Below are 417745 nucleotides of genomic sequence, written 5' to 3' on the forward strand. Positions count from 1 at the left end.
GGTAATAGTAAAGGGGAGAAATAATTGAGTTTCAATGGATTTGCGTAGATATGGAGATTTATGTGAGTATCGGGCATTACTTTTGGTGAATTTAAGAAAGAAACAGTATGTGTTCAAATAAGGGATCACACACTAGTGTATTTCATTTCCTTGTTTTTTCACATGCGCCATCCGACTGCTATTACTTGTTTGACAAATACACCACATGGTGGCGCTGTTATTAAATTCCAATGGTGAACCTTCATAAAGTCCATTGACTTGACAAAACAGTCGCTTTAGGGCAGTTTAGCCAAATCAGCAGGAATTTTGTCAGTCACCGTTAGGAAAATTGTGTGTGTGCAAAAGCAAAGCGTCTTCTGGCGCAGCAACCAATTGGCCATAAATCATCGACCATTAGTCTGACTATAAAACTTTGAGAATATCTGTACTGCATGTTTGCTGTAATGTATGCCAGCAAGTATTCAAAGGTATTTTGAGCACAACTCATAGGGCACCACAAATGGCATTTACAGTCATGTGGAAAAGATATGGACGCCCTTTGGGGTAACATTTATGTGGTTGGAGTTTTGTAATGTAACAAAAAAGTCTGTGATGAATTAAAAGATGTTATGTTAACTTGTGCAACTCATCTGTCTTGTGTGGTAGAAAGTCGGGTGCCTCAAAACCATCATCATACCTGACATCGCAAGTCTTTTGGGATTTCAGGTCTGTGAGCATGTAGTGCAGTGTTTTTGTGGGGGGGCTTTTTGTTTTAGAAGGGCACCAGTAATGGAAAAAATGGGTTTATGACTGGAGACTCTAAATTTTCCATAGGTGTGAATGATTGTTGATATGTGGCCTGTGATTGAATGGTGACCAGTGCAGGGTGTAACCCACCTCTCACTCAAGTATAGGCTCGAGCTCACCCACGACCCTGAACAGGATAAGTGACAAGAAAACAATGAATGAATAATACTTTATGAATGAATTAATAATATTTATCACTTTATCACTTTTGGGTCAAGGACAAATTTTGCTTTCGTCAACATTGAGGTATTTCTCGCCAATTTATTCTGTATATTTTTAATGTGAGATTTCCAGCTCATCGTCTATTATGAAATGGAATAGAGGGGGCCAGACTGTCAGGCTAAAGATAGAGTGGGAGGAGCTTGTGAGGGGTTGTATCAGTTTTGGTATGGTCACATGGCACAACTGCCAGGTCACCTAGCTAGCTCCATGAGAGAATGAAATATTTTTTTTAAATGCAATGCACCTCTCTTGACACTTGGAAGGGGTGGGCCATAAGGCAAATTTTGGTATCAATCCGATATCAAGTAAATACACGGCCAATATTTCCGATACTGATCATTTTTATTTGAAAAATTTCATTGATTTGATTTTGCCTTCAATTTGATGCTCATGATAATAATCAGAATAAAACACAAAAATTTTAGGTAAACAAAAAAAAGGCACTTTATCAGTTGAATTTAAAGAAAATAAACACCGACAACGCCACTGGGGAGAAAAGGGACCTCAGAACGCTGACAAACTTAATTTAAGTTCGCATCAAGTCCGAACACCACATTGAGACTGAGGCTCAAATACGTTGCCTTTATTTTATAACAATAGTAAAACACTATATAGGCCTATACGGAATAAAATACACTTCAACAATGGAATACAATGACTAGTACATTAATACGCCAAAATAATCACAGAAAACACAGCAAACCATAATAAGAAAAAATAATAAACATGCAAAGTAATAGTATAAAACTGAAAGGAAACAACTGAATTAAACTAACCGTATTGGCAACCTGTATTTTAAAAAAAAGGTAAAACTAAATAAGTGATTACCTAATCCTACCAGTAGAGGGAGACCATGCGCTATTTCTATATGCAGCACCCAGACGCCACAGTCTGCTGTGTGAGTTTGCCACACGCTCGGGAGAGAAGAGGAGGTTTGGTCGCGCAAAAGGAAAAGGATGTGCGCTGGCCACCAACCTTTGTAGGTCATTTTCGGTGCGGCCCACTAATAACCTGACAGGTGTGGCGCCCATCGACATGCCACACTTGGGTAATCACTTATTTCATTTTTATATTACGCACAGACTGACATAATATGCTTATTTACAACTTTGATCGAACCTTTCTCTGGCGTTTAGTAGCAAAAACAAACTCAGCATTGTTGCAGCATGTTTGTATCACAACAATAGAATATAAAATATATGTGCTGTGTTACGATTTTGTTGTGAGACGCAGATGCTGAGATGCTTGGTAAAACACAAAAACTTTAATGTGCATGAGACAACCAAAAACAACGAGCAGGACGTTAAATGCTTTACATAATAATCTATACTTGCACTTGTATTTATTTTACCCCCATTGTATTTGTTTTCAAGGTAATGTCTGCTGACGTCAGCAGAGGGCAGTATTCAAACAAACTGTGGTTGACTTGACTACTGAAGCTATAAACCAAAAAGTCTTTAAAACAGGATGTTTAGGATGTTTTCCGCAATATCTGGCTATTAGTTACTTGAGAGGGTAAAAATAATATTGTATTATAGAAAAAAAAACAGAATTCTACAATGTTTTTGTAAACCACTGCAAACCACAACCACAAGTAAGAAACACATTACCAAAAATAAACAGCCATGAAGGAACGTTTTTAGTTGCAGATCTTGTATTGGCTCTCATACAGGGCAGTATGTTGTATTTATAGTACATATTTGTTGTCTTATACATATTGATTGTCTTTGTTTTTAGTACAACAAAACATCCAAGACTCAGTACCCCATATATACGTATATGCTAATCTACAATGGTGCTTCGCGTGCATTTACTGATTAAAAATAAATGCTAGAAAATAAATAATGTGTGTGGTATTGACGTAAACTACTGCTGCAGAATCCACCGGCCCGCAGTGTCGCGTCAATTGCGAAAGTTGTGAGACGGAAATTGTTTTCGACCAATATCAGTTAAGTATCGGACGCTCAGAGCCAATCAGATTGTAGCTATCCCTCGTGGGCGTCGCCAACGGCCATCCTCCCTTGGCCGGCCTGCGTTTGGTTGAGAGGTTGCCGGATGGTGGAGGAGTACCACTGATGAGAGAGCGGGCAAATACTGTTTTAGCTCGCATTGGGTGCCTATTGTACGTACTTGGATACTGATAAACACCCGGGAGGACTACCTTCACCTGCTGCGTGTGGTACGTACTACAAGAAGGCCCCTTTTTTAGTAGTTAACAGCAGCAGCGGTGTTAGTTGACTGTAGCTAGCGGATTATTGTTCCATGACTTGTCAATGATAGCGCACTAGTAGCCAGTTTTGCTAATGCTAGCCGGTGTCGCTATCGTCAAACAAATATGTTAGAATCGGCCTGTTTTGTCAGTCGGGATCTGAAACAGAATAGCTGGTTTTGAGAAGTTTAATCCTTGAGAGCTACAGCGAAGCGGTGCGGTCATTGTCTGCCCTGCGTTTATCCCCACCCAGACGTCTTTTGAGCCGCCCACACCCATGATGCGATCTTATTTAGCTGAAGTCACCGTTCAATTTACTCCTAAAAAGGCACCCTTCCACACCAAAATATATTGTTCTGGTGCTGCAATCACCTGATAATGTACAATCGTCATAAATTGGCCCGTTTTAATGTACAATAGTCATAAACTGGCCTGTGAGTAATTGTTGTGGTGGTTGATATAAGTTAGTGATGTCGAGTCATTGCAGGCATCTTTTCGAGGGGGTGCTATATGAAGCACAGCAACTTTCAGCTAGCTAGCTAAGCAAGTTAGCCTCCTCGAAGCTGCTATTTTTATGGCCTGTTGAGATCCAAATTCATATTTTAACAATGACCTTGTGCAACTAGTATACTGTATATCTGGTGCTGTCTTGGGCATAAAGAGGTAGTGTTTGATCCCGAGTTAAGGGGATGTAGTGTAGCCATACTGATCCCCCACCACTATTCCATGACCTGACCCAGATTGGTGTTCCACGGGCGCATGATTCAAACATGGGATGTGATTGTGGGTTAAAACATCTCTGAACATTCATCAGCCATACTGTAGTTTGGCCCACATGACGAGTAAGCAGCAGTCAGTCTTCACACTGCTTCATCTTCTGATGTTCTTTTCCAAGACTATATAGTCTGTGGACATCAACATACACCTAGTAGACACTTCATTAGGTACACTTGCACAATCTAATGGAATCCAACAATATAATAACTGTTGCAAGTTACATTAAGGAGCATCACATGGTTACATTTGCACAATTGAGCGTATCTGAAAAGGAGTATGAAGAAGCAGAGCTTTTTTAATCCTCCTGATAACTCATTCCCACCACATATTTTACACGTTGACGCTTATAATATTTTGTTTGCCTACATTTAGACATTTAAAGTTTGTTCGCTTCCAGTATTGTCACCATTTTCTAATGAAAGAGAAAAGAATAGAGAATGTGTAGCAATGGATGGATCGCTTATAATGGTCTTTGTGTAGAATCGCACTGCACGATACTTTCAGGTGCACTCTCATGTAGTCCAACATGCAAACACAAACCACAGCAACCCCTCTGGCACAGTGTCAACCAAAACTGACAATTATAATTTGTAAGGGCAGCTCACCTTTTAATAGAGCTCTTTTATTGGATCACAGTAGTGGAGGGAAATGTATTTTTCCGAGTTCACGGGTTTTTAAAATGTACCGTACAGTTGGAGCCTCCACTGCTCCTTGAAAAGCAGATTTTATGGAATATATTTTGTGGGGTTTTCTGCGCACCCCAGATTGTGTTTACTCTCTCAACGTAACAACAAACATTTAATTTTGCACATAACTGAAATTACCTCAGCATGTTTCAAGAAAATATGCTTTTCTTAATTTTTCTCAAGCTGCCGCAGCAAACATGTAAGTTTTAATTTACTTTTACGCTTAATCCTTTGTCTACTATCACTATTAGTGCCATCCTCATTACAGACACAAGAACACATTGTGGCGGGGAAAAAAAATCTTGTTAATGATGAAGGCACTAGATTTTTACTCTTCAAGTGTGAGGCACCGGTATACTTCAGGGGATGTGTTGAAAATGATTAGTTTTTTGTTTACACACCCGTCATGGTTAAGTTAGAGTACACATGGGCAGTTTATGTGTGCAGATGGACGTGTAAGGCCTTTGAGGTCTGTGTGGGCAAAATGTGTCCACACAGACCTGTGTGGACATACGTGGGGAAAAAAGTGCACTTTTTGGGAATGTAATGCTTACTTTTGTTTTATTTCTTAATGTAGCAGGTGCCTCCCCCACACATTCAAACAGTTCCAGAGTTATAGAGATGAATGCGTTGTTATGCATTTTCCTCCCACATATTTTTTTGTGGAAAAACAGCATTACAGTCACATCTCCACATCAGTTGAGTTGAATGGATGATTATTCCTGTATTCATAACAATGAACCTGAATTTTTAAATTGATGCAGGAGATGAAGGGCAAATCAAACCAGGTCCTTGTCCTATCATTAGCTTTTTCAGTCTTTGAGGTCTTATAAGACTGGGAAGTATTTAGCCTTTGAAAATGATAAATATGAGCGTGTGATCTAGTCTTAACAACATCCTCTTAGGGGTGTTGAGTGATTGTGCTTTTTCCATGTCATGCTTTCTAAGGGGAACTATATAAAAATGCTGTTTGTTCTAAACGTGATACTCTCTGGCTTGGCTGCAGGTGGCCAAGTGAGTGTTACCTCTGGTACCCATCATGTCGCAGAGGAGCGGGCTGGAGGAGCCGGAGCGGTATCTCTTTGTTGACCGCGCCGTGGTCTATAACCCGGCCTCGCAGGCAGACTGGACTGCCAAGAGGCTAGTATGGATCCCATCAGAACGCCACGGCTTTGAGGCCGCCAGCGTGCGTGAGGAACGTGGTGATGAAGTGGTGGTAGAGCTGGCCGAGAATGGGAAGAAGGCAGCGGTCAACAAGGATGACATCCAGAAGATGAATCCACCAAAGTTCAGCAAGGTGGAGGACATGGCCGAGCTCACCTGCCTGAATGAGGCCTCAGTGCTTCACAACCTCAAAGACCGCTACTATTCAGGACTCATTTATGTAAGTACTTTTCATTCATCAACCCAGTAGAAGTTGGTTTACATTATGAACATGTCTTTTTTTGTATGCAAAAAAACGAACGTAGGTTGATTAGAGGGAAGCCCATAAAACCTCTCAAGCTTGAGCATCCGTAGAGGCATCACTGCCCGGGTCATCAAGACATTTAACTCTTATTTACTGAAGTTGACAAATGTCCAAAATGGTCTACAATGCAACCAGACAGCCGCTCCCACAAGGCACAATTTTTGAAAAATGCCTACATCTTCTTTCCCTCTTTACTGTGAATCACTTCTAAAGCCAAACAGTCTGTTTAGAATGCTGGTCGACTTCCAATTTGTTTGGCTTTAGCAGCAGTTCTTCCCATACGAATGGTGGTCAAGTGTAAAAATAAATCAATCACCTGTAACTTTAATGACAAATGATCAGGTTGTAGTGCTTGGTGGGTTGCATTGCAGAAGTGCCTCAGACAGCTCTTTTTTTTGGTTGCAATTTTTAAATGTCACGTAAGTGTAAAAAGAAGTTAACCAATGTAAAATGTTAAATTCACTTTCATCACAACAAAGCATTATTTTAGAGGTGTCCGATACAACTTTTCACTTTACGATGCAATACCGATATTGCAGCCTTCAATATTCGCCAATACCAATATTGATGCGATATCAGCACAAATCATACATGCTTTTATTACTTATTTTGTAGCGTGGAATGTTAGAAAATGCTTTATCAAGTGATGTTACTCAAACAAAGAATAATAGTCAGTTGGTTTTCGGTGTTGAGGAAAGTAGTTCTGGCTAGTATGGGGTTTTATTTCTCAAAACAATATGCATTCGGACCCAGATATTCCTGATCTCCTGACTGTGTGGCCAGCATGCTAACCACTAGGCCATCGTGCAGCCCTTTCTCGTGCCTTGATTTGTTATTTTTGGAAAGATTCAATTTATTTTTAGTTAAAGCGGTATTGTTTAAAATACTCTAATGTGAGTTACTACTGTGTGGGATCAATAAAGTTCTTATCTTAGCCGTCTGAGAAGATCAAATACATTGTTTTTGGCGCCAAAATGTTAGTGTGTTTGTGTCTGAATGTATAAACAAGAGGCATTAACTTAGATTGATTTGTAGAAAGGTGTTTTATGAAGTACATTTCCTTGTATTCACTTACAGCGCAGCCTTGCCACATCCAATATGGCGGTGACGCTGGTGTACGGCTCAGCGAAGCAGCGTCTATATATATGGTTTTGACAGCAGAGTCCTGTTTCCCAGGGTGCTTTGCTGTACTGTTGTTGTAAATAGCCGCTAAGTTACATGTTTAGAGCTCTCATACAGTCGTTGTTATTCCTTTATAGTGTCTTGTCTGTTGTTATCTACCAATTATGTTGCTGTGTGATGGTTATTTTTTAGCTGTTTCTTTAAAAAACACAGTGAGTAAGACTAGTGTGTGGAATGGTAACCTCTCCCTTGATTTCTAAGGACCTGGTAAGTTCATTGTGAGCTTTGTTGTTTTGCTGCTTGTTTAAATATAGACTTACCTTATTCTTACAGACTTGTGAGCAGCACAGTATCAACTTCATGATGCAGTTCGGCAGTGTTGCAAATTTCCTACCTTGCTAGGACCTATTGGCTTTTATTTTAGGGGAAAGAAATCATATCGATGTTGGCCGATATCACATTTTTATGCCAGTATCGGCCTGATAATTATTGGTGGCTGATAATATCGGACATCCCTAGTAACAAGAAAATGTGTCTGAATTGCCGTATACATTGCATCGTTTTCCTGTCACGGACATTGCTATTAGACAACTTTGGCATCTTGCCATATTTGCGATAAAGTGGGAACCAAAGTGGCCAGGATGAAGCAGCTTCATGTGTGTAGTGCACACTTCAGCGAAAAGGATTACATTCCTACACGCCCAAGACAAAGGAAGAGTTCTGCTGTTCCAGCACCCCAGGTCATAACTAACTATACTAGCTAATTAGATTCCGCGTGTTAACACCTTGTTTACAAGCTAACACTATTATACTCGGAACAAGCGATCAAGAATGAGCTAATAACAGTAAAATCAGCAAATCACTAAATGTGATATTACCAGTGAAGCCACTACATAACTTACATAACATAACATTATATGACCGTTATTATTGTTATAGTCAGCTACGTTGAAGTGTGGCTCATCTCCACGTTTCTATGAGTATGCTTTCAGTCACAATATCTATGTTAGCTGTATGTGAGTTTCTAAAAAACTGACCTAGATGTCCTGTGTCAGTCAAAATAAGATGTAAAAAAGTGAATATACCGTAGGTATAGTCTGCTCACATCTGTGGGTCCAGCTTCAGCACTTCTCTGCCCCTCCTCTCTTTCTCTGCCCGTTCTAACTCCATCTGACGAAGTTTGGTGATACCAACGGAAAGAAAATAACGCAGAGCGATTGTGAGGTCTGACTTTTTCATGGAAAAAGGTTTTGTGAGGCAAACGTATTACTCTTCTGAACACATATTGTTTTGAGAAACAAAACGGTTTACTAAAGTGACCCCACCAACTAGCTGGAGCTACATTCCTCAACACAGAAAACCAACCAGAACTCAGTTCACGTGATGAAGTGGGGGAAAAGTCACTGTTGATACACTACTGCTGATGGGGATGTCATACTACTTCATGTCAAAAAATCCGAACTATCCCTTTAACAGCACAACTGTTGTGATTGCGGAGCCTGGAATTGACTCTGTGTATCGGAGTGCCAAGAGAGATTTTTAATGCAGGCCGATATACAGTAATCCCTTGTGTATCTCGGGTAATTGGGTCCAGACCTGACCGTGATAAGAGAATTTCCGCCAAGTAGGATTCCTTATTCATAAATGTTTTTTGGGGTTTTTTTGTGGTTAGACCAGAGAAAACCTGTTTACGGCCTACTAAATAAGTTTTTTACCATTATTGGAGCCTTCTAGACATGAACTAATACCCCTATAGTCACCTTTACACTTGTATTAAACAATATAGTAGGTATAATAAGAGTAAATAAGCCATTTAAGACACAAACAAAACTCTTGCTCGTGTGTGTTTTTAAGTTTGTTAATTTAATTATTGGTTAATTTTGCTATTTTTATGCTTGAAAATGCAAAATTTAGGCAGAAAATATGTTTGAAAAACAATTATAGAGTGAAGCCGCAGAATTGGAACTGTGAAGTGGCGATGATATAAAATTTGGTAACATTGTTTAATCAGGATAGCCACTGTCTGATACTTATTCTGCAAACCCTCCAACAAATAATTCCATTGGGGTATATGAAGTATAATTATAATAAATATCTAAATGAATACTACTGGTAATCCTATTTGTAGCGTCCCGGCTCTTCAAAAGGTTCTTCAGATTTTCCTTTCAATGGGTATGCTATCATATCATGTCCTACATTAGCTGTCCGTTTCCCCTGTGATGATGACCCACTTAGTGACATGCATTCTTGGAATAGTCCAGACACAGAGCTCGTGGGCCACCTGAGACACCGGAACAAGCCACGGGTGGAGAGTTTCACACTTAAGAGGGCTTTTCATTCTCCACTATTGTGACTGTATTAGAAGGCAGGAGTGGAATGTAGCTGACTAGTTTGGCATTAAAAAATGGCAAATAGCTTGGCATGAGCAGAGATTAGCTGGCTCAACTTTGTTGCTGTAGAGGGTGTATAACTGTGATTTATGTAGACTGTAGTATGCCTTGACAGTGAGTATAAAGTTATTTCTTAACGTGCTTAGTATGAGTTCTTCTATGTTAAAAAGAAGCACATTGTGTCTTCGACTAAAGAGGAAATGTCTCTACTTACCATTGAGAGAAGCTGAGGTCTTGTTGCTAAATATTCATTTGTAGTTTCCCAAAGTCCTACACTGGAAAAAATGATTTTTTTTTGTTACATTAAATGTTACTATAGTTATACATGTAAACCATATGAGAAAACTGTAGTTAATGTAATTATTTAAAAAGCCTTTGTGATATTAATGTGTTTACTTAGTATTAGGTAGTAAATGTTGTATATTGTTTTAGTTATGTACATTTGAATAATGATACTTTAGTGACATTTACTTAAGTAAGATCAACAGATCATATTTTGTGAATACCAAGTAAAATCTACTGCAACATTCATATAGTGATGTTGGAGGCACTCATGAGCTCCCTCTGGTGGCCCGCCAGGCATGGCTGCTGGGCACCCATGGCTGCCATTGGCCAATGACCTGCTCTGCTGGAGTGATGCATTCTGGGTAAAAGTTAAAATGTTGCTGTATTTTGTTATTTTAAACTCGTATTTCGTAATTGTCTTGTAGCCTATATTATTATTACTATTATTATTTGAGTTTTAGTTTGCTGTGTGATGATTTTAGCGTTGTTTGTAAGATGACACCGTGAGTCAGACTGGTATATTGAGTAATGACATCCTGCGATTTCCAATGGTTTGACAAGCTGTTCAAGTTCTCCTTTATAATTCGTGATTCGCTTCTGCTAAAGAATGAGCTACTGACTTGTGAATGGCACAGTATTTAAATGATTAGTGGTATCTCTGATGTCACATGATTAGACATGCAATACGTTTACATGCAGTCAGTATTTGGGTTAAGGTCAGTACAAGGTCGTGCATGTTACATATTACATGCGTGATGTGAAAGAAAAAACAAAAGCGCACAGAGAATGTCATGATGCAATGTGCATCATTTCCGCTTCTTCCTGTATCCAAAAACAACAACACTGATATGGCGGATAATGAACGCCTTTGTTTGCGACTTGGTGCTGGTACTGACACCAGTACTTGACACTATTCTGTCTCACTTTCTTCATTAATGGAAGGTGAGAACGTGAAGAAATAGGAAATGGAGCCGGAGCTGTGCCATCCTTATCCATGCTACGTCCACCACAGCCCACCGGACACCTTTTGAATATGTGTTTGTAGAAACCCTGCTTCGTGTAACTTCTCGCTCACCTTCTGGTAGATTTCGCTATCCCGGTACTTTCTACCGTCAATAAAAGACATTATCTTCCTGTCTTTCACCACACTAATGAGGTGGCTTGTTTCCTCCTCGCTCCAAAAGTGGGTTTTTTTGCGTGTCGTCATGTTTACAAGTAGTTACTGCCAAAGACACAAGATTCCTTTCGAATAGGACATGTGCAGAACACAAATTAATGTTCCTCTTGAACGGGATATCCCAATAGATGTAAACATGACCCAATTTTCAGGTTAGAAAAGTAACCCAGGGGTAATATTCGGGTTTTTAAAAACAGGACTATGAGCATATTCCGGTTTTTCAAAAGGTTTATTGGTGTTTACATGGCTGTGCACAACCGGGTTATTGCTAATATTCCGGTTATGATCGGATTATTTGATTGCATGTAAACGTACTCATGGTCATAAATTAGCTGCACCGCTAGGTTGAAAGTTTAAGAAAAATACACTGGATATTACGGCTTATATTAAGAACTTTCCATAGGACGTTTTAAAAAGGCAAGTAGGGGTGACTTGAGAAAATGTAAATAATTTGCAAGCACAGTCTATGTAAAAATAACTACACATTTTTCAATGAATTTTTATGAGGTACAGCAATATGCTAGTAAATGTTACTTGAGATGTTAAAAAGCAAGTAGAGCTTACTTGAGAATGATGTATACTTTACATGAGAATGACCCTTGTAATATTTACTTAGATTGTCTACGTGGAAAAAGTTACTGGCTTTTTTAAAGTAAATGTTACTCCAGATTTTTTTTTTAGTGTAGGAACCATTAAAACTTTCTTATTATAACGACTGTTGATGAGGCCAAAATATGCTCAAAGGCTTTTACTGTAAAATACCATTAACAGTGTTACAAATGATTAGAACTTAATTTGCACAAACAAATAGCTTTTCAGAGAGAATATATGTCAACACTTTACTGGCTGGTATCCAGTTACTGTATGACTGCTTGTCTAGGCATCCAGTCTTTTGACCTCAGAGCCCCGCTAATCCCACAAATACCCCCTTGGGGTCCCACTGTCAAGGGCAGCCAGCTGAGTCATTCTAGTCTACCTACTGCCCGTAGCCCATGCTGGGTCAGTAGCAGTGATCCGTCTGTCTGGCGCTGTGCCCACCATAGGGGGTCCATGAAGGGGTTACTGTGGCACACAATACAAACGGCAAAGTGGAGTGGAAGTTTAGTCAATGCCAGATAAGCTTTTGAGTGTTGTGATGAAGTGATGGAGTCATTTTATATTTCAAGTGGCAAATAGAAAATCTGTATGATACTAGATTGTAGCACAGTCAAAATCATCTGTGCACATGGAAAAGATTGAAGGGGTGGGGGTGTAGGTTGGCCATCTGGTGATCTCAAAAGAGCATATAATGTGCATGCATTGCACGACACATTGACATCCCGGAAACGTGTGTGAAAGTTTTATGATGTTAAAAAAAATAAAAAATTTAAAACATACCAAATTTACTACAGTCTCTGTTTCGGAGATCTGTTCACAATGCCCACAAGAAATGGTGATAAGCACAATTTACATTTTTGACTATAACATCACAATGTTGCATTAAGGATTGAAGTATCATTGCAAAAATAGTAGCTATGTAGGATATTACTATTTTAACGACCAAGACCCTTATTAGGGTTATGAAACATTTTTGCATGTAATGCACCAAATCTGATTTCTGCTATTATGACTGATTGAAACCACCAAATTAGTGAACACAGAAAGTTTGTCTGCTCCTCTGTTCTCATTATGTAGACACACCAGCTGTACTATGTGTCACTCATGTATAGATGTCACAGGAGATTTGTCACCATTTACAAAAAGCAAAGTATTAAGCACCATCCCATTTAATATTGACATGAGATGCATTTCTGAATGTACGGAAAGGCAGCAAAATCCACTCCCCGTAACTCATTGAGCACCAGTGGCAGGGTACTCTTATATTCTTTCTTGTGCTGAGTCACTGTCCGAAGCAGCATAAAATGTTAACACAAAAATAATGGTGGTCCTGGATTTGCATTCAGATGATATTGTCATTAACTGTTTTTTTTTGTTTGTTTGTTTGTTTTTTCAATAGACATACTCCGGCCTCTTCTGTGTGGTCATAAACCCCTACAAAAACCTCCCCATCTACTCTGAGAACATCGTGGAAATGTACCGGGGCAAAAAGAGGCACGAAATGCCCCCACACATCTATGCCATCTCAGAGTCTGCTTACAGATGCATGCTACAAGGTAAGTCTGTCAGCTGCAGTCAGTATTTAAAACCAATGCAAAGCATCTTTTGCACAAAATCTATATTGTCAAATCACAAAATGAAAAGTAATTGTCTCCGATATATTTTATTATAATTAAATACATCATGTTCATTAAAAAGGTGACATTTGATCATCTATTGAATATTTCTATCGTAGAGCTACATGATCATTAGGTAAATTACACCTAATGAGGTAAATTACACTTTCTGTATGCGTTTGACACAAAATGTTATAGCTTCATTAAAATTGATGAACAACATTCCATTTTTGTACGAGGTTGAGTTATCAAGTACTGTTAGAAACCAAAAATATGTTTGAAATAAAACTGTGACTTGTGTTCTGCACACAAACAAGCTAGACAATTTGAACACGATGGACAAATGGCTATAAATTCAATGTGTCCACTGAATCCAATAATCCGAAGTATGCAACCAGACCTACTGTAGGTCTACTTAATCTAGTTTAAATCCGCGGGTTTCAAAGCGATCCAGAACACTTTAAAATAGCTTAACTGATAGTTTCCTGTTTGCTCAAAACCTTGTGACTGAAGACCTTTATTATGAATTACGTCTTCAAGGATTCAGGCATCCTTGTAGTTGGCAAACTTCCCAACACTCTGAGTAGTGAATGACTGGGATGAGACCAACAAGAATATCCAGGGTGACCCTATTGTGCTGGACAACACACCCATTGTGCGACAGAGATGGTCTACGAGTGATGGTGGTGACAAAAGTGGACAGTCAGACTGTCATTCCTTTTAGGCTCCACTGTCTCCCAAAAGAAAACATGATAACATAATAAGTGCCTATTTTTTTAATGCCTATTCTCGAGTGTTAAAAATCCAAATTGTGTGAACCAGATTATTTGCATCTTGAAGTAGTAGCAAAATGGGGTGCACTACTTCACTGCAACCAGCGGTGGTCAATTTTTCCAATTAATCCCACAAGGAAATTGTGAGATTAAACTTTACATCAATGAAGTGTATTGTAGCGCGCTTTTAAATAGAGAATATTGCTGTTAAAGTCCACTCTAAGATGAAATAGTGTACCATAATGCTCAGCCAGTAATGATCATAGTGCATTGATGCCAGTATGAATAGGACAGCTGGGGCATTTCCATGTAGCCTCCAAAGCTTTTGCAGTGTTTCCCATGCATTCATTTATTTGTGGCGGATTGCCACAGAATAGCTTTTGCGCTATATTTAGCGAGTAGGGGTACATATTAAAATTGAAAGACAGGAAGTGTTTCTTGCATCATGCATTTACTCTGTAATCAAATACAAGCGGTTATGAAAGGCAAAGTATTTGCTGCGGGAGCGTAGATCCAGACATGCAGGGCATTTCCACAAGCCTGGGGAGTGTGCACAAAGAAAATATTGTATGCTTTCATGACCACACAACCTTCTTGAGTCAAAACTGCACATATTTCATAGCTCAGCCATTCAGAGAGATAGAATTGAAATACACTTTTGACTTGAGGGAGACCTTAATGCTCTACTATTCCAACCCATTTCCCATTGTGATCATATCAGAATTAACAGTGTTGTTGCTTAGAAAAAGAGGTTTGTAGGTTGGAGATTAGTGGATGCCAGCTGCTATGCAGTGGCCCTAAGCATTTGAACAACCTGATTAATAATATTCAGTTTGATAGTCAAGCACAAGTGTTTTCTTTTCTTTCCCCATTGTTACATCCTAAAAGTTGTCTAGGGTAGGATGGGACGAACAAAAGTGTAAGAAATAAAAATACAGAGCAAGGGAAAATAACACACTGATAGGTCAAAGAAAATTAAGTATTTCATTCTAGGAATAACAAAAAATGATTCCCATAAAAATGGTGTACAGAACAAAAAACAATCCTCAAAACCAGGATGTAAAACAACTTGTGAAGTAAAAATATAAAAAAAATGCAAAAAGTGAAACACAAACAACTCACCAGAAAACAGGCAGAGTGAGTACACCTCTCTGGGAACCTAAACTCACCACACTAGACAAAAATCACACAATTATAAACCAAAAATGGCTGAGCAAACAGCACAAATAACAGAGATCACGTTTGGCTTGGTCACTCACGCACGCATTGAATCATGGTGTACTATTTGCGTATTATGTACCGCCGTTTAAAATTGATATATTGCCATTATACAATAGCTTACATAATAGTATCGCTGCAGTGGATACAGAAGTCAGCATATTTGTACCTAGATCAGCATTTTCAGAATTCTCACACTAATAATAATATATACTGTAGCTACAATGATTTGTGTGTTCAGGCTTTATAGTTAGTGCCTCGACTGCAGCCTGAATTGCCATCTCTGAGCTTAACATTTGGAGCTTTTAGCACATTATGGAGTCCTATTTGTGGCTAAAGGTCGTCTGAGTCTTGCAGAGATCTGTTTTAATTACCTCTTCATTGTTGTAAAACCCACTAGCACTATGATGGGCTATTTAAATGAGGTGTTACCTAACACAAACACAAATGTGTAAGCAGACCAGTAGAACACAATGCACATCTGTCCTTGATCAATGTCATGGTTTTTCTCCTTTACAAACAACTCATTTGATTCTGTATGGATAGACTGCGGCTGTGCTTGATGGAAAATGAACGCATGTTATGTCTGCAATAATGGCTTCCAAGCAAGGATGACCAGCCCTGGTTGGGTTGTGAGATACGGGGTTTTGTTTCAGTGAGAACTAGAGAAACTCTCTCAGAGCTTTCAACAGACCAAAGTATAACTGAGATTAATGGAAGTACTGTATAGTGGGTTGTTCAGAGTTCCAAGTGTTTTTTCATTATGCTGAACAAGGTATGGTGTAACCATTAATCACAATCCTATAACTGTTTAGTAACTATACATGTGATTTTTAAGTAACAATTTAACATTCCTTACTGTCATACAAGTGTAAAAATAAGTTGTCAATCACATGACAGACACAAGCATGCTTGAAGAACAAAAGTATATCTTCATGTCCCCGTCTATCGTCACAATTTGTTCTATCTCCTTTCCTCCAGTCAGCTCTACTGGCTGCCTTCCTGTCTGTCAGAAGTTTTGATTCTGTTTTTATAAATACCTTGATTTAAATTAAAATATTATTGACAGAGCTCCCTATCAGATTTCTGACTCCACAAAAATGTTCCACTTTGGAAAGTAGATTTTGAGGATCTCTATTGCATATGTTTCCATTTGTAAAGCTGTGGCTGACACACATCAACCCAAACTCAACAAACACCAGTCATCTTTGTCATTTTTCCCCTGAAAAAATGGTTCTGGATAATACAACATCCTTAACTTTCAAAACACTGTTGACAGCCCTGTCAACTGGCCCGTCTTTCCGCTAATACGCGGTTTTCAGGTATGTGGAAGATGTAATATGATGATGTGGTTCATAACTTTCTTTGAGTAGCCTTTACTGCCTCTTTACTGTGCTACATCACGTGATCTTTAAGTTGCTAAACACCCACTGCATACACACAATGAAAAAAACCACAGCGTTTTGAATTCAGTAATGCTAAACTTTTGATCCAATAGGTTACATCTATAAATTAATTTAGTTGGAGAAGCAAATTCCGGTGTATAAGCCACACCGGTGTATAAGCCATACCCACTAAATTTAGAGGAAAAAACAGATTTGTACATATATAGGCCGCACCGGTGTATAAGCCGCACAAAAATAAAATGGCATATTATGCCGCGCACGAGTCAGTCAGAATAAAGCAGCTCTTTATTTGACAGGAGCCAATCATGAGCTATGAAAAAACTCACAACGAGCTTGTCAACCCATTGGAAATTGCAGGAGGTCATTACTCAGTATAACAGTCTGACTCACGTTGTCATCTTACAAACAACACTAAACTCATCACACAGCAATTTAACACTCAAAAGCTCTACCTAATAAATACACAAACATGTACCAATACAAGTTTAAAATAAAACAAACATTTTAACATTTTTCCATAATGCATTTCATTTGAGCAAAGCATTTAATTGGAGGGTGGTTGACATCATTGCAGCGCTCCGATGAATGCTTTGCTCAGATGCAATGCATTATGGGAACACTTTAAAAGGTTTTTCTAAACCCATACTGGTACATGTTTGCATATTTGTCAGGTATACCTTTTGCGTGTTAAGTTAATGTGTGAGGAGTTTAGTGTTCATAGTAAGATAACACCATGAGTCAGACTGTTGATATACAGTGTTTATCGCGGGGGATAGCTTCCCAAAATAGCCCGCAATAAGTGAAATCTGTGAAGTAGCCAACTTTATTTTTTTACAGTTATTTTATGTTTTAAGGATATAAGACCCCTCGCAATGCACTTTATACATTTTTTTTCAGACAGGCATTAACATTTTCTCACATTTCTCTCGTGTTGAAACACTCATTTTACACTCACTCAAGTTTACATTTTGTTCTAATTTTAATGATCAGTCCACTTGAATGGACACAAGAAATTGTTAAGTGACTCACATGTATTCACTCCTCGCGATGTACCGAGGAAACACTGTACCGTTATATATAATGACCTCCAGCGATTTTCAATGGGTTGTTGTTGTTACGGGTAGACAAAGTGCTGGACCCCAGATGCAGAGGCAGGACGCAAGTGAACAGGTAAAAGTCTTTTAATAAAGTCTTCTGGCAGACGCTGCAGCAGATTATACTCAAGAGAAGAGATCATGTTTAACATACAGGTGAACAGCCAGAAGTCCAACAATAACAACCAGAGAAGTCCATACTTGCGCGTAGCAAACAGTGCAGAATAATCCAGTGTCTCCTAGGTGGAGTCCATCTGCTTAAATGTGGTAGGAGCCATTCAAGTACAGGTGCGCCCAGTAGTCCCTCCTCCAACTAGAGAGAGAGCTTCTGAAAAGAAACGACAACCAGGAGAAGGCAGGGCGAAAACGGGAGGAGCAAAAAGTGAAACATGACAGTTGTGAGGGCACTAATAGCCCGTGATTGGCTCCTGCCAAAGAAAGAGCTACAGTTTCCTCACTGACTCGCAAGCAGCACAGTATTCACGATTTTTTGCTGGACAGCAGAATCCCAGAGTCCCAAATTTTTAGAAATGACTTTATAACCTTTTCCCGACTTATAGCTATGAATTGCTTTCTTTTTCATTTGTTCCTGAATTGCGTCATTTTTACTGCATTTTTTTGTGCAATATTGTCTCTATTACGTATTGTATGAAAAATATTTTGTGTTTTAATCATGGGTTTTATGTCTTGAAGGGGAATTTTCATTGCTGTTGCCCTTCTCAAGTCATGTGAAACTGGAACCATCTCTTCAAGTCATGCACAGCTCACTAAATCACCTCATGACCATCAAATAATGTAAAAGGGAGAAAATGGGAGTGTTCATTTTCCCATTTGCAAAGATTCAGGGGATGTATCTGTTCTTGATATGTGCTGGTGAGGTTGTTGCTGTACTGGCAGGGTTGCCATGTGGAAGTGAACTGATCAGTGGATCCTCTCTGTTACTGATAAAGTCTGATAAATGGCAGCCTTCTGAGTTGTTTTTGTGTGTCGCTTCAGATAGCAATGTCAACAAAGATAATTGTGCAAACAATGGTTCAGGGGTAGCAAACGAAGTGCCCTTGCAATAAATGTTGTATGTCTTGGGTTGAGATATGAAGGATTATTTTAGTTGAGGCTGATTCTTAGTATCTGATATGGCTGTTCTGCTCGAGTAATTGACATTCCGTTGTTGTCTTACCCCTTTATTAAAATAATCGTTAGTTGCAAACTACTACTCCACGTTGCGTCTTTTGCCAGCTTATCTTGCTCAAAGATACTTACAGAAAACAGTACTGAGACGTAACCAGAGAGTAGAACCACTCTTCCAATAGCTTGACACGGACACTACCACCTGAACTTTACTGCTAATGTTTTAATAGTCTCATGGTCAATGTACCGTAATTTCCGGTGTATAAGACGTACCAGTGTTTAAGCCGCACCCACTAAATTTTAGAGAGAAAAACAAATTTGTACATATATAAGCCGCAGCAGACTATAAGCTGCACATGTCCACGTCATATAATGGAATATTATGGCGTGTACGAGTCTGTGAGGACCAGGTAGCTCTTTATTTGACAGGAGCCAATCACGAGCTACAAAACTTACCAACTCATCGGAAATTGCAGGAGGTCATTACTTAATATAACAGTCTGACTCATGGTGTCATCTTAGAAAGAACTCTAAAATCGTCATACACCAACTTAACACTCAAATATACAAGACAAGTACCAATACGAGTTTTGAATAAAAAACAACAGCTATTTTACCGGCTTCCCAACAAAGCAGTTAATTCAGTTGCAATGATTCATTCAGCTGTCTGTGTCCACCAGAGCCCTCTGCGATTTCCGATGGGTTGACAAGCTCGTCTTGAGTTCCCTTGTAGCTCGTGATAAAAGAGTTACCGTTTCCTCACTGATTTGCAAGCGGCGCAGTATTTAAATGATTAATAGTAGATCTTAAGTATAGGGGAAGTCACAAGATTAGAACATGGCCATAAATTAGCACAGCACCGCTGTATAAGCTGCAGGGTTCAAAGTTTAAGAAAAAGTAGCAGCTTATACACTGGAAATTACGGTATCCCACTTTCTAAGAGGGTTAGAGAACCTCTGATCTGAACTTGTCAAATACAGTATGTCCTTCATGCTCAGATGCATCCTGTGATGTTGAGAAAAGGCCTGAAAGTGTGTGCGTGTGTGGTCGAACCCCCTTGCTACAGAATTTAACTACAGGAAGTTCAACGCTAGGAATTCCAGATTGTCCCTGATGACTCCTCCAGCTGTTTCCTCATTCAGATACCTTTCCTTGCAGTCAGCACTTCACCTCTGTCAGTCTGGCATACTGGTCAAACTATTAAGGCTTCCGCATCCATGCGATACATTGACTTAGCAAATGCTTCTTCACCGATTTGGCTTGTCCCCACTTACAATCCCACTTACACTGAATAAATGCCGCCCTGTGAGGACCCATTAAAGGTGTTTATGCAATTGCTTTTAGCTGTCTTTAAAGCCTTTTGCTGGTAACATTCATACGCAGGCGGTTGAAAACATAACCTTCGTTGGTGGAGGTATAAATAGCAAGTTGAACAAAATCATGTGATCCGTGTCCCATTTCTCTCTCTCTCTCTCGCAGCTGGCTGTGCGGTTGTGATTTTTTATTTTTATTTTATTAACCAATAATTCATTCCTTCATCCTTCACTGCAGCAACTTTAATAAGACCTCCCATTGTTAAGGTCATGGCCGGCATTTTAACCCAGTATGAGCAGTGTGAGTCAAGTGATGAATTGTATCTAATCCTTGTTCTTAGTACTGCTCAGCCAGTCATGTGACATGGAGCCGGTCCTTGTCAGAGCCGGTGAGTGGGACAGGAAGTATTGTTTTCTAATAACATCACCGCTGTTGTCCTTTGAAAGGCATTTATTTTACTCCAGAGCTCATGAAACACCATAATCTGATGAATATCAGTTTTTTTTTATAGTGCAATAGATCTGTGTAAACAGTTTTTTTATCCCAAAGGTCCCAAACTGATGTCGGAATTAAAGCTTAATTTAGTTCACTAATCACAGTGAAATCCAAATCATTTAATGATTGATCACTATGATCTCATGAACAGTAAATAAATTATCTTATACTAAAAAAGCTATAAGTTTAATAAATCAAGGTGTTTGTAAGTACAAAGTGTCTGTTCTGGATAGGGCCTTTATTTTAAATCTTAACGCTTATATTATTAAATAATGTTATTTTGACAGGAATACATGATTGATGGGTGTCCATTAGAGTGTAGGGCACTAAACTCTTGAACAAAAATGTTAAGACCAGTTGAAATATTGCAAGAATTTACATTTTGCACTGTTGGATCATCATCCACTTACAGGGAACATACAAACCCTTTATTCCTGGATTCACAAATATTATATATTAATTATATAATCATTTGCTGACCTGGTAAACTATCAAACAGCTAAAATTATGCTTAAAGCAAACTATAACAAGTTACCAAAAAACGTAAAAAAAAAAAAAATATTCTCAACAAAAGAGGAGAAATATAATCTTAGGTACAAATTAAATCTAAAACGGATTAAGTAAGGAACACAAACAATGCACTAAAATGAGCGATTTCAAGAAACAGTACAAGCAGTTGGTGTTTATAAAGTACAAGGAAGAAGACACCTGAACCAGTGTGCATGTACAATGCTATATCTCCTGCACTGACTACAAACTCTTCATTTTCGGTGGGTACATTGTCTGTACTCACTCACCATCAAACTGAGTCTCTCAAACTGAGCTATTATCAATTTCTTACCATGGTAAAGGTAGTTGTACATTGAACAAATGTATTGCAAGTGATGAGGGGTAGGATTAAATAAGCGTTGCTTCTTCTTACTCCTTCTTCGACATGCAGAAATGTGAATTGTGTTATGTGATGAGCTCCACTGTAATTTGCGTGCATGTTCAAGATGAATTAAACCATTACCATTACCATTGCCATTGGTTCTAAGCAGAGTTTCAAAAAAGTATAGTGAGACAAAAAAAATGTTGAGAAAACAATTTATTGCAAGTTTGCTGGTTATCATCCGATCAAGACCATAGCTCAAAAATGACTTAGTACTGAGTAGCTACGCCATTCTTGTTAATCACCTTAAAAAATTGGTTTGGGCATGCTTGATGCCAGTGTTTCCAGGAAGCTAGTGGGAATGTTGCGCCAGGTGGTGAAGATGGCTTCACGGAGGACATCCACTGTCTGGAACTGATGTTCATTTTTGTAAACTTCCCTTGCCATCCATCCCCAAATGCTCTCATTTGGATTTAGATCAGAGGAAAACGCAGGAAGGTCCAAAAGAGTGATGTTATTCCACTGGAAGAAGTCCTTTGTCTGGTTTACATTGTGAACTGCAGTGTTGTCCTGTTGAAAAACCCAGTCATTACCACACAGATGAGGGCCTTCAGTTATGAGCGATGCCACCTGCAACATCTCCACATGGCCAGCTGCCGTTTCATGACCTTGCACAACCTGTGGCTTCATTTTTCCATCAAAGGAAAAAGCACTCCAGATCATGATGGCCTTTCAATGTCCCATGTTTGGTGCACTCGTGCAAATTCCAAACGGGCAATTTTTTGGCATTGAAGCAGTCAAGGCCTTCGAAGCTGTTTTTTCTTCTTAAAACCCTTCTCAAAACAATATGCATTTGAAAGAGTAATACATTTGCATCACAAAAATGCCTTCTCGAAGAAATCAGACCTCAGAAATCTCTCGGCTTTACTTTCTCTGACGACGTCTATTAATGCTCGCTATCGGCTGTCGCCGCATTTTGTTTATGTATGTGTTCCACAGTAGATGAAGATGCAAGAGTTGCAACAGTCTTTGTCACATACCCAACAATGGACAGCTGATAGTTTAAGGTCAAAAAATCCAAACTATCCCTTTTAAAGGCTTTGCTTTTAAACTTTTGATCAGCTGATGAACAGCCTATTTCAGTTTAATGGTTGTTTGCAATAAATTGATTGCTCAATTTGTTTTTGTCTCACTCCCATTTCCTCTTTTTTCATTTTGAATGTCTACTTAGAACCTCTTTAAAATCCAATAGTCCAAAATGTACATTCTTGCAGTTTTTCAACTGGTCATAAAATTGTTATCAGGAATCTATTGGTGACTACACAGTACATTATTTCCAGCTGTACCAGATATCCCTCAGTTATTTATTTAAACAATACATATAGGTTTTATATGACCATTTTGAAGGTGACATTTCAGTAGTCCTAGCTCCCTTCTTACGCCATTTGACTTTGCAGTGCCACTTTTTGTTTAATTGATAAACCAAAGATTTATGTTAAACTGTGGTATTTCAACTATTTGATGACCCTCAGTTTTACAAACTGCTGATACGCCATTTTCATCTATTTCATGATGCTGTCAAACAAAGAGCTATTGGAGGCCCAGTCACAAGCAGGCTGCTGACGTTAACTTATTCTTATTTCTTCTGTTGTCTTCCACAGATCGAGAGGACCAATCCATTCTTTGCACGTGAGTTTACAGAGTGCTTGCTACATTGATGTTCTTGACAATTTAACCTCACATGAACCTGAAAGCTGTATACTTGCTCGTAACCAGACAAATGCAGGACCATTGCAAGGTCAGGACCTCACTTCCCTGAAATCCCTGTCACCATCTTGAAAGAAAATTCTGACACTTGTCACAGACTGTAACCATCCATGTTTTCACACTGACAAGTGTCTGCAGATGACAGGATTTAAGCATATGAAAACTCTAGAGCTATCAAGATTTAAACCATGCGACAGCCTCTGCATGGAGCGATTCCACTTTTGCGCATGGTGCATTGCTATAAATGTGACCCTTGAATACGCTGGTCCGCTTCGCTGCTCTCCAGGTCCGCATTTTGCTGCATTTCTCTGGTTTCAGTTTCGTGTTCAGCCTGTAAAACCTGGATAATGCTCCTGTTTGGAGGCACCAGCGTACATTACACCAGCTTGTGCCTCCCTACAACACTCTTGCGTAGCATGATGTGTACCTCCGAAAAAATCTAACCTCACGGACCATAAAGGCTGTGATCGGACAGCTTGTAGAACATTATTTCCTGTGTGTATACGACTCGTTCAGAGGGCGTACAGCCCACCTCCGCAAACGCCTTCTTTGATTTCAGATCCACAATTGTAATAACAATGACTAGTGTAACGCTTGATTATTTCCAGCTGCAATAACACTGCCCTTCCTTCTTTAATTACTGTTGTTTGCTAACGACCAAGGAAACTGACAAAATAAATAGTCGACAACGGTTGTGGTTACTCACAGATTTGACCTCACATCACACGCATAACCCTGACCAAAAGCTATAAAGGCAGTGGTGTCCAAAGTGTGGCCCAGGAGAAATTTGCAACCCACGGCTCATTTTTTACTGGTCCACGGCACATTGTAAGATAAAGAGATAAAAGTAGAAATAAAAAATATCAGCAAAAATAGAGCAAAATGAATAATGTAAAGAGAACAAACTGAAATGTTGATACTAATAATTAATAATAACACAAAGCTTTGTATGAATATACTGTATATTGGCACGTCTGTCTTTATAAACAACTTTGGCATTAATATAAAGTATCTAGTATGTAATTTTATTTAATTTTTCTGAGCTTCACAAGACCTAATTACGTGAGCAATGCAACACCCAACAACTGATACAATCCCATTAATCCCCTTACCATTACCATTGCTTTACAGTGCATAACCGTGTTTGTATTGCGCCACACGCTCTCAGGCGTCACACACTATTTTGTGCATACTTGGCATGTGCAAATTTGCACTTGAGGTAAAACCCCAGACATAGTCTAAATCTGAGCGGTCCCTCAGTTTTTTTTAGGGCTTACAGGACTTTAGAAGATTTCCTCCCACCCTTTTTTTGTTTGTAACACCGCAGAGGGAGCAACAAAAAGCAAGGTCGACATTGACAAAGCCACAGCTGCTAAACCAGACCAATACTTAACATACATAGAATGACACATCATGATTCTGTGTAGCCCTGTGCTATTATTTGTTGTGGAGGGTAGCATCACGTTTACTCACTTAAGTCTGAAAGGGCCTGCAAATCTATAGAGCTGTCTCTGCTCTATTGCTCTACGTTTTTATGGCGAAGATTTAGATGTGATAGCTCACTTGTTTGAGCAAGCCCGTTTCTTTTAATTAAACACCTTATGTTCTTTTGTCTCACAGTGGTGAGTCAGGAGCTGGCAAGACAGAAAACACAAAGAAGGTCATCCAGTACCTTGCACATGTTGCCTCCTCCCACAAAGGAAGAAAAGACCACAACATTCCTGTGAGTATTACCTGAATACTACCTCATATATTTCTGTAATGATCCAGCATAATAAGCAGATGAACTGAGTAGACCTATTAAATATGTTAAACCTATTTAGTGGATGTAAGCTTACATATTTAAAGTGAGGTCGTTCAGGAAATCATTTAACTGTAGTATGGATAAATATAAGTGACAACCTTTATGGGAAATGGTTGCAGTTATTAAGCTGTATTACAAATGATTACAGATGGTATAGTGTCCATGGCTTTGGTCAGTAGGTCTGTGCATACAGTAACACTTTGCATTTGTTTGTTTGTAACAAACAGCCTGAATCTCCTAAACCAGTGAAGCTGCAGGCAAGTCTGTATTTTTCATTCTACACCATGTTTATATGCATGCAATACTGGGCACTCAAACAACCATTCATACATTACAAAGTTGAGAGTCTGCAACTATAAAGGAATTGTTGATAATAATCAATCATTGGTTAGGATCATCAGTTTCACAACTAAAATAGCAATTTAGTAAAAACTATGAAAACACATGAAACAGTCCTATTTACTGTGTATACTTTGTTTTTTCACTGTCAGGCACAAAATGCAGTTGTAAGTATTTTTAAGATGACATGTGTGTCCAAACTCCATAACTGTGTTTGATGTACTTTGTCCATGTAAATGTGCTATGGTTTAAAGTTGCTTGCCTTTTTTTGCTAATACACTCAACATTGTCATAGGCATTTTTAACAATCACCTTTAATTGTGAATGTCACATGTTAAAAAGTAGGGTTTATTACTAGGGTTTTATTAGTACAGTTTACCCTCTGATGCTAAAAAGTACATTGTTTATCAAGATGACTTAAATTGATTATGTTACTTATAGTGGTCAGTCCGTGCTCTCCAAGTTCAGACCCCGTATAGCATTGGTGTCCAAAGTGCGGCCAGGGGGCCACTTGCGGCCCGCAGCATTTTTTTTATTGGCCCATGGAACACTGTAAAATTCTATTACAAAAAAACAACAGCAAAAGAACAAAAATGCAAATATAAGGAGATAGAGTCAAAATGTTGATGCTAATAACATAAAGCTGACATGCAGGCTGTTTTTTTTCCTTAATATCTACAATATGTACAGCTTTCTTCACTAATTGTTTTAGCCTTTTTTACAAAAGAAGTTTGAACACTCCCTGCCTTGTAGTGTATCACAACTGTGACCAAATGACTGGCTATTTGTTTATCTGTAATTGAAGTATCTGGGATGAGAATTATAGACATTAGAAGAACAATATGGTGGTCCATTGTTGTGCTATTAATTATAGGTTTTGCCTGAATTATGCCTCCGTTGTTTCCTGGACATTATATGTAATTATTACGTTACATAATAATAACGATTGAATCCCCCCATATCCCACAGAGTGGCCCAATGTTTTATGTGAGTAGAATGTAGTTTTTCTACCTGATTCACCTCACTTACAATAATCAGACCCTCCAGGATTTAGCGATGTTGTGATTGCTCCAATTGTCTTTTCCAATCTCTTCCAATTTTTTAGCTGCATATTTTGGCCAATCATGATCAATTTCTCCAATCGAGTTTGTCCCTGAGTACCGCTAAACGTGCACGTCCCTGCATCGCCCAACCACATGCTCTCTTTCTTGCTTACATTGACACAGATATAGACATATGATGATAATCTGTCATCGTTTCTCATTCGCCAACAAAAACCAACGCTATTTATGCAGGGGTAAACTATGTGCAATGTGTGGGAACATAAAGAAAAGTTTACATCAAGCACCTTTAACTTTTATTTCAACTTTCACTTTCTCCCACGCATTTATCACAACGAAACAAAACACCTAATAAAAAAAAAAAAAAAACACTGCAACTTCCATCACAATTTTTGGGAAAAACTCCTGGGGAGACTGGTAAATTGCTGTCAGTGCTCAAAAATGTGCTCTGCACTTCAGTTAAATTATGCAAATAAACCATATCTTGTTAGATTTGTTGAAATCCTATACTTTTTGTGGTGCAGATTATAAAGAACACTTAAAACATTGATAAGAAATTCATAAAATCACAAGATGATGCAGTGTTATTGGAAAAAAATAAGTGTCAAAACATCACAACTTATGCTGCATCTTTGTGAAAAAGCTGCAGCAAAATCAGACAATCTAGGCTGCAGCCATCACAAAAAATATGCCGAAATCCTGGAGGGACTATATAACAGAAGCGGGATCTTGACCCACTCCATTTCCATTTACACTTTACTCATAGAAAAGCTATTAACGCTTTAATATGGCTTCAGGCTAAGCTATAAATGCTTTCTATCCACATCTATTCACCTGCTGTGGTTAGTCTTTAACTTTAGCATGAGCTGTACTTTCTGCTAATGGCGTTGTTTGATGTGCTTCATTTTATAGAAAACTCACAACTGCACGACTCCCTGTGTGACTGCTTCATTAATCTTTGGGGCTCCTACAGCATTTATCTCATTTACAGTGCAATCTCAAACTTCAAATGCCTCAAAGTTGTGCAATTTTCTAGACCAAAATGATTCGACATTGAGCCAATACACTATCAAGAGCCAGGGGAGGAGTCAAAGTCATGTGAAAGCACACAGAAGTGTGGGTTAATTCTTAAGGGGTAAATTTGCTGGATGTCTCTGTCTAAAAGAAGCTACAGAAGTCAATGAAGTCAAGTCAAAGTCAATGTTACCGGTTACTGTTAGGCCTTGCTAGGAATTTGACACGCTTTTTATTTGTCATTCAATTTCAAATGTTCATGACACCAAAAAAAGTTTGAAAAAAAAAAACAATAACAAAATGAAAGTACTTAATGAAACATTGCCATACTGCTGTCATAGAAAACAAAACAAGTGAAATGAAGTTGGGATTTTTAAAATATTTTTATTGAAATCCACACAAATCAGAGGTTGGCCAGCATCCTAGAATGGATTGTGTTCAACCTTAGAGGTTCCACTGCAAAATAATTAATTTTGACCAGTATGCTACATTCATCTAACATCTTAGTCCCCACCCCCTTATTAACAACTACTTGTGAAATATTTAGCATACAGGGTCTTATTAATGAAACATTTAGGATGTGTTCTCGATTTGAGGCCAGATTTTTTTAAATGCAAAACCTCCAGAATCTCCATCTTTTGGAGCCCATGATCCTGAAGATGATTTTCCCACATCAACTTGGTTTTGACCAAATTGAAACCACTTTGTATCGTTTCCAAGCAGTGGCCTTTTACTTGCTTTGTAGATAAGCGAGTATTCCTGTGACCTCCAGAGCAGATGTTTTACCACTGAGTACACATCCTCAACTGGCCTCTCCCTCTGGAAAGATTTACTGAACCAGTTTGACTGATCCTCTTTAACTGTTGTCAATCTGTCCAAAAGTCTGCTTCGTGGCCTGCCAAACTGCCTGTGCTGTGGGGAGACACAAACTTGTAGCTAAGGCAGAGATATGCAGAAAAAGATTGAATAATTAGAGGTGCTGTTTTAGCTGCAGAAGGAGTGGCTGTAAAAAGCAATAACAGCTGTACAACAATTGGCCTCCTCAAGTGGTAGAGTCAGTTGTCAGACAGACTCTCCTGGCATCATAAATGTGGGTCAGCTAAATTAGACCCCCTCTGGGCTTTATAATCGGCTTGTTTGGGGGTTTTTTGTGAGCAAAAAACACACATTTAGGTTTGAAATTAACAATCCAAGTGGCCATGCTGCATCATAGGATTGTTGTATTAGATAAAAACAATGAAGCAGTGTTCAGTTAACTAGAAGACAAACGGTTTTAGCAAACTCTGCTTCAGTCCAGCTGCTCCAAGACTCAATTAAAAGCATGAACCATCTTCCCAATGCTCCCATCACATCTCGATGCTGTGATACCTTACGCCTAAGTCTTCCCCTTTGTGGAAAATGGCCCCTTTAAACTTCAGCTATTTATGAAATTTGGCAAAAATATTCCTCAGAAATAATGTTGCAGAAAAGAAGTCTTTCCCTCAGCATTTTGGGATTCTCTGGTCAGGATTAAGCTCACAATGTGGTTTCAATGGAAACAGGAATGGTCCACATGTTTAAACAGCTGCACAAATAGAATATTTATTTATTCAGCCTCTCAAAGTGTCCAAAAGCCTGTTCATGGAAACTGTCTCTTTTGTCTCTGTGAGAGACAGTTAAAAAAATATCCTCTCACCAATTATCTATTTTCTAAATACTAGTTTAAACCATACAAACAAAAAAATACTGTGCAAAACCAAAGCAGTTGTTTTTTATGTCCATTTAGCAGACCTAATTTACTTAACATTATTATATTCAATAAGACAAATATTATTATATTACTGACTTTTTTTGCTCATACCACTGTTTTATCTAACCTCTTTCCCTTTCAATATTTATAATTTTACTTAGTTTGTTCTTCTAGATACAAAGCAATTTATTTGAAATATATAATATAGCTATATTATAATATATACTGTACTGTATATTATATGTACAGTATATAGATATACGGTATGTTGCGGCCTCCTTTACCTTTGGCTGCTGAGAGGTGTAGGCATGGTCCTTGCGTTTGTGACGTGCATGACAGAGATGCTGAACCTCAATTAAGTGCTTAGTGTGATTTGATTTATTGCTGAGACCAGGGTGGCAAACTGAGGATATGGAAGTATGATGGCAGAATATGGTATATAATAGCATATAAGAAAGCGGTCATCAAAAATACGGCTTCCTAGCTTTTCCTCTCTCTTCCTCCCACTCCCAAGCGTGCGCCCTTTATACTTTCACACACACCCACCAATGACCACGTGACCACGCCCTCCGCACCTCTGCGGACAGCGACCTAAACCTGTTTCCTACACAGTATTGGTTTGGTTTGGTTTGGTTTAGTTTATTTGAACATGAAGGTTACAATGGAATACATCTCATGAATCATTCTTTGACAGTTCCACATGTCCAAAAGGAGTAGGAAGAAGCAAAGCTTAAGTAGGAAGAAGCAAAGCTTAGCAAAGCTTAGCAAAGCAAAGCTTAAGTATATAATGAGATTTTTTTGTTATTGAATATTAAAACAAAATAATGTACTGTAAATAATAAAAGACTAACTGCTCACTCATTCTTGTAAATAGTTCCATCATTTTACTGATTAATGATTAATTGATTAATTATTCTTGAGAACATTTTAAGATTTCTCAACTATATGGCTAAATTAAGTGTGTCTGTAATTAAGTGTCTGATTTGATTTATTAGCCTTGTTTTTGTATCTATGAATGCCAAGTCTGAATGGATGCTAAACAGTAGGTGATGGAGGAATATTTAGCATTTGTTATTTAGTCATGCCTTGTCATCCTTTTACTCACTGCTGTCATAATCGAACTTTGTTTTGTGTATTTACGCTCGGACATTGTTTGTGTCTTTTTGTATGAAACACATGACCTCCAGATGTCTGCTGTCTGTCTGCATGGAACTTTTTTTTTGTTATTTTTTTGGAACGTTGATGAATCACATTTATTTTCTATTTTGCTTGTTGGTCTTTGTTTTAAAGTGCTGACAAAGCATTACTGTAACAGGCCTGTTTTCTTCCAGGGTGAACTGGAACGTCAGCTTTTACAAGCCAACCCCATCCTTGAATCATTTGGGAACGCAAAGACGGTGAAAAATGACAACTCGTCGCGTTTTGTGAGTGCGGAAGAAATATCTATTTGCAAAGTCACATTCAGCAACTTAAGATGTCAACACTTTGTGTGATCTTAACTGGGTACCAAGATTGATGTGGATGTTGGAAATTGATGTATGTATAGCGTGTCTCATGCACTTCCTGAAGCTTTCATTTTGTCTTGCAGGGGAAATTCATCAGGATCAACTTTGATGTCACCGGTTATATTGTTGGAGCCAACATTGAAACATGTATCCATATAGTTAGCTGAATGGAATCCAGAGAATTTGAATTTGAATTTATGTCCTGTAACTCCTTCAGTACTAATAATGATGTCATAATAATAATAATAACTCCTAATGCAATTTTTCCCTGAACTGCTTGACTGTCAAGACTTACTGGAAAAATCCAGAGCTATACGCCAGGCCAAAGATGAACGCACATTTCACATTTTCTACCAGCTTCTGGCTGGATCTGGAGAACACCTCAAATGTGAGTATGCAACACACAGGTTCATCCATGACTCCTCTGTCTGTCACACACCACTGCTGCAGAATATTACATGGGCCCTTCCTCGATGTATACAGTCGTCCCTCATGTATTGCGGTTAAGTGGTTCCAGACGCAACGAGTGCATTTCCGCAAAGTGGGATTCAATATTAATAAATGGAATATTTTCATACTTACGGCATAGAAAACCTGTTTACGATCTTCTAAATACAGGTTTTAACATTATTAGAGCCCTCTCGACATGAAATAACACCTACAGTATATAGTCACCTTCTGCTATTTTAGTTCATTTAGTTAGTTCACTTTAATAATGATAGGCCGTATTCAACAAGGAAACAGCAGCCTTTTATTAATGGATTTTTGAAAATGGCTCAATGGTCGAGCCGCGATGTAGTGAGGGACGACTGTACACTTTATGGAAAAAAGTATCATCAATTAATTAATCAGGGTTCGCCTTGAATCTTAATTATTCATTATTGCGAGACATTTTGGGAGCAGTTTTGTAAAAAAAAAATTTGTTCATGATTGTGCCCTAGTGCACAAAGCAGGGTCCATAAAAGCAGCATCCCACTTTTGCCAGCACCCTTGTGACCTTGCTCCTTAAAGTTCCTTTATTCTTTCATCCACAGCTGACCTGCTTTTGGAGGGATTCAGCAACTACCGTTTCCTGTCCAATGGCAACATCCCAATCCCAGGCCAGCAGGATAAAGATAACTTTCATGAGACCATGGAGGCAATGCACATCATGAGCTTCTCCCATGAAGAGATCCTGGGTATATTTTTTGTTGTTTGCTTTACTTGTTCCATTGTTTACTCTGCGCTGGTATCATAAAATCATTTTTTTGTATTCACATGTTAAGAGTTTTTTGTGTATTGTTATACATGTGCAAAAGCAAATAATTAAATATGTACAATATGTTAAACTATAGTCCACATTTTTACATTAAAGATGTCTGGTTTTCTGCTTTCTTATTTTCATAGCCATGTTGAAAGTGGTCTCCTCCGTGCTTCAGTTTGGAAACATTGTATTTAAGAAAGAAAGGAACAGCGACCAGGCCTCCATGCCTGATAATACAGGTAAGCAACTTTCCTTTTTAACATACGGTAACCAGAAAATCCAAACACAACAATGTGAATTTATGTGCCACGTATGCAAATATCAAGGGTTAATTCATACAGATTTGACACACTGGTTTCATTTCCGCATTCCTTCAATCCACATGAGCAGGTTTATATATTAACAATGTTTTTGCCACCACAGGCAAATATTAAACTGTGTTAATGTGATGTGTCTTGTCATTGATCTGATATTGACCTTGATTAACTGGAGAGTCTCCCAAATCTTGTATTTTGCCTCAAATTGGGTACACAGATATAGGACATTGACACAGCTGCTGCATAACATACACCGAAACAGTATATTCAGTATATTCTTCAACTCATTTCCCCTTTTGCTCTCACCTTTACATTCTGATCCTCAACCATTGAGCAGAAGGATGTTGATTTATGTCTTTCCTCTCCCTGAACCTTGTCAACCTGCTATAAAGGCCTATTATTGTGAAGATTTACTCATGAAGGAAGTGGGGCCCGGTTCCAGACATGTGGCTGTACGTATGTGGCCCTTTTAAAAAGAGAGAGAAAGAGGGAGACTGAGCTTAGTGCTAATGATGCTGCACTGCTGAATTTTCCCAAATGTGACCAACGGGATATAGGGAATGTTTTTTTTTTTTTTTTTTTTTTTTTTTTTTTTTTTTTTTTTTGGTCGAAGAGAGGTTGGCTGTCTAACCAAGACAGCTTCTTGCTTTTAGTATTTTCAATGATCTCCTGACAAAGAATAGGACATTTGCATTGTATTGCATGTAAAAATGTGGAATTGGAAAAATATACATTGGAAATCACTTGAATGCAAATTGATAATAGATTTTGATCTTTGTTTCAATCATTTTTATAGAGGTGCTATTATATTTACAAAGCCATTATGTCTCAAGTCATTACTACATTGTTATACTTACGTGGCCTCTTTATATTTTAATGTAAATAAGAATTGATTGCATTGGTGTGCTTTCCTTCACTTGTTTTTCAGCCGCTCAGAAGCTGTGTCACCTGTTGGGCATGAGTGTCATGGAGTTCACAAGAGCCATCCTGTCACCAAGGATCAAAGTGGGAAGAGACTATGTCCAGAAAGCCCAAACTAAAGAGCAGGTTGGTCATTAAAAGTGCATATTTCCTGCAAACATATTTCAAATGCATATCATTTGTAGAACTGCCGCTATATAATTTAGTTGTTTGTGTAAGTATTAGGACTTTTTCACACATTTTAATTTTCTCACTTAAGACAAATGCCTTTTACATCCCACTATATATCATCTCACCACTCCCATCCTTGATTCAGGCCGACTTTGCTGTGGAGGCCCTGGCTAAAGCGACATATGAGCGTCTGTTCCGTTGGCTGGTCCATCGCATTAATAAAGCACTGGACAGGACCAAACGACAGGGCGCCTCGTTCATTGGTATCCTGGATATTGCTGGTTTTGAGATTTTCCAGGTTTGAATTTTGTTATTTTCACCTGTTTTGATGGATGTTTGGGACAAGAAAAATTCATTGTGAAGATGCTGAACTTCCTGTAAAACATCCTCAATGAGATAGTTTGTCATTTTGTATTGTTCTGACAAAGAATATTTATTAAAGCCATCATTCCAAACGTATTGTAGGTAGATGACATAGCAATTGTTTCTTCACAGTTAATCACTTGCGTTTGCTCTTCATGCATGCCCCTTGTTTACAGCTCAACTCCTTTGAGCAGCTCTGCATCAACTACACCAACGAGAAGCTACAGCAGCTCTTCAACCACACCATGTTCATCCTGGAGCAGGAGGAGTACCAGAGGGAGGGCATAGAGTGGAGCTTCATCGACTTTGGCCTTGACCTGCAGCCCTGCATTGACCTCATTGAGAGGCCGGTCAGTACTGTACTGTTAATCAGACTTAAAAACTTAAATTTGATTCAGACAAGTGACAGTACTGCCAACTGAGGCACGCTATACATGAAACCGCAATAGACATTGCATCCGTATCATCACAAAACTTGCTCTGCATTAATTCCTTTAGGCAAACCCTCCAGGGGTGTTAGCTCTGCTGGATGAGGAGTGCTGGTTCCCCAAAGCCACGGACAAGACCTTTGTGGACAAGCTGATCCAAGAACAGGGAACACATACCAAGTTCCAAAAGCCAAGACAGCTCAAAGACAAAGCCGACTTCTGCATCATCCACTACGCTGGCAAGGTATGCTTCAGATGACCTATAGGTGTGTTTTGGAGCATGTGCATGCATGAGTTCCCTGAAGAGTCATACCATAACCATACCCACAATATTTTTTTCCCCTCCCTAATCGTCTGCAAGTGGAAAGTTGCTGCTGGTCAGAGCTAATCTGATGCAAGCTTCTCCTGTGGTAGAAATTGGGGGGAATTACTATGAGTGGATTGGGACTTTGCTAGTGGTGTTATGCAATACGATGCAGCGAGACCTGCTGAAAAGTACATCTGCTTAACATTATGAGGACTGCATCTTATGCAACAATCTTTGACAAACCGCAAAGATTTGAGATTTTGTGCTGTGGTGGGAAAGAATGCTGAAGCACAGCGCCACGTCCCCAAATGTTCATTATTAGTTATGCACAAAATAAATCATCTGGTGTGTAGTGAAGAATACACTATGATCTTTGCATGATGACCAGTGTTCAGAGTAACACTGGTAGTAACTGCATTAAAGCCTTTATTGTTTTCCAGTATTGGGTAATCTAATTACAGTTGTCTCTCATTGGTTCCAGCCCCACCTAGTGACCAGAATACAACATATGACTTTCAATATTTTTTTTTACTAATAATAGGCCATAGTCAACCACGAAACAGCGATCATTTATTAATTCATTCAAAAACCACGATAGAGTGAGAGAGCAATGTTCGAGACACGACGTATTCTGTTATCGACAATGAAATGTGGAGCATTATGCACTCATATCTACCAGCTGACTTTCTCAGCCAGGTACCAAACAGGAGCTGCAAATGAAAGGTGTTTTTTTTTCTGATTGTCCTCCTTTGGTGAGGGGGAGGGGCGACAGACACATATGTAATAATGATTGGCTAAAAGTTGACTACAATTTTATGGTAAGCCAATCAGTGCCAAGGTAGGTGTTGTTACAAACCCCAATGCGCTGCAGCCATGCAAGATCATGAAATGCGATACGGAGGCTGTTACATATAACTTGGTGTGTTGCTCATACAGTATAATCTTTAGCGGAGTGTTCTGTCATGTCAAATTCTTGGTAATTAGTGAATTCAAGAGAGTTTTTTAATTCATGTCTTTTAGGGTTTCTTTAGACTTGGCCAGTTTGCTCTCTTTATTTCCGTTAAACAATGTGGCGATTATCATTAGTAATTTGCAGGAGGAACGATCACAACAGTTATATGACTAGGTTGAGCACTTGTGCCTGAATCAGATCGACAATCCAAATTTATGTGTCATGCGTGCCCATGCATGCATAATAAATACCAATTCATTTAATTATTTTTTTACTCTCACTGGATTATTGAAGTCTGTCAATAAATACACAGTATTTTATAGGGTATTTTATTATCCTTGAGGTTTTACCAAGTCACATATAAGAGCATTTTATTAAATGCCGCATTGGATTTGATTTAACAAGATCGTATATGATTGAGTTTTTTGGCATCATCCCTCAGGTGGACTACAAGGCAGATGAGTGGTTGATGAAGAACATGGACCCCCTAAATGACAACGTGGCCACGCTCCTGCATCAGTCCACAGATAAATTTGTGGCGGAGCTCTGGAAAGATGGTGAGTCATGTTACTATAATGACAATAAATTCCTCTGAATAATTCACTACAAAGCGCTACACTAACAACTAACAGCCTGGTCTGCCTTGCTCAGCCAAACATATCCCCTCTCTGTCTCTCTTTGTGTTATAGAGATTCAGACCATTCAAAGGGCTTCATTCTATGACAATGTCACTAGTCTGGATGAGCCAGCAGGTGAATGATGGGGTACTGTCATAGCAGACCTGGGCCAAAATAATAGTGAAACCAACATCCCTAAAGCCGATTAAACTGATAGCCTGATATGTGCTGTATAGTATATTTTAGCCCAGATCTGGTGGATCATCTGTTTCATTCGCTTCCAGGCTGCATGGCTCCTTGTCTTGGCCGTAAGCAGTAGCACCAAGCCCTGAGCTCAAGTATAGCATAGCTGGCTTTAGTTGAACTTGTGTGCTTCATGTGCTGTTATGGGTGATCATTATGGCCAATAGCCCTAAAGCAAGCTTTTAGGATGTAGGGAGTCTGACTAGCACATTTTGTTTTCTTGCTCCTGTGGTGTGATAACTCTGCATGAGGTAAATTAAGGTCTTGGCTGAGGTAAAATATTTAATAACATCAATTTCCCGCCTTTTCTAGTAGCAGCAAATGGAAACCAGATGCCGTTTTGTGGTGTTTGTGTTGGCACTCAGCTCAAGACGTCAGTGTTGGAGGGTTCAAACAGCCGGCACACATTACAGCAGCCTGTGATTCATTAAAGTCTTGTGACCGTAATTCACCTAGTGGACCATTCAACTGATCTGCTGTGTGACTTTGGGAAGATTTATCAGAATGTGTCTGCTCCACCAGTTGGTTTGATGAGGCTAGACTGATGATATTTGCTGTCTGGATTCATGTGAATGTGCTCAGTTACATACCTTAAGGATTTGAACTTAAATGAATGTTAGACTGGGGCAGAGTGGTACGAGTTCACAGCATTTCAAATATTTTAAGCACACTTTCCTCTTGTCCTATTGTTGCATCAGAAATCTATTGTGTGAATGCTGGGAGCAGCAGTCAGTATATGACAGCTATGAGTCTCAAACACACACTAATATGATTATGCAACAACAAAATAAAAAATTCTTAGCATTTTAAGATGTATTAGGATTCACAATGGATTTGAACTCTAAAAAAAATAAAGAAAACATGATCTACTTACTTAAGTCCAAATCAGCTATGATGTCATCCCATATTTTGCTTATACTGTAGTCCCAAACGGGTATCTGGGATTTACAATGATATGCTGTTTGCCTTTTGTTCATGTTCATTATAGATCATATAATTCTCTGCAAGTGGCCAGACGTACTACAAGATTCAGGATGCCACATTTTATGCCTGCTGCTGTCTTACAATCATATGTAGTGTCCTTATCATCCATCCGCACTGGGCCTTGTAACTACATCACTCGTCCTCCCTCCTCCCTGTCAAGTCATGCTGTCCTAACTAGTTTTGCACGTTTCCCCCCTACCAGTGGATCGCATAGTTGGATTGGACCAAGTGGCAGGAATGAACGAGACAGCGTTTGGAGCTACCTACAAAACAAAGAAGGGCATGTTTCGAACCGTGGGTCAACTTTACAAGGAGTCACTCACCAAGCTCATGGCCACGCTGAGGAACACCAACCCCAACTTTGTCCGCTGCATCATTCCCAACCACGAAAAACGAGTAAATGCACACTTTTAATCTATTTGTATTCAGTCAAGTGAAAATAAGGAATGTTTAATCTACTGTAACTTTTCTTATGTTAATTGTACTTGTTTGTATCCCCTGGGTTCTACCCTTGCCACAATAATTTCAGATGATCTTATTATTGGAACCTGATTGTTTTGTTAAGCAACTTGCATGGTACATGCACAATCAAAAACAACTGGAGGATGACCCATTGGATACATAGTGGTTGTTTTCCATTATGCATTTTTCATTATTTATTATTTATTTCTTCTTCCAGGCAGGTAAACTGGAGCCGCACCTTGTTCTGGATCAACTGAGGTGTAATGGCGTTCTTGAGGGGATCCGCATCTGCAGACAGGGCTTTCCAAACCGCATTGTCTTCCAGGAGTTTAGACAGAGGTAACACGTGATGCATTTTACTTTTTCTCTAGGTAGATTTTTTTTTACTTTCCTGTTCTCTTTCTGTTGACAGATATGAGATCCTCACACCCAACGCTATCCCCAAGGGCTTCATGGATGGGAAACAAGCTTGCGAGAGAATGGTAATGTGTGTTTGGTATGGTTGGATGACTGTTTCATTGTAATGAAGCTTTTCTAAAAATTAACATGTCTGTGTGTTTCTTTTACAGATTCAAGCCCTTGAGTTGGATCCCAACCTGTTTCGCATCGGACAGAGTAAGATCTTCTTCAGAACTGGCGTTTTGGCACACTTGGAGGAGGAGAGAGATCTGAAGATTACTGACATCATCATTTACTTCCAGTCTGTGTGCCGTGGATACCTTGCACGGAAGTGAGTAACATCAGGTCATTCAATACTGTTTCTGTTTGACGCGCTAAAATGTGTTTGTCACATGAATAGGCCTGTCACAAAAACAAATTTTGCTGGACCATAACTGTCCCACAAATTATTGGCAATAAACAGTATTATTGTCAACATTATTTTGAGATCATTTTATTTTGAGACTGGTTTTATTTTGTGTTTTGTACACAAAAGGCACGAAGAAAGTATTCAATCGTGTAGCACACGACACACAAAGCTAGCGAGTGCTGGTGCTCACTGTTGCCAACTCTTCAATAAGAAAGATAGGTATTGGCTGGCCTAGAAGTTGCTAGATTATGTCACTGGCTAATTTGCATATTATTTGCATATGATATAACAGATGCAGCAGGAAAAAAAGCATAATTTCCTAGGAGAGACAAAAAAAGGGAGTAAAAACACTTTAATTATTACGTTTTGAACTACAAATAAACTTGATTCTTGGTTTATTAATTTAAAATTTGCCATCACTTCATCAAAATGAAATATTTTTACTATTTTATCTCCAGCGCCTCTCAAAGTCGAGACAGCGCAATAATTACATCCAGGCTCATCTCCAGCCTTCACCTTTTTATCTTTCATTCATCACACAACATTTTTCCATCACACGTTCTGACACACGGACAGTTAAGTGACCGAGTCCGAATGAGGCTTGAGTGTAATGGGTCATTTATTTAAGATTAAGAAACGTTTACGTTTTAGATTCCGCTTTGTAAAACAGGGCGAGATTCTCCCCTGCAGCATAGCACCTCGCACATGCGTGATTCATGGATGCGTGGAGCTCCACTATGCCCTCAGTGTGCCACGGGAGCTGACAGTGCATTGACCGCTGGTGAGTGCTTTGGAGCAGGGAAGACCTCTCAGCAGCATGCGCTGCTGCTCAGTGAGAAGACAAACTGCAGAACAATACGTGCTTTCACTCTCCAACAATAACAGAAAAAGTCGCTAGATATGTCACTAGTGGCTTTGGAGAAAATATGTCGCCAAGAGGGTTTGGAATGTCGCCAGATTTAGCAACAAAATCGCCAAGTTGGCAACACTGCTACTGCTGTGTGTGAGCTCACTTGCAGCCCCGCCTCTCCTTACTGAGACAAAGTGACTGAGTGATTGACAGGAGGACTCACTCACTCTGTTTATTCCGCTATAGAGCCAACACGCCCTGGTGTTGTGACAGATGCACAGAGTGAGACCTCTTGTCATCCAGTCTGTTTGATAGAGATAGAGGAGGAAAACAAACACGCATGCACATGTCAATTTATCGAGGCTGGCAAAATTATCAACTTCGTTTTAATTTATGGTGTGTTTAATTGATTTATTATCATGACAGGCCTACACATCCCTTTAAACCGTGATATTAAATTGTAATTGGCTTTGTAATCCCAGAAAATGATTTCAGAATTTTGGTTGATGAAATCATATGGTTCATCTGCCTTATAGTGAGACGCGTCTATTTTGACCAAAGTTAAGTGAAACTATGTTCAACTATGGTTTGCCCTGTACAGGACTTAGTAATAAAGGTTGGTGTGAGACTTTTAAGCATCCAGATGTCAAATTTCAGAACTGCAGCATACTTGAAGCAGCTCTTACAGTAATACCCCAATGTTTTTACAATGTGTATGATCCAACAAATGTTTTTAGCATAGCATGTAAGTAAGTGTCCACCTTCATCAAATTTTCAGGGGAAAAAGGTTAGGTGAAGAATCAATGAACAAATGAACAAAAATCCTATATTTAACATGCTCAGACATGTCACTGTCAAAAGCATTAGATCATATTTATTTGTTGTGCTTGTGAATCCTGTTACATTGTGTACAGTTGCAGCCAGGGGAAAATGATCTGGATGAAACTTCATCTCCTTTCAGCTATTAAAATCCTACATCATAGCTGTCCAGTCATTGATTTCACAGTTAACAAATAGTAAAGCTCTGAGTGCTCTGAGTGTAATCTTTTAAGATTGTCATAGACCGCATGATATATTGTTAATGTAGCATGTTTCACCCAAAGGGCCTTTGCTAAGAAGCAACAGCAGCTAAGCGCCCTGAAGGTTTTGCAGAGGAACTGTGCTGCCTACCTGAAGCTGCGCCACTGGCAGTGGTGGAGGCTCTTTACCAAGGTAAAAAGAACCCTGATGCAGCTTCTACTGTGTATAAACACAACTCAACATCAAAGCATCATATGGCAGTTTTGGAGAGTTTATATCCTGTCCTCTTCCTTGCTTTCTTTTGTCTCTGTCAGGTAAAGCCTCTGCTGCAGGTGACTAGGCAGGAGGAGGAGATGCAAGCCAAAGATGAGGAGCTGGTAAAAGTGAAGGAAAAACAGCTATTGGTGGAGAATGAGCTGGTGGAGATGGAGAGGAAACACCAACAGGTAGATATTTCCTAAAATGTTGAAATAGTAAAAAGTGTGATAGTTAACTTTGTCTCATACAACCTATTTCCTCTGACCAGCTCGCAGAGGAGAAGACCATTCTTGCAGAGCAGCTCCAGGCGGAAACTGAGCTATTTGCAGAGGCCGAAGAGATGAGAGCTCGTCTGGCCTCCAGGAAGCAAGAGCTAGAGGAGATCCTCCATGACTTGGAGTCTCGAGTTGAGGAAGAAGAGGAGAGGAATCAGACTTTGCAGAATGAGAAAAAGAAAATGCAATCACACATTCAGGTTTGTCTTCCTGAGGGATCCGACTTGTATCACGTCTATGTGATACAATGTTGTTCATTGTCTTTTCCACAGGACCTGGAGGAGCAGCTTGATGAGGAGGAAGCTGCAAGACAGAAGCTACAGCTGGATAAAGTCACGGCGGAGGCAAAAATCAAGAAATTAGAAGAAGACATTGTGTTACTTGAGGACCAAAATTCCAAATTCCATAAGGTAAGAGGTCATTTGAATCATGTAAATGTGCTTTTTTTTAGTGGCAGATTTTATGCGTTATTTGCAAAGAATATTATGGAAGTTACAACAGTGGTAGTTGTCTTGAAAGCCTTTCACTGCTAAAACAAGAGGTGTTAACTTCCCCATTTTGAATAAAGCCTTATTATTTATTTTGTCTCTCATAGGAAAAGAAGCTATTGGAAGACCGGATCAGTGAAGCAACTACTTTGCTGACAGAGGAGGAGGAGAAAGCAAAGAACCTTGGCAAACTCAAGAACAAGCAGGAGATGATGATGGTGGATTTGGAGGGTAAGAGGCCACGCTTGCACAGTCAGCGTTCTCTCAGTTTTCTGGCATATTCCACCAAGAAACTTGCAACCCCACATACCAGCAGATTAGCTCTCTAGTGACTCCAGATCTTTAACTGGGGAGGAATTCATTGACCCATTCTCAGGTGTCATGGTTATATTTTGGGTACATACAAAATAAAATAAATGATAGTGAAAGATTGTTGTTGTTTTTTTTATCTCATCGACAAGAAGGGAACTTAAATTAGCTTTCTTCCATGTAATGATAATGACACTGATCCAACAATGTTTACAGCTCTGTAATGACACTCTGGAACATTTTATCATTCAATCTTATTTCTAACCACTAACTGTAAATGTGTGTTTAGAAATAGTGCCCACGTTATGTATCGTACATTAAAGGCTTTTGCACCTTCTTGCAGAGCGTTTGAAGAAGGAAGAGAAAACACGCCAAGAACTGGAGAAGGCGAAACGCAAACTGGATGCAGAGACCACAGACCTGCAGGACCAGATCGCTGAGGTCCAGGCACAGATTGAAGAACTGAAGCTTCAGGTGGCTAAGAAAGAAGAAGAGCTGCAGGCTTCCTTGGCCAGGTACGATAGCACTTGAAAGGTATACTAAGGATGCACACGTGAGGGGTTTGTTTCAAAAAGCGACATACACACTGAGATAGTGAAACACAAATTAGTGTCAGTATTTGGTGTTTTTGTAATACACTACAAAAAGTTACATATCATTAACATAGCAGCATATTTATTGTCCAACCCTTTGCAAATCATGTCAACATGTGGCACATCTTGCTGTTAGTAAAATTGTTCTTTTTATGTTGTACTACCGCACACATCCTTTTACTGGTGCTGTGTAACAAATTTTGAAAACGACACTGCAATTGCACATAGCCAAGCCACCAGCATGACCTGAAATAGACAGAACAAAGACAGCGGTGAGATAAATACTGAGACTGTCAACTGAGCGCTTGCTGTTCTTTATCAGGCAGGATCTGAGCATAAACACGCTAACACACAATCACACTGTATCCTCCTACCTTTCTGTCGCTATAATCCTTGCCTGCTCCTAGCTGCAGTAACACTGACAAACACCAATTGCAATTGGATGCAGCCATTTCTCGCCATTTCTCATATCTCTGATGCTGAAGGAAACGTTCAATCAGAGCCTGAACCTGGTCCAGATGAAATAAATGTTAGAGAAAAAACAGTTAAAAGTGCATTTGTGGGGGGCCACAATAGCGTAAGTGTGAATAATACAATATTATTACACTAGGTCCCCAACTTACGAACACAATTGGTTCCAGACGACCTTTCGCAAGTCGATTTGTTCACAAGTCCAACAAAAGCTAATTTACCAATGATATAGGTACTACATGTACGTGTATACATATATACATATATGCGTATGTATGTAAGTATGAGTTTGGATGTAGTAGTAATATTAAACGAGGATAATTAATGAAAAAAAACAACAATAATAAAAATGATATAATAATACGTAATGATAAATGTTATTTACCTTTGAAGAGGAATGGCCGAGCATGTGTCGTTGGTGGTAGTGGTGGAGGAGGAGGAGTTAATGAAAAAAGGACAAATCGTCGTCGTCGTTAGACTCTTCTAAAAGAGGTAGTGTTCTGTGGGTGGTGTAGAATTAAGCAGGCCTATTAACTCTTCATAAACTTTAATCACACGTTCTGTCTGGATTGCATCATACAGCTACAATTTAGCTTTCCATTTCTCCTTTACACTCTCTCCCCACCGTCTTCCTCTACCTGTTTGTCCCATTAGCAGTGTCACAGTGCCTTCTACTGGTCAAGCATGTAGCAGTATAAATATGGAGTTACTACAAGGCAAAATACTGTACATGAAAATATAGACCAGCCAGCTTGCGTTCGTATCTCCGAATGTTCGCAAGTCGGATGTTCCATATTATTAAGCAAGCCACAGATTTCAAACAATATGGGAAAGAAAAAGGATCTCTCTGCTGACAAAAAAAGCATAAAATATTGCAATGCCTTGGACAAGGCATGAAAACACTCAATACACAAAAACTTTCATACAGTCAAGAAATTTGTGGCTGATTCAGATGGCAGTCGGGATTGTGCTGATAAAGGCATAATGAGAAAGGTTTCTGCCAGACAGATTTATCAAATCAAGTGAGCGCCCGCTAAAAAAGCTAAAAAGCCATTACAAAGCAGCAAGCATGTATTTGAAGCTGCTGGTGCCTCTGAAGTCCCATGAACCTCAAGGTGTAGGATCCTCCAGAGGCTTGCAGTTATGCATAAACCTATTATTTGGCCACCCATAACCAATACTTAGAAACAGAAACGGCTGCAGTGGGCCAACAAATACATGAAGATTAATTTTCAAACAATCCTGTTTACTGATGAGGGTCGTGCAACCTTGGGTGGTTAGGATGGATGAAGTAGAGTATGGCCAGCATATCTCATCACAAGGCTGTGATGTCAGCAAGGAGATGGCTGAGTTTGGATCACAATCATTGGGAGAGAGCTGGTAGGCCCTTTATGGTCATTGAAGGTGTGAAAATGTATGACCACTTTCTTCCATGGTATAATTTGTATTTGTACTTTATTTATTACATAGTGACTACAACATGGTTCAGGTGTTGTAAAGCCTGACAGCGGTGTCATATTAGATTAGGTCTAATATGAAGAACTGTACCTTCTGTAGCAAAATGACCTTCATGCATGACAATGCACCATCTCATGATGCAAAGAATACCTACCTCCCTGTCATTGGCTGTTATGGGCATAAAAGGAGAGAAACCTGTTGTTTGGCCCCCTTTTTTCCCGACCTCAACCCAACTTAGAACAGGAACATTGTCAAGCAAAAAATCTAAGAGGGTGGGAGGCAGATCACAACAAAACAAAACTGTGGGAGGCTATTCTGACATCTTGCAAAAAATCCAAGCAGAAACGCTCCAAAAACTCACAAGTTCAATGTAAGAATTGTGAAGGTTGTATCAAAAAAAGGGATCTTATGTGAACATGCAACTTGGCCTGTTAAAATGTTAGTGATTGAAATAGCTATTGCTTTCAGTAAATATGACCTCCTTAGGTTGCAAATTCAACAAATTACCATTTTTGGTTCTTAACAACCAGTGAAATGCTTTGAAACTCTGTTGTGCAAAATAATGTGGATTTTGAGATTTTATTTTTGAAATAAATACTGTTGTCATTGGGAGGTTTGTTCAACATTCAAATTGTACTTTAAGGTTGACTTGAAAATTATGATGACTGTAATTTATATTGACTATTTAGCAAAATCAGAGAAAAATATAATTTGCATAATACTTTGGAACAAAGTTTATGCCTCTTCTCGCATCAGGACCGATGAGGAGACGGCGCAAAAGAACAACGCCCTAAAGCAGATTCGAGAGCTGCAGGCGCAACTTGCTGAGCTCCATGAGGATCTGGAGTCAGAGAAAATATGTCGAAGTAAAGCCGAAAAACTGAAAAGGGACCTGAGCGAGGAGCTTGAGGCTTTGAAGACGGAGCTCGAGGACACGTTGGACACCACCGCTGCTCAGCAGGAACTCAGGTACTCTTACGATGCTGCTGAACCATACAAGGCGAAAAGAAGCAGATCAACTATTGTGTTGTATGCCACAAGGCATCCTTCCTGTCTAATTTACACCTTTTTGTCCAAACGCAAGGACCAAACGAGAGCAAGAAGTGGCTGAGCTGAAGAAGGCGATTGATGAGGAGACTAAAAACCATGAGGCTCAGATACAGGAAATGAGGCAGAGGCACAGCATGGCACTGGAAGAACTGTGTGAACAACTGGAACAGGCTAAGAGAGTGAGAGATGGGCATTTAACAAACAGGATCCCAGCTCACATGGTTCTGCTGTATTTCACAGTTTAAAAAGCCACTCATCTCTTTTACATCTGTGTTTGTGCAGTTCAAGGCCACTTTGGAAAAGAACAAGCAGAGCCTGGAGAATGACAACAAAGAAATGGTCTGTGAGGTTAAAATGCTGCAGCAAACCAAGACCGAGTCTGAACACAAGAGGAAGAAGCTGGAGGGCCAGCTACAGGAGTTCACGACCAGAGCCACTGAGATGGAGCGGGCCAAAGGGGAGTTGGCTGATCGGTCCCATAAACTCCAGGTAAACATCATTACTTACTATCATTTAGCTACCGTTTTGTTGTGGGATGATATGTTTGGTTCACGTGTTGACTGTATTTGACATCCTCTCCAAGTTGGAGCTAGACAATGTGACGGCCCTACTGGAGGAGGCGGAGAAGAAGGGCATCAAACTGACCAAGGACGCTGACAACCTGGGAAGCCAGCTGCAGGATGCACATGTATGAAACACTACATCATCAAATATCACCTTCTCTGTTTAGACAAAACCAGAAGTTACTTGACACACAAACCTTTGTGGTTCTCTGAAAGCAGTGTCAACACTTATTAAATTACACAGTCTGACTCTACCACCCCATATATTCATCATCATCATACTTGATTATGTAAAACTCGAATACAGACACTCTAACTCCATTCTAAATATTGTTACGGTATTCTAAATATTCTTTAACAGCATTCCAAACATTCTGATCACATAAAAACGCTGAAACATAACTATTAAGCGTTGCTTTATTGACATCTCACATCACATTCACATCACTGCCAAGGAAAAAAGAAGCCAAGTTAAGTCCAAGAACGGCCGCCAGCCCAGAGGTGCTGCAAAGCGGTCCAAAGCCAACAAGCCCACTGAAGTGTCACTCACCACTTCCATGTCGCCAATTTACATGACGTCATTCAGGCAAGAACAAAAAAAAGCCGAACTTACCACCAGCTGCCAGTGTGCACAGTACAGAGGTGCTGAAATTCCTGATAAGTGTTTGAACAACATTCAAATCCTGTCCCGAATGTGGCACAAATTAGTCAGCCAAAACCAGCTCGAAATTGTTGGACCAATCTGGCGAGGCCATGTTGACTGGGCAGCACATGGTCTACATCAGGGATCACCAACGTTTTTCCTTGTGAGAGCTACTTTTACAAAATGAAAATGGCCAAGACCTGCTCATTTTTGTAACATTTATTTTCAGAGCATATTTTAAACCCAAACAAAGCGAATATGCTTGTTTTACCAGAATATTAACAAAATGCTGGTGTCCACAACTCACATTTTGTATTTCAGAATGCATTTGTTTCTACTGTTCTTTCATTATTAACTGAAAACCTGAACGAAAAGCAAGCTTGCGGGCACCTCATGTGGTCGTGGGGGGCTACCTGGTGCCCGTGGGCACCACGTTGGTGACCCCTGGTCTACATACACTCAGCCCAGGCTTGCGCCCTGCCCCATTGTCTCTCGAGACAGAAGGATGCCTACTACAATGTGACGGGGGCTTAAAAAAAAGGCAGCGGGGAAAATAACTATCAATGGAAATGCACTGCATCAACACCACTTCCATTTTGACCTTCAAAATAAAACTGACTAGCCCCTTTCATGCCAGTTTGGATCTTGGGGATCTTTGGTGTAAAGTTATGTACTCTCCACTCTAAAGCTGAGACTTAAATCTTCATGATCTCACTATGAATGCCACGTTCACCTTGCTGCAAAGCAAAGTGAGTTAAAGTTAAAGGGAATCAGTGTTATTGTGGGGCAGATTTTTACAATAAAATGACACACCCGCAATAGCTTCAGTGCTATGTGTACCTCTGACTATACTAAAGTATATATTTTTGATCTGTTAGGCATCAAACAAGCCCATCAGTGTGTACCCAAAACATTGCAGGACTCTACATCATGTTAGGTTATTGTTGTTATCATGTTAGCCTTACTAAAGTCAAGTATCTTAACAGTTATATTTGTGTCGTACAAATAAATAAATATAAATATATCTCAGGACTAAGCAGTGGTGCATAAAGAATATTGGGATATGGCAAGCTGCAAAAGATAATAACAGTGAAACCTAAAAAACAGGAGTAGAAGGCCACATTTGTGGGCTGCATGTGGATGAGCCTTCAAAGGCTGTCATAAGACAGCCTTTGTGCAGCGTTATCATAGGTCTTTTTATGCAGCCCCCAGCCTGAGCATGGGAGAGTTTCTTCAAAGGAACTGCATCTTAAAGTATGTTTGTTTCACTGTGTGGTGCAGGAGTTACTGCAGGAAGAGACACGGCAGAAGCTAAACCTGGGCAGCAGAGTGCGCCAACTGGAGGATGAGAAGAACACCTTGCTGGAGCAGCAGGAGGAGGAGGAAGAGGCGCGACGAAACCTGGAGAAGCAGCTGTTGACTGCTCAGGCTCAGGTATGAGGTGAAAGTCATGTACCAAGAGAAGGGCTAATGGTCCCAGCAGCATAAATTCAGACTGTTCCTTACCTCCTGTAGCTGAGTGAAACAAAGAAGAAGCTGGAGGAGGATGTGGGAGCCATGGAGGGCTTGGAGGAGATGAAGAGAAAACTCCAGAAGGACGTTGAGCTGACCAACCAGCGTCTGGAGGAGAAATCTATGGCTATGGACAAGATGGAGAAGACCAAAAACAGACTCCAGCAGGAGCTAGATGACCTGATGGTGGACCTGGACCACCAGAGGCAGATCGTCTCCAACCTAGAGAAGAAGCAGAAAAAGTTTGACCAGGTTTTTGCAGTCGCCTAATATGTTTTATGAGATATCTAAGACTGTCTGACTGTCATCTCTGCTCTGTGTGCCAACAGATGTTGGCTGAGGAGAAGACCATCTCAGCCCGTTACGCTGAGGAGCGTGACCGTGCAGAGGCGGAAGCCAGAGAAAAGGATACCAAGGCCTTGTCCATGGCCAGAGCTTTGGAGGAGGCTCTTGAGGCCAAGGAGGAGCTGGAGAGGTTCAACAAGCAGCTCCGTGCTGAAATGGAGGACCTGATGAGTTCAAAGGATGACGTGGGGAAGAATGTGAGTGACCTTAGAACTCTTCAACTTGACTCAGAGGCGTCAGATCGGCCCACATGTTCAGTTCAAAGGTTTTTGCCTTAAAACACAGGAAACTCTCGTCATTGAGAGGATTTTTGCAAACTCCTAAAAACATGAGATTTCTAATTAGCCACAGTGTTCCTGTCTATAGAAAGGGGCTTTGACTAGCATTTATGCAGTAAATACTTAAAAACAACAGAACGCGCCTGTCAACCAGTATTTTTGTAGTAGATCCTTAAATACAGCTGTGCTCCTGTCATCCTGAGTGCTGCTGTTGCTGCTAACAGGTCCATGAACTGGAGAAGTCCAAGCGTACGCTAGAACAACAGGTGGAAGAAATGCGAACCCAACTGGAGGAGCTGGAGGACGAGCTGCAGGCCACAGAGGATGCCAAACTACGTCTAGAAGTCAACATGCAGGCCATGAAGGCTCAGTTTGACCGAGACCTGCAGGCCAGAGACGAGCAGGGCGACGAGAAGAAGAGGGCGTTAGTCAAACAGGTATTTTATGTTTTATGTTGGTCCTGTCTTACAGTAAAACGTAGGTGTGGGTTGAACATGGCATGTTCTATGACGCTTGTATCACCAGGTGCGTGAAATGGAGGTTGAGTTGGAGGATGAGAGGAAGCAGAGAACACTGGCTGTGGCCTCCAAGAAGAAGCTAGAGATGGACCTCAATGAGCTGGAAGGACAAATAGAAACAGCCAACAAAGGCAGGGACGAGGCCATTAAACAGCTTAAAAAACTACAGGTACACACACACGCACACACACACACACACACATGTAAGTCCTCCATGTTTTTATAGCGTGGTGTGTTTATCCGCTTTTACTTGTGTGCTGCTGCAGGCTCAGATGAAGGACTACCAGAGGGAGCTGGAGGAGGCCCGGGCCTCCAGGGACGAGATCTTCACACAGTCCAAAGAAAATGAGAAGAAACTCAAGAGCCTTGAAGCTGAAATTTTACAGTTGCAAGAGGTAGATGATTGACATTTTTCATTATTTCATTTCTTTGAGCCCACAGAATATTTCCCAAAGCAAATCATAGAAACAGAAAACATCTGTTAACCGTAAAGGTAATATAAGTCAAATGTCGACATTCTTTACTGTCAAACATTTTGTTCTTTTTTAATTATTGTTGCTTTACCCATATTGTACTGAGCAGCCAGGACAGGCACTTGTGTACTACTTCCATTGCTGTGCTACCGCTGGATGCCGTAACAATTCTATGTTCATTATCACACTTTTCCACTTTGCAGTTGTTGTTGTTGCCATTCTGTGGTGGTATTGCAAAAAGTCAAAGTAAAAGCAAAACTTAAGAAGTCGCTGAGCTAAAATTTGCCGATATGGTGAAACTTGTTTATCTACACGACCTCCCAGATGGCCTTAATGATGCCGACATAACCAATATCAACTAGCCATTGCTTGCACATTTACTTGTGACTAGGTCTGTCACAATAACAAACTTTGCTGGTGTTACAAATTATTGTTGATAATTGATAATATCGACGTTTTTTGAGACTATATTTTCATTGAGAGGTGTAATTCACATTTTAATAACTAGATGGTACTCAAGTATAGTGTACCTGGGTGAGACATTAGCTTGACACAGAAGTTGGCTATATAGACTCTCTTCCTGTTAAGAATTTATAAAAAACTACACACAGTTATGTAGGGTGTCATATTTGAGCTGGCCCACATATCTGTAGTGGTGGAGTAAAATGCAATGTTGCTGGTTGTCCTTCAACAGGTCTTTCACTGGGTTATACAGTTCAGGAATTGCTGTTTGTGACATGTGCTTGTACGTTCTCCCACGCAATTTGTACTGTTAAACATTTTAAATGTTTTGTATATTTTGTATATGTTTTCAATATGCTTTTCAACCATATTGAAAGGTTGCATTTCTTTTGCAATGTAGCGAGCGCCTGTGAGCACGCACCATTTTGCACTGTTTTGTTTATATTTACACTGCCAATCAAACGCCTCCGTAACCGTTCTGCTGCACTGCTACACTGGAAATGCGGCATTCGGGTATCGCTTTTTTTCTGCCTTAATTCATATCAGCCTTTGCTTGCTAACTGCTTGCACTCTGTGTAGCCACTCACTAGTAGCCCCGCCTCCACGTACTGGGGGACAAAGAGGCTGAATGAGAGGAGGGTTCACGCTCTCCGTTCATTCCACTATAGAACCAATGCACACAGACAGATGCAGAGTGAACCCTCTTGTCATCCAGCCTGTGTGGTACAGAGAGACGACTAAAAAGGCAAAGGGCATCCATATATGCACCTGGCAATTTATCGAGGCGTCAAAATGATGGACCTCGTTTGTTTTTTTTTTTCATCGTTCAATTAGTCGATTTATGGATTATTGTGACAGGCCTATTATGAGCTGAACACAATCCCTGTACCATTTGGTGGAAACGTGGCCAAACAAAGATATGTGGTGTTTTTTCTACGTGACACAGGACCACGCGGCATCTGAGAGAGCCCGTCGACATGCTGAACAGGAGCGAGACGAGCTGGCTGACGAGATCTCCAACAGCACCTCTGGGAAGTCAGTGGTCCTGCCACCTGTCTGGTTGTCGATGTCTTCTACAAGCCGCAGTGATGGAGTTTGACATCCACATTTTGTTTCGTCAGGTCCATGCTGCTGGAAGAGAAGAGGAGGCTGGAAGCTCGCATCTCCCAGCTGGAGGAGGAGCTGGAGGAGGAGCAGGGCAACATGGAGCTGCTCAATGACCGCCTCAGGAAGAGCACGCTGCAGGTTGGCTCACCTTCAGAACAGAAGTACTAATATTACAAGAAGTTCAATCACACAAATTTAGTAGAAATATTGCAAGAATAAAGTCTTATGTTCATGACTAATGTCGTAATAAGAAAATTGCAGTTTTACAACAATCAAATCCTTTCATAAGTTATGTTACACAAACGTATTTGATATATTTCAACAATAAAGCTGGAAGTATGCTCGTAAAATGACGTTAATAACATAATACGAGAAAAAAGGTTTTTCAAATCGTAAAGTCCTAAAATTACAAGAATAAGTTCAATTCCACAAATGCATTGGAAATATTGCGAGAATTAAGTCATACGCTTTTGCTCGTAAGATTACAAAAATAATAATATAATATTATGACAATTAAGTTCTATAACACAAATTTAGTTGAAATATTGCAAGAATTAAGATGTTTGTAAAATGACAAGAGTAATGTCATAATAAGAGAACAAAGCTGTAAATGTACAAAAATAAAGTCATAATATTACGAGAATAAGTGAAAATATGCTACAAAATATTGCCAAAATAAAGTCGTACCTTTTGGGAATAATACTACAAGAAGTAAGTTGTCATTTTATGACATAAAGTTGAAAAAAACTGCTCCAATTAGAAGAATATATTTGCAATATTACAGGAATGAAGTTTTAATAGTACAAGTCATATGTCAATATGATGACTGTTAATGATATAGCAAAGTTTCACTTCCTGGCTGTTTGATCAGGTGGACACCCTGACCACTGAGCTGGCAGGAGAACGTGGCGTCGCCCAGAAGAGCGAGAACGCTCGGCAACAGATGGAGCGTCAGAACAAGGTCTTGGAGTCGTGACAGCCCACAAACAAGTTCATACTGTATTTTGTCAGTGGCCTCGCCTCATTCATAAAGTTGCATTTCACCACCACAGGAGTTAAAGGCCAAGCTAGCGGAGCTGGAAGGGGCCGTCAAGTCCAAGTTTAAGGCCTCCATCACGGCCCTGGAAGCTAAGATCCTGCAGCTGGAGGAGCAGCTGGAGCAGGAATCCAAGTACGTGTTCATGTTCACACAACCAGGTAGATACGTCATGAAGTAGCCCTCTCAACTGCCTGTGTTCCTTTCCGACTCCAGAGAGAGAGGAGCGGCCAATAAGATTGTTCGCCGTACGGAGAAGAAACTGAAGGAAGTGATGATGCAGGTGGAAGACGAACGTCGTCATGCCGACCAGTACAAGGAGCAGGTGAGAAGGATACCACTCAAGAATGTTTAAGTTTTTTGTTTGTTGGGGTTTTTTTTAACTCAATGTGACGGTGGTGCTGGTGTGTGTCCTGTTCAGGTGGACAAAGCCAACTCTCGCATGAAGCAGCTGAAGCGTCAACTGGAGGAGGCGGAGGAAGAGGCCACCAAGGCCAACGCCTCCCGCAGGAAGCTGCAGAGAGAGCTGGACGACGCCACTGAAGCCAGCGAGGGCCTCAGCCGCGAGGTCAGCAGCCTCAAGAGCCGCCTCAGGTAGGAAGACAACACACTCACGAAAGACACTACAAGTTTCCTGGGGATGGATTGGATGGAAAAAGGTTCTGACAAATTAGGCACGGACCAATTTGGACCAACACTTTCTTCACAGATGAGCTTTACACTTCTCATTTTTGGATGTTAAAAAAAATAAATAAATAAGCCAAAGAAAACGCCAAGCACAAGAGTTAATTGATACTTGCTAAACGGAGGTCAAGTGAGGTGCGTTGAGGCCGTTCCACTTTAGAGTCATTCCGGAAAGTTCAAGACATTGGTTCAAAATTGTAACCCATCTTCTGTTTGTTGTCATAAAGTGGTGTATGATTGCTGGATCTGCTGTCAGTGTTGGACCAAATATGTCGCCGTCTTTTGGCCAAAGCACGTCCAGCATTAGCAAGTGTTGTTCCGTGTCTACTTGGTGCAGGCGAGGGGGTCCAGTCAGCAGCTTCTCCAGCCGCTCCGGTCATCACAACATCAACGTGGATGGCACCTCCATCGACAGGTCGGACGATGACGCCGACAGCCGCACCAGCGACTTCAATGACACCAATGTGGAGTAAAGGCGTCCACGTCGCTTTTCTGCCTCGTCACTCCTCCAACCCATTGTTTTTAGACTGCAGCGGTGAAGCCGCCACTATCTACCCCCCCTTTTTTTGTTTTGTTTTAATACTACCCTCTCCCTGGATGTGACGCTTCTGGAGCCCAACGGACAATTCTGCCTTAGTGGGTCCTCTGCTCCTTCCTCATGTATTCTTACTGTAGGTACAAAAAAAGGCTGACACTTCCTCTGTGACCTTCTGACCAACACTAATGTCTCAGTGCAAAGGACTGAATGCCACGTGTACTATTATTGTTATTGTTATTGTTATTATTCTTATTATTATTATTATTACTGTGAAAACAATGTTCATCTCAACATTTGGCTGCTTGACATGCAATTGGGAGAAGAAATGGAACACTACACCTGACCGCGTCACTGCCCCCCCTTTGATTGCTCTTCTATGAAACAAAAACACATTTGAAAACCAATATTTAGTCAAAGCAAACGTTATGATGCCTGTAAAGTATACATCATCTACTTACTGCACGCAGACCACCATGGCTGCCTGCAGACACTCAACACCTACATTTTTTTTAAGTGCCTTAGACACTGCATAAGAACAGAAATGGGCAATGATTTTCTTCCACAAACCTAACAACAAAAAACAATATCCAACACTTTCTATTTATTTTTTGCTGTGCTGCATATCACATGTGACGTGTACCTCCATTGTTCAAAAGCTCTTCGGGTCCTAATCAGTATGTACGTCAGTCTCCAGAAATCAAGCATTATTTTTGACCGTTACATTTGGTTGGAAGCTTTAACATCCTTGACTAGTTTAATTCATTAACTTCATGTTGTTATGATTATTATTATTATTATTATTATTATTATCCAGCTGGCTGTTGACAAAAGCAGGCATTCCACTACAGAAATACTTCCATTTTATTTCTTGTACACCTGGATTTAGAGACAGTAATATTTTTTTGGTTTTGTTTTTTTTTTAAGGAAAATAAAGCATATTCATTGTAACTTTGGCAGTTTTTTATTTGTCCCCTCATGACCTGCATTTTTTATTTGAGATGTTCCAAGCTGCTTTTCAATCACCGCATCAAACAAATAATAAAAACGATGTGCTTGGAAATGTTTGGAGCCAAAAAGGGTTGATTGATTGAAATATTCAATTGAAAGATTTGAATATTTGAACCACAGTTTTCCTCTCAACATAATAATAATGTAAATAAATTAGAATAAATGAAAAGAAATATAATCAATTATATATTCAAAAGAAGAAGTAAAACTTATTTACTGCCACCCCCTGTCCTTCAGCAAATATCAAATCAACTTCCTTCCATCTCCAACGCATATCTACCCCCACGCAGACACGCACACACATGCTATATATCCATGCACAGCAGCACATAGCATGTACCATGCAAGCACAGTGCACACAAATACAAAAATAAATAACACATTTGCGCATAAATCACCTATTAGCCACACCTCCTTCATCCTCATACCTTTAAGAAAAGTATTTTTATACATCATTTTAAACTGCCTCACATTTGTACATTGGTTCAGTTCCACACGGAAGCCCTTCAGAAGTCTCACCCCGCATACTGATAAACTCAAACGTTTCCTTCGATTATGACACCCTTCCTGATTTTTGAACAATTGCTGGATGTTTCCTAGTAATAGTTTATTTTTCGCTTGAAACATTATTTGTGCTCTTTGGTATTGGACAATGTCAGTAAACTTGAGTAGCTTTGACTTCAGAAATAATAGGTTGGTTCCTGATAACCAACTTGGTGGATAATTCGTATCTGAAGGATAGTTCGTGAATACGATCATGTTTTGTAGTTGTTGCCCCAAACCTCAGCACAGTACTGCAAATAAGGTAAGACGAGCGAGCAGTAAAGTGATTTACTATCGAAGACCTTCTTTGCTTTATTTGTTCCTGCTACTTTACTCTGTACATGTTTGATGTGTGGTTTCCAGACAACTTTGTCATCTATAATCACCCCCAAAAATTTGATTTCATGAACACTTTCAATTTCTACCCCCCCGTACATGTATCCTCAACTGTGTGTTCATTCTATAATTTCCAAATATTATTTTTGTCTTACCTAAATTTAGCGATAACTTGTTCCTGTCAAACCATGTTTTTAATTTTTTCATTTCTGTAATTATGTCCTCCTGCAATTTTCATATGTTTTCCGCATAGTGAAAAATATTAGTATCGTCAGCAAATGGTACAAAATGCATTAGCTTAGAAACCCTGTACATACAGTATCATTGATATACAAAATAAAGAGTTTGGGGCCCAATACTGACCCCTGAGGGACAGCCAAATAACATTATTTTTGTCTTACCTAAATTTAGCGATAACTTGTTACTGTCAAACCATGTTTTTAATTTTTTCATTTCTGTAATTATGTCCTCCTGCAATTTTCATATGTTATCCGCATCGTGAAAAATATTAGTATCGTTAGCAAATAGTACAAAATGCATAGTGTACATATCATTGATATACAAAATAAAGAGTTTGGGGCCCAATACTGACCCCTGGGGGACACCACAAACAATGTCCAGACATGATGAGGAACAATCACCCAACTTCACAAACTGTTTTCTTCCGCTGACATAGCTTTTGGCCCAATCAAGCGCTATTCCCCTGATCCCGTTTCTTTCTAGTTTACTGATTAAAATGTCGTGATTGATTGTGTCAAAAGCTTTCTTTAAATCTATGAACACCCCTGCCACATATTTCTTATGGTCTATAGCGTTTGTAATTAGGTCTGTTGCTTCTGTTATTGCCAGTGTTGTTGACCTATTTGACCTACGGTAAATCCATACAAATTCTCTGCATAATATCGTGTTTTTCCAAGAATGAGTCCAATCTTTTGTTTTCCAGTTTTTCCAATATTTTTGAAAATTGTGGTAATAATGAGGCCGGTCTATAGTTAGTGAAATGATGCTTGTTCCCAGTTTTATATCGAGGGATGACCTTGGCGATTTTCATTTTATTTGGAAATGAACCACTTTGAAATGAAAGCTTGCATATGTGCCGTACGTATGTTAATGGTTTGGAGATGCCCTCAATGACCTTTTTCACCAACGACAGATCCATAGCACTACAATCCGTAGATGTTTTATTCTTGCTTTTAATGACAATATCCAATATTTCTTGTTCTGTCACAGGAACAAGGATTTCTCTCTGGTAGATACTTTCCATAATTCCCAGTATCAAGGATTTGTTTTGCTAATTCTGATCCAACATTTACAAAGAATTCATGAAATCTATTAGCGCCTTCATCCATGTTATAATATTCTACATCCTTATCAATAAAATACTTGGGTAAACTACTGTGCGTATTGCTGTATCTTATAATATTATTTAGTATCTTCCATGTTTGTTTCATGTTATTTCTATTATCCTCTAATATCCTCTTCTAATAATCTTTCTTACTCACTCTTATAATATTAGTTAACGTGTTTTTATCTTTATGTTCCGCCACTATAGTTCTCTGTCTAATGAAATCTCTGTAAAGTGCATTTTTCTTTTTACGTGCATTTCGTAGCCCTGTTGTTATCCACGGACAACTATCCTATGCTAACGTTCTGTTGTATTTCTTAATAGGACGGTGTTGATTATATAATAAGATAACTATTTTTAAAAATTCATTATATGCAAGGGCGACATTTTTATATTATATCCCAATTCCGATCATTTTTTTGTGCATTTATGGATTCCTCTGCCTTCACTTGTCTATATTGTTTTTTTTTTTGTCAATTTCTTTCCAAGGTTTGTATTATTCATCGTAAATACTGGGAGATGATCACGAACATCATGAATCAATCATCCACTAATTGCCGTATCATCGATGAAGATGTTAAATATGGTGAATATGTTGGCAATGAGAGGAGAAGAATTAGATGAAATCCTACTGGGTCTCATGATTCTGGGGAAAAGCCCATCCTGTACGTTGTTGAGAAGAATTCTTTATTCATCCACCTCACAGGTGTGGCATATCAGGATGCTGAATAGACAGCATATTGCACAGATGTGCCTTAGGTTGGCCACAGTAAAAGGCCACGCTAAAATGTCCAGTTTAACTTCATTGTGACGGTGGTACCAGTCGGTATCTGGCACTGCCATTTTCCTCAAATATGTGATTTCATGAATTTCTGTGCTCAATATAAAACTCCGTCAAATAGTCTGTCAATTCCTTGTGTCCCGTGTCCGTTGCCATACGACTGTATCAATATCGTTTACTGTACACCGATCCAGATCATCCCAAACATGTCAATGTTTATACCAATACAGTAAAATGTCACATTTGGAGTAGCCTTTTATTGTGGCCAGCCTAAGGCACGCCTGTGCGATCAGCGTCTTGACATGCCACAGCTCATGAAAAATGGGAGCAAAAAGAATTTTATATTTTTTAGTTTATGTGTATAAACACCAAGTGTAAATATATATATACACACATATACTGTATATATACATGCATATATACTGTATATATATATATATATATATACACACACACATATTTATACTATATAGAGGTGTTTGTGGCTTTATATGCAGTATGTGTAGGCATATGCAGTATAAACAGTAACATGAACATAAGCCTACCTTTACCAAAAATGTCATTTTCATTTAGTAAGAGTCATCACAGCAACCATCTGTTTCGTTTTAATTCCATATTGGACACAACAAAAGAATAAATAACATGAAGCCGATGGCTGTGGTAGCAAAGTTGTGTTTAAAAAACAAACAAAAAAAAAAAAAAACAGCTGGCAACCCTCAGCCTCCCATAAAACCCATCCCAGTATATGAGACAGATCAGCCTCGAGTCATACGAGTCGTCATGGGAACCACCCGTTTTTCTTTTATTCCATATTTGACACACAGGAGGAGAAAGAAAAAAATCAAATGAAGCCACCAGTTCACATCAAAATGTCTTATTTATACTCTATACTCCCCAAACTCCCCCTTCCCCCCCCATCCATACAGTCACATGACTTGACACACACACACACACACACAATCAGGAGGAGAGCTACAAAACAATCTTTGGCGTCATTCTCGGTCAGTCTCACACACGCTAAGAGGAAGGCGGATGAGATGGTTGTTGAGGTGGGAAGAACAGGTGGGTTTTAACGGAGGTAATCCATCAGTGGTGTCCAAGCTTCTCCTCTCGAGGGCCAGGAAAAGTGGAAGAATGCTGGAGGGCCACTTTGATATTCGAACAAAAGCCACCATATCACCTTTGAGTCTGAGCTGACAAAGCAAATACTTCGAAGTACTGCTGGGATTTTTTAGTTACCACAGCGAGTCAATCACATGAAGGATTTCGGCTTCGTTTTTCCGCCGAATGCCCTTCCTGTTGCACACCTTGGTGAGATTGGAGTCCATGCAAGATTGGTAGCACTCGAGCAATAGCGTGTAATATTTCATTTGCAGTTCAACTTCTTATGGCAAACTTTGCGGGCTTGTTTAAATGTTTTTTTAAGAGTATGCCGCGGGTCGATAAAAAACGAGCTGTGCACCGCAAACGGCCCCCGGCCTGCACTTTGGTCACCACTTCAGCAGAGGGAAGATAGAGGAGGAAGAGGAAGGGTAATACGGGTTCACACTCTTTCAAAATAAACAAAAGTGACGAGCTAAAAGCCACGTGACAACTTGCACTTTTCTCCTGCATAGATCTTTTTATCCTGGTTTTCCGCTCCCACACAAAATAAGGCGTACGCTGGACAAGAACAAAATGAACACAAAAAAAAAATTCAAGTAGGCAACAATCCTAATTTTTCATACCTTATCTCACAGGTGGCTTAACATGGTCAACTCAAGTCTTTGTGTTTTTTTTTTACATCTCCCCCGCCTGCCAACCCCTCCATAAAAAGGTCCAGTGTGATTAAAAAGCACCAAAAAAATACTAAATACTAAACAATAAAAGCCTGTGCAACGTTCACTCCTTATTGTAGGGAGAATGTGGAAAGAGGTTTTTAACAGTATATTGGTTGCTTTTTCTCTACACACACATTCATCACAGGCTCTTTCTCTCACACACACACCTTTTTTGTAAATGACAAATAATTTATCAATATTAATTTCAGCTACTACTTAACAGTCATCAGCGGGCGCAGGAAAGAAGAAGTGACAGTAAAAAGTCTCAAAAGGGAAACGACAGAAGACAGAAAAATAACATCTTGCTTTTCTTTTTCCTCTTGTGGTACTCAAACAGAGAGAACTGAGCTCCGGCTTAAATAGAAATTATTCTTCTTCTTATTATTATTATTATCATCATATATACGCAGCACACTCTCTCACTCATTCCACAGTGATCAAGGTCGGTTTTATGTAAACATGTTGACAAAGAAACCAAACAAACATGAAAAGTCTTCTTTACTCTTCATTCGCTCCGTCTTGTTCTGGATTCATTAGAAAAAAACACTTCACTTCTGTGCCAAGTGTCGCTGCAGGTCCGTAAAAAAAAATAATAATAACGAGAGGCCGTAAAGCCCCGCCCACTCACGCCGACTGTCAGTCAATGAAGTATATAAGAAGTCTAATGTGGTGGTGAGGGTGTGGCAGGTCAGTGCGGCTTCCGCTTGTCTCCACTCTGGCTTTGGTTGGTGTCTGAACAGAAGAGGACAAGCACGCTGATCACAACCGTGATCGGTAATATTTGATTTTTGATGATAGTGCAGAATTACCTGAGAACGCGAGCTGCAAGTGAGGAGGTAGAGCGGCCTGCGACCCGGACTGGAGACTCTTGTACAGTTCTGAGGAGGACAAGGACACCATATGTCCATCATGTTTGTGAACAAGCGGGGAAGAGAACAATGTCTTCTTTTTGTGCTGATTTCAGTCAGAACAAGAATAGTAACTAATGTTTTAGCATATGTGAGCCTTGAAAGAACTTTTGTTATGTACTGGTGCTTTAGAAATAAATGATGTGGAAAGCAGTCATATCCAGCTTTAATATGAGCTAGGAGCTCCCTCTGGGGACTGAGGGGGCACTCACACTGCTCTACTTCTTTACATGCTAATGCTGGATGATCCCATGTTGCACTACAGAGACTTTACTGACTTTGTGGATAATAATATTAACAATAATAATAATAATAATAATAATAATAGGCGCTCGTGTATGAACAACCGAGCCGGCACTGGTACAGTAAGAACCGGACCGTTCAAAGTTACTAGTGGAAACAAAACAAACTTAAGGTGTGTGTCGTGTGCCCAGGTCTAGTACTGTTTCGTGGTTGAATATGGCCTATTATTAGTCAAAAACATATGCATATTAAAGCAGATTGCACACATTTTTTGTGTAAATTAAGCATTTTCAAGCATAAAAATGGTTAAATTAACTAAAATACAAATATTAGGCATTCAGAAGCAATGATTTGTAGTAATGGACACTGTTCACTAGGTGTCAGTAATGTTCCTGTCACGGTCGGTGAGGCACACAAGCATCAGACTTGATCACCAGAACTACAGGCTTTTATTGCAGTTGTTTGAATGATCTCACAACAGGCACAATGATAACAACATCATAATCATAGTCATAATAATAACACGGGCCACTGTTGCAGCCGTAATCCAGCCTAAGATAAAACTCAACTCTGTACCCCCAACGTTCCTTCCTGTCCTCCACTAGTCTGGACCACATTTATGTCAACACACACAAGCACAAGTTTTATTTATGTCTGATTATTTTGTCCAATTATAGCTACTATAGTGGGTGATACAAAGGTCACTATAGGAGTGTTCATGTCTAGAGGGCTCTAATAATGTCACAAACCATATTTAGAAGGTCAAAAGCGGGTTTTCCATGCTCTAACTGAAAATATTCCATTTATAAATAAGGAATCCTACTTCATGGAAATTCACTTATCACCGTCGGTTCTGGAACCAATTAACTGTGATAGATGAGGGATTACTATATATAAAAGTAGGGTTACATTTACTTCATTTTCTGTCTCACCTTAACAATGAAGTAAGTGTAACCCTACTTTTAAATGTAACCCTACTTTTGGCCCACCCTGTATATAACAATATATTTCTGTTACCTTTGACCTTGACCTGAATGTTATCAAGAGACAATTGAGTTTTGACAGATGCTGATTGGTGGAGTTTGGTTACATTTCCTAGCCCAAAAAAATTATCTGTGTGACTATTTGTCATCATCGTATGTTGGCAAAATAATTAGAGATCCCGAAAAATGTCTTTTAAATGAGCTATGACACTATATGCTTTGTTGCACAGGAATCTTTCAGGTGAAGTTCAACTTTCTTAAGGTCGTTTATCAAACATCTATTTGTCCACACCAAGTCCGGAAAGAGTAGATAAAAAAGGTTGAGGTGCTTCACACTCACCCATCAGGTCGCTCTGTGCTAGGGAGTATCCTGAGTTGGAGCTTGGAGCCGAGCCCATGCCAGGGGCACCCGGCGCTCCGGGAGGACTGAAATTGAGCAGCGGGGGGAACTGGAAGGGCAGCGAGACAGGCACCAGGCCCCCCAGCATGCCGAAGCCCAGGGGCAGCGTGGAGGGGCTGCCTAGTAGGGGGCTACCCGCTGCTGATACCTGCAGAGAAGAAACGCACAATGAAGGCTCACTGTTTGATAAACACGGTCATATACGGTGGTGTGAAAAAGTGCCTGCCAGAAAACATCTTGATGACCTTTGGGAAAATACTCTGTGGTCTGATGAGACAAAAGTTTTAGTTTTTGGAAGGTGTGTGTCCCATTACATTTAACATAAAAGAAACGCCGCATTTCAGAAAAAGAACATCATACCAACAGGAAAATATGGTGGTGGTAGCGTGATGGTGTGGGGCTGTTTTGCTGCTTCAGGACCTGGAAGACTTGCTGTGATAAATGGAACCATGAATTCCGCTGTATACCAAAAAATCTTGAACGAGAATGTCCGGCCATCTGTTGGTGACCTCAAGCTGAAACCAACTTGGGTTCTGCAGCAGCACAATGATCCAAAACACACCAGCAAGTCCACCTCTGAATGGCAAAAAACAAAGTTTGGAGTTGCCTAGTCAAGTCCTGACCTGAATCCTATTGAGATGCTGTGGCATGACCTTAAAAAAGCGCTTCATGCTGAAAAACCCTCCAATGTGTCTGAATTACAACAATTCTGCAAAGATGAGTGGGACAAAATTCCTCCACAGCGCTGTAAGAGACTCATTGCAAGTTATCACAAACGCTTGACTGCAGTTGTTGCTGCTAAGTGTGGCCCAGTTATTAGGTTTAGGGGGCAATCACTTTTTCACACAGGGCCATGTAGGTTTGTATTTTTTTCCTCAAATCATAAAAAGTTTCATTTAAAAACTGCATTTTGTGCTCGGTTGTGTTGTCATTGACTAATATTTAAATCTGTTTGATGATCTAAAACATTTAAGTGTGACAAATGTAAAATAATAAGAAATCAGGAAGGGGGAAAACACTTTTTCACACCACTGTATATCTTCATCTCACATACTACTAGTACTAGTAGTACTACTACTACAACTAGTGGTAGTGATTACTACTAACTAACCTGTGAGAGGTGTGATGTTGTGGAAGGTGGGGCTAAACTTCCTGACGCCGCCCACCCGTTTCCTGCCTTGGAGTTCTGGCCGGCCACCACCAGCCTCTGCCTCTGGCTCTGGCTGTGATTGGCCGAGGTCGAGGGCGACTGCGTTTTTTCTGAGAGACCGACAATCGAGGTGCCCTTGTTGCCACTGTTGGAGTTGTGTGCGCTACCGGCGCTCGTGGCAGACGGACCTTTTGGGGCTCCTGTGAAGGCGACGTGCGTCTGCTTCACCTGCCCAGCTTGCCCACCACCGCCTGCCATGCTAAAGGGCGTTCGGAAGGTTTTGGGAGTTTTGGGGGAGTACTGGTGTTGCTGTGTGGAGACTCCCTGATGAGGGTGTGCTTGTGAGGGCGATGAGGAAGGCGAGGGGGAGGAAGACGGAGGTGGGGTCGGCACGGGAGGCCGAGGAGTCAGCTTGATGATAGGGGAGGAGTTACTGCTGTGAGAGGACTTGGTGAGTGTAGCCTGCATGGGTGTGATGAAGTTGGCTTGGGGATGGGCTTTACCTTGAGGGGAGGGGATGCTCGGGCAGGTGGGCAACGACGTGGAGGCGGCTGTGGATGGGGGGCAGAAGGACTGCATTGTAGGGTGAGGTGTGGAGTTGGGGCGCGACTGGGGGGACGGCGACGATGATGGCGTGATGCTGCCGTTGCTGCTGGTGCCGCTGGATTTGGCCCCGCCTTTGGACATGCTTTGAGGCGTTCCCAAACCTGCCAGCATTCCCACAGGGCTGACAAAGCTCTTCTGATGGGGGGGCATCAGAGGGGATGCAGTGGGTGGCGGCCGTTGTTTCGGGGGTGAGGGGACAGGGTGTGGATGCATTTTACTGCTCATTATAGCACTTGGCCTGTTGCTGGCTGTTGCCATGGTAACATGTCTCTGGTTGTGGGTGCATGGTCCTTTAACCAAGCTGAAGGGGGGTTCGGCGAGCCTGGAGGACACGGACAGGCCTGCCGTCTGCACGCGAACCATGGTGGAGGAGGAGGTAGAAGAGGAGGGTGGTAGTGTGGTCGATGTGGTCGTCTTCCCTGCGCTGGTCACCACCTTGGAGAGGACTGCAGGTGTGACCTGCAGGGGGAGCTGAGAGGCTGAAGGGTACTGCAAGGTAATGGGGGGAGGAGAGGAGGTGGGGATCTGCAACGGCGGGGGCGACAGTGGGCTGTCGGAGGAGCCCAGGCCCTTGGCGGCGTTGCTGAGGAGGGCGAGCGCATGTGAGATGGAGTCCAGCGAGGGGGCACTCAGGTCCTCATCCAGAGAGTCTGACAGACAGATGGGCTCCGAAGGAGATGACAAGAGGGGGGGAGGGCGGGTTGAGGTCAAAGTGGATGTGGCGAGGAGAGATGGCGTGGAGGTCATGGCAAGAGGGGGTTTGCGAACCCACACACCCTCCTGAAGACACACAAGTAGACACAGTCACAAAACATGAATAGTCAAAAAGTTTGACACAATAGAACTACTAAGAACAAACACTCAGCCCAGCCACAAAATTTAAAACACATACCCCCGTCTTTTTCTAACTTTGCTCTGTGTTTCACTACCGGATATCATTTGTAATTTTTTTTATAAACTTGCGTGGCCTTACCTTTATCTGTATATGAAGTGCATGCACCCTATCCTTTTCCAGAAAAAGCTTAGATACTTTGTTGTTGAAGACTGATCATCTTTTGTTGAGCATGTATATATAATCCTCTATCTTGGCTAAGTGCTGACTTATAGCCAACACGTTGTCCCCGGGGTGCTCTTTGTGTATTTCAATAAAGTTAAAAAAAACAACCGCTGGTTTTTACTCTCCGTAGAGGGCCGACAGCGACGAGCACCTTCCAGCTGAAGCACAGCCCAACCCTTTCACGAAGAGGTGCAGTACTGTAGGAGCTCAGCGTATGACATATATCTGTATTTCTCTGTCCGATAAGCAAGAATAATAATGTCACGCTTACATTAAAAACATTACACACATTCAAAAACTAAAAATGCTAATTGTATAAATTTACATACGTTTAAAAAAAAAAGCGGGGATCTACTCTGCCAATGTCAAATGTATCAAAAAAGGTCTTCATACTGCTCAATTTGCATTAAGTTATCAATGATTTGATTTTTTGATTCAGAGATTTTGATTGTGTATATTGAAATATTGTGTGTGATATTATATTGTCACAGACCTTAGCTTTAGCCTTGGGTCCAGGCACCACTCTCCTCTTGGCTCTGTATGGAAGAATAATCAAATTAATGTTCATAAAATGTCATTATTACCTCTCTTGTGTTTGAGCTGTTAGACAGGAATACTCACAGGTTTCCAGTGAGGTGACTGTGAACGGCTAGACTCTCCTTGAACAGAATCCTGAGCAGACAAAACAGACTTTTTTTTTTTGTATGAATAAAAATACATTCATGAAATGATTCATGTTGTGGAAGCATCACTGCAGCAAAACACATCAGATTGAACTCAAGTAAGGAGAATTTATGGGCCGTGATCAATAGAAAATTGTGTTGTTGCAATATTTGACCAGCGGAGGGCGTCTTATCTGTATTGTACATTGTCACTGTTTTGGCTTGTAGAATCTCACAGACAAAATCTATAGGCAGCCACGTTAGCCTGATCTTAATGCAAAGAACATGAGCAAGAACAAACAATAATAATAATAACAGTATTGCAATTATTGCAGCAAATGAGCATGCATGTAGCTGTAGTCATAAGTTTTTCTAATAAAATAATATATTTATGACATAATCAGGGGGTGACATATGGGGAGAAAAGTTCTGGCCCCCATGGGTCCCCAAATTCCTGGCGGCACCCCTGCACATACTTACTATATACTTACTATATAATAAATATACTTAGATATTATGTAGTCTGAATTACATCATGAATGCTTATGTCAAGTTTGTAGTGTGGCTGCAAGGTTTTGCACTTACATAAATTTTTCTTTTGACAATTATTATAAATAATGGCACAAACACACACCTGGCCTGCATCCAGCCTTTGGGCCATAGTGGTTTGACCTCATTCTCCAGGAAGGCCTTGAGGTAGTCCTCCACAGACAGAGAACCCTGGTTCTCCATGTCGTAGCAGCTCAGTTTAACTCGCACCAGTGTGCACAGCAGGCTTCTAAATATTTCACACAAAATCATAGACTGTGAGTCAAACTCCACTGAAAGATATACTGTAGGTACATCCATGTTAAGGAGTCATGTCCATACCTTAGTTTGTCATCCCAGACAAACTTCTTCCGTGGACCCATCACCCTTTTACCGGGTTTCTCCTCGTCCTCGTCCTCCGATCCGTTCTTCTCCCCCTCTTCTGACTGCTGCCTGCGCATATACATAGTAACATGTTGCACAATAACATCAAAAGTATAAAAATAAGAGAAACAGTTTGTAGTAGTGAAGAATATAATCTCCACTTACTTTGCAACCTTGGCCATACAGTCCATGTTGTATTTGGCAATCTGCTCTGGCATCACGCTGCACACCGCCAGCTTCAGCTCCAAGAGCGGCGTCCTCAGCCTGTCGTCCTGAAAGAGAAGGAGAAGATGGCCGAAGAGTGAGAGTGGAGAAGAGGAAAGATAGAGGTCATAGTTAGATTAGGTGGAGGGGCAACACTGTATGTTTGTGTGTTGTGTCAACAAAGCTTGACAGGTTTTCAGTGGCTGCCATTATTGAATTCAGCCTTGAACACTTAGAACTGATGGGATTAAAATATTGCTGACAAGGCAGAAATAATAATGAGAAACAAAAAGAAGAATCAGAAGCCTTGAAATACACTGATCATTAAAGGGCACCGTGGCCACCGTAAAACACCCTGATGTAAAAATATAGAGAGGAATGTGTAGGATTCGTAGTTAAAACTTACTTTAAAAAACCTTCTTAAAAAAACTCTAATATGTGATTATCAATTAAAAATGACATAAAATCTGTGTGGGTGAAGACAAAAAATAAAACAGTACATGAAAACACAGAATAATGGTACAGAAGTTACAGAATGTCTAGAATGTGAACACACACCTAATAAAATGCCAGCTTTTTAGGACTATTAATGTCAAAACCTTTGTCAAAGAAATAATGTAACCCCTATACCCTCTATAATTCAACCAAAATGTTTTAGAAGGCAAATATATGTATTTTTAAAATGCAATACTTCCTTGCAAGTGTTCCAAATGTGTCAAACTGCGAGCACATTGCATGTGCACAGCTGTCCAGTTCAACCCATTGACTATTTATTTGATTGACCATTTTTTGGCGTTTTTTTTAAGTTATTAAATTGTAACAATTCAAATGTTTTACATCAGAAAAGCTGTTATTTCAACCGTGATGTGTTTACTTTCTATGTGCCCTGTATCAGATCATCATTGCCACATCACATACAACACTGAAGCAGCTAAAGGGTGAAGACAAATACACGTGCAAGGCAAGAAGCAGGGAATCAAGCATTTTAAGTGTCGTGTGCACCTTGGTGTTGAGAGGCGGCGTCGGCTGCAGCCCGTTGTCGCACTGACCCGCCCTCACCTGGATGTTGAGGCTGAGCTTCTTAAGCCGTTTGAGGAGCGCCTCCTTGTTGCATGGCACAAAGGCCTCCATGTGTGAGTAGATGCCCGAGCGAACGTCAGGAGGTTGCTCCTGTACCTGCAGCTCAATGCTGACAGAGGACAGACAACAAAGTCAGCCTTGAGGAACACAGGACAGCTTAAAGAGAGATGGATGAAAGGAATGTTAAGGTAACGACGGATAGAGAGATGGCAAGGGGTGTGGAAGGGTGACACAAAACAAAAGCCGCTCGGCTCAGCAGAGGAGCTGAGCTTGTCATACTCACTCCAGCAGAATGTTATTCATGTCCAAGGTGAAAAACTTCTTCCTGCCCTCCTGATCAAACTGCCGTGAAGCCTGCAGGGGGGAAAAAAACAGCTGAGTCAGTGAACAGCACCCAAGAGCATGCACAAATCCACAATGCTTCGCCTCGCCTTCTTGAATGTAAATTTAAATGTAAATTTAGTGGCTGTTAAGCAATTATTACATTACTGCTTACATTATGGTTTATCTTTGGGAGAACAAAAACTATGGATAGCCGTGATGGATAGCCATGATTAAAAACATTTTTGTTGAAACAACCATACGTGCATACAAGTATTTTAGGCCCAACTAGTTTGAATGCAAAATAAACTGACAACGGAGGTAAAATACACTTTTCTGTAGTACATGGAATATTTCATCAAATGATTAAATCAATATTAGAGCTGAAGCTTTAAGTGGTACCCATTGCAGGCAGATATGATATCAGCCATCTAAATAGTGCTAAAAAACATTTTGTAAGTAAATAAAAAAAAAACAAAAAAAAAACATTTTCTATCAAATTGGGGTTTCAAAACTACATGTTACACATCAGGAAAGAGACAGAGGTCAATTCAAGCAACATATAATGCTAACGCTATATTAAAAAAGTGAAGTTTGGTCAGAACAAATAAACTGTTCACTAAAAGTGAATAGAGTGAGGTTCCGCAGGCTAGCAAAGTTAGCCCAAATCTGACTGCAACCGACATATTTAATACATAACTAAATTGGTATGCATTATAATAAAGTAAAGTTAGATTGTTAGTTAGTTAGTAAAGTTAGTTAGTTCAGCTCTGCGCCTTTCCATTCAGTTCTGCTGTTGTGTGTTTTTTGGCATTAGATTTATGAAATGAATGTTAATTTTCCTGATTTCTCAGGATAAAGGATTTGTTTAAATGCCATCCTGGAACCAAAAGACAACAATTCTTCTGCTATCATGCTTTTGCAGTGCCTCTCTGTACTTCGACTAACAAGCATGCAGCGCATCAAGCAACCATCAAAACAGCAGCAGTGGTAATTTCTTTATCAGACTGGCCTTCCTGGTCAGCTTCACCTGCCCACAGGCTGCATCTGACTCACCGCTCGCAGGTCCTCAATGCGTTTAATGAGAGGAGGCGGCAGCCCACCAGGCAGTGGCGGAGGAGAAAATAGACCACTGGAAGACCCCAGGCCTCTCCCCTGGCTGCCCACACCAGCTCCTCCTTTTTGGCCTGGAGCACCAACACCCAGAATGCCGTTCTCTCTGGCCGTCGTGACAGCATGCTGCTGGTCCGTGTCCAATAAACTGAAGTCCAGGTCACCTAGCAGGTCCTGAAGTTCCTTCTCATTAGCCGAGCCCAGCAGTGACATCACGGCGGGGTCGGAGGTCAGGTCTGCCAGCAAGAGGTCGTTGTTGGTGGAAGAGGCAGTGTTACTCTGGGGGTGGGCTGAGTCAGAGGCTAGCAGGTGCTTCGCTGCATCAGCAGCACATGGTTTGTTGGCCACGCCTCCAGCTAGGCCCGCGGGAGCCATGTTGGGGTTGTTTTTCCCCGTCTGCTCCTTTTCCATGTTGAAGCGGTGGAGCATGGCCGCCAAATACAGCGAATCCTTCATCAGCTTCTTCCTCTTCTTCTTCTCGGGCCGATGGAGGTTGAGAGCTGCCACTCTGTCAGGACAAAATTGAATAAATAAAAAATAAGCACCATTAAGGCTGGTAATTGGTCAGCCTGACATCATTTGTTATCATTCCCTCATCCATCAGAAGCGTCTGTCCAGTTGTCTTCATCTCCCCTTAACAAGGAAGCTAAAATTCTCGCATCCATCATTTTGTCCATGTAACAACTATTATTTCTGATTTACACTAACAGCTGCAGCAACTGCAGCAACTGTAGCATCTGCGCACGTTGCCATGTTCCTGTCAAAAGTTAAAGGGCTGACGGAACGCAGCATCACTTCTCCTGCGCACTGTACATGCCCTTTTATTCTCAAAATAAGACCACTCAGACACAAACACACCTCCGCTAAAGTTGAAACATTCACTGGAAATAAATACTGCATACGAGGCAACTAGGCATGGGCCGGTTACCGCTTTAAGGGTACCACACTATGAAAAACTCATGGTTTCAAAACCACTAAAAAATGGGGGAAATGGAGGTCCAGCGTGGCCATTACGTGGAAATACTTTGTCACGTCCTGTGTTTTTCCTCGCAGCCGGAACTGGGCTTCGATGTGTTGCCAAAAGTCGTTAGCTGCCTTGTTAGCATTGAGCGGCGCCTTTACGGCTGCGGCGTTGTCGCCATTGTGGTTCGACACTGCTCACGTCAAGGGTCACCAAATGTGGAGATGTGTTTCAGAACGAGACAGAAGTGGAGGATAAGTGGTATAAACCGTTTTTTCCTCCACTGAACAACAAGCAACACTTAACAACTTCTCAGTTTGCTAACAGCAATCACATGACCCCAAAATGGAAGTTTGTGGAACAGTGCAAAAAGTGCAAACCTGCCACTATGAAATAATAACATAACATTACAAGGTGTTTTTTATTATTTATGTTGTGACCTTCTTGTGCCACTTGATTGCATTTGTTGTTTTGGGTTGTTTTGTTTTTTTTTTTACTAAGAAAATATTTATTGTGTTGTGACTTGAGTTGCAGGACTAGCCACAGTGGACTGCCTTGAGAACTGCATTTTATTTTTTATTTATTTTGAAAGAATTCATCCATCCATCCATTTTCTATACCGCATACCCTCACCAAGGTCGCGGGGCTATGCTGGAGCCTATCTCAGTTGACTTCAGGCGAGAGGCGGGGTACACCCTGGACTGGTCGCCAGCCAATCGCAGGGCAGTTTTTAAATTCATTTTAAATACATTTGTTCCACTTTCAGGCCGTACGATGGCCGAGTGGTTACCATGTTGGCCAAACAGTAAGGAGATCGGGAAGATCTGTGTTCGAATCTCCGTTGGGCATCTCTGATTGGAGTTTGCATGTTCTCCCTGTCCAGGTCCTCTGGTTTCCTCCAATGCTCCAAAAACAGGTATTTTAGGTTGAATTGTCCATAGGTATGAATGTGAGTGTGAATGATCGTTTGTTTATATGTGCCCTGCCATTAGCTGGCGACCAGTCCAGGGTGTACCCTGCCCCTCGCACATAAGTCTGGAATAGGCTCCAGCATACCCCCGCGACCCTAACGAGGCTAAGTGGCATACAAAATGGATGGATGAATGGATATTCCACTTTCATCGTATTATATCGTTTAAAAATGTCTGTTTTGACATTCACTTTTTTTCCACTTTTCAATAACGATATTTCAAAATAACATATTTTAGAGCTGTAACTACAACTGAAATACTGAAATACAAAAGCAAAAATAAATTAGTGGTGTAAAATTGTAAAAATTGAATCATTGAAAATCGATTAGTCACTTAAATAATTTCTATTCTGACGCTGGATATCTAATCATTTTCTTTTAAAAAATATCAGCAAGCATGCACTTCAAGAATAGTATTTTTATCAAATTAATATCAAACAATAAATAGAAACTGATAAAATAGCGTTCTTTAGACAACAAACTGGGTGAAACGGAATAAAGATCACCTCTGATGGTTTCAGTCAAGTATTGCACTCAGTTTTGTCGCAGATGCTCAAAAATCAATCTCTCACAATCAACAGAATTCTTCCCTAGTCAAGTGGAATTTTGCCTCCTGAAATGAAGGACTGACACCCACTGAAAGAGATGGTGTGTGTGTGTGCACGTGTGGATTAACCTGCTCTGAATGAGCTGTCACAAACATCCAGCATCCTCCGCCTTGAAGACACAATGGCAGGAGCTGCTGCTGCTATTTTTAGCCCTTGTTTTCATGTTTGACTGTCTTGCCTATGTGAGCTTGGATAATGGAGCTCTTTTCTCTGAGGTGGCTGGATGCTAAGAGCGAGTCAGCATCTCTGCTGCCTCAAGATGCATGAGATGGTCTCTATAATAGAGCACAGGCCGGAGGCGTTATGATGGTTTACAAGCACACTAAAAGAGTGGACCAACGTTTGGTAACAGTTGCTAGAATGTTCAATAGGTTGTGACTCATTTTTAAAAGGGGCTGTTTATCACTTGAGACATTCATGAGAAGAATTCCACTTCCCAACATCTTCTAAATTACCCTGGTTTAGGTTCTCTGTTTTTCTTCTCTTCTACTTCTTTCCCTTTCTTCCTCTTCACCTGCTCACTGTAGTCCTTTGCTTTCTGAAATAAAACACACACACACACACACACACACACACAGACAGACTTAGTAAATAATGCCAGTAGCCCCCGGGTACTTAAGACGTCCAAATGAGTACAAAGCTCACCTTGTCCTCCTCTCCTTCTGAGTCGGAGGCAGCTCTAAACTGCAGCGTGCCGGTGTTGATGTAAAAGCCTCCAAGCTTTGTGGTCAAAGACGCAGGCACCAGCTCATCATACTGCAAGACAAACATAAAACCAATTTGTTGTCACTGACTGAAGGAACACAATAAACCAAAAAAAACATAACAACAAAACTAAAATAGCATTCAACCATCAAGGCCAAACAAACTAACTTGTTTGAGTGAATCCCCACGGACTGGGTGCCAACTAAAAATGGGCATAATAATTTACTAGTGCATTACTGATCAATGAGAATTATGTTGATTCTGTCTACTATTACTCAACTAGTTTGCTAATTGCAACTGCCACACACAGCAACCTTTCTTTCCCAGCAGCTCCCTCTAATGGATCGTGTGGGTGACAGCCCCACTTGGCCCCGATTCAAGTGAAAATAAACACCTCAATCTGCACCTTAATCTGCCTCTGAACCAAAGTTGAATGAGTTTCTTTTTTGTTTCTAAGTTTTGTAGAAATTGGCTGGCCCATTAGGCAATACAGGCTAAGGGCACTGAGGCCTTCAGTGGGCACCAAAAAACGAGGGGAAATTCAATTCAATAAAATTACAGTGTATTATGACAATTATGACTCTTAAAATGGAAAAGTTCACATTGATTCAAATGTAAAGCAATGCATAAATTATATTATTACAAATGATAACAAATAGCAATGGGCCGGTTACAACAGCATGAAAAAGTCACGGTTTCAAAACCACTAAAATTGTGCGTCATACAGTTTCTACAACATGAGAGAAAGTGGAGGTTCAGTGCGGGGACTACAGAGAATTCAGTTATTTTTGAATATATTTTAAATACATATCTTCCACTTTCATCGTTGTTCATGTTATATGGTTTAAAAATGTCTGTTTTGACTTGACTTTTTTTCTCTTTTCAATAAAGAAATTTTAAAATTATATATTTTAGAGTTGTAAATACAATACCGCAAAACCGTCAAACTGCCCAAGGTTATCATCAGAATCTCATAGCGGCCTATGCCTAATAACAAGTAAGTCTTCCCCCGCCATCATTTTGTACATAGTTTCTCAATTGTTCAATGCTGATTGTTGTATGCAGAATTTATTACTATTATTATTATTTATTCGATTATTTACAATAACTTTATTTTGTGGTGGGGTGCTTATGTTGTAGTTCAGATTACTATTTTTTTGTACTTAGTCATCTCTCGCTACATCGCGCCCTCACTCTATTGCAGTTTTATTGCAGTAATGAATAAAAAAATGCCGTTTTGTGGTTGAATACAAAATAAAAATATGCCTATTTAAGCAAATTGTACTTATTCTTGGCCTAAAATAAGCATTTTCAAGCATAAAAATGGCAAAATGAACTAACTACAGTGGTGTGACAAAGTGTTTGCCCCCTTCCTGATTTTCTTATTTTTTTTGCATGTTTGTCACACTTAAATGTTTCAAATCATCAAACAAATGTAAATATTAGTCAATGACAACACAACTGAAAACAAAATGCAGTTTTTAAATGTGGAATGACCTTAAAAAGGTGGTTCATGCTGGAAAAGCCTCAAACAACAATTCTGCAATGATGAGTGGGCCAAAGTTCCTCCACAGAGCTGTAAGACACTCATTGTAAGTTATCACAAACGACGCTGATTGAAGTTGTTGCTGCTAAGGGTGGCCCAACCAGTTATTAGGTTTAGGGGGCAATCACTTTTTCACACAGGGCCATGTAGGTTTTGATTTTTTTTCTCCCTTAATAATAAAAGTTTCATTTAAAAACGGCATTTTGTTTTCAGTTGTGTTGTCATTGATTAGTATTAACATTTGTTTGATGATCTGAAGCATTTAAGTGTGACAAAAAATATTTAAAAAATCAGGAAGGGGGCAAACACTTTTTCATATTGCTTTAAATGAACTATATACAGTAAGATTATAAGACAGAAGAAGCATTCTAATTGCGAATGTAAGACTGTATTGGCCACTAGGTGTCGGTGTTCGGTGAGACAAAGGCCAGTCGTGATCGCTAGAAAAGGCGTTTATTGCAATTTTAAATGATCTCACAGCAGGCACAATAATAGTAACATAATAATCATTATAATAACACAGGCTACTGTTGAGGCCACAACCCAACACAAGCTGAAACTCAACTCTGAACATCTGACATGACTTTTTGTCCTCTCCACCTATGTCACCAAGGTCTGCTAGGGAACACATTTACTGCGACACACACGAACAGAAGTTTTATTTACGTCTTTAATGGCTTATTTACTCTTAGTATGTCTACTGTAATGGGTAATGATAGTGTAAAGCCATTTAAAGCCGCCATTACAATACATTGATGAGACAGGAGCCACCGCAGGAAATACGCTGTCCAGAAAAAAACAGCAAGGAACTGCCAAAGTGTGAGTCTATGTCGAGTCTTATTTTCTCCCATTATATCTCCTATATTGGGTAATACGAAAGTAAAGGTGCCTATATGGCTGTTATGTCTAATAATGTTAAAAACTGTACTTAGAAGCTCCTAAATAGGTTTTCTATGCAATAACTACAAAAATATTTAATTTATGAATATTTAATCTTATTTCGCAGAAATTCACTTATTGTGGTCGAGTCTGTGTCCAATTAACCGCAATAAAAGAGGGACAACTGTATTTGTAATTTTTAAACTGTAAATTGGGTGACATATTATCTTACAAATTAAAGACAGCAGTAAAAACAATGTCATTCAATTTCTTTTGTAAGTATATGTAAATCGCTGATGGAGGGAGGTACCATATACTGTAAAATCTCAACTAGGGCGCCACTTTGGGTAGTGCCGACTCTGCATGCATGCGAAGTTAAATAAAACAGCTAAAAACAATTAGAATCCCTGCGTTTATAATAAAAATACATGGAAAGGAGGTCAGACTACATAGACTGCAGATGCCACAAAACTATATAAAATGAACAAGAGGGCACAAAACAAGCTATTATATCATTTTATAATGACGCGTGTAAACACAAGGGGACGCCTATTTGTTTATGAGTCACATTCAATTTGAACCGCCTGGTTCTTTGCAAGGAGGGACAAGTATAGCGTTACATTCACTGGTATATCATTCCAACAAAGTCAGATATGTGATGAGGATGTAAATCAGAATGATTCATATGTTAAAGAAAAAAGAATGCCAGTATTATTAAAAAGTAAAGGGATTTAATCTAAAGTAATATTATGTATGAGTAAATGGTACTCACAGCCTCAGAGTTGTCTATGAAGGGGTCCGTCTCATCATAGCCAAAGCCAATATCAATTAAATCCTGCATTCTGTCCTTCCTTTTCTTTGCCGTGTTGCCCTATAGTATAAAATAAACAAACCACTCATCAATGTTGAGCTTTTGGTTTGAAGTTTTATCTGTGAAACACATGCATGGATTCTTAAATGTTCATCGTACACACAATGTTTGGTTCCTAAATTACCCTCATCATTTTATTACGTTTAAAGAAATAGCTTTAAAATCGTGTTGATGATGCCCCCGGCTAGTAATAAGAAGATATATTAGTTAATAAAATGCAGCAAGGACCAAGTTAACTACAAACTTGCTTAAAGCAAGAGGCTAAATAAAGAATGTACCTCTTGCTGTATGCAGTAGTGAGCTGCACAGTAAGTAAATAGGTTAGACAATCAGTATTAGCTACAATATATGACAAATACTACTAATACTAATACATGTGTACAGAAAGTATATGGTAAAAACCTAGGGCACAGCTTTGATGAAGATAATTACAAACCAAAAAAAAAATTCTTGCTGAATTAAACTTTAAATTGGCCGCGTGGTTAGCATGTTGGCCACACACTAGGGAGATCGGGAAAATCTGGGTTCAAATCTCTGCATCTCTGTGTGGAGTTTGCATCTCCCCGTGCGTGCGTGGGTTTTCTCGGGTCCTCCGGTTTCCTCCCGCATTCCAAAAACATGCACGTTAGGTTAATTGGCGACTCTAAATTGTCCATAGGTATGAATGTGAGTGAATGATTGTCTATATGTGCCCTGCGATTGACTGTCGACCAGTCCAGGGTGTAGCCCAAAGTCAGCTGGGATAGGCTCCAGCATACCCGCGACCCTAGTGAGGATAAGCGGCATAGAAAACGGATGGATGGATGGAATTTTAAAAAGGTATGTGAAGGGTTAGTGAAGAAAATGACATGATAGCTCTTTGTTATTTGTTATCATTTTTCGTTTACATGAATCAAAAGAAGACAGATTGTGAACAAAAAAAATTATGTTCCACAATAAAAACATACTGAACTTTGCTATTTTACTAGTTGCACAAAGTGCTTCCACTTCACTGTATTGATTGTAGATAGTGGTAGGAATGTAAAATACACACACACATACACAGTTTGGTATGTCTGCGGGTTAGGCACATTTCAGCTATAAAATTATTCAATTATTCAAAATTATATTTTAATACAAAACTTATACAAAAGTTGATTTATCAAATATACAGTATGTCCATTAAATGTTGTGTCCCCTAAAATAATTACTGTCATGTTTTTGAATGGTAACAGCTAATTAAAACTTTGTTGATTTTTGTTTTTTTAATCAAACTTTTGGTAAACACCAAAATGTCAATTTATTGGAAATGAACTGACTTTTTGTATTTAACAACATACAATTACAGGTTTCATGTTTTTGACTGTATCTACAGTAGTTCTCAAATGACACATGCCACATAAACATGTGCACTTCAAACATTGTAGTTACACATATTGTAAGTAGTAATAATAACTTACATATTTATTCTCAAACTTCTTTGCCAGGGCCTCAACTCGGAGCTGCTCCCTCTCGTCATCATTGAAAGGGTCGCTGGGGGCAGGAGTCAGACGTGGAGGTTTGTTTTTTGTCTGGAACAAGAGTAAGAAGTGCAATATTTAATAAAACAAAAAAAAAAGAGATCGTTAATGCATCATTGCATAATATAGCAGTCCTCAGACACCATATGAATTTCCCCCTAGTGGCTGTGAGCGACATAAGGGATGACATTACTGCATAGACATTTGATTGGATGCTTGGTAAATCCTCTGATCTTACATCATTGCTACAAAATTGCTTCTATGTGGCATTACTTTTGACATTCTGACAGTTTCCAAAAAAAGGTGTTCTATTGAGAAAATTAATAACTAACCCATCCATAATGTGCACATTTTTTGGATTTCAAAAGGAGCAAAAAAGGGTGATTAATAAACATTTTTGCAGAAATTGGTAGTGGTACTACACCACAAATTGCCACCATATGGATTTAAAGGTTACAACAAGTGTACAACACATTCTTGTCTTGGAAAGTTTTCCACTTCCAGTGATGTAAAAATGTAAGCATGAACTAAATAGTAGCCAGGTAGCGTGTGACATGCTACATCCTGGTACTTGTCTAACAGAGGGCCAGGAGGAGGCTGCATGTGGCATGTGGAGGACTAATGGCTGTGTGACTGTTGCTGGGCAAGAGGCAGCAGCACACAGGTACATGATAAGAAGCGTCATTATTATCTTGTTGTGTCAGAGAGAAGGCAGAGCGTCCTCTCTTTACTGTTAAAAAGAAGTTGGAAAGCAAGAGTGGAGTGTAACAAGAACACCCCCTTCCAAAAAAAACACTGCAGCTGTCTTTTTGTGTTGGTCATCCACGCAAGACAAGGTGCACTCTCCCACATTCAGTTTATCTAATCATGACAAGTCCACTCATACACGGCAAAGTGGAATAAAATGACGTCCAGCTCCAGTCCCACTCAACTTCCAAAGTGAGGGGACCTACCTGGAGGTTGTGGATGAGTTCGCCGTAATTAAACTCGACAGAGGCGCGGTCGTCAGGCTCGCTCAGGGGCAGGTTGAGCCGCACCGTCGCCCTCTTCTCGGCTCCAGCCTTGTCCCTCTCACCAGCTTTGCCGAGGCGGCTGGCAGCACCTCCTGCCCCGGGCTCCGCTAACGCCGCCGCTTCGACCTCGTCGTCTCCGCTGAAGTTAAAGTCGGCCTCATCTTCCAGCCGGCGTTTCCTAGACTCCGAGGCGGCCCCAGCCGTGAAGGCCGACAGCGTGACAAACTGCACTTTTCTCGGTTCGGCCATTTGGATGAGCTGCCTGCCCGCACGTCTCTCCGGACACACGGTGTGAAGGAGACGAGATACTTCACGAAACTACTCCAAATTGGTGCCTTGAGGAAGGTTCCGCGAAGCCCCTACGGGTGCTCAGCGGCTACGCGGAGGTGGAGGCCTCCTCAGAACCATACGAAATGGATTCCAGGGGATGCGACGGTCGGGGGAAAGTTGTTTTTCCGGCAGCCACTCGCATCCTCGATTTGCTATGGGACCGACATAGTCACAGGAGCCATCTTGGTTTTGGGAGTAAATAAAATATCAGACGAGAGAGGGGTCACTGCGCATGCGTGTACATTCAGACCGGAAACCCCGTGACAGAGGGGCGTCATTATGTCCAATCAGCGTGTGCCCCGACCTTACACCCGCCCATGTCAAAACAGTCGATAATAACACCAGCACTACTTTAATGACCTTTTTAAAGAGGCTGACTGAAGGGCAGACAGTGGAAAAGTGGAGTTGTGACAGCTTCCTCTGAATCCCAGGCGTTAATTTGATCCCTATATAATCCCTGGCGTTAATTTGATACCCATATGTCTTTTAAGCAAAACAATGACACAATAAAAAAACAGCAGCCTAAGTTGTTACAGATAAACATCACAGGGCATCTTGTTTGATTGAACATAACAGCAGCCACCTGTTGACTCATCAAAATTGTGGGACTTACAAGTAAATTTCAACCTTTACTAGCATATTGCATGTTTTGATATTTTTTATTTCATAGAATATTTCTGGTTAGCGTCATTTCCCATCATAGGCATAAATTCCTTAAAATCCTAAAAAAAATTCTGTACATTTGCACATGCACAATGTGATACAAGAGCTGCTTTAATTAAGCAATATTTTGTTTCCACCGTTTTTATATTTGTATGAAATTGTGCAAAGCCAGCTAGAGGCTACATTAAAAAGGATGCAATCAATGACAGTATTTAAAATGCATATGAATATATTTGTAAAAACGTACAGAACAAAAACACAGTATTTCCAGTATAAAACCAAATACAATAATGTTACATTTAAAGACGTATCCTCCAACAACTGATGTCTGCTGCACAGTATGCAGTACTGTATGTGTGCAATGTTCACACATGATGTGAGTTGGTCATGAAAGAAAGACTCTGTTGTCTTTGGCCCATTTCCTCATGGCTCTAATGATGTACTCCACCTGCGGGTTGCCAGAATTTCGCAGCAGGAGCACCACCTCCTTAAGTATCTCCCTGGTACACAAAACAGGAAGAGGAAAAGACATTAGATCATTGCTCTGTGCAATTGATCAGTCATTCATATTTATTAACTAATCTCTCCAATTATGTTTGCAGTGTAGTTTGCTTGTTAGTAAATAGGATTAAGCAAAAACTACTCCACCAAAGTGTCCACAAAGCTTAATGGAGGTGAACATCCAAGATTCTTTTGTTCACATTTTTTTTTTTTGCAAGTAACCTGGAGCCTACTCCAGCTGACTTTGGCTGAGGGGTGGGGTACACCCTGGACTGGTCACCAGTAACAACCATTCACATTCACACCTGTGGACAACTGACATTAACATGCATGTTTTTGGGATGAGGATGGAAGCTGAGCTACCGGAGAAAACCCACACAAGCACGGGGAGACCGTGAAAAAGCCACACAGAGATACTCCAATGGGCATTTGAACATCGGAACTGCTGTAATGCTGCCACGTAATGCATTAACAAAACAAAATGAAGAGGGTGGAAATTTTGGTGCTGATCCAAATTAGGAAGATTGAGCTCATTTCAGAATGAATGATCAATTAATGGTTTAAAATAAGGTAACTTGTGTTTCCATGCCAATGTCCAACGCTACCCAGAAGAGATTTTTTGGATGAACATTCAATAGCTGACTGCTCGTCTTTAGTCAGCAAACTAGTTGAGACTGAATCAACAGCGCCACTTCTGGTTGTAGACAAGTACTGCGCACATTTGACAGAATTCTTCATGATAAATCAATCGATCATTACACACATTCCTATTGCAGTGCCATTTTAGTTATGGCAGTTTGAAATACTGCATGTACAGTCAAACCTCTGAATGAATGAATGAATGAAGTGCCCAAACAAAGCACCCTATGCATTGCGGACTCACTGTCCGTCCATTTTTTTTTTGGAGTGTGACAGCTAAATAACCCACACTGGGGTGAAAGAAAATTCCAACCATTTGATAAAGATGAGAAACACTATTGAATTCAGTCTTGCTAGGATGTATAAGAAGTCTGAATCAACAATGAGTTCCATCCATAATTTATTTTTTGTTAATATTTATGGCCGTCTGGAACAGATTTATTTCATTTACATTATTTCCTACAGGAAAAACTGACTTGTTTTACATCGGTTTCGGTTTTCGTCTGACCTTTTGGAGCAAATTAATGACAAAAACCAAGGTTCCATTGTAATATGAACAAAGAGGCAGGCATACTTTGACTCTTTGTTGGCTAAAATTAGCTGAAAGATGCCAACACATGCCCCTCTCTTTCCCTCCCAGTAGTTGGATCCTGGGTCCAGCTTCTCCAGCGCATCAAATGCTTTGGCTGCATAGTAGAACTGACCCATCTGAAAAACACATTATGCAAAAAAGCTGTTATTACCAATGTTTACCAAATGTGCATTAGATATACAGTATCTTTGCAGAATTGTTGTAATTCAGCCACACTGGAGTGTTTTCGAGGATGACCCGCTTTTTTAAGACTCAGGTCAGGACTCGGCCACTCCAAAGTTGTCATTTTGTTTTTCGGCACGTCAGCCATTCAGAGGTGGACTTGCTGGTGTGTTTTGGATTATTGTCCTGCTGCAGAACCCAAGTTGGTTTCAGCTTGAGGTGATGGCCGGACATGCTACTTGAGGATTTTTGGGTAGACAACAGAATTCATGGTTCCATCCATTTATCACAGCAGGTCTTCCAGGTCCTGAAGCAGCAGTACGGTACTTTTACGCCAGATGTAATGGGACACACAACTTCCAAAAGCTTGACCTTTTGTCTCTTCAGACCTCAGAATATTTTCCCCAAAGGTCTTGGAGATCATCAAGCCATTTTCTGGCAAAATTTAGATGAGCCTTAATGTTATTTTTGTTCAGCAGTGGTTTTCGTCTTGGAACTCTTAACTGAGGCAAGTGAAGCCTGCAGTTTTTTGGATGTTGTTGTGGCGTCTTTTGTGACCCCTTGGATGAGTCGTTGCTGCGCTCTCGGTGTAATTTTGGTTGGACGGTCACTCCTGGCAAGGTTCACAACTGTTCCAAGTTTTTGCCATTTGTGGATAATGGCTGTCATTGGGTTCGCTGGAGTCCCAAAGCTCTTAATCTTGGCTGTATAACCTTTTTCAAACTGTTAGATCTCAATTATTTTCTTTCTTGTGTGTGTGTGGCAGGGGCAATCACTTTAATAATACAAAGTTTCATTTAAAAACTGCATTTTGTGTTCGGTTGTGTTGTCATTGACTAATATTTAAATTTGTTTGATTATCTGAAACATTTAAGTGTGACAAACATCCAAAAAAAAAAAAAAAAAAGAAATGAGGAAGGGGGCAAACACTTTTTCACACCACTGATTGTGTCTATATTTGGTCAGAAGGCAAAGTAAAATGGAAAATAAACAAGTACACTTTGAATGTCTACCTTGAATGACCAAAATATGCTAGACATATAAAAAATGTCACTAGAACAATGTAAAAACCCACATTTCCATTTCTACCTTGTAGCAGTCATTGGCGATGAGCTGAAGCAGACTGAAGGAGTCAGAGGAGGTGCCCATCTTCAGATAGAGCTCCCAGGCAAGACGACCCTTCTGGTTCATGATGTCTGACAAGCACAAGATTCAACAATCTGTCACTCACTGACATTTTACCATCTTTCTACATAGCTATCTATCACATTAGCGTGCATGTGAATGGACATACATGCTGTATGTGCAACTTGACAACCAAACTCAATGTGGTCATAGCAATAGAAGTTACAGTATTTCAGCCTCTGTGGTGATGTATGACCAGTGACCTCTTTAGTACAGATGTACACTGGTGTTACTCATGGCCTGTTTTAAGCCTTGCCAAACAAAAAAACAGAAGTAAGGTGGCTTTAAAGGGTCAAAAAGCCACTGTTTTGTGGTCTATCATAAAACTGGAACTCGTGGTGAGAGGTGGTGCACTCTTACAGCCATGTTTTTGCAGTCACCATATCATGGTCAGCAGAACCAGGTAGTAACAATAATGCCGATAATAAACAGTAGTGTCTACAATGTGTGAGTAAACTAAACTGGCAAATTAACGATATTAACAAAAAGTAGATTAGCTGTTCGAAAATGATTTATTACTAAAAGGAATTTGGTGCAAATCTATATTTTTCCCAATTAGTTTAAAGGAATATGCAAAAACTACAGACAACTTATATTTGGAACAAGAGTTCCAAAATTTGACTACTTATATCACCATTGCAAGCTTTGTTTAACAAATATTAGTTATATAATCTATTTTTAACATTCCTATTTAACTTATTGTATCCTATTTTTTATTTTGTATACACATATATTCTTGAATTTCTAAGTGAATCATTCATGAAACATAATGACAAAATTAAATGTGGCTAATTTTCACATAACCTGGTGCGGAAAAATTTGGGCCAGATTTATTTAGTAGCATAGCTACAAACTGAGTGCACTTCTGGCTTTAACAATCTTTTTTTTTAGGATTTTCATGTCATATTGGACGTATAAAGCCTTGTTTATTGTGAATGAATGACCACTGTGACCACAATACATACAGCAGCGTGCCAGCCAGCTGAGGTACACATAATCACTCTTGATCTTGTCACTTTGAATCAGCAGAAAACCCTGAAAAGAAAAAGCAAAAAATAAAGCATATTATAAAAGTAAATGATCTCCCAGAAAGACTACAAAGAAGTTCTCTAGACGCTAAGATACCTCCTCTGCTTCTTTGTAGTTGCCAAGGGCTGCCTTTGCCTGAGCGTAGTTGAAATTAAATGTATCATCGTTATAGAAGTAACCCTAAAAAAAAAAGAGGGAATTCAGCACAAATATATTATAAATGTTGACTACATTGCTGATTTTTGACTGTTCCATACCATATTTTCTCATATGGTGGTCATGGGTGTTTACTCAACTGCAGAGTAATGGATTTATTAGGGCTACAGTGTTTATGTGAGTGGAGGCCTTTATTTTCTCTGACATTAAAACACAAAAATGAATACAGTACTTACACTGTATAAAGGGCCGCATACAGAAGAATTGAAGGATACCAGGAGCCACGTTGATACATTTTGTGCATTAAAGATGCTAAAATCAATCCTATATAGGTAAGTTTTCTGAACAAAACATCAACATCTTAGCTTTGTGTTATCGGTGACAAAGGGAATTAGTGCAATATCAAATAACATATCTCATGAATAGGAAATTATTTTATTTTTAGAATATGTTGTGGGCCAATTCAAATTGGCCACCCCTGGCTCAGCGTTTTTTGCTCTCTTTCTTTCTCCTTAAACTCCACAGTAAATTTGACAAATCTATACAAGTGCCACATCTGCTATGGAGGCGGAGTGTGTGCGGTAAAGCTGTCTACTATGACACATGGTGGTATCAGTCACAGTAAAGGTAATTACAGCTACCTTGTAGCACCACCTGTTATTTTGTTCTGATGGGAGAAAAGGAGGCTATTTTGAGGCGTGGTGTTTATTTATCCAAGAGGACGGCACACTGGATGATTAACTCAGGAGGCCACTATTGGAGGAAATACAGTATATACAGCATGATATATTGTATGGTGAGCAATACAAACCTTGACTGAGTTGAGATATATGAGAACATCTTTAAACTCTCTCAAGAGGAAGAAGCAGGAAGCCATGCACTGTCTGCCTGGAAGAGTATCTAAAAGGCAAACAGAAATAAACACATACTTGCCCACACAACTATACTTGAAAAAAAAAAAAAAGTACCAAAATGGTGAAATGTTATCTCAGCATACCACACTCGCTGGCCGAGCCTCCGACCAACTGAAAGAACTGCTGAGCAACTTTTAAGTAATCCCTCTAGGAAAACAAACATCAAACACAGTTAATATCTATTTATTACATCTTATTTTACATTTACATTTAAAAACAAATACTTACCGTTCCAAGTTGTTGCCCGAGTGCAGCATTTACCACCCCTTTCAAAATGTACTCCTACGAAAATAAGCAAGTATTAAGACGCACAATATATAGATAAGAGATTCCCTGATGACTGATATAGTCTTTAATTCATAACCAGTTAACAATGTGCTTTTAACAAGTTAACACAGCATCTGTTACATTTTATTGTACACTTCTTCATAGTTGTTTAAAAACAATATAAAAAACAAAAACTGTGTGTTGCCATTATTTTATTAGTTTATCATATTTCCATACAATGATTTCATACACAACTTTGACATACTGTACTATATATATATATATATATATATATATATATATATATATATATATATATATATATACACATTTATTTGCTAGTTTACAAAAACAATAAAACATGTATTCAGTATATCAATACCGTTTTTGTTTTGTCGTTTCTTTATCATTTTTCATGGCTGTCAAAAATAACCCATTAACAGCGGTAACTAATTTATTTAATTAATTGCATTAAAATTTTAATGCATTTTTATATTAATACATGTGCAACATGGCAAGTCACACCTCTCTGTTATTACAGCAGGAGGAGCCAAGACCCCATAGAGTCACACAAAAGTCTGACTTTTTTTTTTCTTAAACATCAACATCAACAGCAGTGATCACATACAACATATCTGTATCTCCAACTTGCCAACTAGTGATGTGCGATACCACTGATGTCTTTTCCAATTTTATACTAAAATTCAAGCTAAGCCGATACAGATACGACACCGTGTCCCGTAAATTAAAAAAAGTAGTATATTTCCAATCATAATTATTCATTTATTTGAAACTGTATAACTAAAGATAGGTATCAATGTTTCAGTATCAATCTGCACATCACCACTGCAAAAACGTCTCTTCACTTCCTCATTCACCACCACACTACCACGAGGTGCATTCACGGACACTCCGAAATACATACGTACATCAAGCGCTCCAAGACAAACAACACACTTCCGGCCTTCACAATAAAGCGCTGCACATCACATTCTGTTGGACTGCACTGAACAAAATAAGGGTCTCAGAAAAGTAGCTTACCCAAGCAATCTTTTATTTTCCACACAAAAAAGAGAAATGGCTAAGACGGCCTAATTTAATTGTGGAGAATAAAAGTGTGGTATCTCTTAGTTTGACGATTCTTACTGCACTGCGTTTGAAAATTATATTACCGGTACTGTCCAAAATACCCGCAAGTCCAGCCTATAGCTAAGTTGAGAGAAATTGTTGCCTGACATGCAAGAGACATTGCAAAAAGACACACACTTATCTTATGGTCTAGTATGTTTTAGTTTGATATGAATTTTCATTTCCTTTGACACGCAGTATGTTGAAGGAATAGTTGGCATGAAGTTGTGTGACATCCCCATCAGCATTGTATTGCATCAACAGTGACTTACCCCCCACTTCGTCCCGTGAGCAATGTTCTGGTCGGATTTTGGTGATGAGGAAAGTAGTTCCGGTTAGTTGCTGGGGTCAAGAGTTCGGCTTCTCAAAACAATATGTGTTCAAAAGACTAAGTGTTTACATGCATGCATGTAAACACTGTGAAACATGTGGACAATGGACAGGTGACAGCGCTCAATGATACAACGGGAGAGGAAGTAAGGCCGAGCGATTGTGAGGTCTGATTTTTTCAAGGAGGCATTTTAGTGATGCAACTTTTGAACGTACTGTTTTGAGAAGTTTTCTTTAATTAAGTGGCTCCATCAACTAACCGGAACTACTTTCTTCATCACCGAAATCCGACCACAACTCGGCTCACGAAGTGGGGGTAAAGTCAATATTGATGCACTACACTGCCGATGGGGACGTCATACAACTTCATGTCCAAAAATCCGAACTATCCTTTAAATATATATAATGGTGTCTTGTCAGTAAGCTTTCTGAGAGAAAATGTGCACATTTCAGACAGCTAAAAATGGTAATTAATCATGGTTCATTTCTGAACTGTGGGAAATCTGATTGAAAATTATAATCATTTGACAGCTGTAATTCTTTTTTTTTTTACCTACTTATGAAAAAAATGTAATTGAATGTAATAGATGGACTGTTAACTCGCTTGAACTAAATTATTCATTGTTTGCATGATTGCTTTCATTGTTATTATACACTAAAATGATTGACATATTGCTTTCTTTCACGCAATAAAAGTGTTTTTTTTTCATCATAGTAAAGAAAAAATAAATATAAATGTATATTTTTTTTATGTTCATTAACAGGTAAAGAGCTGAAAAAGGGTGGAACAAATAAATTTCATGGACCCTTGAATAATAGACTGGGTACATTTCTGATCCAAACAGCCCTGCAAAATTGAAAAGTTTAACATTGGTCTTTATTTTAAACTAAATTAAATCCCTTCATCATGCTCTGCGGGGGGAGAGTTGTTAGTAAGAGTCCAAACACAAAGTGTCGTATTAGAAGTAGGTGTACCTGAGGTGTAGCAGGCACTAAGTCTTGTATGAGGTTGTAAGCTTCCTGGACGTCATCTGGAAGAGTCACATGTAACATAATAGTATGACAAGTCACACATGAAACTTGTGATGCGTGGTAAAAGTAATGAAGATGCATACCCACTGGCCACAACACTGGATACACAATAGACAAGTGGTGTCAAAAGTGCGGCCCACAGGCTGTATTTTAATAGTCTTCAGCTTATTCAAGAAATGAATTTAAACACAGTCCAGATGAGAACATTACACAGGAACTGGAAACTCAAAAGGGCCCCTCAAAATGGTAACTTATAGTACAAGCTCTTTGATGATTTTCGTGTGTCCACTTGTTTGATTTTTGACTACACATGTAAATCAATTTCTTTTGGGATAGAAAAAAAGTACTGCGTATATTTGAGTGGAAAAGCCCGTGCCTCATTAAGTCGTAGTCTGCCAAAAAGATGTTTCAATGGCGTGGTTGTGTGCTTCGACTTAGTAGTGCTGAGATTGCAGGTGTGATTACAGCGTTAAGGGATTTTTTTTTTTTTTACATTTTGCCAAACTATTCATTTATTTATCTATCTGTCAGTTTTGTCTATAAATCCACAAAACATGCTTCTAAAGTCGCACAGAACTTGGATGCTCAAACCCTCATCATGCATGGCACAGTGCGAGCTCTCACTAAAACACACTAGCGCTGAGTTCAGCAAACATCAAAAGATGTCTCTTTGACTTTCTTTGCTGCTTTTCTGCAACACTTACTGTAACAAAGAGCCAACATCAGCAATCATTCATAGTTGAGTTTGTTTTTGTTACATTTGTGGTGTACATTTTTTCACCAGGATACACATGCTTGCAGAATTTGGTACGTTTCCAAGTATGTTAAAGCTCTCAAAAAGGCGATGCCACACTAATTGCCACACGTTGCCACACTAATAATAGCGAAGAATAATAAAAAGAAAGGAACAATTTCAAGAAGGTCCCTTTGTCACTTGTACCACAAAACTGAGATGTATGCTGTTTTGTCTTTCATTTATTCATTTGCTTAGCATTTTTTGACGCACATTGGATTGATTTTAGGGTGTTTAATGAATTAAAATGTTCATTCTTTCAGTTTTCTGTACGCGACCGTCAGTGGAAAAATTTGGACACTCGTCTAATGAGATCCAGTGCAAGAATTGTATGCAGACTTCAGCCTTTACAAAGATAATAATGTTCCCAGAGAGGTATTAATCGAATAACCAGTTCAATATTGCAGTGGCGTTCAACTACACACTATCATACCTATAGGCGTCAATCAAAAGTGAGCATTATTATCTTTGCAAAAGGCAGAATTGTTGACACTGCTCTTTTATTTGATTAAACTGGAAATTGTGCTAATGAAGGCAATTTGCCACCTTGTCTCAAGTAGTAGATGACCAGGTTGAGTCTCGCCTCCGGGATAACGTCAATCAATGGAGGTAGCACCTGTAAAGCCCCCTCACCGCCACGAAACACCACCTGGAAAAGAATGATGGTAGCATGTTAAGTCTTTGGTCTATGCACAGCAGGGATACCAGTTAGAGCTTGGGAGGAGCTTACCAAGTTGTGTCGGATAAGCTCCTTAGCAAACTCAAAGGAGCAAGAGGAGATGTCGATTAGGTTCTTCAGCTCAGCCTGAGAGCGAGGGGAAAAAAACGCACACTGAAGTAAAACCTTTTAATGCTTAATTTCATTTCATTTAAAACAGCAAGCAGCTAACATGTATACACTCCACCAACAGCGTGTACCTCAGCTGCTTTGCCGTTGTAGAGACTAAAGTGGTTGCAGGCCTTGAGGTTGAGGGCGATGGTGGAGTCAGGGATGTTCTGGAGGTAGGCCGCCAACACTTCTTGGGAGACGTCGTAGTAGCCCAGCTTGTAGTAACACAGAGCCACGTACACCTTCATTGCCAGGAAGTCTCTGAAGATGGTGATACCAAAAAAACAAAGAAAGGGCGGAAATTACTTTCAAGAAATGTATGTTCACTGTCAGAGAGGTATTCATTTAACAATATGTTTATTGCTGTGGTGAGATATCTTGTCCCCGCCCCAAGGCAGCCAAAACACTACAAACAGCTGTCAGTATGATGCTGAACACTACAACAAGTTTGAGTTAAAAAAAAAAAAGGGACACATTCGATGGGAATTAACTAGAATTTTTAACAATAACAACACTATAATTACTATTATTAAGTATTACCTATTTCTAATGTGCTTTGCATTTGAAAATCTCTGCAATAAAAATCAAATTAAAAAAATAAGTACCGTAATAACTACTATAACATACTCAAACATAACAGTTAATATTTTGTTTTGTTCAAACTAATAATTTATATATTTTTCAAACTCTAACTCGTCTTAATTTTTGGTGTTACCATCAATTTAGTGTCTGTTTTTTTTTTTTATTCAATATATGCATATTTATACCCCAGTAGTCAAGATTACGGTATGTGTTTTTTGTATACAGTTCAACCAACACAGACAATGGTTAGGAATTGAAACCGACCTAAAAATAATATTTACTCTCCCTAACAAACTTGTGCTAGGAATTTATAAAATGGTCATCAGAATTCCAGATGCCAATAACGGATTTAATTCCAATAAAGGTCTTTGGTTCACAGATCACTACAAAGTGTTATGTATCTCTAAGATAAAAGGTGCAATGTACCGTATCTCCAGAAAACCACATATGATGTCAGTGTTAGTTTAGTTTCATCTGGTTTATTTCAAACATGCATAAAAGTTTACATTGAAGTACATCTTATATTTACAGTTCCACAAATCCACGGCTTAAAAGGAGTATGAGGATGCCTATCTTATTAATCCTACCCTCTTTCCATATCACAGCTATCATTACAGAATTTGTTCACTTCCTGTATTCACTATACATGATTCACAAAGAGCTAGCGCAACACTTCATGTATCTTGAAACAATCTATGTCCCTATAGAGAACACGAGGATGGCACACATTGTGTTAAAGTGCAGCATGGCAGTCAAAGATAAGCGGTAGGTGGAGACACGTACATGTTCTGCAGCAGGAGGCGCTTATAGATCTCGATGGCCTCCTGGTAGTGTGAGCGCATGTAGTGGATGGAGGCCAAGCTCAACTGGTCTTCCGTCACATCCTCCAGGTTCTGGTGAAAGTCCATCAGCTTCTTCTCATCGTTGAACTAAAATGTGGTTGGAAAGCTACAGACTTTGACATACGCATACACACCCCTTTTTCCAAGATTAAATTCAGGCAGCTTTCATTTCAAGCTCTTGCATCTCACGACTGAGAACATTTTAGAAATGTAATTCTCGTGTGTGATAGCAAATAGAAACTACTGATGCAAAGGTATAAACTGATGAGGCAGACAAAAGTAGACATGAAGGATAATATTTGGGTTTTTTGTAATACCTTGTAAGCCAGATGGAAGAGAAGTCGGTTTTTGAGGGCAGATTTTGGACCTGCAAAGAACAAAAGATGCCCAACAAACAAAAATAAAAGCAGCATCATGTCTTGAAGGTAATGATGCTTAGCTACTATAATGAAAAGCTGGTATTGAAAGAAAAAAAAAAAGAGTCTTTTTTTGTTGTTTCAGGGTATTATTTTAAACAAAAAATTAATAAAAATAATTTGTAAAGTTGCATTCTTTATATGTCAAAAAAAGACAAGCAATTTTTTCACGACTTTTTCTTTCTATCTGAAAAAGAACAAAGGGTCACTTCTGATGTTTTTCTGGGTTTTTTTTGTTTGTTTTTTTTTATTCCAAAAATAATGATTTTGTTGTTTTAAATGTTTTTGCTTTTTAATTTGTAAAACAAAGAAAATTATTTGTGCTTGTTTTTTGTGACTGTTTTCTTTTTAGCAGATTCTAGGCCTGGTTGTTCCATCAAATAGATGAAAAGTGGCCCTTATATTTTATATTAAAATACCCACATCACAAAAAGCCAATTTGTGTTTCATTTACTAATTATATCGTTTAAAAAAATGTGTGTTAACTGCTGGCTTGAAACAGCTCTTGTTCGGAGTCTCTGGAAATGTGGTTGGTGGGAGGGAGTTCCACAACTTGGGATGTTGGAAGATATGACACTGAATCAAAGTCAGTCTCTTTGGTTTGTGAGGTTTCTTTCCCCATGCTATATATGTTTTTAAAAGTTTTTGGTGGGGAGTTTTTGTTTTGTTTTGTTTTTTTTACCTAAAAACAAAAAAGGCACATGTAATGTTTATTATATTTGTGATTTTTTTTTCTCATCTTGTTTTATATACTTTTCTGTTTTTTGTTATGTTTTTATCTATAAAACAAAGACAAGTCATTTTGTTTGGGTTGTTTTTTGGAGGTTTTTTTCTTTTAAATATGAAAAACAAAGAAAAGTAATTTTTGTTTCTCCAAAGATGGAAAAAACCTAAACCTAAATATGAACCCTTTTTGTTTTACTATTAGAAAAAGGTAAACATTGAATACAGAACGTGAGCAAACTTTCTGCACCTCACATTGTGAAAAACGGTGAAATAACTTCGTACAAAATACAAAAGCTGCATGCTTGCAAGCTATTTAATTATTTACCCTTCAAGGCAGCCTCCTCGGCGTCTTTATAGAGCCCCAGAAAAAACATGGCACAGCCCAGATACACCCAGACGTCAGGAGGACAGTCAGGCTTCATGGTCATGGTCTTGTACTCCTGTCACAACAACAACTTTCAATATCCCATTCCAAGTACTAATATGGAGCCTACTCTGATCAAACATACATGTATGCAACAAAAGTACCTCCATGGCTCTCTTGTAGTCCCCCAAGTGAAAAGCACAGAAGCCAATCCATAGGTCTGTGTTCTCCTCTTGTTCACCAATACTTCTCTGGAACTGGAAATGTCAGCAAAACTCAACCTCAGCAACCAATGCATGATGGTTGCATATGTCACTGACATTATGGGATGTGGAAAATGTAGAGGGTAGGTACCTCCAAGAGGGTCAAGGCCCCTAGGTAGTCTCTCTGTTGCAGATATTCCTCCAATCCAGGAACTTTGGTTTTGTTTTTCTTCTTCTTGTCACTTATGTTTGCTGCTTCTCCTCCCACGGCTGGCTTCACACGAGAGAGGATCTGCACCAAAAGTTGATTATGGTGCTTTATGTACACTATTAAGATGCTATTTGGAAGATGGGTTCTTGTCGACTTACCATGTTGACAACTTTGGATGGGCTCCTATTAAAACATTAAAACAGAGCATTTACTACATTAGTTTGTTGTGGTTACATACAGTGTGTCTACTTCGGTGAACACGACAATGACCCATGATGATGCCCATACAGATCTCTTTCATCAGTGTGAAGCGTCTTTTTTTACTGTAACCTAGCAACAACCATTCCACCGATTAACATATGCAACCCCGTTTACTAGACAAGAAGTTGTTTAATATAATTTAAAAGGCCGCAGTGGTGTTCTTTGTTAGCAATAGTTGTATTAAGACAAAATTAACAAGTGAAACATTCCCCACTAAAACAACAAGGACCAGCACTGTCAATACGTTCTCGTTTGGGTGTCGTTGACAAAATTAGTGTACCCAATTTAAAGACGATATTAAATAAACATACCTTCAATGCCACTCTTCCTCTTCCAAAAGGCTTTTGATGTAATTTTCATTAGTTTTTGGCTTCTCTCGCTTCTCTCCCGCAAGAACGAGCACACATCAATTGCTCACTACAGACCGCCATCTTGGTTGTCTGCTTGACGTCATTACACATTCTAATGTGGCGGTTATATCATTTGGAGGGATTTACAGCGTTTTTTAGTCGTGCACAAATCCAATTTATTTATTATTTGTATTCAATTCAGACTGATAAAGGCGCGTTTCAAAAGACAACTTGATATTTCACAGCCAAGTTTTCGCGCCTTAGTGTTTGCCCTTAGTTGCCTAGCAACGTGCAAAATGCTGCTTCTTGACTACAACATTGCCGTTAATGGCAAGTAAACACATTTTGCCCTTGTTAGAAAGTACTACATGAATATATATGTAAAAAATCGACGGGGGTGCTTCTGTCGCCATTGTCATACATATAAATATATATCCTTCATATAACATAGAAGGCCCCAGTGGCCTAATGGATAAGGCACTGGCCTCCTAAGCCAGGGATTGTGGGTTCGAGTCCCATCTGGGGTGGTGAAATTTTGGCAACATAATTTTCTCAGCTCCACTTTTTGAAAAGTCAAATTGCCAGCTGAGTATGGCAAATTCATACATATTGGCAGGTCTGCACTAATATTAAAAGTCCTCCCCGCCCCGCCGACAGTTCACCCCCGCTATTTGACAAGCACTGGTTTACACTAACTGCCAAGAAGCAACTCTTTCTATAACACAAATTACATTGTATTTTTATTTTTTTAAAAAGGTAACTTTATTAACCATAGAAACTGACAGGCACAATGTCTGAGTCAACACTGCACAGACCAAATATCTACAATAACAATGACCATATACGATATAGTCATCACAGAAGATGAACTGAGACACCACTGCATGTCATTACAAATCTGCCATTTAGTCAAATTACTGCACAATGACACACACACGCACACACACAGTTGCACATTAAGACACTGCTGTCTGTCTCCATACTGCTACAAGACCATCATGTGATCAGTAAATGCACCAGCACTGTCTTCATAAGAGGCTGTCAAACTTTCAATAAACAAACACGCATTATAACAGATCATCTATTTGGCAGTGTTTGCAGACACTTGAAAATAGTAATATTAATACATCATCTCTCTTATTGTCAACAATAATATGTACAGCAAAGTGCCATCAGTTGTTATAACTACCGAGTGTGTTCACAAGAACAAAAATCATGTTTGTTGAGCAAATTCTTCTCTTGCAAGCTTATCGTCCTGCAAATAGAACAACAGGTTCCAAGTTTAACTCTGATAACACCCTGTTTAGAAAATACCAGCCATGTGTCCTTAGAAAGATAATAGGCTATTTTATTTATAAAAACTGTAAATATTACAGTGTTGTACTGTTACATTTTAAAGCATAGTATATAGTAATGAAGGCTGTGTGTATTTGTGATTGTCTGAGCCTAAAATTGAATAACCTGTATACTTGTGAATGTTTATTGGTAAGTAAGCAATGCTGCTCAGTCTTGTGCAGGTTTAGGAAATACGAAAATATTTTTTAGACGAGTTGACCCTCAGTAAAGTTCAACCCGGAATCAAGAATAGGAATAAGTTCATTTCACAGCATGACTGTCATTAGTGACCTCAAAATCCAGAAAGAACAAACCCCCAGATATTAAACACATTGTCACAAACAGTTCAATAATTTAGCATCAAACACACACGGTCATTCACAGACTATTCACTCTTTTCTTTCATGAAAATAGTCCAAATCACCCAACCCTTTAGGATTTGAGGCCCATTCGAGCCATCAGCTGCTCGTAAACAGTCCATGCCATGGCAGCCATCAGAGTACGCCGGAGAGACCGAGGAACAGCCCCGCGAAAAAACCCACCCAAGCCATGCTCCTGGGGGAAAAAACACAACAAATGTTACTAGCTTTCTTGCTTGTACTGTACTGTTCCAAACAAAAATGTATGGTGCATTTGAGAGTCCTGGGAAGTAGCAAATATCAAAGTTAAAGCTTATATCTCAGCCAGTGATTTCCAACCACTGTGGCGTGAGAGATCGATTACTTGGTGTGCCGCATGAAAAAATAATGCGTGTAATGTACCATTACGGATATTACCCTTTGGTACGTTCACAGCGTTGCCTGTTCAGCCATCGTGGATCTCACACGCACACACAACAAATCTCGCCATACTAAGTTTACACAATACTACGGTATATTGGTATCTTGTAAGGCACACTGCTGTTTATTTTATATTATTATTATTATTATTTTTGTTTTGTTTTTAAGTGATTACATTTATTAGGACACTTTTGCAGAGCTGCTGGAAACGTGAATGTCCGTTGGAGATAAATAAAGTATCTATCTATCGATCTATCTATCCATTTGTTTGTCCTGTACTGTGTCATTCAGCGAAATCGAGTGTCCAAACCCACATGTTTGGTAACTCACTGTCCATCTATTTGTCATTAAGCACAGATGCTAAATAACCGCCATGGGGTCCAGCAATTTGAAGAAACCCAATTGAATTCAAGAAAGTGCAAAGATGGTGTCCGCATGGCCGACAAAAGAAGAAATAAAGGAAGTTATTTTTATTTTTTGAGGAAAGGTTAAACGTGTTAGCAAAACAGAGATCAAAAGAAGGCGAGAAGTTTTTGTTGGTGTGGACCGCTTCCTCTCCCCCCTTTCCACTCCTCGCTGTATTTGCCAACAAGGGTATTAAATAAAGGTAAAAGTGATTTGAATTTAAATGTTCATTTATCCATTTCATTCATCATTTATATGTATTTTGCATTGTTTTGTGCATGTAAAAAATGTATTTTTTGTTCATATTTTGGGTGTCTGGAACGGATTAACAGGATTTACTTTATTTCCTATGGGTAAAATTGCTTTGGTTTTTACAAGTTTCGGTTTATGTCGAATCTTTGGAATTAACAACAAAAACCCCTGTAGTCTGTTTCACAGTCAAACTATCGACATCATAAAACCTTAATTCGCTGTAAAATCAATGTTTTAAGTAGCATTTTGAGATTTTTCATTGCTTTTTTTAATTGCTCATGGTATTCTCTTAACATCCTTTTTTGAAGCTGTTGCTTCTTTTGGAGTAAGTATCACAGAAATTCAAGGAAAAATACAAAATGTGCTGAATGTTAGATGCTCGCTAAACTGAGGTCTCGTGTCATGTTCTGACATCATGCACGACGGCTTTCAAATTCCAAAGTTTGGTGCAAGTTTAGAAGCATATTTTGCCCAAATGTTATTGTCAGGTTATTATCCCACCTTTAGAGGTTCTGTACATAAAATAAAGACCTTGTCTGTGACATCACATTCCTGCATTCAACTGCACTTTTTCCTAGTCCGAAATGTGCCACTTGGCAGTTTTCCTGAACGCTACTGTGGTGAAAGTGAGCACACACACCCTGTAAACATAATGAATAGCATCCAGCGTGCTCCAGTGTGATGGGCTGACTTGAATGTGGGTCTTCACCACATCTGCAGGCTGTGTGACCAGTGATGCCATGATGCCTGCCACCACGCCACAGCTGAAGTTCACCAGGGGGACGTAGACGGACGACGTCACCTCTGATTAAAAAAAAATAAAAAAATTACAGGTTGACAAATTCTTACAGATTAGCTGATGCCATGTGGCTCTGACCTTGGGGGAGCGTTTTCTTGGCCTGGCTATAGAACATGACATAAATCCCAGAGAAGGGGGCATCTCGGAGCAGAGTAGCAGTGAGGCCGGAGAACAGCGCTCTCAATCCCTCCGTCTCGTACACACTCCTCAGAGCACCAGCCACACTCACATAATTGTAGTAGCCACTCTGGAACAGATTGCATTAGTGCATTAGCATAATAAACAATTGTATTTACACCAGAGCAAAATAACTGGTTACTGTTTGATCTATAGGGCCACAGCGTTCTTTGTTCGTGTCAGTGTAACCCTTCAATGTCAGCCATCTGTTTTTACATCCAATACGTAAATAAGCACAGCACCATCCACTAGATTCTGTTAGTAAATGCTTTGTGAGAAAGTAAACAACATGAACCGAGAGCTGCCTGATCAAATTGCACAGCACCGTTTTGGCTGTACCTCAAAACGTGTTTTGATGACGGTGAACGGCAGCATGCAGACACCGGCCACAGATCTGGCGCCAGCTCCCAGCAACACAGCCTCGAAGGCATTGGGCGCTCGGTCCAGGAAGAAGTGCTGCTTGAGGGAGTAGAAGGTGCTGAAGTAGATGCCCACCCCGGGGATACAACGAACGAATGACTGGCAGAGGAGAAAATGAACACAATCATCATCATCAGGAAGCAATCATGGCTCATGCTGTGATTTGTGTTCCTTTGACTTGCTGATTGTAATTGTGCATGGATGTTAATTGCTGCATTCTGAAATGTTGGACTTCGACAAGAGCCACAAACTTGCAAAGCTAATAAAAGAGCTGTAGCTAAAACAAATGCAAGATAGATGATATTGTATTCCACTAGACATCTTCAGAATTTTCTCATGCTTTACAATAGGCAAGCGAATTTAAGTAAAAATGAGGTTTTGGTGCTTTACTTTTTGGGGTAAATTACACTTACATCGACTCTTTGAATATACAGTCATGGAAAAAATGATTAGACAACCCTTGTTTCTTCAGTTCCTTGTTCATTTTAATGCCTGATACAACTAAAGGTGCCTTTGTTTGGACAAATATAACAATGACAACAAAAATAGCTCATTAGTTACATTTTTTGGCAGTACAATGCTATAGCTATTCATGTAAGAACTTAAGTGAGTTTGGTTATTATCAAAAAAACAATGGAAGTTGTTAGATATCAGCCCTTAAATTAAACTCTGATGAGCTTTATTTGTTATCATGATTATATTTGTCCAAACAAATGTACCTTTAGTTGTACCAGGCATTGAAATTGATCAATAAACTGAAGAAACAAGGGTGGTCCAATCATTTTTTCCATTACTGTAAATGTCAAAGGGGGAACTAGCACCGGCTGCAGGTGACAACTTTTAACATATTTAATCACACACTCTAGCATGCATGCATGTTTTCAGCATCTTCTAATTTGATGCTTAATATAATTATCACCATTGTTATTATATTTTTATTACAATGACAATGACAATGACATAGGAGCAATAACAACTATAGAGAAAGATGATCTGCTGGTAAGTCTCGCCCTTCTTCTCTCTCCCTGTCCATTCCCAAGGTTCTTCAACCGGTTCTAACAACTACACCCCTACCATTGCTGCACCAGCTGACTATCTGGCCCATTCAGCACTACAGAAACAGGAGATGAAGTGGATGCTCTCACCATCTGTGGCTACATCTAGGTCCCTTCTCTTCCCCACGATCCCCTACTTAGACTCCAATCACAACCAATGATGTGACCTAACGCTGTCTTTTCTCTCCTCTCTCTCGTTCTTCTTTGTCTGTCGTCCCTCTGTCCATGTTCTGTTTGGTGGTTTTAACAATAAATTTGCAATGCAATTGGAACAGGAGGAGTATACCAGACTCACCTGTTGTAAAGCAAAACTGTTCTGGCAAAATATCATACACTGCATGACTAAGCTGCTTAACGTGAAAGGTTTAAAAAAAAAAAAACAACAACAAAGTGTCCTAATTATCTCAACAACTTATTAAAAATATTCCACAGTTATGATGGTGTGTAGTATTCAAGTAAAGATGAATACGTGTATTCTTATTCGGATCAAATTGGTGCTCAGCTATACCAAACTGAAAGCTCAAAACTGACTTCCCACTCGATACGCATTTAAGTGAGGGACAGGAAGTGTATATTGGGCGTTGCGATACACCTCCATGAGCCTGGGTACAGTGACTAAAAGTGGACTACATTTTGGACGACATTTTGGCCTTAATACCGACGTACGTATTGAAGCGTGAGGATGCCGTACCATTACACCCCTACAATTACATTACAGTTCAACTGTCTTAACTTTTTGGGTTGATTACTCACCGGTGAAACTCCTTTCCACAGGCTAAAGACATTTTCTGTTCTTATCACATTGATGAAAACGCTGAACATCCCCACTTTTGGTGCCCTGCAAAAGGGAACATAGGGATGGCTGTTCACACATTAGATGGAGAAAACATGCCAAAAGACTACAGAGAAAGGTTTTAAAGTGTATACTTGTGTCCTCAGTTCCTGTTGCTTTGTGAGCCAAGAGACTGCCTGCAAACGTGTGTGCCCATGTCAGCTTTGTGTATGTGTGCTTATGTGTGTGCGTGTGTGTGCATGCGTGCACTCAAGAGAGAATGTTAATTCACATACCCTGGCTTGGCGTTGTTCTGCAGAGTCTGCAGCCGAGTCTTAACCAGATCCAAAGGTTGGAAGAGCAGCGTGGAGCAGGTGCCACTGAGGGAGCCGCACATAAAGGCTTTGAGAGCTGGGTGAGCCTGAGGACAGAGAGACACCACAAAGAACGGATGGAGACACAGAGCAGGGGGAATATGAGGAGGAGGTAGATATGCAGATAAAACAAAAATACATAAAATCCATGGAATACTTGATTGACCTAGTAAAATCATGTGTTATCAGTGTAAATAAATGCAAGTCACAGCTTTGTTTCATTTATATATGGTCTCCTTGTAAATAAAGCCTGTTGACACAGCAGAGGTCATCATGATGGAGATGTGCACAGACAGTCCACACACACACACACACACACACACACACGCACACACAGGGCCTGTTGAATACAATTACACGGAAAGACAACATGAAATTCCTTCTAGACAAGCAGGCAAGGCGCTACATTTAGGTAAACCGAAGAATACACGATCAATGTGTATAATAATGACAACACTAAATCATATTTTGGCACACACTATGCACACACTCCTACCTTCCCCAAGATGCTTGGCCCTCGACTGGACGGATCTTGTTTTTCCTGCATGTTGACCTGCTTTCAAATCATGCTATCAAGTCATGCTGCTGATGCAAGTGCATGTGACAAATAAAGCACAAAGCATCCTTCGCTTTTGGTCGCTGGCTCCCACAGACCCAAAAAGGCTCCTCTCTGGATGGCTTGACGCCACCCCCCACCCAGTTTCAAAGCCAAATTAAGGGATTATATTCCAGGCAACGTTTTTCTACCAGCTTCTATCTCTATCTTGCAGAGACACACTCACACATCTGCTTTTTCACTCCCCCACTCATCGCTGCTGCACTGCATCTCTGTCAAATGGCATGAGTCATGGCATGGCATGGTGTGCTGTGTGTATGTGTGTGTATGTGTGTGGGAGAGAGAGAGGTGGCCTTAAAATATATGTGTGTAGTTATTCAGTAGTCGCCTTGATGTGTCCGTGTCAAGCAATGGATGAGAAAAATGACAGTGGAATGTCAGTTTTCACAATTCTGCCCATTAGCAACAGTGTAAATAGAAATACATTTGATTTCCCCAATTTGCTGGAAAACTTCCCTTATTTCCAAATGCCAATGTTGACAGGTATGCCCTCAAAAATTGCATGCACAGGCGCCATGGCCAGTTATGCATGTGCAACCCACCACTCTAGATAGATTGCAGTCTTGTGGGAAACACTGCCCATGCATAATAACAATATAATGTATGTGGCCACAAACATATGTTATGTAATACCCATCACTTGCAGCTGTTATCCAGTAAAAGTTCTTTAAGCAACTTGAGTTAAAATGAAAACTTTACTTATGAGGATACTACAGCGGCGGTATGTGGCAAACGCGCAGCAACGTCCAAACATAGAACCAGGACCCAAAATCAAAAACACAATGAAACAAATGCAAGCGAAAAATGCTGCAAATTTAAAATGCAGGGCAATCACATAAACACTGCAGGATCAAAAACAAATGCTAAAAAAATGCACAAAATTCCAAAAACACACTCAAACCCCGAAAACAACTGCATGAGAGAAATGCTGCAAATTCATAAAACAAAACTGACAGGAGGCCCAAAAGAAAATTAGACGACTTTTGAAGAGGAGAAATGAATAGGTACACTTTGCGTCTTTGTTAAAACACTTTTGCTCATTCTAACCCAATTTGCTACATAAATCAGGTGGTCTCTTATATTGCGAAATATTCCAGCTCATTGTTGAACAATGGTAAATACGATGGAGAATGAGGGCCACATTGAAAGAAAAAAATAATCTGAGATTTCGAGAATAAAGTGAATCGTGAATTTACGACTTTATTCTCGTAAATTTGTCAGGTAAAAAAGTCGTAAATTTACGAGGAATAAAAGTCATACATTTAAGAAAAAAGTCCTAATATTACCTTTGCCCAAGGCCAAAGGTCACATAAGTCCCCCTTTTCATAGCTGTCTCAGGCAATGCCTGTTACGATGGAGTATTAAAATATGTCTTAAAAAGGGATTTATGCGACCTTGGGCATGTGGAGGGGGCGGTGTAAGGAAAGGGAAGTGACAAAGGCTGGTAGGATGCTAATCTGTTTGTGCTCAACTGCTCTGTTTTGCAGCGACGTTATAAGTAAAAGCTTGTCTGAAGCAAGAGGAAAGTTTTCTTCCTTCCTCAAGAGCTATGTTCTATTTTCCCTCTGACACATAATATTACGACTTTATTCTCGTAATATTAAAAATGTTTTCCTCGTAAATTTACAAATTTATTCTCGAAATCTCAGTTTAATTTATTTTCAATGTGAGCCTAATAATCCGTGTGTGTGTGTGTGTGTTTCCCTCTGTCTGCCACCGGGCGATAGTAACGCTAATGCTTGATTGTATTTATGCAGAAAGACACCATCTAAGAGTTTGTGTCTATTGTGCGTCTAAATACAGTAACAATATATAGAACCATCTGAGCGGTGAGCATGATTGTATTTGTTTTGATAGAACTTCTCTGTTGTTTCACATTGGATTATGAATGTGTTCCTAATGTTGTGGCCAAGGTGTGTAATTTGTTGAACTCACCGCGGCTAACTCCATCATTGTTGAGCCGGATGGATCCTTCTCGCCCTCCTCTCCCGTTTTGAAGCTACTTAATGCCAGATAATGTTACTGAAAATAAAGGAGAAAAGCGACTATGAATTTGGTAGTATGGCAGAAAACAAGCCAGCTTCCGGGGTGAAGGGCAGGCTATAGTGCTGTGTCAGACAGATGCTTGTTAGCTAGTTAGCGTGCTAGTTTCATTTAGTTGCCAAACAATAACCCACCTGGAGAGGTTAAGGCGTAACAAAAGTGGTGTTCACCCCCAACATCTTCCAAAACGCCATAGTTTGGATGTCGAGTCTTTTTATAGTTTGACGTTATAACAACATAACTTCCCAGGCTCGTGCTCTTGTAAATTCAGCCGCACATCAGACAGTAACACACAAATCACGCAAAAATATTTATATTAATCACGCAAAAAATATCTATATCTGTCCTCGTCTTTGGCGATAGTCCTCCAAAATTTGTTTTCGCTTTAGTGTGGACAGTCTTCCGCACTTCCGCTTCGTCTTTGCAGTACAGTAGTTCACTTCAAAATAAAAGCACATAAACGCTACCGAACATTTTTATGTGGCCCAAATAACTATTATACTTTCATTGACCTTATATTGTCTTTGACATTATAAAACATAACTGTATTTAGTTAAATCATTAGCAACAGTTTGCATTATATGGTACAATTTATATATATTTAAATTTATATTTACATTAAATCATTTTGTCCAGTTCGTCCAATCATTGAAATGGCTTAAACACATTGCATCACAGCAATACAGTAGACGCCCCGACAACGTAAATAATCCGTTCCGAGAACCTTTATGTTATAGGGATTTTATGTTATACGAAGCGTAAAATACATGTAAATAGCCTAATCCATTCCAAGATCTTCCCAAACTCACCCCTTTGGCACTTCAAAATATTCAAAGTCCACCAAATATGGTGGGAAAATATAAGAAAACGTTAGCATAAACATAGTACAGTAACATTCCAATAGCCCGTGTGCGCGTGGGTTTTCTCCAGGTACTCCGGCTTCCTCCAACATTCCAAAAACATGCAGGTGAGGTTAATTGGTTACTCTAAATTCTCCATAGGTATGAATGTGAGTGTGAATGGTTGTTTGTCTATATGTGCCCTGCGATTGGCTGGCGACCAGTCCAGGGTGTACCCCGCCTGTCGCCCGAAGAACAGCTGGGATAGGCTCCAGCATACCCCGCGACCCTAATGAGGAGAAGCGGTATAGAAAATGGATGGATGGATGTTTAAGTTAGTTTCAGGGGGACTACGAAGAGGAAGGAGGTTGAAGGGACAAGCCTGTGTCTCACACACACTCACGTGCGTGCTGTATAACTCAGCCAATGAGATGAGAGCGTAGGAGGTACCCCGATAATCAGCCAATGAGATGAGAGCGGAGGCGGTGCCCCGAAAATCAGCCAATGAGAGCGTGATGTGTCAGAAGGCGTCACCAAGTGTTAGTCTAAACTTGCAACGACTTGAGGCATTAATAAAGTTGATTGAAAAAAAAAGACTTTCACTGACTTGACTTGACTTATGTTATATGGAATTTCTTCTGTAATATGTAAAAGGAGGTTTATGTTATGCGAGGTACAACTGTATATGTAACTTGGATTAAATTGCAAAACCCATAATCGCTTGGATGTATTAACTTTTCCCATCCTTAGCATTTAGATGGAAATTAGAAACATGTGGTGTCCCTTAATATCATTCCACAGTTTGTAAATACACTCCTGATCAAAGTCTTACGACCAGTTGAAGAATTGCTAGAATTTGCATTTTGTACATTTGGATCTTAATGAGGTTTTAAGTAGAGCTCCAATATGCAAAAACAAGAAGGGGGAGTGAGACAAGAAACATTTGGAACAAAAAAAAAAAAAAAGAAATAGGTTGTTTATCACCTGATCAAAAGTTTAAGACCACAGGCTATAAAAGCCAAAATCTGCTCAAAATTAGCATTTTCTGTCAGGCATTCACACTGTCATGCCCTCCTGATGGCTAAAGCTAAGAAGCTTTCTCTTTCTGAACGTGGTCGGATTGTCGAGCTGCATAAGCAAGGCCTCTCGCAGCGTGCCATTGCTGCTGAGGTTGGGCGCAGGAAGACAGTCATTCTACATTTTTTGAAAGATCCTGAGCATTATGGAACAAAAAAGTCAAGTGGTAGACCCAAAAAAATCACACCTGCACTGAGCCAGAGGATCAAAGGACCTTACTGGTGCCGACTGCAGCGCAATAACCGTCAGACGGCATCTGCGGGAAAAGGGTTTAAAAAACAAAAAAACATATTCAAAGACCTCGTCTCCTTCAACGCCACCAAACTGCCCGTTTAGACTTTGCCAGGGAGCATCAAACATGGGACATTGAAAGGTGGAAAAAAGTTTTATTCTCTGATGAGAAAAAAATGTAACCTTGACAGTCCAGATGGCTTCCAACATTACTGACATGACAAGGAGATCTCACCTGAGATGTTTTCTACCCGGCACAGTGGAGGGGGGTCCATCATGATCTGGGGTGCTTTTTCATTCAGTGGAACACTGGAGCTTCAGGTGGTACAGGGTCGTCAAATGGTGGTTGCTTACATGCAGATGTTGCAGCGGGCATCCCTCATGACTGAGGGCCCTCGTCTGTGTGGTAACAGCTGGCTTTTTCAACAGGACAACGCTGCAGCTCACAATGCTCGCTCGACCAAGGACTTCTTCAGGGAGAAAAAGATCACTCTTTTGGACCATCCTGCATGTTCCCCTCATTTAAATCCCATAGAGAACATTTGGGGATGGATGGCAAGGGAAATTTATAAAAATGGCCATCAGTTCCAGACAGTTGATGCCCTTCGTGAAGCCATCTTCACCACTTGGAGCAATGTTCCCACTAGCCTCCTGGAAACACTCACGTCAAGCATGCACAAACCAATTTTTGAAGTGATTAACAAGAACGATGGAGCTACTCATTACTGAGTCCTACTGAGAACACTTTTTGTTCTGGTTTGGAGAGTTTGTTATTTTTTGAGCGATGGTCTTAAATTTTTGATCAGGTGATAAACAGCCCTTTTTCAGTTTGTGGTTTTCAATAAATTACTTTTTCAAAATGTCTTTTGCCTTACTCCCCCTTCTTGTGTTTGCATATTGTAGCTTTACTTAAAACCTCATTAAGATCCAAATGTGCAAAATTCTAATTCTAGCAATTTTTCAACTGGTCTTAAGATTTTGATCAGGAGTGTATATGGCTCAGAAAAGCTGCTTGTTGTGAGACCTGTGGTGGCCCTTTGCTTTCTCAGTTCATGATAAAACACGAAGTAGTGATGACCAAATGCATGTTGTAGATATATTTTTATTGCATTAAGGCATTTGATAAAATAAAGACCAGCCATAAAATATCGGCAATAGATATGCTTTTATGATAATGCAGTATTAAGGAGTTCCATTTCACCCAAAATGTGCAGAATTCAACATTCCGAGGCGAATGTGCTGAGTGTGAGCCTTGCTAATCAAGTTCCAGTGAAAGCAACCTACCACCATTCCAGTTAAGAGACAATACAGACTTTAACCGATGTCAAATGTGAGCTAGCACCAGCACCGTAATGTGTATGCAAAAATAGCGCAACAGTGAGTAGACATTAAACCAAAGCAACATGATAAACCCCTTTAAGTAGAAAATGACTAGAGTAAGAGTAAACAAATGTTGAGTGTGGTGAACATTTGGCCTTAATGTGAATGCATTATATATAAAAGGTCAATAAGGATAATAGGTCATCATCATCCAAGGAAATGAAAGGCAAATTCTGTCCTAGAATGATGTATACTTTCATTGTCATGGCTTTTGTTTGGCAAAAGTTGCACATTTACTTTAAATCATCCAAACGTTTTTCCCCCTCTTCTTGTTCCTCCGCTCACTCAGCAGCAGGCTCGGACACGTCAGTCATCACGTCCACATCTTCATCGCTCTCCAACCCCGTGCGATTCATGGTGCGTCGTATGTTCAAATGCACATCGCCACGCCTTCAAAGCAAAACATTCAAATACAAGTCAGTGTTCCCAATCGAGAGATGGAAATGCCATTTTTGACATCACAAAAGATGACAATGATTCAACTAGTAAGGGATCATTATCTACGACAAGTCAAATGAGTTATAGAACAGTACTGTTTCAGTAGAAAACTAACATTTATAATACCGCTTTTATTTTATTTAGGCAACATCTAAGTCCTTTGCCAAGACTTAAATGTACACTAATTTAGTGATTCCCAAGCACACTAGTGTGCTGTGACATCAGGTGTGCCTTGGGAAAGTAACCAATTTCACTTAATTGTTCTAAAAACTGATTATGCTCGGGTTTATATTATTTAGTACAAATAACGTATCTTTGTTCCTCTATCAATAACAGTGACATGTAGTGGCAGGCAGAACAATTAAAATGCTCATCCACTGCATGGCAAAAAGCACATAATTAACTTGTGTATATACTTTGTGACATTTCTGTTTGGGGCTCAAGAGAGGTTGGGAAATTCTGCACTAGATGGCTCTCACCTGAGCTTGCTCTTCAGACTGCTGACTTCCCGGTTCATGGCATCTGCAGACTCTGCAGCGTCATCTAGCTCCCTCTGTAGCTTCCTACGGTAGGCGTTGGCTCGCGTCAGCTCCTCCTCGGCCTCTTCAAGCTGGCGCTTAAGTTGACGCATACGATTGTTTGTCTTGTCAGCCTGGAGAGAGGGGTGCACACTTAAGTGCAAAAAACTAACTGTTCACATCAAACCATGCAACGTTTATTGGTACATTCTCATGACATGGGAAAAAAAACCTGCCTTCCTCGTGGACATGAAATTGCTTCTGTCCGCACCAAGCTAGACGAATCCACCCTGTGTACACGCCCATCACTTCAAGGACAGCCTTATTAAAAAGGCAGGCTTTGCTGCACATCCTAAAATAAAGCCGAGCACTCTACCAACTATCCGTCAGTCAGCGACAGACGTGGGAGCTGCAAAGTTCATTTTTTTTCTTCCTTGAGCAAATAGGCTAACCTAGCATGATGTTGTTAAAATGTGAGTGTTTTGTCCCACTCCTCAAAAGGGGTAGTTAGGATTTTTTTGACATGAAGTTGTATGACATCCCCATCAGCAGTGTAGTGCATCAACAGTGACTTTTCCCCTACTTCGTCCCGTGAGTTGAGTTCTGGTCGGTTTTTGGTGTGAAAGTATGTTTTGTATGTTATAAAACCCGTATTTTAGCGATACAAAAATCTGACACTGCTATCGGTTATCGTGTGTAGCTATAAGAGTCCAGGAACTCAATACAAAAAGGCCTGAAAATTTGTATAATAGGTCACTATTTTCCCCAGTATCAAATCTGGTCTAACTTCTTTAATATTTGGGGTACATAAGTGAATGCGGTATCAAATTAAAGTTCAAGTCATGCTTTATCAGATATAATTAATCACAGACTTGATTTTAAATATTTCAAAATTTCTAATATTGCTAGTGAAAGCAGTTGGAGTCATACAAGTAAAGCGTTTTGCTTCTCAAAACAATGTGCATTCAAAAGTGTAATACATTTCCATCACATAACCGTTTGACACGAAAAAGTCAGACCTCACAAGCGCTCTGTGCTCATTTCGCTCACTGCGCATCACTACGCCCTGCCACCTGTCAATTGTTGCGCACCTTGCCCACACCTGTTTCACAGCGTTTACATGCTCTCGCGCGTCGCGCAAAAGTGACAGCTAGAGTGGCAAATATATTGTCATAAAAGACAATATCCAAAGAATGGTATGGGCTTGTAATTATCCGGGCTTTACCAACAAAAGTGCGTCTGAATCGCCCCATGTATTCCATCGCTTTCCTGTCACGGACATTGCTTTTCGGCAACTTCGGCTTTCTTGCCACAGTGGGAACCAAAGTAGCAAGGATGAATTAACAGCTTCTTGTGTGTGGTGCACACTTCAGCGAGGACGATTACGTTCCTTCACGCCCAGCACAGAAGAATGTTTTGAAGAGCTTTCCCAGCACCCCAGGTAAGAACTATGGCTACTAGCTAATTTGATGCCGACTATTACCACCTAGTTTACAAGCTAACTGTATTACACTCGGAAAGGCTACCACACTGCAAATCACCAAATGTCATATTACCAGTGAAGCCGCTGCACAAGACTTTATGACGACATTATTATTATTATTGTCGGCTACGTAAAAGCGGTGGTTGTGTCCACGTTTCTATGAGTATACTTTAAGTCAGTCACAAAATTTATGTTAGCTGTATGCGCGATTCTTTTAAAAATACAACAAAAAAAACAGATGGCCATTGTCATTTGGAAATCAGTCAAACCAACATGGAAAAAATAAGTGGATATAGGTATAGACTACTACTCACAGCTACGGCTTGGACCACTTCTCTGTCCATCTCTCTCTTTGCCTGTTCTAACTCCATCTGACGAAGTTCGGCATCAGTGTATTCCGATTCATAAAAGGTATCCCTTTGGCTTTGTGCTAAAAGGAATGTTGTCATCACTTCGTCGAATAGAGTTAACAAGGTACATCTGCATTTTCATAGGTTTCCAGGAAAACGCGACTGCAATTTCAAAATGAAAATTAATATTTAACTTAATATTTTATTTCTGTAATTTTGCTTTTATTAGATGGTGTTGGTGTGGAATAGCCCAGTATTAGTGGGAATTTGGAGAATTTCAGAGTCATAAATGGTATCTGCATTCAGCAAAAAAAAAAAAAAAAAAAAAAAAAAAAAAAGACATTCAAGACAGGACAGTTTTATTGACGATTCTACAACTAAACATACTTCAAGTACAAAACATTTTTGAAAAAATGTAACACCTTTTAACTCCAGGCCTGTCAAATGATGCCATAGCCTAGCAAAAACAACCCACAACCTGACTCTTGGCCATTTATTAAAACTTTTCCCAATTACAGATACATGTTGCACAATACTTAGTTTATTTCAGGCAAATTTTAACATGCACTGCACTACCTTGCACTGCAAAAAATACAAAAGCCTGCCGGGTCCGCCAACAACCAGAATATGCTTGTGTCCGCTGAGGGACTGTAAATTACTGTTGCCGAACCAAATCAATGTGGTATGTAAAATTACGAGACTGAGGCCACTTGAGGGTTTAGCTTCTCCTAGGGTCACGAACTTCAAACTGTGGGCACCTCTGGCTCTGCACTCGAGAACATTGTGACTTCAGCCAACTCACCAGAGAAGCTTGTTTTGTATTTCATGTGATTTGCAAATACCCCCCCGTTAATTCTGAAATCGAAACCTGATGCACCCTGGTGCAAGCGGCCTCGACCTACGTATCATACTGGAATAGTCAGAGTAACATGCTTTAGATGCACCTTGTTAACCACCGTTCCACAATGGAAGCTCAATTTAGCTAGAAAACGCAGATAGACCCTGTTAATTCTTAGCTAACGACTTGTTTCGTAGTCAGACGTGTACTTGAAAGGCAGCAGTGTGCAGTGATACGGCAAGTGATTGTGAGGTCTAACTTTTTCATCATAAATGGTTTTATGATGCAAATATTACTCTTTTGAACACAAATTGATTTGAAAAGCAAAACGCTTTATTTTTGTGACCTCACCAGCTAGCAGGAACTACTTTCTTCAACACCAAATCTGACCAGAACTTAGCTCACAAGTGAAAAGTCACCACTGATGTACCACACTGCTGATTGGGATGTCATACAACTCCATGTCAAAATAATCCAGAATATCCCTTTGTTACATAGTTGTATGTGATATGGCATTTATTACATTGGACAAGTGCAGAGTTACAGTGTACCTGTATATGTAAAAAGTAGATACACACTGTAAGAGAGGCATGGACAAAAACAAGTCATTAGCATTAAAGCTACAGTCACAAAACGGTGTGTTCCCAGTAGGCTTACTAAAAGCACAAGCTAGATTTTGGGGACCTTTAAATGTCACTGCCTTTACATTGACTCACAGGAGGCATCCCACCTGCTCTCATAGGACATCTAAAAAGCATATAATTGACGGGTCGACTTGCAGGTTGTGTGAAAGGGGCTAGTGCGTAGGCTTACTTGATCCTTATACTGCTCTGTGTTGCGTCTTTCATCGTCAACCTGTAACATCATCTCTTTCAGCTTCTTTTCTGTTCTCCTGACCAGTCTGGATGCCTGTTGACGCTCCCTGAATTAAATCCAAAATGCAAATTAATGGAGGACACCATGTCAGAAAGTTTGGAATCCACTCAACAACTTAAGTTTTTCAACAACTCCCAAAAGGACTCACTTGGACTCTATGTCAAGCTGTTCCTCCATCTGTGCAATCTTGGCCTCCATGGTGGCAATGGTGGACTTGTACTTAGACCTGACGGTGCCCTCAAGCTCCTGCAGCTTCAGCTTCAGCTCCTTGTTCTGGCGATCCATCTGGGAACGAGCCCCCTCCAGTCTCTGGGAGGTGCTGCGCTCTGCATTCATTTCGGTAGTCAACTGCTCCATCTAAAAATGTCATCAGCAAGCAAATACAGCATCATGGGGACCATGCAAATCCTTGAGTATAAAGACCTTTGTCAATGTTTCTTTTATATACAAAATACATACGACTCAGAAGATTCAAGAATGAGAAAAAGGGAATCATGCATGCTTAACTATTAAACGTATTTTGTCAATACTACAGACAGTATTGAAGCATTACCTGCAGGGCACTTCTCTTGAGACGGTCGTTGACCATCTCTGCGTTAAGCAGCTCTTCCTCCAGCTCCTCCTCCAGCTGAGTGATGCGAGCGTCCAGCCTCCTTTTCTCTTCAGTCAGCAGAGAACTGAACAACAAATTGACGTAAGCGTGGCAGTCTATGACTCAGTAGCTGAAAAAGATATTGCTCCGTATTCCATACATTTTAGTGTTGCTGTTGTTAATCTCATCCTGGAGCTCATCTCTCTCAGTTTGGATTTGTCTCTTGAGGCGCTCTGCAGTGGCGAGATCCTGGAAGACACCAGAGCAATAAATGTGTAATATTTTGTCTCCCATATAACCGACTTACTAATAGTATTCAATACCTTATTCATAAATACTTGGTTAAGTCTGTGACTAAATAAGAGGAATGTATAATCTGACTTTCATACCTCCTGCAAGTGCAGGGCATCAGCCTCCATGGTCTTCAGCTTCCTCTCAGTCTCCTTAGCGCTGTTGACTGCTTCGTCTCGGGACAAGCGCAGGTCCTCAAGCTCTCTAATTTGCTCTTTCATTTGGGCCTTTGTGGTAAGACAACAGAGCAGACAACTTGACGGCTTTTGTCAGGCCTGTCCACACTGATACATTTTGTTCATTAAAGGATACTCTAACCAATGCAACATAGGTCAACACATGCTAAATCTATCTGAAAAAACAGACATCTTAGCTTTGTATTACAGTTGACAAAGGTAATTAGCGTCATTTTGAATATATCCCATGAATAATTTTATTTTTACAATATGCCAAGGACCAATAAAAAAGGCCCCCGGGTTGCACTTTGGACACCTCTGTCCGACATGATGGTCCATGTAAAGATGTTTTACCTGTAGTCTTTTCAGCTGTTTGAGGGCCTCATCCCTTGCCTTGTTGGCGGCATCTATCTGATTTTCAAGCTCGCCCAGATCCAACTCCAGTTTTTTCTTGGAGGACAGAGCCTGAGAACGTTGCCTGCGTTCATCCTCCAGCTCCACTTCCATCGCACAAACCTGAAGGAGAGAAAAATATGATTTGAGTAGTCATAAATCTGACTTTTAATGTTTGTCAGGTACATGCACGGGTCACCTGTTTGACCAGCTGCTTCCTCCTCTCCTCGCCCTGCTCGTCTCTGGCCTGCAGGTCTCTGTCAAACTGAGCCCTCATGGCCTGCATGTTGACCTCCAAGCGTAGTTTGGCGTCCTCGGTGGCCTGCAGTTCGTCCTCCAGTTCCTCCAGCTGAACCCTCATTTCCTCCAGCTGCTGATCCATTGCACGCTTTGACCTCTCCAACTCGTGAACCTGTGGATGAAGATGAAGAGTAAGGATGTGCATTATAATGCTAAAACTTTGCCTTCCACCATCCATCTCTGTTGCACCACGAGATGCCTGTGTGTTCTTACACTCTTGCCCACGTCGTCTTTGGAGGAGACCAAGTCGTCCATCTCGGCTTTGAGGAGCTTATTGGCCCGATCCAGCTCATCCTTCAGGTCAGTCATCGTGTCCAGCTCGCGTGCAAGCGTCAGAGCTCGTGTGTCCTTCTCCCTGGCATCAGCCTCAGCTTTGTCGCGATCCTCAGCATACTGACAGGAGATGGTCTTCTCTTCAGCCAGCATCTAAGTGGGGAGTGATAGCGTTTTTAATCCAAAAGTGCTTAATATAGCCAGAGCTTTCATAGAATCACAGTCTCTGCTATAAATAATAAAATATGTGTAAAATGTGTTTATATAACTAGTTTTTTTTTCCCAAATTGAAACTAACATACCATGCGGCCCTAATGTTTTTATAATTTTACTGTAATGTATTTATTATTGCAGTATGTCATGGTATAGTACTGCAATGCATTACAATCATTTGAGTTTGGTCTCAGTAGGATGCAGTACAGTCCTACACCATTACAATTATAAAAAAATGTTTTCCGACAGTATCCAACAGAACATTACCTGATTTAAATTTCTGATTCAGCTCTTGTATCGGCTCTCTGATTGTGCAGGTGTACCTAATTTTATTTTAAATCAAACTGCAAAGCTATTTATGGTTTACAGCCTTTCAGGTTGTTGTGCACATTTGCTGTGTGGGTGTCTAGGATACCTGGTCAAACTTCTTCTGCTTCCTATCCAGGTTGGAGACCACATTCCTCAGGTTGTCCTGGTCCACCATGAGGTCTTCCAGCTCCTGCTGTAAACGAGTTTTGGTCTTTTCCAGTTTGTCATAGGCGGCGCTCTTCTCTTCTAGCTGCTGCTGCAAACACTCTGCATCTCGGTGGATTCGCTTGCGTGTCTCCTCTGCAATCTCCAGGTTGGCCACCTCTTGGTCAAACTTCTTCTTCAGCTCAGTCAGCTGTAGACACAAAGGAGGCAATGAGGAGAGAATTAAGTTTCTCATGGATTATTGAGGAAAAAAAAGCGGTCCTCTTTTTGGCAAAAGACGGCATAAGAAGAATAAAGCCAATATTTGGGGGCCTAACCTGGCTTTGAAGATGGGAGACCTGTTTCTCCACGTTTCTCTTGCTCTCCTCCTCTTCATCCAGCGTCTCTCGCAGAGTGTTCTGCTCCTCCTCTTGCTGTCGCAAGCGACTGGTGAGGTTCAGTTTCTGGCGAGTCTCCTCTTGGAGCAGCTCCTGGGATTCAGGAACAAAAGAAGAACTTTAGAAAAGCCGCAGTATTTATTTACATTGTTGATTATTTCCATGGACATCGGTTGCTTTCTGTAAAAAAGAAGGCAGCAGTGGTGTTCAAGATCCCGCTGTAAATGATGATGGCTGTGTTTGCATGAGAGATGAGGAAGAGAATCACAAGTAGATTATCGTGGGGACAGGGATCTGACAATTTCTGAGCCTGGTGATGTCATAATATGCATATTAAAAGTGAATTTACCGGTACTCCCATCAAACTTTGGGTCATACTGATGATTTTTTTCCTCATTTACAGTATGCCTTTATCTACCTATCTGCTACAACTGCAGGCAGTGTTATTCCATTCACGACAACACTGGTATCAAAATAGAGTTCAGAACATTCAGAGACGCTACCATCCCATGTATTCCCCAATATCTGGTAAATAATACATTTGTTTGTCATTAACTTTCACCATAGTTGATGAAGGAAATAATTTCTATCATACATATTTTTGGATTCGTACCTGAGCATCCTGGAGCTGAGACTCAACTGAAGAAAGGTCTTTGCTGGATTTGATGTTCTTGCCCTCTGCTTCGGTCAACAGGCTGTTGACATTGTCGAGCTCAGACTAAAAAAAGAATTTTAAAATGATTGTCAGCGTGTCTTTCTGTACAAATTTAAAAACATTGTGAATAGGGGTGTCCTGATCTGACAATGTCAGATCTGTCCAATATCAGCTACAAAAAAATTGTAATCAGCCTGCATTTAAAATTTACGATATTGGTACTGAGATACAAGCAGTCCATTCCATATCCGCACCAGAACTTCTATTCACCCACTTGATCACAACAATTGTGTGCTGGCGTGATTAGCCCCGAGCCTCATTACATTATGCCTATTGTTGCTAAAACTGTACACCAGATGCATCAAGAAGTAAATGGGTCAGTTTTTCCACATTCCTACTGTTGCTGACTATTATTCTCTGAGTAATATCACTTGATTAAGCCTTTTCTACCATTGCACGCTACTAAACAAGTATTAAAAAGGTATGCATGATTCAAGCTGATTTTGGATCAATGTCAGTATCGACCGATATTCAAGGCTGCTATATCGGAATCCTATCGGAAGTGGAAAAAGTTCTATGTGAACAACATTCCGCTATCCAAACTGTACCACCATACCTGCATCTTGGCCATCTTATCGGCCATCTCCTGCCTCTGCCGTTCGCTGTCTCCAAATTTGACCTGTAGCTCTTGAACTAGGGACTCGGCCTTCTTCCGACGGTGTTCTGAATCTGCTTTGCCTTGCCTCAGAGTATTGAGCTCAATCTGCACCTCGTTCCACTCACTCTCCAGGGCTTGCTTGGATTTCTCCACCGAAACCTTGTTCTGTGGGACAGGGAGCGGATCAAGCGTCAACTCCACATCCTGTTATTGCCGAGCATAAATAAGTTTGTGGCTACTACGTTCATTACCCGCTTGGCCTGCTCCAGCTGGTCATTGAGCTCATCAAATGCCTGGTTGTGCTTTTGTCTCATGTCAGCCATCTGCTGTTCGTGGGCCTTGGCCTCATCATCCAGAGTTTTCTTGAGATGGGTAACTTCCATCTCACGTTTGCTCCTGGAGGAAAAGGAAGAAGATTAATATAAGGAGGTCAGATTCAGGAAGTAGTGAACTGCAGTAGTCCTGTTTTGATCTGACAAATCATAAGTATGTTTAATCATGTGTAGAATTACTACAGCTTCTGCTTGTACCGTGGCAGCTGTTGAACTCAGATGAAAAAAAGTCTGTCTCACTCATGGGAGCTACTGAGCAACACTGGGAACACGGAGTGTAGGTAGGACTGCAAGGTTATTAGTGTGTCTTTCTGTGTAAATAGCTCATGTTACAACGTGGACACCTGCAGCTTATAGACCAGTGTTGGTTTTTTTTGTAGTTTACTTGTATTTTTAGAATGTGCTGTAAGCGAAGAAAAAAAAACGACATAACATGGACCCCAAGCCATATCCCAATGGGACACAATCAACATCTACACTGTCAAAAGCTTGGGATTTTTGATTTTGGGATGAGGAGTCCCACCATGAGCTTGTCTTGTTACCTGAGTTCCTGCTGTGCTGCAGTTGAGTCCAAAGTGTCCTCCAGCTCAGTCTTGAGAGCTTCCAGCTCCTCTCCCAGATCCCTGCGCAGCTTCTCTGCCTTGTTGCGCGCCTGCCTCTCCATCTCCAGATCCTCCTGCAAATCACAGATCTGAGCTTCCAGTTCCCGGATCTTCTTCTGGGCCATGTTCTTGGCTGCAGCCTCCTCCTCAATCCTGGAGTCAGAATAAAGCATGAGTTAGTTTTGCGGGTATGCTGAAATTAGACAACTGGATCAGACACTAACTTGGCCAGTGCAGCAAGCAGTTCCTCCTCTTTCTTGGCGAGCTGAGCTTCAAGTTCAGCAATCCGAGCGTGAAGTTCTGAAATCTGGTCACTGAGATCGTTTGAGTCACCCTCCAGTTTACGGCGATTCTTCTCCAGCTCCTGGCGCATTTTTTCCTCCTTTCTTAGGCGATCTAAATGTTAGGACACAAACAAAGCTTAACTCAGTACCAAGTACCTGTATGGGGAAAAATGTGAAGAAAAAAAACAATTTTTTTTTGTGCACTCTAAAACCAATTATTAGTTGAATTTTTTTTTTTTTTTTTTAGGTAGGAGACTTTCACACATCTTGGCTTAGTCTAGCCAGAGTCCAGACCTAAATCTAACGTGTGGAATGACCTGAAAAGGCGTTTGCGGCGCTTTTGAAAAAAACAGTTTGTAAATATTGCCAATTCAAGATGTGCCTTGCTGACAGACTCTGATGTTACCAATACAGCAAAAGGTTTTAGGGTGTGCATCGCTTAGGCCAGGGGTGTCAAACTCGTGCCATGGAGGGCCGAGACACTGCAGGTTTTCTTTCAAGCCAGTCACTAAAGCAGGTGATTTTAATGATCAACACCTTCAGTTTGAGGGAAGGAGCTCATCAATTAAATCACCTGCTGAAGAAACTGGTTGGAGAGAAAACCTGCAGCGTCTCAGCCCTCCAGGGCACAAGTTTGACACATGTGGCTTAGGCAATCAACTTTTGTTTAGTTTTTTTGGATTTGAATATAATTGAATAGTACAGGTAATAGTTTTTTTTTAATGTTTTGAAATTATACAAACAGTACATCCGATATTCACAGGGCGGTTATACCTCCGACGGCAAAAAATGTCTACATTTGACATATGCCTTTGTTCCTCACCCTCCATATCCTCCTGCTAGCTTGAGGTTGACGTTCTCCTTTCAGAGCAACATCAACTGTTGTAATTATTAGACTGTAGAAGCTACTGCTTCTGTCAAAACACACGTAGTGCACTATCATTAGACTTCTGAGGAAAAAAAATTTACAGGGTCGTAAAAGCTGATTTGCAAATATGTGACGATCCACTGTATTGTGGTCTCTGTTAATTAACAAGGATAGGTTCACTTTCTGTACTCGTCAACTGGACAAAGGCAAATGGCAACAAGGAACATTCTAGAAAACAAAGCAATTCTGTTTATCAATTGTGTTAAAATCAGTATATCGGTGTAAGATAAAAATGAATAGCATTACAAGCAAATAAATATTTGTAATAATGAATATTTATAAATGTTTGCCTTCTAAATCTGTGATCATGGCTTCATGTTTATTCTTGAGTTTCTGTAAGCTTTTAGATTTCTCTTCTTCCTCAGCCAAGTTGGTGGTGAACTCAGAGATCCTCTCTTCCAACAGTTTCTTCTCCTAAAGTTGAAAACAACCGAAAAAAATACCAAATAAATAAATGATTTCTTCAGCCAAGATAAGCGCCAAAGACTATTGGTGACCTTGTTGAGCTTGTTGTTCTGGTCATCAAGCACCATCATGTCTTCCTCAATTTTTTTCATTTTAGCATCCACGGTCAACTTCTCCATCTGGAGCTTCTGTCTGGTTGCTTCTTCCTCATCCAGCTGCTGCTCTAGTTCCTACAAAAGCCAAAAACACCAATCAAACTAAATTCCAGCTTAAGTCAATAAGCCTCTCCAAAATGATCAATATCCCCTTCACTTACGTTAATGTTTTGCTGCATCTTTTTTCTCTCGTTGTGCAGCTGGCCAACCCTGTCCTCCTCCTCCTCCAGACGAGCCTCCGTAGCCTGAAGTATCACCTCCAGTTCCTGCTTCTTTGCTGCAAGACGGCATCTCATTTCCTCAGACTCTGCGCACAGCTCCGTCTCAGCCTGGAGCTGCTCTTGGAGGGCCAGCTTCTCGGTGGTCAGCTGGCGGAGTCAGTCAAAGGCAAAATGAGAAGGGATACTTACTTGCTCAGTGCCAACAAGGCACGTTTTGGCACTAAACCGACTTGAGTGAAACACTCGACATACTGACAGCATGGTATTGAAGAGCTTGTGCGTGTGTGAATTTTGCATGCAAAAACATTTGGATGCGCTGAAGATGAAAACAAAAACGGGCATTGACTGAACTTCTAAGCCACTTTGGGTTTAAGCGGTGTGTAATGCCACACACTAAACTCTAATGTGCCTGCCCGGGCTAAAAAAAATTACCTGTCCATCAACACGTCTTATTTACAAGTTATATACAGTGTATATGCAGATTGATTTCAAGATGAAAAGGTAAATTCAACAGACAATCGTACCTGCTGCTGCTTGCTTTTGTACTCTTGAATCTGCTCCTCAGCCTGCAGTTGCCTTTCTTTGACTTTCTGGAGCTCTTCCTCCTTCGCCACCATCTCCTCCTCCTGCCGAGTCACCTGCAGTAGCGGCTTCACCTTCAAGACGAGCAAAGAGTTTCAAACCTCACAACAATCAAGCAAGGGACTCTGTTTTTGCATATCAGAGGAATACGATCGACCACTTTTCTCTTCGTGACAGTTGACTGGGCCAGTCATGGACCGTTATAGGTGTACAGAGAGGTTTAACATCCAGGTAGTTAGCAGGAAATACATTATGACTGTTGCAATGTTCTGAAATGTTTTTTTCAAGACCATCCCACAAAGGGGATCCGTATCCCCACAGGATGCATCCCACAAAAGGGTTAGAATCCTCAGGTCATGATTGAATAAATCATGTCTTACCTTGGTGAAAAGCCTCCACCACTGCCAGTTCCGAAGTTTGAGGTAAGCGACACAGTTCCTCTGGATAACTTTCATAGCAGTCAGCTGCTGTTGTCTTTTCGCAAAGGCTCTATGTTTTAAAAAGCAAAAAAAAAAAAAAAAAGAAAAACAGCAAAACAATCATTTTCAACCAAGGGTGAGTGAATGGGGCCTAGTAGAAAGACTGAATCAGTCCTACTTGCGGGCCACGTATCCTCGGCACAATGCCTGAAAGCTGATGATGACATCAGTGATCTTCATGTCTCTTTCCTCCTCCAGGTGAGCCAGGACGCCGGCTCTGAAGAAAACTTTACTCTGACCGATGCGGTACAAGTTGGAGTCCAACTCCAGGGCCTTGATCTGAAATAGAGTTAAGTTTGAGGAGGTCAGATTCAGATTAGTTTTCCTCTTTCATTTCTTAATGCGATGTATGGTTCTCACCATGAGCACACATGCTTGCTTGCCATCCATAAATCCTTTTGGAATGGCATTCGGAGTGAGGATTTCATACCTGAGAAGCGCAATTACAGACAGATGGTAAACTTAGTCATTTTATTCATGATTGCTCACTCAAATCATGTTTGTCACTGTGTTTGTTACCTCTGTCTGAACTCCTGGAAGACAATGCGGTTAGGGAAGCCCTGTCTGCAGATACGGATCCCCTCCAAAACTCCATTACACCTTAACTGGTCCAGAACCAGATGAGGCTCCAGTTTACCCGCCTAAAAAGGTAGAAATTTGGGCTGTCAAAAATAGTGTGTTAACGGTGGTGACTAATTTGTTTAATGAATTAGGTTAAACTTTGAACATAACGAACGCATGCGCATCATGTCAAGCCACACCTCTCTTATGTGTCCCCACTCAGTCACACAGATTGACGCTCATTAAATTTTCAGTTCATTTGGAGCTGTTAATACATATATATTAGGACTGTCAAAGTTAACAGACATGTACTTTCACGGCACTATTTTTTTGACACACGCTTAATGTGCGCACATCCTGTTTGAGCCCTTAGTCCACACCGTAGTTTGAGGAAACGCAGTGGGGGATGTGGAGCCACAATCCGGAACAAACACTGCACAGAAATGAACAAAGAAAGGGTATTTTGAATGGTCATTTTAACTTCAAAGCCCTGGCAGATGGCTCTCGCAACAGAACCCAAGTTATTTGCATCTATGGTGAGTTGAGTTGTCAACGGAGTACGTCGACTGCCAGAGAGAAGTGACAAGAGAAGATACTGGAACACTACTGTTATTATTTTGTCATTTATACAGAGGTACCTTAGCATACGAGTGTCCCAACTAACAAATGTTTTTTTTTTTGCTTTTTTTTTTTTAATGCAAGCAGTTTTTCAGCTGATTTTGCGCTTTGAACTGCGAGCTAAAATTTGGGACACGAGCGGCTAGTTACCAGCAGGCATAGGTGGTTGGGGACCCGTGCCTTACAGCATGCTTTGCAATATGTGCTCTTTTACACCTTTGAAAATACTGTACTGTACCAAGAACACTTTTATAGAGTTGGCTTCTTTATAAAATAAAGATGTCTACATCAACAAATGTAACTGTTGAATCATATCGTATCATATCTTAACCCGTGTATCTAGATGCGTATCGAATCGTTTACCACAAAGATTAACATCCCTACTTTTTATTGATAAAAACTTCAATCAATTGTTATGAGTTAACTATGGACAAAATGATTAATTGCTATTAAATATTTAAATCAATTGATAGCCTATATGCAAGGGTCTGAAAGTGTTTGCCCCCTTCCTAATTTATTATTTTTTCCACATGTTCACTTAAATGTTTCAGATCAAACAAATTTCAATAATAGTCAATAACACAACTGAACACAAAATGAAGCTTTTAAATGAAACCTAAGGGAGAAACAAGGAGGAAAAAAAAATCCAAACCTGCATGGCCCTGTGTGAAAAAGTGATTGCCCCCAAACTACTGACTGGTTGGGCCACCCTTAGCAGCAACAACTGCCATCAAACGTCTGTGATAACTTGCAATGAGTCTCTTGCAAATGCTTTTCACACCACTGTGTGTGTGTGTGTGTGTGTGTGTGTGTGTGTGCGCGCGCGGGCAGCTGTAGCAATAACATGTATTGTTTTGGTTTTTTTGTAGTCTCAGCTGTAAAAATGTACCTTCTTCTCATGGTTGGGAATGATGCAGCGGACGAAGTTGGGATTGGTGTTCCTGAGTGTGGCCATCAGGTTCCCCAGCTGCTCCTTGTACAGTTGGCCCACTGTGCGAAACATGCCTTTGCGGGTTTTGAATGCACCGTGCATGGAGTCTGACATCCCTGCTACCTTATCCAGGCCCACGATACGATCGACTGCGATGACACAAAAGTGTAAAAGATTAAACAAAGGCGGTGATCAGACTTGTCATGTTTGACATTAACTGGTGAGATTGCTTTACTAGTGTAGTTTGTTTTGTGTGTGCGCACACACCATTATTTTGTTCCAACTTAACTGGTTAAAAACAAAAAATCAGTACAATATGAAATATATTCTACCTATGAGACGACTTGTTTGAAATATTTGGTATTTTGTTTGTGCCCAATCAGATTATGACAGAGCCTTTGGTCTGATAACAAACTCTGGTTCCATCCAGAGTAATGAACAAGTGTGAACACAGCCCAAGTCTTCCTTAAAATGTAAACATTATGTGTTAATTACAGTGAAACTGCAGCTCATTTCAATGGACACCAGGTGGCCATATTGTGACAGAAATGGAAAACTCATTTTAGTGTACAGTAGTACAAACAAGCAATGCACACAGCTGTCAGCAGTAATACTGTAACACAATATTGGCTGGTCCACCAAATATGATAGACCTTTAAAGTAGGTGGTCTGTGGTCACCATGGTAATGATGGAGATGCTCCTCATTACAAGCTAGGGCACCATTAAAATGATTTTCAAAATATTCAACTACATGTTGTAGCTTTAAAACATTTACTGTGAAATTAGTCATTGGTTAGTTGAAAACTGCATGCTTGTCTGACAATTAACATAAAGGCCGAATGTGCTATTCACTCACCATCTTTCCACAAGTCGGAAGTAAACTTGTCTGTGGACTGGTTGAGCAAAGTGGCCACACACTCATTAAGAGGATCCATATTTTTCATCAGCCAAGCATCTGCTTTGTAGTCCACCTGTAACATAAATTTCATGATAAAAAGGACCATAATTCCTTATTACCTCTAAACAATAACAGCCGCTTAATGTGACATGAGTGATTTTTGATTGCGCTATGACACGCAGACCTGTCATCAATTACCTTCCCAGCATAGTGGATAATACAGAAATCAGCCTCATCCTTGAGTTTCTTGGGTTTCTGGAACTTGGGGTGTGTTCCTTGCTCTTGAACCACCTTCTCCACAAAGCTCTTGTCTGTGGCTTTGGGGAACCAGCACTCCTCATCCAGCAAAGCCAAGATGCCAGGAGGTCCGGCCTGCCATCAACATTGGAACACAAGAAAAGTGTGTCAGGCTGCAGGTCACTTTCAAATGTTTTCCATTAACCTACAGTACATCATGGATGTCCCATGGCTTAGTGGATCATCAATTTCATGTAGCCTACTCCTAGTCAAGACTAAAACAAACTAAAAGATGGAATCCAAATTATGAAAATGTTAGTTATATATTTTTATATATATATAAAAAGTAAGTTATATTATGTTGAATACATACTGTAACTCAAGCAAAACAAAGTAAGCAAAGCTGGTAAGTTAAGCAACTACACAAGCAAATTAACCAAGTAAAGTAAGCTATTTCTGCTGCCTAAGTTAATGGCAAGCAAGTAACAGTAAAGCAAAGTAAGTTGGGTAAATAATAGAATTCTGCTTCAGGGTTTACAGCAGTACAAACTGAATACTGAATTAATTTTACTTAAGTAAATAAGTAACATTAACCATGACAAGTGTATATGTTTCACAAAAGTTAAGATAGCAATAACTAAACTTAATTTATTGCATTTTTCATCCAATGAGCCTGTACAGAGGTCCCCTTCATGGTAAGAGAAAGATGGCAATGATGTCATTTGTTTTTTGGGGCCACTGAGAGGTCACAAGCTCACATGTTTCTCAATGAGGTCAATGCAGGGCTGCAGGTCAAGGCCAAAGTCGATGAAGCTCCAGTCAATGCCCTCCCTCTGGTACTCCTCCTGCTCCAGGATGAACATTGTGTGGTTGAAGAGCTGCTGCAGCTTCTCGTTGGTGTAGTTGATGCACAGCTGCTCGAAGGAGTTGAGCTACAAGGAAAACGGTCATTTAGTACTTAAATTCTCCATAATCATCGTTTAATACGAGTGTCACAAGATCAAAACATGACACGTTTTCTCGTTCAGAAAACCTGTCCACCACTAGACTGGGACAATAATGAATGAATTAATCACACAATAAATGAAAATGACCTGAATCATTTTGCCGGCCTCGGTGGGTGGAGCAGCATAGCATACACACAGTGTGGAAGAATGTAGCCTCATGAGGAGCAATGCAAGGTAATGTAGTATAAACTGAATTAGTAGATTGCAATACATTGTCTTTTTTTTTTTTCCATTGTACTTTCTTAAAAGTAATGTTATAATCTCGTCTCATCTCGTTCTTGTAGACTAAATCTTATGTATCATCTCATCTTCTGAACCGAGTGTCCGTGACACCCTTATTTAATACACAAAGTTCAATAAAGAAAGGGCAGTTCACCTCGAAGATCTCAAAGCCAGCAATGTCCAGGATACCAATGAAGGAGGCTCCTTGTCTCTTAGTCTTGTCCAGAGCTTTATTGATCCTCATGACCAGCCAGCGGAACATCCTCTCATATGAAGCTTTTGCTAGAGCTTCCACAGCAAACTCAGCCTGCTCCTGGGTCTGGGCTTTTTGGACATAGTCCCGGCCAACCTGGTGAGGAAGCACGCACACACGGCGACAGATGTCTCAAGTCTTTTGATTTTTATATATTAAAAAACACTGACCTTAATTCGAGGTGACAGGATGGCGCGCGTGAAGTCGGTCACGTTGATGCCCAGCAGGTGAGAAACTTTCTGGGCGGCTATGGGGAAAGAGGAGCAATCAAAACTTTAAAGATATTAGGTTGTGCATAGAGGTTACTAAAGTAGGTTTAAAGTGTGTACCGGTGTCATCTGGCATAGACGCCTGGTCAGAGTGACGTTCCTTCTTGAAGGTCATGTTGCCCAACTGCAGCACGGCTGAGACCACCTTCAACAGGCCTGAAGACAAGCACAGAGATTGTTTATTTATTAGTTTATTCATATTTTCCAAGGTCTTATTCTGACACGTAAACTTGCAGTACTTTGCAATAAACCCACAAAAAAATTAAATAGGTCAACAGAGTCACTATATTTTTAATTGGCCGTGTATTGAAAGTTTGCACAATTTGAAAATACAAGTAATTTACGAGGGTTGAATCATACCGAGTTCAACTATGAAGCTGCGAAGGATTACCAATTGATTGCTTCTACACATTTGAAATCACTTTATAAAAGAGATGACTGTTAAAAATATAAAATATTTCATCCAAAAAAAAAAATTAAAAAAATCCACATTTTAATGTACTGCTTAATGCCTTTTGTTATTTTAGGACTGACAACTACATAGAGAATGAGATTAAGTATACATATTTATATTTTGTCATTTATAATCCAATTTTATTGTAATTGTAATTTTATTATATAAAAACATTTCTAACAATTGAAATCAAAATGCTAAAAATATGCAGGCATTTCATGTAGTAAAACGCAAAACAATACAATTGTACCTGGTGACTTCCATTGTGTCAAAAAACTGTTTTTAAATTTAAAAAAAAAATCTCAAATTTTAAAAAAGTACCAATTCTTTCCTCTTCTGGGATGCTCATGATCTGGAAGGCTTCCATGGTGTCAGAGAACATGTCCTTGTCCTGCTGGCCTGGAACTGTCAAGTTGCCATTGGACAGGAAACGGTATTTGCTGTAGTCTTCCAGACACAACTCAGCTGCAACAGGAGAAGAGGGGCGGCAAGGAATTAATTTACATAATTAAGTCACAAACAAGATTACTACCACTTACACTACTAGTAAAAAGTTTGGATACACTTCCCCATTCAATAGCATGAAGAAGTGTGCCCAAACATTTGAATAGTAGTGCACATGACTTCCCAAAAAAAATAAAATAAATTTAAAAAAATAAAACCTAATGTTCAGAACAGCAACTGGTCAAAGTCATGAGGATTTACTGTATTGTGAAACTATCTGGTGAGATACAAGATATTTCAGCAATAGTATGTCTTAGTTCTCACAGCGCATCTTGTCTCCTGCTCCAGATAGCATGTAGTAGAAGATATGGAAGCTTCTCTCCTCTTTAGCTTGTCTGATGGCCCGTGACTTCTCCAGCAGGTCTGGTAACATTTCAGTAAAGGATGGAGCAAAACGAAGTGTAGACAAACAACCGCTACAATGTTCATGTTCATCGTAGTCCAGAAGAAAACTCACTATGGTGGGCAGTTCATTGAGCATCTAAAAGAATTAACTCCATAAGTGTGCTGTGCTTTTTTTGACATGACACCAAAGAGGGGGACCAGAGGGGACAAATATGCTATTTTTAAGTTATAACACACACCAGTTAACTTTGTTTTACATGTTAATTACCGTTAAAAGTATAAAGCCAAGTTGCCGACAGTAAATGTGTCACTATATATAAATACTAGGCCTATTTTACCATAGTAATGGTCTAACTTTTTTTTTTTTACACTTTTGTGATATTAAAAAATATTAAGCAACTGTAAAAAGTTTATTGTGGGTAAAATTGTTTCATTTAGCGTCTCGGAGCAGATTAGTTGTAAATGAGGAATTCAAAAAGGATGCAAGTTTCAATATTGGCTCCAACGATGTACCCATTCACATCAAAGTTTATCCTGATGAATTTTCCCTACAAGAAAGCAAAATAAACACAACACAAAATAATGCACACAATGAAACATACAAAAAAGGGTGTATGTGAGCCACTCTTACAAATCTAGAAGAATTGTCATTCTTGACGGTCTTTGCATTGCCAAAGGCCTCCAAAATGGGGTTGGCCTGCAGCAACTGCTTCTCCAGTTCCCCCTGAGACAAAGGAAAAATCAGAACCATTGACAGGTCGGAACTAAGCAACAGGTCGCACAAACTTCAAAACATGCTGCACTTCCATGGCAAATACACACACGCATGCACACTGTATGTGTGTGAAAAATATCCTCATTCATGCAGGCACAAAGAAGGGAAGCCAAGAAGTACACAGGTTCGATCACACACACACACACACACACACACACACACACACAGACCCCTTCTCTCCCCGCCCCAGAGGCAGTAAATGCAGGATTGCACGTTGACACACTACACACAGGCTACAACAGGACAAAAACACGGCTCACGGTAGGGGTGGGACAGGCTCACCAGGTATGAGTTACAACTAGTTGAGCATTTAGACTTGATTAAACAAGTTTACTGCTAATATTTAAAATTTTTCGGGTAATTTTCCTGTGTATTTTTAACACTAATAGTCCCACAGCCCTGCCATTTTGCTTTTCTAACTATAATGCCCAAAGGGCAGCCAAGTGGCTGGAGTAATTTTGAACTATCCCAACTGAGGTGTGAACGGCCCAGCTTGTCACCGTTGCTCTGTAAATGAGGCAATTAGTCTCTACTCTCTACTCAATTACTGAAAGGGACCTGATGGCGCTTTGCTTTACTAGAATAAATCAATGTGTTGTAACACAACAAGAAGGAAGTAGAGGTTTACAACTACTGTACAATATTTCACACCACTTCATATTCATATATATTTACTACATTTAGAAATAGGAGTATTTGTGTACGTTATACACGTATATATCAGGGGTGCATGCACTTTTTCCAGCATGAAAGTCAATATGATCTAGCTCTCACTATAAAGCATCCAACATACAGTGTACTGTATATAAAACCAGTAAAGTACTATACTAAATCATTTACACACACACGATCAAAATCTTAAGACCAGTTGAAAAATTGCTAGAATTTGCATTTTGTACATTTGGATCTTAATGAGGTTTTAAGTAGAGCTACAATATGCAAAAGCAAAAAAGGGAAGTGAGACAAAAAACATTTGGAACTTGTAATTTCAACAAAAGAAAAAACAAAAAAAAAAACAACCACTGAAATAGGTTGTTTATCACCTGATCTAAAGTTTAAGACCACAAGCCAAAAAAGCCAAACTCTGCTAAAAATGTTCATTTTCTGTCAGGCATTCACACTGTCATGCCCTCTTGATGGCTAAAGCTAAGAAGCTTTCTCTTTTTGAACGTGGTCGTATTGTCGAACTACATAAGCAAGGCGTCACAGCGTGCCATTGCTGCTGAGGTTGGGCGCAGTAAGAAAGTCATTCTTATGGAACATTATGCATTATGGAACAAAAAAGTCAAGCATTAGACCCCAAAAAAATAAATAAATAAAATCACACCTGCGCTGAATCAGAGGATCCGATTGGCTGCCCAAGACAAATTAAGGCCCTGACCAATGCCAACTGCAGCACAATAACCATCAGACGGCATCTCCGGGAAAAGGGTTTAAAAACAATTCAAAGACCTCGTCTCCTTCAACGCCACAAAACTGCCCGTTTAGACTTTGCCAGGGAGCATCAAACATGGGACATTGAAAGGTGGAAAAAAGTTTTATTCTCCGATGAGAAAAAAAAAAATGTAACCTTGACGGTCCAGATGGCTTCCAACATTACTGACATGACAAGGAGATCCCACCTGAGATGTTTTCTACCTGGCACAGTGGAGGGGTGTCCATCATGATCCAGGGTGTTTTTTCCATTGAGTGGAAGGGTCGTCAAACGGGGCTGCTTACGTGCAGATGTTGCAGCGGGCATCCCTCATGACTGAGGGCCCTCGTCTGTGTGGTAACAGCTGGCTTTTTCAACAGGACAAAACTGCAGTTCACAATGCTCGCTCGACCAAGGACTTCTTCAGGGAGAAAAAGATCACTCTTTTGGACCATCCTGCATGTTCCCCTCATTGAAATCCCATAGAGAACATTTGGGGATGGATGACAAGGGAAGTTTATAAAATTGGCCATCAGTTCCAGACAGTTGATGCCCTTCGTGAAGCCATCTTCACCACTTGGAGCAATGTTCCCACTAGCCTCCTGGAAACACTCACATCAAGCATGCCCAAACCAATTTTTGAAGGGATTAACAAGAACGGTGGAGCTACTCATTACTGAGTCCTACTAAGAACACTTTTTGTTCTGGTTTGGAGAGTTTGTTATTTTTTGAGCGATGGTCTTAAATTTTTGATCAGGTGGTAAACAGCCTATTTCAGTTTAATTGTTGTTTTCAATAAATTACTTTTTTAAAAGTGCTTTTTGTCTCACTCCCCCTTCTTGCTGTTGCATATTGTAGCTCTATTTAAAACCTCATTAAGATCCAAAAGGTGCAAAATGCAAATTCTAGCAATTTTTCAACTGGTCTTAAGATTTTGATCAGGAGCGTATAAGTACATGTACACACACGTAGATAACTTTTGTTATATAGGCATCTTACCACTGAGTTAATTTATCCGTAATCTGAATAAAAGATGAACCCTGCATCTCTGTGTGTAGCTTGTGACGTATACAGTATTCACCACTTCATCTTTGCCAATAGTGAATCAGGAGGGGAGCTTAATGTCAGCTGATTGATGTCATATGACATCTAATAAGTGATGTTTATGCGACCGACTCAAACTACCTTCGCAATCGACCGATAACGTGCATGTAATGGGCACCCCTGGGCTACAATTACTAATGGCATTTCCACTTTTGTTTTCCATCTGTCTTTATATGGATTTTCTTTCTTTGTCAGCAACGATCCAACCGCGTTGAAAGACAGAAAGCTATTTTGCCTCTTGTCATCAAGAGATCATGACAGTGTGAATAAAAAGGGTGTGGTCTTTTGATCAGCTGATGAACAGCCCATTTCACTTTAATGGTTGTTTGCAATAAATTGCTTACTCAAAACATTGTCTCACTAATTTCTTTTCATATTTTGAAGCTCTACTTAGAACCTCTTTAAGATCCAACAGTGTAAAATGCAAATTCTTTTTTCAACTGACCTAAAAACTTCAGAACATCTCGCTTGTAAAAATTAAGTATTGTGATATTGTTTTCCAGTCCAGATATTTAATCTCGATTCGATTTCAGTTTTTACAGTGTACAACCTTGGCAGAGGTCTGCACTCTTAGTATTTTCTTTCTCCCAAACTTCTTATGATTCTTATTTATTTTGATCATGCCAGTCTTTGTGAAAACATCAAAATTTTGTTATTTGTTAATTAAGCAGCTTGTTGTCAACGTCATTCTCGGTTTTATTGGCACAACTTGTATCAGCCACTCTTAGAAAGTGGTCATTTCATTCCACACCAGCTATTAAGTAGTATGTTAATGCATTTCCTTGACACACAGACAACAGAACACTCCCCATTAGTAATCTTGCATAAACAAACCACATGCTAACGGTGTCCCATTAACTCACATGTGACAGAACAGTGCTGCCCTGCAGAGACAAAGGGTGAGAAATGGTGAGTTCAGCAACTTTAGACAATTTCACACATAAATTAAGTGTGCTATGCTTCAGATAAGATGATTAAAGAACACGCGCACACACGAGACAGGAGGAAGACATGCAAAGACCTGAAAAAGGAATGTGCTCAGGTCGACTGTATTGTACTGACTGCATTGTTTAAAAAAAAAAAAAAAAAAAAAAAGGGGGGGGGGGGGGGGGCAAAAGAAGAAGACGTTCATTGTGACATTTCTAAAAATGTTATCAAAAGTTGATGCAAACCTGATCCTTCTTGGACTTGAAAGAAGCGGCCACATGGGCCAGATACTGAATGACCTTCTTGGTGTTTTCAGTTTTCCCCGCCCCGGACTCTCCACTAGGGAGGAGACACCAAAATGGCAATGTTTTCTCAACAAAGACACCTAGTGTCCGTCTAAAATTGCAAAAGCACACAGAAAGCAGATTAAATAAATCAATAAAGACTTACGTGCAAAGAATGGACTGATCCTCTCGATCTGATGACAACAAGACACAAACATGGAAGCAGTCAGTATAATGTAATGTCTAACAATACATGTTTAAAATGATAAAAATTTGGTAAAACAAAGAAAATGTTATATTGGTATTATCTACTGTACACTAGATATCACACCTGACCACCAGTAAGTTGAAACCTAAGAAAATGTGGTTTGTTTACAGATACAACTGCTTCCACTCTTCTGAGAACACTTTCTACAAGATGTGTGAAAGAAATGTCTGGAGATTTTTGTCCATTCAGATAAACATTTTTCATGTCAAAGGCCACTGATAATGGGCCCAATAGAACTTGGCAATGTTTGTTCCAGATGATCAGGCTCTTCCATTAGGGATAGCTATGAATACTCGGTACCATAATGGGAGCGGTGCCAATGTAAACGGTAGTAACCGCACCCAAAATACAAAGACATACAGTAGGTGCAGTGTTATTTTTGTTCAATTATTTTTCGGCAATGATCTTTTGCCCCTGAAGAGAAACCAAGACACTCCCGATCAAAATTTTAAGACCAGCTGAAAAATTGCAAGAATTTACGTTTTGCACTGTTGGATCTTAAAGGAAAATTGCCCTTTTTGGAATTTTGCCCATTGTACACAATCCTTATGTGAAACATGAGCACACGTTGTTCCCTTTTCTGTGCAATCTAAAAAGATTGAAAAACAGTATGAGGGCGCTAACAATGCACGTCATGGGACACACCTATTTGGACTATAAAGCCCTCTTAAAAAAAACCTCCAACAATGTTTTGGCTTTTATATACACATGCTGTGACCATATACTAACAGGTACATTCATGGCAACATGCAATACTTACAGTATTTTGATCATTTTGAAACATTACCGGAAATTCTTCCCTGGACGCATTGATTTCACATCGAGCGCTACTTCCGTCAACAGCAGTGTGTATGTTTGTTACTCCAAATCATGGCAGACTTTGTCAGACCCACCGCCGACTACTTTTGGACAAATGAGGATCTAGAACCTTATCTTTTTGAGCCTGAATATTCGGAGGAAGAGCTATAGGTTTTAGGTAGTTGAACAAATAGCTGAGCCCACAAGCAGATGGGGGGCAAGTCATTACACCGGCATGACTTGATGTAAATGTTGAGCTTGTCAAGCCATGCTGACAGAAATGGAGTGTGGCATACAGTGTTACCATTGATGGAAAGGCTTTGTGTGTATGGCGAGGAGGACATTTCATCACAAGAATTGTTAGTGCTAACAAACCCTGCAGTGACAGAAAATGTTTCAGTCTACCCAAAATAAACTGGAAAAGATACCCCTGATCAGCTCGACCAGACTGGCAGGACGTTTACAAAAATGGACATCAGTTCCAAACAGTGGATGCCCTCCGTAAGCCATCTTCACCATCTGGAGCAACATTCCTACTAGCCTCTTGGAAACACTGGCATCAACCATGCCCAAACCAATTTTTGAGGTGATGAACAAGAATGGCACAGCTACTCATTACAGAGTCCTTTTTGAACATTCTAATTTCTATTTTAGGGGGTTTTCTTCTTTTTGCATTTTGAAGCCCTACTTAAAACCAAAGAAGATCCAACAGTGCAAAATGTAGCACTGTTGGATCTTCTTTGGTTTTAATTGTTACAGTTTTTCCAACTGGTCATAAAATTTTCATTGGGACTGTATGTAAAGTAATCCTGTCTTCTTGCATGTCTGGCGTCATTTTCCATTTTTAGATGTGTGGAAAAGAGGTAAAAGTTTGTAGTCTTATACTATAGAGTATATGAATGCTGTGTACCTTGCATCATGCTCCTGTAGGCGGTGTCGGTGATGGCGTAGATGTGAGGCGGCATCTCGTGTCTTTTCTTGCCCTTGTACATGTTAATGATGTCCTCCGAATAGATGGGCAAGTACTTGTATGGGTTGACCACCACACAGAAGAGACCAGAGTATGTCTACATGGTGGAAGAAATCCAAACACTGAGCCTAACGTGTATCCACGGTGTTACCATGGTAATGTGAAGATGGATAAAACTCACGTAGATGAGTCCTGAGTAGTAGCGCTCCTTGAGGTTGTGCAGCACAGAGGCTTCGTTCAGGCAGGTGAGCTCGGCCATGTCCTCCACCTTGTTGAACTTGGGTGGATTCATCTTCTGGATGTCGTCCTTGTTGACTTTCACCTGGAATTGCAAGAGCCAGGAAGTGTATCAGAGGAAAAATTGAAATTTTTTTTGTCCTCTTACCTTTTTGCCAGAGTCGCTGAGCTCCACCACACACTCCTCGCCATGCTCCTCCTTGATGGAGCCGGCCTCGAAGCCCAACTTTTCAGAGGGAACCCACACCTGCTTCTTGCTGGCCCAGTCGGCCTGAGCCAGTGGGTTGTTCATCCCGCTGCGGTCCCCATACAGGAACTTGTCTGCGTCACTCATGGTAGCTTTGAGGGAGGAGGAAAACATTTCACATCGATTAAACACACTGCACGGTTGTACACAATGTATCCAACCATCCATATTCTTCCGCTTATCAGAGTTCGGGTTGCGTGAACAGCAGCCTAACCAGAGAAGCTCAGACTTCCCTCTCCCCGGCTAATTTGTCCAGCTAATTGCGGCGGATCCCGAGGCATTCCCAGGCCAGGTGAGAAACAGTCTCTCCAATGTGTCCTGGGTCTTCTGAGGCCTCCTACTGGTCGGACCTGCCCCGAACACCTCCCTAGGTGCACCTCCCCGGAAGCATCCTGACCAGATGCCTGAACCACCTCATCTGGCTCCTCCCAATGCGGAGGAACATCGCTTCTACTCAGAGTTTCTCCTGGATGCTTCTCACTTTTTCTCTCAGAGAGACCCCAACCACCATACGAAAAAAACTCATTTTGGCCACTTGTGTATATCTTATATCGGTGTGTGTGTGTGTTATATACAAATCACGATGTACATTCGTATACATGTACCTTAAAAGGTTGTTTTAACAACCAGGTTCCCACATTAGGTCAGCAAATGCCTCCACTAATATGACTATGCTTTCTTACATATACACTCAATTTTAGGTACATCAGCACAATCAAATAAGCTCCACTACAAGAGCTGTATCAAAAATTCACATTTTCCATAAGATAATAGTGCTCAGCTTTGACGGGATACGTATACCATCACTGCAGTGTTGCAGGGTGCAAAACTGCATCATGCGATATTAGATACTGCTCTCAGTATGATGCTGTGCAGTTGTAAACCACTGCAAACTACAAAGCCACAGTAATAAACATAACCCTTGACAGTGTGTCAGAACTGATTGTCAGTATCTTTGTAAAAGGCAACATTTTTAGTAAGTATTGTACAAGTGTATCTAATGTTGCACCAAGGCAGTGTATGAATAAAAAAAACAAACAAAAAAAACGTACAGTAGGAAATCCTCACTTGTGTTTCACCTCACCAATAACTTTTCACAGAAATCATCGAGGGAGATTTTGCGCAACCGCGTTGACAGACAGCCTAACGGGAAGCAACACTTAAGGTGGAAGAGATTACTGTCAGTGTCTTTGAGGGCTTGCCAAATTTGTGGTGAATATGTCAGTTTTATGGTGACTAAAGGGTATTTTACCATGCTGTGTTTAGCAAATAGTTAATATGCTACTTGTGCAGGTTAAGGGACAGATTTTCTTTTGTGACGATCGTATATTCATATTTAATAAACATAATAAAATTGTATATTCATTTTATACCCCATGGTGTGTCCTAATTTTTTCATGACTGCTTCGATTGTGTCAGTCAACTCTTCGAATCCTGAGCCACTGCACACAAAGAGTGAACATTTGTCAAAACATGCACCCCTACTGTGTTGCCTTCTAACAAATACACCACATAGTGATGGTGTTATGAAAACCCAAATGTTCATCCCATAAGTCAGACTGACTTGAAATTTCTCACACAGCCCAATGCAAGAAAGGAAATATCCACCGTAATCTTAGGGTGTTTACTCAGGTTGTGAAAGAAACGGATACAACAGGATATCTAGCTTGACAAGTGAGTGATACGGCTGCGTCGGTAGCAGAGTCCTCGATCAATACGAATCAGCCATAAAGCCTTAGATTGTCAGTAATTAATTAATTAGCAATGGGTACATTTTCCAATTGATCATTAAATAATAGTTTTACACACATTTTCTTTCGTGAAGTTCAGGATGCGGAGCAGAGCCATCAGACAACTGACTTTTCGACAAATAGCCGCTATAAAGGAACATAACTTTTGTTATAAATATAGGCATCTTACCGCTGAGTTAGTTTCTGGAATTGGAAACATCTGTTCACTACTTAAGATTTGCAGTGGAGGTACAACAGCACACCAGGAGGGAACTTAATGTCAGCTGACTAATGTCATATGACAGCGACAAAGTGACTTTTGACGTGGGTGACATGCCATCAACAGACACTACTACCTTGGCGATTGACCAGTAGATCGCGATCAACGTCATGAGCACCCCTGATCTAGATGCTTCTTTCAAGGGCTTTGAGTCGCTTAGAGAGAATGATTAAGTCAACAATACAACACATCCAATTTTTTTTTTTTTTTTTACAAATTACTAGGATTATAAGATTTAAACTTGACTTCTAATAAAAGTACAGTGAAAAAAATGACAATATATTGCAATCTACTAATATAATTTCTACTACGTTACACTCTTCCGCACTTTCGGTGTATGCTACCAGCCCTGCTACACCCACTGAGACAAAGACTGACTGGCAATAAGGCTCACTCCGTTCATGCCATTGCTCTAACGAGCAAATGCACCAATTTGCTAAAACCAATGCAGAGAGTGAACTTCTGTTTGGAGGCGAGAGACAAAAACAGACACGCATGTACATGGTAATGTATTGAGGCTGGCAAAATTATCGAGTTCATTTTCGTTTATTGTGTGATTAAATTTATCTTTCTAGGCCTAATGGACACGAGACCGTTTTTTTCTGAACAAGAAATCTTGTCATGTTTTAAGGTCTTGCAACACCCCTAGTCCATATATTTCCATGTGCATGGGTGTCCGTTTTCCTAGTCTCTCACCTCCAAACAAGCAGGAAGAAAGTTCACTCTGTGCATTGGTTCCAGCACCTTTGCGAGTGTGCTCCATAGAACGGCATGAACGGGTAGAGGCGGGGCCAGTAGCAAACACACATAGTGCAGAAGAGTGTAACATAGTAGAAATTAAATTAGTAGCTCACCATATCTTGTCATATTTTATATATTTGTTCATTGTACTTATCTTAAAACTAATGATACACTCTCATGTCTCCCAAATCTCGTGTATCGTCTTGTCTCATGAACTGAGTGTCCCACAACACCCCTAGAAAATACCCCTTTGGATCTCAAATTTTATGTCCACAAAAGCGGTCAACAATGCATGTAGACGTCTGCTTACGCGGGCACTTTTTGCAATAAAAACAACACAGCGAACCAGGCCTTGATGAGTAGGTTGACTAGATGGACTGCTGACATAAACTGGTTCCACTGTAAAACGGAAACAAGCCTTTACAGCAGCAGCAACCCTCTGGTGCAAGGTCATAACAGACGACCGCCGCTAGCAGAGCAAGCTCACTAGTTAGCCTCTCCAATTTAATTATTCTAAAATTAAGAAGTGTTTCAAACAGAGTGGGGAAGGACAAAGAAGCCAAAAACATACCACTTCCACACGGAATGAGGAGAAAACCTTTTTTTCCTCCACTCTCTCTCAGCCATGGAATGTCTGTCTTGGCTTGACTCTACTACCAGTCTCCATGCAGTGTGAAAGGCCTCATGCCTACTCATGTCTAGTGACTCGAATACTACATACAGTATAACTTGTCTTACACACGCGCACGCGTAGGCCTTCAATAGCCAAACATGAATGCACAAAAATTTCGTAAGCTCCAAAAGTCACACAAAAACAACCAGTGTTTTTATGAGCAGATAACCACATCTTCAACTATTCATGATGGAAAGCTCTCCCTTCCCCACGACAACCTCATCAGACAGAATTCCACAAATTCCCAACTCTTCCCTGTCCTCGCTAATCCTGAAAATCACCATCCAGTTGTTAACCTAGTAACTCCGCTGCTGGGAAACAAAAAGGAAAAAGAAAATAAAGATCTTCAAAGTCCCGATGGATGTGCATGGGAGAAATGCTTTGTTGTGAGGAATGTCGGGAAGCAACAGGCCCGGGCAAGGAGAGAAATGTCATTAATGTCTCTTCAGCCACACCCTGAATACAAGTCTCCACTATCCATCCACCTCTACTACTCCAATTTGTATCAGCATGTGGCATTATGGTTTGGAGGTAAAAGATCCCTTTGAAAAGTTGCATTTTGCCTGCTATGAGTAGGTGCACACAAAACACATTTGGTTTGGCTTGACGGGATTGTTAGACCTCAAATGAATCGTTAACAGTCTGTCATAATATACAGCATCATGTTTGTCAAACCGGAAGCTGTAGATTTTTGAGCCAGAGCACGACTAGAAACCCTAAATGTATTCCCCAGTAAAATACAGAAAAAATATACCATGTTGACCAGAATATAAGAAACTATTTTTTTTAATCTGTCTTACATTCAGGGTCTAGAGATTCATACACGCAAACCAGCACGTGGCGCCAAAGACTGTCAGAGCTTTGCTTTCTGTCACTCATAAATGATTACTGATATTAAAACAAGATTTAAAAAGAAAAAAAAAAAGTTAATTCCTTGGGTCAGATTTTCCAAAACAGGTGTTAAAATAAAAAAAAAAAAAAAACTTGTCATCTTATATTCAGATGAGTACGCTGATGCTGACATGACATATTTTTGTGATGAAAAAAATTTCACTTCATATTTTTAATGTCCATCAAAGGTTCCAAAGTGGTTTGCCCAAAGCAGGTCCATCAAATTCAAGAGATAACCATGTTCTTGATGCATGATGGGAAAATGAGTGTGAGTGAGTGTGTGCATGAGATAATCGTGTCATCAGTGCCCCTCCTAAGTTTGTTATGCAGTCAGATGCACAAAGAATTATGAAGAATAGAGGAGGATGAGGATGTTTTCAGTTATCTATCGCAAAGTTCAGGAATTGCACAAAAATGAGCTGAGATCAGTATGTGGTGTGAATAATGAGGCGCTCAGAGTATCAGGTTTAAAAAAAATAATAATAATAATAACTTAATAAAAAACTAAACGTTTTGGCTGCTGTTGCCTTCAAGCAACAACGCAATAGGAGGAGGAAGCAAAAGATTTGAACACGCTACGTCCTCTTTAAAAATCACTCATAAGCCACCTCCGCTCGTTTACCTGAACTCAAGTCTTCTTCCTTCTTGGCGGACAATCAATCCCTAATTTGTGTGCTTCTTAACCAACAACAGGTCATCAGCCGGCTCTGTGCCATTGCTGGGGGACACGATGGGAGGGTAAAAGGTATGATCTTTGGATCCTTGCAGGAGTTGATATAAAGCCTCATCTTAAAACATACGTACAGCGAGTAAAGTCAAGATGTCATCACAAAACTTGTTGACTTGTATTATCACCAACATATTTTATGATTATTTTTTAAATATTATATATATATACATAATATATATAATCCCTCATTTATCACAGTTAATTGGTTCCAGACCCGACCGTGATAAGTGAATTTCTGCAGTTTCCTTATTTATAAACTGAATATTTCCGCTGTTTTCTACAGTTTTACGATCTTCTAAATACGGTTAGAATTATTAGAGCTCCCCTGACATTAACTAACCCTGATCATCAACTTTAAAAACTCTTAATAGCTGGGGATTGATACCTTTGACATCTGAACTGATATGGTAACAATACCCAGTACCTGGGAATCGATACTTGTACTCAAAAAGGTACCAATTTTCGGTACTTTTGTGTGCGTTTGTGGTAATAAATGCTAACTTACCAATTGTATTAATTCCATTTTTTTTTTATTTTAAGATACTTCTCTCTCAAAAACTAAACAAATACAGTGGTGTGAAAAAGTGTTTGTCTCATTATTTTGCATGTTTGTCACACTTAAATGTTTCAGATCAAACAAATTTAAATATTGGTTGATGACAACACAACTGAACACAAAATGCAGTTTTGAAATTAAACTTATTTAGTGGAAAAAAATCCAAACCTACATGACCCTGTGGGAAAAAGTGATTGCTCCCTAAACCTAATATTTGGTTGGACCACCCTTAGCAGACAATCGCACCACCACCACCACCACATTTTACTGTTGGAATGATGTTCTTTTTCTGAAATGCGGCGTTACTTTTATATTAGGTGTAATGGGACATACACCTTCCAAAAACTAAAACTTTTGTCTCGTCAGACCACAGACTATTTTCCCCAAAGGTCTTGGGGATCATCAAGATATTTTCTGACAAAATTGAGACGAGCTTTAATGTTGTTTTTGTTCAGCAGTTGTTTCGTCTTGGAACTCTGCCGTGCAGTCCGTTTTAGCCCAGTGTCTTTCTTATGTAGTCATGAACACTGACCTTAACTGAGGCGATTGAGGCCTGCAGTTTTTTGGTTGTTGTTGTGAAGTCTTTTGTGACCACTTGGATAAGTCGTTGCTGCGCTCTTGGGGTCATTTTGGTTGGCCGGCCACTCCTGGAAATGTTCACCACAGTTCCATGTTTTCGCCATATGTGGAGAATGGCTCTCACTGTGGTTTGCTGGAGTCCCAAAGCTTTAGAAATGACTTATAACCTTTTCGCAACTTACAGAGCTTAAGTACTTTCTTCTCATTTGCTCCTGAATTTCTTTAGATCTCGGCATGATGTCTAGCTTTTGAGGATCTTCTGGTCTACTTCACCTTGTCAGGCAAGTCCTATACCGAACATGGTACCTTTTGATTTTACATGGATTGGTGCTCGGTACTCGACGAAATTCAGTCTGTGCCTATAGTACTTTTAGAAGTACCGTTTTTGGTACCCATCCCTAGTAATGCCCTGTACTGTCGACATAAGAGTAAATAAGCCATTTAAGACATAAATAAGATTAATGCGTTCATGTGACTCATGTGTTCCCTAAGGGAGGTCAGAAGGGGCGAACAGGAAGTGACGACAGGGGTTCAGAGTTGAGTTTCAGCTTGGCGTGAGTTATGGCCTCAACAGTAGCTCATGTCTTTAGTAGGGATTTTTATTTGGGATTATTTTGCCTGTTGTGAAATAATTCAAACCTGTGATAAAAACCTGCTGTTCCGGCGATCAAGTCTGGCGTTTGTACATCTCACCGAACATTAGAGTAACATTACTGACACCTGACCAGAAGGGGTGTCACAAAATTATACATGACATTGGGTCTATGAGAACGAGAAAGGTTTTAACATTACTTTTAAGAAAAGTACAATGAAAGGTTACGGCAATCTTCAAATTTTATGCTACCGGCCCTGCCTCCACCCACCGAGACAAAGAGACTGTATGACTGACAAAAGGGCTCACTCTGTCCATGCTGTTGTTCTGTGGAACAAACGCACTAAGGTGCTGAAACCAATGCACAGAGTGAACTCTTCCTGCGTGTTTGGAGCTGGGGAATGAGGAAAACGGTACATGGCAATGTACTGAAGCAGGCAAAATTAGACTTAATTTTAATTTATTGTGTGATTAATTTATTTAATAATCATCCCAGGTGGTTTTCTCCAGGTACTCCGGCTTCCTGCCACATTCCAAAAACATGCATGTTAGGCTCATTGCTGACTCTAAATTGTCCATAGGTATGAATGTGAGTCTGAATGGTTGTTTGTCTATATGTGCCCTGCTATTGGCTGGCTGGCGACCAGTCCAGGTTGTACCCCGCCTCTCGCCCAAAGCTGTCAGCTGGCTCCAGCATACCCCCCGACCCTAGTCAGGATAAGCGGCATAGAAAATGGATGGATGGATGGATCATCCCAGGCCTAGTGCCCACGAGAAAGAAAAACATGGTTGAAATCAACCACAAAACAGCATGATTTAACAACATACTTTTGAAACACCCTGATAGAGTGAAGCCGCGAAATTCGAAGCGCGAAGTGGCAAGGACGACTGTATTGACATTATTCCTGGGGTAACTCTCTCAATGAGGTGGACTAAGGCTAATTTGAACTCCACTAAAGTAACCAAAAAAAAAAAAGTACCTTGCCCAATAAAACTGATTTACAACGACCCTTTTCACCTATTGATTAAAATGCCAACTTTTATAACAGCATTTTTTTTCCACAGTCGGCCGCATTAAGAAAAATGGAAGAATGAGGGGATACTTTGATATCTTGTGACATTACAACCTTTTTCTTCCCTTTTCAGTGTTGCCCTAATCTTAATCTTTTTTGTGAATACGATGCGGGTTATTAGCCAAGCCAAGCCAATTTTATTTGTAGAACACTTTTAAAAACAGCAGCCACTGACCAAAGTGTTGAACACGAGAAAATGCGTGAAGTAGGCGATAAAGGTGCAAGAAACAGACAAACTAAAATCTACAGGACTCAAATATAAAAACATACATAGGAAGTACAAGACACACATTAGAACATGTGGAAAAAGTAGTCTTAAGAACAGAATTAATAGTGGCCTGAAAGGAGTCAAATAATAAAAAAAGTGAACATACCTGAGATGCAAACATACATTCTAATAGAGGACTGTATTTCTCTTCACTTTGTGTTTTAGGATTTAAAAAAAAATAATTCGCCCACCAGCCTGGATAACATCAACGCCTCAATTCTACATGACGTCATATCAAAGAATCATCTTTAATGGCCTTTCTGTCTTTGAAGCCTTTATATTGAAAGAGTAGGAGGTGGGAAGATGTGAGATTTTTCCCCTGTCATGGGTCGACACAGTACATACTTGCATTATAGTATCTCCATTTTTAACATCTTGGCAAAATACATTGAGCATTTAATTGGGAAGGAGTGAGCATGCGCAGGCTTTGAAGGCTGATGAACGACACCTGCGCCAGTACTTGAAAATGTTTTAAACGTCTGCGTGACTTGGAAAAAAAAACTTTGACATCATACAATAAAAGATAAAAGTGCAAACAAAGCGGACACACCTGTTCTTTCAGCTACAAGAGGAGGAAGAGGCACTGGAGGTGAACGCGGCGCAGCGTCTTCGTGTCCGTGCTCGAGGCAGCCAAAGTCCGGCTTGGAAGGATCCTTCACCTCTCGAGTGCTCTTAGGACAGACGCTCAACCGTCTCTGACCCGCCCCTGTTATATTTTTTCCGCAGGTAAGTTGGAAGCCACGCCCTCTTTTTTGTAGCCATTTCCCTCCTTCCCCTTTTTTGGGAGCTATGTTGCATTCAGTGACTGCTTGTAAAATCCGAGGTTAGTGTTACACCTATTTCCAGCACATAAACGTTAGTAGTTTTCACATGTTTTTTAGAAAACAGAAATCAAGATACAGTTGCTCTTGACATGATTCAACCATCATTGTAAATACCATGCATTTTCAAACTTTAAATGTAAAAAGAATAGTGGCAGTATCTGTGTGTATATATATATATATACACACATTTATTTAAAAAATTACGTATCTTCAACATCAACCTTTATGCATTTAACACAATATGTACTAGAAATACATTAACATGCTGAAATTAGTTGTATAATAATTGAGGCTTCTCCTGGAAGTTATTTACAGACAGATTAGCATCTGTCCTGAAAGTGCAGGAATGCAGAGACTCGCCTGTACCTGCAAATAGAGCAAGGCCAGCGGGAGGCACTGCAAATATGACACTACTAGGTAAGAGTAAACACTCAGTCGAACTTATCACATTCAAACCCACTGCACAGCATGATAAACACAATTAGAAGTCTTTTATATGGTGAGAATAGACAAAATATCATCATATTGATTCGACAACAAGGTGAAAAGGTGCATCTGAATGTACAGTACACCAGGGTGACTACCTGCACATTTGTCTCCCTCGACCAATAAGCTTTGCCCTTATTTCCCTACCATATATGGTCAGAGTGAGATTAAAATGAGGGAAGAAGAGGTAAGAGGAGGTGAGGCCTGTTGTGCGTTTTTTTTTTTTTTTTTTGCAGTGTTCTTTTTCAAACCCTGTCATTACCTCTGCTGCTGCCCCACACAAAAGATGGTGAGGCTTACACGTATAGAGGCCGCAGCATGTTGCAACATGAGCAGAAGACACAGACGACACATTTCACTGCCATAGGGCGTGTGTTTGTGCAACAGCATCATTCATTAAGGCACTCATTTTACTCACAAATGTTTAAGTGTGAACGGTTGTTTGTCTATATACCAGTCCAGGGTGTAACCTGCGTCTTTTCCCAAAGTCAGCTGGGATAGGCTCCAATTAATGAGGACAAGTGGCATTGAAAATACACGGATGGATGTTTGATAGATTCTAAGAGCCTTGCATTGGCAGGGTAGTCTGTTAAAAAAAAAAAGCATCCCTTTGATTGACCATTCAGTCAGTTAAATCAAAATGGAGCCTCTGCAATGATGTCAATTTGAATTTTGCAAGGCTGTTGTGTTTAGTAAAAAAAAAAAAAAAAAAAAAAAAAAGTCAATCATTGTTTTGCATTCCTTGTCAACTAAAGTGGTAGATCAAGTGTGTCAGCTGTCATCCTGTTTGTTCATTTCTCACAGCCGCAGGGAGACAGTCTGTTGTTACGCCACCTCGCATACTTCCTGCTTCTCATCTGCCGCTCAAATTGCCACATACTTAAGTCAGAATACGCACACAATCTGGGGGAATATGGAATACTCAATAAACACACAACTGTACCACTTACAAGTGTGTGTGCAGTGCAACAGGCTCGAACAAAAATGTGTTATGTAAGCTTCCAGTGATGAGCATGTGCAGACACGTCCTGAAGGTAGCTGTGGAAATGTTCCCTAAAGCGGGGAAAGTGAAGAAAAGTAGCACACAAAGAGCAGTTGTTGTGCTCAACTTTTTACTTTCTTTTTTTTTTTTTTTTTTACAATTTCCCGGCACAACTACAGAAAACCCCCACCACACCCTCAACCCAACAGGAATCAGTAGTCTTATCTTCCTCTACTATGAATACAGTGCCAGGTGTGACTAGTACTGTTCACTGAGAGAATAGTGTACCTTCATGTGGACAAACTAGGTATTACAGTTCATTGCCTGCTGTGCAGTACATAGTGGAACCTGCCAGGTCCATCCATCCACTGTCTATGCCGCTTGTCCTCACTAGGGTCGCAGGGGTATGCTGGAGTTTATCCCAGGGTACACCCTGGGCATTCACACATAACTGCAACCTTCAGAGGATTGGCAAGCAAAATACATTCAAGAATTTGGGGGAGCCTCTCAAGGAATGGACTGGTGCCGGAGTCAGAACATCAAGAGCCACTGTCCACACACCACTCCTAGACATGGGCTACAAATGTCAAACCACTTCCAGAACCACAGACGTCAGAAGAGTCTTACCTGGGCAGTGGGGAAAAATAACCTGGACTGTTGCTCAGTGGTCCAAAGTCGTCTGTCAGATGAAAGTAAACTTTGCATGGCTTTCAGAACGCTGGTTTAGTGTCCATGGCGTTACTGTCCTTGATTGGCCAGCAAACTCACCTGACCTGAACTCCATAGAGAATCTAAGGGGTATTGTCAAGAGGAAGATGAGAGACACCAGACCCAACAATGCAGATGTCCTGAAGGCTGATATTAAAGCAACATGGGCTTCCATTACACCTGAGCAGTACCACAGGCTGATTGCCCCCATGCTATGCTGCATTGATGCAGTCATTCATGCAAAAGGAGGCCCAGCCAAGTATTGCGTGCATAGAAATGATTTTCATGATATTCAAATTTTCAAAAATTTCATATCGTTTTTGTTATATTTCTAATACAAATTCAAGAATACTTTGTTGTGTTTATTAATCTTAAAAAAACTTACACTGTGTGCACAATTTATTAGGCAATTCAATATTTTGACCATATTCTCATTTTTCTGCATATTTTCCAACCTTAAGCTGAATAAACTTGAATGCCTTTTGAGCTGAAGCGTACCAGGTGATGTGCATGTGTGTACTGAGGGAGGGTGTGGCCTTAGGACAGGGGTCTCAAACTCAATTTCACTGGGTGCCAGTGGAGGTAGAGACTGGGTGAGGCTGGGCCACATCAAGTATTGGGAGTAGGGCTGGGAATCTCAGGGTACCTCACGATACGATCCGATTCACAATACATCCGTGTGATAACACCACTGTTAGTTCAGCGTTGGTGTTTACTTGCCCCTGTAAGTGTGTAAGTAACACTGAGCTTGCCCAGATGTTGCGGGCTGCAGTTACACTACTCTTTGATGGCCAGTCGCGATTTGGTGGGCCGCAAATGGCCCGCGGACCACTAGTTTTATACCCCTGCCTTAGGAGATCACCACCCTTTATTAGGTGCGCACAATTTTTAGCTTCTTTTCCTCTGGCAAAATGGGCCAGAAAAGAGATTTAACAGACAGAAACGTCAAGAACTGTAAAACATCTTTCATAGGGATGCAGCACTCTAAAAATTGATGAAATTGCCAAAATATTAGGAGTGACCACAGAACCATTACATGTTTTGTTGCAAGTGCACAAAAGGGTGACAAAAAACATGTCGAGAGAAAAACATGCAAATGAACTGCCAAATATGTGAGAAAAATCAAACATGAAGTTCCCAGGAACCCATTATCCTCCAGTGCTGTCATATTCCAGAAGTGTCATCTACCTGGAGTGTCCAGAAGTACGGCACATGGCGTTCAGTGTTCAGAGACATGGCCAAGGTAAGAAAGGCTGGAATTATTAAAAGATGAGCTTGGCACTTTTTTCACACAGTGGTACAGGAAAAAGTGGACATCTTTCAAGAAGACCCATGATTTTTATGCAGGACAATGGTCCATCTCATGCATCCTAGTGCTCCACTGCGTTGCTAAGCTAGGAAAGGTCTTAAAAAGTAATGACATGACCTCCTTGCTCACCTGACCTAAACCCTATTGAGTACTTTTGGGCCCTTAAATGTAAGATTTACAGTGAAGAAAAAAGGTGCACCTCTCTGAACAATGTCTGGGAGGATTTGGTTGGTGTTAAATAATAAAACTAATCATCAATAATGCAAATTGCCTAATAATTGTGCATAGTGTATATTGCATGTCACCATCAATGAGCCATCCACTTAAATATTACACATTTTTGGAAATCAGTATTTAAAAAAACAAAACAAAACAAAAAACAAAAAAAAACTAGGACACATGAGGTTTTTATGAGTTTTTTAAATTTATTTTTTGGTGTTTTATTGTTGTGTATTTGTTCATCAAAAGAATCCTGAGGTATTCACAAAATAATGGCAATTATTGTTTTCTGAAATGAGACCAAGGGGGAGGGGGTGAAAGAAAAAGAAAGACCAAAGAAAAAGAAAGCTGGAAAAAAAAGCTGTGTCAATTTGTCAGTTGGTTCTCTTCTGCAAAACATTTTGTCATTAAAGAGTGCATTTGAGCAAAAATAACTCAGTGGACAGGTCCCACCTTGTTAATGGGGGTCTGAGTAGATCATGTGCCAATTTGTCAATGAACTTTGTTTGTTGGGGTACACAATAGATCTAGTAAATAAATGGAAGGTGTTTTAGCCAGTAAAGCATGACCAACTATGTTAAAGTCTTGGCTGGGTGTTTGGATTTCTGTACATTTAGGTACTTTATCATATTAATAAAAATGATCATAATAGTAAAAATAATAAAGATACACTTTTTACTACTCGCCTCTGAAGTCATGTTTTTCATCTGTAAAAAAAAAAAACCCAAACAAAAGCAATGTGCATAAAAACAAGACACAAACCAATAAATATATAATCAGTGAAGAAAATACACTGTTCAATGATGTTCTTGCCTTGTCACAGATAAATACAAAACAACAACAACAAAAAAGAATTGCTGTGACTTGTTTTGCACAATGTTCACACCCACTATTCTCCTCTGGGCACATCAATCTGACACAAAACAAAAATAATAATAATAATAATAATAATAACAATAACAAAAAACCCATCACAAGTGCAATATCAGTCATGACAGCTTCGGGAAGAAAAAAACAAAACAAAGCTCTTGTATTTGAGCCATCAGCTCACTACTACAGCATCAAAGAAACCAGGATGAATACAAAAATAATTATAAAAAATATTCAAAATGAAACACAGGGCAGGGATGCGTGTATGTGAGTGGGGGGGGGAGGGGGAATAAAGCAACAGCACACAATTTATAGCCCAAATTGGGGTAACAAGTCATAAAGTGATCATCTGATCAACATACAATACATCGTAATAACAACAATACAACTCCAGCTAAAGTTCAGAGGTTATCTGTAAGTGGTGGCTAAAATCAGGAGGATACAAATTACAGCCAGAGAAAAACATCCACCAGGCCAAAAAACAATAAAATTGAATATTTTCAATAACAGACACATTTCCTATTTATTATTTGTTCAATTTGGTGTCATCTTTGCCCTGAATAGCATTCATAAGAACAACTCAAATAAAACAGAACCCATCAATAATCAGAAAAACACACACACACAAAAATGAAAGCTAATTATAATAAAAATCACCATCAATACAGACTTTTGGTAGACACACACCACTAAATAAAAAACATGGGGCCCATGAGGAGAAAGCTTTCTAACAAATACTTATAACTGTCAGCCACTTGTGATGCTCCGAGTGAACCAAAAGTGAGCTTTAGCAAAACTGAACAAAATACACAATAATTCAAGATGTCTGCATGTGTAAATAAAAAAAAAACAGCAACACATAAATAATAATGATGTGCTTCACCACCCTAAACAGCATAAAAGAACAAAAAAAACCCGAAACAATGGCAGTTACAGCTGTGACAATGACTTGCACTTGATGATAGACTTTACAGCAATGATCCAAGCATCCCTCACAAAAAAAACAACAAAACACAACGATACAATCCTTAAATATTTGTCAGCTCATTCAAAACTTGCCAAAGGTGGCGCTGTTGCTCACAATGGGACAAAGGGGTGGCTAAGCCCAAATCATGTAAGTAAATCTCTTATGTACCGCTCATAGCAAGCTGACATGGTTTGCATGACTGCATAGTGACAATGATATTTGGTTTACTTACAGATGGGATTTACAAATTCACACACACGCATCCACGCATGCATACACACACACACACACACACACACACACAGAGCAGCTGGGCGCCAAGGCACAGCTCAGGTACGCGCTAGCAGCTAGCTTCACAGCTAATATACACATCAAGCCAGGGTGGGACCACTTTAAATATTTGGTGTGGGAACATCACTACATCCTCACACAAGTAGCACAGGAGAGCCAGTGTGCATGTGTTTGTGTACATCAGCTTATAAACAAAGAACGTTACAACAGTGGGAGACTGGGCCAACATGAGGGTTCAGTGGAGACGCACAATAGTGTCATGATGCTGAGCACCAAAATTAGCTGTTGTTTTGTTTTTTTATACATGAGCCGTGGCTTTAAGTCAGTCAATGGACCACAGAGGAAAAGCAGACAAAAGGGCCGAGCAAACCAAGTCCAACTTCCATCACACAACCTGAAAGAGCCGGCATGTTTCATGGCCGGGTGGACAAAGTTGACCTGGCGATTTTAAGGGAACGACAGGAAAGCCTAGTTTCACACTTCTTCCGAGCCACTGTCACTGTCCAGCAATTGCCGCTGATCTCTCCTGATTACGGGGTTACGTACAGCTGTGTGAAAGCGCACTAATAAAAAGGTAAAAGGGGAAAAATTATGAATCTTCTGTTCCATTTCTGACGTAGCTATTTTTCCGGATATCTGTGTAAAAGAGGCTACCGACTAACACAGACTCGGTTGTCAGGTGGAACCCGTTGGAAGTAGATGCCCCTCGGACTTGTCGTGTGTGGACATATGCGGTTGTGGACATAACCAAAAGCGAAACTAGCCATTGCTTGCACATTTACTTGTGACTATCACCAGAAACAGAAGGAGAATAAAGAATTTTTCAACCTTCAACAGTTTGTTGACATTGCCTTCGTACATTTGTGCATAATTTTATTTTGATTCTTCTGTTTTCATTTCATACAATCAAACCTCAGTTTTCGTCAAAAATTTTCACCAAAATTTTGCCTCGGTTTTCGTACAATATTGCTCGTAACTAGCTAGTCCACCTGCCCTGTACTGTATCATTCCGCTAAATCAAGTGCCCAAACAAAGCACCCAACACATTACTGAATCACTGTTCATATAGTGTGACTGCTACATAAACCACAATGGGGCCAAAGAAGTTGGGAGTGCCAGCAATTGGATAAGACGGTGAGAACCACTATTGAATTTGATCAAGTTTATATTAACAATTTCTATCCATTCACCATTTTAAAGTATTTCACATTGTTTTCTGCATGTAAAAGTATAATTACTCTCTATAAAAATGTACTTTTTGATAATATTTGTGGGTGTCTGGAACAGATTTCAATTGGATTTACATGATTTTCTATGGGTTTTTTTTCGTACTGTTCAGATTTCGTCAAAATGTTTTGGAACAAATTAGTGAAAACTGAGGTACCATTGTTTTTCATATTCTTATCTAACAGAGCCGCTGTGATAATTGTGTTGTATGTCTTTGACTACAGTGACAAATCTTTTGTACGTGTGCAAATCTTTCCTCTGGTGGCTAACAATCCGGCAAAAAAATGAAATGGGTGCATTTTGATATTTGCTGTGGTAGAATCCAGGTTAATACTGCCATGCTAAAAGCCATGCTTTTACTGTAGAGTGAGTCTCTGATTTCCCTGCTGGCTAAAGCCGGGCTTGTCCTATGTTCAGGGTTGTCTTATATTCGGGTCAATACGGTACTTTATAAATCAAAGGAGATGCTGGAGCTGACATCATCACAAATCTATTAATGTGAATAAAGGCTGCATCTTATGTTCCGGCTCTGATGCAGCAATACGGCAGTGAGAAGGCTCGGCTAGAGATCTGTCAATTCTGTGCAACACGGGGACATTTAAAAATAAAAAATTCAGACACGGACATCCACTTAGGTTATTTGGTGGTGTAATTGGGATTGTTAGGCATTGGTGGAATTCTGCACTCTAATGAGTGCCATTCTAGTTTGTTTTTTTAACTGACAATTTCAATGTGACCACACTAACGCCTGGATTAGTGGAGCTAGAGTTCAGGTTGATGGTACCGGGGTGTTTGACAACTGGTGAAAAAGCAATTACAGTCGTCCATCGCTGTTCAAATATCACTTCCTCACTACATGCCAGTTTATCATTAAATAATGAATAAATGATCGCTGTTTCGGGGTTGATTATGGCCTGTGTGGATTTTGCCTGCTAATGTTGTCCTCCATCCCTCAGTTCCAAACCCATTCTTACGCTTAGGATAATTAAATTGGAGGCTAACTAGTTAACTCGTTGTACAGTATTGCTATGTTTAAAGCGGCAGCCGTCTCGTGTCACTTCAGAGATGCCGTAGTCTGAACACAAGCGTTGCACGGTCTATGTATGGTAGATGCATGTCAGACTGGAATGAATATATCAATGGAGTGACAAGTATTATAGTGAGGATGGATGATAGGCTGATGGCGATATTTTTTTATTATTAATGCCATGTGCGATCGACCTACATTACCTTTGAGACACTACAACAAACAACAATGAGCTTTCCAAATGCTAACGGTGAGTTAATATGTCTTATTATTGCTTATCATGTCTACTATATCAGGTAATAAGTATAAAGGTGACCATACGGATGTTATTTCATGTTTACAGGGCTCTAGTAATGTTAAAAAAAACATTTTTAGAAGGTCATAAAAAAAATTATTTAAATATATAAAAAAATAATATTTTCATAGTTATAGCATAGAAAACCTATGCTATAACTATGAATTTTTTTTTTTTAATATTGAATCCTACTTTGTGGAAATTCACTTTTTGCAGTTGGGTCTGTAACAAATTAACCGCGATAAATGAGGGATTAGTGTAGTTAGCCAGACAGCTGTCAACTTCCTGATACAAACCTTCAGTGAATCGGCTGCTTTGGGCCGCTCGGCCCTGTTTTATGTTACAGTGCACCAGTCTCCCTCTGTACAGTATAAAACACAACACGGGGGACACTGCGACACCACAGCGCCCCCTATAGCTCCTCAGACACACTAGCTATAGAAAGATTTCATATATGCATACCATAGCTGAGAACAATCAATGATAATATCAATAACAAGAGTAATAACAATGTATTTCTTGGGCTGTGGACACCTTTGGTGTGCAGTTGTCAAGCTTGCAGGTGAGATGGCTGGACACAGTCGAGGATGGACGTGAGCTAAAGCATCTGGACAGACAGACATGAACTCTAACCCCTGCATTACACAGTTAGATGATGTGCGGTGATAAGTGGTTACATTGTGTCATGAGTTAGTACTTCATATGAATAAAGACAACCTTCCACATGTGTCCATCTCTCACTTACTGTTTGCTTTCCTCTGTATTTGGTAAAACAACGTGTAGACTTTGTATTGGAGTTCACTTATTTGGCAAAAGAATACAAAGTATTTGGCCTTTTGGTGAAAAGAAGTGACAGCAGCATCTAAAGCAAGAACAAAATGAACAAAATAAAAGTAGCAGCAGTAAATAAATAACTGAACGGACAAAAATCATGAACGTAACATGCTAACTAACTAGCGCTGCTAAAAGCTGTAATTGATAATTGGCAGGTTGGTGTAACACCATGAAAGCTTTGCACACTGACTAGCTAGGGTCAGAGGTCAGCAGGGGGATGCTTTCTCTTCTGTTTCCTCTCCTTCGTCACATACTTACTTCCTACTATGACTTTAACTTTCTCAACACCTCAACCTCTCTATTTCCACTCATCTGTACTGCCATCTATACAACATTCCATTATCTTTCCTCTTCTGACACTTAACTGTTTCCTCTACCATTACCACTCTGTAGCATCACTCAGTGATTTGGTTTGGTGTAAAGTCAATCAATCGCCGTTAAACCGGCAGCAAACACACTAATTCAAAAGTCTTCATGTGGCTGTACTAGTGCTTCTCAAAGACTGCTGTACTCATTCAATTTCTTCAAGGTTGGCAGGTCTGTTAGTGTGTTTATTCATGTTTGAACGTTGCTGGTGCCAGCAACTCATACAGTGGTTTGTACAGATAAATAAATATCAGGTTCTCAATTCTATTTCAAAACAGAGGGTTTGTGAAAAAATCTCTGTCCCCTAGGGAGGGCACGACAGAAAATAATAGAGAACCACTGGCTTAACTACATCTACCATATAAACAACAGTTGAATTATTTGGACACACATTTTGAGAATACCAGTTTGAATGTGGGTTAAGGATGGTAGTGTGTAACCTCTGCTTCATTCAAACGTGACAATTCATGAAGTTTTCACCGCAATATGTCTGGAGGCCCTTGGGCTCCACCAACATCCGCCACCTTTGGTCTAGAAACACTGATGGAGCGCTAAACAGCAGAGGCAGACTGAGAGGATGAGGTAGACAAACTAAGTGTGAAGTCAAAGACATGCCCCACAGCTAAGAAGATCAACCCCATGTTTTAATCTTTGTATGCTATCTGTTCTGCGCCCCCTTGTAGAAAAAGCAACATCGCTCATTTTCCCACGCAAGTAACACAATCTCCTATCAATACAATGCCACTCCTTCCCTTTCACTTCTCACATTTCCAGAGAAATCCTGACAATCCAGCACACATCCTGATTGGAGATTGGAGATGTTCCTCTTCCCAGCGTCCCCTTTACTCACTCAGCTCTTCAACAACAAAAAAACCATGCCACTTTTTACGTTGTTAAAATGCGACACTAATTTTTTTCAGTTTTTCTTCCAATTATGCAGCTGATAACCGTTCTAAGATTGCTCATTCAAATCATGATAAATTGGTGTTAAAAATGATCAAAGTGTGTGTTGAAACTGCAGTCTGCATTAGGATTTACAGTACTGTGTATACTTTATATTACTACTGACCAGGGATTGATATCTGTACATACACACATATACATGTGACAGAATTAGATGAGTGGTGACTAGGAGTGAAGTGACAACACATTTGGTGTCTACACAAGTGTGATGTGACATGGTAAATGTCTACAAATGAAGCTAAATACTGCTCAAAACACACTCCCATGTCTGCCTGTCCAGATTCAACACACCAAAAAACAACTATTATCCTCCCTCTGTCTATCCGTCCATCCATCAGTTCCTCCCTGTGTCAATCACTGCATCCTATAAGCCATAGAGTCTTCGTCTCGCTGGTTGAGGGCTTTTCCGGTGGACAGGTGGACAGCCAGGGCCGGGAGTCTAAGGCTAGGCTTAGCTTCTTAGGCCGAGGCTAGACTAGATTAAGAGGACAGCTAAGCAAGCTAATACAGGATGAGGCTCTCTGGGCTACCTGCTCAAGAGTGAGTGGAGCTGGTGCTGATGACTGTAACACTGGCTGCTGCGAGGCGACTCGGTGCGATCCATTACCGTTTGGAACCAACCGGCCACGTCCACCTCGAGCACCTCGTAACGCCGGATGAAGCTATGCTCCTAGAAGAGGCAAAGATAATGAGAAGGTGGTTTAGTCACACCTTACGGAGGTCACCGAGTCCAGCATGTACTTGTACATCATTGTTGCCTTACCAGAAGCTGGTGGTATTTTGGCCTTTTTCTGTGATCCTTAGTGAGGCTGTGGAAAGACAAAACATCAAGAGTTTGTATCTGTGGCCTTTTTTTGTTCATTTCCTTTGTGAACAGTCCATATGAAGTGCTATGACAGGAAAGCAGAAGAGAGTGAAAGTATGGCTGAATGAGCTCACCAATCTTTGACAAAAGACTGGAAGTCGAGGGAGAAGCCCATGCTGAGAGGCAGCAGAGGAGGGTCTTCCTGCAGTACTTTGGTCAGAACCTCAAAGTCTGTCTTGCAATTCTTGTAGGGAAACTGTCCTGTAGCCAGCTCCACCTAGTGGACACCAAGTGACATTAATATTTCCTGAGTCAGCATTCATTTCATAAACAAGTACATCAGTGACATTTATGGGTGTCACGAGACACCCAGCCCTGCGACGAACTGCCGACCAGTCCAGGGTGTACCCCGCACCTCGGCTCTCGCCCACAAGTCAGCTGGGATAGGCTCCAGCATACCCCCGCGACCCTAATGAGGATAAGCGGCATAGATGGATGGTCGAGAGACACAAACTCACGAGACGAGATGATGCATGAGATTGGGTTAATGTGAACGAGACTTTAACAATAATTTTAAGAACACTACAATAAAAAAAATATGACTGGACAATTTTTTTTTATTCAACTGCGTCACAAAACAATGCAGGTGCATTTTGAAATGTTTATTGTCCCACAAATTGATGCTAAACAATATTACTGTCAACATTTTTTCAGACCAAATAAACCACATGATAATAATAATCATAATATATCATAATACAGTATTCCCTTTAATATGCCATCTTTCACTCTGAAGTTGTGGAATTGCTGTTTGTGACATGTATTTTCTCACAGGCAATACTGCAACGTTTGCAGCATTTCTTGAAATGTTGACGGCCGGGACGAAGGCTCTGCATCTCGATGTGTAGTTTTGTCACAGATTTGAAAACCTGGTGTCAGGTGGATATGTCTGAGGTGGGCAAGTTCATTTTGTTGTCATTTATGCTTCTACAACTTTCAAATAAATTCGGCATACTGGCTTGTTCGTGTTGATGGGCTCACCTTGCTCATTATTAATTAGTTGTAGTTTTGCTTGCCATTTTATGATATACTCTGCTGTTCTGACTACTAATCTATTGCTGGGCAGCAATTAGAGCCTGACCGATTTATCGGCGGGCTGATTATGACGTATCACCGATTAATCAATATCGGTAACTTATATATTAACTTTTTTTGCTGCGGGGAGATTCTGTTGCTCCCTTCCTGTGCTGCTCCCTGCCAGAGTAGCTGGCCCCTCCCCCTCATACACAGATAGAGCAGCAAGCAGCTGCAGGAGGGGATGACTGGAGAAACGCCGAAAGAAACTGCATTTTTTACACCATGGTAAGCTGTGACTTTGTAAAACAATACAACACTACTTTAGAGCCCCATGAGAATAATATCCTTGCGGAAACACGCCGTCAAGGCCCGTCAAGGAGAACATTCTAGTTTTTTTTCACGCAAGTTTTATAGAGCGTATTACAGTGTTTTGACATTGTGTAAGTTGCAGATAGATGCAACTGTTAATTCCCATGTCCACCAATATATAAGATTATTATACAATGTTTTAAGGTGAAATAAAGATATATGCAGATACACACAGCAGAGCTATGACATATCACCAATCAATATCGGTGAAAATGTAGCCGATATGTAGCCAATATATAACTTTTTTTTTTTTTTTTTTTTTTTGCTCCACCGCGATTCAGTCACTCCCTCCCTGCGTGTCTCTGTGCTGCTTGTTCCCTGTACCTAGCCCCTCCCCCTCACACACAGAGCAGCGCTCTCGCTCTGCGGCTCTCTCACTCAGTCCTCTTAGGAGACGAAACACAAAAAGAAACTTTACACCATGGAAAGCTGTGACTTTGTAAAACAATATAACACTACACTTTAGTGCCACGCTGTCAGGGCCTGTCAAGGAGAACATTTACGTTTTCACGCAAGTTTTAGAACTCCTATTACAGCGCTTTAACGTCGTCTATGTTTGTCTCTGAAATAAACACGTATGCAACTGTTAATTCACATGTTCAACACAGAAATAAAGATATATGCAGATATACACTGCGTCCCATTTCGCATCATACTTCCATGTACAATTTCCAGGGGCTCATACAGTCACAAGTTAATGTCTTCATGCAAATAATTTGGAAATGTTCCAAATAATGTACTTTGTTGTCATTTGACATATTGCATGTTTTGAAAGCAACTGCATTGCAACATAAGATGTAGTTTAGTCCCTTATATTAAGTCTAGTAACATAATGCATGTTTTGATTATTATTTTGTTTGTAGTCTTTTTTTCCCCCACTTTTTAATGTTTGCTACAGCATTTGTTTTTCAGCTGTTTGCAAATACTCACTGGCTGTAGATAGAACTTTTTAATAGATAATAAATATGGCTCATTGATATTGGTAAGATGTTTTTTTTGAATATCCATGCGTCTTCTATGCGCTAAGCTAAGTTAGCCAGGGTTCCAGCACCAGCAAACCAAAGAACACTACTAATTTGTGGCTACACCTAAAAAGAGGCATGTCCTGATGTTGACACTCTTACTAACTTCCTTATTTAATTTGGTAGTCTTCTGCTTCTTTGCGTTGAATCATATTTTGGGTATTTTAAGAACATATGTTAATGTACAGTATATATTCTGAGTATATCAATGCTCTTTTTTCATATATTGACCGATATCTTCATATATCGGATATCTGTACCGGCATCGGCCCCAAAAATCCCGTATCGGTCGGGCTTTAGTAGTACCCATGTGACATAGAGACAGTCTGCGTCACTTCTGGTTTTCGAATTGATGGCAGACAGTGAATATGACTATGTACACACTCCATAACTTTGTACAATGTTTGGCAGATTAATGCAAATAACGGTGCATGCAGTTGAAATTATTTACCCCAATTCTGTGTGTGCATAAAGACATTAAATAGTTGAAAAGAAGGGGAAACCAAGCAGCCATTCAGCAGGCGTATGGTACAACACAGATGGACTTACTCTTCAGGTCAAGACTCTGTGGTCTACCTGCACCTCAAAGAGAAAGAGGTCTTGAGGACTAAAATGTACACATTCTGGACAGAGAGGAAGAATGGTTTGAAAGAGGAGTGAGGGAATCCAACTCTGAAAGGGGTGGGGGGTCTACGACACCACCTTTCTCCCACATACAATGCTGTCATTTCATCCCTTCCTAAAAGACTCGGTCACTTGGCTTCTAAGAAAAAAACAAGGCACAACCACCTAGGTTTCAGGTGAGTCCAAGACAATGTATGGGATGCTAACAAAATTGACACCACCCAAATGACCATCATTGGCAGGCAGAGGCCCCACTCCATTATATTCTAAGAATTATCATTTGACACCACTAAAGAGACAACCATTCCTGTCTGGATCTGCCTCAGCCATTAGAGGATAAATACAAAGGATCTTGCGCCAACTTCTCAGCCTACAGCTGTCCTATCCAGTCTGACAGGTGTGTCCCCCACCTAGTCTTTGAGCATGCACTGATAAGCCTGCCTGGATGAGAGGTGAAACATTTTCTAAGACAACCTGAACAGTCCAGTTGCGATCGATTGAATGCCCTGAGAAAACAAGGTGATCAAACAGCAGTGAAAGCTTATCTTCCGGGTCAGACATAATTAATGTAGCAGATGAACATATCTATTTGCATTCTTCCACCAAGTCAGTCTGCATGAATACATTCTTGTGTGTCCATCATTTCACTGAGACGTTTTCTATGGACATTGAACATCAATTTTGTTGTAAACAAACTGTTCAGCTGCTTCCCAGTAGCCTACAGTTCACATGGGTGGTCCATACTGTATTTGCTAATAGATTTGATCACAATGGCGAAACACAAGTTTATTTCTAGAAATATGTGCTTTAAACAGGTGAAGGTGTGCGTTCCCGTAGTCTAGTGTTAATGACGAGAGCATTGTGGGTGTAACTTTATTACTTTGCTTCCTGTATAATTATCATGGGAAAAATGTACCTGATGAAGAAACAATAACTCACCAGAGAGATGCCAAGGCTCCACACATCTGCTCGGATGTCATAGTCGGGTTTGGTGGGATCTGGAGGGTCTATTCTCTCTGGCTGCAGGGGTACAAGCATATACAGTACATGAAACTGTACATTAAGTATCATTATGATAGAATCAGTTCAGTTTTGTTAATGCATTGGCTATGTTAGGTTTTAACAGGTTTTGGCAATTTGATAAGTTTTGTACGTTTGTATGCAGTGTGTAGTTATGGGTGGCATGTGACTCACCGCCATGTAAGCAGCACAGCCAGCACTGCGTGTCTTTGCCTTGGAGTCGACGAGGCGTCCGCTAATGCCAAAGTCACACAGTTTTATCTGACCTTTCGCGTCCAGTAGAATGTTGGAGGGTTTCACGTCGCGATGGATGACACCGTGTTTCTCTTTTAGATACAGCAAGGCTTTCACTATCTGAAGCAGAAACACACAGAAAGAATTAAACCACAGCTTGGGCAGCATGATATTTTCCTTCGTGTGTGTATCATTCACATACTGCAACAGTCATTTTTCCTAAAATGTGCTCTGGGATTGGGTCCTGAATTCTTTTTTTCAGCTTCTCAGCACACGTGCCCATCAACTCCATGGCAATAAATACATCTGTCTGTAAACATGAAAACAAAAAAAAAATGCAATTTATAATCTGATCATTGTTTTATTGTTGGGTAGTAAAGTCACCCACATTGGTAACAATGGCACCATAGCACTGGATGATATAAGGACAGTCATGACTCTTCAGCACCACGTCCAAGTCCATCAGGATCCTCTTGTTCTCATCCTTGTTTCCTGTTCGGCGCATTTGCTAATGACACAAAACACATGTGGCTGATTGAGAATGCTGCGCCATTCTAATGTCACAAAACAACATCCACAGGTCAATATTGGTAGAATTAAGTCATAACTTCAACTACCACAGAATAGGCAATACAGTCACATTCCTCGCTACATTCTGTTTCGAATATAGCTCCCTCACTATCGCAATTTAGAAAAAATATATTAATATATGACCACTGTTTTATGGTTGACTATGGCCTATTATTAGTAAAAAAAAAAATACAGAAAACAAGTCATATGTAGTATTCTGGTCACTACTAGGCATCAGTGATGTTACATTGATGAGACATCACCTTACATTACATACATTCATAAACAGGTTTTCTATGCCCCAACTACAAAAATATTAAATGTATTAATATTGAATCCAACTTTGCAGAAATCCACTTTTCGAGATCGGGTGTAGAGAACCAATTAACCGCGATAAACGAGGCACGACTGTAACTCACATACAGTATTAACACCATAAAGGTGGTCCTCTCTTTGGGAAACTTACTTTAACGGCGATGACATGCCCAGTCTTTTTGAATCGCACTTTGAAGACCTGTCCACAGGTGCCGCTGCCAATCTCCCCTTCACTGATTAGATCAGTCACCTCAGCTGGATACCGCTGTAGAACGACAGATAGTGTTTTCATTGGATTGTACTTTAAAGTTTAATACTTAACAAAGAGAAACATTCTGAATCATGAAGTAAAGAAAACACCAATTTATGGATGATTTGGTTGTGACTCAACTGCAATAAACCCTTATAACCGATATGGACTCGACCAGAATACATCCCAACAACACAATATAAAGAAAATTCGAGAAAGGCACTACAAACATCTGCCAAGGTGGAAAGATTGTGGTTTGCATATCAACACAAAAGAATTCCAATGTTTAAAACCAAGTAAAATTGCATTCATAAAGAAAATGGCCCGCAGACACACTATTTTGCATTCATTCAACAGCATTTGTACTTATGCAATCACTTCATAACACGGCATTACTGCAAATCTCCTTGAAATTTTGTATTGTTTACAGTGATATTGTTTATAAAAAATGTTGACTTCATGGATTATTTTGAGTCATTTTGGTTATTAAAAGTATGTAATGTCCCGGTTTTCAGTACGGTTTTTAAGTAGGAAGAGGAGCAATTGCATTTTGCTCTACGGGTGACCTAAACAAAACAAAACAAAACTCGTGCATTGTATTAACAATAGGTTATAACTCACCTGTCCGTCGATTTTAAGATAACCTGTCTGTTTCATGATCTCTTGCAATTTCTGATCAATCTCTGCACTGCATGGACAAACACACACAAAAACATACAACCTTTTTTAGCAGCATTCATATAATGGAAACCAGCGGTTCAGGTCCGAGGTTGCAAGTGCACATACTTCTCTAGACTCTTCTGTAAGCCGGACTGCGGTGTGGGGAGGGTGAGCATGTGTCTGCGACGAAAGGGGTGGTGCTGAGGTGAGCTTTCTGAGGATGATGACCTGCTTCCTGCGTCGTTGGCCAGGGGCAGCTGAAGGGCTGCGTTGAGAGAATTGATCAATTAGTGCTTATAGAATAGTGTTTCATAGTAGAGGTCTGCATGCCAAAAGGGATCCAATAGCTGTATTTATTTTTCCCTTTTGGCAATTTATAACTACTGTTCCTTGATGTTGAATGTCTGCATATTTATATAGGGCAAGGGATGCATTTATTTAAGGTGAGACAATGTGATTAAGGCATGGCATATTTGAGGAAATATGAGTTAAGGAAGTACAGTTTAGGAAAGTAGAACGCCAGCCATTAACTGGGAATTGCTTTACAACAACAGTACCAATGATTTCCATCTTATCAGCTGACAGTAATAAATAGTTTTAATATAATTATTTTGAATAGGGGTGTCATAAGATATCGAGTCACAAGATCTTGCGAGATTAAAACCTGACAAGATTCCTCCTTCAGAAAAAAGTGTCTCATGGGTACTAGGCCTCAGATGAGAATAAATGAATACAATAAATAAAAATGACCAATAATTTTGCCAGCCTCAATATATTGCCATGTGCATGCGTGTCTGTTTTCCTCATCTCCTGCCTCCAAACAGGCAGGAAGAGAGTTCACTCTGTGCACTGGTTTCAGCACCTTGGTGTGTTTGTTCCATAGAACAACGGCATGAATGTAGTGAGCCCTTTTGTCAGTCACAGTCTCATTGTCTTGGTGGGTGGAGGCAGGACTGGTAGCACACACAGAGTGCAGAAGAGTGTAACGTAGACATTAAATTAGTAGACCGCAATATATTGTAATATATTTTCTTTATTGTATTTTTCTTAAAAGTAATGTTAAAATCTCATCTCGTAGACCCAATTTTCTTGTCTCGTAACCTGAGTGTCAAATGACACCCCTAACATTGAAGGTAAAATTTTCCCCCAATTTTTTCAAGACAGTCTCGCTGCAGACCTCCACCGTCAGATCCCTCTCCCCACAGACCGATACTACGTGACACCGCCAATGTCAGGACCGGGAAAGGTGTAACTCTGATATGCTTTCACCAGAAGAAGAGGAAGAAGGAAAAAAGAAAAATTAAAAGAAGAAGAATGGTAAGTACAAACTTTCAACATCGAAAACATAACTTTACATTCACCAGAACCCGTGCTTTTCCCACCGGCTATGCTTGGATAAGAACAATAGATTTTAGTTACAAAAAAGACTGAATGTGACAGTGATCAGTCTGTGCTATCGATACACATTACACATACACATTGGCAACCTTTACTCTCAAAAGAGCCATTTTTCCTCCTCTTCCACTATAGAAAAATAGACTGGAGCCACAAAACATATTTAACATACAGATTTAATCTTTCTTAATTTTACCTGTTACAACAGAATACGAGAAACGGATGTCAACTAATGGGGTTGTGATAGTAAGTTGGTTAAATCTCACTACCTGACGCAGCACAGTTAATTGACAGCCTGTTGCTTTTAGCTCGATGGCTAACGCTCTCAAGCAGTGAACTTACATGGTCGCCGTTTCGAGCCAGTCATGTGCAGGGCTGGATTGCGTGGATGACCAGTTACATACATAGGCCATAGGCCTACTTTGAAATAAATTGCTAATTTTCAGAAAATGCAAAGTGCTCGTTTTGAAAATGTCTTAACATTTTTTACTAATTTCTCGCCACATATCAAGCATACAGGTAAGCAAGCGTCATTGGCAGACAGGACAAAAGAATCTGTCCATGCGGTTTTAAACTCTCTATTTTCTTCTTTTGTATTCATGATAAGCTTACTACGAGGGGAAAAAGGCAGGTCTCATGTCTCACCTAACGCAGGCCGGCACACACCAGTTATACCACCCTTTCCTTTGCTCATCCAACCATCAGTCAGAAGTCAGCCAGGATGCATTCACGGCCTTATTTTCAAAAATGAAGAGTCACATGCCACCCATAACTACACACTGCTGAAGATCTGCAGCTTGCAGAACACTGCGTGAGGGAATCACATTATATGAAGAAATCGCATGTCTGAAGTCAACTCTATTAACCGTTGATAGGTTTTTATTAGGGAGGTTTTTATTAGAGATCGGCTGCCGATCCGCCATGAGCTCGGGCCGATCTGGTTGCCATATCACATTCGGAACTGTGGGCCACACTCCAACATGGTAGATGCGGCAATGCGCCTTAGAGCTGTTTGCCACTCGACTCCCACCAACCAACAAGAAATAGAAAACGCAACATCTCCATGCAGACATGTGACCACGCTATACCATGGTGAAGTTAGTTTCTCGATGGACGTCGGATATTTGGTTTCATAGCTCCAGTGGTAGTTTCCCCTCACTGTGCCCAGACTGCTGTGCCATTGTGTGGGGAGCTTGCACGCAGTGGCAGAGCTACATGGTGGCCAACGGCGGCCCCCCTCGGTCATACTCTTGCCACCATACCATTTCAGGTATCAACTTATTGCCACCCCTATGTGAGTAATGGTCTCACCTTGGCCACACCAATGAAAAATTTCTGGCTCTGCCACTGCACGCATGGGAAGTGCTGCTCCTACTGCTGGTTGTTTATACTAGGGACTGTCAATAAATTGCGCTGAAGACAGTTTGTAAAAAAAAAAAAATTATATATATATAAAAAGTTTATAAATCACACCACAAATTAATCTATGACCATGTCAAATGATAAGTACTAGCCTAAAAGTACTTTGCATGCCCATTTTTATCTTGAGATAAAATGAGAGTTCTGCTCTTAATCTGTCTAAAGAAATAAAGCACTGTTGCTTCCTCACTGACTTCTGAGCGACATACCGTGCATACCTGCGCCCAATAATACGGTGCGCCTTGTATATGAGTTAAATACAGAAATAGCTGCGCCTTTTAATACAGTGTGTCTTATGGTTGTGAAAATACGGTACTCTAAACTTAAGAAAATGTTTCAAATGAAGTGGGGAAGAAGGACAAAGAAGCCAAAAACGTACCGCTTCCACATAGAATGAGAGGAGAACCTTTTTTTCCCCCCAATCGATCTTAGCCATGGCATGTCGGCTTGGCTCTGCTGCCTCCATGCAGTGTGAAAGGTAATGTAATCTAATGTCATGTCTCATAACATTACTGATGCCTAGTGACCACAATACTACATATAACTTGTCTTTAAATATTTTTTGACCAATAATAGGCCATAGTCAACCACGAAAAAGCAACCATGTATTATTTTTAGAAAAACCTGATATAGTGAGGGAGCGATATTCGAACAGCAATATAGCAAGGGACGACTGAACATACTGCATGTTTTAAAGAGGGACATGCCATATCTGCGGAAATGGTGGTGTATTCTCTTACAACTTTGACCTTAGAGTTGAGACCACAATGTTGATATATGAACGGCTTTCAAGTTGTTTCAATGCATTGTCATATATTTTTGCATGTGTTAATTTTTATTTTAGCAATGACAAGGTGTTTGCTCACTGGACACACTCAGCTAAAGCCCTCCAGCGTGGTAAAGTGCCAGCGGTGTTCAGGTTGAAGAGACAAAAGCTGGAGTCAGGTTATCATTTAGCTTTACACCAATGAACTGTTTACAAAACGTTTGCTCTTGGATGTGTCTGGCAAGATTTGTAATAATGGCCCATCAACTAATTTATTTAAATAATTACGTTACATTTTTTGGTGTAATTAACGCACGCACACCAGCGCAAGCACGCTCTGTTATGACGGGTCCGTCGCCATACTGTAAGTACAGCGGAGCGTCCTCACAGTCACACAGAGCCTGACACTGTTTTATAACTAAATTCCAACACCATATACAGTATGTATCTCCAACTCACACACGTCTCTAGATCTTTCGATAGTTCTCATTCTCATTGCAAAAACACGAGATGCATTCAGGGACACTCCGAACATTAAAAAAACAGCTTTATAATGCACGCGTGTATAAATAAACAGGAAGATAAAGAAAAAGATGAATTGGATATTCTTATCACTCGCTTCATAACTCTTAAGGAGTTTAATGAGTTTGAAGTGCCGCTACACGGAAGCTCACGGCTGCTAACGGCAGCGCGTCTGACCGCTATGACAGTCCACAAAGCAGCACATTTTGGAGCTTCACTGTGTGGGTCGCAGGAGGGGACATCCCAGAGGATCCATATGTTTCTCCTAAAAGACGGTGCGCGAAGCATGGGTGGTCAAAACAACGCTATGGTGACCACTTTCAAGCTACAACCGTTTTAAATAAAACTGAATATTATCTTGAAAAAACTCTGGTGCCTAAAGGGTTCATTCAGATGTACAATTTACTACATTTAAGTATACTGGAGTTTACACTGAAAAAATTAAATTTACCTTAATTTACATGACGTCTTTGAACACAACCCCTCATTGCTCATAATAACATGGTTTAAAGTGTGATTCAAATGTTCTACTACGATTAAAGAAACTAGTGTTCGACAAATGGATTTTTAGACTTGTGTGGTATCTACCGTGATTGACATATTCCGTTCATTTGGAGAAGTTAATACATACAAATATATATAATCCTGCCCTGTCATTGATCTTTCTCTTCAGTTAAAATGGGTATATTTAGTTGCTAGTTGCTAATGGTGATTAATCATGATTAATTCATTGAAAAAACGGATTAAAATTTTTAGCCATTGTGTATTAGTTTTATTAAATTTTGTATTTGTTATCTTATTTGGACATCGTTGTTGTTGTTGCAATAGAAATAAACCTGACCCGACCCTTTCCTTAAAGCACGATCAAAACCAACCATAATGTTGATATCGATATAGACTGGATTTGTGCTGTATCCTGCATGCAGGGATGAGGGAGGAGAGGCGGAGCAGAATCCCGGCGGTGCCAGTCAAAGCGACAGCAAGAAATAATGGGCGCCACACACGGGAGGTGACAAGCGACCGCGATTGGCGAAATTCATCGCCATTGCGTATGAAACCATGAACATGTGAGGCAACAAGCAATTGTGAGCAGCTACACAGGTGAGCGACGCATTCATATCCAGAGTGAATTGTACGAATCTCCCACAATTTGATTGGCTGTCAGATGTGGACGGCTTTTCGGGGTATCAAAGCAGTTCAGAGGAGGAAAAGCGGCCGGTGTTGATCGAGGAATCTTGCTAGTATTAAAGATAAACTTACATACAGTAAATGTCCGTGTAAATTAATGCAAATTTACATAAAACATATGTTTACTCTGGCGCCAACGAGTTCCCAAGCCACTGCTTTTTTCTTTATATTTCTCTCTTCTTTTTTTTTTTTTTTTTTTTTTAGAAATGTCAGATATCTCTGGGAAATCTGACACAACAAGTATAACGTACTGAGTAGCATCCTGCCCTCTGATTGGTCAATTAATGAAACTCCCGCTGATTGGTCCTCGTCTGGGCGACAGCGATGAAAGGTTGAAAATGTTTCAACTTTTTGGGAGCGCGTCGCTCACTTTGCTTAAAAAATATCAGGATATATATCATATATCGATATTCAACCTAAATATATCGGATATAAGTTTTGGTCCATGTCCCCCAGCCCTACTCAAACCTGAATGGTTTTCTTTTTTTTTTTTTTTATTATAAATAAATCCTGCCTGATGATGTTCTCCTTTTTTTTTTTTTTTTTTAAAAAAGGGCTAAAAAACAAGTGACAGGGGCCTACTAAATAACACAGCAATGCGAATGACATAATGAGCTGACCTGTATAGTTTCTTCTTTGTATTTGAAAAAAGGAAAACTGATCATTTTAATTCAGCAGATATATTTCCAGGAAGAGCAACAGCAGGCTAAAGGTGCTACTGTTGCAGACATTGAGACACCAGTGGATGATGTAGTCGTTTGCCAGCGATTATTTTTTTTTGACAACATTGGTACGGTGTTGGAAAGATAATTTTTCTATCGGTTATGTTTATAGAACACATATGAAAATACAATCTTTCAGAACTGCAAAGTGTAGCAGAGTGGGTGAAGTGGATGCTGTGGATGGGGAAAGAGTCAGCGCTGCAGTTGAAAAAGCTCTAGCATGGAGCGGATGAAGACTTAATCTTTATAATGTTGAGGACTTGCTGAGGACATATACTGAGGAAATATGGGTCTGACAGCGGAGGTTTGCGGCCAGACTCTTGTTGTTTTTTTTTATGCCGCCTGGAGGCCACGGCCAGCCGGCTCCGACCACACTTACGACATCCTACTTGGTGACCTATCAGCAATATAAGACGAGCAAGGCACACATAGTTGTGCTATTGGAAATACTTTGTTTTCCGTTTTTGTAGGAACGCGTCAGCCAGCTGCACTCGTATTCTTGGATGCATCTGCCTGTAGGGGGAAACTCCGTTAGTGACCGGAGAAAGAGTTAGTCTGGGGACAAGGGAAGAAAGACTCCTTAGAAGAGAGTGCATCTCCACAGATTGGCCGGCTCCAGATTGACGGACATCAGGATAGACAGGCACATGTAGCCAGAAAAAAAGAAGATGCACAAACAAACACAGAAGGTGCTGCTGCACTGCCTCCTGCAGGTGAGGAGGACAACCAGCCATAGCACAGACTAAGGTGAAGGTCAGGAGTCAGTCAGTTTTCAGTTGTTGGTGCATACAGGAAAACGCAGGAAAGGAAGACGAGGCAGAGTGTTCACAGCAATCCTGCAGACCGACCAGTGGGGATGCTGGATTAGAAACAGTGTCAAAACAAACAAAAACCTTACCCAAAAACAATGTGCCGTGCAGAAAAGCTGCATGCACTGTGATCCTCTGCCTTCAGCAACACTGAGGTTAATCGTCGGACACATCCACATTAACAATCCTCACACACACACACAGAGACAAACACACACACATACACCAACCCTGCCCTGCCACTGACGTACAGATAAGAGAGAGGAGAAGGGCTGGAAAATGGAGAGAGGTTGTGATGTGAGGGGAGATGCAAATAACTGCTGGGCAAAAACCAGCAGGTCAAGGACGGGCCTCATCTTTCCATGGAGATGATTCGACAGTTGTAAAATGGTCTGACATGAATGTTAGCTACACAGAAAGGAGCTAACTTTGCTATCGGAATAGTGACAATATACTGTAGCTACAATATATGCCTTTTTCTGTCACTTTGCTCTAGTATCCAAACATAGTAGAGTGGAAACTCTAAAATTGAATGTCTTCCCAAGGTTAGACACTGTGGGAAAAAGTGAGCATTGTGGTCAACACCACCAATTCGAGTACCTCGATTACGAAAAATATATATAATTTTCCCCCTCTCGCTGAACAGTTATGTCTGCTTATGTTATGAACGCGCTTAAGTAACCCACGCAGATGTTTGGTTGAAGAAGCGGTAAGATGGAAGAGGCGAGGGAAAACAATGATGACAAAAAAGAAGGAAAACAAAATAAATTTAAAAAAAAAGAAAACATGGCAAAAGTGTGGGAGCACTTCAGGCTAAACAGCAAGTTGATCGCAGTAATGTGTACTCGTTGTAATACGGCACTTACATACTACAACACCATATCTTCAATGTTGTAGCATTTACGAAGACACTCAGAATGGAGTGAAAGACCCGAACCAAAGTAAAATTAACATAGCGCAAATCACTTAGATGAATGTCAATGTACCTTACGAACATAACGTTAGCCGTTTGGAGTGCTAGCTTTCTCTTATGACGACAGTCGTCCCTCGCTACATCACGGTTCGAACATCGCTCATTCACTCTATCATGGTTTTTCAAACAATAAATGGCCACTGTTTCGTGGTTGGCTACGGCCTAGTATTGTTCAGAAAATATGCATATTTAAGCAAAATCGTATGCATTTCCCCTCCCAAATTCAACATTGTCAAGCATAAAAATGGCCAAATGCACTACAATACAAATACAGTATAAGCCATTAGAACTTGCGAATGTAGTATTCTACATTGGTCACTTGGTGTCCGCAATTGTTTAGTGAGACAAACACTGAAGCAACAGATTTGAACAATCTGCTTTTATTGCAGGTTTACATTATCCCACAACAGGCACAATAATAATAATTATAATAATAACACGGGTTACTGTTGCGGCCATAGCCCACAACTAGCTAAAACTATGAACCCCCAACGTCACTTCCTGTCCGCCATCGATTCTGCTCTCCTACAAGGTAGTTCTTAAAGGGATTATTTTCTCTGATTAAATCTACTATATTGGGTAATACGAATGTGAAGGTGACTGTATGGTTGTTATTTCAGGTCTAAAAGGCACTAATAATGTTAAAAAATGTATTTAGAAGATCGTAAACAGGTTTTCCATGCCATACCTACAAAAATATTGCATTTATGCACCAGAAATTCTACTTGGCGGCCGGGTCTGGAACCAATTAACAGCGATAAACAAGAGATTACTGTACTGTTGATCGTGTGGCTACTTGACTGCACTGGTTTGCCCTTAAGGTTAACATACAAGGGTTTAATCTGCAAAAAACTGATTTTGCTGTGGGTTAAGAAGATGAACAACAAAAACATTTTTCATCTTTTCTAGCAGACAATACAAGACAATACGGTAGTCTCGTGGTTGAGAGTACCATAATTTCCGTTCTATAAGTCGCTACTTTTCCCTAAAGTTTCAAACCCTGCGGCTTGTACAAAGATGCGGCGTAATTTAAGGTTAAAAATTACATTTTCCATGATACTTGGCATGCAGCTTCAGGAAGTAGCGACGTGGACGAGTGAAGTTAAAAGTTAATATCATGTTTTGAAGTCTTGGGCGGCGATCTCTGACACATGTTAAGTACGTTTTATCAAGTGTACAATTACTACAGCTGCTGTTTGGACTGCTCGGATCACCAACCGTCTCCTATCAACCAATGGGTTTTGTAAGGCTGGACTACTGCGTGATGAAGAGGATCACTCAAGCTAAATGGCTAATTAGCCTCGAGACAAAAGTGACTACGAGAGCGACATTGAAAGAGAGACTGACAATGTGTGTGGCAAAGGATTACGAGGCTCCGGAAATTACGCTAATGTGCTCCACTAACAGTAGGTGTCTTCATTTTAGTTTGAACATTTCAAAAACTCAAAATCTGATGAAGAATACTTGTCTTATTTCTGTTTAGCCTGTGTTAGTTTAGAAATGCATACTGTAATGTGTAATTTAGTCTTACTAATGTCAATTAACTATTTCTCTCTCTCCTTTTTCAGTAAATCACTTGTCTTGGAAGGGTACAACCATCTACAAAGCACCATTATGTAGCCATCAGACCCAAGAAAATAGTTGTTATGCATTATGTGAATTTAAGAAAAACAAAAGTTGATTATTTGAGAAATGAAACCCATTGGTCGTTCATTAAGTGAAATGTTTTATTTTCTCTTGTGTATTTCTAATCGCTCTTTAAGCAAGCAAAAACATGTTTTATTCGATTAATCAAAGGAATTTTCAGTAGAATACCCAAATACTAAAATATGGAAAACATTATTTAGAAATTTGAAAAAATTGGAGGATGACCAGCGTCCTGGGACACAGATTGGGTTCAACTTTGGAGGCTCCACTGTGAAGGGATAAATAATAATAATAATAAAAGTAAATATAATAAGAATAGTAATAATAACTGGAAGTTACAAGGCAAAAAGGAAATATTTTTCATAGGCCTGTCACAATAACATATTTAGTTGGACAATAATTGTCCTACAAATTGTTGCCGATCGCCGATATTATTGTCAACACTTTTGAGACCATTTTTAAAATTCATGTTATTCATGTTTAGAAGTCATATATAATATATGGCATAATAATGCGAGTACACCGTATCAAAAGCAATAAACTTTAATTTCTCAAGAGTGTTTAACATTGTAATTGGAATGTCAAGCACTTTTAAATAAAATAAATTAAACAAACAACATAATAAATTAAACAAACAAAAAAGGAAACCTATTGAAAATAAAATTGACTGTCTTCCTTTAGCAAAAATTGTACTTAAATAAAAATCACAATCATAACCAAAAACAATAAAAAAATAGACCCCGTCTCTGTTAAGAAAAAAATCAACAACAATAAAAACAATAAATAACGGCGTATCAAAATTGCACTTCAATGTATTATTAGTTGGCGCGAGAGTAACACACTTACCTCCCGCAGAAACATGATGTAAATCAATAGTTCCTCAAAGTGTATTGATTAGAAAAAATAGATCAGTAAAATACTGAAACTTAACGAGTATCATGGACAATACACCATATTTCTGATTTTGAATCAGTGTCACTTTCATTATTGTCTGAATATTGACAATAAAACAGAAATATCCCCGGCAATATTCTTTCGTTCACACTGTGCGTCAATGCAAACATATTTGCGTATATGCCTCCTGGATTCACTTGCAACATTGTGTGGAATACACCGTTTATGCTTACTGTAATGAGGTGTAACGTGGGAGTTTGGTCAAAGTACATGTTTTGGATGCAGCAAAATGGGTTTGGTGTACAATGAGCTGTTATACTTCGGGGATCACGGCAACTGAAACGTAAGCTCCACCGTTTTGTATTATTCATATTGCCGTCTTTACCACAAACCTGTTCATGTGACGATGTGCAAATGGGCTGAAATTGAGATCACATCGTATTTTATACACAACATGCATGGAGAAAGCATTCTAACGTGTAGCCCATGACACACGCTGCTAGCGAGTGCACACTAGCTAGCGCCCCGCCTCTCCCCACTGGGACAAAGAGACTCAATGGCTGACACGAGGGTTCACTCACTCCGTTCATTCTGCTATAGAAGCTACTTGCACAGGTGTTGAGACAGATGCACAGAGTGAACCCTCTTGTCATCCAGCCTGTTTGGTGGAGAGAGACGAGCAAAACAAACACGCATGAACATGTGAATATATCGAGGCTGTCAAAATGATCAAGTTTGTTTTTATTTATTGTGCGGTGCATTGATTTATTGATTATTGCGACACGCCTAGTTTTTCAAAATAAAGACCAAGTTTGAAAGATAAGTTGATGTCTGATGTGACAGAAATACAAGAGGGGTCAGGGTGGGAAATGGCGTGGTGTGTCAGAGGTGTTGGGAGCAGGGGGTGAGAGAGACAGAGAGAAAGTGGGCGTGTGCAGTGGCAGAGAGAGCGATGGACTGAATGATACCTGCACGCTGGGAAGGAGCTGGAGCAGGACTGAGCTGGATCACGATGACTAGACAGAGGAAAGAAAATACAACACACACACACGTACGTTACTGCACTGAGACTACAACAACAGTCAAGCTTGCTCGCAGTCACTCACTCACACACACACACACACACACACACACACACACACACACACACACACACACACACACACTACTGTACAACAAACAGCTAATACAGTAAAAGAATGAAAACACAGAGACAAAGCTGTGATGGTTTCTAATATGAAACACATACAAACAGTACGCATCAGAGCCAAATATTGAATAATGTAGTCGGAGTGTCACGAGATCTCGCAAGATTAAAATGTGACGATATTTCTCGTTAAGGGAAAAGCTGTCTCGTGACAACAGGGCAACCAGAAGCCAATCAGACTGAACTACGACTTTGCTACGGTGATAACACACCATAAACATTGCAATCCAACCTACCTCAATATTCCCAGCACCACTCGCTCGTGGCGTGTGGCTGTTTTTCCCCGCCCCCATCGGAGTCGAACAGTTGCCTCCGTGTTAATGCCCAAGCAGAACTTATAGTAATTCTACATTTGATCAAAATTACAAAGATTTGTCAGATGAAAACATGATCGCTTCTATCAAAATGGGAAATTAGCATCTATTTCACCATGTCCTGGTACCTCTAAGCATCATGGGAAATGTAGCTGTCTTAGCGTAAACAAAACTAATCTATTTTACATGTGTTTCCATAAACACATCAACATAAATTAGGCGTGTGACGAAATGTCGGACTATCACCATATTTAACCCTACAATGAATTATCGATACGCTCTCGCCGTGTATCGTTTTTTCATTATTAAAATACAGCCGCTATAAACGTCTTCCACCGTACCTCCTCAGTGAGTCAAACAAACAAATGCCACATTATGGCAGACTCGGGAGATGAAATTAAACTGAAAGCTGCAGCAGCATAGTTGAAATCAGGTGTGGACTCCCTCTGGCTTTTGCAGCGTGGATGAGACAACACCAAGTTGCACAGTGTAAGCAGTGTCTCACGAAAATACGGCACATGGGAGGCACGACAAAGCCACCTCGTTCGCGGAGAAAACTGTGCCTAGTAAGAGAAATGTTCATTTTTCGATTAAAATAATGCTAACTGTTGTGTTATTCAATCAAGAGACAGTTGTTTAGTTTAGTCTTTTATAGTCAACCTTGTCCTGCTGCTTATCCTTATGTTATATTGCACTTTATCAGTCTCATTGATTTTGAACCATTGCTGGTTGTATTCTGGTTAAAATATCCATTCATTTTCTGTACCAATTTCCCGGCTGAAGGCTGCAAAATATAAACTTTTTTTTGGTTTTGTTTCACCTTATCAAAATGTTATCGTGAGTCCATTATCGCAAATCGCATCATATTGTGAGGTACCCTGAGATTGCCAGTCCTAATAAAGATGATTAGTAGTAGCAGCTACAGGTGCTATGTTATTATTATTATTATTATTATTTTAACTTTTATAATATTTAGTTTTTGTTTCAATTTGTGGAAAACAGTTCAACAGTTAAAATCAAGATGGTCATGCATGCAACGTGATAAAACATTTCAAAATGTACCTTGATTTTGTGACTCAGTTAAATAAAAAAAAAAAGTTTGTCTGTCCAGTCCTATATTTTGTCATTGGTTTTCTTAAAAGTAACGTTAAAATATCATCTTGTTCACATGAACCCAATATCGTGTATCGTCTCATCTCGTGAGGTAAGTGTATCGTGACATCCCTATATTGCAGTATTTCTACCTTAAGTGACCGCTTAAAAAAAAACAAGTTAATGGTGAACAACTCTTCCATGACAATCCCTGATCAGCTACTTTCGAGGTCTTTAATATTGGCGGACCAGTCGAGACACCTCGAATGTGTGAACACTTTTTCAGGCCATAAATGGTCTTTTTAACACCCAGTTTAGCAACTACAGCATCTCCAAAACAGAAATCCTCTATCCTCACATATCAGCAACCATTTCTATTACAGTAAATCTTCTAAAAAGGGACAATAATATAGACATTTTACTTGAATATGCTTTAGAGTAGTCAGTTTACAGCTGGTACAGCAACATAGATACAGTATACTACCCATTGAAATCACTCAACACACAGCCATGATTATCTAAATAGCTGGCAATATGAGCAACAGGATAAGCATTATGGTCTGAGGCTGCACGAGTGCTGCTGGCACGGAGGAGCTACGGTTCATTGAGGAAAACATGAATTCCAACATGTACTGTGATGAGAAGGAGCTACAACTCCATGCCTTGGAGCAGGGGTGTCAAACTCCTTTTCATTGAGGGCCACATTGCAGTTATGGCTGCCTTCATAGGGCCACTTGTAACTGTTATTATATATGAATATAAATACAACCTCATGATATTATTACACAATTGCCCGTGCATTTGATTATTATATTTTTATTAACAAAGTGATGGATAACTTGCTTTGAATTGAGAAGTGAAGTAAACATGTCAAGGTGACAAGCAGACATTCAGGGATTTTTTTTTTTGATAACAGAAAATGCTTGGAATATCTGATCAGATAATATTTAAGTTTAGAAAAAATACACACAGTACAATTTTTCAATCAAAATGAAAGAATAAATACTTTTATAAGGAAAAAGATGAAGTGCATTATTGACACACATTATTCCCAGGCTTTTGGGGGCCACATCTGGCCCCCGGGCCTTGAGTTTGACACATGTGCCCTAGAGGATGAAAATTTGAAAAATTGCAAGAATTTACATTTTGCACTGTTGGATCTTAAGGAGGTTCTAAGTAGAGCTTCAAAATGCAAAAAGACAAAATGGTCGAGAGAGACAAAAAGTTTTTGAGGAAGCAACAACCATTAAAGTGAAATAGGCTGTTCATCAGCTGATCAAAAATTTAAGACCACAGCCTTTAAAAGCCAAAATATTGGAAAAAATGTGGATTCAATGTCATTTCCTGTCAGGTATTCACACTGCTATGATCTCTTGATGGCAAAGGCAAAAAAAGCTTTGTCTCTTTGAACACGGTCGGATCGCTGAGCTTCATAAGCCAGGCCTCTCACAGCGCGTCATTGCTGCTGAGGTTGGATGCAGTCATTTAAAAAAAAAAAACACACACACACAATTGAGCAATAATGGAACTACGGCGTAGTGAGGAACGACTGCATCCTCATTATCAACCAGTCACAGTAACAGTGAGCCAGGTGCTTTCACAAACATCACAAGCTGGACCTTTATTTTTTTTTAGCACATGCTCTGTTGTATGTACTGATTTGGTTGTGATAGTTATGTTGTGAATTTTAACATAGGTTAATTTAACACTTACTTGATCATATTATTGAGGTATTTTAATGACTATTCTGTTCCACTTGCATGTCACAAAATTCCATATAAATAAAAAGGCACTGTTTTTGGCCAAATGTATGTTTTCCTTTTTCAAAGTACCGGTACGGGCACCATTTCAAAAGTACCAATTTGGCACCGGAATCAGATAAAATGGAAACGATGCCCATTCATAGTGCTCGACAGCAACACTCGCACAAACAAGAACAGTTTTTAAAAAACTGATTGTTCTAGGCATTTTGTCCGCTCGTCCACAGGCTAATGTAGGTTTTTGTCCTGAAAAATTGAGCTTAAGGAAAACTCTCGCTTCAGCATTTATGTGCAGATGGCAAAATAATGCGTTTTGGCTTGCGCCATGAAAAAATATGTGACATTATGATTATTATCATTGACTTTCAGGTGTTTATTTCAACTTGTGTGGATGGAATTTTTTCAACACCAGAGTGGGGGATATACTCATTTTTGTTTGTGTGGCCTCACATGTTCACTGCGAGGTGTACTCAGTTGTATTTCCAGCTATTTAGACAATAATGGCTGTGTTGACTTCTTTCCAGTGCTGCATTACAAGCTGTACACTGACTACTCTCTCTAAACACAGGCATACAAATGCAAGATAAAGCAAAACATTTTATCTTACTTCGCTCAGCATTCACACATTAACAGAATAAGATTAAATTTAGGACAAACGTGACTTGGTAGTGAAAAGTAAAACCAAAAATGGTGAGTACAAGGAAACCGTGTATGGAGGTGATGTTTGATGATGAAGCTCGAGGATTAATTATTAGCTTAGACTAGTTATCTACACCAGGTCCCAGGTGGTCGAGCAATTCTTCCAGTCTAATTAAACACAGACAATACAAAGCAGGTAAGTAGGCGATAGACATTACTGTAGCTAAAACCTGTTAGCCACTGTGTCGTCCAGCGGCAAAAATGGCAGTGAAAATGGGTTCTGCGGTAGGAGTTACCATAAGAAAATAACAATTGTTTACCTGTGGGATAGTACAGAATCATTGTGTACATGGCACCGTACAACTGGACAAGAAAGAACATTTTCATATTTATGTTGGGCCTGCCATCACTCAAGCTTATTAGCACGGCAGCCTAGCTTGTTTGACAGCACCGGAGTCGAGTGGATTCGTCAGGTGACTGTCCGCTAAACACTCAATGACAGCGGCTCTATGTTTAAAATAGCACTTTACACACTACATGATTCGGTCCAAAAACAAAATAAGCGCGTTAACGTTAATTGGTAAACCGCAATATCTAGGTCTGTGTTTGTTTATGTAGCTAGCTTGTTAGCATTGTAGCGGCTAGGAGGAGCCCTCTCCTTCACTCCCACCTCCGCATTCTCTGAGCTTTCCCCGGTTATTATGCTCCTTTCGGACACCCCGAACCTCTCAGGTGGACACTCACTTGGTCTCGGATGTGATCGATGTGGACTCATGTCGATGTTGAGGTCGATTCTCCGCCGAGCTTCCTCGTTTTCCTGCTTTAGTTTCTCCTCGATCCGCGACAGCCTCTGCTCCAGCGACGACATCTTGAAAAATTGAGCTCCATGTAGCAGTGCTCGCGAACACCCTCCTGTGGCAGACCGGCGGACGTGCAGCGCGGCAGGCAGACGGACATGCAGATTAAAGCAGTGGTGTCCAAAGTGCGGCCCGTGGGCCATTTGCTGCACACAGCACATTGTAGAATTAATCAAATTAAGCAAAAAAACCCTCCGCAAAAATGGGAATAAAGCAAAAAGGCACAACGTAAAGAGAAAAAGCTGTAAAGTTGATAGTCATAACTCAAAGCTACTTTTTATATTTGTTTTGTTTTTCCATCTTTTTTCTATGCTGTTTATCCTCACTAGGGTACAGGGGTATGCTGGAGCCTATCCCAGCAGACTTCAGGTAAGAGGCAGGGCACAACCTGGACTGGACAGCCAATCGTAGTGCACATAGAGCCAATCCCAATCATTTATACCTATGGACAACTTAAAGCCGACAATTAACCTAACATGGATGTTTTTGGAATGTGGGAGGAAACCAGATTACCTGGAGAAAACTCACACACGCACGGGGAGAACATGCAAATGCATTTGTTTGTGTTTACTGAATTTAAAAAAAATACAAATATCTAAGTGGTGTTGATGGGCATGCAGATGGACAAGCACTTATATACACATGTAGAGTAAGACCATTGCATGCAGATAATATACGTCGATAAACAGAAAAACAGCTCCACATACAGTAAATACTTAAGCTGGTGTGACCTCCCAAGGTAACTAAATGGTCCACTAAAGTTGACAGTAGTATTTTGGAAAAAGTAATTGTTGTTACAGATCTTAAATTCTGCAAGGAAAGTAATAGAACAGACTGATATGCACCATGTGCTGAATCAGTGCTGAACTGTCTAATGGAGGGATGAATAAAGCAGACCCAAAGGAAATGACTTTCAAGCAGCACATGGATGATGGCTATCCAAGTCTCAGCATTCTTTTTAATGATTAAACAAAAAAAAATACTTGCAGACCACAGAGCTGTTGTGCTGATGTTTGTGGTGTGTGTTTGTATCAACTAACAGCACACACATTTGTATTGCAATCATTATACCCGACTGTATCCAATTGCAAAACAAAGTCTGTTTTGCAAAGTGCTGCTGTAAAACTGTCACATCGTCAGTATTCATACAGCATAAATAAGAAGAAATTGCTTTGAAGTAAGACAGTGGTCGTTTACCCTGTGGTCAACTCAAACTTCATGTCACATCAGTATCATCATCATAAAGAGAGTAGTAAATCTCACTGCAGGACATCTTTTCTTTCCTTCTTTAAAAAGAACAGTGGAAAGTATGTGTGCAGCTCTTGTCTTTTCACTCTTCTGGCTTCTCTACGCAGAGTTACAACATAAAAACATTGTTTTTGTCCATGTATCTGATACGAGTACAAATATAAGGCATTGGTACAAGAGGCAGTGAGCGGCCTCCAACAGTCGACAGTACAAAGATGGAGAGCTCCTCTCACCTACATCAACTAGGACTTGTGTGCCCCTCCAATAATTTACCAGATTATCCTTCAGTCTGCATCTTTTAAAAGCGTGCAAACACAAAAAACTAATTTCAGTGTTTTCCACATTCATTCACAGTGTAATTAAACAATCATACGGAACCTCGGCACGCCCACAAAACCCTCTGTGAGGCCTTTCAGTACAGAACATTCCTGGGCGAGCCCAGAAGAGGAAAAAGTCCACTACTAGCAGAGGTCCGAAACGTAGTCAAAATCCAGGAAACTGTCCTGGTCCTTGCGTGTGAGTACACGCGGTTCTCGTGGAGGCGTGAGCGCGGGCTGCTCTGTGGTGAACTCTTCGTCGAAGTTACTGACGTCCTCCTTACCGCCGATGGAGGGGACGAAGGGAGGCGGCACCTTCCTCTGTAGCAGTGCCTCCCAGTCCATATTCTGAAAAAATAAAATTACATATAATAACAGCAATACATAACAAGAATAGTGCTTGTAGGCACGCAACAGCAATAGACTTAATAAAAGGTTTAATATGAAAACGTGGAGACAGCATGTTTGAGGAAGTGGGCTTTGAGAACAGTTTTGAAGGAGGAGAGGATGGCCATAGTTTTAATATGTACTTGAGAAAGCACTGTTGCCGTAAGTGCACTGCTTGGTCCTGTACATTATTCTGTACAACACCTTGGTCCACTGCGGTTGTTTTTAAAGTGCTTACAAATAAATGTTGGATTGGATTGGGTGTTCCCAAGAGGTATTCCCCTCGTGCACTTGTTATGTCAGGTAAAGGTAGGGTGGGTGTGAGATAGTCTTGTCTGTGTAGCAAAAGGAGGAGACCAAGGCCAGAGCCCTGGGAAGCATCATCCAGGAGGGTGTTATGCTGCATGTATGTGGGTTTATTTGTTGGTGGGTTTGTTTGTTTCCCCTTCCTGGATTGATTCCAGAAAAACTAGCTACTTTCATGACATCGTATGGATGGGTACTGTATGTCATGGGCCAAAGAAGAATTAATTGAATGCTGGTACAAATGCAGAAAGGAATTTTTATTATTCAAAGTCAAACTCCCACATAAACCGTGTCTTTAGTTGTGAAGTGTTACTTAATGCATTACTCTAGGAGTGGAACATCTACAGTACTACCGACCACAAGATGGAATGGTTCGTCCAATTCTGTTTGTTTTTCCTGCAGATTTACATTAGCGCGCTAATCTGTGCTCTGAGTGCTCGTTTGTTCATTTATTTCTTCAACGAGAATACAACAGAAGTAGTGAGGCTTCTTACTCTGAAAAATGGCTGTTTCTTCACCTCCTCTGCATCCTTCTCGCCAGAGCCCAATCGCCTCTCTGGGTTTCTCCTGAGCAGCTGCTCACGATCACACACACAGTAGATATACGTTTCATTAGCATCTGTGAGTGACTATGAGCGACCGTGTGTGTGTGTGTGTGTGTGTGTGTGTGTGTGTGTGTGTGTCCTCACCCGCCTCATGATACCAATGGCCTCAGTTGAGAGAAAGCGCGGGTAGCGTACTTCATCATTCACAATGCTGTCAAACACCTCCTCTTCATCATCCCCTGGGAAAGGTGACTACAGTCACAGACAGAGAGCACCATGTTATCCATAAAGTACACAAAGGAAAGATGTGGTTTGTATCATGATGGTGTTCTAAAGGACTCTTTGCTTGGTGGAGTGATCATCCCACACCAGACTGACTTCAGTTGTTTCTTAAGTGCATGTATGTATGCAGGTGTATGTTTTAACAGTGTGTGTGTGTGTAGTTCTCACCTCTCCCACCAACATCTCATAGATGAGGACCCCGAGGCCCCACCAGTCGACTGCCCTTGTGTAGGACGTATCTGTTAGGACTTCAGGGGCCAAAAACTCCGGTGTCCCACAGAAGGTGCTGGTTCGGTCCCCATAACCCATGCCTACATGACAGAGAGAGAGGATGTCACTATGTGACCTAGATCCAACATGGACCCCATCTTTTAGTACACTATTAATATTCACCTTCTTTACACAATCCAAAGTCGGCAATCTTCACATAACCATCTGTGTCAAGCAGAAGGTTGTCGAGCTTCAGATCTCTGGAACACAACATGTGTGGGGAAAAAGATGAATAAACCCAAGTACACCAGACTGCAGCTATGCTAACTTATTGTCAACACAACACATTATAATTAGTAGTCATGAGCAAACAAATGTGTCGCCCACAATATTGGGTACAATGGCACAATCTATTGAGATCCAATACAAGAGTCTGTGCTGGTGTACCTCATGATGTGTCCAGTGACCACTCACCTGTACACAATCTTATGATCATGGAGGAACTGAAGTCCAAGAACCACACAAGCAGCGTAAAACCTGAAATTCAACAAAAATCACAACATTAGTAACCTGAATTCAATGTAATCCTAACAATACAGGTAAAGTATGATCTTAATATATGTATATACAGTATATGTTGATCTTTCATCCAAATGAACAGCATTTTAGGTCAATGAAATCGTCACATATTATATTAAAGCATTTCAACATTAGTATGTTTTTTTCCTGGCCTGCCTCCAGTCTGCGCCTTAGATGTTGTTGATATGTTCATATTTAACATAATAATATAATTTGGGATGTTTTAGGTTTTCTTTTTTTTTTTTTTTTTTTTTTTTTAGGTATTATGATTATAATTATTTTATTGTATATCATTTTGTTAACTTGCACATTTAAAAAATGATCAATACATATGATTATATTATTATTCTGTTCTTATGATTCTCCATTTGATTGCATTGACCTTTGCAAATGACTTTTGCAGGCTTTCAATATGCTGACATGGCATTATGGTCACAAGTTATGGCACCACCTGTTTGTTGCATGGCATACCCTTGGCAGCTGCAAATCAATTTCCATCCTTCTAAAACTCCATACTTAAAATATAATCTTTCACAAAACTTCTTAAACATACACAGCTCGTGGCTCTGTGAAGACATCCGTGTGGATGTGCATCATCAAGTCTCCTCCCGCCGTGTACTCCATGACAAAACAAACGTGCTCTGGCGTCTGGAAGCACGCAAAGAGGTTGACCAGGAAAGGATGGTGTGACAGATTGACGATCTCAAAGATGCGCTTCTCACACATCAGACTAGTGGGGAAAAAAAAGTAAAAAGGGAGAGGCTCATCATTAAAAGAGAATATTAAGAGAGGCATTCTGATGACTGCCATTCAAAGCATAGCAGCATATCACACCTCATAATACAATGGAATGCATTCATGTTGCAATATTGCCAGTGCAAGTCTTAATAAATGCTTAACCACACCTTTCGACCTCATCACGCGCTATAATATCTCCTTTCTTCAGCGCTTTAATGGCGAACATGGTGCTCGTCTTCTTGTACTCCGATAACAAAACCTGCAGACAGATGCACAAAATATTTCATGATATATTTGTTGAGGCTGAAGTCCTGAACGTTTCACTTCTGTGACAAAACAACTGTACCTTCCCAAAATGGCCTCTGCCTAACACGGCAATCAGCCTGAAGTCTTGAAGAGAAAGAGGGCCTTTCCTTTGCTTACTGGAGACACAAAATGGATAAATTGGGGTTGGCGCTAGTTTAGTCTCATTAAAAAAAAAAAAAAAAAACTAAACTAAAAGTAACATTGAAAGCTTTGGATGGACCTTTCATGTACACGCCCTGGCCTCTTCATTAAGTACACCAGCATAGTCAAATGAGAGCGAACATGAAGAGCTGTATGAAGAATGCCCTGACAAAGTGAGACATGAATGTATGTATGGTTGAAGATAACCACAATGCATCCCATCAGGCATCATGTATTGTTTAGGATAGTGTAAATGTTATACAGTGGATACCTGCACATTCGCAATTCAGCATCCAAGATGCAGAAAATTTTCTGCAGAAAATACATCTCATTCACCATTAGTGGGTAATAATTTATAAATATGTGATAATACAGGTACAACATACAGCATACATGTGCCACTGTTAAGAAAGCCCACAAGTTTGACATATTTATGTCTTGAAGCTTCACTGACACTGACAATGTTTTTTGGTCAAGCATTGCGATTTCGCACTTTGTTTAGCGCTCCTTTAACACACCATAGTTGTGTGTTTGGTGTAAAATTGTGTTTGGCCACAGCCATCGATCATCTTATATTATCATACATTAATGGTGAGTTCCTATACATTTTATAATTTCAAATATGTTTAATAAGTGTGCGAGATATATTTAGGGCTAAAAACTGGAATATCGGGATCTAGTACACATGAAAAGCAATAATAAGAAAAAGATTGACATCAGCCTATCATCCATCCCCACTATGACGTTTATCACTTGACTGATATACAGGACAGCCAGTCTAACATTAGGCGTACACTCCGACAGTACAGCCAGCTTTGTTTACATCACATTGTGCACTGCTAGTGCGCAGGCTACGGAATCTCGGAAGTGATTCAATAGACACCCGCCACTTTAACAAAACTGTAGCAATCTACCGAGCTAATTAGTTAGCATTCGATTTATTTATTCTAAACTTAAGAATAGGTTTGAAACAGAGTGGGGAATAAGGACAAAGTAAGAAGCCAAAAATGTACATGTCACATGGAATTGGAGAACCTTTTCCTACTATGTCATGTCGGACTCTACATCCTTGGCTGACTTAATGCAGCGCTCATCAATGTAACATTACTGACTCGTAGTAGTGACCAGAAAACTACCAGAATAGTCCCTCGCTACCGTGATATAGCGAGGTACTATTGTATATACCTATACCTAATAATTGTAACAGTCACTTTTATTAGAAATGCCCAAAATTGGAGAACTTCAACATCAAGCTAGCAGGAGGGTTTGGAGGTGGACGGGAGTGTATCAAAAATAGACATTTTTATGGGCATATCAATTACTTGCGTTTTTTTTTTTGCCATTCGTTAGTGGTCCAGAAAGGTAACCCCTACGAAATGCGAGACTTTCAATCGTTGCTCAACAAAACAGAAATGTTCCATTGAGGTCAGATCAAATAAAATTGTTAACTCTCTTTTGAATAGAATTGAATGTAGGAAAAAAAAAAATAATGCTACTTTGCTCATAATCACAGTTTTTTTGTACAGCTCTTGCATTGGATCTCTTGCATTAGCCTCTGTAAGTGTATCTCATGGAGTGGCCATCGAGCGCTTAGTGTCATATGACGTTGCTGCACGCAAGTATGTACCTGTTGACAGACGGGGTTCGGACAGGGCACTCTGGGGTGAGGTCTGGGGGGGTAAAGGGCTCGATGACTGGCAGTCGGTCCTGGCAGGGGACGTGAGAGGACTGAGTGACAAAGGAAAAGACATAGGCGGACATACAGAGACATGGAAACACACAATGACATAATATGGGATGCACAAACATGGACACTTGTGGCACTTTTTTAAAATTGTCCAATCTGAACCATCTATAAATGTAATGACAATGTGGGCTTCCATTTCAGTATGTGCAAGCCTTGTACCAGGAAATTGGTATTTAATCATTTAATTGATTGCTTTGTTACAGTGGTGTGACGGTGTTTTCCCCTTTCCTGATTTCTTTTTTTTTTTTTTTGTATGTTTGTTACACTTACTGTAAACGTTTCAGATCAAATTAATTTAAATATTGGTCAATGACAACACAACTGAACACAAAATACAGTTTTGAAATGAAACTTTTCATTATTTTGGGAGAAAAAAAATCCTTGTGAGAAAAAGTGATTGCCCCCTAAACCTAATAACTGGTTGGGCCACCCTTAGCAGCAACAACTGCAATCAAGCGTTTGCGATAACTTGCAAAGAGTCACTTACAGCGCTGTGGAGGAATTTTGCCCACTCATCTTTGCAGAATTCAGCCACATTGCAGGGTTTTCTAGCATGGAGCGCCTTTTTAAGTTTATGCCACAGCATCTCAATAGGATTCAGGTCACAACTTTGACTAGGCCACTCCAGTCTTCATTTTGTTTTTCTTCAGCCATTCAGAGGTGGACTTGCTGGTGTGTTTTGGATCATTGTCCTGCTCAAGAACCCAGTTGGTTTCAGCTTGAGGTCACCAACAGATGGCCGGACATTCTCCTTCAGGATTTTTTGGAAGACAACACAATTCATGGTTCCATTTATCACAGCAAGTCTTCCAGATCCTGAAGCAGCAAAACAGCGCCACACCATCACACTACCACCACCATATTTTCCTGTTGGTATGATGTTCTTTTTCTGAAATGCGGTGTTACTTTTATGTAGATGTAATGGGACACACACCTTCCAAAAAGTTCAACTTTTGTCCGAATATTTTCCCAAAGGTCTTGGGGATCATCAAGATGTTTTCTGCCAAAATTGAGATGAGGCTTAATGTTCTTTTTGTTCAGCAGTGGGTTTTTGTCTTGGAACTCTGCCATGCAGGCCATTTTTTTCCCAGTGTCTTTCTTACGTTGGAGGTCACTGACCTTCCTGGAGGCAAGTGAGGCCTGCAGATCTCTGGATGTTGTTGTGGGGTCTTTTGTGACCTGTTGGAGTCGTCGCTGCGCTCTTTGGGGAAACTTTGGTTGGCAGGCCACTCCTGGAAAGGTTCACCACTGGTCCATGTTTTTGCCATTTGTGGATAATGGCTCTCACTGTGGTTCGCGGGAGTCACAAAGCTTTAGACATTTCTAAACTTTATTCTAAGCTTTATAACCTTTTCCAGACTGATAGATCTCAATCTCAGTTAAACTTGCTTTCTCACACAGGCTCATGTAAGGTTGGATTTTTTCTCTCTTAATCATAAAACGTTTCATTAAAAACTGCATGTTGTGTTCAGTTGTGTTGTCATTGACTAATATTTAAATTTGTTTGATGATCTGAAACATTTAAGTGTGACAAAAATAAATCAGGAAGAGGGCAAACACTTTTTCACACCACTGGATATATTTTTGGGATGGGAGAATATTCTTAACTCCTGCTTCCATGCCAGTGTTATACAAAGCTGAATAATCCTGCCATAATGCAGTTCAACAACAACGTTGACGACTTCCTCTTTAGAGCACAAACTAGTTGAGCGTGAATCAACAGCTGCTGGTTGCAGCCAAGTAGTGCACTCCATTTTAACATTATGCCCATCCCATGCGACAACAATCCTAGTAATCGTTGCAACCTGAAGGCATCTAAATGATTATGTCACTGTTTTTCATTTATGGCCTGACCAGATTTATAACAACAATAAAGCATGTGTTTGTGGAACAAAGCAGCTATATTGGATCGAATTATCCTTTCCGAGCCATTTTGAGAAAGCTTTTGAAAGACTGTTCTTTTTTTATGCGAACTCACATTACATTTTTTAGAGGAGCCTTGACTCATCACAGAGAGGATTGTGGATTGTTAGCTGTTGAACCAAGTAATATTTGAGTTATTTTAGGATCAAGACCGACATTAACCTGAGTTGATTCAAATGATTACATCATAAGAACCCAACCAAAACACCGCCCCCATTCCCTCGTCTCCCCTGCCGTCAGTCTGTCTGTCTCTCTCACCGGGGTGTGTGCTTCCATGTCTCTCTTGTAATCTCCTTTTATCGGTGAGTCGTTATCCAGACTTAACTTCTCCATCGAGATGTCCCTGAGAGCGCCACACAAGACACCAAACACAGCAGCACGGCGTGGCAGAAGACGCACAAATGAACAGAGAGGAAAAACACGAAAACACAAAAGGGCAATTAGATATTGAGGTAAGGAGAGGGGATGCTTGGATGCTTCCATCTTTGTCAGGACAAAAAAGGTTCAAAGGTTGTTGTTGGGTTCATGTACATAAGGGGGCTTTTTTTTTTTTTATTCCAGTTGTGTGTCTGAGTAGTAGTGCCTATGCCAGTTTCTCACCCAGTGTTGAGTGTCAGGCTGTGTGCGTTTGGACTGTAGGTTCCAGAGTTGTTGACAGTGGGAATAGCATTTCGAAGAAGCCTCACCCAAGTTCCAATATCAACGTTCATTTGGCGAGCTCGAAGGAATGCTTTGCCTGGAAACACATATGCAAACAACGTATGTTGTCCTGAAAAATCATTGCTTCCGTGATACATATTGCATATCTGTTTGCACTGCCGCCTGAAAAAGCTTTGATTAAGATTCCTCTCGTGCGGGTTTCCATAATACGTGTGTACAAGTATCTTATGTTCACCTAAAGTAGACGTTCAGTTTTTAGTGGTTAGTTAAAATTGTGTACTCTTGCTACTTTATTAAGCTACATCAGTCATCCCTCGCTACATCGCGGTTCGAACATCACTCCCTCACTCCATCACGTTTTTTTTCAAAAATTAACAAACGATCACTATTTCGTGGTTGAATACGACCCATTATTAGTTTTAAAAAATATGCATATTTAAGCAAATTGTACTTATTCTTGGCCTAAATTAAGCATTTTCAAACGTAAAATGGCTAAATGAACTAACATACAAACACAAGGCAGAAGAAGCAGTCTAACTGTGAATGTAGTACTGTATTCTACATTGGCCACCAGGTGTCGTCATTGTTCAGTGAGACTCTAAGGTTCCCTAGGAAACACATTTACTGTGACACTGGTCAAGCAGGAGTTTTATTTAAGTCTTAAATGGCTTATTTACACTTATTTTGTCTACTATATTGGGTAATACAAGTGTAAAGCCATTAAAGCCACCATTACAATAAGTAAGCTAGAAGAACGCTGTCCAGAAAAAAACAAAAACAAGGAACTGCTAACGTGAGTCTGTGCTATCTTATTTTTGTCTAATATGTCTTTTATTCTGATTATATCTACTATATTAGGTAATAGAAATGTAACGGTGACTATTTGGGTGTTATTTCATGTCTTGAGGGCTCTAATAATGTTAAAAACCGTATTTAAAAGATTGTAAATAGGTTTTCTATGCCATAACTACGAAAATATTCCATTTATTAATACTTAATCTTACTTTCACAAAAATTCACTTATTGCGGTCGAGTCTGGAACCAATTAACCGCGATAAACGAGGGTCAACTGTAAACAGCTGTCATTATGATGCAGTATAGATCTATTGCAAACTTCACCAAAAATAATATAGTGTTAAATTAATCGCTAATAATAATTAAAAACTGAGCATCATTGCCTCTTTAACCCGTGTGGCATTTTTTAGATGGAACTTTTTATATTGAATGTCATTAGATTATGGCCATCAAATATACAAATACAGTAAATGAGGGCTACTAACCAGTAGAAGGTGCTGTTAGCTACATGAGTTATTGTACATCATCTGTAATGTGGGTTTTCAAAGTGTGAGATGGGACTCTCCTGGGAGGCGCAGCAGCTTCAGAAAGACAAAGAAAACCTGCTAAGCTATGTTCCTCCGGTGAGTGAGTAAAAGAAAATACATATGATATTATTATATTACATTCAATATTATATTTATTTCTTTAAATTGACAGAAAAAACTGTTTGACTTTATTTGAGAATAGGGGAAGCATTAACTGTACGGTGTTCCCTCGCTCCATCGCATTTCACCTTTCGTTTTTTTGGACAATTTTAGTGTTTTTTTTTTTATTTTTATTTTTTTAACAGCATATGAACGCTGCTACAGGCCGAGTCTGACTCTGTAAGAAGTATTGCATGGTGGGAAGTTGAGTGTTGTAGTTCTGTTCTTTAGCACAGGCAGCGGTGTCTCTCTGTATTCTCTCTCTTCTGTCTGCACCGCCCATTGTCTTCCGTGTCCTGATTGGCTGTAGACCATTGTCAATCTCCTTCGTGCTGTCTCTTGTTGTGGTCATGGCTAGCAAACTAGGTAACCGTGTGAGTTGCTTGCTAACCGCAAATACAGTAAATAATGGAAGAACCAGAAGATCCTAACCGTGTGTGACTCTGAACGCTGTATGGTTGTAAGTTTTCTCCCAATAAAACACACAATGTTGACGAAACGCTCTGCACCCAAAAGGAAGGCAGATGTTTCGCGGCTGTGGGACGCCATTATGGAATACTGTAAATCAATCTTTGGTTCATGGAGAACGAGTAGGAGGAGTAAAATATGACGACAGGAATAATATGTTTTAACAAGGATACAAAAACGCTACAGCCGAACGGCACCAGAACAAAGAGGCACGGTCAGAAGAATGAAATACGTGTGAGTCACTAAAGGATTTATTGTGTCCAACCGAGTCGCTTGATCACTAAAATTCAAACGAAATTTGAACTTTGACAGTGTTTAATCAAGATAGAAATGTGAGAAAGGTGTATAAGTGTTTCGTGAGGGGTTTTACAACTAGAAATATATATAATAATTGCAATAAATATAAAGTTGGCTACTTTGCGGATTTCACTTATTGTGGTCTATTTTGGGAACCTATCCTCTGTGATAAATGAGGACAAGTGCTGCACTTTGAAAAGCTCTGCTCTACAAACTGTGTTAACGTCTAAGAGAGACGCAAGGCGACAAAAGACTGGAACTTAAAGATCATTTGTCTCTAGTCTGATTCCTGTTTACTCACCTTGCTGCTTAGAGAAGACCTTCTTCTGCCGTTGGAGGCGAGGAACTCTCTCGATAACTGGGTTGAAGAAGGTCACCTGGAAACCCAGTTTTATTTGATGGCGTCATATTCAATAGTTAAAAGCCGTGCTTTTAAATACAGCATGTCGTACTTCTGCCAGCAGCAGGCCCTGTGGTTCCAGCTCCAACTGAACTCTGTGCTTCTGGTTGTCCAGGAACTCTTCCAACTTCAGGTACTTGAGAGCACACAGTGAGCGGTAGTCCTTCCAGTACACTGCAATCTCCATCTCCCTTGACTAGAACATGCAGGAAAAACAAGCATACTATGTCAATAAGGTTTATACATTGATACTTGTGTTTGTTTTCTACGTGTGCTAACCCTTTCTAGCTCCACAGTGAAGGTCTGGTCCCACGCTTGCTCACCCACAGTCTTCCAAGCTGTCTGGCCAACCACTGTGTTATCCAGCTTGAGCACAGCGCTCACCTCAGCTGCATTTATAAGCACACACGGGATATTTCATTTACGACACAAGTGACACTGATGCAGACAAACAACATAACATTTTTGAAAAGATAGAATGAGTGCATGAATCCAAGCCATGGAGCTTGCAGTTATTGCATAGTAAGTATATGTGGGCGAGGCTTGTTGTTACCCAATTCCATGTGTTGTGTACCAGCAACAACTGGCCACAATGACACTTGCTTGTTTATGTCAACAGGCATTTATATGGAAAGATGTTGCTCATATGCATTAAAAACAACAACTCCAAACACCACACAAATCATCTAAAATGCTTCATATCATTCAATAACGCCAAGTACAACTGCATCATTCCAGAAAATTGGGAATAAGGACATAGTCCACTTGGAGTCTGTGCGGCCGTACCTTAGGCAGTTTCAGGCAAACGTGCAACAAAGCCAACGACTGCTATAAGCTAGTATTTTTTGTGATAAGACAATTTGACTGTCAGCACACATGACAACCAAGCAAATTTGTTTTTAATTAGCCCCGACTTTGAGAGGCAGTGTCGAATTTGAATTAAATGGTGATGTGCAAGAATTGAATACATTTTACGTTTTTTTTCCTGGCTCATATTTAAATGTGTCACTTATTGGGCATATATTCTTTGGTTGCTAGGGTTTATGCTATTTACATTCCCTGACTTGAAAATGTGAAGGACCAATGTAGGCTAATGATTCATTAACCTATTTTTGTTATAGTCACTGTGAATTCAAAAGAATGAATTGCAAGATATCACAGATTAAAACTTTTTGTTGCTTCATTTCTGCTTTAATGGAAGTGATTCCATTGCTATTTAAAACATCTCTAACATGTCGAGTAGTTGTCCTCTACAGCTGGAAGATTAATGAGCAAATTGTGACTGCAGGGAAAAAAGGTGTTGTGCAACCTCTGATATGAGAACTCTAGCAACCTAAAGAGAGGATTTCCTGCCTCACAACCGATAGAAAGGAAAAGAAAATTTCCTTTCAGAAATGTTTTTACCTTAATATGATCTAGCTTCAATTGTAATATGCAGTGAAAGCTACAGCTAATCTTTTGACAATTGGTGATGATTACTATTAAGCATTACCTAATCATAGGTATTAATGTGTTTCCCAACCTTCATTGAGCCAAGGAATACATTTTACGTTTGAAAAATCTCACGGCAGACCATCAAACAAAAATGTTGCATGAATGGCAACAGGTGGATACAAGGGATAATGATATACTTGCCACCAAGTGGAAATGCATTTCATTGTTCTGCACATCACTATATGGCGCTGGTATAGATAGATAGGCAAAAATATATTATTTGTCGTAAATAATCCGACCAATTAAGTGAAATTTCCCACAGCACACCAAATTATCTCTGTGGTGGCTGGGAATCTCTGACCTAATGGACTCCTTTAACATACAGAATCACATAATATGGTTTACTTACAGGAGAGCTCCTCTGTCTTGCTCGGTGTCTTCCCACTGACTGAACCACTTCGGCTGTACAGTCCCTTGCTGCTCCTCATGAACGAGCGTGTGTCACCAGGGCTATAACAGGGCAGCATGACAGCGCTTCCTTTATTCCGTCCCGGGACCACCTCCAACAACCCCACACAGCCCAGAAGTTGTACCTGTAGGGTACCTGAGGACACAGTCCAACCACATTTTCAAGTAAATATGCCAAGCTCTAGTTATAGAATGTGATTTTTGTCCAGTTTCACATGTCATACCAGTAAGGGGTGAAGGCTTGTTGAGGGTGCTGTACTGGTTGTGGACATAGGGGGCACCGTGGCGAGAGCTGAAGGCCGGCGAGGAGGACAGCATCATCTCCTCTTTAATGACATTGGCCTTGGGGTGGTCCTCTGGTAGCTCAGCCAAGCGTTGGTCCAGAGAATCCCTCAGAAGGTCCAACCGTTGAGAAGCCTCACTCAGCCGAGACTGTGCCTACACCCAACAGGAACGTAAGGCAGTTTTATATTTCATGTTAAAATAACATTTGACATAGCAGTCAGAACAGGACCCTGTCACAACAACAATGGAGGAGAACAAGCATCCCACGGTAATGAGAGGCATTTTATCCGAGAGGAGACTGAGGGGAGAAGGAAAATGGAGACTGTATATTATAATAGTTAATCCACAGGCAACACGATAAGATAAGTTTAGCATGTGTACTTATTTTTGTCAATCTTCAAATGATAATCAATTAGAGATTATCGAGATACAAAATACATACAAATATAGAGTTTAATTTAAGAGCTGATATCTAGCAACTTCCATGGTTTTCTTGATAATAACCAAACTCACTTAAGTTCTTACATGAATAGCTATAGCACTGTACTGCCAAAACATGCAACTCTTATGAGCTATTTTTGTTGTCATTGTTAGATTTGTCCAAACACAGATACCTTTGGTTGTGTAGGGCATTAAAAAGAACAAGAAACAAGGGTGGTCTAATCATTTTTTCCAAGACTCTGTGTGTGTGTGTGTGTGTGTGTGTGTGCGTATGTGTATATACTGTATATATACTGTATATGATAGATTGGATAGGATAGATAGATAAGATTAGATAGATTAGATGGGATAGATGGGATGGATAGATTAGATAGATGGATGCTTTCTTGCAGCTATCCGATATACCCAACACAGTCCATCACTCCATTACAGATACCGATATCAACCGATACCAATATTGGCAGCAGCTCTTCTCTCAAACTAATGTTGTGTAATGAACACATTATGCCACTGGATACATTTCACGAATAAACACAGTTGTGCAAAATGAACAAATACCGCTTTACAGTCTTTGCAAATTGCAATAAAATCTCACTTTTTATGCCAATATCGTTCGATAATATCGGTCGGGTGATATTATCGGACATGCCTATAATCAAACACAATAATGCAGACATTTCAAATGCTGCTCGACCAATGAGTGACGAGAAGACAATCTCTGTGAGTGACTGTCCCATCTCACCTCAGAAAGCGCTTTTTTATCCTGGACCTTGCTGGCCCCCAGGAGTCGAAGCACATTTTTGGCCCCCTCAGCAACAGCATGTTCCACCCTGTAGTGATGCCTCAGCTCCTCAATGCGCAGCTCCACCCCACACAGGTCGTGGTTACCTGCAGTGACATCAGAGAATAATCTTACAATACAGTCTGTTTTTGGTATGATTCTGTTTTGCAATAAGCTGCTGCATCAGACTTTTTTGAGAGGGGTGGAGGGGGGAACTGTTTTAATGAGGAACACCCCAGGGCATGCTAAGTGGAGATAACATTTACAAAAAACTATCATGTATTAACCAAACAGAAAAGAAACATTAGCAGAGCCTTACCGTATACCCATAACAAGTCTTACTAAGACAAATGTTTAGTTATTTATTTATTGATATTATTATATACACATACAGTATATACATTTGAGAGCTACATAAAGCAACAACTAAAACGGAATTTGTAATCATCAATGGTCAAGTTTGAACTTTCAATGGATGTAATAAATCACAATGTGTAAATATTTCTTTTAAAAAGTGCAAGGCTCTAATCACTTGTACACAGGGGTTATCAGGGCTGGACGTGGAACTGAAACTAAGAGGTCCACTTGCTGTAGTTGTGGCCTCTCAAACTGGGCAACACGTTCAGTAGAGCAGATAAGGGATGAGGGGAAGAGGTGGAGGATTAAGGGGACAAGATATACAAGGAGATAAACATAACCCTTAGCAATTACAATTGACAAATATCAGGTTGGTGAAAAGGAATATGACCAAAGAATCCAAGAGTAAAGAATAATATATATGATATGTGGGGTTTTCAATATAGCATGAGGAAGAAAGTGAAGATAAAAGTGGAGGTGGCGTATGGGTGCTTTTATCTCCTAATAAGGTGCTCTGCCTGAAGCATGGACTCCGCTAGATGACCCCTCCAGGGGGTGTGGTGCCTGGAGACCGTCTGTGTACACTACACACACAAACCTCCCCTGTGCGTGTGTGCTTGTGTGGTTTAAATGAGCCAGAATAACTTAAGACTGGCTATGTGGGAGCACAAGCAGCAAAGTGCAGATGAAAAATGGAGTTCTGACGTCAAAGAACCAGGCTCATGGTTCTGAAAAAAGAAATGATATTGAGCGAGAGGATCTGAAATCATTGTTGGAATACAATGCTTATATTATGCTATAATGACTTTAAAAAGTGACATTCAAAAGAGGAGAACAAAAGGCAAGGAGAACATAACATGAAGAAAACAGTCATTTTCCCTTAAGTCCTTCAAGGCCTTTATTTGTCAATGTAAAGCAATAGTGTGTTTACACTTAGACATGCGAAAAGTCCTCTTAGTATGTTTAAAACCAGCAATGTAACATGTGCCATTCTTCTTCTTCTTCTTCTTTCTGAAGCCTTTTGCTCCTCTTGGATTTATAGGCCGCAGATCATTTCACACGGTTTATGGCTTTTCACTCAAGCTCTGCCCAGTTGAATCCACTGCCATTTCTGCCTTCCTTTTCCTTTAGGGGTTTTATTTCAGACTTATGGAGGGATGTTTGTGGCAAGGTTTCTGAGTGTGTGGCCAATCCAACTCCACTTTCTTTTCGGATTTGTAAGTCTCCACATTGTTGAATTGGTCTTTCCACCAGATATTTACTATTCTTCTGAGTCAGGTGTTGAACGTTTGTGGCCTGCGTGTTGTGTGTTTAGTTCTTCGTGTTTCGGATCAAAACAATTTGGCAGAGATCCTTTTCCAATTGCACAAAGCATGGCCCATAAGGCATGCTCTGATCAGTTTGGTGTGCAAGAACTTCAGCTCAAGTTCATCCAACTCCTTTGGGATGAATTAGCACAGAGATGGTGACCTAGCAGGCTCTCTCTCAGGTCCAACATCAGCAATATCTGACCTCACAAACAGCAGACACCCTCTTTGTTCCATACAAGTTGTCAAATAGTAGTAGCTGTAGTGTCTGAATCTTTTTCCACATCACCAATGTCATTCAAATGTTTTTTTTTTATTCTTCCCTCAGCTCACAACCATCTTGCTACATTTGAACCCTCCCAGTAATTGGTTCACTGTGTCCCATCAGAGGGGCAGTAATTGTCTACAGCATAGTGCCAGATAGTCACTTACCCTTTAATGGCATTGACCGCTAAGCCAGACCACATATAACAGATGTGAATGAGCAACAGACACAACATCTTTGTTTCAACCAGATCCACACCAAAATTCAAAGATCTTTTTTTAGTCCCTCCCACATCCTTCCATACATTTTAAATCAGTGAATTAAACAAATACCAATGGGAAAAAATGAGGTAGCTTGTACCTACCCTGTGTGTCATCATTGTGCTCAGTGGCCTGTACAGCTTTGCGGATTTGCATGCGGATGATGTCTATTTTGGTTTTACTGTCCTGTAGCATCTGTTGGGCCGTCTGCAGCATTTTTTTGTCCTGATTGAAGAGACAAGCAAGAAGGTCAAACAATATAAAATGTTTTCTTTCTTGCTGTGAGATACAGTGTAGGTAGAGATTCAGGGTCAAAAATGTTAGTGAGGGTGTGAATAATCAAAAGACGGGAAGATAGAGATTGTATACATTCTCTCATTACTATTCAGGCATTTGAGTCAGCAAGGTGCAATGTTGTGCACCATGAAGGTCAAGTGGAAGAGGTGTGTCTACGTGCGCGGATGTGTGTGGTGCATGTGTGTGTGTACTGTGTGTTCGTATAACCAGTCCCTCTCGGACATTGTTTGTAGTCATGTGTTTGAAATCCTGCCGCATGGATAAATACATCGCTCCGGGCATTATCATCACTTATTAACAGAAATTCACACAAAAGATTCAAGACGCTGCAGAAATTACTTGAGAATTCCCCTAGACGTGTTGCAAGAGGTGGTGGAAAAGTTAACCCATTCGTGTGAATTTATCATTTTTTAGGCATAGGCTCACGGTGCGTTCACAACTGGTTCACGGAAACTATGCAGGCCACAAATTTTGAACATGTCAAAAGTTTCTTTGCACACTGGCACAGTTTGCACATACTTCACACCTGTTTATGACCAATTTAGTCATTGGCACGCCATTGGCATGAAAAATTGTGTACTACTACAGAGACAAAATGTGTGCAAGTGTAAACAAGGCTTAAGTCAACCCTTAGATTTAATTACGGTTTGATCCTCCTTTGGAAGCAATAAGCTCAGCCAAACTTTTCCTGTATTTGCAGATCAGACGTGCACAATGATGAATGGAAGGATGAATTTAGGACCATTCCTCTTCACAAAACTGTTGCTGCACTACATCAAATTTATTTTACAATAGCATTTGGCCCCCCAGTGTCTGCTGAGAAAAATTATGGCCCTTGAACAAATGCAATGATGCCTGGGCTTGAGTATAAAAATATATTTTATTTTATTTTTTATTTTTTTACATTCCAAAAATTCCGTGAAACTGGGGAACCTACTGTATTCAGTAAAATGTGTTACCTTGGTGGACCCATTGGCATAGATGGGGATCATGTTCTCAACGCCTTGTTTGACTTTGAGCTCGATGTTGAGCTGCCTCTCCAGGGCGGCGATGCGCTCCTTGTGGGCCGATGTTCGACTCTCCGCCCCAGGAGATTGGGGACATTCATCTGTGAGAAGATAAAAAGGTTAGATGGCTAAAGTGACAGTAAGTCGAAAGTAATACCAGAATAACAGAATGTACGCCGCAAAGTCAGCTGAGTTTAGTCGTTTAAGTCTGAGGTCTGTATGTGGTTTTCTGTGTTTATCACCACTAGGGATGAGCGAGTACACCACTATCTGTATCTGTATCTGCGTCTGTTCACCCATCTAAATGATCTGTACCCGTATCTGTACTCAGAATGGGCGGGACATAAACAGTAAGTGGGCGTGGTCTAACCGGGAATGGGTGGGGCTTAAATCTGTACATTATTTTAAGTCTGAAATTGACATGGATTGATCAGAAGTTCCTTAATTTGTTAATTATTCAGCTATATGTTTACTGTGTATGTGTAGAAGTGATTTGTAAGACTTAGTTTTTAGTAGGGCTGTCACCATGAATATTTTTAGCGTATTTAACGCATACGCATCATGGCAAGCCACTGCTCTCTGTTATGACGACAGACAGCAGCACAATGTAGCTCCCCACAGAGTTTATCGCTTCTTTACAAATTTATTCTGACCTGAACACATCAACAGCAGTGCAATTCAAAGAGCATATATGTACTGTATTTCCAACTCTAAACAAACTAAATAAATGTCTCTAGTCCATTCGTCATTGCAACGACACTTCCTAGTTGTCACTAGACAGACCGCGAGATGCATTCACGGACACTCCGGACATCATATCAACGTCTTTATTATGCGTGTATGTGTGGTCTAAATCGGGTCACCAACACGGTGCCAGCGGGTACCAGGTGCCCCCTAAGGACCACATGAGTCGCTTGCCAGCCTGTTCTAAAGACAGATCAAATATCACTCATAGCACTATATATATATATATATATATATATATATATATATATATATGTATTTATTTATTTATTGGTTTTTATGTTTCTGATGTTCTTATTCATTTTGTGTTTTTCTTTCTTTTTTTGGGAGAATGAACAGAACAAGAATTTCATTGCATAGCAGAACTACCTGTTTTACTGTGCATATGACAATAAAACTCTTGAATCTTGAAATAGTACCACTTACCTGTGAGCTGCATCTATTTTTTTTTATTCTTATTCTTGTTTAATTCACACAAGACAATATATTTTAAAAACACTTTTAAAAAATTGTATAAAGACTGTTTTAGTAGCTCCCATTCTCTTATGTTCCTTTAGGTTAACATGTGATTAAATGTTTTTTCCAATTACAACGCAAGATGGGTACATGAATGCACCATGGCAGCCGCGGAGCTTGAGAGTTGTTGTCGTAACACGGACCTTATTTTTGATATTCAAACAACAATGTGCGTCTTTAAACATGAGTAACCTGGTTATTTCTCATTAATTCGCTGTTTGCATCGTGATATTGTATGTGTTGTGTGCCTTAAGCATCCAGTCGCCGAGCTGGTCACTAATTGCTGAGCTAAGTTAGCCTCGTTAGCATTGCCACCAATTTATTATACAGTATATTGCTAGCATGCTATTTCAATGCGTTTAGTGCACTGCTGACAGCTGAGATGTTATGTTGCTGTGCATTTGTGGATATGTCTAGGGAGGGGGGGTCACTGTGTGTGACTGGTCAATCACAGAGCGTGAAGAGTGAATACACAATTACGGATAATGATGAAGATGTACTCGTTTCATCGTCATGTCCGGCCTAAATGCATTGTCCGTAAAGGATACTAGTCTACAACGAGTAACCAGCTCATCCCGAATCACCACTTCTGTAGAATTTGAAATCTTTACTTGAATTATGTATTAAGGTTTCACTGCATTACGAATGTAGACTAAGACAAGAATAAGATGGTAACAACTGTGGCTGGTACAGTGCTGAATATAAAACATTTCAGGAAACAATATTATGTCACTAAGAAAACCAGAGAACTACAACATGTGTATAGAGAGTTACCTTTATTCTCATCGCCTCCCTTCACCACAATGTGAGCGTCCAGTTCCTGCAGCTGAGCATGAAGGTTATCCAGCCTGCGATTGGAGCTCCGCAACTGGCTGTCCACCTGTACGATGCAACCAAGAAAGTGGAGCTTTATTTGTGTTTACTGTGCAAAAAAAGACTATTCTCTCCAACTTGTGTGTGAACAAAGTAAAAGAAAATATGGAGTTGTTTGCGCAGGTCAGCGGTCACTGAAGTTGGACCACCTGACTCACAATATGTGTTCTGCCAACCCAAAAGTGTTTGATGTGGTTGAGGTAAGACCTCCCTGTCAAGTTCATCGAACTGAACCATTATAAACGAGGGATGTCCCAATCCACATTTTTTGCCTTCCGATCCGATCTTGATAGTTTTTTTGCTTTTGTTACAAAAATGAATTTGTGGAATTGAATATGGTTATGAAAATAGCTCTTCAAAGCATTAAAAATAATGCAACCAAAGTATTGCTGAATTATTTTTTTTACTACACAGCATGACCAACAATACTGTTTAGCTTTTGTAACAAACCGCTGTGAGTCAGGTCCCTAATCCAATAAAAGTCCATCCAATAAAAGATGAAATTGGAAAAAATGGGCGTGCAAAAAACTTTTAGGGTAGGACTAATCTTTTGACATGGTTATAGATCAATTTGTGGTGTGATTTAGAATATATGACTGTGTATTTTGTTAACAATCTCTCAACGCAGGAGTAATTTAATGACTGTCCCTAGTATAAACAACCAGCGGTTAAAGCGGCACTTCCCATGCGAGCTCCCCAAACGATGGCTCAGCAGTCCAGGCACAGTGAGGTGGAACTACCGCTGTAGCTACGGAGCCAAATATCCAACGTCCAACGTGAAACTAACTTAACCACGGTACATCGCGGACATGTCTTCTTCTTGAGGGTGACGGGAGTCAAGTGGCAACCAGCTTTGAGGTGCAATACCGCAGTTACCATGTTGGTGTGTGGCCCTGAGTTACAAACGTAATACGGAAACAGGATCGGTACGATCTCATGGTGGAAGCCAATATTATACCATCTTCAAAATACAGCAGATCAGCAGCCGATCCTGATCCTGACGATCGGATCGGGACATCCCTATTATAAACCTTGCTTTGTGCATTGTGGCAAGTCAATGCTGGATCAGTAAATGACCTGTTACGTTCCATGTTTCCCTCTTTGGGTTGTCTTTTTGTTGCCTTCTCATCTTCCATCCATCCATTTTCTATGCCACTTATCCTCCCCTACTTCTCCTCAACTTTCTTTTCAAAAGCCTGGCTGACTGGAGGTGGGACAACTGAGAACACCTGCAGCTGATTGCCTACTGCTCTACTTAGGCTGACGGCATGCACCTGGGGGACCCTGCTTCTTTCTTCTAGTCCTACTCCTAAGGTTTTGTGGATCGCTTATTGGTAGCTAGTTATTTCTGTGCTTTTGCAACTTCGCCTCTTCTCCGTTCATGGTGAGCATCTCCCTTATTTGTTTTGCCCAGTTGTTTTTCCTGCTTCCCAGCCAAGCCTTTTGCTTTGTAGGCCTACTCTATTTTAGTTTGTACTTTGTTCCATGCTGCCATTTTCTCCAGTTTGATTTTTTTCTCCCTGTGCCATCGCCCTGGGTTCGTTTATTCTCATTTCCTGTGTTGCTACTTTGTTTTATTAAAAGGCTTAAACTGACACCAGTTTCCCGACTTCGCATCTGGGGTCCAACCCTCAACAGAGTGTAACAGGACCAAGACATTTTGATTGATTCATTCACTAATTAAACAAGACATTTGAAATACTTCTACTGGCCAGCAATTATTACTGCACAACTCTAGGAAACAAAGGCAAAGCAAGTTAATTTATAGAGCACAATCTGTACACAAGTAATTCAAAGTGCTTCACAGAAAAGAAGGATAAATTTGCTTCATAAAACCACTGTCAGTGTTTCCCACACACTTTTATTTGTACTCAAAAAAGTAGACAAGTCTAGCAACATTTTCTGGTCATTCTGGACACTTTGAGACTCAAAGAATGTATCCCAACGAGCACACACAAACCTGGGTATTGTCAAAAATGCACATTGTCTCACTCTGGTGTTAAAATACCCATCCACTCAGTCTCTGTCCACATACACATTCACTGAATGTTATGTGCATTTTGGCCAATCAGAAGCTTGAAAAAGCTACCACAGCTGATATATTACAACACAGCTGTTCATCAATATGGTGAAATATTAGATGTACGATGACGTACGTGTACATTATCTTTAAAAACATAGCACACTTACAGTACCTGAAGTCGAGGATGTTTTTGTTAATCACTCATGCTTGCACACTTGTCTACCACTATACAAAATTAAACAAACAACCGTATGTCAATAACTTCATGTTCTGTTGTTGAATAAAGCTTAAAAACATGACATGTTGTAATTATTTAAATTAAATGAAGACATCACCCCCCTCTTCCCGCCTGCATCAGAACAGATACATTGCAGTCCTGTGGGAAACACTTAATGTGTAAAAGGAAATGCCTGGCCTCATAGGATCGGAATCATTCTATCCGCACTAAATGGGATAACGACTTATAATTCCAGCAATGATAATTATCTACACATCCATGGAAAATGTCTGATTCACATTTTGTAGAAGATATTGACTTGTTTCCTGTCGCGATCCTGAAGTAAATATAGTACAGTTGTACAAAGTACATGTTTTTATGACATCTGAGTAGGGGTGTCACGAAACACTTAGTTCAAGAAACGAGATGATACACGAGACTGAGTCTCAGAGGATGATACGAGATTTTAACGAAAAATAAAATGAAAAATTATGACAATATAATCTACTAATTTAATTTGTTACACTTTACAGCACTTTGTGTGTATGCTAGTGGCCCCGCCTCCCACCCACCGAGACAAAGAGACTGTATGATTGACAAAAGGGCTCACTCCGTTCATGCCGTTGCTCTATGGAACAAATGTGCCAAGGTGCTGAAACCAATGCACAGAGTGAACTCTCTTTCTGTCTGTTTGGAGTTGAGAGATGAGGAAAACTGACATGCATGTACCTGGCAATGCCGTAAAAATGATCGATTTCATTTTCATTGATTGTGTGATTAATTGATTATCGTCCCAGGCCTAGTGCCCACTACACTTTTTTCAGAATGAGAAATCTTGTCACGTTTTAATCTCACAATATCTTTTGAGACCCCTACATCTGAGTTCTTGCTCTTCATTTTGCTGCAACATATAACCGCAACACTTTGCAATTATGTTCTTGGAAAATTGCCTTGTGACATTTCTGATCTTTACCAAGCTAACCTGTTGAGCGTTTCTCTTGTCCGTGGTCGCCCTGCGCAGGTTCTCAGCTCCCTCCTTAATCTTCAATTCCTTGCGGATCTCTCGGCGAATTCTTTCACGCTGTTCATCCAGTAGCTGTTGCACACTAGAGTCTGAGAAGTCAGAGTTCTGATCCAGACCCAGTTGCTCCAGTACAGACAGCCCGCCCGGGTCACTCTGGACGGAGGGAGAGAAGAGATGTAATAAGGCTTCCAACATAAAAAAATATCTTTTAACTTTTGCAAAGAGCCCAACACAAGAGTAGTTCTCACTAAATGGGAGGTGTTGATGATGAGTTAGTCAGAAGAGGAAACGATAGTAGCCAGGATAAGGCGTAATGGGAGGAAGGAGATAAGAGAGAGAAGGACAGATAATGATAGGGGATTTGCGGGGAAAGAGTCCGAATGAGAATACAAAAGAAAAAGAATGCACATAAAACTGTCTTGATTGGTTCATGTTTAAAGCAACACTAAGGAGTGTTCTTTTTGTTCCCTGGCATTTTTACCCTTCAGGGGGATAAAAATTAAAAGTTAGTGCCACCATCTGACAATTGTAGTTAGCTGCGCTATAGTAATGTTTCTGCCAAGCGGTACAGCTCGGTACCAGACACCTTGATTTGGTTTGGACACCAATAGGTGCACAAGCTCTGTAAATTGTGTCATACAGTAGCAGTGTAGCTTGCCAGTGAATTATATACAAAAACAAAGAACAGTAAACTAGAAACACAAATATATTTAAATCCTCTGTTGAAACATACACTCTCATATACTGTACTTGCATATGGACACCTTACACCCTGGCCTCTATGTGAGAAAATACCACGGTTAGGAATGGAATACTTTGTTTTGGATAAGTACTGCAACATATTTGTGCCTGTTCACAAAACCAAAACAACTCAACTGTGTTATAACATTCCATAGATAAACAAGCACTGATCATTTTTGTGTGCATTAAGTTTGTTTTTGAACTAGGCTCAAAGAAAAAAAAGAAAAAAGAAAAATAGTCTGGAGCCGCGAAACATTCCACAGCTTATAAACTTATAACTTCTAAGACAATGTCATTGGCAGTGAAGGCAAAGGAATATGTCCATTCTGAATGAAACGCTGTATTTTCTTCCGAGATTTTTCTATTTAGGGACGTACTCATGGTTATGGATAGCTTACTGCGCGGGTAGCACACTCAAGAAGTCTTGTGTAAAAAAAAGCACCGGAGCCGCGGGTTGCCAACCCCTGTGCGAGCACAATGCCAGCCGTAATCCTGGCTGGTCCGCCAACTATAGCTACAGTGTATCTATAGAAAGTGATCTGGTTGCCATGACAATTAGGGGGAAGCTATTCCTATTACAGGCCACTGTAGCGTCAATTTCATTTTGAATTTGGGGCAAAACTTTCAATGAGCAGGCGTGTGTTGTCTATTACGACCATCACCTCATGTCACAGCATGATAATGTTGCAAGAATCTGTACACACTTCCTGGAAGCTGAAAACATCCCAGTTCTTTCATGGCCAGCATAGTCATCGGACCTGTCACCCATAGAGAGTGTCTGTGATGCTCTGGATCGCCGTATACGGTATTTGAGGCAAATAAGGGTCATACCAGCTACAACTGCATTCAATCACTTGTGAAGTAAAACTTGTCCCAAAAGACAAAAGTGTGTCCAGCACCTGAGAAAGTATCACAAATTGGCCCAAAGTAGAGATCTGTGAGCCAGACACTCCATCAGGAACACGGAGGGCGTTAATCACAGACAGTCCTAACACTTACTTGCCATTACAGTGACACACAAAAGCAAACAAACAAACAAAGCCAACAGAATGTCACCTCCGAGCTGTCATCATCCTCCTCATCGCCATGCCAACACATAGTTCCAGAAATCCTAAATTCCCAAATGAACTCCCTTCTTCGGTGAGCCTCCTGTGCTTGAATGAGGACAAAATGTGGGTTGTTGTGTGGGGAAACCCGATAAAAAGAGATAGAGAGAGGGAGAGTTAAGTGAGAGGGGAGGGGTCATGCCTCCTGGAGAGGATATCCGTCCCAACACCAAGCGGCTCAGGCCTTTCCTGTTTCCTCTGCAAACTTCTCTACGGCGGTCAATGGAGAGAGCGGCATACAGAAGAGAGCAGATGACAATCCATACATCAGGAACATTTCCTCCCTGTCAAAGGTTTTGTAAATCATTTTGGAGATCTACTGCTCTGAGATTGTGTGACGGGATCAGTCCTGGTTTTGTGCCCATGTCAGACATCTCGTTTCCCTGTCCTGACGATTTTTGGGGGTTTTTATCTGCAAACATTGAGTGTGTATTTACAGCAGTGATGAAAATATAAAGTGCTTATTTACATACGTGAGCGGGTTATAGAACACAATACATAAAACATAGGACAAGAAACTATTTTGTACAAGAGGAAGAGGGGGTTGTGCGATGTCGGGGGGTTTGTTCTGACACATTTTTGATAAAATCTTTAGGGTGGACCGAAGGAAGGATGTGTTCTCCAAGTATTAGATCAAAGCCTCCTTTACTTCTGATACTGATCCAATACCTATCCTTAATGTAACATGTTAAGCATTAAGCGACAAATACACCATAACATATCAAAAAAACATACATCAAGACAGAAAAATGTAAGCCCATTCCAATAGATTCATTTTATTTACATAATTTATATGGTGAAACAAATGCCACTTCGCCCCCATGTTATTCATCTCGTGTTACACTACCTAAACGGTGACCACTCACGGTAGGAACAATGAAGTCAGAGAACTAAAACCATTCTGGAAAGCAACAACAAGCTAATTGTACTCGACAGTACTAGCAACAGAGTAGAAGCCTCAGGTTGGAGGGAGAAGATATGATGAGAAAAGTGGAGTTACATGGGCGTGAATTAGAATAGTCACTTTGGGGAGTGTTCCTTTTGTGTGACTACTAACTACTAACTACAGACATTGCACGTGGTATGACAATGAAAGGTTGTGGTGTACGACACAAGCCTGATCGCGATACGGCCATTTCTGTTTTAGGTCAGTGTGATTATAGAGGCACCAGTGCGCTCATAGTACTTCATTTCGTACTTTTTTTGCGTTCCATGTTACGACGTTTCACTCACATTAATGAATACTGTACAAAAAAATGACAACTAGTGGAAGAATGGAAGAATCCATAGGCAGAGTAATACATAGGCAAAGCAATACAATTGTCATGTGTCACTACACTGAAAAAGGACACTTTAGCCACCATTTTGTCTCCCAAGCATTTTTCTGGTGGCAGTGCGTAAAAGAAAAGGAAAGCGATAAGCCAAAAGAAATTAAACGCTCAGAGGAAAAGTGGATGAATTGGCCGCATGCCCAGTCCAAGCCACATAAAGGCAGCGACCATCATTAAGGATAAAGATGGTATTCTTGAACATGCGAAAGGATCTTCTACTATGAAATGTGCAATGATAAGCAGCATAGGGGCCTCAATATTAAGCCATAAATTACTCTCTCGCTTACAGTTAGTCCAGAACTCTGCAGCACGGCTTTTAACAGGAACCAAAAAGGGGGAGCATATTACCCCAAATTTAGCTTCCCTGCACTGGTTGCCTGTGCGTTTTAGAATTGATTTTAAGATTTTATTGTTTGTTTTTAAGGCTTTGAATGGGCTGGTCCCTCGGTACATTTCGGACCTCATCCAAATTTACACTCCAGCGTGCACATTGAGGTCCGAAGGCCAGCTCCAACTGGTGGTGTCTAAGACCAGACTTAAGACCTAAGACCTACGACCTTAAGACCTAAGACCTAACACAAACCATTCAAGGAACAAATACAAACTAAGTTATCAGTAAGATGATTCTGCAGGCATTAATAAGTGCCATTCTGTTCATAAGACATGGAGAGACATGGCAAGTGAGGGACCATGTGACTGTGTCAAACAAAGAGAAAGCGTGGTGGGGACAGGAAGAGAGGGAGGAGAGATGGATAAGGCCACGCCGAGAGGGTCACGAGGTTGAAACTCACAGAAGAGACAAACAAGCACAGAAAGAGATAGTAATGGTGCCCAAAAATGAAAATAACCAACAACCTATTGTGACCACAAGAGAGGACAAGTGCAGCCCTCAGGTGTTTTTCATGTTACCAAAATGACCAATAAGTTATTATTTAATTTTAGAGTTTAGGGCTCCAACTAACAATTATTTTCTTAGTTGATTAATCTGAAGGTTTTTGGTTCCATTAATTGAATAATCGCTTAGGCCCTAGACCAGGGGTCGGCAACCCACGGCTCCGGAGCCCCTTGCGATTCTTCAGCTTCCTTATTGTCTTTTCAAAATGTGCATTTCCGAAAAGACTTTGAAATATCCAACTTAGCGCAAGTCCATGAAAGCATCTAGACTGCGTTCTGACTTCTGATTGGATGAGCAAGGGTAGTTCAGTGTTTAAATTATTTCACAGTAGGTCTACGTATGCACGTTCAATTTTAGTGTTGGAACAAGTAAAATTAAAAAAAGATGACAACTTTTAAAAGTTTATATGCTGTGTAATGTTTTGCAACTGCAGACTACGTTTTTGACTGGAAAAGGAGGCAAAATGGCTCTTTTGATGGAACAAGTTGCCGTCCTCTGCCCTAGACAGAGCAAATCAACATGAACCAACACTACGTTCATGCCGTTGTTCTATGGAATACTGTAAATGCACCAAGGTGCTGAAACGATGCACAGAGTGAACCCACTTACTGCCTGTTTGGAGGCGGCAGCCGAGGAAAACAGACATGCACGCACATGGCAATACATTGAGGCCAGCAAAATTATCAAGGTCACTTTCATTTTTATTGTGTGATGAAATAATTAATCAAATTAATTACTCAAATTAATCGTACTAGGCCTAGTGCCAAGAAATCTTGTCACATTTTAATCTCGCAAGATCTTGTGACACCCCTATTAGTAAGAGAAACGTGGATTTTTCTATTCAAATGCGAACTGTTATGTTATTCAATCTAGAGACGTGTTTAGTTTATGTCTTTTCTTGTCAACATTGTCGTGCTGCTCGACCTTATTCGGGTCATTGTCTCTCTCTTTCCGGTGATTAAATCTCTACTACATACACTAAATATTTATTTTTGTTATGCTCAATAGATTTGATCTACCTAAGAGACATGACATGTTGTGTTTTGTGAATGAGTTTAAAATAGTGTCAGGCGCCTACAGTTATGTTGCACTAAAATAGTCCCACTGTTTTTGCACCATTGCTGGTTGTATTCTGGTTAAAATATGATGTAAAATATCATCCCATTTTCTATACCGCTTGTCCTCATTAGGGTGACAGGTAAGCTGGCGTCTCTCCCTGCTGAAGGCTGCAATATATAAACTATAAATTAAGTTTTTTTAGTTTTGTTTCACCCAATCACTGTATCGAGATATTATCCTTATCGTGAGCCATGTGTCGCAAATCATATTGTGTCGTGAGATACCCTGAGATTCCCAGCCCTACACTAAATATTGACAATTTGGACATGTTCAGTGTGAGGTGTACACACTTTCCTTGCCCGTTATTTCGACAGTAACGGCTGGGAGTTGTGGTATTTTCAACATGGAGGACAGTAACTATATCCTGCTACAGAAACTGTACACTGACTACTCTAAAGTGCCGTACAGTAATTGCTCGTTTATCGCGGTTAATTGTTTCCAGACGCGTTAATACATATACACTCCTGTTGAAAAATTGCAAGAATTTACATTTTGCACTGTCGGATCTTAAGGAGGTTCTTAGTAGAGCACAAAAAGCAAAAAGTACAAATGGGAGTGAGCAAAAGAAAAAACGTTTGAGTAAGGAAGCATTAAAGTGAAATAGGCTGTTCAACAACTGATGAAAAGTTCAAGACCATACCCCCCATAAAACCCTCCTAAAATTGAAATAAAATGTTCAAAAAAGGACTCAGTAATGAATAGCTTCAACATTCTTGCTAATCACCTCAAAAATTGGTTTGAGCATGCATGATGCCAGTGTTTCCAGGAGGCTAGAGGGACTGCTGCAGCAGGTAGTGAAGATGGCTTCACAGAGGGTATCCACTGTCTGAAACTGATGTCCATTTTTGTAAACCTCCCTTGCCATCCATCCCCAAATGTTCTCAAGTGACAGGCAACAACGAGCAATAACAACACAACGACGAACTCTGTTCAGCCAATGATGACATCCTGTTGGTACGTACAATATCTACATACGCAGCCAATCAATTCACGAACCGCGCGTTACATAGTACATGCCGCTGTTTTGCAGGTTAGCGTATAGCTACTGGTGAATGGGGGCTACATGCTGTTTGCTAACCAGTATTATGGTGAAACGAACAGGCAAATGCCACATCTACTCACCAAGCTAAAGTAAAAAAAAAAAAAAAATTTAAAAGGTAGGAATGGCTGCCAGACTATGTGGGAACAGAAGAAATAGAGTTGAATATGGTTGAGATGTTTTCTTTTTCCAATGAGAAAGGGCTGCTCTGAGACAGTTGTCTAAGTGAAAACTGGCTGGCTGAGTGAAAAGTGTGGACTAAATGAGTGGCTTAATTGTGTGTGCATGTGGTACTGGGGCATGCTTTTATTTTGATGGCCGGACTTACCAATATATACACTGAACCGCCTTTTTCACTTTAATGGTTGTTTGCAATAAACTGCTAACTCAAAATGTTTTTGTCTTACTACCAATTCTTGCAATTTTTCAATATATCTAATAGGGGTGCTCCGATCAATTGGCCACCGATCAAAATCGACCAATTTCCATGAAAAGGCATGTGATCGGCATATGCCGATACATGTCTTTCAATACCAATCACAAAAGCCGATCAGCTTGTATAGAGCGTCTCCCGCCCACTTTCTCTCACACTGCGCAGGCGTGACAAAGCCAAAACAATCATGGCTGCTGTGTGGAACTTACCTATCGTTTGTGAGAGTGACACACATTTTGCACCCTGCAAAACATGCCGCAAAAAATATCTCACCACGGTGGCACATTAAAAAGGCATTTGGGGGGTGGGCACATGGCCAGGTGTGGTGAGTTTTCGCGGCTCGTGATGTGATCATTGGTCAGGCGGCGGCTAAAGTGGCCAACAGTGGACACTCACCCGTGTGTGCGTGGCACAGTTCTAAAGGCGGAGAGCCCAAAAAGTGGCCGGCTTTTGTCGGCGGTGGAAGACCCCGGGTTTGCCGACTGCCTCGGGGTCCTAAAATTGAAACCGCAAAGTGGCGAGGGACAACATTATGTCCAATTTTAGTTCTATGGTATTACCCCTGAAGAAAATATACTGTAATCAAAATGGTTGCTGAAATGTGAGGAGTGTACTCACTTTCATGAGATGCTGTTCTGCTCTGCAGACAAACTAATAGAGACACTAAGCTGGCATCATGTGATCTATGTTGTTACTGTATGTTTGCATTGCATGCTGTGGCCACATGACCAAGCTAATAACATACATACTCAACTCGAACAGAAATCATCTGCATTAGAACGTAAAACCTTAAGCAAAGAAGACATAAGCAAAAGGGTTTTATTAACAACATAATATTCATCCAGTCCTTCACTGCAAAAACAGACATACTTCAAAGAAGCCCAAATTATATTCAAACGAGACAACTTTTCTTATTTCAAGCAAAGAAGTCTGCCAATGGGGTAAGCATTGGGGGCAAGCAAAAATTGCTTGGCTAGATATTCTTATAACTTGAATATTTTTCTTCTTCTATTTTACTTCTTCACCGAATAAACACTATCAGAATTATTTTTTGGCATCATTTGCATGTAAATTCACACATTTTTTGATTTATAAACTAGACAATAAGAGAGTAATATTTTATTGAATAATTTTACACATTTACACAGATTTCACGACTACATTTGATATTATAAATCCATGGTTGCTTAAAATGGGACTTTTTTTACTTTCTTGAAATTTTGTTTTTGCAGTGTAGATATATTTGCTGTGCGTGAGTCCATTCTTAAATTTAGAATGTTTAGAAACAAGTGTTATTCTTAATTTAAGACAAATATAAAGGATATCAATCAGTTGTTGAAGAATAATCAAATACGGTAAGTTTTTTATCTTGTTATTAGAAAAAAGAACACATTTTTGGCCAAAATTTCTTCATAAGAATTGGCTAGCGATACTTTCATATAAGATTATTAAGTGAAAATTGCTAGACAAGATATTTTTTCTTTTTAGGAACAAAAATAATAAACTGTTGCTAAAAATGGGACTTTTTTACTTTCTTGAAATGTAGTTTTTACAGTGTTGTAATTGGCCGCAGCCACATTAGACTTGCTTCGCTCGGGGGAAGTCCTGCTGCATGCATAGCAGCCTACCTATCATTGATGATCTACTCCAGACACACTTTGTGTGCTGACCAGACTTCTATGAATAGCTGCCAAGTCACCATCCCGCTGTGCTGAGGCCAGACAACAGCTGCCAATCATCCTTTGGCGAATACATTTGCGCCGTGGGAGCGGGCTCTTGCAAAGAGCTCCGCTTTTATTCTGTAACATTGTCTGCAAGACATTTCAGGAATTCTGTATATCTCGAGTCCAGCTTGGAATGTAAATGCACGTCAACCTAGTGTGGAATATTTGACTTAACCTTTTTAAAATTCCGCACCTTGCCTCAAGCACATTACATTGCATTTGTGTAGAGGACACATTTTTACCTAGACATGTAAAGAATTTTCACAAGTATGAACATTTGTATATCGGAAACCACCTGCCTGGAAGCTAAAAGAAACATCCAGATAAAGAGTTAGATAAGAGGTGGTTAAAAATGCAAGGTTTTGTGGTCAATTATGGTAAACAGACGGTAAGAAATAACATTGTATGTAAATCAGAATAATACACTTTTTGGTACTGTGTTAGAAGTGTGTATGCAGTGTGCGTGTTAATGCTGTGTAAAAGGGAAGGCCCAATGTAATGGAGATTGTTCTGACAGGCCTGAGCTATCTGCTGAGAGATGAGCACCAACGTCAACTTTAAGAACTGGAAACGGGTCGGGATCGCTGATTAGCTGTGTGGCACTGATATGATGTCGGCTTTGCTTTGTGTCGCTCTTCTTGAAATGCAAGGAAGCAGCAGAAATTAGGGCGAAGGTCAAAAAGAGACTTCCGCCTTGAGCCCAAAACACGAGAAGTGAAATGTTTCCAACAAATATGTGTGTTTGTGTGGTCGAGTCATATAAAGTAAACATCTGCAGGCACTCCTGAGACGTCTGACTAGTGATGAAAGGTAAGCTGGCAGCATTTAAGAGAGGGAGGCAGTTATGGAAAGCTAAATAAAGAGCAAAGCAGTACAGCTACACGACATGGACAAAAGCAGTCGGGCAGCTGACCATTACTCCTGCAGGAACTAATAAAATAAAGGACAATATACAGTTACTATAACAGCTTCCTGTCCTCATCTACAACAAAGGGAAGCCATACTGTTGTCTGTTTGTATTTTAAGAAACATTACACTTTACACCTATAGGGGGGGATCTTGGGAATATACCACCCCCCCAAAAAAAAACAATCCTTACTGCAAATCTACAAAGAAGAATAATAACATAAATAATAAACAAATGATTAAAGAGAATGTGAAATAATAGATTGCAAACTGACGTTTCGTTTTGACATTTATAGATATGCCTCTAAAGCCGCATACAACTTTGGAAATCGGAACATCCTGAAGCACATCAGCTTGTCACGCAAGACCTTAGCAAACCTCAGTTCAGTTAGTGGAAAGGTTTCTTTGACTTGTCACTTTTTGAGAAAATGTATTTCAAAAGAAAAAGCAGCCTAAATAAGAAGTTAAAAAAAATGTTTTAAAGAATGTGAGCAGTTTTTATGTTTGTTCTTTTTATACTGCAAATATAAAAAAAAAAATTTGCACCTTTATCATTTGTCAAGGTGAATACAATTTGTTACTGTTTTTATGTCTTAACGTCAAGAGTGGGTTACTTATTTTTACATTTATATGAACGTTAACTTAAAAATGTTAAAATGTTAAAACTGCTTGTAGGGTTAATTACGGCTTTATGATGGCAAAAGTTTGACATTGGGATGGATTATTACGATTTCCGTGAAAGTCAAACCTTGGTTTTCCAACGCCCCCGTTTTCGTATGATGACAAAAATTTTGTCTCGGTTCTCATACACGGCCTCGGTTATTGTACAATAACAACAAGCATAACAAACTGTTGTATTTTACCTTTTTGGTACGCTGAATCTCGTGATATTAATACAGATGTGGACGGACTAGTCCTAGCATTGCTTGTTTATTCAGCCATCTTGGATCACACACCCAACTTGTGACAGCTAGTTTACACAATACTACGGCATCCTGTATGGCCCATTCATTGGCAAACTCAAATGAGAATGTTAGACAAAGTATTCCATTTGCCCTGTTACTGTATCATTCTGCGAAATCGAGTGTCCAAAGAAAGAATCCCACGCATTGCTGACTCAGTCTTGTCGCGTTATTAATACACTGCGTGAGTCTAGGGGTGTCTAAGAAGTTTGATTCGACTATAACTCTCGCAGTTGAATCAAATGTCAACTGTGATCAAGATTGTACCATGCTGACTACATGGTGGGTGCCCACGGCTTTTACTGAGCATACATTTTTACATAGAATGTATTTGTTTTTGTTATAAATGGCCTATTTTGATACAAATTCAACCTAATTTGTGTTAATAAAGAATTGACAATGACATGTGTGTTTAACAAAAGACCTGCTGTATATTTATGCAAGATGGTGGCGCATACACAGCGAAGCCCAGCATCCCTTCCATATTTGCAGTTTTGTAGTTATTTTATCATATCGGGTCTGGTTTAACATCTTATACTCGACAAGAGCTTTTGGATATTGAATTTCTTCGACTCGTCCCTGAGCTCTCCAGAGTAGCGTAGTTTACACACACACCACCCAGCCGGGCAAAAGTGCTCGCAAGCGGCGTTGAGAATGTAAACAAAGGCATGGAAGGGGCGAAGGAATACGAGCTATGCTCAAGCTAACACCGCACACACTCGCTACCGATCATTTTCCTCGCTAGTGTGCGGTCTTTAGTAAATAGAATGAAGTTACGAGTCCACACTAAGACGCTTGGACTGCAATGTCATTCATTCACCAAGACATGACTATGCTATTGAGCTAGCCAACCACCACACACTTCGGACTAATAGAACAGCGGCTGACCAGAGGCGGAGGACTGCGCAGCTATGTGAACTGCTTTCTCCATCTCTAAATAAATAAAAAAATAAAAAGGTACAGTTGTTGCACACCTACCATGTTCGCAAATAAGATCTATTTATTTGCAGGGATCACCATTTGCGGTGCTCTTTTAAAAAAAGCAATATTGGACTATTAGCCGACTGTGGACAAAATCTAGCGAATCAGATTCGACTATGAAAATCCTTAGTCGAAGACAGCCTTAGTTGACTCTGGAGTTCTTTGTTAACTAACACAGTTACACCACAAGTCTCTGTTTTACGAGACGACTGCAAAATAATCCACCATGGGGCTAAAGATATATTGATATTTTTGGGTGTCTGGAATGGATAAATGGGATTTTCATGATTTCTTAGGGAGAAATTGATAATGTACAATTTGGTTTTTGTGGCGAAAAGCAAGATATCACTGTATTTCCTATGGGGAAAATACGTCTGTGTAGGCTCTCAGTCGGCCGACAGGCCGTTTGCTGACGAAGCTCTTCGGATGAGGAGCGAAACGTCCGACACCTTCTACACAGAAGTACAGATGACGTCTCAAGAAGCCTTTTCCTCTATGGGGAAAATAGTTTCACAACCTAAACAAATCGCAGGCTATCCAGTGCCCTGGAGCAGATTATGGTCAACTTTTATCATAACAGTCATAATGTTACCACACGCTGGACGCCAAATGTCATGCATCACGTAAAATTTTAAGGGAAACTATCATATACTACTGTACAGCAACAATAAACCCTTAACATACATATTTTATCTCAACAGAGGTCCCTACCTCCTGCTCGTCTCTTTTCCCTGCAAGATGAAGGAGGAAAGAGACAGTGGGGGAGAGGAGAGAATAGCGATGCCCCCCCTCCCCATAAGACAGACAAAAGAGCAGCCGAGTGAGCGGGAGAGAGTGAAGGACATGGGCAGCCTGCGAGAAGACAGGTGGGAGGGTGGACAAACAGGGAGAGAATGGGAAACAGAGATGGTTGGAAGAAGAAGGAAGGGAGGTAGTCAGGCTCACAGCACCAGAGGCCAGTGACCGATAAAAGGCCACGTGAGAGGCCGCTGCCGGGACAGGCCATACAGACAGACATCAGACGGGAGGGAGGGGGACCAGACAGAGCTCATGAAAAGACCATTCAAGGCTACACATCAAATCAACTTCCTATACTGCGTAAGATTCCCAGCTTGCTGCTATTACGTTGTACAATCTCTGGGGCTTTTTTCAGTGTGTCTTGCAATTCAACATCACAATCACAGCATTGTTCTAAAAAAACTCAATTGTGGCCTTTTGCCTGCAGACATGCTACAGCTTGACGGCAAATCACAAAAGCTCGATGTGCTGGAAAGCGGGAGTGCGCGTGATGGCCAGGGTATTTGAGGGGAGGAAAGACAGGACTGGGGAAAGAAGAAAGACTGAGGAACAAGTCTTATAACAGGAGATACTGGAAATGCACCAAGATTCTACAAAAAAAAGTACCATGCATTGAAGATAGATCAAGTTAAATCCGGGCTTAAGACTTTGGTATGCGGCATTGTTGTAAAGTATTGATGCAAAAAAAAAAAAAATGGCACCCTGTGTATATATTAAGTTAAAAATTGAAGACCTAATGTCACGAACATAACATTTAACGATAACACATGAATCATTCGATGTTGGCAATCAAAGAGAAACAAAAACATACAGACGATGTTGAGAAGGAAAACAATAATGCAGATATTGTTTAGAGCGGTCTTCAAACAAAAGACGTTTGTCGAGCATCTTATAAGTTGCACTTCACCAAATAAATACAATGCTCACACAGCGTGTGGCTTGTGTTACGTAATAATAAAACATATCCTCCCTGGCAACCGTTTTCAACGAGACGAGTTTCTCTTGAGGGACCAGTCATGCGTGAATTTCATCAAGTTAATACATCTGTATGACTCTCCTATCTACCTCTCATTTACAATTCACTGCCCACACATGCATATTTTGACCCTCTTATGTGTCGAAATAAAAAAAAACAAACTGACAGTATCTATCAAAACTGTACATTATTAATTATTGTGAAGGAATAATGATCAAGAGAGAAGATCCTCAGGAATTCACTTGTGCATGTGTTTTGTCTGTGACAGTTTGTCTTAAGAGTGTCAGCAGCAGCAAAGACCAGTGCAGCAGGTCTATTTGTGCGTTTTACAGCACCTGTCAGTGCAGGACCCAGTTCAGCTCACCAACTAACGCCATATGTATATTGAGCAAGTAACAGGTGTGTGTCCTTGAACATCTGCAGGGCCAAAAATGGCAACAACACATGCAGATGCTTTCGTATAAAGATTAATATGTTACATCATTTTAGTGTAATCCCTTAAACGTGTCTCTATTTCATTCTGGTAAAAGCATGTTGACCTACAATAGCTCATACAACAGTATGAAAGGTTTGTCTAATTTTTAGGAGCAACGTGTACAGCAGGGGTCACCAATGTTTTTCCTTGTGAGAGCTACTTTTACAAAATGAAAATGGCCAAGAGCTACTCATTTTTGTAACATTTATTTTCAGAGCTTATTTTAAACCCAAACAAAGCGAATATGCTTGTTTTACCAGAACATTAACAAAATGCGGGTGTCCACAAGTCACATTTTGTATTTCACAATGCATTTCTTTCTACTGTTCTTTCATTATTAACTGAAAACCTGAATGAAAAGCAGGCTTACGGGCACCTCATGTGGTCGTGGAGGGCTACCATGTTGGTGACCCCTGGTGTACAGGGATAAAGATAAACAACGACTGACTGTTTTAGGCAGATAAATATACTGCAGGTTCTAAATCAATGGGGACATGTCCACTGATAAGTGACGTGAAAGCCTTATATTTTTTTCCAATAGAAAAGTTTTAGAGTTAATAATTTGATGGGATGACCCCAGGTTATATAAACTATTTAGTGTTATGAAGTGATGTGAGCCTTACTGAGTAAGGACTGTGTAGCGGAAGCGACAGTTTAATTAAATAAGAAGGGAAAACGCACTTCAGTCCATTACCTAAAAGCCAAATAGAATTTGACAGCTTACATTCAGTTAATGAGAGAGGCTCTTTGCAGCTTTAAATATAAAAAAAGAAAAACATTCACTGCATGTTCATTGTTAAGGAGTATAACAACATGCATGCCTCGGTAAATATGGAAGGTAGTTACTACTATAAAGAAATTGAAAAGGACTTCATGATTATAACTTTAAAGGAAAACTGCACTTAAAAAAAAAAAAATCCTATCATCCACTATCCTTATATGAGACATGAACACATGTCTTTCACTTTTCTGTGCGTTTTTAAAGATATAAAAACAGATAAAAAGAGGCAGCTCATTTCCGCACGTATGGGACATACTTATTCCTCCTATAATGTCGTCTGAAAAAGCCTCCAAAAAGCGGCAGCAACGCTCTATTTACATATAATGTTACGTGCATATTACACAAGCTACAGCGACACTCTTATAATTATTATTAACACTGTTACAACGATTAAACTACATTACTGGCGTATTGACACTTAGCCATAACACACCGGCTAGCTACTAGCCAGCTAGTGACAAGCTTCACCACAGACTCGCACGTATCGCGTCAGTGTCGCGCTCACAACGCCTCAGACACTACCAAAAGGTAAGGCTACATATTCGAGAAGCCGCCACTGCTGCTGTGTTTTTATTTCTGGAGTTTGGAAAAGCTAACGCTAGGTGTAGGCGTTCGTTTCTACGACGTCCTTCCATTCATCCGTCCATTCATTTTCTATGCCACTTACCCTCACCAGGGTTGCGGGGGTATGCTGGAGCCTATCCCAGCTGACTTTGGGCGAGAGGCGGGGTACACCCTGGACTGGTCGCCAGCCAATCGCAGCGTTTCTACGATATTGTGGTGTGGAATCAATGCGCCGAGCCAGGAAGTTGCTACGCAATATAGTAAGTGTTACATGCCATCATGAATGTACCGGTTACTACATGGACACAGCTTGTATATAAAACCATAAAACCTTGTTGGCGCTTTTGGGAGTTGTTTTAATACCCGTCTGTGTAGGAGGCATAGGTGTATCCCATTATGCGCAGTACTAAGATATTGCTTTTATCAATTTTTTCTTTAGAAAGCACAGAAAAGAGAAAGACATATTTGTTCATATCTCACAAAGGGATTGTGGATGATGGGCAAAATTCCGAAAAAGTGTAGTTTTCCTTCAAGGCACTAAAATCAACATAGTGACTTGACATCAACAGAAGTGTCTATAATTGCTACTGAGAAGGTACCGTCAAACTAAAAAATAATCTCTTTTCGGACTGACAGAAGCCAGTTAGACTAAACTAGTGATCCTGGCCGCCAAACCACAAACAACCAATGTAGAGTACTACATTCTCCTTTTTATTAGGACGAGGATGCATAAAAATCTGATGGATGTAAATAAGCAGGTGTGGTGTGTGGTCGGGTGAAAAAAATATGTGCTCATCCCACTACCAGCTGTTTTCATAACAGCCCCACCCCCGTCCAGGTATCTTACCAGGAAACAGCACCACTTCTCCTTCCCCTCTGCTATATGCCTGTTAAAACAGGTGTGTGAGCAGCATGGTGTTGTAATAGCATAGTGAGTGATGGAGGTTAAAATGTAACTAAGCCAAGGAAATCGTGTCAAATGTGTGCGATTTATGCTATTCCTTTATCGTACTCTTTATTCATTAATACCACAAAGAGGCATAAGAAGACCCTAACACAGGACTTTGTTCAATCTATAAAAAAAATACAGGTGAAAGGTTGGTGGATACACTTACTCGAAAACAACAAAGTCAAATTGGGATTTAGATTTTTTTGTAGGTTTTACATGAAAAAAAGACTAATGTGTATGCCAGGCCAGTAGTTGGCAGTGTCACTTTGTAAAGAAATGCTATGGAGATGTGGATGAAATTGGCTTTTGGTTTTTAAAAACAAATGCTAAAATCTCCCAGCGTTATTAGTATTTTGACCAATGCCCAGCGTGAATCTACCGACTACTGTTTTAAGACAGGATTTTAAATAAATTTCACTTTTAGACATGTTTTAAAATGTTCCAAAAACAAATTTATACATTTATAGTTAAAAATACTCTCAGATAAATGACTACTAAGTGCCTGCGGCACTCCAACTCACAAATGACATGATTCTACAACTCAATAACAAAAACAGACACTTATGTTTCTTATTTCAAAACAATGTGATCAAAAACATGCCATTATTGTATTTGTCAATTCCAAGCTATTGTGTTTGTTCTGTGCAAAACCGCTTGCTCACAGTGTAACCTGATCCGCACATGTTGACATGAGGGAATCTTTGTGGAGTTTTCCTTAACCTCTGTAGCCCAGTTATATCTGAGAAGTCACACCCTCACACACAAACATGCACACCACAAATACAGACAGACCCAATTTGCTCTAAATACGTCTGCATATATTTTAAAGGTAGCATAACTGATGACAAGAAGATACCTCTTATTATGATGCAAGGCACTTTCACACGACTATAATGCTATCTTCAGGTACTATGTGTTACAACTATTTGATAAGTTATCCATATTTATCCTACAAGTGTTGTTTGTAGGGCGAACAAGTCTTTTCCTTCTAATTATCCCTCAGCAGAGAATAGCTCTTGAGGTTCAACCCAGATGGGAAAACAAGGGGGCCATCTGAGAGGGAGGGGAGGAGGAAGGCAACAGCTGTAGTTTGGACAGAAGGAAGGAGAATGAGGGGGAGAAAAACAGGGAGGGTGTACAATAACATTGGGGAAACATGTTGGATTACTTTATACCCATAACCAGACATTCAAAAGACACCTCTGTCTGTAAACTACATTTCAGCATCGTCGCATATGAAATAGCTGAATGTCGTAGACGAGTGATTTTGTTGTTGCATCGTCTCTTTGCAGCTAGACTTTGCAATAAAGCACAAACACTACTTTATGTCAACAGGCCTGGAAAGTCTACAGTTTCCCTTTTTGGATAATAAAAAAGCAGACAAACACCAGCTGGAATGGAGAGTTGTTTGTTCTTGTCCCAGTGGTGCATTTAAAAGCAGTCTGAGAAACAGGTGGCAGAAGAACGTTACTGATGACTTTCCGCATCTCTGCTCCAACGATGTACCATCTCTGATACTTTTCTTATTCATTTCACATGTGTCGTACAAACTTTTTGGGAATTAAATATTTATCTTCCCTCTGACGTTCTACTTTATTGAGACATTTTGATCATATTTTTAAAAAGGACTTAGCTATCCATCCATTTCCTATACCACTTATCCTGATGAGCTGGAGCCTATCCCAGCTGACTCTGGGCGAAAGGCACCCTGGACCTCATATTCTGTTTAAATAAAAAATAAAAAGTTCTGATCACTGCTTCCGTGACATGTCACAAATCCTGTAAAGCTGATCGCCATGATCATCTTCAGTTGTTCAGCTTTCTGGCAGAGAGAGAGTTAACGTTTAAATAGCACGGTAGCAATGGGGCTGGGATCAATGCATATGGCCAAGGGGCCATGGGCACTGCCATAATGAGGAAAGGTTAAGGGTCAAGGCATGTCAGGGTGCAAGACTGCTGATGTTGACAAGTTAAGCCGGCTTCGTGCAAGAAGGAAAATTAGGAAATCACTGCAGTTTTATGGCAATGAATGAAAGACTTACAGAGATGTATGGACACCTTCATTGGCATGTGTGAGGAAGCAATAGCAATAAGTGTTCGTGTTATGGAAGAGTCAATACTAGCATAAATCTATTTGCTGCAGTAGATCCTCTACCTCATAATACTAAGTGGTGTAGTGGGGAAAGGAGGGGGTCATTTCTGTGAGGTCACGTGAATTACAAGATGTTTTCACAGGGTGAACAAGAGACAAATGAGCAGTTAGAGCTCATGCCAACAATGACGTGAGAACACGGGTTAACAAGAGCAAGAAGATTTTTACAATTCTGAACACAACATGACGCCCGGACAGAAGTGGGGTTTGCTTAGCTGGTTAGTGAGGGTGTGGTCGCCAACCGCCTCACCAAAGGATGTGGGAAATGAACTTACAGTGAACTGAATGTGATCTAGGTTGCGAGTGTCAGACAATACATGCCATTGTACTGGCGAGGCTGCAGAGCGCCGTCGGCATCGGCATAATGCCCTTTAGTGACTCTACCCTCCACCCTCGGGGGCCGAGGCCACGCGAGCTTCAGAGGAACTGCACTTTCGCCTTGATTTCAACTCAACATGTCTCTGTTATGAAAGAGCTCAAGTCTTCAGTAGCAGGGAGCACCATGTACAGTATGTACATGATTTGGACTTCACTGGTCAGTACACCTTTGGTACAATGGATGGTTCCTCGATCAAGCTTTTACAAGCTTTTTGCTGTGATTTTTAAAAATATGCACATAGCTAATTGTGTTGCCACACACACAATACATTTGCTGACAGCCAGACAAAACAAAGCATGCAGTCAGTCAAAGAGATGATATGAGGAAGCACTCGTGTGTTTGTAAGTATAGAAAAAAGGGTTTGGGAAACGACATCACACGGTAGCGAGTACACGGTCCTGTTTGACTAGATGTCTGACATTAAAATGGATGCGAGTAACATTTCACTGTGTGTCTTCAGGTACTACACTGTCTCTGAATACTCTGCTTTGGACTGTGCATGCATGCCTGCAAGGAAGTGCTGAGGGGAAAAAAAACAACTACGTGCGTATCAGTCTACTTATGTCATGGCATTGCCTTGTAAGGAGTACTCTTGCACATTCCTGGAGGATTTTATATCTGTGTGAACATAGACCATACAAAAGCATGACACATGAGACAAAACGGCCACAGATCCATCAGCATAGTGTACTCATCAACATTTATGAGGATGTGTGATGCAGTGGGGCTTCTACTGGGTGTTTAATAGTGCCTTCCTGTAGGGCAAACAAATAACACAATACGCCATGGGAACTCTGGAGCCAGAGAGGGTGTTAAACCAGAAATACGAATGGTAAATTGTGTAACCCTGTGTTTTGACTAATGAAGGGATTTAGTAAATGATACTGTTGCTGCGTTGATACAAGCATGCATTATATTTTCTTCTCAGAAACCGGATTTGTCTTAATTTTAGTTTTTATGTAGTCTAATCTTTCAAAGGCATATCCACATGAACATGGGTATTTTTATTTTGGCCTTACGTCAAAAATTGTTGAACTGATTTTAGCAACTTCTAGAAACCTTGGTGCTGATTTTTAATCATTTATCACAGTGAAAGGTCTGGTCTCCTTCAGACAGCAGACATACAGTCATGTGAAAAAATGATGACAGGGTGTGCTAATTTTGCATGTTTCTGTGAGACATCTCTTCTAATTCTGAAGCGCTGCGCTGCACAGCACAACAGGTGAAAACTTGGACTCTGTTGCCTGTGCTATTATTTTTTCTGACAAATACACAAATACACTGACAAATATTTTTGCACATACACCTGAGTCGCAAACTGTAATGAAATTACATCCATCAATGTACATAGAAACTCTACTGTGTTGCCTTTAGACCCCACAGCATCAAAGCTAATGTGAGGAGTGTTTCAAGTGGAAGTCATTCGACATGAAGCTTTTGAAAGCCATTTGATAACAGCAAAGCACATCAGAGGCGTAATTAAACACAGACAAACTCAGTCTCATTTTACTACCCACACATTACACATGCTCTGCTCATGAGTTCCTGATGCAAATAAAAACAAAGAAAGCCCTCATTAGCTCCTGCAGAAAAACCTCCCTACCCTCAAGTCATGGACGAATTGGTCAACCATGGAGAGATGAATCTGACAAATGTGCTGGTCTACAAAGACCGACTTCTACCAAGTTACACAGATCAGTACAGTCGTCCCTTGCCACATCGCGCTTCAAATTTCACGGCTTTGCTCTATCATGGTTTTTCAAAAATACATTAATTTATAAACCATGCTGTTTCGTGGTTGAATATGGCCTATTATTAGGCAAGGCAAGCTGAATTATAGAGCAAAAGCACAACACATAGGGTAATTCAGACAAAAGGCTAGTCAAAAAACTATTCATATTTAAGCAAATGTTATTTATTTTTTTTACCTAAATTCAGCATTTTCAAACATAAAAATAGCTAAATGAACTAAAATACAAATATAAGGCATTAAGAAGACCACCCGACTCCCGCCACACTCAAGAAGAAAACGCATCACCACCGTGCAAACATGTCCAATTGTGGCGGAATCTCATCACAAACACTCCTAAACATGTCGGAACGGTGGCGAAAAACCTTGAAAACTCCTCTGTTACAGAGCGTGAATGGAAGCTAGCGGTGTTAGCTTAGTTTAGCAGAGTGTGCTAGTGTGTGTGTGCGCCACTCAGGTTGGATGGGTATATTTTCACCGTATTGTGTTTAAATGTAAGGACCATTTTACAATGTCCACTGACGACGTGCAGGTTGTGAGTGAAAAAAGACAAGAGGCACGTTTATTCTTGCACCCAGCTCGTATCAACCATCAAATGCCATTCTCAACACACACAAAAAACACTTCCGGCCTTCAAAATAAGAGCGCTCATCGTTACACTTATCTAATTTTGTAAACAAAATAAAGGTGTTATAACAATATCTTACATTAACCCATTGACTGCCAGCCATGTTCAGAGCAGAGAGCTCCATACTGCCAGAGTTTTTGGGAATTTTTGCTGAACTTTCAAGACCCACAGAATACTGAGTTTTAGGACTACATAAACATTGAAACTATCTACAAAACTTTAGACTCTCTTCTTTCATCAGAAAAAAAATGTATGTTTTTAGCCTTTTTGGGTCTTTAGACATTGGTGGTAGACCATAGGGTAGTTTCAACAAAAACACCAGATTTTGACCAAAAAACAGAGAAAACGAGCTTTTTCTGCAGAGAAGCAAATTCAAGCAGAGTGATGGTTAGGTCTGCTGGATGAATCCCTGCTGCTGACCTATCCAGACGCCAGCCACTCGTCAGAAGAATCAGGTTCGGGTTCTGACTCATCCGTCTCTGAACTGCTTTCGGTGTCAGGCTCCGGTGTCGCGCCACATGGCTCAGCAACGCTAACCACTAGCTTGTTGCTTCGGCTGCTATTGTCAACTGCATTTGTGTCTACATCACCTACATAACCTCTGTCACCTCTATCATTCGTGATCACGTCACTACTAAAGGAAGATCCACCGCCAGACAAGCTCTGTGACAGTGTTAGCTGCCTGTATTTTTTGCATGATTGCTGCATGTGTTTCGACATTTTCCTCTCTCAGCCCACAATCCGTCTTCTTCATAGACAATCTGTCGCTGCCGGTTGGAGGAAAAGAGAACTGTTGCACCCTACTGGGACAGAAATACATTGCCTACAAGTCAGAAATTCACACACAAGATGAATAAGACTTTGATTGTAGCACAAGTGAGAAAAATGGTTGACTTTGCAGTCAACCATTCTTTTTTGAAAAGAAGTCTATAGACGTCTTTGGCATTGAAAGAGTTAATAACGCGATTTGAATTACATCTGTGACTACATCTTCCTTAATCACGAACACGGGCATTACAGTTTGCTTTTTTGTAGCAATGTGTGCTGAGGCTGACATCCATTTCTGAATTACTAGACAAAATGGGCCAATGATGCATCAATAAATGTAAGGATTTTTGTATTTATTAACGGACATTTTATTTACTAACTCAAATAACACACACTCTCTATGCTGGTAAAATAAGTGGAAAAGGTAAAAAAAATTTAATTCTAAAAAATTTAAATGGAAAAAATGGAATCTAAGCAAAAAATAAAACGGATTTCATAGGGCCCTAAAAGAGTTTGTTTAAACAAAAAAGTCATATATACTAAATCACACCACAAATAGATCTATAACCATGCCATGACTTTTATTGAATTAGGGACCTGACTCACAGAGGTTTGTTACAAAAGCCAAATAATATTGATGGTCATGCTGTATAATCCATCCATCCATCCATCCATTTTCCTCTACTTATTAGGGTCCTGGTCGTGGGAGAAGCAGTCTCAGTAGGGAAGCCTAGACTTCCCGGTACCCGGCCACCTCCTCCAGCTCCACTGGGAAGATACCAAGGCGTCCCCAGGCCAGCTGTGAGACATAATCCCTCCAGCGTGTCCTAGGTCTGCCCCGGGGCCTTCTCCTGGCTGGCCATGCCCGGAACACCTCACCAGGGAGGCATCTGGACTAGATGCCCGAGCCACCTAAACTGGCTCCTTTCGATGTGAATGAGCAGCGGCTGTACTCTGAGCTCCTCCCAGATGACTGAGCACCTCACCCTATCTCTTGGGGTGAGTCCAGCCACCCTAAAGAGGAAACTCATTTCAGCCGCTTGTCTCTGCAATCTCGTTCTTTCGGTCACAACCCAAAGCTCATGACCATAGGTGAGGGTGGGCATAGATCGACCGGTAAATTTAGAGCTTTGCCTTCCGGCTCAGCTCTCTCTTCACCACGACGGTCCGGTACAGTGACTGCATTCCTGCAGACGCTGCACCGATCCGCCTATCGACCTCACGCTCCAACCTTCCCTCACTCGTGAACAACACCCCGAGATACTTGAACTCTCAACCTGGGGAGGTATTGCTGAAATATTGCTGATTTTTGATTATACATACCGTATAATAAAAAAAGTAAATTCAGCAATACTTTGGTTGCATTATTTTTATTGCAAGAAGTCATTAACTATAACAGAAAAGATGACTGTCGGTGGTGAGGAAAGTTGTGTTTAAACACTTAACTGAGCACCTTGAACCTTGCTATATTATGCCTAATCACCACGACATTGTGAACAGAGCTATAACCCAGATGCTTATAGAAGTAAATGGGTTCTTTTTTGTCATACCTACTGTTGTTGTTCTCTCTTCGCGTAATATCACTTGATCAGGCCTTTTCTAACATTCCACACTACAAAATAAACAATAAAAGTATGTATGATTCATGTTGATATCGGATTTGGGAAACCCCTAGTTGCAACCCCACAATGAAACATCAATTTGCACTTCTGAAATGTCATTGTGTTGGAGAGCAAAGCTCAGTGGAATTTCCATATCTACTGTAATTCCCCAATGTGAGCCCTCCTGTCAGACGGATACCTAAATGTGAAGAGGCCTTTTTGATGTCAACGTTGAAAGCTTATGAAGCATGATAGTATTCCCGGTAAAATGCTAAGTAAGTCGACTCTACTCATAAAAAGGCAAGTGGGAATGGTCATGTAAAGTGTTGTCTAATAACAAACACCACTATTGTGCCTGCCTTTGCTCCCACAATCACCACACAAAACATTGGAATGACCGGCGTCGTCCACCCAAGGTACCCACATTTTAGCAACAACAGTATTATGATGAAGGTGACTTAACCCAAAATTAACTCTGCGTCCACCCCAGAAAAGCACAACTGTCCAACCCTAAATTATTAATAAGAGACAAACTATTTCACCATCAACTGAAAAACACGCTAACTGGGGCAGACGCTAACTGAGGTTCCACTGTAATTGCTTTGCTTGCAAATACTTAATTACTCAACAATGTACAGGGCAATGTATTAGGGCCATCAAGGTTCCATAAAAGACAAATACTAGTTACCTAGCTAGCTAGTTGTTAGCTGGTTACAGAGATAGTTAATGACTGTCACTAGGCTACGTACCTGGAACGCAATCGGTGCCGCGAGCAAATTTTTACAACAGCGCTTCTGCGACGTCATGTGCTGTGGTACTTATTTTTTAAATGTATGGACATAAATGGTCAATAACCATACTTCATATACATTGGCGCATAAATTACCCAAGTTTCGGGTTAGAAAAGGAGTAACCCAGGGGTAATATTTGGTTCGTTTTTAAACACCAGAATAAGAGCATATTCCGTTTTTTCAAAAGGGTTATTGGTGTTTACATGACCATTCGCAACCGGGTCATTGCTAATATTCCGGTTATGGTAGGGTTATTTGACTGCATGTAAACATAGCCTATGTAATATATTGGGAGGTTATTATTATATGAGTGACTTTTGTTAAAATGCTTAGTTAGCATGCAGATGTTTCTATCGTCTTATGACATCCACCAAGACGTAAAAACTTACGTAGCGCAGACATAAAGGTCATATCTGGTTATGTATAACATACCGTACATAAGTAAATAGAATAAAACACATAACATGCAGTGATATTTCAATGTAAACAACCATGAGCAGAGTGCAATGATGGATTAAGCTAGAGTGTTTTTTCAAAACGAAGAAATACCATCCATCCAAACACATCTTCCTAGCAAATGCTTTTGTGTGTATTTTTTCAGTGGCAAAAAAAAAAACTTAAAATAATTTATGGAACAAAGAAAAGAGGGCTTATAAGTTGTCCACTTGCACCATGGATATGAGATACGAAAAAAATGATCGATTATGTTGTAATTTCTAAAATTTCTATCTTAAAAACGTTTTTGGGAGTTATTTTGGGGGGTGCGTATAGTACTTGCCATGAAATAGATTGACGGATGCCGTAGATTACACATGCCTAACATGTGACTGCCGAAAAATAGGCCAACTGCACATTCGTTGAACCCAGGTGAACCGATCGCATTCGGGGTACGTATTGCATAGTGACAATGCTAAGGACAGAGGCATATAGACAAATAGACATGGCTAAGGGCCGTAATAAGAGGGTTGCTTCTTTGTTGGTATCAAGTTAATTATACGGTAAACAAATCCAATCTTTTTATCATTTTTAAAATCCATAAAATAGAGTAATAAACAAATTGCTGAACTTACATTTCAACTGAGATGGTAGCAGCTTTGTTTAAGAATACTTAATCCTGACAACAAACCCACCATTTCTATTTGGTAAAGGCTGATATCTATAGTTTAATCTATAAAACTAAATAAATATTGTTTATATGGTCTTAACTCATGTCTCTGTTGTATGAAATTAGATTGTGGTGTGGTGGTCAGAAGACCTTTTCAGCATTTCAGAAATGTTTTGACTTTCCAGTTTTCTTGAATACACACAATCTACACAGACAACTGTCTCATGGCCAGCACAGCAATGGCACATTGTACTGTATAGGTCAAGACTCGTTGCAAAATTGAAGTATCTGTTGTTTTTCTTTAACCTAAACACTAACAATGAATTTGATATTTAGAATCATGCAGGGTGATATTACCAAATTAAAATATGGGGTACCATTGCTTTTTAAATTAATATTCAGACTTTGATGTGTGTATTTAAAATGTGCATCACCAAAAGCAAGGGTTTCAGGCAAATCAAACCCCACCATTCGTGAACTTACTTGTATTGAGTCGTTGGCCATCGCGGTCCCTGTCGCCGTGTTCGAACAGCCGGACGACCTGTGCTCGTGTCGGGGTTTGTCCCCCTCGTCAATGGGCCGTCACCCCTTCGAAACAATAGCACACAAAGATGGATGTCTCAACTTTGTCCAAACAGCCTGTTGACACAAAGGCGGTGAGGAGGTAATCCTCGTTTGGGTGGACCCACCCTTGTCCGTTTTACCGAGCTTCCCTCTGACACTGTGTTAAAAAACCAGACATAAGAACGTGTTCACTCCGTCTCGCGTTCAATCATCCAAACCGCACCACAATGGCAGCTACAACAATGAAACCCCCGGTTAAAATAACGCCCCCAGCGGTGCCTCAGTCTAGTCCTGCCGCTGAAAAAGTCACATCCACGGCGGGTATTCGCTGAAAATAGCAAAAGAAAGACGACCGCTTGCTCTGTGCGTGTGTGTGCGTGCTTGCTAGCGCCGGTATTGGTAACATCCGTAAACCGCCAACACGCCTCGCTCTCCCAGGCGCTTCCCGTGTCACGTGACACACAGGACACCGCCTGTCAGTGCGTGAATGAGCGTGCGCGCGGCTGTTAAAACACGCCGGTTTGGTTTTTACATTTTCAGAACGAACACACACACACGCTCACAGTACAATAACGCACACGACGGTTATGCGGTAAACAACGTGTACGTGTGTGTGTGTTCAACACTGCCTGGCCATTCATTGGAGCCGGGCAAGGCGCGCGGCCGGGTGAGTCACATGACGTGTGGTTGTCAAGTCAACCGTAACGTGTGATGTCAACCAACTGTTTAAGAATGGACAGCACTATCATCAGAGCGTGTGGTAATTCTTGATGAATTGCTAAATTAATTTACATTGTCAATTTCTCTTGGAGATAAAAAAAAAGTATCTATCTATCGTTAATCGTCTGTAAATAAACGTTTTGCTGTTCCAACTGCTACCATTTAGCTAGCACTGAGTGTCAAGTCAGATTAACTCCGTTTATATCCTCCAAGAGTTTCATTTTATGTTGGCTAAAAAGATATACTGTATTTCCATTTGCATGCTGTACTTGTGCATGAACATAAAAACATGTAAAAAGATATATGGGACAATACTAAAGAAATGAAACTTAGATATACTTTAGAGCAGTCAGTGTGCAGCTTGGAAAGTACAGGTGCCACTCAATAAAATAGAATATGATGAAAGTTGATTTATTTCAGTAATTTCATTCAAAAAGTGAAACTTGTATGTTATATACATTCATTACACACAGACTGATATATTTCAAATGTTTCTTTTAATTTTGATGACTATAACTGAAAACTAATGAAAATCCCAAATTCAGTATCTCAGAAAATTAGAATATTAGTTAGGACCAATAAAAAAAGGATTCTAGAAATGTTCAACTGAAAAGTCTGAACATGAAAAGCATGAACATGCACAGCACTCCAGGCTCCTTTTGCCTGAATTACTGCAGCAACACGGCGTGGCATGGAGGCGATCAGTCTGTGGCACTCCTCAGGTGTTGTGAGAGCCCAGGTTGCTGTGATATTGGCCTTCAGCTCTTCTGCATTGTTGGGTCTGGCGTATCGCATTTTGCTCTTGACAATACCCCGTAGATTTTCTATGAGGTTTTGGTCAGGCGAGTTTGCTGGCCAATTAAGGACAGGGATACCACGGCCCTTAAAGCAGGTACTGGTAGTTTTGGCACTGTGTGCAGGTGCCAAGTCCTGTTGGAAAATGAAATCTGCATTTTCATAAAGTTGGTCAGCAGCGGGAAGCATGAAGTGCTCTAAAACTTCCCGGTAGATGGCTGCGCTGACCTTGGACCTCAGAAAACACAGTGGACCAACACCAACAGATGACATGGCACCCCAAACCATCACATCACTTTGGAAATCAAGGTCCCAGTGTCTGGAGGAAGACAGGAGAGGCACAGAATCCACGTTGCGTGAGGTCCAGTGTAAGGTTTCTACAGTCAGTGATGGTTTGGGGTGCCATGTCATCTGCTGGCGTTGGTCCACTGTGTTTTCCAAGGTCCAACACTTGTGGAATTGATTCTTTTGAAACTCACAGAGCTTAAGTCTCATGTAGTATGCTAAATTCTCTTGTGACATCTTGCATTCGGATGTTTAGAGACTTTAGAGACCTATTTTTCCCGAAAATGTTGGTTAGCTTCAGAATAATACGACTTCAGGCAAATTTTGATTTGGAGGTTTTACTGTATTTGGATGTATTATACTGTCAATGAATTATTTGTTATTAGTGTATTGTGATGTCATCACTATACTCGGTACAAGTGCATCCATCCATCGTCTATACAGCTTGTCCTCATTAGGGTCAAAGTAAGTCAAGGAAGAGGAAGGGGTACACCCTGGGCTGGTCACCAGGACACTTATAGACAAACAACCACTCACACTCATGAACAATTTAGTGTTTCCAATTAGCGTTCATGTTTTTGAGTTGTGGGAGGAAGCCAGAATACCAGGAAAACACAGGGAGTACACGGGGCAGACATGCAAACTCCACAAAGAGATGTCCAAACTCGGATGTCCTGACTGTGAGGCTGACTACAATGCGAGTGCATGCAAGAAAGATAACCACCATGGGACAAAGTCTGTTGTGCTAAAGACAAAAACACAAAAGAAGACAGTGTAATAAAAAAGGGGAAAGACTGTATCATAGGGCTACAGAAGGTGATGAACAGAGTGATATTTGCATAACTGATTTGCATCAACAACAACCGTCTGCCCCGAAGGAGTCCTGAGAGCAGGACCTCCGAACCACATTTCCTGATGATTACTGGCAACTAGTATTGCGGTTGGTTCACTCTTCCTCAATTTGTGCAAGACATGGCCTGCTGCAGTGTGAAGTGGTACAGAAAATTTAATTTAAAATTGTCTCGGCTCTATCCCAATATGACTGATGTGTGTAAACAATCTCCAGCCGATCATTCTCACATGTTTTGGTTTTGTCCCAAATCTTGTCAGAAATCTTTAACACACTTAATATAGCATATAGATCCGATATCTTCCCGGAGACTTTTTTGGCTTTGTTTGGTGCCCCCTTGCAACCAAATGCATCTGAATCCATGCAAATGGTCCTCACGTTTGTCACCCTGCTGGCTAGATGACCCATACTTCTCAACTGGAAACCTCCTCAGCCTCTTTCACATAGCAGGTGGATAAGGGAGGTTTTACTTTCCATTAAACTTGAGTAGATGAGATTTTTCCTCAATTGCTCCATGAGCGCATTTGAAAAGATGTGGGGTACCTCTTTTAAATCATACTTAATGTTTGACCTCTCTGGCTGACTGTGACAACTACGCCCCCCGTTTTTCAACTGGTCGTAAGATTTTGATCAGGAGTGTGTATATATTTTATGTGTGTATGTGCCATTGTCATTTATTTTGTTGGCTGTGCGCCGTTTGTAATGTCCCTGTGCGTGGGGGTGAACTTGTGCAGAGGTAAAAAAAAGCAAGAAAAATGCAATTCGGGAAGTAGCTTTTCAATTTCACTCGTGCTGCCACCTGTGAAATGAAAAAACGCACCACAACGATGTAGAGCAATTTATAGTATCTCACAAAAATGAGCACACTCCTCACATTTCTGCAAATAATGTGCCTTTTCACGGGACAACACCAGGGGTGTCACAAGATCTCGCAGATATTAAAACATGACATGATTTCTCTGTCTCGCGGGCGCTAGGATTGGGACGATAATAAATTAATTAATCACACAATAAATAAAAATGAACGATAATTTATATATTGCCATGTGCATGCATGTCTGTTTTCCTCGTCTCGTACCTCCAAACAGCCAGGAAGAGGATTCACTCTGTGCACCTTGGCGTGTTCCACAGAACGGCATGAACGGAGTGATCTCACCGCCTTTCGTAGACCCAATGTCGTGCATCGTCTCGTCTTGTGAGCTGAGAGTCTTGTGACACCCCGAGACAGCACTAAAGAAAATACAGTCAGCCGGGAGATGTTTACACATTTTTGCACATGGCCACAGATTTAACAGGATTTGTTAATCGGTCTTACAGTAACTCATTTATTTTCTATACCACTTGTTCTCATTAAGGTCACGGGTGAGCTGGAGCCTATGCCAGCTGACTTTGGGCAAAGACAATATAATTGTCAGTCCAGTGTCAGGCCAGACCAAGCAGGTAACTATCTTAGCGAAAGTACAAAGCAAACCACTGCTGGAGGTAGCCAAGCAGGGAACAAAATTACGACAAACAAGTAAGAATACATGAGGCAGGGCGGTGCAGGGAACAATCTGGCGATGACTGAACCAAACAGCACAGCTTAAGAGGTGAGTAATTGCCTGCAGGTGTGTACCCGTAGCTCCTGCCTTGCGGGTCAGCAGTGTGCTGCAAGAGACGCAGACAAGCGGCAGCAGAGCACCAAAACAGCACATGACAAAAATATTATTATTATATCATTTAACATACAAATTTTAGTGGAAAAAAATACTCAAACTGAAAGTTCGAAGCCGCAATAGCATCCAGTATATGTAGTAACTACTACAGTATAGGCTATAGTATAGTACTACAGTATATAGCTGGAGAGTACTAGTACCAGTACTGGTATAATACATCATATAGAGAACGTTAACTGTACAGTATATCTGTTTGGTCTAAGTGTATGTTTATATGTTAATGTATTCTATTTTGTATCAACACATGTACTGTACCTCAATATTTTTGTTTTTTATATATATACTTTTACAAAAAGGATTTTTTATGTTTCAGAGAAAAAGAAAAACACTTGTGCTTTTAATTGTAGAGCAACTATATGTTACTGATTTATTAAATTTTCTGCCACTGACCCTTGACCTATCAACCTGCCAATAGTTAGCTTGTGAGCTGCCAGCTGCCAGCTATCCATCATACGCACTTTCTATACCGCTCGTCCTGAGTTGCAACTAGCTAAAAACTAATAATAGCGGCAGCAACCTTAAAAGTAATTGTATTGTTTTGTAGTAATTCGGCTATAAATGTAAGTATACATTAAGTAGATAGTAGTTGTTTACTTAGAAGATTTTTTTTTAAATTTGGTCAGTTTCATCGATTGTTATCGTTCGTAAGTTGTTCACGAGCACTATAGGCAGTTAGCTTTGCCATTAGTCTTGTGCGAGACGCCCTGTTCCTTACATTTTTTGTATTTTTCGTTCTTCTTCTTAAGAACTTCAGCCAACACGATGGACGCTAAATCGGTTAAGGTGATTAACCCTCTGCCAGGACAGTCGGTCCAAACTAGGCAGTGGATGAAAGGTGAGTGGGCGTCCAAATTAAAACTACAGGTGTGGAGATGACGATAGATGAGGCGTCCCACTCATTTACTAAACATACATGTTTGTGATTTCTATTAAAAGATTACGTTTTCAAACAGTGCGGTTTTACAGGCGAGTGCTATATGTGATAAATAATAGCACAAATACCCTCAAAATAACAACATTTACAGCAATTACCGACGTCCAGAGGCTCTGGATACTAGTGAGGAAGTGGCGCCCCCGTGTGCTCAGTCATTGTCCAGCAGCTGTGATTGTGAGGCCTGCTTGCGAGTCAGGAGCATCCCGTCCACACCTAGTGTCAACCCTCCCTTAACAGGTATGATCCAGTCCCTGCAGCTGCAGGTCCAGTTTTTCCACAGCAAAGCAGTTGAACTGTACTATCATATTATCAAAAGGTAAGGTCTTAAATATATTACATAAAATATACAGTAACACTGTTTTTTTTTTTTAAATTCATACAATCTGTTGCAGTCACGTGACAGGAGAAAGTGGACTTGTGGCAGCCTCAGTGAGGAGTTTCATCTACGCCTGTCAGCCTTTCTTTAATTTCCTGGAATCCACAGCCCGGAATAAGCTGTTACCTTATGACATCATGGTACTCCCACACACAAAACATAGCCTATTTTACTGCAGCGGCAGCACAGTAGTGTTGTGCCTCACAGTCATGAAAGCTGCGTTTCAGCCTCCGTGTGGGGTTTGCATATTTTCTCTGTGCTTTTCCCGAGGTAATTGAACAGTCTAAATTGTCCACAAGTGTGAATGGTTGTTTGTCTATACTGCATTTGCCCTGTAAGTGACTGGTGGCCAGTCTAAGGAGATGTTGAGAAGAAATATAGAGAATGGATGATGCGTCCACTTTATATTACGAGCCATAAGTCACAGTGCAGACATGTTTATACAGTACTGTGAATATCTCTGTGTGTGTTTAGCATGTGCAGCTGTTGCAGATCTCTCAGCAGCTGTGTGACGCTTTGGAACATCTGGTGTTGAGCTTGGCCAGCCACAGTCTTCTCAGTTTGGAAGAAATTGAGCCCGATAAGTAAACACATCTCAAATCACTATGGATATGTTAATTCATTTGGGAAAATAAATACTAATGATCAAATCAGGTGTCAGTCATTTGTGTGCTACAGTCTCTTCTCTGTGTCCTCAGTCTTTCTCACTTCTGCATCGGCCAAACTCGGCTGGGCCAACGAAGGCTGACCATGTTCCTCTACTGTAAGCCAGCACCGTACCTGGCGGGGGTCGCCACCGGCCTGTTCAAACGCATGCGATGGAACGTGGAGAGAACCGCTTACAGTGCCGAGAAGGACCCTGAGACAGAGTAGTGAGTCTTCCTTTTATTTCCTAATTGATTTCTTTCCATAAACGCCATTATTATTTTTTTAAGCTACTTCCTGTGCTACGAGGACATTCCCAACCCATACGCAGACTTGGGTGTAGACGTGGTCAGCTGTGATTCCAGTGTGTTGCGGATGTGGTCCATTGGTCAGTGGGTGCAGGTGAAGCCTGATGTCAACACAGAGGACATCTCTGACTGGTATTGTTACACACTCTGCACATCTGCTACATACTACATATCAGTTCCAGGGTCAAACTGTTGCCATCATACAGGACAGTCATCCCTTGTTTATCACGGTTAATTCATTCCAGACCCAACCAATATAATTCCGTTGCAAAGTAGGATGGAATAATTTTGTAGTTAGCATAGAAGAGTTTACGACCTTCTATATAAGGTATTTAACATTATTAGGGTCTTATAGACATGAAATAACACCCCATGTACTAACCGTGTGAGGACACATGGTGTACGCTCATCTAACATGCAAATCTACTTCATTCAAGAAGGGTACAAAGAAGTTAAATGAAACTTAAATACAGTAAATTAAGTACTCACCCATAACTGATGCAGAGGGGGATGACTGTGTGCGTGCGTGGGAGGCGAGTCTCTAAACACGAAACACATGCTAATCGTTCTTCAGGTATCACTGCTGAATGTGTTGTTACTTGAGCAATACTGTGTGAGATGTGCGTGGATAGAGATGTTTACTGCTTTGTCATCACTGGTACCCTTCTGTGGTGGTGTCGCAAAAAAAAGTCCAAGAAAAAGCACAACACACTTGTGGCGCTAGAACGAGAGACCGAAAGGCAGCAGCTTGTACCATCAGACTAATCTAACGGCTGATCAGGCATTTACTTGGGGTGTCGCCAATGTGATACTGATATCAGGCCGATATCAGCAAAAAAGAGATTATCTCAGCATGCATCTAAAATCTCTGATATCAGCACTCCGATACAAGCAGTCCATTCCTGACGCCGCTCAAGCACTTCTATCCAGCCCTGCTTGGATAGAACCCATGTGATCACAACAACAGTGTTTGCTAACAAAGCAGCAAGGAGCAGGAGCGACGTTGAAGTTCGAGAAGGCTCACAATCAACTCAGATGAGTTGAGTCTTTTTTCTTTTTTGCTTTAGGATCACATGTGATGTTCCTCAAGCTGCCTTCAACAAGTTGTTGTTTCTGGGCAGCAAAGAGCCATCGAGCTGCATAGCCACAGATCACCTGATGCAGATGCTCATGTCCCAGCAGGATGAGTAAAACCCACGCTGTTATTTTGCACTGAATCGGCACACCCTGCTTCGTGATACGGGCCCTGTCCCAGTGGTTGCCTTGTGCCTGTTTTAACTATACCAACGTTGCCTTTTAAGTGTTGTGTGTTTTCGGACAAACTTTGTTCACTCTTTAAGCCAGTTGGATTTACCAAATGATTTTTTTTTTCATGCCACAATCTCGTGGTTTGTTCCATTTGCAAGCATTTGTCGTATAGAAAATTAGTATAGTATGTGTGTAAATTATTCATATTTGTTTTATTGTCCTCAATGTTTCAAAATGTAACTACTCATTTTCTAAGGGTTTGTAAATGTTTCAGTTTTAAAGTTTTTATTGTTTAAAAAAAAAAAGTTCCTGAGTAATTATTTTAAAAAAACATTTATTTACATCAAACCTCATGTTGAAGCAATTACCCACAATAACAGATTTACAGCCTTCAGAATAATGACAAATACATGCAGCCCAATGCCTTGTCATTTTTAAACATTCAATTGATATTACAACACATCATCCTTCAGTTCACAGTCAGTCAATCAATTCAAACTCCGAATGGGAGATGCTAATTATGAATTAACTTCATTCTCTCCAGGTGGAAAAAAAGCCAATTTCCCCACAGCACCTATAATACCGTATTAACACCCTACATTCATTCCAGTTCATATAAAACAGAAAGCAACATTTACAGACAAACCAAAAATTTAAAGCGCATTTTCCCCTTCATGAAAGTAACCATTCTTTAATTAAATGAAATAAATAAATCCAGCCCTGATATGCATTCAGATGTGCTGGAATGCAAACATACAGTAAAAGAAAAGCTTGATTCTAAGCTGCTACACATCATTGCTGATACAAAACTAGTTATTTGGAACAAGTAAAAAAAAAAAAAAAAACAGTACTTAAGAGCTCAGCAAGGGGCTTCTTTTAATTGTGATTGATTTAATGACAGTAAGTATGAACTGACTCACTAGGTAGAGCAGCCACATTTAAAAACATCCTCTACTACCAAAAGGCATTTGAAAATCCACAGGATGTGAGAAGGGCTACAGTGTGGTGGACTACAACTATACATTGATAGTTTTGTGACCCATTTAGTCTTCTAACATTGTTGCAATGGTCACATGTGATGGAACACACAGAAGCGCCCATCTCACGCTTGCCAATATGAGGCCATCTTCATACTTGTAAAAAGGACTACATTCACTAGCACACCGACGAACAAACACAGCTGACAAATAACAGATGAATCATAAAACCTTTGCCAAAGTCCAACAGGCTTCATTTTAGAAAGGGCCACAAATGAAACGAGAAATTCCAAAATTACAAGTTGGATTTTGTCGAGATTTTTTGAAGAAAAAAAGTTGTAAATTTACATAGTCATAATATTGTAAGAAAAAGTTGTAATGGTTTGTGAACAAATTTGCATTTTTCTTTTTAAAGTAAACAGTCGTATTACTACTTGCATTAAAAAAAAAAACATTTTTAAGAATGAATGCGAACATTCTCCACAGATCAGCAGACCTTCCATATATTAAATGGAGCAAAAGCACTGGATAGATGGTTGAAGAAACCAAACAAAAAGAGGGGGCTATTACAACTTGATTACACCAAAATTTTGATTTTTTTTTTTCTTGGGATATTATGACTTCTTTGTACTTCTTTTATGTGATCCCAATTTCATTCTCACTAAATTACATCTTTTAAAATTACATATTTAACACCCTAGGTGAATTAAAAATTTAAAAACGCTGTCTGCAAGTTACGCAGTGCACTTGAACACCTCATGATGTGAACAGCATGAGTAGGCGCGGTACATGGCTTCAAGTCAAATGTCTGAAGGGGTGCAAGACGGTGAAAAGTTTGGGAACCGTGGTTTAACAGCTTTATAGGTTCAACTTCTCACTTTTTTTTCCCTTTCAAAATGACTTTTGTGTAAAATGACAACTTCTTGTACAATTAAATGTAAAACTTTTCTTCTAGTATTAGGACTTCTTGTAATTACAACTTCAAGACAAAACTTTTTAATAATACTCGTTTTAATAATACCAAATTGTACACCTGGATAGACACCACCTTGCATTATTCATTAAAAATGTGCAACATTAACTAAATAGACGGTTCCGTCTATATCTACAGTATGTGTTCTAAATGAGTTAACTATCCATTTATTTTCTACAATACTTGTCCTCATTAGGGTCGAGGGTGAGCTGGAGCCTATCCTAGCTGAATTGGGCGAGAGACGGGGTACAGCCTGGACGGGTCACCACTCAGAGGAGAGTTAAGTAATCATTAGATAATCCAAACATGGAAACCAAACCTAAGTGGTGAAGGCAACAATCACAATGTATGGCAATAGAAAGGAATTCCAATGACATCATCACATTGGAAGGGCAATGTTAAGGTTTCCCAGGTGGATGACATCATCACTCCTATCAGCGGCATTGAACAACATATATCCTAGTATGTTTAAGGACACAATTAAGCTACTAAATAAAAACTGATTAGCGCCTGGTTGAAATGTATCAATGGGAAATACTTCATATCATATGGACATATATACGTACACACACACACACACACACACACCATGATACTGACCTTTGGTGAGGGGGGAAACGTAAAAGTCGGTGCTTGCAATGTTGCATGTAAAATAAAAAGCTCAGTCATGTCATCTCCAGTGTATTTACTCTCTTCAAATAGATGGCGAACCACTTCAACAATGGAACGTTACAGCAAACTTCCATTTGTGTGTTTCCATGGCTCAGATTTGGCATAAAGGGATGGGTCCACCTGGTTTTACAGTGTTGTGCGTATGACTTCAGATGTACACTTACGGACTACAGCATTATGCACACCTGCACACTGAATGAGATCCAATACGGGCTGGTGTTTGTGATGCGATTCCGCCACGATTGAGCGGTCCGCCGAGGAAATAATTCCCCACACAAACGTTCCTTCTCCTCATGATGACAGCTATTCATTCACATTGTGTCAATTTCCGCGAGATTCCATTAATAAGACTCCGGGGTTTTCTTCCATATTCACAGGGATTAACGTCTTTTTACACTTGCATGACAAATGTTCAAAATGAGAAGCGTGAGCACATCCATGACATGAATCACTTCCCCGTTTGCGCATTCATCATGAAAAGTTATTGTTCTGCGTTAAAATAAACAGTGGTTAACTTCTTTTTACACTTTAACAAATGTGTTCAATTCGAGGTGTGTGAGGCGCATTTGTGTCACCAATCACATTCCCATTTGTGCTTTCATCATTTAAATTCAAATCGGAGTTATGATTGTGTTAAAACAGCGCTTGACGGCTTTTTACACTTGTATGACAAGTGGCAATTACATTTTTGTGTGTGCACATCAACGACACAAATCATCTTCCCATTCTTTTGTCAAAAGGTAAGATTTGGGTTATGTGTCAACAAGTGACTAATTGCACTTATGACAAGACAAATATTAAAAATTGGAAGTGTGAGACGCATCTATGACATTAATCACATTCCTATGAGCGCTTTCGTCCTTCAAGACTTTAGCATTTAACTTTTTGAGAATGAACAGCGGTTAACTTCTTTTTCCACTTGTGACAGGCAGTTGCGGCGGTCACTTCAAACGTCGTCTGTACATTGCTTTGCACTTAAATGTTCCAATAATGCGTTTGACTGGAACAGATGTACCATTTCCATGACTTGCTATGTCTCATAGATTGTCGACCTGTATTGTTAAATGAAGCGTCAATCAAAGCTGAGCAGAATTTTGCTGCAGCTTGTTGGACCTCATTAGGTCGTGCAGGTGTACCCAATGTGTTCAGCGTGTGGAAGTTCCATTTGAAGCCATGTTTGTCGACTGATTTCATGAGCATTTTGTCGTCACATCTACAGCACCAGGATTCTGGATACTTGAGAAGCACATACTAGTGATGTGTCTCCAGCTCCACCACAGTCCAGTCCCCCTGCGGGGAGCTGCCGGCGGTTTCTGGGGAGAAACTACTCACAGAGGTGACCGTCGCCGAGGGTGGTGTGATGGGAGGCAGGAGGCTGGGCCACAGGCTGCTCTCCAAGGGGCTCAGGGTGCCTCCGGCGCCCCCTGGCAGCAGCAGCAGGGAGGAGCAGCCGTCTCTGTTCAGCAACAAGGTCTGATTGATCAGCTGCTGCACGATGTCCACTTTCTTGCCCCAGTCCAGGTCCAAGGGGGGCGGGCGCTCTGAGGAGTCTGGCGGGCAAGGCGAGGAGTGGTCTCCGTTGTGGGAGGTGGTGCCGACTGTTTGGGGTAAGTCTGGGTGGGACGAGTAGTCGCCGTTTGGCGTCATCCTTTTTTGACAGTCACAAGTGTTCTCATCCACTCTCTCGCCTGTCTTTAGCTCCGCGAGTTCATCCTCACTGTCATCGTCGTCACTGTTCTCCAGAGCTTCGTAGATGGTGCACAGGCCTGAGGAAGGGGACACCACAGTCTGACCTTTAGACGACTGCTCCAGTTCTTGTTGCCACTGCATGATCTGCTGCCTTTGCTTCAGCTCGTCTTGTTGCTGCTGCAGCTGCAACTCCAGCTCCCTCCTCTTCATGTCCTCGTCCTCCTCTGCCTCTTCACGCACCTCGTTCCTTTTTATTTCCTCCTCCGCCTCGTCTTTTTTCCTCCTCTGCTCCTCCTCCTCCCTCCTCTTCCTCTCCTGCTCGGCCCCCTCCAGAGGTCTGCTCTGCTGCTCCCTGCGCTGCTGCATCTCCAGCAGCTGCTTCTGGTGCTGCTCCAGCCGGCGAAGCTGGGGACTGAGTGCCTGCTGCCCGCCGCTCCTGGGCGGGAGGTCGGCGCAGGTCAGCCGCGGAGGTGCGACGTGAGATTCGGCATGAGGTCTGGCGTGTGCCATGTGATGGCGGCGATGAGGCGGCGCGGTGAGGCCTGTGTGTGCAAAGGAAGCGGGGGAAGAAGGGTTACGCCAAGCAGTGCAGTGTGAGTGCAAGCCAAAAGGGGTGAAGAAAAACTGGCTGTGGTCCTTTAAGAGTGAAGAAAGCAGTGTGAGGAAAACAGCCATCCTAATTTAAAAGGGAGTGAGTACAACTGAGAAAACAGTGCAGAAAATGGCAACCCGGGGGTGGTGAGGTGACTGGGGTGAGAGCAAAAATGTGCATACTTGCCCCACCCAAATGAATATGTACACCCACAAAACCAAGGGGCTTGTCGACAAAATAAAATGAAATAAAAGGCAGCCAACTTCCTGTATATGCAATCTCTTTCAAGCTGAAACACGATCACCAGTGATCTCAATAAGACATGCAAGAACTCTCCATGCATTTGCGTACATGAACCAGCATGGCAATAAAATAGCTTGGCTTTAAAGACATTTTATGGAAACCTAAGCAGGGCTCAATAAAGAGTTGCTTAAAGTGCACAGGGCAAAGTAGGTTAAAACAATAGCAGATGAAGTCCAAGAGCCAAGCTATTCAGCAGAGCATATAACAGAAATGAGATGAAAATCAAGTCGTTATGCAAGTGTCATGCTCTTCTGTGCAGTACAAGTCTTTCTTCAAAACACCACACCTAGCGTGCCAACCAGCAAGGGTAGTCTTGTTAAACAAACGTCTTTGTTGCTGGTAGCACCGCTGTTGGATCCATTGGAGAGAAGGTCAGGTCGTCAACTCTTCAGGGAGGGAAGTTTTGTGCATCGGGTTCACAAAAAAGATAAGTCCGTCAACTGTAAAATCTTTGTGACAACATCAATAGGTGACCGTGACGGAGCTCGGAGGCCGGCTGACTGAGGGCCACATACCAAAAAAATGAAGAATATGATAGTAGGTTTTTATATGATATTCTTCCATTTTTGACTTGATTACAAGCTAAAACCAACGCAATGTAGGTCAAATCATGCCAAAAATATTAGCTAGCTTTATTGTTATGGCTGACACAACAAACAGTAATTCTGATATGAGGCTGTGGCTGCCAGTTTGCACAGTTCTATACCTTCCACTTAGCATTTTGAGGACACAAGTACATTCTAGGACCGCTAGTTTGAAAGAGGTGTGAAAGAAGCCATTTCTGTCAGTCCATCTAAAAAGGACACCTCAAAAGACCTACTGCTTAGAACAATTCCCTCACATCTCTTCCCCCAAAGACTGTCTCATTCCACGGGAAGAGTGGCTCCTAACAAGCTGTTTCGCCAACATTCAGGTGAATGAGCTAATGTTATGCAGGTCGGTCATTCACCCGCCACGCCGGGCCACAATAACGAGCACCACCCTATTGTGCCACCCCCTAGGGGACACACCCGCCAGGGACATAAATAGGGAGACTCCACACCTAAAAATGTAAAACTGAAGAAGCCTTTTGGATTAAAGGTAAAACATCTTCAACAGACAAGAGTAGAACCGCAACAATTAATTGATGAATCAAAAATGAGCTGTGCCCTGCATAGGACAACTATTTCCAGAAATGCTGGCTCAAGAAGTAACTCTTGACTGATCTGTCATCAGTTTTAATAAAACCGTACAATGAGTATAAATCATTAAAATAATGTATCTTTATTTCAAGTTTAATTTCTCAAAAGACTGACAGACATACAACGATATACAGTTTAAAGTGCAGGAAAAAAAAATACAATCAAGACATGTTAGTGTATGATTCATTTGCTTCATATTTTTAAACAAGTCTCACCACATTTGTTGTATAGGCTTTCAATGGCCATGTTTCCATCTTTAAGTGCCGCACCAGTCAGTCATGCAAGGTCAGGAGCCGATTAATATTAATAATAATAATAATAATAATTGCACATACAGAAATTCCAGCCATATAATGGAACTCTTATATCATTGGGAATGCCATTAAAAAAAACTATTATTTCTAACTCATCCCTTTTTGCTCTCAGTTATCACCACCCCCACAGATGTTAGGACACACACTGACGACGCCACAGAAGAGGGGTGTGTTGACTATACATTACCTGCAAAAGAGTTGTCAGTCTTTTCACAGATAGAATAGTAGGGAGGATGCTCATCTTCCACCTTTTCTTCCAACTGCTGCAAAGCGCTCTGAGTTGGTGAGGGAGCAGGCGCTTCCTCTGACCTTTGCACTTCCTCAGTGGACTCCACTTCCTGTTTACTGCACTTGATGTACTGCTGTTCCGCGAGGCTGGGCTGGGTGGGTTGGGACAGCTCCTTGGACTCCTCGGGCAGCTCCTCCAGAGAGAAGATGCCAGGGCTCTTGATGCAGCTCTCACCTGTGGACTGGGCGTTGGAGGCTGTGGTCACAGAGTCGAAGCCGTAGGACGCCAGCGAGGTAGCTGAAGGCGGGGTCACGTCGTCAGTCAGACCAGCCATCTCCGATTCCTCTGCTTCTTCTACGGTGGAGAGGCAACATTGGGCTTTAGGCTGGCTCTCAAAGTTTAAGTTCTGTTGAAAGACTGCTGGAGTCTCTAAGGAATCGTCCAGCAGTGCTTCCCCCTCAGTGTCGCTGGCTTCATCCTCAGTTACGGAGGACGAGGAAGGGTTGGAAGTGAGCGCAGTTACCACCCCTCGTAGAATTTCATCTGCTGGCATGGTCTGTGCCTTAATCTGCTGGTGTCTCCTCTCCACCAGGTCTGGCTGGGGAGAGGTCACCAGGAGCTGTGTGTCTTGAAGTTGGGGTTCCTCTGGAGATCCGCTTTCACTGCTCACCATGCCTGCAGGGAGTGGAGCCAAAGCCTGCAGGGGCTCCGCAATACCCTGATGGCCCTCATCCTTGTCGGAGGAATGAGTAGGGGCTTCTGGGTTTTCAGGAACACAAGGATCAGAATTTATTTCAAGCCAGGCCTGAGCTGGAGATTGGGATGGCGTCTCTGAGTCTTCTTGCAATGGGTCTACCAAAGGGCTGACTGCAGCTTCCACATGGCTAGGCTGGGCAACTGCTTCAGGGAGCTGCTGTAGTTGACCGTGTTCTTCCCAGGGATCTGCAAACGGGTTGGGTCGGTCCCACTGAGCACCCGGGGCCGAGGGAAGCTGAGGAGGAGGAGGGAGCGGGGCCAACCTGTTCAAGTTGTCCAGCCTTTCGTCCTCTGCAAAGTCATCTTCATCGGCGTTCCCGTAGCTTTCCAGACCGCTCTCAGTTACCCCCTCGCTTGCCATCTCCACGTCCTCATCTTCCTCCTCGTCATCCACATCATTGTCATGCCTGAGTCTCTGTAGCTCGTCCGTGCGCTCCGAGCCCACGTCCATGTCGCACACTCTATCGTCATCATCGTCGTCATCCTCCTCAAAGTCATTCACAGGTATGTCAGGAACCTTTTCCAAGTCAGGTGAGCTCACAGAGGCTCCCTCCATGTCTATGGCTCCTTTAAGGCTACCATCTCCAAGATCGTCTATACTCTCAGTGCCCTCCAAGACGCCTGGAGCACTGAACTCTGACGCCCCCTGTTGGCTGCCGCTCAGAGAGTCTAACTCAGAAAGGAAGGCGCCACCTGCCTTCCAAGTAGAGCCTCCTGCTACTCCTGCTGATCCGGGATGTGAATCCGATGTGGGCTGCGTAGTGCCGCTCATTTCAGACACAGAAACAGGTTGGCTTGCCTCCTTTTCTTCTTCATCTTCATCATAGTTCAGAGTTAACACCAAAGCGACTGATTTTGCAGCCGTTGACACAGCTTCAGACATTGTGGGGTTTTGGTCGGCCAACACATCAAGAGGCTCACTGCTGATCTCTGGTAGTGATGGAAGCTCCACAGGGGGTGGGACCTGCTCCTGCTGTGATGAATGAGCATTGCTTTTGCATTGTTCCTCAGGCTGAGAGACTTCAGGCAAGCCTGTAGTGACTGGGCTGTGTGGAGAAGAGGAAGCAGCTGGATGACTCTGAGCAGTCACATGAGGCAGCTCCTCTAGTGTGGAGTCCTCAGCTGAGGCTTGGGGCAGGACTTCCTCTGGCAGAGGGACAGCTGTGGATTGTTTTTGGGGTAAAGTTACATAAAAATGTATGTTTATTTGTTCTTGTCTAGCAGGTTGTACCGCTCTACCAGTGCCCTGCTGTCCCTGTGCAGAAGGAGCACAGTTTGAAGCTTTCGTCTTTCTGACGGCAGGGAAAGGAGACACTGCCTGAGTGGGTTTGTTTCCATGTTTTGACAGCATGGTGCTGCTCTTTGTGGATTTGTTGGCAGGAGAGCCAGGTGGAGTTCTTCCCAGGAGAGGTTTGCTGGCTGCTTGAAACTTGGGAGCAGCAACACCAGAATTCTTTGTTGGACCAGGTTTTGCATGTTGACTTTTAGTCTGACACACCTTAGGATCTGCTTTTTTGGGCACAGCGACCCATTTTGAGGCAGAAGTGGGCTTTCCGGTGGTTGTAGGTTTGGAGGATTCAGGTTTTTTGGCGGCAGCTGACATGAGAGCAGCTGGCCTTTTTGCAGCTGCAGCGGAAGGCGGTCGAGCAACATCTGGTGCAACACAAACATCCATCATTAATGATCATATAATAATAATAATTATTATTATTATAATATTTCCCCTTACCTTTCTTGGCAGCAGCAGATGGGTCAGGCTGTGTTGCAGTGGTCCTGCCAGTAGAGGGCACTGTGGTAACTCTAGATGCAGCTGTTCTGGTGCCAGAACTGTTCAGTGGCCTGGATGCTACATTGTTTCCCACCCTGGTTGTAGATGATGCTGTGCGTGATCCTGAGGGAGCTGTTTTTGCAGTGTTGGTCGGTCTGGTTGCAACAGTGCTACCCAGCCTGGATGCAGATGCTGCCGCCTGAGATGTTGACGGGGCTGTAGCAGGCCTGGAGACACAGGAAATAAGCGGAGGATGATAAGAACAAGTTTACTGTGAGTCAAGTGCAATGTCTGCATGCAGTGGCCACTCCCAGAATGATAATTTGTTTCTCCACGATAACATCAAGTGTACCAAGAGACAATAGTTTATAATCACCATTGCTGTCTGATGGAAAACATAAGTTCACAATTGACTTTTTAACATAAGTGTTTTTGCTGCATGTACTGTCAAGCATGTATCAGTCAATGATAATGCGTCTTTAAAGTATCTCCATTTGCTGCCACAGCTGTCCATTTAACACTTACTTTTGCTTTAGGCCACACTTGCCCCATTCGCTCCGACTTCTTAATGCAGTACACATAACAGTGATAGCTGTGAAAAGATAGAGCTGTCTAATAACTTTGCATTATGTTTTCATTAAATACTTCAAAATTATATTTCATCGCTCCTGAGAGGAAAAAAAGCAATATCATTAAGATTCATGCATTATTCACTGAGAAATTAACAGCATTGTGAAACACCTTGCATGTTTAAACATTTTTTTAAATGTCTTGGTTTCACAATTGTGACCAGTTTTAGAGCAGAACGTGCGTTCTTCCTAGCCCCACCCCTCCACTTAGCATAATGGAAGTAGGTTAAGCAGTTTTTGCATAATCCTGCCAAATCAGGGGGGAATAAGGCAGTTTTTTCCCCAAAACATTTTCGCTTTTTCTTGTTATACTGTCTGTTTTTAATTTTTACAATGTGCCGTGGGCCACGTGGCGCTACGAAAGAGGGTTTGCAGAGGGCGGAGCAAGCCCGTGTAGCGTAAAGTGGTGCCTCAGCACAGGAGCATAATTCAGGTTTCAGAGACAGAACTCGAAACTAAAACTGGCGTATTCAAGGGTCAACATGCATACATGTTGGCAGCTCAATGTCAGAGAACAGCAAGTACTGAAACATTGAACAGTTAGATACATTGATTGAAAGGTTTACAGAAGGTCAAATGAAGTTCACCTGTAAAAGGTTAGTGCATTTTAAATCATCCTGAAATTTCACTGGAAAGCCGATTATTTCACAGTGACTTTAACTTCTGTGAGTAGTGTATATTAATTTAATACCATAAACTTGGCAAACAAAACATCATCATCCACTGTTTTATTTTACTTAAAAAAACAACTCCAAGACAACACCAACACACAAAGCGGGATGCCTGCAAAGCATTAGTGGACGGTGATGAGCTGCTCTGTTGCTAGACTACTACATTTCTTGGCAACAAGGCTGAAATCAATATCAATCAAAACCCAAAAGGAAGAACTAGAGCTAATATTACAGAGCTTTAAATGACCAAACAAAAACACACTAGGCCTTTTTAAGGACAGACAGGGACATTAACATACAGATTCAATGTAGTAGTCTAGCAACAGAGCAGCTCATCACCGTCCACTAATGCTTTGCAGGCATCCCGCTTTGTGTGTTGGTGTTGTCTTGGAGTTGTTTTTTTAAGTAAAATAAAACAGTGGATGATGTCCCACATTCAATATGTACGAATCATACATGCAGTGACACATGTAGTATAACAGTCTTATGGGGGCAGTGAGCAGCTGCCACACCCATCCATCACCCTCCCCCCAAGCACCAACACTATCCACTAAGGGAGTTTTACTGAAGCTCTCTTCTTCCATCCTGAAGGCACTGCAGACAGGATAAACAGTAGTGGAATGTCCCCAGCTTTGTTTTAAAACAAACCGTAGCGCAATATTTTTTACTTATTTCTGGAAATGAAGCTTCAAGAGTCCATTCTGAGACAACAAATGCAGACAGAACTCACTCGCAATACTTTGTTTGGCTTTTACTTAGCAGAAAACCAGCTGCTTTACTGCTTTGAGAGGAGCACACACACTGCTGGGGATTAAGAAGGCCTATGGTTATCTCCTTGACAATAAAGGCTGGAATCTTTAAATTCTACAGCCCTTCATGATGGCCATGACATTGCCTCTAGTTCAGTTTCAAAGCCCACACTCCCAACTGTGAAATTAAATAAGAATAATGGTAATGTTTCATGTCATGTCACTGAGGACTTTGCATTCGACGATGAATAGATGTTTAGGATTACAAACATAAAATTCAGGATTTGGACCGTTTAATTTAATCTGTTTTGAATACTGAACTAGGTACAGGTCTAAAATATAACCTAGCAATTCTCCCAATTAAGTTTTTACTGTTTTGTTTCAACAAAAAAAAAAAAAAAAAGGAAAACCAGTTTGAGGTTCTCAGCTAAACCTCTTCACAGCCGACTGCAATAAAATGAACCAAGTAAAGCCTGACTGAATTTATGTGAACGCAGCCCAGCGACTGTCCAGCAGTTTATAACACACACACACTAACACACACACACACACACACACACACACACACTCCAAAAAGGTAGTGAAGTTCAGATGATGCTTACATACTGACAGGCTAACTCTTGAATCTGCCAACTTTCAAATGTTATTACAGCCTCTCTCTTGCCTTTCGTAGTCGTTTATGCCAACATCTGGTGAAATGTATCCCAAAAAGCGAAAGAAAAAACAAAACATCCAAAGTTTTATGTGCTTCCTACGCTAATGTCGCATGAGATATGAGGAAGTCTCACATGATTTAGCTGAACTCTTGCTTGACATCACATGTGGTTTCAAACTCCAAACATGATTTGAACTAAGCATTTTTCCACATATTTTGGACACAGATTTCACATGGTCGCACAATTCTAAATGTATTCATGCCCACGCCAACATAGGACTGGTTATTTTTCATTTAAATGTGTGCATACCTTTTGGTCTTTGGAATGGCACCACCCGTAGCTTTGGATGCAGTAGTAGTGCTTGGTTTTGGAGCAGAGCATCCCGCTGATCGGCCAACAGTAACTAGGTAGGGCCAACAAAATATTAATACATTGGACTTAGAAAAACCCAGTCATTTTTATTTCATGCTGACTCACCTGAGCTTTTGGTTCGGACTGGTCTATTATTTTCAGCAGCCGGTCTTCTGTTGAGTGTAGTTTGTTTGGTGTTGTTCATTGCAGTGGCAGCAGCACTTGATGTAGCCCTCAGTGGTGCAGCTCCTGTGTGTCTCTTACTGGCCCCCTTGGTTGGGTCCATGACAGTGAAAGAAACAGCTGCAACACCCACGGGTCTTCTGGGCACAGCCCCTGCCACTAACAATTTTGCTGCAGTTTTATCGCCTGAGGTGGTCTTTGGTGAATTGTTGGTAGACGAATGAGTGTTATTTACGTTGCGATATGAAGCAGCAGTACTTGGCTGAGACTTTGATCCTGAGGACACTTTTGTCACGGCTTGCATTTTGGATGCAACAGCTTGTGATTTGACTTTTGGGTCTGCTCCTTCTGGCTTGCCATTGGTCTTTGTAGCAGCCTCAGGTGCAACATCATTCTCCGGTGGCTCTGGTGGCATTGCAGCTTGCTGTATTGGCTGGTCCTGCAGCATGGAGGGCTCTGCAACTGCTGCAGCTTCAATGGGCTCTGTGGCATCTGTGGTATCCATGGTAACCCCATCCGGTTTCATTCCCTGACAATGAAGTTGCTGCTGTTTCTGGCTAAATTGAAGCAATGGACTGCAGACTTCACGCGACACTTCTGCAGAGATAAAAAGAAGAATTCATCTCAATGAGCCACCCTTCATACAGTTAAGAAATATACTCAGACTCAAAAGGAAAGACCATTTATGGGTATGGGCCTCGGAGGAATTTGGGGAGAGTGGAAAAGCAGGAAGTGAATTATGGGGGACGCCAATAAATATCTTCTCTAAACCTGCTGCTTGCCTCTCCAATGGCTCAATCATCAATCCACTGACCACACTATAGTAATGGCCAACACATTGCTCCAGGCACTGAAACTAATCCCATGGATCACCACAAGTTGATATTGCACATTCAATGGTTAAAAAAATAGCAAAGGAAAAAACTGCACAGTTGGAAAGCCACAGTGTCCAGACAGGGAAAGGGATGTACTGGTGCGTTCCTGACATGACAGTGCTGGATTATTAGGAAGATAAAGTATCTTATGTGGCTCTGATTATTTGTTAGAGATAGACAACTATTCTCCAGCACATTAAAATAATTAGACTTCCAGTAAACTGCTAAACAGATGGACTGGACCCTAAAGGTTTCCTTTGGGGCAAAGTGTGCAGGATGAGGGAATAAACTGCTCGACAGAATAGTCGGTGTCACAAATTAAGGTATAAACAGTACCAAACCTGGTGATGTGTTATGTGTATTTTTATTTACTGTGTATTGGTGCATTCACACACACACACACACACACACACACACACACACACACACACACACTCATTAATCCCCCAAAAATAAATTATTCTGTTGTTTAGTCAGTTGGTTAGGTTGTGCTGTCATTTCACCTGCGGGAGAACCACTAAATACAGATTATGAGGCCATTGTGCAGAATGAAAACTATACTCAGTCTGAATTTAAAAAGATTTATATGTATGATATGTAGGACATGGGAAAGTAGAAAGATACCAAAAGGAAGTAAATCATGCATTTAACAATAGGAAAAGCAATATAGTGTATAATCAGGTAAAGCCCTCCAAGGATGGCTGGTACTGGTCTATAATCCGGAAAGGAAAAGGGAAGAGAGTGTTCAAATGGCAAGGTCAGCCAGCGATAATGCTGAGACTTAGACAGCAGTTTGAATCACATTCCTCTTGATGACCCCCTTCTGGACAAGTAATCGCATCATCTCTAACCAACGGACACGATGTGATGCAGCACACAGGAAGTGCACTGGATCATTAAAATCCCATTCTCTCACACACACACACACACACACACACACACACACACACACACTTTACTGAACTGCAGTGATATTTCACTGGTGCCTTTATTCTTTGGAAAATGTTTATTTTGGGGTGTCCCGATGCGATATTGATATCGGTCCAATATACGCAAAAAACGATCAGATAATATTGGCCTGCATCCAATATTGGCAGTCCGATACAAGCAGTCCATTTCCAGCAGCAACACACACACACACACACACACAACAGTATGTGCTGTTTAGCAAAGAGCAGGAGTGATGTCGGCTGTATGACTGTGATTTTAAAGTTCCAAAAAGCAGCTGAGTGCAAAACTTGTTATGCACAATTTTCCCATGGTGGCACAGAACTGGGGAAGTTTAATGCGGACAACCTTATCGCGCATTTGAAGCAGCAACAACAACAAAAAAAACACCATGAGCATTTTCGCAAGACCACGATTCCTTAAGACACCCACCACCGTTTGAAACATTTGCAAAAGCGTGACAAACTCCCAAGAGACGGCAAAAAGTCTTTGGCTGTGACAGTAAACAGCCAGCCCGTCAGTGAGTAATGTTGGATTTAAAACTCTTCATTGAGGACCTTGAGCCTCCCTACGTTATGCCTATTGTCGATAAAACTATACACCAGATGCATAAAGAAGTTAATGGGTACGTTTTTATCATTTCTGCTGACTATAGTTCTGTTATATAGTAATATCATTTGATCAAGCCATTTCTAACATTTCACCACGACAAAACAAGCACAAATATGTATGATTGACGAAAAGTATGTATGGGTGATTCAGGCTGATACCGGTTCGGTATTGGTGTTATTCAAGGCTGCAATATCAGCATTGTATTCGAAGTGAAAAGAATTGTATGGAGACACCCCTGCCTATATATGCCAGAGACATTATTCATGCATGGCATTCTTCAAAATGTAGGTTTTTCCATTGCAGGAACTACAAGGTTAAATTTCTAGTACAGGGTCAGCCAAGCCGTTCCAAAGGTGCAGAGGGGATACCATATGGGTGACATTAAACACCGCACATCTGTCACTGTTGCGTCACTAACATTTGAAGAAAATAAACACACATGCTAACATTAACGTACTCTTTTGCTGTGCCTTAGCTCTGAAAACTGCAGTAATAGCGACCACCACAAACAGGTGAGCAAAGCCTAGTGGACCTAAGCCAAGCTGGTACTAACTAAGCAGTGGGAAAATGGCATTAATGGGTATTCTGGCCAAAATGAGAAGCATTTGAAATATAACAAAGCAATATTCTCATTTTGTGTACTCCACATTTGCATAACATATCCTCGTTCAGCAAGGATTAAAAGCTGTTCTCCACCGATTTTGTTATATTTAGCAAGCATCAAATAGCTTTCGTCTCAGTTAGCTTCACAGCAAAAACACTGTGTTCCAAGTGTTGTGGTGTGAAGGCAGACAGATGACAAAGGCCTAATTTCAGTCTTTGGGTTTTTAAATGCCGCCAATCACTTTCTAAGTTTATTTCCAGGTTGTCTGGACTTGAGAACTCACTGACCTCATTAATATTTACATCTCATTTCTTTTAAAAAAAGGGAAAAATGGCAGCGTCACCAAATCTCTATTGACTTCTTCCCTATAGGCAGTTTAATGACATCACTCATACTGTTGCTCAAATACAGTGCTTGCCTACGCATATCAAGCGGTGCATGTCAAAATGGGTCACTTTTAATACTTTGTCTAATACAAGCTGAGAGGGATTTTGCAGTGTTGCAGTGGAGCAGGGCTTTGGAATGCATTGGACGGACTGTAGAGGGGGGCGGAGAGAGGGCTGTTTATGCTGTCATCTACTGATTTCTTCTAAACTGGGGTTACAATAGTGATATTATAAAACGGGGTAGAGACTAGACGCATTAGGAGAGACAGTTGGCATGCACAAACTTCACTTCTGGTCACTACAGAGAAGAATTTGCATTTCAACTTTTCCATATACTGTAGTGTACAATCTGGCCAAAAGTAAACTGCATGATGATTCATGGTAGAAAGGGACACATTGGATGCCAAAGCACACCCCACACATCCATATTCCAGCCCAAGACTTCCTCAAGCCTCTAAAAGTGACAGCTGCTAGTATGTGTTGCTTTGATGCCACAATGGATGGAATGAAAGGGTCAGTTGGAGGGAGGCAATCGAGTCTATGCACTTCACAGGTAAACATGCATATCTAAAGAATGTGTTTGCATGATGTGAAATTGCGACTTGTAAACTGCAAGGCATTCGAAATGGATTATCTGCCTCCGCATTATGCCTTTGTCATTAAAGTTAACAGGGTTTTGTTTTTATGGTTTAATATAACCGTTATTTTTTCTTTTTACACTTAACTCTGAGGTTCCACTGATGGGTGTAGTGAATCAATCCTCTATTGTAGACAAAAACAACTTTAGTACATCTTAAAAATAGAAATGCCAGACATAAAAATATAAAAAATAAAATAAAGCATCAATCTGGCAATAAAGTGGAGAATATAGTGCAGGCGTAGCCATATTAAACATTGACACAGTGCCCAAGGGCAGTGTACAATGTGATAGGAATCTGCGCTGGATGGCTGATCATTAACTTTCATGCATCCAAAAGGCGGGGCATGCATGCATTCCACCACCAGCACTACTACTACTACTACTACTACTACTACTACTATGAACAGTGACTTGGCTCCAAGAAGTAAAGAGAATGTGCATGTAAAGAGTGTGTTGCTACCATAGAAGGCAGTTTTTGTAGTATCAGAGTGAAAGCACACACTGACAACTTCCTGGAATACCAATGACTGTTAACACACGGTCAGCAGACACCTAGTGCATGTGAGCCAAAGGACTGGACAGACAGCTCTGTCAAGGAAAGAGGGATAAGGAAATATCAAAATATCTCCTTTGTTCTGCACCCTATATTAATTTCCCATTTTCCCCTTTCAATCCCAAGAAAATGCCCTGTTGACAATTTGATTGCATGCTCACTATTTGGTTTTCATAGTGACAAGTGAAATATGTAACCACGTGGCTGACAATTTGGAACATTAGACACTAGGGGCTAAAGCACTGAACAACTGGATGACTATACCAGTAACTGCTAAAAGGCAGTATGAAGCGTGTCAGTGATGACTGGTTTCAGGAGCAGTGCTGGTCAGCTGATAGTGAATACAAGCAAAACAGCACATGAAACCTCTAGATCTCATTCTTTAAACTAGGCTGTTGACAATTAAGCATATGTTACAGAAGATATTTTGGACACAGTTTTCCAGTCCTAAGTGGCAAGAAGACCGTGGAAATGTGATAAATGATTTGCAGCAACTATCTTTGCTGTTTATCACAGTAATTCAATCCATGTTTCTCTTGTAGTGTATCAGTCTCCGTTTAAATAATTCATTACTCCTTTGCTTGATGGCCTTGGGTGCAGCAAGACTCCGCTTTTCAAACAAGAATTGGTGGAAAAAGTGAAACAGGAAGCTGAAAGAAACACCAAAACGCCTTCCATTTGTGCCGCATGAAATGGTTACAATTACATTAATTGATAGGCCCATCCTAACAACAATAAAACACAATAGGTCGCATATGCCCTATGGCGATACCTTCATCTTATCATAATCAGTTCCCCACGGGACTAACATGTGCTAAGTGACTAGAAGCCTCTCAATAAAGCCATTAGGAGCAGGTGGTTAAGTGTAGCTGCAAGTTAAATGGAGTAAGCCAGTTAGCCTTTGAGGGGGAAGCGTCCAGAAAGGGACGTGAGGCCATTGAGGGTGCAGTGTTCCAATCGGCCGTGGGGAAATAGGTTACAATCTGTTCTCAACTTGGCAGTGGTACACATCCTGCTGTTATGAAAACAGGCTGTCTGTTGGCCAGCGTTGTTAGGGTGATACTAGGGGAAGGGGAAGAGGAGATGAGCATGTATCCAACAAACAATCAAAACAAGTGTTTGTATCAAGCTAACATTAAGATAGTATAGAGGGGGAGGGGAAAAATACCAGTCCTATTGTCTACACACCATCTAACACTCTCAGGCGCGGCACTGGAGGGAGGTGGGGGTGGGTTTTTATGCAGTGGATTAACTGGTGCAACAGGATGGAGAGGCAGCTGGCACTGCTAACCAAGAAAAATTAAATGAATGCATGATACCAAAACTGATAAAAGTAGACATACCCCGATGTTTGAAGTCTTGGCCAGACAGGCAAGGCAAGGTAAGGCAAGTTTATTTATAGAGCACAATTCATACACAAGGTAATTCAAAGTGCTTTGCAGAAAAGAAGGGCAAAAATCACTTCATAAAATCATTACATAAAATTCCATAAATCATTCCATAAAACAAAAACAAAAAAAATAAAAATGAAGAGTGCAGATAAAATACTTTCAGTTGTGAAATGCACAGTTGAATAGAAGTGTTTTCAGCTTGGATTTGAACATTGCCAAAGTTGAGGATTGTCGCACATCTTCCGAAAGATTGTTCCAGATTTGGGAGCATAAAACTGAAATGCAGCCTCACCATGTTTAGTCTCAACTCTGGGCACCCGCAGGCCACCACTACCCGAGCTTCTCAGAGCTCACATACAATGCTTTATGTGGCTAACATGTCAAGAGATGTACTTTGGCGCATGACCATGAAGAGACATGTACACATTATTATTATTATTATTGTTATAGTACATTCTGTGAGTGACAAGAAGCCAGTGCACAGACCTAAGTACTCGACTAATATGGTCATATTTCCTGGTTCTAGTCAGGACTCAAGCAGCAGCGTTCTGGATGTACTGCAGCAGCTTTACAGCTTGTTTAGTGAGCCCGGTGAGAAGGTCGTGACATTGGTCTAGCCTGATGGAGACAAAGGCATGGATTAGTCTCTCTAAATCTGGTTTAGACACTATTCCCTTGATTTTGCCAATGTTTTTCAGGTGGTAAAAAGCTGATGTTATTGATTTAATGTGGCTGTTAAAGTTCAGATCTGAGTCCATTATTAGGTTTTGGAGAAAGAGTCTCAAGGTGGCTAATAACACTTTCTCTTTGTTTCTGTGGGCAGAGGGCAATGATTTCAGTTTGCCTAAGTTTAGCTGAAGAAAGTTGTTTTCTACACTGATCTGTTTGATGGCTTAAATCCACAATAAAACATGGTGTTCTGGAAATTGCTTTGGGTATGGGATGCTTCAGTAGAACAATGCTACCCCTTGGACTGCACACAATACTCAAACACTGGTAATGACCAAACCAACAGATCCAACACTGGTTAAAAATGAAATCTGGTGCCGTTTTGTTGTGTTGATCATAGCCAATAATGAAAATAATAATGAAATTTGGTTTGACCCTACAATACATGATGGTAGCAGTAAGAGATGAGACCGTTTACATATCGAACATATCTTTAGTTTGGTATGTACAGTCAACCCACACTCCATTGCGGTTCGAACATCACTCCTTCACTGTATTGTGGCTTTTCAAAAATAGATTTAATGATGGTTCGTGGTTGACTACAGCCTACTATTAGTCCAAAATTTGTATATTTAAAACAAATGTATTCTTGGCCTAAATTAAGCATACAAATGTTCTAAATGAAATAAAATACAACTATGGTTTAAGGCAATACAAGACGACGATTAACTGTAGTTTACACTAGCTACTGAGTGTCACTAGTAACCACCAGACTTTATCACCAATGACAGACTTATTATTTTATAATTATTTATCCCAAAACAGGCACAATAACATAAGTCGTGATCGTCACAACAACAACAACACGGGCTACTGTTGTGGCCATACTCCAGCTAAAACGCAACTCTGAATCCCCAAAGTTACTTACTGTCCACACGTCCAGAAGATATTTATTAAAATGCACACGAGCACGAGTCTTAGGTCTCAATTTATGTCTTAAACTGCTTATTTACTGTTATCACATCTACTATATTGGGTAATGTGCGTGTAAAGGTGACTATAGGGGTGTTATTTCATGTCTGGAGGGCTCTAATAATGGTATAACATTGTATTTAGAAAGCCCGAAATGGGTTTTCTACGCTGCAACTACAAAAATATTCCTTTATTTATATTGAATCCTACTTAGCGGAAATTCACTTCTCAGTTGGGTCTGGAAACATTTAACCGCGATAAATGAGGGATTACTGTATGTCGTTAGCGCGTCGCCTGATAGCAACACATCTTTTTAGGATCCAAAAACTACACTTTGCACGTATAATTATTGAAGCTAACAACAAATCCCAGTTATAAGTGCTGTTTCACTCAGGACACCTAACCTACCCGTTTCGATTCTTAAGTTGCGACCAAATAAGAGAAGAATGGACCAACTTTACAAACCCCTAAAACACCAACCAATGTATGAAAACTATAAGTATGGAAGCACTCTAAAACTCTGTTTGTAGTTTTAAGGAAAATCAAATTACTGGGTTAGTGCAAAATCAACAGGTCTTTTCGAAGACAAATGTATCACAGACATAAAATTAAACATAATGCAAACAAAAGTATTGCTGAATTTCCTTTTGTATTACACAGCATGACCAACAATATTGTTAGGCTTTTGTAACAAACCTCTGAGACTCAGGTCCCTAATCCAATAAAAGATAAAATTGGAAAAAATGGGCGTGCAAAATACTTTTAGTGTAGGACTAATCATTTGACATGGTTATAGATCAATTTGTGGTGTGATTTAGAATAAGATTTTTTTTTTAACAAACTCTCTCAGGGCAATGCCCGTGCTTGTGATTAAGGAGGATGTAGTGACAGATGTCATCCATATCGCGTTATTAATGTTAATGTAATGTAATATGAATGATATTTTAATGACACCCTTACTTTGTTTACACAATTGCAACAATGACAAATGTGACAAAGAGCGCTCTTATTTTGAAAGCCGGGATGTGTTGTGTGTGTTGAGAATAAGCGGGGTGCAAGATAATCATCCAGCCTGTGACACACACACACACACATACACAGACACAGACAGACAGCTGCACAAGCTAAACTAAGCGAACCCCGTTAGCTTCCATTCACGCTCCGTAACAGGGGAGTTTCCAAGGTTTTTCCGCCACCGTTATAAGTTTAGTAGTGTTTGTAAGGTGCCCATTATCAACCAGCAGTTAGAGCGGCGCTTCCCGTGCGACCTCCCTTCACCATGAGGCAGCAGTCCGGGCACAGTGAGAGGGAACTGCCGCTGTCGCTACGGAGCAGAATATCCAGCGTGAAACTAACTTCACCACGGTACACCACGGACATGTCCACATGGTGCTGTTGTGTTTTCTTCTTGCGGGTGGCGCGAGTGGAGTGGCAACCAACTTTGAGGCGCATTACTGCACCTACCATGTTGGAGTGTGGCTCAGACTAACGTGATCCGGCAACCGGATTGGCCCGATCTCGTGGCCGAAGCCGATATTATCCGATCTTCACAAATGGAGTATCGGCAGCTAATCCCAATCATGAAGATTGGATCGGGACATCCCTACAGACAATCATACTTGCATAATGCAGGTGGCAAGACAAAGTATGCATATCATTTGTGACAGAACAACTATTTTTGACATAATTACTCACAAAATGACCATTATTAAGAGTCTGAAAGTGAGCATGGTGACAAATACACTGAATACACAAATACACAAATGAACTGAAGGAGGTGGCTGGGGAGAGTGAAGTGAGGGTTTCCCGACTGAGACTTGCTATGTGCTTGTTAATTGATGGATTGAGAGACTAACAGCCTCAGCAAATAAAATACCAGCCAACTGACCACAGGCATGCAGACAGACAGTCAATATGATGCTGGAGAGCCAGAGAGCCCTATCAGTTACTGCACCTCTGACTCAAAAGGGTAAACTGAGGCCGGATGGGCATTCTATCTAAATCTCTACTCCCCATCTCTCTGGCCAAGTAGAGAGAACGTTAAATTATATACTGATCCACAAACCTTAACTCTACAGTAAAACACATTATGCATCCTGATCATTTCCTTAAGTTATTTCAGGGTACATGTTGAATACAGGAAGTAAACAGAAGTATTAGCAATTGATGTGAAACGGAGAGGGGGTAGAATTAAATAAGATCTGCTTTTCGGACATATGGAATTATGAACAGTAACGTGACGTTTTCCCAATGTAACATGTATGCATTTTAAAATAAATTCAACCATACCATTCCGACCAACTACTGAGTACACATTCTATTCACGTGAAACTGGCTCAGCATCAGCTGTAAGCAATAATCATCCTTTAACCTTGTACATTCGGCAGATACTAGGGGTGCCCCGATCAGATATTGATAAATTGGATATCGGTCCAATGTCAGCCAAAAAACAATCTCGGATTATAAATCGGCCTGCATCTAGAATCTCCGACATTGGCACTCCGATACAGGCAGTCCATTCCAGACTCCGCACCAGCACGTCTATCCAGCAGCAGCACTTCTATTTAGCATGCAGAGTCCACATGAACAGCGTGTGCTAGCATGTTTAGCAAGGAGTAGGAGCGATGTCAGACGTGTGTTTTTTTTGGTTGTTTTTTTGTTTTTTTTTAAAGCCCGAAAGACCTTGCAAGTGCGATACTTCTTATGTGCAAGTTTCTCGTGGTGGCACCGAACTGGGGAAGTTTAATACGACCAATCTCATCCCACATTTGAGGAAGGATTGCTAAAACATCCACAGCTGTTTGAAACAATTGCAAAGCGCAGAAACTTTCACGAGACGAAAAAAGTCACTGGCTATAAGAGAAAAGAGCCAGCCCCTGTCGGCAGTGAGTAATGTCTGGATTAAACGCTTAATTGAGCACGTCGAGTGTTCTACATTATGCTTAGAGTATTTGTTGATAAAACTACACACCAGATGCATCAAGAAGTAAATGAGTCAGTCTTTTTTCCTCATACCTACTCTTGCTGACTATTATTCTCTGAGTAATGTATGTATGATCTGTGCTGATATTGGATCGTAACAGCCGATACTCAAGGATGCGATAACGGAATTGAATCGGAAGTGTAAAAGTTGTTTCCGGACACCTCTACCAGATACTTCACTAGGTACTCCCAGAGTAGCCAGAGATCCAACACAGAACTGTACCTTTAAATATATATATATATATATATATATATATATATATATATATATATATGAATGAATGATCAAGACAAACTTTATCTTGGACAGTCTGTTTCTTTAGCTCCAGCTTCCCAATCAGGCAATACAAGTGCTGATTTACACTTTCATATTCACATTGTACTGTGCCCAGTCTCTACCGTGCATGCGTGGGTTTCTGCGGGTACTCTGGTTTCCTCCCACATTCCAAAAACATGCATGTTAGGTTAATTGGCGACTCTAAATTGTCCATAGGTATGAATGTGAGCGTGAATGATTGTCAATGTACCCCGTCTCTTGCCTGAAGTCAGCTGGGATAGGCTCCAGCATACCCCCGCTGCCCTAATGAGGATAAGTGGCATAGAAAATGGATGGATGGATGTGCCCATTCTCATAGTGCCAGACGGTCTGAGAGCCTTAAAAGTGCAGTGCCAGCGTTCACCCCTTTATCCTAATGGGCAGGGAAGTGCTAACTGGAAAACAGAGCTGAGAGCTTGGGCCTTGTGTGGTCATGCTAGGTTTTAACAGAGCAATGCTGGAATATGAACACTAAACAGATGGTAGTATAGCAGTTGGTGGAGGATTGAATAGTCACTTGTAAAAGGAAGACCGGTTGATTGGGATTCCATAAATGTACAGTGCAGCATTGTCCCCAGCAACCCACAGGTGTTTCCTTTGTTTTCTCAAGCATAAGAGACAAAGGGAAGTCGTTTATGCATACTTGGGCCACATTTAGACTGATGAATGACATGAAAAGCGCATTTTGTTTGAGTTCCCCCCCACATCAGGACAACCATTTTTTGTAAAATCTCCATTGACAAGCAGACAATTCCTGAAATCACTGTCATTAGCATACATGCCCAAATCACGCATGCTCACCAACTGCTTATCCAAGCGCATATTTTAAATACTCTACTAGGTGTGTATACTCTGCTTGGCAAGCGAAGTAATGTGTCTGTACTCCATTATGACCATGGCATACTTGTGCATGCACGTGCCCTTTGTTTTAGAAAAATTGCTTGCAGCTCTCAGTGTTTCGACAAGATTGGTTGCAAAATAAATGTGTGCAGACCTCATCATTCAGATGCCCTAATTTTTACACTACTGTAAACCAGAACCACAATAATAAAACATTAAATTAATACCTCTGACAGTATCAGTCACAACAGAGCAGGCCTGTCACGATACTCAGCAATTGTTTCTAATTGTTTCGAATGCCACAGCCCCAGAGTGGGAATATTTCAGTTTTAAACAATATGAACAAGGTGAGCGCATGAACACAGACGACTGACAGTTTTCCCAACTGGGAAAAATAAATAAATACCGATGGAGATGCTGTGGGCAGCGGAGTCTTCGTCCCGACAGTTAACGCTTACTGAGGCATTTGGTCAGCAAAGTAAATATAAACAAAATAGTGCAAAATGGTGCACACTCAGTGGCATTTGCTATATGTTAAGCCTTCCTGTTAAGGAATAATACCCAATGTTCATTATTTATTCAAGTGCAACTTTGTTTACAGAGACCTGATACATCATTGTATTTGTTGTTGTGTGTGCTTTCTTTTGGAGTGAGAATTTTTTAGTTTGTTTTTTTTTTTAACAGAAACAGGGTCTATTTTTTATTGTTTTTGGTTACAATTTTTTTTTATTTTTGATTGAGTTTTATTTAAGTGCAATTTTTACTAAAAGAGAGGTCATTTTATTTTCATTGGGATTTTAGGTCTTGTCTTTTTTGTTTATTATGTTTATTGTATTTTAAAATTCTTGACATTCCAATTACAATGTTAAATACTCTTGCGAAATTAACGTTTATTGCTTTTGATACGACGTACTTGCATTATTATGCCATATGAATGAAAAAATTGTCTCAGTCAATAATCTCGATTGTCAACAGTAATTTGTAGGACAATTATCGACGAGAAAAATTTGTTAGACGGGCTTACAACGGAACCTTGAAATAGAGCTAATCTAAAAACATGTCCAATAAGTACGGTATCTGGTTCGTCTTAGGGAGTTTGACACATTTCTAAATGTGTGTCATACATGGTTTTAAATGACACCTTGATCCACTGTTGCAAACATCACGCCTGAAATAAACAGCTGCAGGCATCCCATAAAGCACATGTGTCAAAGAAATAGTTAGGCATTGTGACTTTCAAAGAAAGGAAGAAATGACTCCATCTACAATGGAACTTCTTGAGTCAAACTATTTGGAATTTGAAAAGATTTTAGTGAGTCAGTGCCAGTCATTCGTGATCAATGAGTGCTCACTCTGTGCAGAATTAAATGTTGGGATGGTACCAATAGAATGATTAGGCACAAGCAGGCTGCATCACTCTTTAGCATTCAAGCTTGAGAGGCCCTTGAATTGGGTCACACAGCAGTTGAAAGTTCAGCCAACTTGGGAATCCAAGGGATTCACACATGGTTTCACACCCCTTTGACATGTCAACTCACACCCTTCAGCAGTCGCGGCATAAGGATTCCCAGTGGTGGCGACATGCGCGCATATTAATGACCTCTGTGAATCCCAGCAGAGACTCACAAAGCCCTGCCCACCACACCCAGGCAGGACCAAAACACACGATTATGTAATCAAGCCAAAATGGGGTCAGGAACCATGAAGTAACCTTAAAAAGTAATATTAGATATCAGTCCATTTGCTCGGTTGCAAACTTGAAAGCATCAATAAACGCTGTACATGACGACATTCCCACCATCAACACATAAGCTTGGTTATTACCTCATTGAGGCAATGTAATCATTAACATTTGTTGGTTGGCTAGCAGGATTATTCAAAAACTGCTTCACTGATTTACAAGAAAACTTTGTGGAAGGGAACCAATAGGAAGAAGCCATTTCATTTTCAGTTAAGTTCAACTTTTCAAGACAGGGTACTTTAGGTTTCCCTTAATTTGATCAAATCATCTATCAATGTGTACAATTTAATGGTGATTGAAATGAGCTTCATTTAGTGGGAGGCTGCGCTTCTACCAACAGCTACAAGTAAAATACCAACGATGTATGACAAACAAGTCCAGCCGAACACACTGTTCTACCTGCGATTTGTTCATATTTTTAAACAATATCTCCCCATAGAATATAATGGAAATTTAAACAACTAGTTCAGGATAGACACACATGGAGCACTTTTGTCGGAATACTACTGCGACGTGACCAGTAGTTCCATTTCTGATTCTATGGTTATGATCACACATATCCTTCTTTGCCATCTTCTGTGGTGAACTCACAAAAAACCCACAGAAAAAGTAAAACCGACATAATACTTTAAGATAAGAGGATTTCAAAGTAAGGATTTCACAGTAAACCTTCCCTCAGATTGGGACCACCTCTACTCCCTAATAAAATGATTTTCTGGAGCATAGTTAGTGGATGCACAGTGGAGAAGTGGTTAACATGACAGGTCACAGTCAGGGGATCGAGTGTTTGTATCTCTGTTGGAGCACCTCTGTGTAAAGTTTGGATGTTCTCCCCGTGCGTGCGTGGGTTTTCTCCAGCTACTCCGGCTTCCTGCCGCATTCCAAAAACGTGCATGTTAGGCTAACTGGAAAATTGTCCATAGGTGAGAGTGTGAATGGTCTTTTGTCGATATGTGCCCTGTGATTGATTGGAGACCTGTGCAGGGTGTATGAATATTTTGTGGCCTTTTCTGCTCAAACCTCCCTGACTATCTACTACCTTATTGTAGGAAATAAAAATAAAACTCATTTTTCCATTGAAGAAGTTCAAAGACAGATTCTGCGCCAGCTGCCGCGCCTCTGCCAAAGTCTTCCATCGGCTCACACTTGAAAAACTGCTGCCTTTAGACGCTCACCAAGCTAAAGTCTCACAACGTCATGCACAATAGTTCATGCACGATAGTTCAGCCTCAATGTTTCTTTGGGACATTTGAGGCAGTTTATTTTCCAAACCGTACGACCTTGAGTGTGTTCAAGTTTTAGGGTGCGTTCACACTTGTAGTTCAGCACTGTGGTCAGGACCATAGTTAAAAACAACAGCAGCAAAAAATTATACTTTGTGGTCACTTTAGAGCAGGGGTCACCAACGTTTTTTCTTGCGAGAGCTACTTTTGGAAAACGAAAATGACCATGAACTACTCATTTTTGTAGAAATGATTTTCATACTTTATTTCAACCCAAACAAATCAAATATGCTTGTTTTACCAAAACATTCACAAAATGCTGGTATCCACAACTCACATTTTATGTTTCAGAATACTTTTCTTTCTAGTGTTCTCACATTATTAACTGAAAACCTGAATGAAAAGCAGGCTTGCGGGCGCCTCATGTGGTCGTGGAGGGCTACCTGGTGCCCGCGGGCACTATGTTGGTGACCCCTGCTTTAGAGGATAGAGTATGTGACACGTACATTGTCCGATAAAAGTTACACGTCCAAAACATCCATCGGGTCACATGCGATCGTAGGAAGATCATTTATTTCTATGGTGGAACTTTTCCCAGCTGAGATGGAACAAAAAGAATATAAATTGCATAAAAACAGCAAAAAGTTTCCCAGAGATGTTGCTGCATGGAGACGGCGTTCCGGACCACTTCTGTGTACTTTGAGAAAAGTCAGGTATGCATTTACTTCTGGGTTTACGTTTCAATTATTTTTTGATGATTTTCACTCAGCTTTCTGTTTTGTTTTGCTAACCGTCGCCTGATTTCGCTCGCAATCCAGTGTTTTGGTGCGTTGGTATGGTCAGCGTTCACACTCGTCTCACTCAGGACTAGAGTCCACCTGTAACCAGGTGGACCGAGACCGCCTGAGAGATGGGTCTTGGTCCGCCTGTTTGGTCCAGTCCTTGCACATCCTTGGGGTCCTGCTGTAGTATGTTGACAGTTTCTGTGGGCAAGCTTTGCTTTTTGCAAGTATTATTAAAAAAATTTTATATTTGAACATATTGATCATCATATGGGTATACTGTGACCCTGTCAGGATCCCTTAGGTGGTCTCACTTTAGCGTACATTGTGTGCCGGAGGGAGGTGTTTGGTGGCTGAAGCGGAGCTTTATTAATACCATTTGTCGCTCGGGACAAACATTCTGCTCTGTTTAGCTGCAGGCCCTGTGGTGCCTCACAAGACAACAAGCATTGTGGCAACCGCTAAGGCGGTAAACACATACATGAAATTAAATGAAGAGCCATACACCACAACGACAGGCTACAGCATAGCCCACCACAAGCCTCCATGTGCGACTAAAACACAGAGAGACGCCGTCCTGGCGCACCGTGACAAAGCTAGCACGTCCATCACCACATCAAACAAACAGATGCACTGCCCGGAGGTACCATTTTGGAACCAATTATCACACAAACACAACGATATGACAATGGTGTTGACTTTGCTTGTGTCATTGACGAAAATAATATATTAGAGCCTCTAATATAAATGTGGTCTAATTTAGAGGAGTGTGTCTCGCGCCAGAGACGTCACGCCATGTAAATTGCTCTTACCTTTCAGCCGAAAGAACAGCCTTTCCTTTGCTGGGGGCAAAACACACAAAAAAAATGTCGACGGGTTGCTAAATGTCTCAGGAGTAACAATAGCGGCGTCCCCCTTTCTGAGTGTCCTTTCCTCCACGTTTAAACCGCGGTAGGCTTTCCTCGCTCATAAAGGACGCGGGCGGGGGGAGTGGTGGCTTGAAGAGGGGAAGCGTGGTGGCCAGAAGGGGAATATGCAAATTAACCCCCGTCGAGGGCCAATCAACGAGAAGGATCTGTGCATATGCAAATATTATTGACGTCATTACAGGGGCTGTCGCGAGATCTGATGAGGCAGTTCACACCATTTTTTTCCCACCAAGAGCCACATACTGAAAAATACAAAGGCGCGGGGACCACCTTCACATTTTAAAATATTTATTACATTTTCTAAAAAGTCTGAAACATGTTCAACGCATTTAAGTAATCTTTTTTTGTCTATAAATTGTATATACTGGATTAAGAAATTGTATTTGTATTTGTACTTTATTTATCCCACAGCGGGGAAATTCACTTGTTGCAGCAGCAAGCAAGATACGCAAGTAAAGAATACAGAGTAAAGAATACATAGTGACTACAACATGGTTCAGGAGAAAATGTGCAAAAATACTCATGCTAATAATGTTTAAAAATGAATCCTAAAAGAAAATCCCTGATTTAATTAACATTTTAAACTAAATGTAATGCCGTATTTCCCTTACCAATCTAATAAAATGTCATTTCTTTTTTAAATTTAATTTAAATATATCTATATTAATTCTGTAGCATAGCGGTTCGTTGTGGAGAATTTTTGCCATTAGTTGTTCAATGAAACAACTTGATTAAAGTACTGTACGCACATATATTATTTCTAGAAACCAAATATCCAGTCAATTATCTTGGAATTTTTGGGCAAATATTTAAAGTTGGACACTTTCCATGATCAATTTTTGATTTATTTTGTACTCAGTCAAGCGATCCAGATCACACATCATCCAGGTAACTGCTGAAGAATATAGCCAATAGATGAATCCATGGTAATCATAACCAGTAATAGTGGTTTATAGTAGCAAAATATGAAAGAAATGCATTCACTCTCTCATCGTAGCTGAAGTAGTTTTGAATATAATCAAAGAATCGCCATAATGTTTCCGACTTGTGAAGATAAAAAACAAACACAGTAGTAGAAGAGTCCACTTCCCTATGGTACAAGGGCCACAATGGCTGTGTGTGAATGCCTTGTTTCTTCTCTGAAGCTGCAGCTGCTGCCTCCACAATAGACATCAATGAATAGGCACACGTGCACACGCACACACACACACACACACACACACACACACACACAAAGAGCACTGCAAAATACTGGGAGAAAAGGATTGAATGGGATAAGACTGTTATGTTCGTTTTGTCAAACTCTGAGGTAGTGAGGGAAAAAAAGAGAATGGAATCGTTTCAGACAAAAGTGCACAATCTGATGTGAAAGTGTCTCTCTGTGTGTGTGTGTGTGTGTGTGTGTGTGTGTGCGCATCTTTCTCTGGCACTTTCTTCTTCTTCTCAGCTTTTCCACTTGACAGCGGACGGGATGCCAGGGCTAGGGGAAAACCCATAAACTCTCCCTTAAGTCCACTGAAGATTTACTGGTAAAATGTTCCACTTTGTCCTAGTACGCAGCGTTTTTAAAACAATTATAATAAGTGTATCAAGAAGTACTCGGACAGATTTATTCACCAACACAATGGATCTGAAAGAAAACAATCAATATGTGGAGACTTGCAGCTTGAGAAAAATATTACATTTACCATCGAGGACCTCCATTAAACGTATTTGGACATATAACAATTGTAAATATAATAATAACTTCAATACTTGGATGCAAATCATTTGCAAGACGTTGTTCCATGTAGATGCATTCCCACGTGGCCATCGAAGAATATTCCAAAAAGTTTGGACTTGTTCTGTCTGGCTAACTTGGAGTAAAACAACTACAAAGCCTCCCGTGTTTGGAAATCTCATATATTTATTTGAACTAAGGTCAACTTGTAAAAGAACTACGGGAAAAGTACGGAGAGACTAGGAAATGTTGGCGAATGTTGACGAGCTAAACGGCAATGCTGCACGGAAAATGTGAAGTGACGAGATTTTTTAGAAGAGAAATTGTGAAATTCTGAAAAAAAAAAAACGGGACTTGTTTTTGAATGCCGAAAATAGATAAGCTGAATATTTCGGCGTTTGAACGGGCTGAATCGGTTGAGAAATGTGTATTTAGCTTTAAGTGAATTCTCAAGATCAAAAGGGAATTTGTGTCACACAAAATGTGGAAAAGAAGGAATTTTTGGAATGCCTGAATGTTTTGATGACGGAAAGGTTTTGAAAAATGTGGAAAAATACGCCTCCCTGGTGAGGTGTTCCGAGACGACCAGCCGAGAGGAGGCCCCCCCCAGGGTGGACCTACAACATGCTGGTAACGTCTCGCAACTGGCCTGTGGCCGGGGACCGAGAGGTCTGGACTTCCCTACTGAGATTGCTGCCACCAGGATAAGCGGAAGAAGATTGATAGAAAAATTCAAATTCATATCACTGGGAATTGTCAGGCTGAAAATTGTGGAAAACTGACAAAACCAGAAATTTTTGGAATGCCCAAAAGAGATAACCTGAATATTTTGGTGTTGGAATGGTTTGAATTGGTTGAGAAATGTGGAATTAGTAAGAATTCTCAAGGACAAAAGGAATTCCATAAAATGTGGAATTATGAGAAAAGTATACATTTTTTGGATATGGAAAATCGTCAGCTTGAATGTTTTGATGCTGGAATGGTTCGAGAAATGTAAAAAAATTCATTTCAGTGGAATTTTTGGGCCGGAAAATGTGGAATTCAATGAAAAACAAAAAACCGGAATTCTACAATCTACAATTGTACATCCTAATGTCCTCAATGCGATGGAACAGAGAAATGGTGAAAAATTCAAATTGATTTTCATGGAAATGTTCGGGTTGAGAACTGTTGAATTCCCCCAAAAAACATGAATTTTTAGAATGCGGATAATAAATAAGCTGAATACTTTGGTGTTGGAATGGTTTGAACGTTTGACAAAGGTGGAATTAGTAAGCATCCTCAAGAGCAAGAGGAATTTTTGTAACATAAGATGTAGAAATACGAGAAAGGTGGCAATTTTTGGAATGTCTAAAATGGTCCACCTGCATGTTTTAATGATGGACTGGTTTGAGAAATCTGGAAAAATTAATTTCAATAGAATTCTAGGGCCAAATAATGTGGAATTCCAAGAATGTTGGAGATGTGGAAAATTGTTCGTCCTAAATGAGCTGAATGATTTCATTTCGGAATGGTTTGAATCAGTTGAAAAATGCGCAACTTGTAAAAATCTTCCGTTCAATTTCAGCAGCCAAGCGGGATTACACAAAATGTGGAACTTTTTTGAAACGAGCTGATATACAGCCATCGTGCCGCGCTCGGGTTGAACGTGTTGATGTTCAGAAATAACTGAGCGTCAACAAAACGGGGCGCAACCAAAATGTACTCAGAGGCCAAGTCAGTGGCCTGATCTGAAGGCGTCGACACTTCAATCACATCTTGACTGTTTATGTGCTCCATTTCCAAGTCATGCAACAATGTGTCATACTGTGCTGCCATAGTCCATTTCTGCCTGCTTTGTCATGTTGTTGCAGCAGGGTGTGTCTCAGCCCACGCGTATAAAAATCCTACACACTTCAGAGGAACTGATGACCTAAAATGTAAAAAAAAGAAAAAGATCCAAACTATAAATATATGGTTCCGACTGCCAATTTGCCAATTGAAGCTGTGACTCACTGTGGACGACATGGAACAGAAAAGGGGTGCGTTCAAGTCCAACAAAAGAGTAGATGGAGTAGAACGTTCACATCAAGGCAAGACCAACACACAGCCATTGTGTAGCAGCGGTAGTTGAGTCAATAAAAGCAATCATCTACTCTGATAAAGCACATATCAAAATGATTTGTAGCCCAGACAGGAAGCAAGAAGGTATACATAATACATGACGATATTACGTGAAGTGGGTGGATAGCAAACATGTGCCTTACTATCCGAAAAGCAGCGTCTGGTATATAACCAGGAAATGACATCATCGCTTTAGACTGGTACTTGCAATTTCTCCTCTCTGGACAATCTGTAACTTTGCAACATAGTGAAACATATGACACATGCTGAAAAATGAAAAAATGCAAGGGCCAGGGATGTTTTGTGAAGCAACACATGTAGCTATATGATCGGAAGTTATACATATTTCACCAAAAAACTGCATCTCAGCTTTGTGATATACTGTAGGTGAAAAGTCGCGTTATTCTTCTCCCCGTTCCCCCTGGAGGGTTTTTGCATTTTTTTAAAATTATTTTGCAATTTTACTTTCTTCTTAAATCTTTGTCAGTTTTCTTGTCATAATATTATGACTTTATTCACATATTATAACTTTTTCCCAACTGAATTTTCCAAAAATGACAACTTCATTTTGTCTTGTTTCTCGTAATATTAATGTTCTCGTAATATTAAAATGTAATATTTAATAACAGGTTGGACAAATTTATTAATAAGAATGAATTACTAGCAGGTAGTCAATACGGACACAGAGCTAACATTTCAACTTCCGTGACACTGATCGACATCACGGAGGAAATCACTACTGCTATGGACCACAGAAAGTGTGCAGTTGCAGTATTTATGGATCTGACAAAAGCTTTCGATACAATTAATCACAATATTTTAACAACCAAATTGGAAAGGTATGGAATCAGAGGATTACAGTAGTCTTGAATTGGGTTAAAAGCTACCTAGCAAACAGGAAGCAATTTGTAAAGTTAGGAGAATATACATCTCGGAGTTTAAATATTACATGTGGAGTACCCCAGGTGTCCACGTTGGGACCAAAACTGTTCAATTTGTATATCAATGACATATGTAAAGTAACAAAGGACTTAAAGTCGGTCTTATTTGCGGATGATACCACTGCCTTTTGTTCTGGGGAAAGCACACAAGAACTGATTAAAAAGGTGAAGGATGAAATGGTCATATTAAAGTCATGGTTTGACAGAAACAGATTATCCTTGAACCGAAGTAAATCTAAAATAATGCTATTTGGAAATAGCAGAAGGGATACGTACGATCAAATACAAATAGAAGGAGTGAATATTGAAAGAACGGGGATCAAAATAGACGAAAAAATGAGTTGGAAATCTCATATTAAATATATACAACAAAAGGTGGTGAGAAATATCTCTATATTGAATAAAGCAAAATATGTTCTTGATCAAAAATCACTCCACACTCTGTACTGTTCCTTAGTACTACCATATCTATCGTATCGCGTGGGGATATAGGGTAATAATTATAAAGTAATCTTCATTCACTTACTGTTCTGCAAAAAAGATCTGTGAGGATAATTCATAATGCCAAGTATAGAGAACATACAAACCCTTTATTTTTAAAATCACAGATATTAAAATATTCAGATTTAGTACACTTTCAAACTGCTAAAATAATGCATAAAGTTAAAAATAATTTGTTACCCATAAACGTCATACAGTATTTCTCTATCAGAGAGACAAATATGATCTTAGAGGAAAATTCAACTTAAAACATTTATATGCGAGAACTACGCTGAAAACCCACAGCATTTCAGTATGTGGTATTAAATTATGGAACGGATTGAATAAGGAACTCAAACAATGCACCAAGATGAGCAAATTCAAAAAACAATACAAGCAGTTGATGTTTGCTAAATACAAGGCAGAAGAGTCTTGATCACCACAATGATGTTCTGTCATGCTCGTTTATTATTATTATTAATTATTACACTGATTATTATATAAAAATATGACATGGAATGCAGGAAATGAATAATATGTACTGAGTGATATGTACTCTTCTAAAATTGTGACTTTTTTCTGATTAGAATATTTTTTCTCTTAATATTTTGACTTTATTCTTGTAAAATTACAGCTGGTATTTTTTTTTTCCAATTTCTGCAGTTTCTTTTTTTAATTTTCCAACTACAGTATTTAAACTTTCTTCTTGTAAAATTTCTTCTTTATTCCCACAATATTTATAATAAGTTTTTCCCAAATCAAATTTTCAGAAAATTGCAACTTTATTCATTGTTTTGTTTCTCATAATGTTACAACTTTTTTAATCATCTTTTTTCTTTAATATTTCAACTCCATGCTACTAAAATGAAATTATTTTTCCTCACTTTACATTATTCTTGTAAAATTATGACTTTTTGTTGTTAGATTACAACTTGTTTCTTTTAATATTTTGACTTTATTCTTGTGAAACGACTGCTGATTTTTCCATTTTTGTTAGTTTATTTTAGTTTTGGCGATAAATCATATTTTTAGAATGTGGCGTAGGCCAATACAAAAACAGCCGTGGTTGGCAAATGGCCCCTGGGCCGTATTTTTGGACACCCCTGCGCGAGGGGGTGGTCAACTCAATCCAAATATCAATAGTATCAATACCAGGGGTAGGGGTCATTATCAGACTGATACGAGCAGAATGAGATCAATAGTTTTCAGTTGTCATCCATGTTTATTTTGACAAAAATCATATGTGTTTTTTGTTATGTTCATGTTGTTACATTGTTGATACTGTTATATTTATATATCATTTGCAAAGTCTGGGAATAAATTCCTGCACACAAGAGGGCTTTGGGGGCAAAAAGCGACAGAATTTTAATGAGAGCCAACAGTACTTTTTGCTTTTGTTTACTTATACTACCTATATTTTACTCCAATTGTAGGTCATATAATTTGATGTTGTCTTATATCTTTGTATAAAGTATTGTTAAATTGTTGATTAAAAATATATGTATTGTTTGCCTAACATCTTTGTCCTGCGTTTTATTCTGATTATAATCATGATCAACAAATTAGGTAAATCACAAAATTATTCAAAGATCTTCAAAAATCGAAACCAAATTTTGGAATATCACCCATCCCTACGAAACATTTGACTCCTAAAAATCCACAGTTAAAAAAAATGTATGGTACACTATTTGAGACGTGATTCCTTCGCGCCCTCTTTCGGAAAGTTGGAGGTATTGCAAGCAAATCACTTACAGCAGGGTTGTCGTGGAAAAACTATTTAGAATCACTGACGGGGCTACGGGGTGGCCACTCCGGGTCACTCTTCGGCCACCCCAGTGGTCATTTTCAATTCAGGTATCAACTTATAGCCACCCCTGTGTAAGTAATGGTCTCACCTTGGCCACTCCAGTGAAAAATGTCTGGCTCCGCCACTTTTTAGGATCCCTGTTCAAATGATATTGCAGTTTATTACCACATATTCCTGGTAATTCCTATGGATCATTTGACTGAATTTTGCACCCCTGGTTAGGATAACAAGACGATATGACATCAAAGATGATCCAGGACACTTTAATAGAGCAGATAACACAATAACTAAAATGTTTTCTCCTATTTTACATTTTGTCAAGTACTGAGCAAGTGCAGAATGTTTGTAAAATAATATTTACACAATGTGTTGGGCACATGTAAGATCTAAATACACATACAGTATGTATATAATCCATCCATGTACTATGCCGCGTGTCCTCACGGGGGTATGCTGGAACCTATCCCAGCTGACTTTGGGCGAGAGGCGGGGTACACCCGGTTTGACTGGTTGCCAGCCAATCGCAGGGCACATACAGACAAACAACCAATCACAAACACAATTTAGGGTCACCGATTAACCTAAGATGCATGTTTTTGGAATGTGGGAGGCAACCAGAGTAACCGGAGAAAACCCACGCACGCATCTCGCCAATCTCCAGACTGTGGCCATCATGCTATATGTATGTCTATCATATAACAACATATAACAAAGGTTTTGCCTTCTACAGCCATGCAAAGTCCATCAAATATTCCACTTAAACATGTTTTTTTCTGGCTTGTTAAACACAAATGAATGAAGGTCTTTCTAATCTTTGAACACAAGAAAAAAAAAAAAGCATTCAACAATTGTGCGTTCCATGTGATATACAGCATAAAATAAGTATAATAAAATCATAAATTAAGAGAAAGGGGAGCCAAACTATTACAGCACGGCCACATGCATGTTTTGTAAGTTGACTCATTTGTGACAAACCTAAAGGGTGCTTCTTTTGGCAAGACAATAACAGTTATTATTTTTTATTTTTCATCTAAAAAACTATCAAATCAAATCAAAGTTTCCAAAAGTGGATAATGAAGTCCCATTATAGGCAGTTTGTGCAGGCTCCTCCTCCATTTTTTGGTAATAATGACCAAACACTGAGCAATACATAGATTGTGCAATCTAATCTAACACAGCAAGCGGATGGACCACTAGTATGCTTTAGCAGCATAACTGCAGCAGGAGAGGCACTCTTAAACGTCATACACTAAAATGTAGCATTGTTGTACATTCGTGCACACTGTGCATGTATTGCGAAGAGATCATGTGATGTGTAATCTACTTTCTTGACACAATTTGAAGTCCCAAAAAAGTAGAAAATCAGTCAGCACCATCATGAGTGTACAGCTGCAGTCCTGGTGCCAACTCTGGGTTGTGCATCACCCAAAAAAAGTAAGAACACTCAATGGGTACCCTGTGTAAAAAGGTGATCCACACTGAGGCCACAGCAAAAAAAAAACAACCTGTTTCGGTCCCAATGTTTGCTGTGCATTGGCCTGCTGGGTTTTGTTTCATTTTGCTGACAGAATAAACTGACGAGCAGGTAAAAACATACATCCTCTGCGGATCAAATTCATAAAAACACTGAACCGAGCCAAAAATGGACCGGAGACATAAATACACGTGCTAAAAGTAATCCACAAAGCAACTTCGGGCGTTCCCGAGTTCTTCCTGATGAGGTGGCTGCAGGAATAATAAAAGACTCACACGTTCCTTTATCAGAATGCTGGGCCAACTGATGGACGACTCCTCTTTCAGTCAAGTGCTGGAAAAAAGCTTGTTCGGGGGGCAGGGCACAGACCACGTGCAGTGCAGTGCGTCTTTGTGGCCAGCACGGGGGTGCTTGAGTGGCTTTCTGGGTCATCAGTTGACCAGAAGGACATCCTCATATGTTGTTGTTCTGATAGAAAAATATAGGATGATGTCAGTGTTTCCCATACATTCTTTCGGACACAAATACATTCGGCAGCGCTGTACCTGTTCGTCCTCGCTCATATACACATTACAATGGGGCTGCCTGTAACTCTGCTTGTTAACACACCTCATACGCACTTGGTCTGCCAAAGAATAATAACATGTAGCAGGAGGGATCCGTTTTGCCAAATTGACGGCATTGTCGCTATATTCATCGAGTAATCACACCCCTCGAGATGCACCTTTTCAAAAAAGGCAACTATCGCCAAATCTATTAAAAAGACTTTTGGAGACTAAAACGACGAGGCTCTCAAACGTCTTCTGGGATATAACTGGTTTCGTGTGGCAGAGGTAGAAATGTGTGTGTTCAAGTTAAAGAACACGGCAGTTTGTCATCTATTTGGTGGATTTATTAAGCGGAAGCAATGTCGGAGAAAGTTATGTACCGTCATCCCTCGTTTATCGCGGTTAATTGGTTCCAGACCCGACCGCCATAAGCAAATTTCCAAAAAGTCGGATTCAATATTAATAAATGGTACATTTTCGTACTTGGAGCATAGAAACCGGTTTATGGCTTTCTAAATACAATCCTTACCAATATTAGAGCCCTGTTGACATGACATAACACATTTGCACTCCTATTATTCTTTGTATACACCACATTTCTCGACTGCAATGCGCAAGCTACGAGATCACTGCAGGGACGCAAGAGACGGCCATGGCTTTAACCATTAGCAAACTAGCGAGCTAAATAGTTAGCCTCCAATTTATTTACTGCATTCTAAACTGACGAAATGGAGGAGTGGAGGAGAAGGACAAAGAAGCCAAAAACTTACCACTTCCACAAGGAATGGGAGGAGAAGTTATTTTCACTCTATCATGTCGGACATGTCATGGCTGACTCCATGCAGTGTGTCAGTAATCTAATGTCATGTCTCAATAATGGAATATTACTGATGCCTAGTGGACAGAATACTACATATACCTTTACCGTTGCTTTTCTAGATTTTTTGACTAATAATACGCCAGTCAACAACAAAATAGCAATCATTTATTAAGTTTGGAAACGCAGAGGAGTGATATTGTGAGGGATGACTGTGTAGGTTTCACTTTTGCATCTCAAAGCACTGGTAAGTCTGGTGCATTCCAGGACCACCAAGCAATTAATGACAAAAAACATCACCTGTCATAAACTTGTAAAATTAGTGGGCTTTCTAACAGAGGCTCTGACATGAAAGCTTCTATCACTCTTCCCAACGAGCAGCGGGTGCTGCTGTGGGCCCCTACCTCATCTCAAAGCACTCACAGGTGGCTCCGTCTTGTTTGTGACATTAAAAAAATGACAAAAAGAAGCGACAGAAGAAAGTAGCAGTTCCCAGCATATTTGATGTACTTTTCAGGTTTTTTTTTAACTCACTTTTTGTCTCGCACAACGCTATTCCTACTGCACATAAAAAAATGCATCATGGCCAATTATGCAAATTAGACGATGACATCATTAAACATGAAATCAACCCGTCCTCCTCCAATCCAACACCGTCACAAATAGTTTGCAGGCCTGCGGGAAACACTGAACGTCTAACAGAATCCATCCGAGGACTCTTCAATCTCTGATTTGTTCAGATGTTGAATCCATTTTCCCATGGGAAATAGACTCCACCCATTCCAGGGTCAAACTGTCACCATGCTGTTCAGTTAAAGATCCCTTTGCACCTGTACTTTCCAAACATAAATGGTCCTAACAATTATACGCATATGTATAGAGCAGGGGTGTCCAAACTTTTTCCAGCAAGGGCCACATACTGAAAAACGAAAGGATGCAAGGGCCACTTTGATATTTTGTAAACCAACACAGAGAGAGAGATATGCTAAGAAGCTACATGTATATGTAGCTCAATAAAAAACTGCATTTCACCTTTATAATATAAGTGAAATATAAGGTAATATACATGAAATGCTACGAAAAATGACGTTTTTTCCGGAGTAATACGAGTTTATTCTTGTAAAATTGCGACTTTTATTCTTCATTCGATGATGACTTTTTTCTTAATATTTTGACTTTATTCCTGTAAAATTACAGCTGTTTTTTTCCCATTTCTGCTGTTTTTTTTTAAAATTTATTTTCCAACGATTTCATTTAAGCTTTTCTTTTAGAAATGTTCTCCTCGTAATTATAACTTTATTCCCATAATATTTTTTATCTTTAAAAAAAAAAAAAAAATTTACATTACAAGTTTATTCTCATGAAATTGCAACTTTTTTCCCGTTGGAAACCAATTTTTTTCTGTCAATATTTTGACATTCCATTTCTGCTGTTTTTTTTGTACAATTTTCCAAATGTTTCAACTTTCTTCTTGTATATTTTCTTCTCCTATTATTTTCACTTTATTCTCATGTTATAAATTTTCCCCCAACCTAAGTTTCCAAAAATTACAACTTTATTGTTTTTCACTTAAAAAAAAAACTTTGATATTTCAAATTCATTGTACGAAAATGCCATTTTTCCTTTCCATTATTATTATTTTTTTCCTTGCTAGATTACAAGTCTTCTCTTAATATTTTGACTTTTGATTGATTTTCCCATTTTTGCTGCTGTTGTTGTTGTTGGTGGGTTTTTTTTATTTCCTTGTTAAAATTAAATTTTTAGACTCTGCTGCGGACCGATAAAATCACAGTGCAAAGTGCGGCCCTGGACACCCCTGGTATAGAGCTTCTGCTGTTTGTCAGGACACAGGAATATGACACGTGTGTGGTTGTTGTTACCTGTCACAGCAGCAGAAAAAGGAGCATGGTGATGTCTCCAAACCCCGGAACTTTCCGGAACTTGGTGCGTCTGTGCACTCTGCTATGAAGGCATGTAGGTCTGTAATGTGGATGGGCTCCTGGGTTTGGTGCTGGATACAGAATAGGACACAGAGTGGTATTTTTCCTCTTTTCTAGGGCAGTGTTGCTAGATGTGACATTCTTATGTGAGTATCAAGTGGGTTTCACTTTTAATCAGCTGCTTAAATACAGAAGTGACACAAATAGCGGAGCTCAATGAGTGAACGGGTGGATGTTAGAAGCCACGATAATGCTATGTATTATGCCATGCAATAATAAAACATCATCAGATATACATTTGTCCCTCGTCACTTCGCGGTTCGAATTTGGCGGCTTCACTTTATCACGGTTTTTCAAAATAAACTATTTTTCATAAATTATCGGTGTTTTGTGGTTGACTAAGGCCTACTATTAGTTTTAAAAAATATGCATATTTAAACACTTTTTAAGTATTCTTGAAGCCTTTTCAAGCATAAAAATGCATTCAGAAGACGCATTTAAAGACGTGATATGTCGTATTCTACACTGGTCACTAGGAGTCAATCATGCTACTGTCGTGTATTGTGTAGTTCTGAGCTGCTGTTTAGAGTGTGGGCTATAGAGGGCAGTGACGTTCTAGGTTAGAGTTAGCTTTCAAGTGTAAAGATAACAATGGGTTGTTATTTCATGTCTAGAGAGCTCTAATAATGTTAAAAAAAACATATGTTGAAGGTCGTAAACAGGTTTGCTATGCTCTAACTACTGAAATATTCAATTTATAAATAAGGAATGCTCCTTTGTGGAAATCCACTTTTGGGAAATCACAGTTGGGTCTGGAATTAATGGCGGTAAATAAGGGATTACTGACCACATAATCCACAGCTGAGTGAGGACTTTCTGTCAGTGTATGTATCATTATGCACTTTTTATTACATTAATTGTATTATTTTATTTGATCATATTATATTTTCATTACATTTTTTTATACTTTTATTTTGTTAAATTATAATATAATAATTTGTATCATACATTTAAAAATGTGGATGAGGTGCGCTGCTACCTTGATGGCCTCGTAGGCTCCGGTGATGAGGGCGATGAAGAGCGACAGCACCATGTAAATGAAGAGGGAGATGAAGGTGTACAGGTACACCTGGCTGAACAGCCACACCAGCGTGCTGCTCTCTTGCATTCCCGAGAAGGTCACAAACATGTCGTCGCCATTGATGAGGGAGAAGAGGCATTCTGACACCATGGACAGGGAGCGGAACTGAAGGACACAACACAGTTCATCAAACCTTGGAAGGGTATTTTTCCTCTTCCACACACCTTTGTTGCACCTCTGATACGACTTACAATGCTAGAAAATGAATTCCAGTTTGATAGGGGCTACTGTAGTAGTGTATAATAGAGTGTGTTTGTTGTGTTCACTAATATGATGGTTTCATGCAAATTATGTGCAATGCAGGTAAAATGTGTACCTAAATCAAGGTAGGCCATTCTGCCTTTTAGATCTCAAGGCAGGCTGCTACCGTAATGCCGTAGACAAGTACAGCCAGCGACGTGCAGTTACTGTCCTGCGAACAGTAAGTGTTCGGCGGGTCACTTGTTTGGTATGTAGGATATCTCTTGTGGCTTGGATAGGGGTATAGACTAGGCTTCAATGGACCACAGAAGACCTCGGTGACAAAGATGGTATCTACCTTCGGAACCACACTGATGCAAATCTGATGCAATGGAATAAAATACAATTATAAATTTAAAATAATTAAAAAATAAAAAAACAATATAGGAAAAAATAAAGACATAGAATGATTGAAACTCACAAATTAAAAAAATATAATATTACTGCATATGGAACCAAAAATATATATATATACACTTTGACTTTAAAACAGAATCCTTTGCCAAAGAATGAATTAATAATAACAATGGATTAGATTTGATAGAGTGCTTTTCAAGGTACTCAAAGGGCTTCACAGTGAAGTTAACCCATTGTTCATTCACTCCTCAGTCACACTCTGAGGTAGACTGACAGAAACCTGGCTGCCAATTTGCGTTTCCAACCACCACCACCAAACATTTATTCGCATTCATACACCAGTGAGAGTGAAGTGTCTTGCCCGGGGACACAACAACAGTGACTGGGTTTCTGGATAACCTGCTCTACCTCCTGAGCCACTGCCAACCTTGAATTGAAGGCTAAAGTGGTTAATACAACACTGCATATACGGTAATGACTGGGAGCAGTATACGAATGTCATTTGAGTAATCCAATTGGATATTTATTACGTTTCTGTTGACACCATTCCATCTGTCCATCCATTTTCTATATCCAGGTGACCTGCAGCCTATCCCAGCCGACTTTGGGCGATGGTCAGGGTACACCCTGGACTGGTCACCAGTCAGTCACAGGCCACATATAGACAAACTTTTGGGATCTGTGAGGAAGCCCAAGTACCCAGGGAAAACACACACAGGCAGGGAGAGAACATGCAAACTCCAAACAGAGATTCTCCTGAGTGTTAGGTGGAAACATAAGAATCTTTCAAAGAGTATTACTTTACCTTGACATGGTATGGCCCCAGGACGATCCAACCACAGAAGCAGTAGCCCAGATAGATGACGGCAACACAGCAACAGAAGCGAATAACATTAGGAAAGGCTGCTCGAAGTGTCACGATCAGGATCTACTCAAGAAAATGAGATCACGTCAAACATTTCATCATGTTATTAGCTGATGTATAACAGTGAATGTGTAGCTTACGTTGTACTTCTGAAAGAAGGTGAGGTAGCGAATGACTCCCACCCAAACCAGGAGGGTGGAAGTTCCTAACAGGATGCCACACAGATCATAGGAGGACATATTCTGCCAGGAAAAAGACAGAAGATGAGCTACATTACGTAAAAGATAAAAAGACGGCATAATCTGCCAAAACCCCCATGCCCACCTTGGACTCAATGCCAATTTTGATAACACTTCCAATGATGGTGAGGATGTCACTGACAATGAGGAGGATGTACCACCCGTTGATGAACTCCATACGGTCAGCCCAGCACACTTTGCGATCCAGATTGTCCTTAAAGAACTGTACAAACTCCTGACAAACACACAAAGAGTTAGCCAGGCATAGATATGGTATAGCCGTTTCTCCCAGAAAGCACTGCTCACCTGCTGCAGCATGATGCCTCGCAAGATGGAGCGTCCACACAGCACCAATGACAGCGTGCACACGAGAGCCACGGCGACGTCAAACGCCACTCGTGTATAATTCTCAGCTGAGGATTCAAAGATCACCATGAAACTAAAGCTTCAACGGCTCTTAACAATTGGTAACAATATACAGGTTCACAATATCACAAGATTCAATACAAGAACTTCTTCCTTGAGAAAGACCAATCCATTGTCCGAGGATTTTACCATGCACTCCAATACATGTGGTTTGAACCACAAATTCAGTTGAACATCCGTCAACTTTAGCCTTAAATTTGTTCAAATTGAACACAAACATGCACCATGTATGCGTAAGTTACAAAATTACAGTACTGCCCAGTTTACCACTAATTCTCTTTCTACTCCTTTTCAGTCATGTTCGGTTGTGCAAGTGTAACCATATTATGTTACTTACTCTCATTTTATCAAGCATAAACTAAACCACGGATCGGCTTTTCTAATATTTTGTCCTACTGCAAACTACAACCACAATAATAAACAAATTGTCTAATGCGGTGGTTCTCAGCCTTTGTTCAGTGAAAACCAGAGAAAAGCATTTTTAATTGAAAAAAAGGAACACAATAAAGCACTGTAGCATCAGAATCTGATATTTAACTGTCTAATACAGTGCACATCTGTAGTGGTCTTGTTTGAAAAGTGAAAATAAATAAAATAAAATGTCCTGTCCTGTGCATCATCTTCCTACCACCTGCATGTCCTCTCTAATCCCATCTAGAAACCTCCTCTTTGGTCTTTCTCTTCTACTCCATCTTCAGCATCCTTCTACAAATATAGTCACAATCTGTCCTTCTCACATGGCCAAACCATCTCAGTCTGGCCTCCCTGACCTTCTCTCCCAGACGTCAAACGTGGCCGTTTGGGTTCTGATCTGCTTGTTTCTAATCCTGTCCATTCTGGTCATTCTAAAAAAAAAAATCTAAGCATCTTCAGCTCTGCCTCCTGTCTGTTGGTCAGAGCTGCCATCTCCGGACCATACATCAGGGCATTAGGCTAAATAGCAAACAAAGAAATAATTGACTTAACTATGAATAAAGCTTTGTGCAAAATAATTAATATAAAATTATAAAAATGTATTCATAATTAATATAATACAAATAATTAGAATGTCTTTTGGCAGTATAATAAAGATGTGTTCTGAAATGCAAATATAAATGAACGTATAAACATTATTTAATATTGTTTTTTCTGGATTTTTCTTCATGTTTTGTCTTTCTCAGTCATAAAAAACCTACCATAAAGGTTCTGTACTGCTCATCTATTTGTAAGGGAGTAATCTTACAAATCTTACAAAAGTGTGGGTGCCAGATGTTTATTCTCACCCTGTCCGGAGACACTGGGGTCTTTGCACTCCTTTATGGAGGCCTGGTTCTCCAGTCGTATCTTCACTTTGCCACTGTGAGCCTTGTTATCCAGAACGATCTATGTGAGCAAAAGAAGCAAGAAAATAATTTCCTGTTGTGTTATTCATATAACTGATGATCAACCTTTGAAGTATGACACAGACAAACATACTGACAATGCAGGTGTAAGTGCTTTTTTCTTGCCTACTGTATTATATTTTTGGACTGTTTTGAATCTTGACTCATATCTTTTATCACTGCATTTACATTTACCTGAAACAACCCACATACGCACACATCCAAAACACATGCAAACAACTACTGAAGTGTCAGCATCAAGCAGCGACAACATGGAAGGAAACAAAGATAAACAAAATAATGCAAAATATTAAACGTGTCACACCGCTTAGCCGGCCTAAACTGGCTTAAATGGGACAGGCTGCTGTCAACAATGGTTTTCCTTATTTAATGTTCATTGTGGTTCTGTAGCTCCAAAAGATTGATTAATTGATGGAAGTACTGTATGATGTTTTTTTTTCCTTCTTTTGACGGGAAATGATTTTCTCAATTGGGCTGCACGGCGGTCTAGTGGTTAGCATGTTAGCCACACAGTCACAGTCAGGAGATCGGGAAGACCAGGGTTAGAATCTCCGTTGGGAATTTCTGTGTGGAGTTTGCATGTTCTCCCCGTGCGTGTGTGGGTTTTCTCCGGGTACTCCGGTTTCCTCCCACATTCCAAAAACATGCATGTTAGGTTAATTGGAGACTCTAAATTGTCCATAGGTATGAATGTGCGTGTGAATGGTTGTTAGTCTATATGTGCCCTGCGATTGGCTGGCGACCAGTCCATGGTGTACCCCGCCTGTTGCCCGAAGTCAGCTGGGATAGGCTCCAGCATACCCCAGCGACCCTAATGAGGTAAAGCGGCATAGAAAATGGATGAATGGATGGATTATCTAAATTACTGATTTAAAATGGGGCTAATTATGTAGATTTCCTCACTTGAAATATATGTCCTGTCATTCTTATAGCTTAGGCTTTTTATAAACTTTTATATATATAAAAAAAAAAAAGTCATTTGTATTTATTTTCCCCAAATTAGTGTAGTTGGTGGCTGTCAGCAATATCAAATCTCTTTTCAGTTCAGGAACATGTGGACTTGTATGTATGTACTAGAATATCTAAAAGATACATAAAAGCAAGACAAAAATATTGTAAAATAACAAAAAATACCATACCTTCATTATCTTAATTTTTTTTCACTTTCAGCTTTGCCCTGTTGTTGTTATTTAACACAGATTATTACCAAGATAAACCTTAGCAGCTATCCAATAAGTCCAGAATAAAAATTCCACTTACAACACTTTTAGAACTGTAACATGCAAATTTGATAACAAAAAAATTTCTATTGAAGTATAATATAACATTTGGTTATGCTCAGGGAGCCAAACTTACAAAAACACGTAAATGTACTGTATTGATGCCACAACATCTACATATTGTAGATCCTAGGTTCCCAAAGGTACGCATATTGGCATGGGGGGACGTGAATAAAAATCAAAAACTATTTGCACCAAACACTCACAATTACAAGTGCGCCTGAACACCTCACAGAGCAGAAAGACGGAAGGGAGACAGAGCATGAAGTTCTTCATTGCTTTGTGTGAGTTATATGAACAAGTAAGTAAGTTTGATGATTATGTTGTGCATCAAGAGTGTTTAACCTTGAAGACTTAAATTATATTGGTGTTACAATCCCCGCACTCTTAAAACCTGTCAATGTATGTGCGTGCCAGGATGAGAGAGTAGGGATTCCCCTGAAAATGAAGCACTGGTTGTATTTTTGTACTTTGGACACTGCTTTATAATGTTTGTGAAACGTTCCCTTTCGATTTGGTATCAAATTAATATGCAGACTTAAATCATAGCAATTGCAAGTGGAAAAAAGTGAAGCTCAAGTTCAACCCATTCAAACAGAAGGATCCCAACATCCAGCTGAAATAAAAGCTATGGAGGATGAATACTTATCTATCAGTGGTCATGTCAAACTTTTATCAAAATGTGACCATGCAAAATACTAATTTTTGAACCAGAATGACTTACTTACTATAAAATTAATTAACCAATTAATCATGCTCAATATTTGAAGGTGATTAAGATTAAAAAAAAGGTTTGCTTTTAAGTGTGCAGAAGCAGGGGGTACATGGCTTCAAGTCAAATGTCTGAAGGGGTACGCGACTGTGAAAAGCTTGGCAACCACTGCTGTAGATAACTCGATGCTAAAGCACACAAAACACAATAATTCACTGCTAAATCATCATTCAAAAAGCCATTTGACAAGAAGCTGTGTGCTTGATTTCTAATAACAGCAAACAATATTTTATTTAATCCCAATAAAATGGAACCTGGGACCCTAAATTTGGGAAAACCTGTCAAATAATACAGTACATCAATCACTTATTCAAGTGATTTGCTCACCTTTATGTAAAATGTGTAGCAGTCTGGGATCTCATTGTTGATAATAGTCTGCACATTGATGGCCTTCAGCTGAAACTCTATTGTGACATTGATGAACCTTGCAGCAAGAACACATGGGCACAAGTTGAGTGACTATGCCCACAAAGATGGTGGTAGCCTAGAAACAACATGCAATCATCACAGTGTGTATAAACATACAGGCTGAAGCGTGCTTGCACTGCAGTGATAAAAAAACGTCTTGAATGTCACCAGATACAATCATTGCCATGACGGAGGACGTTCCACTGAGCGGAAGTCAAAGCCATGTGAAAAATGAAGCCTTACTTGTGGAACTTGAGTGTAAAGTTCTTGTAAGAGTTGGCCAGCGGGGAGGGGGGGACCGTCTGAGGGTTCACTCCAACACAGTCTGAGGAGAGAAGAAAGGTCGTTGAGTCTACATCGTAGTTAAATCACTGTTCCTACAAATTCGAGTGGAAAAAAAAAAGAATTAAAATGCTTATGTAAATATTATTCCCCCTGACATGAGAAGCATGGGCATACTAATGAAGTGGTTCATTCTTTGTTCGTTAAGAACCGTAAGGAATTGACAGTTGATCATCATAGCTTGAAGCAATTAAGGGAAAAAGGAGTGTACTACCGAACTATAACCAGCAGAGAAGCTGTTGATCTGTGGCCTGAAGAACACAGTTTTATTTTTTTTATTGAACTGATCATAAGACGACATGTTTTTGGAAAAAGTCATGATTTTTTTCAAATCATGTTTTAAATATGTGTAAAATAACAAATTAACAAAATCATGTTATTTGCTAACTAATCTGGGTCGGGTGGATATGTTTGAGGTAGGCAAGTTTAATTTGTTGCCTTTTATGTCGATACCACTTTCGAATTAATTTGGCATGCTGGCTTGTTCGTGTTGATGGGCTCACCTTGCTAATTATGAGAGCTGTGGCATTTGGTTTTGCAAGCATCTTTTTCCCTCACGTTACCTTGCATTGCCCCTCATAAAGCGCCACTTTTTTGCTGTGCTAGCGGCACGGCCTTCTCCCACAGAAACAGAGTGACTGTGTGACTGACAAGCAGTCTCACTCTGTTCACCGAGAGATGAAGAAAACAGACTCACATGCATATGGCAATATAGGCAGGCCGGCAAAAATACCACGTGCATTTGCATTTATCGTGTGATTAAATTATTTATTATTGAGAGACAGTTTTTTTTTTTCCTAAACGAGAAATCTTGTCGCGTTTGAATCTCCTGACCCCTGGTCAATAATGTACTTTACTTCCATACATACGGTTTAGTTTAATTTGTTTTTATTCTGAAAATAAAATTATCTATGCAAAAAACACACTTTCCTGTGCCATTTTCAGCTTTTCTCTGTGCAATGTTGACTGTGAAATGTTCCAAAGCAAACCAATTTTTACTGTAAAAATTGCAGTGGGCCGATCAAAAGCAAGCTGTGGGCTACAAATGCTCCTTGAGCCACACTTTGGAAACCCCTGCCCTACTTGCATCATTTGTTACACCAAACTGATTTTCACATTTTCAAGTGAATTCGGTGCCAACCTGTTTTTTGTGTGTGTGTGTGTGTGTGTGTTTTTTTTTTTATGTTACAAAAGAATTATATTTTTCTCAGTTTTTCAGTAAATAATGCATGGACCCTGATGATAAAACTCAAGTATATGCAGGACAAAGATGTACACAATTTTGGATTGTTTGACCTTGGTGATGGTCTGCACATGACTGTCCTTGGAGTTTTGTCTGTTGCAGTTACTTCCTCTTAGAGGTTAGATTAGCGCAACTTCAGCCAAACACATGTGAGTACGACAAAAAGTACATAACACCTTCTCTGCTGGGAATGTGCACATGCAAAATTTTATCATCCTGTTTAGTAAAGATGACCACTGAATATTTTATTACGAACAAAAACAACCAGGCATTTAAATTTATGTCCTAAATTTGGGAAAACTCATGTTACATTAAGACATGAGCAAATAGTTTGCCACATGTTTAAGCTTGATAGTGTACATCAATACACACAATTATTGCAATCATTTCAATTCGTTGTTACATACATGTCACAGACCCCTCTTGATGAACAAGGAAGAAAAACAAGATTTGTGGTGCACCTGTGATGATGTGCGGGTCGATACTGAAGGTGTCGTTGGCTGGATCGATGCGGCCCCTCTTGTAGTACTGCTGGCAGAGTGACAGAGCGCTGCCATTCACGCCGATGCCGTAGACGTACGCATAGCGACCCACTGTGGTCTCAGGTAGAGCCAGATACTGGACAGAGAATTAATTTACTTTTATTTTACTTCGAACACAACACTAGGGTGGCAGGTTGTCAGCCAATCACTGGTCACATATAGACAAACAACCATTCACACTTTAGACAATTTAGGACAATTTTGACAATTTAGATTCTCCAATTAACCTAACTTGCATATTTTTTGGAATGTGGGAGGAAGCTGGAGTACCCGGTGAGAATCTACGCACGCACGGGGAGAGACTGTGAGGCCAACATGCGGCCGAAAACAACAGTACCGTAATAATATAAAATAAAAAAAATCTCTATAAAAGATAATTTCAAACAAAATAGCAGGACTACAAACAGAAGGGTCACAACTTGGAATGTGTCCAAAAAGGAGCATGAAAAACTCAAATAACCTTTTTCCTATGTGTGAACATATTTACACAAGGCATAATATATAATTACCTAATTCACAATGACATATAAAAAATAATTTCATAATAAATTAGGGCTGCAACTAACGATTACTTTCTTCGTCAATTAATCTGATGCTTGTTTTCATTAATTGAGTAACCGTTTTGGCCAGGGGTGTCCAAACCTTTTCCACCGAGGGCCAAATGCTAAATGAAAAGATGGAAGGGCCACTTTGATATTTTGGAAAACAACACATGTAGATATGCGAATAAGTTAGATATATAAAAAAAAAAAAAAATTCATCTCAGCTTTGTGACACACTGCAGATGAAAAAGCGTATTATTAGTATGAACTACATTTTTCCCATTTTTGCTGTTATTTTTTTTAATTTTCCAAATGTTTATTTTTTATTCATAAATAATCTTTATACATTTTCATGTATAAGTACATAGTCAACTCGAATTTATTGCTTGAATAATTTCTGTGTTATTACATTTATTAATTTAAAAGTTGGTATTTGTCGCCTCAATTTCTTGCCACACACAACTAAATACGTTTATATTCATATAATTTAGAACGGCTCATGGCTTTACAGTATATGTTTAGGATGTTATATTTCTTAGTTATTTCTGTCTCAGTGCCACATACCAAATGGATCAAAAGTTGACAAGTTTAGCAAGTGGCTTATTTGTCTCATTACTGATGAAAAAATCTGCAATGACAATCGAAGCAATGACAATACAGTCAAACTTAAACTTTAGAAAGTGTAATTTTGTGACACATTTGGTACTGTTACTGCGCTTTTATAAATAAAGTTGAATCTAAACTCACAGACTCAGGAATTTCAACTTAGCGACCAAGGTTCGAACCCCGTCCAAGGCACATAAAAAAAAGTGTTAAAATATACGTATTTATCCATGTTGAAGCATATAAAAACCATCACCAAACATTCTTCTCCCTGTTTTGCCCTCTTCTTTTTCTCGCCTACCTCTCACTTTAACGCTCTCGCGTCGCAGCGGTGATCACCCATGCATGTAAACACTGAAACACATACGCAGGAGGCAGCGTGCAGTGATAGGAGGAGGAGGAAAAAAATAACGCTGAGCAACTGTGAGGTCAGACTTTTTTGTGGAAAACAGTTTTGTGATGCAAATGTACTACTCTTTTGAAAGCATATTGTTTTGAGAAGCAAACCTCTTTAGTTAAGTGATCCCACCAACTATCCGGAACTACTTTCTTAAATACCAAAACTTGACCAGAGCTCGGCTCACGGGACAAAGTAGTTGATGCACTACACTCCTTATGGGCAGGTAGGCCTGTCACGATAATCGAGGAATTGATTAATCGAACGATAAAAAAAAATAAAAACAAGTAGATAATGATGCCCTCAATAAATTGACAAGTGCATGTATGCGTGCGTGTTTCATCTGCTCAGCTCTGTGCGACACAGTATGGATGACAAGAGGATTCACTCTGGATCTGTCTGTGCGCACTGGTTCTCTAGTGGAATGAACAGAGAGAGTGAGCCCTGGATCATCTCATTCAGCCTCTTTGTGGAGGCAGGGCTACTAGTGAGTGGATACAGAGCAGTTAGCTTTGTGAGGCAGCATATGCTAATATGAATGAAGGCACAGAAGCGATGGTTTCTGAGGCGAATGCCAAGGCCAACAGTCTCTGTGTGGGAATATTTTGTTTTTAAACAGAACAAACACAGTGAGCGCATTAACACAGACAACCAATAACTGGGAAAAAAGCCTACTGATGGACGTGCCTCGGGCAGCGGAGCCTTCGTCCCGACAGCCAATGCTTACTGAGGCGTTTGGTCATATAAACAAAACAGTGCAAAATGGTGCGTGCTCACAGACAGTGTCGCTCGCTAGACTGGAAAAGAAATGCAACCATTCGATACGGTTACATGGCATACTGTATATGACAGAAATAAAAAAAAACATATGTACAGGTAACTTATTTGTCAAGCTAATGTGGCTCACACAGGTACACTATACCTCAGTACCATCTAGTGGTTCAAATGTGAATTACACCTCTCATGACAATAATGAAAAAATGTTGATAACATCGATAATCGACGATAATTTGTAGCACAATTATCGACCAGCAAAATTTGCCATCTTGACAGTCCTTGGGCATGTCATACAACTTCTTGTCAAAAAAAATCCATAACTATCCCCTTAATTTAAATTTACCTCTCAAATTACTGGATATTTTCCATCTCTGTCTTTGAACATGTTTTGAATTTTTCATGGCAGTAAATTATTTCCTGCTTTAAATATCACCTGTGCAGTTTTAAATTTCACAAAATCCAGAAATTTGATCATATGTCACTTTATAAACCGTGCATTTCTGCGTTCCTTCTACCCAGCATTACTTATCGTCCTCAGTGCTGTCGTTTGTCGTGTGCATAACTTTTGTGCTCTTGTAAGTGTTGCGCCAGACGTCCGCACATTAATTCAGATATGGCAAGCAATTCAAAGCCAGCCTTTAATTTAGGGGGGGTTCAATGTGCCGCCTGAGGGCCATTTTCGGCCAGCAACTTGTAGTTTATTGCCATATTCTGAAAATTTAATTAATTCGTTATCAATAAGATATATTGGTAGATATGACACCAATAACCATTGGTTTTGTCACCAGTAACACAAAAGCTGAGATGTCAATGATTTCCCCAAATAGTTTAGCATATATTGACTTTCACTGGATTTGTTTTAGCATCTTTACATGTACAAAATGTATCAAAGTAGCCCCCCGCATCATTTCATTTTTCATGAGAATAAAGAAAATGGCACCTCCGAAGTCAAAGGCCCGCCAAAATTAATCTAAAGACACACAAAACGGAAGGTCCGTTTAGATCAGCAAGTTTCACATAATCCTGAGCTTTTTATTTGGCTTTTGATTGCGGCACGCATTTCAAAAGGTACCTGCAAGACATCAGAATCGAACGCACCTCACGGGAAACTCATTTCAGCGAACGTTTAAGAATTTCCATTGCATATGCTTTAATTTATATTTGGGTTTTAATGGCTCTTTTACCAAACTTATTTCATAATGTGGACTGCCGTCATGTGATCGGGTTACTCCTCAATGAGCCTCACATGACCATAGTTCAGCGAGCATCAAGATCAAGGTTACAAATGTGTGTTATGCTTTTTCTTTGCCTTTTTGTGGCACTTTGCGACATCCATCCATTTTCTGTACCGCTTTTCCTCATTAGGGTAGCGGGGGTATGCTGGAGCCTATCCCAGCTGACTTCGGGCGACAGGCGGGGTACACCAGCCAATCGCAGGGCACATATTGACAAACAATCATTCACACTCACATTCATACCTGGACAATTTAGACTGCACTTTGCGACGCTTACAGTATTCCAAAATAAGCCTTAAACAAGACATCCTAAGCAGTAGACTCCTGTGTGTCCCTATACTTTTGGCCAGCATGACCATTTCATCGTTTTTACAGCTTACTTTATTTTAATAATTGTATGACAAACAGTCTTTGTTACCATGTATGTGATTGAGGATCACATCGAAAATCGCTAGATTAGAGAGTACACAAATAACCTTATGGGACATACCTGCTCGACAGTGTAAAAGATGTGCTCATAGACGTCTTGTTGTGTGTACACAGAAAAAGAGCTGTCTGAGGACTCATCAAAGTCTTTGAGAAATAGGTACTTAAAGGTCATAGTGTTCTCCTCCTTGAAGGTCACCACCACCTGGTTACTGAGGCCAAACAGCACCAACTGTAGCAAAGAGAGGAAGTGGCTCGTCAAAGATGAAAAAGGGGTCCAAGAAACATGTCCAGAGTGACGGATGCCACACATGCCGTACCTGAGCAGTGACAATGATAATCTTGAGTAGCTGCAGGACCAGCTTGTAAGGCTTGCGGCCCTTGGCGTGGTATTTATCACAGGGACTCATGAAGAAGTACTTCAACTTCCTGCGAATGGCCTCCTCCCCCTGGTCGGCGCCGACCCAGTGTCCAGCCGTTGCAATGGGGGGATGGTTGCTATGGTTGTTGTAGTGGTTGGTAACGGGACTGTCGTGCTCACCGCTGTTGTCTGTAGATCCATACTGGCTCACTGAGCGGGAGAGGCTTTCACGTTCTGAAAAAACAAGGGCATTTAAACAGTGCAGACCTCCACCAAATACTTAACATTTAATCTGGATGTAAGGGAATAAAAGGTACAGTGGTCCCTCGGTACATCCTATGTTGACTATAACATTCAAAAAATATTGAAAGACAAGTCATATGTAGTATTTTGTTCACTAACAGGCGTCAGTAATGTTACATTGATGAGTCATGACATCATATCACATTACCTTCACACTGCATGGAGTCAATGAAGGCATGTCCGACATGAAAGAGTGAAAAAAAAGTTACCCGGTATCCTCCCATTCCGTGTGGAAGTGCTAAGTTTTTGGCTTCTTACTTTGTCCTTCTTCCCCACTCCGTTTGAAACACTTTCTTAAGGTTAGAATAAATACATTGAAGAGAGGCTAACTTGTTAGCTTGGTAGCTTGCTAAGTTAGCGCCGACTGTCTCTTATGTCCCAGCAGAGACCCCGTAGCCTGCGCAACGTGGTGTAAACCGATAGTTGAAAGCCATGAACAGGTTTTATATGCTCGATAGGGGTAAGATTAAAGCATGACCATACTTCTTGTTTAGAGAAAAGGTGTCTCGCAAGAACAGGGCAGGCAGAAGCCAATCAGACTGTGAACTACGACATTACTACTGTGAATGATAACACACGTAATATGGAAGTGCAGGCAGGATTACAACCACACACTCTAAGCATCATGGGAAATGTAGTTCTTTTTTAGCGTGAACCTTAAACTAATCTAAGGTACTGCAATCAATTTTGCATTACGGATGTCCCAATCCAGATTTTTTGGCTTCCGATCCGATTTTTTGAATAGTCTTGCCGATCCAATCCTTTTTTTTTGTTTGTTGTTTTAATAATAAGCTTTTGTTACAAACATGAATTTGTGGAATTGAATATGGTTATGAAAATAGCTCTTCAAAGCATTAAAAATAATGCAACCAAAGTATTGCTGAATTTACTTTTTTACTACACAGCATGACCAACAATACTGTTTGGCTTTTGTACCAAACGTCTGTGAGTCAGGTCCCTAATCCAGTAAAAGTCCATCCAATAAAAGATAAAATTGGAAAAAATGGGTGTGCAAAATACTTTTAGGGTAGAAATAATAATTTGACATGGTTATAAATCAATTTGTGGTGTATTGTATTGTATTGTATTGTATTGTATTGTATTGTACTTTATTAATCCCACAGCAGGGAAATTCACTTGTTACATCAGCAAGCAAGATACGCAAGTAAAAAATACATAGTGACAAATGGGTGTAGCTTGGCTAACTTTTCTAATGGGATGGAAGTGTAATGCCCGTGCTTGTGATAAGGAAGATGCAGTCACAGATTAATGCACTATTAGCACTATTAATGTAAGCTATTTTAATGACACCCTTATTTCGTTTACACAATTAGACAAATGTGACAAAAGACCGCTCAAAAGACCACGGTTGATATGCGCTGGGTGCAAGAATAAACGGGCCTCTCGTCTTTTTTCACGCAAAACCTGCACGTCGTCAGTGGGAAATGTAAAATGGTCCTTACATTAAAGTAGTAAAACACAACACGGTGAAAATATACTCATCAGGCATGAGTCTCGCGCACACACACACACACACACACACACACACAGCTGCACTATCTAAACCATGTGACATGACTTGATTCACCAATACCGCTTTTCCACTGTGACTGGTTCAGAGGTTTTTTGGAGATGGTTCTCAGAGCTTTGCTTTTCCACTGTCATGGTTCCACAATTGGTTCGACCTGAAGCTGTCTGTTTTGGGTCAACTCTGGCTCCAAAAGCTTGCCGGGCCAAGTGAGCAAACCGTTTGCACAATGAGGTGGGCAGGGTTACCTAAAGAACAGTCTGCGAATTACCCCCATCTTTATTACATTGCATTGCAATCCGAACAATGCTCCGAAAACATGGACACCGGAGGAAACCCGCTATCTCTTTTCCATTTGGACATCCGAAGAAGTGCAGAAGAAAATCTGAAATGTGACAAGAACCCAGACAATACTGGAATGCATCAAGAGGAGAAATGGCTGCTATGTGTCTTTGCAGTCTTTCCAACAAATAACAAACTTAATTAAATTAAAGGAGGATTACAGAGACCAAAAGAATAACCTAGGCAGGAGTGGCAGTGGTCGGAGGAGAATAATGCCTTATTTTGAGGAGGACAAAGCTTTGGGCCACATACACCGGCATGCAAGCTTGCTGGTGAATGCTGGCAAATAACTCCACTGAAATCCATGAGGCCATCACAAAAGAAGAAGACCCATGCACAATTGAGACCTGCCTGTAAATTGTATTTGTTTAATTTAATATTCACAGCACAGTTTTTGGGGGAAACACTAGCCTGCTGTTAACATTAGCATGCTAGCTTGCTATTGCGGAAAGCCTCTCATTCATTAGACCAGGGGTCACCAACGTGGTGCCCGCGGGCACCAGGTAGCCCCCCACGACCACATGAGGTGCCCGCAAGCCTGCTTTTCATTCAGGTTTTCAGTTAATAATGAAAGAACAGTAGAAAGAAATGCATTGTGAAATACAAAATGTGAGTTGTGGACACCAGCATTTTGTTAATGTTCTGGTAAAACAAGCATATTCGCTTTGTTTGGGTTTAAAATAAGCTCTGAAAATAAATGTTACAAAAATGAGTAGCTCTTGGCCATTTTCATTTTGTAAAAGTAGCTCTCACAAGGAAAAACGTTGGTGACCCCTGCATTAGACAATATCAAGCGATCGCCAGCCTCCCCTTCTCATTTGTGCTTACGGCAGCAAACTAGTTTCATCGTAAAGCTCTAGTCATGTAAGAAGCTCTAGTCATGTAAGAAGTAACATTTATTGTGCACCTGTATTCTGGTTTAATATGTTTTTATCTTTCTGTCAGAAAACAATGGTGATGAAATGGTTCATCCTCCCTCGCTTCAAGCAAACCGAAGCCTGCAACGTGCAATCTTTATGTCAAAATGTTTTGCATTTTGCACCCTTCAATTTTAAATTTTTGCACCTTTATATTTACATTTCAACCTGTAAATAATGTGCCGTGTCAAGGACTATAGTGACTTGTACGTTTTGATTAAAAAATGGTTAACACTTGAAATTTCCCTTTTATTTCCTGATCGGAGGCACCCCTGTGACGTAATGACACGGCTCCCCAGGACAATGGAAAAAGAAAGCGGTGTCGGAGTCAGTTAGCGGGCAACACGGTTACACCCCGGCCTCAAACTTAATCCGGCACCAACACCAAAGTTCCCTACAGTGGAAAAGGGCCACAAGACGCCTCAAGACGTCTTGCCATATGTGGCACATGTCTTCAGACGAGGACTATCAAATGATTAAAAAATTTAATAAAATCACAGTTTTCTAATGAATCATGATTAATCACCATTTGTAACTATGTGTGAAATATGCCCGTTTTTACTGTATTTAATAAACAAAAAGATAAATGACATTATATATTTGCATGAATGCACTTCGCTGTAGTCGAGTGTCAATGAGCAAGTGTCGTGACGAGGACTACAGACACGTTTGTGAGTTGGAGATACATATATTGTGTTGGAATTGCACTGCTGTTGATGTGTTCAGGTCAGAATAAAGTTATAAAATAGCATCAAGACTCTGTGGTGACGCTATTGTGCCCCCGTCTGTCGTCACAACAGAGAGGGTTGGCTTGACAAGGTGTGCATGCCAAAAAATTTAATGTAATTAATGAAATAAATGAGTTCCTGCCATAACGCACTATTTTTGGCAGTCCTACTTAAGATGTCTTGAGACAAGGTGATAGCTGAGTATGGACCTGCATAAGCACAACAAGAACTTAGAACCGGGTCCAATAACATACTGACCCATCTTATAATCAGAGTCAAGACATTTCTACATGCCAACAAGGTGACACTGAACGCTTTGTCCATATTTGAGTCAGAGCTTTTCTTCCTGCCACTCAGACACACCAAGACCTGGAGAGATGCAGATGCAACACAGAGACCTGCTGGAAAAAGGTGAAATTTTGTAATAAACGATCACTACTTCGTGGTTGGCTATGGTGTATTATTAGTCGAAAAATATTTGTCTATATATTCAACTATATCATCAACGTAGTTGGGAACATGCTCAATCAGATCAGATTAGAATGAAACTTTTTCTAACACTGCATACACGCAGTCAAAATGGAAAAAAAAAAATTATATACATTTCTTAAAAAAAAGAGGAATTTTTGGGGAAAAAAATGATTTTTTTATGTCTGAAAATATGTACAGTACACAGTATATCAACAGTAAAAATGCTCAACAACCAAACCAAAACATTAAAAAAAAAAAAAAAAAGCTTTCCAAACAACTTCACTAGGCACTAGGCTAAAGACCATCTGGGCGGCGATAAATGCCAAAGATTGTGTGAGACATCTCTAGAAGAAGATGGAAAGCAAGAATCACATGAATCAAATTAGTCCTTCAAAGTACGGATTACTAGTATGGTTGCCGATTTCCTGTACCATGTGCCTCCTTGTAACATTTTACTTCAGCTGGCTCAAGTGGATAAAAGATATGCTGCCAATCTTCAGCTTCAACCTCTCTTTTCTATGTCCCATCATGTGACCATCGAGCCCCTTAGGCGCTACAGATATAATCCCCACATGTGACGAACTCTTGACTTTATATACGCAGTGGACTAGCCAAAATAAATACTCAGTCTACCTGCAAAAGCACACAACAATGTTGTTACTATACTTTGACATTTTCATAAGCTGCAACACGTTGTTGACAAGTTCAGTAGGTTTCAAGAGTAGATTTATTTCATGCGAGACAAACATACGTGAGTCATGTCCTGAAAAATTATAAGACGCTGTGATATTACATTATAATATATATTTTAAAGTATTACTATTTGCTTGTGGGGAAACTGATTTGACACAATATTATATTAGTTACTATTATGAAAATGCATTAAAACAAACAAAACCCTCCCTTTGGATAAACACCTCACCCTGAATAAACGCCCAATACTTTCTACAGTTGAGTAAATAAACATCTGCCGCCACTGTATGAGGAATTTCTGTTAAGTCTTTACAGAACCTGATTACTGTACATTTTGTATGAAGTCCACACAGCTCACAAAGAAGGCCAGTCATGCTTTATCCATGTCACATGGTTCAGCTTACAAGGTCAGCTGGCCGTAAAATGCAATAGGACCATCCAGCACCGGCTGGGGAGGCAACAAAAGCCACAGCAGTACATCACCACAGAACACATGACATTAGAGTCTGACACATATATGAACCATTTTGAAATTGAAGTTGTCATCAAAATGTGCAGGAGCAAGGCCAAACAAACCGCTGATTCAAGACCCAGTAAGTCAGCAAACCGAACAAGCAGCTTCCTGGATGGAAAACGGAAGTGTGGCATTCAGTATGAATCAGCACTAACTGGCTTTCCTGTCAAGCTCTGTACAAAAATAGAAAGACTATGATCCAGTGAAGCCGGGAAATCTGAACGCAAGGGACGACTGTACTCAGTTTTGGCACTAAACTCTAAACTCCAACCACAATATAAACACATTAGCCCATTTCATACAGAAAAATTGCCACATCAGAGTCACAAGAGTATACAGTATGCCTGTGCCTTGTATCAAGAATCCAATGAAGCAGGATACTATGAGTGGCTGCTTTCACACAGTGACAAGGCATCCTGCAATAAATCACCATCACAACATGGTACTCCAGCTGCAGTGTGTATGACAGCCCTGTAGAAGATATTTAGGGGAGCTGAGAGGGTCATCAGAGTTTCCCTCCCCTCTGTCCAAGAACTGAGCCGCTGCAGGAGAAGGGCGCTGAGGATTGCCCAGGACCACACTCACTCACCTTTCACACCAGGGGTCGGTCAAGAACCTTTTTGGCTAAGAGAGCCATGAAAGCCACATATTTTAAAATGTATTTCTATGACAGCCATAATATTCAACTAAAAGCGTGCGTTTTAAAGCAACTCCAACAATTTTAGAATATAACAAGTCTTTGAAATTATTCTTTTTAATAACATTTTTATACTGAAGCTATCCATTAATAAACAAAATACTTCTGACCATTAACGCAACTTGCTGCATGGTTTTGCGCCGTACCCCCTCTCTTTCTTTCTTTTCGCCATCTTCTTCGTCAAAATGGTTGGCTCTGCAGAATTAGCTTGCTGACTATTTGTTTCAAGGAGGGAAGTTTACTTCTTGACATTTCAACGACCTGGGCACCCTAATGGAGTTTTGGTGTCTGACTCGGAAAATATCGGAAGGACAGCTGGCATTTCATTGGCTCTGACCACCCGCATTGTGGTAGAAAATGGATGGCTGGACGAAAATGCATAAGAAAGTCTTATATTTTGAAGGTTATTTTTAACACCGTGATTTCTGCAATGTTTTACTTTAAAATGTCAGAAAAAAATAAAATAAATACATTTTACTGTGTCAAGAATTGTCCGAGAGACAGTCATTAAAAGAGCAACACCTGGCTCCCGAGACATAGGTTCCCTATACTAATTAATTAATACTAATAAGTTAAGTAATACTAATAACTAATACTTGCTTTCAACACAAATAAATGACTTCTGAATGTCAAACGTCACACCACTGTCTTGGCATTGCGGAATACCCTGACACACAGGTGGCGTCCCATCTTCTTCTCTTCTTCTCTCAAAGCAGAAAACTGCTTTGAAATATTTGTTGTCTAAAATCTAAATATGCTGGAAGTTTTTCAAAAAGATTATTTAAAACTAAAAATGTAAACGTTTTCATACCCAAAATCAGGACCCTCACTGGGCTTCGGAATTAAGTCAGCAGATCGGCCACTAAAGTAAATTTTTCTGTCAAAAAATGAAAGTAAATAAGAATTACTTGGCATCTTAATGAAGAAAGGATAATATATTTTTTGTGAAACAATACATTTGAAAAATTATACAAAATACTTCTTTGTATGGAAACTTTCAAAAATAGATATGACTAACCACGACTATATCAATATTATTATTGTTATATTTGCACAGCATCCTAATAAACTTCAAATAAATGCCGGGTGCTCTCTGCAGTTGAGTCAATGAACACCCAGGCCACTATCTCAGGAGATCAGCATAGTGTCTCTTAAAAAAAAGGAGCATCAGCACAGGCTACTAATGTACCGAATCAAACCTGTATTTACAGGAGTCCCTTCCGGTACCAAGAAACTCCATTTGATGACCTCTGACCTCTTCTATTGTCTCGTAGGAATCTCCTTCAGATGAGCAACAGGCTTGGGAAGGAAGGAGCTGAGTGACAGAGTTTTAATTAAGCTGGCGAGCAAGATGCCCAGCCATGACAGGCCTTGCGTGCCAGAAGAGAGGAAAAAGAATCCAAACACTTAAGATGCATGCAGACAAACGGAATGAGGCAAGAGTCGACACATATCTTTGATCAGGAGAGCGTGTCGACTGTCACAGCCGATAGACATTGGACAAAGGAAAATTGGGCGCACGCTATGCCTTGACTCAAACAGTCAATCACGCCGAGTAAATCCGCAGAAATATCTGGCTCTTCGGGTTCATGACCGTCTGCGGGGCGAGGGCAGCAACAGCGATGAAGAGGCCCACCTGTCAATCAAAACCGAGAAGCTGTCTCCGAGCTCCTATCAGTGCCATACATCTCGTCTGGCAGACAGAGGCCAAACACACGCTTGTGGCTTTGAACCATACAATGAAATCGGGACTAAAGGAAAAGGCTAATTAAAAAAGGTGTAAAGAAGGCCACACGTCCTTTTTTAAAAGATTGTTTAAACTAATGGTTGAGAAAGTTACCTTAAGCCGAGGTCCCAACCAGTCGCACGGGCCCCTATGGCAGGTCTACGTGCAAAAATACACAAGATTGCGCACGTGTGACATTTTTAAGGCATAGACCGGCAGCAGAGGTCTCACTCTATGGGCGCTTACGTTTTTTTCAGGTTGCAAGAGAAACCTACGCACTTCCTATGTCTTTGTGCGTCCTCCGTACGGCCTTCGTGTGTCTTTTGTACATTTTGCTGGTGTCAGGTTTGGGCAAAATGTCCATTTTTCCGTAGGTCGCACTTACGGACTCCTATGTGTGTTGTGTGCCACACGTGCACCCCACATATTACATCAGATGTTTCATACATCCTCTGTGCGTGTCAAGATCTTACTCCTTCATGGTCACCACAACTACGTTCTCCAAGAACCCCCCCCCAATAAACAGCGATTTGGGGAATGCCAAAAATCAGTCAGTCCACTTGTTACCTATGCTTACAGTTAGCACCTTTTTCTTTTACCTATTTATAAAAAAAAAACACACACACGCACAGTCTTTATGCAACTAGAATTGAATCTAATAAGATCTAGTAAAGAACTGTACTTGATAATAGGTTACAGCTGATAAAAATCCCAAATTCAGTATCTCATGAAATTTGAACAAAGAGTACAATATTGTAAACTACTGCTTCAGGCTTTCGTGAGTAAATGAAACCTTAGCCTTTAATTAGTCTCTTAATCTCAAATTAATTCCTGAAAACATATTTCGACATGCGGTCATCTGCCAAGTATTTGTATATCTAAAATGTATAATTTCGCTCTTGAAATTGTATTAAAATGTGCAAAAGAGATTGTTTCCATGTGGTACATTGAAATAGCTCCTTTCTCCCCCCCCCCACACCAATCAATACAAAACAACAAAAACAAGAAATCCACATTACATCAACTGGAAAGAAGCAGGTTAGCGGAAGATTAACGTTCAAAGTTTTCTTGGGATCCTTAATTAGTATTAGAGATCTTTGCAGTACCATAGAGTGAATTTAAGGTGACAACTTTTGACAGTTGAGATGTTTACAACGATGACAATGAATGTCACAATTGTGGCGGAATCTAAATAAATTCTGTGTGTGCCAGCTTGAATTGTGATGTGGTAGAATTAAAGAATTTGCCTTAATGTTGCCAGATGTGGTAGTGGGCAAACTCTCCACGATATCAACTCATCTTGTGCAAAAAATGACAAAAATATGAAGTGACTGGAATGGTGTGGATATCTGAACAAAAGACGTCGAAATGCCGCAATACACAATACGATGTGCTAGGAGAGAGAAGTTACTGTCACAGGACGAAAACATTCTAAAAGTTAAGTGAATGTCGGTATTACATTACCTGAACGGTCACGGTGTCCCGACGCAGACATGTTTTTATTTTTAAAATCCTTAAATAGGTCAGTCGGCTGTCTAAAATTCAGGAGTTGTCTGTTCGTTTTTTATGACCGTGCTGTGGAGCAACAGTTCGCTGATGGGCTGCTCGACTGTTGTTAAAACATGTTTCCGGTCTAGTCACGTGAGTCACACCATGTGACCGGAATAAGGCGAAAGTAGGTTCAGGAGAAAAAACACGACGACTGAGGATGAAAAAACGATTTTCCTCAGAATTTAAGTGCAAAATTAGACGGGAAAAGAGGTTAACTGTAACAACTTACTGCATATGACTAAAATTTGATAAAACTAAGTAAAGAAAAATATTTGTCAATCCACAAATAGTACATCCATACCATGTAATTTATATAAATGTTAATGTCCGCAACACTGTAAACTCTAACCAAGATCATGATAATGACAACAAACCACAGGCCAAATAATTTAGACAAACAATATTTATCAACAAACGTATGTGTGAACAATTTAACAATATAAAAAATACAACAACATAAGACATGTATGGAACAATAGCAACAACATATTGTCATACAATTATTCAGTTTCATTACACAAAGCAAAATAAGAACAAAATAAAGTCAATTGTGCAAAATATCTAAAAAAAAGCAAAAACTACTACTGGCTCTCATTCAAATCATTTTGGTTTTGCACCCGAAGTTCTCATGTGTCCAATCATTTATTCTATGAACAATGCACAGTATAATATAACAATATCAACACTGTAACTATATTATCAGTCCTGTAGAAGAGAACTGTCTTTATGCTCGTATTGATCCGATACTGAGGAACATTGGTATCAATGCTCTCGATATTGTAATCTACCTGCTCCAAATGTGGAGTGTTGTTTCCTAGATGCTAGTAAACAGTGCTTCATCGTCATTCCAGCGACGTTACAAAACTTACTCTTAAAGGAAAACTGCACTTTTTAAAAAATTTTGCCCAACATCCACAAACCTTGGGTGGGACTTGAACACACGTCTTTCTCTTTTCTGTGCATTGTAAAGACATAAAAACGGCTAAAAAGAGGCAGCTAAGAATAGACGAAATGGGACACACCTATTAGAGCTGCTGCTGCCGCTGCTGCTGTGTTTTTTGTTTTTGAGTTTGGAAAAATTAACGTTTCTATTTTGCTATGTGAAATCAATGCGCCCAGGAAGGAAGTTCCATTAATGCTTAAAATGGCCAAAATACCTTAAGTATTACATGCTATCATGAATGTGCCTGTTATGACATGATCACAGCATGTATTTAAAACCATAAAATGTTGTTGGAGGTTTTTGGAGGTGTTGTGTGTTCTATTACGTACATTAATTACCTCCCTCTTTTTAGCTGTTTGTATAGCTTTAGAATGCACAGAAAAGGGAAAGACGTGTGTTTGTGTCTCAAAAAGGATTGTGGATGATGGACAAATTTCGAAAAAAAAAAGTGCATTTTTCTTGAAATCCGTATCGCTATTGCATGTGCAAAGCACGTTTGTAATATACACACCTGATTTTGAAATGTTAGCACCAGTTGAAAAGTAGCAAGAATTTACATTTTGCACTCTTGGAACTTAAGGGGGTTCTATGTAAAACAAAGAAATGGAGTAAGAGAGATAAGTGAGATAACAAGAATGTTGCAACTACTCATGACTGAGTCCTTTTTTAAAAATGTTAATATTATTCTAGGGCAGGGGTGTCAAACTCGTGCCATGGAGGGCCGAGACACTGCAGGTTTTCTTTCCAGCCGGTCACTAAAGCAGGTGATTTTAATGATCAACACCTTCAGTTTGAGGGAAGGAGCTCATCAATTAAATCACCTGCTGAAGAAACTGGTTGGAGAGAAAACCTGCAGCGTCTCGGCCCTCCAGGGCACGAGTTTGACACATGTGTTCTAGGGGGTCTTCCTTTTTTTTTTTTAAATAGTATGGTCTTAAACTTTTGATCAGCTAATGAACAGCCTATTTCAGTTTCATGGTTATTTGCAATGCCGCACGGTGGCCGAGTGGTTAGCATGTTGGCCACACAATGCAAAAACATGCATGTTAGGTTAATTGGTGACTCTAAATTGTCCATAGGTATGAATGTGCCCTGCGATTGGCTGGCGACCAGTCCAGGGTGTACCCCTACTGTCGCCCCAAGTCAGCTGGGATAGGCTCCAGCATGCCCCCGTGACCCTAATGAGGATAAGCGGCATAGAAAATGGATGAATGGGTTGTTTGCAATAAATTGCTTACCCAAATTTGTTTTTGTCTCTCTCCCATTTCTTATTTTTGCATTTTGAAGCTCTACCTAGAACCTCCTTAAGATCCAACAGTGCAAAATGTCAATTCTTGCCATTTTTCAATTGGTCTAAAATTTTTGATCAGGAGTGTATTTATTCACATGGCTGTGTTCAAACATGTATTACTGTACCGACAGTGATTGTGCCGGTGGATGCTCTACTTTTCCACGAGAGGGTGATGCAAGTGTTTTTCATTTGCATTTGCCCCTTATAGAGGGCAGAAATGCATTGTTCTGTCCCAGGAGGATACGATAAGGTCAAAACTGTAAGCTTTTTCTTATTATGGGTTTCAATATTTTCTTTAGGTTAAAATAAATCATTTATTTAATATGATATAAAAGATATTTTGGTATTTAATCTTCTAAGGGCCATAAAGAGCGTATAACAATAATGCTTATCCTGATTATTAATTAATGAATTGGTTAATTAATTAAGTTATTTTAGACATCTACAAAATCTTTGCCCGGCAGACTAACAGTGTATGACCTTTGATACTTGATGTGTTTTGCTCAGGCTGAATCAATATTTGCAGCAACAGCCACTTCCCACATGCATACACATACTGTGACCCTCCATGTTCTTACAGCGCTGTCTGTCTCACTGCTGCTCAGGTCATCATGTGTTCATTTATCCTGAGATGCAACATGCCGTCTTTTCCAGCGTCGCTGTTGTTCCTGGCGTCATCCTGCTGCTTCTTTTTAACTTCCAGCAGGCCGGCAGGTTTGTTTCCGATTATTGTTGGTGTGTGTATATTGTTTTGTATCCCTGAAAATTACAAATTTGGCATATAAGTGCAATCTTATCTTGTAAGGTTGCTACTTAATTTTAGATGAATTCTGATGGGTCTTGTAATATTAGACATTGATTCTGAAAAAAATATGGTTTCATCCTCTGACAAGTACAACTGAATTCTTGCAAAATTTTGACTTTTCTTCTAATATTGGAACTTATGGTAAAGCACATTTTTGTTGTAATATTACAGCTGTTCTTGTATAATTATGGAAACTTGTATCAGTTTTCGAAAGTTACAACTTAATTTTGTTTTGTTTGTTTCTCATAATATTATGACTTTGAAAAAATAACATATTTTCTTTAAGAGTTCAATTTTATGCTCCTAAAAGGACATTGTTTTTCCACATGATGCAATATTACGAGTTGATTTATTTTGTCATAAAATTACAGCTGTTTTTTTATATCTGCCTTTGTTGTTTTTTTTTTAAATTGTCCAACTATTTCAACTTTCTTCTTGTACAATTCATTCATTTAAAGTTCCTGACTTATTTCCCATAATATTTTGACCTTATTCCTGTAACATAATTTTTCTGCAAATTTTCTAAAAATGACAACTTTATTCTTGTCATATTCTTGTAGTATTACAACTTTTTAAAAAATGAAAAATAAATTTTCTTTAATATTTGAACTTTATGATTCTAAAATGATGTCATAAACATGATGTCATCCTCATAATACGACTCGGGAAATGTCATGTTTTTCTGTTAACATTTTGACATTATTCTTGTAAAATGACTGTCGATTTTTTCATTTTTGCTGTTTTTTTTTTTTTTTGTTTCTTTTAAATTATCCCTTCTCTCGCTTGAAGTCTGGTGGGATAGGCTCCAGCTTACCCGTGACCAAACAGAAGCGATATAGAAAATCGATGGAGGGATAATATCTATTTTTAGACCAATTAAAAAAACAGCCGCAGGCCGCACACACTTTGGACACCTCTGTAGTACACTACAATATACTAAAAGTATTTAGCTTGGTGAGGGGAGTGAGCGCCTGTTATGTGATGTGTGGTTTCACTTACTCTGACGATCTTTCAGGTGTCCACTTGCGAAGCATGGACAACTTCATCCACGCGGTGCAACAGGTGGAAGAGTCCAACCCAGGTCTGTCCCCCCTGGCGCTAGTCAGAGCCCTGCGGAAGACTGCGGGCCATGACGACGCCATGACCATCCACTTCTTGGGCGCTTCTAATAACCTCAGTGATGCTGCAGGGCTGGAGACCTCCATCCTCAACGCCTCCTCCTTCAGCTTTTTTGACAAGGCCATCCACCACATTGTGACAAATAATGGCGAGGAGCGAGGGGTGGCTCTCGCTCCGGACGGCAGCACAGTCGCCCTGGCACCTTTACTGCTAGGAATCGAATCTGGACTCAAAGCGAAGATGGAGGGGACATCGGCCGTTGGGCTCTTCCCTCTCACCTTAGGAAGGACGCTTGGATTATCCTTCCTCAGCCTGCAGGACATCCCGTTATCCAATCGGCTGGGGCCTGATGGGTGCTGGGACAGCGTACAGCACCCCAAAGTATTCAAACTGCATTGGCCCGCCACTCTGGCCACTGATGCTGTGATAAACGGGGGTATGGATGGAGCAATACTTGGCCTGGACATCAGCAAGCTACCCAAAGCCCAAGACCCGCTTGAGCTTAGCGAGACCCTTAAAGGGTACTACAGTTTTACTCTGCATGAGGGCAGGGGTCTTGATAACATCTCCAAACCTGTTAGTCCAAGGCGAAGGGAAATCTCTCGATCCATTCTGGAACCCCTTGACCTTCATAGTCAGGTGATGGAGACACTTAAGTTGGTCTGGAGGTTGGAGAAGACAGAATGGATCTCTCTGGACACTGGAGTCAAGAAGGCAGTTAAGGAAGGATTGGAAGCATTTGTGCACAAGTACTGGGGTAAGTTTTCACCCAAATGCCAACCTCTAACCCCTCAAGCACCACTTTTGGTTTTTAAAAGTGACAGACGAACCAGGCCATTGAAAAATGAGCTGACCGACCTAAGGAACAACATACAGTACACATAATATACTGAACATTTTACTAGTAAACCTAATAAAAACTAGTAAACTGTAAATCAAAACCTCATCTATTATTTACAAGACTGTATTGGACGACTGCACTAACTTGAATATTTCCACCTATTTTGCACCAGATTGCCCTCAAATCATCTCTCGCTGCCAGTGGGGGGCAAAGGCCCACAAGGGTACACCCATACGACTGTCTTTGCCCGTTCACTTTGTCTACGTTCACCACACCTATGAACCTTCCCAGCCATGTCTGTCCTTTCCAACATGCGCCCGCGACATGAGAGCCATGCAGCGCTTCCACCAGGAGGTCCGCAAGTGGAGTGACATCGGATACAGGTGACACATTCTTGTTGTACAATCAAAATGTAAACAGTTCGGTGGTGGAACAACTAACAACTCATTGCACTTAAAAACCAATTGAAACTGGTTGCTGGTTTTCTTCAATAATGATAAAGCAAAGGGGGGACAATATAAAATAGCACCTTATCTACAAAAGTGGTACGTAAGGTTAGTTTTGCTATACGTAAAAAAAAACAACAAAAACAATAATGGCAAATAACTATGTTAAAATTCTTGTTAATCACTCTTAAGTCCAAACATGTTTCCAACTGAACGATTGCTGACTCCTGTGGTACACAAATATTGATGTTCTTCATCAACCACAGATGTAGGTCAGTGCCTGCTACAACTCTGATAAACTGATAAACAAACACTGAGCTTCCAACCTGGTGGTTTTAGCCAAGTACAAGACTTAATAAAGTCCTGTCGGGAGTCTGGCCCAGTGATTCCCAACCATAGTGCCATGGCACCTTAGGGTGCCAAGAAAAGTGATCCAATTTCACATTATTTGTCCGAAACTACAAATAATGTATCTTTGTACATCTATCCATGCCAGTGACAGAAAGTGACAGGCCACTAAATGGCAGAAGGTACATAATTAACCTGTGTATCCACCTGCTGCCATGCATTTAACATTTCTGTAAAATATGTTCCTTGGTTCAATAAAGTTTGGGAAACACTGAGCGAGATGTCTACGCCCAAACTAACTATTTTATAGTTTCTCAAACGACAAAAGAATAACTTAACATCCTCGCCAGTTCTTCACCAAAATCCGACTGTAACTCGGGTCACGGGACAAAGTGGGGGGCAAAGTCACCATTGATGCACTACCCTGCTGAATGGGATGTCATACAACTTCATGTAAAAAAACGAACTGTCCCTTTAATATCTAAGTATAATGAGGGAAATTACAACTGTCCTTGTAGAATTTTGACATCATTCTCCAAAAATTATATCTTTTTTCAAGTTACATTGCAACTCTATTCTCGTAATATTAGGACGTTTTCCTTAAGTTAGGATTTATATCAGGGTTCTCCAACCATGAGGCCGGGAAACTTTCAGGCGCAATGATTAAAAAAAAGGCACTTAAAAAAATCATTTTGTAAATAACTACATCAAATTTTATGTAAATGCATATACATTTTGGAAATATGGGCCATTATGTTACTCAGAAAATAATGTAGTTAGAAATCCCAAAGTTTTTGCATGATTTTGTTGTTGGCTGCGAGCAACTACGATATGTTTGTATTATAGTGTAGATAAGAAATGACTGCTTGACACTGTAGTTCATAATACTCTATGTGCAAGTAATTATCTGTTCAGTTTATGGCCAGCAGGTGGCGAACTGTTACTGCGTTCCAAAATGTCATAAGTGTAAAGGTTTCTGTGAAATAACCATTTCTTGTTTCTCATAAAAGTACAAATGTATCCACATTAGATTCTGACTTTTTCTCACGATATTACAACTGTATTCTCGTACAATTGTAACGGATGCCAGCCTATGAGGCTGTACAAGTGCACGTTGGTAAACCTCACTCCCTCTGCGTTGAGAGCTGCGCTGAACACGCAATTGAAAGTCTGGGCTTTTGGCCGTGTGGTCAGCGCTTTCGCCTCTCATTACAAAGGTCATGTGATCAATCCCCAGTGCGAATCAGAACAAATACCGCAATTTTGACTTTTTCTTTGAATATTTTGATTTTTTTTCTCATAACATGAAAGCTTCTTTCATTTATTGTCCTAAAATTAGAACCTTATTATCAAGAAATTGTTATTGTAATGTTATATACGTCAGGGCTGGCGCTAGCCAATGCGTGTGTGGATCCCAGTGCAGTGAAGTAACAATAAATATTTAACAGAACAAAGGGTGTCCTCACCAGGAGGTAAAAGCTAACAGCACAAGTATGAGTCCAAAATGTGAAAAACGACAACACTGTCAGCAAAAGGCTGGCAGGCAAAAATGACAAAACAGTGGAACGAAAAAACACTGCAGGAAAAGCCGAGCAGTTAACAAGGTAGCTTAGCACAAAAACACAGGTCGCCGCTGGAAGCCCCAAGCGGGAAATACTACTCACAAACGAGGATACTAAAAGCCAGAGAGCAGGCGTACAGGTCGAGGCAAGGAGCCGGGCTGAGTGGTGAGAATGAGAAGGTAGAGGTACAATCTGGCCACTGGTGACTGCTGCTGCCATGCTTAAAAGGATCAGGTAGGTAGTTGGTCGCAGGTGTGACCAGGTGGCTCCGCCTCAGCAGCACGGAGTGCACTTCAGCCAAAAGGCCGACAGGTGGCAGCAGAGCGACAGACACGGAACATACAGTAATATAGTCTTGTAAATGAAGACTTTACCTTGAAAATTATGACTATTTTCTCATAACAGTATGACTTTATTCTTAAAATGACAACTTTTTCTTGCAATTGTCACCATATTTAATGCCAATTTCTTGTCTTTGTCATCTGAGTGGTGTATAATAAAAACTGACCTCTGACCTCTGTGATCTCAGCTTTGTAGTCGGGTCTGATGGCTACGTCTATGAAGGACGGGGTTGGAATCTCCTTGGCACGCACACGAGAGGACACAACAGCCTTGGGTACGGCATGTCAATCATTGGCAACTATACCTCCACTTTGCCATCGCGTCACGCTTTGGACCTTCTGCGCCATCGCCTGATGCGCTGCGCCGTCGACGGAGGAAGGCTGGTGGCCAACTACACCATCCACGGCCACAGACAGATGGTGAACTACACTTCCTGTCCAGGGGAATCCTTGTTTTCAGAAATAAGAAGCTGGGAACACTTCCGGGAGTGACAGGAGACTTGATGTATACTCTCAATACACACCAGTGGCCACCATCACCTTGTACAACACAAAGCTTAAGGCACATTGAAGCCCTGATTACCATGATCAGTATGACTAGTTTAGATTTTTACAGCATTCCAATATAATTTTACTGTCATGTGTAAGTTTGATTACTTATTATGTAGTTCATATACTGTATGTATTTAAGTTTATACAAGTACTACGTAGAAACACAATGTAACTTGTAAAGCTCGTATTCTTCTAGTTGTATGCTTTGGATGAGGGGTGTCCAAAGTGTGGCCTGGGAGCCATTTTCGGCAGACTGCCTGTTTTTTTATTGGCACTTGGTATATTCTGAAAATTAGATCAACTCAGTATTAATAAGATATATGGTTAGATATTACACCGAAAAAAAAGAGGGGACGTACTGGAATTTGTGCAGCGATTGTGTTGTTGACACGTACCTGCATCTGGCGGACCATGGTATCACTGGTCCCATTGTACCGTGGTTCTTATGAAGTCCAGAGTGATAACTCCAGCAGGAATAGTGGGTAATATCCAGCAATTCCCCAAGTGACCCGATGTAAAACTTACGCAATGTACGTAGCGCCACAGGCGTACGTACATGTCATAGCCGCTCACGTATACTATACATCAATAAACAGAATTACAGGTACAATAAACCATATAAAACAAAACATAAAAAGGCTCCGTTGTTCTCTTGAAGATAAAAAGAATAAAGTTGCTATCTATCGATGTAATACTAACTTTTTGTTTATGGCGGGTTGCAACCAACGTTTACGTCCATCCTGCCACCTACTGTGCCGGAATGTAAACATGTTGTGCACGTACACAACCCATCTTCCATGACAGAAAACACCCAAAGAAATGGATATGATGTCGTTTTCAAGGTAAAGGCGATGGATTTGGCTGTCATAGAAGGAACTGTGCAACTTTTGCACAAGTCTGTCGGTGGATCCTTACAACGTGGAGCTTCAACAGGTTTCAGAAGGCTGGAGCTACTGCCAAGAGGACATGTAGAGCACCCCGAAAGAGAGAGAGAGAGAGACAGACCATGTGTGTGATGAAGGAATTATGATGCTGTTAAATTCTGACACCGAAGAGGAAGACTTTCACGGTTTTAGTTCCCAAGAGGATGGCAATGAATGACTTTTCTGGTGCTAATGTATGTTACATGCACTGTTCGGCACTGTTTAACTAGCCGTGTACTGTTCTGCACTGTATAAATAGCCTTGTTGCACCACTAATTGGCACGCAGTGTTTGGGGAAAAAAAAAGGGAACATTTGGGAACACCTGCAGGCATTATTTGTGTTTATTTGCTATTTGGTGGGTGGCTTCGGAATATAACACCAGCTAAATGATTAGATAATACAGTAATCCCTTGTTTATCACAGTTAATTGGTTCCACACCCGATCGTGATACGTGCATTTTTGGCAAAGTAGGATTCGGTATTAGTAAATGTAATATTTTTGTAGTTACAGCATAAATATGATTACATACCATTTTTACCATTATTAGAGCCCTCTAGACATGAAATAACACCCGTATAGTCACCTTTACACTTGTATTACCCCAAATAACAGATATAATCAGATAAAATAATACATTTAAGACATAAATAAGACTTGTTCTCGTGTGTGTTTCAATAAATGTCTTCCGGACGTGTGGACAGGAAGTGATTCAGCATTGAGATTTAACTGAAATACGGCCACAACAGTAGCCTCTGTTATTATTATGATGATGATGATGATGATTAAGTTATTATTGTGCCTGTTGTGAGGTAAATAATTATAAAATAATAAAAGCCTGTGGCAATCAAGTCTGGTGCGTGTTAGTGACACCTAGTGGCCAGTGTAGACTACAGTTCATTATTGCCTTAAGCCAGTGCTTCTCAAATAGTGGGGCGGGCCCCCGGGGTGGCGCAGTAATATGTCAGGGGGGGGCTTGAGAAGCAGGGAGGACTTTCCATATTAGTGGTGACCTGCCAACATGTATGAACTTGTCGTACTCAGCATGCAATTTGACACTTGAATACTCTTGTATGCTTCACTGCTCTCCATTTTCTTGCATTTCACTAGTTTCAGTTTTGAGTTCAGTCTGTACAGTACAGATAAATAAATAGATACCAGTTTCTCAATAGCATTTAAAACCGGGGGGCACGTAAACATTTCTGTGCCCCATTAAGGGCATGACAGAAAATCATTGAGAACCACTGCCTTAAACTGTATTTGCATTTGAGTTATTTTGAACATTTTTATGCCTGAAAATGCTTAGGTTAGGCCAGGAATAGGGAACATTTGCTTAAATAGGCATTTTTGGGACTAATAATAAACCATAGTCAACCACAAAACAGCAATCATTTATTGATTCATTCATTTTTGAAAAACCACAATAGAGTGAGGGAGTGATGTTTGAACTGCGACGGAGCGAGGGACGATTGTATGCTTAAAATTCAAGAAAATAAATTTTTAAAAGCAAAAAATAACAAACATGATTTCAATATATATTTTCATGCACTTTTTCACAATAAAATCATAATTCCATGAGGAAAACCTGAATGAATGACATGAGGGTAAGGATATATTACAATATGTCAAACAGTGAGAAGTGCCCGGTACACTGCTCGCCAGTCGTGACGAGAAAAAAGAAAAGTAAAAGTAAGATCGCTGCCCTAGCGTAAGAAAGAAACAAACAAGAAAGAAAGCTCTGGGAAATCCCCTTGGTGAACTGGATGGACAAGTCAGAGAATAGGGGTGAGTGAACGTACAATATAAAAGCGGAAACAGAGCTGGGAGAAGACTGCAGGAGGCTGACTGTCTGCAAGACACGCTGAACACTGACGAGACAGAACCAAGCACAAGTGAGTGGATGTATCCGTCTATCTATCCACAGTAGATACAATAGGCCATCTGCTGGCTCAGCGCAGAATGGCATTCATTTAAATAGTATTTCATTATTTATTTGTTAACGTTTGCTTTAAAAATATGTACAATACCAATGACTTTGTTTGGAACAATTTCATATCTACAATAATGAATACTTGTAGTACATAGTGTACATTAGTACATGTACATACAGTAGTGGTTCATATAAGGGACTATATTAGGATACATTTCCTGTACCAGACCAATCAATATACTATTGACAGGTTTGACTGAAAAATACTTTTACTATACAAACACATATTTGCATTTTAGCAACATTTTTATTGTTCTAAATATTTTTAAATAGATGTACATGTTGTGAAACTCTGGTATTAATTCATCCAATACATTGAAATAGGAAAAACTATTGTTGAGCCTTATGCTGAGGAGGGGGAAGTTATTTATTCAGGGGTGGGGACTAAATAAAACTTCTTCCCACTTTCAACTGACATGTGAATTTAATCTGCATGTTGAGTTTTTGTTCTTCACAACTTCTTCTTAGGAGTTTTTTTTAATGACTGTGTTTAAACGATAATAACCGAGCTGGTTGTTTCCTGCTCCAGGTGGAGAGAACCACGTACAAGAAGACTAAGGACAATGGGTGAGAGCTTCTTTCTTATGGTGAAGGTTGTCCTAAATGTTCAAGCTGTGAGCTGCTGAGTGAGGCTGCATCCCATTTGATAACAAATAGTCTAATGAAGACATTTAATTTGATTTTTTTGTTGTTAAGATTACGGGGACATCATGAAGGTTGAAACAACAGGTGCAGGGAAGAAAACATCTGGACAGGACCAGCTGAGTTTCACGGGTAATAGTGTCCACTTGCCAGCTGAGGACTGTGGATGCACTTGTGTCATCACTGCCATGTACCTCAGTGTTGTGTTTCTTTGAAGGTGTGGCAGCATCTCATGCCATGGCACAAACAGATCTGTCCAAAATGAACAATTACAAGATCAACATCACCAAAGTGGGAGAGGAAACGGGACTTGATCCTGCTATTATTGCTGGCATCATCTCCAGAGAATCCCGGGCTGGGAATGCACTGACGGATGGCTGGGGAGACAATGGTAATGCCTGGGGCCTCATGCAGGTTGGTATATGTCTTATGAATACAATAAGGTAGTAACAGCGGATCAATCTGTAAGGAGTAGGGGGCTAAAGACCCTTTATGAACCGCAGCTCCCCAATGCCAGCAGCACTCATGCAGCCCCAGACCATGCTTGACTGTTGGCAAGATAAACGTTTGGAGGCCAGTGTATAGGGGTGCACGATAATTATCCTAATTATAGGGCCGATATGAGGGAATTATGACGTCATACCGATAAATCCGATAACGTAAAAAATAGCTCTGATTACCAAAAAAAAAAAACCAACCAAAAACGCTCCAATAAGGCAAGATTACTGTGCGGTTGAGCACATCAGGTGTGCGAGTGTGACATTAACGGCCTGTCATAACGTCCCCTGAGGAATACATTTCGCATGCTGGTTAACTAAATGCTCCGCAATAAAGGGAACCCCATCGAGCACACCAAAAACCTTATCAGCCACCTGAAATGCTAGCATCGCTACGACGCCTACAGCTTGTTGTGCCTCAGCATTTGAAAAGTGCAAAAGGTTTGCCAGAGACCTCCATGGCGTCACACCGGCTGCTTGGAGCGTGTGCGTGGATACAGCGCACCATGCTGGGCCGTGCCAGGTGGCTCCTACCGCTCCATACTCTGGTTCTCCTGACCTCTGTAGCAGCACACCGACTGCTTGGAGCGTGTGTCCGAATATGGTGCACAGCAGGTGGCTCCCTCCGTTCTATATTCTGGCTCTCCTGTTAGTAGTGATGTGGTAGTAGTAATGTCATTATATTTGATTAGGACAAATCAACAGATACAGTTGATCAAATCCAAATTTATTCCAGTCCTTCTTACCTGTGCACAGACTACAGTTAAATAATAAGTGAGGACAAGCAGCATAGAAAATTAATGAATGTATTCAGTGAAATGTAATGAGAGTGGGAGCTTGGTGAACCTCCTTACTGCTAATTTGCTTGTTGGACTGGTTGGCTTATGTTAATTTAACTTTTTCAGCCTTCCAGGTATGTTCTTTATGGTATGGCGTAGCTGGACTGTAACTGTTAATGTGTCACGTTCACACCTATTCAGCCTGTTTTTCTGTATGCTATTATGTAGCTGAATAGCTTGCCTTTCCAGATTAAATGTCTGTTCTTAGTCTTGAATTTTGCGAGAAAAAAAAATCTACAGTGTGACTTCTGTTTTTTTTCTCTTCCTGACACATTTTTTGACTTAATTCAGTTTATGCAAGGTGGCAGCTGTCATTTATAACTTGCAAGAGGAGTGATGGCGTTAATTTAAAATAAATAAATAATAAAAACCATAGTCTTCTACTGAGAAAGGTAGTGGTTATGATAAAGCACTGTCATTAAAAAACTGGTAAAATCATTACATTACCCTATGACGCGTTTACGTTACGTGAGCGTATGTCCGCATACATGAGCCCTAACCCACCACCTCTTCCAATCATGCCAGAGGAGGGGAAGGTTATCAAACTTGAGCATGGATCGGAGCAACAAGGCGTACACAGGGTACACTACACCCGATTTGTAACACATTACATTGTCATTGTAACACACAAGCGCCAGTTCTCTGTCAACCAATGAATGGAACACGACTCCTTCAAACACCTGATACTCTCCACAGTTGAGTAAATAAACAGCAACCAAATAGAAAACAAAAGCGGATAAAAACATGAACTCTTCGGTCAGAATTTCTCTGGGATTAATAAGATTTTGCTTATCATCTTATTACCTTCTAATCTTCCCAGGTTGATAAGAGGTATCACACGCTACAAGGTGCATGGAACAGCGTGGAACACCTCCATCAAGGCACGAAGATCTTGATTGGTTTCATAAATGAAATTAAAAAAAAGTTTCCTAACTGGACTGCAGAACAACAACTCAAAGGTTTGTTTGTCAATTGACAGCACAGACATACAGTATATCAACAACACATCTTTTTACTCATTTGCATTTTAACCCTCACAGGTGGGATAGCCTCCTACAACTTTGGCACCAAAAATGTGCAAACCTTGGGTGGAATGGATAGGGGCACCAGTGGTGATGACTATTCCAGCGATGTCGTGGCCAGGGCTCAGTGGTACAAAACCAACAGAGTCTTTTAGGAGCGACAACAAGGCAATGAAGAAAGCCCTCCTCAACACTCAATAAACATCACGCAAAGTAAAACCAACACGTGTCCTGGTTGAATATGATGAAAATACATTTCATTTTCATTGGTTTTATTGGCTGTAAAAGTCCGAAAATAATGTCTATCCAGCTCTCTAAACATTTTATATACTGCTTATCCTTTTCATGAGGAAGCTAGAGCCTATCACAGGTGTTGAGACTTACAGGACTAAGGTAGAACGCACCCCGACTGATCAAATATCCCAATGTCTTTTTCAAAACTAATGTGAAAAGCCTAGGTTCCCAAAGTGGGGTATGCGTACCCCCAGGGGTAAACCAATTGTCACGGGGGTACGTGAATAAAAATGAAAAACAATTAGCGCTTATACTTTACAATCATGAGTGTGCCTGAACGCCTCACGCCGCAAGGAGAATGGGGCAGAAAAGAGACAGAGCATGAAGTTGTTCATTGCTGTGTGTGCATCATATGAACAAATAAGCAAGTTTGATAATTATTTTGTGTATTATGAGTGTTTAAGATTTCCTTTATATTGGTGTTCCAATCTCCGCATAGTGCAGTGGTGAAAACCTGTCATTGTGAGTGGGAATTCCGCCGAAAATGAGGCTTTGTCGTTAGTTGTATGTATTTTTATACTTTGGATTGTGATTGTTAAACTGTCCCCTTCAATTTGGTCTTAAATTAATATTCAGACTTAAACCATAGCCATCGTGACTGGACAAAAAAAGTGATGTTCAAATTCAACCCATTCATATTGAAGGAATAGAAGATATGTAGGATGATTACTTATCTATTTACTAGTGCTCATGTGAAACTTTCAAAATGTGACCATGCAAAATTGAATGTTTTGACCAGGAAGTACAGTACTATAAAATTAATTAACCAATTAATTATGGTGAATATTTCAAGTTAATTAAGATAAAACGGTTTATGTTTTTTTAAGTGTACAGGAACAGGGGTACATGGCTTTAAATCATATGTCTGAAAGGGTACACGACTGTAAAAAGTTTGGGAACCACTTGTGTAGAGTAAAGTAAAAATGTCTGAGCGAAAAGTGGGGAAAATGATTAGTCAATTGTATTTTTAAGAATACGGATTCAATTATTAAATACTTAAGACAGTCATAACAATAATAAACAATGCAATTTAAATATCGATATTAATGTAGCTTTCTACAATAAAATGGTCTCAAGAATTAATTTTACTTGAAATATCTTAGCAATTAGACAAAAGAAAAAAAAAAGAGGGTAGAACAGAAATGGCTAAAGCACACACCAATTCAGGGAAAAAAAACAAATGGACTCCAGCTTCCTCGTGCTTGTTGAGAAATATTAACGCCACAGGTGATGAAATCTACCACTCCAAAAAGGTACAGAATTGACAGGATGTAAACCCTATGTGGAACCTCACCCCATTCATGTTCCACAAGTCTGGTTCCACAAGGTGTATTGTTCAATAAACAGGACAGTGCAAAAGTCTTTAGGCCTAAAAGAAAAATCTGTATATGTCGCGAGATCCAAACGTGGCAATACTTCTTGTTTACAGACAATCTGTCTCCTGAGAACAGGGCAGCTAGAACTCTATTAGACTGTGAGCTATGGCATCGCTACTGTGAATGATAATACACGCAATATAGAATTGGAGGTGCACGAGGCAGGATTGGAACTGCACATTACGTGCTTTATGTAATCCTTGCAATCCAACCTACCTCCGTGTTTCCAGCGTCACTCGCTCTCGACGTGTGGCTTTTTTTTTCATTCAGTTCAACAGCTGTCACAGTGTTAATGTCCAAGCAGAAGTTGTAGTAAGTCAACATTTGATCAAACTTAAGATTTGTCGGATGAAAACATGATCGGTGCACAAGATTTTTATCAAAACACATGATAGCGTCTATTTCACTGCTTCTTGGTACGGCCCTCTAAGCATCATGGGAATTGTAGTTATTTTAGCGTAAACATAAACTAATCTACTGCAATCTATTTTACATGTGCCTTTGCATAATTACACGTTAACATAAATTATTAGTACTAGCAGCAAAAAAAAAAGTACTAGCAACTGCAACTGCTGTCATTATTTTAACTTTTATCATTTTTATTTTTGTTTCAATTTGTGTAAAGAAGCTCAACGGTTAAAAGCATCATGCTTAGGTCATGCATGCAAAGTTTGAAAATATTTCAAAATGGGGGGGGAACCATATCTTTCATGCCATAGTGGCTCAAACTGTAATAATAAATCCCTGTAACAGCCATTTTATCCAGATCCTCACCAAAATGTGACGGATTCTTGCTTGGTCCACGAGCCACTGCTCTACAAAGTTAGGTGGAAATTGGCTTGGTATTTTAGTTTATATCCGCTATTGTGTCTGTACTTCTATTTACTGTTTTACTGTGTCAAATTGATGATTGCTGTGAAAAATTAGTGGTAGCCTCTTGCAGAGTACTGTTTTTAAACACGGGCATTTTGTGGTTGAAAGTGGTAATGAGAGGTACCAAACGAATAATCATTTTTCTTTCTAAATTTCTTTCTGCTGTAAACAATTACAATTATTTATACAACAATTGTGTGAGCTCTCCTGGTGGCTGTCAATATTTGCTATGCATTATGGCTCAGTTGCTTCAAAGCACAGCAACTCTACTATACTATACAGTATGTCTGAAAGGAAATATAGTCAGCTGCTGTAGGTCTCCGTAGTCTCGGAATAAGATGCCTGTGTATGTGTTAGTGGTGGGCACACTGGTGCTGCCACAGATCCACTCGGTCCTGAAAGCTGTAGAGGCAGCGAGGGCAGCGGTGCGGCCAGCTGCCTGTATGCTTGCGGCTGTGGGTGATGAGGTTGGAGCTCTGACTGAAGCCTTTCCCGCATACGTGACACACATGGGGCTTTTCGCCTGACACACAAACGCAACACAGAAGACGTGAGGACACGCAAGAATGAAGAAAATATAAGCAGATGCATATGGGTTATGGCCTCCCTTCCATGAACTTATCTTTAAATTAATTGAAGTATGTATGATAACAACTGCGATTGGCTGGAAAAAAAAAAAGAAAAAAAAGCAAATAGCAGTGTTATAGGTATTTATATTAATATTGCTATTATTACTGTTAGCATCATTGCTGTCAGTTTTTCTCTTGGCTACTACTACTAATAATGTTATTTTATGTTATTCAACAAAAATAAAGTTTTATTTGTCAACAAAAAAATAATTAAGGGAGTTAAGGGTTATTTTAGACAGGCATGATACTTAAACATACTTTAAACCTTTAGACTACATTACAGTAAACATTGGACAAATCTAAATTGAAATTAGTAAGTAATAAGTAATAAACCACTGATCAATTACATTTTATTGTATAACTAGTTTTACGGTACAATAGGTCCCCAACTCACGAACATCCGACATGCGAACTTTCGGAGATACGAACACAAGCCGACTGGTCTATTTTTTCATGTATTTTGCTTTTTAGTACTGTAACTCCATTATTTATACTGCTACTGTACATGCTTGACCAGTAGAGGGCACTGTGACACTGCTAATGGGACCAACAGGTACAGGAAGCCGCTGGGGAGAGAAAGCTAAATTGTAGCTGTATGATACAACTTTTATTAAAATTTATGAAGCGTTAATAGGCCTGCTTAATTCTACACCACCCACAGACCACTACCTCTTTTAGAAGAGTCTCACGACGACGAAGATTTGTCCTTTTTTTCAATAACTCCTCCTCCTCCACCACAACGACGTATGCTCGACCACTCCTCTTCAAATGTAAATAACATTTATCATTATATATTATTATATAATTTTTATTATTGTTTTTTTCATTAATTATCCTCGTTTAATATTACTACTGCATCCAAACTCATATTTACATACATACACATATACTGTATATGTTTACACGTACATGTAGTACCTATATCATTGGTAATATTACCTTTTCCCCGACTTAAGAACAATTCGACTTAAGAACGGTCGTCTGGAACCAATTGTGTTCGCTGGTTGGGGACTTAGTGTATTATAAATATTAAAGCAGTTCAGAATAATCAAGGACTCTATTTTGGCGTTCGACCAAAAAGTAAAAAAATATTAGCATTGAAATCAAACCCGTCAATGTGAGCATTTATATGCATAATGCTTGCAGCATTTATGGTGTATTTACAAGCACGGATTCAATATTGAGTTAATCATAAAGCTTAACATTAGGATCAGGAGCAATGGATGCACACACAGAGCCACCAGAGACCCACCAGTGTGTATAAAGGTGTGTTTCTTCATGTCAGACTTCTGGTGGAATCGTTTGTTGCAATACTGGCATGCATAGGGCCGAGTGTCAGAATGGATAAGCAGATGAGTGGATAGGGTGGATGAGCGCTTGAATGTTTTCCCACACACTGTGCAGCCATACGCCCTTTCCTAAAAGATTAAAAAGGTAGATGGTTATGAAATCTGCCTGCTATTAAGTTTGTGTTGAACAAGAAATACAATGAAAAAAAGAATTAGTAGGGCTTAGGTGTCTACATACCAAGAAAATGACAGGACACTCCCTTACTGTCTGGTGTGTGCTTTGAAAAAAAACTTTCACTTTCCTTTTACAATGTACTAAACCACACAAACAACAAATGATTAGTTATGATACTTCACATGTAAGAGAACATTTTCAGGCCATTTATGCTGACTTCTGCCTAGGCTCAACTGTCTGCTCGTTACCAGGCTACTTCCTTCTTCATGGTCGGTGACCTTTGATGTGCTATCGGTATTGTAGTGTTTCACATCGCTGTCTGGAATCAATGTCCAATTCACAATGACACTGTGAATGACTGGTGACAAGTTCAGGGTGTCGTCCCAAGTAAGATGGGATAGGCTCCACTCCAGTCTTTCTATGACCTTGAACAGGCTATAGAAAATCATAGATGTTCCAAATGGACTGACAGTGGCACTTTGTTTATCGGGAGGAATGTGCCATTGGTTACAAACAAAACAAGAAAAGTAATTCCTGACCCTGCACTTTTATCTGGATTTGCACCAAACGTCAATTGTGTAGTTTAAGTGTAATCATGCAAACCTCCAACATAACGTCTTGCCTTGCACTTTTGTATGCACAGTCATTGCCAAACGTTTTGAGAATGACAAGTATTAGTTGTCACAAAGTTTGCTTCCTCAGTGTTTTCAGGTATTTTGTCAGATGTTTCTATGACATACTTTAAGGGTCACTGACACGATTGATCAACTTTGCATATATGTTATATATTGTTTGTAATTATGTTCGTTTTATGACAGCGAACGGTAAATTTGCAAAAATTACATTTATTGTTCGTGGCGGGAGCCATGACAAACTGCCGTCGCAGAAAAGGGGCGGTTCCCAAGTGACATCAGCTCAGTTGAATCTCACAAGTAAACAAACATGGCAGTATACGAGACAGAGGATAGTCACAGTGATTATAGCGAAGATTTGAGCGATTTGTGAATAGTTTTCAAGGAGGAAGAAACATCTGGACATGAACTAGAGAACTTGCAGAACAGGGAATTAAACCGTATTTATTCGAACCACTGATGATGAAACTAGCGTGTCTGATGCGCAGGTGTCCGATGACAAAGACATGGAGATGAAGCTTGACCAAAACACAGAATGGTAAGTGTAAATTGCCTTGGGGTTGCTTATCCTTCAATTATTGTTTTAAATCGCCTTCTGAATGAGCATAAAGGGGTCTTTAGAGCCTTTTTTTTATTGGGTATTTCTGGTGCCGTCGCCGCACCGCCCCCCACCGTCAACATATCGCTGTGAAAATACAGTATGTTTTAAACATGTATAGCGTCATCTCCGGCCTTTGTCCTTATCAACGCTCTCACCTATGGATGTGTTTTTTTTGGGATTATGTTCATTTTCATGACAAAGAGTGACTTTGCAATTAATTAAAAAAAAAATACTTCTTCATTGACAGGCACATGTGCATGCAACGTATTGCCACCTTCCACAATAAAAAAAATTAGAACACAGACAGAAAAGCTTCAGCAACACAACGCTGTCTAATGTAGTCAACAGGCCAAAATAATGAATGCTGTAGAGCAGTGGTCCCCAACCCCCCGGCCGGATTCTCTCTGTTACATCCGTCTCACTTGACGCATGTCCATTGTGTGTGTGCGCTAACCTTATCTCATGCCACACAGATAGACTACTACTGTATTTTTATCATTTTTCTTTCACCTCATATTTGGTGTCAAATGCTGATACTATGTGGGAATGCATAAAGGTAAGTTTTGATGACTTATTGAGTGCTAATGTGCACATTTGTCTCAAGTTAATTCATGCTAGCGCACTGCCTTGTACCACACACGCCAAACAGCGATGTAATAATATCTCTGGAAAAACTTGGCTGGAACTTGAACTGGTGGATGGTGGGTCGGCATTCATTTTGTGCTTTTCATGATTTATTCATTAGATTGCTATAATGTACAAACCCCACCCCCCACCCCCCGGTCCGTGGGAGATTTGTAGTAACACAAGCTGGTCCGTGGGTCAAAAAAGGTTGGGGACCACTGCTGTGGAACAGTGTGAGTGTGGGCCACCGTTGGTAAATGGTCCAGCAAATGAATGCTCCCTAAAATAGACCCCATGAAACTAAATACCACTGAGCTCATTACACATACAAAAATGTATAAATGGCACCGTTCAAATCACAAAGGATATATAAAGGATATATGTACTACTATGTTCAACTTTATTAGGTATTTTAACCTACTGCTACACTTATATTACAAATACTGTAACAGTATTATCCTAGCGCTTACAGCAATTTGTTACGTTTATAAGGCATTAACAACCGAGTTAACGATCATTGTTGAAAAGCTGTACCAAAGAAACCTATCAGTGCTTACCTTGACACTGCATGAGTCACTATCTGTTGTGTAGGGCAGCATCTGTGCTGGGGCCCTGATTCCATGGCACTTGTATATGTGTCTCTTGAAACTGGACACATGTGTAAATATCTGCAAAAATAATGCAAAAAAAAAGACTTCTTTTAAGGTGTGATGTCTCACTACGACACCCACTGCAAATATGTCTGATACAAGACAAGGACAGTATGCATGCATGTACACTGCATATGCATAATTGTATTTTGGTAGCTAAAACCATGGGTGAGTATCTAAAATACAAATGTGCTAGTATTTCAATGGCTTGATAACCTACTTTCCCACAGAGAGGACACTCCTGCCTGGTAGAAGTGTTCTTGGAATCGTCACAGTGCTTCTGGACCTTGAAGCACTGATGCAAGACTTCCAGTCCTGACGAGACTTGCCTTTCTGAACTCACATGAGGTCTGGACCATACAGTGGTATTCGGAACACCTTTAAAAGCACCCGAGTGTTCAGTACAAGTACACTCTAAGAGCAATGTGAGAAGGACCATCACATACTCTATCTTATTTATACAACTATCAATACATGCTAGGTATTCAAACTGAATTCTTTACTGATACTGATGACTTTTATACGGTTTGTTACCAGGAAACTTCTGCAGCGATTCGACGATGACTGTGCCAATATCCTGCGTGTCTGTTGGGGCATCCCCCAGGGATACGCACCAGGGCCCCTTCTCTTTTTCAGCTGCAATCATCCCAGTACTCTGTTCTGACTGAAGAGTCTGTAAGCCTCCTCGTTTTACCAAGAAAGAACGAGGCATCATGCTGGAGGGAAAGAAAACCTGCATAACATTCATCTAGAACAACAAAAAAAGACATATTCCAGTATCTAGGTCTTAATCGTACATGTCATTACAACATGTATGGTTTTCTTTTGTTAGATTAGTTTCTGACAGACTGCAGACCCTTTGAGAACACTAAGTTAATATGATCACACAGTGCTTGACCAGAGGATGGCAGGAAAATGCATTTTGACAGCCTGTTGTACTAACATGGAATTCACATTTGTAGCCCATGTTTGTGCATACTACTTACAGTGTAACAACAGTGGCTGAATTGCTTAATTTCTGCGCATTCACACTGCTGTGTTGTGATTTTAGGATTAAATGCACACACACCACATTTAATTTGGAGAGACAAAAAGTGGAAAATATACCATAAGTATTTTGGACTTTTTTTTTCCCTTAATTTGTTTTTTAAGTCGTAAAAAAATAATCTGCCAACAGAGCAGAAAAAAAATACATCAAACATAATCATTATCTGTATTTTTTTGCAGTCCATCATTCATAATTTTTCTGAATAATTATTTATTTTATTTTTTAATAATGGTAAATAAAAGCAACCCAAGCGATCCCATATCTACATTTCACTTTTTTGCAACAATCAAAGACCATAATAACAAAAACCATTAAAGGAGTCAATATTATAAACCAATTCCATAGGGTTAAAAAGCCTGGCATATAATAAAAAAAAATGTGAATCATTACTATTTTAAAATATCCTGCAATGCAAATTGAATGCTGTGCTGGACATAGGTAATACTGTAAAACTCACCGAAATACAGTAGGTCACACACAAAGCACACTCATAACTCTGCATGAAGATGAATGAGGAGGAGGCTTGTTGAGCCCTCTGAATGTTCTCAGAGAAGGAAGCGTTTTTATATGTCAGCCGACAACCACACCGCTTCCTCACATAAACCCAAACTGTGCAGATTCCCGTCAGAGCAGAAATGTGGTCAGTTCCACACTGAGAAACCACTGTGTACACATAGTAGACAATATCATACGTCAAAAAAGAAAGAAGTGATACATACTCAAAGCTTTGTCTTTAGAGACAAATCTTTGTTATCATTGGTTGTTGGTGTCAACATTTCCGCCTTCTGCTCTATTTTTACCATGTTTGCCGTTTTAATTTTATTTAGTTTCTGAAGGGACAAAATGGCAAATGAGCCACTTGCTGCGGATGGCCCCTGGGCTGCACTTCGCACTTTAGACGCCCCTACTTTTGTGGATCTTCGTCGGGGTTGGGCTTGTGACGACGGCTCTATGAACCACAACCCTATTTGGCTTAGTGTCTTGGGCGAGCGATGGTGACTGAGGAGAGAGGAGCTGGTCAACGCGTTACAACGGTCAGCCCTCACGATCCGAGTCGCCGCAGCGCCAGGGTTTTTTTTGGAGGTGCACGTCTATGGAGTTGTATGTGTGCCTTCATTTTGAGGTATCGAAGGCAGATTTTGAACCATATGAACGTGCAATAATTACTGTGTGCAGAAACATTGCTGGGCTCTCTCTCTCGCTCTCTCTGCACACCGCTTGCTCAACACTTGCGGGGCGAGGCGAGCTGTGCGGTGTGCACTGGTACCTCCGGACAGGTTTTGGGGACTGGTCTCCTGGCTGGGGCTTGCGTGCTGGAGAGTGGCGAGGCTTATGGGCGTGTTTAGTGGTCAAAACGCATGCCTGTTGGTCACTCTCCAGCAGGGGAAGGCACTGATGTGATAATCCATTTATTTTTTCTAATATTTCAGTCGACGTGTTGGCAACCCCTGCTTTAGATGCTCACAAAGCTGAAGTCTCATGAAGGTTGCTGAAATCTTTCAAGAGTTGCTGACTTGAGAGCTAGGGCATTCAACAATAACACGACAGTGAAAAAACAGCTTCGATAATATTAACGTGTGGCAAAACACGCTTGTATAAACACTGCAGAGCGTTGAACAGTAACATTAGCACGGACACTGGGGCAACAACATGGTGTCCTGGCTGGTCCAACCCATTATTACAGACAGCTCAAGTAGACGATCTAGTGTCACCTCTCCTTTTTACAATGCAATGGTACCATCAAGACATTTATCAAGCTGCTATTTTAAGATCAAATTTCTACATATTGTTCCTTTAATCCATGTAACAAGCCACAACCAGACCTTTGCAAAAGGTGCAATGTCAAAGTTTTATTTTGTATCATTCATAGGACACACAACACTGAAATAGATGCCATTTTTAAAATAATCATCCCATCATAATAGAGTTAATATAACTTTTAGTTGTATTAAATGTATTTGACAAGTACATCAGTTGAAATGCAAGAAGGGTTTTTACACCACATGGTTAAGGGTGCCGTCACATCCGAGTCCGTGCTAAATTGACTTGATCAGCACAATTCTTGCTACAAAAGGGAGGACAAAGGAAGGTACGTACGATATGTTTATGGCACATTAATGATGTTCAATGATCACCATCCACTGTGTGGGTTGATGGCAGTGGTTGAAATGATAACGCAAGCATCTCCCAAAGTAATGTACAAAATGCTTTGTCACAGTACTGTAGTTGTAATTAGTGTTTAGGTCAGAGCACCGTCACTTTAGAGCTTCATGTAATGGCATTTATTGGTGGGAAAACTCTTAAATGTCAAGGCAACCCAGACTCACTCAAGTCTTTGTGGAGCATATGATAAACACACACTGATTACAATACTGTACAGTATGTGTTTTTTTACCAGGTCACCAAAATACTGCACTTTCCTGGAAGTGAAAGTAGTCAATACATTTAACTACTAAACACTGATGAGCAGAAATTGAGCACTATGTACAGTTGCACTCAAATCATTTAAACCCCATTGTAGAGGTTCCTTTCAATAAATGGCCAATTGATTACCGTAACTGAGGCTGTAATGGATTTTGTTGGTTTATTGCAAACTACAGTCCTGCAAAATTCATACTAGACTTTGCAAATAAATGCAATTTCCAACAAGAGTTCACCATTTGAGTGCAACTGTCCATACAAATGAATACATCACAGCAGATCACAGCAATGCCAGGTGCAAATAGCCTCCAGGTAAAGGGGGATATCAAAACAATGTTGCATTCCAGACTGCTGGGAAGTAGGAAATATCCCACTTCCAAAGTTCGACCTCAAAGCGTTGTAATCAAAAGCAAACAAAACAAAAAAAAAACATGGCTAATGTGCTGAAAAAGAACGTTGTACATTATAGCCAACGATGCGGAAAGATCGTAGACATCTTTTCCAGTTGAAATTCCTTTTTTTCAACCCTCATTTAAAAAACAAACTAAACAAAACCAATTTTCATGAAACTTTGGGGAGGGGTGGCATATGTGCCAAGCAATAACCCATTAAATGTTGGTGTGCATCCAAATTAAAATATCAATACAGGAATTACATTTTTCTTTTTTACATTTGAACCATACCGCATCGACAGCTTTCAAGCCGTCAACACAGCCTAATACGCAACACAGCTTTCATTTAAGAGCCAGATATCCAGCCATTTCCATGGTTTTCTTTCCGATCACCAAAATCACTTAGGTTCTCACGTCAATAGCTATGGTATTGTACTGCCAAAAAATGTAACTCTATGAGCTATTTTTGGTGTCATTATTATATTTGTCCAAACAAATGTATCTTTAGTTGTACCAGGTATTAAAATGAACAAACAAGTGACGAAACAAGGTGGTCTAATAATTTTTTCCCATGGCTGTATGTTATACAGATCGAGATTTTTCTATGACGCACGCAATGGTAAATTATTGAATGCAAAAAAGACATAGAGGCATATCTTCACACTATTTTCCATGTAGAATCAATTGTGTAAAATGCTGATATCTAGTACAGCGGAACCTCTGTTAGCGTACACCCCAGTTAGCATACTTTCCGGTTTACGTTGAAAAGATTTTGCCTCGGTTCGCGTAGATTTCCCAGTTGGCACACGATATAGCATGCATATTGTCGTGTTATTAATACACTGTGCGAGTCCAACTAATAACATGATCGCAAAACGTCCATGTTAGCATAGAAACCGAAAAGTCTTTGTCCCCCAAGCTCTGTTGCCCGTCTATGACGTTATCAGCAGTTGACTCTGTGGTTCTCTGCTAACTAACACAGGTGCGCCACAAGTCTCTGCTTCTCTTATCGATCAGGACTGCAAAATAACCCACAATGGAGGCAAAGGAAGTATTGAGTGAAGCGACAAGGTGAGAAAGATTACTGAATTCAACAAATAACTCACAGCAAAACACAAAAAATGGTGTCGGTGTGGATTCTGCTGCCTCATAGCCGACTTTGTCAACAGTAAAGTCTTCAATCAAGGTAAAAGTATTGGTAAATGTTCATTAATCCCTTCCATTCATTATTTATATGCATTTTGAATTGTTTTCTGCATGTAAAACTATCAAAACACGTTTTTGTCTGGAATGGATTAATTGGATTTGCATTATTTCTTAAAATGTATTCTGTTAGACTCGGAACGGATTAATGATGCTAACCGAGGTCTCGCTATGTAACAAACAAATAGATAAATGTAGTTCATATAACCTTTAAAATTGACATTTTGCATTCATAGAAGGGCACCACCGTTGTTGCAACCCCATGCACATTTTCCGAGTAGGAAATGTCGGACTTCCCCGGTTGTCTGGAATGCTTTGCTGTTAGTAAGTTAATACCATGACATGATCTTCTTGCAGAACAAGTTTGATATTTCAGAACCAATAGGTGTTTGAACTGAGAAAAATTATCGTAATAGCTTGCTTGCCCCAAAACCAGGTAAAACATTTTTATCTTCGAGTTCAAACGGAAGAGATATTACATGCTGGTATCAGCATTAAGTTCGAGGATGCTCAGATTTCTCGGTATTCATGCATTCAACCAAAATCACAGTCTCTACAGTCTAGTTAGCATGAGAAACAGAAGGAACTTGAGTGAAACTTCATTGCAACATGTCAAAACTGATTCTAGTGCAGAGTTGTGACATCCAGCAATCACCGCTAAAAGGCTGTTATTTGCAACAATGCGCTTGGCAATACAACATCCTCTTGAACTCTTGTGAAGGTGTTCAATTTCATTATTTGCTTTTTTTTTTTGAAAGACGGTGGATAATAATGTAGAAAGGGGAAACAATTTCCCATGATAAAGTAGAGTAGTACATCAATATCTGGCAACTTCACTCCGTTCCGTTAGCAAGTTTCTCTCTGTAGTGCAAAAAGTAGAACATATAACACCCTAGCTTTCTTCAGTGTTGAAACAGAGGTTTCCCTTGAAATCTTGTGATATTTCATCAATCACCACACACTTGACAACCTCCAAAGTAATATTGTTTGACAATATTATCAAATATGTCACCTAGACTGCTGCTACTGTTAGCATCGTTACCATATGAATCCGTTTCAGCGAGCTGAAACATGGATTTATACACTCAGAGGACTCACAAAAAAATAAAAGACAGCTTGACATTTAAGGCGAAATATGTTTGCTTGCCGTCATTAAGTTAAAGAAGTAGCCTGTTAGCTTAGCTTTTAGCTTACCCGAGTCCACGTGACGCCAGTTAGCGCTGACTGCTAAAATCATGTTAATGCTGCAATGTCTTGGAATTCGGATTGCTATCACCACTACTACAACTGTAAGATTTCATGATGTGTTAACTATTGTGCTAACTTTACTGACATGGTGCTGAGTAAAATGATCAAACTAAGTTTCTGTATGCTAACTGCTGTCTGTCCGAGGAACCGTATTTGGTAACTAAGTTGAAAAAGATGACAAAGCGATAATTATTATATAATATGATGCACGAGTATCCAATAAATGGTTCAACTTTCTTTACCACAGAAGTAAATGACACTTTCCAACAGCTTGGGTACAAACAGCACAGATTGTTACCTCCTCAGCTATAAAGGGACAAAATCTTTTTAGACGTTTACAAAAATGTGCGCATTTCTGCGAGATGCTTAGGGATAGGCATCTGATGATTGGCGCTCAATTAAATGGCGGGAGAATTTGTGTGGGAATGTTCTGAACTCCTGCTTCAGTGCAGTCCATAGCAGAATGGTGCCCAAAGGTCTGCTATAAATGATTTGTGATGCCCCCCTCTGGGTTGTTGTCAGAATGCTTTGGAAGACATGCTAGCTTGCATGTACTGTAATGCAGATCTCCTCCAAGTTTTATAATCATTATACAAACGGTCAAAGACTTACGGACGATTAGCTGCAAAGTCTCGTCCGTGCCCCTGCATGAATGTTTTGCTTGATGTTTTTCCACCATGTATTGCTGAAGATGTGCCAGTCTGTCCCCTAAAGATACGTTTAGAATTTTGTGATGGTTTGAGATCATCCTAAGGTTGTGATGGGTGTTTTGTAACGTGCATTTGAGCTGTGTGACAAATTTCAAATCAATCTGATTTATAAGCCCAAACTTTGGGGTTGAATAACAGCGCCACCATGTGGTGTGTTGGTCCGAAAAATAATAGCACAGGCAACACATTAGGAGTGCATGTTTTGCCAAATCTTCACCATTTCGTTTGCAGTGGTTCAGGAGTAGTAGAAGAGTTAGTTTACACATGTTCTTTCAGCCGCACTGTTCTCCCCGTGCGTGCGTGGGGTTTCACAGCTACCTCCCACATCCTAAGAATATGCAGGTTAGGTTAAGTTGTCCATAGGTGTGAATAGAGCGTCAATGGTTGTCTATACGTGCCCTGCGATTGGCTGGCGACCAGTCCAGGCTGTACCCCGCCTTTCTCCGAAGACAGCTGGGATAGGCTCGAGCTCAACCATTACAAGCAGTATAGAAAACGGATTTCTGGATGCTCCTTCTTTAGACAGCAAGCTAGTTAGGACTGAATCAACGGCACCATTGCTGGTTGCAGCCAAGTAATGAATAGACACTTTAAAACATAACACTGAATTGTTTATGTATTTATCACCCATCATCTAGCAAAGTTCTTGCACTTCAGGGTGTTTGGATTTCAGTTATTATTATTATTATTATCATTAGTGGATGGGGAGGTCTGGAACATATTTTATAAAATGTCAAAACTTTCCATTCACACAAAACACACACACTCCCACACAAACACACACAAGGTGACGGACGCCACACAAAGTAATTAGTGACATCTCAGTATGCAAATGAGTGTAGAGATAAACCATAGCAGCACGTTTAGTGTCTTTCCGAGCGTCACAGTAAACAGGCGGCTGTTACGGTGGCTCTGGGTTGGCACACGAGGTGGGGTTGGGAGGGAAGTTTCACACCGATATAAAAAACAAACAAACAAAAAAAACATATCAAAATAAATTACATAACATATAAATTACTTTAAAACACAAACAAAAAAAGATTTGGCAACTTTTTTTTTTTTTTTTGAATATGTTTGCACTTTGAACGCTCCGTGTGTGTTGTGAAGCATGTTGAAATGGTCATGAGGACAAGATGTATTTGGTGATATTCCGCTGGACGTGTTCTTCTACCCCCCCGGCCTCTTCCAATTAGGATGTGAGGGCCCCGTGGATGGCTGATAGACCTTTAGGGGTGAAGGCAGGGAGGACAGATGTGTGTTTTTCTCATGACAGGAAATGAATATGTCCGATAGTGGATCCCAATCAGGAACAAGAGTTATAGAAGGGCTGTATTTTTTTTGTTTGCCTTGGTCAGGAGATTTAGGACAAGTGGTCCATCTTCAGCAGCAAGTCTTGAATGTCCAGTTTCAGCCCACTTTGTGTCTTGGGTTAGATATGTACTATATAGGACAGTTTCTGAGGTGCTAAAGGAGCAGGTCTGTCAGTGTCAGTGAGCTCCTCCTCCTCCAGGCCTCAATTCTCCATCGCCTTGGCGCATACCATGTTGCCGTACAGCTGCTGGGGGTCGGGTGGTATTCGCTCCTCTGCCTCGCTGTCTGTGCTACCTTCACTGTCCAGGCGGGCAGCCGAGTGACACGGGCCTGGTATGGCCGGGTAAAGGGCATTAGCAGGGAGCGGGCTGTGGAGGAAGTCGTCGTCTGAGCTTAGGTAGTCCCCTTCTGCGGAGGCGGGGCTGGCCAGGCAGAGATCTTGGTAGTTGGCGCCTCCTGTAGTGAGCCTGGAGCTCGGTGCACCTGCCTTCTGCCCTCGCAACTGCCTGATCTGGAAACACAAGTAGCGCGCCATTTCAGACAGGGATGTCCCTCAGAGCATCAAATCGATCGCAAGTGGAAAGTTCAGGTTTTCTTAGAAGACGTTTCACCTCTCATCTGAGCAGGTTTCATCGGTTCATGCTCAAAGACTAGGTAGGATAACTCTCGTCTGACGAGATAGGACTACAGCTGTCATATCTAGTCCGAACAGGCTTCATCGGACCATGTTCAAAATACTAGGTGGGACAGGTCTAGTCCTATCTAGTCAGACTAGAGCTGTTATTAGGTGATTTACAGTATTTATTATTAGCAGATTATAAGAGGCCATAGGGTTTAAGCAGATCATCACCAGCATCTGCAATGGCACATATGATAAATGAAAACAAATATGACAAATATGACAGCCCTAGTCCTATCTAGTCAGACTAGGGCTGTCATATATGATAAATGACAGCTCTAGTCCTATCTAGTCAGACTATGGCTGTCATATATGATAAATATGACACCTCTAGTCCTATCTAGTCAGACTAGGGCTGTCATATCTAGCCTGAGCAGGCTTCATCAGTTGATATTAAAAGAATAGGTAGGACAGCTGTAGTCTGACTACATAGGACTTGGACTTTCAGCATAACTTGACCATGTCCTGTATAGTCAGACTAGAGCTCTCCTACATATCTTAGAAAATAACCGACAATTCTAAAAGTACATTTTTATATCTTTATGCCCCTTTTGCACTGCACAGAAGTGGTTCTTGGTGCGACTTGCTTCGGTTTGTGTCGTTCTACTTGAACACAATGCAGCTTCAGTAGTTGCAGCAAACTACAAAAACCAGGCCAAACTGAACGCATCAATCAGAATTAGACGAGGTAATAAACAACAGTGAAGGTCGCCTGTATTTACTTCTCTCTGGCGAACAGACATGTATCCAGGTGGAGACTGAGGGCAGCAAGAAAATGGAGCAGTGCAGTAAAGTGGAGACTGTGGAGTATAACAACGCAGCACCCTGAGCTTACGAGGCACAGCAACAAAAGGGTGTACTAATGTTAACGTGTGCCATTTCTAGCTGTGTGTCCTCAAATGTGACGGTGATCCCAATCTGCTCAACCAATGAGCAAAAATAGCAAGTAGAGCTGTGGAAAGCCAAGTAAGAAGTGAAAAGCGGGGCATTTTATAGTGCGCAAAAAGGTGAGGGGTGGTCTTTAAAGCATTGTAATCCCTACATTGTGTGTGCGTGTGAGGTGAAAAGAAAACAAAGTCAAACACCTGCTTCACCTGACAAACTTCTTTCTCACTGCATAAGCAATCTGCATATGACTCAAGCATACCATGATGGCCTTGGAGCGCTACACTGAGATTTTTCTAAATGGTTTGCCGCTTATTCATCTGTACTAGTTTCACTCTGCATTACAAAACCATTGCTTTGATGAGAAAGGTGGGGGGGCAGAAAGTGAAGCGGGGAGTCTCATTACACCCCCTCAGTTAAGAGTTCTTGTCACGCACTGGCACTCTCTGAATGAGCAAGACAAGGTCAGACCACCAGTTCACGAACCAATATAAGTGCCTTTACAACGATAACAATGCTCAGGTTTGATTGACGCCACCAGAGAGGTATTAATTTAACCATATGTTTATTATTGTGGTTATAGTTCGCAAGTGGTATCGTAATGAGAGCTGTTACTAATATTTTGGGTACCTTACACATCTACAAGATGGGGGACTAAATCTTAGAGTAGCACAGAAGACTGTTACTCTAAACTAAGCATTATTAAAGTTCCTTTTGACTTTAATGATAATTCTTTAAAAAAGGAAGTGAAAGGGGCCTTTCATTTTGTTTGTGGGTGGACGTGGTATTTGCTGTGAGGCTGCACTCGTGCACGTACAAGACTTCTGTGGGGGAGCTAGCAAGGCTGCAGAGTAGCTACTGTGCATGCACGTGTCTTCACAAAACTGCCCGCGGTATAAAGCGCAATGCAATTAGGAGAATGTTAACATGACTACATCGTTAAACGTTTTGAAAAGTTTAATGTAAAGAAGATATTTTTTCAAAACAATCCCTCTTTGTACAGATGCAAATGCTGCAATAAACACCTCTGTTCAAGTAAATGCCAGACTGCAAATACAGTCTCTCATAACAATGCTAATTTAATACAAATGTATGATAGTATAATACAATACAGAGCAACATTTTGTGAAAAGTGGAAAAAAGTCACCATCACTTGTCTGGAGGTGTGTGTTGAAATGCAAAGAAAACAACAAAAAAAAAGGGAAAACACAACAATAACAACAAAAAAAACTACATTTGAGGAGTTGGGTGGGAAAAGTACTGTATAGCCAGCTTAAGAACTGATGGAGTTTATGTTCGCAGAGGTTCCCGGCAGCAGATGGCAGGAAACCATCACTGTTAAGACCCTTTGGTAAAGATGCAACTTCCACAACCCTTTGTGGTTGTAGTAGCATGCTTGTTTTTCGCAACAACTGGCTAAAAGTTCATCTACTATCTACTATCTAATGGTGACTTCCGTCCACACACCTCTGTGATGTTCTTTAATGCAATGTCACACTCCGCTTGACAGTTTGGACTTTTTCCCCCCTTTCTGTCATTAATTTCTGTTCTGCAGAAAATAAATAAATAAATAAATCAATAAAATAAATTCTGTTCTGCATTTTTATTTAGTAATTGCTGTTTCCTGTTTGGTATTAGTTTTCCCAGGCTGGAGGGTGCTGGGGAGCTTTGCACTCTATTTTAGTTCTGCTGGGGCTTTTGCGAGTCGCTGGTTCATTGCTCTATCTTTGCGACGTTGGACATTTGTGTGTGCTTGGACTTGTGCATTCCCATGGACTCCTGCTACCGCTGTGCTCTATGCCCCGTTTGCTTCTACATAAGCAGTTTTTCTGTTTTCTGGATGTATTCCCTTTTTGTGCACGTTTGTGTAGTTCACCTGCCATGGTGATTGCTAAGGTAGTGCCTAGCTTACCTCTATTTTGAATCTTTGCTTTTTGTGTGTTGTGCTACCTAAAGAACTGCACCAGCCACTATGTCCTGGCATTCTGGGTTAATACTTCACAACACCAAAGTGGAATGTAACATAACTTCTTAAGTATGTATTAAATACAGTACAAATTAAACAAATAAACCACGGCCACCGCTAACTCACACTGCAACCTCAAAACTAACAACAAGATACTGACATACCTCACTATACCTATACTAATATATATCATTTTTCAATTACCCATCTGTCCCTTTTAAAAAGAGGCCCTTGAGCCCAGACGTTTGCCCACATGTGGGTTAGAATGAAGAGAAACTAAGTGACATGACGCTGGAAGGAAAACCAATATGTGCAGAGATGTAACAAATAAGGTGGTGAAGCTGCGTGCTGTGTGACACCTACATATTGCACGATTACTTTTTACCACATTATGATGACATTTTAAAACATGATCATTACTCACCACTTGGTCTCAACTAAAGGGTGAAACGCGCGTGTGTGCGTGTGTGTGTCAAACCTCATTTTTGAGCTCAGTGATCTGGTCCCTGAGCCGGTTGATATACTGTCTGGAGTCAGAGTGGTTCAGCTGGCCTTGGATCAGCCCTTCTTCCTTCTGAAATGTACACATACACACACACACACACACACGTGATTATTATTCGTTTTAGCCACTATGCCGACGTTGTCTTGATCCTTTTATAGCTCTTTGTCGGGGTTGAGTGTGTGACGTGCAATTCTCTGTCGAAAGAGTCAACCTGCAAGTCAATCTGCCGCAACCACAACTCTCTGTGACCTATTTGTTGTTAGCTTAGAACAAGGAAATTAAAGTGAGACAGAGACTGTTATTGGAGCTGGTACTAATCGACGTGTTCCAACAGTCAGTTTTATTGCAAATGTTGATCTGAAATCAAGAGAAGGCATTCGCAAAGGAGGGCTGTACACCCTCTGAATGAGTCATATACACACAGGAGAGAATGTAAAAAAGCTGACCAATCACAGCCTTTATGATCAGAGGTAAGATTTTTTTTGGAGGCATACGTCAAGCTAAGCAGCGTACCCTGGCACCTTGAGACAGGACCATAATCCTGACTTTAAAAGGTCACAATGCACAGTGCACAAAGACACAACACACACACTGACTTGCCTGTATCTCAAGCTCTGCTATCTTCTGCCTGAGCTCAGCCATGGCAGCCATGCTGTCTGCTTCCCTCAGGCGCACCGCCATCACCTCCTCTTTACTCTGTGAAAAAGGACAATGTGAGAGGGGACACCTTCTCATCAGCGCATTCCTCCTTTATTGCTGTTCATTCATTCTATTCTCTGCATCGACCATGCTTCCCCTGTCCAGGATTACACACATTATGATCACATCTCCTCCACCTCGCTCTGTCCTCCCTCACACTACCACCTCACTCCTTTTCTTCGTCTCCATCCACACCTTGCAATCCCACTCTGCCTGCTTCCGTTTCATCTCGTTGAGCTGGGCTTGAACAGCTTTATTCTGATTGGACAGCATCTGGAGCCGATCCTGGAGGGCGGAACGCTCCTGCTCATGCCGACCAATCTGTTTGTTGTGGATTTGATTCTAGAAGAGAAGGGGTCAAGCTTAAGTGGTTAGTTGTTTTAAGTATTAAGCTTTTCCAATCCGTTATTTACTAGGTTGATCATGCTTGTGTGCAACCACGAGCTACTAAAGTCATGTAAAATAACAACACTTCCCACAAATGTTTTAAATAAATAATGGCATGATGTTTTCATGCAATGATGGATAAATCTTTATTGGCTTGCGTTGCGTGTTTATTTCTAACATATGATTTCACTTCACCACCTAAAATGTGCGTCGCCTTTTTGCCATGTCTCCGAAAGGTGTGTACGCCAACTATTAAAAGGTGCCGTAGCGGTGCGCACAGTCTCATGTCAAGTTGTGTGTGACATTTAATTCTAATAAATGAGATTTCAGTTTTTGCAGTGTAATGTCGTAAAATTAAGAGTGACATAATTCGCCTCCAAAGATACACATACAGCGTCATACGTACGTGCATATTGCGCAATTTAAACATACTGTAATACATGCGTATGTCTCTGATGCAATGCTATGTAATTGTACAGTATGTCTGACCTGGCTCTCCAGCTGAACAGCTTTCAGTTTGACCTCTCGAAGCTCAGCCTGGGCTTGTGCCTCCCTCAGTCGGACGGTCATCAATTTGTCTTGCAGCTCATTCATTGCGTTCTTCTTTGGCGATTCCTTCCAGTGGCTGCCGCCACCACCAGTGCTGCCGCTACGGGACATGTGATGCTGCAAAGACAAGTTAATAAATCCACTTTTGCTGCACATGTCTGGATCATAAGAGCAGAGAAACTGGTGTGTGTGTGTGTGTGTGTGTGTGTGTGTGTGTGTGTGTGTGTGTGCTCCCACCTGCCAGCGTTGATTGAGCTCAGTGACAGAGTCCTGCATCTCTCTGAATGAGCGCAGCGTCTCCAGCTCCCTCAGTTTCATCTGCTTCACCTCCTCCTGCAGAGCTGCCATGTTGTCTTCATCAGGTAAACAGCTGCTCCTCTGGATTGGGGGTAGAACATTTGAAAATATTACAGCATATAATATTTAATATAACATCATGAATCATGAATGAATCCATGGCATGCTGACCCCTGTGTTGGGTAGCAAAAAAGCTTGACTACATGGTTAACATGCTCCCAGTAAACAGGGTACGTCAGCTAAACATAATCATGTTTAATTATTTTCACCTCCAAAGGATTTCCCTTTAAACTTTAAACTTTATTCATGAATCTGGTTTCTTTTACTGTGACCAGCATTGCTTCAATTTGTTTTTCTTCCTGTTTTTTTTTCAAAGCTGTAATGATACAATAATGATTCTGAATGTTATCTGGTACAATGTTTATGTGAACTTTGTATTTGATTTGCAAAATGCTGCAGGCTACTAGCTCTTAATACATAATGAATTTATAGTATCTCTTTGTAGAAGTAATGACTTCTACAAATGATAATTGTGATTATTGCGCTAAAAAAATGGCCACCCACATTTGAACATGATTGCTACTAGTTTTGAGATGAACAAAGACATAAAATATTATGTTACAGCAACACCTCTCAGTATGGGATTTTATTGGATTGTGCGGGTCTATTTTGAACTGTGGCTGCCGAATTAAGATGTGTTCACCTACTTGGTGTCTCTGTGCAGGCTCACCTTCTCCAGATCGAGCACCTTGTCTTGCATTTCTTTCAGCGCTCCCAGCAACTCCGCCTCACGCAGCTTGGACTGCTCCAGTTGCGTCTGCAGACCGCTCACAAACTGCTCCGTGTACTAAAACAAACATTGCAGCACTCTTTGAGATATTGACCGGAGTGGAGTTCGTTTGGGCCTCGGCGATAATGACAAAGAAATAAATATGAATAATATAAAGATATCAGGTAATGCTGACGCACGAGTTCAATCCCATCTAACGACTAATATATTGTATGTGATGCGGTATAATATCCACTTAACTAGACAAGCAAAATGACTTTGTAGGGGCTTTCAACGCTGCTGAGCTAAATATGCTTAACATTTACATTGTTATTGGTGCTTAAATTAACTCAAAAATGACGTTGTTTAAAAATATACATTTTTTCACACACTAAAGACCCATAGGAAAGTTAGGAACCTGACTTTGTTACAGTGATTGCCCCATTGAAGCACATGCTTAAAAGGTTGTTTTAAACGTATTGTTTTGAAAGCAACAGATTAACATCCTCGTCTCTTGAGTTTACCTTTTGTTGCTGCAGCTCTCTGATGGTGTCCTGCGCCTTCTCCAGGCTCTCGCTGGCTGTGTTGCACTGCTGCCTCACCACTGCCAGCTCACGCTTGATCACGTAGTTCTCCTCCGCTTCCTGCGCCCTGGTGACCTGACCCTGGAATAGGACACCAATAGCAGGACGGGAGTCAGCACTCAACATTTAACCTTTAAGTATGCACACTAAATGACAATGTAGGCAAAGAAATTGTGTCGTCATGCTTCTATATGGAATTTAGTAGTATGGCGGATGTTTAAGCCTTGAAGCAGTGGTGTCCACATTTGTGGATTTGTGGTCAAAAATTATTTTCTTTTTCTTCTCCCTGAAAATAGGAATTTTTTTCTGTGTAAAAGTATTCATTCACCATAAGTTGATAATCATTTATAAATATGTGATAATATACGTACTTTTCACATGTTTACAGTATTTCTTTATGTTTTGCTGATAATGTTTTTTCATAAAAGCGTTGCACTTTGCACTTTGTGCAGAGCATCTACCACCGGAGAGTCCACAGGAGATCTGCCTCCACCATCAAAGAGCCCACCCACCCACAACATGGACTGTTCACACGTCTGCCCCCAGGAAGGAGGTACAGGAGCGTGAAATGCAGGACAACCCGTCTAAAGAACTCGTTGTACCCCACTGCCATCAGACTCTTAAACAGCTGTTTAGAACATTACGTACACTACAGACACTTTAATACCAACCTCAATACTTGAAATACTCTCTTTTTGCACAGCACACACTTCTTTCATTTGTATATACTAATTTTATGCCTTAATAATTATCTTGATTTATTTTAATGTTGTTTTATCTATTTTTATACTATTTTTTACTATTCTTATATTTATACTACCTCTACTATTTTTTATGCTGGTACTCTGAGTGGACAGCAAAGTAAGAATTTCATTGTACAGGGAAACGTGTTTCTTTACTGTGCACATGACAATAAACACTTTGAACCTTGAATCGTTGAATCTTTGTTCGGCAGTCCTTAAACGCACCATAGTACAAGTTTAGCTGCAGAAGCACTAGCTTTGACACTCAATCTGGCCACAAAACATCTTACATAATCATTCATTAGTGGTGAGTACCTATACATGTTATACTTCAAAATGCGTTTAATAAGTGCATGAGGCATATTTAGGGCTTAAACCTGGATTGCATGTGTGAAAAATGGCAATTGAAGAGAGAAGGGAAGGGTTCTGGAGATGGATCTAATCCAATAAGCACAACAACAGGGTTGGGGAATGGAGTTTGGACACCCCTGCCTTAAAGGATTGTTTAATTATTGGAGTAAAAATTGTTATTTTCTTTGCTTTCTTTGAGAGAGTTGCACAGCGGGGGCCACTCACAATGAAATACAGTGGAACTCTCAAATTTAAACGCCCCGAAAAGTCATACAATTTGGAAACTGACCCAAAATTTGGGGAAAAATGGAGTGGACTCCTAAACCTGAAACCCGCTGACTGGTGGGCTGTTTAAGTGTTTTGTTTTACACATTAGTTAGTTAACTTCTTTTTACACTTGTATGACAGTTGCGGTCATGAAACAGATCATTGCTTCAAAATCTGCTTGGCTAACGCACCTGAACAGATTGTGCTCAAATCAGAAGGCTGACAATTATCACGTTTTTTATGAAAGGCCTCTTAGAAAGAAAGCAAAAAATTACTTGGGGTACTTAATTATCAATTTTGAAGTCATAACATTGTAATAGTGTTTACATGCCACATGCAGGATCTCATATTAGAATGTCCAGTGCATGCACTTGCAGTCAACACAGCAGGTTTGTGGAGTGAAGACCTTTACGTTAACATGTATTTTATTCATGCACGTTAAAGGTAACTTTTAACAGGAGAGAGCGGACAAAAGGAGGAGGAGAAGGGAGATTGTAGTTAAGGAGAGGACAGTGAAGTCAGCAGGAGCATGTTTTAGAAGTACTCTACCTGTATGAGTCTATCTGCCAGAGCAGCACTCTCCTACAGCACAATGAAGGAACGAAACAAGAGGTTGACAAGAGAACAGAGATGACAGAGAGTGAAAGGCAGCAGGATCCCAGGAAGAGAAGAGACCACAACAAAAGTAGGAGAGAAAAAAAAGACGGGATAAGGACCGATTCCATTGAAACATATGTAGGGAAACCACAAGTGTAAGGAAGAAAAAAAAAAAGGTAGCAGTGAGATCACTCAGAAAATAGGAGGAAAAAGAACAAGCTGTCTGTAACATGATACGAGTATACATATGAGTATACACCAAAACCTGAGATGTAAAAGTGTAGTGTAGAACTATCCCATTCAAATATTAGGAACACCTGTCAGTATGATGCTGTGCACTTTTATATCTCTAAAACATGTGACAACAATATTACTGATAATAGTAAAGGTGACGCTTGTGAGTGTATACAATATAATGTGGTACAGTGTATTTAATATGGCTGTACTACTATGTTACCCTCAGGTCCATCTCTTACCTTCTCTAAGGTCTCAATCCGCTGTTTCAGCAGCCGGTTTTCTGTGCGTAACCTCTGAACAAAAGAGCAGACAGAGCAGTTACAGAGCTGGACACAAAACTGATACTGCCTGAAGAACAATAACATGATGCTTGTTATGCTAGTTTTGTTTCATATGATTTCATCTTGAAATGTTCTAACAATTGCCCAGCTTTCCATTTACTACCACTTATCCTGCTCAAATAATAAATGACTGATTGTTAACTTTCCTTGAAACAGACACACACCTTGATCTCAATTTGTTCTTCCATTTCTTTGTTCTTGATGGTGGTATATTCTTTCTCAAGCCTGGTGGAAACAGACACTGTTGTGTTTTTTGTGTCCCGTATTTAAATGAAATGATTAAAAAGAATAATTTGGCTCTGCCAGAGGCTACGAGGTAATGAGGACCCCTTACTTTTTCATTCTCTTGGGGTTGTATTTGATCTGGTAGGCCCTGAGGATCAGCTTGTCTGGGCAGCTGTCAAACTGGTGGGGGATCACCTTCTGGAAATGCTGGAAGACATGAGCAACATGAGGGATTAGTGAAGCTACAAAGATGCTCCCTCATATTGAATGCACTACACACAGACACTTTATAAAGAACATAGAAGATTTGGAGCTGCTGGAATAACCCCTGATAAACTGTTTAGATGCAAGAAAAGACATACTTTGCATGTTGCAAATATTAGCCATCATGCACTGAATCACATCACTGGCGTCCACAAAAACGGAATACATGCAAACCAAATTATTCATGCCCTGAACGCATTTTCAAGGGAAGTGAATTTGCCTTTGTCGAAAGAGTATTTTTGCTGTAAATGACAAAAAAAATGTACTGTGTTTTCTGGACTGTAAGCCACACTTTGTTTCATAAGGCATGGTCCTGCGACTTATAGTCAGGTGTACAGTCCCTCGCCACATCACGGTTCGAATTCCTTCACTCACTCAGGTTTTTGAAAAAATACATTACTAAGTCATGCTGTCAATATCAATTTTAAAAAAGTTTGCATATCTAAAAAAATTTTATGTACTTTTTGCCTAAATTAAGCTTTTTCAAGCATAAAATTGGCAAAATGAACTAAAATACAAATATAGGACATTAAGACGATGCATTCGATATGCAATATGCGATATGCAGTCTTGATCAACAGGCAAGTTTGAATTATCTCACAGCAGGCACAATAATAACATAATAATAATAATAATAATAACAACAATAATCATCATCAAAATAACACCACAGGCTACTGTTGCGGCCGTAACCCAGCTAAAACTCAACTCTGAACCCCCGATGCCACTTCCTGTCCACACGCCCAGAACACATTTATTGCAACACACAACGCAAGTCTTATTTATGTCTTAAATAGCTTATTTTCTGTGAATGTACCCGCTATGTTGGGTAATATGAGTGTAAAGGTGAACATATGGGTGTTATTTCATGTTTAGAGGACTCTAATAATGTTAAAACCTGTTTTATTTAGAAGGTCATTAATAGGTTTTCTGTGCTCAAACTATAAAAATATTCCATTTATAAAGAAGGAATCCTTCTTAGTGGAAATTCATTTATCACAGTCGGGTCTGGAACCAATGAGCAGCGATAAAGGAGGGATTACTGTGCTGCCTTTAAGTTAAAGTGGGGTGGTGGTTGTTTTTTAGCGACACCTAGTGGCTCCAATAATTCAGTGAGTTGGTGAGACGCACTCATGCATACAAATTGAATGAATGAACGGAGCATACTCGGCGCTTTTTGTTACTAAATACTTTCTAATACGCTTCTGCCTTGGAGTCGATGTGTCTGAAATAATGCGCAATCCTAGTTATAAGATACCTGTGTGGATGGAGAAATAGCATAATGTTGTTTACTTTGGACACTAATTATGTCTAGCTTAGTGAATGTAGCTTTTTTGTCAGCCAATAAGGGGCCATCCACACAGAAACATTTTCAAATGGTGAGCTCAGTCATGTATTTTATCATTTCAGCCTTTCATCCACATAGAAACGTCGTTCTGGGTGACCTGAAACTGTATTTTTGAAAACAGCTTCCAGAGTGGGAAAATCTGAAAATGCCGGCTTGTCGTTTCCATGTCGACAACCCATAAGTAAATACACACATAAGACTTTAAGCCTATTTCAATTCATTTGTGAATACAAAATTTACGTTTTTGTGTTAAAAAAACAACTGAAATACTTGTTTGTTTCTACATGCTGGGATGTGTCCAGGTGTCATGTATTAAAAGTGTCTAAAAGATATCAACAACAAATTAATAACAAAGCATATATTCACAATTTAAATGTCAAAATAATTGTGTAATTGTTCTCTTTCTTCCCATGAATACCTCTAACACGACGTCTTAGTCATTTTCTCATATCATTTCCCGCCAGAAGATCCCCATTTAAAATCAAAATGTACTTAATTATAATTATGGTCAGCGTATGATTACATTTTCAGCTTAACTGAATGTATTCAGATGTGTGCTACTGTATATGTTAAATATATAATATATACTGTACATAAACCTAATATCTGCAGCAGTGGTTGCTTACTTGCGACATGCCCTCCATGTCCAGCTGAATGAGATCTGTCTGGTTGTACTGCAGGATGGCCATGCCCACACGGAAGATGATCTCCAAGCCCTGTAAAAACGTCATACCGCTTGTTTTTATTTGCTTACCAAACATGAACAAAACTTTAGCAAAGACCAGTTTAAGATGTTCATATCTTCCTACCTCATACATAAAAATATCAAATATACGTGTGGCAACAGGCAGAGGGAGGAAGGTGAGGAACAAGGTGAGGAACCAGGATGATGCATACATGGATGTATGAAAACTCTGGGACCGGAAATGGACGTTAAGCTCTGGAAGTTGCTCCTGATATGAAAACAAACATTTTTTTCAGCATCAAAAATGGATGTAACATTGCTGCCTCCTTGTGGATAAAAGCCATTATTTGCTTCCCCTGTACCTGCAGCAGATACTCAAACTGGTAGATGCAGAGGCCCAGTTCGGCCATGCTGGGCTTGAAGAGCTCTCTAAGACGGTATTCCTGCATCAGACGCACAAAGACGCAAAACGCCTCCTCTTCAGGCATCTGGGAGAGGAAAATTCCCCCATTAGTACAAAAAAACCCAAAAACCCGCCAAAAAACAGGTAATACTTCTTGTGCTGATTGTTACTTCACAGTCAATCCCATTACTTAGGTGTAAAATGTATTATAACATATAATAATTACTAAAAATAAAGTGAAAACTCTGGTTGAATTCCAACTTATTCAAGTTTTTCCCCAAAAGGAAATAATTGATTAATTCCAGGCTCAAATGATCGCATTCATACAACATTTATAGCATCACTGTGAATTTTGAGGCATAATTAGCCAGAAAATGTTGCCTGAACTGGATGTTCCATTGTAACTGTGTTTTTTGTAGTAGTTATCTATATTGAGTGGGACTAATTATCATAGTGACTTTACCTGCATAAGTAGCAGACCAACAATGAATGCACTGCCTTGGCAGTAGCCCACCTCTCGATCCACAAGGGAGTACGCCTAAAACAACACACACATACAAATGACTTTTATGATACATTGTCCCTTTTAAGAGCACCTTAGCTGACACAGACATTTCACATGTTTTAATTTCCAGAATAGTGCCATTAGGGATGTATTTCTTTTTAACAGAAGTAAGAAATGTTTCAAAACCTCCCTCTGTTGCTGGCCGGCACTGTATTTTGTAAGTTGGTTTTGGTTGATCAAATTACTCATACAATGTACTATACTATAATAACATACCGTATTGGCAAGGATAAAAGATCACCCCGAGTAGAGGATGAGTGTGTAAGTGACAGAAAGAAAAGTTCCGACTCGCCTTGAGAAGTAACTTGGTGCCACCCACTGGTTTACATAAATCTGTCGACCCCGAATATAAGACAACCAGTCTTTTAAAGATTTGTTTTTCCAAACCTGCATTAAAAGCCTGTTGTTCCGGCAATCAATTACTGACACCTAGTGGCCAGTGTAGCATACAATAAATCACAGCGTCTTCTGAATGCCTTATATTTGTATTTCAGTTAATTTAGCCATTTTTATGCTTGAAAATGCTTAATTTAGGCAAATAATACGCAAAATATGCATATATTTCAACTAACAATAGGTCCTATTCAACCATGAAACAGCATGATTTATTCATTACTATCTTTTTGAAAAAACGTGATAGAGTGAAGCCGCAAAATTCAAAGCTCAAAAGTGGTGAAGGATTACTGTATTACGATTACACTATATATTACTACCAGATATATGTCATCATGTTAAGCTTTTCAGTAATAGTTTTATCAGGATACATTTCTGATCAAATTAATGTACGGAAAGAGTGAGGTTTTTTAACAGTAAATTATTGTATTTTTGCCACGATTAGCAGAGGAAAATGTAGTATGTCACAATATAGTGTGTACATTATTTGAGCCTCTCACAGCATACAGTACATGCTCACTCATTAATAAGCATCTTTTGGTAAATGACCTTACCCACTGCTGAAGGCAGGCACGAGTGGAAACAAAGACCTTTACAGTAAGGGACAGCAGTCTCCCCTCTTCATAAATGTCAAACATTGCAGCGCAAAATGCTGTACTGTTCCTCACCTTCATGACGTTGAAGAGGACCTCCTGGCCTAAGCTATCCTGACCTTTGAAGAACTCGTGCTCAGGGTAGGTGCGTGCAATGTCTCTACGGATGAGCTTCTCGCAAGGGGACGACATCTTCAGCAGTTCTGAATACTGATTTTTCACCGGCATGTCCGTGGCGTTGCCCAGCAGCTGCCACACAATGGCACGGAAGTGATGAGGAATGCCCTTCCTAATTAACTCCTGGAGGACACAGAGGAACAGAAATACACATTATCCAGAGATAAATACAGTATGTCTTCATTAAGTAATATAACACATGACACTCATTTCATTAGGTAGGGCTGCACAATCTAATCCATCTTGCCTTCCCTGGGGTTTTCTCTTTTGCACAGAAAGGCAAAAGGGCCAAGGAGACAAAGTTTGTGCAGTCACATTTATTATCTAGGATATTATCTAGCACATCAGATTTGTTCCATTAGAATGATGCATACCTCCCCAAGATCATGATCATGTTAGCAAGGCAATGTAAATCATTCAATTTGTGAACAGATCACTGTAAGGAGGGGCATGTTTGTTTGGCAGTGCACTTGGAAAATCAATAAGACTGACTCCACCAATAGGGGGTCATCACTCAGAAAATACAGAGTTACTGAACATTCACAAAATGGAAGGTCAACGTTGCAAGTCAGGAGGATATTCATATCTTTGTTATACTTCATAAGACAAATGCCGCCGTATATATGACAGCTGACCGCAATCCACCTTGAGGAGTTTGTCCTTCTTGCGTCTCCATTCCTCCCACTCGTTGACGATGCGGCCCCAAAGGATCCAGGTGTCCTCCTCCAAGTGGGACAGATTGGAGGAGGCGGAGGAACTCGACACCAGCGAAGAGCCGCTGTTGCGCCGCGAGCCTGTCATGGAGCGCATGGACTTGGAGTCAGCCTCCAGTAACCTTATAGAAGTAGAAGAAGAGTTTGTAAGAGTTTGTCCAACATTGTACTGTATTTAACAATCACTACCTCCACCAGGGCTATGTCTTCATTGACATTTGCTTGTTAGTGAGCGAACACAACAATGTACACAACAATGAGTATTAGGGCTACAATAAAAGGGCAAAAAACCTATACTACAGTGTACCTTGACAAGACTGTTAGCTTACCCCTGAAAAGAACTTTGGTGCAAATATTTTGTTCCACTTGTGTTAACCTTGCATACATTTGTAATTTCCCATACTGTTGCAATGAATAATGCATGAATCCTTCTGCCAAAATTCAGGCATAGGCCGAAGCTGATCTATATTAGGGTTGTATGTTCTTGGCAGAGGTCTGTGCTCTTCTTCATGCCATTCTAGGTTATGTTACAAACCAATGACAATTAAATCCTAGTGCAGTACTTATATCATTCTTTGGACTGTCGCTATAGACTCATACTTGGCTCACCTATTCTGCTCCTCCAGTTTGGCTAGCAGCTCCAGTTCATCTGGACTGAGGTTCTCCGAGTCTGCCGGTGACATTGCTGGAGCTGACAGCACTGCATCATGGGAAGATGAGTCTGGGCTGAGGACTGGGCTGCCAGTCGACAGTGGATCTGGATCCAAACCGGGAGGAGAGGAGGGGCACTCCAAGTGTGAAGGAACCCCGCTGGAGCCCTCTCGGTCTGGGCTGCTGCTGGGTAAAGACATGGTGATCGGGAAGCAGCGCAATTGGAGGCTCTTCTTGTTGCTTCAGTGTGCTCTCGACTTCCCCAGTAAGCCTGGATGTTAGCTGACTGTCACCTGGCTGGCTGAGGAGCCGATAGAATCAGAGGTCTTCAAACCTGTCATGGATGACATGGATGGGTTATTGAAAAAAAAATCGGAATTTAATGACAGTAGAGCCACGCCGGTTTGGCATTTGCTCCCCTGCATCTTCGCTGATTGAAATTTCCCTGTTTTAAATTTTAAATAATTCCTTTTTTTTTTAAATAGTAATTTTAATACAAAGTAGTGTAAAAATCCAGCAGAGGGTTTTGTCTCATAAGTTAATTCACTTACATTTTCCAGCAGAAAGATGCTTTGACAAGAGATGTTGTGCCACTGCACATCTTAAAGTAAAATACAGTATACTGAGTTTAAAAAGTTTAAAATAAGTCTAATCACTGTGACAACCATATTATAAGGTTTAGAACAGGAGTGTCCAACCTTTTTCCACCGGGGGGCCGACATACTAAAACATGATAGGATGCAAGGGCCACTGTGATCTTTTGTAAACCAACATATGAAGATATGCTACTAAGTTATGTATATTTCAAGAAAAAAACTGCCTCTCAGCTATGTGATACAGGTGAAAAAATTTTCGTCTTTAATCCCCCCCACACACATATACCTCACCCCCATTTTTACGGTTATTTTATTTTATTTTTTTTATCAATGCGATTGTAGAACCGTTAACATATGTTAGTAACTGACTGGAAAATTTCCTAACAAAATGAAAATAGCTAAAGTGGTTCCAATTTTCAAAAATGGAGATAAACATCAATTTACAAATTACCAACCAGTTTCCTTACTACCCCAATTTTCTAAAATGATCGAGAAGGGAAGCAATTTAATAACAGAGTGGACAAATTTATGAATAACAATGAATTATTAGCAGGTAGTCAATACGGATACAGAGCTAACATTTCAACTTCTATGGCACTGATTGAAATTACTACTGCTATGGACCACAGAAAGGGTGCAGTTTCTGTATTCATGATTCTTTATGGGTACGTCCATTATTCGCAGGGGGTCTTGGAAGGGAACACCCCTATGAAGAGCAGGGATCTACTGTATGGTATTTACCAAGAAACACTGGTTAGGTTCTGAGAGTCCGATTTGCACAACAAATGTAAAAAGTCAAATCTACATGCGCTACCTCATCTATTCTGCTCTAACAAATGACGACGGAAAGCAAATTGATGGTGATTGAGATATTTTTGCACTTGCTTTAGTTTGCATTAACAATGTTCGCTTTTTAAAAATATATTTTAATTGACCATCAATTGAAAATCTATACATTTTTAAAATAAATGTAATTGACTACCCACAGGGGGTTGTACCATTCCAAGTGCAACTGTATATGAACTGTTCATTCCGTTCCATCTTTAACCATGAACACAGAAGAACAGACGTGGCATCTGTAAAGCTGGGAAGTTTCCGTTGGAGTTTAAAGAACAGCATTAATACCAAAATAATTTGAGACTGGAAAAAAACTAAATTTCTGCCGAAAAGAACAGAGTGTTTCTTGTTGAAGGTAAAGTTAGCAAGTAGAAAAAACATGTGACCGCTGATGTAGTGATGTAATGCAAATAAATGCGTAAATTGAAATGCGTGAGTCAATTTTATTTTTGTCTGTAAAATAATGGATTAGGCAACTTTAGACAAGACTTTAAAAGGTCAACATAAATGTAAATATTTGTTCCTTATTACTTTTAAAGCAAAGGGGTTGCTAGCTTAATTGCTTTGTTTGCATTTTTTATATGGTTCATGCAGATTGTATTTTTAGGTGAAAGAAAAAAATATCGTAATAATATTGTTTATGCAAATCTAGACATCCATACCACACTAATTTCCAATATTGTGCAGCCTTACAGTATTTTCTTTGAATTAAGTATGACTATTTGTTTGAGGAGAAAAACATTTAAAAACGTCATTTGATGTAATCATAAAAAGGCCTTTATACAAATTTGGACCTCCCTCTGAAATGATCATTTAAACCCTGATAAAGCCTGATAGCCTGAGTAAAGGAACACCCCTCGCCATGAGGAAATACAATAAATCACGTTGAATAAACAATACATCAATATTCCTTTGCATTGTGCAGCTGCTTGAAGGCCTTTTTTATACCATTTATACAATAATCCTTAGAGGAAGTACGACATGTTGAATGAAAAATAAGTAAACATAATAGAGTAAAACTGACACTAGTAGTCTAACTGAAATTGAGAGGCCTCCAATGACGCATCCATGAAGTAATGTAAATGATGTCATCATGACTCAGCACACAGTTTTTAGTCCACACAGGCATTTTTCTTGAGTCATAGCACACTGCACAGGCAAAAACAACTTTCTCTGAGACAATAGAAATTTGCTTTGGAGAGATCTGAATAATGAATTAAAACAAAACTGTGATAAGAAGGTGAAGTGATGTGGGTTAAGAGAATTCTGAGGGATTTAAATGGCTCCCAGCTAATGTAACCTCACTTCACTCTATTAGAACTGTTAACTGTGAAGAGGTTTACGTCACATTTTCAATGAGTCGTTGGATAAATGTTAAAATGGACTTGTCAGTGTTTATGTGTTCCACTCGACTGCTTAGAGTCATTTAGGGTGTTGACAAGGCATTTGTGCCTTAAGTGCAACATTCATCTGGATAATGTTAATGTCGAATTGACTGCGCTTTACTTTTCCATTATTGCATCCATTTTTACAGATGGATATGCCGACAGGCGGATATAAAAAAGGGCCCATGTGATCATTTCACACATTCCAGAGAAAAACCATCATTCCTGCTTGACTTGTGCTAGATCAGTAATGGAACGTCAACTTAACTACAACAAAACTACAAATAAATAGCACAATACACAAGAGGTAGATAAAACACATAAATGACTACTACTGCTGCGGGGAAGGCAATACACAGCAACTGAACAAATTGCTTGAAAAGCCAAACAAATTGAAGGTTGATCGGTGTCGCAAAACAAACTGTGCTCAACCTCAACATAAGGAGTCCATGGCAATGTCAAAGACGCTATTGTCCTGACTACAGTGCATCATTAAATGATGTTGAAACTATAATTTCAAAAAGATTCCTTTACTATTATCATAATTACATACAGCATGTTAAGATGCATTTGGGTTGAGTGTACGAATGCATTTTGACACAACTAATCATATGACATGGACATACACAACAAAACAAGTAGAGCAGGAGATCAGCCCGCGAGGAGAGGAGCATGACATCAGTGCAAACATGGAAAATAGTGCAAGGGACGAAACAAGGGAGCCATTCAGGCGCAGCACCCAGCCTAATCAAAAGAACCATTAACAAGCCAATGAGACCAATCACATTTGTATTTATAAACGTATTCACAGAGCGCCTCCAAGTCATATGAACGTTTCAGGGGTCGCTAATCTCATTGACATATTCATGTTTGGGTGTTTCAGCTTCATAAATTAGACCTGCTGAAGGTGCATTAACTCATCCAGTTCACTGAGGCAGAACTCCAAGTCATAACTCAAAGGATGTTATGCTGACATGAACAACCACATGCGTCAAACAGTTAATGTACCTTTAAACACGAGTCCACCAAATTATAAAAAGGCACTGCATGAAGAAAACAGTCTGCTTTGTCAGAGAGGAGGGTGTGGCACTACAGAGATGTCTCAGCAACAAGGACTGTTCAGTGCTGGGGCCAAACTGTAAAATGAGTAAATCATGCATGGCTGCAGTAGAGTGATACTCCTCACACATCATTTGAAGAGCATTGTGAAGGCCTCTGACAAAGCAAGGCAGCACAGACTTTCCAAGCATGGCTCCGCTTACGACTACAGTGAATTGTGTTTCTGTGGTGTCTTGACATATGAATCAAGAAATGACTCACCCATATACTGCACTATAAGTGTGCCTTATTATCCAGCAAACTGTATTCACCCAAATGTAAGACAATCATAATCATAAGACAGCCACCCCCCTTTCAAGGCAAGACAAAAATGAGCTTTGTTTAAAAATCCTGTTTTCGGTGAAACAACTGGTTTATGTAAAAAATAATAATAAGGGTCTTATTTTTCAAATGTTGGACAGTTGTGTGATGACTGCTTCACTGACCATCATTATCTGAAAATTAGCATCATAATTCCTCTTTTTTGCAATTGATTGATGATGTGCCTGTGAAGACTAGTTTGCACATGGTTTGTGTTCTGACAAGGCATAAGTTACGCACTTGGCACACAATTCAGGACCGGAAAAAAATCCCTTTTGTAATGTGTAGCTGTATGTTGTTCCAACCCATGCTGCTGACACATGGGCTGCTTATTTCCACACTGCTCACCCACTGGGTCTGACATTGCTCAAAGTGTCCCTTTATTTAAATCATTTCATGACTTTGCTGCTTTCACACACTCCCTCACCATTTGTAAAAGCCATTGCTGCAGCCAGAATCGACTTAACAGGCTGCACTAATGCAGATGTTCGCAGGAGCAGTGGAGTGTGCGATACAAGCCAGTCAATTTACAGCATCTGATTATGTACCTGTATGTACTATGTATGTTGTCTACAGTAGATGCGAAACGTATTCCGTGTGTGTTGAAGCCAGTGTGGTTCATTGCTAACATATTAACCCCGAGAACACCCACTAGTGTCTTTACAGTTGCCTGTTGCTGCACTGAGGCTATTAAAGCAAAACAAACATTGGGATGTTTCCTACACTGAGGTACATAAACTTTCTGAGCAGGTTTATAATGACTAATGTTTTTTCCTGTGCTGAATTCAGTTAGCATCACTCTCCTGATAATAGGTTTCCTTGAGTGCTGCTGTGAGAGGAAATTGTCTGGAAATAGCCGAGCAAAGCCATCAATTACTTTACAGTTCTTGCTCAGAGTGTTTAAGTGCTAATGCTGATACGTTTATTTATTACCTTGAAAATCTTGACAAAGCAAATTGAAACATACATATATCACATACTGACACATGTGAAGCATTAAGGATTATTGGCAGCTCTAAATTAGATGTAACTGCTATTCCAGATGGGCAGTTTGAACTGGAACAGTGTAATCTACTTCTATATGTCTTCAAATGGTGGTTTATTTACTCAACTGCAGAGAGTACTAGATATATATATCTATAATAATTGAATAATATTCAACAAAAATATGTAATTCAATAATATTAAAAACTGAGTAGTTTTTTTCTCCCACAAATGATCATTTATCTCCCCCTTCAGCGAGGCAGGCTCTCTTCTTGTTAGCAGATATTTGATCCTTCTTCAGTTATTTATTATTTTAGTTTTAGCGGCTTTTGCATACAGAAACACTTTCTGTCTAAACTCCACTGCAAACAGCAGCTTTACAAATGTCATTTCTGCTGTGCAGAATGTATGTGTGTTGTTGTAATGACGTCTAAAGCGACACATGGTGGTATCAATCATAGTCAAAGTAATTAGTATCAAGTAAGGAGGCACTGCATTCGAGATGCAGAGGTTGTTTGCTTATGTGGATGACACACCTGGTGGTTACCTGGGGTATGGGTCTTACAGCAGAGTTACATTTTTTCTTAATACTGATACCCTACTGGCAAATGTAACAGAATCTTCAGAGTGCACACTCAAAACTTAACATGCCTCGTCTAAAGCACACTATTTTGTCTGCGTTGTAAATCATACTCCTGATGAGTAAATCCTCTACTCAAACTACTTTAAACACTAAACCTGGATTATGATCAACAAATGGCCCTTTTCTTTACTTATACTGTACTTTTTTTAAATACTTTTTTTATAATATACACTAAATGCATTGCAATGTTTTCCTGTGCCAGTTGACCCTTTGAACCTGTAGTGGTGCCAGAATAAACTAATTAAATTGGTACCGAAACATGTGAAAAGCATGGAAATGAAGCTATTATTTACATTAATATATTATTTACATTAATTTGCGAGAACTTCGTTTGAACCCATCAAACGAAGTTCTCGCAAAGCATTGACAATGGCCACATCTACAGTATATTTCTGCCTAATTATTCGGACATGGTTTACATACTGTATTGGTAAGAATCCAAAAAGCAGCAGCATGTCCCCAAAATAAAACAGAGCACAATTGAGTCAGTGTGGAACGTACTGGGCTCGTCAGATCCAGTTACAAATCTGCAGCCTACAAGAACAATAACATAGAGTAAAATAACAACAATGTAGAGAGAAGAGCTGCAGCAGGCAGGACATCACATTGCTCTCTGGGGCAGCAAAGGAGTGCAACCCTGGTTTGGCCTGGTTAAGGACCACGACGCCACCCAGCCCTGATGGACCACTCTGGGGAACGTGAGGTGGCTGCATTTTGATTGTGGTTTGCATCGTTCATGAATGTAGGTATAAAAGAAAAAGCCACTCAAGGGATGGCCAAAGTTGGCAGTCAGTACTACTGTGCTGCCTTATGTTACACAGGAATATGCAAAAGTCTTGCATTGTTGTTTTAATGACTTCTTTTCACAGGGGTGCTTTTGACACAGAACAACGTTTAGGTATAAACACAAGGTTTCCGCTACAGTAACTGATCGTGGTGCAGCACCACGACAAAATAATAGCCGCCACACCTTAAAAATTACGGGATTTTTTTTTAAACTTGAAAATAATGTTAATATATTGTATGAATGTATATACATGCTAAATAGATACATATATAGATTATTATTTATGCACACACTGACCACAGTTAGTTTGAAAACAGTTTTAAATGTCATAAAAATGTTTCACTTCACTTTATTTTGATAAACAAGCATCAGAATCACCTTTCTGCCCTGTTGGCACTTGTGTGTGACCACACAGACATTCACTTTGTTTCTTATCGAGAGTAGGCCTGCCACGATAATCAATGAATCGATTGATCGAATGATAAAAATGAACAAAGTCGATAATTTTGCTGGCTTCGATAAATTGACACTCTGCATCTCTGTTTTTTTTTAATCGAGGTACTCTAATTATTTGAGGAATCATTGCACCCATATACTACATAACTGTGTGTGTTGTTGTTGTTGGCGTGTTTTTTTTTGTTTTTAACAGAGACAGCGTCTATTTTTTTTATTGTTTTTGGTTATGATTGTGATTTTTATTTAAGTGCAATTTTTGCTAGAATGTTTTTTTTTCCATTGAATTTTTTTGGTCTTTTTTTGTTTAATTCATTATTTTTGTTTATGTAAAAGCTCTTGACATTCCAATTACAATGTTAAATATACTTGAGAAATCTAATATAATTAATTTAAAAATGGTTTCCAAATATTTTGTCAATAATAGATTATCGACAATAATTCGTCGGACAATTATCATCCAGCAAAATTTGTTATCGTGACAGGCCTAATCGAGAGAAGGAAAAATTGTCCGTAAAATGTGGAGTCAATTGACAACAGCTTGTCGACAGCCTCCTTGTCATTCTTACAACGTCCAGGGAGAGGTTACCATTTTTATCCTTAATGATGGTTGCGACAGCCGCTTGTTGAGAGTAGTGTAGGTGCGCGTGAGCTGCACATAGGGTATTCTCCCTCCGACTATTTTTCGTGGGAGTCTCGTCTTGACGGACCAAATTACATTTTTACTTAATTTATGGGAGCACATTTGTAACCACGAAATGCCGTAACATGGAACGCTGATGACCTGTACACTATGGTGTAGCAGGGCTCCAGACTGCGACTAAATGGTCGCATTTTGCAACTAAAATATGAGACTTTGCGAGTGATTTTTTCATCTACTCACAGATATGCGACAAGATAAAGGTATGCGTCCCGTATTACTATGACAATGAAAAATAGTCTGTGAAATGTGGAGTCAATTGACGTCAGCTTGTCTAAACCTATCGATGTCAGCGTGTGTGATCGCTCACGTTTGAATGGAATTGCAATTCAACTTTTCTACCATCTTTGTTTACACATTTTGTCTGGCTCCACTGTCTCTCTAGCAGTAGTTGTCCACCTATCCTCTGGTCTGCTGACTCCGAATGTTTTTTGTCTTTAAAAAAAAAAAAAAAAGCCATGCGGTTCGTTCGGAGCTCATTTTTGTCCAAGCTACGATGACTGGCACGTTCATGGGGTATGTACTAACTTACTTTTTTAAAGTGTCACTTAACAACCTTGGTCTCTTGTTGCCATTATAATAATTATGTTTGTCTTCAAAACACTAGTTGTGTGTCTAAGTTGTTTAACATAAACCCATGGTGTGTCCAGCTTTAAAATAGTGCTGTTATCACAGGATCTTAACAGGTAGCTACCTACCCCAAGAAACGTGATATCCACTCATGGCTTCTCCAAGAGACAAAAAGGAGGTCCGAACTAACCACATCACTTGTTGGCTTTAAAAACAAAAAGTCACTGTAGTAAAAAGTCACATTTGGAGTCCGAAGACCAGAAGCTAGGTGGATAACTCTAGCTCCTAGCTAGGTGCCGCCAATGCAAAGTACAGCCAGTGACAACTAGGCAAAGCACGCAAAAAAAGATGCAAGATTAGTTGAACTGCAATAGGTTTGCTAAGGGAGTGATCAAACGCGCTGACATCGATTAACGTTGTCTGTGGCAAGCTCAATACGAGACGCATCATTTTGTTAGCAACCCTATGTGACACAGCAGACATGTAGGATTTCCCGCCGCACACTAATCGGTTTTGAAAGGCGTTTATCGGCATACGGCGATCTAATGTTTTTTACAGAAATCGGCCGATACTGGTCGGTGGTTAATCGATCAGAGCATCCCTAATATATATCCTAAAACAGTATGTACTCACAGGTTTAAAACTCATTGAAATTCAGTCATTTTCACACACACACACGCAATTCCAATTATTTATCCCAATGACTTATCACTCTCACACAGTTGTATTTTATGAGACAACAGTAGTACAGAGGAACGTATTTGAATAAATAGGCAAGCAAAGGGTGAGTCACAGGCGTAGCATGCCTTTAGTGTATCCATTTGGCGCTGTGTCCACAGTATCAGATCAAGAGGACTTCAAGTACTTAAAACAAAAACAAACAAAAAAAAATAAGATCACCAGAATGTGAGAATGAGCTATTTGTTAACCTTGGTGCTGAGACTTGTGTGACATGCCTTTGCTTGTTGAGAGGAGGATTTCACAGATAAGGCTGAAAGTCAATTCATTGTATCACTGACATAGCAAAGTACATACTCATAATGTAATCACTGGGGACTTTCAAGGCAAGATTGTATTCAACAGATTATGATCAACACTTGGGTGAGCGCCTACATACATTGTCATGAGTAGCCGTGAGAAAACATTTATTGTTATGATTATTATTATTATTATTATTTATTGAACAAGAGTCAAATTCCTTGGTTGTGTAAGCATACTTGGCCAATAAAGCTGATTCTGATTCATTAATTTATTCATCCATTCATTTTCTATGCCGCTAATCCTCACTCGGGTCACGGGCGTGAGGAAACACAATGACAATGGATTTCACTGACTTCAACGTATACATAATTGAGTTCTTCTGGTGCTGTTTTGCACTGCTAGACTTTTTTATATTTATTTGTATTTGTACATTATACTTTTTATTTCTTTTTTTTTTTTTTATTGTTGCACCAACTCACCCGAACAAATTCCTCGTGTGAACTGTACCTGGCAATAAACCCGATTCTGATTCTGAAGCACAACAACATGACCTCAGCTATGGGAAGTTGGGCTACATCCATGAAGACGGCACAACTCCTTTGTGCAATATCATTCGGCTCAATACAACACTTCCATGGAATTAGACGTTCAGAACACAGAACAATATTTCAAAAGTAACAATAATAGATGAATTGAACACAAGAACTTTGTTGAAAAGATCCAAGTATGTTTAACAACTGTATTTGCTTCTGGGCTTACATTACCTCTTACTTTTTTGATGATTTTTCACTCAGCTTTCGCCTGGTTATGGTTGCATTTGGTGACATCATGTCTGGTGTTTTGTCCGTGTTTGGTAGGGTCACCGTTCACACTTGCCTCACGCTAGACTAGAGTCTGCTGGCAGGCTGAGCGAGATTCATCTCTCAGGGTGCGTTCACACTTGTCATTTGTGGTCCAGTTAAAATGTTAGAGTCAGTTTGCCCAGCTAATACGATTCATTTGGCCAAGTGTGAATGCAGTCCAGGACCTAAAGACCAGACAAATAGGCGGACCGAGACATGCCTGAGATATGGGTCTGAGCCTGCCTACCATTGAACTCTAGTCCTGAGTGAGGCAAATGCAAACACCAACGCACCAATGGACCAAAACACGACGTCACCAAATGTGACCGTAACCAGTTGATGTATAGCAACACCCAGCAGAAAGCTGAGTGAAAATCATCAAAAAAATAAGAGTTCACTGTAAGACCAGAAAACATAAACATGTTCAACACAACACAATTTATGTCCTACTCCTTACATCTCAGCTGGCAAAAAATTAAAATGTATGTGACCTGGAAGTTGTTTTGAGTGCATGATATTGTTTGATAATGTACATGTCACAGACACTGTCCATCGAGGTGTGCATATCATTAACTGTGTCCACTATTTCGTACGTTGACAGAAATACAAGTGTGAACACTAACTTAAAAGTGACCACCAATTTTTCGGGGTTTTTTTTTTTTTTTTACATTTTTGGTCCAGACCAGAGTACCGAACTACATGTGTGAATGCACTCTGAGCATACTGAACCTGCTTAATTAAACAACAACTGATGATGTTTGCCAATAAAGCATGAACTGTCAGACTGCACAAACAATAAGACCACCCTGTCCTCCTACCAAACAGTTACTACTAAAGACAAGTGACCCTGAGAACACAATTTTACATGACAGGGTTCTCTTATTCAGCACAATATGAAAATGGCAGCTCCTCTTTCATATCAGAGCTGGCTTCCTATCAAGTAAGGCTGTCTGAACAACAGGCCTGCCTGCATGCATGCTCTGCAGTCGACTGACAGCAGAGGAGGAATTAACATCTGTGATGGTGAATGTCATCTCTTGCAGGGAGCGAATATACCGGCTTTCCACAGCAGCGTGGTTGTGTAACAACAGCGTGGAATGAGGACAACACAACATGGACATGGCACGCGACAAGAGTCTCCAGCTATTATGCATAAACGGTCTATGCTAATAAATGGCAGCGTCTCATTTCAGAGGCTGTGCGACAGAATATAACACGTAAATACATGGAAAACACACATAATTAAAAGGCTCGAACATTAAAAAATGGACATGCATCGGTGTTGTTGCTATGTGGGCCTGTGCAGTTTATAAGCACGGTATTGCCATCAACCATCAAGGTGGTCTGGCGACATCAGTGTCGCCTAGCTAAATAAATACAAATAAAATGCAACACATGCTTACCAGGGGTGCTTTTCCATATCGGGGCGGTACAGTCACAGTCCCACGACAACAGTCTTAAATGTGAACCATAGCCATCTTATCGGCTAATTAAAACCTTAATATACCACCGAGGACACACACACCGACAGTGTCCACCGCAGTGCCATCCCTCCTCACCCTGCCAGCTCCAACAGCTGCCGAATTAAGGAGGAAACTAATGTATTTCCGTTTTTACTTATAATTCAACAAAATAGGCAAGAAAACCGCCATGTAGCGGCCGATTCAATGGGAAAACAGCGTAAGCGGTAGAATCAATGACAAGGAAATCATTCAGAATGGCTCGTGGTTCTGCAGGCTCGAAGAGGGGTGAGCCAATCAGCGTTCAGAATGAGATTTGACTGACACGCCATCGGCCTATCGTCTGTTGAAAATATAGGCTCCCAGGAGGGCTCCTTGGGAAGAATGACCATGACAGCCAATCACCGTCGATATTCATTATGACGAAAGGCGGGGCTTGCAGGTGTTGTACATTGGATAGATAGATAGATAGATAGATAGATAGATAGATAGATAGATAGATAGATAGATAGATAGATAGATAGATAGATAGATAGATAGATAGATAGATAGATAGCAAATTAATATAACATATATAATATAAACATATATAGTATAAACATATATAATATAATATAATATAATATAATATAATACAATAACAGCATTATATTGCAAATACTGTACAATATTTGCAAACCAAAGTTCACTTAAAAAAAGAACCAACACAAGATATCCAATAACAATGTTTATAAATAGCCTGTGCTTCACTTGGTTAGTATAAGCATGATCCGATGACAGTAGATGAAAAGCCCATGTAACATGCACATGGAGATCATAAATTGCACCAATGTCATACACATCTATGAATCAGTTAAAGATGTTTTAAATCCTCTGCGATCCATTCCAGTGTCGTATGACGATACAATTATATTTCGACTCAAATAACGTTCTATTGATGTTGTATGTACTGTGTAAGTAACTGCATTGTCTATTTTTAAGTATCTTCTAAAGCTTGACCTGTCAGGCCTACGCCTTCCATTTAAATGACCCGATGTTGTCACCAAGTGGACATATTAGATACTACACATTCTCTGGCAAATATTTGGTTTAAACACATGAAGTAAAAAGCTAATAAAAATAATAAGAACCGCAGCAAAAATAATCACGACAAATAATGGGCACATTCATCATATCATATCAGTCCTGAGCAATCATAGCATTGGAGACCCGCTTGGAACAACAGCTGAAGGGAAAGGATGATACTTTCAAGAATACTCGTAAATTTGGAAACTGTAAAAAAATGATAGAGTCCTAGATTTATATGTGGCATGTTGTTAGGGCGAGTGTGCTCGCGATGGCGCATAATATATACTGTATATAAATATATACATGTTTTGTATTCCGGTTATTAACCTGATTCTCGGATGTGTTACATTGTTATAATCCGTGAAACGTAAAACGTGACTGGGCAGTTTTCGATGGCTATGAATGCTGTGCTCGCTCGGAAATACAGTACAGTACTGTAAATTTTGGTATGCTGGAGCCTATCCTTACGTAGAGTCTCCAATTTAACATGGAATGTGGGAGGATACCGGCGTACCGCGAGAAAACCCACGCACTCACGGGGAGAACATGCAAACGCCACAGAGATGCCATACTGAAATCGATATTTTTATTTGAGAATAATCAACGTCATTGAATGGTTTTGTGATTATGCCATTCATGTATTGATCATAATTATAATCAGAATAAAACAAACAATAGCCAAACATTTTTTCACCAAGCATACATGACAGGTACATATAAAATAGACCACAGCATGTAAACAATATATACAAATCTAATATAATAGTATCAATAATTAAATAATATGAATATAGCAAAAAAAATGAGAAAATAAACAGAGGCGAACTGGAAAATATCGAGCTCAACACTCTAGTATCGATCATATAGTACCATCGGTATCTTGAATATCGGTATTTGGATCTACCCGCCACCCGGAGTGCTCACAGTACTCACTGTGCGGCGGATGCTTGCTAGCTTGCATAGTCATTATATTAACGTCGGTGCGACAGAAAACGAATCAAGCTTTTAAAAGGTAATATACATTGCTCATCTATTTTCATGCAAGAGTCACATCATACATATACACGTAAACAGTTTGTTTATATTAACTGTTTGGTATTGGGGACATTTTGTATCGAAAAGTAGGCCCATTGTCGGTTGCTAACAAGCTAACCGCGTTAACGCTCGTTTGAGTTTGTCGACTCAGTGGATTCAAGTGTAATAATCCAATTGTGACAGCAGTATAAACAATCCATTGATATGTAGTAGATAGAAAACCAAACGTTCTGCGCAGTATTAGCAATGAGTTTGTAGCTGACTGCTCGGTTGACTAAGTCGTGTGCTGCGTTTAAACTGCTAGCTTGCTAACTTGTTGGGATGAACGAAGGGTGATTGGGTCCATTGCACGCAGTGTGTAGTCGCACGCTGTTTTGCACATTGAGTCCGGGTACATGTTTATATGGTTTTAAATGAAAACTTATTATAAATACAAATCCATTTGAACTTATTTATTAATATGCTTGAAATCGATGCGACCTCCTCGTAGTAGGATGCGGATCCCCTTAAAAAAGCAATGTTACAAAATGTTGAAATTTGTAAAAATCAAGTCTGTGATTAATTCTGTCTGATGAAGCATGGCTTGAACTTTAATTTGATACCTCATTCACTTCTCTACCCCAAATATTAAAGAAATTAGAGCGGATTTTATACCGGAAAATAGTGCCTTTGGTCCCCATTGCTTAAACATTGAGTCAAGACAAAAGCTGACTGAGCTCGACCCACGGACAACCGCACTACAAAATATATAACTTGGGCTGTGAAAATCTGTTTTAAAAGGCAACTTAGTATCCATTTACATGTTTTTCATAATAAAAAAATCCAGGGAAGGAAGTCAAGTGTCATATTTTTCATGAATATGCCTCACACTGCTGTGCAGCAGCACGCTGTGTATTCGTTTTCGCACCACACTAACCACAATCGCGTAATGTAGTGTTTCCGGGCAAAAAACCCAGAAAACGGTCAATTAAATTTTAATGAAATTTCGTCTGCAGGTAGATATTAAAGTAAATTCATGTTCCATATGCCTTTTATCTTCTTTCATAGCTCCGGTCCATGAATTTTAAAGGCTTTAAGTTGTACATCATTTTCCCAAGCACCAATTGACTTGATGTGGTCCAACACTCAATATAAATCTGATACAAAATTGAACATGAATAAGTAATCTACCTAGCAAACATGCATACGGATGAAAATAGACCCGATATCATGTGAACAAAAAAGCATTTTTAAGGACGTCCGCACGGACTCTCCTACAGAGCGCACACGCTCACTGTGGGATTTTTTTTTCATCGCTAAAATATGGGTTTTGTAACATTGCTACTTAAAAGCTATGTGTGAATGTAATGTAAACCATCACAAACATTGCAGCATTGTCTGGTAGGCTTTGAATAATATAGAAACACGCAAGAATCATTTTCAACGTCCACAACAGATGAGTTTGGACAGAGCAGCAGTAAATGCGCATTGTTTTCTCATAGATGTCTGAAGCTGACGTTGACAACGAACTCTTGGACTATGAGGAGGACGATGAGCCCCAAGGAGCCCTCGAGAGTTCAACCCCGGCCAACAAGAAGGCGGTGAAGGGGTCGTACGTGTCCATCCACAGCTCCGGCTTCAGAGATTTTCTCCTCAAACCAGAGCTTCTCCGCGCTATCATCGACTGTGGTTTTGAGCATCCATCTGAAGGTAAAGTGACAGCATTTGGTTGATAAATTGTATCCCACCATGGATGCCTGGTGAATTTTTGTGAGCAAAACATGTCACCGTTTCCCAAAATGTACCAGAAATGGCACTTCTTTCTTCATATTCTGACAATCGGTTATTGGTATGCAATTTGAGGATGTCTGGTGGTATGTATTGTATTGTCTGTGACCATGCATTTATAGTTAGTTTTTTTTTTTTTTTAACAAAATCTCATCTTGAACAAGCTGTGTAAAAAAATGTCTCTGTAGTCTGTATGCAGTCGGCCCACACGACATCACGGTTTCTCAAACATTAATTAATAAATTATGTTTCGTGGTTGACTATGGCCTATTATTAGTAAAAAAAAATGAAAGACAAGTCACATATAGTAGTCTAGTCACTACTAGGTGTCTGTAATGTGACATTGATGAGACATTACCTGCATTAAGTCAGCCATGGATGAAGAGTCTGACATGACATAGTGGAAAAAAGTTATCCTACCATTCTGTGTGGCAGGGGTACATTTTTGGCTTCTTACTTTGTCCATCCTCACTAATAATACAACTAATATAACTAATATGCTCATAATACAACTGTTATGATCTTGCCACAGCTGTGCCACAGGATATTGTCTTCCTGGTGAAACTAGTTGTAGCGCACACGCTTCATTTTATTGTCTTGCTTATATGCAATGACTGAGAGTATTTACTTATCATCTTGGAAATTAAATGTTTCTGCGTACCCCTAGTGGTACACGTACCCCTGGTTTGAAATCATTGCAGTATACCAATCAAGTGAGGATGGACGATAGGCTATATGGATTTTTTTTGTCTTGAATGCCATGCAATTGACGCACATTATGTTCGAGATACTACAACAAGGAACTTTCCCAATGCTAAAACTGGGTTATTATGTCTTGTTATTGCTTATCACGTCTACTATATTAGGTAGTGAGTATAAAGGTGACTGTAGGGGTGTTATTTAATGTCTATAGGACTGTAATCATGTTAAACAATTTTTGGAAAAGTTCAAACAGGTTTTCTATGCTCTAACTATGAAAATATTTCATTTATTAATATTGAATCCTACTTTGCGGAAATCCACCTATTGCAATTGGTTCTGGAACCACGATAAATGAGGGACGACTGTAACCCGATGCAACACTGATATTTAGTGATACCTTGTTAAGTCTAGCAAGATAATATGTTTGTTATTTTACAAAGATATTGTTAACTAATTAAAATGCATTATGTTTTTTCTAGCTGAACATAGTGTTTGTATTGTTGTGCAGTCAAGACTTATCAACCATTTGTTGTATTTCCAGTCCAACATGAATGTATTCCTCAAGCCATCCTCGGCATGGACATCCTGTGTCAAGCCAAGTCTGGTATGGGAAAGACTGCCGTATTTGTACTGGCCACCCTGCAGCAGATTGAACCGGTGGACGGTCAGGTGAGTTTAACTTTAAATGCTAAAGAAAGTATAATTCCATATAGTGAGGCTAACATGGCATTTACCCTCGTGCCAGGTGTCTGTCCTAGTAATGTGCCACACTCGAGAGTTGGCCTTCCAGATCAGCAAAGAGTACGAGCGCTTCTCAAAGTACATGTCCAGCATCAAGGTGTCTGTGTTCTTCGGCGGCTTTGCCATTAAGAAGGACGAGGAAGCCCTGAAGCAGAGATGCCCTCACATTGTCGTTGGCACACCCGGGCGCACCTTGGCTCTCATCCGCAACAAGAACCTTAGCGTGAAGAATATCAAGCACTTTGTGCTTGATGAGTGCGACAAGATGCTAGAGGAGCTTGGTGAGTAGCAGGAAGTGGTACCAAGTCTGAATTTAATGAGTGGTATATAAAGGAATGAAAATCCAATAATATCTTCTCTATTGCCACAGACATGAGACGTGATGTCCAGGAAATCTTCAGGTTGACCCCCCATGAGAAGCAGGTCATGATGTTCAGTGCCACGCTAAGCAAGGAGATCCGCCCAGTGTGCCGCAAGTTCATGCAAGATGTAAGCTGTCTGTACAGCAGTTGTAACTAACACTGTTGATTTTTTTTTCTCTCAGCAACATAACTACTGTACTGTCTAGTTGCACAGCATTAAAACATGCACATAGTGATTTCCTGTTCAGTGCAAAACAAGCTTTAAAAAAAGCAAGGCAATATTAACGTGGATTTTACCACAGAAACTCACAAAATGCACCTGTTCATTTTTTTTAAGGTTTTTCGCCAGGATTGTTCACAAAGTTAGATAAATTGGGTGTATGAGCCCCTTTTGCTTTGCCCACTTGTGGCTGTCAGTGCCATAAGTGACCATATCAGAGGGCCAAAGTGACCCTCTTGGGTAGATGTTGCTGAGCTCTGGGGTCATCAGTACTCCTGGCTCTAACACTGCCCAAGAGAACACACACACTGTTCTGCTGTCAACTCAATACTTATCATGTGGGTTTATCTACTGTGCATGTGCGATGCAAGAAACTATTGTTGATGTCCTTTCTTGGCATGTAGCCTATGGAGGTGTTTGTAGATGACGAGACCAAGCTGACCCTCCACGGTCTACAGCAGTACTACTGCAAGTTGAAGGACAGCGAAAAGAACCGAAAGCTCTTTGACCTCCTGGATGTGCTTGAGTTCAACCAGGTAGGGGAATCATTAAATGTATTTATGGATGTTTTTTTCTAGTAAAATGATTCTTATCTTAGTGGTTTGCTTTGGTTCCTTTAGGTGGTGATATTTGTGAAGTCAGTGCATCGCTGTATAGCGCTGTCCCAGCTGCTGGTGGAGCAAAACTTTCCAGCTATTGCCATCCACGGAGGCATGGGACAGGACCAAAGGTAGGACATGCCAAGTTATTATTCCTTTGCTTAGTTTTTGACTTGTTACATTCACACCGCTTATGTAGAGCTTATGACTTCAATGCTATGTTATTAGGACAGTACAAATTCATAGGAAACATTCATCAACTCAATACAAATACTAAAATGCAACCTGCCCGCTAATTTCTTTGACGTCAATGTTGCAGGTTATCCCGCTATCAGCAGTTTAAAGACTTCCAGCGGCGGATCCTCGTCGCAACCAACCTGTTTGGTCGAGGCATGGACATTGAGAGGGTCAACATTGTCTTCAACTACGACATGCCTGAGGATTCTGACTCGTATCTCCACAGAGTCAGTAGAGCTTTAATCCTAAACGATTGTATGCTTGATATGCAGATGTGCCAGCATTTACGCATTTCGTGTTTTCCGTACACTGCATGCATTTTGATCCTTGAATCCGCTTGTACACTTTGCTGCTCTCCCGATACATATTTTGTTGCGTTTCGCCAGTTGCAGGTTGGAGTTGATTCGCTGCACATGGCGAGACGTGCACCTTAAAAAATAAAAAACTCGAGCTGTGCTGATGCAAACAGTTAAGGCATTGATTGGTCGACTTGTAGTACGGTACATTATTCCCTGTCCGTATAAGACACGTCCCCCTACATCCTTTGATTTACTTAAGTCAGATACTCATAAAATGTCTTCAAGGTTGGTAGGTCTGTGTATGCTTACAACTGTATTACTAATTGATTTGCCCACTTACATTCTGTCTTCATACATTTCCTCCCTGAACCTCAGGTGGCTCGTGCTGGCAGGTTCGGCACCAAAGGCTTGGCAATCAGCTTCGTGTCAGACGAGACTGACGCAAAGACTCTGAATGAGGTCCAAGACCGTTTCGAAGTCAATGTGCCAGAGCTGCCAGAGGAGATTGACATCTCCACTTACAGTAAGTTCTCATGAATTATTCTTAAATGATTGTACCACCAATAAAGACAATTGATACTAGGGGTGTCACAAGATCCAGCGAGATTAAAACGTGACAAGATTTCTCGTTCAGAAAAAAAAAACGGTCTCACGGGCACTAGGCTTGGGTCAATAAAAAATAAATTAATCACACAATAAATGAAAGTCTGGCGATAATAAATAAATGAATCACGCTATAAATGAACTTTCTCATTTTGCTGGCCTCCATATATTGCCATGTGCATGCGTGTCTGTTGTCCTCGTCTCTCGCCTCCAAATAGGCAGAAAAAGGGTTCACTCTTACCCCTTTTCCACCGTAGCGAACTTTGGTGTTGGTGCTGGATTAAGTTCACGGCCGGGGTGGAACCGTATTGCCTGCGAACTGACTCGACACCAGTTTCATTTTCCATTGTCCTGGGGAGCCCTGTCGGTTACGCCTCCAATCAGGATATAACCGGAAATTGTTGACAATTTTTTAAATCAAAACACACAACTCACTTTAGTCCTTGACACTAAACATTATTTACAGGTAAAATATAATTATAATGGTGCAAAAATGTAAACATTAAGGTGCAAAATACAAAACATTTTAACATAAAGATTGCACGTTGCAGGCTAGCATGCAAACGTTAACAGCAGCCTAGTATTTACACCCAAAACTATGCTGTGAACATTAAATTAAACAACTACAACTTACGGGAGTCCAAGCAGGTCTGACTTGTGCCTGTGTCTTCTTTTGTGATAGCCTCCAGGGTTTCGGTGGAGTTTGTGGAAGTACAGCATTGTGGTATTTAACCCACCAGCAAGCTGGCACGGCGGTGTCTGTGGCCCAAAACTTTGTGGAGCTGCCCAAAATAAGGGATTACTCTCCTCCGACCACTGCCACTCCTGCTTAGGTCAAACAAAAAGGTTGAACAAAACATGCAGCAGCCATCTTTTTCTTTTTTTTTTTTTTTTAAAAAAAGCAACTGCGCCCACCTCATTATGCAAATGGTTCTCTCACTCCGCCCAGCAAGCTTTTGGAGCCAGAGTTGAACCAAAAAAAAAAAAAAGACAATGGAAAACCAAAGCTCTGACAACCAGCTCCAAACCACGCAAAGTGGATGCCGCATGCAGCCTCATTGTTGCGGCTCCCTTCGCTGAGAGTTTTTTTTTGGGGGGGGTGAATGTGCATTTTGAAAATGAATGTGAAATATCCACCACAAGTCCGTGAATGCATCTAGACTGCGTTCTGACTGCTGATTGGATGACCAAGGGAGAGGGGCTAGTGTATGCAGTGAGTCTCACTGCGCAGGAGAGGAAAAAAAGGTGAGAGAGTTTTGAGTCTGAAGCAAGTTACTGCGCTAATTAATGGGAGCACAGCAATATGTTTTAAACGAGAAGCGCGCTGTAGCTATGTGCTCGGAGCCTGTGACACGCTAAACACAGAGGTGGTGACTCCAGGAGAGGCAGATTGTGTGCCACTGCAGCTGGCTGTACACTGACCGCTCAGAACAATATGTGCTTTCACTTTCACGTCTCCAAATACAGTCAAACTTGTTTATAGTGGCCACTAGAGGGAGTCTGCAAAAGTGGCCGCTATAGACAGGTGGCCTCTATAGACAGGTTGGCATCCAGTTTGAATGTTGACCAGTAGAGGAAAAAAAAGGGGAAAAAAAAATAATAATGTTGACCAGTAGAGGGCACTGCGGACTGCGGATAAAAGTTGTACAGCACTACTAGGCTTGTTATTATCATGGTTCATGGGTCATGGTTTTAATTCATCCTGAACATGCATATGAGTCAAACAGTAGCACATCACATAGTACAATTCACAATTTTGCATGTCCAAAAAGGAGTAGGAAGAAGCAAAGCTTATTTAATCATACCCCTCATCAGTTTCACATCAGTTGCAATACATTTATTCACCTCTTATTCTTCCAAGTGTACTTTGTAGGTCTACATGACAACGTAGTGCAATCATAGCCAAGGTTTTTACTTACTAAAAGGAAGCTAGAGGCTTAATAATAACTGATAGAATATATCCACGACCCACAGAACAAAGCTGTGCTAGTAATGTCTTACGCTTGTTTTTAATATTTTACTTTTTACAGCTTTAGTTTATCAGGAAGTGACGGGAAGTGACGGTGGGCGTCCCGAGCAGGAGAGCTAGGCTCAGTGCTAGCTGTGAGTTTCTAGAGAGTTGGGAAGTGTGTTTTTGTTGGCGTGGATGTAAAGTCCTGCAGTGTTCTCCGCTGTTAATAAAGCGATTGAAGTGCATCGGCGACGTGAGTCTCTCCTTCCCCACAACAAGCGGCATTACAGTATTGACCAGTGCACACCAGGAAATAAAAGGTGTCATTTCTTACAGGCATTGGCTGGACAGCTATGTAGTGGGGCTTGTTTAACCTTTGCCTTGTGGGCAAGCAGGAAGGAGAGACGATGCTGAGAGATGTGTGTGTGTGTTCTGAGCTGCTGTCTGGTGGCTGCGTTCAGTAAAAGTTGGCAGAAGCAACAGGAGAAGTTTCCTTCTTTACTTCGGAGCTGAATAACACTGACAAGTTAACAGACTAGTAGTGAACGGAAAAGAAGACTGCTTTGTTTGTGTCGAATACAGAAGATGAGGACTTTGATGGATTTGTGGATGAGGATTGATGAAAAATAACGTGAGTACATTCTAAAATACTTCAATTAAGTACAACCGAACTCAGTTTTGCTCCCGCTGCCGCATGCATGCTAGCGTATGTTTTTTTTTTAATTGTAGCGTCGCTGGGAGCATGTCCTGTTCCCAGCCTAATTTGCGGTAATGTTTTGGTGCAAATGCTCTTAAAGTTACATGTTTGACCAGGAAATAGCAAGCTCAAAAGAAGACTGCTTTTTTATGTGGAACAACTGACAGTTTGTGTGGATCTTGTGAATGATTGTGACTGAGCTAGGACTCAGTAATTAAACTCTACACACGACGGCTTCATTGATTGAAAAACAAAACTTTTTTGTGCATGAAGCTTCTACTTGAGTTGGTAATTTGGCCGCTATATGCAGTCAGATATTGACCAAGGGAGACAAAATGGGTGGCCGCTGGCCGCGTTGGACAGGTGACTGCTATACACAGAGTCTATAACATGTAAATTTGCTGCGGGGGATTTTTCAGTGTCTGCTATAGGCAGGTGGCCCTTCTACAAAGGTGGCCGCTAAAACAGGTTTGACTGTACCGGAAAAATCTCACGATGATGTCAGGAAAGGTCTTTACATTTGTTGCTAGTTGTTTTTGAGAAATAAGTCACCAAGAGGGTTTGGAAAGTCACCAGAATTAGTGAGAAAATCGCCAAGTTGGCAACACAGGGCTGCACATGACATGGGAAGCCATTCACAGATGGACAATACATGAAAGAATTGTTCATAAAAATATCAGAGCATCTATACTCCGAATTAAAAAATAAACAGGAATTTATTCAGAAAATTAAAGCATGCATCTCTTTGCAAAGACAGGACTAATAGTAAAGTTAATGCTGACAATTCAGCGCAGGCATAAACTGCATTGAGCGAACAACACTGATGTGCAGATATGGGAACTCTGTTGGACGTTTTTATCTTAAAGTTGGCTACATTTTGTTTAAATGTTACACAAATATGGGAACCACTCAGTAAGATTTACAGAATTAAGTGTTTATATAGGCTCCAGCATGCCCCCGCGACCCTAAAGAGGAGAAGCGGTATAGAAAATGGATGGATGGATTATTTCAGAGTAGGCATACACATGTAGGGGCACTTGTGTTTGTTGAATTTTGTGGTTGTAACAGGTAACATTTTAAAAAGATTATAATTTTTACAAGTTTATAAGCAGTGGAATGTTTTGAGGCTCCCAACCATTTAAAAAACTACTGACCCCTGACCTATGGCGTTCCATATACTAGTACATGAAAGGAGCGAGTCCTCTGTCAGTCATAGAGTCACTTTGTCTTTGTGAGGGGATCCAGGACTGCAAGCGCACATATCCGAGAAGAGTGTAGCCTCGTGAGGTGAAATGCAACGTTACGTAGTAGATATTCCGAGGGAAAAAGATGTTTGCAACGCATATCCACCCCACGCAGTTTTCCCATCAGGACAAAAACTACACATCAAGAAGTAGAGCCTTCATTCTGACAGGCAACACTAACGAGACATTTGATCGGAAAAGTAAATACAAACAGAACAGCTCAAAATGGTGCGAGTTCACAGGAAGTGTAGTTTGTGACGTTGCAAAAGAAATGTTTTTGCTATAGCTGAAAAGCCAGCATTTCCAGAAATGCTCCTAATGTTTGACAGACAGTACGCATCGGCTGTGAGAAAATACATGTCACAAACGGCAATCCTACAAGTGAAAGTGAAAGATTACTTATTAAAAGGCATTGGTTCTCAGTTGGTTGTGGAAGTTTCCAAACACCTGCATTGTTTTGTGACTCTGTTAAATAAAAAAAAGTTAGTTTGTCCAGTCATAGTTTTTCATTGTACTTTCTTTAAAACCTTTCTTCAAAGTTAATGTTAAAATTTTGTCTCGTCGTTCTCGCCGACCCAATCTCGTGTATTGTCTCATCTTGTGACACGTAGTTCGCCCTTCCCATTGGAATAATCTAGGGCTTATACTAGGAACACACAGTTAAACTGATTGATTGCGGTGTTACTCATTCTATTTTTTCTACCTCTTTGTTGCAGTTGAACAGTCCAGATGAATCTGAAGTTTCCAGTAAAGTTGACGTGCGACGACTCTGTTTCCTGTATTTTGTTAGGGGAAAAAGGAAAGAAGCGATGTTTCACTGCCACTATATGTTGGCAAGTTAATATTTGTTTTATTTTAACATGTCTTTGCTTGTTTTTGTGAGTTTCTTTTTAAACAATGCTTGGTTAAAGAAATAAACATTTTATACCTTATTTTGCTGTGTTACATTTGTTTTAAGTGTGTCAAATGATCATTAAACTAGGGTAACCAACGTACTGTTTACCCAGGACACGGACTGTTTTTAATGTCTTGTCTTGGACATCCTCTTTTTTTTGTAAAGAAAGTGATGAAAATGTCCTGCTTTTTTGACCCATACAATCGACTTGCTTTAGAGAACTCTGCTGCATGTGACATAATCCCCGAGAGACTGCTGTGTTTGAATTAGTGTGTCTAAAAACTGCAAAAATGCTAGGAAAAAGCAAAACGTATGTATGGAGTTAACCTCTGACTTGCTGGGTTGAAGTCTGAGAACTTCATGCATAACTGAGATTCAAATTCTCAAGTTCTTGCGACTTTGAGGGCCTATTTTACCAAAAATATTTCTTACATTACAAAACTAAAGCATTTGACCCTCTGTTGTTCTGTTTTGGGAATCATTTTTGTGCTGTTTTTTGAAATTTGTCTTTGATTATGCAGGCAATGAATAAAATATTTTTTAACAATAAATATTGGGACAGCGACACAATTCTCATCTTTTTGGCTCTAAAACCTCCACAATGGATTTGAAATGAAACAAAGAAGATATACTTGAACTGCAGACTTCCAGGTTAAATTTTAGGGTGTTTACATCCAAACCAGGTGAACGGTGTAGGAATTACAACAGTTTCTATATGTACACTAACTCCCACTTTTAAGGGACCAAAATTAATGGGACGGACTGCTCAGCTATCCTTCGTTATCCTATTTATAAAGGAGCAGATAAAAGGTCTAGAGTTAATTTCAATTGTGCTATTTCCATTTGGAATCTATTCCTGTCAGCTCTCAATATGAGATCAAAAGGGCTGTCGATAAGTGTAGCAAGCCATCATGAGGCTAAAAACAGATAACAGAAATATTAACTGTGGCCAAATCAACTGTTTGGAACAATCTTAAAAAGAAAGAATTCACCGGTGAGCTCGGCAACACTGGAAGACCACGGAAAACAACTGTGGTGGATGACCGGGGGAATCTTTGCCTGGTGAAGAAAAACCCCTCCACAACAGCTGGATAGATCAAGAACACTCCTGGATGTAGGTGTCTGTGTTCTGACTTCCCCTGAATGACTACAGAGGGTTCACCACAAGATCTAAACCATTGGTGAGCCTCAAAAACAGGAAGACCAGTTTTGTCAAACATAATCAAAACAAGCCTCTCCGGTTCTGGAACAGCATCGTATGGACAGATGAGAAAAGATAACTTGTACCAGAGTGATGGGAAGCAAAGAGTATGGCGTAGCAAAGGAACTACTCGTGATCCAAAACATACCAGCTCATCAGTGAAGCATGGCAGTGGTAGTGTCATGGCATGTGCATGTATGGCTGCCAATGGAACTGGTTCCCTGACACAAGCAGCAGGATGAATTTTGAAGTGTTTCAGACAATATTTTCTGCTCATTCTGCCAAATGCTTCAGAACTCATTGGATGGCGCGTCACAGTGCAAATGGACAATGACCTGAAGCATACTGCAAAACCTGCTGCATGCTGGAGGCTATCCCAGCTGACTTCGGGTGACAGGCGGGATATACCCTGGACTGGTCGCCAGCCAATCGCAGGGCATATAGACAAACAACCATTCACACTCACATTCATACCTATGGACAATTTAGAGTCACCAATTAAACTAACATGCATGTTTTTGGAATGTGGGAGGAAACTGGAGTAAAGTGTCCATCCATCCATCCATTTTCTATGCCGCTTCTCCTCATTAGGGTCACGGGGGTATGCTGGAGGCTATCCCAGCTGTCTTCGGGCGAGAGGCAATAAAGCGTGAGAACACCTAATTAAAATTGTCACAGTAAATGCTTATTCTCGCCAGCAGAGGGCGGCATTTACTCAACGGTTTGTTGTTAAGGCAGGTGCTGAGGCCTCCCCTACATTCCGAAAAACTGACTTTCTGCATATTTTGTGGCGTTTTCTGCTCACCCCAGACTGTTTACTCGTGACGTACAAAACCCCCCAATTAATTTAGCCATTGAAGTAACTGAAGTTTGCAGGTTTGGAAATATGTGTTTCTTTATTTTGCTCAAACTGCTACACATTCTAAGGGAAACACTGAAAATCCCTGATCTAAGTAAAATCAATAAAACATTTAACTAGAAACTTCAGCTGTGGGCCCAACACATTTCTAATAAATCTGCAGTTCAAGATACAAAAGGGGAACTGAAGTGTAATCCAATAAAAAGAAATGACATTTATTCAAAATTATCATCTTGCTCCAATTAATTCATAATCATCTTTGAGAGTTGGCTTCTGCCCACTCCTCGTTTGTTCACTTCCTGCGTTGCACTTTCCATCATTAGCTGGAGTGACGTCACTCAGTGCTGTGTCAACATGACCGCTTATCAAAATGCAAAACAAAACAAAAACTACTGCAGTCTGTGCTTTAAACTGCCGTGCCGACGTCATTTTTCCCAATAAAAGCCTCAAAAGTTATTTTGCAGCTTGTCAAGTAGCATCAGTGCATCATGGGATATGATTTCAAGACTTGAATTGTGGCCAACATGTCAAAAGGTCCTTTTGCATTGCGGTTAAAGTCTTCAAAGTGCTTTACTGCTCTCAAAGTGTGTCTTTCTTCATGCAGGCTTCCAGCAAGGTCTCAAAATACTCACACCAGAATAAGCAATTCTAACGTGAGGTGAGGGAAGTGAGTGTTTCAGGGCTTTAATTTAGCTCCCACGTCTGAACAAGGGCACCCCTGGGCCACACGCAATACAACCAGGGGGGCTTCCTGCTTGTTGGCAGGTGGGTGTATTATGTGGTCTTTACTCACTTAGAGCCAGATGAGAAAAAAACCCCTAAAAACTGGCTCGTCGTCTTCCTCAGTCATCCTTTCATTGCAATAAAAGTGCAACAGAAAGTCACACATTAATCTATGAATTTGTGTGTGTCACCGTACATCCAGTGTTGTGGCGGGAGGGCCACGTCGTTCAGTAGGCCACAGTCCTCCACGCTGCATTTGCATGATTGAATGAACATGGTTGACCTCTGGAATCGCTGGCCATCAGGGCAGGCGAAGGTCACGGCCACGGTGCGTGTGCGGTGTGGCGAGCAGCAGCGTCCATCCGAACACACGTTGCAGGAGTTGGGACGGTAGAGGCGCACACTCACACACTCCCCAAAGGACAGGCGCAGGGGTGTCGGGGCTTTTTGGGTGGTGGAGCATCTCTTGCCTCTCTGTGACTGCAATGATAGCGTGTCCATAATCAGGAAAACATGTTGCCGTCTATTCTGATGGGATTCCAGCACAAAATTGTCACCCTTTATAGCGATTTCATTCAAATAAAATTAGAAGTCTATTTGAACAATTCTTATAAAGTACTGTACCTGTGTTTTTCCCCTTCATTTTCCTTCCCTCCTGATTAAAAATTTTGATTACACCATTCATTCATCATCTTCTGCTTATTTGAGGTCAGGTTGTGGGGACAGCAGCCAGGCAAGCCCAGCTCCTTCTGGCGGATCCCGAGGCGTTCCCAGGTCACTTGAGAGACGTAGTCTCGCCAATGTGTCCTGGGTCTTCTCTTCCCCGAAGCCTCCTACCGGTCGGATGTGCCCTGAACACCTCCCTAGGGAGACGTCCGGAAAGCATCCTGACCAGATGCCTGAACCACCTCATCTTGCTCCTCCCAATGCGGAGGAACATCATTGCTTCTCACTTTTTCCTGTAAGGGAGACCCCAACCACCCTACAGAGAAAAAACTCATTTTGGCCACTTGTGTACCTGCAGTCTTGTCCTTTCGGTCACTACCCAAAGCTGATGACCATAGGTGAGGGTAGGAACGTTGATCGACCAGTAAATTGAGAGCATGAGAGCTCCCTCTCCACCACAACCGACCGATGCAGAGTCTGCATCACTGCAGACGCCGCAACAATGTGGCTGTCAATCTCGTGTTCCATCCTTCCCTCACTCGTGAACAAGACCCCGAGGTACTTGAACTCCTCCACTTTGGGACAGGATCTCATCCCTGACCGGGAGCTGGCACGCCAACCTTTTTTGGTAATGTACATATTATCAAAATATTTTAATACAATTTTTCTCTCAATATTTTTTTTTCACAATTATTTGCACCTCCAAACTGAAATGACCCAATTGTGGTGCAATTTGGAGTTGCCGTAATTCCTCACCACAGCACTTTGAATTTCTATCACGGTTTTTTAAAATATATTAATTATTAGTTGTGTCATCATCATTATTATTATTTTAAATCATACGGTTTTACGGCTCCATCGTCCACTTTGAACACCCACTTACTCTATCCAATATGGTTCCTTGCATGAGACGGTGACAATTTTTTCTCGATAAAAACTAATTTCTGCTTTTTCTTTTTACCTACAGAACAATTCCGCATTTTCACATGATTGTACGTCTCCATAAACGCACACTCTATGATTTTCCATTACACCGTATAGTCTTAAAACACACCAAGCATGAAAAAAAAGCTTCTGGTGTGTGTCCAACATAGAGCATCAATATAGACCCACCACATACATGTGGAGCTTAGATACGGACAGTTGCTTGGCAGGAATGCTAAGGCTGGATGGAAGATGATTGATATATATATATATATATATATATATATATATATATATATATATATATATATATACATACATATATATACACACACACACACACACACACTAAAAACTAAAACGCTGCAGAGAAAATCAGCACTCATGCAGTTACAATTGCATGTGCCGCTTACCCCAAAAAATGTCTTTGTTGCTAGAGTGGAACCTTTCAAGTAAAGTCTTACAAAAATCAGTTTTCGTCAAACTTCAGCTCAGGGAGCAACTAAAGAATGAACACCAGAAGTGCATTTTGTATTTTGTTTTTTTTTTGCAATGCCCTCTCAGTCGTGGTAAAGAAGACAAATGTCATGATTGACATAGAACCGGAACTACAACTTCGATTCATATTATTGTGGCATTGTCCTGGCTGCTCAGTATAATATGGCTGAGTCAACAATAAGTCACGGATAAAGTACGGGAATGTACCCTGTAAAGCAGAGGTGGGTGCAAGTCAGTGTTTTGAAAGTCTCACGTCTTTAATCTCAAGTCTCGAGTCACCAGTCATTGGTGGGTGGGTGTGGAAGTATTAAAGGGTGCACACTTGTCAGTGTGGAGGAGGAGGAGAGAGGAAAGGCTAGGAAGACGCTTTTTATGCTACTATATACCATATTCTGCTATCATACTTACTTGTTCATATCCTCAGTTAGCTATATCCTGGTCTCAGCAATAAATCAACCACATGAAACGCATTCTGGAGTTCAGCGTCTCGGTCAAGCGCATCACACAGGCAAAAATAAAAAGAGGCTGCATCAAAAGTTACAAGCACTGTTTAGTGTCTCCCAAATAAAAAGCCATTTTAGCAGTGTAACAATCTATCAAATTTGACAAATACAATGAATGCGTTTTGAATTGTTTTATTTTTTTAAATAAAATAAGATGAGTGTGACAAGGCCTAGTCACAGAAAAAGAGAGTGCTGACATAGCGTTCAGGATTTAAGTAATCGTTCTTAACCCTGATTAGATGTTTATAGAGGCATTCATCGAGGCAGATTCAAAAGGAAAATATGTTGTCTTGCTGGAAATTACATAACAATCACGTTAATTGAACACTTCGAATGGGGACACATTTTATTCAACGCATTCACTGTAAATGTCAAGTATTTTCAAGTCATCCGACTAAAGTCTGAGTCAAGTCCAGAGTCATTGATTTCAAAGTCCAGTCTTTGATGATATCGTCAAGTCCAAAAGTCATCAAAACTGTGATTTCAGTCAGACTTGAATCCAAGTCGCGTTACTCGGTCCACATCTCTGCTGTAAAGTGAGCTGCCTTTATTCTTAATGTGAAGAGACTAACCTCCCAGGTAAGCGTCATTCTTCAACATTACAGGTGAATGGATAATACACTGTGAGACTTCTTTTCACACTTATATGACGGGTACTGTCCCTTACCAGTTCCCTTGCTGTTAAAGATTTTATCATGGCAAACATTTGAGCCCTGGAACAAGTTAACCTTTAAAAGCCTCCAGCCCCCTGCACTGGGGGCAGTTGCGTTGAGTCTGTGCTGCCATGGTAACTGCTTGTATCAATATACACGTCATAAATCCACTTGCAACTAGAATAACCTCAGCTAAAAGCTCAACAAAAGTAATTTTAGAAAACCAGTAGGCAATTGAAACCACAAGCACTGAAGTGGACAAAAGTCGAACCCGTGTAAACAGTCCAAGACCAGCATATGTTTGAATAGTTTCATAAAACAGAAGACCAATGTGACACATTTCACAGCAACCTTCTACAATGCAATAATTCAGTCTGTTCGCTGCACCGCCATCACAGTTTGGCTTGGCTCTGCGACCAAACTGGACAAGAGCAGACTGCAACGGACAATCAGGGCCTCAGAGAAAACCACCGGGACCAGCCTGCCCTCAAGAGAAGAACTGCACCGGTGCAACATCTCTGCGGACCGCTCACATCTCGCCCACAAACTGTTCCAATTCCTCCCCTCTGGTAGGTGATACAGAGCACTTTCTTCCCCCTGGCTGTCAAACACTTGAATTCGTCTTGTATGCATCTACTGTATGTATGTATGTACAGTATGTACATACGTACTACCTTATTATTTATGCACATTTATATATTTCTATTACCAAGCACTGATATTTTGCACCCACAAGCATTTGTACTACACACTGTGCTGGACATAACACTTGTCAATTTGTGACCTGTAACATTGTAAATACCATAGCTGTAATTATTCTATAATATTCTTTTAAATATGTATAGTAGTATTCTCCTTCTTCTCCTTATATGTAAACTTATTTATTATTGTTGTACCTTGTAACACAGAGCAATGTAGACCGGAGACAAATTGCTGGTGTGGTAACACACATTGCAAATGCTTGTGATTCTGATTTGAAAGCCAACACTTAGCCGTTTAGTTGGTACAAGTATCGTTCCTCTACGAGTAAAACTCGCTGGATGGGTAGCTTTAGTTGAACTCACCCAGCAGCTTAGAAAGAATAATAATAATAATAATAATAATAATAATAATAATAATAATAATAATAATACATCTACATACAAAATGTATCCATGCAGACTGTGTAGACGTTATTTTTTTAGATGTGTATTAAATTCAATGAATAATAATAAATAACAACAAATTGTCTATTATTTCATTTTAGTTTTATTATTCTGTGTTTTTGTATATGGTTTATTTTGCGATGGGATTTGCCAGCCTATGTAGCACAGAGTTGATGTTTTCTGCCTCGGTCTGAGACGCTAACATGGAAACAGAGTAAAAGTGTATGTTTTCCACCTAAGGTCAAACAAGGACAGATAAGCGCTAGCTTATTTTGTTTGGTTAGGTGTTATCACAAGGTGTGGAGGTTTCACTTTATGTGATAAGACTTTTTCCACTTGGTGCCCTCCTTATGCTCTCTTGCCACATTCAAAAAGTCAGGTAGACTTTACCTTGCTGGGAAAAGTCATGACGCTGCATGGCCGCACCGTACAGAGCCTCGTCTCTCTTTCCAGCCTGCACTGAGGATTCTTGTTGGAGAGGCGAGAGGAAATGCCCATCCCGCAGCTGCGTGAGCACTGGGACCAGTCAGTGGTGAGGATGGGACACTTCTTCTGGGGGTCCCACACTGAAAACAGCAAAAGTACAACACACATTTTCGTATGCACAGTACGTTGATAGATTGCTACGGTAATATGAAGACAAGTCCATATGTAGCGGTCTCTTCTCTCACCAGGCAGATGATTGTAGCCTCGTTCACCTTCCCAGCCATTCGTCTGGAGAGGGGCAATGTCATTCTTCACGAGGGGCTCGTTTTCATGAGGTCGAAGGGCAGGATGACGCTCCAGTTTGGATTGGTGTCTTTTTGGAAAGGGCATCTAGAGTATAAGATAAAGCACAAGATGAGCTTAGAAAGTTGACCAGAAACCAAATGACATTTTTGCTAAACAAAAAAATATGCCGCAAACCACCGGCTAGCAAGTGTTATCATTAGCGGCATGTACAGTACATACTGTACCCAACGTGTGTGCACATACGCAGAAGCAGTTGCAAAGAATTTGCAGTCATGCTGTTGTTATGACAGGCTGTACATTCAAAGATAACTCAAGTTGTTCGCTAAACTTTGCCAAATCTTTATCATTAGCTCCCTTGTTGAGCGTGGTTAATTGGTTCCAGACCTGACTGCGATCAGTGAATTTCCACAAAGTAGGATTTCAAATTAACAAATGGAATAATTTCAGCATGGAAAACCTGTTTATGACCCTCTAAACAAGTTTTTTTTTTTTTTTTTTTTACCAGATTAGACCCCTAGAGGTGGTTAGCATATTGGCCACACAGTCAGGAGATAGGGAAGACCTGGATTCAAATGTCGATTCAAACCTCCACGTGGGCATCTGTGTAGAATTTGCATGTTCTCCCCGTGCGTGGGTAGGTTTTCTACAGGTACTCCGGTTTCCTCCCACATTCCAAAAACCTGAATATTAGGTTAATTGGTGACTCTAATTTGTCCATAGGTATGAATGTAAGTGTGGATGATTGTTTGTCAGTATGTGCCCTGTGATTGGCTGGCGACCAGTCCAGGGTGTACCCCGCCTCTCGCCTGAAGTCAGCTGGGATAGGCTCCAGCATACCGCCGCGACCCGAATGAGGATAAGCGGCATAGAAAATGAATGGATAGACCCCCGTAGACATGAAATAACACCCCTATTTTCGCCTTTACACTCCTAATATTCTTTGTTTACACCACATTGTCCAACTCTAATGTGCGGGCTCAATTAACGAATTTTTGAAAACCTGCAATAGAGTGAGAGAGACATGTTCATACTGCAAAGTGGCGAGTGACAACTGTATATGCCCACAGCTTTGTAAAAAAACAAACAAAAAAGGTTTCGCTACACATATTGAAACAAATCCAGGAGCCTGCCAACTATCAGTCAGATGTGGTAGCTGTAAGTTTGATGATTTAACTTTTCTTCAGTGAATAGGGTAACCTAGCATGATGTTGCTGTTAAAATGTGAGTGTAATGTTAGCATTGTAGCTCGTACAGCTATGCTACGGTTGCTAACATTTGTGTCCTCGTCCCACTCCTTAATGTTAGGTCATATGTGACATATGGCATTTATTACGTTGGACAAGGGCAGAGTTACAGTGGAGGCCTACAGAGCAACATGTTTATGTCAACACCCCTCGGACTAGCTATTGATATGACTGATGTTGATATAATCAAAATTGACACTGAAACTAGCCATTGCTTACACATTTACTTGCGAGTTTCGCCCGAGGCATACTGTAAGCAGAGAGCCCAGCCACCCTATGGAGAAAACACATTTCGGCCACTTGTACCCACAATCTTGTCCTTTTGGTCACGACCCAAAGCTCATGACCATAGGTGAGCGTAGGAACGTAGATCGACCGGTGAATTAAGAGCTTTGCCTTTCGGCTCAGCTCCCTCTTCACCACAATGGACATCATGATGCAGAGTCTGCATCACTGCAGACACCGCACCAATACGCCTGTCAGTCTCACATTGTTCTAGAAAACCAAACATTTAGAAGTGAAAGGACGGACCAATATATGTTCATTCTTCCAGAACCGCTGTGTCTCATATGCTCTGAGACTGTAGCGCCTGTAACTGTAACTGTACAAAGGAGTGTTACCTAAGGATTGTATGGATATTGGAGCAAAACAACATCTTTTGCTGACAGGAGAGTTGAGGAGTGCTTCTGCTGCAGAGATCTCACTCGAAGGTAAACAAAAAGAGGATTCAGGCAAATTCCAATGTTGAAGAGATACTTATTAAATTGTTATTTAGCATTATTTTTTCAAAGAAACTGGTGCAGTTTTATTTAACTTAAAAATAAGCCTCTTGTGTTCGTTCATTGTTTGTACAGTCAAACGTCTTATTTATGTGAAAATTGGTCCCGTTTTCTTTTACGTGCAATTTAGGTGCCAAAATAAATGTGTTGTAGGGCAGTGGTTCTCGGTTATTTTCTGTCATGCCCCCACTGGAGGACAGAAATATTTTTGCGTGCCTCCCCCCCATTTGAAATACGATTGAAAAACTGATAAGATCTATTTATTTATCAGTACTGTACAGCACTGGTTGTTGGGTGATGTGCAGGGTTTCATTACATGATATTCATATGAGCCTGTCTGTGTGACACAATTTAAGGCAAAATAAGGTTCAGACCTTCGCTGTGGAAAAAATTTCATAAACGGACCTTACTCCATTTTAACTGAAGACGCCTTATATGATATTTTATACAGTAAGAGCTGCGGTGGTAATTTTGTTATATGGCATGATAGCAGACTAGCTGGGATCGATTCAACAGTGTCATCTGCTCTCTGAAGACTCCATTGACAGAATTCTTAACAAAACAATGATAATACTATACCATTATTGTTCATTTCTTGCCTATTCCAAATACAGAATAGTGTACAATGACAACATTATTGCTTTCAATAACAAACCTGTTTGTGATGTTTAGGAGGAAGGCCCCAGGTGCCTTTGTGGCAGTTCACAGTGAAGCAGCACTGGCCAGGCATCCTGACCAACTGTGGGAACGGGCAGGATGGCGAGGCCGGAGGCATCTTGTAATCACAGAGGGGTGCACAGCCCACAGCGCCATCTATGCAGGTACACTGGTGCTTACATCTCACACGGAAGCTCTCACCATTCTGGTAGATCCTGCCGCTGTACTCGCACGTGCGTCCTTCTGATTTGGCTGGAAACAGAAGCCGTGACTCTTCTTAATAACAACATTGACTCACATTCCGTGGAACGTGGATTGTTAACACGTTATGTTCGCACGCCACAACTCATACAAGATGTATTGACATACTCTTTTATTTCAACACTGAAATATGACTCTCCCAATAAACACAATAACTTTCCATGGCAACAACATTTTAGACTGAAAGGTCAGTGGAAATAAGGATACAAGAAGTGTCAGACTACTCGTCTCCAAAACGAGAAGGACCTGCTATTCATAGATTGTGGGTCAGCGCTTGGCATGAAGCTTATTTTTATCTCGATTACTTTTGCTCCCACAAAACATCCTCCACTCTCTCCCTCAACTTGCTCATGTTTCTGCATGTGCAGGCTCACATGCTACAACCTATACTGCTGACTTTGTGGCTAACCTAAACACTGGTACTCTCTTACACAGGCGTCATTGTTTTTTTGATTTTGATTTTTTTTTTACATCATATTTTCCAGACAGACCATTATGTTGCAATAAGCAGAAAAAGTGTTGCAGAAAAAAACTGCTAAACAGCCCGTAACGGTGACAAAAAAGTTGCGAGTGGTAAGGAGGGTGAGAAACACTATCGAATTTGATCTCGCCGGGCTGTACGGTAAATCCACATCAGTAATTCTATCCAACGTTCTATCCATTCATCATTTAGAATTTGTTTTTTGTAAAACTATAATTATTGTCTGTAAAATTATCGGATTTTGTGTGTCTGGAACGGACTATTTGGATTTATAATATTTCCTATGGGAAAAAGTTTCGGTGTTCATCTGACCTTTTGGAATGAACTAATAACAAAAACTGAGGTACAGTAATCCCTCGTTTATCACGGTTAATTGGTTCCACACCCGGCCGCGATAAGTGAATTTCCACAAAGCAGGATTCAATATAAATAAACTGAATATTTTTGTAGTTCGAGCATAGAAAACTTGTTCAGGATTTTCACCTTTATTAGAGACCTTATAGCACCCTTATAGTCACCTTTACACTCATATAACCCAATATAGTAGATGTAACAAGAGGAAATAAGCCATTTAAGACATAAATAAGACTTGTGTGTGTTTCAATAAATGTCTTCTGGACATGTGGACAGTAAGTGACATTGTGGATTGAGAGTTGAGTTTTAGCTGGAGTGCAGCCACAACAGTAGCCTGTGTTGTTATCATGATGATGACTATTATTATTTTTATAATACTGTTCATTTATACCATTTTTATGCTTGAAAATCCTTAAATTTATGCCAATAATACGTAACATTTGCTTAAATATGCATTTTTTGGACTAATAATAGGCTGTAGTCAACCACGAAACAGCCGTCATTTATTAACTAACAAATTTTTGAAAAACTGCAATAGAGTGAGGGAACGAACTCCGATGGAGCGAAGGACGACTGTACCACTTTAATATCAAACGTTTTGGACAGCTTGTCCGCTTTAAAGAGTCAGCCATTTTGTAATGTGCGTTACTGCCACCTACAGGACCAGAGTGGAACAACTGCAACTCCCAACAGTTTTTTTTATATTACATTCCATTATATTATATTATTAGCATGTTGGCCACACAGTCAGGAGATCGGGAAGATCTGGGTTCGAATCTCTGTTGGGCATCTCTGTGTGGAGTTTGCATGTTCTCCCCGTGTGTGCGTGGGTTTTCTCCGGGTACTCCGGTTTCCTCCCACATCCCATGTTAATTGACGACTCTAAATTGTCTATAGGTATGAATGCGAGAGCCAAAGGTTGTTTGTCTATATGTGGCCTGCGATTGACTGGCGACCAGTCTAGGGTGTACCCCGCCTCTCGCCCCAAGTCAGCTGGGATAGGCGCCAGCATACCCACGACCCCTAGTGAGGATAAGCGGCATAGAAGATGGATAGACATTAATATTTCTATCCATCATCCATCCGTGTGTATATATATATATATATATATATATATTTTTTTTTTATAGGTACAGTATATTATATTCATTTTTTTATATAATTGTCTATTTTTATATATTTTAGGTGTCACTTTTTTATTTTCAATTTTTATTAAGAGCAGAAAAAATCTGGAACAATTTGCCTTCCATGCCCATGAGTTTTCCTTACACCCCTGCATTAGTCACCCAGCTCGGAAGAGGTGACCTACCACTAATTGGTGTTATTGCTCTACGGCATAGTCCATCCTCCTCCCAGCATGCAATGCTCCCATCACCCCTTACCCCGACAGACACCCCAGGCCACGGTCACATCGTTGCCATAATTGCACTCCAGGCCTTTGTGATGGTCACAGGGTTTCATGGGACTGCAGTCTTGATTAAGCTGTGCAGCGCACACTTTGCAACACCCACATCCGTCTGGTACAGCGCTAATTCCCGGTGGGCATATCGAGGACTCCGCAGGGCACTCACACACAGCCGGACAGCTTGCTGTCACCTGAAGGAATCACATTGTCAAAACAAATTCTGGACCCAAACTTTAGTAAAATACATCATGTATTGCAATATCATCAACATACAAACTAATGGTAAATACAGTAACTGAAATAGTAATGTAATGCCGTATCAACATACACTACGGATAAAGCATGAAGAAGGCAACAGACATTTTGAGTATGAAACTGGAAGTTTCAAATAAGCCCTTTCTAAAAAAAAACATGCTTTCTTGATGATAAAAAAACTGCAGTTGGTGGAACTGTAACCAAATGTACCCAGTTATTGGTGGACATGGTACACGAGAGCAAGACTTCTCAAGAAATCAAAGGATTAATTCTGTGCGGGTTTTTTTTTTTTCCTTTTTGGACTTTTTTGCAATACATTTCAAAAAGAAGACGCATTCTAATCAAGACGATGAGAAAAGGAGAAGATACACAAGATACATACTTGGTAAGACTGTGTTTTTAGAACTTATTTTTACTCGTGTGCCTTCTGTTAAAGTGGGTTATGTGTGTCATTGCGCCTTGGATTGCATTGGATTAATGCACTGCTTTAATAAGAGTGTTATAAAATGCCATTTAAAAAATTGTCTGTACAGGAAATTAAGATTTTCCATTGGTCACAGTTTCACACCGTGGAACAGATTATTTCCATTTCTATTCTTTCCTATGGGGGAAATTGTATCCAAATTGTGTTGGACCATTCACTATATTCCAGTTTGTTGTAAAGTCAGTAGTTTAAGTAGATTTGAGTCAACATGCACAGAGCCAACATTATTAGAGCTGTATCTACTATAGAAAGCATGGAGAATCTCATTTTATAACCCCAATAATCTTAAAAACATGTACATTAAAAGGACATCTACCATATCATCCAACAGTTGACATAGCTGTTCTTTAGCCAATCTTTTAACAGACTGCCAGTAATTGGACTCTTGTTTTCACAGTTACATAAACTCCTGTAAGGAACCTACCTGTGAGATAAAGGCTGTTGTCATTAAAATCAGGCAAATAAGATATTCCATGTTTCACAAGGAAATATACAGTATATATTCAATCCGTGATCCACTGAATGGCGGTCAGTCCGAAATAGTTGCAGTCCCTTTTCAGATCTTAGTCCAAGTGTTCCCACAGGGACAACTGTCCTAAACACCAATTTATACCACCTGGTAGATTCCACTCCTCTCCTCACTGCTGACCAATCAGTGTGCAGGGTGCAACAGAGACGTTTCCAAATGGGTGTGGCTGTACCATAGTTAATTTTCTGATTGGATGGGCATATTGGAATGAATGCAGCCATTCATAAAATTGTAAAAAAAAATGTAGTGCTGCTCTGTGTTTATTTTATGGGTTAAAAATTAAAATGTAACAGACCCTTTCAAGTCACATTCCTGCTTTTGTGGCCAGTGCTCTCTAAGCGCTAAGTAAATATATTCAGCTGGGCCAGACGGCGTGGTTACATTGGGGAGACCTCCACCTTTGGAAAAAAAGGGGATGGAATTCTCTGTTGTTCCAGACCAGTGTTGAAAATGAAAGTGGAGGGTACTGAACCTCCACAGCGTAATCTAAAATATGTTTTCTTCAAATGTAAGTTTAGATTGTTTTGCACTATTTAGGCACTGTATTTCCTCATGTAGTGTCCTGGAGGATGTAGAGTACACGAGAAAAAGTCAAAATCTGGAATAGTTCAGAATCAACATTTATCTAATAAAATGATAAAAACACAGACAAAAAAATAAAAAAAGCACACTCGCCGCTCACTCGTAAGCATTTGTCTGGAAGACATCCAGTAGAAGTGGCGAACAAACCCTTTCCCAGGCTGACTTACTGTATACATAAAATATAACTCACCTATTTGTTCATATAACTCACATAGAACCTGAACAACACCGGTCTGTCTCCTTTCTTTGTGTCGTAACAGGATCATTTAAGCTCTACGCTGTTCATATGATGAGGTGCTCAAGTGCACTAGTATTTTTGAGTGTGAGGGATAAGCTTTTAGACATCAACCAATCAGAGGACAGGAAAATGCTGACGCTACTGTTGACAAAAACAAATATAACATACACATACAGGTACTGGAGGCTAAGACGGCACGTTATTAAATAAAGATAATAGACTGTTGGGAATTAATAAATAGCTCAAAAGGTAGAATTTAAGTTGTAAATTTACTAATTACTAATTGTGTAATTACTACTGCACTAATTACTCGTCATTCCTTTGTGAGTACTCTCCCACTATCCAACTATGTTCTGTTCTATTTCATTTGTCCATGCAATGTCTAATCACTACTACACTTATTAATAACTCTTCATTTTTGTGAATTCATTTTCAGTACTCACCCATTATCCAACTGTGTTCTATTATGTGTATTTCATACATATTATTTATCATGATTGTCATGTGAAGTAGTTACGGTGACAAGAATTTTTGATTACTATTTTACCTCATTATTACATTATCTTATCATTGTTGATCTAAAGTGTGCATTTGGAATACAGGAAGTGAACAAATGCATTGCATTTTATGTAAAACGATGCTTCTTCCTACTCCTTTTGGACATTGTGGAACTATGAATTATAACATGTGATGTATTCCAGTGTAACTTGTATGCATGTTCAAATAAATTAAACCATTACCATTACCAAATTTTGTTTAGGCCAGCAGAGAAGACTTTTCTGGCCCTTACTACAAGCCACTGTAAAATAAAATACAGTAAAAAATAATTTGCCAACAGAACAAGAACATTTTGTCAGATTATTTTGCTTAATTTAAGTAATATATCTCAGATTTCAGAAAAAAATATTACTTCAGATAAGTAAATTGGACTTTTGATCTTCCACTTTTTGCAATGTAAAATGATTACTACCAAGAAAGTGCTGATGCAGGAATGATGGGAGGATAAAGGAGGGTAGAAGTGGGGTTACTGCTTTAAGGACAGCTCTTATTGAGGTTGGGCCTCATATTGGTTGGCTGTCCTTCCTTTCTTAACCACACATTTCCAGCCACACCTGCTCTAACACAGAGCTCCTCTTTGATGTAAGAAACGTGATATAGTCACACTGCTGAATGGTAGCTTCCTGCAGGCATGCTTACAGAGTTCTAGCATTGCTCTATCAAAACATCTCCAAATGGTCTGTGGACGGGCAAATCTGTCGTGCACTGTTGACCGTATTCTAATTGCCCTTGAAGCATGTTTTTGTCAGTTTAAAAGTTGCAAACACTGGTAGGTTTTCACACATTTTAGATTTTTTTTTATTATATACTACAAAAAATGAAGTTTATAGGCCCTGTCACACCTTGACGATTTAGCCAGCTTACGCCAACGTATGAAAAAATTGGCCAATACGCTGGCGTACGTCCAATAAGTTATGGGTAAGTTTTGTATAAGTTACGAGCACGCTGAAGCATGCCGGCATACGTCATAGTACGTCCAAGTTGTCCAAAAATTTTGTGCATGCACAAAACATTTCGACGTATGTCAACGTATGATCAATACGTCCCGCATCCGCGGGCAATAAGTTATGCGATCGTTGACGCCCGTTCACACACGTTATTTGTAAGTTACGTACAAGTCAAAGTACGTCAACATACCTTGAGACAGAGCTGTCTTCTTGGCGAGTGAAGATGGATGCTGTTGTTATTGTATTTGCAGGTAAGTTTGCAGCTTGACCAGTAGAGGGCACTGTGACACTGGGAATGGAACCAACTTGTTTTGATTTTATCAACTTTATTAATGCATTAGCAAGTCACAAATCCATGAGTGATATGAATGACACTTGTCGTGTGCGAAGCTGAACGAACCAATCGCGGTGAGGTAAATGGTCTCTCGGGCGGGACCTCGGCTGAACAAACCAATCACGGTGAGGTATATGGTCTCGAGGGCGGGACCTCGGTCAAACGAACCAGTCACGGTGAGGTATATGGTCTCGAGGGCGTACACACATGAACGATGTGATTGTTACTGTGCTTCACATTACACGCAAGCCTTATGCCAGGGCAGTTGATAACAGAGGACGAGAACAAGAAATGCATGTTGCTCCAACCTAGCAACCGGTGGCCATCTTTTGAATGTAGATGGACGTCAGCAACATCGATACGTATGGTACAAGTAACAATGCCACAACTGTCATCATCATAAAGTTCACCAACAAGAATCACAAAGCGGCACTGCTGAAATAGAGAAGTAAGCTGAAAGGAACAAATGTCTACATGAATGTCAAGTCAGTCAAACTTCATTTTTATAGCACATGTAAAATAACCTGGGTTGACGAAAGTGCTGCATAAGCCATACAGACAATAAAACTAGCCAGTATCAGAGTCGTTCATACCCAATTCAGGGAGCGACACTTCCCTTTTATCGGAGGTGTTAATAACAGGATAGGATTATACCACTACTCCGCCCAGGCTTAGTGTAACGAACCAATAGGAGGAGGGTGTTGGCACACCAATTCCGCCCACTCTTACTGTATTTAAGGCCTAAGCTACCAGCACTTATTAGTTCGCTGACGAAGCTCTTCGGATGAGGAGCGAAACGTCCGACACCTTCTTCACAGAAGTACAGATGACGCCTCAAGAAGCCTTTTCCTCGATACAACTTAAAATATACAAAATGAGCATCTGACAAAACGTACCACCGACATCTCCAAGAAAGCAATCGACTTAAGGAAGGAGGGGAATATTCAAAGCATTTGGAGCACCACTTGCAAAATCTCATGTTAAAAACCTACATGGAAAACCGGAAGAAGCCAGTACAATGATATCCAGGAACGGGACAAATACTACATCATCTCGACTACAAGGAACACAAAAGGCACAACACCAAAAAATGCTGCAGATATGTTGAATTGTGTAAATTTAATCATGTGATGTTCCTTAATGTAATTTATTAAGCATGTCCGCAACAAACAAACTTTTACCATTGCCATTAAACGAGCCAAAAACTAAATTTAAATGAATGTCATTGTACTTGATTACACTGAACAGATGGTTGATGTAAAATATGACCTCCATATTGCCATAGCTAAGCAACAAGCTAATATTTTTTTCCAATGAACAAGATCTGCAGAACAAACAGATTTGTGCTTTAACAAGTGTTTTTGAAATCAATATGTTGGTATTATTCTAAAGCGCCCTGTAGATTTTAAGACCTTAAGAAAACAGCACTAGCTCTCGTTAGCATCACTGGATGTCATGAAGCATCTCATTTCATTCTGTGTTTTGTTTTTTTTTTACTTGGTAAGCAAATAACCACAAACAGAAAACATAGTTTTTAAATCACATGCATTCTTAGTTATAGAATAAGTTCAGTAGTAACTGTTCTTGAGTAGCACTCTACATTTGAAAGCAACAATGTTATTAATCTTCATAATAGCTTCTTCGGGAAGTTAAATGTGCCTGTCAACTTTCATTTCTGTTCTTGAGCTGACCTGACTGACTAGAATTTCTCTGAAAACCACTTAAGAAGTCTGAGACTGGGGTCATGACTCACCTTACAAAGGAAAGTACCTCAGGAAGCTTTCAGTCACAGCTCTAATGCTTTGGACCAAGGAGACATATTTTTTCATACTGACATTGTCAAAGACTCTGATTTCTGTTTTCAGTATTCTGTATTCTGTATTTACCCTATGATTGCAAACACATTAATAACTAATTATCTCTATGAAATAAAAGATTATTCGTGGTTAGCTTTATTTGAGGTCGTGGTTCTACAGAAAGTTGGTCTTAATGAAGTTAGTATATTTTTTCAACAAAAGATACATTAAAACATTTCTCACTTGTTGTTGCAGTTGCAGTGTTTAGGGTTTTTTCTGCTAGGGTATGTTATGTTAATTTAAATTAAACATGTACCGTTTTTTTCATAATTTTGCCCATGTTCCACAGCTATCTGTGAGACAAGAGCACACGCCTTTCCCTTTTCTGTGCTTTCTAGATGGTCGCCTCGTGCTGGCGGTTTTTCACTAACAATGCAGACAATGTGGATTCACCTATTTCGCCTCTGAAGCCCTCTAAAATATCATCCAACAATGCTCCTTTTACATGCCGTGACTGCATATTAACCAAGCTATAATGACATTACTGTAGGACACAGAAGAACTACATGTATGGCGGAGTGACACTGCGCCTTGTTCACAGAGCCTAGATCGACTGTGTGTAATTGTTTGTAATATCTTGAAAACTTTTTCCATTCTTTAATTAGAAACCTGCCAGTCATTCAAAGTCCTTTAGTGTGTGGCCAGCAGACACAAAGTAGTTAATAATAATAATACATTTCATTTTTAAGCACCTGTCAAAGAAACCAAGGACACTGGCTATAAAAAGCAGATAATCATAAAATAGAATAAAATAAGATAAAATAAAATGGCACCGTAATTAAAAAAAAGTAAGAGGTCCTGAATAAGTGGGTTTTGAGTGTATGATAATGCTGTCTGGTGGGAGTGACCTCCAAAGTTTGGGGCCAGAGCAGCTGAAATCTCTGCCACCCATGGTTGCAGATGTTTCCAAAAAAACTAGAATGATGTTTCCATGTTTTTGGCTGTTATCATCATAATCATCATAATGGATTCAATACTTTATTTGAAAAATTCTACTGAATACCTGTACATGTTTTAAATTGAAAAATAACGACACCACTGTATTACTTTTCAACAATTTCAAGTAAGTCTCAGAGGTTACACAATAGTATGTGTTGGCCAAAATCAAGCACTGATTCTGGAATTTAGACAGTTTAACACTCGAACTCCCAAGGCAGTCATTTTGACTGTTTTCAAAATTTGCAATGTCATAACTTGGTTAAAAAAAACCCTATGTACCCATAGGACCCTGACTTTTCCTAAATGTGTGTATATTTTATTCTAACATTAAAATTTCAAAACACAAAAGAGTTCTGAGTATTACTACCTCGAATGAACATAGCAGTCAAATTGACTGCCTGCTTTTTACAGGGGGTGTCATATTTCACTATTTGCTACATTTTTCCCGCCCTTCCTCCTGCTTTATTGGCTGTTTGTTTTTTATGCTCTGTGATGCTAAAACCTAGCTGTAGTGTCACTCTAAAGCCAAGAGAGACAAAAATGACAAGTAGAAAGAAGGTGACAGCTATGGAGGCTTTAGCCTTGCTTCAGAGAAAATGGTTGCAGTTCGAGTTTGCATGTGTCATTGCAGAGAAGTTATGTTAACACTCAATCGCTATAGTTTTCATTTAGTGTCCTGATGTGTTTTTTACCTATTCCACCAATTTATTTTTAGATCTCTTTAACGATAATCCAAATTATATACAAAGAGTCAAAATGACTGCGATGGTCATTCTAGTAGTTGCAGAATTCTGATAGACCGAGTGTTAAAAGTGCTTTAAGGAAGCCCTACTGGGAATACGCCATTTTATGTGTCTGACACTGTTTGTAGCTTTAATGCTAATGAACTGTGTTTGTTCAAGTCTTTCTCTGAGGTGTTTTGTGCTCTTCATCCACCTTTTACATGACACTGTAACTGTGAACTTGTCCACATTGTGAAAACTCTGAAAAACCACTGCCTGAGCAGCTCTTCAAAAGTGGAGCAAGCAAGTGAGGAAGATTAAAGTGTTGTATAATATCAGTGACTCATAGACTCCTTGCACTTTTGGAAATAGTTGGCTTATTGTTGCATTAATGCATGAAGTTATTGTTCGAGGTATTTTGACAGAAGTCAAAAAGAGTGACTGATATGCTGCCTAATTCCAGTAAGAATACATATAGAAGTCGCCAGATGGGTTTTTTTTTGTGTGTTTTTTGTGGGTGTTTTTTTTCTTCAAAGTTATATCGACAGCTACTGGCATGACATTCATATTACAGCATTTTCAGTCGTTTTTGCAGGTCAGTGTGAACCGAGATTGTTTTGACAACCTAGTTTCACTGTAAATGAAGGTTTTTAAAAACCCTTTTACAAGGTCATTGGGGTGTAAATGTAGCAGAGGTGAGCCAGAAAAACAAGAAACAATGCGAATAAACCACTGTAAATGTAGGAGGAACATTGATGCTGGGAGTGAAAGACAGAAGCAAAAGCAGATGTGAGGATGAAGAGGGGAGGGGGGGTTGGGCTTCACTCACAGGTGTTTCATGGAGAGTGAGCTTTGTTTTTACAAGGAAAGGACTGAGCGAGGATCAAGTGAGCTGGCTATGCTCCACTCTAATGGGCTTCTGGCAGTGTGATATTTCAAACAAAAACACACCCCTGCCATTTTAGCCCATACCACTTTGAAGGCCACGTTGACACACTTTTAACATACCAAGGTCATATGGACGAGAGAAATGGACGTTACATAATGCAAATGTGATTAACTAAAGGGAAAAATGTGGTAAAGAGAAAGAGAGTGAGAGCACAGGCAGTGATGACAGTGATTTTGTCCTGGAAAAAGTGTAAAAGCTAATCATGTGTTGTGTATGAGGTGACAGAAAGGACGAGGGCGTGAGTGTTTTCAAATAAAAGATGCCTGTCAGAAAAATGTGGGAAAACATGGGCAAGCTCATATGTGGAAGGTGTTTTGTGAGCTACGGTCTTAAACTTTTGAACAGCTGATGACAGCCTATTTCAGTTTAGCGTTTGTTTTTGCAATAAATTGCTTTCTTCTTTCCTCATTTGCAAGTAAAAAGTATAGGTATCAGCAATATTGGCCCTGTTTTTACTACTACTACTACTTTTATTTAATTTGCAGTATTTTTCACTCCTAACCTACAGTAAGGAGAGACTGATAAAACTAGTATTTTGTGGAGGGTGGCACTGACAACAATAATGTGACTGTAAGACTGTAGTTGTGTCACCCCCTAGTGGCACTTAAATAATGGCTCAAACTTGCTGATTACTCAAGCAGAGGTTTCCAATCCCTGGGCCGTGGACCAATACCGGGCCATGTGGAGTTCTAAATGGTACATGCAGAATAGTCCCCATAACTAGCAAGGGGAATTAATTAGTTATTATTATATAATTTATTAACATGTCTGTTTTTGGGATGAGGGAGATTTGAACACAGAACCTTATGGATGTGACACAGATCTTTTACACTGGTACCGTGCTGCCTTTAATCAAATGCATCAAAATTATTTTGTGATAAGAAATGAGGAATCAAAGATGTTTTGCAAAGCCAAAACACAATTACTTATTGCTTGTTATTCCTCTAGTTGTCATACATAAATTATTTTGCTACTCTTTAGGCCATTTGCAGCCTGCAGCTTGTTTTTTTTTTTATTGATCTGTGGCATATTTCATATCAGAAAAGAAGAAAAACAAGTGAGAAGAAATTGTAATGTTACATGAAAAAGTTGAAATATTAAAATGTTTCACGTGAACACACAAATAACCAAGATGAGATTTAGGCTGTTTTTCTTCAAATATGTTGAACCGCTTATCATATCTTGACCTACATTGGATTGTTTTAAGAATGTTTAATTAACTAAAGTTCAAGAATATCTATGCCTTCTTCAATTTTTCTCTGGAAAAGTTTGACATACATCTCTTTTGGACTTTCTGACAAATAAAATCACAAACAAAAATTGCATGTAAACTCCACAAGATGGAGCCACACACTTAATTGAAACAATGGCACCAGCACATAATTTGAATAACTGCAAGCATGCAGGCATTAGTAACACTACAATGTTCTTTTTACTGGCTCACCTCCATTGATTGTGGTTAAAAACTCATCTGACAATGATAGAGGTGCTCCCTTTCATCCTCTGCATTAGCCTTCCTTGTTATTCCACAATCTAAACCACTCACGCCCTCATTCTCCTCCCAAATTATCCCTCGTCCTGTCTTTTTTTAAAGGCCCTTGTTTACGATAGTGCATGGTCTCCTGATTGCACACCCTGGGTGCTGGGGCCCACAGCAAGAGGAAAATGGCATTTCCAAGACCAGAAAAAGGCACTGCCTGAATAATGAATGGTGAGCCTAAATATTCTCATCGTCAGAAAGGTGGGATTACCCTTTGTCCGGAAGCGATATTTGCCATTTCCCGTAAGGGACTACTTACCAGCTTTGCAAGCACAAATATGAGGATCTGCTCTGTTGTAACAGCAGATGTAAGATTTTAGCCCTGGTAAATAATTCACCAGTTACACAAAGAATTATAGAATTACATAGAACAAACAAAGCTTTTGTGTTCATGGGAGACATGGACTATCCTGAAAGCTACTACTATGCTGTAAAGGACATGCTATCGTTAGCCATGCATTCACTTCCCTCCAGTACAGTATATACAGTAAAGCACAGTGCACAGCCTTGGTGTTTTCCCAGTACAATACATTTGTGAGTGCACAATGACTGTATTGATCATAACAGTCAGTTTAAGTGAGCTGCTTCAAAGTGACAGCAATGTTGTAGCCATGTTTATACTTGCACACATTTTGTCTCTGCAGTGGAACACAGCTTCGTGTGCCACTGAGTAAATTTGTCATAAGCAGGTGTAAACTACGTAAATTGTGTGGGGCTGCGTGCTGGTGTGCAAAGAAAATTTTGAAATGTTGAATCTTTGTGAACTAGTCTCAACGTGAACCCATCGCACCCCATGCTCAAACAATGCGGCTGGTGCGTATCAATGCATGTCTGATTTACTGTACATGAATGGGTTGCCTTTTCCACCACCTCTTGGAGCAAGTCCACCAGGGAGCTCCAGAGGGAGGCATGATTGGCTCCCCCTGGAACTCTTGCGGACACAGGTAGCTGAATGAATCATTGCAGTGCCCCAGCAGCCATGGCCAACAAACTGCCTTGCTGGGAAGCAATGCATGATGGGAAGTAGATTAGCTGTTGTTTTCTATTCTATCCTCGCATTGGTACTTGTCTTGTATATTTCTTAGGTACCTTCTGAGTGTTAAGCACGCCACAATATGCCATTTTATGACGTGAACATGTGCGACTGAAAGTCTGTTGCGGCTTATACTGTATATGTACAAATCTGTTTTTCTCTCTAAATGTCGTGGGTGCGGCTTAAACACCAGTGCGTCTTATACACTGGAAATTATGGTAATCATAGTGCCCGGAACAATTCACACAGCTGCACCTTCCTTTACACTGCCATCCATTTTATACAGCTTATCCTTCCCTACGACATGGCGACCAGCTCAGGGTGTACCCCACCTCCCACCCAACTGGGATAGGCTCCAGCTCAAGGTACAGTGAAGATGAATCATTCCAAGAAGAGATAAGTGGAGGCACTAGTATTGCTGCTTTCCACTCGCTTCGTTCTAAAGCTCACCCCTTTGTGGATGCCTCCATACAAGACTGGACTGATCTGGAGGATTAACTCCATCACTTGCCACTACCATTACAACATTACCAACGCTTGTACTTCCATCCATCTCTTCCTTCCCAATCATTCCCAGCAAATTTGACAATGGAGGCATTTTCAGTCCACATTCAGAGATAACCCACATCCCTCTTTCCCTGCCTCCCCTCCCTACATCCTTCCATTCCCTCTTCCCCTGCTTGCTCCGACCTCCATGGAATGAGGGTCTGATGAAGATAAACGACACCTCTCAGGTTTCTGTGCCCACTTCCATCTGCTTCCTTTACAGCCATGGTGGGGAATTCCTGTGCAATACCTCAGAGTGTTGCTGCTGACAGCTTCATAGTGCCATTACTGAGGGGGGAGGGACGAAAAAAAACTTGCATGATTTTGACTGATGAAATTAGAAAGGCTACTCTGAAGCATGACGCTCATCAAATTTTAATTATGATGGAAATTAATTACAAATCTAAAGGGGCTCGTCTATAATCGAGATTATTGAATATTTCGTCCCTCTGAGTTGACTTGACAAATGAAGATTCAATCTAGTTTTAATTAGACACACCATGTTTGTCTTTGGTATTTGCTTTGAGGTTGTATTGTTTGAGGATATTCAAAGAACCTTTTTTAACATTGCTTCAAAAAGTTGGACTAGACAGGAAACTTAATGAGATATTAGGAAGGACGCGCTTTCATCTTCTCCACTTACATTTTCTTCAAGCCAATCAATTATTATCGTTATTGTGCATAAATGTGTCCTTGGCTCACGCTGGTGTTCAATACATGAGTGTAAATTAGAACCAGTGCAATATATATAATGGATCATCCACACCCCTTCAATGATACAATGTTTGGTACCAGACTTGACGCCCTTTCATGACTTCTGATGACTTGTGACGGAGATTGCTGCCTAGGAGGTGAGTCTTTCAAAGACTAACAGCAGTTGACTTATTCCGATAATTATTTCGTTCTTTGTCATTATTATTGTCCACTTATTTAGCCATATTGTACTGAGCAGCCCTGACGTGTTTTTCTTATGCAACCGTAAGTTCCATTTCCTGTTCTGTGGTCATCATGCCATTTTTTTTTCTCTTTGCATTTTTTATTGCCACCCTTCTTATACAGTTAGTTTTGGGGAAAAAATGCTTTTACAATTAAGACATACTTAATGCCTTTTTTCTATGAATTACAGTGAATATTTGTAAGAAATCCTACCAAAAAGTAAGAAATTCTACTTAAAGTATATGTGAATAGGCTTATTTTAAGGATCTCCAACATGATCGCCATACAGCTGAAAGTGTTACATGAGTGCACACATTTATTTTTACTTGATGTATTTAGAGAGAAACATTAAAAATGGAGCACCTCTATCTAGATACTATTGCCCTCACCACCCCTACCTAACAATAGCTAACAATGAAATAAAGGTCTTTGAGATGAATGATCAAGCATCTCCTTCTACTTTCTATCTACTCAAGCATAGGGATGAAAAATATGTTGTTTATATTTATTTATGAGTGTATGCAATGAATGTTTTAAGTGTGAGTAGGTCCGCCTTCTTGCTCTCTGGCCCCGGGGTGCAGCTACATTATTCAAACAGAGATAAGAGTTTTCACACTCTGGATTTTTGTGATACTGTTTAACCTCAGAATGGTTACATGCACATACACGCACAGACATACACACACACACACACACACACACGCCCACTCACGCACACACACACACACAAAAACAGTGTCCATCTGATAATTTGCCAAATAACCTTCACAAACCAAATGTATGACATGAAGGACAGAACAACTCACGTGGGCTGAGGTTGCCTTCATGACGCTTATTGCAAATTCTACAGTTTCAAAGGCAGTCCTGTTGAGAGAAAAAAAATTACATTAATTGCTTCACTTTACCCCACTGATATCTAATAACTAACAAAAGAACTACAGTGCAGTGTTGTGTGGTAGGATAAGACAGCAGCATAGAGGTTAAAAGTCGCCATAGACCTATATATTTTGAACAACAATTTGGGTGTGACTCCAAATGTATATCTTTTGGAGAGCTCCAACTATTTATGGTTAACTTACCGCGGGGGAGAAAAGATGTCTCTTTTGTGTCTCACCGAGTCAGAACTCAGCCGGGATGCATTCATGCCCTTACAGACAGCCGGATATTTTTAACTCTTTTCAGAAATGCGCAGTTCCCCACTCAGGTGTTCGAGCTCTGCGAAGGGAGCCACAATTATGTGGCTGAAGAGCCGCATACTGCTCCGAAACCGCGGGTTTCTGACCCCTACAGATTGCTGACCCCCTGCTCTAAACCCTATGCCTCTCACAGTTGCTCATTTTAAATTCAGTTTTACACTTAAAGAAACAAATACAGGCACGCGGTATACTGTATTGTACTTAGTTACACATCACCTCTTCCTGCTGGAAAATGTTGAGTGAATTGACAGCACACTGCTGGATTCATAGCTGCAGCATTCTTTTCCGCCGTCAAGCCATTTCCTATTTAAGTTAAAGTTACATTTTTGTATTAATTATTTATTTATTCTAACATTATTTACAATTTAAAGCAGAGAAAAATAAATCTGCGAATTTGTGGGGGGTTGCGAATACTGAACCACAAATAGGCGCGGAGCTCCTGTACCTATAAAAACCACTAGATGAGAGTATACAGCTCTCCTTCACCAGATCGTGGTTTGAATTTCGCGGCTTCACTCCATCATGGCCTATTATTCGTCAAAAAATATGCATGTTTAAGCAAATGTTATGTATTTCTTGCCTAAATAAATTAAGCATTTACAAGCATAATACTGGCTAAATGAACTCAAATACAACCATAAGGCATTCAAAAGATGCATTCAAAGACGTTGATGAAATGTACTATTCTGGTCACTAGGTGTCAGTGTTATTGAAATGTTCGATGACAGGCACAAGAATCAGACAGAACAACAGGCTTTTATCATTATTAACAGGCACAATAATCCATAATAAAAATCCCTAATAAAAACACAGGGTACTTTTGCAGCCGTTACCATGTGCTCTAATCATGTTAAAAACGCATTTAGAAGATCGTAAACAGGTTTTCTATGCTGTAACTATGAAAATCGTCTATTTATAAATAAGGAATCCTATTTCTTGGAAATTCACTTATCACGGTAGAGTCTCATGGTCTCTGAAAGCACCTTCCCGTTCCCTTTCTTTTTCACTTCTGTCATGTGTCTTCAAAGGGAGAGTCATTTTACTTTTATTAGAATTATTATAGATGTAGAGTATTTCACTTCCCTTTGTACTTGTAAGAACGTTAAGATGTTCAACTGTTACTCTATTGGTACAGTTAATGAAGGTTTAATGTCCCCACAAAGAAAGCAATCGCCGAACAAAAATTGACGAGTGTAACCAGACATGGTGGAAGCAACAAGAAGTATGATTGCAAACCAGTACTGTTTAGGGCCCTGTGATTGTCTCGTTAACAGAATCTACTATTAAACAGGGAATCTCGTGGGAATTGACATAATGTTAATGGAATGCTGTCATCGTGAGGAGAAGTAATGACTGTGTGGGGAAATATTTCCCCAGGGTACTCCTCATTAATGGTGGTATTTCCTCAAACACAAAGCCGCCCCTCGCTGAAGTGGCCACCAGAAGTCGGCAAAAAAACTTGGAAAGTCATCTCTTACTCGTCAGCTAGCCTGAGTGGAACTTTGGATTACCAGAGCATGCTAGTGATACTCAGGCTGTATGGGTGTGTTTACAACATGGGGTGTTTGCCCCTTGTTAATGAAGGGCTTAGAATTGCATCGCGACTATGTCTTTCTTAACTACAAACACGGGCATTACAGTTTGTGGTTTATGATTTGTAGCAATGTTTGCAGAGGCTGACATCTCATTAGACAAGCTAGTCATTTGCAGTCAGTAGCTTGATAAAAATCAAGTTGCTGGCTGCAAATGGCCCCTGAGCTGCATTTTGGACTGCCCCTGCTGTGTGAGAACAATATTTTGTCCTATTTTTAATCCTTAATTATGGTGAATATGGACTAGTTTGATGATTACTTTGATATCGTGAAGGCATGATTGAATCCTTTGAGCACAGAGATTAAAAACTTTTATTTTTTAAAGTACTTTTAGTTGATCTAATAATTGAGGTCTGGTGATGACTTTATTGATACACATTGCTATAGAAAAACGAGTAATATATGCAGGGGCGGACTTACCAGGGGGGAATAAACACATCTATGTAAGCTGAGAGATAACTGCAACAGATTTCAAAAGGAGGGAAAACGTGGCCTAAATTACATACCTTTTGTAAACATGGAAATTAAAATAAAACAACTTAGTACAAGGATGTGGAGGGTCCCAATGATTGTGTTTGCCTTGGGCCCCCAACTGACTAAATACGCCCCTGAATATATGCTGTACCATATAGGTGCCTGTTAGGATGCGTGTATGTATGGGAAGAACATTTGTGGGGAGGCTGACGTTGTTAGTCACTGACCCAACAATGACAGTGTGTTGGGTCCACAGGGAGTGTAATTATAAATCCATACCAAGGTCAAAAGGTTTTGTTGTCCCTCTTGAGGTCCTGAAAGAGTCATATTTCATTAACAGGAAACCACACACACACACACACACACACACACACACACACACACACACACACAGGACCAACCTTCAAGTGACAAAGTTCAAAAGCATCTTAAGGTCCAATTAAATCAGGTGATTAACCTCAATCGTCAGGCACTGATACAAAGTGACTTTGACGTACATCTTGTACATAAATTGTATATCAACGCAACCCGTTATCAGCAAGATGCAAACTAGAGTGTTTGTCAAATATGAGGGGGTCCTCAATCTCCAGTCTAATCATGAGGGAGCAACCTTTGCCAGCAGCATTTACACGGAGAACAACTTCCTTGGTAGGTAGAATTATAGAGTACAACAAGACAACATTGGTATCCAGTTGACGGTAGAGACGGATAAAAGTTTGCAGGAGAAATTGAGTTAAAAAATTGTTGCTAAGCAGCTGTAAAGTACTCTCGTCCAGTCTGGTTCTGTGGTGCTGGCCATAATCCCTTCTCAATTCCTGAGTATCTAGCAGCATGAACTCGTGATACTTTAGTCTTTACACTTCTTTACACTTCGGGATAACATCCAAAACTTAAGCTGGATAGGTTCCCCATTCTCTATATTCAAATTCCAGACGAACGGCTGTGCTGACTGAAAAGAAAAAAATCCATAAAAGGCAGAGCTCATATGATTTTTTTTGCAAACTAAATACGTATAAAAGTAGTAGTACAATAGAGGGGTAAAAAAATTGAATCGGCCTTTTAGGCTATGCCCACATGAACATGGTTATAAAAAAATCCTGCATATTTGTCTCAGCGAAGAAAGATTATGATAATGAAATTATAATATTTTAATCATATACCTGCGATGGCAAAATGTAATACTGTTTTGAAACTAGTCGTTGATAGTGTAATGGTTCACATGGGATGAGATCTATTCCTACCCGCAGTCCAGGGTGTCGTCTACCTTTTGCCCAAAGTCAGCTGGGATAAGCTCCAGCTCAGCCTAAACAGGATAAGTGGTAGAAAACAGATGGATGTTGTGAAATGGTTAACGTGAGAACATATCCAGATGATATTCATTGTCATGGGTGACACGACCAAGGCTGTCTGTTGACAGACACATCTGACCTTGCTTCCGTTGCTGACGATAGCAGTTGTAAATTGTCACTTAAGTACAAACAAAAAGACAGAGCATCTTTTTTTGTGGTTACACAAAGAAATTTAAATTATAAAAGTTGGTCTCAGAAGTGAGACTCAGAACTGAAACAGAATGGATCACCCTGGTTTTCCAGCAAAAACATCTCCTCTGGGACCTCCTAATCCAGTGTATTGTCCTCCACGGTGAAATGAATTAATTTACTAAAAGGTCCTGGACGCTGGGAGTTTCCTGCCTAACTGGACATGGCCTTGTGAATTGTATTATATCCTCAAATCTTTAACCATCATTCCTGAATCACTGCTTACAGTAGTTAGACTGGGTTTAAATTGAGAAGCTTACTTCCGATGAGAATCGCCTTGACCTCCTGAAGTTTTAAGAGACATTAGGGAGCGCTACCTGGAATAAAGGAGCAGTGGACTGTCTGACTTATTTTCTGGAGGTTATAGTGGAAGAAACCCTGGAATAATAAGAAATTATACACAAAATAAAAAAAAAATCTTCTAGCAAACAATCTAGCAATCTTAACAAGTACAGTCAAACCTGTCTATAACGGCCGCTGAAGGGAAACGGCAAAAGTGGCTACTATAGACAGGTGGCCACTATAGACAGATTGGCGGCCATTTAGATTTAGTGTTCACAAGAATAAAAAATTTTGTGTTTAAAAAATAATTTTAAAAATTAAATCAAAGAAGGTAATAAAATTATAAAAATATAAGTAGCGGAGAAATATTTTAAAAAATTCATTTCCATCTTTGATTTTTTTTTAAACACGATTTTAAAAGCAAGAAATAAAAATTTTACTGAACCAGCCTGAGGAACGGGATCTAACAGGATACGCGTGAAGCAGTCATGAATGGGTGTGTACATGAACAATAGAGTGCGGAGGAGGTGCGAAGATCGTAGTGAACTAACAGTACCATTGCTCCTTTCTTATTGAATGGGCTTTTAATCTCTAATTAGTCGGCAATTAAGTTAAGTTTTAGATGTTTTATTCAGGTGTTTTGGCCATTTTAGAATCTATTCACGACGGCATTGCAAAGTAAGAAGACGGCTTTTTTTATGTGGAACAACTGACAGTTTGTGTGGATCTTGTGAATGATTGTGACTGAGCTAGGACTCAGTAATTAAATTCTACACACGACGGCTTCATTGCTTAAAAAACAAAACTTTTTCATGCATGAAGCTTCTGCTTGAGTTGGTATTTTGGCCGCTATATGCGGTCAGATATTGACCAAGGGAGACAAAATGGGTGGCCGTGTTAGACAGGTGACCGCTATACACAGGGTCTGCAACACGCAAATTTTCTGCGGGGGATTTTTCCAGTGGTGGCCGTTATAGACAGGTGGCAGTTATAGACAAGTGTAGTTAAGTGCAGATTGAGTTCAGATTTTTAATGACACAATGAAAATACCTTTTGTGATTCTTGCAGAACACGCTAAAAGTCATTTTAAAAAGATGACGGCTACACAAGGTGAACGTCTCAAAGATGAGCTCACACTTACCCTTCAGCTGTCTCTCTGTGTCCTTTGTCACTTGCTCCCACCACCCTTCCCACCCTTTCGCAAACTTGACAGGATAACCTTAGGTGCTGCATGCTACACTCTCACCATCTAATTTTTGCTTTTTCTTCAAGGACAAACGCTGCTGTCATCACCAAAATAAAAGCCTTCTCCCAATTAAACTTTGTCCTTTTTCCTCTCTTTGTGCAAAGACACCCTTTGTCTGCTTGACACTTACAATCAGTCTAAGCTGCACTTTGTCAGCCGCTGATGAAGAGCCAAGGATCACCAAAACCCATTATAGCCTGCACATAATAAATGACGGCACTAAATTGATATTTATCGGTGTAATTATTGATATTTCACCGCAAAGCATCAGTGCAACTTGGGCCATTGCCAAGTGCAGTCATGGAAAAAATGATTAGACAACCCTTGTTTCTTCAGTTTCTTGTTCATTTTAATGCCTGATACAACTAAAGGTGCCTTTGTTTGGAGAAATATAACAATGACAACAAAAATAGCTTATAAGAGTTACATTTTTTGGCAGTACAATGCTATAGCTATTCATGTATGAACTTAAGTGATTTTGGTTATTATCAAGAAAACCATGGAAGTTGCTTGATATCAGCTCTTAAATTAAACTCATATGAGCTATATTTGTTATCATCATTATATTTTTCCAAACAAATGTACCTTTGGTTGTACCAGGTATTAAAATGGATCAATAAACTGAAGAAACAAGGGCGGTCTAATAATGTTTTCCATGACTGTATATAGTGATGATGAAAAAAAAGCAGAAAAATGTTACACTAATGCAAAAAGTAATTAGAGGTGAACCGGCAACATCATCACTGGTATGTTTCCTTTTGTGCTAGGCTATGCACCACACACAAGTCTTGTCTTTTCATATCTCTCCCCTCCTTTGTGCCCTCTATTCTTGTACTGCAATAGCCCTGGTCTTGTTAATCATTTCATACTGCAGTCTTACACACATGCACACACAAACACTGAAGGGTCCTAGGAAGGGGCGTAATGATGCTGGCTAAATATGGTCAGCCGAGCTCTCCATCATGTCACCCCCAGACGACCTTGGCTGGAGTGGACAGGTCAGCCCACTGGGGTGGGGGTGGGGGTGGATGAATGTCTGTGTGCACGTGGGCTACATAAAACAGACCAAAACAGCATGAAGGGCACAGAAAAAGTGTGAAATAGACAGATGTGTCCCGAATAGAGTGTGTATGCGTACTTATGTGTGTTTAAAGTGCAGATGGCGGTACGGATGGAGAGAACAGTGGTGACATCAATGAGACCACGAAAAGTATCTGTTGTGTTTTTGTGGGGTGCGTGTGAAAGAAAGCTAAAAATGGAGCGTGATGTAGGATTGGACTACATAACGATTTTCTAACAGCATACAGTAGAAATAAGAAACATTTACATTAGATTGAACTTTATTGATCACTGGGCGCTTGCCCTCAGTGAAATAAGGTTCCAATAGCAGCAAAACGCTATGCTGTATAGAAGACAATAGTGGCAATGGCTGCAAAGCACACACAGGTATAAATAAGGGGAAGTAAGTGATCAACAATATTGGAGAGAAATAGGCTTTTTGTGTAAAAAAAAAAAATATATAGTATTGCGTTCATATTTTTGTTGAGTGCAAAAAGATTAAATATAGTCTGGAAGCTTAATCCCCCTTTTTTCATCGCAGATCACCTTGTAACAGAATCCATGACCCTTGCATTCATGAGCATTTAATAATCGTTACCCTTATCAATGGCTGCAACAGTCAACCAAAAGAGAAGCCAATATTGGTGGGTGTTTCTTCTCTCTTTATGATCTTTTTATGATGTTAATATTCACTTCCAATGTGATGGCTTTCCTTCTCTTTGGCGCAATACCGCTTGGGAGACATAATGAAGTGCAAAACTAATAAGAGATGTTATCCTTCCTCAGTGCAAACACTGTATTCTCCCCCCCCCCCAACAGTGTGTACCTCGAGCAATCCTCGTGGTTTTGGACCAAAATTAAGTTTTTAATTTATTTATGGGAGCACGTTCATCACAACAAAATATCGTAACACGGAACATTGTAAACCGTGCAGCACCAGTATAGTTCCTAACACTAGTCAGTGTACTTTTCAAATTATTTTTGCTTTTTTTTTTAAGGTTTAAGGTAATACATAATGGTGCTTTAGCTATTTGAGAGGCGGCAGAAGACATTTCAGAAGATCATCCACTCATGCAACCTACCAGCAGCACTACCATGAGATTAGTATTTGAATTATTCCCCCCAATGAAGTGTATTTTTCTATACCCTTTACAATGAAGTGCAAAGAGCGTTACTGTACTGTTAACACTCAGTAAGCTACAGGCACTAAACAAAAGACACAATCTGCTTTACTATTTGACTTTATGAGATAGATATTTATTGTGTTGTTTCAAAGAGGTGCAGGCCAAAGGCTGCGGACACCCGGCACAATGTTTCATGTTTGTAGCCTTAATGTGGAAAAAAACAAAAACAACAACATATCCAGTCACAGAAACATTTTCTGCAACACTGAAACTGCCTTAAGGTTTATCTTGCAAATAAATGTGTCTCACCTTTAGTATTGACCCCTAAGAAAAATAAGTCACACCCCTCTATCTCCAGTTTTACGGGAGAGCATAACGATGCTGTTTTTTAAATGAATATCAAAAGAAAGTGCAGTGGTGTGGTTAAGCGACTTAAATAAGAGCTTCAGTGTGGAGTTGGCTGAAGTGAACCACCTTCCATCAAACACCAATAACACTTGCGGACCCCCAGCATGTTGTAACAGCATTTCCCCTGAGAGTTTATGTCTCGACACATGAATATCCATCACCTTTGAGTTTGTTTTCTCCACTTTGTGCAGGACATCTTTGAACTGTAGGTCAGATTCTACAGCGAGGATATATACAGTACATCGTGTGCTGCTTTCTTGATGGGAAATTGCAGCTTCGCATGAGGCACGTGTCCCTTTTTTTCGTGCCATTCTTGGGCTTGGACTTTCAAATAAAACAGCAAATATAACGGCTAATCTTGAATCAGATTAAAAAACATTGGCGGCAACAGTTGTGGCTGTAGGCAACCTCTGTATGTACTTTTCATTAACTCTACAAGATGGCAGGTGCTGCACTTTAAGTATCCTGCGAAGTCAGCATCCAGAAAATGTACCTTTGAAGTAAGCTACAATATTTTGACCTAATCCAAATCTTTTTGTTTTAAGGGACCCTATCCTGCTCATTTCAGGTTTTTTTTTTTTATTATTATTGAATCTCAGTGGAGCACTATAATAAATTTAATTTAATAAAATACTGTACTCCATAAATCTCAAGTTGAGTACAGGGTAAATCTGCATTCTTCTCCTTTTGGATCGGATTCCACAGCCTCTTTCTTGACCACGCCTACTTTGTTGCGATTGGTCAGTGGTCGGCTCGATCCCTTCACCCTCACCTCGCGCCACTGCTCAGCTCTGCATAGAGAGTCGCTCCGGAGTATAAGTCGCACCAGCCAAAAATGCACAATGAAGAAAAAAAACATATATAAATCGCACTGGACTATAAGTCGCATTTTTGGGAGGAAATTTATTTAATAAAATCAGAGACCAAGAACAGACGTTTCATCTTGAAAGGCAAGTTATAGTAATACAAATAAAACGGAAAACAATAGGCTAAATAGGCGTCTCTTAACGTAACGTGAATAGGGGGTAGGTTAGCACAACATATTAACAGTTATTCAAATAACTATAGCCTAAACAACATAACATAACCAGTTTGCTTGCAGCTTGTAATCTGCAGAATATGATTTTCTTTATGGGGGAATTTGTGTTCCGTCTTTCTCAGTTGTCTTTATAAGTTGATGTTTGCATTGTAAATTTTCAGTGGTACAGGAGAGATAGGAGTAGCAGATACTGGCACACAAGCCTAGAGCGCCGTCTCGTGGCTGTGAGTGAGAAAAAGAAACATATATGAGTCGCTCCGGAGTATAAGTCACAGGACCAGCCAAACCATGAAAAAAAAGTGCGACTTACAGTCCGGAAAATACAGTACATATATTTAAAAACAAATATTTGTGTTTTTAAACAATATTCTGTGGAACACATAAGTAAACAAGATGGCCGCGGCGCTCCGTTGTGGAAGTAGATGCGAGCGTCACATTAGTTCGTCACATACACATTAACGCACGGGCGACAGTGCGCAGGGATACGGCGGGAGACAGACATAAACGGCAAGCGTTTTGTGAGGTGTGTTTTTTTTGAGAAGGCATTTTTGTGATGCAAATGTATTAATCTTTTGAACGCATATTGTTTTGAGAAGCCAAACTCTTTACTTAATTGTCCCCAGCAAATGGAACTACGTTCTTCATCACGGAAATCTGACTAGAACTGGACTTAGGAGACCGAGTGGGGCGTAAATCGCTGTTGCTGGACTACACTTGTGATGGGGATGTCATACAACTTCATGTAAAAAAAATCCAAGCTATCCCTTTAATGTATGCTTCCAATAATGCCTCGCATTATTCATAGTAGTGACGGCGGAACTTTTCCAGTGGCTTTAAGTAACTGTGCACTAGCTTTCTATGTGGACAACAGCTCTTAAATCAACTCACACTGGGTGAGTATACTGTTGCCACAAAATAGATTTTAATTAACAGCTAGTCTCGGGGTAAACAATGTTTAAAAAGCTAATGCTGTGACGGGAGATATTTGCATTTGTATACAGTCTGGATTAGCTAATGAGGTGGTATTTTATTGTGACAACTCTCCCAGTGAGGTGTGTTTTGTGCCCTTTTTAGTTTCATTTCTTCTATCAGCCTTTGTCTTTATTGAGTGCTGTTTGTGGTCAGTGTTAGCCCATTGGAAATGTGAAATGTGCAATTCAGTCATGTTTGCAACTCAACAGGGGCTAACTAACACTTCCATGGAGAGCAACAGTGTATCTTATGCCGATCTGTGTGTGTGGTTGTGATGTCTCGATGAAAACGGGCCAGCGTGCCTGGATATGTTGACTCAATCAGCGGGTTGTCTGGCATGGAGTCTCACATCAGAGCCAGTCACCTTGGTGATCTGTCACCATGGGGACAGGTTTTCTTTGCTGGGCTTCAGTAATAAAATGAATGTCTACCTGCGCCCTCCTCAGCTTTTTATTCTCTCTCTTCCTCCTCTGGACTTCTCTGATGAAATGAATTACACGCACAACACACACACCTCCATGTGGGATCAAGCAGTTCCATCACTGTCACACAGTGCCCAGATTAGGTGCCAAAGCCTCTAATAAAGACAAGAAGCACATTTCACTGCCTTATAAACACATCTACTTCGTCTGGCCCATGGATGTGTGCTTGCATCTTCCTACAGTTAACACAACAGTGTGGTTCTCAAACACATTTAACATATTCCCTCACATAGTGGTGAGGGGAATCCATTTACTCAACTACAGAGAGTACCACACATCTCTTAGTGGTAGACAGGGTGACGTCGACCAACTCCCTGAGGTTCTCAGAGCCGAGATGGTTCATGTGGCTCTAACATGTCAGAGATGTACTTTGGCACAAGACCATGAAAACACTTGGCTGTTTTAAAGTCTATTCTCTGAACGACAGAAAGCCAGTGCAGAGACCTGAGCACTGGACTGATATGGTCGTATTGAGCAGCAGCATTCTGCAGCAGCATCCTGGATGTACTGCAGCTGTTTTACAGCTCGCTTAGAGAGCCCAGTGAGAAGGCTGTTATTGTAGTCTAACCTGCTGGAGACAAAGGCATGGATTAGTCTCTCTAAATCTGGTTTAGACACTATTCCCTTGACTTTGGCAATGTTTTTCAGCTTGTAAAAAGCACCTGATGTTATTGATTTAATTTGGCTGTTTTTAAAGTTCAAGTCTGAGTTAATTGTTACCCCTAGATTTCTAACCTGATGATTAGGTTGTAGGGAAAGTTGCAAGTTGATGAGAAACACTTTCTCTTTGTTTCTGTGGGCCACAGACAATAATTTCAGTTCTGTCTGTGTTTAGCTGGAGAAAATTGTTGTGCATGCACACACTTATGTGTTTAATGCAGTGACCAAGTAAGTCTGCAGGACCATGTTCACCTGCTGTCACTGACACGTAGACCTGAGTTCGTCTGCATACAGTAGTTGTGGAAGAACACACTGTAGTTGCGTGCTAGCTGGCCTAAAGGAAGCATGTACAGACTGAACAACAGGGGTCCCAGGATTGACCCAAAGGGAACCCCACAGGTCACAGCCATTTGGTCTGAAACACAGTTTCCAATTTTAACAAAGTACATCCTGTCCTCGAGATAGGGCTGAACCAGTTTAGAGCACTACCACAGATTCCCACCCAGCTTTCTGACCTCTGTTATAAGATCACATGGTCAGCAGTGTCAAAGGTAGTGCTCAGGTCAAGCATAACTAAAACTGAGACTTTGCCTGCATTTGTGTTTAGATGGATATCATGTCAACTTGGTCAGAGCTGAGTGCTGTGGTCGGGCCTAAAGCCTGATTGGAAAAACCAACGCACTGTTAGTCAGTAAGCTGTACAACGTTTTCTAAGACTTTCCCCAAGAATGGTAGGTTTGATATGAGCAGATTGTTGTTCAGTGCTGTGACATCAAGAGTGCTCTTCTTTAGAAGAGGTTTAATGACAGCAGTTTTTAAGGCCTTTGGAAATTTTCCAGTCTGAATTGAGATGAGCTAGATGAGCGAGTTGTAACAAACTGCTGGGCACATACTTTACAAATCTCATGGGTAACTCATCAAGGCAGCATTTTGATGGACTCAAAATGCAAATGATTCTTTCAACTGTCCAACTGTTATCAGTGACAGGTGTGAAATGTGTCAGCTCTAGGGCCCCGGGAACACTCCTGGGATTTTTTTTTGTGAGTTGAATAAAATTGCATCCATGCTGTATTAGTAAATACTTGCAGCCAGACTTGAACGGATCACTGGGTGAAAATGATGTAATACATAAGGTGCACTTACCTGTGAAGCTGTAAACGGACACGCAAAAAGAACCATGTGACACCAACACTATCGAAGAAGAAAGAACACGTGCATAAAGTCCGTCGTCTTTCGCTTGGCTGACTTGTATAGACTTACGACGAAGGGGAATTGCTTCTGTGAGTCATTTTGGAGTAGAAGACAACAGAATATCAGAGAATGTCGACTGTGTGAGTGTGAGTGATTCATGCAGTTCGCAATATTTGGATATTATGTTGGCAACACTCACTTCTGGTCATGACGATGGGGTAGTGAAGGTGTGGTGACATCATTTTCAGGAAGTAGTTGTTTGCTTGTGTACACGGCAACGACATGGCAACATTGCCAGATTTGTCCACTCTGGAAGCCATTTAAAAAAAATATAATTTCAAAGCACCCAAAACACCATTTCCGTTTGGATGAAAAGCTGAAACTATAAAATACTTATATAATATAATACTATAATATAAAAACGTTCCCATGCGGACAACCCCTCAGTGTCTAGCTGGCTGCAGAGTAATTATTTGTGTTGTAGAAATGATTGCACGATAATAATTTTTTCCACAAATAAATAACAATGCTATGGGATTATCACAAATGACTCATAAATACGGAGCCCTTTGGCATCTTTATTTTTGGTGTTAAATCTGTCCAATAAGAGTTTTTGTTGTGTCTTAATGAAATATATGTAAAGGTACTTTTTTGTTTTCAATATGGTGTGCTTGTACCTTTAATGCGCTACCAAAAGCAGATGACAAAGTGCTTTTCAACAGTCAAAATGTTTACGCGCACTAAATAAAAAACCAAAATATTTTAAAATACATTTAAAAAAAAAAAACCCGGCAGATGTAAACTGTGCTGTTCTCACAACACGTGACTGTATGCTGCTAGACAGGCAGAGAACCAATAAAGAAAACTCCGTACACAAGGTGTACTTTTCTTGCTTCTGTGAAGCTTTCTTTGCCGTGCATGTATGCGAGCGATAACTGTAACATACAAAAAATGCAATAACTATCTATAAATGTACATTAAATTTGCTAACACAAGTAGCTAGCTAAAACACAGGGATACATAGCTAACAGCTACACCACACCATCAACTTTACAAACACATTCAAACATTTGAGATAAATATCTTAAGTGCTTTGTACAACATAGATACAAAGCTGAAAGTTTCCCCAAGAGCTTTTTCAAACTTCCTTTCTGCCGTTGCTAGCTTATGCTTCACAGAGAGAACATATTTATTTACCAGCTATGAGCCCGTTTACACATTTTAAATCAACCCAGAAATCACATGAAACCACTGTCTTTGACCCAAAGACATGACATACAGTAGACCTGGCAGGAAATTGTGGCCTTCACCAAAAATGCTGCTCAAGAAACTTTCTTACAACATTCCAGTATCCAGCTACTAAGATGAAACACCTTAATTCATCTGCGTACTTTGGTAGGTTCTGCTGTTTTGGTTAGCATTGAATGGGCTAAGCAGTTGACCTCGAGTCCTGCAATATGTTTCACAAATATAAAAAATCCCACATTGCAACTGTTACGATCAGAGTGTGGCTGTCCAATGCTTGGCCCCCAGTCTGCAGAGACAAAGTCAGCTGCGTGCAAATAAAAGTCTTAATAATTACGAGCAGGTGCAAGTACTCACAGTAGTGCAGGATAAGGCAACAAAAAACGACACAGGAAAAAAGCTCTGAACACACACGCCGTCCCTGTGACGACGCCGGGCTTATAAACCCACCTAATTGCAATTGCCAACAGCTACACACAATTCCACTGGGGTACCCCCAGCAGGAAGTGCAGCATACCAAAGTTAGAGCGCAGTACAGGAAGTGATAATTCCTGACCTGCGGAGCATGACACCCACATTCCCATTTGAACTCGCTCCATTGCGGTTCGCCTATTGCTCCCTCACGCTATCTTGTTTTTTCAGAAATTAATTAATGACTTAATGATCGCTGTTTTGTGCTTGACTAAACCAACCATTTATCAGATCATTAGGCTTTATGGGCGCCACACACGGTAGGCGACAAACGACCGCTATTGGCAAAATTCATCGCCATCGCGTATGAAACCATGCACACGGGAGACGACAAGCGATTGTGACCAGCTACACAGGTGAGCGACACATTCACATCCTGAGCGAATTGTACAAGTCTCCCACGGTTTGATTGGCTGTCAGATGTGGAGGGAATTTCGGGGTATCAAAGCAGTTCAGAGGAGGAAAAGCGGCCGGTGTTGATCGAGGAATCTTGCTAGTATCGTATCTTGCTAGTCTTGAAGATAAACTTACATAAATGTCCGTGTAAATTAATGGAAACTTACCTGATATGTTCACTCTGGCGTCAACGAGTTCCCAAGCTGCTGCTTTTTTCTTTACAGTATATCTCTATACTCCATCCATCCATTTTCTATTCCGCTTCATCCTCCCGCTGATTGGTCCTTGTCTGGGCGCCAGCGATGAAAAGTTGAAAATTCTTCAACTTTCTAGGATTGTGTCTCAAGACACGCGTTACATGACACGCACGAGCACAAACTTTCACACGCACTCATTTCTCGTGTCGATTGGCTGGATGGTGACAGGTTCCATTGAAAATGAATGGAATCAAGGAGGTGTCGCCTCCCGTGTGTGGCGCCCATTAGGCTTCAGGGCAAGCATTCAGCAAGCATCTGGACTGTCTCCGAAAGTTGATTTAGCTGTGGTCTTGGGGCACCACCAGTGCAGTGGTTGCTCAGGAATGGTGGCAGGCAGGCGTGAATGCATCTGTTCGCACAATGAGGCAAAGACTTTTGGATGATGGCCTAGTGTCAAGAAGAGCGCATAGAAGCCACTTCTCTTCAGGAAAAACATCAGGGAGAAGCTGGTATTCTGCAACAAATACAGGTATTGGACTCCTAAAGACTGGGGTAAAACCATTTTGTCTGATGAATCCCCTTTCTGATTGTTAGGGGCATCCAGAAAAAAAGAAAAGAAAAGGTGAACACTACCATCAGTCCTGTGTCATGCCAACAGTAAAGCATCCTGAAATCATTCATGTGTGGGATTGCTTCTCAGCCAAGGGAGTGGGGTCACTCACAATTTTGCCTAAGAACACAGCCATGAATAAATAATGGTACCAAAACAGCCTCCGAAAACTTTTCCCAACCACCCAAGAACAGTTTAGTGATAAACAATGCCTTTTCCAAAGGCAAAAGTGATAACTCAGAGACTATCTGTCAGAAAGATCTAAAAACAGTAGTCGTTATATTCATGAGATACAGTATTTATGATAAACACACTCACCCCACTCGACTCCTCCAGTTTGATGGCACAGGTGGCTAACTGTCAGTGAGGTGAGAGATGAGGTCACGGCGGCAGGGTTTCATGGAAAGCAACCAAGCACAGGCAGCTCTGTCTCCTCACCCCAAATCAGCTGGGTTAGGCTCCAGCTCACCTGTGACATGGATGAGGACAAGTAGTATAGAAAATGAATGAATGAATGCCTCATTGTGTCTCTTTCACAAGTAGAGTATTGAGCCTTGAACCCATCAGCAGGAGTTCCAACATGTTTGACCCCACGCACCGACTAGTTTCTGTCGAGGGTCTGAAAAAAAGCCTGGGAGAGGTGCTCTTCAGACGGCACAGTAAGCTATGATTTTTCTCATGTAACAAAACATTAGGTTAAGGGTATTATCACTTTTCTGTATTATTCTTGTTAGTTTTCCCCTTCTTTGGCGTAACGGTGTTAATGATTTCCACTGTGTGTATATCTGACGGGTGTCAGGTCACTTCACTGTAGTCCATGACTTGCTGAGAACTGTGTCAGTGCTGAGGCCTGGTGGCCCGGGGGGCTGCGGCATTCACAAAAGGGCCTTGGTGGAGGAAACAGTCCAGGCTGCTGGGTGTCTGTACACCCAGAACGGCGGTTTCTTCAACACCAAGACGGGCCAGTGTTTGAGCAATGTGGTGAGGGACGGCAGGATGGTGCAGGACCAGTACCCTGATGTTTGGGTAAGAGATGCACTTTACACTGGAGGTTGTTGATGTTTTTGAGTAACAAAAGTTCAAATACCACAAACAAGAGAAGTCAAGAGAACGCATAGTGTGCCCACTGCCCAGGTTCTATATGTGTGATGGTACGCTGAGAAGCCATTGCAAAGAAAGGACTGAGCTGTAACAGCATGTCCTGCATAACAAGCAAAAAATGGAAGGATGAATAAATGGCTTTGCATGTTTGGATTCCAGATTTAGCAAGCTCGCAGTTGTTCCAGTCTGTACGACCACATTAAGTCCGATCACGAACTAACTATTCCAGGACTTTTCATCTTCCAGTTTGCATTGGGCAAATCTTTTTTTTTTCCTCAATTTAACGCCTCCACAACACCAGAAATTTCAGTGTCAATATATTTCCAATGCCAAAAGTTGATTCGTGTTATGGCTCCATACTTTTACCTTCTGCAACGCATCAAAACCAGGCAGCAAACTGGCACCGGCCCGACAGAGTATAGAAAACGGGTGTATTTGGGTTTTGTTCCCATCCAGTGACAACTTTATGTGCTTTTATGTTTAAGCATACTTACAACCATGCCAAAGGTGTACACTCTTGATCAAAATTTTAAGACCAGTTGAAAAATTGCAAAAATTGTGCAGAGAGACGTTTTTAAGAAGAAAACTTCTTCAAAGGTCTCCTTCAATGCCCTACAATTGTCTGTTTGGAATTTGCACCAGAGCACCAAACATTGGAAATTGCAAGGAGGAAGAAAGTTTTATTCTCACATGAGTAAAAATGTAACCTTGACGGTCCTGATGGCTTCGAACATTACTGGCATGACAAGTACATCTCACCCGAGATGTTTTCCACACAGCACAGTGAACGGTGCGCCATCATGAAATGGAGTGCTTTTTCTTTCAATGGAACAATGGGGCTTCAGGTTGGGGGGTGGAGAGGGGTCAAAGGGCAGCTGCCTATGTGGAGATGTTGCAGGGGGCATCCTTCATAACTGAAGGTCCTTGTCTGTGTGGTAATGACTGGGTTTTTTTAACAGGACAACACTGCAGTTCACAATGCCCGCCTGACAAAGAACTTCTTCCAGAGGAATAACCTCACTCTTTTGGACCATCTTGCTTGCGCCCCTGATCTAAATCCAATTGAGAACATGTTGGGATGGCTGTCAAGGGAAGTTTACAAAAATGGACATCAGTTCCAGCCAGTGGATACCCTCCATGAAGCCATCTTCACCACCTGGAGCAACATTCCCACTAGCCTCCTGGAAACACTGGCATCAAGCATGCCCAAACCCATTTTTGAGTTGATTAACAAGAATGGTTGGGGGTGGGGGGGGGTTGAGCAATAAAACTTTTGATCAGCTGAACTTTTGATCGACTAATGAACAGCCTATTTCAGTTTAATGGTTGTTTGCAATAAATTGCTTCGTCAATTTTTTTGTCTTACTCTCATTTCTTCTTTTTGCATTTTGAAGCTCTACTTAGAACCTCCTTAAAATGCACAGTGCAAAATATAAATTGTTGTAATGTATGTCAACAAGGTGTAGTTAAGAGACCGAGTCAGCCGTCCAACCATCTGTATCTTTGCAGGTATCTATCTCAGGAAGATGTTTTGGACCAGTCAAACCCATTTGTCCAGCTGATCAGTGGAGTGGTGTGGCTGCTCAGAAATGGTACAATCAAAATCACACCCAGCTTGATGACTGATTGTGAGAAGACACAGGAGACTGGTACGTGCGTCCTTGTGTCGTTTAATCTTGCATGTCTCACGCTCTTGATCCAATCTTGTGATGTACATGGTGAGGTTCTTCCTTATGATTACAGTGTGACGGCCGGTTGGCCTTCGAAACTATGTGTTTGTTCCCTGTTTTCACAGGTGATTTCAAACATTTCACCGATGTTGAGATGGCAAGAACCGCTGTGGGCCCCGATGCTCAGGGCAGAGAAAAAGGGTGAGAAGAACGACAATGTCCATCTGTAGGAGCAAAAACCTTGGGAGGACTTGAATTGAGGGGCTGAAATAACGTATGTGGCTGTTTAAGACCAGTAGAAGCTAAATGATCTTGGCCGTCCGTCTCAGACCAAAGATGTGCTATCCTGAGAAAAAAACAGAGAGACACTCAAGCATGACATGCTATGATACTTCATACCTTCACAGTATGCGTCTTTGGGAGATGGCTTCCTGAAGACGAAGGGAGTCATCAACGCCATCAATCTGGACGGAGGCAGGTCTTCCACCTTCTTCTCCAATGGCTCATTGGGTAGCTACCCTTCTGATGCGTGGTAGGTTTGGTCTCATCCCTTTTACAAGTCAATTTCGGTCTTTGTTGCGCCCTCTAAACTTCACACCAGCAAACCAGACAACAGTTGGCGCTGCGCTCGGCGAGTCTCCACCATCTTGTGTGTACACCCGTGCCTTTGCCAGCCACCAGACTGCAGTGGGCACGGCGAATGTGTGGATGGACTCAGTCGCTGCCAGGGGTGCCACCTGCGACTTTGCTGCGTGTCAGCCTCCCCAACCCGCGGCACCCAAGGTGTCTGCACCACCAGTACGTGACTTCCCCCTCCCCCACACTCTCACTTCATCAAGTGATATCCGAGGAGTTTCAGTTTGTGTGTGTAGGTGGTTGTGTCTGTGATGCTGGGTGGAGAGGACAGGACTGCAGCCAAGGTGATCACAAACCTCATGCCTCTTGTTATTAATTAAAGGCTGTGTATGTGTATGTGTATGTGTATGTGCCCGTCACATTTGGACTGCCCGTTAAAACACAAGTGAGGCATTTGGTGTTTTTTTATGATTTGATTAGATGGTATAACAATACCAGTATCCAGCATTGCGTTCCTTGTGCCAGAGTGCCTGCCAGGTTTCTATGCTGATGGCTGCAATCATACCTGCTCCTGCATGAACGGCGGCACGTGCCATCACATCTTTGGAAACTGCAGCTGCCCTCCAGGATTCTCTGGCGCAACCTGTGAAGAAGGTAAATGAGGTGGAAAAATTGGAAAAACTAAAAAGTAAACATTCATTTCTAAGCAGCCGTGACTTTGAGTGTTGTCATAATTGTCATAATACAGTAGTTCCTGTGAGTTTAAACATGGCTGCAATTCAAATTTATTTTATTGTCACAGATGGACGCTCTCAAGCCAGAGTGACATCCGCTTCTTTGCTCACAGAGTGAGTGTTAAAGGTCAAAATAGATAGATAGCAGGGGTGCAACTATACAGATTTTCCAGTGGATTGGGCAGCTTCTTTTTCTCCCCCTCAGATTTGCTTCATACAGTATTTAGCTAATTTAGCTAATTGTTTAGATTACACTAGGTCCCCAATTTACGAACACCCGACTAGCGAACACTCGTGGATACGAACACAAGCCGACTGGTCAATATTTTATTTTATTTTGCCTTGTAGTCAGTCGCTCAATCAGTATTTATACTGCTACTGTACATGCTTGACCAGTAGAGGGCACTGTGACACTGCTAATGGGACCAACAGAGGAAGCGTTAGAGCTAATGGGACCAACAGAAGAAGAGTTAGACGCTGGGGAGATAAAGCTAAATGAAAAGCTAAATTATACAACCGGGACAGAGCGTGTGATTAAAGTTTATGAAGAGTTAATAGGCCTACTTAATTCTACACCACCCACAGAACACTACCTCTTTTAGAAGAGTCTAACGACGACGACCATTTGTCCTTTTTTTCAATAACTCCTCCTCCAACTCCACCACAACGACGTATGCTCGACCACTCCTCTTCAAAGGTAAATAACATTCATCATTATATATTATTATATCACTTTTATTATTGTTTTTTCATTAATTATCCTCGTTTAATATTACTACTGCATCCAAACTCATATTTACATACTGTACATATGCATATACTGTATATATGTATACACATACATGTAGTACCTATATCATTGGTAATATTACCTTTTCCCCTACTTAAGAACAATTCGACATAAGAGCGGTCGTCTGGAACCAATTGTGTTCGTTAGTCGGGGACTTAGTGTATACTATAGGTCATGTTAGCTATTTATTGCAGTCTGCCATGAGGTCTTTCTAATGACATCCTCCATTTTGTCCTCTCAGGTCAACATGGCTGACAATAACCGTCGTCCTGAGATTTGTGCTGCTGCTCAGCCGGGTGCCAGTGACGTGCGGTCAGGGGAGTCATGATTTAAAGAAATGATATAATAACATATAGAGATGTCATAAGATGTCGTGTCACAAGATCTCGTGAGACAACGTATTTTCCGGATGACTCCAATCATTTTTTACCATTTTCGTAAGTGAAAATCTCGGAATTTGCAGATTTCCAGATCAAATACAGGGAAGAAACCCAAGGTGAGGTCACCATGAGTGTGATTACTCGGCTTAGTGCGTAACTAACTTCCGCCTAACTTCCAGGTGAGTTGGCTCATGGCGCCTGCCAGGTTTTGTTTGTCAGCATGTCGCCAATAATATCATGCTGCAGAAACATTCATTATACACCATGACTTTCTACAGCCTGTGTAATGCCTATGATGTAAGTGTGACGTAATTATTCTTGCTAATCAGACAATAAAATCAATAGAAATGTCATATCAGTCTTTGTTTTGTTGTCTTCTGCTAGCACTGGCGAGCAGAAAGTCAAATGCATTCAATATACATGTATTTTTATGCTGAATGAATGAATGAATTTTCCTACCAAGATGGAGGATTATATGCCCAAACGGGGTGATCAGACTTTTACAACAAAGTATCAGAATGTTTCCTGGAGAAGGTAAAGCTGCATGCACTTCATAAACATAAAAAAGGTAAACACACAAATGTTTTTCAGTCTGGAAAAAAAATAAAATAATGGGGTCTAAGAAGTATCTGAAAACATTTTGAAAACATTTTTTAACCAAAGTGAATTATTCTCCACTGTTTTAGCTTTCGTCTTAATGAGTAACGTGTATAAAGATTTTAAAAACCCTCCAAAGGAGTCAGTGGCTCACCAACCATGAACCTCACGGCACGGCACTGACACATTTGTGTCAAGACACAAACACATACACTACATGACAGGATACCAGCAACGTTCCAGCAAAGTTTGTACTTAGTGTTGGCAGTTCTGATTGCCAATAAGACATTTCTTTACTGGATTAATAGCATACTCAATAGCAGCTGAAATGGAGAAAGCTGTTTGTCCAAATACACTTAAAAAAATAATCTTAGCGCCTCTAGCTCTGCTATACAGCTGTTCGGATGTTAAACTGTTGACGAGGAGGAGATGATAACCTCTGAATAATTTTATGAATTAAACATAGATTTCAACATTTGACCATGTTTTTCGAGCCGTTTCTTATCCAAAATGTTGATAGTGTGTTTGTGAAGTGGCTGCAGGGGTTTCAGAGAAATAATGCTAGCCTGTGACCAAACGGAGAAACAGTGAGTGAAGTGCGAGAAGATCATAGTGTGCATGTATATTTTTGCTGCCTGTGTGGACATTTGATGGCAAATGTGTGTGAAGTTACTGAGATTACATTTGATCTGATGAGAGACCCTACGGATTGAAATGACAGCTTTGTGTCAATTATGATACGCAGATATTTGTATTCTGATACAAACATCAGGCTCGAAACTGAAAGTACACTGCTACCATTTTAGAAATGTTTAACGGCAGGCAGGATCGCTTCAACCAAGACGTGATATTAACCATGGAGTTAGGAGCTTCACCACTATCCACTATCCACTATCACTACCATGAATGTAAATTAGAGTGTCATCAGAATCCATTTGGACAGAAACATCAACACAAATGGATATGAGGTCATTTATGTAAAGTGAAAACAAGAACGGTTCTAAATTTGATCCTTGAAGAAGACCAGTGGACAGACTGAGGGCTACTGATGTAAAGTAGTCTACTCTGACATGTTGGGAGCACTCAGTAATCTAAGACTCAATCCACTTCAGTTCATCTGGTGAAAAATAAAAACTACAGAATTTTGTCAGCAAGATTTTATGATTGACAGTGTGAAATGCCTTCTTGAGCTCCAGGAACACAGCACCACCCCACCTCGGACTAACATGGCTCAGATAGTTTCAGTGAAATAACACGTAGCAGTCTGGGTGGAGTAATTGGCTCTAAAGCCAAACTGCATGGGGTGTAGAGCAAAAGGTGTGGCGCTTAAATGATTGATCTTTTGTTTTGCGATCAGTTTCTCTGCAACCTTGGACACTGTGGGTAATATGCTGATGGCTCTATAGTTTGCCATAGAATGAGGGTCTCCACTTTTAAAAATGCGAGTGACAACGGCGGTCTGATCAACCATGGTCAGAACTCGTTCACATGCACACAATTTCAGGATGATTGATATGTATGAAGGAAAAACACGTACGTGGAGTTTTATAAACTGTATCTGATGGAAGGACTACGTATCCATGTTTCCTGTTCTGTGAGTACAGATTTTTACATCTAAATATAGTTTCATACATGTTATTTTAGCTACTGTATAAATAACGTAGTTGATTTAATGCCTCTGCTAAACCTGGAATATTATTTGTTAGTTGATCATTTATTTTAATTTGTGTTTTGTTCTTTTGGGCGGTCACCTAATATATTCCCTAGACGCATTCCATGCTATTTTTAGCATTTCCATGTGATGTTTTTCAGTAGTTTATTTCACATCTGTCAGCAAAATTGATTGAATATAAAACTGAAATTGTTCTTGATTAAAATGTTGCAGATGTTGATTATCACTACAATGCTGTGAACAGCACCAAGTGACTGGTACAGATATGTGGATGACAGGGCAAAACTACAACCCAAGAAGTGCTAGCCTTTACTGAGCACATTAAACTCAGTAGACAAAAACCTACATTTCACAAATGAGGATGTCAAAGACAATAAGATGGCTTTTTCAGACTGTGATGTTGACATTGCAGACAACAGGGTCCTCCACTGACCAATATCTGCTTTTTGATTCACACCACCCACCGGAGCACAAACTGGACGTTATCAGAACCCTACAACACAGAGCTGATTAGGTTCCCACCAGCCCACAGGCCAAAGAGAAAGAGCATAAGCACCTGAGGGATGCCCTCAAAACCTGTGGTTACCCCAGCTGAAAAGCGCATCTCGTTCCAGAAAGAACAAGAGAAAGGTGGATGAGGAAGAAAAGATCTAATAACAGATCCAATAACATTGTCATCCTGTATGTCCGTATCTCCCGTATCTCAGAAGGATTTTTAAAAAACACAACACACCAGTACCCTTCAAACCTGGTAGCACTTTGAGACAGAGGTTGGGACACCGCAAAGACAGGACACCCCATTCGCAGAAGAACAATCTGGTGTATGCAGTCCAGTGTAGTGACAAATGCACCGATTTGTAAATAGGGGAAACAAAGCAGCCACTGAGCAGGAGCATGGCACAACACAGAAGGGCTTACACTTCAGGTCAAGACTCTGAGGTCTACCTGCACTTCAAAGAGAAAGAGCACCAAGGATGGTTTGAAAGAGGAGTGAGGGAAGCTATCTACCTAAGTTAATGTAAAGAAACCATTTCTGAAGGGGGGGGTTACGACGCCACCTTTCTCCCACATACAATGCTCAGTCAGTCTCTAAGAAATAAACAAGGCATAGCCACCTTGTTTGCAGGTGAGTTCATGACCATCATTACTTCTGAATGGGCTGCTAACGGAGACGATATACCACTCAAACGACCATCATCGGCGGGCAGAGGCCCCTCTCCATTGTATCCTAGCGATTGTCATTTGGCATCACTAAAGAGCCGGCCATTCCTGTCTGGACCTGACTCCTCCTTTAGAGGATAAATAGATTGGATCTTGCACCAGACTCTCAGACTAGTGTTGTACTATCTAGTCTGACTGGTGTGTGTCTCACCTAGTCTTTGAGCATGAACGGATGAAGTCTGTTCTGATTAGAGGCGAAACGTCTTCTAAGACAACCTGAAAAGTACAGTTGCGATCGATTGAACGCCCTTAAAATACAGTAACCTGGATGAATGAGAATATTCACAGGCAATGCTGTAAGTGTAGTTCATTTTATTTGTCAAGACAGAACCATAGTACATCAGCTGTGATGCTATCGTTGCTGAAATAATTGTATGTCTGGCAAATTGTCCTTGTTTAATTGCCTCCACACCAGTAGTTATGCTGCACAGACAGGCATAAATAACATACACTCCTGATCAACATTTTAAGACCAGTTTAAAAATTGCTAGATTTTGCATTTTGCACATTTGGATCTTAATGAGGTTTTAAGTAGAGCTACACAACTTGTAATTTAAACAAACAAACAAACAAACAAACAAACAAAAAATAGGTTGTTTATCACCTGATCTAAAGTTTAAGACCACAGGCCAAAAAAGCCAAACTCTGCTAAAAATGTTCATTTTCTGTCAGGCATTCACACTGTCATGCCCTCCTGATGGCTAAAGCTAAGAAGCTTTCTCTTTTTGAACGTGGTCGTATTGTCGAACTACACATAAGCAAGGCGTCACAGCGTGCCATTGCTGCTGAGGTTGGGCGCAGTAAGAAAGTCAATCTACGTTTTTTGAAAGATCCTGAGCATTATGGAACAAAAAAGTCAAGCGGTAGACCCAAACAAAAAAAAAAATCACACCTGCGCTGAGCTGGAGGATCCGATTGACTGTGCATAAAGACACAGGGCGGTCTTCGACCCAAATTGAGGCCCTTACTGATGCCAACTGCAGGGCAATAACCATCAGACGGCATCTGCGGGAAAAGGGTTTAAAAAACAAAAAACAAATTCAAAGACATCGTCTCCTTCAACGCCACAAAACTGCCTGTTTAGACTTTGCCAAGGAGCATCAAACATGGAACATTGAAAGGTGGAAAAAAATTGTATTCTCTGATGAGAAAAAATGTGACCTTGACGGTCCAGATGGTTTCCAACGTTACTGACATGACAAGGAGATCCCACCTGAGATGTTTTCTACCCGGCACAGCGGAGGGGGGTTCATCATGATCTGGGGTGCTTTTTCATTCAGTGGAACACTGGAGCTTCAGGTGGTGCAGGGTCGTCAAACAGCGGAAGATGTTGCGGCAGGCATCCCTCATGACTGAGGGCCCTCGTCTGTGTGGTAACAGCTGGCTTTTTCAACAGGACAACGCTGCAGCTCACAATGCTCGCTTAACCAAGGACTTCTTCAGGGATAAAAAGATCCCTCTTTTGGACCCTCCTGCATATTCCCCTGTTTTAAATCCCATAGAGGATTTGGGATGGATGGCAAGGGAAATTTATAAAAATGGCCATCAGTTCCAGACAGTCGATGCCCTTCGTGAAGCCATCTTCACCACTTGGAGCAATGTTCCCACCAGCCTCCTGGAAACACTCACATCAAACATGCCCAAACTCATTTTTGAAGTGATAAACAAGAACGGTGGAGCTACTCATTACTGAGTCCTACTGAGAACATTTTTTGTTTACTCTTATACACACAGAACGTCATTTCAGTATGCTTAAAAGCAGAAATGTTATGCTTGCCATTGCACACATTAAATTATATTTATCTAATGTGGAAGTAATGGCACATAATTGTTATGTCATCTGTCAGCAACAACCCGAAAGCTCTGTCTTTGCCGCCCACACACATACGCTGAAGACAGAGCTTTCCAAA

The 417745-nt window shown here is 40.3% G+C and overlaps 17 protein-coding genes, 1 long non-coding RNA gene and 1 other non-coding gene across 39 annotated transcripts; 7 read left to right on the forward strand and 12 right to left on the reverse strand.

Moving 5' to 3' along the window:
* The first annotated feature begins 3039 nt into the window (after positions 1 to 3039).
* Positions 3040 to 56808, forward strand: LOC129182371 (myosin-10-like). Of its 6 annotated transcripts, XM_054778389.1 has the most exons (46): positions 3040 to 3187; positions 5687 to 6064; positions 13119 to 13275; positions 23296 to 23323; positions 25022 to 25124; positions 25433 to 25462; positions 25697 to 25711; positions 26514 to 26531; positions 30680 to 30772; positions 30937 to 31000; positions 31143 to 31241; positions 31888 to 32031; positions 32240 to 32335; positions 33342 to 33460; positions 33651 to 33803; positions 34045 to 34218; positions 34367 to 34540; positions 35998 to 36112; positions 36245 to 36307; positions 37602 to 37795; positions 38079 to 38200; positions 38274 to 38343; positions 38431 to 38591; positions 40623 to 40731; positions 40854 to 40985; positions 41066 to 41272; positions 41345 to 41482; positions 41668 to 41791; positions 42213 to 42384; positions 45148 to 45360; positions 45476 to 45620; positions 45724 to 45930; positions 46025 to 46129; positions 47929 to 48081; positions 48163 to 48411; positions 48489 to 48701; positions 49007 to 49219; positions 49308 to 49469; positions 49567 to 49695; positions 51182 to 51270; positions 51357 to 51480; positions 52214 to 52303; positions 52395 to 52513; positions 52595 to 52703; positions 52800 to 52972; positions 53400 to 56807. In XM_054778389.1, the coding sequence occupies exons 2-46, from the start codon at positions 5720 to 5722 to the stop codon at positions 53533 to 53535; spliced, it is 6048 nt and encodes a 2015-aa protein (XP_054634364.1). In that variant the 5' UTR covers positions 3040 to 3187; positions 5687 to 5719; the 3' UTR covers positions 53536 to 56807. The 6 variants fall into 6 exon arrangements, with proteins under 6 accessions (XP_054634364.1, XP_054634359.1, XP_054634361.1 ...); XM_054778384.1 differs by lacking the exon at positions 36245 to 36307 and having other exon boundaries at positions 53400 to 56806; XM_054778386.1 differs by lacking the exons at positions 26514 to 26531; positions 36245 to 36307 and having other exon boundaries at positions 53400 to 56806.
* A 2535-nt stretch (positions 56809 to 59343) lies between these two features.
* Positions 59344 to 78662, reverse strand: LOC129183152 (ubinuclein-2-like). Of its 3 annotated transcripts, XR_008570751.1 has the most exons (18): positions 78065 to 78662; positions 77052 to 77162; positions 75514 to 75612; positions 72257 to 72367; positions 72067 to 72149; positions 69016 to 69580; positions 67922 to 67992; positions 67561 to 67747; positions 66520 to 66626; positions 66313 to 66423; positions 66077 to 66220; positions 65402 to 65452; positions 65274 to 65316; positions 63079 to 64503; positions 61908 to 62115; positions 60243 to 60311; positions 60062 to 60165; positions 59344 to 59957 (listed from the first exon to the last, which is right to left on the reverse strand). XR_008570751.1 is itself a non-coding variant. In XM_054780072.1 (17 exons), the coding sequence occupies exons 1-17, from the start codon at positions 78371 to 78373 to the stop codon at positions 60122 to 60124; spliced, it is 3738 nt and encodes a 1245-aa protein (XP_054636047.1). In that variant the 5' UTR covers positions 78374 to 78662; the 3' UTR covers positions 59344 to 60121. The 3 variants fall into 3 exon arrangements, 2 of the variants coding, with proteins under 2 accessions (XP_054636047.1, XP_054636048.1); XM_054780072.1 differs by having other exon boundaries at positions 59344 to 60165; XM_054780073.1 differs by lacking the exon at positions 75514 to 75612 and having other exon boundaries at positions 59344 to 60165.
* A 444-nt stretch (positions 78663 to 79106) lies between these two features.
* ift56 (intraflagellar transport 56) lies at positions 79107 to 92739 on the reverse strand. 4 transcript variants are annotated; one of them, XM_054779795.1, is made up of 19 exons: positions 92591 to 92739; positions 92177 to 92201; positions 91959 to 92099; positions 91769 to 91861; positions 91566 to 91680; positions 90416 to 90465; positions 90040 to 90185; positions 88764 to 88935; positions 88576 to 88650; positions 88392 to 88494; positions 86996 to 87051; positions 84524 to 84577; positions 84379 to 84442; positions 84193 to 84281; positions 83322 to 83405; positions 83162 to 83231; positions 82101 to 82207; positions 80832 to 80965; positions 79107 to 79617 (listed from the first exon to the last, which is right to left on the reverse strand). In XM_054779795.1, the coding sequence occupies exons 2-19, from the start codon at positions 92177 to 92179 to the stop codon at positions 79503 to 79505; spliced, it is 1671 nt and encodes a 556-aa protein (XP_054635770.1). In that variant the 5' UTR covers positions 92180 to 92201; positions 92591 to 92739; the 3' UTR covers positions 79107 to 79502. The 4 variants fall into 4 exon arrangements, 3 of the variants coding, with proteins under 3 accessions (XP_054635770.1, XP_054635771.1, XP_054635772.1); XM_054779796.1 differs by lacking the exons at positions 92177 to 92201; positions 92591 to 92739 and having other exon boundaries at positions 91750 to 91861; positions 91959 to 91980; XM_054779797.1 differs by lacking the exons at positions 91769 to 91861; positions 91959 to 92099; positions 92177 to 92201; positions 92591 to 92739 and having other exon boundaries at positions 90040 to 90204; positions 91566 to 91655.
* A 344-nt stretch (positions 92740 to 93083) lies between these two features.
* Positions 93084 to 93156, forward strand: trnar-ccu (transfer RNA arginine (anticodon CCU)). The gene has a single exon. It is a non-coding gene; the product is annotated as a tRNA-Arg (tRNA).
* Positions 93157 to 94374: 1218 nt separating this feature from the next.
* On the reverse strand, positions 94375 to 102070 carry LOC129183024 (mitochondrial glycine transporter B-like). 2 transcript variants are annotated; one of them, XM_054779799.1, is made up of 8 exons: positions 101791 to 102070; positions 101549 to 101635; positions 98920 to 99044; positions 98605 to 98689; positions 96716 to 96895; positions 96278 to 96446; positions 96041 to 96204; positions 94375 to 94519 (listed from the first exon to the last, which is right to left on the reverse strand). In XM_054779799.1, the coding sequence occupies exons 2-8, from the start codon at positions 101564 to 101566 to the stop codon at positions 94397 to 94399; spliced, it is 864 nt and encodes a 287-aa protein (XP_054635774.1). In that variant the 5' UTR covers positions 101567 to 101635; positions 101791 to 102070; the 3' UTR covers positions 94375 to 94396. The 2 variants fall into 2 exon arrangements, with proteins under 2 accessions (XP_054635774.1, XP_054635773.1); XM_054779798.1 differs by lacking the exons at positions 101549 to 101635; positions 101791 to 102070 and adding an exon at positions 99494 to 101536.
* Positions 102071 to 104885: 2815 nt separating this feature from the next.
* Positions 104886 to 140218, reverse strand: LOC129182316 (myosin-9-like). The gene is made up of 43 exons (XM_054778270.1): positions 140064 to 140218; positions 131302 to 131492; positions 131098 to 131238; positions 130857 to 131013; positions 129047 to 129074; positions 128842 to 128935; positions 128533 to 128553; positions 125008 to 125100; positions 124864 to 124924; positions 124296 to 124397; positions 123849 to 123992; positions 123134 to 123229; positions 122975 to 123051; positions 122706 to 122900; positions 122081 to 122254; positions 121284 to 121457; positions 121044 to 121158; positions 120145 to 120335; positions 118596 to 118717; positions 118437 to 118506; positions 118195 to 118355; positions 117978 to 118086; positions 117540 to 117671; positions 116956 to 117162; positions 116732 to 116869; positions 116525 to 116648; positions 115247 to 115418; positions 114963 to 115175; positions 114340 to 114484; positions 114047 to 114253; positions 113389 to 113493; positions 112716 to 112868; positions 112340 to 112588; positions 111652 to 111864; positions 111338 to 111550; positions 111100 to 111261; positions 110668 to 110796; positions 110439 to 110527; positions 110240 to 110363; positions 109835 to 110043; positions 109624 to 109732; positions 106101 to 106273; positions 104886 to 105573 (listed from the first exon to the last, which is right to left on the reverse strand). The coding sequence occupies exons 2-43, from the start codon at positions 131485 to 131487 to the stop codon at positions 105465 to 105467; spliced, it is 5886 nt and encodes a 1961-aa protein (XP_054634245.1). The 5' UTR covers positions 131488 to 131492; positions 140064 to 140218; the 3' UTR covers positions 104886 to 105464.
* A 2509-nt stretch (positions 140219 to 142727) lies between these two features.
* map2k7 (mitogen-activated protein kinase kinase 7) lies at positions 142728 to 174045 on the reverse strand. Of its 2 annotated transcripts, XM_054778617.1 has the most exons (12): positions 173919 to 174045; positions 169131 to 169178; positions 157954 to 158092; positions 157789 to 157855; positions 157069 to 157182; positions 156421 to 156540; positions 156235 to 156342; positions 155973 to 156152; positions 155718 to 155798; positions 151821 to 151963; positions 151645 to 151690; positions 142728 to 151551 (listed from the first exon to the last, which is right to left on the reverse strand). In XM_054778617.1, the coding sequence occupies exons 1-12, from the start codon at positions 174040 to 174042 to the stop codon at positions 151408 to 151410; spliced, it is 1314 nt and encodes a 437-aa protein (XP_054634592.1). In that variant the 5' UTR covers positions 174043 to 174045; the 3' UTR covers positions 142728 to 151407. The 2 variants fall into 2 exon arrangements, with proteins under 2 accessions (XP_054634592.1, XP_054634593.1); XM_054778618.1 differs by lacking the exon at positions 169131 to 169178 and having other exon boundaries at positions 142758 to 151551.
* A 548-nt stretch (positions 174046 to 174593) lies between these two features.
* Positions 174594 to 224356, reverse strand: pkn1a (protein kinase N1a). 4 transcript variants are annotated; one of them, XM_054779183.1, is made up of 24 exons: positions 224009 to 224356; positions 223803 to 223907; positions 198324 to 198518; positions 195003 to 195108; positions 192921 to 193069; positions 191769 to 191889; positions 189437 to 189582; positions 188193 to 188406; positions 187910 to 188104; positions 186346 to 186455; positions 186119 to 186262; positions 185968 to 186043; positions 183361 to 183496; positions 183019 to 183103; positions 180718 to 180818; positions 178990 to 179065; positions 178811 to 178902; positions 178459 to 178635; positions 177801 to 177863; positions 177510 to 177586; positions 177285 to 177427; positions 176979 to 177086; positions 176784 to 176864; positions 174596 to 175944 (listed from the first exon to the last, which is right to left on the reverse strand). In XM_054779183.1, exons 2-24 carry the CDS (start codon positions 223821 to 223823, stop codon positions 175741 to 175743), a joined length of 2820 nt encoding a protein of 939 aa, XP_054635158.1. In that variant the 5' UTR covers positions 223824 to 223907; positions 224009 to 224356; the 3' UTR covers positions 174596 to 175740. The 4 variants fall into 4 exon arrangements, with proteins under 4 accessions (XP_054635159.1, XP_054635156.1, XP_054635158.1 ...); XM_054779181.1 differs by lacking the exons at positions 223803 to 223907; positions 224009 to 224356 and adding an exon at positions 200163 to 200601 and having other exon boundaries at positions 174595 to 175944; XM_054779182.1 differs by lacking the exons at positions 223803 to 223907; positions 224009 to 224356 and adding an exon at positions 200163 to 200597 and having other exon boundaries at positions 174597 to 175944; positions 180718 to 180797.
* Positions 224357 to 225207: 851 nt separating this feature from the next.
* On the reverse strand, positions 225208 to 229340 carry LOC129182851 (uncharacterized). The gene is made up of 3 exons (XR_008570702.1): positions 229281 to 229340; positions 227612 to 227763; positions 225208 to 225533 (listed from the first exon to the last, which is right to left on the reverse strand). It is a non-coding gene; the product is annotated as an uncharacterized LOC129182851 (long non-coding RNA).
* c6h19orf67 (chromosome 6 C19orf67 homolog) lies at positions 228659 to 232025 on the forward strand. Of its 2 annotated transcripts, none has more exons than XM_054779439.1 (8): positions 228659 to 228808; positions 228995 to 229083; positions 229420 to 229498; positions 229575 to 229698; positions 230033 to 230142; positions 230257 to 230430; positions 230494 to 230643; positions 231579 to 232025. In XM_054779439.1, the coding sequence occupies exons 2-8, from the start codon at positions 229011 to 229013 to the stop codon at positions 231700 to 231702; spliced, it is 834 nt and encodes a 277-aa protein (XP_054635414.1). In that variant the 5' UTR covers positions 228659 to 228808; positions 228995 to 229010; the 3' UTR covers positions 231703 to 232025. The 2 variants fall into 2 exon arrangements, with proteins under 2 accessions (XP_054635414.1, XP_054635413.1); XM_054779438.1 differs by having other exon boundaries at positions 228697 to 228892.
* An 82-nt stretch (positions 232026 to 232107) lies between these two features.
* prr36a (proline rich 36a) lies at positions 232108 to 260971 on the reverse strand. Its single transcript, XM_054779537.1, has 6 exons — positions 260799 to 260971; positions 244396 to 245049; positions 244228 to 244321; positions 241175 to 241440; positions 238648 to 241098; positions 232108 to 236612 (listed from the first exon to the last, which is right to left on the reverse strand). The coding sequence occupies exons 2-6, from the start codon at positions 244976 to 244978 to the stop codon at positions 235633 to 235635; spliced, it is 4374 nt and encodes a 1457-aa protein (XP_054635512.1). The 5' UTR covers positions 244979 to 245049; positions 260799 to 260971; the 3' UTR covers positions 232108 to 235632.
* Positions 260972 to 267043: 6072 nt separating this feature from the next.
* On the reverse strand, positions 267044 to 295874 carry LOC129183092 (mucolipin-1-like). The gene is made up of 14 exons (XM_054779944.1): positions 295707 to 295874; positions 286283 to 286557; positions 286027 to 286194; positions 281902 to 282058; positions 280099 to 280180; positions 279775 to 279871; positions 277276 to 277375; positions 275894 to 276000; positions 275673 to 275822; positions 275489 to 275590; positions 275289 to 275411; positions 273785 to 273991; positions 272686 to 272816; positions 267044 to 269908 (listed from the first exon to the last, which is right to left on the reverse strand). Exons 1-14 carry the CDS (start codon positions 295735 to 295737, stop codon positions 269872 to 269874), a joined length of 1767 nt encoding a protein of 588 aa, XP_054635919.1. The 5' UTR covers positions 295738 to 295874; the 3' UTR covers positions 267044 to 269871.
* A 2707-nt stretch (positions 295875 to 298581) lies between these two features.
* pglyrp2 (peptidoglycan recognition protein 2) lies at positions 298582 to 305807 on the forward strand. The gene is made up of 4 exons (XM_054778394.1): positions 298582 to 298741; positions 299848 to 300708; positions 300965 to 301175; positions 303678 to 305807. The coding sequence occupies exons 1-4, from the start codon at positions 298639 to 298641 to the stop codon at positions 303979 to 303981; spliced, it is 1479 nt and encodes a 492-aa protein (XP_054634369.1). The 5' UTR covers positions 298582 to 298638; the 3' UTR covers positions 303982 to 305807.
* Positions 305808 to 306386: 579 nt separating this feature from the next.
* LOC129182374 (zinc finger protein Gfi-1b-like) lies at positions 306387 to 319839 on the reverse strand. Its single transcript, XM_054778395.1, has 5 exons — positions 317631 to 319839; positions 317317 to 317474; positions 317004 to 317114; positions 314378 to 314543; positions 306387 to 313019 (listed from the first exon to the last, which is right to left on the reverse strand). The coding sequence occupies exons 1-5, from the start codon at positions 317842 to 317844 to the stop codon at positions 312850 to 312852; spliced, it is 819 nt and encodes a 272-aa protein (XP_054634370.1). The 5' UTR covers positions 317845 to 319839; the 3' UTR covers positions 306387 to 312849.
* On the forward strand, positions 306751 to 310172 carry LOC129182375 (lysozyme g-like). Its single transcript, XM_054778396.1, has 6 exons — positions 306751 to 306855; positions 307483 to 307520; positions 307650 to 307727; positions 307813 to 308009; positions 309752 to 309890; positions 309972 to 310172. Exons 2-6 carry the CDS (start codon positions 307517 to 307519, stop codon positions 310106 to 310108), a joined length of 555 nt encoding a protein of 184 aa, XP_054634371.1. The 5' UTR covers positions 306751 to 306855; positions 307483 to 307516; the 3' UTR covers positions 310109 to 310172.
* Positions 319840 to 319974: 135 nt separating the features above from the next.
* evi5l (ecotropic viral integration site 5 like) lies at positions 319975 to 353211 on the reverse strand. 3 transcript variants are annotated; one of them, XM_054778390.1, is made up of 20 exons: positions 352903 to 353211; positions 341261 to 341636; positions 340584 to 340773; positions 339837 to 340061; positions 338674 to 338748; positions 338170 to 338295; positions 337932 to 338075; positions 337749 to 337838; positions 335620 to 335717; positions 335450 to 335510; positions 335184 to 335237; positions 334660 to 334692; positions 332690 to 332830; positions 332127 to 332243; positions 331337 to 331477; positions 331040 to 331216; positions 330359 to 330505; positions 330065 to 330160; positions 329438 to 329533; positions 319975 to 325940 (listed from the first exon to the last, which is right to left on the reverse strand). In XM_054778390.1, the coding sequence occupies exons 2-20, from the start codon at positions 341500 to 341502 to the stop codon at positions 325632 to 325634; spliced, it is 2562 nt and encodes an 853-aa protein (XP_054634365.1). In that variant the 5' UTR covers positions 341503 to 341636; positions 352903 to 353211; the 3' UTR covers positions 319975 to 325631. The 3 variants fall into 3 exon arrangements, with proteins under 3 accessions (XP_054634365.1, XP_054634366.1, XP_054634367.1); XM_054778391.1 differs by lacking the exon at positions 334660 to 334692; XM_054778392.1 differs by lacking the exons at positions 319975 to 325940; positions 334660 to 334692 and having other exon boundaries at positions 329432 to 329533.
* A 1688-nt stretch (positions 353212 to 354899) lies between these two features.
* On the forward strand, positions 354900 to 365416 carry LOC129182585 (ATP-dependent RNA helicase DDX39A-like). The gene is made up of 10 exons (XM_054778922.1): positions 354900 to 355039; positions 356544 to 356751; positions 358073 to 358200; positions 358277 to 358553; positions 358643 to 358761; positions 359259 to 359390; positions 359475 to 359584; positions 359773 to 359917; positions 360365 to 360512; positions 365201 to 365416. The coding sequence occupies exons 2-10, from the start codon at positions 356544 to 356546 to the stop codon at positions 365215 to 365217; spliced, it is 1284 nt and encodes a 427-aa protein (XP_054634897.1). The 5' UTR covers positions 354900 to 355039; the 3' UTR covers positions 365218 to 365416.
* Positions 365417 to 367049: 1633 nt separating this feature from the next.
* On the reverse strand, positions 367050 to 406799 carry LOC129182586 (CCN family member 1-like). 3 transcript variants are annotated; one of them, XM_054778924.1, is made up of 11 exons: positions 406455 to 406799; positions 404375 to 404484; positions 404128 to 404262; positions 395416 to 395477; positions 394454 to 394488; positions 391719 to 391776; positions 378442 to 378655; positions 375962 to 376215; positions 373223 to 373367; positions 372942 to 373117; positions 367050 to 368642 (listed from the first exon to the last, which is right to left on the reverse strand). In XM_054778924.1, exons 6-11 carry the CDS (start codon positions 391737 to 391739, stop codon positions 368328 to 368330), a joined length of 1125 nt encoding a protein of 374 aa, XP_054634899.1. In that variant the 5' UTR covers positions 391740 to 391776; positions 394454 to 394488; positions 395416 to 395477; positions 404128 to 404262; positions 404375 to 404484; positions 406455 to 406799; the 3' UTR covers positions 367050 to 368327. The 3 variants fall into 3 exon arrangements, with proteins under 3 accessions (XP_054634899.1, XP_054634900.1, XP_054634898.1); XM_054778925.1 differs by lacking the exons at positions 395416 to 395477; positions 404128 to 404262; positions 404375 to 404484; positions 406455 to 406799 and having other exon boundaries at positions 394402 to 395086; XM_054778923.1 differs by lacking the exons at positions 391719 to 391776; positions 394454 to 394488; positions 395416 to 395477; ... (1 more) ...; positions 404375 to 404484; positions 406455 to 406799 and adding an exon at positions 379628 to 380100.
* Positions 406800 to 407674: 875 nt separating this feature from the next.
* LOC129182639 (N-acetylglucosamine-1-phosphodiester alpha-N-acetylglucosaminidase-like) lies at positions 407675 to 412369 on the forward strand. The gene is given in 12 exon segments (XM_054779017.1): positions 407675 to 407753; positions 407882 to 408129; positions 408618 to 408634; positions 409705 to 409844; positions 409991 to 410066; positions 410273 to 410289; positions 410292 to 410397; positions 410467 to 410663; positions 410738 to 410785; positions 410967 to 411095; positions 411244 to 411289; positions 412207 to 412369. Coding segments are annotated over 12 exon segments (1203 nt in total). The 3' UTR covers positions 412307 to 412369.
* Positions 412370 to 417745: the final 5376 nt, after the last annotated feature.

Source organism: Dunckerocampus dactyliophorus, chromosome 6 (genome assembly GCF_027744805.1).
Source record: "Dunckerocampus dactyliophorus isolate RoL2022-P2 chromosome 6, RoL_Ddac_1.1, whole genome shotgun sequence".
NCBI lineage: Eukaryota > Metazoa > Chordata > Actinopteri > Syngnathiformes > Syngnathidae > Dunckerocampus > Dunckerocampus dactyliophorus.

What these genes read in the sequence shown, in the direction of transcription:
- LOC129182586 (XM_054778923.1), bottom strand. Translation starts at nt 379,678, where the DNA reads ATGGAATATCTTATTTGCCTGATTTTAATGACAACAGCCTTTATCTCA. An exon ending in CAACAGCCTTTATCTCACAG is followed by an intron (nt 378,656 to 379,627) that starts GTAGGTTCCTTA and finishes TGATTCCTTCAG; the next exon opens with GTGACAGCAAGCTGTCCGGC. An exon ending in CTCCTAAACATCACAAACAG is followed by an intron (nt 373,368 to 375,961) that starts GTTTGTTATTGA and finishes CTTATACTCTAG; the next exon opens with ATGCCCTTTCCAAAAAGACA.
- pkn1a (XM_054779181.1), bottom strand. Translation starts at nt 200,204, where the DNA reads ATGTGTTGGCATGGCGATGAGGAGGATGATGACAGCTCGGAG. An exon ending in GCACAATGATGACACACAGG is followed by an intron (nt 189,583 to 191,768) that starts GTAGGTACAAGC and finishes ATGTCACTGCAG; the next exon opens with GTAACCACGACCTGTGTGGG. An exon ending in GCAGAGGCCATTTTGGGAAG is followed by an intron (nt 178,903 to 178,989) that starts GTACAGTTGTTT and finishes ATCTGTCTGCAG; the next exon opens with GTTTTGTTATCGGAGTACAA.
- LOC129183152 (XM_054780072.1), bottom strand. Translation starts at nt 78,373, where the DNA reads ATGGCCGAACCGAGAAAAGTGCAGTTTGTCACGCTGTCGGCCTTCACG. An exon ending in TCATAGACAACTCTGAGGCT is followed by an intron (nt 72,368 to 75,513) that starts GTGAGTACCATT and finishes TTTGTCTTGCAG; the next exon opens with TATGATGAGCTGGTGCCTGC. An exon ending in AGTCACCTCACTGGAAACCT is followed by an intron (nt 65,317 to 65,401) that starts GTGAGTATTCCT and finishes TCTTCCATACAG; the next exon opens with AGCCAAGAGGAGAGTGGTGC.
- LOC129182374 (XM_054778395.1), bottom strand. Translation starts at nt 317,844, where the DNA reads ATGAATGTTATGCAGGTTTTCTTTCCCTCCAGCATGATGCCTCGTTCT. An exon ending in AGTGTCCTCTCTGTGGGAAA is followed by an intron (nt 317,115 to 317,316) that starts GTAGGTTATCAA and finishes TTATTTTTGCAG; the next exon opens with ATATTTACACATGTGTCCAG. An exon ending in ACACACCTTTATACACACTG is followed by an intron (nt 313,020 to 314,377) that starts GTGGGTCTCTGG and finishes TTTGTGTGTCAG; the next exon opens with GCGAAAAGCCCCATGTGTGT.
- LOC129183092 (XM_054779944.1), bottom strand. Translation starts at nt 295,737, where the DNA reads ATGTCTGCGTCGGGACACCGTGACCGTTCAG. An exon ending in TCTTTTACACTGTCGAGCAG is followed by an intron (nt 282,059 to 286,026) that starts GTATGTCCCATA and finishes TTCTCTGTCCAG; the next exon opens with TATCTGGCTCTACCTGAGAC. An exon ending in GAGCCTACGAGGCCATCAAG is followed by an intron (nt 272,817 to 273,784) that starts GTAGCAGCGCAC and finishes TTCTGTATCCAG; the next exon opens with CACCAAACCCAGGAGCCCAT.
- map2k7 (XM_054778617.1), bottom strand. Translation starts at nt 174,042, where the DNA reads ATGTCGTCGCTGGAGCAGAGGCTGTCGCGGATCGAGGAGAAACTAAAG. An exon ending in ATGGTGCCATTGTTACCAAT is followed by an intron (nt 156,343 to 156,420) that starts GTGGGTGACTTT and finishes TCATGTTTACAG; the next exon opens with ACAGATGTATTTATTGCCAT. An exon ending in GCTGTGCTGCTTACATGGCG is followed by an intron (nt 155,799 to 155,972) that starts GTGAGTCACATG and finishes GTACCCCTGCAG; the next exon opens with CCAGAGAGAATAGACCCTCC.
- ift56 (XM_054779795.1), bottom strand. An exon ending in TCTTCCATCTGGCTTACAAG is followed by an intron (nt 90,186 to 90,415) that starts GTATTACAAAAA and finishes ACCACATTTTAG; the next exon opens with TTCAACGATGAGAAGAAGCT. An exon ending in TAGTGCCTGCTACACCTCAG is followed by an intron (nt 84,578 to 86,995) that starts GTACACCTACTT and finishes TTATTTTCGTAG; the next exon opens with GAGTACATTTTGAAAGGGGT.
- LOC129182375 (XM_054778396.1), top strand. An exon ending in ATGCCTGGGGCCTCATGCAG is followed by an intron (nt 308,010 to 309,751) that starts GTTGGTATATGT and finishes TAATCTTCCCAG; the next exon opens with GTTGATAAGAGGTATCACAC. An exon ending in TGCAGAACAACAACTCAAAG is followed by an intron (nt 309,891 to 309,971) that starts GTTTGTTTGTCA and finishes TAACCCTCACAG; the next exon opens with GTGGGATAGCCTCCTACAAC.
- evi5l (XM_054778390.1), bottom strand. Translation starts at nt 341,502, where the DNA reads ATGTCTTTACCCAGCAGCAGCCCAGACCGAGAGGGCTCCAGCGGGGTT. An exon ending in TGGCAGATAGACTCATACAG is followed by an intron (nt 332,831 to 334,659) that starts GTAGAGTACTTC and finishes GTCCTATTCCAG; the next exon opens with GGTCAGGTCACCAGGGCGCA. An exon ending in TAGCAGAGCTTGAGATACAG is followed by an intron (nt 329,534 to 330,064) that starts GCAAGTCAGTGT and finishes TGTACATTTCAG; the next exon opens with AAGGAAGAAGGGCTGATCCA.
- LOC129183024 (XM_054779798.1), bottom strand. Translation starts at nt 99,544, where the DNA reads ATGCAGGAAAAACAAGATCCGTCCAGTCGAGGGCCAAGCATCTTGGGG. An exon ending in CAGAACAACGCCAAGCCAGG is followed by an intron (nt 98,690 to 98,919) that starts GTATGTGAATTA and finishes TCCCTTTTGCAG; the next exon opens with GGCACCAAAAGTGGGGATGT. An exon ending in TGTGGAAAGGAGTTTCACCG is followed by an intron (nt 96,896 to 98,604) that starts GTGAGTAATCAA and finishes CTCCTCTGCCAG; the next exon opens with TCATTCGTTCGTTGTATCCC.
- prr36a (XM_054779537.1), bottom strand. Translation starts at nt 244,978, where the DNA reads ATGAAACCGGATGGGGTTACCATGGATACCACAGATGCCACAGAGCCC. An exon ending in AGTCCGAACCAAAAGCTCAG is followed by an intron (nt 244,322 to 244,395) that starts GTGAGTCAGCAT and finishes GGCCCTACCTAG; the next exon opens with TTACTGTTGGCCGATCAGCG. An exon ending in GACTGACAACTCTTTTGCAG is followed by an intron (nt 236,613 to 238,647) that starts GTAATGTATAGT and finishes TTGCACACACAG; the next exon opens with GCCTCACCGCGCCGCCTCAT.
- pglyrp2 (XM_054778394.1), top strand. Translation starts at nt 298,639, where the DNA reads ATGTGTTCATTTATCCTGAGATGCAACATGCCGTCTTTTCCAGCGTCG. An exon ending in AACTTCCAGCAGGCCGGCAG is followed by an intron (nt 298,742 to 299,847) that starts GTTTGTTTCCGA and finishes ACGATCTTTCAG; the next exon opens with GTGTCCACTTGCGAAGCATG. An exon ending in ATTTGTGCACAAGTACTGGG is followed by an intron (nt 300,709 to 300,964) that starts GTAAGTTTTCAC and finishes ATTTTGCACCAG; the next exon opens with ATTGCCCTCAAATCATCTCT.
- LOC129182316 (XM_054778270.1), bottom strand. Translation starts at nt 131,487, where the DNA reads ATGAGTGACGCAGACAAGTTCCTGTATGGGGACCGCAGCGGGATGAAC. An exon ending in AGATGCAGCAAAACATTAAC is followed by an intron (nt 116,870 to 116,955) that starts GTAAGTGAAGGG and finishes TGGCTTTTGTAG; the next exon opens with GAACTAGAGCAGCAGCTGGA. An exon ending in CTCAGCTCCAGGATGCTCAG is followed by an intron (nt 112,869 to 113,388) that starts GTACGAATCCAA and finishes CCTGAATCCCAG; the next exon opens with GAGCTGCTCCAAGAGGAGAC.
- LOC129182585 (XM_054778922.1), top strand. Translation starts at nt 356,544, where the DNA reads ATGTCTGAAGCTGACGTTGACAACGAACTCTTGGACTATGAGGAGGAC. An exon ending in TTGAACCGGTGGACGGTCAG is followed by an intron (nt 358,201 to 358,276) that starts GTGAGTTTAACT and finishes CCCTCGTGCCAG; the next exon opens with GTGTCTGTCCTAGTAATGTG. An exon ending in CAAGATGCTAGAGGAGCTTG is followed by an intron (nt 358,554 to 358,642) that starts GTGAGTAGCAGG and finishes CTATTGCCACAG; the next exon opens with ACATGAGACGTGATGTCCAG.
- c6h19orf67 (XM_054779439.1), top strand. Translation starts at nt 229,011, where the DNA reads ATGGACGCTAAATCGGTTAAGGTGATTAACCCTCTGCCAGGACAGTCG. An exon ending in TGTTACCTTATGACATCATG is followed by an intron (nt 229,699 to 230,032) that starts GTACTCCCACAC and finishes GTGTGTGTTTAG; the next exon opens with CATGTGCAGCTGTTGCAGAT. An exon ending in ACAGAGGACATCTCTGACTG is followed by an intron (nt 230,644 to 231,578) that starts GTATTGTTACAC and finishes TTTTTGCTTTAG; the next exon opens with GATCACATGTGATGTTCCTC.
- LOC129182371 (XM_054778389.1), top strand. Translation starts at nt 5,720, where the DNA reads ATGTCGCAGAGGAGCGGGCTGGAGGAGCCGGAGCGGTATCTCTTTGTT. An exon ending in ATGACAACTCGTCGCGTTTT is followed by an intron (nt 30,773 to 30,936) that starts GTGAGTGCGGAA and finishes TTTGTCTTGCAG; the next exon opens with GGGAAATTCATCAGGATCAA. An exon ending in AGAGGGCGTTAGTCAAACAG is followed by an intron (nt 49,220 to 49,307) that starts GTATTTTATGTT and finishes TTGTATCACCAG; the next exon opens with GTGCGTGAAATGGAGGTTGA.